At 37.8% G+C, this 576,716-nt stretch overlaps 4 protein-coding genes, 1 non-coding gene and 2 pseudogenes across 28 annotated transcripts; 4 read left to right on the top strand and 3 right to left on the bottom strand.

Annotated features, from left to right (window-relative positions):
• Positions 1-61,011: 61,011 nt before the first annotated feature.
• On the bottom strand, positions 61,012-66,645 carry LOC139359772 (tigger transposable element-derived protein 1-like; annotated as a pseudogene).
• A 63,356-nt stretch (positions 66,646-130,001) lies between these two features.
• On the bottom strand, positions 130,002-358,213 carry LOC105482802 (uncharacterized). Of its 19 annotated transcripts, XR_011616429.1 has the most exons (12): positions 358,134-358,213; positions 348,486-348,633; positions 234,866-235,073; positions 222,110-222,254; positions 215,594-215,676; positions 213,966-214,038; positions 208,488-208,553; positions 205,849-205,936; positions 195,451-195,577; positions 194,173-194,423; positions 132,848-132,976; positions 130,002-131,825 (listed from the first exon to the last, which is right to left on the bottom strand). XR_011616429.1 is itself a non-coding variant. In XM_071084237.1 (10 exons), exon 1 carries the CDS (start codon positions 357,837-357,839, stop codon positions 357,204-357,206), a length of 636 nt encoding a protein of 211 aa, XP_070940338.1. In that variant the 3' UTR covers positions 208,488-208,553; positions 213,966-214,038; positions 215,594-215,676; positions 222,110-222,254; positions 225,401-225,493; positions 227,696-227,720; positions 234,866-235,073; positions 348,486-348,633; positions 353,849-353,943; positions 356,205-357,203. The 19 variants fall into 19 exon arrangements, 8 of the variants coding, with proteins under 8 accessions (XP_070940338.1, XP_070940304.1, XP_070940413.1 ...); XR_011616431.1 differs by lacking the exons at positions 348,486-348,633; positions 358,134-358,213 and adding an exon at positions 287,404-287,480 and having other exon boundaries at positions 130,003-131,825; XR_011616459.1 differs by lacking the exons at positions 234,866-235,073; positions 348,486-348,633; positions 358,134-358,213 and adding exons at positions 227,696-227,720; positions 231,974-232,215 and having other exon boundaries at positions 130,003-131,825.
• LOC105482801 (COP9 signalosome subunit 6) lies at positions 302,025-303,098 on the top strand. The gene is given in 1 exon segment (XM_071083655.1): positions 302,025-303,098. A coding segment is annotated over 1 exon segment (975 nt). The 5' UTR covers positions 302,025-302,031; the 3' UTR covers positions 303,007-303,098.
• On the top strand, positions 357,772-518,818 carry LOC105482800 (protein kinase N2). Of its 6 annotated transcripts, none has more exons than XM_011743142.2 (23): positions 357,779-357,898; positions 406,371-406,451; positions 425,904-426,204; positions 446,219-446,373; positions 456,284-456,401; positions 457,050-457,195; positions 457,291-457,504; positions 470,534-470,671; positions 472,032-472,141; positions 484,067-484,210; positions 484,531-484,606; positions 485,182-485,356; positions 485,573-485,699; positions 487,294-487,424; positions 487,510-487,585; positions 487,662-487,753; positions 493,855-494,031; positions 502,576-502,638; positions 504,955-505,031; positions 509,448-509,590; positions 513,737-513,844; positions 514,062-514,142; positions 514,226-518,818. In XM_011743142.2, exons 1-23 carry the CDS (start codon positions 357,851-357,853, stop codon positions 514,427-514,429), a joined length of 2,985 nt encoding a protein of 994 aa, XP_011741444.1. In that variant the 5' UTR covers positions 357,779-357,850; the 3' UTR covers positions 514,430-518,818. The 6 variants fall into 6 exon arrangements, with proteins under 6 accessions (XP_011741450.1, XP_011741445.1, XP_011741452.1 ...); XM_011743141.2 differs by having other exon boundaries at positions 470,534-470,719; XM_011743148.2 differs by lacking the exon at positions 406,371-406,451 and having other exon boundaries at positions 357,772-357,898.
• On the top strand, positions 497,075-497,181 carry LOC112426902 (U6 spliceosomal RNA). Its single transcript, XR_003018293.1, has one exon. It is a non-coding gene; the product is annotated as a U6 spliceosomal RNA (small nuclear RNA).
• LOC105482799 (elongin-C pseudogene) lies at positions 509,611-513,740 on the top strand (annotated as a pseudogene).
• A 14,160-nt stretch (positions 518,819-532,978) lies between the features above and the next one.
• Positions 532,979-571,466, bottom strand: LOC105482808 (general transcription factor IIB). Its single transcript, XM_011743154.3, has 7 exons — positions 571,087-571,466; positions 566,916-567,022; positions 544,172-544,305; positions 540,277-540,423; positions 540,019-540,148; positions 537,328-537,609; positions 532,979-533,484 (listed from the first exon to the last, which is right to left on the bottom strand). The coding sequence occupies exons 1-7, from the start codon at positions 571,272-571,274 to the stop codon at positions 533,351-533,353; spliced, it is 1,122 nt and encodes a 373-aa protein (XP_011741456.1). The 5' UTR covers positions 571,275-571,466; the 3' UTR covers positions 532,979-533,350.
• Between the last annotated feature and the right edge of the window lie 5,250 nt (positions 571,467-576,716).

Raw genomic sequence — 576,716 nt, 5'->3', positions numbered from 1 at the left:
AGATGTATTAGCATAGAAATACAACACAAATCTGTTTTGACATCTGGAGTTCGGTGCAGTAACTGTACCCAAAACGGACTCATATTGGGCATGTCTTCTGAAAGCATCTGCAAAATCGTTTCTTCTGGTGTCAAGCCACAAAAGATTCCTACCACAGAAATTGTCCTGAGTCCATGGATAAGGTCTACAGTTTGGGCTAAAACAAACAGAAAAAGTTAATGATCAAGACAGGAAGTGAGAGTGCTGAATTTATAACTACATTCAATGCTGTTCTGGCTGTGAGCTTTACATAACAGAGTTGGGCTTGTTAAAATAAGAAACCATATAAGATGCATGTAAAGACAGGCATTTGTGCTCTGTAGGCATTATTATGTACTTACCAAGCTCTCCCTATGTCTACATGTCTGTCTCTCTCAGTGGACTGAAAATTCTCTGAAGGTGAGAAGACACAGAACATCATACACCTTATAGTGCCTTGACCAATGACTTGCATTTACTAGGTGTGCAGTGAAAAGTATTTTCACTATTAGAATATGTATTATATTTTATTATATAACATGGAATATAAACACTGTATGTTTGAAAATATACCATGCAACATTACAATATTTTCCATGTTTGACATTTAAATAATATGTATCTATCGTAAATCCCAATATAAAATATAGAGGATGAAAAGAAGACAGAAGTCAGAGGGCTCAAACAGAGGAAAAAAAAAAACAGTAAATGAGTTCCCCACTTAGGCTAGAATCTTTTTCTCCATAGATCGCCCTTAAAAGACGAACTAAACCTGGTGTGCTGTGAGATATCTCATGCTGAACACTAAAATCATTAGGAGCCACAGCAAAACCGAGTTACGTATTCTGACTGAATGCAATAAAATTGCTCTTAAATATAATCGTTCAAAGATAAGAACTGGCTCATTGTTGGGAGCAATAATCATTCATAATACACATTATTCAATCGTTCATTTGTCAAATATTTTTGAGTGCTGGTATTGTAGGACAGTAAAGAGCCATCATTAGGGTTATAAGCATAAGTAAGACATTGTTCCTGTCCCCAGGAAGATTTATAGGCTGAAGGAGGAGACAGAATGGACATAGCTGGAGTATCAATTCCTTTTGTTAGCCAGTTGTGTAGAAAGTTGTTGACTCCGTGGCATTTACCAGGTACTATCCACATTTGTTTCTATACTTCTCTGTGTGAGAAGGTCAAATCAGAGAAATGGCTAACATCTCAAGACTATATGAAGTACTACATGAAGTAGTCATGAAGAGTTTGAAGAATCCATAGACATAATTTAGTTTCTCTCTTACATGTTAAAAAAGAAATTCCATAAATGTTAAGTGCCTTGTTCAAAATTATATGCAACTTAGCAACAAATCTGAGAGAAAAACATAAGTTTCCAGCCCTTCTTCTAACACAATACTATGCATACCTTTTATAGCAAGGTATTACATTTATACAGAAAATCCAAATGGTTTCTTATTTTAACAAGCCCAGCTCTGTTATGTTCTTGCCTTTCAATTGACTTTTAGCAATTCTAGCTCAGCGATAGTCTCATGACCCCCAACAACAAAATGCACACCTCTTTATACATATTTTATAATTTGTTTGAAGTTGCACTTTACAAGGTGTCGAAGTTTTTCTCTGGTATCCTGATTTTAGTTAATAGCAGTAAAACAACAACAAGAGCAAAAATAAAATAAAATAACAGTCCTTGATCTAGACCTGTTTAGTGTACCAAGGAAAAAAATGCACCAAGGCTGGAGGCACATGAAAACATGTCAATCAGATGTAATTGCTCTCCAAGAGAAACACTTTTTAGGCAAGTAAAAAAGGACTCATCCTCAACAGAAGGCTTTGTAGCAGCAACTAATCTACTAATGACAAGCTCCGTGTGTTATTCTCATGCTTGTTTTTCAAGATTCAACATCTGAAACATGACAGAAAAGGACAATCTGACCAAGTCATGGCTCTTAAACAATTATAAAAAGTATATGGGAGGCACTTTTGGATACTATCTACACACATAAACACATATAATAATGACATTTCATTATATCATTAACAATTGCTGAAAATCCAAACAGCTTTTAAGTATTTCATAGTTTCTCATATAGTGCAGACAAATATCAGAACTCTGGCACATTTAAAAAAGCCTCTACATTTTTGCACAATAACTCTTAAAGATACTCAATAGGCCAGATTTGGCCTGAAGACAGTGAAGCCTCCATCCCAGGGAGTAGTATTTGAAGGCTATATTTGGCTGGATGCATATAAAGACAGCTTTAAAGTTCTATGTTTTTTTTCACTATTGCAGAGTCTACGTCAATGGACACTTAACAACCCCTGTAACAAAGAGCAAAGGGCAACTGCTAACTCCAAAAAGAAAGGCACAGAGTCTATTATCAACCCTTACATTCATTACCCAAAAACTGAGGTGTCCTATTTTTAACAGTACCAGAATTGGAGTATTCGCTAGCTAGAAGGTATGAGTTAAAGATAAAATAAAACAAAACAACAATAAAAATAACAAATCCTATAGTAAGTCTTAGCCAAACACTCCATTGTAATCTGCACTTAAATTTGTTAAAGTTGGATGCTACCTATTAAGACACTGACATTTTCTGAGATGCCATATTGGGGAAAGCCCATAAACTGTCTCTACCTAAAACTCATTCTAAGTTTTAAAATAATTGATTTTCAGTTTTAATATAACTATGCACATGGGAAAAAGCACATATAGTCAGAATCTGGTGGAGATTGGGTGGGCAAATTTATTAGATAATTGTTTATAATTTGGGGTACAGAATGGCCATATTTCACTAGTGATCATGTTATGGTGACTTAAGATAGAGCCAGACTCTACCCTCTCTTTTCTCTTCCTACACTATCCTCTGAGTCTGATTTCCAGGTTGTAGGTACAGTGTCTAAGAGACAGAGCAGCCAGCTTTGCCCATGTGGACTGTTTATAAGAATGTTAGGTTGGTGTGATGGACACTATGATGTACTGCCCAGATTCCCCTTCAAGGAAGGACTTGTTATACTAACTGCTGAGATCCCTGGTAGCCAATAGCCTTTGATGTCAGCTCCTTTGCGGACTGCCTTAGGTATAAAGAGGCATCCACAGTCCCACCTTCCCAAGGCAGGCCACACCTAATAATTGATTGATACAGGGATATAAAAGCCTGGTGGTCTCAGTTTACCCCAGGAAAACCCTGAAGATCCATTCTATCTCCAGAACCCCCCATGGAGTCAGCCCATGTTGTCATGGGCCTGCACCCTAGCCCAACTTCTTCCTCTGTCCGTCTTGCTTCTTTATTTTTCCTTACACAGCTGTGGATCCCATGGGCACTCATTAATAAACATTCTTCACACAAAATTTGACTCAGAGGCTGCTTCCTGGGGCACCTGACCTGAGACAATAGAGTTCTGTTCTCCATTCTTAACATTCTAGGTTCTGTAGAATGAGAATCTCTGCTTAGGACTCTAGATCTGACTCCTGCTGCAGCTTCATTTACCAGGGAAGATTTGCACTTGGATGTAATGAGGACACTCTAGCTATTAATAAAAATTATATCTCACTTCCCTTTTGGATATTGCTATTATGCCATGGACCACATGTCACTGGAGCAGATTAGGAGTGGGTGATAGAATTCAAACATCAAAATCCCACCCCATAGCTCTAATAAGGCCTATTCCTGGAGTCAACTGGAAAGTAAGAGTACGAGTCTCCAGAAATGTCAAGCCTTCTTCAAATCATTTAAATTTGCCCTCTTGAGATTCCTCATTTCCATGACAACTAACTATAAGGGGAAGGGTTAGTGAACAGTTTGCAAAATGCAGAAAAGTTTTGGAGACTGAGGGATTTAGGAATTAAATTAAATTAGCTTAATTAAAGTGAGTTTTTTATTGTTTAATAAATGGAAACAACGTGAATCTGGAAGAGTGTTTTTTTCTACTCATTCTCATCCAAAGGAGCAATAGATACCCAGTTTTCAAAAGACCAGTCTTCAGGGAAATCTTAATTTAACTTTTAGAACATTATGAGAACATTCACATTTTAGTGCATACTAATGGTCTGGGATTTGTAGGCAGAGGGAAATGACACAAAATTAATTCACACTCCAAGTGAATAGTACCATGATCTAATATTTAAGTAAACTACTATCTTTGTGCTGCCAAAGAAAGTTTAACACTTAAATTTCTGAATTCTACCTACATGAAACTATAAAATTATACTCCTTTTTCTAATGTTATCATATTATGAATCTGCAAAAACTCTATGCACAAAAAATGAAAGGGCAGTTATCTTGTAAATCCACAAGAATAGCAATCAGAATCCCTTATATTTTGATCTAGACACCTGATGTAGTCATCTGAACATTTTCCCCCATCACTATACAAATGTAATGTTTTTGTGAGACAATTCAGTAATTTTATCCACATTTACAGAAGAGAAAACCAAAATTGAATTTAAATTACTTGTCCAATAAAATGACCAACCGGAAGGCTACCATGAAGACTTAGAATCACAAACTCCCATCAGCTTATAGGGCAACCTGGCTTCTCCCCCTTTTTGGAGTTATATTTGAGAAATTAATATCTTTGGCATCAAAGATACTGGCCCTGCTCAAAATCCAACAAACATTGTTTAATACAACCTGACAGCTGACATTTCTGTTCCTTAAAAAAGAATTGATGTTTCGGGAAAATACTAAGAGAGGCATTTTAATTATTCCTAGCATCTCCAGGTTGGCCTGTGTCCACCACCAACTCATTTGGGCCATCAAAGCAGGTATGGCTAACTTTCCAGCCTCAGTTCTTACCTATAACAATGTTCACCCTTGCTAAATTTGCCTGAAATGACCTGTGCTTTACTTTTACTATGTATTTGCTCACTCTATCACCCTTTTTTATAAAATAATACAAGTTTACATTTCAGCAGCAATTTACACAGCAGCTTTACAAATACTATATTTTACAAATGCCATATAGAGTCTCTCCTCACTGATCTGGTCTTAAACAACAAGGAAGCGTGTATACATTTCTTATGTGTGCTATGAACATTTATTAAAAAGTAAATCCTTATTATTACATAATGTATTCATAAGTAAAGCAGTAAGCACCTAGAGAGTCAGAAGGCCATATGCTTCATTTTATACCCTGAGTTCAGAACAGTGTCTTATAAAAACTAACATCTCAAAATGCATCTTCTGTTTTGATCTTGTTGATATTTGATCTTGTTTTGATCTTGTGAAATTCTAATTTCAAATCAATTTCTTTTCTGAAAAATAAATTTAAATGCTTATTTAAATAAAAATGAAGTTAGCATTCTTATTAAAACCATAAACTGAAAGTGTTTTGCTGAACAAACTTAAATGCAAAGGGATTATCTTGTTACGAACATAAATTATTTTAAGCCCTTAGATCATTTAAACCCTTACATTTTCTTTTAGTTTTTAATCAGCTGCTAATAAGTACACAGTTGTTGAATTTGGGTTAAGGTAACAGACTAGGCTATTGAATTTGCTTTCTGCCCCTTCCAAGATTCCACTGAATTAAAGCATTTAAAAAATCCAGAAGAGAAATAGATATATAACAGAAATGAGACTTAGGAGTGAAGGGGACCCATGACTGAGATACTTTAATTTCTGGAGTAGGGAAGCAGGCAGTTGGACAAAGCAAAGCAAGTCTCAGCCTTCACAGTTATAAAAGAAAACTTCTGTGAAGGTGGAAGCCAATCTCCACCTGAACATCACGGAGGCCCTGGACTCAAGGTTAGCAGAGTAAGGTGTGGGGAGGGGGTTGAAGTCATGTACTAGTTGAATATTTACACATGGGACATCTGTAACTTATCACAATACGCCTCCTTCGTCTCTAACAACAAAGCTCCGGGCAAAACTCCCGAGGACTTAAAAAATCAGAGGCTAAAAATAGACTCTGAGAAAGTAGACCACAAAAAAAAAAAAAAAAAAGCATAGTAGATAAAAGGAAAAAGGCATAGAAAATGAATTTATGATTAACGCATCCAGCTAATGTAGTCTCAGGAAAAGACAATGAAGTAAAATGGAGAAAATATAATTATAAGAAGAGAATTTCCTAACACTGAGGAAAACAAAATGTCTTCAGATTGAAAAGATCCCCTGAATGGGTACAAGAAGACAAATTTTGAGGGAAAATCTTTTCATCTCTGAATTAAATACTCAACTCCCCTATAATCAAATTTGAAAGAATAATAGACATTTTCCAAGATATAAGGATTCAGAAATTTTATCTATCATACATATTCTTTTTCAAGAAATTCACTTAGGATCTACCTCCCAAAAAGGAAGAAATATATAACAGGCAAAGCAGAAAAGCACAGGTCCAACCAAGGAGATCATTCAGAAGTCTTAGGATTGTGACTGCACATTAACCCACCCAGCCTGACACAGCACAGAAGACTCTACAAAGTGTCTTAGGGAAAAAAGGATCTTGATAGAAGAGAATGTGTAATTTAAGCAGGAGAATTTAAGCAGGAGAAAAAAAATTTATTTTATTCAAATAAATCAGAATAAAAAGAAACACAATTTAAAAATTCAGGTGCCTACCAGTAACTTTCCAAGTATGATGCAAACTAAAGTAAGTTAAAAACTGAAGCAGTTGATAGCACTCTAGAAAAAAGACTCTATTTGTATTTAAAACAGGAAGAATGTTCTTGTGTCTAGAGTAACCCGCTTGGTACTGCAGAGAAGGAAATGTCATGCCCTAGTGGCACCAGCATTAAACAATAGCATCATAATGCGAATGCTGTTCATTGCTTTTCAACTGTTTTATATTTAGCCCACAAAGAATCAAATACTTGGTTAGGACTATAGGACAGAATATATTGTTGGTAGTCTTGACAATGTAAAAATAAAAATAAAGCTGACAGCAAATGGTATTTGAAAGAGGAGAAGAGGAGATGGAAAGAGTAGAAATAAAAATATTTTCTTCCAACTTTGAGAGTCAACAGATAATAGAGGAAATTGATGCATCAAAAAAATAAGTGTTTAAGGATATCATTTAAAATTACTGAGATAACCAATGTAAGAAGTAAAAATTATATAAATGTAAATAATTAGAAGATAAGTGGTCTAAATGAGTCAGGTGCTCATCTTTCATATATGAGAGCTAACAGATATTGTTAAAAGCTTATAAATCATAAAACAGAAGCACAAATACATGATCCAGTCTTCTAAAAGTAAGTACCAAAAGAAGACACACAGTTAAAAGCAATTGACTTGAGATTGGGATTTAGGGAAAGGAGAGCATTGATGGGAGACTGGAATACTTGTACGATTTATTGCCACATGCATATATTTGATGCAAGTGATAAAAAACAATGAATTGAAGGCAAGTGTTAAGTTCCAAAGAAGAAGTAAATGACTTTGGGGGCAGCAGTCTTACTCTCTTGCAGGTAGGCCATCTCTGTTTCCTCCTTTTCCTCAGCCACTGTGCACATGTTCTGCATTCTCTTGCCATCTAGCACCTCAGCCCTTCAGTGTCTGCTCTGAGTTCTCTTTCTGCTTTGACTCAGAATCACTTCTAATTGGGAAACTTACAATATCCCTGTGACACCCCTGCCTTTCTCTAACATCCTACACTTCTTCCCTTCACATTCAATGGAATGTGACTTCGAATATGATATGATGACACAGAACATCTGAATAGGCAAAATGTCTTGGTGCTGTAAGTGATGATGGGAGAATATTCTCTCATGTACATATATGAATCTGGACTCTTTTGATTGCAAGTAACAGAAATCAAATTCAAACTAGTTAACAAGATAAAGGAGACATGATTGACTCTAGCACTCCAAGGAAGAGTTATGATCAAATTGCAGGAAGGGGTACAGGTAGGCCTCAAAGAAAGAATGGTACCAGGGCTTCAAGCACCGCACTGCTACGATTCCCTTTCTCCACCATCACCTGATTTTTCTCTGCATACCAACTATATCACCCTTACTGAAGACCAGAGTCCTCTACATGGTGGCAAACACAGGGCATGTGTGGCAGCTCTCAATCCTCATAACAGCCAGCATTTCCATCCTCAGGCCTAGTTTACAAAATCTCAGAGAACAACATTAATGGGCCCACTTTAGGTCAGGTGCTCAACTCAGGACCGATTAACTATGATCAATGAATACTACAACTGAACACATTGGGTCATGCACCACATTCCCTCACCTCCACTGACCAATCAACTGTGGTCAGGGACACAGTGTTATGCAAGAACAAGACACATCCTGCTGGAAATATATGGTTAGGCTAGAGAAAAAAAAAAGTATTAAAAGAAGAGAGACACTATTCCAGGAAGTGGTATTGGGAGACAGAGGTACTAAACAGATAAAACAATACATGTTCACATATAGGAGATAAAATTGCTTCAAATAAATTATCTGGTGCATGGTAACTATGAAAAAAACTGTCAACTTTCTTAGCATTAAAACTATTTCAAAGAAATTATCTGGCGCATGGTAACTGTGCAAAAAATATCAACTTTCTCAGCATTGAGGCTTTATTATTGAGAAACAAGAGTTAAGGCATTAATTAGAACTTACCTATCAAAAAAGCTAACAAATGGGAGAAAGGATGATTATTTATAGTTTCAACAATTATGTAACTTTTGCCCACCACTCCATTAAAACAGCTGCATTTGAATATCCTCAAATCTGACAAAATTTTGTCCTTTGGGCAAACATGTATTTTCCAAACAGTTACAACTTAATTGGATATATGTGTGATAATAAATAAGAAAGGTGATAAAGCTAAATGCTTTGATTTAAAAGCAATGTTTAGGGATTAAAAAATAAAATAAATGATTATAAATAATAAAACAAGTTTTCCTCTGTGACTCTAAAAGTAATTCCAAAGAAGGGAATGCAAAAAATCATTTTTGGAGCAAGAGAAGTATTTTTTGTTTTTTTTTTTACATTTACTTATTTATGCATTTATTTTATTTCAATGGTTTCGTGGGTACAGGTGATTTTTGGTTATACAGACAAGTTCTTTAGTGGTGAATTCTGAGATTTTGGAGCACCCATCTCCCATGCAGTGTACACTGCACCCAATATGTAGTCTTTTCTCATTCACCCACCTCCCATGCTTACCCCAAGTCCCCAAAGTCCATTATATCATTCTTACGCCTTTGCATCCTCATAGCTCAGCTGCCACTTATAAGTGAGAACACATACTCTTTGGTTTTCAATTCCTGAGTTACTTCACTTAGAATAATGGTCTCCAACTCCAACCAGGCTGCTGCAAATACCATTATTTCATTTCATTTTATGGCTGAGTAGTATTCCATGGTGTATATATACATTTTCTTTATCCACTCGTTCATTGATGAGCATTTAGGTTGGTTTCATATCTTTGCAATTTTGCAGCAATAAACATGGGTGCAAGTGTCTTTTTGACATAGTGACTTCTTTTCCTTTGGGTAGATACCCGGTAGTGAGATTGCTCTATCAAATGGTATATCTACTTTTGGTTCCTTAAGGAATCTCCATACTGTTTTCCATAGCAGTTGTACTAGTTTACATTTCCACCAACAGTGGAAAAGTGTTCCCTTTTCACCACATCCAGGCCAACATCTATTATTTTTTTATTTTTAAATTCTGGCCATTCTTGCGGGAGTAAGGTGGTAGTGGTAGGTATCTCATTATGGTTTTCATTTGCGTTTCTCTGATAATTAGTACTGTTGAGTATTTGTATATGTTTGTTGGCTGTTTGTATATCTTCTTTTGGGAATTGTCTATTCATGGCATTTGCCCATTTTTTAATGGGATTTTTTTTTTTCTGGCTGATTTGTTTAAGTTCCTTGTAGATTCTGGATATTAGTCCTTTGTCAAATGCATAGCTTATAAATATTTTCTCCCACTGTGTGAGGTGTCTGTTTTCTCTGCTGATTATTTATTTTGCTGTGCAGAATCTTTTCAGTTTAATTAGGTTCCATTTATTTATTTTTGTTTTTGTTGCATTGATTTTGGGTTTCTTAGTCATGAATTCTTTGCCTAAGCCAATGTCTAGAAGAGATTTTCTGATGTTATCTTCCAGAATTTTTATGGTTTCAAGTATTAGATTTAAGTCTTTGCTCCATCTTGAGTAGATTTTTGTATAAGGTGAGACATGAAGATCCAGTTTCATTCTCCTGCATGTAGCTTGCCAGTTTACCTAGCACTATTTATTGAATAGGGTGTCCTTTCCCCACATTATATTTCATATGCTTTGTAAAAGATCAGTTGGCTATAAGGATTTGGCTTTATTACTGGGTTCTCCATTCTATTCCATTGGTCTATGTGCCTATTTTTATACCAGTACCATGCTGTTTTGTTAGCTATAGCCTTGTAGTATAATTTGAAATCAGGTAATGTGATGCCTCCAGCTTTGTTCTTTTTGCTTAGTATTGGATTTAGGGAAAGGAGAGCATTGATAGAAGACTGATATATTTGTATTATTTATTGTAGTCTTTTCTCTTTTACTCATCTCCCATGCTTACCCTCAAGTCCTCAAAGTCCATTATATCATTCTGATATATGTAGCCACCTGTAATGAGTTACTTGAAATAAATAGATCACTAAAAGACATGTGTTTATTAGACTTACCCTGTCAGGGTTTGAGAAGCTCTTTCTATACTATTTTCTATACAGATAAATAGTTTAGGTTTAGCAAGCTGTACTGTCTCTATCAGGGCTATTCAACCCTGCCATTGTTACTTGAAAACAGCCATACACAATTAGGAAATTAATGGGTACGGCTGCTGTGTTCCAATAAAACTTTATTTACAAAACCAGCATATTCCTCAGGGTTCTCTAGAAAAAGGAATCAATGGCATAGATAAATATTAGGTTCGTGCAAAAGTAATTGCAGCTTTTGCCATTATTTTCAATGGCAAAAAAACGCAATTACTTTTGCACCAACTTTTAATAGAGAGAGTGATAGAAGAAATGTATTATATGCATGGGCTTATGTGGTTATGAAGGCTGAGAAGTCCCACGATATGCCATCTGCAAGATGAAGGCCCAGGAAAGCCGGTGGTACAATTCAAGTCCAAAGACCTAAGAACCAGGAAAGCTGATGTAACTCTCGGTCTGAGACCAAAGACCTGAGAACCAGAGGGGCCACTGGTAGGATTCCCCAGAGTTCAAAGGCTTGAGAACTAGATTTCCACAATCTGCCATCTACAAACTGGAGAAGCAAGATAGTTGGTATGTAATTCAGTCTAAGTCTGAAGGCCTGAGAGGATGGTGATGGTATAAGTCCTGGTCTGAGTCTGATAGCCTAAGAACCAGGAGCACCAGTGTTTGAGGGCAGAAGGTAGATGTCCCAGCTCAAGCAAAGAGAGAAACTTCCCCTTTTTTCTGTACTTCTGTTCTATTTAGGCCCTCCATGTGTTGAATGGTACTGCACACTTTGGTGAGGGCTGATTTTCTTTACTCAATCTACTTATTCAGCGCTAATCTCTTCTGGAAACACCTCACAGGCACACCCAGAAATAATGCTTCACCAGCTCTCTGGGCATCCCTTAGCCCTGTGAAATGCATATGTAAAATTCGTCATCAGGCTGTTGGATTTGGTCAGCTATTGTTCTGTGCTCTATACTAAGCAAATATTCATCACCTCCATTCTTTCACTGTCTTCCTTCATATACCTTACCTATTATATTCATCCTCTTTTAAAGCATAAATGGGATGCTTGAAAACAGTCTCACAAATTTTCACTGATAAATTCTAGTTCTGATCATGACAGAACAGACTGTATCAGATCAACTCTTCTGCAAGAATACCTATAACACTAGATATACTATAGAACACAGCTGTTTGAAGTTAATACACAGGAACCAAAGTAGCCAGGACTGGAAGGGTTCATATAGTAGAGAAAAGGGAAGCCCATGGAGGAAAGCTGCACCTGTTCCTTCAATTTCTCACTTCAGTGAATTTTTCCCTTCACAGCCTAGCACATAGAGGCCAAGCTGAAGAAAGTAGCACAGAGCTTTTGGGATTTTTAGAGGCAAGGCGAAGATTCTTGAGTCAGTCAAGGCTTAGAGACCAAAATCCCAGAGAAAATGGAACTTTCTGCAAAACAGTCTGTATAGTTTTTGCTCTTGAATTGTTTGCTGAATCCCATGTGGCAAAGGACCGAGAAGCTCAGAAACCAACTTCTGGCTTGAAAACAGCACCTTATAAGGCAAATATTTAGCCAAGAACTAAAAGACAAGGCCTTTAACTTCAACATACTTACCATCTCATTGAAAAGTACCTAGCATCAGCACATGAAATGGCATTAAAACAACAACCCAAAAGAAATTAATGCAGAAATGAAACACAGGCACGGATGAAACAACAACATCTTCAGGGCTCTTTAGCCTGTGATTCAACAGCATCATACTTTTAAGCCTCTGTGATTTCTGTTCCATCAAATTCTCTTTATCATTTCCTAGATGGGTCCCATTAATTTTAATAAATCCTTGTCCTACAGAAAGTTCAACTTCTTTGCCTATCTCCAAAAAAAAAAAAAATGCTTTAAGACTAGTCTCATCTTGAAACTCTTCAAAAGTATAACAGTCATTGACAAACTGAGGTATACTAATATACTATTCACATTTGTGTTTGCAATCTCACACAAGAAAGCATCAAGATGCTTTTTGGCTTTGTAGATATCATAGTCCTTTTAAAACTTTCCATTATTCGCATTTGTTAACTTGATTTAAGCATCTTCTCATACATTGTGTAGAAACAAAACAAACTCATTACATAATATTTTAAACAATATGGAAAATGTTGAAAAATTTTTTAAACTCATTTAGTATCCACCACTCAGTAATAATTATCCTTAATATCTGAAAAAATTAAGATAGATGGATTGATGGATAGTGTGGTAGGTAGAATAATGACCCCCTAAAGACGTCCACACCCCAATTCCTGTTGATATATTACCTTATATGTCAGAAGGGACTTTGGAGAGATGATTAAGATTATGAACATTGAGACGGCAAGATTATTCTGAATTAATCACCTGAGTCCTTAAAAGCAGAGAATAGTTCCAGATTTTTATCAAAGTGATGCAACATTGGAAGAAGAATTAGACAGATATAATGGGAGGACTTGCCCTGCCTTCTCTGGCTCTGAAGATGAAGAAAGGAGGCCATAAGCCAAGGAAAGCAGGTGGCTTCTAGAAGCTGGGAATGGCCGTTAGTTTATATACAGCAAGAAAACAAGGCCTTCAGTCCTACAAATGAAAGAAACTGGATTCTATCAACAACGCCAAAGACAGGAAAATGATTCACCCCTCCAGCCTCCAGAAAAGAACACATTTCTGCTAACACCTTGATTTTATCCCAGTGAGATCCATATTAGGCTTCTGACCTATAGAATTATAGTTTTGGTAATTTGTTATGGCAGCAGTAGAAAACTAATATATATAGAAAAATATATAGATGCAGGGCTTTCAGAAAAAGACTCATTGTAAATTGAATAATATCACTTATATATTATATCACATTTTAGAAAAACTAGTTTATTAAATATTATATGAATTTACTAGAAACTAAAAATTAAAATTGAACAATTCCTTTATAAGAGATTTGCTTCTTTAAAAATCACCTATTTTTAAAGATTATGAAAAAAATCTTGAAGTGTTGGAGTCACTTTAAAAAAAAAACTTTCTGCTCTATTGTCCTTAACATATGAGGAAATTAGCATACTCTCACTTCCTCCCATTCTCTTCCTCATCTCTAAATTGTATTTACTGTATTATTTAATTTACTGCATCAGAGTTTATAACATTTATATTTTTTCTCCAAGAGTTTTTGAGTTGTTATTTCTATGATTCAGTGCTCAACACCAATCCTTTTTACGATAGCTTCTTTATTCATGGGTTTTACGATTTTGATTCATTTTTGGTTGTATGGAAAAAATAGCTATCTAACACTTTTTCACTGAAGGCTCTTGAGTGGTGTGTTCCCTGAGTTCTCACAGACAATGAATGCTTTAAACTTTGAGCTTGAAGGATAAGATGGTTTGGTATAAAATTCCTTGATTATATTTTATTTCCTTGAGAAGATTGGCAGATACTGCACTGCTTCCCTATGACACTAGATGTTGCTATGAAGAGATTGCGGCTAACCAAGTATTACCTTCGTCTATAATTTTATTGTTCAATGTTTCCTCTCCTGATAGAAAAGCATTCTTCCTTTACCTCTGAAGTTCTCTGGAATATATCTTTGTGTGGATAGTTTTACATGAATCATTTTGTAAGATAGGGTGAACCCTGTTTATCTGTACATCCGGTCTTATTTCAAAAGATTTATCTGCTATTATATCTTTTTGTATTTTTTCTGTGCCCCTTTTCTAGTTTTTTCTTCATTAACTAGAGTTGTGTTTCGGTCATATTGACTAATTTTTTCTTTCTTAAACAGCTTTCATCTCTATAATATTTTTATTTTTCTCTTTCATTTCTTTCCTGATAACTGCAACCTCTCTTCTCAGCTTCTGCTGTTTTAGGTTGTTTTTTCCCCTTGAAAACTAGCATTTTTTTTTTGAGACTTTTTTTGAATAGAGATCAAGCGGCCTACATTTTCTTAAAACTGAAATTGTTGCCTTTCACTATTTAATTACTGCTGCCCTATATTTTTTCATTTGCCCTCTTATTATTTTTTTTCTATTTTGTCATGTAGTTTATGTTTGTAGGCCCCATGCTAGTTCCTCTGTGATTATTACCCATCTTAAAATGTAGCTAGCTATTTATGGAAGAAGAGCTTCCAATAGCCGTGAGGAAATGAAAAGCGTTAAGTCAAGACAGTCAGTAACTTCTATGGGATGTGTGTCTTAAACACTATCCTAACAAGTCTGTTATTGCCTCAAAAAAATAGCAAAGAGATAAGCAAAAGGACTTGCTGCCCTTGAGCACATTAAAAAAAAATAGTACCTTTCAATGACATTTTTAAAAATAGGTTGAAATGAAGCCTAAAATGAAAAGACTTTGGGGTTGGTCTTCTTATTGTACAATTGAAATGTCAATGTTCAAGCTGTGCTGGCTCATCAAACTGTACCAGATCCCCTTTACAGTTCTTTGCACCACCCCTCCTTCACCTGACAGCATCACTTCTTTACTATAGAGGGTTAAAAAATGAAGAATAAGAGGGTTTGTTGACCTGTGCCTCTCAGTACCATCTCCCCACTTCTTTCTTGGCCCACTCATACTCCTAAATCTCATCTGTGATGCAAAGATCCTTATAAAAGATCATTTCAGTAAAAAGACACTTACTATTAGGGAAACAATAGGTTCTGCTTGGGGTTCACAGTGGCATTCGTGGGCTCTCAGCCTCTTCCTCAACTCTCTTTCAGACTACACATTAGAGCGGTATGCTTATGTATGCAAGTTTTCAGTTATAGCTGATATTTTGCTTTTTTATATGGAGTGTCTTTTTCTAGTTTAAATTCTTATAGTTTTTATTGGTGGGTTTTGAGGGAAAGAAATAGAAAAAAATGCTTTTACTTAGTCATTTTGAACCATCACTCTCAGATAATATTTCTTAAACCAAAAATAAATGAAACCCTTGGTTATAGAATTGGGGTAGAATCTGGACATATGTAAATAGCCTAGATATTAGAATGATAATCATTAAATGACAAAATGGAAAGAAGTCAAATGCCCATGGGAATTATCAGAACAAAGAAGTTTTTAAAATGCAGCATATTCAGGTTACAGCATTTTTTTCATCTGAGGAATGATGTGGTGGGAAAAACAATCTTCAAAAACAGTAAGTGTAATTTACACTCTTGATTTAGCTTTTTAAACAGCAGATAGATCTCCAGTAATATTCTGAAGGGGCCTTAGACTTGCTGCACAAAAAGCATGAGGGGTTTCAGCTGCAGTTTCAGATCATTTCCATCAAATAGGAGTGTGAGTTGGCCCATCACAGCTTTAAACCTTGTTTATATCATATTTTTCAGGCATCTTATTCTAAAATAGATCAATTTCATCTATGTTGAAGATCCATTGAAGCAAATAAACCTTTTCGTGATAATCACGGCAAGGGTAATAGGGAACTTCTCAGCAGTAACATTTCTACCTTCAGCGTGCTGACCACTCACTTTGATGTTGTGCAGATTGGAGTAAGTTCCATCTGGGGCTTGATGAAAGTTTCATCAGTGTTCCACTATGCTTAGCTTTTAGGTTCTCAAATTCTTAACCTTCCATTGAATTTACATTAAGATAATGTGCACTCAGAATTTACTTTGATCCTCTAGTCACACACTCAAAAGGTTTTCCACCAATCACATTTTTTTCATCTCTTGTTAATTATAGTTGAATATATATGTGCTGTACATTTTTGCATTATGACTGATTCACTCTGTATTTCCAAATTTTCTCACTGTCAAATGATTAATTCACAACGCATTACAATTCTTATCATTGCCTCACCCCTTTCCACTTTTTAATTATCTGAACTCTGTTTGCATCATAACCTATACCTCTCCTCACTAGAATTTTCAACATTGCAATTATTGTTATGTTGTGATTAATAATATTCCCCAAACTCCTCAAAACTAAAGATCACTGTAAACATGTAGGCCTACACAAATGACAATGACAGGATAACATGCTTTTTGTTGTCAATACCACACCTGCTGGTTTAGGATTGTGTGCACTAGTACACAGGTGTCTTGGTCAAGGGTTTGTGAAAATATACCTTTTTGAGCCTTGAAAGACACATTTGGTAATTCTGCTAAGTTATTAGCTGATTTAATAATGCTGCTTTTCTGGGTCAGTGATCTCAATTAGAAATATGAGCAACTGGTGTGGGGGTGCGGTGGCTCACGCCTATAATCCCAGCACGTTGGGAGGCCCAGGCAGGTGGATTCACTTGAGGTCAGGAGTTCAAGACCAGCCTGGCCAACGTGGTGAAACCCCATCTCTACTAAAAATGCAAAAATTAGCCAGTCGTGATGGTGCATGCCTATAATCCTAGCTACTGGGGAAGCTGAAGCAGGAGAATCTCTTGGATCCAGGAGGCAGAGGCTGCAGTAAGCTGAGATCGTACCACTGCACTCCAGCCAGGGTGACAAAGCAAGACTCCATCTCAAAAAAAAAAAAAAAAAGAAAGAAAGAAAGAAAGAAAAGAAAAGAAAAAGAAAAGAAAAGAAAAGAAAACATGAGCAACTATTGCTATGTTCCTGAAAGAATTAGAATATTTGGCTAAAAATGGAGTCTACTGGCATTACAATAGTTTTATTTGTACCTCAGCTTTCACATAAGGAAAATCTTGACCTCTTACTCTAAGGAGATAGATCTTATTTTAATGATTACCTAACTCTCTTCCACATGGCAGCATCCTCTCCTTTAAAAGTTTGGAGATGTGCTGCTTAATACTCTTCAAGTTAGGCAGCAGATTGTTACATTTTTATTTCCATCTGCATAAATGTGAAGGTTACCTGTGGAGAAGCCCTCGGTATCACTGACATTTAGAGAGAAAGCCTACACTATTCATTCACTTCCCATTCACTAAACGATTAAGCTAGAGGATTCAAAACATATACTTCCCCATTTCCCTCTTCTTATCCCGGCACCTTACACAAGGCAAAAAAAAAAAAGACATAGTCAAATATTTTTATGGAAAGAAAGAGGGCATTATTTGGTATTTGTAGCTATCATGCAATATAATGACATTAAAATCTTCTAATTCTCTGCTTGGGCTCCAAAATGTTGGCCTCGGAATTAATAAGAATCTATTTATTACCAGCATTTATCCACAAGGTCCTTGGAAATCCCACAGTATTCGCTTCTGATAGGTCTATTACAGCTGTGAAAAATGAAAATACATGTATCATGACTTCATTTATTCCTTCTCAAATACACATTTTCCAGATGGAATTCTATGGTTTGGTTTTCTTAGAGGAAAAGAAATGTGACCTATAGTATGATTGCTGTTATTCAGAATATCATTGAAATACATTTAACTAGGCATCTACTGTTTGGGGAATTTGCAGTGATTGAGTTTCAGTTCATTACTTTCAGGGCTACGGTGCTATTGTCAAGGCCTCAAAATCAGTGAGATGGCCTAAACCCAGGTCAGAGAGGCTACAATAGCACAAAGGCAATTATGCTGCAAGAAAAATGTTGTCCACTAATCAGCTGGCAATCAATTACTAAGAAGAGAAGATAACCCTCTCCCCACTCCAGCTCTTCAGTATTAATAGTGCCATCGTGTAATGACTTTAGACTTGCGCAGGTGCACGAAAGGACAGACTCTATAGCACACTGCATCGAAGATTAATGAGTTCTGTCAATTTGCCCAGCAGACATCTGATTCTCCAGCTTTCTGTAGCTACTAGTTTTACACTTGCCTCAGGGTTTTTCCCCCTGAAAAAAATTAGCTAGTAATTTAAATACATTCAATAAGCGTACATCTTTATGGCAGGAAAAAACAGCCTAATTTTGCAATGAAGTACAAACCAAAAAGACTCTTCATCTGAATATTAACACAGCAAGTGGTTTATAATGGCAGTATTCTTTTAGTCATACTTTATTTTTAGTTGTCGCAATTAGTGATGTACAGGATTCAGAGGCTATATAAACCCCTCAAAGTGGAATCATGTAAATCCAACATCCCTGATATTCTCCATTCCCCTGCTGAAAAGGAAACTACTGTGAGAGCTTCAGTAAGTTATGGAACTGTTTTAAAGCCTCCTGCAATACAAATGGTTTGACTAAGGAGGAGACTTTGAGCCCACTGATTTTCTGGGTAAAAGCCATTGAAACCTTCCCCACACCCCCACCTCGAAGGAAAATGCAGCACTGGCCCAGAGAACTTGGTCACCCAGGCCTATACATTTATGTCAGAACAGGAATTGCCTATAAACTGAAATGAATATCAGGAAATTTGCTGTTGCTCTAAATTGATATTTTATAACCCAACTACTGTAAAATCTCATAATCTTTAAATACACGAGGTCAATGTTCTAAATGGCTATTTTATGATGCTCCCTAAAGCCTGCGATTTGTTTCTCGTGAGGACCTAAGTCTTCCTAGTTCATGGCTCTCCCTCAATTGCTCTTTCAATGAGTGTATGAATAAAAGGAGAAAAGCCTTTGACTCAGAAACATTATTTGTTCTTTTACCTTCCTACCTACATTCAATGTCACAATCACCCATCCATGAAATCTTTTTGCAGAGTACATTGATTGGATATTAGATTTTGCTAATTAATTCTTTGTATGAATGTCTTCTGATGCAATGTTATCAACCGTTTCCAGTAAAAATAAATAAATAAACAAACAAAGACATTTTTTAAAAAGGAAAAAAAACCAGCCCACTATAACTTGATTTTCATATAAATGGACTTAAGCCTCCCCAAATGTTATAGTTACGTTGATCATTGATCCATGTTTGATAGCTGATGCTGTTTAAATTATTATTTTTTAGAGTAAGAAACAATAGAGTAGGAAATATTTTTGATCTGGAGAAACTATTCCTAGGAAGATACCATTACCTGTGCTTCCTTGAAAAAATAAAAAGTCTCACGTTCTCAAGCCACTAATCTTCAAAGTTAGAAACATTTTGAAACCCACATCAGTCACAGATTTTTCATCCAAAAGAAATGAGAGACACATAATTGAAGCCATGACCTCGTATGAGTCAACAAGGACTAATGTCACCTCACCTCCACTATAAAAAGATCTTAGCTGCTTGAATTTTGCTCTGCATAGTTTTACCTGCGTCAATATCTGTTTATCCATCCAGGATATGAAAATGAGATTATTTTTCCCAAATATCTACTACCTTTGAATGAAGCCTTTGGCAGGCCTTTCATATGGCTCACCTATAAGAGGGCCCTGCCCAGAGCTGAGAGCTGTTCTGCCTGGAGACATAATTCTGGGAGCCTAACCCTGATGCATGGGAACGAGGCTGCTATTTGGAGTGCTCCTACAGGTATCAAAGACAGAGCTAATCTCAGTCACATTTAATCACACATTGAAGTATATGCTTATGTATGTATATGTTACCAAGTTCTTAAATAGCATCTGACTACTAATTTTGGGTCAAAATTAATGGGGTACTTTAGAAACCAATACCTAAGATCTATTTGGATGTTCTGGCTAAAAAATAGAACCGTGTGAATTGAATGGATATGCAAGGAAATTTAACAATGCTATGCACAATACTAGCACTCTGGTCCAAAAAACCATCTAGGTTCATTAGTCTCTTAATATCACTGTTTCAGGATTGGATATTATTGTCTGATCCTCAGGTGTGTACTAATCATTATTATTAGATTTTTTAAAAAGACAACTCTTATAGAGATAAAAAAAAAATAAAAAAATAAAAAAATAAAAAAAAAACTCTGGACCCCTGCAAACTCAGACTATGGAGGGCAGAAGAAAAACTGAATTTTATTTCAAAATATCTTTAAGGAGCAGGGGGCAGAAACTTAAATAAATATAAGCAGAAGAAAAGGTCATAGAAGAACAGGGTGATTTCCTATCTCTGCCCCACACCAGTCCTGGGCTGTGTTTTATCCAGATGGTTTTCAGTCATCAGGCAGAGCACTTCTCAGGTAGGGGCTGCCTTTAACTGGAAAGGGCCTACTATGACAGTCAATGCCAGCCTGTCCCTTTGATGCACATCCTGCAGGTGGCTGCATGATTACGCTTAGAGGTAAGCCTGGTGTCCACTTAAACATAAGGATATTTCCTGTAGACACGGATCTCAGTTTATTTCAGCCAAGAAAGCGATTTAATTAGCCTGCCATGAAATAAAATGGCTGATAGAAACAAACACCTTGTCTCTGTTTCCCACTCTGTGAAACCAATCACCTCTTCGAAAGCATCTATTCAGAACTTACCTAGTATACATGCTAGGATAAATGCCCAAAGCAGGGCACATTTGAAATGTAGGCCTCAGAACGATTTTCCAGCCCATCATCAGATACTCTGAAACATCAGAAATATCAGAAACACCCTCATTAAATACTCCAACTATGAAACCATTTAACTTTGTAAAATAAAATTTTATATTTAAATTCAAAGAAAAGCCTAAAAGCTTTTTCAACTTTTAAAATAATGATAACTAACAGTGCTCATTAAAGTCAGACACTGTTCCAAGTGCTTTACATGTGCTAACGCTTTTAGTCCTCCTGACAACTTTATAACACAGGTACTATTATCGTCCCCTTTTTACAGATGAGGAAACTAAACTGGAGAAAGTTTTAGTCATTTGCTCAAGGTCAAACAGTTGATACATAGCAAATCCAGGGAATTTCTCTTCGGTCTATGCCTTTTTTTTTTTTTTAACCACTACATTATGTGTAGAAGTTTTAAATGATCATCCTACAATGAAAGACAAAAACCATAGAAATATTTTTTAAATTGTATGAAATAATAGACAATAATGAGCATAGCACATAATTGGGCAATAGGGTGATAGAGCTATTTAATCAACCTAACATATCAAAACTCCCCATTTGTAAGTCCAAGCCTGAGTCAATTAAATTTCCTGAATTCACTCGAGTTTCTTTTCAGTGTTCATCTTGGACGTCCATTTTTCATGCAATGAATTTTTGTGGTGAACTGGTGCTGTGCCTCCTGGGATTTCAGCCACATGACATACAGATATTGGACTTTTTCTGGAAGAGCATATATGAGAATCAGCTTGGATGGAAGATCATCTCTTTCTTAGAGGACCTACTAAGGACTGCAGAAAGTCCTCAACACCTTCCAGTACTCCCACATTGCCTACATGTTCTCCCTCTAATGCCCCAGGCTTGGTAGGCTTTGGATGGAGTATCAAGATACACTGGCAACAATTCAAGTAACTGCCTTGATATATCATTTTGGTAATAGGCTCAGCTACACATAACAGAAATTGAATTTATGGTGGGTAAACCAAACAAAAGTTGTCTTTTTTTTTCATACAATAAGAGATCACAAAGTTGACGGTCCAGGGCTGGCGTGGCAGTAGCATGACATCATTGGTGCAACAGCTTTCTTCTCTCTTCACTACATGTTAGGGATGTAGACCCACTCTGCACAACCTTAGACACTATGATTTGGATACAGACAGGATGAAGGGAGAAGAGCGAGGTGAAAAGAATGTGCCAGCTGAGCCTGGCTGTTATCTAAGGAACTTCCCTGAGACTCCTGCTCTAAGATTTCTGTTTATATCTCATTGTCCAAAACTGCATCACATTGTCGTCCTCAGTCGACAAAGAAGTCTGGGAAATGTGTTTTTAGTTGGGCATTTTGCCACCAGGAAAAATAATTTCGATTATGACAACAATAAAGAAGAAAAGAATAGAATTAGGTAGTCAACTCTCAGTCTGCCACACTCACATTAGTCATGGATGGAAGAATCCTCACATTGCTGCATCTCGCCCCTACTTAACCAATTCCGCAATTTAGAATCTGTCATCTGCAGCTCAGATATGTAAGAATACTTTTGGTTACAAGTAAAAAAAACAATTCAAAGTAGCTTACATGTAAAAGGAAATGTAATAAATTTATATAACTTAAAAGTATAGAGTATATTGGCATCAGCTACAGCTAAATCCAGGAGCTTAAACAGTCTCGCAGAGCCCTTCGCCTCTACTTCCTCTTTCTCCTCTTCTTCCTCTTAGATAAGCTTTCTCTATGTAGTACAGGAAATGGCTTCTGGTCATCTTCTCCTATAAATTTAGCTTTCCCAGTGGAAAGATGATTGTGTATTGTGTATAGTACTGAGGTTCCAAAGATAAATAAAATAGTATCCTACATTTAAGAAGTTCATAAGTCAACGGAAAAGCTTTAATTTTCTTGATTGAATCAACTTATGTGAAATAACGTATTATACCCTACTTACTTTAAGTATTTTTTAAAATTTATCTGTCATCCCTAGTCTGTACTAGTATCCATCGCTGTCAGATAAATATCCCTTCAACTCTAAAGTCCTAAGACTGGATATCATGTCCCAAAGTGTATTCTAAAAGCAGAAGTTCCAGCATGCTACGTAGAAAAATACCTAACAAGTGTCAGAAATCACGCATGCTACATCTTATTCTTACCAACTGTAAATGTTCACTAGCATGTTAAAGATTCCAGAAGGTCCTAAACTAAGAATGTCTGTATAATTTATATAATCTAGCATTTTCCAAATTGTAGCACACAATAGTGTTGTTGTTGTTGTTTTACTTGAATAGAAGAAACTCAGTCCTACAAAACTAGTCCTTGGATTTGAAAGAAATTTTAAAAGGCCCAAAATAAATGAGAATTATAATGTACATTTTATAATATGTCACACAGTATGCCACAGTAAAGACATAATTCCACGTTCATGTCATAATATGCATCATAACTACACCAAAGGTAAACAGTGACCAAAGGAGTGAAAATAGGAGAGAAAAGTTCACTTTTGTATGTACTGGGAGAATGAGTTATTTCTTTTGGAAGCAATTCTGTCTTCCAACAGGAATCTAAGTGCATTTTGACAGGAGAATGCTGAATGGTTCATGTTGTTTACTTAATTATACACTGAAATACCTGGGAATGAAATACGTCTTTTTATGTGCAACATACCTAATGCAGCAGTGTCTAGGTTGAAACTACATTGTGCTCTTTGTGTCTGGCATGTTGCTCAGTGGCTTGCACATTAATAGGTTCCCTGTGTACTTCAAACTGACAATAACCATAAGCCTCAGCAACATCTAAACTCGTCTAGCTTCCCTCCATTGCTACACTTTCTACTTCCCTACATTCATGCCACTGTGTAAGCCATTTCTGCTATGTCAATGCCCTATTCTGAGGCTGATGCAGTGACCCCCAACTCAAATCCTACTTCCTCTGTGAAGTCACCCCTGACCATAATATTGGTTAATATTTACTGGGCACTTACCATGTGCCATGCTATAAGTGCTTTGTACACATAATTCATTTCATCCTCACACATCTTGAAGTCCAATGAGGTCAATTTGATCATTTTCTCCATTTTATGTGAGTCCTAGCCATCACATCCTGGTCACTTCCTTTTCTAATTGAAAATTAAAGCACTATTTTAGAAAACTTCCATTGAGTGTGTGTCTATAGATAGGACAGGAACTGTTCACATCCCTTGACCATTTGACACAGCACTAGTTGCAGGTGTTTTGTGGCAGATTGTAAATATAAAAGGTTATATAGAGTGTATTGAACTAAGGCTGCCTCTGCCTCTGTTGAGGGATATGTTAGGTTGTTAAAATCAAGTAAATAGAAGCTTACTGGGACACATGGACATTGAACATCATCATAATCTAACCACACTCTAAGCTGTCCAAAGTCTGAATCAGATGTTTTATATATATATAAAGTCTGTTATATAAAAAGAAAGAGGCAGGAATCCATTCACTGAAACCGATATTGTGCCTTTAAAAAGTATTTGATTTGAGCATTTAAAATGCTGTGCTCCACTGCTGGTTTAATTTTTATAAATGTTCTCTCCCTTATAGATCTTCTCAATAGCCACATCAGAGGAGTGTGAAGCAAGAATAAGCTCCTCATTCAGGCACTCAGTACACTCCTGCTTGATTGGAATGGATATTGTACATAATATGTCCCTACAGATGTTTCCTCCAGTGGGGCACATTGAATTTCATTTAAATGCCAAGGCACAAAATCTAAAACAATGTGACTTTAACAAAAAATCTGATGAGGAATTTGATGAGAAAATGGCAAGAATTCCTGTGGCATTTGGGTAACAATTTCGAGCCTTCATTTTAATAGAATAAACAGGATCATATTTCATTCAAATCTGGCAATGAGATGAGCTTTGGGTATTACATTGATATAAACCAATAAAGAATTTGCAAATTTGAAGCACTAATTAACAGACACAATATTAAATGAAAAAAGTTTGCTCCAGGGGCAAATATATTTTGAAGACTTTAAACTTTTATTAAAAGACATTTTTGAATCACTTCTTTGGTAGTTTATGCTTTTGCTGGTTTTTACAAAATACAGGAGTACTGTGACATTTTCAAACTGATACCTTTAATATGGCATCTGACATTCCTTTCTTTTTTACCTTTTTGAGGCAATACATCAATGTCACAATGTTTTGAAATGTAGAGAAAAATAAGCCAAAACATGAACCCAATATCACAGAATAGTCAAAATAAGTTTCATTTAAGATATTCTGTCAGTGTTTAGAGTTCAATAAACTACAGATGTTCAAATTGACCATAGTAGGTACATCCCAGAACAATTATCAAAGCTACTCCCAGGGTATAACAAATCAGGCCAACTACCTCAAGAGTAGGGTGAGTGCTCAGAATGATGGTCAGAAGGGCAGAAGCACAGGGTTCTACTACCTTGTACTGGAAGAGACCTCAAGATTTTACTCATGTAGTCAGGTGATAATTTCACCACCACCACCAGTGTGCCAATGGCATCCACCCACACATCACATGAATGCCTTTGTGCCTTGCTGTATCCTAGATGTCTCTGGGATGCTAACATGAGCCTAATTTCACCGGGGCAAATATGTGAAGGGACGTAAAGGGATGGGTGTAAGGAGATACGGTGGATTTAACTCGAGTCTTGCAAGCAGGTAATACTTCTTAAATGAATCATCTATTAATTTTTAATTCTACATGAATAAAGTTATTTCATGTTAGTTCTAGAGGAAGAACTCTCTGAAGGCTTTGCTTACTGGTCACAAGTGCACTACAGAAAGAGAATTTTCTCTACCTAATTGCAATTCTGCACAGTTGCTTTCTTGAGACTACAATATCTAAGACATATGTATCTAAAGACTCATACTTCAGAAAATAGGAATGTCAGCCAGAATGTTAAAGTATCAAATATACGAGATCAACCTTCACCTAAGGTGATGTGGTCTGGCTGTGTGTGTGCATGTGTGTGTGTCTTTTGCTGTGTGTGTGTGTACATATATACATACACACACACACACACACACACACATATATATATATATATATTTTGAAACGGAGCCTCGCTCTGTTGCCCAAGCTCCACCTCCTGGGTTCACGCCATTCTCCTGCCTCAGCCTCCCGAATAGCTGGGACTACAAGCACCCACCACCACGCCTGGCTAATTTTTTGTATTTTTAGTAGAGACTGGGTTTCACCATGTTGGCCAGGATGGTCTCGATCTCCTGACCTCGTGATCCTCCCGCCTCGGCCTCCCAAAGTGCTGGGATTACAGGCATAAGCCACTGCACCCGGCCTGCTGTGTATATTTTTAAGTAGTTATTTTATCCTAAACATGTATTCAGCAGAAGTTAGCTGGTGTTAATATTACCTGTACCAACAATTCTGCAATTTGTGCCTCACTTACAGGTTTTCACAGAGAATTAATTTGTTTGCATTATGTCTAAATATATTTTCCTTCTAAGGAAGGAAAAGGAAGGGGGATTGAGATAGTACAAGGAGCTTTGTATACACTTGATTGTCACAACCACCCCACAAGCAAGATACTACCGCATCTACATCACAGATGAGGAATGTAAGACCCAGAAAGGTTAAGCAACTGGCCCAAGATCACACAACCAACAAATGAAGGAGCCAGCATTTCAAATCAACCCAAGCTTTTTCCCGCTATAACTGAGCACTGGTAAAATTGGTTGAAAAGTGAAAGATTTAATACAATTAGTTAAACCATCAAAAAACTAATTTTACTTAACTCATTTTCACTCAGAAGAAATTTAAGAATGTCTGTGTTTCACAGAAATTGTGAGCCAGCTTTTCGGCAGAAAGCTTAGGAACAAATTTGTACTCGCCTACCCACCCTCTTTGATGCATCATGTTATCAATTAGAACCTTATTCCTAGCTCCATTTCACCTGACCTTTTTTACTATTTTGCCAATTTGTCGTATTTTACACACTGTTAGCCATAAGAAATGCTTTCTGGAATAAACATGCTATAAATAAATAAGCAACTAAATACCTTTTCTTGTAATGCATTAATCGGTCATTGGGTGGAACTTAAATGGTCGGCCAGTGTTTTGAGTACCATGTTCCCTCCTCCCCCTCAGTTTTTAATTTAAGGGATATTTCATTGGCCTGTCTACATTGTTCTTCACATAAACTAATGAGATTATCCTTTTAAAGGCTGGAATGGAATTCTGCCAGTTGCTGAGTATGTCTATTCTATTGTGAATTCCAGAACTGGGGAAATAATCACAGGATGAGTTCGTGAACACACTGCACCCACTGTGAGACAGACCTGAGCTAAAATTCCATCAATCACCTGACCTACATAAGCTTCTACTCTCACTGGTGAACTGCAGTGACGTTTGGGGTCTCCTGAAATTAGTGTTGTTTCACAGCCAAAGCCCAGCAGTCACCCAAAACCATGATAATTTTCTTTTTCTCAATTTGCAGTAACCCTGGTAAAAGGAGATAGATCCCCTTGGGGAAGGCTAAAAGAAAGGCCAACAGTCTAAATTTTGGGCAGTGTATCCAGGTTCTTCCTCACAGGAATGTGGCCTCCCCCTCATTTAAAGGATTCTGTTTCTGTAAACTGGTTCAAGACTGGGAACTGATTGAGGGACTGTGACTCTATGTTTTGATTATTTTCATTTGATTTCTGTTCACTTGACCTTGAACTCTCCCACTTATACAAGTCAAGTAAGAATTCGGTAGACTGCCACCTATGTCACTGCTAGGGACACCATGAGCAACTGGCCAACGCCACATACAATTTTCTGCAAGTCAGACTCTTCTGATAACTGCTTTGACTCCAGTGTCCATTATGGTAACCACACCCATTTTGCCTTTGGTGATTAAGTGCCACCACATGGCCCCTGCCGCTCTGGGACCCAATGATCCCCACTGCATTTATGTTTTCAATTCAGGGGCAGCAGCTCCCACTATAATTTCTGATTTAAAGGTAAGAGTGACCACAGACTCTTCAAGGATGCTGGGGCTCCCTTCACTAATTTGTTTCTCACAATGGTATGAAAGAAATGTCTTCCGGACCTTCCCAGGATGGGTAAGCAGAACTAATGTGATAAATCCCCCTCTAACATGCCAGAGTGGTACAAGGAAATGTGCGAGTATACAGACCAGAGAGCATGGGACAGAGGATGGCATTTTAAAATTAAAACAAACAGAACTCACAGGTAAAGTTTTTAACAATAAAGCGCTTTCATCCTCACTGTACTAATTCTATCAAACCACAGTCACAAACCACAAAACATAAGAACTCAGCTTTTCCTTTTGATTGAATATAGTCTTTCCAAGTTTGGGACATCTCAGTGCCCTTCACACTGATTCTCCCTGTCTTCCACAGAGAGTGACACAAGTCCTCTCCCACTACCATTTTGTAGCAAGAGTTCAGCACGTACAAATATAAATGAGCTACAACTCCCAGATGAAGGGCTTGATTGTCTTCTTAGACACTGGCATGAATCAAAGCAAAAAGGAGAGGAAAGTGTTAAAGTCCAGCATTGATACTATCAACAAATTTTGAAGAAAATGCAATTCTATGTTTAAAATGTCATGAACTATGAAATTAATTGAACCAGAATACAAAAATACAAAAAAAATTATAAAATTTTTACCCAAATACCCATTCTAATAGTTTAGCCTAGCCACTTCAGTATACAGAGTAATGCAGAGCTATTTTTTAAAAAATTAAACTTGTAAACCTTCACATAAAAAAATCATCTGGGAAAATGATTTGCATATTCTACAATTTAAGTGCTAAGACTGCAATGTCTTTGCCTCCTAGGCTAGTGCATTTGAAATATAAACATATTTCAACTTAACTTAGTGAATACTGTTTACATCTGCATTCTGATAACATATAAGGCTATTTTCCTTGGAATTTTTTGGAAACATTTGGTTTTACATAATGAAAAAAGGAAACCAAAGGGTTTTTTTCCTTCACTTATAGATAGACATAGGTTTATGAATATTAGTTTCTATGAGTCACTCTATATCGTTTGACAAAGGTCAAATTTTGAATATTAAACATTATTTTTTAAATTCCAATTAATATCTACCAATGAATATACCAGATTTATTTTAATTATGTATTTATGTTATGTAATTATGCATTGATGACCCACTAGACCTGTGGTCCCCAGACTTTTTGGCACCAGGGACCTGTTTGGTGGAAGACAATTTTCCCATGGACTTGGGCTGGGGGTGAGCAGTCATTAGATTCTCTTATGGAGTGTGCAACATAGATCCCCCACATGCACAGTTCACAATAGGGTTTGCACTCCTATGAGAATCTAATGCAGCCTCTGATCTGACAGGAGGCGGACCTCAGGCAGTAATGCGAGCAATGGGGAGCAGCTGTAAATACAGATGACGCTTCATTGGCTTGCCCACTGCTCACCTCCTGCTATGCGTCCTGGTTCCTAACAAGCCAGGGACCAGCAGCAGGCCATGGCCCAGGGGTTGAGGACCCCTGCATTCGACTGCAACTTTTTGAAGACAGAGATTCTGTCTTCTCAGTTTCTCACATCCCAACGACTAGCACCATCCCTAGTATGAATCTCTACAGTCGGAGTGTTTTCCAGCTCAGGACCTCCATGTGAACATTTTTCTTCAGTTCTTACAGTGGGATGGAAAGCAATTCAGTGAATTAGAATTTACATTAAAAAGCTGGCCACAGTGCAGTCTAGCTAGCAAGATGGCTGATCCCTTCTCTGAAACTGCAACCACTGTTAGTATGATGAAAATAATACTTTATAGTAATCAAATCCTAGAAAATCTCCATTTCCATTTAATATAGAGACCAGTGCAGTAGTCTGGGAGCAGTTCTGGAAATACTGCTACTGCCTCTGTGATCTAATCAGTCAATGCCATCCCCAACTTCATACCTTTTTTAAAAAACCCCTAGTGCACAAAATTTAGTTATACGCTTTAGTTTATGACACACTGTTATCATCTATCTGTACAAAAAGCCTCTCGTTTTATTTCCTTTTCACCCACTATATATATATATGTATATAACCCATATTAGACATATATGTCCCTAGACACACAAATTTCCTTGAAAAGTAGTGTTGCTTAGTGTAAATAAATTTAAAACGGTTTTATTATACATTAACATCAAGTTATTAATTGTACTGATAATCACATGTTCTTTCTTATATGTTCACTAAATATTTTTTTTAGTTCTATTCAGTTTGCCGGGTATAAATATAATGTATGATTTCTGGCTTCTGCATTCCATCATATGTATATACCACAATTTACTTATCCACATTTTTAATATATCCTAATCTTTACTACTTCAAATAATCCTGAAATGAACATATATTTCCACTTGTAGGTTTTTTTGTACATGCCTCGTTTCACGGAATACTTCCAGATTTCCCTTCAAGATGGCTGCACTGGTTTATATTTCCATCAGCAGTTCATAAAAGTTCTCATTTCTCCATGTCCTTGCCAACACTTGATATTATAAACTTTTTAATCCTTGCCAATTTGATAGATATAAAATGATATATCACAGTTATAGGCTCAACATCATTTCATATAATTAATTGGCTTTTTAAAAATTTCTCCTTTTTGGAAGTGCTGATTATATATTTTTTCCTTTTGGATCCTGTATTTGTGATAGTTATTTGTAGTAGTTTATTACATAATCTAGATTTCTCTTTCAGTTTTAGATATTATAATAACTTTTCTCAATCTGTAATATGTCTTTAATTTAGCTATGGTATTCTTAATTAACAAAAACATCTTTAATTTTGATTTTGTCAAACCCATAAGATTTTCCCCTTTGATTTGTCACAGCTTACCACAGAACCATAGACAAAAATGGAACCAAGAGATCAATGGAAAATATGTACTTGTCTCTCTCTGCACTGGTTCCATTTTTGGCAAATGGTTCCATGGTTTTGCGATATGCTTTCCAATCTGATAGGGTATACTCCCTGAATTAGTAAGAGTTCGACAGAGAAACAGAGCCAATAAGATGTATAGAGATATACATAAAGGGAGATTTACCCTACGAATTGGCCCATGCAGTTATAAAGGCCAAGGAGTCCTACAACATGCCAACTGCAAGATGGAGACACAGGAAAACTGCTGGTTTAATTAAGCTTGAGCCCAAAGGCCTAAGAACCAGGAAAGCGAATGATGTAACTCTTAACTGAAAATGAAGGACCTGAGAATCAAAGGGGGCACTGGTGTGAGTCTCCAGAGTCTTAAGGCCAAGAGATTTTTTGTGCAAGAGCAGAAGAAGATAAATGTCCCACCTCAAGGAGAGGGTCAGTTTGCCCTTCTACTCTTGTTCTATTCAGGCCTTCAATGGATTGGGTAATGCCTGCCCACATTGGTGAGGGTGGACCTTCTTTACTCATTCTACCAATTCAAATGGTAATGTCTTCCAGAAACACCCTCATAGACACACCCCAAAATAACGGTTCACCAGCTATCTGGGCATCCCTTAGCTTACTGAAGTTGACACACAAAATTAACCATCATACCCTCCCCAACTTTTCTCTTAGTTTTTAAAATTGTTTAGTTAACTTATTTTTTTCCCCATATAAATTGTGACTTGTGTCTTATTTTCTAGTTAGAGGTTGCTACACTGAAGGGATGCTGCTGATTTTTGTTGCAATGATTGCTGGCATTCTAGTCTTGCTCCCATTCTCAAAAGGAAACTGTTTAATATTTTTCCAAGGAACATGATACTTGCTGTATTTTTTCAGTGGATAGACTTTATTAATTTAACACATTTTCTTCTATTCTTATTTTTTGATAGATTTATTCAATAAGTATTGAGAACTTACTGTGTAATAGTCACTCTTCTAGGACCGGCAGATACAACAGTGAACAAAACAGACATAAATCCTTGCACTCAAAGATCTTATGGTAAGAGAAAGAAACAAACAAACCAAGATAATTAAGTCACATAGTAAAATATACTAGATGCTAAAGTAGCACAGTTTCTGGGCCCTTCCCACAAATCCAATCCCACTTAAAAAGAAATCACAATATTGAAAAAACCACTAGGGCATTGCTGGGAAAGGGAATATTATGTTGAACTTGTTCATGTGGAATATCAGCATTAGCCTGAGGCAGGAGGCCAATGGGTAGGACTATAGAATAAGAAGATAAAAGAGAGAGGACTCTCCTGGGGTTCTGTTCTTGCTTTTCCTCCCATTTTGCTTCTGCCTATCCTCATTGCTCCCATATCTGCAGGACTCAGACTTCTTGTCCAGGTATTCTCAGAGGTTAAGTCAGAGCAAGATAAAAGTCTTGTGCTTGTGAGCCACTGTAAGAAACAGGTGAGAACCTCAAACAAGTGGCTTCTCACTCTTACCCCTCTAAACCCTCAGAGCTGGTAAATTATAATCTATGCATATCTCTTACTGAAGCTGCTTCTCCCTGGAGTGCAAGGTGTGAAGATCTGATCTAACTAAGGAATTGCTTAGTAGGCTATAGTTTTCTGGTGTCTGGTCTCTTCACCCCACATCTCTCACACACACACACACACACAAAGACACACACTCACACACACATACACACTGACATCTTTGGGGCTGATCTTAACAAGAGCCTGGCCTTTCTCTATTGGTATTATGTAACAGCATAGCTGGTACTTCCAGATGAAAAGAACCGGCAGGCCCAGATAACAAGACAATTAAGGAGCACAGCTATTTCAATTACTGCAATACAGATACAAAGAGAAGGAGAAATATTAGAATAGACAAACCAAGATTTTGATATTGAAAGACGTGTTAAAATACATAAAGGAAGATATTAGTAGTACAGAGCAAAAATATTTAAAAAGTGGCAAGAAGGGAGGCGCTGACAGTTTCAAATAGGGTGTCCAGGAATGGATTCACTAGAAAGGTAACATTTCTCCTTCAAAAGACTCCTAGATTGAGGACTCCTAGATTCAAGTTACAAAATCAAGATACACAAATCAATAGCACTGCTATACACCAACAACGACCAAGCTGATAATCAAATCAAGAACTCAATCCCTTTTACAATAGCTGCAAATAAAATCAAATACCTAGAAATGTATCTAACCAAGGAAGTGAAAAATCTTTACAAGGAGAACTACATAACACTGCTGAAAGAAATCATAGATGACAAAAGTGGAAATACATCCCATGCTCATGGATTGGCAGAATCAATATTGTGAAAATGACCATACTGCCCAAAGCAATCTATAATTCAATACAATTCCTATCAAAATACCAATATCATTTTTCACAGAATTAGAAAATACAAATCTAAAATTAATATAGACCCAAAACACAACCCAAATAACCAAAGCGATCCTAAGCAAAAAGATCAAATCTGGAGGCATCATTTTACCTGACTTCAAAATTATACTACAAGGCTATAGTAACCTAAACAGCATGGTACTGGTATAAAAGTAGACACACAGACCAATGGAACAGAATAGAAAACCCAGAAATAAGGCCAAATACAACCAACTGATCTTCAATAAAGCATACAAAAACCTAAAATTGGAGAAAGAACACTTTATTCAATAAATGGTTCTGGGAAAACTGGTTAGCCACATGTAGAAGAATGAAACTGGACCCCTATTTCTCACCATATACAAAAATCAACTCAAGATAGATTGAAGACTTAAATATAAGACCTGAAACATAAAAATTCCAGAAGAAAACGTAGGAAAAACTCTCCTGGACATTGGCCTAGGCAAAGAGTTTATAACAAAGACCCCAAAAGCAAATGCAACAACAACAACAAAAATAAATAAATGGGACCTAGTTAAACTAAAAAGCTCTGCACAGCAAAAGAAATAATGATCAGAGTAAACAGACAACCCACAGAATGGGAGAAAATATTTACACACTATGCATCTGACGAAGGATTAATGTCCTGAATCTATAAGGAACTCAGACAGATCAGCACGAAATAAAACAAATAATCCCATTAAAAAGTGGGCAAATGACATGAGTACACATTTCTCAAAAAAAGATATACAAATGGCCAACGAACATGAAAAAAATGTTGAATATCACCATGGAATCATCAGGGAAATGCATATTAAAACTTCAATGAGATATCACTTTACCCCAACCAGAGTCATCATTATTAAAAAGGCAAAAAACAGTAATGTTGGTGTGGATGTGTTGATAAAAGAACATTTACTTATATACTGTCTGTAGGAACCTAAATTAGTACAACCTCTATGGAAAACAGTATAGAGATTTCTTAAAGAACTAAAAGTAGATCTACCATTTGATCCAGCAATCCCACTACTCAAAGGAAAATAAGTCATTATGTCTTAAAAAGACACCTGCACACATGTTTACTGCAGCAAAATTCACAACTGCAAAGATATGGAACCAACTTAAGTGCCCATCAACTGATGATTGCATAAAGAAAATGTGGTATACATATACCATGGAATACTACTCAGCCATAAAAAAGAACAATATAATGTTTTGCAGCAACTTGGCTAGAACTGGAAGCCATTATTCTAAGTGAAGTAACTCAGGAATGAAAAACCAGATATCATATGTTCTCACTTATAGGTTGGAGCTAAGTGGGTACACCAAGGCATACAGAGCATCCCATGCTCATGGATTGGCAGAATCAATTGGCAGTATAATGGACATTGGAGATTCAGAAGGGGGCAGGGTGGAAGGGGGGTGAGAGATTAAAAACTACATATTGGGTACAATGTATACTACTTGGGTGATGGATGCACTAAAATCTCAGACTTCACCACTATACAATTCATTTAAGTAACCAAAAACCCACTTGTACCCACAAAGCTATTGAAATAAAAATTTTTAAAAGACCAGAATAAATGGAGGAAGTTTGTTGTGTGGATATCTGGTAGGAGAGTAACGCAATCCATGCTGGTGAAAGTCAAGTGTTGAGTGGGAGGAAGACAGGGGAGAAAGTGGTAGAACATGAGGCCCATAAAGTAAGAAGGCAGACCACAGGGGTCTTAGAGGCCATCGTCCAAACTTCGTTTTATGTTTCTTTAATTTTTTAAATTTTCACTTTTTTGAAAACATAGTAGGTATATATATTTATGGGGTATGTAAGATATCTTGATGCTGGCAAACATTGTTTAATAATCCCATCCAGCTAAATTGAGTACCCATCTCCACAGCAAGTATTCATCATGTCTTTGTGTTACAAACATTCCAAGTGTACTTGCTTTTATTCTGAGGGAGTAAAGAAAACCGTTGGCGTGTTTTGAGCCAAGGAGTAGCATGATCTAACTTACGTTTTAACAGGATGATTCTGTTAAAAATAGAAGGTAGAGGAGGTTGATAACAGAAAGTTGATAACAGAAAGACTGTCTAACAGACGACTCCAGGTGAAACAATGGCAACGTGGGCTGCAGTGGTCACAGCAGAGGTGTCCAGAAATGGTCAGATTCTGGATGGAATCGATGAAAAGACTGGACATTTACTGAGTAAGGGAACACTAAGAAAGAATCAGGTTTTGGACAAAATACTAGTAACTCATTTCTGGATATGTTAATTCTGAGAATGCTTATAAAACATCCAAATGTAGATGTCAATTACACAGATGGATATAGAAATTTTGTAGTTCAGATGGAACATCTGAATTAGATATAAAAGTTTTGGAAGTAATATGATATTAAAGAACATAAAGATTCCTTAATGTGATGAATTAAATGGATAGATTATCTGAGTTTAAACAATCATTTTATTCCTGGGATTAAAAACTACTTGGTCATGACATATTAGTTTTAATATAATATAATATTCAGTTAGCTAATATTTTATATGGGATATTTGCATCTATGTCCATGAATGATCTTGGCTTATTAGTCTCTTTCCTTGATCTCTCTTTATCAAGTGTTGGTAACTAGGTTTTAGTTACTGAATAAAAGGAATCTGGAAGCTTTTCCTCTTTTGCTATATTCTAGAACAACTTGTATAAGATAGAGTCCAGGCTGTATGGGCCAAAAAAAGAACTTGGGTTTTATTCTAAATATGACTTGAAGGCATTGAAGGGTTTTGATTAAAAAAATGACAAAATTAAATTTGACTAATGAGATTAATTTGACTATGAGGTGGAGAATAAATTAGAGGGAGCTATTGCAATAATCCAGGTGAGAGATGATGATGCCTTAGACCAGAATGATAGTAGAGAAGATGGAAGTAAGTAGATAGATTTACAATATAATTCAGAGAATATGATTGGTGACTGTGTATGTACACTCGAGTTTTAAAAGAAGAAGTGGGGTTGGGCGCGGTGGCTCACACCTGTAATCCCAGCACTTTGGGAGGCTGAGGCGGGTGGATCACCAGGTCAGGAGCTCGAGACCAGCCTGACCAACATGGTGAAACCCCATCTCTACTAAAAATACAAAAATTAGCTGGGCGTGGAGGCGTGTGCCTGTAATCCCAGCTACTCAGGAGGCTGAGGCAGGAGAATTGCTCGAACCTGGGAGGCAGAGGTTGCAGTGAGCTGAGATTGCACCATTGCACTCCAGCCTGGGCGACAGGGTGAGACTCCCTCTCAAGGAAAAAAAAAAAAAAATAAAAATAAAAAAGTGGCAACTATTGGACTTCTTAAAATCCAAGATAATCATGTGAGAGCAAAACAATGATGTCTAGCTGAAGCAGACACATGACATCTTTATCTACCCCTCCTCCAACTATAAATTAAATGTAATGATATTAAAATTGGCATTAACCTGACTAGGATTGATCACAAATCTCCCAATAATATAGTGTGAGAAGATATGTTGAAGTCCACTTTACATTATCACCAAGTGCACATAACAATTTCAAAAAATTCTTGACTGAAATTTTTAAATTAAAAAAATTCTGTTTACTTTTTTCAAGCAGGAAGATCCAGCTATCAATCCCGGATAAGGATTCCCAAATTTTTGAGGATGGCAAAGAGTGTAACAATGCCAACCACCAGAAATAGGAGCCCACAGACCTCAGCCTACTGCATCACCCATGGGCACAGAGTTACCAAGAAGAACACACAGGCACTGGTTAAAACAAAGCTTTGCTCATGCAAAGAAGAAAAAACACAGCAAGATCAGCATCTGTGGGGTGCACTAGTCTCCCATGACAAACAGACACCTCCCAAGGGGGATGTACTGCACGCCGCCCATCTCATCATGCTGGTGAAGACCTCTTTTTTTTTTTTTCCTGGGGCAGAAAGAGCGGTAAGGCAGATATAGGTGCCATACGACACACACACTTATGCACTGCAGTTAAGTTCGCTGTGTAACCAGAACATGGAAAGATTTTTCTCATAGTAAGGAAGAGTCAGGAACCAAGCAGCAGCACCACCCCAGCCTCTACATAAGAGGGTATGTCCAGGCCCAGAGCACTGATTGGGCAATCCTGGGGTGGGGCAACGGATGGCACAATGGCTGATTTCTCAATAATTTTTATAACAAGCCCCTATTTATTCTAACTTTTCCATTCTCAAGTACTTTTCTATATGCGCATTACAAGGACTGCTGATAGGAAATCACAAAATGCCGCTGAGAAAATGCTATCCTAGTGTGTTGTGTGCTGACTTCAGATTTTCTAACCCATCCTTCTTCTCCAACACATGTCATATTGATTAAGAAAAAATACTGATTTTGAAAATAGTGTAAAATAATTGCTGCTTTGTAAAGCATCACAAATAAACCTATCACAGATAATCAAAGGTAGAAAATGTTCATAAAACCTCATTGAAAACAAATATATTTATTTTAAAAAGTTTTTCAACCTTTCAAAAGCAGTAGGTGAGTTATGGAATTCCACCATCTCAAGTAATTTCAGACTCTGTTTGGAGATGATATTGCTTAAATTTTTACCACTATTGCACATACCCGTAACACATATTTGAACCAGAGCAGACTTTATATCTGCTAAAATCTTCTCTCAAACTTAAGAGCTTATTGTCACTCATCCTCAGAGGACTAGTCACTTTTATGAGTTTACATATACATATCATATCTTATTTAATAAGCTCTATCAATTTAAGACAATCAACAAAACTTGTATCAAAATGCAGACAGGCCAAAAATCTAATATATTACCAGAGACATCATCCATGAAAATGGATTGAAAAGGTCAAAAGGAATTTACTGCAGGCTTTCTTTAAGCGCTATATTTGTTGAGAAAAGCAGTCTATGTATTTGTGAGAAAGAATAAGAGGTCTAATTCCCAAGTACATAAAACTAACATAATTCAACTACATGGTTTCTGAAAACATACTGAGAAAAATAGGGCCTACACTTATAAAAAGCAAGATACACTGCTCCTAAAAACATGCTATCAGAATATGTAACCCAATTAGGCACCGTAATCTCTTGTTTACTGGTATAATTTGGGGGGAAAACAATGTTACTAAGACGACATTTATTTTTCAATTACACTCTTCCCACATTTGAGGCTACGTATGTTTCTCTCACTTTAATGTGGTTGTTTAGGGCAGGGAATCTGATATACTAGAAATAAGATGGATCCGAAAGTTGGAAGATTTGAGTTGGATCCCCAAATCTGGCACTTGTTACATTCCAAAATTTAGGCAAGTCACTGAGTCTGCTTTCTTCTCTGTTAATGGGGTAGCCATTATACCTGCTTTCCAAGGTTTTAAATGAGAAGAGGTCCGAGAAATGAATGTGTAAACTTTAGAGTGCTCTATAAATATTGATTATTATTATTGCATATTCTTGAATCCCCCAGCGTGAAACATGTTACTCTGAATATTAATAGTATTCAACACTTGCTTATTGAGTGCAACACACTCAATTGAAATGGTGAATTAATCTTATACGGTCAGAATTAGGAAGCTTACTCTTCATGAGACACATTTCAGAAGCAGAGAAGACTCAAATTGTGAAGCAAGCCTAGTTTTCCTTAAAATATACAGTACGTTTAATGACCTCAAACTGTCCCTCTGGCATCCAAAAGCTTATTACTTCCCTGATTTAACCCAAACCTCTCTTTTATCCTTATTATCTACTTCTCAATAATCTTTTTCCCTAAAACGTGAACTGTCGGCTAGCCAACTGGGTACACTAAGCTTTGCAAATAGGAAAGAAAGGAGTCATGGATCAATGACACCTCCCTTCTTGCAATTTTCTCAACATTTCCCTTTGTGTGTTCATCAATTAATTTCTCATAAATCCTGAGGCCTACCCTAATTGACATTAAAAGCCTGCCTTATGAACAACATTTAAAATACATATTCAGTTATTATATTTAATGAATATTGCGGTAGCCTTCTAAGTTTCCATAATTGTTATGAAAATTCAAGGTTCTACCTGGCCAAATTTGGCCAATACACTAGTAGCACACTGACAACCAGTTGACTACCTAACTTTTATGCTCTGTTTCTTTTTGTTTGTTTTGTTTTTGTTTTTCGAGACAGAGTTTCGCTCTTGTTGCCCAGGCTGGAGTGCAATGGCGCAATCTCAGCCCACTGCAACCTCCACCTCCCAGGTTCAAGCGATTCTCCTGCCTCAGCCTCCTGAGTAGCTAGGATTACAGGCATCTGCCACCACGCCTGGCTAATTTTGTATTTTTAGTAGAGACAGGGTTTCTCTATGTTGGTCAGGCTGGTCTCGAACTCCTGACCTCAGGTGATCTGCCCGCCTTGGCTTCCCAAAGTGCTGGGATGATAGGCGTGAGCCACCGCGCCCAGCCGCTGTGTTTCTTTTTTCATTATAAATTCTGATTTTAAGGCATTCCTTTACCGTTATAGCTGAGCATAAGCTGTTAAAAGTAACCATGGCAGTTCTTGAGTGCTTTGCCACTTAGAAACTTCTTCTGCCAGATATTTTGAAGTCATAACTCTATGTTTGGCCTTCCATAAAGTCCCAGGGTATGAACACAGGTCTGCCAAGCTCTTTGCTACTTTATAGTGAGGGTGAGCTTTGTTCCAGTGTACAGATAAATACTCCTCATTTCCATCTGAAGCCTCATCAGAATGGCCTTTATTGTCCATATTTCTATCTGCATTTTGGTCATGACAACCAAACTTTCCCTTGTCCTTTTGTCTTCTTCCGAGCCTTCACCAGAATCTCCCTTAATGCTTCATTCACTGTCACTGCAGTAGTCTCTTTCTAGCCTCCTCCTCCAAACTCTTCCAACCTCTGTCCACTTCCCAGTTTCAAGGCCTCTTCACATTTTCAGATGTCTGTATAGCAAGAGTCCCATTGCTCGGTATCAACTTTTTGTCTTAGTCCATTTAGTGTTGCTATTCATATAACAGAATACCTAAGGCTGGGTAATTTATAAAGAAAAGAGGATTAATTAGCTCATAATTCTTCAGGCTGGGAAATTCAAGGGCATGGCTGAGCTTCCAGCCAGGGCTTTCATGCTGAATCATAAGATGGCGGAGAAGATCAAAGGGCAAGCAGACATGTGCAAAGAGGCAAAATTCAAGGGGCATCCTGGTTTTGTAACAACTCATTCTCATCAGATCTAATCCATTCCCTTGAGAACTAATTCAGTCTCACCAGAGTGAGAACTCACTGACTACCGTGAGAACAGCACCAAGCCATTCATGAGGGATTCCATTAGGTCTCACCTCCCAGCAGCACCACATTGGGGATAAAATTTTAACACAGGTGTTGGTGGAGACAAACTTAAACCATAGATACCCACACACGCACACACAACCACATTTATAACCACCAATGTGAATAATACTCCTTACAATTTATGCAGTGCACAACCTGCAAAGCCACATATGGTAATAACCTCTTCCTCATAAGTAAGATTTACCTTGCCTTTTAAGGCTTTCAATACATATCTATGATCATTATTATTAACACTATCTATAGTAATGCCCAACCTATATGTCCTTGATACAAAAAGCCTATAACTGATATTGCCATTCCCAGACAATAATCTAACATCACTACAATAAAGTTCTACTGTACCATTATTTTGCACTTTGTAAATGAGCAAAGCGAACAATAGGAGCACAAATGGTTTTCTAAGTACTTTTCAATATTTTGGAGTCTGGTAAAATTTCTAGTCAGTTAAAAATGTTTGCACTGGCCAATATGTATCTACCAATGCCACCCAAAATTTTTCTTTATTTTTTTGAGACAGAGTTTCCCTCTGTCACCCAGGCTGAAGTGCAGTGGTGTGATCTCAGCTCACTGCAACCTCTGCCTCCCAGGTTCAAGCGATTCTCCTTCTTCAGCTTCCCGAGTAGCTGGAATTATAGGCACCTGCCAACCACACCCAGCTGATTTTTGTATTTTTAGTAGAGATGGGGTTTCACCATGTTGGCCAGGCTGGTCTTGAACCCCTGATCTCAAGTTATCCTCCCTCCTCAGCCACCCAAAGTGCTGGGATTACAACATGAGCCACTGCACTCAGCCTCATATTTCTTACATTGATGAAAAACCAGCATATGGCTACAGCAAAGTCTACTTGTGGTTCAAATCTGGACTTAGATTTCCAGGAAAAGCAAGTACAAAAGAAATATTGAGGGGTAAGAAAATATATTTAAACTACATTAGGTTCTTTTGTTGAACTGAAATTAAAACTTCCTAAAACTGCTGAAAGAAATCATAGATGACACAAACAAATGGAAACACATACCATGCTCATGGATGGATAGAATCAATATTGTGAAAATGACCATACTGCCAAAAGCAATCTACAAATTAAACACAATCCCCATTAAAATACCACCATCATTCTTCACAGAATTAGAAAAAGCAAATTCATATGGAACCAAAAAAGAACCCGCATAGCCAAAGCAAGACTAAGGAGAAAGAACAAATCTGGAGGCATCAAACTACCTGATTTCAAACTATACTATAAGGCCATAGTCACCAAAACAGCATGGTATTGACATAAAAATAGGCACATAGACCAATGGAACAGAATAGAGAACCCAGAAATAAACCCAAATACTGATCTTTGACAAAGCAAACAAAAACATAAAGTGGGGAAAGGACACCCTTTTTAACAAATGGTGCTGGGATAATTGGCTAGCCAACTGTAGGAGAATGAAACTGGATCCTCATCTCTCACCTTATACAAAAATAAACTCAAGATGATTAAAGACTTAAACCTAAGATCTGAAACTATAAAAATTCTAGAAGATAACATCAAAAAACCCTTCTAGACATTGGCTTAGGCAAGGATTTTATGACCAAGAACCCAAAAGCAAACGCAATAAAAACAAAACAAATACAATTAAAAAAAATTAGCTGGGACCTAATTAAAGAGCTTTTGTATGGCAAAAGGAACAGTCAGCAGAGTAAACAGACAACCCACAGATTGGGAGAAAATCTTCACAATCTATACGTCCAACAAAGGACTAATATCCAGAATCTACAACAAACTCAAACAAATCACTAAGAAAAAAAAATCCTATCAAAAAGTAGGCTAAGGACATGAATAGACAATTCTCAAAAGAAGATATATAAATGGCCAATAATCATATGAAAAAAATGCTCAACATCACTAATGATCAGGGAAATGCAAATCAAAACCACAATGTGATACCACCTTACTCCTGCAAGAATGGTCATAATCAAAAAATCAAAAAACAGTAGATGTAGGCATGGATGTGGTGATCAGGAAACACTCCCTCTACACTGCTGGTGGGAATGTAAACTAGTACAGCCACTATGGAAAACAGTGTGGAGATTCCTTAAAGAACTAAAAGTAGAACTATCATTTGATCAGCAATTCCACTACTGGGTGTCTTCCCAGAGGAAAAGAAACCGTTATCTGAAAAAGACACTTGCACACGTATTTTATAGCAGCACAATTCACAATTGCAAAATCGTGGAACCAACTCAAACGCCCAACAATCAACCAGTGGATAAAGAAACTGTGGGGTGTGTGTGTGTGTGTGTGTGTGTGTGTGTGTGTGTGTGTGTAGATAGACAGACAGACAGATACATGTGTATGATGGGATACTACACAGCCAGAAAAAAGAATGAATTAACAGCATTTGCAGTGACCTGGATGAGTTTGGAGTCTATTATTCTAAGTGAAGTAACTCAGGAATGGAAAACCAAACATCGTATGTTCTCACTGATATGTGGGAGCTAAGCTTTGAGGACACAAAGGCATAAGAATGATACAGTGGACTTCAGGGATTTATGAGGAAGACTGGGAGGGAGGCAAGGGATAAAAGACTACAAATATGGGGCAGTGTATACTGCTTGGGTGATGGGTGCACCAAAATCTCACAAATCACCACTAAAGAACTTACTCATGTAACCAAATACCACCTGTACCCCAATAACTTACAGAAAAAAAAAACTTTTGATGTTTTAAATAAAACTTCCTTAGAAAGTTAAAGTTTGCCTATTTGGTTTGGTTTTGTTGATTTGATTTGCTTGTGAGGTAGAGGAGGGTTGTTATGGATTTGGAACAGGTGACAAGAACCTTTAGTTTTTAAACAGAATGGGTTTATATATTATTATTAATTTGTATATAGAAGGGCTAAAGAAACCTTAGCTTAGCTGTTGAGCTCCAGTCACACGGTCATACGCTAGTCTAAAAGTATTTTCATTCAGATTAAATGTAGGGGAAAATAACATATTTATAAATGGAAAAAAGAAATAGTTTATAATTAAGCAGAACTGAATGTTCTGACAGACAATATGCAAGGAATAAAAATGAAAAACATCTAGGTCCTTCTTTTGCTCTCTTGATCTAATACATCTCTCCTTGATGAGCTGGTCTGACCACAGCTGGGCTTTATATTTCTGTAATTAGCACAGCAGAAACCCAACTAGGGCACGGCTTTTCTTCTTCTATTGTTTGCACACTGGGGGGCAGAATTTTAAATGTCAGGATTCTAAATGCTTCTCGTTATAAAGAGGCCCACTAGCTCCTCAAAACCAGTTTGAAAACCATTCAAGAATCATTGCATTGGGCCCCATATCACACATTAGATAGGTATTCTACCAGCAGGACCTCCAAAGGGCTTGGCAGTTTTCTTAGGCTGGAAAAATCTAAGAATGAAAACAAATGAACTTTTTAGATTGCTTTGTGGAAAGCTCTGATGTAAATTTAGGTGTACTGGCCCAACCCTTTGATTTCCTTTTTATGTCATTTCATTGAAGGAGAGATGCTTTCTTTTAAATCCGCAAAGAAAGCTGGTGTGTGGGGAAGGCAGAAGGCAGTCGGGTATGGGGGGAGAGGTAATTGTGACCTTTTATTGAAAGTTTCATAATGCCTTGACACCAATTTTCATACCTACTGACTGACAACTAGATTTCCTAAGTCAGTAAATAAGCTAAGAAGAAAGAGTTTGGGCTCTTGTTTTCCTGACAGTCATATAATAAGTAGAACCAGTAAAACACCAGGCATTGGTTTTATATCATTAGAAAATTACTGGCTATCCTGACACCTGAAAGTTTTATATAGTCCTAATTACTGGAGTGTAGTGTGGCAGGAAACTAAATCAACCCTTCCATTTTTCTCTCCCTGGGAGGTTCCAACACCTGGACATAAAACTGAGGATTAAAGGGAAAGAAACCCAATGTTGCTTAGATTATTTGAAAGTCTACGCAACTTGGGCCGGGCACAGTGGCTCACGCCTGTAATCCCAGCACTTTGGGAGGCTGAGATGGGCGGATCACAAGGTCAGCAGATTGAGACCATCCTGGCTAACACGGTGAAACCCCATCTCTACTAAAAAAAAATACAAAAAAAATTAACTGGGCCTGGGGGCAGGCACCTGTAGTCCCAGCTACTCGGGAGGTTGAGGCAGGAGAATGGCGTGAACCTGGGAGGTAGAGATTGCAGTGAGACCAGATAGTGCCACTGCAGTCCAGCCCGGGCAACAGAGCAAGACTCCGTCTAGGGGAAAAAAAAAAAAAAAGGAAACCACACACTTGAACACCACACACTTTCGTCTACTTCCTTATTTTTTTAAGTTAGATCAAACTCTAGAAACCATGATGAAAACACAAGAGTTATTATTGTTCTGGGAGCTGTGCAGACCAGCCTTGTCCAAGACTCTGTGACTCATTAGCATGTAACATGGTATAAAGCTCAGTACAAACCAAACAATAAGACCACAGGTTCATAACATAAAGGGCAAGAATTGGAGTGATGGGGAGAAGGAGGGTGGAGAATAACAGTACCATGTAGGACTCAGTTTTTCATCCCTAATAGGTAACGCTCCCATCCCCAAATTAAGAACCATCACACTAGATAAAATTTCCCAGACACTCCTCTACTTTTCTTCTACCTAGAAAGGGAAGAACTTGGTGTCACCACCACTAGGACAGTCTTGATAGAAAGGAATAATCATATCTAGCAGGAACCATTCTACTGATGAATAGTATTTTCATCCTCACATTTCAGTTGTCTAATTAAGTAACTAAGTGCTTACCTATGCAGCAGTTTTTTCATTTTTAGAGAATGAAATGGAGTAGACAGTTTAAGGAGATAGAAGAGAAATTAAAGAGTAGTGTCTTGTACTCACTTGGTTCTACTCCATTCTTAACAGTAATGCCCATCACCCCTTCATGAATTTCCATAATTTTGCTTTAAATCAACATATTATTTGGTCTACAATAGAAAGGACACTGTGGATAGTCACAACACAATTTATGTATTTGGATTCATTACCTTTCCTTCCTAGCTGTAAAATACGTATATGTTTATCTATTAATATATGTATGTTTGTTCATGTGTGTGTATGCAAAGTGTTCAAAGTGTACATCGGTACCTGTATAAGCATAATATTCAACAGTATAGCTCAGTGCTGTCCATTAGAATTTTCTATGATTATGAAGATGTTCTGTGTCTCTACTGTCCAATATGGTAGCCCCTAGCCATGTGTGGCTATTGAACACTTGAAGTGTGGCTAATATGACTGAAAAATTACATTTTTACTTAATTTAAGTAAAAATAGTCACACATGACTAGTGGCTACCATATTGGACAGAGCAGATAAAGATGATCAATATCTTTACTAGATATGATACTAACATATATGTGTGTATGTGTGTGTTCTGATTGTTCACACATCAGTCTCATATACATAGAACAGTAATCCTGGCATATACTAATTGTCTTAGTCTGTTTGGGCTGCTATAATAAAATACCATAAGCTGGGTGGCTTATGTTTTGGAAGCTGGGACATTCATTCAGTGTGCCAACAGTTTCAGTGCCTGATGTGGGACCTTAACCTGATTTATAGGCGAAGACTTCTCACTTTGTCTTCACATAGTAGAAGAAGCAAAAGAGCTTCCTTGGGCCCATTTTGTGAAGACATTAATCCCATTCATGAGGATTCTACCCTCATAACCCAGCTACTTCCCAAAAGCCCCCACCTCCTAATACCATCACCTTGGGGGTTAGGATTTCCACATGAATTTTGACAAGACACAAGAATTCAGACCATTGCATTCCACCTCTGGCCTCTAAAACTCATGTCCTTCTCACACACAAAGTAAACTAATTTCATCCCAACAGCCCCCAAAGTCTTAACTCATTCCAGTATCAACACAAAAGTTTAATGTCCAGAGTCTCATCTAAATATCATCAAAATCAGATATGGATGGAACTCAAATTACTAATCATTCTGAAGCAAGTTGCTCTCTAGTTGTGAACCTGTGAGATCTAACATGTTATGTGCCTCTAAAATATAATGGTAGGAAAAGTATAGGATAGACATTCTCATACCAAAAGGGAGAAATAGAGAAGACAGTGTTAACCGTTCCCTAGTAAGATCAAGACCTTAACGTTTAACAGTAATCTTCTTTGACTTGAAGCTTTGCCTTCCATGCCCACTGGAGTAGAGGTTCTACTTCTGCAGTATTACTGGGCAGAGGATAGGCCCCCAAGACCCAAGAAAGCCCTGCATCCATGGCTTTGGGCAGCCCTGTCCTCTCTACAGCTCTCACAGGTTGAAGTCTCCTGCCTGTAGCACTCTTGAACTGGAATTACATGCCAATGGCTCTATCAGTCTTGGGTTACAGGGGTAGCCTTGCTCCCAAAGTTCTATTGAGCATTGCCCTAGTGGAAACTCTCTGTTATGGCCTCACCCCTTAAGCAGTCCTCTGCCTAAGGCTCATGCCTGAGGCTCCAGGTGACTCAAGCCTTGGAAATCTAGGTGGTGGTAGCCACACACACCCCATGGCTTCCGCAATCTGAGAGCAGCAGAGGTAGACCTGAACTGACACTGCCATACTTTATCATCTGTGCCCTCTGGAGAGGCAACAACCAAGGCCAGTGCTGCACCTAAGTCTACTGGGGCCAAACCTGGAAGAAATGAAGAGCTCCAGCGTGGCACAAGAATTTGGAGAGTAGAGCCATGTGGCAGCCTGAGGCAGCTTGCTCTGAAGTCCCCCCAAATGCCTTCAATCTTTCCTTTGAAATCATTCTGCCCTCAAGGCCTTGGCACTATAGGAGCATTATGGTGTTAATGTTTGTTCCCTCCCAAACTCCTGTTAAAATTTAATGGCTATAGTATTAAGAAGTGAGATCTTTAAGAGGTGATTAGGCCATGAGGGCTCTGCCTTCATGAATGGATTAATGCCATTATCATAAGAGTGGGTTCATTATCACTGGAGTGAGTTCCTTACAAAGAAATTAATTCAGCCCCCTTTCTCTCTTTCTTGCTCTCTGCCCTTCCACCTCCCACTATGGGATGCGTCAATAAGAAGACCCTCACTAGATGCTGGCACCTTGGTCTGGGAGTTCCCAGCCTCTAGAACTGTGAGAAAATACATTTCTATTTTTTATAAATTACCCAGTCTGAGATATTCTGTTACAGCAACACAAAGTGAACTAAGACAGGGCCTGTTATGACAGCAGCACCAGTGATCCCTGAAATGTCTTTAGGGCATTATTCCATTGTCTTGATGAATACTACCAGACCCATCCATATTAATCTCCTTATCAAATGGTCTCCTGGTCAAACCCTTGTGTTCTTTCCCAAACATACTTTCTCATATTTTACAATATGGACAGACTGAGAATTGTCAATATCTTATAGTTCTGCTTCCCTTTTGATTAAAATTCTATCTTTAAATCATTTATCTTTTCATATTTCACTATAAGCATTCAAGAGAAACTATTCTACACCTTCAACACATTGCTTAGAAATTTCTTCAGCCAAGCATCCTATTTCATGACTCACAAGTTCTACCTCCCACAAAACACTAAGGCATGAATACAATTTAGGCAAAGTTCTTGCCACTTTATAATATAAAGATCTCCTTTCCTCTGGTTTCTAATAATATGTTCCTCACTTCTGTCTAAGACTTCATCACAATGGCCTTTACCATCCATATTTCTATCAACATTCTGTTCATGACCACTTAGATAGTCTTTAAGAAGATTGAGGGTTTTTTCTAGAGCTCTTCACTTCTTCTGAGCCCTTATAAGAATTACCCTTTCTGGTCCATTCGTGACAATGCAGGCTTTTTCTAACATGCACCTAAAAACTTTTTCAGCCTCTCCCCATTATCCAGTTCTACAACCACTTCCACATTATAGATACTCATCACAGCAGCACCTCACTCTCAGTACTCTTTCTGTTTTAGTCAGTTCAAGCTACTGTAAAAAAAAAAAAAAAAAAAAAAAAAACCATAGACTAGGTGGCTTATTAACAAAAGAATTTTTTTCTCACAGTTCTGGATGCTGAGATGTCCAAATCGAGTCACAAGCAGATCTGGTGTCTGGCATGGCCTGCTTTCTCATAGATGGTGCCTTTTCACTGTGTCCTCACATGATAGAAAGGGCAAGGCAGCTCTCTGGGTTTTTTTTTTTTTTACAAGGATATAAATCTCATTCATGAGGGCTCTGCCCTCATGATCAAATCACCCCTCAAAGGCCCTACCTTCCAATACCATCACTTTGGGAGTTAGAATTTCAACATATGAATTTATAGAAAACACTAATATTCAGATGATAGCAGTAATATGTGATATTATAAAATAATATCATATCATATGAATGGATGAGTCTTAACTAGCTCATTGTAAGCAACAAGATATGAATTCATTTAGGAAGCCAGCATTCCAGTGACCTCCAAGGTTATCCTAGAGGATTGCCATTCCATTTAACTATAATTAAAAAGCATAGGGGAGGTTGTATCCAGGGCTTTTATGGGTCAGGCCTGGAAATAGGACACTTTCACTTATGATCTATTGACTAGATTCAGTCACATGTGCATCTATCATCAAAGAAGGCCAGAAATATAACAGTACATTCAAAAAAAGGGAAAATAGATGTTGGTCACCAGCTAATAGTATATTCTACCACAACTGATTGTATTTTTCTTTCTATACTTCTATATTTTGCAAATCTTCAATAAAAGCATGTATCTCCCCGAAACCAGAGAAATACAAAGTATATTTTATCTTTGAAAGGAATACTGAATATCTTTCCATAAGAAGATCACGCTAATCATTATTTAAAATTGAAATACACATTTTAGGTCCTTCAAAATGATTACTCTGGGACCACAGGCTTTACTTACAGAAGATATAAGAAATTAAGTCTGAAAAAAACATTAGACATTACCTTCTCTTTGTCTGTTTATATAGTGAGTGTGCATACATTCACACTCACTATATAAATAGATATACAGTATATCTGTGTTATTTTCACAAATGTGCTATATATCTATTTTTAACACCTTTGGGTGCAATATCACCATGAGATAAGAAATATGAGTCCAGAAAAGTTAAATTCATTCTCAAAAGTCACAAAACCAATTAATTCATCAATCAGAAAGGATACCCAGTTGTCCTGAGTACCAATCCAGTGATATTTTACTATACTATATGCATGTTAGTATTCCAATTATCCACAATGTATAAAGGAAAAGGAAAAAAAAAAGCAGTGTCTTATAATGATATAGACACTGGTTGGAGGTATTTCGTTTGCTTGCTTTTTGGCTTGTTTATTTTATTTTTCTTTTAGATTTTTTTTTCCTGTGTCATAAATAACACAGGCAGAGCTATATCTAGATTTTCAATAACCATCGTTTGTAAAATGCTATGAAAGAAGAAATGAAAATCAAACCAAAGTGAAACTCACACCCAGTCATCTATCTAATGATCTGATGACTAATTCAGTTCACAAAATGTTTCCTCTCTCTACACTTCTTTCAGTGATAAAGAATGGTGAGGACCAGAAAGGGTGGTCTAGCTATGCCTTCTCAATACAAATTCAAGACTTGTTTCTTTTTAAAAGTGTCTCAATGTTGCCAGTACCAATGGGATCAAGATGGCTTACTTTTCTAAGGAAATTGCATTCCTTAGAAAACCTCTCCAACCAAGCACTAGCCAATGGAAAAAAGTAAAATACAACCTCACCTCACAAGCACCTACCTGAAACATGCTCTGTGTTGAGACAAAAGACAAGAGGCAAATGTGTGCTACACTCAAAATGCTTTCCAATTCTATGAAAGTAATTTTTAGAGTGACTTTAAAATACTGTATACAGGAAAGATGATAGTACTGCTATATACATTAGAATAATTTAACTAGAACAAAGTTAATGGTCCTAATGTTTCATCTGGTTGATAATAATGACATTTTTATCAGATTTTATTGTAGAATATTATAATTGTATTTGGGAAAGAGAAGAAACTGCCAAATATCAGAATTATTTAAAGTCTTTCAAAGTACCTCCAGAAATAACCATAATTCAATGTTTTCTTTTTGTAACGCTCATTCTTAAATGGTAAGAAAAGTTATGTTCTTTCCTTTTAGTAGGACAGGTAAAATTGTCACTTAGAACATGAAGTCACTAAATTTGTTTTTTAAAAGGATCGTCTCTTAGATTCTATAACTAGTATTCTAGATAATTTTTTTCTACCTTTTCAATTAAAAAAAAAAATCTGGCTAAAATTACTCTCTCTGACCTTTACATTAATATTCCTGCCTAATACAGAGTTTGGGGAATCCTAAAGACTCATCTGGAAATGATAGAATTTCTGTTTTTGTCTTTCTTCCCTGGACACTAATGGCTTTTTGTCAGTCCTCTTCACTCAGTGTATGACACGTGAAGCCATTCCATTTTAGTTGTCCATTAACTTCAAGCATAGTGACAAGAACAAAGCAACCCCCTAAAGAAACTGAGCTCAAACACTCATATTAAATTTCCCCAATTCCTTAGCTTATAAGGTGCTGTTTTCAATTGTCAATAATGTTCATAAGAGTAAGCGATATCCATTACTAATTAAAACAAGCTGTTTAAACAAACACAAAAGGTCACCAAGCCTGTAGATCAACATATCCATTCTATTGTTTGGTTTCTTGGTGCATTACTATCTGATGATTTATTTCTATCTTCTGTTCACCTATTTTTCTAAGTAACAAATATAGAGAATAAACACGCAGAAAGCAACCTTCCACAATAGGTGCCATGAGGCCCAGGGCTCCAATGTGGCACTGGATATTGTTTCCTTAAGATCAGTAATGTGCATCATATCACTGCAAATGAAAGCAAAGAAATTTTCATTTATTTTTTCTGAGTTTGTAGGGATCAAAGGCATAAACTACAGGGAAAATGCAGTTTTTATTAGGAAAAGTGACACCTGCGGTTTTCTGCAAGATTTTTAAACAACCTTTTATCTATATGGATGTGCTATTAAGGCACAAATAAAATGTAATACCTTGTCTGCCATGCTGAACAATGGCTTATTTTTAAAGTTTTCTTTATTTTTATGCCACTAAGTCCTCTACAAAATATTTTGAAAGTATTTGCTCAATCTTTGCTTGAACTCTGACATTTGAAACTGACTTTTCTTTTAAAATTGTATTCCATGACAGTATATTAATTACATAGAGGGTATAATCTCTGAATTAATATCAAACCAATTGCTTAAGCCAGTATAAAAGTCAGATAGACTTTTTAAGCTACTTACTATTAAGTTGTGTAATTCAGTTATTATAATCATTTCCAAATTATCAACAGAAGTGGAAGGTAAGAATAATTTAAATTAACAAAACCCAGCACTAATTCCCAGACCTCACTTTAGTCAACATTATCAACATTGTCCTCCAAAGCTTTTATCCAAAATGCTAATGCACAATTGTGTTGTTAATTTACAGATTTTTAACTCATCTTATTTAATTCTTTTTGGACACAAACTCTAGCAGATGAATTAATTTTTAAGAAAGGAAGAGTGAAAAATAATATTTGATGCTCATCTACTACATCTCTGAATGATAAACTCTTTACATACATCATCTCATTTAACTCTTATGCCAGTTCTATGAGTCTGGTAATACTGTCCACAATTTACAAATTAGGTACTAAAGCTCAAAGAGTTTATATAACTTACTTAAGGTCATCCAGCCAGTAAGGAACAGAGTCCATGCCGAGACTACATTCATATAATCAAGCCCAGCAGCCCTAGGAAGGCTAAATTCAATGTGATACTTTTATTTTAGCAAAATATAAGACATTCTGAGTTTGAAAGTTTTAAATAGTGTTTAGTTGTAATACATAATGGAGTTGCCCTATTCCATTCTGACTCTATGATTACACATATTGTGACTTTGCTTCCAACTTTGCAGCATGGTAGTTCTTTGGTGCATGGAAGTACTTCATTAGTTTCCATATGGTAAAAACAGTACAGCTGTTTAGTAATGTTGACTTGGTTGTTCAACGCAATTTTTTCAGATGTTTGTATCTTGAGTGTTCAAACATTTAGACCTTTGAAAATGTTTTTCTTTGTCATATTCTGAGATTCTGCAAACTTATACCCATCACTTAAACTGTATTCAACCACATTCTTATTTTCACAGCCTGCACAATTAAAAAGCAGGCACATTTTTTGGTACATACAACACTGTGAAAAATAAGCAGCCTCAAAGGCAGAACCTGCAGGACGGTGCACTGAAAATTAAATTTGATACTTTTCCTGCTCATCTAAGTATTTGCCAGTTAAAAAGCTATTGTATCAAGTATAAACTGTGCCAAAATGAACAAGTTTTCCCAACTTCTGAACCTGCTTTATACATCACCATTTTGTTTTGACAAATTAAGTTTAAAACATTTTGAGTGATTAGAAGAATGAGAAACTGTACTAAATATTTCCATACTTTCAAAACATTTAAGCTTCATAGATATTCAAAATAACTTAAAAATAGAATGTATGATTTAAGTATAAAGAAATCAAATTACTGAATTAAATGTCCTTAAATAACCTTAGTTTCTGAAGCACAATGCAAAATATATTTTCAATTTTTTTACATTTTCTGGAACACAAAACATTATAAAAGGAACTGGAAGTACTTTTAATAACAACAAAACAGTTTATCTAGGTTACTATTGTCATGCAATTTCTCCATTGTCATGCATTTTTCTTTTCCTTCCCACTTAACTGGATATTAACATCTTCACCAAAGCCTTAAGAAAATTCCAAGGAAATGAAATTCAAATCCATTGATTCACGCTGTATCTTTGCTATTCTTGTAAAAGATTTGATGGGGAAAAAGGCTTAAACTGCAGAGTAGAGCATCATTTGATGATTTGTAAGACTGAATTTCTTCAGGTAATTAAGAGCTAGCTATAGACCACTTTACCCCGGATACTATTAGAAAGAAAGAAACTCCAGTGTGACATGCTTTGTGAACATTTTTGAGAACATGCTTTGTGACATGTATAATTGTTCATTAAACCCTAAGAAAATAAAAGGACTTCATTACACAACCACCTCTGAATGTCAGTCTTCCTAAAGAACTTCCCAAAGAACATAAGAGGCCTAGTTTAATATCCCCGCTCTCCTACCTTTTATATGACCTTAGACCATAGAATAATCATTTAACATTTCCAGAACTCAATTTCTTCACACATAAAGTTGAGATAATAATACAGTAATGTATTTCAAGAATTAAATAACACACTTAAAGCATCCAGCCCAGTACCTGGCAATCAAAAGGTATTTAATAAATGCCAAGGATAATTCTAATAATGCAATTATTCTAATAAAATGTGTGAGTCAGTGAACATGATCCAAAGACTTTATTCTTATCCACCTTAATTCCCATAAAAATGATCTAAGTAAGAAATTCTACCAGATTGCACTGCACAGGAGGACAACCCAGAGGGAAAAAATAGGATTCAGACATACTACACATTGACAATTTTTTATTTTTACCACAAGCTTGTATGTACACATTCATGGATTTGTGGTCAAGTCAAGGACAGAACAGGGTAAGTATATTTTGACTGACCCCGTTTTTAATGAAAAATCAAATGGCCATTTTATTATGCAGAATATCTTCAGTGGCAAGGTTTACAAACTTGGTGGTCAGTTATTAATTTAACAGCACATAATAGCCACATATGTGGCTCTGTGGAGATCACCAAGTCATAAAAAATGTTACATATTAGCACATATTATGAGAAAAGTGATAAAAGTGAGTGATTCCTGTGTTTTGCAGAATGGATTGAAAAATATAGGATTAACTAAATATTAGATATAGGTAAGTTTAGTGGGATTAATGAGAAAAAATTCAACTATATAATATAATAATATAATAATGGACATTTTATTTCATAGCAGGGAAGGCTGAAGTGAGAAACAGAAAGAAAACAAAATGAAAAATTTTATGACTGGTGATTTCAAGAGAATAAAAATTTATATGTGTTCGCAATGCCATTTTCTGTAGCAATATGTAATACTTGACTTTAATAAGACGTTGCATTTGATATCAACAAAAATGTATAGCTAATTACTATATACTTAAAAATAAGCAGGTATGATTAATGCGGAATTTCACAGTACAAATACTATAAACATAATATGCCATATATACTTACAAAGAGCCCTTCATGATGCTTGTAATCAAATTTCCTCACCCTGTTTCTTATTCACAGTAGTTAGACTCCAAAGGCCATTTTATTTTGAACTTTCCCTGTCCCTTTTAGTTTAAGTTGTCAATGGTTCTATAAATACAATTCTCTGGTCGGGCATGATGACTCACACCTGTAATCCTAGCACTTTGGGAGGCCAAGGGGTTCAAGACCAGCTTGGCCAACATGGTGAAATCCCATCTATACTAAATATATATATATATATAAATTAGCTGGGAATAGTGGCACATGCCTGTAATCCCAGGTACTCAGGAGGCTGAGGCAGTAGAATCGCTTGAACCTGGGAGGTGGAGGTTGCAGTGAGCTGAGATCTCACCACTGCCCTCCAGCCTGGGCAAGAGAGTGATACTGCGTCTAAAAAATTTAAAAATAAATAAATAAATAAATAAATACAATTATCTTAAAAACTTTGTAGGTGCTCTACAAATCTTATTAAGGTTCACTCTATGAGACAAAAGCCATACCCACAAATCTTGTTGAAATAAGTCCTTCTGTGCCTTAGGCTTACTGTAATGCTGCTACAGAAAAGTACCCTAAAAATTCTTAGGGCCTCTGTTGTGTAATAAAACAGTTTTACAAATAATGCTTTTAAAGTCTTTATGGGAACTTTTTTCTGTTAAAGGCACTACCTTAAATCTTTTGGAGGCGTTTACAATGATTTTATAGGCACCTACTTGGGTTCATCTTTAGACTATGGTTTTCCCGACAATACCTGGATATAATATTTTCTCAGAAGCCTTTTCTTATTTTTAGCATTATTTACCATTTGGAGAGCATAAGAATAAGAAATAATGTTACTTTTTGAACGCAGCCCCTTACTATTTAACTGAGCTTCTTGGAATTTATATTGCTTTTCTTGCATTTTACTATAAGTGCAAGAAATGATCAGGTGGCACTTCAACACTCTGCCTGTAAATCTCCTTAGTTCGACTGTCCAGTTTATTAAGCACATTTTCCATTTTTAATGTTGCCACAGTGATACCGTTGATGAACTTTCTATCACCATGTAGCAAGAATTCCTTTTACTCCAGCTTACAACCACATTTTTCTTACTTGCTTTAAGCCCTCACCAATAGCCTCCTCAAAGGCTTCCCCTAACAATTCCTTCAAGGCCCTTCAACTTCCACTCGCCATTGCTCAGTCCCAAGCAACTGACACATTTTTAGTTTTTCCATTCAGCAAAACCCCACTTCTGGTACCAGAATTTGTATCGATTACTACAGTTGTGCAACAGGTTTCCCTAAAACACACTGACTTACTACCATGATAATAATTTATTCTGTCTTACGATTTCTGTAGATTATGAATTCAGAAAGATCTCAGGTGGAAAGTAATCATTTGCAGTCTCTCATGGGACTTCAGTCAGGTGTTCCCTGGGGATTCAGTCATCAAATTTTTTATTGAAAAGGAAGGACAACTCAGGAGGTAGAACCAAGGGCCGAGAGGCCAAAGTGAATTATTCCCAGGCAGCAGGACTGAGCATTAATCAAGGGACTGGCAACATGTGCCTAACTAGGTTTCAGAATGCTTTGGAACAGTGATTTTTATGTGCCTCTCTTTTTCCTAATTTGTACAGGAGACTCTATAGTGGTTACCCTTGTGTGGAACACCATTGTAAGGTGGTTAGATGGGGAATCAGATAAAATATTGCTCTTATTTCATGTCTTCAAAAAAGTACCACACTTGAGGAGAATTCGTTGTGGAGCCTTATTCACCAGTGGATCTGATTTAGATGACAAGATCCTGGACCTAGAGCTTGAGCTGATGCTGTAAGACAGTAGTCCCCAAACTATTTGGCACCAGGGACCAGTTTCATGGAAGATAATTTTTACACAGACCAGGGAGGGGATGGTTTCAGGATGGTTCAAGTGCATTACATTTATTGTGTCCTTTATTTCTATTAATATTCCATTCTAATATATAACAAAGTAATTATACAGCTCACCATAATGTATAATCAGTGGGAGCCCTGAGCTTGTTTTCCCACAACTAGAGAGTCCCATCTGGGTAATGGGAGACAGTGACAATCATCAGGCATTAGATTCTCATAAGGAGCATGCAACCTATATGCCCACATGTGCAGTTCACAATAGGGTTCACACTGCTATGAGAATCTAATGCCACTGCTGATCTGACAGGAGGTGAAGCTCAGGGAGTAATTCAAGTGATGGGGAGTGGCTGTAAATACAGATGAAGCTTTACTTGCTCACCTGACACTCACCACCTGCTATGTGGCCCGGTTCATAACAAGCCACTGACCAGTACCAGTGTGTGGCCCCAGGGTTGGAGACCCCTGCTGTGAGAGATTAGATATTTTTGGAGCCTTGAAAGGGAGGCCATATATTGCATCTGGGTGAGATGTGAATTATCAGGGGCCTGAGAGAAGACTATCATTGCTAACCCCAAAGATCCTTTACTTCTAGTGTACATGTCCTCATGTATTACCCTCCCACACTGAATTAGGGCTGGCCTATAGGACCAATGGAAAGGACAGAACTGATTATGTGTAACTTCCAAAGCTAGATCATAAAATACAATTCAGCTTCTGCCTTACCCTCTTGGATCTCTCACTCTAGAGCAGTGGTGTCCAATGTTTTGGCTTCCCTCAACCACACTGGAAAAAAAAGAATTATCTTGGGCCATACATAAAATACACTAACGATAACTGATGGACCAAAAAAAAAAAAAAAAAAAAAACTTACAAAAAAAATCCTAATGTTTTAAGAAAGTTTTATGAATTTGTGTTGGGCTGCATTCAAAAGTTGTCCTGGGCCACATGTGTCTCATGAGCCATGGGTTGGACAGGCTTGCTCTAGAGGAAGCCAGTCACCATCTCATGAGGGCATCCAAGCAGCCCTGTGGGGAGGGAGGTCCACATGCATAGAAACTAAGGCTCATGGCCAAATGTCAGCTCCGGTGATTAAGCCACCTTGAAATTGGACCCCCTGGTTAAATTAAGCCCTCAGAGCACCTCAATCCTAGCCAACATCTGACTGCAGTTGCTTGAGAGATCCCAAATGACAGCTACCCACCTGAGCCCTTCCCACATTTCCAACTCACAGAAAACACGACAGATAATAAATGACTGTGGTTGTTTTGAGTAACTAAGTTTCGGGACAATTCGTTACACAGTGATAGGAACCTATACAGAAATATAAGATAAATCAAATATTGAAAATAGATAATTACTCAAAAGTAAAATTATAATAAAGAAAACAGATTATATTTTATAGCAGGTAAGCTACATTGAGCAAAACGGAAAATATAACATGAGGAAAGACATTGTGAATGAAGAGAGGAAAATGTATGTGTACTTTGCAATGTACTTTGAGTAATAAGATATAATTTGGGCCATTAATAAAACTGTATATAAGTTAACTCGAAAAATACATGCGATAATTGCATACTAGATGTTAGCAAGTATAGTTAACCTAGAATTTCATAGTACAAACATTGTAAATATGTTAAAGTCATACATAATAACAAAGTGAACAGAATTCATTTTTTAAATGTGTCTAGAAATGCATAATTCACAAATAGAGACCTTATGTAATTTCAGAATGCAAGCTAAGTTAATCTTATTTATCATTTTATTTGGGGGATAGGAAGTTATTTTTTATTATTATTTAGGAATCCATTTCTACAACTGTCATGAAGGCCAGACTGAGTTAACAGTGACGAGCTCTAGAGGTAACTACATCCCACTATGAATTTTCTGGTTACAATCTCTGTCTTCTCTAATGATCTCAACTGAAAACTCAGACTCAGGAGGCCTCAATCTCTTCCCTTCTATTTTTGGCAAATGACAAAGCCCAATATGTAGGAGGCCTTTTTTGGAGAAGACAAACCCTACACTTTGCTTTATGAGGCAGATAGCAGACCCAAACCACGGACAGGTGGGGACTGTGCAGGCTTCAATTAACCTTATTTATTATTTTAACAAAATTTAAAATACAACAGAATTTCTTTTAAACAAACTGGTATTTACACAACATCAAACGTATGTTTACTTTTATTTTGCCTGCAACAGGCAATATGTATTAACCTATCCAACTTTACATATAAACTAATTGTAATTATTACAATCCATATAATTTAGAAGATTTTTAAAAAGATTACACCCAAGCAACACCTTTCCATATGGCCAATTAGTACAGTCATAAAATGCAGCAAATATATGATGCTGTATTGAACATCTGTGTTGGTTATCCTATGGGAATTTTTAATAAAGGACCAAGCAGCATATTGATGTTAATTCTGCATTACCGGGACTTTAAATAAAAAACTAAAATAAATAGCATCCATTAAACTGATCATACTGTTGTAACTCAAATTGTGTTTATTATGCTAATGGAACATGAAATTAAGAAAAAGACCTTTATGCCAGTGGAATTAATTAATGAGCTTTATGAAGGCATTGGGATGTAATTTATTTCTAGATAAGTAAGTCTAATTTGCAGTTCCATGGGTCTCTGCAATGCTGATTGTAATAGTTATTCCTGCAGATGTGCTGCTCACAGCATGTCTTTCCATTAGAACTGAACACCTCATTATATAAACTGTACCTAATTAAACATAATACAGTGGTGACTTGTTAAACTGGCCTTTTTAAGTCAGCAGCTGCCTAAGCTAATAATACTGTACACAAGATTTATATCATCTTCCCTAGAATACTGATATTAAAATATACTGCCCAAGGGATTGATAACTAATTTACCAGTATGTAGCAGGTACATTTCTGATTCTGTGATAAGAGATTAAAGACCAGCAGTCCATAAAAATAAAATGAATTCAAATCCATTTGGAACTTAAGAGTACTTGGGAAACTTTATTAAAACTATATACTTTTAAAAAATCAATAAAATAGTCATGAAAAGAAAGTGGACAATAAAAGTAAAAAATATAAATAAATAACTGTGAAAGATCTGGAAGTCCTTTAGGTATTTTTCCAAGGGCATACAAAATTTTTTCAGACTTGACATGTTGAAATTACATTTGTCACTTATTGTCATATCTGGATTGGAAATATACAATCCCTATCTTTATGACATTTGCTACTAGGGATAAGGTAAATACTTATACTACCAGACTTACCCTACTTAGATTAGGTTTTGAACTAATATTCTTAACAAATACTATACTACTCTTTCTTTTTCTAATTTTTGGCTGGTAAGATGAAAATGCAGTAATATAAAGTAAGACATATACAGCAATATCCATGCTAATTCATGTTCTTCTCCAATTCCACATTGACCTGATTATACCTATTCATCCTTTGACACTCAATTCGGGCCTCAAGTGCTCTGAAAAGTTGTCTGTGACTCATCCAGTCTGTTTTAGGTGTCTCTTGTTTTATCTCTTAACTACCCAGTGCTTTTTCCTGATTATTGCAGAGATAATGCTACAGTGTAGAAGTCCAGAATGTATGTCTGTCTCCTCACGCCTACCTATCAACAACTTATGGGACAACGGCTATCTATAATTTATCACTGCAACCCAAGTCCAACTGGAACATTGTGGTGCCTAATAAATACTAGTTGACTGAATGATTCAAACAATCCTCAACTTGTGACTTTGCTGTTAATAACTTCTACATCCAACTCCAACAACTTTCTAGGAAGTTAGTGGGTTGCTTGGTAAATATTTGTGAATTTAATCCATTAATGGACATTATTAAAGCCAAAGTCTACTTAACTTATGAGTCAAATACTAATTCAACATCAAATTTAGAGATTCCACACTTCCTTCAACTTGGTAATTCTAGATTGTATCTTTCTGGTCCCCAACAGCCATCTCCATTTAAAATACATATTATTTGGGTCTTGAGATAATTTCATTTTAGCAGTCTCAAATACCATCTACAAGAAATTTTGAAAAGTGCCCATATGGCCACTTTGAAACATTTAAACATAGGCATAGTAAGTTTGGATAATTATAAATTGATATTTAGTTGCAGTATATAGTAGAAGGCACCATAATCCCTGCTGTTAGCTCCTCCTGAAATATTTGTGAGCTCTGCTACTCTCTTTTCAGGTTATCAAAGGGCATTAAACCAAGGCAAATACACACAGACGCACGCACGCACACACACACACACAGGCTAGCTGAAGACCTTTGGCACACATTAACTGACTGAAAAAGATGAACTAGGCAAACCAGATTTCACTTTGGAGAACACTGAAAAAACAAACATGGTTAGTCACTTAGAAATGAAGCTGAAGTGAAAATATTCACAAAACTGTGTAAGTTCCATGGCAGGCCAAAGTTATTTAGAAGCTAAACATATGAAAGAAGAGAAAAGGCAAAGAGGAAAAGAACAGAAAAGGTGAGGAAAACTTGATCAGTCAAGAATACAGTTGCTCAATTGGAAGTAGATATGCTACAAGGAACTACTGAGACTTCCTGCCATTACATCAATTTACACAGGAAAAAGTCTCCTTTTCTTGAGACAACCTAAGTGGACCTCTGTTTTTATACAGCCAAAGAAACAAATTCAAATGCATCGCTAAAGGGGAGGCATATAAATTACATAATACATGTAAATGAAGATAATGCTAGCTATTGTAACAAGCTAAGCTCAAAACTTCAACAGCAGTTCTATTAAGTAGCTGTTCTATTAAAAAGTAGTCTCACAGAAACCATTGCTTCCAAAGCATTTGCAATGATTGGACTAGAAGTGTTTGTTTCAATATGAAATGAAGATATTGACTATACCAAGAAAAAGTGATAATTCTATCAAAGACACAGGGGATAGGGAGGATGGCAGGGAGAAGAGAGATTGATTTTTAAGTTCGATTTGTTTTTAAATAAAATTCCCATCTTACAATGACTTGGGAAGGTAGGTTGTGAAATTTGATGAATGTGAAAACTTGACTGAATGCAACTGACACCAGCAGAAGGTAAGCTTCATATTCCAGATACTGAAGGAATGCAGTTTAATTGTAGACACTCTTGCTACCAGTTCTTTTCTTCACTGTTCTGTTTATCTGCCTTAGAGAAGAGGTAACAGGGCATAATACATGAAGTCAGAGACAAGATTTAATCCAGTCTTAATAATTATGTAACTTTTAGCAAGCTTTTTGAATATGTCTGGGCCTCAGTTTCTACATCTGAAAATGAGATAACATCTACCTTCCAACTATTGTGTAAACTAAGGGGACAATATATATAAAGCTCCTATCACCTGGTAGACTATAGATCTTTATTTTAAAGGGCATGACTAGTTCAGTTTTGAAATGTAACCTGAGTACGGCACTATTATTTTGATAACGTGTTATATCTAGATTCCTAGACGGATCAAAATTGTTCTCCTGCTTTCCAAAATAACTGAGGCCTCAAATTGTGGATATGCCAACTACTCTTAGATTAAAAACACAACTCTTCAAATTGTGAGCTCACCCCTGGGTTATACAGGCACCAAACTAACAGTTTAAATTATTGTCCCAATCTATCTCTATCCATGATCCATTCAGTAGAATATTAACCCCCTATTCTAAATTTAAAAAGACAAGCATATAGTAATTATAATCCAAACTTTCCCCAAGCCTCTCCAAACTGCAGCTAACGATGTTATCTGAAGAGCAGCCACCCAAATTTCATGGTCACCTTTGCATAATGCTGGAACTCAGGATCCAATCAGTCTCAAGACATTTCTAGGAGTACTGGGGTATTGTCTCATATGTTCTCACAAATGACATGTCTTGGATTTACAGTCTGCCTTCTCCATGCCCTCTTCCTCCCAAAAGCACTTCTGAATTTTTAAAGCTCAGGAAATCACTTGAGGACAATTTTGCCTGTATTGCTTCTATTTCCCTCCTTAGAAACAAAGATTCTCTGCCTAGGATGCTGTCTCCAGTGTACTCAAAACTACAAATGCAAAAGTGTTCAAGTAAGACTATGTTTTCTTCAACTCTTACTACACTGAAAACTTGTTAGCTTTCATAGAAATGGAGAGAATACCTTCTCTTCCAGAATTCCATCATCTAGGTCCCACAACAGCACATCTTCTGCTTCACAACTTAGAGTCTAAGAGGAAACTGTGCTTAATATTCCTAAGTTTCTCCACCCTTCTTCTCCCATTTTACTTCCAACAGAAGTACCATGTATATCTCTTTTGTTCATACAGATCAACTCATACAAATAAATATAAATGTAGAGATATTTTAGGTTTGGTTCCAGACCACCTTAATAAAGTGAATATCAAAATAAAATGAGTCCCAAAATTTGTGGAGGTTTTGGCATATAAATCATATTTACACTGTACTGTAGCCTCTTAAGTATGCAATAGCATTATGTCTAAAAATATGTATATACTTTAATTAAAAATACTTTATTATTAATAAATGTTAACAATCATCTCAGCCTTCAGTGGGTCATAATCATTTTGCAAATGAAGGATCTTGCCTCAATATTAATGGTGCTGACTGATCAGGGTGGTGGTTGCTGAAGGTTGGGGTGCCTGTGGCAATTTCTTAAAATAAAACAACAACGAAGTTTGCTGTATCAATTGACTCTTCTTTTCATGAAAGATTTCTCTGTAGCACACAATGTTGTTTGATATAATTTAACCCACAGAAGAACTTCTATCACTTGAGGTCAGGAGTTTGAGAACAGCCTGACCAACATGGTGAAACCCCGTCTCTACTAAAAAAAATACAAAATTAGCTGGGTTTTTTTTAGCATGGTGGTGCATGCCTGTAATTCCCGCTACTTGGGAGGCTGAGGCAAGAGAATCACTTGAACCCAGGAGGCAGAGGTTGCAGTGAGTCACAATCACGCCATTGCACCCCCGCCTGGGCAACAAGAGCGAAACTCTATCTCAAAAAACAAAAAAAAATTTTTAATCAATCCTCTCAAATCCTGTCGCTGCTTTATCAACTAAGTTTATGTAATCTTCTAAATCCTTTGTTGTCATCTCGACAATGTTCACAGAATCTTCCCCAGGAGTAGATACCATCTCAAGAAACCACTTCCTTTGCTCATCCATAACAAGCAATTCCTTGTCCATTAAAGTTTGATCATGAGATTGCAGCAATTCAGCCACATATTCAGGCTCCACTTCCAATGCTAGTTATCTTGCTGTTTCCACCACATCTGCAGTTGCTTCCTTCACTGAACTCTGAAACTGCTCAAAGTCATCTACAAAGATTGGAATCAACTTTTTCAAAATTCCTGTTAATGATAATATTTTGATCTCCTCCCTTGAATCACAAAAATTCTTAATGGCATCTAAGATGGTGAAACTTTCCAGAAGGTTTTCAATTTACTTTGCCTAGATTCATCAAAGTAATTACTATCTATGGTACTTATAGCCTTATGAAATATATTTCTTAAATAATAAGACCTGAAAGTCAAAATTACTCCATGATCCATGGGCTTCAGAATAGATATTGTGTTGACAGGCATGAAAACAACATTAATCTCCTTTTATTATACATCTTCATCAGAGCTCTTGAATGACCAGGTACATTGTCAATGGGCAGTCATATTTTGAGAAAATCTTTCTTTCTGAGCAGTAGGTCTCAACAGTGACCTTAAAATATTCAGTAAACCATGCTATAAACAGATGTGCTGCCATCTACACTTTGTTATTCCATTTTCAGAGCACAGGCAAAGTTGATTTAGCATAATTCTTAAGGGCCCTAGGACTTTTTGAAAGATAGGTTAGCACTGGCTTAACATTAAAGTCACCAGCTTCATCTTGTTAGCTGCACCAGCTAACGAGAAATTCAGCCTGTTCTTTGAAGATTTGAAGCCAGGCATTGGCTTCTCCTTTTTAGCTATGAGAGTTCCAAATGGCATCTTCTTCTAATATAAGGTTGTTTCATCTCCATTAAAAATCCATTATTTAGTATATCCAACTTCATCAATTTTCTTAGGTAGATCTTCTGAATAACTTGTTGCAGCTTCTACATTAGCACTTGTTGTTTCACCTTGCACTTTTATGTTCTAGAGATGGTTTCTTTCCTTAAACCTTATAAACCAACCTCTGCTAGCATCAAACTTTTGTTCTGTAGCTTCCCCACTTCTCTCATCCGTTATAGAATTAAAGAGAGTTAGGGCTTTGTTTTGAATTAGGTCTTGCCTTAAAGGAATGTTGTGGCTAGTTTGATCATCTATCCAGACAACTATAACTTTCTCCATATCAACAATAAGCTTGTTCCACTTTCTTTTCATTTGTGTGTTCACTGGAGTAGCATTTTTAATTTCCTTCAAAAACTTGACTCTTGCATTCCCAACTTGGCTAACTGTTTGGCACAAGAGGTCCAGCTTTCAGCCTATTTTAGCTTTTGATATGCCTTCCTCACTAAGCTTATTTCTAGCCTTTGATTTAAAGTAAGAGATATGCAATTCTTCCTTTCACTTAAACACTGACAGGCCATTGTAGGGTTATTAATTGGTCTAATTTCAATATTGTTGTATCTCAGAAAATACACAGGACTGACAAGAGGGACATATATGGGAAAATGGTTTGTCAATAGAGCAGTTAGAACACATACAACATTTATAAATTCGTTCACCATCTTGTATGAGCACAGTTCATGGTGCCCCAAAACAATTACAATAGTAGCAATAAAGATCATTGATCACAGCTCACCATCACAGGTTTACCAATAATGAAAAAGTTTGAGATAAAAATTATGAGAATTACTATCATGGAATAAAGAGATGCAAAGTGAGCACATGCTGTTGAAGAAATGAGGCAGATAGATTTGCTCGATTCAGGATTGCCACAAACCTTCAATTTGTAAAAAGTAAAGCAAAGCACAGTAAAATGAGATATGCCTGTACAAAGAAAGAACCTTAAAAGCACCAAGAGAAGTGATTCATCATATACAAGTGATCCTCAATAAGATTATCATCAGAGTTCTCATCAGACACTTGAGTGGCCATAAGGTAGTGGGCCAATATATTCAAAGTGCTAAAGGAAAAAAAACTGTCAACAAAAATCCCATATTCAGAAAAATTGTTCTTTAAAAGTAAGAGAGAAATTAAGAAACTCCCAGATAAATAAAACCAGAAAAGAGTTTATTAAGACTAAATCTGCCCTGCAAGAAAAGTCCTACAGGGTGAGATGAAAAAACACCAGACAATAACTCAAAACTGTATGAAGGAATAAAGATCTTAATAAAGGTAAATGCATATGAAATTATAAAAGCTAGTTATATTCTAAAAATGGTTTGCAACTCCATTTCTTATTTTCTACATGATTTAAGACATTGTATCTTAAATCTTTAATTTAGAACTTTTTAATTTAAAAAGTTTTACTCTAAAACTTTTTGAAAGTTATTCATCTAGGCCAGACACAGAAGCTCACCCCTATAATCTCAGCAATCTGGGAGGCCAAGGTGGGAGCATTGCTTGAGCCCAGGAGCTCCAGATCAGCCTAGGCAACATAGTGAGACCTCGTCTCTACAAAAAAATTTTTAAATTAGCCAGATATAGTGGCATGTGCCTATAGTCCCTGCTACTCAGGAGGCTGAAATGGGGGAATCATTTGAGTCTGACAGGTCAAACCTGTAGTGAGCAGACATTAGGCCATTGTACTCCAGCCTTGGTAACAGAGCAAGACCCTGTCTCAAAAAAAAATTTTCTTCATCTAAAAACTAGCATTATTTTATAACTTTGGTTTATAACTCCACCCATTGTTTTCTACATAATTCAAGAAAATCACACATTTAAAATAATTAATAGCTTATTTGGGGGGCACACAATGTACAAAGATGTAATTTTGTTACATCAAAAACTGAAAGAGGTGTGACAGAGCTATAAAGAAGCAGAGTTTTTGTGTGTTACTAAAGTTAATCTGGTAGAAATTCAAATTAGAGTATTATAAATTTAGGGAGTTAATTGTAATCCCCATGGTAACTACAAAGAACATAAAGCTATAGATTATACACAAAAGGAAATAGGAAAAGAATTTAAACATTTCACTATATAAAAAAACTAAACACAAAGTCATGCAGGAAATTGGAGATAAAAAACTATAAATCATATAGAAAACAAATAACAAAATAACAGAAGTAAGTCTCCTCTTATCAGTAATTACTTTAAATATAAATGGATTAAATCTTCAATCAAAAGACAAAGATGGGCAGAGTGAATTTTAAAAAAGTTGATAGAACTGTCTACAATAAATTCATTTTAGATCCAAAACCACAAAGTAATTGACAGTGAAAGAATGAAAGCATATTTTATGTAAATAGTAACCAAAAAAAAAGCATGATGGCTATATTAAGGTTAGACAAAATAGACATTTAATCAAAATAGGTGACAAGAGACAAAGAAGAATATTATATATTAATACAAAATTCAATATCACAAAAAACCAAAAGCATTTACACACCAAATGACACACCATTAAAAAGAATAAAGTAAAAACTGACAGGATTGAAGGGAGAAATAAACAGTTCTGCAATAATAGTTGGAGATTTTAATGTCCTACTTTCAATAATAGATATAACAACCAGACAGATAATAAGTAAGGAAAAAGAAGTCTTAACACAATAAACCAACTAGATCTAACAAATAATATAGAACACTCTACCCAATGACAACAGCATACACATTCTTTTCAAGTGCATATGGCAAATTTTTCAGGATAGACCATATATTATACCACAAATTAAATCTCAATAGATTTTAAAGTGTAGATACCATAGAACGTACCTCCTTTGAGCACATTGGGGTGAAATTTGCCATCAATAACAGAGAACAGCAGAAATTCAACAAATTTGTGGAAATTTAATATTCCACTGTTAAACAAACAATGGATCAAATAAGTAATCACAAATGAAATTAGAAAATACTTGGAAATAAATGAAAATGAAAGCACAACATACAAAAACTTATGGGATATAATGAAATTAGTGCAAAGAAATAAATATGCAGCTATAAATTCTAACATTAAAAAATAAGAAAGTTTAGAAGATGGGTATACTAAAAGTCCAGATTCCAAAACTCTGCAAAAGAGTTGCAGAGTTGAAACGCATGTAAGAAATCTGCATTTGTACTTCCTAAATCTATAAAAATTTAAAAAATTAAAACAAAATAAAAATAAAAAACAAGAAGAATCTAAAACCAACAGCCTAACTTTACAAGTTAAAGAACTATATAAAGAAGATCAAGCTAAACTCAAAGGTAGTAGAATGAAGGAAAATAGATATTAGAGTACAGATAAATGAAATAGAAAAAGAGTAAAGAAAATCAATGAAACCAAAAGTCAATTCTTGGAAAAGATCAACAAAATTGACAAATGTTTAACTAGAAGCACTAAGAATAAAAAAGAGAAGACTCCATTTAATGAAATCAGAAATGAAAGTTGAGACATTAGTACTGATTCTACAGAAGTTAAAAGAATAAGAGAGTGCTATGAAAATTGTACACTAATAAATTAGACAATCTACATAAAATGAAAAATTCGTAGAAAGACAAAACCTACGAAGTGAAATAAAAAAGAAATGGAAAACCTGAATAGACCTATAACGGGTAAGAAGATTGAATTAGAATCAAAAATATTTCAACCCAAACAAACAAAGCAACAACAAAAAACCCCTGGACATGATGGCTTCACTGATGAATTCTACCAAACGTTTAAAGAAGAATGCCAGTACTTGTTAAACTTTTCCTCCAATAAATTGAAGAAGAAAAAACATTTTCTAGTTCATTCTATAAGATCAAAATTCTGTGAGAATATTTTATGAGATCTCTGATGCTGATGCCAAAGACACAACAAGAAAAGAAAACTACTGACTGATATCCCTTATGAACATTGAGTCAAAAATTCTCAATAAAATACTAGTAAATTGAATTCAGCAACATATTTGAAGGATTACAATCTATGAACAAGTGGTATTTATTCCTGGAGTGCAAGAATGATTCAACTTAATAAATCAATCAGTGTAATACACCATGATAACAGAATGAAGGGAAAAAAATATGATCATCTCTATTAATGCAGAAAAAGCATTTGGCAAAATTCAACAATCTTTCATGATAAAAACCCTCAATAAGCTAGGAATAGAAACTACTTCAACATAATAGAAGTTATATATGTAAAAGCCCAGAGTAAACATCAGACTCAACAGAGAAAGTCTGAAAGCTCATAATAGTGAAAGACTGAAAGCTTTTCCTCTAATATCAGGAACATGACAAGGATGCCCGTTTTCACCTATTCTATCTTATTTTTTTCTTGCCTTATTTTCCAGATGAATGAAGCAAATGTGACACATATGCACAATGGAGTAATATTCAGCCACGAGCAAGAATGACAGTCATTTGCAACAACATGGATGAAACTGAAGATCATTATGTTAACTGAAATATGCCAGACACAGAAAAACAAATATCACATGTTCTAACTTATTTGTGGAATCAAAAAATCAAAACAATTAGACTCATGGACATAGAGAGTTGAAAGATGGTTACCAGAGGCTGGAAAGGGTAGTGGGAAGCTGGTAGTGGGAGGTGGGGATGATTAATGGGTACAAAAAAATAGTTAGAAAGAATGAAAAAGACCTACTATTTGATAGCACAACAGGGTAACTATAATCAATAATAACTTAGTTGTACATTATAAAATAACTTGAAGATTGTAACTGGGTTGTTTATAACTCAAAGGATAAATGCTTGAGAAGATGGATATCCCACTGTCTATGATGTGTTTATTTCATATTGCATGCCTGAATGAAAACACCTCATGTACCCCATAATTATATACACCTACCGTGTAGCCACAGAAATTAAAAATATAAACATTTAAAAATAAAAAATAAAAAAGATCCACATTGGATAGAAAAAAGTAAAATTACCTCTGTTTGCACATGATATGATCTTATATGTAGAAAACGCTAAAGATTCCTCACGAAGAAACTGTTAAAACTAATAAGTGAACTTATCAAATTAGCAAGATGTAAAGTCAATGCACAGTAATCAGTAGCATTCCTATACATTAATAATTAACAACCTAAAATAATTAGGAAAATTCCATTTATGATAACATCAAAAATAATAAAATACTTAGAAATTAATTTGATCGAGGAGAAAGACTTGCCTGATAAAAACTATAAAACACTGCTAAAATAAATTTTAAAATAGATAGCTGAAAATGCATCTCATGTTCAAGGGTTGGAAGAATTAATATTGCTAAGATGTCAGTACTACTGATAGATGCAGGAAGCAGATAAAGGAGGGTCCCCAGAGAATCTTCAACCTGCCCCAATATCAGGAGCCTACACCCTCTATCAGTGTGTCCTGGATGTGAGACATGGAGTCAAAGGTTATTATTTTGGAGCTTTGAGATTTAGTGACTGCCCTGCTGGGTTTTGGACTTGTATGGCTCCTGTAGTGCCTTTATTTTGGCCAATTTCTCCCCTTTGAAACAGGAATGTTTACTCAATGCTTGTACCCCCATGGTATCTTGGAGGTAACTAACTTGATTTTCATTTTACAGGTTGATAAGTGGAAGGAACTTCCCTTGTCTAAGTCTACTTTGGACTCTGGACTTTTGAGTTAACACTGGAATGGGTTAAGATTTTGTGGAATTATTGGGAAAGTATGATTGCATTTTGAAATTTGAGAAGGACATGAGATTTTGGAGAGGCCAGGAACAAAATGATATAGTTTGGATGTATATCCCTGCCCATATCTCATGTTGAAACATAATCCCCAGTGTTAGAGTTGAAGCTTTGTATTAGTCCGATTTCACATCACCATAAAGGTACTACCTTAGACTGGGTGATTTATAAACAAAAGAGGATTAATTGGCTCACAGTTCTGCATAGGTGGAGAGGCCTCAGGAAACTTTCAATCATGGCAGAAGGCAAAGGGGAAGCAAGACATGTCTTACATGATGGCAGGAGGAGCAAGAGCATAGAAGTGCCACACTTTAAAACAGTCAGCTCTTATGAGAACTCACTAATTATCACAAGAACAGAATTGGGGGAAACTGCTTCCATGATCCAATCACCTCCCACCAGAACCCTCCCTTGACATGTGGGGATTACAATTCCAGATGAGATTGCAGTGGGAATACAGAGCCAAACCATATCAGGCTTGGTGGAAGGTGATTGGATAATGGGGACGGTTTTCTAATAAATGGTTTAGCATCATTTTTTTGGTGCTGTCCTCATGATAGTGAGTGAATTCTCATGAGATCCAGTCCTTTAAAGATGTGTGGCACCTTTCTCTATTCTCTCTTGCTCCTGCTCTGGCCACATGGTGTGTCTGCTCCCCCTTCATCTTCCAGTATGATTGCAAGTTTCCTGAGGCCTTCCCAGAAGCTGAGCAGATGCCAGCATCATGCTTTCTGTACAGCCTACAGAACTGTGAGCCAGTTAAATGTCTTTTCTTTGTAAATTACCCAGCCTCAGTAATTTTTAAAAGGCAAGAACAGCCTAAAATACTAACCAAAGTAATCTACAGATTCAATGCAATACCCATCAAAATCTCAATGATGTTTAGCACAAATATCAAAAATCCAAAATTTATTTGGAATCTCAAGGGATGCAGATTAGCAAAAACGATCTTGAAAAAGAAGAATAAAGCTGGAGAACTCATACTTCACGATTTAAAACTTACTACAATACTACAGTAATCAAAAGAGTGTAATGTCTCCATAAAGAAAGATTTATAGACCAATGGAATAGAAGGGAGAACAAAAAAATAAAACCTTACATATATAGTCAGTCTTTTTTGACAATAATGTCAAAATCACTCAATGTGGAAAGACCAGTCTTTTCAGCAAATGGTACTAAGAAAACTCAATATTCACTGCAAATAATAAAATTAGACCCTTACCCAATACCATATGCAAAAATTAACTCAAAATGTATTAAAGACCTAAGTGTAAAATCTAAAACTGTAAAACTTTTAGAAGAAAAGATAGGGCAAAAGTTTTATGCCATTGGATTTAGCAATGACTTTGAATATGAAAGGCATAGACAACAAAAACAAAAATTGATAAATTGAACTCCATGAAATGTAAAATGTTTTGAGTGTCAAAAAATACTATCAACAGTGTAAAAACGCAACCCACAGAATGGGAGAAAATATTTGAAAATCATATGTCTGATAAGGAATTAACACCCAAAATATAGAGAGAACTTCTAAAACTCAGTAATAACAAAAACAAACATCTAGATTCAAAAATGGGCAAAGGGCTTCAATAGGCATCTCTCCAAAGAACATACACAAATGGCTAAAAATGACACGAGAAGATATGACTAATCATTAACAGTAAAGCAAATCAAAACTATGAGACACCACATCACATGCATTCAGGTTTTATATTTGCTACTCACAAAAATAAAATAAACTAACAAGTGTTGGAGAGAATGTGGAGTAATTGGAACCCTTACACACTGTTGATGGGAATGTAAAATGATTCAGCCACTATAAAAAAAAAAAAAGATAGCGGTTTCTTAAAAAACTAAAAATAGGGGAGAAGCTTCAAATGGCTGAAAACAAGCATCTCTTACTCACCTCCTCTACTAAAAACTAAAATAGTGAGTAATTACAGTTCAAATAGATCAGCCAAGAGAGAACACTGGAGTTGAATAGAAAGGTGCCAGGAAACACCCAAAGCAAGGAAGAAAGGAAAATGAGGCAGCCTGCTTGGCCAGGATCAGCTAAGAGCCCAGAGAGACTCTGCAGTATTGGGAAACGGTGAGAGACCCCTAGTGATCTACATTCCAACCATAGACCTCTGCAATCCTAGCCACAGGAGAGCACTTAGACCCTTGTGGGCCCTGAAACAGACAAGACACAGAGAGCTGTCTGGAGACTACATGACAGCACTGCCTCAGGGAAGGAGCTTGCACTGGGTCCCACACTTTTCTGAGTCCTAAGCAGCAGCCCCGTGTGCTATTTTGAGAGCCCAGCCCACAACAGAATATGCACTGTTCTGGGGCCCAGTGGCACCACAGCTGAGGCATGAGCAAAGTGCAGGCTGCTGCAAGGGCTGAAACACAAGCAAAGCATGGACTGCCACCACTGGTACTGAGGCATGAGCAAGGCAGAGGCTGCTATATCCAAGGCTGAGGCACAAAAGGGGTGCATGTTTCCCACTCAGCAGCACAGGCTGCCACCACTGAGGGTAGTCTGCCCTCCCTAGTGGCAAGGCCAGAGCACAGTCTCTGCTGCCCCAAGCCCAAATATTCTGCTGGGGGTCTGGGAACTGCCTCACTGCTACCTACAATGACAGGTGCCTGCATACACCACAAAGGGGCTTGAATACAAGCCTGCTCAGCCTAGCTCACCCTCACCTGTGCCAGATCAGGTAGTCCAGAGACCTGGAGATTGTCCAGCCCAGTCCAAAACTGTTGGCACCTGAGCATTCTTTCCAGGTACCTGAGGTTGGGCCTATCCACCCTGCCACTACCACCATAGCTGGCACCTACCTGCACACACCACCTATGGGCCTGGAGACTGGCCTGCCCAACTCATCAAAACCACTGCCAAAACCAATGTACACCATTCAGAACCAGAGAGCAACCCCACCTCTACTATTGCTATCGTCCATGCCACATGCCTTTCTGGAGGCCTAAAAACCCTCCCACCTACCCAGCCTGCCACTGCCACTAACAGCATCTGAACAAGCCACCTAGAAGCCCAAGAATGGGCCTGCCTATAGCCACTGATACCAATGCCAGTATATGCTGCCTGGGAGCAAAGAACAGGAACAATCCATCTACCATTCCTAGCAATGCGGTGTGAAGACAGGCCCACCTGGCACTCCACTTCCCATCAAAATTTTACCACAACCTTGACTAATAAGCATAGCCTAAATCACCAAGGAAATTATAGACATCACTAATGCTATTCACAGTTGAAGAAATAATGCAGAGAAAATGCTACTGCACAACTCAGAGCCAAAACCAATGTACTCTACCCTACTAACACCATAGACAAATCATTAGGAAAAGTCTTCCCCTATGAAACCAAATTTTTTTTAAAAATGGGAGAAGTGATTGTTACACCAAATTCACAGACATCAATGTAAGGACATGAAAAAACAAAACAGCAAAAAAATTACACCTCCAAAGGAACACAATAATTATTCAGCAACAGATCTCCATCGAAAAGAAATTTTTGAAATCCCAGAAAAAATTCAAAATATTGGTTCTAAAGCTCAGTGAGATAAAACAGAATTCTAAAAGACAATACAAACAAATTAGAAAAATAATTCAGGATACGAATTTCTAATTTAACAAAAAGACAGGTATTTTTAAAGAATCAAACAGAAATTCTGGAACTAAAGAATTTATTGAAAGAAATACAAAATTCATGTAAAAGCTTCAACGATAGATTAGATCAAGTAGAAGAAAGAATAAATCTTTTGAAATAGTTCAGTGATATAAAAAATAGATTTAAAATGAATAGAAAACAATAAGCAAAGCATTTATGACATATGGTATATTATAAAGTAACCCAATATACAAATTTTTGGTGTCCCAGAATGCAAAGAGAAAATGAAAAAGTTAGAAAACATATTTAATAAAATAATAGATTAAAACTTCCCAAGTTTAGCAAGAGATATAGACATCAAGATACAGGAGTCTCAAAGACTCCCAAATAGATACAATGCAAAAAGATCTTCTCCACAGCATCTATACCTGTCAAAATTATTCTTCATAAATGGAGGATAAATACAGTCCTCAGACAGGCAAAAGCTGGGCGACTTCATCATCACTAGAACAGCCCTATCATAAATCTGTAATGGACAAAATGGGTAGAGTAAGATAGTAGAATAGATAGCCCCACTGATTGTCCTCCCAGCCCTGCACCACCCCCCCCCACACCCCGCCAATGATAGGAATATCAAATTCAAAAACCACCATCATAAGCACCATCGTAAGAGATAAAAATCAAGTAAGCACTCGTAGTACCTGGTTTTAACTTCGTATCACTGAAAGAAGTGATGAAAAGGGCAGAAAATACAGTCTTGAAATGCCATTGCCACCCCTCTCCCATCCCCCTACAACAGACACATGGCACAAAGAGATCTGTGTGTTGGGAGAGGGAGAGCTCAGTGACTACAAGACTGCATTGAATTCAGTGCTGCTCTGTCACAGTGGAAAGCAAAACATGCTGAAATCAGCTGACACCTGCCCATGCCGAAAGCATTCAGATCAGCCCTAGCCAGAGGGTAATTACCCATTGCAGTAGTTGAAACTTGAGTTCTGGGAAAACTGAGGGCTGAAGTGTTATGGGGTCCTAAATCAACTTGAAAGCCAGTCTAGACCACAAGGACTGCAACTCTCCTACTGGGTCCAGAGACAGTGGACTTAATGGGGCTTGTGACTTATTGAGACACCAGCTGGGGAAGTTAAGTGAGTGGTTGTGCCACCACTCCCACAATCCCAGGCAACACATTTGCAGCATGGCTGCAAAAGAGATTATTTCCTTCAGCTCAAGGAGAGGGAAGAGTAAAGAAGCCTTTTGTCTTGCATATTGGATACCAGCTCAGCCATAGTAGGATATGGCTCTGGCCAGAGTTGTGAGGCCCCCATTCCAGGCCCTAGCTCCTGGACAGCATTTCTAGATACACCCTGGGCCAGAAGAAAATTCACTACCTAGAAGAGAAGGACCCAGTGCTGACAGGATCCATCACCTTCTGACTAAAGAGCCCTTGAGCCCTAAACACCAGTAGTGATATTCAGGTAGTATGTCGTGGGTCTTGGGTGAAACTGCAAGACACGCTGGCTCCAGGTGTGACCCAGCATATTCTTAACTGTGGTGGCTACAATGAGGGATACCTTCTGCTTGATACAAGCAAAGAGAAAAGTAAAGGAGGCTTTGTCTTCCACCTTAGGTACCAACTTGGCCACAATGCGGCAGAGAATTAAGTGGGCTTTTGGGATCCCTGATTTCAGTACTTGGCTCTTACATGGTATTTCTGGAGCTTCCGTGGGCCAAACGGGAGTCAACTGCCATGAAGAATGAGTCCCAGACCTAGCGGCATTCACCACAAGCTGACTGAAAAGCCTGTGGGCATCAAGTGAACATTGGTGATAGCCTGGCAGTACTCCCAATGGGACGTTAGTGATGCTGGCTATGGAGTGAGGCTCCTCTGCCTGTGGAAAGGGGTGGAAAGAGTAGGAAGAATTACATCTTATGGTTTAAGAACCAGCTCAAGCACAGTAGAATAGAACACCAAGTAGATTTCTAAGATTTTTAACTCCAGTCCCTACCTCCTAGAAGCATCCCTGGGCCCAAGTGGGGCCTGGGGGAACATGCTGCCTTGAAGAGAAGGATACAAATCTGGCTGGCTTCACCACTTGCTGATTGCAGAGGCCTAGGCCTTGAAGGAACATGGGTGGTAGACAGGTAGTGGTTACAGCGGGCTTTGAGTGAAATCCATTGCTGTGCTGGTGTCAGGTTTGACCCAGTGCAGTCCCAGTAGTAGTGGCCAAAGGGTGCTTGTGTCACATTGTGTCCAGAATTGGTGGGTTCTTGGTCTCACTGACTTCAAGAATGAAGCCACGGACCCTCACAGTGAGTGTTACAGTTCTTAAAAATGGTGTGTTGGAGTTTGTTCCTTCAGATGTTCAGCTGTGACTGGAGTTTCTTCCTTCTGGTGGGTGTGTGGTCTCGCTGACTTCAGGAGTGAAGCTGCAGACCTTCACGGTGAGTGTTACAGCTCTTAAAGGCCGCACGTCTGGAGTTGTTCGTTCCTTACAGTGGGTTCGTGGTCTTGCTGGCCTCAGGAGTGAAGCTGCAGATCTTCACGGTGTGTTACAGTTCATAAAGGTGGCGCATCCAGAGTTGTTCGTTCCTCCCATCTGGAGTTGTTCGTCCCTCCCAGTGGGTTCATGGTCTCACTGACTTCAGGAGTGAAGCTGCAGACCTTCACGGTGAGTGTTACAGCTCATAAAGGCGGTGCGGACCCAAAGAGTGACCAGTAGCAGATTTATTGAGAAGAGCGAAAGAGCAAAGATTCCACAGTGTGGAAGGGGACCTGAACAGGTTGCTGCTACTGGCTTGACTGGCCTGCTTTTATTCCCTTATTGGGCCCTGCCCACATCCTGCTGATTGGTCCATTTTACAGAGTCCTGATTGATCCGTTTTGACAGAGGGCTCATCGGTGCATTTACAAACCTTTAGTTAGACACAGAGTGCTGATTGGTGTGTTTACACTCCTTTAGCTAGACACAAAAGTTCTCCAAGTCCCCACTTGATTAACTAGACACAGAGCGCTGATTGATGGGTTTACAAACCTTTAACTAGACACAGAGTGCAGATTGGTGCATTTACAATCCTTTAGCTAGACAGAAAAGTTCTCCAAGTCCCCACCCGACCCAGAAGACCAGCCAGCTTCACCCCTCAATCCACCCTCTAAACAGGACACCCCAACTGCTGTTGGGAATTTGGCCCATGACCACTCTAGCTACTTCCTGCTGGATGGGGCGAAGAAGGGGCCCTGCAGTTGTAGTGTCCTCCAGTGTAGGCCAGTGGAAGGGCCAGCAGGTCAGTCCAGGGGTCCTCGGTAGAAGTTGTTAGTTGAACTCATTTGGGGTTCTGTTTGTAAGACCATCTGTAGCTTGATGGCCTTGATTCTAAAGGAAACGAATTTGACAAGAAGGTTAAAAATACAGGGCCCCAAAGGCGAGTAACAGCAAGATAGCTGCCATGGGACCTATAAAGGGGAGAAACCAGGTTTCCCAACTCCAGAGGTTGGTATAAGATTTCGAAAGGCGTTGTCTGATTTCAGAAGGCTTTTCCTGTAAACACCGGGCGGCATCTTGTACTATCCCTGACTGGCTAGTGTAAAAACAACACTCTTCCCCTAAGAAGGTGCAGCATCCTCCTGTCTCAGCAGTGAGGAGGTCTAGGCCTCGGGGGTTTTGGAGAGGCACTGCTGCCAAAGAGTCTATTTGAGATTGTAGAGTAAGGATAGATTTTGTTATTTCTTATAAACTGTCTGAGAAATCCTTTGACTGTGTGTGGTAGTAGGCTAATGCATGTTACACTGTTAACTTTCAGCAAACTTTACTTTTGTTGAAAACCTTATAAGTTTGGGATTTTAATTTTTCTTTGCTATTAATAAAACCTTGTTCAGTCCATATTAACTTAGAATTGGTATAGATGACTCCTTCCTGATTCTGTAAGTACTTTAAGATTTGGCTGAATGCAAACAACTCCCATGTTTCAGCAAACCAATTATAAGGCAATTTTCCTAACTGCTTTTATAAGAGTTCCCCTATCACTTACTGAAGACCCATTGTGTCTTCTTCCTTAATCACCCAGGCCCACCTGGGAGGACCTATCTGTCTCCTGTCCTGAAGGGACTTCCTCCTTTGTCTGGTCGGACCTTCAGATTTAGATCCCCTGTTAGGAAACCTGATGAGTTAAGGATTTTTGATAGGAAGGCTACGTGTTGTCAGTGGCCTTAGTGCTTTTGGGCTATGCCCTTGTTTACACTGACAACAAGGTGGTATTGGAGTGTTATAGGGTTATGGAGAAGACCTTCAATTATCAATTATACGTTTTAAATTTACCCTGGCTTTTAAACGAATAGGGTACACTGTTTTTTCTTTACTACTTCCATCTCTCTTTCTCTTTGACTTCTTCTTTGTCTCTCTCTTTCTCTCTTTCTGACTCCCTCTTTGTCTCTTCCTCTCCTTCCTTCTTTGACTTTCTGTATCTTCTTCTGTCTCCCTTTGTCTGTTTCTTCCTCTCTCTCTCTGACTTCCTGTCTCTTTCTCTTTCCTTGACTTTCTGTGTCTCTCTTTCTCTCTCTCTGACTCCCTCTTTGTCTCTGTCTCTTTCTTTCTCTCTTTGACTTTCTGTCTCTTCCTCTCTCTGTCTCTCTCTTTGACTTTCTGTCTCTCTGTCTCTTCTTCTCTCCTTCTCTTTGACTTCCTCTCTCTCTCTTTCTCTCTCTCTGTCTCCTCCTCTCTCTCTCTCTCGCTCTCTCTCTCTGACTTTCTCTTTCTCTTTTTCCTTCTGTCTTTGACTTTGTCTCTCTCTTTCTCTCTGCTGGTCTTTCCCTGTCTCTGCCAGCTGCTTATGCTGCTGTTCTCCCCTCTCCTTCCCCTTTTTGATGGCTTTGGCAGTGTAAGACTGCCACCCCCTTGGGTTTTTGCACTGAGTGCAGTAACTCCATGATTTCCTTGTGATATTTAATGGGGGTTCCCCCAGAGGTTAGGAACTCCCTTTCTTTCCATATTGCAGCATGGGCATGTAGGATTAGATAAGCATACTTGCTATCTGTATACACATTTATTATTCTTCCCTTTCCCAGTTCTAAAGCTCAGGTAAGTGCCACTAGTTCTGCTAACTGGGAGCTGGTCCCTGGGGGAAGAGGCTTACTTTCAAGTATGGTTACATCACTAACTATGGCATAACCTGCCCTTCATATCCCATTCTCCACAAATGAACTTCCATCAGTACATAAGTTAAAGTCAGGATTAGCTAAGGGGACTTCTAAGAGATCATCTCGGGTGGCACAAGCCTGAACTATAATTTGTTGGCAGTTACGCTCGATTGGTTCCCCATCCTCTGGGAGAAGAGTGGCAGGGTTGCTGGCCATGCATGTACATATTTGAAGCACAGTCCCTCAAGGAGTAGCGCCTGGTATCTAAGTAGGCAGTTGTCTGATATCCATAAACTTCCTTTGCCACCTAGTATGCCATTTACATCATGAGTAGTCCAGACAGTGATATCCTTTCCTTCTATTATTTTGATAGCCTCTGACACTAAGACAGCCACCGCCGCAACTATCCTTAAACAGTGAGGCCAGCCTGTTACTACTACATCAATTTCCTTACTTAGGTATGCCACTGGTTGTGGGGTTGTCCCACGAGTCTGAGTAAGGACTCCAAGAGCTATCCCTGCTCTCTGTGATGTATAAAGAGAAGTTTTGTCCTGTGGGAAGGCTTAAAGCTGGAGCTTGTACTAGGGCCTTCTTTAAGATTTTGAAGGCTGTTTCTGCTCCTGATTCCCATTCTACTAGATGAGTATTAGCCCTCTGGGTCTCCTTGATAGAGTATAGAGGGGCCTTGCTATCTCGCTGTATCTGGGGATCCATAGTTGGCAAAAGCCTGTGATTCCAAGAAACCCCCACAACTGTTTTAATGTCTTAGGGCGAGGATAAGCCAGTATAGACTGTATTCATTCCTTGCTGAGGTCCCTGGTCCCTCTGGCTAAGATTAGGCCTAGATATTTGACCTGCTATAGGCAAAGCTGGGCCTTCGACCTACATGCATTGTACCCTTGATTAGCTAGAAAGTTCAAGAGATCTAGCATAGACTCCTGGCATAAGGCTTCTGAACTGGTAGCCAAAAGGAAATCATCCACATTTTGAAGGACCAGAGTGCCTGGACTTGAGAAGTGGCCTAGATCTTGAGCCAGTGCCTGACCAGAGAGATGAGGGCTATCCCTAAACCCTTGGGGCAAGACCATCCACGTAAGTTGGGATGTGTGGTCTGAGCGATTCTCAAAGGCAAAGAGAAACTGGGAGTCAGAGTGCAGGGGAATACAGAAGAAGGCATCGTTGAGGTCCAGAACAGTGAACCATTCTGCTTCCTCTGGTATTTGACAGAGCAGGGTATAGGGGTTGGGTAGAAATAGATATACAGAAATTACTGCCTCTTGATGAGTCTAAGATCTTGCACTAGTGTCCACTGACCATTTGGTTTTTGTACTCCTAGAATTGGGGTGTCACAGGGACTGTTGCATTTCCTTACTAAGCCTTGAGCTTTTAAATGTTTGACAGTATCCTGTAATCCTTTATGAGCTTCAGGCCTTAAGGTATATTGCCTTTGATAAGGAAAAGTGGTGGGGTCTTTTAGCCTGATTTGGACCGGGCAGGCATTTTTTGCCCTTCCAAATTGTCCTTCCAATGCCCAGACTTCAGGGTTGATTCCCTCCTCAAGTAGGGGACAACAAATGGGTAACTTGTTCCCCATATTCATGTAGATAATAGCTCCAGCTTTGACAAATATATACCTCCCTAATAAGGGTGTGGGACTTTCAGGCATAACAAGAAAGGCATGTGAAAAGAGCAAGGTCTCCCAATTACAACTGAGGAGGAGGGAGAAATACCTGGTTACAGGCTGTACCAGAATTCCACAGATGGTAATGGACCTTGAGGACAGTCGTCCAGGACAGGAGATTAATACTGAGAAGGCCACACCAGTGTCCAGGAGGAAGTCAATTTCCTGGCCCACAGTGGTTCAATGTACCTGGAGCTCAGTGAGGGTGATGACATGAGCTGGTGCTTGCTCAGGGCACCCTCAGTCCAGTTGTTGGATCATCTGGTTGAGGGTTTCTGACCCAGAGAACCTTTGTCCTCTGGGGCAGTGCACCTTCCAGTGATTGCCTTGGCATAGCAGACATGGATGAGAGGGCGGCTTGTTTTTCACTGGACAACCTTTTTTTAAAGTGTCCTTGTAAACCACACTGATAACAAGCCCTACAGGGTGATTGGCCTGCTCCATTTTCTGTCCTCTCTGAACCACCAAGGTTTGTTAGTCTGGAGGGCATGACTAAGGCTGCGGCCTTTCTCTGATCTCACTTTTCCTTTTGGGCCTGTTCCTCTTGGTCCCTATTATAGAACACTGAGGTTTCCAGGTTTAATAATGCCTCCAGATTTTGTTCAGGGCCCAGGGCTTGCTTTTGGAGCTTTCTCCTAATATCTGTGGCTGATTGGGTAATAAATATATCTTTTAGAATCAAATGACCCTCGAGTGATTCAGGTGACAGGGGAATCTATTTCCTTAAGGCCTCCTGTGATCGCTCAAGGAAGGCAGAAGGATTTTCTTCCTTTCCTTGAGTTATGGTGGACATCTTTGAATAATTCATGGGCTTCTTCCTAATTCTCCTTAGTCCTTCTAAAACACTGGTCAACAGATGTTTATGACTCCAGTCCCCATGATCTGAGTCAAGGATCCCCAGTGGGGATCCATACTGGGGTTGACTTGCTGACTGGGAGGGAATTTGTCCCTTTCTTTGGCTGTCATTCTATCATTTACTTGACTAAGATACCAGGTATCTCCAAACTCTCGGGCTGCAGCCAAAGCCGCATTCTTTTCATTAAAGGCCAGGGTTTGATCTAACAATAGCATGACATCTCTCCAAGCGAGGTTGAAGGTTTGCCCTAGACCCTGTAGGATATCTATGTACCTATCAGGATCATCTGAAAACTTCCCCAGGTCTGCTTTGATCTGCTTTAAATCAGAGAGGGAGAAGGGGACATGTACCCGGGTTGGGCCAAATTCCCCTCTCCCTACAGCTTTAAGGGGACATAACCGATAGCCCGGGGATTTTTGTGGTCCTTTGGAGATATTTTGCTTATTTCTTTCTGGGTGGGGGAGATTAGAGGAGGTTTATCATTAATAGGAAGGGGAATTAGAGGGAGGCTGGGATATGGGGGTAAACTGAGAAGTCCTCCTATGGGATGTAAATCGAAAGCTTTGCATAGTTGTGTATTCTCCTTCAATGAAAAGAAAGCTTGGACATAAGGTATTTCACTCCATTTGCCTTCCCTCTTACAGAAAACGTCAAGCTTCAGGATAGTATTGTAATTTGTACTTCCCTCAGGTAGCCATTTTTCCTGATCAGAGAGAGAATATTGGAGCCAGGCCATACTGCAGAAAAAAAATGAGCCACCTCTTTTTCAGGGTTTGCAGGTCAAACTGGTCCCAATGGCTTAGGATGTATTTCAAAGGTGAGTCTGTTGATGCCTGAGTGTTTCTCATCTGGAAGACAAAACCGCCCATGGTTTTGGTTTGTTTTTTTTCTCCCCCTGCCCAAGAACCCACAACAGTCCCTGGACCCTGCTGATCGGAATAGTTGCGCTCACTGACGCAGCAGCAGAAACACTAGTTTTCCTCCCAGACCACAAGGAGGACTGAGGAAGGTCAGATTTAGTGGCCCTTACCAACACATTCTTGAAAACCTGCACCCTTGCCTGTCCTCCTAGACCACAAAGAAGACAGAGAAAAATTGGATTTAGTGGCCCTTACTGACACACTCTCAAAAACCTGTTAGAGTCCTAAGCATTCTCCTGTTAGTATTGGGACTTTACCTGTGTCCTATAAAGATATTATGCCCCAAAAATGAAGTGGAGGGCTATACCCTGAGAGAGGAAAGGGATCTCTAGCATTGGAAGAGTGACACCTTTTGTCCTCGTTTATATGAATAGGAAGGATACAATTTCTGAGGCTCCCCATATCCTAGCTTCAGGAATAGCTTTTGTTAGGCCTGCTTGTCTGAGGAGGGATCCTAAAATTCCAGATAGTCCCCCTACGATGGGGCTTTGGGCAAAAATTATGTTTTTCTGGTTGGTGAGCTAAAGAAGGGTGCCTAAAGAAGGTAACAGAGTCCTGGAGTTTATACTAGAAATCATTCTTATAGGAGAAACTAGAAAAGCACCAGAGACAGGGAGTGCTTTTTAGAAGAGGGACTAGCCTCAGAGAAGAGAGGCGAGAGGAAGTCTGTCTGACAGGCATTAGGACCCAGGAGGCAAGGGTCAGGATAGATAGAATAGATGGGTGAGTCTCGCTTGGGCGACATGACTTTCAGAGTTCTGTTCATGGCTGCAGGGCCAACCAACTTGTTGGGACTCTAGAACTGAATGGCTTTCCTCTCTGTTGACCCTTGGCTCAACCCAGAAGTACAAGAAAAGCAAAAGCTGGTTCTGGGCAAACCAACGCTCCCAACTCCGAAGAGTCGGGGGTTGTTAGAGAGCCCTTTCTCAGAAAGTCTGACACTCCTCATGTCTTTAGTGTGGCGGCCATGTTAGTCTCTTTTAACCAGCTGACAGGTGCCCAGTATTTAGCCCCCAAATTCTAAGGAAAAATAGGACAAATAGCAAGCGAAAGGGGTCCAATGGTACTCACCGCTTGGCGATAGGTGATAGTCTCACCACTTGGCGATAGGTGATGGTCCCATCTGGGTCACCAAAATGTGCCCAGAATTGGTGGGTTCTTGGTCTCACTGACTTTAAGAATGAAGCCTCGGACCCTCGCAGTGAGTGTTACAGTTCTTAAAGATGGTGTGTCGGAGTTTGTTCCTTCAGATGTTCAGATGTGTCTGGAGTTTCTTCCTTCTGGTGGGTTCATGATCTCGCTGACTTCAGGACTGAAGCTGCAGACCTTCACGGTGAGTGTTACAGCTCTTAAAGGCGGTTCATCTAGAGTTGTTCATTCCTTCTGGTGGGTTTGTGGTCTCACTGGCCTCAGGAGTGAAGCTGCAGACCTTTGTGGTGAGTGTTATAGTTCACAAAGGTGGTGCATCCGGTGTTGTTCGTTCCTCCCGTCTGGAGTTGTTCATCCCTCCTGGTGGGTTTGTGGTCTTGCTAGCTTCAGGAGTGAAGCTACAGACCTTCACAGTGAGTGTTACAGCTCATAAAGGCAGTGTGAACCCAAAGAGTAAGCAGCAGCAAGATTTATTGTGAAGAGCGAAAGAACAAAGCTTCCACAGCCTGGAAGGGGACCCAAGCGGATTGCCACTGCTGGCTGGGGTGGCCTGCTTTTATTCCCTTATTTGGTCCCACCCACATCCTGCTGATTGGTCCATTTTACAGAGAGCTGATTGGTCCATTTAACAGAATGCTGCTTCGTTCATTTTATAGAGTGTTGATTGGTCCATTTTACAGAGTGCTGATTGGTTCGTTTTGACAGAGAGCTGATTGGTGCATTTACAAACCTTTAGCTAGACACAGAGTGTTGATTGGTGTGTTTACAGTCCTTTAGTTAGACAGAAAAGTTCTCCGAGTCCCCACCCGACCCAGAAGCCCAACTGGCTTCACCTCTCAACATCACCACAAGCCACAAGTGGCTCAGCATGAACAAGGAGACACCATTTGTTTGGGGGAAAGTAAGGAAAGAAAACAAGAGTCACTGCCTCTTCATGAAAATCCAGATAATTATTCCAGACTTTATCCAAGACCACCAAGGTGGTACTTCTACAAGTCTGCAAGAACCACCATGTTACTGGGATTTGGTGCCCCCTAATGCAGACACAGCTTAGATCACAACACCCAAATCCTTTCAAATATCTGGAAAGCCTTCCCATAAAGGAAGGGTACAAACAAGTGCAGACTGCAAAGACTAAAATAAATACCTGTCTCTTCAATGCCAAGACACTGGTGAACATCAGCAAGCATAAACAACATCCAGGAATACAGGACCTCACCAAACAAACTAAATAAAGAAGCAGAGATCAATCCTGGAGAAACAAAGATCCTGACCTTTCAGACAGATAATTCAAAATATATGTTGAGGAAACTCAAAGAAAGTCAAGACAACACAAAGGAGTAATTCAGAAATCTCTCAGATAAATTTAATTAAGGAAACTGAAATAATTAAAAAGAAGCAGAAATTATGGAGCTGAAAAATGCAACTGACACACTGAAGAATGCATAAGATTATCTTAATAGCAGAAATGATCAAGCAGAAGAAAAAATTAGTGAGTTTGAAGACAGGCTATTTGAAAATACAGTTAGAGCAGACAAAAGGATAAAGAATAAAAAAGAATGAAGCACACCTAAAACACCTAGAAAATAACCTTAAAAGGGCAAACCTAAAATGTATTGGCCTTAAAGAGGAGATAGAGAAAGACATTGAGGTAGAAGGTTTATTCACAGGGATAATAACAAAGAACATCCCAAACCTACAGAAGAATATCAGTATTCAAGCAGATGAAGGTTATAGAACATTAAGTAGATTTAACCCAAAGAAGACTACCTCAAGACATTTAATAATCAAACCAGCAAAAACCAAGGATTCTAATAGCAGCAAGATAAAAGAACAAATAATATACAAAGGAGTTCTAATACATCAGGCAGCAGACTCAGTGGAAACCTTACAGGCCAGGAAAGAGTGCTGATGATATAACCTTATATCTAGAAAAACCTAAAGACATCCTCCCCCCAAGAAAAAACTTATATTTGATAAATGAACTCAGTAAAGTTTCCAGATACAAAGTCAACATACCAAAATCAGTATGATTTCTATACACCAACAATTAAGTAACCAAGAAAGAAATCAAGAAGACAATCCCATATAAAAGAGTTACCAAAAAATGTACCTCGGAATAAGTTTAACTAAGGATGTAAAAGACCTCTACAAGGAAACGTACAACACACTGATGAAAAAAAATTGAAGACAACACAAACAAATAGAAAGACATTTCATGCTTATGGATTGGAATAATTAATATTAAAATAACTATATTGCCCAAAGCAATCTATAGATTCAATGTAATCCCTATGAAAATACTAACCTCATTGTTTACAGAAATAGAAAAACATATCCCAAAATGTTTACTGAACCAAAAAAGAGCCAAAATAGCCAAAGTAGTCCTGAGCAAAAAGAACAAAGCTAGAGGCATCACAATTATTTACCCTATATACAAACCTATAGTAACTAAAACAGCACAGTATTGGTATAAAAACAGACACATGGACCAATGGAACAGAATAGAGAATCCAGAAATAAGTCCGCATATTTACTGTCAACTGGTTTTCTAAAAAAAATGCCAAGAACATACACTGGGAAAAAGACAACTTTTTCAATAAATAGCGATGGGAAAAATTAGATATCCATATCCAAAAGAATGAAACTGAACCCTTATCTTTCATCATACACAAAAAATCAACTCAAGATGGATTAAAAACTTAAACACAAAACCCAAAACGATTAAAATACTAGAAGAAAACTAGGGAAAACACTTCAGGAGATTGGTTTAGGCTAAGACTTCAAAAGCACAGACAGCGAAAACAAAAATAGACAAACAGGACTATATATATCAAACTAAAAAGTTTCTGCATAGCAAAGGAAACAATCAACATAGAGAAGAGACAGTCTGTTGAATGGAAGAAAATATTTGTAAACTATTTCTCTGACAAGGAGCTAATATTCAAAATATACAAGGAACTAAAAGAATTCCACAGTAAATAATAATGATTCCTGTTTTTAAAAAAGTGGGTAAAAGCTGGGCATGGTAGCTTATGCCTGTAATCCTAGCTACTTGGAAGGATGAGGCAGGAGGACTGTGAGGCTGGGAGTTAAAGACCAGCATGTGCAACAGAGCAAGAAACTGTCAGTAAAGAAAAACAAATTAAATTATCTAGGCATGGTGGTGTGCACCTGTAGTCCCAGCTACTCAGGAGGCTGAAGTAGGAAGATCACTTGAACCCAGGAGTTTGAGGCTGCAGTGAGCTATGATTGTGCCATTGCACTCCACCCTGGGCAACACAGCAATATCCTGTCTCAAAAAAAGTGGAGAAAAGACATAAATAGACATTTCTCAAAAGAAAACACACAAATGGCCAACAGATATATGAAAAATTGTTCAACATCACTAATCATCAGAGAAATGCAAATCTAAACCACAATGAGATATCATGTTATCCCAATTACAATGGTTACTATCGGAAAAAAAAAAAAAAAAAGGGCCAGGCACAGTGGCTCACTCCTGTAATCCCAGCACTTTGGGAGGCCGAGGACGGTGGATCGCTCAAGGTCAGGAGTTCAAGACCAGCTTGGTCAACATGGCGAAACCCCATCTCTACTAAAAATACAAAAATTAGCCAGGCGTGGTGGCATGCGCGTCTAATCCCAGCTACTTGAGAGGCTGAGGTAGAATTGTTTGAACCCAGGAGGCGGGAGTTGCAATGAGCCTAGCTCGCACTGTTGCACTCCAGCCTAGGCAACAAGAGTGAAACTCCATCTCAGAAACAACAATAACAACAAAAGAATAAAATACCAGGTGCTGGTGAGGATGTGGCGAAAAGGGAACTCTTATACACTGTTGGTAGGAATGTAAATTAGTACAGCAAAGGTGTATGTTGTATGTTTATTGGTCTATTCATAATAGCAAATATATAGAATCAACCTAAGTGTTTATCAATGGGTGAATGGATAAAGAAAATGTGGTATATATACATAATGGGATATGATTTGGCCATAACAAAGAATGAAGTCATGTCATTTGCAGCAACTTGGATACAACTAAAGGTCATTGTGTTAAATGAAATAAGCTAAACACAAAAAGATAAATTTTGCATGTTCTCACTCATATATGGGAGCTAAAACAGTTTACCTTATGGAAGCAGAAAATGGAATAACTAGTACCAATAGTCATTCCACTATAGTTAGCAACAATGTATCATATATTTCAAAGTAGCTTGAAGAGAGAACTTGAAATATTCCCAACACAAATAAATGACAAATACTCAAGGTGATGGATACCCTAAATGCCCTGACTTGATCATTATACCTTCTATGCATGCAGCAAAATATCATATGCATCCCATCCATATGTAAAATATCAGGTATCAATTTTTAATTACTATGCACTCCAGTGATTTCACTTCTGGATACATACTCAAAAGAATTGAAAGCAAGGTCTCAAAGAGATATCTGTACACCTGTGTTCATAGCAGCATGTTTTACAATAGCTAACAACATGGAAGCAATCCAGGTTTCCATCAACAGCTAAATGGATAAGCAAAATATAGTGTATACATATAGAGTGGAATAATATTTAGCCTTAAAAAGGAAGAAAAATCTAATATATGCTACAACACCAATGAACCTGAGGACATTATGCTAAGTGAAATAAGCCAGTCACAAAAAGATAAATACTATGTAATTCCACCTACCTGAGACAATTAGTGTAGTCAAATTTTTAGAGACAGAAAGTAGAATGATGATTGCCAAGGGCTGAGGGAGAAGGACAAAGGAGAGATGTTGTTTAATGGGTATAGAGTTTCAGTTTTACAAGATGTAAAGAGTTCTGGAGATTGATGATGGTGATGGCTGCTTAACATTATGGATGTAATTAATTCCATTGAACTGTACATGTGAAATGGTTAAGATCATAAATTTTGTTATGTGTATTTAACACAATTTTTTAAGATTGAAAATAATAAATAAAATCACAACTGAAGGTAATAAATTCTTATTTCAGTGCTTGAAAGTGGATTACTACTATCCTGAATCTATCCATTTCTCTCCAATTCCAGTTCCATTGCCACCATTTTTGCCTAAGCCAGCCTTATTTCCCATCTGGACTACTGTAATAGCCTCCAACTTGGTGACCTGCAACCTTCTCTGTATTTCTATTTTCTTTTCACCTAGCCAACTCCCATGTATTTTTTGAGCTTCAATGGAAATGTCAATATCTCAAAACCTTTCCTGACCACTCTTGTTGTAGATAAATTATGACCCATGTGGCAGGTAGAATAATGACCTCCCCTACCCAAAATGCTCTAATCTGTGGAAAGTGGATCATGTTCCATTACATGGAAAAGAAGGAAACAAAATTGCAAATGAAAGCAAGATTGCCAACCAACTGACCTTAAAATAGATTATCCCGGACTATCCAGGTGGGTACAATGTAATCACTCAGCTGCGGAAAAGGCAGCAGAAGAGGATCAGAGTAAATATGAAAATAACTCTGCCCACCGTTAACTTTGAAGATGAATGAACAGGGTCACAAGCCAAGCAATGCACATGACCTCTAAAAGGCGGAATGAACAAAAAAACAGTTTTTCCCCCAGATCCTCCAGACACTGTGATTTTAGCCCAGTGAGCCCCACTTTGGGTTTCTAATGTCCAGAACTTTAAGATAATAAATGTATATTCTTTTAAGCCATAAAGTTTGTGGCAGTTTGTTACAGCAGCACTTGAAAACTAGCACATCCCTTTAGTATAAATTATCATAGGACAACTTTGAGTGAACTTGTTCAAATTGTAAATTACACTACTTATTTGGTCAATATCTCTATGCTTACAAAGTGTATTTCCACTCTGTCCTGCTCATAACTGGCTTAGGACATTGCCTGGTACATAGTAGGCTCTCTACAAATATTCGTTGAGTGAATGAACTGTATTGTAGCAAAATATTCTGACCCCATACAACCAAAACAATTGCACTCCAAGAAATGTACAATCCAGCCCAAAAACTGAAGTTCCTGTGGCTAAATGATGTGTGTGAGTCTGTATGTATTTTTTATTAATCACTTTAAAAACAGAAATACTTCAATTTATAACTATTAAGACAATGCAACAATGAGTGAGAAATATTTAGGAAAGGCAAAGAAGATCCAATATACATATACGTCACCAAAGAATATGATCAAAGCAGAGGAACAGAACAAATACTATAAGCTATAACTAAAAATTTATTTAAAAATATTGAAACTATATCTTGAAAGAATACACTATGACATCTGAAGATGTCAACTTAGAACAACCTTAGGTATTATTAGTAATTATGAAATATTTTAATTCTATCCATCTCTATGTCCTTTAGAAACATCATTCTTAGGGTGGAATAAAAGAAATAAATACAAATATAAGAAAAACTGTGTGTGGAGGTGGAGAAAGATGGTGAAATAGAAAGTTCCACTGATTGTCCCCCTAACAAGGACAGCAATTTAACAACTATCTACACAGAACAACAACAACAAAAAAAACACCTTCATAAGAACTAAAAATCAGGTGAGCCCCTCATAGTGCGTGGTTTTAACTTTACATTGGTAAAAGAGGCACTAAAAACAGTAGAAAAAATAGTCTTGACTCACCAATGACACCCCTCTCACCCCAGCAGTGGTGGCTTGGTGCAGAAAGGGTCTCTGGATGCTGAGGGAGGGAGAACACAGCAATTGTGAGGCATCAAACTCAGTGCTGTCTTGTTAGAGCAGAAAGGAAAACCAGACCAAACACACCTGACACCCATCCAAGGAGGGAGCATTTAAAACAGCCCAAAACAGTGGGAAATCACTGATCCTAGCAATCCAAACTGGAGTTCTCACAAACCTGGCCACTGCAGGCTAAACTGCTCTGGGTCTCTAAGTTAACTTGAAAGGTAGTCTAGGCCATAAGGACTGCAACTCTTACCTGAGTCCTAGTGCTAAACTGGGCTCAGAGACAGTATACTGGTATGTGTGTGTTGGCTGGGGCTAGGGGTTGGTAAGGGGATACAACCTATTAAAACATCAGCTGGAATAGCTAAGGGAGTGCTGGCACCACCCCTCACCTAACCCCACGCTGCACAACTACAGTCTTCAAAAGAGACCCCTTCCTTCCACTTAAGGAGAGGAGAGGGAAGAGTGGGGAGGACTTTATCTTGCATCTTGGATATCAGTTCAGCCACCACAGGACAGGGCACTGATCATACTTGTGAGGCCCTCATTCCAGGGCCTAGCTCCCAGAAAACATTTCCGGACCACATTGGGTCAGAAGGGAACCTGCTGCCTTGAAGGGAGGGACCTAGTTCTGGCAGCATTCATCAACTGCTGAATAAACTGAAGAACCTATGGGCCCTGAATAACCAGGAGTGATATCCAGGTACTATGTCAAGGGCCTTGGGTGACCCTCTGAGACATGCTGGCTTCAGGTGAGACTCAACACATAACCAGTTGTGGTGGCTATGGGATGAAACTCCTTCTGCTTGAGAAAAGTAGAGAGAAAAATAAAGTGGACTTCGTTTTGCACTTTACTTACCAGCACGGCCATAGGTGGGTAGAGAACCAAGTGAGCCCTTGAGGCTCCCAATTCCAGGACCTGCACCTTGGATGGCATCTCTGGACCTGCCCTGAGCCAGAGAGGAGCCCACTGCCCTCAAGGGTGAGGCCAGCCAGGCAACATTCACCACAAGCTGACTTAAGAGCCCTTAAAGAGAACATCAGCAGCAGTCTGGCAGTATTCCCCAGGGCCTATGGTAGCAGTGGCTACAAGATGAGGCTTCTCTGTCTTTGGAAAGGGAAGGGAAGAGTGGGAAGAGCTGTGCTTCATGGTTTGAGTGCCAATTCAGCCACAGTACAATAAAACACCAGGTAGACTAGGGTTTTTTTCTCTAGTCCCTAACTCCTATAGCACCCCTGGACCTGCTTGGGACCTGGAGGAACACACCACCATGAAGGGAGGGGCACAGTGTGGCTGGCTTTCTCAGGGCCTTCAGTAAACATAGGCAGTAGCTAGGGAGTAGTTACAGCAGGTCTTGGGGAAGATTCATGCTGTGCTGGCTTCAGGTCTCACCCAGCACAGTTATAGTGGTGGTAGCCACAGGGGTGCTTGTGTCACTCAGCCCCCAGCTGTAGGTGACTCAGCACAGACAGAGAGAGAGACTCTATGTTTGGGACAAAGCAAAGGAAGAGAACAAGGGTCTCTCCCTGGTAATCCAGAGAATTCTCCCAGATCTTGTCGAAGACCATCAAGGTGTTACCTCTATGAATCTGAAAGAACCATAGTGTTACTGGGTTTGAGGTGCCCCCTAAAGTAGATATAGCTAGATTACAATACCCAAGACTTCAAATATCTAGAAATCTTTCCCAAAAAGGACAGATACAAAAAAGCCCAGACAGTGAAGACTACATAAATACCTAACTCTTCAATGCCCAGACACCAACAAACATCCACTAACATCAACACCATCCAGGACAACATGACTTCACCAAATAAATTAAATGAGCCACCAGGGACCAATCCTGGAGAAACAGACATATCTGTACTTTCAGAGAGAATTCAAAATAGCTTTATTTAGGAAACTCAAAGAAATTGAAGAAAACACAGAGAAGAAATTCAGATTTACACCAGATAAATTTAACAAAGACAATGAAATAATTAAAAAGAAAAAAGCAGAAATTCTGGAGCTGGAAAATGTAATTAATATACTAAAGAGAACATCAGAGTCTCATAAAAGCAGAATTGATCAAGCAGAAGAAAGATGCAGTGAGCTTGAAGACAGGGTATCTGAAAATACACAGAGTAAACAAAAGAGAAAACCATTAAAAACAACGAAACACACCTACAGGATCTAGAAAATAGCCTCAAAAAGGCAAATCTAAGAGTTTTTGGCCTTAAAGTGGAAGTAGAGAAAGAAATAGAGGTAGAAAATTTTTTCAAAGGGATAACAGAGGACTTTCCAAACCTAGAGAAACAAATCAATATCCAAGTAGAAGAATGTTACAGAACACTAAGCAGATTTAACCCAAAGAAGACTACCTCAAAGCATTTAATGATCAAACTATCAAAAAACAAGGATGAAGAAGGAATCCTAAAAGCAGCAAGAGAAAGAAAACAAATAATATACAATGGAGCTCCAATACGTCTGGCAGCAGACTCTTCAGTGGAAATCTTGAGGGCCAGGAGAGAGCGGCATGACATATTTAAGGTGCTGAAGGAAAGAACTTTTACCCTAAAGTAGCATATTTGGTGAAAATATCCTTCACACATGAAAGAGAAATAAAAACTTTCCCAGAAAAACTAAAGCTGAGGGATTTCATCAACCCCAGACCTGTTCTACAAGAAATGCTAAAGGGAGTGCATCAATCAGCAAGAAAGAATGTTAATGAGTTGTAGGCAATCACCTGAAGGTACAGAGCTCATGGATAACAGTAGTACACAGAAAAACACAGAATACGATAACACTGTGCCTGTGGTGTATAAACTACTCTTATCCTAAGTAGAAAGACTAAATGATGAATGAATCAAAGATAATAACTACAACAACTTTTCAAGACATAAACAGTACAATAAGATATAAACAGAGACAACAAAATGTTAAAAAGCATAGGACAAAGTTAAGGCATAGAGTTTTATTAGTTTTCTTTCTGCTTGTTTGTTTATGCAAACAGTGTTGAGTTGTTATCAAGTTAAAATAATGGGTTATAAATATTTGCAAGCTTCAAGATAACCTCAAATCAAATAATATCCAATGGATACACAAAAAATGAAAAGCAAGAAACTAAATCATATCACCAGAGAAAATTACTTTCATTAAAGGAAGAAAGGAAAAAAGAAAGAAGGAAGAGAAGACTACAAAACAACAAGAAAACAAATAACAAAATGGCAGGAGTAAGTCCTTACTTATCAATAATAACATTGAATGTAAATGTACTAAAATCTCCAATCAAAACAATAAACATACTTCACTTATAAAATCACATATAGACTGAAAATAAAGAGATGGAAAAAGATAGCCCATGTCAAGGGAAACCAAAAGAGCAAGAGTCACTATACTTATATCTGACAAAATAGATTTCAAGACAAAAACTATAAAAAGAGACAAAAAAAGGTCATTATATCCAGTCAATCCAGCAATAGAATATGACAAGTTTAAATATATATATGCACCCAACACTGGAGCACCCAAATATATAAAACAAGTATTATTAGAGCTAAGAGAGAGACAAGCCCCAATACAATAATAGCTGGAGATTTTAACACCCCACTTTCAGTATTGGATAGCTCCTCCAGACAAAAACTAACAAAGAAACATTGGACTTAAATCTGTACTATAGAGCAAATGGATCTAATAGATATTTACAAAACATTTCATCCAACAACTGCAGAATCCACATTCTTTCCCTCAGCACATGGATTATTATAAAGGATGGATTATATGTTAGATCACAAAACAAGTCTTAAAACATTCAGAAAATTGAAATAATATCAAGCATCTTCTCTGACCACAATGAAATAAAACTAGAAATTAATAACACGCAGAATTTTGGAAACTATACAAATACATGGAAATTAACAATATGCTCCTGAATGGCAATGGGTCAATGAAGAAATTAAGAATAAAATTGAAAATTTTATTTAAGCAAATGATAATGGAAACACAATGTACCAAAACCTATTGGATACAGTGAAAACATACCAAGAGGGAAGCTTGTAGCCATAAGTGCCTCCGAAGTTCAAATAAACAATCTAATGATACCTCTTAAAGAACCAGGAAAGCACGGGAAAGCAACCACAAAATTAGTAGAATAAAGGAAATAATAAAGATCTGAGCAGAAATAAATGAAATTGGAATGAAGAAATCAACACAAAAGATCAATGAAAATAAAAAAACAGGTTTTTTGAAAAGTTAAACAAAATTGATATATCTTCAGCCATACTTAGAAGAAAAGATTGAAGATACAAATAAAATCAGAAATGAAAAAGGAAACATTACCACTGATACTGCAGAAACTCAAAGCATTATTAGTGGCTACCATAAGCAACTATGTGCCAATAAATTGGAAAATCTAGAAGAAATGAACAAATTCCTAGACATATACAACCTACAAATACTGAACAATGAAGAAATCCAAAACCTGAATAGATCAACATCAAATAATGAGATTGATGCCATAATAAAAATATCTCTCAGTAAAGAAAACTCCAAGACTTGATGGCTTCACTGCTGAATTCTACCCAAACATTTACAGAAGAACTAATACCAATCCTATTCAAACTATTCCAAAAAATAGAGTAGGTGAGAATAGTTTTAAACTCATTCCATAAGGCCAGTATTACCTTGATACCAAAACCAGACAAAGACACATAAAAAAATGAAAACTACAGCCCAATATATCTGAAGAATATTGATGCAAACATCCTCCACAAAATACTAGCAAACCTAACTTAATACATTAGAAAGATCATCATCATGATGAAGTGGGATCCATTCCTGGAATGGTTCAACATATACAAATCAATCAATGTGATACATCATATCAACAAAATGAAGGATAAAAACCATATGATCATTTCAATTGATGCTGAAAAATCATTTGATAAGACTCAACATCCCTTTATGATAAGAACGCTCAAAAAATGGGTATGGAAGGAACATACCTCAACATAATAAAAGCCATATACAACAGGCCCATGGGTAGTATCATAAGGAATGGGGAAAAATTGAAAGCCTTTTTTCTAAGATCTGAAACACGACAAGTATGCACACTTTCACCAATGTTATTCAACATAATACTGGAAGTCCTAGGTAGAGCAATCAGACAAGAGAAAGATATAAAGGGCATCCAAACTGAAATGGAAGAAGTAAAATTATCCTTGTTTACAGACGATAGAATCCTATATTTGGAAAAACAAGATTCCAGAGAAAAACTATTAGAACATATAAACAAATTTGGTAAAGTTGCAGGATACAAAATCAACATACAAAAATCAGTAGCATTGCAATTTGCCAACAGTGAAAAATCTTAAAAAGAAATAAAAAAGTAATCCCAAATACAATAGCCACAAATAAAATTAAATACCTAGGAATTAACCAAAGAAGTGAAAGATATCTACAATCAAAAGTACAAAACAATGATGAAAGAAATTGAAGAGGACCACCAAAAATGAAAAATATTCCATTTTCATAAATTAGAATAATTTGTATTTTTAAAATGTCCATACTACAGAAAGCAATCTACGGATTCTGTGTAATCCCTATCAAAATACCAATGACATTCTTCAAAGTAATAGAAAAAAAAATCCTAAAATTTATATGGAACTGCAAAAGATCCAGAATAGTCAAAGCTATCCTTAAGCAAAAAGAACAAAACTGGAAGAATCACTTTACCTGATTTCAAATTATACTACAGAGCTATAGTAACCAAAACAGCATGGCACTGGCCAAAAACAGACATGTTGACCAATTGAATGGACTAGAGAACTCAGAAACAAAACCTTACACCTATGGTGAACTCATTTTCAGCACAGGTGTTAAGAACATAAACTGCAGAAAAGACAGTCTTTTCAATAAATGGTGCTGGGAAAACTAGATATCCATATGCAGAAGAATGAAACTAGATCTCTATCTCTTGTCATATACAAAAATAAAATCAAAGTGGATTAAAGACTTAAACCTAAGACCTCTAACTATGAAACTACTACAAGAAAATATTGGGGAACCACTTTAGGACATTGGTTTGGGCAAAAATTCCTTGAGCAATACCCCACAAGCACAGGCAACCAAAGCAAAATTGGACAAATGGAATCACATCAGGTTAAAAAGCTTCTGCACAGCAAAGGAAACAACAAAATTACAAGACAATCCACAGGATGGAGAAAATATTCACAAACTACCCATTTGACAAGAGATTAATAACCAGAATATATAAGGAGTTCAAACAACACTACAGGAAAAAAATCTAATAATCCAATCAAGGATCAAAATATTTGAATAGGCATTTCTCAAAGGAAGACATACAAATGGCAAATAGGCACATGAAAAGGCATTGAACATCATTTATCATCACAGAAATGCAAACCAAAACTACAAAGAAGTATCATCTCAACCCAGTTAAAATGGCTTTTATTCAAAAGTCAGACAATTACAAATGCTAATGAGGATGTATAGCAAAGGGAAGCTTCATACACTGTTGTCAGGAATTTAACAGTACAACCACTATGGAAAAGAGTTGGGAGGTTCCTCAAAAAAACTAAAAATTGAGCTACCATATGATTCAGCAATCTCACTGCTGGGTATATACTGAAAAGAAAGGAAATCAGTGTATTGAAAAGATATCTACATTCCCATGTTTGCTACAGCACGGTTCACAATAGCTAAGATTTGAAAGCAACCTAAGTGTCCATCAGCAAATGAATAGAAAAGAAAATGTAACACATATACACAATGCAGTACTATTCAGCCTCAAAAAAAAAATTAGATCCTATCATTTACAACAACATGGATGGAACTGGAAATCATTATGTTAAGAGAAATAAACCAGACACAGAAAAACAAACATTGCATGTTCTCACTTATTTGCGGGATCTAAAAATCAAAACAATTGAACTCATGGACATAGAGCATAGAAGGATGGTTACCAGAGGCTGGGAAGGGTAGTGGAAGGCAGGGGGAAGGGGGGAAGTGGAGATGGTAAATAGATACAAAAAATAAAAATGAATAAGACCTACTATTTGATAGTACAACAGGGTAAATATAGTCAATAATAACTTAATTATACATTCTTAAATAACCAAAAGAGTGTAATTGGATTGTTTGTAACACAAAGTATAAATGTTTGAGGGGATGGATACCCCCGTGGTCTATGATGTGCTTATTTCACATTGCATGCCTGTATCAAAACATCTTATGTACCCCATAAATATACATACCTACTATGTACTAGCAAAAAAGTAAAAATAAAAGAAAAACAGAGTAAGAAAAAGCCTTTTAGTTCTGAATTTGAATTGAAATTATCAGTATAAACTCATGAGGCATTTAAATGCTAAAGGTAGATATACATGCATACATTTCCTAGATCAGTCCACTAAAATGTCTAGAAACTATGGCCAATCCAGAATCAATGAGCACCCCTGGGGCCCAGACTGGTGTCACCATATAATTTCCCTTTAAAATAAACCATAACCTTTTAAAGAAATGGCTAATTTCAGGCCAGGGACAATAAATGTACAAGACTGACCTGGAATATCTTTACATACCAGATAGCAAGAAAATTGTCAAAGACTATCAGGGTGTTATCAAAAACAAAATAAAACTCAGGAGACAACTTAAAAATGGAATCCAACAGTTCCAAGATAGAAAATTTTGAGCTTTAATAATGCTAATATTGCAATGGATTGAAATCCATAAATTATGCTTAAATTCATCCATGAGTTAACAATAATATTTATGAACAAAAACACACATTTTATCACCATCTGGGAATGACAAGTAATTGATTCATTGTCTTGAAAACTGAACAAACAAAGGGAAAAGACCAAGAATTTGTCCTGTTTTCTCTATGTGAACTGTACCAATGGGTAATCAAACAGTATATAAGGGGAAGTATATTTTTATAAAATTATTACAGCAAATAAGTATAAGCAACTTGAAAAAATTAGAATACAACCCTGTAAAATGAATTAAGAGATCCAGATATAAGCATCAACAGCTGTTAACAACAATAGCCAAAAAAGAGCAAAAACCAGATATCATGTCTCCTGATAAAAGAATATAATAGCACCTATAATACAGACAAAAGATTAAACCCCAATATCAATCAGTCTCTTGATCCAAATTCCAATTTGCAGGAAATGTAAAGGATAGGGTGTCACATAGACCTGTTTCATAAGTATGTAATCAAGAAACTCTGCCCGTAGGAAATTCTCCAAGCCCAGTTCTTTGAAAGATGGGAGAGAGATAGGGATGGGGAGAGACAGAGGGAGAGAGATAGAGAGAGAGGAGAGGGTGAAAGAGAGAGGGAGAGAGGGAGAGAGGGGGGAGAAAAGAAGAAGAAGAAGAAGAAGAAGAAGAAGAAGAAGAAGAAGAAGAAGAAGAAGAAGAAGAAGAAGAAGAAGAAGAAGAAGAAGAAGAGGAGGAGGAGGAGGAGGAGGAGGAGGAAGTAGAAGAAGGAGGAGAGGAGGAGCAGCAGGAGGAGGAGGAGCAGCAGGAGGAGGAAGAGGAGGAAAGAAGAAAGAAGAAGAGGAGGAGAAGAAGGGGAAGGAGGGGAGGAGGGAGCGGAGGGGGAGGAGGAGGAGAAGAAGAGGGAGGAGGGGAAGAAGGGGGAGACAATGAAGGAGGAGGAGGGGGAGGAGGAGGAGGGGAGGGAGGAGAAGGAGGAAGAAGGAGAAGGAAAAAGAAAAGGAGGGAAGAAGGAAAAAGAAGAGGAAGAAGAAGAAGAAAGAGAAAAGGAGGAGGAGGAAGAAGAGGAAGAGAAGGAAAAGAAGAAGGAGAAGGAAGAGACAAATTACAAAATTTTAATTGCAGAATAAAAGTGACATAAAAGGCATATCATTTTTTTTAATGGGCAAGACTAAACTGTAGTGTTTAAGGAAGCGCAGTTGTGTAATAAACCATAAAGACTTCAAAAAAAGTGATGACTGCAGAAGCCAGGAAAATAACTACTTTTGGAAGGAGGATGAGACTGTGATGAGGAGAAGGTATTGGGGTTTCTGTAAATGTTCCAATTTCTTTGTCCCAGATGGTGGTTACAATAATGTTCACCTTATGATAATTTGCTAATTATGTATTTTAGTGTGGTTTCTTATACCTGCATTTTATTTTACAATAAAAAGATTTAAAAATACTCATGCTCTTTTTAAGAACACAGACAACAAAGAAATAGAGAAGCAACTTTTTAATCCCTGAATGGGTTAGGCAGGTATCTTGCAAGACATCAATTATGACCAAAAGCTAGTAAGAAAACTACCTAAAGAAAAACAAAATTTTTTCTGCCTAGCCCCATGACATTATTCTGGAATAAATACCTCAGACTTTGGGAAACACATTGTTGCATCCATTTATGTCTAATATCTTGCACTGATGGGTAGATACATGGGAAGAATAACCTAGCAGGTAGAATGTGAGATTTTTCCAAATAATCGTGGTCATTTTGCCTGGTAGGTGAAGAAAAAAAAAGACAAAATAAACCTAACCTAAGGCAAGCAGAAGGAAACAAATAATAATGATAAGAGCAGAAATTAGTTAAGCCAATGGAAAAATATGGAAAATCAATGAAACAAAGAGCTGGGTCTTAGAAAAGATCCAAAAAATTGACACACTTTTTCAAGACTGATAAAAATTACCAGTACCAATGATTAAACAGTGGATATGACTTACAGACTTTGCAGACATCAAAAGGACAGTAAGAAAATACTATGAACAACCCCACTCACATTGATGCAATAATTTACAAAAAGGGACTAATTCCTCAAAAACACAAGCAACAAAATTGACCCAATATAAAATAGACAATTTGAATAGCCCTATAACTATTAAGACAATCGCATTCATAATTTTAATACTTCCAGAAGGAAATCTCCAGATCCAAATGGTTTCACTGGAGAATTCCACCAAATATTTCAAGAAAACTAATGTCAATTCTATGCAATACCTTTCATAATATATGAGACGAGGGTACACTTCTACATTCATTTGATAAAGCAAGTGCTACCCTGATACAAAAAACAAACTAAAACAGCAGAAGAGCAAACAAAGAAATTACACACCAATATCCTCAAAAATACAGATACAGAAATTCTTTTTTCTTTTATTATACTTTAAGTTCCAGGGTACATATGTACAATGCACAGGTTTGTTATATATGTATACATGTGCCATGTTGGTGTGCTGCACCCATTAACTCATCATTTACATTAGGTATATCTCCTAATGCTATCCCTCCACCCTCCTCCCTCCCCACAATAGGACCCGGTGTGTGATGCTCCCCTTCCTCTGTCCAAGTGATCTCATTATTCAGTTCCCACCTATGAGTGAGAACATGCAGTATTTGGTTTTCTGTTCTTGCGATAGTTTGCTGAGAATGATGGTTTCCAGCTGCATCCATGTCCCTACAAAGGACACAAACTCATCCTTTTTTATGGCTACATAGTATTCCATGGTGTATATTTGCCACATTTTCTTAATCCAGTCTGTCACTGATGGACATTTGGGTTGATTCCAAGTCTTTGCTATTGTGAATAGTGCCGCAATAAACATACGTGTGCAAGTGTCTTTATAGCAGCATGACTTATAATCATTTGGGTATATACCTAGTAATGGGATGGCTGGGTCAAATGGTATTCCTCGTTTTAGATCCTTGAGGAATCACCACACTGTCTTCCACAATGGTTGAACTAGTTTACAGTCCCACCAACAGTGTAAAAGTGTTCCTATTTCTCCACATCCTCTCCAGCACCTGTTGTTTCCTGATTTTTTAATGATTGCCATTTTAACTGGTGTGAAATGGTATCTCATTGTGGTTTTGATTTGCATTTCTCTGATGGCCAGTGATGACGAGCATTTTTTCATGTGTCTGTTGGCTGTATGAATGTCTTCTTTTGACAAATGTCTGTTCATATTCTTTGCCCACTTTTTGATGGGGTTGTTTGTTTTTTTCTTGTAAATTTGATTGAGTTCTTTATAGGTTCTGGATATTAGCCCTTTGTCAGATGAGTAGATTGCAAAAATTTTCTCCCATTCTGTAGGTTGCCTTTTCACTCTGATGGTAGTTTCTTTTGCTGTGCAGAAGCTCTTTAGTTTAATGAGATCCCATTGGTAAATTTTGGCTTTTGTTGCCGTTGCTTTTGGTGTTTTAGACATGAAGTCCTTGCCCATGCCTATATCCTGAATGGTATTACCTAGGTTTTCTTCCAGGGTTTTTATGATATTAGCTGTAACATTTAAGTCTCTAATCCATCTTGAATTAATTTTTGTATAAGGAGTAAGGAAAGGATCCAGTTTCAGCTTTCTACTTATGGCTAGCCAATTTTCCCAGCACCATTTATTAAATAGGTAATCCTTTCCCCATTTCTTGTTTTTGTCAGGTTTGTCAAAGATCAGATGGCTGTAGATGTGTGTTATTCTTTCTGAGGGCTCTGTTCTGTTCCATTGCAAGAGAAAGAAATAAAGGGTATTCAGTTAGGAAAAGAAGAAGTCAAATCGTCCCTGTTTGCAGATGACACGATTGTATATTTAGAAAACCCCATTGTCTCAGCCCAAAATCTCCCTAAGCTGATAAGCAACTTCAGCAAAGTCTCAGGATACAAAATTAATGCGCAAAAATCACAAGCATTCTTATACACCAGTAACAGACAAACAGAGAGCCAAATCATGAATGAACTCCCATTCACAATTGCTTCAAAGAGAATAAAATACCTAGGAATCCAACTTACAAGGGATGTAAAGGACCTCTTCAAGGAGAACTACAAACCACTGCTCAGCGAAATAAAAGAGGACACAAACAAATGGAAGAACATACCATGCTCATGGATAGGAAGAATCAATATTGTGAAAATGGCCATACTGCCCAAGGTAATTTATAGATTCAATGCCATCCCCATTAAACTACCAATGACTTTCCTCACAGAATTGGAAAAAACTGCTTTAAAGTTCATGTGGAACCAAAAAAGACGCCACATTGCCAAGACAATCCTAAGCCAAAAGAACAAAGCTGGAGGCATCACGCTACCTGACTTCAAACTATACTACAAGGCTACAGTAACCAAAACAGCATGGTACTGGTACTGATACAGAAATATTTAACAAAATATTACCAAATAGAATTTAACAATATGTAAAAACAATTATACATTATAACAAAGTGGGGTTTATTTCGGGGATGCAAGGCTGGTTCAATATTCAACAAATCAATCAGAGTACTCTACCACATTAACAAGTTAAAGAAAATTGCACATTATTATATCAATCAATGCAGAAAAGGCATTTGACAAAATTCATTTATGACAAAACCTGTAAGAAAAATAGGAATAGAGGAGAACTTCCTCAACTTTATCCACAAAGAGCATCTACTAAAAAGCATATAGTCTATATTACATTTGACAGTGAGAGACTGAATGCTTTCCCTCTAAAATCAGGAGCAAGGCAAGGATGTTCATTCTCACCACTCTTATTCAACATAGTACTGAAAGCTCTAGACAGTGCAATAAGGCAAGAAAACAAAATAAAAGGCATACATATTGGAAAGGAAGAAATAAAATTAGCCCTATTTGCACATGACATGATTGTCTACAAAGAAAATCTCAAGAAATTTACAAAACCTCCCAGAACTAACATGTGAGCTCAGAAAGCTCACAGGATACAAGATAAACATACAAAAAAATCAATTGTATGTCTATAATAAATAGTAATGAACATGTCAACACTATAATTGAAGTACAATACCACTTAATTGATCAAAAAATGAAATATTTAGGAATAAATCTAAGAAAATATGTATAGGACTATATGTTGAAAACTTCAAAACCCTGATAAAACAAACCAAAGAAAATCTAAAAAAAATGGAGCAATATACCATGTTTATGTACAGGAAAACTCGACAAATTAATATATAGGTTGAACACAGTTCTTATCAGACCCCTAGCAAGATTTTTTGTACATATAGAAAAGAGCTTTCTAAAATTTACATGGAAAGGCAAAGAAATAGAACAGCTAAAACAATTTTCTAAAAAAAAAAAAAAAAAAAAAAAAAGAGCAAAGTGGGAAGAATCAATATAACCAATTTCAAGACTTTTTTATTATATAGCTATAGTAATCAAATTGAATGAACCTGCCTCACTGTTACTCTGATCTTTCCTATTTCAAGAAATGGCAACCATTTCTGATTAAAGTGACTTCTCCTTATTACATGTATTTCTAATAGACATTAATAGCACATTACACATATTAGATCCATTAAGTGAAACACACATCAGCAAATTTGTGTGCTGCATGACTCGAATGGAGCAGACACGATAGCACACTTGATTAAAATACTGGGTAAAAGTGCTTGTATCCAAGAAATCTCTAGTACAGCTTTCATTTAGTTTATGTATATATAAATTATATTAACTGCTTTGGTTTCTAAGTGTTTACGTGTGATGCTACAGTGATTTTCAGCAGCATGTACCTCTACTACATTTTTCATGCCACTACAGACTAGACATGTCTTCAAAACATAAATTTAACAGCAGAATTTTATCTAATCTTCTGGCTGCTATCTATAAACCAAACACTTCAATAATGTTTTCTACATTCAAACAAAACTACTACAGTTTTTGCATTGGAAATCTTAAAGACAAAACTAGGCTTTAATTGCATTCTTGCTGATCCTGATTATTTGAAAAGCATACCAAAGTTTACTTATAGTAAATGCTTAAATTTTATTTTATTTGCATTTGTTTTAAGGCCAGAGATTTATTGAAACAATATCAAAAAAAAAACATTTTTAAACTTTAGTAAATACAGTATCTCATTTTATAAAGCAAAATACTCAAAATTTGTGCCAGTTTTCCTGTGGTTTGTAAAATCTGGTGTACAGTATGTTTGGTGAGTAAAGCCAAATCATTGGGACAGAAAATACAGTCCCAAGCTAATACATCACTTTACCATCTAGCATTTATCAAACACATAGGAGGAAGCAGGAAAACAGTGCTAGGCATGTTTTACATTTTAAGGTAGCAAATAGATTGAAACATTCTCTTAAAGTTAGCTATCTTTCTCTGAAATAAACAAATTCTCATTTAAAAAAAACAAAAATAGGAAATTTCTTGAAAATGACATGAAAGCAATTGCAAGAGAGGTCTATCTGTGATGATTTTCTGTTTCCTGAATAGGGAAAAGTGGAACATATTCCTACTGTCACAATCCCTTTTAGCTATGTGACTTCAGTCACACATATATTTAAAAAACAGAATTTCAAACAGTTAAGCCTTACAACACGAGCCTAAGCCCATGGCATTCTTACTCCCTGATTTTTTTCATGCCAGGACATTATTTGAAATACATTGTTTGACCTAGTTACAGACATTCTGATGGGCAGCACTAGGAGGTTGTCAAGTTTATTATTTCTCCCTTTTTTCCTAAGACATTTTATGTTTATTTCCTTCTGATTTCCAAAAGTCACCTTTTTGCAAGAGACTACAATTTCCTCTGTTAATCGTATGTGTGTGTATGTTTGTTTGTTTGTTTGTTTATTTTTGAGGCAGAGTGTCACTCTGTCACCATGCTGTAGTGCAGTGGCACAATCTCAGCTCACTGCAACCTCTGCCTCCCGGGTTCAAGCGATTTTCCTGCCTCAGCCTCCCCAGTAGCTGGGACTACAAACATGTGCCACCATGCCCAGCTAATTTTTTATTTTCAGTAGAGATGACGTTTCACCCTTAGCCAGGATGGTCTCAATCTCTTGACCTCAAGATCCACCTGCCTCGGCCTCCCAAAGTGCTGGGATTACAGGCGTGAGCCACCGCACCAGATCAATTCTGTATATTTTTAACTAAACTCACAAACTTACTGTTCCAAGTAACTTGTAACACTGATCAGCATGTTATGAAGTCATTAGATGTATATTGAAACCTGTTTCTAACTTGAGTTGTCATCTTGTAATAATCAGATAACTAAACTCAATACATAATCTAATGATCACACTCATTTTATAAATTCATCTAGCCTAAACGTTGGCTATGAGTCACTCTCTACTTGTCAAGACACACTGATTAAAGTAAGAAGGATATCATGTGTGACAAGGAATGTGTCTAAATATAAAATATTCACTGTTTTATATTATCAGGTATGATTCTTCACCAAAATCAGCAAAGCCTGCCTGAATTTAATTCCTCTGAGGGCAAGATCTTTATCTCATTCACCACTCTATCCCCAGCACCTAAAACAGAGTCTGGCACATATCAAGGGTTCATTACATATGCACTAGTTAAATGACTTACTAGCGAATTAATAAATGAAATCCATGATGATTGATAACTGTATCGATAATGTCTCATGTAAATACTTAAAACTTTAACGCATAGAGAGACAGCATAGAATGGCTGTGAGTTTTAAAAATTTTGTAAATACCCAGAGTGAGTGAAAATGTAGGAAAATAAAACAGGAGCTATCATCTGCTGCTGGTGAAAATGTAAATTGATAAATTTGTGGAGGATAATTTATAATATATGCCGTATATTTACATCCAAAAACTATGCTTACAAATTTATCTTAAGAAAATGATCAGATAAAGATTTATTGACAAAGATAGGATAATTTTTATAATAATAATAAAAGTAAAATGTTCTATATATCCAAAATAATGGAGTGGTTAGTTAAATTATGGCATACCCAAAGAATGGAATATTATGCAGCTAGTAAAAATTGTCATTCAATGAAATTAAAAAGATGTTCCAGAGATACCACCAATTTTTTGAATTCTATATGCATATTCATAAAAAATAGTGGAAAACACATCAAAATACTAAGTAATTTGTTGTTTCTTGATAGAATTACAGATATGTATTTTCAGTATTTTTGTAATTGCTCTTTTCAATATTTTCTAAATTTTCTACAATGAAAAAATATTTACTTTTAGGATAAGATTATTTTAATAAAAATAATTTAAAATCAAAATACAAAGGAAAAAAACTAGTATTAAAACCAGAAAGACCTAGGTTTGAAATTAGGCTTGGGCACAACTTCCTCAACCTTCTCATCCTGTTGCTTCGTGCATATAATGCTAGCTACATGGCAGGGCTTAGCATGGTGCTGTGCACATAGTAGATAATCAATAAATGATGCCCCAGAATAACTACATTCAGTTAATACTAGACATAAGGATTTATAAATGAAGACTATGAAATATATTTTTGCAAAAATTTCCCTTTTAATACCTTTATCCTTACCAAAAACTTATTTCATTGCCTGTTGCAAGGGTCAGTTCAAAAAACAATTAATTACATACGGAAGGATTATATGAAGTTACGATCACAGCAATTACTAATGTAGTTCACCAATATATTTTTGAGCATATTGCTCGAATGCTTAAAATGTGACTTTTTAAAAAAAAAATCTATCTAAAACATTTTATAACTGGCTAGCTTTTATGACAATTTAAATTTTTCCATATGGCCAACAGCTGACAGTATTATGCCAGCTTTAATGTTCCTCTCTTTTTTTATATAAATATGCACTTTCAAAAGCAGATTTAAATTATTGAGAACCATGAATTTTTATAGAGTTCGTGTTGACACAGGACTTTGTAATACTTAAACTAAACCTTTATGGTATATCATTTACGTCATTTTTCTCCATTGCACACACGAAGCTTTAACTCTATGCGATTGTTAAAGAAGTGGGTTTAAATTCTCTTTAACATGATTGATTCTTCTATAACAAATGTGCTAACAGCCTACATCAATATGGGCTTTTGACCTTTGAAGATCCAGACTTAGAGTTTGAATATCTACATTTGGGTCTTAACCTCATCACTTCTAACTTAGTTTTAGCATGAGGATCAAATAAGCTCAAACACAAGCGAGCACTCTGTCAATGGTAAAAGCATATCTATGGTCTCTTGGCCCCAGCTCTGCATGAAATTGTGGTTCTGTACTCATGCGAGCTTGGGTAACTATTTCCATGTTGGAGAAACACAGGTACATTAGCTCAAATAACCTGTCATTCTCAAGGTTAGAGAAGTGTTTGATGCACAGTGGCAGAAATATCTCAGAATTGCCTGGAGAATGTTATCAGAATAAACATGCAGTCTCATTCCCCTCCACCTCCCACAACTAGCCATCAGATCTGAACTCACCCTTGAGGTGAAAATATATTGTTGAAGTGAGGAAATGAAACCTGTTTTTCAAAAGCATCTTAAGGGTTTCTGATAATATGGTTATGCCATGAGTACTAAGGATGATAATTTCTACATTAACATATGGTCTTGACTTTATAATTCCATTATTTTACATACTGTTTTGAGTAATATCTATTAATCCCCCACAAAATTTGGAATTGTGATTCTTTCTCAATTCTGTTTTTTCTACCCACTTCTTTCTTCTTCACTTCATTGAGGCTTCTAGGACAAAATATAACCAGTATTCACTTTCTGATGTAGTGAGACGTATTTTCACCAAAATGACAGATGGGATGTTCAGATGAGAGTAATTGCAATGTCTTGAACGTAGTATGAAATAGATAATAATTTAATACGATTTACTTGATATTTTAAAACAACAACTTTACTGAGATATAATTCACACACTATTTCACCCATTTAAATTATACCGTTCAGGGACTTTTGGTATATTCAGAGTTTTGTGATCACCACAATCAATTTTAGCACATTTCAGCATCTCCAAATAAAACCCTGTATCCATTAGTTATCACTTTCCATTTCCCCTCAACCTCCACATCTGTGTACACGTTTCTGTTTGCACATATATTTTAAATCCCTGCGGGCAATTGCCTCAGAATAGGATGCTGGGTCACATGGTAACTCTATATTTAACCTTTTGAGGAACTGTCAGATTGTTTTGACAGCCATTGTGACTACTAATTCCTACTAATATAATTGTTGCAGGAAAATCTACATTAAAATGATAACTGGAATGTAAGTCTCTGAAAATAAAATCCCCACTAAAGCTGCATGATTTTACATTCCCTCTAGCAAAGTATGAGGATTTCACGTTCTCCACATTCTCATCAACACTTGTTATTGTATGTCCTTTTTATTATAGTCATTGGAGTGAGTATAAAGTGGTCTCTCATTGTGGTTTTGATTTGCATTTCCCTAATGGCTAAGAATGCTGAGTATCTTTTGGGGTTTTTATTGGCCATCTCTATACCATTTTTGGAGAAGTGTCTATTCAGAATCTTTGCCCCATCTTCAGTTGGATTATGTCCTTTTATTATTGAGTTGTAAGAGTACTTCATATATTCCAGATACAAGTCTCCTATCAGATATTTGCTTTTTAGCTCCCATCTGTGTGTCGTCTTTTCACTTTCTTGATGGTATCCTTTAAGCACAAAAGTTTTAAATTTTTAATGACGTCCAATTTATCTATTTTCTCTTTTGTTGCTTGTGCTTTTGGTGTCATAATTAAGATGTCTTTGCCTAACCCAAGGTCACAAGATTTACTTCTCTGTCTTCTTCTCACAGTTTATAGTTTTGCTCTTATACTGAGGTCTATGATGCATTCTGAGTTATTGTTTTTCAAAAGTAGGTCCTTTTACTTATAAAGTCATTAAAATACATTGATTTGTGTAAATGTGATCAACAGAGATTATGTCCCATTTCACAGGATTAACAACCGGGAAGAGGAAAAAAAATGCAATCCAAAAACATCCTATGAAAGAGCATTTCCAATTTATGAAGTCCCTGAAGGATATTCTGTATCCTCAATGTCATGAACATTAACGCAATCCACTCATTGAGGCTGATTCTTAATATGTGTTTTGGCAGGGACTTCTTTGGGTTTTCCTATTTGCGGTCAGCTCAGCCTCTTGAATTTGATTGTCTTTTGTAGGTTTTTGTAGGTTTGTAGGTTTTGTGGGTTTTGTGGGTTTGTCTTCTGTCAAACTTTCGAAGTGTTCAGCTCTTATTACATATCTTCAAATACTTTTTCAACCCCATGGTTTTTCTCCACTCCTTCTAGGACTTGGTTGATATGATTATTAGATCATTTTTTACAGTTACACAGGTCCCTGAGGCTCTGTTCACTATTTCTAATCTATCTTTTCTCTGTTATTTAGATAGGATGATTTCTATTGTTCTATTTTCAAGTTTGCTAATTTTTCTCTTTGTCTTTTCCATTCTACTGTTGAGCCGATCCAATGAGTTTTTAATTTTATTTACTGTATTTTTCAGTTCTAACATTTACTTTTGGTTCTTCTTTATATCTCCTATTTTTCTGCTGATACTTTCCATTTTTTTCATTTGTTTCAAGTGTGTTTATAGTTGCTCACTGAAGCATTTTTATGATGGCTGCTTTAAAATCCCTGTCAGATCATCCCAACATCTATGCCATGTTGGTGTTGTCTTCTGCTCATAATCTTTTATCACTCAAATTTAGGTTTTCCTGGCTCTTAGTATGACAAGTGATTTTTACTGTATTCTGGACATCATGTTTATTATCTTATTAGACTTTGTATCTTATTTAAATCTTATGTTTTAACAAGTTTCCTCTAACACAACAATACAGGGGAAGAGGATGCTGCCTCATTTCTGCTGAATGGCAGTGGAAGTTCAGATTCCATTCATACCACCATGGAAAGAGACTGGCTCATGACCTCTGGGAAAAGATGCAAATCCTACTTTCTACACCCTGACACACCCCGGTAACCAGTGGAAGAGGTACCCCATTACCTCCAGGTCAGGGTGGAAGTCCAGGCTTCCCACTCAACCTTTGCTGACACGGGTGGAAATAGGACCACCATTTTTTCTGTGATGTATGGATAAAGTAGGGGGGCAAATTTCTAAAATTTTTCTGTTTTGCTAGAATGAGCTTTTCCTAGTTCTTTGGCTAAATAGACAAAACTTTTATTGGAGCTTTTCTTGTTTGTTTGCACTTTTGGCATTTCTATGCTACTGCCTTCTGGGATGTATGTGGCAAAAATAAAACTCAAGGAGTTCACTGAGATGTTGTTCCTCAGGTTCCAAGGTCCCTAATTCATCTGTCTTCTCCCCATTCTTCAGAGTTTGCTTGTGCTTATTTTATGCATAATGTTCATAATTTGTAATAGCACTTAGCAGAAGGAATAGAGAAGTGTGTGTATCTTATCTTTTTCAGAACCAGAATTTAATATATTTGATGTGAATGTTCTCTATATGTTTATTATTTCTCCAAAAATTTTTGTGGTCTGATACTATTGTGATTTCACTCATTCAGGGCTCACTTAGAAATGTTTTTCATTATTACTATATCTTTGCATATTTCTCTGAGAATTTTTCATTTTATCATTAAAATTTTCATAATCTCCAAAGCATATCCAATTGCATTTTTGCCACAGACCTATGCTTCTGGGAAGGTATAACATCCACAGCCACAAAACCCAATTTTAACGAAAGTACAAAGGTAGTATATGATCATTCCACATGGGTGAAGGATAAGATGCTACTCATCATATCTTGCATAGACTTTTTCCAAATGCACACGACCAGAGCTTGATTATTCTCTTAATTTAAGCCTCACCTGAACAGATGTTCCTAGTTGATTTTCTTCTACTTGTGCACTGATAGTCTCATTTATTCTGATTATCGTTTTGTGTTTTTATTGAGCATGATCTTCTATTTGCTCATTTTCATTCCCCATTCCTGTTTGAGCACCTCCATCATCTTTCACACAGTTTGCTTTTCATGTCTGAAAAAGCCAATAATACCCACAAATCTGCTGTGGCTCAGATGCTCACTACAAAAGTCTTTTCCTTTTCAGTCCATCTCCTGAAGATATTTTCCTGGCAGGCAATAAAACAACTTTAGAGAAATAATGTCGCATTTACTTCTCTCCACTTAATTTGCTTTTTTAATTCTTTCTCATCTTGGGAATTTGTATGGAAGAAAAACTTCATTGTTTTGAGCCTGTCTCATGAACTAAACATAACCTTTGACAACATTTCAGTGATACAATGCTCATTTGGAAATTTTACTAAAAATGTAAAACCTGTTTGGTGCCGCATGCTTTGCTAACCATTGTTACTTTCACATCTGCAATATTTTGAGACAAAGGATGATAAAATCCAAGTAATCTTGTCCCTGACTGTTCTTTTGGTGAGCAAAGGGGTTTCATAAAACTTAGTAGGAGGTAATATAAATTCACACAAGTAAACTAACACAAGCTGATTTGAAGTCTCCATACCACCACTCCTTTTATTTTCTCCAATCACCTAGGAAAGGGTAAAACAACTAAAAAACAAACAGAATCATCAAGCCTGCTACATTGTTTTTTCCTGTTCTTGGCATGAATAGAATTGCTACTGAAATCCTCTTGGCTCTTATGATGTCATTATAGAAATGTCCTCTCACAGATCATTCCCATTTGTCTCCTTCCCTGCCTGCTCTGTAGTTGGAATAATTCTTTTCAAAAATAATTTATAAATTATTTTGTATGACACCAGTGACATTTATTACAGGCATCAAGTTCAGCAAAAAATAACAAAGTATTTCTACTTAATTCTTTTATCAAATGCTAAGGGCTATGGTAAGAATTTAGAAGTCATGTCACTTAGTATCTAACAGTGAGGAGAACAGTTTTGTTCCCAGTCAGATGAGTTAACTTGGAAGGCATTGGTCAACAAGAAGTCTGCCAGAAAAAAAGAATTGTGGCATTGAACAGAGAAGTTCGAGACAGAGGCCAAAGAGTAACCACAGTACAGTTAGTTGATTTGATTTGTTGTCATTCTTTCCTTTAATTTTAGAAAGTGGTTATTTTCCATTATTTCTTTAAAATTGTTTTACTTGGGTTTTTTTTTTTTGCAAATTATTTTATCACATGGGTAAAAATGATTATTTGATTAAATCTAACTCTTCAACCTTAATTATTATCTAACTGGTATACCATTATATACACACTAGGATTACATTTGAAAGGTAGGTCAAAGCCATGTCCAATTTTCCTAACTGTACTGCACACCATAAAGTTTTAATGTAATGCAAGTATTTCCCCAAGTACTTTTCTCCACTGGAATTACATCAGAAGAATTTATCATAATAGGATGTGTTTGTAGAACTCAGCATCTCTGTAAGACAACGGGATTCCTTTTCCTCCATCTTTGCCTCCACTCATTTGAGAGCATTTTCAAAATCATAGAGATCAGTCTCTGCTTTAGTTTCATTGATTTTACCCAATGTAAGAAAAACACAATTGTTTCATAAAACTGGGATATCACTCTCTTATTAACTTCCACACTTACTATGTTTATATCTATAGCTGTAAAACTGGCCATACCATGTTTTAGATGTAGTGATGCTCAACCTCAAAGAAGAAAATATTCCAAGATCTGTATTAAATGACATCTTAAATTGAACTATTTTTAATTGAACTATTTTAACTCAGGTATCAACATTAATTATTAATATATTATGGGTGTTGTGGGTTAACTAAAGAAAAAATTATTTGGGCAGAAATGAAGCTCTTCCGTGGTCCTCACAAATGGGAAAGGATTCTGAAACCGATTAGCAGGAATCTTCTACATGCTGGAATCTTGAGGAATGAATGAGAGAGATATCACTTGGAAAGGTAACAAAGATCACTAATGAGTGAAGGCTCTACTAAAGTCATCTGAAGCACCCTGTTCAAAGGGATTTCTAGCCTAACTGAAGAGATAACATTGTACCATCATGTAAACTGGCCTTTGACAATTACTAAGAATTCTCCATTGTACCAACCCCACACTGGCACCTGCTCTTGAGATCCTTCTCTTCTTGCAAAGTGGGAAACGAGGAATTATTCATTCCTCATGCTTAATGCATTCGTATTAATTCTTCATATGCTATTCGAACACTTTCATGTGGATAGTACCTTGAGGTTTTTTATGTTTATGTTTGGGCATTTTCATGTCTCCTGGCCCACATATTCCCTTTTCTTTGTCCATCTGCCTTTATTTCTCCCACCGTATCTATCTATATCTTGCAAAGAAAAGGGACTTTTAACATTTTCGCTTGCAGTACTCTTTCCCTAGAATCGGTGCCAACAAATTACAACCATTGACGGGCCCTGGTGTGCTCATACGCTTCTGTACATCACCACTAGAAACAGTAAGAGACGACAAGCAACTGCAGATTGAGCATCTAGTGTGGATATATAGAGCTAACATCCACCACTTGGCAAGCTGTGTTCAGGGAGGCTTACTTAGCTCTCATTCCGGGATTATTATAAAAATAAATCTTTTAACATTTGTTTGGGATTAAAAGTGAGGGAATCTAGACTCACATTTTAAAATGCACATCCTGATGAATAATAAATACACTTAGTAAATATACATTAAGGGAGAATTATATTTTCTGCAGCTTGTTGTGTGTGTTTCACTGAAGGCATTCTCCACATAACAATGAATTAACAGAACCCAAATATCACACCAAGATTGGAGTAGGACGTGTCTAACTTGTACCATACCTTAGAAATTAAAAAAAAAAAATGCCTAAAACAAGAGCAGACCAAAATGAAGGGGGTGCGAGGTATTTATGAGAGGAAAGAGGAGAGGCCTGCAAGGCATTCCAGGGCAACAGATAGGAGGCTGTCTGGGCTGTGCTGGAAAGAGCACCAAGATCAGAGCAAACAACATGAGTTCCAGTCTTACCTTGGCCACCAATCCTTTGCCTTGGATTCCTCTGCTGCAAAAGGGAATTAGAATGCCTGTGAGGATCATAAGACCTCATGGATACAGAATGACATGCAAACTATGTGACTGACACATGTATTTGACAACCATAAAAGAAGGATAGAGATCCTACAATTTCAGGATCAAGAGAACATCTAAGAAAAAGAATCTGTCAAGTTAGCCATAAACAAATCCGTAAAATTAACTTTTGGCCCCTTTAGCTTCTCCTGTTTTCCTATATTCATCTCCACTAGTCCTTCCCTTTCAACCCCTCCGTGATGGTCCACTCATGCTGCCCATTAGTCTTCCCCTCGTCCACACTCCCCTACCCAGCCTTGTCTGTTGAACAACCCTATCTCCAGCTGACCACATGCGAGTTTAATTGTCCTGTAGTACTCTCTTTTCTCTGGACCCCATTCTCTGTTAATGCAAATCTGATGAACACATGGGCTCAGGAGTTAGCGAATCTAGGTTCAAACCACAACTCTTCTTCGTGTCAACAATAAAACTTGGCAAAATAAAATAAATAAAATAAAATAAAATAAAATAACGTCCTATGTGCCTTTGTCTCCCCATCTGTAACCTAACAATAATAATAGTACTGGCCTCATCGCACTCATCTGAGGTTAAATGAGATAATAAGGGTAAAGCCTCTAGCGCAGTAACTGGCACATAAATCGTCAGTGAGTGTTAGGTATTATTGGGGCTCATTGTTACTGACGGATATCAGTTTAATGTCCCCCCCTCCAAAGCAACTCTTGATTTTATCAGTAGCCTTAATATTAAAGGACAGCATAATTGTGTGATTTTTAAATGCCATGACAAGGTGCGGATTCTTGATGGCAGGGGACACAGTGCCCTTGGACCAGGCTACCAAACTTGCAGTGCAGGATATTCCATCACACTAGACCAGCCCTGCTCGCTGTGGCCGCTACCCTGTAGTGTCTCCTTCATTTGCACAACAACAGAAAATGCAGGAACCCGCACCAGAAGACAGACGGGAATACTGGGATATCGTTTACTCGGAGGCCTTGTCAAATGATCTGCTCTTTATCCAGAACTGGGTAAATAGAAATAATTTTGCAGAAACAAGTAAACACTGTACTGTGCAGTGATTTCACAAACAACTCTTTAATAGTCCATTACCTGCTTTTCCAGGCAAACAATCAACAAACCTCCTTTTTCCTGGAAAGGGCCGTCATCGGCCTTGTTTACGGCTTGGTAGGGAGAAGGTGTTGGGAAAGCAGGGGGTACAAAAGAGGTGACACTAAAATTACTTGTCCCTCTTTGAAGCCTTTCAGGTAAGCTGTGTCCAGACTCAAGGACACTGCGTTAAGGCTAACTCCTGTGTCGCCCCTGAAAAGCCCTGGGAATTTTAATTGAAATTACTTTTCAGCACTGGCACTCTGCCTTATTTGCAATTTGTATTATGAAGGACAATGCTAAATAAGAAGGGTGACTTTTTTTGAAATACGGACTCCAAAACTGTATGTTGGCAACCCTCTCCTCCTCACCTAAGAAATAAACACAAGATTCCTTTTTTCCTTTTCTCACTAAAGGACAGTAAACATCTTTGGTGATCGATATTCAAAAGCCAACTAAAACTGCATGGCAAGCTGGAGTGGGAGAAGGTCCCCAAAGTAGAAAGCTATTCATGGAAATGGAAACAAGCAGAAGAACAAACAGAAAAATCTCCATGTTTTCATCCTACATTTCAAAGCTGCATTGAAACTGCAGTTCTTCCCGTCACAAGGCATTTCCTAAAAATTCATGAAACTCTTTAAAACAGGAAGTTCACACTTTTATTTTTTCAGTATGATTCTTCCTCCTCAGTTCTACTTTAGCTCATTTACTCACTTAACAGAATAATTTTTAAACTAAAAACTGATACTTACCATAAATATCTTTCCTGCAAAGCACCCCCAACCTCACCCCAGAGCAGCCCTCTCCCTTGTGAGGTTTTCCAAACTGGTGTCCTGCTGCTTTCCTGCGACTTAGGACTGGTATTCCCTAGAAGGTAATACCAGATGAACAAGATGTAGCATTTCAAAAATGCAACCAAGTGAGAGAATATGTAATGCTTAGCTAATTATGAAATATGATGGCATCTTAGGGGAAAAAATATCAAATCCTGCTATTGAATAGAAGCAATCTCAATAAACCTCCAACTTCTTAATGTAGGAACATGGAAACCCTTTGCTCAGGGCCCAGATACGTGCCAGAGATAATACGCCAAGAGAATAATTATTTCCCCGTGATGGGCTTCTCTGATTATCTATCCCATTATGAATCAAGCCCTTGAAAATCCAAAGGTAAGCAGCAGTTAAACAGCTATAAACAGTGGTTAATGAGAATTTTGAGGAAATATGATGAGGTGACAACACTGTGAAACCCACTGCAGAAATGAGTTCCTAAGTCTGAAAAATATATGGTTTCCTGAACTTCAGACCCTGTATGCCCTCTTTCCTTTTCCTTCTTTCTCCCATTCTGCGTCCATCCTTCCAGTTTATTTTTCTTTCTCCCTGCTTCCCCTGTCTCTTTTTCTCTTCCCATCTTTGTCTCCTCACTTTCCTTCTATCTCCACATCTTACCACTTCACTCTCCCAAAGACTTGTCACGATATTCACATGGGCATTTACCATGAGCATAGTTGATTCCTTGTTGGTATTTTTAAAATCAAAGTTAACTCTTTCATACCACCCTCTTTCTGTGTCCAAAATAAAACCAAGTTAAGATGCTTTATATTTTCATATGATATCCCTGTTTATTTGAAAGTCATTAGCCACTGATGGGGTGGGGGTAGGGGAGGCAGAATAAAATTAATGACTCTAACTCTCAAAAAATACTAAAGCTCTAAGAACCTCTTTGAATTAGGTTCATTTTGTTCCATCTGCCTGTTTCTCAACTTTTTTTTAATTTGCTCATCATAAATTTATTGAGTACTTAATGTTTGCCAGGAAGTTTAAGCATACAAACAATAGGTTGGTGGAAAGATTATAAGGGGGAAGATTTTCATATGTTTTTACTTTTTCTTCCAAAATGTATTCCTTATCTTTTCTTTGCAAGAAAACCAGTACAGAAAAAAATCGAAGGGCAAGAACACACACACACACCCCACGTACAAATCATACATACCAAACACATCACACACCCAATACACACCACACACACCACACGCATCACACACCAAAAACACACCACATGCATCACACACCAAAAACACACCACACACACCACACACATCGCACACCAAAAACACACCACACACATCACACACATCACACACCAAAAACACACCACACACACCACACACATCACACATCAAAAACACACCACACACATCACACACCAAAAACACACCACACACACCACACACCAAAAACACACCACACACATCACACACCAAAAACACACCACACACACCACAACAAATCATACATACCAAACACATCACACACCAAAAACACACCACGCACACCACACGCATCACACACCAAAAACACACCACACACACCACACGCATCACACACCAAAAACACACCACACACACCACACACCAAAAACACACCACACACATCACATGCATCACACACCAAAAACACACCACACACACCACATGCGTCACACACCAAAAACACACCACACACATCACACACCAAAAACACACCACACACATCACATGCATCACACACCAAAAACACACCACACACACCACACGCGTCACACACCAAAAACACACCACGCACACCACACACATCACACACCAAAAACACACACACCATATACACACACTGTACACCACACACACATCACACACCACACACCATACACCCCATACAGACCCTACACACCATGCACATACCACATACCACACACACCTTACACACCACACACCATACACCACACACACACCATACCCCCACTGCACACCACATACCTCACACACACACACACCACATCCCAAACATACCACATACAGTACACACATACCATACTCACCACACACCCCACACACACCACACACCAAACACACACTATACACCACACACCACACACACCATACACACACCCCATGCACACACCAGACACCACACATACCACATGCCCCATGCACACACCACACACCACATACACCACACACACCACACCACACATCACACCACACACACACAGAAGTCAAGCATGTATGAACTTCTACTTTCCTCTGCTCCCCAGTTCCTGCCTCTATGTAGACTTCACCCTGAAATATGACTCCCTCTAGGCACACTGAAGGGGAAAAATATAGGGCAGAGATAGTACCCAGAGGCCAAATTCACTTTGAGCAGGAAATGCAGATGGTGGTACTCTAAGAGACATGGAATATATGACCACATGCTCTGCAGGGGAGATGCCATTCTCTCAGCTGAGTTTCCAAGGTGAAACACTTGGCTCAGCAGGGATGCAGCAGATCCTGACCCAGCTCTCTGACTGGGATAGCCGTGCCCTTTCCATTCTTCTCCATCGCTGCCGTCTAGGGCTTGACAAACTCTAGCTGATTCTTTAACACTCAGGTTACATTTCTTTCCTACTTGAGTGATCCTACCCTTTCTTTCCTCAGAGCCCTGTCTCCATTATAACACTTATTATTATATTGATGATAAACATTTCCTTCTCTGTCACCTTAACCACTCATACATGAACTGCTTGAGGCCACAGTAGCCCTCCTGGCCATGTTTGTAGCTCTCAAGATCCTTCAGATGGTGCCTTACAAAAACTGATTCGATAAATGTTGGTTTCATCTAATTAAATTAACCATGAAAGTACAATACATAATGCTGGGTTTAGAAAAGCTGTCTTATTCTATAAGAATAAGTGGCAAAGCAGTTAGATTATCACAGAAAGAAAAGAGACACAAAGTCCAAATATCACTTACACTGCCTCAAACTGAGAGCGCAGGTCAAGAGAAATGATCTTTCAAGAGGAACCCGTAAGAGATGCAAACACAAAGACAAGAGAACCCAGTGGGTGGATTTGGGGTTGCAAAGCTGATAAATAAGGCAGAAAATGTGTATTGTTCAAGACTGACAAGACGACTGCTAAAGTCCTCAGAAGAAAAGTAGTGAAGAGATGTTCTCTCATCAGTGGTCCCCAGCTAATGTCCATCAGTGGGGTTCTAACATTACACCTGACTCACTGGCCATCTAAAAGCCCCATAATTTCAGATTCAAGTTGCCCTTACACACACTAAGAATTTTTTCGAGCAGTTGTTTTCATTCAGCTTACGGTGACAGGTGCGGAAGAAAATCCTTACTCTTTTACCCTTAACTGAAGCTTGAGCAGATCTTTAAATCAGTGTCTCTGAATTGCATCAACCATAAATAATAAACATAACCTTCACTCTCAAGTGATATCACATCTCTTAAGACTTTTGTTTAATTTTCTACCACTTCCTTTAACATATTCTTTACACCAATTTTTTAACATGTTGAACTCTTATCATTGAAATTATGTAATTGTGTCTGAAATTTTTTATCTTAATTGGAAGAAAATGTCATTGGTCTTGTCTGTAATGCTTTTATGTATGCTACTTTAATATTTACCTTAGTTTTCTTACACAGAGGATTGAAAACTCAATTTTATAGGTCTGAAAGGAAGAAAATAGACTTAGTAAGCTAACTTATTTAGAATGGTGGGGAAATGTGGTATTCTGATTAACTCAATGTTCTAATTAACCGAGCAACTCTGCTCACCAAAAAATTGAAGGCTGATTTTTAAAAACTTGGATATGATACTCCAAGACATAATATACGACTTTATCTGTTTTGATTTCATTGGGGTATTGAGCTCTTACAGTCGTTCATTACAAACTTTACAAATTCTTACTATATAGTGTTTCCGAGGTAGAAGTTGTAAAATTCTAGCCATTATCTGTGAACAGAAGGGGCAGAGGTGATTTTAACAAACCAAGGGTTCAAATTATAGGCAAAGCTCGGGATAGACAGTTTATTTCAGGAACCTCCTTCCCACCTTCATCAGTGTCTTCATTCCTCATTCTCTTTTCGTCCTCCCATTCCATCCTCCAAATTCCTCTAACCTCCTTTACATTCCAGCTAATAACTGCTGAAGTACTAAGCAATACTAAGATACTAGTTAATAAGGGATGAAAATGAGATAACTATGATTCAAGGAATATCTGTACTCAGTGAAGCTACTTAAACAGGCCCTCCAAACTGAAAGGTTAAATGACTTATCCTCAATACAAAAAAGACTTAGGGGTCTCCTGACCCTCGGCCTCGTAATTCAACCGCCCAACATTTCCTGGGACAAAACTTCAGCTACCCATCCACAGGATTTTCCTCCTACCTGGTGAAGCCTTCCTTGCATCCACCCTACCCCATCCTACCACCGCCTTCTTCACTTTGGTAAGCTGCCTTTGGAGGTAGGGCTCAAGGAATCACTGCACGGAGAAGTTTTCCTAGTCTCCTGGTCCGCCTTAGACACCCCCTCAGTGTGGCCCCCCAGTGCTCTGTGCGCACATTAGAACATTTGCTATTTCATACAATAATAAGTATTTTCCCCCACTAGCTGCACTGTAACCTCCTTACCAGACTTATCAGTCTTCATATTTTCAACATCCAGCAAATTGTCTGGTGCCCTCAGCCCATTAAGGTTGAACAAATGAAAGATGGCAATGAAATGAAAGGGGTTTGGGACACCCACATCTCAGTAGAGGTGGGATAAAAAAAAAATGAAAATAGTAATTTTAAATGTTGCCAACCCCCACCATTAAAGATAGAACTTCATATGCACAGAGCATATAGCACTATAGTGTTTCTTGCTTTTTTTTATTTAAAAACTCTCTGATACTAGCCTATTAACTTTTCATTTGTTCCTCTCTCACTAAAGCAGAGCACAAAACAATCCCATTTATTTAGGCTTCCCAATTGTCTGAGATGCAGATAAATAGGCTTACCGCGTTTGTGTGTGCTTTTATGCACTTTAATCAATATATTTCCGAGTTTGAACAAGACAATAAATTAATTCCTGTCTTTTTTAAACTAGTTTCTACTTACTCAAAGATGTCACTACATAACTTGGAGTGAAAAACTTGAATAGTGAAAGAGAATTTCTTGGTCCAGAAGTTAGTATACCTGCAAGTTTTAGACCTGTCTCTGTCTCTGGCTGACTCTGTGGCCTTGGAAAAATTACATAACATTCATGGACCTCAGTTTCCTCATCTATAAAACCATCTCTAAAACACAGGAGTTGAACCAGGTTATTTTTTAGAGCACTGTCCATTTTTAAATTATATTATTATATAAGTCTTTAATTCTAACATAGAGCAGGTAGACTCGGAAAAGTACCGGAAATAATGACACTGTACTGTCACACAAGGAAGATAATCTCCATCACATGCATTTCAATTTAAAATTCACAGCAAAGTCGAATTTGCACGCACTATGTCTGAGTGGCCAAGAGTATAGAACAAGTATGTGAAAGGAGCAGGAAGCAGGCAGAGGGGACCCATGCACTCTGCGAAACAGTACACAGCCTAAATGTATTTTCTCTCACTGATGTATTTTAAATTTGCGACTATGAATATACCACAGTGAACAGCTTGAAGTTCTTTGGAACAAACATCTTCTAAGGTCACTCCTGAAGGAACTGCAATAATAACATTTGGCATATGCAGATAGAGTGCTTTGCAGACTGGAGCATGGAGAATTATGCTCGGCATGTTCCAGAAAAGATGATCTATGATTCAGGTGAAAAAAATGTCAGGTACATTTTTGACAGTGGCAGCAAACCCAAACAGTGTAACCAAACAATCAATATGAACGCCCTCATTAAAATCCCCCAGTAGCTGCGAGTTTGATTTTCAGCAGGGTCTGGACAGGAATAATAGATTTGGTGGCCTGGAGGAACATTAGAGGTTTTAATAAAAGGAACTTAAAATTACCATTGTTGGTCCTGGTTCCAAGGAAGCCCTGGCTGGGTGTCTGTAACAACACAGGATGAACCTAATTCCTTGCCTCTCGTATTCTTGCTATTCAGCTTAAAATGCCATTTTATGTACAGCCTGATAATCTCTCCTCAAAAATAAATTCATAAAAATTGCTTTAAAATTCCTGATCAATGTTTTCAGTTCACATAGATATTAAACCGAATTTCCTAAAGCCTGAAAAGCTAATTATGCATTCAATTAGAGTTTCTTAATAAAGATTAAAACTCTGAAGTCTATTACAAGCCCATATTTAATTCAACTGCCATTTCATCCACGCCATGGAAGTGTAAGTGGTAACAATGAATATAAATTATAATACACGCCATAGAAAGAATGCTATTTGTCCAAGTACGTTACTATAAAGAATTAAATTTTGCTATCAGTTCCATGATCTAGTTAAAATTGGTATTCTTTATTTGGTCTTTCAATGTAGTCCAATTTCCTACTTTGAAAAACAAATTCTGGGGAATAAAGAAAAGAGATTAATTTATCATTAAGACTCTGCTTAATTGAAGTCAATTCCGAACAAACTTGAATTCAATTTCTGCTCATTAAATTGAATGTGCTCTGCGTTCCTCTCTGCATTGCTTTGAGCAAGCAGCTGAGAACAAGGGACTAACATCAAAATTATTAAATTGAGGAGATTTTATTTGGTCTTCACATGCCAGAGCCGCTTTGATGAGGAGCTGTTTTGGCACTGAAAGGAAAGAAGAGCAGCTGGAGGAAAAATCAAATGAAACTAAGCCTTGGAAAATTGAAGAAAACGCAAGCTTAATAATATTTAATAATTAAATTTCCACAAACAATAGCGGCAAATGAAGTAATCTGCAAAGTCTGTGAACTCATTTGCATAATTGATGCCGGTCCCCTGTAAATGAATAATGAAGATAATAAAAGATGTTGCTAAAAATGGGCACAATAACAGCAAATTTCATCAAGCCGCGCTCTCTGATTAATCTGCTCTTGCAAATCAGCAGCGAGAGGGGAGCGCGTGATTAACCGCGCCGAGGACTGCAGCAGGCGGCGGCGCTGCCCTTTCTCTGCGTGTCTCTGGGCGCGTCCTGCCCGCTCCCTATGCCGCCCGCGCTCCTCTCGCCGCAGCTGCCGCTGGGGCTGCCGCGGGCGCCGCTCAGCCGGAGCGCGCCTCCGCCCGGCCCGCCCGCGCCCCGCAGTAGCGCGCTCGCTCCTTAACCACTTCGCCGCTGCCTTTCGTCGGGGCCGCGTGCAGGGCGACGGCCGCCCAGCGCCCCTGGCGCTCGCAGATCTCCAGCCGGGGCTCCCGGCCCGCGCCTCCGTGGCGGGAGGCCCAGGATTGCGCCACCAGCCCGGGCTCACTTCTTTGACGCCGAATAAACTGACAAAACAATTAGCTGGCCGGCTGGGAAAGGTGGTGGGTGACCCAAATGCCAGTCGGCTGCGTGTCCCCGCGCTTAAATGAGTTTGGGATTCTGGGCAGTTGGGAGTTTCTTTTCAGGAAGGGAGGTGAGAGGTGCCGGGGAGGCCCACGCGGGCAGCCACTCTTGGAGAAATGGGGAATGGCGCTGTAAAAGCCCAGGCCCTCCTCCTCCTCCTTTCTCCCTATCACACAAAAAGAATGGGCCTTGAAAGGGATGAGTTTATTATGCACTTTTAAATGCCTATTCAGAAAAGAACAGGAGGCAAAATAAAAATGCTTCCCATCCCACCAATTCCCTTTCCTCGAAGAAAAAAGGAAAGAGAAAGCAAACCACAAAGGTAAGCTGGGTATTTCAGATTTTGTGTCTTTTTTTTTTTTTTTTTTTTTTTGGAATCAAAATAACATTTTCCAGTTTGCTACTTACATTTTCGAGTGTATTTTTCTCAGGGCTAACTCTAGGGGTAATAAAATCTCTGGAAGCTATTATGCCCAAATATGTTTTAAGCAGGAGTTTGTGAAAGCAACTTTGCTCCGTGCAAACCTGAGACGATGAAACTGAAAATACTTCGAAAAACACAAGATCCTCTTCCAATCGAGGCGCCGCACTTTGCCAGCTCTCTAGGATAAAGTTGTCTCAGGAAAATGAAATTGTTGATAAACCATAGTTCCAGACTGTTACTTACTTCACGGCCCTCAGGCTGCAATCAATCATAGCTCGGGCCTAACAGGACTGACTCGGGCTTTTCATTTGTTTATAGTGTGTGCAATGTTTTATGCTTCAAATGCATCATGTCAACTATGCAAAATGATGCATAATTTTTGTTTGCATCCTGGATCCACCTCCACAATGGTTTTTGTTTAAAATAAAGGTCATGATTATTTCCCATTATTACAGAATGGAAACCGATCCTAGACATCTATGAAACATAACTTAAAAATTCCGCTACTGAGTTGGGAAAAGCAGAGACTTCATGTTTACTTCATTGGCAAAGTCCAATTGAATCTACTTAACTCGACTAGCTTTAATCCAATCTAATAAACCATGAGCTTGCTCCTGTGTCAAAAAAAAAAAAAAAAAAAAAAAAAAAAAAAAAAAAAAGCCAATATGCTGCCCTGAGCCTGTGAAAGTTGTCAGAAACAAAATGGAGTCACTTGTGTTAAAAAATTAATTAATTAATTAAAAGAACCCTGACAAATATAGCTGCAGAAGGCTATGAAAAAAAAGGTTCTCATGCATAAATGCCTGATAACAAAAATTATCACAAAAGACCCTGCAAAAACCACAGTCCTTGCTCAAAGACCATTACAGCCTTACACGAAAAATACTTCAGCAAGAACATCCACCCAGCGACTGCCTATCCAACCTTAGACTGGCATCACCCTTGTTATTGTTATGGATCTCTATAGCCAAGGATAATTATCTCAAAACAATGATATAATTAATCCTCATTTTTCCTTTAAAAGCCTTTGTCTTTCTTTACCTCCTTGCATGCCTGTAGTTTACTATGGCATGTGTATTCCCATTCCAATGCTCTGTTCCCAAGTAAATATCATTTCCTTTTAGACAGCCTCTCTCTGTTACTTAGGCCAATAGCCCCAAATTCCATCTTTCTCATTGCCATGTCATCAAATAAACCTGTGATTTTCTTGTTTTTGCTAAGCAAATGGCTTGTGTTGTGGTTAGTGTCCCTAGTGTAACAATCACTTTGTGTTTTCCTGACTCCCCTAAGTACAAAGAAATAGGAACCCCCGCACTTTACGTGGGGAAAAAAACAGAGACTAAGAGAAATTAATTAACTGCCCACTCTCACATGGGCCTACCGCCATCTTCCAGGTCTCTTTCTTTCCAGACCGGTGGTCTCTCCCCACCTCCAGCCACTTATGAACAGCAAAGGAAGGAAACGGGAACAGGACTCAACAGCAACATTCCAGGAAAATGAATAGAAGTGGGAAGGGTTCGAAATGATAAATCCAGGAGATAGAACAAGTTTCAAAGAACAGGAGTCTGATGGTAATAGGGAAGCCAGGGGAAGGGCAGAGGTTGTGCAGAAGAAGAATCTGGCAAAATAAGGACTGTGGAGAGAAAGTAAGTGTTTTTTAAGATGTCTTAAACATGGGATCAAAATTATACCATGAGAAGAAAGAAAAAGTCCCTGTGAGTGTTTGTAGACAGACAAAAGGACAGGACGTGAAGAAGGGCCTTTGAGAGAATTGGTGTCTGAAAGATTCTTTATGTGCAACACTTCTGAGGAACAAAGGGTGACAAACTGCCTCATGAGAATGAACTACCGAAAGGACGGAGAGACACAAGGAATGGCTGCAGTCAAGGTGAATTGTAGGCTGTTGTGAGAGTTTCATCCCAGGGGCATGATGAGAATGCCAGGGCCTGATGCACGTCAACGGTGCTTCATCTGCTCAGAGACAGAGTGTCCTAAAACCAGTCAGACCCTAGGTGGAGAAGTATGCCACCCAATGTCACCTAGCAGTTCAATGCCAGGTAGAGAAAATTCAGGCTTTCTGATCCCACGTCTACTGCAAGCCCATGGAATATGCCACTTTCCTGGTTAGGATTTGGAATTGGTCATTGGGAAGAGCTCCGAAGAGAAACTCTGAGAATTGTTGATTTCCATTTCGAATCCCCCTAATGTATAAAATAAGAATGTGTTCCTCAGCTTATTAACTTTTATGAAAGAAAGGAATGATCTTTGTTGTTACTTGAAAATAGCCACATTTGGAAAGGTCTAGGCTACCCAAATGTAATAAAAATAAATTTTAGTGCAATTGGTCAGTCTTGAAAGCTAATTGAACAGTCATGCTTTATTCTAAGTATTCCTGGCTACCACTAAAGTGAAGGAAAAGTAAGTAAGTGTTTATTGCCAACTCCTTGGGTTTTTTTCTATTTTAAATTTGTTTGTTTTGTTTTTAAATAAGACTGACCAGTTTGGGCAAGGGCCTAATGCTCTCTCAGCAGGTAAATTTTCCAACAATGTTTCTGAAACCCTGGGTTCTGGGATGCTGTGTGGGTCTCCATCACTTGCAAACGCTGTCCTTATGGAGACTGAAATCTAGCTGAATTCTGTATGGGTACAAAATATTATGTTCTGGTTGACCGGATACCATGGTTAACTGATAGCGACAACATACATCATAAACCATTGTCTGATTCTTAAAAAATTCAAAGATTATTCAAGGAGTGTTAGATGCCGGCTCATCTTACACAGAGCACCAGGCAGAACTTGTTGGTAATCTGACAAATGAAAGTACTCCTATCCTATGATGTTCAGTTTGTTTATAGACTGAATTTGCACATAATCGAGAGTTATTTCCTCACAAATAATTTATCTCTAATGAATAATGATGTCTTTGTTGTGAACTTATGGTCCAAATAGCAAGTTTCCCCTAGTCATAATTATCTACAACTATTACGTTTTCCCATTCAATTAAACTTTTCTTACAGAAACAGAAAATTTTATTAAACTACTCAGAAATGATTAAGAAATTAGCATATAAACTAAAGAAGGCAATATTTAAGTAGGATACCCACAAGCCATTTAAAGCATAATTTATAGATATATAGACACTTTAAATGAGTAAAGATTTTCCCCTACTGGTTATTCGTTCTTTTTCGTGATAATTTTGCCATCTATGCTCCTCCCAAGCTAAAGCACAAATTATTTATCTTCCCTGATTTGTTCAGGATTTCCCAGGATTTATTTACCACCCGCTAAAAGCAAGTGTCAAAACCCCTGCATCTGCCCCGTTATTTACCCTTCCCTCTAACTGGAAAACCATAAAGAAAATGAATTAAAAGAAAAGCTTGCAATTCTAAATTGTACTCTTTCTTTTTTCCTATCACACCAGATTTGATTCAATCAATGTGTACTCAGCATCCACCATGTGACAGACACTCAGAAAACAGGTGAATAAATATGTGCCCTGCCCTCCAGGAGTTTCCCCCCACCTGGGTACCTATATGTACACAGATAACGTATATGTAATGTAGTAAATGCAGTATCGGAGCCTCAAAATTCTGGAATGGTGTCATGAGAAGAAAAATAGGAAAATTATGTGGTAGCTTAATTCATGACCTCCTTGTTAACTTTGTGATAATTTTTTCCAACCACAAATCCTATAATCCCTCACCTTCAACAGGTGTGAAGATGCTCACTTATTAACAGTTCTAGGAGGCTATTGACAATCACAGACTTCATTCTAGATTGTCCCACAGAATGACTTTTTCATCTAGCACACCTTGTTCAGCATTCTCCTATACAATGTTGATTTGTTAAGTTGCTATATACTGTATATTGGAAATATTTAGATATGTATCTATGTATACCTAAATATCTACATGTTTCACTCTGGATATTAAATTACAAGTTTCACCGTGGCTTGAGATGCTATTAAGAAACCAAATATTAAAATTATCAGGCAATTAGTAATTGGTGGAAATTCTTGGACTTTGTGATTGGCATTATAAACATCATTGTAGCCTGAGAGGATTGTCCAACAAACGTATGATCAATAGCTGCAGGAAACTACAGCTGGAGTGTGTTATAACTTTAAGGGATATGAAGAAAATGTAAAAGTGACTGCCAAAGTAGAGTGCCACGAACCTGTATCTGCAGAGACAATGCTCTAACAAACCTGTGTGCCAGACTCTATTGCCTTCACCTGTAAGAGGAACCCTACTAAAATGGCTTAACCAAATAAGGATTTGTTTTTCTTTTAAGGGGAGGCATGCAAGGGCTAGTTTAGCAGCTCCACAATTCCATCAGCGACCTAATTTTCTCTTTCTTGTTCATCATCCTTACCATGTAGCTTTTTTCCTTATAGTCATAAGATGGATGCTTTACCTCCATGCATTTTTCTGCATTCTAAGCAGAAAGAATAAAGAAGGGGAAAAGGTGTGTGTGATCTGAGTTTGTTCCTTTTTATAGGAAAATAATAGCTTGCCCAGGGCCTCACCCAGTAAAGTTTTACATACCAATTATTGGGTAAACTAGATCACACAGCCTTAACTGTAAAAGAACCTGGGGAAGTGAGAAATTTTAACTGGGCACGTAGTTGTCCCAGACAAATCCAGGTAAGGAAAAAAGGGGAAACGGATATTGGTAAAGAACCAGTGTTGATTCAATTAGTGTTTCCAGTTCTTATAAGTATCCACCTGACACAAACTAGTGTGTACAACTATCTTGTATTTAAATTCCATGTACTGCTGTTGTAAAATAAAGATTCTAAATAATTTTCATCATATCTTCACTTATCATCACTTTCACATATCATCACTTTCCTTGAGCAGAAGGTAATGTTTTTGTAAATGTATCAAGTGGCCTGACCATTTTTGAAGGCTTGTCAATACAGCCAATATTAGTATAACTAAATATATACACACACACACACACATATATATATGTAAGTTTAAACATATATATTTAAACTTTATTCTGGATCTTGATCTCACACTATGCTACATTTTTTGAAGGAGTTTGTGTCCATCCTACTGCCAGAAGTTTGTTGGCTAATTTAGAATAAATGAATGAATAACATTAAGAATGGCTTAATACACAAGACAGGTAGGAAAGTAGTTAAGTAACTGCAGGATTGTGATGTGGGTCAGCAAAAGAAGTAGAAGGGTAAGGTGGACGGTGTATGCTTATCACTGTGTATCTGTCTCATTAAAAAGCATTCAGTACCACATGCACATAGCGCAGTTGTCAAAATAAAAGAGATGTTTTACTTGAGTGAACTCTTGATTTTATTAATTCTGTTGGCTATATATATATATATATTTTTTTTTGAGATGGAGTTTCACTCTTGTTGCCCAGGCTGGATGCAATGGCGCGATCTCAGCTCAACTGCAACCTCCACCTCCCAGGTTCAAGTGATTCTCCTGCCTCCTTGTCTCGAGTAGCTGGGATTACAGGTGCCTGCCACCATGCCTGGCTAATTTTTTGTACTTTTAGTAGAGATGGAGTCTCACCATGTTGGCCCGGCTGGTCTCAAACTCCTGACCTCAGGTGATTCACCCGCCTCGGCCTCCCAAAGTGCTGGGATTATAGGCATGAGCCACCGCACCCGGTCTGTTAGCTATTTTTTAAACTATTTTTCCCCTTAGCAGTACCTCAACCAGAGTGGAGGTGGAGGAAGATAAAGCCCAAACTTGTACAAAAGTTGGGTTGAATAAATGCTTTTTGACGCTAATTATCATTTAACCAGCTCAAACCAGTCAACCTAATTATGTTATCAGCTCCAGTTAAAGGTTTGCTGAGGGAAGAGATTGAAGCTATTTGTAAAATGAGGTTTATGTTTGTCTGTGGATTTCAATTATCCATGTTGTTTCTAGCCCCTCTTTCCAGTGAATTATCAAGAGTTGGATGAATCGCAAAGTATTGTTTTGGAGCACGACTTGGTTACTATCTGTCAGAAATGATAATTAGTATCAAAAAGCATTTATTCAACCCAACTTTTGTACAAGGCACTGTATTAGCTCGTAGCAGTGGGGGCATTTGGAAAAAGCAATGAATGGTATAGCAGCCTCTTCCCAGATGCACATTTTCTTAGAAAAGGCAAGTAATGAGTATATAAGTCTATAACCTTCAACATGATGGGAGGAATGAGTACAAGTATTTTTTCCTCAATAATTAGATTCACATTCTTAAGAGTCTGGCTGAAGGCATCAGCAGACATATATCATCTCATCCAGTTATCCTAAAAGGGAAGTTTGAATGTTCAGTTTACACAAATGTGTTGACTTAGGTTTTGCAAATGAGGGACTTTTTTAAACATCTCATGCTATCCTCCACATTAGGCTCTGCTCTCCAACTTCCTTTAATTGTAGTGCAAAGACACTTAGCTCTGCTAATTACTATGATTTTAGGCAAGTCACTCAGTCTTTCCGAACTTCCTTCCCTTCCTTCGTCTTTAAAATGGGGACAACAAAATCTATGCCATGGGGTTGTTAAGGGGAAGAATAAAGTCACTTTAGATATAAAATCATTTGGTAAAATGTAATGTGTTATACTAATATAAGGTATTATTGTTTTGTTAATCTGAAAATAATATTGAGGAACCTTTGTCTAGTGTTGACATCATTGAGCATTTGAATGACTTTGAGCTTTGAATAATTTTGTTGAAGTAACACATGGTCTGCTCTCAAAGACCGGTCAGTGATGGCCAGCTCACTGGAAAATCTCTGGTTTTTGAAGTAAAGCCAAGGGAGTATATAATACACTTCTACTTCAGAAATCCTGCCAATGGTAATCCTCCTTTGGAAGTAGTCACAAACCATTTTTCAAGATCGCTGAAATAAATGGTTCTTGGGATTCAGAAAGAACTGATAGGCAAGCAGACATGGTCATCCTCTATGTAGCATAGAGTGCTATTAATATCTATGAAATCTGTTAAAAGAAACATTTGCTTTTTACATGCATTTGCCCTTTTAAGGAATATAATAAAATTAAGAATTGGTGTGTTTGTTAGTCTTCACAAATTTCTACCACCCCAAAAGCTGGTTATTGTTTTCTCCTTTATAACCTAAGTTTCAGTTTTGCCCAACTCAAGGGCTCTCCACTGATGAATATCCCAAGTAATTATTACCTAATATTTTGTATTAAATCGTCCATTTTCTTTCAACTCTTTAGTTGTTACCACAATAAATCCTCTCAAGTGCCCAATTTTTGTATCAAGTATATACAATTTTACGAACATAATTAGATTAAAGGCATTTTTAATTCTTTCTAAACTTCTCAATTCTGGTGATTTGTAATGGTAGGTTCATGCTGAATAACATCAGATATTGTGCTAAACTGTTTTTTCATACATGCTTCCAAATATTTGTGGGTAGTTTCTAAAATGGGTTCTAAGCAGGGTCTTAGAGAAGAAAAGGTGTCCTTAGCATCTCTCCTCAGCTAATGTAGCCAAGTACATTCCACAACTCTCCCAATCAGCATATTAAGCAGATGTGGTCTTTGTCCACCTAGTAAGTTGCATTAGACCTTTCAACACACTGCAGTCTTTTTATCACTCAGCTGCCAAGTTCCCTAGGGTAATCATAGACAGCTTGTCAATTTAATTGCAAAGAAACAGGCTTTCTCGTGACCATTCCAATTTTAGCTGCTACTTTAAATTGTACATGATAGTTCTTCCATGCTGTCTGCCCTTTAAAGAGTGTGGACCTCTGCAAGCCTCTTAATGGCGATGGGAAGAAGAGGCAAGGCTGAAATTTTGGCTTATTGATAAAGCCTATAACATGCCTTTTATTAAGTTGCTGCTTTAGGAGAAGAAGCTTTTTCTCGAGCTCTGTATGTTGTCGCTACATAGCCAAAGCTAAATTATTTTTTCTTTTAAATGTTCCACTTTCATGCACATTTTCCTCCTTTCTGGGTGATAGAGGATTCTTAGGCCATCTGGATTCTGAAACATCTGGACACTGAATTTCTGCAGAGAATTGGAAGGAAGAGACAATCAGTGGTACAGGGTGTCTCCAGAGAGATTTAAATCAATGATGATATTTTGGTTGTATCCCTTCTGGAAAGTTAACACAAAAAGTGAAAGGAAAAAACAACACATTACGTGAACTCAGTGTTCTAGGAATACCAAGAGTACACTGCATAAGAAGTTTGGACTTTTAGATATGAATATAAGTCAGTAACTAAATACATCTTTATATTATATATCACTCCTAGAATCTCCCCCTATTTTTTCAATTGTTATGGAATTTGGATTTAATTTATTTAGACATATTTTTAATAGTTCTAGATTTAGATGGTGCATCATTTGAACATTACTTATTTTACCTTAAACTGAGTATAATTCAATTCACTTTTATTAAGCATCTATGACTTGAAACTCATAAAACTATCATATTAAAAATATTATATTCGACTAGATAGAAAGATTAGACATAGACACCACTTGGGTAAACCAAGAAGAGTTACTTTCAAAGATGTACAGAGGAAAATAAGTGCAAAAGGAATAAACAATATTTCCCAGGACAGCTGGAGTTGTGAGCTTCTGGACCCAAAACTCAAAGATCCAAGATGATAACATATGAGTGAGAGTGAGACCCAGTGTGTCTTACTGGGACTTTATCGACTGACCCCCCACAAGTTCAGCTTTGTGTGTGTGTGTGTGTGTGTGTGTGTTCACACACATGCATAAGGACCTACAAAGAGGCTGCTCTGGCAATGTGCAGGGGACCACCTCTTCTAGGCCATCAATCTCAGTAGCATACCACGTATAATATGACTACACAGTTCAGTACAGTCTGGTCAGGCATGAGCACAGTGCTTATGTATCACCCTCAGCCTTTCCCTGCTAATACAGCCCGGTCTAGTCCTCCCTGAAATTAGAGCTGCAGAGCCAGAACAAGGGTCGATTGCCCAGATTGCCCAGTGAGCACAGGCCCTTAGTCCAGTCTTAAAGCTGCTCCTTTAAGTCCACAAAGGTACTAGACTTACCGTGCGTACAACTGGGAGGAAATGTTTAGATCATGTGATTTTATTTTCTCATGTTATTGAAAAAAATTCTTCTTTCCTTTCACTGTATTTTCTCTGGTAAATATTTGAGCTCTTAATAGATTTTCTTTCCTGAAAAAAATTAAAATTGTTACAGAGTACACTTAAAGAGATGTGAGTTTGAAGCAACTAACCTGTACTTTTCATGCAGTTTTCCGGAAGTATGTGAGGTTCTTCTACATATTAAAAAAAAAACTTCAGTGAAAGGTGACTTCTATGAAACCAGAACAGTTCAAAAGATTAAAAAATCCAACAGCTTAATTTTATGTGACAACTATTCTTTTTTAAATCAAATGTACCCACATTTAAATAAAGTAACTCTTTGAAATAAGTGACTATAGACTTATTCTCTGGTTTCTGCCAATTCATTGTGTCCTTAATTTCCTCTAACTGCATCTTCACTGAGCGCCACAATGAAGTACAATATTAGATGTTCACTTGTATGATACCACTCTTGTATGAAGAGAATGAATAAAAAATGAAGTTCTTAGCTGTGATCTATTTCAGATTAGCCATTTTCATTTATAAAATTGTTTATTTTACTTTGTCAGCTTGAAGGTCAATCTAACTTTAAATTGCATATTGCAGAATTTCACCAAAGATCTGAGATCCATCTCTGCTTTCTTTAAGACTAAAGGTGAAAAGCTGATTCTTAACCGGAATATTAGGCAGAGCTTTATGAAATGGACCAGATCATATTGATATAAGACTTGCAAAGGCACTTCACTTTGAAACCAAAACATCAGGGCCTAGCCAGGACTACAGATGGCATCAGAATTAGCAAATATTAGCTATGGACATTAACCCAGGGCAAACTATAAGAGCAAGTTCAAGGGAATACTTGCTGCATGCTAAGGAAAGAATAAACAATAACAATCATAATATATACCATTTTTTCAATACTTACTATGTATTAGGCACTATTCTAAGCATTTTAATAGAGTTTCTCACTATATCTCCACAACAGCTCTTTGAGGTAGGTATATTGCATCATATGTTACAGATGAAGAAGCTGAAGGATCAGGAGGTTAAGAATCTTGGCCAAGATCACACAGCAAGTACATGATGGAGCAAGGATTTAAAGCCAGGCAGAAAGACTCCAAAGTCCATATTCTGAATGATGAGGCTATGTGCATATGCAGTGAGATGGATACTAGGAAAGTCACAACTCAGTATGCTCAAGTATTGACATACATTAAAAAAGGAACAGCTCCTCCTAAGTAGCAAACTTGCATCATCACACCTTACTGTAATTATGTAGTTCAAACCTGCCCCACTTAATTGTAAGCTTCACATAGGTGGAGACCATGTCTGTTTTGTTCAGGACAGTAATGCAAGTGCATGGCACATTACCTGTCACACTGTAGCTTTTTGATTAATATTTATTGAAAGTGAGGGGCTGCCTATTCCTTACAGTGGCTTTAAATAAGGCCACAAATTCTAGTAAAAAAGACATGGGATTTGGACACAAATAACTTAGGCTCTAGTCTTAATACTGATACTGCAGCATTCTAGTTCTGTGGTCTTAGCCAAGCCACTAAACCTCTGGAGTCTCTATTGTATCATCTGATCAGTAAACACAATGAAGGCCAACATATTTCTTTAAAAAGTTTTGGGTGCCACACAAATTAACATTGTTATAGGTTCTTCTATTTGATGATAAAATACCTAAAAAGATAAATACACATGAAGAGGCCAAATCTTTTTTTGTAGATTCTGAGGACAGGAACACAGAATAGGAAGTCACAAAATACTAAATGCTCATTTCACTGAAAAGGCCCTATGTCCTCAAGCTTAGCCTATATAGGCCTGGTTGGTTTTCTTGTTACATGTCTTTCTTGTGCTGAAAGAAACTACAGGCTGAGTATGCCTCTGGGATTAAAGTATTTCTTAACTGATTCAGGTCATCAAGCCTTCTGCCCCTTAACACAGTCTGGCTATTTAAAAATTTTAAAACGTACCCCAAATTCTTTGCCTAGAGCTTAACTCCCTAAAGGCATCTTATAATTTTACTGAAGTAGGTCTCAACATTCCAACCATGCTTCCTGAAGATACAGTCTCCTTTATTTGGGAAGCAGTCTTTTGTCTCTAGTAAGGAAATAGTTTTGCTTTTTGGTTACACATTTTCTTTTTCTGAAAGGACCAAGCTCAGAAACTACTGAGAGATAAAATCATAGATGCCCTATTTCATATGAAGTGAACCCAGATTTATTTTTTCCTTGATGGGAATTTTAGTAATACCCACAGAATACATAGCTTTCCTAAATCAGTCAGTTATGAAAAAGAAGTATGACTGTATTCGGCAGGTAAAATGTTGTTATAATCCCTTCATAAGTAGAGTTACTTAGTAAAATAGTTTTATCATTTTAACCCTACCTTAAACAATTAGTAGTCCATTCAGCTCTAGTTGAAACCCACAACTTTTAAAATATATTTTTTAACTACTCTGTAACAAAAATAATGAGGCCAGGCATGGTGGCTTACGCCTGTAATCCCAGCACTTTGGGAGGCCGAGGCAGGTAGATGACCTGAGGTTAGGAGTTCGAGACCAGCCTGGCCAACATGGTGAAACCCCGTGTCTACTAAAAATGCAGAAATTAGCTGGGTGTGGGAGCGGGTGCCTGTAATCCCAGCTACTCAAAAAACTTAGGTAGTAGAATCATTTGAACCCAGGAGGTGGAGATTGCAGTGAGCCAAGATCGTGCCATTGCACTCCAAGAGTGAAACTCCATCTCAAAAATAATAATAATAATAATAATGAATAATGAACAATTATTTGTTCTTAAGTATAATAATAACTGACATTTTTATGATCATAGTATTGTTAAATTCTTAAAACAGATTTTTTTAGTTGAAAACACATCTTAAAAGGTAACCTGTCCAGGGATTTTTAACTTGGGGTTCATGTATAACATTTTTAAAGTCTTCAAATTTGGATAAAAACAAAAACTGTACTTTCATTTTAGTAACTTCTAACTAAAATTTTGCATTTTCTTCCATTATGAATGTTAAGAATCAATCACAATAGTATTAGCAATACCTGTAATTTGTCACCAATAAAAATCACAGATATTTTCAAATTCTATTACAGTTACTACAAATATCTCAAAATATCAGTTTTATCCATCATTATATCAAAATTATGGTGGTTATTAGAGCAACCACTAGAGCATGTTATTTAATGTATTAATAATAAAGAAACTCATCTGTTTCTGTATCACAGTGTTTTAACAGTTTGCCAACTGCTTTTACATATAATTAGTTTTCTTTATAATCCTATGTAATGTATATGTTTGTAAACTTTATTCTGAGAGGGACTCCACAAGTTTTACCAAACTGCCAAAGGGTCTTTGGCACCAAAAAACATCATGAACTCCTGTTTTAAAACTTACAGTATGGTGTGAACTGAATTATCTCCCCTCAAAAAGCAATGTATATGTTGAAGCCCTAACCCCCAATGTGATTGTTTTGGAGATAGGGCCTTTAAAGAAGAAATTAAGGTTAAATGAGATCATAAGCCTATGAAGCCCTGAATCAATAGGATTAGTGTCCTTACAAGAAGAGAAGCCTGAGACCTCACTCCCTCTCTCTGCCATCTCAGAATACAGGGCCAGGGCCCATTGTCTGCAAACCAGGCAGAGATCCCTCACCAGAACCTAACCATGCTGGCACCCTGATCTTGGACTTCCAGCCTCCAAAACTGAGAAATAACTCTCTGTTGTTTAAGCCACCCAGTGTATGGTACTCTCTTATGGCAGCCTAAGCTGATGGATAACAAAATAATACTAGCTTTTTTCTTTCTTTTTTTTGTTTTTGTTTTTGTCTTTGACATTTTTTTTAAGACAGGGTTCTGACTATGTTGCCCAGGCTGGAGTGCAATGGCTATTCACAGATGCAATCCCACAGGAGTTTTCCCACTCAGCACAGGAGTTTTCACCTGCACCATTTCTGACCTGGGCTGGTTCACCCCTCCTTGGGCAACCTGTGGTCCCCTACTCTCAGGTGGTTGCCATATTGATGTCAAACTTAGTGCAGACACCCAATTGGAATAGCACACTACATCCCAGAATTCCTGGACTCAAGCAGTCCTCCCACCTCAGTCACCTGAATTGCTGGGGCTACACTTGCCGGCTACCTTTTTCCTTTTTGAAGGCTCTCTAGCTTCTCCCTTTAGTTGAAAATGTGGGCGCTATTGGAGAATTTTCTCTACTTCAGTATTTAAGACCTGGAACCACTTTGAAGCCCAAAGTCTTGTGAGTTGTTATGTAAATAAATATCATAAAAAGGAACTAACCTATTAGACAAGAATACAGAACATTTTAAATACAGTTGCCCTTTGTCTGAGACTTAAGTGACAATTGCTACAACTGCTTTCAGATTCTGCTTCTGTCAGCAACATTGTTTTCTTTTACAAGTCCTCTGTGATCCAACTGCTTTATAAGATACTCAACAACTCCAGGTATACACAGTGACTTTGCAGGGGACACCATGATTTGCCCAATTAGGCAACTGAGTATCCTGATTGCAGGTGGCTAATGGTGAAAGGGATTTTTGTGAGGGACCCATATTCCTACATCAACACTTATAACCTACTTCAGGAAGCACACCATACCATTTCTGGTTAACCTTAAAACAATCACATTAAAATAAAGAGGACTGTCAGTAGAGCAATTTTATAAACAGCTAAAATTAAACAGAGCAAGATTGGCAATGCTAATGCATAAGCAAAGAACTGACTTCCTGCATTTCATCGAGAATTCCTGATAGCAAACTGCAGTATGTTTATTATACATTAATTCAACACAGCATTCAAAATGAATTTACGCCCTGGCTGAAGGGTGCTATATTGAAACTAAATATTATTTATTATCTTAATATTAGTAACCATACTAAAAAAAATCATGTTAACAATTCAGTGTTTAAAAAGCTAAGGATACCATAGCTCCACTTACCAACCAACTGCTCTTGCCTTAATTTATGCAAGTGTAGCCTATAGCTAAAAGCTTTGTATATTTGTTTCCCCATGGTATTAGTGCTCAAAAATAGGACACTCTTTCAAGGACACCTTATAAACACAGAACTATAATTTATTTGGCAAATTAAAGCTCATATAAAATGTGCACACTGAGGTACAGATTAACATATTTAATTTCAATATTACCTGCAAACCTATTTCTTTCCCATACACTGTTCTAATTAGTCATATAAAATCGAGTCTGTGTATCATAAGCAATTATTTTAGTGTAAGTAGAAACTGGATCTGAAATATACTGTAAAAAGATAACATTTTTATGGAAAATAATATATCCATTTGTATCTAGAAAACTGTTCTAGTTAAATAGCATGAGAATGTTGAGCATTCAAAAACCTGATTGTGGTAAAAGTTGAGATTTTGATTTAATAACAGAATAATATGCAATCATGGTAATATACTAATATTTATATTTTGATGATAGTTCCAGGTTTCCAAATCCCTGCTAACCATTATATTCACTTTGTGTAGTGGCATTTTTCTTATTATGAATATTCACTCCCCCATAGTTGAACATGCAAATTGTGAATACTTTATTTAGCAAATGATCCTTTTCCTATTAAACCTATACTAGGAGTATAGTGGTGTACATAGCAAGCTTCCATAGCATTAGAATAGTTATAAATAGGCATTCATGAAAGATTGTGCCCAAAAGTAAATCAAAGCTATCACTTTAGTGGCAGGATTGTTAGGCTTTCTGAAAGTTGCCGTAAACTGACATAAAGACATCACCACTTAAGGATTTTTGAAAAGGTCAAAATTAAATTGAAACCACTGGACTAGCGATGATCTAACACCTTGGACTATATGGTCCTCGTTCTTAGATCTCAGCTCAAATGTATCCTCACCAGATAAACCTGCACTGATCCCCCAATCCCATGTGGCCTCCCTTCTCCAGCCCAACCCAGGACTTCTACATCCACTTGTGTGGTACTTTTATAGGACAAATCAAATTTATTTCCTCATTCATCATTTTTCCCCACTAGAGTAAACTCCATGAGGGCAGGGATCAGTCAAGCATTGAGCACTGTTCCTGGCACAAGCAGGAAAAGCTCAATTACCATTTTCGAATGAATGAGTATCTTTGTCTGTTTGGGTGGCTATAACAAAATACCATAAATTGGTTGACTTATAAACAACAGAAGTGTATCTCTCACAGTTCTAGAGGCTGGGAAGTCCAAGATCAAGGTGCTAGCAGATTCAGTGTCTGTTGAAGACCCACTTTCTTTCATAGATGGTGCCTTATCACTGTCCTTACATAGTGGAAGGGTCAAACAAGCTCCCTTGGGTTTCATAGGGACACTAATCCCATTCATGAAATCTCCACCCTCATGACTAATCACCTCTCAAAGGCCCCACCTCCTAATGCCATCACCTTGAGGGTTAGGATTTCCACATATGAATTTTAGGGGGACACAAAACATTTAGGCTGTAACAATAAGCTAATGTGCATTTTCTTCAAGATGTTTCTGGAGGATTATTTTGTATTTTGTTGTCAAGAAATCTCAGACTTCTTAACAGATTTTCAAATATCCCCTTCAATTCAGAATTAGCTGTCCATTATATTCACAAAAACATGTCCATCCCTGTTTCATGTACCCTCTCAAGAAGGTGAGACTCTGTCTTATATGTTTAAATGCATAGTGTGTGTCAAAGCAGGTACATTGCTTGAGCCCAGGAATTTGAGACCAGTCTGGGCAACATGGTGAAAATCTGTCTCTACAAAAAATACAAAATTTCAGCCAGGCATGGTGGCACACACCTGTAGTCCCAGCTACTTGCAAGGCTGAGGTGGAAGAATCACCAGAGCCCAGGAGGTCAAAGCTGCAGTGAGCAGAAATCATGCCACTGCACTCCAGCCTGGAAAATCAGAGTAAGACCCTGTCTCAGTAATAATAACAATAATAATAACAAATGCATAGTGTGTGGGGAAAGCCCATGGATCTTCATGAATGATACACTACTGCTTTTATGGCTATTCCTCATCATCCCAAGTCATTCTTCCTACAAAATACTGCAGACCTCCAGATATCACTTCTCCTACCTCTCATATACACTGCTCTCCCACACTTCTGGAATGGTTTTCTAGTTTGGGGCTGTTATGGGCTGAACCATGTTCCCAAAAAATGTATATGTTGAAGTCCTCTAACCATCAGTACCTCATAAAGCAACTCAAATTGGAAATAGATTCTTTGAAAAGGTAATTAAAACGAGGTCAGTAGTGTGGGCCTTAATACAATATGACTGGCTCCGTATAAGAAGAGATGAGGACACAGACACATAGAAAGAGAAGACCATGTGAAGACTCAGGGAGAAGGCAGTCATCTGCAAGGCAAAGAGAGGAGCCCCAGAAGAAGCCAACCCTGCTGACCCCTTGACCTCAGATTTCTACCTTGCAGGATTGTGAGAAAATTAATTTCCGTTGTTTAAGTCACAGAGTCTGTGGTACTTTGTTATGGCATCCCTAGAAAACCAATACAGGGGCAGTTTTAACTAATAAGTCAACCTCCAAAACACACTAAGATTCAACATAGTTGTTCATCTTACACATTGTCAACCTTTGGTCTGTCCATCCTCCAAAGACCTTCAGAAAAGGTAAGCCCAGAAAAATCCATTCTAACACCTTATAATGTCAAAAAATTCTTCCTCCTACCCCTTCTAAATCCTTAGTAGGAGTCTTTTCCTCTTGGATTCTCGGGGTAGATAGAAAACAGCTTGTCACCACTCATTAACTATGACCTCTTCTAACATTTCGACACAGGACAAACAGGACCAGCCACCTGGTCTTTTCCTTATCACTCATTATTTTACATGCCTGGTTCTATTCTTTTATCCAGTTTTAAAAAGGCTTTCACAACTCTCAATATGAGGGTTACACCATACTTGGTTTCTATTATCCTCTTCAGCCTTTTATGTTTCTTTCATATTTTTAAAAATAAAATTACTGTAATATTAAATATTACTCACAGTTCTACCTTGTTTTGATTGAAATCATTGATACCTCATAAGCCCACTTTGCAACTTTGCCATTCATCCTGCTTTTTCCCACATCTTTAACATAAATTTTTAGCAGAAACTTCCATTACACTGTCCTTGAAACACTTTATTATCAAGTTCTTTCCAGAGAAAGGATTTTAATTCATTGCTTCATAGTCTTTTTCTTCTTAGTATTTTGAAAGGCTTCATAGAGTTCAAAATCTTCACATGGCCATTGCTTGATCTGGCCCTACCTTTCTCTTCAACTTCATGCCACATCACCCTCCTCCTGGCACACAAAGTTCTTGCCACACTTACCCGCACTGTGTTCATCAAACACACCCCATCCTGCCCTAGGTAATTTGCTCATGCTACCTTTCTGCCCTCACTCTCCTTCACTCAACCTCTCTCCTCCCTTTTTCAGACTAACTCCTTCCTATGTATCCTTGAAAGAGCCACATCCTATGAGAGGCTCACCTTGAGCTTCTTTTACCCCCTACCTCCATGAGGTTTTCCTTTATAGCATTTTGTCACAATTGCAATCACATGTTTATTTCTGTATGTGTGTGTTTAACATGTACGGCAGGAAGAGACCTTGGGTCCTTGGTCCTTTTGTTCTGTCCATGCTTAATCCCTTGGCAGTTTCACTGGTCTTTGGACTTTAGATAACATCAACATGCTGACAATTCTCAGATGCACTCCAGACTTCTCTCCCAAACTTCAGGTTCATACATCTAACTGCCTGCTCAACAGTTGACCTCAATATACATATAGAACTATCAAACTTCACATGTCCACCTCTAAACTCCTGTCCTTCCCCCTGCCAAACCTGCTCTACCTGCAGACTTCCCTCGTTTCAATTGATGATATCTCCATTCTTCCAGGTGCTCGTGAAACCAAAAAACCTCAGAGTCCCCCACATGTCTTTCTCTCATACCTTAAACCAATTTCTCAGGAAGTTCTGTTGGCTCTGCCTTCAAAATAAGTTCAAAATGTGGCCATTTCTCACTATTTCCACTGCCCCTTCCTTGTTCTGAGCCACCATCACCCCTTTCTTGGGTTACTGCCTTGGTCTCCTGACTGGGCTCTCGGCTACCCCTGCCCTTTGCACTCTTATCTTGACACAGCAGCTGGGTGTGACTTTTAAAACCTAAGTCAGGTTTTTAAACCCACTTAGGTTGCATCACTTCTCTACTCAAAATCCTGCAGTGGCTCCCCATTTCCCTTTGAGGAAAGAGCAAAAACCTTACAATGGCACACATTATCTGTCCAACCTTATCTCTTCTCTCTGCTCCAACTGCACCAGCCACCTTGCATTTCCTTAAACTGCCAGCCATGCTCATTGCTTGAGACTTTGCACTGGCTGTTTCCTCATCTAGAATGCTCTTCACCCAGATATCCCCACGATTAAGCCTTCAACTTCTTCAAAGCTTTGCTCAAAAGTCAGCTTCTCAATGAAGCCAACACCAAGTATTCTATTTGTGATATTCTATCTAGCAATGCTCCCCATTCCATATCCCCCTCACTCCATTCTACTTATTTTTCTATACTAATTATCAGCTTCTCATATCCTATATAATTTTTACCTTTTTTACGTTATTATTTATTATCTGTACTTCCCACTAGAGTGTCATCTTTATGAGGTCATTGATATATCTGAAGTAGCTGAAATATAACAGACTCCCATCTATTTGTGAAATGAACATAGAGGAACTTCCTATACAAACTGCAGTTTATAAGAGTTTACAGGGTTCTTTTAAAGATAAATGAAATAGTGTATGTGAAAAGGCTTTGTAAGCTAAAGTCTCCTTTGACAAATACCTAAATCTTTATTCTTTCCACAGAAGTTACCCGTATTACCAGTGGTGTATTTTTTTCACTTAGCTATGTAAATATACTCAGGAAAATATCGTATTATTTTATATGAGATTTTTAAAATAGTGAATGGCATCATAATATTAAAAACAAAAACACTTTGTGATATGTAAAGTTCTGTCTGTGTGTGAGATTATAATTACTTGGGAGTAGGAATTAAGGGACTCAAAACAGATGACAAATTACACAGTTTTCCAGTAACTGTGTACCCTAACTTCAGAATTACCCTGAATATCCCTCTTTGGAGAATGGAGTGCCTTGTAAAATTAGAAATAAACGCAATTTCCTTAAGTTTGAGGCAAAGATTGGGAAGATAAAATTAACTTTCCTAAGAGATAGTCTATTTCGTTTGCCATTCTCCGTGTGTTCTGAAGGATTCTGGTAAGATTTATATTCAATTTCTGGAAAAAAAATGCTGAGAGTTATACATTCAGAACATCACAAAACAAGATATTTTCTCAGTCTTCTAGACAGTCAATTCTTGTATCTACTTTTAGATTCTGATGTCAAAGTTGATGTAAATTATAATTCATTGCTACTTGTTTCTAAAACATTTGACTATTTCTAAACTACCTCACTGAATATTTTACCTTTATTTTCCATGTATGATAACATATAGCACTAACTTCAACATTTTCTTGCATGAATAACATTAGTTGGCTTTTTTTTAATGCTTTTTGCCTATTGAACGCTGCTTATTACCTTAAAGGTAGATTATGCCACTTTCTCTTTTAAAGACCTTGTCTTATTATTGTTTATATACTTTTGCCAATTTTTATATAATTTTGAGGTCTCCATCAATATTTTTAAATTAATTATGATTTCTAAACAAGTTAAAATAGGCCTATAATCGTTCATTGTAGTTTAACCCAATACATCTAGCAACTAAAATTGAAGGATTGAGTCAATGAAGCCATACTGGGATATCATTGCCAATTTAGCTATCAAAAGTAATCCATTATGATGTAGTTTATTATAAAGTACATTTTACACATTAATTATTAATCCACAGTGCAAAGCTTTTACCAAAAGCCTGTCCTTGATTGCTTTGTTTTCCCATACTTAAGCAGTTAGATTCCACAGTTTTGTAATCTAAGATTAGTATTCGGCGCCTTGATCAAATTCCCAGAGTTCTGTAATGTCTCCCTTTATTGCCAGTAAATCCAGATGGAAGCTGCTTTTAGTGTGGTTATTAAGTGTGAGTTTATTAATGTTATCTATTAAGCCCACACTACACATTGCTCATATAAGAACTTTCAGAATCACACGTGATAAATGCACCATGCAAGTCTAAAAGGTTTAAGAACAAAATTAAGACTTTAATATATAAATTAGAACACTGTTGGTGCTCAAAAGCACCTTGGACATGGGGTTCTGACTCATTAATTATATATTAGAGTGGAGCCTCTCATCAATAAAGTTTCTTAAACTATAAGCACAAGTTTCCAAAATGGACCTTAACTAAAACTCAAGGAAAAGGAGAGAAATTAAGGAAGTCAGAAAAATATTAGTTCCTCACATGGGATTTGGAATGAGGGATGGATGGGGCCCCTGTGTCAGGTGGCAAATTTATATTTGTCCACTGTCCGGAGGCCACTTATGCCAAGCTGTGGGAATCATCTGGTTTTGTCAAGAATTTCTACACGAGACTAACATAAAATTAATACTAGCACATCCTACATAGTTGCCCAGAAAATAACTGTCACAGAGGGAAGCATGTAGTCGCCAACTGTTGATCCTTTCACTATAGACCTGGAAAAAGTCACCCTGTTTACATCTCAAACACTTAACCGACATACTAAGAAAAAAAATAAATAAAATCAACAGTAGATGGAGTGTTTATTACATTTTAATGTCCCTAGAATTCTTCTGATTTTATTTCTTAGAATTGTTTTACCTTAAAAATCAAGTTCATTTAAATAGCTAGGAAAGACAGTGACCATTATTGTTGCAGAGATCCTGGAATGAAGTCCTGACACGTGCACTCACTGCAAAATCAAACTTGCCTAGAACTCCGTCTCATGGGTGGTGGTACTGGAGATCAGTCCACCCCAACTCTTCTGCATTCCTCCTCAGGAAGACTCTGAGCTCAGTGGAGATCAAGGACCCCTGTGTCCACCCAGGCAGTGTGGGAAAGGGTCAAGGAGGAACAGAGTCAGGCTGACTTCCCTGCCTAGGGACAAGGGCTGGAGGAGAGAGTGGTTTTTAGAATAGCGCGATATGGAACAACAAGATGGTCCTCTGCCTGCACCCCACCTCCTTGCTAGAGTCCACAGCCAAAGGCACAGATATGAGACACCCATAATAACCAATGAGTGGAATAAAACCCTGTGTTATCGAAGGCTCTGTAAGAAACAGAGCCCAAGCCAAATGTGTTTTGTGGCCTTGACACAAGTGAGAGGAAGGTGTGCATCCACTTTGACAGGGACTGGGGCTGCATGGGTATGCAGCTATGGCAACACCTAAAGTGATAGTGGTGTCACAGTCCCATCCGTATTTGGGAACAGGAAGAGATAATGTCATAACATTGCCACACAGAAGATTCTTTTCCCTTACCCCTATCCCTACTCAGAGACTTCTTGCAAAAGTCAGAAAGGATTTAGGACATGGGTGAAAGAGATTAAACCAAAATTTACTCTCTGACTCTTACTGGGGCCCTATTACACACCCTTGATTGTTTGCCATAGAACATTCGAACTGCATTTCTCTTTCCTCCTCTGAACATGTAGCATTCATTAGCGGCATCTAAAGTAGCAGAGAATTCAACCTGAAATGTGGAATCCAAACAGAATCCCCATACTTAAACAACAAGCTGCTCTGAGAAACGTTCTATGAATGATTGTGGTGCATGATGCTACAGCAAGTCATTTGCTTAATGTGCAGTCAAAATAAAATGTTGGGATGACTGGCTTTTAAATTTACCTCCATTTTTTGCTTCTTCTTTGTCTAGTCTTTGTCACTTCTTAAAAGTGCTTAGGTAAGGAATCATTAATCTAAAAAGAGTAAAGATTTGTTACTTTCCTTGCTGTTTGTCAGCAGTATTCACCCCCAAATCTACAAGTCAAAATAACTCTGGGCAGCTGTAGGTGACCTCTCGGGCCATCACAAGAGTAAAATGAGGCCCTCTCTTTTTATTGCAATGGAACTCAAGATATGACAGTTGAACCAATGCCTCACCATAAAGTGCAAGGGGAGTGACAGAAAGAGTGACAGACAAATTAAAGAGTAAGTAGTGTTTAGCAATTTGGGGTGGCAGCACTAAAAATTTTTAGTGCCAGGCCGGTTTAGAAATGACAGTATGCAGCTGAGAACAAGGCAGCTTACCCATTATAAAGAGGAATTTGTGTGCGAACTTAGAAACAACAGTCCTCAAAACTGGAAAAAAAAAAAAATCTTTACATGTTATTTAAGTAGCTGCCTATTAAACTTTTATGTAGTTTTCATATTGCCTATTGCCACTTTACATCATTAACCCAATGTTTGAATCATGGCTTTCAGACAGATTTTTGGATTTTTGTCTCATTGTTCCTATAGAGATGTCACTAGAAATTGGATTTAGCATCCATTTGTTGTTCTCAGTGTCATTTTTCCAACCAATGGACTGTGCTATTAGAGACACCAGCTTCCTACTAAAAAAAAAAAAAAGGCATTAAGGGACTCTTTAGTAAGGTTCTCTGTGCTTATGGTAACAAATGACACCAAAACTTGTATTAATCTCACTATGGATAATCATTTATTGAGCGCTTACTATGTACTAGAAATCATGCTAAGTACTTTGTACTCATCATCTGTCTCTAACATATATAATGGACACTCAATAAATGTGTGTTGGTGGAAGACAGGAAGGAAGAAGGAGGGAGAAAGGGAAGAAAGGAAGAAAGTTTCATTATCACTTATACTGAGCACTTTCCTATAAGTCATTTTGAGAACTAGTTGAACAGGTAGAAATATTCCTTTCTTCATTGGGATTTATTGAGGCAGGTCCCAAACCAGGCTGAAACACACCCAAATTACCTTTTGATTTTTGCACTTACTGTCTTCCATCATAAATAACTCTGGTGCCAACAACTTAGACTAATAACTCAGAAGTAAATAAGTAAACAAAACTGAGTTTTCCTCACTTCAGAGAAACTCTGAAATGAATCCAGTTACCATAACCTCCTTGGTTCCCCTTTACAATTTTCACCCCAAAGAATTGAAGCCAAGAGGCAACCCCTAAGGTGTAAACAACTAGAGATTACTCATAGATGGTATAAACAGAAGATGAGGGCAAAGTCCAGGCCAGGACCCAGTTGTCATCTAAAGAGACAGATCATTCCCAAAGCCTGCCCAAACATTCATCACAAACAGGTTTGGGAATGTTTTATATGGCTGTGAGCCAGGTTTTTGCCTTGTCCATATTCCAAAATGTTGATCCATCCCAGTGCCATAAACTTTCAAATAACAATAAAAATGATTTGATTATAAGATGGAAGGGGGAAAATAATGACGAGCCTTCCAATGACTCAAACAGAGCCTGAGTCATCGGGGTCAAGGAGAAACTACACATATTACAGATTGAATTTCAACAGGCTATATGGGATCATTATGACTAAAGATGAAGCTGGAATTATACTGCCTCCAGCACCAAAGTGTTGTGCATACTTACCCTTCAGGGTTCTTGTTTGTTTGTCTTTTTTGTTTTTGTTTTTTGTTTTTTCTGTTTGTTTGTTTTTATTTGTCGTTGTTGTTTTTGAGACGGGGTCTCACTAAATTGCCCCAACTGGAATGCAGTGATGTGATCACGTCTCACACTGGAATTCAGTGGCGTGATCACATCTCACCGCAGCCTTGACCTCCTGGGCGCCAGTTTTTGTTTTTTGTTTTTTCCTATGCTGGCGTTTCACTTAAAAGCACAGAATAACTGTGCTCTGTATACTACAAAATGAAACATATGCCCTTTTATTTCTATTGTTTTTGAGGTATCTGGTGAGGAATATTAATAATGTTAATATAATAATATTATATTATGATATTATTGAGGTATCTGGTGAGGAATAATAATAATGTTAACTATTATCGATCATGTTATTATTACTATTAATACCACCTTTAAGCTAGTTCTTACATCCATATATTTTCACTTGCCAAACAATAAAGGCAAACAGCCATTCCTGTGTTTTTTTGTTTGTTTGTTTCTTGCTTTGCCCTCAGCCCAGGCTGCGTTCCAAACAAGTTTCCACTCAACTCCTAACCCATAGCCTGAACTTTCATTTGCTACTCCATTCCTATCCTATCCGGCTTGATACTGGAAAACAACATATGAGTATCTCAGCAGATGCAAAAAAAAAAAAAAAAAAAAAGTATTTAGTACTCATTCAGAATGTAATTTGAAAACTCACTAAAATTATGACTAGAAATAACTTTTCTTAACCTGAGAAATGATAACACCCTAGCCTGTAGCAATCACATTTAATGATAAAATGATAGAATATTTTTCATTTACATCGCAAGCAAAACGAGGTGCTCATTATCTTACTATCACTGCTGCTATTCAACATTATATTGAAAGTCTTACAACAATAACAAGGCTTATCCTACAATAATAAGGTAAGAAATTGAAATAAAATATATAAAATCAGAAAAGACAACATTACCTTTTCTATACAATGTGATTATCTAAACAGTATATTCAAGATAGTCTGCAAACTATTGAAACCAATAGGAGTTCAGCAAAATTGCTAAATAAAAGTCACTTGATTGGATTACACACTGAATTCTTACTGTAGAACAGGCATAGTTTTAAGGATTTTCCATATATTTTTGACTAATAATATTAACTAATCTAATACAACAGTCCTTGAAAATAATACAGTTATTATCAGAGTAATTGATACAATTATGTCAGAGAAAACTGAAGCAAAGGAAGGTTAAGCAACTTGCTGTTATAGGTTGAACTGTGCTCCCCAAAAAGACATTTTGAAGCTAACTTTCAGTGCTTGTGAGTATGCCCTTATCAAATATCAGATCTTTGCAGATAAAATCAAGTTAAGGTGAGGTCATTTTAGGGTATGCCCTAATATAATATGACTGATGTCCTTGTAAGAGGAGGGAAATTTAGGCACAGACACACACCGGAGAACATCATGTGACAACAAAGGCAGAAATTGGAGTTATGCAGCTACAAGCCAAGGGAAACCAAAGATTGCTGGCAACCATTAGATGCTAGGAAGAAAAAAAGGAGGGATTTCCTACAGTTTCTAGATGGAGATGGCCTTGCTGACACCTTAATTTCAGACCTCTAGCATCCGGAACTGTGAGACAATACATTTCTGCTGTTTTAAGTCACCCAGTTTGTGGCACTTTGTCATGACAACTCTAGGAAACTAACAAGCTTGTCATGGGTCACACAGCTAGTAAAATGACAGAGCCAGGACATAGGATCAGCCCACCAACATTAACACTCTGCACATCAGTTACAACCAAATTAGAAAATAGAGCATCAAACAGATACTATTCACAGTTACATAACTACAAAGTGATATAAACAAATAAATCTAATAAATAACATTCAGGATACGGTCCATTCTCATTATTTGTAGTGATTATGTTCCATAAAGTTGCCACACACAGTGAAGTAGCAAAAACTGAACTATTGCTCCTAGGGGAAATACAGGATTAGGTTCCTGTGAACCTCTGGCTACAACATTTTCGTCAACCAATCAATACATAAGCTTGTTTTATGTGTGTTTCTGTTTAAAGACTCCTTATTTAATAAATATTGTTGATTCATTAACATTGAAGTCACAGCCAACAGCACTATAGCCCAGGCTTGAACAAAGCTTATTTAACACATGTATTTTTCCTGTAAGGCACAACACAACTGCCTTGCACTGAGAAACACAGACAGCAGATCAGCACAATGCTTGGGGGGCATTTTAAACAGCAAAATCACCAATGAAAAACATAAAAGTGTGAAAAACATGGTACTATTAGACACAAAAAGGATATGCTTTCATTATGACAGCAGAAACAAGAAGGCAGAGCGCCACCTTTTTGGAACTCGGCTGAGAACGTACATGTGTGCCAGACACTCAAATATTTCAGCACTCTACTCATGTCAGTGAATGACCATGAAAGCACAGCAAGTATTGACTTGGAGGTTGCAAATAAGTTTTAGGAAGTAGGCAAATTCACAAATATGGAATCTTTGAATAATGAGGACTAATTGTATTTATGGAGAAAATTACAAAACCTCATGCAAAGACAAAAAAAAGAGATCTTAATAAATGGAGATGGCATATGGTCATTAATAGGAAGGTTCAACTTTTAAGATGTCAATTCTACCACAAATTAATCCCAGCAAAATCCCTGAGAGTATTTTTGCAGAATTTGACAAGCTGATCCTAAAATTCATGGGGAAAAGTAAAGAGCCAAGAATCAGTAAAATAACTCTGAAAATTGAGGCGCAGAGATTTATTCTACCAAATATGACAACTTAGAATAAAGCTATATTAATTAAAATAGTGTGATTGTAAAAACAAGGCAAGAAAAATAGAATACGGGAACAGAAGAGGGAGACCAGAAACTGACATAAACCTGTATAAAAATGTTGTGTATGTCTGAGATGGTGTTAAAAATCAATGGATAGGCCGGGCACGGTGGCTAAAGCCTGTAATCCCAGCACTTTGGGAGGCCGAGGCTGGTGAATCACCTGAGGTCTGGAGTTCAAGAGCAGCCTGGCCAACATGGTGAAACCCTGTCTCTACCAAAATACAAAAATTAGGCAGGTGTTGGTGGTGGGTGCCTGTAATCCCAGCTAATCGGGAGGCTGAGGCATGAGAATCGCTTGAACCCCAGAAGCGGAAGTTGCAGTGAGCCGAGATCATGCCACTAAAACTCCAGCCTGGGTGACAGAGCAAGACTCCGTTTCAAAAAGGAAAAAAAAAAATCAAGGGATAAAAATTATTCAGAAAAACATGATCAAGAGAAGTAAATTAACCATATGGAAAAAAAGATAGATCCCTACCTCATGTTATGTCAAAAAATAAATCTAGGGAAAACAGTGAGAGACCCAGATGTAAAAAAAATTTAGAAAAAATAGAGAATATACCTTAATGATTTCTAGGAAGTAATTAATCCACTTAGTAGGACAGAATAAAGCACAAACCATACAGGAAAATATGAATAAATTTGACATTACATTTTCTAAACTTTTGTTCAATAAAAGATATCACACAGTGTTAAAATGCAATCCGTGGCTAAGATAAAATATTCACAATGCACATTAACAAAAAGTTAATATAAAAACTTCATATAGAAATTCTACAAATGAACAAGAAAATGACAAAAATTGATTAGAGAAATAGACAAAGGATATAAACATATAAAAGATACTAAACAACTAAACAACAACAGTTATCGGATAGATGCAAAAAATTATTAAATTTCATTTTATACTCATTTGATTGGCAAAAATTACAAAGTCAGATAATCACATATGTTGGTAAAAATGTGAAAGAACAAGAACTTTCAACACTGCTGGTAGAAATTGAATTGGCAGAGACATATTGAAAAGCAATTTGGTAATACCTACTAAAGTGAAAGCTGTGTATATCCTTACACTCTGCAATTCTTCTTGGTGTAGCCCCTGAGGAGGCTTTTCCACATGTGCACAAGAAGACATGTACAGGAATGTATACGGCAGCATGATTGGTAATAGCAAAACATCTAGAAATTATTTAAATATCTACCAACAGTAGATTTGATTAATTATGGTCATAGCCACACAATAAGATACCATAAAGGAGCTCAAATGGATGGATCCAAATAATGATAACAATAAGAAAAATGTGTAAGAATTCTCTTTACATAAAGTTTAAAATAAAGTAAAATCACATAGTATTTGTGTGTGTGTGTGTGTGTGTGTGTGTGTCATAATAGTATAAAACTTTCATGGGAATAATAAACATTATTAGGATAGTAGATTTTTCCAGGAGATGACACAATATTGAAGAGGGCTAGTCAATTAATATACTATTTATTACTATTTTTAAATCTTTAGAAAGTACGGTAAAACATTAAGAGTGGCTACAAGAGAGACTAGGTGGGTGTTTGCTGTAGTCTCTATAACTTTCTGGTGAATAATTGCAATATTCCATTTAAATAAAAAATGTTAAAGTGTGTTAAAGTCAGAAGGAGCTCATCAGTTTAAGTCCTAAATTCAGCACTTGCTGTTAAAATTTAGAGCCTGCCATCAAGTTCTATAAATAAGATAATAGAATGTAGGAATTATACTTAATCCTCTAATTACTCTCAGCTTTAATCAAGCCTTTATTAACATAATGTGTCTAGCTTGGGGTCTTAAAACCTGAGAGGGGATTTAGGGAAGAGTAATCAAAACAATGAAAAATAAGTAGGTGATATAAGGAAAGGCAATAGGAACTGGGATAATTCAGACTAGTGAAGGAATGCAAAGGGTAAAATATGTTGAGGTGAATGCACAGTTTGTTTCTTTTATATTCATGTCTATTCCTTAGTTAAGGCCTTACTAAAACTAGCTGTTCTGGCTGTCTATTGCTATGTAACAAATCACTCCAAAATACAGTGGCTTAAAATAATATTAAGCATTGATTTTGCTCATGAATCTTTAATTGGGTCAGGACTTCAGCTGGGGACAGCTCTTTGCTGATCCATATGGCATCAGTTGCAACAGCTCAGCTAAGGCTGGAAGATCCACTTTCACAATGATTCTCACATGCTTGCAAAATGGTACTACTGGCTGAAGCTATGCCAGGACTGTGCCCATGATCCTCAGCTCTACTCTTTGTGGGTCTCTCCACGGGTTTCTTGGACTTCCTCCCAGCATGATGTCTGGGTTCCAAAAAGGAACATCCCACGGGGAAAGTGCATGACATTTTTATATCCCAACCTTAGAAGTCACAGAGCAACACTTTTACCAAACTTATTGGTTAGGGTAGTCACAAATTGCTTCCCACTCAGTTTCAAGGGAAGGGGACATACAAGCCAACTCTTAATGGAGGAGTGACAAAGCTATAGAATAACTTTGGATATGGAGATAGTACTCCATCCATCTTTGTAATAAATACAGTTAGCCACACCAACATCCTTCCTGAAATATTTCTCCAGGTCAATCTGTTATTCTTACTGCTGCCAAAACAGAGATCTTGTCACACCATTCTCTTGTTCTTAACAACGAGGGAGTCTGTCCTCTGCTCTTTATCCCCACAAAACCAGATTTATTCTGTGGAACTGCAAGTCTTCATGTAGTCAAAAGGTATATAATACTTCATGGAGTCAAAAAGGTATATAATAAAACTTTTTACAGTTTTCTTGAAACATTCATTTCTATGACCAAAACTTAGAAAAGGCTCACCAAAAATATTAATGTTTTTGGATGCATTTCTACTTGAATTTTATCTGAAATAATGTGACAGCACATTCATATTTCATGTAACCTGGTGTCAAGACCATGTACAGACATATCAGCAACCTAGGTGAATTTGGAAGAATTCACATAACAATATTTCTGCCATCCTCTAGACAGTCAAGTGAATGTAACTCACAAATCAAATCAGATTTTAAAATCCTTTTTAACCCAGAGAACTGTAAGTGAGGCCTTGGAAAGTTTTCCTTTAAAGTTCTTCCTTTAAGTTACTTAATGTGGAATATTCAGCACAATAGTCAAAAGTGACAGTATTTGTCAATACAAGGATATGAAGATACGCTTTGGATATGAAGATGGTGTTGCATCCATCTTTGTAATAAATACAGTTTGCCACACCAACATCCTTCCTGAAATATTTCTCCAGGTCAATCTGTTATTCTGTTAGTTGGCTACACCATTAGGTTTCCACTTTCTCCCTATTCATCATTAAATAATTGTCTTCTTTTTTCACTAAACATGGAAAATTGACTACCATTTTTCACCAAAACATGCCCTACCCTTTCTGTATTGCTTAATTTGTTAGTTGTTAAGCACACTACCAGAATGGATACCAGCAAAAACTGATCAGTATGTGAGATTACTTTGCCCCAGTACCAATTTGACTAAGATGGTTCTTGAACTCTACCTTCATTAGGTTGAACCAGACTAAATTGCTGATAGTCTACCAGTTTGGACCAAGAAAATATGGAAATTTCAAATGGTTCAATTTATATGTGTTGATCAGATTGAGAAATTTCCTTGCAAACCCCAAGAATTCAGGGAGTTGATTCAAAGTCAGTCTAGGATGAACTCTAACTGAAGAATCAAACTGTTTTTTCTTATGCATAATGTTTGATATAAAAGCCCACAAAAGTGGTACCACTGGCTCAAGTTAGTCAACCAGTTGTTGAGTCCTCTTATGTGGACAGACTACCCACAGGAAAAAGTAAATCCAAAATCCTTGCTTCTCTGGACTGGGTGGTTTTTTTTTGTGTTTTTTTTTGTTTGTTTGTTTGTTTTGTTTTTTTCCCAGTTACTGCGTAAATTAGTCAATACAACTTAAGTATGACAGCATGTAAGAGGAGGTTTAATATTATTGGATAAAGACTTTGGATTTTTAATAGACCAAATTTAACTGGAATGGTTGAAGATTTTTGTTTCCTATACTGTGAAATGAAATGGAGAAACAAATCCGGATTGCCCCCAGAAGTTAGAAGTAATGAAAAGAATCCTTAAGCAATACTTAATAAGTGCTTAATACTATAATCATGATCCATAAAATAGAGATCCACAAAAGATATGACCAAAATGATTGGCAGTTATTAGTAGTATAACATAATAATAAGGCTGTGGCAGAGTTTAGAAGGTAACTGCCAATTTCAACTGCTACAAAAAAACCACATGCTAAGAAAATAAAAATCAAAGAGATGTATAATTTAAAAACACATTAACCTTATTTGATAATCTTTGGGGATAAACAAAGGATTAGGATAAAGCTCTTGTGAGTGTTTTGGGGGAGTACAAAGTTTACCAGAATGGCTACATGTTTCCAATTAAGTTTTGGAATTTTTTTGTCTTAAAAGACATAAAAAGCCCCAGTTCTACTTAGTGTGCTCCAGGTTGAGTGATGTAACAATTAAAGGATAAATATTATGTTGAATCTAATATGCAAAATATATTACTCTGAACTTAAAGTGCAATAAGTAGTTGATAGCATGGCCTTCTGGATCTGGGAGGAGGATAAACTGTTTTGTACACTCAGCCATCCAATTCCATCCCGAAATTCTTTTCTCCAGTCACAACAGTACTTGGCCAGAGACAGAAATATGAGGACAAATTCACACCTCTTATTTTTTCACATGTGGTGACAAGAACCTCATGATCACTAACTCATTACATTTGAATCTGTACTGCTCATATTATATATAGTTTTTCCTATGTTATCTTTAAGTAACACATTTAGCAGCATTTCTGAAAGTGTGCTCCACACAGGTCCAGCTCCACAAGATGTTAATAAGTTTATTATGATATGAAAGAGTTTCATATTGCTGCCAGGTTAAACATATTTACTGCAGTTCTCATCAAAACTTCTTACAGGCTGGGTGCAGCAGCTCACACCTCTCATCCCAGCACTTTGGAAGGCCGAGGGTGGATCACCAGAGGTCAGGTGTTAGAGACCAGCCTGGCCAATATGGTGAAACATTGTCTCTACTAAAAATACAAAAAAAAAAAAAAAATTAGCTCAGCTTGGTGGCGGGCACCTGTAATCCCAGCTACCTGGGGGGCTGAGGCAGGAGAATCGCTTGAACCCGGGAGACAGAGGTTTCAGTGAGCCGAGATCGCGCCACTGCACTCCATCCTGGGTGACAGAGCAAGACTCCTCTCAAAAAAGAAACACTTTTTATGTATAAGTACACATTATAAATCTCCTAGGGTGTATATAGTATGTATCATTTCCAAAAGTTACTTCAATCACAGAAAACATTTTGCAAAAATATCTCAACAAACTAGAACATACATTGTGAAACTCCAATTTAAGGCATTTCTGATAATATTTTCTTGATATCAATGTAAATTATAAGTTTCTTTTTTATTTTAATTTAAACTCACAGATATCTAACTATAGGTTTCTTAATGATAGCTCTCATATCCAAGCTTTTTAATCTCCCTCAGATTCTAATGACTTCTAAATATTTATTTATGAGTTTATTTATTCAATAAATATTTATTAAATGCTTACTATGTTCCAAGCATTAAGTGTAGACTTTGGAAACATGGAAATGAACAATTTAAAAATGTCCCTTTCCTTATAGAACTTACATTATAGTTAGGGGAGGTGCCAGTTTACACATAAAAAAGTAAGTGCTAATGAACAAAAATAAAAAACAGGATAATGAACTAGACAGTTTCCTGGAGTGATTGTAACATTTTGGAAGGATTATCAACATGGTTTTTCTGATAAAGTAACATTTGAACTTAAGGGGTATTAAATGGATTTTTTCCTTCCCTATTTCTTTCATTCTTTGTTTTATTTTTAATCAAAATAATACATGCATATAGTACAAAATAAAAATATACCAAAAAGTTTATAATAAAAAAATTACTGCCCCAACTCTCTTCATCCTAGCCCCAATTCCTGAAACAGCCTCTTTTAATAGTTTCTGACTTTTATTTTTCTGACCATGACAGAAGACAAAAATAGAAGACATAGTGGCAGTTGGGAGGGCAATAAAATGGGAAGATCCTGGACCCCTCAATGATTTTCAAGCCACCATACCAGCCCTGAAGTTTCTACTTTAATGTGAGAGAGGAATATTTCTTTCTTGGGTCTATGTTTTTTGGAGATATCTGTCACTTGTAGCCAAACTCTAACTGATACAGGATTAGATATCATAACCCCTGGCAATTAAAAGGAAAATATTCCAAGCATCCAAGTCAAATGTATTATTTTTTCTGTATCTACAGTAATTGCTGAAAATCATGCTACATTTTCGTTTGCTTCATATCTGAATTGTAACTTTCCTATACAGTTGTTTCTCCTTTTCTAATTCTCTTTTCTGTTTCCTTATAAAGGAATAAACATGCCTGCTTCACCCTGTTGTTCATGGCAACAGCTTTTTTTTTTTTCCTAGAAACAGAATCAGGCTTTATTTTTGTTATTTTTAATACAGGTATTGTATTATAGACAGCTGTTAGTCTCGCGATTCAGTATGGCCGATACACAGAAATTAAAGTTGAAACGAAATGAGGGCACACTCGCTCCTGTCCTCTGGTTGGCGCCCTCCAACCCTTGAAAGAACTGTCCTCCCGGTCTTCATATATTTTCCCTGTTGCAAAAGGCAAAAAACCAAAATGCCACTCCAAAGAAAAATCCCAGATGCTCTCTCCCTAGCAGTCAGTGGGACGAAGCGAGACACTGTTACCTTGGGTGGGATGGAGAAGCCACCAGGTCCATACCACGGAGACCGCTGTGGGATGGAGAAGCCACTAGGTCCGTACCGCAGAGACCACGTGCACCACCACTGGAGCCAAACCCTGTTCATGGCCAGCAAAACTCGCCACCAGGCGAGACCAGAGTGTGTTATCCACCAGCAATCCCCGAGGTCCAACGCCACACAAGTCAGGCAGCCCTGAGACAGCAGAAGGAACCCTGTCCTCTGGGGATGTTGGTTCCAGAGGAGAAGGCCAGAGGACAGTCTCTTCAGAGAGGAGCTCACCAGGGAAAGAGGTTCCTGAGGAGGCGTGCAAAGGTCAAGGGAGCCACCCTTGCCACCTGTCCCAGGGCTTACTGCTGACTCCACTGTCCTTGGAGTGCTGGAGTCTCTACACCACTCTGCTCAGGACTACTGCTTGGGGGCTGGTCCCAGCACACTTCACCTCTGAGGTCTCAGAGGCTCTCCTCTAAGTCTTTACGAGCAGTGTCTTGAGAGGTAGACAGTTTCCCTTCCTCACTTTTAAAGACCACAGTCTCTGTCTTGGCATATACAGTGAGGCTGAGCATTTCCTTCATTCCTCCATTCATCAGTGTCTCCGTTTCCTTGTCTGTACTTTCTGCATCCTCCTCTCCGTCGGAGCTGGCTTCCATGGCCACACTGCCCGGTGCTTCTGGCTGAGCTGCCAGGGCAACTGCAATGGACAGCAGCTTTTAATCCATTCTATCTAATCTTTAGAATCGGTTCCTTTCTTCTACTTGAGTCACGCTTCGAGGGGGCTTCTGAAGCTTCTAGCACAACTGCCATGCTACAGTGTCTTTCCCTTGGACTCTTGGTTCCGTGCCACAGTTTCTTTTATGCCCCATTTTTTTTTTCTTTCACGGATCTTACCTTCATCATTCCGGAGTATACCATAAAGTATTTTTCTTTTTTTTTTTTTTTTTTTTTTTTTTTTTTTTTTTTTGAGACAGAATCTCTCTCTGTCGCCCAGGCTAGAGGGCAGTGGCACAATCTTGGCCCACTGCAATCTCCACCTCCTGGGTTCAAGCAATTCTCTTGCCTCAGCCTCCTGAGTAGGTGGGACTACAGGCGCACGCCACCACGTCTGGCTAATTTTTTATTTTCAGTAGAGATGCGGTTTTGCTATGTTGGCCAGGTTGGTCTCGAACTCCTGACCTCAGGTGATCCGCCCGCCTCAGCCTTCCAAAGTGTTGGGATTACAGGTGTGAGCCACCGCGCCTGGCCACCATAAAGTATTTTTCTAAGTAAAAGTGCCTGCAAGTAAATGTTCCAAGTCCAAGTGCTTGTATATTTGAAAAAGTCTGCTTTTCCTTCATACTTTGGCTATAATTTTTTCTCAGAACATTGCAGGCTGTGTTGCCTTCAAGATCTCATACATTTGAGATTGCTGAATGTTAGGCTGATCCTTGTTCCTTTTGTTTGTAGCCTGTATTTTCTTTCTGGAAACTTCTCAGACTCAGTATCTGAAGTTCCATGATGCTATCTAGATGTAGGTCTTTTGCACTGCTGAGCTTAATACCTTGGAGTTGGTGGGCGGGGTAGTGGGTGGGGGTTCAAAAACAAAAACTTATCTCTTTCTATTCAGCTCTGGAAATGTTTCTTCTACTGTTTAATGATTTTCTTCTTGCTGTCCTGTCTTTCCAGTACACCTATTAGTTAAGGTAAAATCTGGATGGATTCACTGTATTTGACAACTCTGAGCAGCTGAAGCTTCTGGCAGATCAGTTCTTTGCATTGTTGTAGTCCCTGCCTGAGTGTCCTGGGCTGACATCATCTTCTCAATTTAAAAAAAAGAAAAAGTCCATCCACAAGCTTATGTTCTCCTTCCATCCTCTAGAAATATGTTGAAATACCTCATCCACAGATGGCATCCCTCTCTTTCTCTTAGTTTATTCTTTTGTATATCCTATATTTTCTTTTCCAACCTTTGTGTTCTGTCTGCCATCTTGCCAGAATATTGAAGTTTACCTTGGGTGACACAGTTGAAATAAAACTGCTGCACCAATTTCTCAGCAGTGCTATTTTTAAATATAAGAATATGTTATACAACTTAAGTAACATCAAAACACACGTTTAAATATCTAAGTATTTTATCATTGTAAAGATAGGATACAAAGAGCAAAATACATTCGTTTTCTTTTCTTAAAAAAAGTAATAGAGTACTATTTTTCTTCTGTTATTTTTCACTTTCCTCCTGAACTCACATAGTTTTAAAAACATTTTTTTTCATTTAAGTGCTATCTTAAAAGCTTCTTTGTACAAAAACTTAAATGATTTTCTGTAGAGATTTTCCATGTGTCCTTGGACCAATATCTGATACTTTAAAGACATGTTACCCAACATGATATTAACGTATTATTATTATACAAGTTGTAATAGCAGGACATTGATTTTTTCTGCCAAAGGAGAGGTAGAAGGGTTATGTGTTGATATGGTCTGGCTGCGTCCCCACCCAAATCTCATGTTGAATTGTAGTTCCCGTAATCCCCATCTCTCCAGGAAGGGAACTTGTGGGAGGTGATTAGATCATGGGGGCAGTTCCCCCATGTTGTTCTCATGACAGTGAGTGAGTGCATCTGATGGTTTAACAAGGGGCTCTTCCCTGCTTCACTCTGCACTTATCTCCTGCTGCCATGTGAAGAAGAATGTGTTTGCTTCCCCTTCCACCATGATTGTAAGTTTCCTGAGGCCTCCCCTCAACCATGCAGAACTGTCAGCTAAACCTCTTTCTTTTATAAATTACCCAGTCTTGGGCAGTTCTTTATAGCAGCATGAGAATGGACTAATACATGTGCCTACATACTCTTGGCTATAAATAAAGTTCTATAGTAACATTTCTTCAAATAAGTAGGCTTCTAGTGAACCCAAAAATATGTAAGCAAAACATAAATTTATAAATTTGTGACTCTCCTATCTAGTTGTTTATTGATGACTGAAATATATTTATTCAATAAATAGTTGTGCTGAGCACTATATTTCGCCCAAGATACATAGTAAACAATACATCATATGCTTGAAAAACTATTGGGCCTAATAAAGGGATGCAAATTAGGAAACAGCAAATTTTCAAAAATGTGATCAATGATCCTGTGGAGTAAATATACAATGCTACTAAAGCATATCAAAAGGAGAATGAACCTTGTGGAGGAGGAGGGGGCCAGTTTAGGTGAGAGATGGCTTCTCAAGTAGGTGACTCCTGAGCTGAGACTCAAAAGATGGGCATGAATTATCCAGGGAAGGAATTGGGGTCCTGGGAGATAAAAGGAACATTCCATGCAACCAGAATATATGTGTGAAGGCCTGGAGGCAGGACCAGTCATGAACCAAAGTCACAAGCAAAGATGGCGAGAGATGAAGCTAGAGAAAGGAGCAAGAGCTAGATTCAAAAGTTACCAGGATACCCTAACAAGAAATGTGGACTTTCTTCTGAAACATAAAGAACTATGCTCAGCATAAGAGCAATTCCTTCATACTCTCTTCAAGGAAGTTCTGGGTTTTTTAATAAATGAGGTAATAATATTACAAACTTTCATTGTGAATTTATCATGTCCAAGATACTAGACTTAGCAGGTAGGACTTAAAGGCATTTAACTTCAAGAATCAGTGTGAAAATAGGTTAGAATAATTTGAGATGCTATGTATTCTGATAAGAGGGGAACATACACAGGAGAGAGCTGAGTGATGCAAAACTGAAAAGTTATGCTACAGCCTAATGCTATAGTAGGAATTTGGACTTTAACTAACAAAGATGCTATCCAAAATTTTGAGTAGGGAAGAGGCATAATTACATGTGTGTTTTACCCAAAATGAGTATTTCCACTCTTTATTATACTGCATACATCAGGAAGTATATTACTTGGCTTGAAGCAACTTCAGCTTCATTTCTCTTTTAGTTAATTAGGGACCTAGGTTATCTAAATGAGTCACTATGGTTTGTTTTAAATATTGATGTTGGAGACTGCTGCTCAGCATTCTCTTCAGATTCAATCAAACTGAACATTTGTTCAACTTGCCCTCAAGGATCTCATCGTCTAAAGTTAAAACCAAAAGTAGCCCTATAAGCCCCCAATATATTTCTCTGTTATCATTCAGTGATAGTGAAGTTGAACAGGCACCAAATCTTATGATAATCTCATGAGTTTTTCTGCATTTTCTCCATCCCCTTCGTGGGGCTTCTCATTTAGTGATTCAAGTTAATTTGGAGAGAGTGGTTTAAGTCAACCCATAATCTTTCTTCCATGGAAACTATCAAGAAGTCATTTGTGTTCTGGAAACTAAAAAAGGGTTTCTATTGCCCTTTCTATCTTCTCAGGAATAGGGGTAGATCCAAGTCGTGTGGATATGCAGTTTATTCATTGAGAAGGAGAAAAATCCTTTAAGAAAAAAGGAACACAAAATTACACATACAAATACCTAGCTTTTCTTCTTGGAAGAACTTGAAAGGGATACTTATAAATAAAGGGCTAAGCTCTATTAGCTTAATGGCAAATACCCCTCTCATAGGTATCCAATATATAAATATGCAATACACTTTTAAGAGTTACCAATAAAATTTACACCTACACTGGCCATTTTGGATATAAGAAATATGTCAAAAATATGGAGGTCCTTTAAAGATTCCTGCTTTTTGTTATAATCAGCCCACTTTTGCCAAAACCTTGACTGTCACAGGGAGAAACTCTCATCTGAATATGCAATCAACAAGAAAATACTTGTGGATTGCCGACCTCTCTCCCTCTCTTGCTTTGAACTGTTTTACTAGTCCTAAATTCCAGTCCCCAACACTTAAAACTCACAATGAATCCTTGCTTCATATCTGGCCTTTCCACAATGTCCACCCAGAGAGTGAGGCCATTTTCAAATGCTGGCAGCCATATAGCTAATAAGGTAGAAGAGATGTGTTCCATCAGGTAGAAAAAAAAAAAACAGGAAAAAAAGAATAATAATAAAGCTGTTTGGGTCAGCGTCCTTAAGTTTGTTCCTGAGGCTAATGTTGCCTGCTGCATTTAGCAGCTTAGTTCCGTGGAAATGAGTGGTACGACTCTGCAGATAAAAGGCTGTAGACCTCTGGAATACAAGCAAGTAGCTCCTCATTATACAAATAGAAGCAACTCAACTATGCATGCCCTCAAACTGAGCTCAGTGTTCTGCTGCATTTCAAAAATATCCATCTGTTCCAAGAGAAGAAACAGGAAGTTTTGTTAATTATCTCTCACAACCCACTAGTTAGTTTCCAGAAAAATCACTAAAGCCATCTTTCCTGAATAAATTTAACAAGTAAGTTACAAGATGCAACGCAGTAGATAAACCTTACATTACTCCTTTTAAATGAACTGAATCTATCAGTTGGCCAATTTCACACTCACTGCCTGTATGTCCCTTTTCGTGTCCTCAGGATTCAATAGACATATTTTCTGTACACAACTTTTTTATGTAACAATATTGATTAATAAAGCAATATCACACTAGTTACATGCAAAATACTAGATATTACACAACTGCTTGAGAGATATTTTCTGATGTATTTGCTTTAAGCACAACTTTGCTTCCAGATTCCATTAAAATCTTACAAATGTTCACAGTATTCGACAAAATAGATTAATAGGAATTTTTTTCTTGGTTATTAGCTAATTTAAATAGGTACCTCTAAAACTTCTTCCTCAGTCCAATTATGTTGTCTTAACAAAGATTCCATGCCAGAGTGCTAAGGATATTAAGGATACACATGCCCAGTTGGACTATTGCCATCATTCTATAAATCATTGCCAATTATGCCAATAAAGCATCCTGAGCAATGATTGATTTCTTAGTTATGCAGTCAGCTGTTCTTCAACACTTTGTTTTCCTTGAAATGTCTCAATCATGGCCCAGTTTCCTGAAACCATGATGGTTTACATTCCTCCAAAAGAGACATTTGTACACATCTGTTGGTAAGTAAAAAAGAGTTTAGAAATTCAGTGAAACCTCATTAATTCCATCTAACTGTTGGGAAAGATAATTCAAGTTCATGAAAATTCTGGATTTTGATTTTATAGAAATGCAAGGTAGGCTTTTTTTGTCTACTTTTTATATCTGTTAACAACCCAAATTTGTCTAACAAAGAATCACTTTTTGAAGTGCTCAGAGTGTATGGCAAATTTTTAAAATGTAATAAATATTTAGCATTATCATAACAATCTGTTAACTTGGGTCATTTCTTCACTAGCAAATAGAGACCTATCTTTGAAATCTGAATCAATCAGCCCTTTAATTTTTTACTAGCATTAATTACTTGCCAAAATTCAAATATGCTTTTGATAAAATATCCTGGATCAAGGCTGGATATTTGATATTTATTAAGACATCAATCACGAGACACAACTGGAAAGCAAAGTGATAGAATGGAAAGCCTATAGACCTTTAAGCCAAACAGAACAGGGTTCAAATCTCAGCTGTACCACTCACTTACTCTATAGGATTTATCTGTTAATTCAGCCAATAAATATATAATGTACAGGTACTCAGGGCAGCAGATACAGTGATGGTTTCAACACTAAGGTCCCTACGTCCCAAAGGTTAAATCCTCTCGGTAAGGAGAAGAAAATAATCAAATAAAAAACCAAAAGATTTTCAAATAATGTTAAGGCTGTAAAGAGTTAACAGAGTGAGGGTTACAATGGTATATAGCATGTTAAGGTGGTTAGAGAAAGCTCGAAGAGCCGGTGATGTCCCATTTGAGATGGAAATAAAACAGAGGGCCAGTTATGCAAAGGCTGGGAGGGGGCAGGGTGTTCAAAGCAAAGAGAACAGTACAGTGGTCCAAAGTTGGAACAAGTGTGGTGTGTTTAAAGAAAAGAAATAGGCCATTGCACTTGCTCTCTCTGAGAGACAAAGATCTTCATATGTAAGGTGGGATTAACAATAGCAGGACCATTATTACATATTTTATTTGCAAAGTACCTCAGCAGTGCCTAGCACATTTTAGACACTCAAAGAAAGTATATATTAACATGATAATGAATGTCTGGAGTGCTGGTATCCTGTGACCAATCTAATATCTACAAAACCAAAAAATGCTACCTACTCAGAACATGAATGATTTATTGACCAAACATGTTAGTTTATGCCTTTAATCCCAGCACTTTGGGAGGCCAAGGAGGGCAGATCACTTGAGGTCAGGTGTACGAGACCAGCCTGGCCAACATAGTGAAACCCCGTCTCTACTAAAAATACAAAAATTAGCCAGGCATGGTGGCGGGCACCTGTAATCCCAGCTACTCTGGAGGCTGAGGCTGGAGAATCACTTGAACCTGGGGGCGGAGGTTGTAGTGAGCTGAGATCATGCCACTTCACTCCACCCTGGGTGACAGAGCGAGACTCTGTCTCAAAAAAAAAAAAAAAAAAGAATCATGAATGATTTCCAAATAATGCCAGTGAACTATATTCATCTAAAATGCCAAAGCTGAGTATTGTTTTATCACCTTTTAGAAGTGTACATTCATATTTACTTCTAAACATCTACAAGTATATCATTTTGGTCTGCCATGTTCAAAACGTTTTAATACAAACCAGCACTGAAAAGTGGCTCACAAACCTTGTGGATGTGTGAAAAAAAATTGATATTGATAAAGTGGCAATGTGTCACCGTGGGTCATTTATAAATATGCATGATCTCTGAATTGTCAATACAAAAATGTTTAAACATATAGACTGTGTCCGAATTGTCATACCACTGCAACTCAAATTAAGTGTTCATAATGTACTTTCTAAAGTACCAGTCTAAACCTGTTAATTATCCTAACCATAATCAAATTCATAAGCAGCCCTTTTAACATTTAACTTTAAATCACCTCTGGGCGATAACTGACTCAGTCATACTACTTCATAATCATTGCCCTAATATTTACTAAGGCCTAAGCTACTTAATTCTTCCAAACAACAAAAATGTCTACACATCAAGAGAGCTACTTTCAAATACAATTCAGATCAAACAGACAAAACCTTGGAATTGTAGAAGAGAAAAAACAAATGCTTTCTAATTCAGTGAGAAATATTAAAAATTAAAAGAAGCCGTCTTCTTTATTTTAAAAACGCTATTTGTCCACAGGTAAAATGAAAACTTGCCAATGTCGATTACCTTCTCTCCCTGGATTCTTTGTGATCCACAAGCCACAGAAAAAAAATAAATCATCTCACTTTTACTTAGACATCTTTATTCTAAAATCAGAAATCGGAAAAAGAAAACAAATTTGAATAAAGTAAATAAAGTAGTATGGGATTGTAATAGAAAATATAGAAGAGATATCTGTGAGTCCATACTAATGTGAATAAATGATTGAATACATAAATGGGCAAGAAGAAACAAATCTCCCACACAGAAGAATTCCAGATAATTTACGTAGATACTCTGCCTGCAAGGGAATGAAGCAAAACTCCCCACTCAGGTGTTAGCTAAGGAAGTGGCTTTCTTCTAAACAGCACAGTAAGGAAACAGATAAAAACTAGACCATGGAGAAACCTGACAACCCACCCCCCTCAGCCAGGTGATCAGGTTTGCCATCAACAGTGATAAGGCATGCTGACAATTATGCACCTTGACATGAGATGATGCTCTGAGAAATGATGCTTTCAGAATGGTACTTTACTTCTTCTCAAAAACCCATAATCTCCATCTAATCATAAGAAGTACATGGGACAAATTCCAATTGAGGGTCATTCTACAAAATATCTGACCAGTACTCCTCAAAACTGTCAGGAACATTAAAAAACAAAGTCTGAGAAAGAGTTACAGCCAAGAGGGATCTAAGAAGACATAACAACTCATGTAATATATCCTGGATGGGATTTGGGAACACAAAAAGGAAAAGACATTGGGTTAAAACAAGAGATATGAATAACGTATGGACTTAGTTTTAAAAAAAGGAAACAATGTACATTTACAAGTCTCCTGAATCCTTTGAAATGAGCCTAAGTGAACCAGGAGTAAAATAGGCTATTTTCATTAATTGCTTTTCTTTTTTTCTAGCATAGGTTATTAGTTAACTCAGAATAAAATATTATCAATAACCGAAAGGCAGCATCTGAAGAAAGCATCGAAGTTGTCAACACTATGTCCTCAAGGTGTTTTAAAAGTTTACTGACTTAAATAACAATGGTAATCTATTTGGAAGTGCAGGGGGAAAAAAGCTCAGGAATCTCAGCTACCACCTAGGAATTGCTCTGCTTCTGCAGACTTCTTGCTAATATGAGCCCTTATGGAGAAATAACAATATTAAATATTGGCAGACTTTTATTTAGCACTTACTATGTACCAGGAACAATTATAAGCCCTTGTACATGTCAACTCACTTAAATCTCACATTATCATCATTATTATTATTCCCATTTTCCTAATGAGGAAATTGAGGCACTAAGAGGTTAAGTAACCTGCCCAGTAACCCAACTAGTAAGTAACACAGCCAGATTGTGAGCTCAGGCAGTCTGGCTCCAGAGCAGGTACATCAGTTTCCTAAATGGGCTCATCCCATCCCCTCCACTTTCTCTTAAGGATTTCATCTGAGCTGGTGGATGTCTGCCTGCCTCCTTTGTCCCATGCTGAGTGCTCTCCTTGTCAGCCACCATCACCAACTTTGGGGAAACCTAACAGGATTTCTGAGTATGCAGATCAGTTTCTTGTCTGTAGCAAGTTAGTTATCCAAGAAACAGATTCTGACGTGGAGTTTAGCATGTGTGCTGTTTATGAAGGAGTGTGCGAGGCACCAATGCCTGTGGAAGGGAAAGGTGGAAAGCAGGGGCGCAGGGGAGAAGTCAATCAGTGATACAGGCCCAAACAACAATCTCAGCCAACTTCAAAGGGGGCTCTGGGTCTGAAATGGCCTTTGGAGTTACCTCCAGGTGGGACAAGACGGCCGGGCCTTCATAAATAGGATGATGAATTACCTGATCATGCTACCTAAGACCCACCCCAATCAGCATAGAGCAAACGCTTCAGTTCCCTCAGCAGCCATGCCTATTCTAAAACATGTGTCATGGGCTCCTGGTGGATAATTTTGCTGAAGCAAGGCCCATTTGGAGTAAGTTATAATCAGAGTGATTTCATCTGACAGGTATCTCCCTTTGTACCTAAGTATCAAGCATGGAATTTGAAATTCCACCATTAGCAATTTTTTTTTCTATTTTAAAGTTTTTTTAATCATCAAAACATTTTTTCTAAATTGCAGATATCCCTCCAAAGAGGAAATTTAAACCATTTCCAGCTAATATTAGTGGCCTTTAACGGATTGTAGCTGAGAGCAAAGAAGAGAACACTCTGAAAGAGAAATGGGGCACTAAAAGAAGAAGTAAGAGTGTGCCAAAGATAAATACTATCTTCCTTCACAGCTCTGCTGAGAGTCAGTTCTGCCCCTGGGTTTCCACAAAGAGGCTACTCTCTTCTCGTTTCTTATTTATCATTTTAGCGCCCTCAGGCTTCTAGAAAATAACATAAAGACATTTCATAAAGTGTCATATGATTCATAATTGCACTATGGTGCTTAAGATAAAATCTATTTCTCTGAAACTAATTTCTTCCCAGTTGGACAATGTTTATTCCCACTTGGGTCTCCTGATTTCTGTTGCATAATGCCGGGAGGAAAATGCCTAGAGATATCTTTGAGACAAACTTTAGTCCTAGTCGATCATGGGCTTCCACAAATATAACTGAAGATTTAATATGTACCCTTATATTTACAGATGTCAGTGCAAGTTGAAGAAGATGTGAAAATTACTAGAAACCAATTTACAGCAGCTGGAGGAAATTAGGGCTCATTGCAAACTTTAAAAAAAAAAGGAAGTAATGAAACAACCAGCTCTAGGCAAACCATATGTGCCAGCCCAAATCTTTATTAATGGAAGTATAGCTACATATTAAAGGAAATTTAGTTCCTACAGCAAATCTCAATAGTGATATGCAAAGATTGTAATTCTTTATTCTCAAGGTGTGTTATCGAAAATATGTACAGTGATCTAGAGGCAGTTTTTATAGTGGCCTTATACAGTACTCACATGTTTGAAAGACCTCCACATTCTTCATTACACTGCCCAAAAATTACTATTTTTTTTTTAAATTTGGGAAAAGATTACATTTAATTTGCCTTGGAATTGGAAAACTTAATTACCTACAAAGAACATTCAAAGTAGTTGGCACATATATCTGGACGACAACCAAGATTTATAGCAATTACCAAAAAGGACTAAAGCTTAAAATACTGGTAATAGGTCAAAAACCACATTCTTCTTATGTTAGTAATAACCTGTATGGGGTCACAATTTGCATATATATGACAAGATGTTGGCTAGAGGATGTGGCATCTCTGAACACAAATGAAGATCCAAAGGAATTTTCCTGTTCAGAAGGCACCAAAAAATGACCCTTCAAATGAGCAAATCGTGCACAAGCTCTATCTGTGCACAACAGTGGCACAAAAAGATTATACAGCATGCCATAAAAGTCAGCTTGACCCCATCAAGTTTCAGTGAGTTTCACTGTGACTCATAAGCCTTGCTCAACTCCCAGAACTGATCCACTCGTTTCAGACATTCTCCATCCCCAAATACTCACATTTTGCAGAGTTGGTCCAGTGTTAAAGAAAAAAATCATGAAACTATCACTGTGGATTAGAATTGAGTCAAGGCCTAACACATCTTGTCCTCATTAATGCAATTGCCTTCTGATTCTCAATCCCGTGCACATGTCTAATTTCCTCTGGTTAAACCTTTTAGCTCTCTAGCTGGCTGTTCTATATGCAAAAATAAAGACAAATTGATGAATGTCTCTTAAACTTATCCTGCCATTGATTCTACTTACATTTAAAACATTTTATTATCTATAGTTTACTGTTATCATATATAAAAATACCATTAATATAATATTGAAAAAGATACATATTATACAATTATCTCTGCTGTTATGAGCTACTATTCTGAGTAAAAATTACATTGTAATTCTTATAATAATACCTTATATATTAGTAATAATAGTTCTATGCTTTTTTAAATCTACCATAGTTGAAGTATACCTGTTGATATTCCTTATTATTACCTATGATTTAGGGTGAAACATAATCAGAGTTTGCTCTATGATTTGCTTTTTAAAGAGGAATCAGCTGGTCTTTGATTCCCCTGACTGCTGGTGATCAAGGTTGCTCTTAAACACTTGAAGATACTGGCACAAAATCCACCAATCACTAATCATCCATATACATGTCTCTCTGGAACACTCCATTACCGCGGCAGTAAAAAATGATGGTGCTTTTGAGTACAGCATCAGTATTTATATACTGTAGATAGTTTTACAGTTGAACATGTTATTATGTTTATGCTTAGCAGTTATAGCAATGTTCCCTGTTTAGTGATGACATACTATGGGAGAGTACTCTTATGGTAAACTGACTAGAAATAATTCACACACTATCATCATCATGAGATGGACAGCCTGACACTAAAAATCCTATTAGCTACAACATTAAATTATCCTTTGTATATTTCTTACTTCAAGATTAAGATACTCCAAGGTCAACTAATTCAAAGATAGACTGCCTCACAATTATGCTACTATTTTTTCCTATTTAAAACGTTGAATCTCCATGTGTGGTTTTAATTATTTTGCATTATTAAATGCTCAACATGTACTGTATGTAAATTCTGACTGCTGCAGAAGTTTCTACTAGGAAATTATATGATCAGGTGATTATGTGGTCAGTATACTGATCTCATGGTATACTGACCACATAATCACCTGGTCATATAATTTCGTTAGTAGGTCCCTTGCAAAGTTCTCTCAATTTCTGCATTTCTCTCAATGTGTGTGGTACAGAATTCTTTCAACACATGGTATGCACCTATCAGAAGTTTCACTACTCTGTTTTATTAAAAGCATGGAGGGTGTGATTTCCAATCCTTTATAATTTCCGGATTTACTAATTAAATTGCTTCAATCGTGTCAAAGGCACTTTTTATCACGTAGAATATTAAAATCAGCCCTTTTTGGAGAACAAAGTCAATCAGAAAAACTCTAAAAGCATGAAAAAGTGTTTCCTGTGTTCAGATGACTTAAAAGGAGCTCAAAGGAAATTCACCAAATTTAAATAAAAATTCATTATCCTAAAGAAAATAAGCCTGCAAATTAAAGCCAAAGCAGCCAGCACCCTGAAAAGAAGCCTATGGTAAAAGACAGCCCTCCCTACAAGGAACACACTCTTCTACTCTTCTTATTCTCTTTATGCATGCCCCTACATTTATATATGCAGAGTAAGTTATTTATCTGATGTGATCAGCAAGTGAGATGCCTTGATTGATGTGTCTGACCAGGAAGACAGGAATTAAACATTTTTAAGCACTTGTATGTGGCAAGCATGGTCCACTGCATTTCATATCATTCAGTCCTCACAATATCCTGCAAGGTAGGTATTGTTATACCCATTTCTCAGATGCAAAAACTGAGTGGAGAGACGTTACCTAACTTTTCTGAAGTTACTTGGCTAGCCAATAAAAAGCTGTGATTTAAATCAAATTAATTCCAAAGCTCCTACTCTTATAAATTCACCATGCTGAATATATATATCACAATATATACAAATTAATAGTTTCTGGAGAATTCGAATATGATACAAATACATTTGGAACATGAGAAACATAATTTATTCTCTTTGAAGATCCAGAAAACATTTTTTGCCATGCCCTAGGGTCATCATTATACACATTAATTATCCTTTCATTATCAATATATCAGAAGTGTCTATTATCAGAGACTTATGATTAATGATTAATGTAATAACAAAGAATATATCTGTACATGTACATTCTATCTACGGGAACATGACAAATTTCAGTCTTCCATGACATCTAAGCAACCATTTCATGATTGAACATTAAAGCGTGATTTTTTATTAAGCATAATTTTACAGGGCTGTTTGCACATTGCCCTCACATGAACCTTTTAGAACAGAACTTATTCAGTGCATAAGAGTATGACATGCTCATCTTCATACTTACCCTTTAAACTCCAGGGCACACAGGGTCCAAGCCTAACATTCAAATCCCCAAAGAGCTACTACTTTTAATTACTAATTAGGCATGAACTGGAGTAACCCCTGTCACCTGCCAAAGGAAAAGATGCTTTCATTTGTTTTTCCAAATCCTCAAACTAAAGATAACCCTAAACAAAGTCACTTACATCACATGACCACTATAGGGCCAAACACTGTTTAGCTCCTCTAGGCAGAATTTGGATTTTTAAAGAAATTTTTAATGACTGAATATTTTCCTGGCTCAAAACGTAGATTATCTAATGGTAACTTTTCTATCCTGGACTACGAATTAAGGAGAGATATGGAAGACTTGAGGTGCCTCCTTAGCAATTCATTACCTTCCTAGCTGCTTACTCTACTAGGCTGACCATGATTTTCCCCACCCTAAAGGTGAATCTCAGTGGACACTCTCATCCTATGCCAAATACAAAATTGTAATCATTTTTCTGTTTCAGTCTTTGTATTTCTGCATTGCTATGGAGTGTTAGACTGGGCAAGCTGAAGAAAGGTAAAATAAATGTGTGTGTGTGTGTGTGTGTGTGTATCCATGCATATCCAAAGTTTAAATGAACCTAGATCTATTGATGTTTTCTGCACAAGTTCCATTTTAAATGATACAGATACATGCCATAGATAGAAAATCTTCTTCAGATGACTTAGCTAAGAATATGATGAATAAACCCTTTCTGATTTATAGGAACTTCCTGAAAGTTCTCCTATTTGATATGTTGCAAAAACTAGGAAATATGCAGCTGTTAATATCAGAGAAGGAGATAGTCTGGGAAAAATCACGTGGTCAGATTTATTAGTGGTCTAGGAGGTGCAGAGAAAGCAAACAAACTTTACGTTTTGCATATAACATGAAGCTTAGGACATATTTCAAACTTTCAAGGGCTAGTGATATTTGGGAAAGAAGTGTACGAATTTAGAAAAACAAAAATGGTATATAAGTTTGCTAGAGTTGCCATAACACAGTACCACAGACTGGGTGGATTAAACAACAGAAATTTATTTGCTTATAATTCTGGAGGCTAAACATCTGAGATCAAGGTGTCAGTAGAGTTGGTTTCTTCTGGGGCTCTTCTCCTCGGCTTGCAGATGACTGCCTTCTCCCTGAGTCTTCACATGGTCTTCCCTCTGTACATGTCTGTGTCTAAATTTCTTCTTCTTCAAAGGACACCAGTCATATTGGATTACAGCCGATCCGAATACCTCATTTTAACTCAGTTACCTCTTCCTATCGCCATATAGTCACATTCTGAGATACTGAGGGTTAGGATTTCAACAAAGAAGTTTTAAAATAAACTCAGTCCATAACAGAAGGAGGTAGCAAATATAATCTCATTCCAAGACTGTCTGTGCCCTCAGATGATTTCTGTTATGAATGATGCAGCTTGAAGACCCACTGCAGAAGGTGAAATCAAGGCATGAGGTATAGATACCAAAGATGTTGCCATAGTTGCATGGACAAAGACAATATTAAAAGTAACCTGAGTAGATGGGGCAATCATTTCATAACAAAAGCTTTTAGTAATAATTATAAGCTTTGATATCAATTTTATACATATTAAGAGAAAAGAAAGCACATACAATCTATTCAAAATTTGATTCTTATGTTCCCGTATAATTGCGGATACTTTCATCCATCCATTTTATTCAATGTTTATTATTAATAGTAAAGCCTACTACATGCCATGCTGTTAGCAAAGCCCACATAATAGCCAGTGTTTTGTTTTCTGGTGAATAATAGCTATCAAAAGTCAGCCCTTTGGCAAGTCAGTTAACGTAGATTTCCTTTTAATTGCTGGGTTATTTCTTCTAGTTTCTAGAAAGACTGGGAAACATAAATTGTAGTGAGTTTTCAAATGTTTAACATATGTAAGAAACAATTACACATACATGTGTATACCATCGTGCTTTGTAGTCAAAAGTACCATATCTGAAGTGAATATTTCCCAGGTGCTTTCATGTGTTTGGAATAGTAATTATTAATGGGTGTCCTTTTCTCAGTGACAATATTTGGGTTAGCAACAGTTACCAATGAGATCTGGAGGCCTGGCTGGTGCCATGAAATTTACACTCAGATTGTGCCACTTAAGGACTCCAAGGATTCATATCTGACTTTTCCCTTAGCTCTGGATTTGAATGGCATTTCTAAGGAAAATAACAAAAAGATGTCTATAAATCAGGCATTCCCCCTTAGGTTTATCCTACCCCTAAAAGAAGTGATAAACAGTCAGTCATGAGTCAGTGAGGTCCTTCCAGGCTACTAATTGGTTGCCAGCAAGTTTTCAGGTAGTTAAATCCAATTTTCAAAATGTCATCTTCAAACACCAAAGCTTGGTAGGGAAATTGCAAAACCCACAAAGGGAGAAATCACTGTAACACAGGTTGTCTCTGTTCATTCTTAATGGACTCCTATTACTCGAATAGACCCATGTGACTTGGAAAGTCTTTGTCTGCATGAAATTGCAGAGTGGTTTCAATATAGCACAGATGCCATGGAAAGCAAAAATGGACATTTTTTCAAATTGAAAACATGTAATGGTTGCCTAGTACAGAGATAAAAACTTGGCTGATGAAGTATCCCAAATTGACTTGTAAACTCCAGAAAACAAACAACTTTTCATTATACATCTCATTTCTCATCTCCAAGCTTTGGCAGGGAACATTCTTACTTTGGAGAGCTGGTCTGATGAAGAATGCTTTTACTGCTCCATTTCATGAAAACCACTGTTTGTGTCTCTGAGTTCAATAAAAAGTCAAAATTAGCAAGACAGCAGGAAGAGTTAACATGCAAGAAGGTTCCAAAGATCCTCTAGACATTATTAATCAGTCAGAAGACAGCATCGCCTGTTTTTCATAAAATCTCTTTCTTATAAGTGAAGCAAGCCTGGCATTGCCAACAAATGTCAATGCCATGCAGAGAGAGTAGATAAATTTAGAGTGAATGATTTTCCAGTTAAATAGGGACCAACAGTGAGTTTATAATAAAACAATTTGCACACAGTTTGGAATATGACAATGGTAATTGTTCTTATGTTGAAAACGAATCTTTTATGATGTGTGCTGTGGCAAAGCAGGGCATGTCCTACCTAATATAGCCCTTCCCATATCCACACAGTACCAGGAAGACCATTCTATATTTGTAACTCTTGCCCAGCTTACCTAAGAGAGTGGCACATTTAAAGGCATGATTAGATACAGGAGTTTTTAAACCCTTATTTTGAGCTGGAAATACAGTGTTCAATACCAGACATTTGAAAGCAGCAAAAGAATGGAATGTCCTTTCATCTTCAGCTGGTGGTTGATGTTTCTGTTATCTGGAACTTCTGAAGCTGTTTTAATCATGCTAGAGCACTGACTTTCAACCTGGCTCCACAGTGGGACCACCTGGGGAGCTTTAATAAACTGGTATCTGGGACCTACCCCCAGAGATTCTGATTTAAGTGATCTGGGGTGTGGCCAGGCACTGGGATTTTTAAAAGCTCCCCAGGTGTTTCTAAAGAGCAGACAAGGTTCAGAAAGACTGTTTTTTAAAAAAGAAGAAAACTATTAGATGACACTTTGTCATTTATAGCTACAAAAGTTAAATCTACCTAAATAGTTCATATCTCATTTTTACCAGCATCACGACAATCAACCAAATCATCACATAAAATGTGGAATAATAGAATATTTTAAGTATAAGGGACCCAAGAGACCATTTTAGTCCAGGTATTCTCAACCAGGAGTCCCTGGCCTCCTAGAAGTCCCTTAGGTAGTGTGTGAACCCCCTGAAATTGCAAGTATGTGCATTTTTCTGAGAATAGATTCTATCACTTTCTAAAAGGAGGGCCTGGCCCCAAAAAGGTTAAAAAAACACTTACATGGTCTAAGTTCCTCAATTTGCAGACAAAGAAATGAAAGACCAACATGAAAACAGAAAATAATACATTTCTCACCACCCCCTCCAGGACATCTAACAACGAAGCCCATTATGGCCAGTATGCTTTTACACAAAACTGATTAAAATTCCCCCCACAAAAATGAAGCCCAAATAGACTGATGTTTTGACTAGATCAAGATTTTGGCCAGATAAATCAAGTTTTCAGAACTGCAGAAATAGTAATATTTTTGAAGAAGACTTTCCTAAACTTCACCGAGAAGAGGTTGGCAGAATGAACCTCCTAAGTAAGAACTTTCCCCACAAAACTTACTTATCAGATTAAATATAAAGTCAGGAAATGAGCAAATACTAGCCAAGCCCAAGCAGAGATTATCCAGTGTTCCCAAGGTAGTGTTGGAACCTTAATTTGATTTCCTCAAAGTTTGTATCATGTTTAATTTATATTGTCCCACTACCTAGTTATTATCGCCAACCTTAAGAATTACTCTAATATCTTATTTCTCTTCTGATTTTTGGCCTATGATAGAATTTCATAGAAGTTCCCTCTGGCAAAGTGTGAACAAATACAACAGGATAATCAGGTACAAGTTAGTAAATTCAGAAGGCTGGAGTGAAGCCTGTGTCCAGTCGATTCCCACAGAAATTATGATATAGCTTTGACTATGATAGACTAAAATGAGAGTGGATTTTGGGAGTCAAACTAACTAATTTGCTTTTGTAGAATAAGATTAATTACACCTCCCTCATAGGTTGATGTGTTCATGTAAATACTTAATATACCTAATGTAGAGGCTTGAAAATAATATTAAATATAATACTAAAATGTGATTCACCTCTTACTATCTTCTAAGGTTTGTGTTCTTTCTCCTAGATCAAGTAACTTTTCATAACTTTTCTATTCCTCTTTCTCACCTGAGCACTGCTAAGTAAAGATGAACATTTAAAAAAAAAAAAAAAAATTATCCCAAAGCAAGATGGCCAAGTAGGAACAGCTCCAGTCTCCAGCTCCCAGCGCGAGTGACACAGAAGACGGGTGATTTCTGCATCTTCAACTGAAGTACCAGGTTCGTCTCACGGGGGAGTGCCAGACAATCAGTGCTGGTCAGCTGGTGCAGCCCGACCAGGGAGAGCTGAAGCAGGGCGAGGCATTGTCTCACCTGGGAAGCCCAAGGGGAAAGGGAATCCCTTTTCCTAGCCAGGGGAACTGAGACACACAACACCTGGAAAATCAGGTAACTCCCACCCTAATACTGCGCTTTACCAAGGGTCTTAGCAAACGGCACACCAGGAGATTATATCCCACACCTGGCCCAGAAGGTCCCATGCCCACGGAGCCTCCCTCATTGCTAGCACAGCAGTCTGCGATCTAAGGGCAAGGCAGCAGCAAGGCTGGGGGAGGGGCGCCCGCCATTGCTGAGGCTTAAGCAGGTAAACAAAGCCGCTGGGAAGCTCGAACTGGGTGGAGCCCACAGCAGCTCAAAGAGACCTGCCTGTCTCTGTAGACTCCACCTCTGGGGACAGGGCATAGCTAAACAAAAAGCAGCAGAAACCTCTTCAGATGCAAATGACCCTGTCTGACCGCTTTGAATAGAGCAGTGGATCTCCCAACATGGAGGTTGAGATCTGAGAACGGACAGACTGCCTGCTCAAGTGGGTCGCTGACCCCTGAGTAGCCTAACTGGGAGACATCCCCCACTAGGTGCAGATCGACATCTCACACCTCACACGGTGGGGTACACCCATGAGACAAAGCTTTCAGAGCAAGACTCAGACAGGAACACTCGCTGTTCAGTAATATTCTATCTTCTGCAGCCTCTGCCGCTGATACCCAGGCAAACAGGGTCTGGAGTGGACCTCAAGCAATCTCCAACAGACCTACAGCTGAGGGTCCTGACTGTGAGAAGGAAAACTAACAAACAGAAAGGACACCCACACCAAAATCCCATCAGTACATCACCATCATCAAAGACCAAAGGCAGATAAAACCACAAAGATGGGGAAAAAGCAGGGCAGAAAAGCTGGAAATTCAAAAAATAAGAGCGCATCTCCCCCTCCAAAGGAACGCAGCTCATCGCCAGCAATGGATCAAAGTTGGACGGAGAATGACTTTGACGAGTTGAGAGAAGACAGCTTCAGTCCATCAAACTTCTCAGAGCTAAAGGAGGAATTACATACCCAGCGCAAAGAAACTGAAAATCTTGAAAAAAGAATGGAAGAATGGATAACTAGAATAATCAATGCAGAGAAGGCCATAAATGAACTGACAGAGATAAAAACCATGACACGAGAAATACGTGACAAAGGCACAAGCTTCAGTAACCGACTCGATCAACTGGAAGAAAGAGTATCAGTGACTGAGGATCAAATGAATGAAATGAAGCGAGAAGAGAAGTCTAAAGAAAAAAGAGGAAAATGAAATGAACAAAGCCTTCAAGAAGTATGGGATTATGTGGAAAGACCAAATCTACGTCTGATTGGGGTGCCTGAAAGTGAGGGGGAAAAAGGAACCAAGTTGGAAAACACTCTTCAGGATATCATCCAGGAGAACTTCCACAACCTAGTAAGGCAGGCCAACATTCAAATTCAGGAAATATAGAGAACGCCACAAAGATACTCCTCAAGAAGAGCAACTCCAAGACACATAATTGTCAGATTCACCAAAGTTGAAATGAAGGAAAAAATGTTAAGGGCAGCCAGAGAGAAAGGTCAGGTTACTCACAAAGGGAAGCCCATCAGACTAACAGCAGATCTCTCAGCAGAAACTCTCCAAGCCAGAAGAGAGGGGGGGCCAATATTCAACATTCTTAAAGAAAAGAATTTTCAACCCAGAATTTCATATCCAGCCAAACTAAGTTTCATAAGTGAAGGAGAAATAAAATCCTTTACAGACAAGCAAATGCTGAGAGATTTTGTCACCACCAGGCCTGCCCTACAAGAGACCCTGAAGGAAGCACTAAACATGGAAAGGAACAACCGGTACCAGCCATTACAAAAACATGCCAAAATGTAAAGAGCATCGATGCAAGGAATAAGCTGCATCAACTAACGAGCAAAATAACCAGCTAATATCACAATGACAGGATCAAGTTCACACATAACAATATTAACCTTAAATGTAAATGGACTAAATGCTTCAATTAAAAGACACAGACTGGCAAATTGGATAAAGAGTCAAGACCCATCAGTTTGGGTGAGTCTTCAGGAGACCCATCTCACATGCAGACACACATAGGCTCATAATAAAGGGATGGAGGAAGATTTACCAAGCAAATGGAGAACAAAAAAAGCAAGGGTTGCAATCCTAGTATCTGATAAAACAGACTTTAAATCATCAAAGATCAAGAGACAAAGAAGGCCATTACATAATGGCAAAGGGATCAATTCAGCAGGAAGAGCTAACTATCCTAAATATATATGCACCCAATACAGGAGCACCCAGATTCATAAAGCAAGTCCTTAGAGACTTACAAAGAGACTTAGACTCCCATACAATAATAATAGGAGACTTCAACACCCCACTGTCAACATTAGACAGATCAATGAGACAGAAAGTTAACAAGGATATCCAGGAATTGAACTCAACTCTGCACTATGCGGACCTAATAGACATCTACAGAACTCTCCACCCTAAATCAACAGAATATACATTCTTCTCAGCACCACATCACACTTATTCCAAAATTGACCACATAATTGGAAGTAAAGCACTCCTCAGCAAATGTACAAGAACAGAAATTATAACAAACTGTCTCTCAGACCACAGTGCAATCAAACTAGAACTCAGGATTAAGAAACTCAATCAAAACCGCTCAACTACATGGAAACTGAACAACCTGCTCCTGAATGACTACTGGGTACATAACAAAATGAAGGCAGAAATAAAGATGTTCTTTGAAACCAATGAGAACAAAGATACAACATACCAGAATCTCTGGGACACATTTAAAGCAGTGTGTAGAGGGAAATTTATAGCACTAAATGCCCACAAGAAAAAGCAGGAAAGATCTAAAATTGACACTCTAACATCACAATTAAAAGAACTAGAGAAGCAAGAGCAAACACATTCAAAAGCTAGCAGAAGGCGAGAAATAACTAAGATCAGAGCAGAACTGAAGGAGATAGAGACACAAAAAAACCCTCCAAAAAATCAATGAATCCAGGAGTTGGTTTTTTGAAAAGATCAACAAAATTGACAGACTGCTAGCAAGACTAATAAAGAAGAAAAGAGAGAAGAATCAAATAGATGCAATAAAAAATGATAAAGGGGATATCACCACCGACCCCACAGAAATACAAACTACCATCAGAGAATACTATAAACACCTCTATGCAAATAAACTAGAAAATCTAGAAGAAATGGATAATTTCCTGGACACTTACACTCTTCCAAGACTAAACCAGGAAGAAGTTGAATCCCTGAATAGACCAATAGCAGGCTCTGAAATTGAGGCAATAATTAATAGCCTACCAACCAAAAAAAGTCCAGGACCAGATGGATTCACAGCTGAATTGTACCAGAGGTACAAGGAGGAGCTGGTACCATTCCTTCTGAAACTATTCCAATCAATAGAAAAAGAGGGAATCCTCCCTAACTCATTTTATGAGGCCAACATCATCCTGATACCAAATCCTGGCAGAGACACAACAAAAAAAGAGAATTTTAGACCAATATCCCTGATGAACATTGATGCAAATATCCTCAACAAAATACTGGCAAACCAAATCCAGCAGCACATCAAAAAGCTTATCCACCATGATCAAGTGGCCTTCATCCCTGGGATGCAAGGTTGGTTCAACATATACAAATCAATAAACGTAATCCAGCATATAAACAGAACCAAAGACAAAAACCACATGATTATCTCAATTGATGCAGAAAAGGCCTTTGACAAAATTCAACAGCCCTTCATGTTAAAAACTCTCAATAAATTCGGTATTGATGGAACGTATCTCAAAATAATAAGAGCTATTTATGACAAACCCACAGCCAATATCATACTGAATGGGCAAAAACTGGAAGCATTCCCTTTGAAAACTGGCACAAGACAGGGATGCCTTCTCTCACCACTCCTATTCAACATAGTGTTGGAAGTTCTGGCTAGGGCAATCAGGCAAGAGAAAGAAATAAAGGGTATTCAGTTAGGAAAGAAGAAGTCAAATTGTCCCTTTTTGCAGATGACATGATTGTATATTTAGAAAATCCCATCATCTCAGCTCAAAATCTCCTTAAGCTGATAAGCAACTTCAGCAAAGTCTCAGGATACAAAATTAATGTGCAAAAATCACAAGCATTCTTATACACCAGTAACAGACAAACAGAGAGCCAAATCAGGAATGAAATTATATTCACAAATGCTTCAAAGAGAATAAAATACTTAGGAATCCAACTTACAAGGGATGTAAAGGACCTCTTCAAGGAGAACTACAAACCACTGCTCAGTGAAATAAAAGAGGACACAAACAAATGGAAGAACATACCATGCTCATGGATAGGAAGAATCAATATCATGAAAATGGCCATATGGCCCAAGGTAATTTATAGATTCAGTGCCATCCCCATCAAGCTACCAATGACTTTCTTCACAGAATTGGAAAAAACTGCTTTCAAGTTCATATGGAACCAAAAAAGAGCCCGCATTGCCAAGACAATCCTAAGTCAAAAGAACAAAGCTGGAGGCATCACGCTACCTGACTTCAAACTATACTACAAGGCTACAGTAACCAAAACAGCATGGTACTGGTACCAAAACAGAGATATAGACCAATAGAACAGAACAGAGTCCTCAGAAATAATACCACATATCTACAGCCATCTGATCTTTGACAAACATGAGAAAAACAAGAAATGGGGAAAGGATTCCCTATTTAATAAATGGTGCTGGGAAAATTGGCTAGCCATAATTAGAAAGCTGAAACTGGATCCTTTCCTTACTCCTTATACTAAAATCAATTCAAGATGCACTAGAGACTTAAATTAGTTAGAACTAATACCATAAAAACCCTGGAAGAAAACCTAGGTAATACCATTCAGGACATAGGCATGGGCAAGGACTTCATGTCTAAAACACCAAAAGCAACGGCAACAAAAGCCATAATTGACAGATGTGATCTAATTAAACTAAAGAGCTTCTGCACAGCAAAAGAAACTACCATGAGAGTGAACAGGCAACCTACAGAATGGGAGAAAATTTTTGCAATCTACTCATCTGACAAAGGGCTAATATCGAGAACCTACAAAGAACTCAAACAAATTTACAAGAAAAAAACAAACAACCCCATCAAAAAGTGGGCAAGGGATATGAACAGAAATTTCTCAAAAGAAGACATTCATACAGCCAACAGACACATGAAAAAATGCTCATCATCACCTGCCATCAGAGAAATGCAAATCAAAACCACAATGAGATACCATCTCAGACCAGTTAGAATGGCAATCATTAAAAAGTCAGGAAACAACAGGTGCTGGAGAGGATGTGGAGAAATAGGAACACTTTTACACTGTAGGTGGGATTGTAAACTGGTTCAACCATTGTGGAAAACAGTATGGCGATTCCTCAAGGATCTAGAACTAGAAATACCATATGACCCAGCCATCCCATTACTGGGTATATACCCAAAGGATTATAAATCATGCTGCTATAAAGACACATGCACACGTATGTTTATTGCGGCACTATTCACAATAGCAAAGACTTGGAATCAACCCAAATGTCCATCAGTGACAGACTGGATTAAGAAAATGTGGCACATATACACCATGGAATACTATGTAGCCATAAAAAAGGATGAGTTCGTGTCCTTTGTAGGGACATGGATGCAGCTGGAAAACATCATTCTCAGCAAACTATCACAAGAACAGAAAACCAAACACCGCATGTTCTCACTCATAGGTGGGAATTGAACAATGAGATCACTTGGACTCTGGAAGGGGAACATCACACACCAGGGCCTATTATAGGGAGGGGGAAGAGGGGAGGGATGGCATTGGGAGTTATACCTGATGTAAATGACAAGTTGATGGGTGCTGACGAGTTGAAGGTTGTAGCACACAAACATGGCACAGGTATACATATGTAACAAACCTGCACGTTGTACACATGTACCCTAAAACTTAAAGTACAATAATTTAAAAAAAAAAATTCTAAATCACGGCAGGCTCACTTAAATGGTCTTTGAGTTCTTAATTGTTTTTCAGGTAGATTTTACATTTATTCACTGAAGCTTTTAAAGTCCAGAGCAGAAAACATTTAATTAATGAATAAAAGATGTAGAATAATTTTCTTCCCATGTGCTTTGAACTCTTACCCCGATTACAATACTAGGCCAAAAATTAATATCATGAATTGAAAAGAAGAAAGAGATATATAGAAAAGAGCCAAATCTAAAAAAGAAGAAAGAGGAGAAGAAAGAAAGAAGAAAGAGGAAAAGAAAGAAAGAAAGAAAGAAAGAAAGAAAGAAAGAAAGAAAGAAAGAAAGAAAGAAAGAAAGAAAGAAAGAAAGAAAGAAAGAAAGAAAGAGAAAGGAAGGAAGGAAGGAAGGAGAAAAAAAGAAAGAAAAGAAAGAGAAAGAAAGAAAGAAAAAAGAAGGAGGAGGAGGAAGATGAAGACAAAGATGAAGACCAAGAAGAAGGAAGGAAGGAAGGAAGGAAGGAAGGAAGGAAGGAAGGAAGGAAGGAAGGAAGGAAGGAAGGAAGGAAGGAAGGAAGGAGAAACAGAGAGAGATCGAGAAAGAAAGAAAGAAAGAAAGAAAGAAAGAAAGAAAGAAAGAAAGAAAGAAAGAAAGAAAGAAAGAAAGAAAGAAAGAAAGAAAGAAAGGAAGGAAGGAAGGAAGGAAGGAAGGAAGGAAGGAAGGAAGGAAGGAAGGAAGGAAGGAAGGAAGGAAGGAAGGAAGGAAGGAAGGAAGGGAAGGAAAGGAAGAGAAGGAAAGGAAGAAAGAAGGAAAAGAAAGGGAAAGAAGGAAGGAAGGAAAGAAGGAAGGAAGGAAGGGGAGGAGGAGAAGGAGAGAAGGAAGGAAGAGAGGAAGGAAGAGAAGAAGGAGAGAGAGAAAAAAATAGAAAGGAAGGAAAAAGAGAGAGAAGTATTTTGGCACCTACTCTCAGTTCTGGGCTGAGGTTTTAACTGAGACTAGGTGCCATGTATTCACTTATTCATTAAATGTTCTTTGAACACCAAATCAACATGAAGCCAGAATTATGTTAGACTGAGGGTGGGGTGAGGTGTCTGATGGATATTTTACAGGACATCATTTCAGCCTTTGGGAGTTCATTTTACTGTAACATAAAACTGCTTGGTAAAAATGTAAGGATATATATTTTTTATTTAATGAATGATATAAATATTAAATGCTATAATTATTCATAAAAAGAGAAGAGAGACTTAGAACAACTGCGGAAGGCAGGCATTGAACTAAGACAGGAGTGACTTGACTATTTCAATCTAGAGGATATAAACTCTGGTGCAACTGGAGAAAGCAAGTATTGAACAGATACCTAAAGTACTAGAAGATGTAAATCTCTGAAGCATAGTTAAGTCGAGATTCTAAGCAGGTGGGCTAAAATCCTAGGGTTGAGGCTTGTTCATGGGGCATTAAAGAAACTAATCTCTACCAGATGGTGTTTTGGAGTCCTAAGGGATAAGATAGTTAAAAGACTTGAATGTCATGACTATGAGATGTAGCCCTTGGACATTTTCTAAGCTTCATAAGCACATTCAGGACATAAGGAAGAAATAATTAATAGTAGAAACAAAATTCTTCAGAAGTTCCTTAAGAATGTAAAGAAAAACAAAATAAAGAACAACCAAAATAACTTCCAATAATTTGCAAAAATGCTTCAGAACTTCAAATAAACCTTGGACTACAGACATTAGCCTACGTCTCAGTTTGGTGCTCCCAACCTTGGTATATCGGTACCGCTCAGAATTCAACTGATACCCAAGACACGTCATGTGGACATATTTGTGTCATCTTTTCATTTCTCTATCATTTTTAAAGTGGGAGACCTGGCTGGGTGCAGTGGGAGCACCATGCCAGCACTTTGGGAGGTCAAGGTCGGCAGATCACAAGGTCAGGAGTTCGAGACCAGCCTGACCAACATGGTGAAACTCCGTCTCTACTAAAAGTACAAAAATTAGCCAGGTGTGGTGGTGCGCACTTGTAATCCCAGCTACTCAGGAGGCTGAGGCAGGAGAATGTCTTGAACCTGAGAGGCGGAGGTTGCAATGAGCTAGATCACGTCATTGCACTCCAGCCTGGGTGATAGAGCGAGACTCCATCTCAAAATAAAAATAAAATGAGAGACCTAAAATTGTTTGCCAAAACACACAACATTTTTTTTTCTAATTTTACATTGTTCCTCTTGCCAACAAAAGCAACTGTTTTTTCACTATACTCTCCATAGTTCTTAGGGAATGACCATACTTTCTTGGTGACTCTTATTCCTGAATTCTCTATATTAACAACTCTCTAGGCCACAGCCGTGACTCAGGCCACAGAATACGGTTTTTTGCCTAGAATACTTTTAAGGGCTCGTTTACACTTTAACAGTAAGACTTAACATGAATGATTCCTAGGTTTGCAGAGGAAAAGGGACAAAACATCATTTTTCTCTCAGCCTCAAGCTTCGTGTTGGCTGCCAAGGGACACTGGCCCTACTCAGTTTCCCTTGGAACTCCATGTAAACAACTTGAAGCCAGGGGGAATCGACTAATTCTAGCTAGTAAGATCAAGGGTTATGTCCTTGCTCTGGGAATGCTAGCCTGCTCTGGTTATAATCTTACATAGATGAGCTGATAGATCCAATATTATTATATGAGTGCCTGCTTCTTCCTTATGGGTGGGGAAAAAATCAGGGAGGAGGAACAAAAAAATAAAAATAAAATAAAATAAAAAGCAGGAGTGAATAAGCAGAAACAAAGTTAAATATGAAGAAAAAAGAACAAATGAGAAGACAGGTAAATACAAAATTATAACTAAATTTTAAAAGAAATAAAAAGAAAGGTTGAAATGGAAATAATGTCGCTCCTAGCAGTGTTAAGCACTATTACTTTCTTCTCCTACTTAAAACACCATTGGCACCTTTGCAAAAGTTGCTATCCTTTCCAAAGTTAAATGTAATTTATCTTAAAGGCACCTTACTGGTTAATACATCTTTACAATAAACACTCTGCAAAGTGTAAAAAAACTGAAGAAATAAATTGAAGTGGCTTTTAGTAGTGGCTGGGGGTACCAGATTGACAGCTTTGGAAATTGATGACTTCTTTTTCTCCCAAGAATAGATACAGCCTGATAAACAGAGGTGTAAGATTCCCCCAACGCTTCTCCAATAAGCCTTCACCCTGACAAAGTAATGGCTGCAAGGAAGAAAGAACAAGTCACCTTTTCCAGCCAGTTCTCTGCAGATACTGCTCAGGAACTGCCATTTAGCACCAAGGTGATAGGAGTATTTTCCTGACTACCAGCAAAACAGAGACAACTCACTTATTTCACTTGGAACAGTGAACAGTCAAATCAGATAGTGATAACTTTTAACTACCCTGAACTCTGCTGGATTCAAAGCACTGAACTTAAAGTGAAAGTTAACTTGAGTTTCCCATTTCAGTTTCCCACATCCATCTAGTTCCCTAACAGTCCCCAGCACTAAATCAGGTAATGCAGTATAGTGTAGCTATTTTATCTGGTTCTCCCAAAGTTATTTGAAATGAGTACCCTGCCATCCATGAAATCAAATGAATCTCAGGGACATTTCCATTTATGTGGTGTGAGGGGGATCTTTCAAAAGAGAAAGGAAAAGCATAAAAAAGGATGGAATGTTTCCAAGAGAACAAGTAACATGTATTTTCCTTTCCAAAAGAAAAGCAGAAACTATGTATGAAAAATTGAGGTGCATAAGTTAAAGTGGAGTCTTAACATTATTTATTTACGTGCCTAACTTAAGAACCACTAAAGTCATCTTCATCACATAACCCTAAAATGAGCAGAGACCAGTATAACATGACTATCAGATTATCTTCAGTAGATGTTAGAAAACATATGCTTTGTTTATCTTGTACTTTTCCTAAACAATCACGCATAGCTTTCTTTTGTTCCAGGAGTCATTCAAGCATATAAGAGCTCCATTAAGTTGAAACCTCTTGTATCTGGTTATTTTCCTGGAGTTGTAAACCTGCTGCCACCAAGTTGGTAATTTTCTTATGTTAACAGCAAGAATGGAAAAAAAAATGCCAGCTAGAAAAGAGCTATTCGATCTTCAGTCTTTCTTCCATTAACTCTTATTAACAGTTTGCATTTTTTTTAAGGTCTCACTCTGTTGCCCAGGCTGGAGTGCCATGTTGCAATTACAACTCACTGAAGGCTGGAACTCCTGGGCTCAAGTGATTCTCCCACATCAGCCTCCCTAGTAGCTAAGATTGCAGGCACGCACCATCATGCCTGGCTAATTTTTTTTGGTTTTTTGTAGAGATGAGGGTCTCCCTATGTTGCCCAGGCTAGTCTCAAACTCCTGGCCTCAAGCAATCCTCCCACCTCAGCTTCCCAAAGCACTGGGTTTATAGGCTCGAGCCACTACATCTGACTGAATTTATTTTTAAAACAGTTTTAAACACTTACAATGTTTTCAAGGTAGAAAGCACTCACCCATCAGTCTGCAGTTCTCACTTATTGTTCCCTCAACTATTTTAATTCCTCTTCCTGGCACTCTTCGCTCCTTGCATCTCAGAGCAAATCTCCAAATTTCTGTGCCGCATGGGCCTTCAACTGGTTTTCCTACACATTTCAAACCTTGTCTTGTCTTTGCTCATCTGTTAATTCATTCATTCCTTTATTCATTCATTTACTTAACAGACATTTACCTAACATTTCCTGAGTCTTCCCTTGTCCTACGTACATGTGGAATCAAATCCAAGAATAAATATTGTGCAGTGGAAAAGGCAGTATAACAAAAGTCCTGAACTCTAGTGTCATTGCTATCATTCATCAATTATGCGACCTTCAGCAGGTCACTTTTTTCCTCTATATACCTGTAACAATAGGAGTTTGGTTATGTCATATCTAAGATCCCTTATAGCTCTGAAATCCTACAATTTTATCACCACCCCAGTAGCTCAGTGCAAACAAATTCATGCATCTGTGTTAATAACTTTGAGGTACCCATTCCAAAATGTTTACATTTTCAATGGCTGAATTATAAGGGCTCTCCAAAGGGAAGTTAAAAAATCCTAACTGATATTTTTGGCATGTTAGCAGGCTAATGGAGGAGTTTTTGAGAAGAGCAAATTTCATTGAGGAGGTTAGTCTTACCTACTAGTGCATTTGCTGTCTACAATTCATCTCTTTTCATTCTCCCCTTTACCCACTTCAAGTAGGCTGTTACTTCCACACGTCCAATGAAACTACTGCCATCAAGGTCACCAAGTGACTTTGAGAGTTAAACCCAGTAGTCAATTGTTATTCCTCATTATATGTGCCCTGTCTTCAGCATTTGACATATTTGATCACCTCCTCCTTAATATACTTTCTTCATTTACCATCTGTGACTCACACACTTCTCTACCTACTGATCACTCCTCAGTTTGCTTTGCTAGTTCTTCCTCTTCACTACTTCCTCTTCACTTAGTGTTGGTGTGCCTCAAGTACTGAGTTTTGGGTCCTATTCTCTATCTTAACGTAATTCCTTATTAATCTTACCCAACTCTTTGGCTTTAAACTCCATCTATGTGCCAAATACTCTCACATTTATGTCTCTAGCCAAGACACTTTCCTGAACTGAAGACTTGCACATCCAGATGACTAGCAGACCCCTAAAAAAAGGACTCATGACATTATTGCCCAAACCTAATCCAACTAGTCAGCTGATAGAAGCTCCATATTTTCAGATATTTTACCAAAAAAGAAATATTTGGGCACATCCTTGGCCCCTTTATTTCTCTCATATCCTACATCTAATCCATTAGGACATTGGCTCTAGGTTAAAAATATATCAGAATTTAATCACTTCTCAAGTCTAATGCCACCCTCCTGCTATGCACCATTACTGTCTCTCCCCTGGAGAGCTGTAATAGCTTTCTAAGAGGTCTCTCTGTTTCTTCTATCCTTGCTCCCTTAGAATTTGTAATCAACACGAAAGTCAGAGTGGTCTTTTAAAGACACTAACTCAAATCCTCTGATGGACCACCAGAGTCTTCACAATAGCCCATGAGGCCTTACATCATCTGGCCCTCCATACCCTTCTGATTTCATCTCTTACTCTCCACTTTGCTCCCTCCGCTACAGTCACACAGGCCTCCTTACCTCAAATATGAGAGGCATGGCTTTGGTGCTAGCTCTCTTTCTGCCTGCATATATTTGCATGACTAACTCCCTCACCTTCGTCAAGTTTTTGCTCAGTTCTCATCTTTCCAATGATTCCTATCCTGATCATCCTATTTAATCTGCACACTGCCCCCCAAGCATTCCTCATCCCTGTGAGCCTGATTTACCCTTTTGTCCTATAGCGGTTATCACCTTCCAATGTTGTACATAACTTACCTGTTATATTTATTGCTTATTTTCTGTCTCCTCATGCTAGAATGTAAGCCACAGGAGGGCAGGAATCTTTTTTTCTTTGTTTGTTCATTGATGTCTTCCAAGTACCTGGGAACTATCCCAGGCACCTTGTAAGTGCTTAATATTTATTAAATGGATTAATAAATCAATCAGCAAATGGATGAATGGGGCATGGTCCTGTAGGTATCAGATTATCACCAACAACATGAGAAGCTACATATGAAATGTGTAAAGCCTCACTTTAATTATCTAATCAATGCCCAATCGTGCTGCTGCTTTTTGATTGTTCCTGATGGAGAGATGGTCTTTGGAGTTCATGTCTCTCCATTGTGGAAACCCTTGACCTTTCACCCATCAGAACCTCAAAACAAAACATACCTTGGGTTGGAAAGATATAAAGAGCTCTAGACCTATCCTGGGTGATTTACAATAAAGCCTATAAAATAATTACCTCACATTTCTGCTATAAGACATGTAAATGAGAAGAGTAGTATCTAACAGTTATTGAGCTCTATATGCCAGACATTATCCTGAGGTTTAACAAGTATAAATTCATTTCTTCCTTGCAACAACACCTAACTCCTGACCTCACATCTCTAGCTTAATTATTGGGTGAGTTCCTTCTGGACAACACTCAGAAAGTAACAAAAAAGTGCAATGGGTCAGAAGGGATGACTTGAAACTAAGGAAGTAAACCATAGCCCTTAACATTTCTAAAGAAAAATGTTATCTCTGTCAAACACAGCTGCCATATCTCCATGAAGCCATGTTGAGGAAATATTTATGTTGACACACTGAAGGTCAAATATTCAAGGGTAATTAGATCTCTCCAAGGTGAATTATGGAGATGACCTAGTTAGAAATAAATATAGAATTTTTGCCATCCAGTCATAAGTCGGTACTAGCCCGCCCAATGCACTTAAGCACGTTTATAAGTATTTTTGCTCATAGTTTAATTAATTATTTTATATATTTCCTATTACTAGTCTTTTACAAAAATGATTAGCATGACAAAAAATTTTACTAGCTTGACCATACTCATCTCAGTATCATTTCAAAGAGCTTTTTATTATCCTACTTTCCCATCTCCATAAACCCAAGAAAGAACTCTTATTTTAACTAACATTCTTGCAGTCACCCTCTACCTGCTAATCATGTTCATCTTCTGAAAGTTGAAGACCTTCATTTCCCCAGTTAGCTTCATCAGTTCACCCAGCATACATTTATTAAATGCCTATTGAATTGCAGGCATAGTCCTAACCACAAAGAAGCATAACCCACAGTCTCTCAATCAGAGAACTTAGTGTCTAATAGTAAAGGGGAAACCAATACGGTGAAAAACGTTTCACATACAAACCTGAATGTCCATAAAAAGAGGACTAGATAAATAAGATATTTATGTTCATGAAATGGAATATTACACGGCACTTAAAATGAATTTAAATGAATAAATTAGATTTAAATGTATTAATATTACTCTTTTAAAAATTGAGTAAAAAACAAGTTTTCAAAATGCAAATGCAGTAATTACACGGTTCTCTTACAAAATGTCATTTTGTATCACAAATATGAGAATATATAACAAAAAATGAAAAACATAGACTTGAAGGTTAGGCACCAAATTCAAATTAGTTGTTGCCACAGGGGAGGCAGGAGGCAAGTGGAATTGAAAAGTGTATAAAGTAGACTTCAACTTGATCAGTAGGGAGCTAATTCTTTATATAAAGAAAAATACTTAAAGCCAGTATTTTTTAAATGGTAAATTGTGTCATTTGGGGGTAGTAGTTTACATAGTGCTTTCCTATAACTTTTTTTCCAAATGTCTTACAAATGTATAAATGAGAGAAAGAGAGAGAGCTCACACTCAAAATACTACTCACAGTAGAAGGAAGTCCCAAAGGCTGCAGGGATTGGGTCAGTTAGGTTGGCAGGTGCCACATGAGCAGCGCAGTAAGAAGGGCTGAGAAGTTACACTGGGGAGAGACTAGAAGCTGGGAATGCTCCTGGAAGCCTCCCTAAGAATGCTAGACTTGAGCCAAGCATGAAGGATGACTAAAAGCTGCACAGGCTGAGATGAGCAAAGAAGGTATTCCAAGAAGGAGAAACAGCCAATACAGGAAAGAATATGGAGCATTTTGCAGAGATGGAGCCTCAAGACACAGTCGAGAGTCTGCATTTTAATTTTGCTATTTACTAGCTTGGTGACTGTGGGAGGGTCACCTGATCTCTTTGAAATTGTTTCTCCAACTTGAACGTGGGGTAATACTATATTCTTGGCTGCGTTGTTGCACAGGCTAGAGAAAAGGTAAACAAAGATGCTGAACAAAGAGTAACACAGTAATTGCTCAGAAATTAAGATAATGATTAAGGATTATTAGCTGGGACTAAGACTCAGGTCTCCTGATTTCCTGAGTTAATGATCTTTTCATAACAGCACACTGCTGATTTTGTAATTAGCATTATTCTAATTTCATGTGGCCAAAAGTTTCACAATAATATACAAAGGGACCTCAGTGGAGTACTGGGCAATTCACTGAATCTGATATGAAAAATACCTCTTTTCTCACCTGCTCAACAGCTCCAGACTCTGTCATTTACTCAAGACTGTTAGTTGTTCCCTGAGGCCTAATATATCTGATTATTTGATATGTCCTATCTATGACCTTGAAACAATCAAAGCTGAAACTTTTGGTAAATTGGCTTTCCAGTTATTGAGCCAGCTGCTGGCTGAAATTTGGAATACCAAATTTGTCTCACCCAGGAAGTTAAAATAGGAGTGTTACATGTTGAATTAACTGGCTTTCATTTGCTTAACAGAAAACATAAGTATGCACAACTTTAGTCACATTGCTGTTATTGATCAAGCATTCGCAGAGCTCCTCAACAGACTCTAACATACTTTTCATGTTATTCAATTTGTTATGAAAATAAGTTTAAATAGCTTTAAAACAAAAAGGGGGAAAAGAAACTTCTGAGACTGAAAATGCCATGTTGTGTGAATAGTACATACTATTCTGAAAGTCCTTACGACTCTTTGGTGAGATCCAATTATCAGTAAAGGAAGGCTACATCCACATGATTCTCAAACATGACACTTCCTCCAAAGCAGACTGATGGTCCCTTGCCACTCTACTGAGCCAGCTGCAGCATGTTCTAAGCCCAATTTGGGCAATTAAGTTATTTTTCTCAATGAGGTTTTAGCAACCATTATCACTATCCCAGAAAGTGGTCCTTTCTTAGAGATAAATTGCAATGGAAAACTATGCTTCTCTCTCAGCACGTATTTCCAAATTTCACTGCTCTGCATGGAGGAAAAGAAGCATATGTTGCTTCTCAACATCACTCACTTTAAATAACTGAGAAAGATGGGGTTGTTTCAGCCACAGGAGCAATTGACATGTACCATCCAGAAATCTTTGGTCTGACAGCCTCAGCTAAATACACCACAAATTTGCATTGATAACACTTTGTTTTTGTGCTCCATACCTCTGCCACTACTACCACCCCCACCGCCACCAACCCTTCCAGATGATTTCAGGGCTCTTTCATCTTCCATCCCTCTTCCATACCTTTTCCTTCTCCCAAAGAACAAAGAAACAACTCGGTGATTTTTATCAAGGTTAATTAATAATAGGTACTAAAGGTACAAATTTTATCACATTGTTTTTGGTTTGCAGTAGGGGTTGTCAAAGAAGGAATTTGAAATGAACTAAGACAACATGTCAGCTCTTCAGGAAAAACATGCACAAAACCGCAGCCAGTGTTGGTTCTAGTAGTTGGCATTTGGATCTACAGTCTAGGCAAGGGATCCAGACAGAAGATAGGCCAGGATTCAGCAATTCTCTTAACACGATGTCCTTCCAAAGCACACTAGAGGGCAAAGAGGGGTGGTAAATTGCCTTCCTCTAACTGTTCTAAAGAGAGATATAACCCATCCCTGAGATTATTGGTCTAGTGTCTTCTCTGGTTATACAACCTCCCAACAATTACAGGTAAGAAATAAATGAAGATAGGAAAAGCCTCAATTTTCTTTTCATTTTCTACTTTTGAAAAATTCTAAAATTAAAGGAATCTTTTTTCTTTAAGAGAAGTAGAGACCGATAGGCACAGTACATCTAATGATGCTTTGAAGGTAACATTTTGGTGTTCATCCCCAGACAGGCTGGTGTAGAAATCTACGGGACTTCGATTAGCCATCACAGTTTTTCATTTTATTTTTTGATTAACTTTTTCATGCATAGCTGAAAAACACTAAACAGAATGAAAGGCAAGTGACTGTAATTAGACTAGATTGCCCAAGGCCAGAGAAAAAGAGAGGCAAATCCTGTAATTCAGCTCCTAAGTAACATCCTCCACATGATAGAGTTGCATCATACATTTTTAAATCAGGCTTTTAAAGTTTTGCATGCATACATTGAAATGGAAAAGTGTTTCTGTTGGGAAAATATAATTTGCATCAAGGTTTTCATTGTCTCTTAAATACACCTTTCCTCCAAATTTTAAAACGTATAGTACATAGAGGTATGTTGAGGCAGGAAGAAAGGAAAAATAAGAAAATTTGAAAAAGGATAATAAAAGTTACATCTGTGAATGTAGTTTTTCAAAAACACTATTCATTAGTATACAGATTAAAATATAAAATAGACTAAGTCCTATTCTCTGGGTTGGCAAATAAAAAACTAAATGTTATATGTTTATTATGTGGAAGACTAAGTGTTATATGTACATTATGTGGGTTACATACCCATATTAAAAACACCTGATTTAAACAAAATATGCTTTAATTTTGCAAAGGTTTTCATGTTATCTTCATGGTCAAGACATAAAAATGTAGACTAAATGGTAGAATAACCGAACGAATGTTCACTATCACTATGCCAAGGCAGTGATAGCAGATCAGTGTCATCCTGGAGTAAGGTTTCTCATGGGTGACATAGCTCTTGACATTTATACTATCCGCATATGTAAAATAATAAGCTTAGATAATTAGTAACAAGTGCACAAAGGGAGAGGAATATCTGAGATGGCAAAATGACTGTATTAAGATTGCTGAAGGACACAAGAGGCTAGAAGTATAGGACAAAACTAACAAAATATAATTTAGTGAGGATAAAAGTATAAATCTACATTGGGATCAAATGCACAGGCACAAAATTAGAAAATGATAGATAACCAGAGCCAGGGTCCTTATGAAAAAAAGGCCCAAACATAAAATTAGAGAATACCTATGCTTTGAATCAGCTTAATTCCCTTGTTTCCCTCTGTTTTCCCATCTGAAAACTGGCCATAACACTATCTGCCTCTCAGGGTTGCCAGGCAGTTTAAATGAAATAACCTATGAGTTAGTCTTACAGCAGTCCATGTGCACAGAGGTATTCTGAGCCCACACACTGTGTCACATCCAGTCAAGCATTATAATGCCTCCACTTGCTCCGTGCTGATCAAGTCAATGGAATAAAACTAAAATCAGATCTAGGGGCCTCATTTTTAGAATAACGGAGAAAAGTCAGAAATCTATTGAGCATCCACTTACTTGTCTAACATCAGGCTCTGGGGATACTCAGGTGAAGCCATGGTCTCTGCTCTCAAAGAGTTCTCAATCCAGAATCAAATGATGGAATACTTCATCTAGAAAAAGGTGGCCAGTGTGTTGATGGCTCAGTAAGCAAAGTCCATGAGAAATAGTTGTCTGAATATTCGTACATCACCCATTGCATCTAACCTAATATTTGCTCTTTGAAGCTACTCAGTAAACACTTTTTGAATGAATGATTTCAGTTTCACCTGAAAATGAGAAAAGTTAGAAAAAAATGGGAAAGTTTTCTTTAATTTTTTGAAATTCTAACTTAAAAGAGAATATATGTATATTTGCAGCTCCGGAAAGCAGAACTGAAGCAAAGGGTTCAGAGGACAGGGAGGCAAATGGATCCTGCTCTTTTATGTTTGTTACTATGTTAAGGAAACTGATTATATTAGAAAACTAATGTTTATTTATGGTTCTTAATGGCCATATCATTGTTGCTTTGCCTCCGGGCCTATTGACTAGAATCAAGGTAAAAAGAACACTCCTGAGTTTTCAATCCAGGTTGCATATAGAAGCAAAACCAAAGACTTAACACAAAAGGGAAGTAAAACTGTGAAAAGTCCATTTCCAAAATTAACAAATAGAGAAAGCCTGAAAACCACACACCCCAGGGCTCCATTACATTTTCAAGTAAAACCAGGATCTAACTTTTGGCTCAGAAGTTTCCATCCCAGGCCACTTCAGCCGCTCAATATTTCAATTCTATTATTTAAGGAATGGTTTGAAATATCCCCCAATTCAGCTTAACACCTCCCATAGCACATTTCTGCAGAACATAAGCGCACTGCCAAATAGCCAGCCCTGCCGCAAACAGAGGTAGAGTAGCTGGGCCAACAGGAGAGGTTACATTTGTTTGGCAACTTCCTCCAGGCTATTAGAACTGAGACTGCAAGAAGCTAAAATGAGAAGTGCCTCGCCACTTTTACAGTAAACGAAACAGAATAATAGCAAAGAGCATGACTCAGGTCCCAGTCAAAAGCAAAGCAGGAGCAGTGATGTGCCCACCCCCTGGATGTTCCAGCCCCTCAGCAGGTCACACGCTGAAATGCTTTCTGAGGTCCATGGCTATAACTTGAACCTGTGACCCTCTGAATGAACGCCAGTACCCAGACCAGCATGTCACAAATAGCTACTTCAATCCACCTCCCCAGCCTACATTTAATTAAGTGAACATGATGAAAAATAAATGAGGTTGTACTTAAGTCTTCAAAGGCCTCCTAACCTTACCTTTCCAGGGGATTTTTGGCTAGTTGGCTCTACTCTCCTGCTACCTCCATTTGCCACAAGTTGTTATATTACATTTAGGCTCAAATCTGCTCAGGCTATAATCCACAATCCATCTTTCATTTAACTTCTAAATGTTAAGAGAAATGGAAACCTCATCAGCAAACATTGTGACAGTTATCTTTTTAACTGTCATTTATATAAACTTAGGCACATCCCATTCTAAATCACACTCAGATGAATCAGTTGTTCAAATATAAACATATTTAGCAGAATTCTGTCATTTCCTCATATGTATATTCATTTGCGAATGACTCACTTCATACATCTTCATAAACCTGCGAAACTATCTTTTGAGTTATTCACAGATTCAGGTGATGATGCTGGCAGAGTCAAAAGCTGACAATGTATGCAGGGCCAGCACTGGGAAAAAAGTAGCCAAAAGTCATAGCTCTGTGATCACTTTATTCTGTCTTTGGGTACAAGAAATGTCACAGAGGTTCACCTGAAATGAAATTATCCCTTTCTCTTAGTTTGTTTCATACCACCTAATCCTCTAACTCTTTATTAAACATTATCTTTCCCATCTGCTCTAGTGAATGTTCAACACCTTGTGGACCAACTCCGGCCTGATTGGTTTTTATGGGCAGCATGAGCTCAGTTTTATGCACATACTTAGGATTATCTCAAGGACAAAGAGGATGAACAATCCATTAACTGTAATAAGCAACTGCACATCTCAAGATAGCTACAGCATATATTTGATTTCAAAAGAAAAGACTGAATTAAAATATGTCTGTCCAGAAATGTCTAACCTCCAACACACAGAAACAGCATTTTCTGTTCTCCATGCTCTGGTAAGCGGTGCCACTAGAAATCACATCTCAGTCCCCTTCAATCAGGCTTTCCAGCTCTTAAATCTTATTTTAAGATCTGACACTAGAGCAAGAAAAAGATCCTTTTGAAACTACTCTTCCTGATTATCTCTGGGCAAAGCGTGTAGAGCATGTGTGGACACACAACACTTTTTTTTTTTAAAGGAAAATGCATTGTTATTGCTTTGTGTAGAAAACTTAAATTCTTCACTTTAGAATTACATGTGTACCCATTGCTTAAATTTGTGAAATATAAATCATGGAAATTTAGCCAAATACACAGTGTTATCTGAGAAAGCCAATCTATATTGCTAGCCTGTGTTAATTACAGACATTAGAACCACATTACTATTATTTATTTCAATATTTAATTCACTCTAAAGAAATCCACTAAGACCTCATTTCCCTACTTCCTAATTTAAATGTGAACATTATTGAAAAAGTCTTTGCTTACTTCTTTTCATTAGAATTCCTTATAAATGCTCATCTTCTTGCATCTGTTTTATTGATGAGCTCAGTTTGATTTTTTGGCTAAACTTTCAAACAAAGGTACCTTGCTTTTGCTGTTACTATAAAGTTTTATGATCCTGTAATAACAACAATTATGATGACATCTGATCACACTATATACCTTAATGACCAGACATATCTGACCACGTATCTTCACAGTTTACTGATCTCATTGATGAGCAATGTCAGGCTTCCTTCTTGCAACTTGTATCTGAAGATAATTAAAAGCTAGCTTATTTTTTTAGCAGTTTGAAGTTTGTTTTTCAGTGAATTGGTAATATCGCATACTGCACAAAGAGAGAATGTACCAGTCACCTGTTTACGGCACAGAAAGTGTGAAAAACGGGTACAGGAGTTAACGTACTCAGAGTGACAGCTCTCGAGATCTTGCATGTGCTTCTTTATTCATTACTTTTTCTAAGGAAACAATACTAAAATGCAGAGCTGAGTGTCATCTTCCAATTTCAGTTCAGACCCTTACTTAATAGGTCAAAGTCAAAGTAAAACCAAAGTGAAGAACTAGACAGGGCATTGAACTGGGCACAAGCTATCTTGAAGAATGCACAAGCCAGGGGTGGTGGCCTCTGGGGATAGAAGAGGAGGAGTAGAAGTGAGAAGGAGAACTACTTTTCACTGGGTTCTCTTTTGTTATAGTTGAACATTTTACTTGATACCCACATTACTTTAATAACAAGAACAACAATGATAACAACTTAGAGATAACTAAATCATGTTTTCCCCCTCCCAGTGCTGTAACAACCCACACCCATCCCAAAGGTCTGCCCTGGTGAAATGGTGCAGTAGCAAAGGTTGTGTTCCAGAGTCCCAGACCCTCACTCTTTGCTCCTGCTGCCTCATGGGGATCCCTCTTCACCCCTGTCCTCTCAACCTCAGCCAGTGTCCTCAGGTTTCATCTGGTCGGAGCAAGTTTCCAAGAAACTATCTGATCTACTGAACATAAATAAATAACAATGGTTTTGCTTTTATACATACACATCAAAAAACAGTGTCAGGTTGAAACAGTCCCTTCAAAACCTCATTGTGAGAACACTGAAAACAAATTCGCCTGTATTAAATAATCAGTTGGAGAAGATGATTATGCGTGTTTTCTGTTCAGGGGAAGAGGAGTATCTAGGCAGGGAAGTGAAGGACAGCTGAGATCACGGACACAAGGGTTAGCAAGTTTATGGGATCCTGTGCTAGACACCAGCCCACTAGGTACCAGGTTGGGAGTGACCCAACACATCTCTGGATGGAAGGCTGAGAGAACAATATCCTGGCCCCCAGCCCCTCCTGACATTGCTGGTGTCTGCTTGAACCCTAAGCACAATGATATACATAAAACACTGACACTAGATATCTTCAAGGAAATGGTACAGCCATTTCATCAAGCAGGACCCTGGACTAGTGAAAATGTGCTCTGCAAGGTTTTTTGAATGCTTTCCATGAGGTTGCTCTAAGCTTAGACTGATGTTACTACTTCTCTGCGTTCTCAATGCCCCATTTTTGATACTGCTGTGAACACAAATTTTCTTCTTCTATTCACATATACATGCATTAGAACACAGTAAGACAAAAGATTGCCTACTTTGAGAATTAAATTTTTCACCTTTAGGTGGTTAGTAAGGCCAAACTCATTAATCTTCTCCTATTTGCTGTATTCTGCAGTATAATTACATGGCAACAACCAGTGAAATTGCTGGCGAAAGGCCTGTGTTATCACTCCAGGGCTATTCTGCGTGTCTATGTCATTCTGTAAAAAGGTGGCATCAGAATACTGGCTCCCACTACTAAACAATTTTAGTAAGCATCTACTTTAAGATATCTGGTTTTGTGTCCATCTGGGAAATTATTACATTAACATTAAGCATCATGCTGTTTTGCAAAATGTGAACATACTTAATACCACTGAACTGTATACTTAAAAATAGTTAAGATCATAAATTTCATATTATGTATTTTTACCACAATAATATTTTTTTAAAGATTAAGCATCACTGATTTTCCCCCAAGTTAGAAACATGTTTATTGTTTTTGCTACATTTAGAGTAATGAATATCTGCTTTATGAAATCTAACACCAGAAAACAGTACAAAGCTATAAATGAAAGAACTTTTCATAATCTTCCCTGACCAGGATATTCACTCTTAGCTGTTTTGTATATACTTTTGGAGATACCTGTTTTCTACAACCTTAATGAGAGCTTATAGCGTGCAGCATCAGACTGTTTTTGTTTCAAGTGACAAAATCTAACTCAAACTAGCTTGAAAATGAAATATCTCACATAACTAACTCCAGGTACACATCTAGCTAACTTCAGGCATAGGTTGATCCAGACTCAGATGATATCACCAGGATTTGGTTTCTATCCATCTCTCACCTGGGCCATTCTCAGACTCCACGTGGTAACCTCCAGCAGCTCCAGGCTCACAGCCCTTTGAATTACATTCCAGCAACAAAAGGCAGAGAATCTCTTCCTGCTAATTCTTAAACAAGTCTTATGATTTGTATAGTCCAAACATGGTTCAGACCAATCAACATGACCAGGAAAATGAAATATTCTGATTGGCCAGGTTTGAGTCTCACGGCACCCGTAGAGCCAGCTGTCAAGTCAACTCCTTCCTAAAAAACTGACTCATAGGGGATGCCCCCAGAAAATCAGGGACTATTAACAGAAGGGTCAATGAATGCTGATAAGCAAAAACAACAAATGTCCCCAATGTGTTTTCTTCTTTCATCTTTGGCATCAGGGCCAGCTACATAATTTGTGGGGCCCAGTGCAAAAGGAAAATATGGGCCTTCTTGTTCAAAAGTCAGTAAAAGAAAAAAAAAAAAGGTGCTAAGTCTACTAATTCCATCTTTCTGCAGCCTCTTCTTCAACTTATCATGGTTTTTTTTTTTTGCGCTATATAACGTAAAGAAAAAATCTAAATTTGACTTATTAGCATGAACTTTACCATTCATCATTATGTTGTTTTTAAATCCAAATATGAAGTTTTTAATTCATACGTGAAATCAGTTACAATTCATATTTTGTAGTTCATGAATGCACACGTATTTCATTCTTAGCAGAACTCAACTGTTTTCATTTCACTTTCTGATGTGTGCATCTTCTACAACACTTCCTACCTTCAGCTTACTGATGAGTAAAGTACGACTTAAAGAAAAAGTAATTACATGTTGCCTTTCTTTCCCTTTACTTCTTTGTCATCATTTTTAGCATAAGTACTTGTCAAATACACAGAAGTACAAGTATGAAAGGATATGATAGGGTTTCTTGAACATTCTTGTTTCTTAGAATGTCGTTGTCTTCTTTCTTATTCAAAGCAAGTTCTGGTTTGAGTGAACAAAGTGGCCTCTTGGGGCTGTCAGGGACCCCATTTGCTGAATAATAGATGGAGCTCCCTTACCTTTTATTCACTTTGACCTCCCACGCATCGTGGGTCCATGGGAATTCTGTGCCCACGGACATCGAAAATGCTATGTGCAAATGGGGTGGCAAAGAATGGCAGACATGCATATTGCATGTGTCTTCTCTGCTCATGCGCATGCTCCATTGTCCCATCAGACTACTCTAACAAAACATGACTTCAAAGATAGAATTCTTAAGAATTTCAAGACAGTGACAATTGATCATTAAACCAAGCATGGGGCCCTTCTGAGCACAGGGCTCTTTGCGACTCTGCACAGTTCACACACCCATGAAGCTGACCCTGGGTCTCAATAAACTAAATCAAACTATTCAAATAACCAAAAGTGACTGAAAAGTTCTGCAAAAAGACTGAGATATGGTTAAGGAAACCCCCTTCTCAGAAAGAAAGGGCATTCTACAGAGAGCAGTGACAGTTATTAAGGTAAAAAAAAAAAAAAAAAAAAAAACAGGAATCATTTCAAGTGTCTGCCCTACAATTTATGACTACTCAATTCAACCTATCACACACGTAAAACTCATTCATTTTTAATGGTTTTATAGTATTCCATTGTCTGATTGCACTACAGTTTAACAGTCCCATATTAACATTTAAGCTCTTTCCCATTTTTAGTAGGACTTTCATGACTATTCTTGAACATTTACTTGATTATTTTCTTAAGATAAATGTATAAGAGTAGAATTGCCGAGTCAAACAAGATGCATGTTTTAAATTTTTATACTCATTGCCAAACTGCCTTTTAAAATGGCATACTAGTTCACTAGTGCTATAGCAGTGTATGAGAAAGCCTATTTCTTCATACTCAGCACTGGATATTACCATTCTTTTTCATCTTTGGCCAATCTGAATGATGAAAAATGATATTTCTGCACATCTATTGAACTATGGATGAGGATGAGCATTCTTTTTATGGTTATTGTTCAACTTCATTTTTAATGTTTCTGAACATTCAAACTCTACTGAAGGTCCCTATCCCATTCTCTATGACAGATGAAAGAAAAAAAAATGAATTGAAGCAATATGTTATTATTTCCTACCAAAATGAGAGCTAATAATAACAGCAAATATTTATTAAGTGCTTACTATATACCAAGCACTTTACATACATTTTTCTTTAAATTCTCACAATCTCACTGAATTGAAAAAATCTTGAGGATGATTATTATCCCCATCTTATAGAGGAAAAAAACAGCTATTTGGAAAGCTTAACTAATGTATGTGGCAGAGTAAGGACTCCGTGGGAACATAGATCTACCTGAAACCAAAGTCTGCTATATGACTATGCTTTTAAATTCAATCTGATGTTTTTAATTTTCATATTAATATGGCAAGCAGTCCTGCATCTGGTTGAATTAGAGCATAAAATAATCCTTAGCCACAGAATGACATTGTCTAATACCTAGCAAACCCTGAGGATATTAACCAAAAGGAAGAATGTTACCCAAACTCTATCTGTCTGGCCAGGAGCTGAAAGCAACTAGGAAAGCTGAGTGTGCATCACTCATCTTGAAGCCTCATAAAAGAAGGGAAATTGTATTTGCAAGTCCAATTTCTGAATGTTTGAGGAAGCCTCGCAGGAACACTGCAGTGAGGAGTTAAAATAAAGGCCCTGAGAGGGAATGTGGATAATATAGTGTGTGGGGCTCTCTACTGCAGGGTATGTAAATACTTTATGCACTAATTCAATTACATTTTCAGATTATGCAGAAAGACTGATTTAAGCAACAGTTCACACCGCTGCCCCATCACCCATGCATGCATACAGGAGAACAGAGTTAAGAGACCTGGGTCGACCTTAACTCTGTATTTCTTGACTTTTATGGGCATAAGTTGGAACTTTAATGTTTTATTAATGTCGAGTTTTTGGAGTTGGTATTCAAAATGTTTCAAGCAAAGATATGACAGATCTCAAATACCTGGAACCTGTTCACATTGGCAGGTAGTAAAAAAAAGTCCACTATCTTAGACAAATTATCGACCGAAGAACTCAGTGGGATTATTTTGCTTAAATTATTGTATAAAGGATTAAGACCCCACAAAAAGTGAAAATATTTTACTTGCAATTATTTCTATATTGGCATGGATAATGCATATACTTAGGAACTTTCGAAAGTCCCTGTTCCAATGTATAACTAAATACATTCTTAAATTGATCATCTTCAGCGAATGGGCAATAAGGAACTATAAATATGATTTACTCAAAGCACAAAGGAAATGAGCTAATCCTTGCAAATGCCTCAAAAAGTCAAGAAATTATTGTGTCTTCCTTTTTATTCGTACCCTATATTGATTTATGCAAGAAGTCCCTTCCAAAACCTTAAGGCACTGATTGTATTTATTATTTTCTAGGAGAAAATTCAAAGATGAGCCAAGGTTGCAATTTTCAGTAATAAAAACTTTTCTGTCAGACTGGTTCTCTTCTATTTCAAAAGGTTTATCCTCTGGAAAACAGTGAGATTTATGTAATAATTTTCTGAGGGAAGAGGGTGGAGTTACATTGAGAGTTTATTTCAGCTTTTTTGCATCTGAATAAATAAATGTATTTGGTGACATGTATTTTCCTTGAAAATATTATTTAATGACAGATTCCCTTTTGAAAGGCCAAGGATCGATGTGCTATAAAAATTTTAATCAGATTGTTACCATTAACGAGTGTTAACACATTTTCTCAGTGTTACTTGTGTTTTTGCCAACGTTTATATGGCTTGCTTTACCTCTTTCCCAGTTCATTTGCAATTTTCACAGGTTTTATTAGGGAGATTTTTATTTTTCCAGAAACCGAAGATTTTAGGTTACGCGTTTCCATATTCATAAATGTCTTAACTATGAAGAATAAAGTGAAAAAAGATTTAAACAGGGCAAAAACACTGCTTATAAAACAGTCATTCAGGAATAATCATATCAACTAAAGCAACTGCTTGTGCAAAGACAAAGGGGGCCAAATCCTGTCCTTGGATGTGCACACACAGCTCCTATTAGCCGTTGAAAACAGCTACGTGAGTGTAGCCAAGGACAGTGTTTAGCCCAATTTGGTCTAATTTATCCAGACCACTGCAGTCATGAAAGGTAAAGACAGATTATAAGACATTTTGCATGTCAGTACAGTAGTATGCTTTGTGTTTTTCCAATCCCCAGGGTTTCCTTGATCAGGCCAAATGTCAGTGACTGCATCTGAGAAGTTTGAAAAGTATATAGAGCAAATTTATATGCTTTGCAATGCTGCTTGCCATAGTTGGCAGCCCTATCTCAGAGGATGCCTTTCTTTCAGTGTTAGGGGCCAAACTGTAGCAAATTAAATTTACCAAAAAGAAACAGACTCAGTCATATGCAAACAAAGTAAATGCTAAAACAGAAATAGAAGAACATTTGTTTTAAACAATTTTTTAAGATACCAATCAAGAGATATTGAACTAATGTGTTTTACTCAAGAATGGGGCCATAAGTCGTAGGACTGGCTTTGTATAAGCCAGTGCTTAGAAGATTGGTGAAAGAGTCATCAATTCCCTGCCAAATTGGTGCCTCTGTGCACTATATGTATCTTGAATATCAAATAACTTATCTTTCTTATAAAATATTATAGAAGTTATCTGATAATGGGACCACCATCCCCCTATTTTTTCTTTCACTGACATTTCACAGAGAAAAAGAAAAAAATGATTTGGCAAACTCCTTTGCAAATCCATGTCAAACAGCACACTGCCAAATATGTTCCTTTTATTGAATTTAATGGATACCCAGGGATATTTGCTCTTGTGGTGGACACTTTTTTGACACTTCTTATTCACTGGCAACTTTTGAATGCTTCTTGTCTGCTTCATGTGTCTGGTAACCCAATCCAGGGCTTTTTAGATGAGTAAAATTCCTATTGATGTCAACAAAATACTTGACATGAGTATAAGATGTATCACTAAGGCCATCTCAAAACTTCTGGGGACATGTCAAGAACAGATTAAGGGAGAAAGAGAGATTTATGAGTAATTTGTCAAATTTCACAAAATGTAAGCTGATATTTTATGTAAATGTTATACCATTCTCTAAAGAAAGAAACATTTCAAATTCCATAAATCTGACATGCTGATGGAATGTGTGTATGTGCGTGTGTGTGTGTGTGTGTGTGTGTAGGGAAGGGGGGAATACACACATGTGTGCATCACACAATTATACTATGTGCTCAGACCTGTCAGGTTTAATCTATAGCAGTAGTTCTGCAAATGGCTTAACAAACTAAAAAAAAAAAATAAAGAAAGAACAAAAATGTTTAAACTTTTGGCCAAAATAAAGCAACTGAATGTGGTTTTAAATTGCCCACACTATGCTGTGTTCTTCTCTGGAGATGACAATGAATTCAACATGCCCATAAAATTCCAGAGGAGGTGTGGATTAATAATGATGTTGGAAGCATGGTGGGTAAGAGGTTTGGGGAGACTGCAGTAAAAATATCAAGCTATATCCTTCCTTTCCTACATAGTTCTTTTCTTTTTTTTTTTTGCCCTTGAATTTGCAAAAGTTGATTGCAAAAGTCTGCTCCTGGTTTTAAGGCTGAAGTTGGTCATCCAGACCATGGATAACTGCAAGACAAAGGTCTGTGATGCAGAGCTTATGAAACAGGAACCAAAATCAACGCAGATGATACACTGGGAATTTCACACTCCAAAGGCACAGGGAATTAGACACAGTTTCAGGCAGTAAAGGGTTAACAATTCAAAGTTAAACCAAAGAAGGCTGAGAGTTCAAGAAATTGGGTTGTCTGAGGAAGGGTGCTTGCCTCCTCTGAGACATCAGCCATTAGCATCATCCCAAATAATTGTTCATTCACTGTTTCTGCTTTTTGCTGGACTTGTGTAGCCCTGGAACTACAGGCAGAAAAGGAATGAAAGGATTCTTCTGCTTGGTACAAGGACAATTGTGTTAACATTATCAGGTCATTTTGATGGTGCCACTCTAACAAACTGAACAATTCAGCACTCTGAGGCAGTCCCCTAAAGGTCTCATCACGTAGAAGATCTAATTACAGTGGCAAATTACATGACAAGGAATATGGACACCTGGAATTTTCTTTCTCCACTCTGTGGCTTGCAAATTTTTTGCCAATTTCTCAATCTGTGCATTGAAGTTAACAATAATTAATGTACTAAAGCATCTTGAGCTTCAGGGGGAAAGTTTGAGAATTATGTAGATAGAAGTGCTATTGTTTATAAAAACAACAATAATAGCAATACTAGCTTCCACAGATTAAACACAAACCATATGCTCAATAGCGTACTAGATAGTTCACACATCATCTCATATTCATAAAAATTCTAGGAAGTGGGTTTATTATCCAAGTCATACAGATTTTTTAAAATTACAGGTTCAGAGAGAGTAAAAAATTTTCCCCACTTCATACAAGTAATTCAAGGTATAAGCAGAGTTGTTACATTTGCATAAAAACTGGACTCCAGGTTTTTGCTTATCAACTCCTGGGTTAATATGGAACCAGGGTCAAATCCTTACCAAGAAAAAGATTGATTTTTATTTGTATGTCCACCCTTTCCAAAAGTCATCAGAAAGATTCCTGGTTCCACAAATACAAATTTGTCTGTTACCTTTTCTCAGTACCCTTGTGATTACAAGTGCTTTCTTCTCCTTACAACATTAGGTGTCATGGATATCTTCATTTCTGTTTTTGTTTCTCTAAAAAATAAGAAGAAATGGATAAATACTCACAATATGTTTGTATCCACAAATGAAGCTGAATTGAAATTGGTAATAAATGGTCTCTCAAATATTGTTTTCATTTGCTAGTGCTATACCTAATGACTGACAATTTCCTCATCTTTATTCTCAAACAAGCTCAATGGCACTGGTGTTCTGAGCATTGTATGAAAGAAAGACAAGTCTGAATTTTTTTTTATTTGACTGGTAAACTGATTTTACAAGATTGGCAATTTGTATTCACATCCTGATATTCTTTGGGAACTCATCAGGGCCTCAGTACACCAAACAAGGTGATAATACAAAAGCAAAGAACATTAACTATTTCTTGTGTCACCAAATGTTCCCAATAATCTACACATCAAACTAGGACTTTGACAGTTGAATTTTTAAAGTCATCCTTGAAACATTTTCTTTAGGCATTTTTGTCCTTATGCTAAACTTTTTGAAAAAAGAAAACTCACTAATGTTTAATCAGAATATTTTTCCAACTCTGTCTGTCTCTACGACCTACATCCCTGCTAGGTCATATTGGTCAAGGCCATCTCTCCTGTGGAGTCTCTCCTTCAGCCCTCCAAGGCTGCTGTGTTAGGCCATTCTTGCATGGCTATAAAGAAATACCTGAAGCTGAGCAATTTGTAAAGACGTTTAATTGGCTCATGGTTCTTTAGGGTGTACAGGTGTGGTATGAGCATCTGCTCAGCTTCTGGCCTCAGGAAGCTTACAATCATGGCAGAAGGTGAAAGGGGAGCAGACATATCATATGGCAAGAGAAAGAGCAAGAGAGAGAGAGAGAGAGAGGAGGGGGTCAGGCTCTTTTAAACAAATGGCTTTTGCATGAACTCACTCATTACCAAAGGGATGGCCTTCAGCCATTCATTAAGGATCCACCCCATGATTCAAACCTCTGCCCCATGATCTGCTCCACCTCCAACCTTAGGGATCACATTCCAACATGAGATATGGAGGGGCAAACATCCAAACTATATCAGCTGCCTCTCAGGAAAAGAGAAAAATTGGTATCTGAAGCTCTCTGAGCATATGAGAAGAGCATTTGGTTCATATGAGAAGAGATCACCACCCCCATCTCTCCTCTTTTTGCCATTTTACTCCTTTGTCTGCCAAAGTACACAGCAACAAGAAGTTCCAAGAAGACAGGAACCTGGCATGCCTTATCCAACATCATATTCCTAGTGCACAGAATAGTGTCTGAGAACCTGACAGATGCTCATTAAATATGTATTAAATAAATAAAAAGTCATATCTGAATATGGGGGCTATCAAGGAATTTTAATTATCCAAAATGAAAAGTTTTGATTCTCCATTCCTCAGGATCAGAAATTACAAGGGCTTGGTATGATTACAACAGGTTCACACTGCCTCCTCTCTCCTTCCTCAGAACTAAAAATCTGTCTCTATAATTGTTTCTGGTCACAAAATTATATTCGTATATTTTGCATCATTGGGACATTATTATCTGGGCATCTTGGCTAGTGAAAACTGATCCTTTACCCATTCAACATAGTAGGTTCGGGTAGAAGGGTGGAAAGGTTAAAAAACAAATCTAAAAACTCAGTATGTAACAAATGATAGATATGATAAGATTATAGGACACTTTCTGGAAAAAGTCATGGCCAACACTACTGATTAATTTACAATATGACATTATAGGGGTGTCTAATTTATTATATAACTTTTCCCAATTTAAAATAGGAATGTATTAGAGTTTCTAAAATGTTCCATTCTAGTCTCCAGACTGTGAATATGACAAAATATCATGCCCATAAATATATTACATCACATGGCAAAAGGAGCTTTGCAGATGTAATTTAGGTTGCTAATCAGTTGACTCTAAAATTTGGAGATCACCCTGGATTATACCAGTGGTCCCAATGTAATCATATGAGTCCTAAAAATCTGAGAGCAAGGTCAAAGGGTGAAATCTGAGAGAATCAAAACAAGACTTGCCATGGCTGGTTTGAAGAGGGAGGAGGCCAGGTGAAGAGAAATTTGAGTGGTCTTTAGCAGCTAACAGCAGCCCCCAATTGACAGCCAGCAAGGACAGAGGGACTTCCATCCTACAACTGCAAGGAACTAAATTTTGCCAACAGCCAAACAACCTTAGAATGGAACCTTCCCAGAGCTTCCATATAAGAGCCTAGCTCAGCCAATATCTTGATTTCAGGTTTGTGATACACTGAACATAGAACGCAGTCAAGCTATCCTGGACTTTTAACCTGTAGAAACTGTGAAATAATAAATTGTGTTGCATTAAGCCTCTAAGTTTGTGGTAATTTTTACAGCAGCAATAGAAAGCTAATAAAGGGATGACAGAGTATCTGGCTTCATATTATTAAAAATAAATATTTATAAAGAGCTTAAACATAAGAATAAAATTTTACTTGCACTTTTTTTTTTTTAAGGTTCAAACTGGGAAACATTCTTTATGGTTCTATAATGAATGGAAGGGTGAGAGGGGTGGAAGATAATTTGACAGAGGTATATACTACAAATTAATATTAAACATTACCCAGGAAAGTTGAGTCACTCAGTCAACCAGCCTTGATTGTTTATCTGTTATCCACAAAGCATCAAGCTGAGCAATAGAGATAGAGATTAATCAAATAGAGTCCTAGTTATAGACCCTATACTATAACAGAAAAATAACATAAAATGCGAGAAATGCTATCATTTTTATGGGTAAGTGTTACACAATGGGATAGAAAGGAACTGAAGATAATTGAAAGGGATAGCTCAATCCATTACCAAGTCTTTTCCATTATTGTTCTTTGATATCACTAAAACCCACCATTTATTTTTACCTCCATATATCCATATTACCACTCTACGGGATCAGACCAAGGCCATCTTGCCTAGATTTCTGCCACAACGTTTTAACCCAACTTCCTGCCACCACTCTTACCATCACCAAATTCATTAGCGCAGCAACCAGAGTGATATTTCCAGAATGTGATTGTGATGATGTTACTCCTCTGTATAATATTAACATTTTTCAGTAGTTTCTCATTGCCTTTATACAATTTCCAAACTCTTTAAAAATGGCTCATGTGGCCTCCCATGACCTGGTCCCTGCCTCCTGTCCAGGCCCATTTCTTACAATACACACCCTAACCGCCGTGCTCCAATCACACTGAACTCCTTGGAGTTATCTGAACATTCCTGTCCTCTCTCCTTTGAATTTTGGCAGAATTTCTCCTTCTTCCTGGAACTCTCACCCTTGGTCCCACATGACCTAGATAGTTCCTAATCATCTCTCAAGCTTCTGTCTAAAAATAAGTCCTCTTTGACCCCCACAAGCATAGGAGTGAGTGTTTTCCGTGTGTAGACTTTACATCATGAATTGTATTTGCCTATTTACTTGTCTTTCTTCTACCCTACATTGTAATATCTGTAGGGGCAGAGACCATGTTCCATTCCCCTTTGTATCTCAAGACTTGGAGTAGTAGATAATCAGTAAAATTATGCATACTGATAGATGTGCTGGAAGCCAACAGTTGGAAAATATCAAAAAGTCAGAAGTAGTTGATAGTGTTAAAAGATGAGACAATATTGAAAATTGGAAAAGGGCCACTTGGCCTAGTGTTGGCCAGTGGGCTGTTGGATCTAGCATTAGGAAGTCATCTTGCTTGTGGGGGTCAAAGAGGACTTATTAGTCATCTTAGCAAGACCAGCTTCAATTGGATAAGAAGTGAGTGGGAGCTGAGGAAACGAGGACAGTGCTTTTGTAGAGAACAGAAAGAGTACTCCAAAGCACAACTTTAAAAGGCTTCATAGTTCAGAAAAATGTCTAAAATCCCATTTCCTGGCAGAAAGGGCCAAACTTTGGCCCAAAAACTAAGGTTGAGACACAGTTTAAATGAGGAGTATATGAAAGTTACAATCGAGGAAACCATAAAACCAAAAATTGAGTATCCAGAAACAGCTCTCTGAAGACAGGGTGTAAAACCAAGCAATAGAGAACAAAGATTATGAGCTAGGAGAGAAAAGAAAAGGACAGGACATGAGCTCCTAGGTGATTACCGGGAATAGGTGTGGCCTTCTTTAACTAACTCCCAATGCATGGTGAGTGGGGAGGAGGATGGTAAGCAAAAGAAGGCTGGCTGCACACAAAAGGCCAAGGTAGATAAGATGAGAGTTGGGAGGAGGTTGAAGCAATAGGAGATGGGGAAGACTAGATTTGATCATGTCTGCAGGCTGAAGAGAGGGATTCAGAGACAAAAGAAAGAAAAGAAATGTACATCTAGGGAGGAGGTCACAGGAGATAGAATCCAATGAACCCAAAAAGTTAATAGTGGGATGAAAGAAAAACCCTCTTACGTTAAGACTGAAGAAGAAATATTAAAAGATGTGTGCTTCTTGGCCAGGCGTGGTGGCTCACACCTATCATCCAAGCACTTCGGGAGGCCGAGGCTGGCAGATCACTTGAGGTCAGGTGTTCAAGACAAGCCTGACCAACATGGTGAAACCCCATCTCTACTAAAAATACAAAAATTAGCTGGGCGTGGTGGCGCATGCCTATAATCCCAGCTACTCCGGAGGCTGAGGCAGGAGAATCGCTGGAACCAGGGAGGTGGAGCTGAGATCGCGCCATTGTACTCCAGCCTGGGCAACAAGAGCAAAACTCCATCTCAAAGAAAAAAAAAAAAAGATGTGTGCTTCTGTAGGCGAGTCTGTGGGTGGAAGAGAAGGGAGTCCAAGGAGACAGCTTGGAGCTGCTATAGTCTTTGTAAATTATGAAGTAAGGGTAAAGGCTGAGAGTGAGGGGCATGAGAAGAATGGCATGAGTTTAAAGGTTTCAAACAGCTGCCTCAAGAGGAACTCGAGAGGAAGTCCTTTGGGGACAAGTGAGAGGATTGCCAAGCTGCATTGAGAGCCCAGCCAAAGTTACATAATTAAAGAATAATGATTATATTTCCTGAATCTTAATTTCCATACACATCTAGAAAACGTTGCCCTGCTTGCATATATCGCTGCTTTCACAAAAGAAGCTAACTTTGAGAGAAAGAAAATCCAATCTAATTTTTAAAATAATTTCTTTTGTAAAATGGTTTTGCAAGTGTCCATGGTTAATTTCCAAATACTGGAAAGTCAACAATTTTTGTAAATCACAACCACGTGTGTTTTATGCTTATATGTGTTTCTACCTTTTCACATTTGGTTTAAAAAAAAAAAAATTACAGGTGGGGGTAAAAACATCAGCCAACAGGGTTTTGTGGATCACACAGCCCCATGCAATTAAGGCGCCATTGTTAATTTTCAAATTGTCATAATCCATTTGAGAATTTAAGACAATTCAAAAAACAATTATGAGTGAATGAAAAGTGAATTGGGCAATCAACTGAGATGAAATTCAGCCCAGAGAAACAAAACGTTGAGGAAAAAAAATCCTAGATTATGGGAAGAATGAAAGGCATATGGAAGTGACTGATTGTGTGGGGATGGTCTTTAAAGGCCAAGGTTACTTGACAAGAAGGTGGTAGGGGTTTGTTTTACACTGAATGGGATTTAGCTGTTTCGTTAAGTGCAGCAGATTTGGCTTTTTCATTTTTAAGTTGCATAATAAAAATGTTTAAGCCTACCCAGATGCACATAGATATAGCTGTATGTTGTTTACCTAAGACTATCATATAGCAGCAAATAAACAAAACCAGTCCCCACAGACATTACGGAGCAGCTTGCCACAAAACAGAATTTCAATTGCTTGTTCCGATTCTATGAGGGAAGATTAATTTGTGATGCATCTAAATGAATTATTTTACCCTAAATCTACAAGTTGAAATTACCATGCCCTATAATTTTTAATTTTTGAACTTGAAATAATGTAGGTAAGAGGATCATCTTCATCTTCAAACAACCTAAAAACACTCTGGCATACTCTGTGGAAGGGCACACTAATGTGTTCCAAATTAATGTTTTAAAATTCCTGTTCCCTGAAATTTTACATTCCACACAAGCAAATAGGCCCATGGAGAGGAGTCAAATATATTACATGATGGCTCCTGTCCTTTTAAATTCTTCTTGCTAAACCTCCATTTTCCTCTAAGTCATTTCCTCCTCGTCCAATCATCATTCTACGCCTTTTTTAAGGCATCAGCCAAGATTCGACAGATGCTTTCCTTCATAAGTCACAAACCATCATGATTTTTCTCATGGTTTAAATTCCCTCCGAACTCATTCATTCATTCACCTACTCATTCATGCATCGTTGTGCACCTACCATATGGGACCTCCATAGCATCAAGTTCAGTGTTCTCCATGCAAAGTGCATTTATTCTATGACTCCTTAGGGTCCTGGACCTATGCTAGGCACCATAAAACATATAGGAAGAAGTAAGTATATGCAATGATTTGTTTCTTTCAAAAAGACTTAAAGCAACCAGCTGTCAAAAACAAACTATAGTACAGTAACATGACATACAAAATAAAAGAAAAAAAGTCAAGCAATAAAAGAGAAGAAGAAATTTATATCAAAACTCCCTGCTGAATTTCTGGCAGTTACAAAGGGGAAATCAAATGGATCACGAAGCCCTCATTCTCTAGTAAAAAAAAAAATACTATTTCTTTTAAAAAGATGGTAAGTTGAGCAGGAATAACAAAAACATGGCAATGCTGGTACTGCTAATGCCACAGCCTCAGAATCATTCTTTACAGAGCATACCAGTGAGCAACTACTAATTCATCAGAGATGCCACTCAAAAAACAAATTCTTCTCATTATCCCTTGTATAAATGAAGTTTTTCCCTCAAGAATTTTGTCATTTGAAAATGATAATAAAGCATGCATACCTGTAAAAATTGGAGAACATTTTAGAGCTAAACTGTGTGATGCTAGTTAATTATTTCTGATACTTCTTTGTACCCCCGCTAGCAATGAATGTATTCCTTGCCCATGGTGGCCACATAAAAATCATTGCCTGGTTAACTTATAACGCAACATTATTTCAGAGACAGAGGACTCTGGTAGTGAGAAATCTTCCTTGCAGAGGAAGAATGGAAACCGAGCCTAAAAAGATGAGCGTTTGTTGAATGAGCGAACTAAGATCTTGAATCAGTTAACTTTTTAGAAGAGATTGTTTTTAAAATCATAATAACTAAACTTTGAATCTGTACTCTTGCATAGCGACTTCTCCATCTAAGGTGCATTTTCCCAATAATTATTTGTTCATTTTATACTGAACCCTGCTTTCTTCTGCTTTCAGACTGTAATACGTTAAAAATCCACAGCTACCAACTCAATGTGTTGGCCTTTATAGCCACACAAGAAAGTAGGGGACAGCTTGTTGATGCCCTCCGCATTGTCTTCTTGAGATCCACAAGAGTTTTGTGTCATCTAAGGTTAAGAGTTCAAGGAGTAAAAGACCATTTTAATTGCATCAATAATCCACTCAACAGCACCTACTGGATTTGTCTACTAAATTAGCCTTGGTTTTCATCCCAAAAAAGAAAAAAAAAATTTCGTTCTCATTTCCTTCCTGTTGCTGGTAGAGGTTACAATATGCAAAAGCATATATGCTGTAGACCCCCCCAAATCAGTAAGTACTCAAAATTGTGTGCAAAATATGAATAAAATATTGATTTCATTAAAAATGTTAAGGACTACTTAATTCAAAAACATTTTATATGTTTGCATATTTATTTCTAAATTTGCATATTTGTTTGCATATAACTTGTAAAGATGAATGTTAATTATACTTTAAAATCATTTATAAATTGTAACTAAGAATGTTGTATGAATTTTTTAAACTGCCAAATTCTCAAGTACCACTAATTATAAAGTGTCATGTAAAGTACACTGGAGCAGACTTCATATTGAAAAAATATTGAGATCTTGACAAATAGAAAAGCAAAATTATTAACTGCGCTTGCTGATTAAATGATACCTCAGGCAAGTGAAACTTAAGTGACACTTTATGCTTTTCCAAAGCATCCATTTACCGCCACTGAATTATGACAAGAAACTCATGCTCCTAACCAGACAAATATTTTACCTGATGCCTCCACATTATCCCATGTTTAAATGTGAGCTTCTGAGAATTATTCCATATTTTCGTTGTAAATATTCTGAAAATGACAAAGAATAAGTAAACAGGAATCATAATAAGCAGTAAAGCTACTTCAGCAGCACCCTGTGTCAAATGAGGTGAGCTGAGGCGATTTGACTGTGCACTAATTGGATTTGTAAAATGATTCAGAGTAATTTAAAAAGCATTTACACAAGGTCAGATCTGAACTGGTTTCTAAAAAGAACCATAGAGAAGAATGAAATGTCCAAGTAATTACACTGGACATGTAGATCTAACACTGTATCTATTAAATTGGGCATGAAATTGGACTTTTTTTAAAGTACAGTAGGTCTTACACTATAAATCTCTAGATATTTTTCTATATTTTTGATAAAATGTTTAATTATACTAAGTACAGATATGTCATAGAAAGGAACTATTGCTCATGTACTATTTTTCCTAAATTAGCAACTACTGTAAGCTAATTTCTTTCTTAAATTTTGTACAGTTGTGGCATATTGAAAATTAGCTGACTTGGTTTCAGCTTATTCCAGTATCTACAGTCTTGCCAATAGAAAGAGACACTGTTATCACTTTCTCCTCCACCACCACCATGCCCCTTGTCTCTCTTAGTTTAGGGTTGATTTGTAAATGTCTTACTATATAAAATAATTAATGCTAAATTATTCCATGTTGTTATGTTATCAGTGTCCTATCTGAATCCATACTAATATAATTAGAGATAAAGTCGACACTGAAATAACAAGTAGCTCTTAAAGTTCCATGCATGTTAAGTGGCATTTACTGTGCTGGCAGAACAGAATTTAGATCTCGAAAATAATTTGATATTAAAAGACAAAAGTAAACAAATTAGACTGTAAGTTTGTTTTTTCCCCCTGGGTATTAATCAGCCCCGGTAAACCTTGTATTGTACTCTTCAAATCTGCATTAATCAGAATTTAGGTTTTGAAAGTCAAAAGGAAAAAAATTGTCTCCCTCTGGTGGGGAATATAACAAGTTTTTCTTTCCTTTTTTTCTTGCAGTCAATTTCAGCTAAGTTTCATGATGCTTTAGAAGAGTACACTTGGATAATCAGTTTATCATCTTTTGAACAGATTTTGCTCTCTTTTGACATGATCAACACTCAGAAAATCCAGATTCAAAAGTCATTTTTACTGCTTTTACTTTTTTTCCTGAATAAAAGGATAAAAGAAGGAAAATAGAAAGCCAATGTCAAGAAGTAGGAAAGTTCTGTTTTACATGAAATACTCAGCTCTAAATGGACTGGGGATAAAAATTTTATTTTAGAATCTGTCAGTTTTGAACTTACACCCCTGAATAAGCTGTTTCAGAAAAGGAAAGTCCTGGAAGACCACCCCACACTCCCTTCACCCAGATCGTCTGTCAAGAGTTCCCTGGCTTCTCTCCTTTCTCTGTAAGGCTAAAACACTGTCCCGTGACCTCCACTGTATCACCTATTGCTTACGTTGCGATTCTTGTTTGTTGTCAATATCTTCAGTAAGACTATGAGCCTCTCAAAGAGAGAGATCCTGCCTCATACATCTCCAAGTCACTAGTATTTAGCTTGGTCTTCAGCACAAAGAAGAACTTACCTCTGTGCCGGGCAGTGTGCAAAGCTTTCAGCATACAACCATGGAGAAGATACATCTGTTTCCTGCCTTCATGAAACTATAATCTAATGGGAAAAAATGGGTTGATCTGGAGTACATTTTACCATAGAAACAATATATTAAATAGCAACTACTAACCCATAAAAGCCTACACAGTTTATATTTGACGTTGAAATGAGTTAAAATTTCCCTTTAGGCAGATTCATCCCTTAAAAGTTCTACAGAGTCATTCTCATTGTGATGTGTAGAAAGAATTTTGAACTAGAAGTTTTTATGTCTGGAACCATTCAGTGAACAAACATGTACTGAGTATCTACCATGTGTCAGGCACTGTGCTAAGCCATGGAAACACATTCTGGTCAGGAAAGCCGGGTAATAAATAAGTAAACACATTTATTAAAGCTGAGCATAGCTTGTAATTTGTGCTGAAGGAAAAAAAATAAGGTGACAGAGGATGGAGTATATCAATTGGTGTTCGAGCAGGAAACAGATTTTATACTCAATGAGGTAATTGATGAGAGTTTAATAAAGGGACTTTGTAAAATGTGTGGACAGTATTAAGGTAAACCAGTAAGGGAAAGCAAAACACCTTAGAACTAGTAAAAGTGGAAAGTCACTACTACCCGTAGGCCTCAGTAGAGAGGGAAAGGAGCAGTTACTAGAACACAAAGAAAAAACTATAGCTAAAGGAAAGGATCTTCCAACAAGAACTCTGGTTTTCAGCATCAAACACAGCCACCAGTGACTTGCAGTCCAGGCCTGGAGGGTCATAAATCCATTGATCTCTCTCTCCTCTGAGAGTACCCTGCCAAGTCTCCCGCTGGTCAAACTCAACCAGAAGCCAGAAGGCAATGGAGCTTTCTGTTGCTTTCCTTAAAGGTCAGCTTCCTGTCACAGGTAGAAAAAGGCTCTAAAGAGTGGCAAATGGAGAACAGTGGCACAGAGAGTTATTAAGTCATCCAGTGCTGGAAGACGTGATATCAGAGTCAAAATCCACATAAAATTTTGTTAATGGGGACCAGAGCAAGTAGAGATTTTGAAACAGGAAAAGTCTTGGTGGTCCAACTCTACAACTAACTAGAAACGTAATGTTGTACGAGTCACTTCACATTTTGGGCTGTATCAGTAAAATGAACAGATTGTACTATGACGAACTCTAAGCTCCCTTTCATCTTGAACGATGTGGAATTCCCTTTGAATTTCATGACTCTACTTCCTCTTAATATCCCCTCCCATGATTGCTTCAATAATATGAGGATACATTGAATGTTTACAAATTAGGGCCTCACTAGATTTTCTGAGAGTTGACAGTCCCACAAGTAAAGAAGAAGGGAAATGAAAAAACCTGCCTAGACTTATCCTACTCACAGAGTTTGCAGCAAATCTTTGCCTATGTGTGAAAGCATATGAAGAGACCTGGCTCATGACATACCCAAAGCTGACACATCTTCATAGAAAATGGTTTAATTGAAATTATCCCGAGAACATGATTTACTCCTTTTGAAAATTTCACCAGAGTTCTTCCATTGTCAATTAAAACTTTTTACAAACCACATTTTAAAGCTGGTGAAAGAAAGGTCAAATGACATGCATTATCTTTCTCTTGCAACTAATATACATACATCAGGGTTTATTGTGACAGTCACAAGTGAAGTACACTAAATTAAATTATTATTCCCATCTTAACTGACTCACTGGGTAGAAATAAGTTCACATGCCAATATAGGGGCTGATCTTGGTCCACATGACTGTACTATTGGGATATAAATTATCACAATATTTGTGTACTAACTGGATGAAAAGTGTAAACTTTTTCTTTTTCTTCCTTTTTTTTTTTTAAACTTTTTTCTTGCTTTCATGGGGACTGGCCTATACATGGAATTCTATGTAATGGGTCAGAATGCAATAGTAGAAGGGGTAGACATTTCTCAACCCAAAAACTGTTAATTCATTCTCTTATTCATTCATTCCAAATTGACTTACTAAATGCCAGTCACCAATGTTTGTGTAATAGATGGTAAAGAAGAGCTAGTACTCATGGAGCTGATCAGTAGGAGCTGCCACCACCAGATGTCCCTAACTCCACCCCTCACCAATAATCCTCTCTGAGTATGGAAACACCTTTTTAACCTTAAAAGGTTTCATATTCACCACATTTGTACAAAAATAGGTACGTTTTAGTGTCTGTTAACTGAAAAAATACTTAATGACACATATGACAGTAAATTCAGTAATCCTTTCAATAAACATATTTATCCATCATAAGAATCTCTACGTATATTTGAAAGGAAGTAGTGCATTCATTCAGGAAACACTGTTTTGCCCATTGACAACATATCATGTGCTTATGGAACTGCAGACCTTTTGCCACGGAGCCTAACCCCTCCCCAGAAGTCTACAGACGTCAGGTACAGATACTGTGCTGAAGTCTGTGATGACCTAAAACCAGGCTGTGACCTCCACAGGCCCAATGCACTTGCCGTATTATGCCATAAGAATGATGCCATGTTCATACAATGTTAACTCTGTCAGTTTCTAGCAATGCTATTTTCTTGCCCCCAAAATCTCATAGTTTATATGAAAATAGTTTTCAGATGTTTTAGTCATATCCTGTTTCACACCGCACCACCTTTTGCCCCAGACACAACTGCATGTTGGCAGAAGGAAAGCTGAACTCTTCAAAGAAACTCCACCTTCTTACCATAAGGATGATGGTTTTTAGACAAAAGTTGTGTTTCGGATTCTCTTGTTACCTAATATCATCCCTGCCCTCAAAAGACACTTCTCGATCACTCAGCTAGATTGACTTCTATCAGGTCCACCTCACTAAACGTCCAAATGTGCCAGTAAATGTCCAAATCCCAAAAGAAAACATAACTTGACCTGATGCTTAGCATGACTCCACCATGCTAAACAATAGGTAACAAGTATCAAATAGTTGTATAGCCAGTGTGCTGAGAGACAAGAGAGAAATTGTCGCTAATTCTGCCGGGGGAAGGGTTCCCAGAAAGTGCATTTGACTTGGGCCTTAAAGAGTAAGTATACTTTTTTCTTTTTCTTTTTCTTTTTCTTTTATTATTATACTTTAAGGTCCAGGGTACATGTATACTTTTAACACATTGTGGAGATAGAAGAGTCATCCAGGGGAAACACTTCTAGGGAAAAATGAGAATAGAGGAACACAACAAGCTGTCTAGGGACTCGGTTTTTTATTTTAGGCAATAATTACTGGCTTAGGCAGTTTAAGAAGTCAGTGTTGACCATTGCTTGGTAGACGGAGAAGAGCACACCAGTGAAGGAAAACAACATCCCCAAAGAGCAGATGAAAAAAAAAAGATAAATGTCACAGTGAAGACAGAACCCAGAAATAATCTTTTCCTCCTTCAAACCCTTTGGTACTTTTCATTCCACTCACATGGCACTTATCACAGATTACTTTGCCATCCAGTCCTTTATGTTCTTTTATTTTTTCCTCTAGTGGATTGTAATTGAATTCACACAAGGGGCAGCAATGTGATAGAGTGTAAATAGCAGAGGATTTGTAACCGGACAGTCATGTTCAAATCCTAGCTTCAACACTCCATGTGTATCACCTCAGACAGGTCTCTCAACCTCTCTTGGTTTTCATTCTTTATAAAATATGGATGATAATGCATATTTATGACAAAATGACAAAACAACTCTTGGGGTTGTTATTAAGAGTAAGTGAATGAAATAAGGCATACGAAGTCTAGCATACAGGAGACACGCAACAAATATATTTCTTCCCCAATCTTATCTCCATGTGAGAAAATGATTATCTTCACATCTTTCTCATAGTTGGTGCTCATTATGGGCTAACAGCGCATTCCACATCACCCAGATTATACTGCCTTAAATAATTTGGATTGGTTTGTAGTCTACATGAAGTTTACTCCAAAAATCATTTATGAATCACCTTCAATAACTGGCACTGCTAGTGCCTAGGGCCATAAAATATGTTCAACAGGGGTCTTGCACTCTGAGTGAGTTATTTCTTTGGTGACTTATCCCTATAGAAAGACTTAAGGAAATTAACCAATCATATGGTGAATGGGGTCACTAAACCGGAGTAATACAATAATATATTCTTAGAGTCAGGTAACTCCTTCATGAGAATGCTTGATAATGCTATGAGGGCTTTAGACAAAAACTAATACTACAGCTAAAATCAAGACTCTTACCAGAAGAAAATATCTGGGGAGAAAATGTTGCATTCTACACTCACAAAACTGTGTTTGATCTTATTAGTGGATTGGTCCTTTGAGTATGATTGATGGATAGATTTAAAACAGGTTCAGTGGTGTAATAAAATTCCTGTTTACACACTTTTGTGTAACCTCAGGAGCTGGGAAATCACCACCCCAGGTTGTGATCCAAGATGAGATTATTTAAGGTAGCACCATGCATGATAGAAGCCTAAAGGAAAGAGGCTCAGTGAGGAACAGGTCAGACAGTGGCCACAAGTCATCTCCCAAGGACAGAATGTCCCACTATCATAGATAGAGCAGTACTAAATGTGGCAGTACTTGTGGACAAACACAATAATCCAAAGATGCAGAAGAACAGGAAGAGATAAGAAAACTCAAGCATACCTTAGATAATCAAGACTAAGAGGCTGCTTAATTAGAATTTAATTGGAGTGGCTCAAAAATAAACTGTAAATAGGTCCAGTTTAGGGAGAAACCTTATCCCTAATCACATTGCCATTGTGACTATGCTCTGTTCTCTCTCCTTTACTCCACTCTCTAGCATCTTGACCCAATCCCTTATCCCTTTCTATATTTGTAAGGAGAGAATATTTATCAAGCCCCTCATATTGGCTGGACACTGTGCAAGGCATTCACAAGTGGTATCTATTTCATATTACAATTACCCTAAGAATTCAGTGGTAGTATTAACCCCATTTCGCGGATGAGGAACTCAAGACTTAGAAAAGTAAGGACCTGCCCATATTTATACATAGCTAAGTAGAAGAGCTGAAATATGAACTCAGGTCTGTCTGATGACAAAGTCTGTGCTTCTTAGACTGTTCAAGTTTAATATGTTACTCCTCTAACCAGTACTTATATTTTATACATTGATAAGTACTTGTTAAATTTTAATTTATTATATACTCTCAAAAAATTTTTTAAAATCATTTTAGACTCAAAGAAATACATTTCTAATGGTAAGATTTCAGCTGAGGTCCAGCGATAACTGGAAGCCAGGGAGATAAAATAAGCAGTAGAAAATCATCCTAGTTGAACTCAAATTATATCCCATGGGTGGCTAATGCAGCCAAGTCATAGGGCTAGATGTGAGTCAGAAAGAAAATGTTTTTGAACTTGCAACAGAGCTTCAAAGTGGTATGGTTGAAGGAGAGTGATAAGGTCGAACAAAAACTGCCTCCAACTTAACCTCAAGAAATGGGAAAAAAATGGGAATACACTTCAGAATGGGGATAAGAGCTGGATATACTAGTACTAAGCTTCCCTCCTTCCTAAAATACATTCTATGACTTTACTATTCATGAGTATAAATGTTGTCTAGGCTATTCCCAGTTTAAAAAAAAAAAAAAAGCAAATGGCCATATCCTTTTCAGCATTTTAATGTTGAGCTATTATAATCTCACATTCCAGTGGCCTTCTAACTGCATGGTTATAGTCTCCTTACACTTACTCTGAAATTGTTTTTCCATTGTTATCTTACATTATAGTCGCATCGTAATGTCATGTTTAAAGGTTCCCCATACACTTGTAATGAAATCGTTTTGCAGTTCAGAATGGCATCATATTGGCACTTTAAGCAGGGTATCCATCACCCTGTATTGATAGTTTTCACAACAAAACACCCTATTTTAGTGACTGTGAAAGTAAATAGCTGTTGCCAGTGATCTGTTCTTCCATTTCAAACTTAAATGGTCTCATCTGTTTTATTTTACCTTGCAATTTTCACACCCACTGTGGTATAGGCCAAATTTATACTAGTTGCTTTCAAATGAGGACTGTCATTCATTGGCTCATAAATGTTTATATGACAAGCCACTTATCTGTTTTGGTTTGGCCTTTTTGCAACAGATAACTCCTTACAGTCTGATAATCAATACACTTTGGCCACTTTATTAGTAAAGTTAATGTAGATAAGTCTTCTGCTAATCAAAATTTAGAGGCAAATTATTTGCTAAAGTTTTCAAATCAAACAAACTGAATATCTAAAAGCAATGTGTGCAACTACGAAAATTTTATAACACACTAACACCAAAGAAAGAATTCTACTTCCAAATGGTCACACATGAAAAATTTGAGTGGTAATTTGAGGCAAAATTTAATGAAAGACAAGAAATTTAAGAAGAATAAGTGTTATAATTATTATATTAAAACAGACACTTTTTATTTAATTTTTTTAAAACATCATCATCACCTCTTGTTGGTTAAACTTTGAGAGATTAACAATTTGGTTCGAGTCTCCACTTCAGAAATTAAATGTTACCTTACTCACCCTTGGAAGTAGGCCAGGATGGGTGCAAGTCTCCTGACAACAGGCTTTGTTTTCGAGATCTTTCTATTCTCTGATACTAAAGGGGCCATTATTGCCTCCAACACAATTCCTCTACAGCTGTTTTGACAGTTCTTCACAGGTCCAGCTAGAAGTTGGAGGAGCAAAAGAGAAAACAAAAGTGATAAATTCTTGTAAGAAAAGATTTCTGCTAGCATTTTCAAACTCAAATTTGATATTCAGTTGGAGCTGGGGGCAAAGTTTCAGATAAGCCTTTATTGTATATAAAACTACTTCTCTGTCTTTGGGAGTTAACACTGATAATGAGGATGATGCAGCTAGCAAATCAGTTACATCCACGTGTTAAAGACCATATATCACTTGTTTTGGGTGTTTTTGCTTGAGCTAATGCTCAAATATGTTTTCTGTCAGGAAACAAGTGGCAGTAGCTGCAGCAATGATATTGGTTCTTGGATAACCCAAGGTGCCCCAAGAAATGATAATAATTTCTTTAAAATCTCCTCCCCAAATTTGAATGCACTTTATTTAAAAGCTAAATATATGCTCTCCACAAGAGACTATGGCATGAGGTGAAAAGCCTAACTAAATACAAAATAGGATTAAGAATCACTCCACAGTGCCCAGTCCAAATGCTACCATCTCAGTGTGAAGGTCCCCTGACTTTCATTTCAAAATTGCATTTAAAATAAACCAAAGACAAAAATTCTTATTTGAATGACCACACATGAAAAACTTGAGTGCAGTTTTAAAATATAAGCCTAATTATAGGCAGCTGAGTACTGCCTGAGAAAAAAAAAAATCATATAACCTTGTAGAAGGGCCTAACTATACATTCATAGTGTCTGAATTTCTCTTCCCTCTGGCTCTAAGAGCATTTTAACTGCTTATAATCAGCATCCTCCTCTACTCCTGAAAGTAACTGGTAGTTCCAGACTTTCTTCAGTCTCCACAGAGGCTCAGCCCTGCCCCTCTCATTCATAGCAGTTAATACTGCTTCCCTCTTCATCAGGAAAATTGAATTCATTGGTGTGATCCCAACATCCAGCTTTCTATCTCATTGTACCCACTACAACCTACAAGTGTATCTATGGCCACACACATTGACACTTTTCTTCCAGTCTCAGAGAAAAAGGTGAGTTTTCCTTTGTTTAAGACCCATCTTCTTCCTCTGGGTTGAGGAATCATTTAATCAGGTGAACCTCTCTTACATACATCTCAAGCCAGTCTGTCTCTCTCTCTCTCCTACTGTCTCCTTTTCAGCATATAAACATCTTCAAGCTGCTCCCATCAGTGGAAAAAGATTATCCCTCAATTCTCTATCTCCCTTAGCCCCATATCTGCCCCAAATTATGGTCTAGCTTCTCTCCCCACTCCACCATATCTCCAGCTAAACTTTTCAAAACATCAGCATCCATCATTTTCATTCCAGCTCCATTGCAATGTCCTCTATAGCTTCCTTTCTACTGAAATGTTCCTTATTTCAGTAGTCATCTTTCGGTATTTCACTAGTTACACTGAATTCTGTTAATAATTATCTCCTCCTTAATGAAACTCTATTCTACCTCGACTTCAATTCAACCATCCTTTCCTGATTTTCTCCAATCCACTCACTATTTCTTCTCTCCTTTTGACATCGGCTCATCTTCCTCTACCTACCCCTTCAGTGGTGTTTCTTCACCTTCTAAATACTGTTCCTCCTTTACCCTCATAAAACTTCTTTCATCCTTGTGACTCTAAATACCACATAAAAGTGGATGTGTCCTTTACCTCCAACACTGATTTCTCTCCTGATTTTTCTATTCATATATATAACTGCCCACTAAACAACTCTACCCGAATGTCCTGTAGACATCATAAACTTAGCATATCCAAAGTGGCATTTATCATCTTCTCCCAAACTCATCTCTTCTTGCTATATCCTCTTTCTAAATTAATATCACCTCTATCCCCTGAGACATCCAAACCAGAAACTTAGGAATCATCCTTGACTGGCTACTTCATTCTCTACATTAACCAAGCATTTCTGACTTAGTCAATTAAAATGTTATTGAATATCATACTCTCCTCTCCATCCCTACTGCTTCTCCCTTAGTGAAAGCCCTGGTGATCAGAAGCTAGTCTCTTCAACAGTCTCTGTATCTGTCTGCCTTTATTTGGTCTTGCTGCCTTCAAACAATCTTCTGCAAAACCACCAGACTGATATACCTAAAGGCCTAACCATATCATTCCCCTTCTTAGAAACCCTTTAGTTACTTCTCTCCACAGTTTTCCAAGCTCCTTCACATTGCATACTTTACCTTAAAGAGCTCTCTGCCCCTACTGATCTCTCCAGCTTCATCTCTCACTTCTTCCTGACTCATGTTGTATGATCTAGAAACACTTCAAAATTTCTCACAAATACCACTCTTCTTCACACATCCATGACTTCACATGGACTCAAGGGAAGATATGTGGGGTCCTTCTCTAGTTTGACTTTGATCTATCAGTCAAACTGTGGGTATTTCTCGGCCTTTTTTGGATTACATACTCAAATTCCCTCAGTTAAAGCAGCTTTATGGTAACATAACTGGGGAAATAAGAGACAGGAAATCACACAAAAGCAACACAGAGCCAGACCTAAGGGAGCACTGGAATATCATTCTAAATACAACATTAACTCTAGTAGGGCAGGAGCAGTGGGGAGCACTCCATGGCCACTCACAGTTTCCCCTCCAGAAGTATCTATTCATGGCTTAATTGTTCTACCATTAAGGTGGTCCAGCTGTTCATAGTGGTTCTGCTTTACTGGTTTGGGCACAATTGATTTATTTACCATCACCACACTGTGGCTTTTCTCTATTCTCTTTTCTAGTTCATGGATGTTTATTGTCTTCTCTCTGCATGTCTTTCTGTTTTACCTTATACCTGCCTTATCATTTTATGTATGACCAGAATTTAAATTTTCCCTAAGAGAGGATCAGATTAGTTGGTCAGATACCATGTGTATAGATATTGTAGGTACCTCTTTGAGAAGCATTATCCCTCGAAGTGTCCTTGTCCTGAGTGTGAGTTTCATATAGAGAAATTATGAAGATTTTTGAAAAATCTGCTACCAAGAAGACTTTGATATAAGTGCACTCTGAGATCCCTCAAGAGAAGGTAATATAACTGGCAGAAACTTTTTATGACTTGTAAGTTCCCTTTTTAGACAAGATTGGGCACATTTAGGGTGATGTGGTCTTAGATATAAGTTCACTGTTTAAATTCTTACAGTTATACCATCATAACACTCACCTTTTACTGAGCAATGGTTAGGTGACAAACACTTCAAATACATTATTTTAATTCTTATGAAAACACTGGAAGTCAGTCACTATTCACACCTTACTGAAAATCAACAAGGAAAATTAGTATGTTCAAGGTTGCCCAAGTGACCTAATAAGTGATAAAAGAATTCTAATCCAAAACTTCCTGGTTCCAAGGACTTCCTGGTTCCAAGGAATTCCTGGTTCCAATTAGACTTCCTGGCTAATCCTATTCCTTCTGTACCTTTGCTACATCTAGACTATATTTCTTCATGCTCTTGTCTGTAATTTACTACAGAATGCTCTATAATACTAACTACTTTATAGCTTTTCTTATTCTTCAGCCTTGTCTTTGTTCAATACAAGAACAAAGTTGCAGCTTTTGACACATGATGTCCTAGTCTCATTGTGTCGAATATATGTGAGAACTTTTTCTCCAAATTTCTGTCTGTATCATTCTCAGTCAAAAATTGATCAAAGTTTAAAAATTGACAGTATGATGTCCTCATTAGTCCAGCTCTTCTCTCATTGAGAAGATGGCTTCAATATAGATGTAGCCCAGCAGCATTTTTTTCTTTAGTATGTGGCTGCACATTAAATATACAAATATGCTGACATCTAAGTAATTTTAAAGGGAGAGAAACGAATGTGGTGTTTTAACTTTTGTTGACTCAGTAAAGAGGCTGGGAGTGTTCATATTTTAAATAAATGTATATAAAATAAAAATGTACATTTCAATGAAGTAACAAAAATGTGTGCTACAGTGGAAATACAAATATCCTTTTCTTTCTGAGTGGAGTTTTCAAAACTGAAGAGCTTAAGACCATGAACAACTACACACACCCCAGCTTATCTTAGTTCAAATACCACTCAGCGGTGCTGAGTTGAGAGAAATCCTTTGTGACATCAGGATGTTACACAACTAAACATGACTTCCAACATTTTATTTCTATCGTTCTTTTCAAATTGCATTCACGGCCACAACTGCTCTCTTCTAATAAAGGTGAGAGCAATAGCATTTCTTCTTTTAGAATAGCAATGATATTACCAAAGAAAAATAATCAAAGTTGGCAAATTTATTTTGGAATTCTCAATGGAAACCAACGTTCATTTAACTTGTCTCATAGCTCGCATCCCCCAAATCATCACCCGGGAATAGTAGCTTACAAATTTTAACATTAAATAAACGTAAAGCATTAGAACTGATGCAAAGTACTATTATTTTGACATACTGTAATTTGAAAAGGGTAAATCAATTTAAACCATTTTTGTTTAAAATCAGCTCCTAAGGCTATAAACTCATAGTGGTTGCCAAGTTTCAACCCAAAGTGAATGTTAAGGTCTATGTTATTAACCCTTGAAAAATGAGCTCCATCATGGAAACAATGACAGACCTGGGCACTACCAGGTGCAGCTGCTGAAACTGACAGTCAGTCAAGTAAGAGTAATGCATGGTTTCTTCATATGCAAATCATATAATATGTGCTTACCTTTAAAGAGCAATGTCAGATTATTGTAAAAGTGTTTAGATATAAATACCTTTTCTTAAGAAACCAAATTCATTTATACTGAACTCTCTATGGCTGACATAGCATGATAAATCACCTCATTACACATGAAGCCATAAATATGGCTATTGAGGATGAGTGTGATTGTAAATGAGACTGCTGGAATTCTACTGTGTTTTGCAATGACCCTCAATAAAAAGATACCTGTAGATCATGGTAAGTTTCCCTTGGAAATAGTGCCGCACACTTACAATGTTATCCAAATAAGTTTTCTGATCCTTGGGGTTTGTTTCTTAAAATAACACTATTAGGGTATATTTTTCATGGCAATGTCCATGAGTTAAACAACCATAAACCTTCTAAACATGTTGCAACACATTAGTAAATACAAATTGATGAGTTTATATCCTGGGAAAAGTCACAAAGTAGCCTTCTGGGGTGCTAAGGATATTCTAAATCTTAATCTGATGGTCATTCCAAGGAGTATGTCTGTTAGTTCATTTTCATACTGCTATAAAGAACTACCCAAGACTAGGTAATTATAAAGGAAAGAGGTTTAACTGACTGACAGTTCAGCATGGCTGAGGAGGCCTCAGGAGACTTACAATCTTGGCAGAAGGTGAAGGAGAAGTAAGGTAGCTTCTTCACAAGGTGGCAGGAAGGAAAACTGCTGAGCAAAGAGGGAAAAGCCCCTTATAAAACCATCAGATCTTGTGAGAACTCACTCATTATCATGAGAACAGCACAGGGGAGATGGCCCCCCAAGATTCAATTACCTCCACTTGGTCTCTTCCTTGACACCTGGGGATTAAGGAGATTATGGGAATTACAATTCAAGATGAGATTTGGGTGGGAACGCAAAGCCTAACCATATCAATGTGTGTGTATATATGTGTGTGTATAATAACAGAGCTGTACACTTAAGATTTGTGCACTTTATGCAGATTATTTTGCAATTTTTTACAAAAAGTTAAAAAGCAAAACAAAGCAAAAACATTCTGACATCCGTAAGTCATTTTTTAAATAACAACTTAGAACAAGAACTGCTAATGTGAACTTTAAGTATCACCTCCCAAATTGGAAGCCCATGTCCTATTCTCCAGTCCTTGCCTCCCAAATCCTTTTATATTCTTCATGTAAAAAAAATGTCAAGGTAGAACTCTTCCTGGGGTGAATTTACTATTCAAGTCTGGAAACATTCAGGCTAAAGTGAGATTTCCAAAAAAGATTGTAATGCCTTTATAGAGAAGAAGTAAGATGAGAAGTCGTCCAGACAGCTGGCAGAAAAAAAGGACAGAGAGAAGGAAGATGTAAAGTGTTCTGAAATATATACAGAGCTGAAGATCAAAGATCCCTAGTATGTCCATCCAAGGGAGTCCCCACAGGTTTCTTGATCCTCAGTTCATCATTCCCACCATTATTCATATTCTTATAAACCTCTCACATCCAGCTCACTTCCCTCTCACCTGCTCAATCACCAGGTAAAGGACAAAAGGAACTACAAAGTCCCCAGCTGTGCTGTCTGCCAAAGACAATAGGTGCTGTAACAATAGCTCAGGCTCATGTTTAAAAATCAGAACGTCCATTTGATTTTCAATTTATCTTTACATTAGAAACTTTTCTGGCTCTTGGTACAGAAAACCCAAAGCATATCCGATATCTGTGCTTATGCAGTACACAGACACCTGAGTATATGGTAAAGGTAGTTTTTGTAGCACATGTTGCTCCTTATTTAATTCATTTAGCCTGACAGAGTTCATAAAAATGAATGCAACAATAGTAATATTTCATTTAGGTCCACTGGCATTTCTCATGATGTACATTAAAAAGATGTAATACATATTATAAATGTGAGAGCAGATGTATACACAGACATGCTTTTCACTCCAAGGTACATTAATAGAATGATAAATTCCATGCATTAAATCTATAAGAACCAAAATACTCCGAGTTAAGACATCTGTACAGAATTAGGTGCCAAATGAAATGTCACAATCAAATAAAACATTTCTTTATGAGAATCATAGGGTTTTTTTTTTTTTTAGAGCTAGAAAGAACCTTTGAAATCATTCAGTACAACTTGCTCATTGACAGACATCTAACCTGAGTTTTTAAAAAATTAAATGACTTAAACAAGCCTACACAGCAAGTTAGTGAAAAGGCCATAACTAGAATCTTCCTTCTCCAGGTGCAGTGCTCCTTCTACCACATCATTAGCAGTAACGGCTTATGAAGAAAAAAATGCACAAGATGTGCTCATTTTAGTGTGTCAACGGATGCTTTTTGTGATGCATGCTCATAATTTCTCACACTTCTGCTAACTTGATCAATCTTCCCTCTTCTTGAAGACTGGAACAGGAATCAAACTGGATTCTTTAGACCCTAGAGCACATAGGGCAAATTGAATGGACCCTGTGGGCACTCAGTTGGTTGGTGATGGAGTCAAACATTGGTCATTTATATTCTACATGGGTATTCACAAAGTGTCTACTTATCCAAACAAACAAGATCAAAATTGTATTCAATATAAAAACTGCATCCTAACTAGACCAACCTAATCTGAGAACTGAAATTTTAAAAAAGTATTACAATTTAAAATGTCTCAACATAGAGCTCAGAACCAAAGCAGACAGAAGCCATGGCAGCAGGGAATGAAAAGGAATAACAATTTAAGTCCCAGAGCACACTGGGTCCACCAAAAAGGTTTCAAAATCACAAATTTAAAAGATTGTTAAGACATAGTCTAATTTCTGAAAAGTATATGAAAATTTCAACTGCAATACTTCACCTGATATCTGACACGCGATTACCAAAGACCTAAACTGAAGGCCAGAGAAAACACTAAAACAAACACCCAGCATTGCTGTTGCCCAATTTGGCTTTGAGAAATTATATTTGAGTAACACAAACTTCAGTTTACCCTTCTATGCAGCAGCATAAGTCAGAAACTGTGTCTGTGTCTCAGCTGAAATGTGACATGAAGCTAAGTACGAAGCAGCCAAATCCAGTTTAGACGATGCAGTCTTAGAACAACTCTGACCACAAGGACAGTGAAATATTGCAATAGTAGCAGGTTGCTAACTAATACAAATGATTGGAAGACTCCGTGTAAATGTTTGAATTCAGAAAATTATCAAGGAAGCAAAAAAGACCAAGAAATTAAGGCTAACACAAGCTGTCTTTTGTTCTTTTATAGAAATGTGTGGATGGAAACCATTAACAGCACTGCCTTGGACACTAGTAAAATTCCTGCAGAGTGTTTTATAAAGGCAATGAACTTGTATGTGCCTCACTGAACAGACCTGCTATTAAATCTTCCCTAAGAAATGGGATGAGATTGCTGGGGTGTTTTGTGAGCAGTGTGAGCTTTGCCCGTACATAGCCAGGAATTTTAATCACTGATCCCCAAATTATGATTTCCCTAAGTGAAATAAAATAGAAACCAATCCAGTACACACTCTACATCATCAATTTTTAATCTACCTCGTTTTAAAGATTTCTCTTGTTAGAAGTAGATTTGGGGGAAAGGAGTAAAGTAGAAATCTCAAATGACAAATATCCAGCCTTGACAACCCAATCACAAACAAATTAAATGTCCATCTCTGTCACAGCTGGCAACCCCAGCCTGGCCTGAGGGAAATCCTCCATGTTGTTTAGAGCAAATGTATTGGAGGTTAATCAAAATCTAATGAATCCCTTAGGCAAATAGCTCCTTAGTCCACATCTGTAAGAACTGTCCTAGTTTGGAGGAGGTATATACCAGTTGTTTTCTGGGATAACAATTGTTGTATAAATAAGAGAACTGGACACCCCCAGGAAAACATTTCAGCTATGTCTGTTATCCAAATCTACGTCTTCACCCACCAAAGTGTCAAGGTAATTCATCTGTTGATCTGTCTAACAATACATTTTATTACTGACATGTAGGGAGAGAAAAGACCAGAAGGAGGAAAGTTGTCAGGGCAAGGGAAGAGGCAATTTTTGACTTCTAAACAAAGCTTGTCTGTAATTATTTGGTCTGATCAACCCCTCCAGTTTATTTTGAATTTTCTAAAAGTACAAAAAAAAAAAAAGATGCTTATAAGGGTGAATTTGGAACATTAATTTAATCAGAGGAAAACAAGGGACATGAAAAGGGCAAGGAAATAAGAAAAAGGTACCAAGAAAGTTATCATCAGCAGTAATCATATTTGTCCTGAACCCTGGTTCTTTTCAGAACTGCTTACAGTGCTGAAAAACGAGCCCTTTCAATAAAAAAAAATAAAACCTGTAATAACTACATCAGACATTTTTCTTGGGCTTCCAAGATTCCAGTGCACATTATCTCTAAATCTCATTATTGCCTGGCAAGGAAGGGGTCATTATCCCCATTTTGTAGATGATGAAACTGAATTTCGGAGAGATTTGAACCTTGCCAAGCACAGAGCCGATAAGTAGCAAATAAAAATTCCTACCCACGGCTTGAGCTGTTTTTACCTCACCAAGATCAAATTCTCTTCTTTCTGCCCCTCTCTCTTTCTGGTCTTCTCAATGGTTTTCTCTCTCAGGGAAGTCCTATTGTTTATAGTTCCAAATCTAAAGCAAATTAAAAGCTGCCTCATACCAAAAGGCTACTCCAAAGCATGTAATCAGCAAGACAGGTAAAATCACTTGGTTCTATTATGTTGCAGATTATATAATTAGTCAAAGCAAAATGGGGCAAAGAAATGTGGGAGCAAACAGGTTTAGGGCTACACTTCCCTTATGTATATTCAACCTTTGCACAAAGACTTATTGTTCCCGCCTTTCTTAGCAGACTCGAAAGTGCTGGGTTCCAATGCCATTTTAAGGTTTACAATCCCTGGAAGGGCACACATGAAAATAAGGCAGCAACCATATGGTTTCAGTTTCCTCCTCTGCCCCCACAAAGAAGCCTACTACACACCTCTAATTAAAGGATAAACATTCACACTAGAAACTGTAATTAAAGGATTTATGCACACCTAGGATCCTCTTGACAACACACGCATTCATATTAGTATGTAAAAGTTTTATCTACTCCCATGCGAACTTACAATTGTAATGCGGTTTTATGGTCCATCCCAAAGGCATAACTTGAAGGGGCTGGAGACGCCTTTGAAAAAAGAAAAGAAAAGAAAAAAAAAAAACTAGAAATCTAACTTTTGATTGAAATGATGACTTTTTTGCTGGGTGTGGTGGCTCACGCCTATAATCCCAGCACTTTGGGAGGCCAAGGTAGTCGGATCACCTGAGGTCAGCAGTTCAAGACCAGCCTAGTCAACATGGTGAAACCCTGTCTCTACTAAAAATACAAAAAAAAAAAAATTGGCCAGGCATGGTGGCACATGTCTGTAAACCCAGTTACTCAGGAGGCTGAGGCAGGAGAATTGCTTGAACCCAGGAGGCGGAGGTTGCAGTGAGTGGAGATGGCACCACTGCACTCCAGTGGGCAAAAGGGTGAGACTCCCTCTCAGAAAAAAAAAAAAAAAAAGAAAAAAAAAAACATGAAGAAATGATGACTTTTTAAAACTTTTTGAAATCTCTCTGAGAACTGTATTTAGTAATCTTGCTAGGAGCCATTTTGGTGTCCACATACTAGCCCCCTTAGGGACAAAATGTCATTTAGTGTCAAAATATTATGGGAGCAAGAGCCTAGAAGTTGGAGTCAGAAATGCAATAGCTTTGAATTCTGGCTTTGATTCTTTCTAGGTGCTGACTTGTGGTATATTTAAATTCCTTGAGTCTCAATTTCCTCATAGAGCAAGATCAATATATGTTTCACAGGGTAGTTGTGGGGATTGAATGAGGTAAAGTACATAAAGCCCAACAGAATACCTTGGCACATATCAGGGTGAAAAGCTGCTCTGTTCTATATTTCTTTCTCTAAATTCTAGTAACAGATTCATTCAGCCAGTGTTTCAACAAGTGCTTTTTGTGCTTTTCGAGGTAAAAAGCACAAATCTAAGATTTTAGGCACTAAAAGGGGTAAGTTATTATCTTTTCTTATTCTTAAAGAACTTATAGATTAGTGGAGGACTTACTTATACATTACGTACAGGTATATAAGAAATTTTATCTTAGGCACAATGTGATAAGTAAAACTAATAATTAATATTTATTTAACTCTTTCATTATGCCAAATACTGTGATTTATACCATTTAGTTTAATGCCTATAACCTTAGTGCTACAGGCGGTATTAGTAAAGTTCTGTGAAAGCCCAGAGAAAGAAATTATTAATACCAAGAAAGGAAACTCTGAAGGCTCTTCTAGAGTATTTGTGATATTTAAATCAGGTTTTAAAAGATGAGCAGGATTTTAACAGCCTGAGATATTTAATTGTCTAGGAGGAAAAGGCCAGGCACAGTGCCTCACACCTATAATCACAACACTTTGGGAGGCTGAGGCAGGAGAATTGCTTGAGTCCAGGAGTTTGAGCCAGGCTGAGCAACATAGTGAGATCCCTATCATCTCTACCAAAAAATAAAAAAGAATTTTTTTTAATTAGCCAGGCATGGTGTCACATGCCTGTAATCCTAGTTACTTGGAAGACTGATAGCTGGAGCTCAAGAGTTGAGGTTACAGGCAGCTATGATAATACCACTGCACTCCAGCCTGCATGACATAGTGAGACCCAGTTTCAAAAAAAAAAAAAAAAAAGAGAGAGAAGTGGAGGAAACAGAAACAGCAAATGTAAAGATCATGAAAGCATTCAGTTCAGTATTTCTAGAAAACACAAGTATCCCATAGTAGCCACTGGACTAGAAGATGAAGCTGTAAAGTTAGGATGGAGATAAACGGTAGAGACCACAGAGACCATGCTAAGGACTGGATCATTTCCCTATGAATTACCCAATCAGATCTATGTTTTAAGAAGACCATAGGAGTGAATGCAACAGATTAGAAAGAGGAATAACTGGATATAGAGAGTCCAATTCTGGGCCTGGAAATAAAAGTCCAACAAGTACATATGTTCACTACTATCCCTGCCAACGAGTTAAGGTAAATGCAGTTCTTTCCAGCGGTATCAGTCTATGTAGGGGAGAATAAAGATTCAACCTGAATTTGTGGCTGTCACTGTCTTCCAGGAAGATTGGACTCCTGGCAGCCTGAACTGTGGATTGAAGGGGTCTTCACGTGGGAAATTCAACAGGCTAAGAAAAAGTTGTTTAATAAAATTTAGGAACCAGAGAGGAGATATAAGCCAAGTCTAGGCCTCAGGAAGATTCATACCGGAATTTTTTTTTTTACGTAACTGGGCCTTTTGTAGCTACACATCACACTCATAAAAATTCAATCACCAGTAATGCATCAACTCCAAAACAATGACTTGATAGCTTTTTTTCTTCTTTTTTGCAGTGGGTGGAAGGATAGTTTTTTGATTTTTGTTTTTGCTGGGTTTTTTTTTTTTACATTTAATGTTCCTCAGCCTCTCAAGGAAAGGATTTTTATCCCCATCCTTGTTTCCTAAGCCCCTACACAGGACATGGAACATAGAGGATACTGCATAATTTAATAAATGTTTAATTATTTGATCAATTAATTCAAGTTAGAAGGCCATAATAGGCTAAACCAGACTTCAGCTGGTTCTAGTTATGTGGATCAATGTGAGAGCCACTTCTTTAGCATTTTAGACAAAGTGGCTCCATAAGGACCTTAGGTCCACTTCCAGGCCATCCTTGCATTTGTAAAAAGAAGGTTTCTAGGAGAAGGTTGTTTCCACTTCCCCCAAGCTCTGTAATATGTATAAGACCGCACAAAATGCAATAGAATTTTTTCCCTAAATAGATATTTATTCTACTCTTCAGAACCTTGTAAGCATGGAGTATTAGCATTTTTGTGAATTGGTCTCCCCTGAACAGATAAATGCCTGATATATGCTAATATATATGATTTATGTATCTTTTTAGATAGACCAGCCTATACAAGAAGTCTAGAAGTTACAAACCTTCATTTTCTTCCTTGAGTCTTCTACCAGTCTGTAACTGAGTCCTCCTTGTCTGGTCTCTGTCTGTCTTCACCTTTTATTTATCCCTGCTCTTTCTGCAGTGTCTCAGCTCTTTCTTGTTGGCCTTGGACATGGATTTTCAGCCAAATGGTTCCATCCAGTTTTCTCTCCAATGGAGCTGTGTATGACTTGTACAGCTACAGGGTAACTGAGAAAATAAAGGAAAATGATCATTCCTTGTCCGACTCGAAATTAAATATGTAAAAGACAAATATTTCTTTTGTCTGGTTGCATATTCAAGCAGATTCTATTGATATGCTTACGGAGTTGTTCTGATTTCTTTATTTTTCCAAAGAATCTTTTCTGTCATCCTTGATAGGTATGTGCCAGAACTCCAGAGAGTATGGTTAGAACCCTGACCCCCCCAAAAAAAGAGGTGGAGGAGACAATCCTGTCTTGATACAATGCCATAAAGATATAAAGTAGGAAAAATTTTAAAAATTAATTTTCATGACATTGAGATTTTTCATATTTAAAAATTATACATCTATTTAACAAATACTTCTTAATGACTCTACTATGAAGCTAACTTCAACCAGCTGGGACATAACATGAACAATGCTGACAGGCTGCAGTTGAAAACATGAGCCCCAACAAGCCTTAATTCCCATGAAAGAGTACAAATTATTACGAACATAATCCAGATGCAAAAAAGGGCTGGCAAACAGAGAACTTTGGATAAATTATGTTCCATTAAACATGCCATTACTTTTAATGCTGTACTTACTGGACACTTTGTAGACCTTTTTTTTTTTTTTTTTTTGACAGAGGATGATTACAGAATTATCTTCATTTTTGAAAGAACAAAACCAGAAAAAATGAAGTTAAACTTCAACTTAAAAGATTAGATCAAGCACAAAATTGTTTCATGGCCAAATTTGAGGGGTCTTGTTTAAGATTAAGATGAGGAGAGGGGCGACTCACAGAGAGAAAGGATTTCAGGTCTTGCCAACATTTAAATCTTGTGTAACACAAGTTGGGGATTAGTCACAAGAAACAACAGAAGGAAAGCAGTTCATTGGATACACCAGTCTTTTGCACAGTTCATCCCCACTAATTAAAACACCTTTCCCACCTGGCAAACTACTGTTCAACTCTCAAAACCCAAATCAGTTGTCGCCTTCTCTAGGAGGCCTTCCCTACTCCCACCCCAGTTGAAGTTAATCCTGCCCTTCTCTGTATCATTCTCTAGTGTGTACATAATTCTATTATTGTGCTTAATTATATTTATTTGTTCATATATCAGCTTCTCTACTCAAAATATTAATTCCTTGAAAGCAGGCCAATATCTTATTGATCTTTGAAAAAGCAGAGTATCAGAAACAAAATAGGCACATTATTCACTTTATGCAACTAAAGAAGTAAGGACTAACTGTGCAAAATTGCTAAGCAGTTCTTGAAACGTATTTTGCACAGCCGAGAAGTCAAACAACATTCAGTCTTCAGCACCTTTGCCCTTCTTTGGCAATTTCTTTCACTCCCTTGATTTCAGCTGTTCTCATTATGATTACCAAATCTGCATTTTCATTCTTGAACTTTTGTCCAGATTCTAGATTCACTTTCGCTGCCTGCTGAACATTTCCACATGAAAAGCTCATGAATACCTCAACTTTCAATATACCCAAAAAGAATTTATTAGTCCTCTGTCACAAATTTACCCTTCTTGCTGTGTTCTCTGTATTGGTTCATTGCTTCACCATCATCCCTGTATGACAAGTTAAGCACTTAGAATCAGCTTTTCTCCTCACTTTTGCATCCCCCACCCTATTCTCCCGTTGCCAAGTCCTTTCAGTCTGCCTATCTATAGTCTTTTGCTTACCTCTTCTCTTTTCCACTTGTACTGAATTAGTTCAAGCTCTCAATATATTTCTCCTGACCAATGTAATAAGCTGCTAAGAGGCTTCCTGCTTCAAGCCTTTTTAACACAACTCCCATTATGCTGCAAATTACTTCCCTAAAACAACATATTTATGTCAGTTTCCTGCTCAAAGACAACACTGATGGCTCTTCACTGGTGCAATTCCTCCTTCTGGCCTGCCAAGGCCTCTGAGAGAGCCCCATGATCTCCCCTTTTCCTATGCATCTGTCATTTTTTCATACTGCCCCACACAGTGCACACTCCATTCACACAGCCTCTAGACATACCTCTTTACTCCTCAAACACGCCCTCTGCTGCCCCATCCCCAACAACGTTGTTCTACCATACTGGGAAGGTCCTCCCCTCTCACACTTCTCTATTTCCCTATCAATGTCCTATTCATCCTCTAGGCGAGTGGTTCTAAACCTGTACTCCATAGACCCCCAAGGGTCCAGAGGTAAAATTAAGAGATTTGTGATTTGGATGGGAGAAAAATTACATTTCCATTTCCAATAATTCCTAACTGAAATGTAGTATTTCTTTTTACTGTGAATCTAGGCAACAAACAATAAAAATATTAGAAGCACATAAGACTTTGTCACAAATAGAAATCACAGATATATCCATATCACATTATAGTCATTACAGGTATCTTGAATTATTACTTATGCTCATTACTACTTTAAAATCACAATAGTTATTACACCTGCAAATGAAATTTTTTATTTAATGCCTTAGTAAAGAAGTGTACTTATTATTATATCACAATTTTTTAATATTTCAATAGCTATTTTGATACAGTTGGTTTCAATTATAATCCTTTCTCTTTCATTTTATACATTCCAAACATTATTTTGAGAACAGGTCATTAGACACAATAATGGTTAAGGATGACCATCTAGGTTTATCCTAAACTCTACCACAAGATGTTTTCCCACACCTCACCCCTACCCCACACAGTATAAATTAATATCTTCTTCTACCTGATTCCATCAACTAGTTGAAACTCCTCCTGAGGCTCTCAGGAGGCCTGCCTTCTGCCTGTCTTTTTTTGTAGTTATTTATTAGTCATTTACTAGGCTTTGAGATCCTGGGGATAGGAACATTTATTTCCTGTTTTTAAGTAGCCCGTGGTGATTGTGTTCATGGTGGGTGATGAACCTGAGTTGTGCTGAACACATTTCTTTTTCACGGAATGTTTTAGGTTAATGGAAATCAAATCAAGAAAATAAACATGTTGCTAACGTATTCTGGTGGGTGAAGCAAGTTTGTCAACTTATAACACAAACTGAACTGCTCTATTCTCCTACCTGATTTCTGTGTCTCAAAACAAGACAGGAAAAAAAAGGCAAGGATGAAAAAGGTGACCGTAGAATTCTACCTTTGATAATCCAGACACATGGCATTGAATAATTTATTTAAAAATATATATATATATCTTTAGGTATATATGACTATATATACATATACTGCCTATCAATGGTTTGGCATGGAGTGTATAGTGTATAGTGTATACACAATATATTAAATATATATTATTTTATTTATAGTTCCATCACACAAGTAACAGTTTAAACAAGTTGGAAAGAACATGTGGAATACTGACCAATCAAAAAAATCCATGCTTCAGGGTCAACAAAGGTATTTTCGAAACAATGATTTTTATTATTACTTGCTATTGCATAACATAAGGTCTTTGTATGAGGATATAAAACAGTTCCTTCAATGAAGGTATTTGATGTTCATTGATACCCAAATCCATAATCTTAATGGTATGGTTTAAAGAAATAATGTAACATAACACATGCATGGAGTACTCATCTCTGAACAATTAACAGAGATTGATAAAAATCAACACCAGATAAACACCCTTTTGACAATGAGCCTCATTATATGACGCATAGGAGAAACAGAAGTTGTGAATGATAAAGACGATATAAAAGAAAATGCTGCAAGAGATTCAATTTAATACAAAGATGAATATTACAAATACACGTTTAACTGAATAATCAAATATTTAGTCATTCTTTTATATTATTCCCACTAAAAAACTAAGACATAACAAATGGCCCCAAAACCATCTGCTAGGAACATCCATTTGCATGCTAATTTTTTATAATTCATAGTTTGAAGTTATTTGTGCAAGCTTCCTATTCTCCTTCTTTAAATTTTGGCCATTTCTGTGTTCCCTGACTCATTCCTACTTCTTACAACAGGCAAAGGAATTACCAATATTGGTAGTAGTAATAATAATAATAATGTTCTGTAGCTTTTAATGTTTTAGCTACTAATATTTCATGTTAATTCTCATAAGAACACTCTAAGGAAAACAGGACAGGTATTGCACTAAATATATAGATAAAGGGACTAAAGCTCATGGAAGTTAAGTAATTTGCTCAAGTTCCCACAGCCTGTGATAATGAATAACTGAGTCAAAACATGTATCCAGGCCTAATAAGTCTGAATGCAGTTCTCTTTCTGTTTCCATTCTACCCAAGGAAGAATTAAAGATCATATAACTCCATCTGGGTGATTTCTGAATCTAATTTCAGCTCTTTACCAATCATTGTGGTTAAAGGAATGATTTACCACAGATATACAGTAGGCACTTGGTTATTTGTTCATTTAATTATGCAACAAATACTTTTTTTAGCACCTCACATTTGCAAAGCCTATAAAATCGATTGGCAGATCCAGTTGCCCGTAAGCACTTAGAGTATTTACATTACAAGGAAACAACTTAGCCTGGCATATTTTTAACTTTTCAGGATAGTTTTCAAAGGGGAGTCAACATGGACAACAACTTATTAGTCATTCTTGTACCCATCCTAATTGTTAAGAGGAGGAAGGCAGAGAAGGACACTGTGTGGAAAATGAAAGGCTGTCATAGTGAACACTGTAGTACATCACCCAGATACCACCTCACCCAAGGTGATTCTCCCTCCCCAGGAGCAACCTACATCCAACGACTAATCTACGCATGGGTGCAAAGTCCAAGCCTCATTGCGGAGCCAACAGTGCCCCCCTCATGCGTAGACCATCCCAGCCCCTGAACTCAAACTGACTGTCCAATCCTGCTTCCTCACTCTGTCATAGACATTAATCTCACGGGACAAGAAAGAAAGTTCTTAAATGGGATTTTGAGCCAAATTGCCAACTGACCAGTTGTTGTTGATCTCCTCACTTATGGTAGATGGAGCATAAATGGCCCCTGACATGTGTCAGTGGTGCTATTGTTAAAATTTCCACCACTGGAGAACTGAAATGGTAATCCACTGAAAGAAAATGACTGGTAGATGTAATGCCTCATGCACTTGAGAAATATGGGAGAAATGGCAAGTGTAAGGATAGTGAAGGCTATTTCTTGGGGCAATCAGTGATTTTGGAGAAAGATAATGAAAGGCTGAAGGTGATTAATCAGCAATTGAAGGCTAATTATCAAAGTCGGAGCCCCTCAATCCTGCATATAAAGAGTCTCATCTCCTTCAGTCAAGGGACAAAAAGCTGAGGATCAGAACCTGAATTTTACAAGTAGCAGAGTTGAATTCTTGTTTCCTCCAAGTCACTATGCCAAGGCCAAGATTCTGATTTGGAAGAAATGAGACCCTGAGATATGGAATAGCATATCTTTGAAAATCATGAATCACCAAGTTCTCCTGAACTCTCTGGACTTCCAGAAGTAACCCACTCCTCCCTATAAAAATCTAGCATTTCCCCTCTGCTTGAAGATGATATACAGGCTCCATCCTTGCAAGACAGCATGGATCCCCTCAGAACATTCCCCCAACTTGTCTCCCTGGCTATTCAATGATTATCTCATATTAAGTCACAACAAAACATAGTTGATGTTGAGCTGGGCCTGCTGAGCAGAAAGAGACGGTATCTGCAAAGAGCTGCAGAATCTAGACAACATGTACCAATAGGAGGCAAGAAAGTACATATAGGCTTGGATGCTGAGAGTGCTGGATCAAAGGAGGTAGAACATGCAGTTGGATAAATGAAAAGTTACTTATTTTGAAGCCCTCGTTAGGATTATACATCCTGGTAAAGACCCTGAAAATTCGTATTAGCACACTACTAGGATGATCCTTTGAACTTTAGAGAAAACAAAATCTAGTAAAGAATGCTCCAATTGCCATGGCAGATGGTAGAAGAGGGATCAAAGGACTTAGAAAAATGGGTATACTAGCATACATATACTAAGTAAGGCCAGAAAAACCACCAGCTGGCTTTGGCCTGCTGCAAGGCCCAGAGGACTCCGTTTACCAAAACAATAAGAAATGCACTAGCAACAGGGACACCAGCACCACTGAGAAGTTCAGTAGTGGCTGTGTTCTGTTGGCCAGGGCTGACAGAAATAAATTCCATTATAAAACTGGGCCCCTTGATAGCAGACTGGATGATAAAATCCTAAAATAATGGAGACCAGGTAGTGGAACATAGCCATCAGAAGTAAGGTGAACACTCAAGATTGGAATGGCAGGCTGGAGGGTCTGACTCACAGAGCACTATGGAGATCATTAATAGAATATAGCATTCCTAAGGGAAATATAAATGGGATGGCAACAAGGGTACTGCTCAATTCACATAACCAAAAGAAATCAGAGATGGATGATCGGGAGGCTGTGTGTACATAAGAAGGCCAATCCTTTGCCCAGTTTCTGTACCTGAGCCAGTTTTGAGGCCCAGAACTGACTGACTGAAGGAGATGCTGGGTCCCCAGGAGGAAGGCTCTGCAACACCATGCAAGTATACATGGTAATGATTCCCCAGTCCAAAAGGGACCTATAGCCATTTACTCAGGCAACCATATACTGGGGACAGGGTAATTTCAAATATTTTGAAGACTGTTGGATCCGGGGTCCATGCTGACATTTATACCTAAGAACTCAAAGCATCAGTCACTACCCTCTATTAGAGTGGAGACATGGTTTGAAAAAAAAAAAAAGACTCCAGCTCACAGACGGTCCACTGAATCCATAGACTCTCCCAGTGGGTACTCCAATTGGAGAAGACTTTTTTGGTAGTTGCACAACCTTAGCATTAGTTTCTTGGCCAGCCAAGAAAGTAAATCAAAAACAATATTGCATCTTGAGGAAACTGAAAGATGTTTGTGCCACCCTTAAAGACCTAACGGACTTAGGGGTGGTGTCACCACCTAATTTCCATTCAATTTACCAGTCTAGCCCCTGAAAAATCAGGTAGATCCTGAAGGATAACTGTAAACTACCACAAACTCAATCAAGTACTAGCCCTCATTGCAGCTACTGTGCCAGGTGCTACAGCAGATTTACAGCCTCTAGTACATGATGTGCAGCCATTGATCTGGCTTATGCATTCTTTTCCATCTCTATCAGAAATAGTTCTCACAACAGTGTACATGCACAACCTTGCCCAAGAGCTAACTTAACTCCCTTACTCTATACAACAATGTGGTATAAAGAGACCTGGATCATGCTGCTGTGTTGTAGAGCGTCACATTGGTCTGCTATATCAATGATATGCAAATTGGGCCAGAATATCAAGAAGTAACAAGCATGTTGGAAGCTTTAGTAAAATAAATAACACGTTGGCTTTCCATGCTGACTGTGCTCCAACAAACATGGCAAACATTCTTAAAACCCACCCGACATTCTGTAAGAAGTATGGCAAGCACCAACCCCACAAAGTGATACAGTACAAGAAGGGCAAGGATTCTCCTTATGCCCAGGAAAAGTGACATTATGACAGGCAGCAGAGTGGCTATGGTGGGCAGACTAAGCTGGTTTTCTAGAAAAAGGCTAAAAGTGCAAAGAAGATTGTGCTGAGGCTTCAGTGTGTTGAGACCAGCTGCAGATCTAAGAGAATGCTGGTTGTGAAGAGATGCAAGCATTTTGAACTGGGAGGAAATAAGAAAACAAAGGGCCAGGTGATATCCAGTTCTAAGAATCATCTTTTGTTTTATTATGAAGAAAATACAATTTTGATATTATGTTAAAAACAAATGTATCACTCTAATGGGCAAAGGGAAGCCCTACAAAGATTAAAAGGTCTGCAACATCAGTAAAATATTGGGGGGGGGGTCCAATGACCTGGGATCATTCTGGGACATCCTCTTAAAATGAAAGAAGAAATTGCATCTCCTGCCTCCCACCACAAAGAAAGAAGTAAAATGTCTGGCTGGCTTCTTGAGTTCTGGAGGAAGCATATTCTACACTTGAGAATATTACTCTAACCTATTTACCAGAAAGCACAAAAGGCTGACAATTTTAAAGGCAACCCAGTGCTGGAAAGTGTTCTGCAGCAAGTCCAGGTCATGATACAAACAGTCCTGCCACTTGGGCAATAGAACACAACAGACTCTATGGGCTTACAGGTATTTGTGATGGGAAGAAACACTGTGTGGAGCTAACAGCAAGCCATAATATGGGAATCACAATTAAGAATTCTAGCATTTGGCCGGGCCTGGTGTCTCACATCTGTAATCCCAGCACTTTGGGAGGCCAAGGCGGACGGATCACGAGGTCAGGTTCGAGACCGGCCTGACCAACATGGTGAAACCCTGTTTCTACTAAAAATTCAAAAACTAGCTGGGTGTGGTGGCAGGCACCTGTAATCCCAGCTACTCATGAGGCTAAGGCAGGAGAATTGCTTGAACCCGGGAGGCAGAGGTTTCAGTGAGCCAAGATCGTGCCACTGCACTCCAGTCTGGGCAACAGAGCGAGACTTCATCTCAAAAAAAGAGAAAAGAATCCTAGCATTCTACAAAGGCAGGCAAATCACAAAGTCAAGAGAGCAAGACCACCCTGGCCAACATGGTGAAACCCCGTTTCTACTAAAAATACAAAAATTAGCTGAGTGTAGTGGCGGGTGCCTGTAGTCCCAGCTACTCGGGAGGCTGAAGCAGGGGAATGGCTTGAACCCGGGAGGCGGAGGTTGCAGTGAACCAAGATCGCGCCACTGCACTCTAGCCTGGGCGACAGAGGAAGACTCTGTCTCAAAAAAAAAAAAAAAAAAAAAAAAAAAAATTTCCCTAGCATTCTAGAGCAAAGGCATACCACCAGCAGTGGAAAATTAGGTACCTTCCAAAAAACACAGCTTTTGACATGCTACTGGGCCCTGGTGGAAATGAAAGCATGGTCCACAGAACAGTAAATAACCATGCTGTCAGAACTGTCCATCATGAGCTGGATTCTGTCCAGTCTCAAGACCAGCTGCAGCAGTGGGATACATCCCAGTAATCTTTCTTAAAAGTTTTCACCCAGAAAAGAAACCCACCAAAAACCTGAAGGAGTTGTTCCCAGAACTTTTACCGGCAAATGGATCTGAGCAGCACAAGCAGTAAACATTAATAGACATTTAATGCACTGTCCAGATCACCCCTTCGCTTCAGGCCAGAAATACTCATTCCCCCAGCTACCATGAGTATTAGTGACGGACTGTTCACAGCTGTTCCTCAATATCGTTCCTCAAGATACTGCCCTCAGCTAATGACAGCCACCTCTTCCAATGTCATGCTCCCTTCCCAGGGCAACTGGTATCAAATGACTGATCAATACAGGGCTACAAAGGCTCACTGCCTTTGGCGCAGGGCCATTTTAGCTCCATAGTTCCTGAGAGTCAGCTGAGATATCTGTTGTGACTACAATACAGTTCAAATTTTCTCTCTCAATCATCCTGCCTTCTTTATTCCCTTATAGGTGTTGATCCAAGAACATTCCCTAGTAAACTTTCTGCATGCTAATCTCTGAACTTTCTTCCCAGAGAATCTGACCTGTAACAACTGTACCTAGAGTGGCCAATCTTTCCTTGATATACTCTTTTTACAACAAAGGCTTTTTTTAGATATGGGATCTCACTATGTTGCCCAGACTGAAGTGTAATGGCTATTCACAGGTGCAATCATAGCTCACTATAGCCTCAAATTCCTGGGCTCAACTGATTCTCCTGCCTCAGCCTCCCAAGTAGCTGGGACTACAGGCACGTGTCACCACACCTGGATGCAAAGGCTTTTTATAAACTGAGATTTTATAACTTTGAAAAACAAAACTCACATGGCTGCCCTAATGTTTAATCCACAATTTCAATTTCCAAGTTGTCTTTCAAAAACTTACGTTAAAACTAAAAAGTCATCTAGACCATATAAATACCTATACTCTGTATCTTTGTAGTTATTTACTTAAACAGCTGTTTTATTACTTTGTAAACATATTTTCCCATTCTATGAAATCAACATTATTGTTAAATTTTATATCTTTCTTCTTTCATAAAATGATAAAAATTCATTGCCTACTATTTCATTCAGTTTCTACTGAGAAATAATTACAAATTCTTAAAACTTCACATCATCAATATTATCAATCTACTGCCTTATAAACTTGGAAGAACTACTGAACCAGGAATCTAGACTTCTTAGTTTAGCTTTTTTATGTGACTTTGTATTACTTACTTTATTTATTCATTTAACAAATATGGTACAGTGCTTGGGAGTGTTTCAGAAATTGCACTCAATTCTGAGCAGAAAGAATAAGGAAGACAGGCAGCCCCAATCCTCATGAAGATTAGAACCTAATGGTGAAAGCAGACATTAAACAAGTCATGATATAAATAATTGTTTGACTAACAATTGTGATAGGTGTTCCGAGGAGTAAAGCCACAGTGTCATGAGTATGTAGAACAGAAGGCCCTAACCTAGCCTAGGATGCCTGAAATTCCTTGAGGAAATGGCATTTAAGTTGAGATATAAAGAACAGATGAAACTTAACAAGATGAAAAGGGGGAGAGAGATTTATAGACAGAAAGAACTTTATACTTGAAAATTCCAAAAAGGGAAGACACTTAGTATGTTCGTAGAACTAAAGGAAGGCTACATAGTAAGAGAAAAGTAGAGACACAGGGAGCAAGCCATATCACACGGGGCCTTGCACATCAGAAGGACAGTTTTGAACTTTATCCTAGGTGCAGCAAGAAGCCATTTCAGAGTTTTAGGCAGGAAAAAGACATAGATTTCCTTATATGCATAATATTAATAATACCATCTGTCTGCTTACCTTATCAGTTGCTAAGAAGATCAATAAGATATTGGATGTGAAAAAAAAAAAATCACTGGAGGGCAGAGCAGGATGGCTGAATAGAAGCCTTCACCAATCATCCCCCACTCAGGAACACCAAATTTAACAACTATCTACACACAAAAAAGCACCTTCTTAAGAACAAAAAGGCACATGAGCAATCACAGCACCTGGTTTTAATTTCATGTGGCTGAAAGAGGCACTGAAGAGAGTAGGAAAGATAGTCTTGAATCACCAATGCCACCTCTCCCCATCCCCTGGCAGCAGCCATGTGGCACAGAGAATTCATGCATTTGGGGCAGGGAGATCGCCCAGTGATTGTGGGAATCTGCACTGGATTCAGTATTGGGGAAAACCCCACCCCCGATATTCAACGTGGGTTCTTTTCTATTTCCCTAAGCATCGGCTGGTCTGAGAAACAAAGGGAAAGAGTACAAGAGAGAGAAATTTTAAAGCTGGGTGTCCAGGGGAGACATCACATGTCAGCAGGTCCCGTGATGCTCCCTGAGCCATAAAACCAGCAAGTTTTTATTAGCAATTTTCAAAAGCAGAGTGTACGAATAGGGTGTGGGTCACAGAGATCACATGCTTCACAAGGTAATAAAATATCACAAAGCAAATGGAGGCAGGGCGAGATCACAGGACCACAGGAAGGGGCGAAATTAAAATTGCTAATGAAGTTTTGGGCACGCATTGTCATTGATAACACCTTATCAGGAGATAGGGTTTGAGAGCAGACAACGGGTCTGACCAAAATTTATTATGCGGGAATTTCCTCATCCTAATAAGCCTGGGAGAGCTATAGGAGACCAGGGCTTATTTCATCCCTTTGTCTTCGACCATAAAAGACAGCAGCACCCAAAGGGGCCATTTCAGAGGCCTACCCTCAGGGACCATTCTCTTTCTCAGGGATGTTCCTTGCTGAGAAAAAGAATTCAGCAATATTTCTCCTATTTGCTTTGAAAGAAGAGAAATATGGCTCGGTTTCTCCCAGCTCACTGGCAGTCAGAGCTTAAGGTTATCTCCCTTGTTCCCTAAACATTGCTATTATCCTGTTGTTTTTTCAAGGCGTCCAGACTTCATATTGTTCAAGTACACATGCTCTACAAACAATTTGTGCAGTTAATGCAATCCTCACAGGGTCCTGAGGCAACATACATCCTCCTCAGCTTACAAAGATGATGGGATTAAGAGATTAAAGTAAAGACAGGCTTAGGAAATCACAAGGGTATTGACTGGGGAAGTGATAAGTGTCCATGAAATCTTCACAATTTATGTTTAGAGATTGCAGTAAAGACAGGTGTAAGAAAGTATAAAGGTATTAATTTGGGGAACTAATAAATCTCCACGAAATCGTCACAGTTTATGTTCTTCTGCCATGGCTTCAGCCGGTCCCTCCATTCAGGGTCCCTGACTTCCCGCAACAACTCAGTGCTACCGTGTCATGGCAGAAAGCAAAACCAGGCTAAACTCAGCTGATGCCCACCAATGGAGGGACTATGTAAACCAACCCCAGCAAGAGAAGAATTGTCCATCCTAGTTGTTGGAAATTAAGTTTTGACAAGCCTCACCACCACAAGCTAAACTGCTCTGGGGTTCTAAATAAATCTGAAAGGCAATCTTGGCCACAGGGACTGCAGTTCCTAGGCAACTACTAGTGTGCTGGGCTCAGAGCCAGGGGATGTTGGGCACATGCAGACTAGTGAGACACCAACCAGGGCAGCTAAGGAAGAGCCTGCACCAACCCTCCCACAACCCAAGGCAGTCCAGCTTGCAGCAATAAAAGTAACTTCTTCCTTCTACTGCCAGAGGAGAGGGAACAGTAAAGAGGAGTTTTGCATCCCAGATATCAACTCAGCCACAGTAGGACAGGGCACAAGGCAGAGTTGTGAGGTCCCCATTTCAGGCCCTAGCTTTCAGACAACATACCTAGACACAGTTTGCACCAGAAGGGAACCTATTGCCTTGAAGGGAAGGACCCAGGCCTGGCAGCATTGTCACCTGCTGACCACAGAGCTCTTGGGCTCTGAAGAATGAGCAGCAATACCCAGGTCATACACTTTGGGTGAGACTCTGAGCTCTACTGGCTTCAGGTGAAACCCAGCACATTCCCAGATATGGTGGCTATAATGAAAGACTCCTTCTGTTTGATAAAAGCAGACAGAAAAGCAAAGGGAACTTTGTCTTGCACCTTAAGTAACAACTGAGCCACAGTGGGGTAGAGCACCAAGCAGTCTCTTGGGGTCCCTGATACCAGCTATTGGCTCTTGGATGGCATTTTATGTCCTGGGCTAGAGGGGAAACTACTGCCCTGAAGGCATCTCTAGGTCCACCCCACCCAGGGCCTGGGGGAACTCGTGGCTCTAAAGGGAAGGGTACAAGCCTGTCTAGCTTTGCCACCTGCTGATTGTAGAGCCCTAAAGCTTTGAGCAAATATAGGTGATAGCCATGTAATGGTTACAGCGGGCCTTGGGCAAGACCCAGTGCTATGCTGGCTTAAGGTCTGACCCAGCATAGTCCCAATGGTAGTGGCTACATGGCTGTTCATGTCAACCCACCCCAGCTCCAGGTGGCTCAGCACAGAGAGACAGAGACAGAGAGAGAGAGAGAGAGAGAGACTCTGTTTGGGAGAAAGTAAGGGAAGAGAACAAGAGTCTCTTCCTGGTAATTGAGAGAATTCTTCCAGACCTTATCCAAAACCACCAAGGCAGTACCTCTATGAGTCTGCAAGAACTACAGTATTACTGGCCTTGGGGTGCCCCTAATACAGATATTATATCACAACACCCAAGTCCCTTTGAATACCTGGAAAACCTTCCTAAGAAGGACAGGTATGAACAAGCCCAGACAGTGAAGACTAGAGTAAACACATAATTCTTCAACTCCCAGACACCAATTAACATCCACAAGCATCAAGACTATCCAGGAAAACATAGCCTCACCAAACAAACTAAATAAAGAACCAAAGACCAACCTGGAGAAACATGTGACTGTTCAGACAAAGAATTCAAAATCTGTTTTGAGGAAATTCAAAGAAATTCAAGATAACACAGAAGGAATTCAGATTATATCAGATAAATTTAACAAAGAGATTGAAATAATTTCAAAGAATCAAACAGAAATTTTGGAGTTGAAAAATGCAGTTGGCATACTGAAAAACACATCAGAGTCTCTTTATAGCAGAACTGGTCCAAGAGAAGAAAGAATTAGTGAGCTTGAAGACATGCTATTTGAAAACATACAGTTAGAAGAGACAAAAGCAAAAAGAATGAAGCATACCTTGAAGACCTAGAGAATAACCTCAAAGGGTAAATCTAAGAGTTACTGGCCTTAAAGAGGAGATAAAGACAGAGATAGAGGTAGAAAGTTTATTCAGAGAAACAATAATGGGGCTGGGCATGATGGCTCATGCCTGTAATCCCAGCACTTTGGGAGGCTGAGGCAGGTAGATCACATGAGGTCAGGAGTTCAAGACCAGCCTGGCCGACATGGTGAAACCCCATCCTTATGAAAAAAATACAAAAATTAGCCAGGCGAGGTGGTGTGCTCCTGTAATCCCAGTTACTCAGGAGGCTGAGGCATGAGAATCATTTGAACCCAGGAGATGGAGGTTGCAATGAGATGAGATTGTGCCACTGCACTCCAGTCTGGGAGACAGAATCAGACCCTGTCTCAAAAACAACAACAACAACAAAAGAAATAATAAATGAGAACTTTCCAAATCTAGGGAAATATATCAATATGCAAGTGCAAGAAAGTTATAGAACACCAAGTAGCTTTAACTCAAATAAGACTACATCAAAGCATTTAATAATCAAACTCCTGAAGATCAAGCATAAAAAAGATAGCCTAAAAGCAGCAAGAGAAAAGAAATAAATGACATACAATGGAGCTCCAATATATCTGGCAGCAGACTTTTCAGTATAAACTTCACAGGCCAGAAGAGAGTGGCATAACATACTTAAAGTGCTGAAGGAAAAAAAAACGTTTACACTAGAATAATATATACAGCAGAAATATCCTTCAAACATAAAGGAGAAATAAAGACTTTCCCAAACAAACAAAAGTTGAAGTGTTTCATCAACACCAGACTTGCCCTACAAGAAATGCTAAAGGAATTTCTTCAACCAGAAAGGAAAGGATATTAATGAGCAATAAGACATTATCTGAAGATACTAAATTCATTGGTCATTGTAAGCACAGAAAAACACAAATAATGTAACACTGTTAACTGTGGTATGTAAATTACTCATGTCTTATGTAGAAAGACTAAATATGAACCAATCAAAAATAATAACTACAACAACTTTTCAACGTATAGACATTACAATAAGATATAAATAGACACAAGGAAAAGTTAAAAAGCAGCGGGGATGGAGTTAGAGTGTAGAGTTTTTATTACTTTTCTTTTTCCTTGTTTGTTTGTGCAGGCAGTGTTAAGTTGTCATTAGTTTAAAATAATGGGTTATAAGATAGTATTTGCAAGCCTTACGGTAACCTCAAATCAAAAAACTTACAACAGATACACAAAAACAAAAGATTAAATCATACCACCAGAGAAAGTCGCCTTCACTGAAAGGAAAACAGGAAGGAAGGAAAGAAGAAAAAGACCAGAAAACAAATAACAAAATGGCAGGAGTAAGTCCTTCTTATCAATAATAACACTGAATGTAAATACACTAAACTCTCCAATCAAAAGACATAGAGTGGCTGAATGGATTTTCTTAAAAATTTACCAAGGAAAATTTGCCAAGCAAATGGAAAGAAAAAAAAAAAAAAAAAACAGGGGTTGCAACCCTAGTCTCTGACAAAACGGATTTTAAACCAACAAAGACCAAAATAGATAAAGATGGGCATTACATAATGGTAAAGGGACCAATTCAACAAGAAGAGCTAACTATCCTAAATATATATGCACCCAATACAGGAGCACCCAGATGCATAAAACAAGTTCTTAGAGACCTACAAAGAGACTTAGACTCCCACACAATAATAGTGGGAGACTTTAACACCCCACTGTCAATATTAAACAGATCAACAAGACAGAAAATTAACAACGATGTTCAAGACTTGAACTCAGCTCTGGATCAAGTGGATCTAATAGACATCTACAGAACTCTCCATGCCAAATCAACAGAATGCACATTTTTCTTAGTGCCACGTGGCACCTATTCCAAAATCGACCACATAATTGGAAGTAAAACACTCCTCAGCAAATGCAAAAGAACTGAAATCATAACAAAAAGTCTCTCAGACAACAGTGCAATCAAATTAGAACTCGGGATTAAGAAACTCACTCAAAACCACACAACTGCATGGAAATGTAACAATCTGCTCTTGAATGACTCCTGGGTAAATAATGAAATTAAAGCAGAAATCAAAAAGTCCTTTGAAACTAGTGAGAACAAGAAACAATGTACCAGAATCTCTGGGACCCAGCTAAAGCAGTGTTACCAGGGAAACTTATAGCACTAAATACCTACATCAGAAAACTAGAAAGATCTTAAATCAACAGCCTAACATCAAAATTAAAAGAGCTAGAGAAGCAAAGCAAACAAATCGAAAAGCTAGCAGAAGACAAGAAATAACTAAGATCAGAGCAGAACTGAAAGAGATAAAGATAGGAAAAGTCCTTCAAAAAAAATCAATGAATCCAGGAGTTGGTTTTTTGAAAAAAATATCAAAGTAAATAGACTGCTAGCTAGATTAATAAAGAAGAAAAGAGAGAAGAATCAAATAGACACAATAAAAAAATGATAAAGAAGACATCACCACTGACCCCACATACAAACTACCATCAGAGAATACTATAAACACCTCTGTGCAAATCAACTAGAAAATCTAGAAGATTTTTTCATGTGTCTGTTGGCTGTATGCATGTCTTCTTTTGAGAAATGTCTGTCCATATCCCTTGCCCACTTTTTGATGGGGTTATTTGTTTTTTTCTTGTAAATTTGTTTGAGTTCTTTGTAGGTTCTGGATATTAGCCCTTTGTCAGATGAGTAGATTGCAAAAATTTTCTCCCATTCTGTAGGTTGCCTTTTCACTCTGATGGTAGTTTCTTTTGCTGTGCAGAAGCTCTTTAGTTTAATTAGATCCCATTTGTCAATTATGGCTTTTGTTGCCATTGCTTTTGGTGTTTTAGACATGAAGTCCTTGCCCATGCCTATGTCCTGAATGGTATTACCTAGGTTTTCTTCTAGGGTTTTTATGGTATTAGGTCTAACATTTAAGTCTCTAATGCATCTTGAATTAATTTTCGTATAAGGAATAAGGAAAGGATTCACTTTCAGCTTTCTACTTATGGCTAGCCAATTTTCCCAGCACCATTTATTAAATAGGGAATCCTTTCCCCATTTCTTGTTTTTCTCAGGTCTGTCAAAGATCAGATGGCTGTAGATGTGTGGTATTATTTCTGAGGACTCTGTTCTGTTCCATTAGTCTATATCTCTGTTTTGGTACCAGTACCATGCTGTTTTGGTTACTGTAGCCTTGTAGTATAGTTTGAAGTCAGGTAGCGTGATGCCTCCAGCTTTGTTCTTTTGATTTAGGATTGTCTTGGCAATGCGGGCTCTTTTTTGGTTCCATATGAACTTTAAAGTAGTTTTTTTCCAATTCTGTGAAGAAACTCATTGGTAGCTTGATGGGGATGGCATTGAATCTATAAATTACCTTGGGCAGTATGGCCATTTTCACGATATTGATTCTTCCTATCCATGAACATGGTATGTTCTTCCATTTGTTTGTGTCCTCTTTTATTTCACTGAGCAGTCATTTGTAGTTCTCCTTGAAGAGGTCCTTTACATCCCTTGTAAGTTGGATTCCTAGGTATTTTATTCTCTTTGAAGCAATTGTGAATGGAAGTTCATTCATGATTTGGCTCTCTGTCTGTTACCGGTGTATAAGAATGCTTGTGATTTTTGCACATTAATTTTGTATCCTGAGACTGCTGAAGTTGCTTATCAGCTTAGGGAGATTTTGGGCTGAGATGATGGGGTTTTCTAAATATACAATCATGTCATCTGCAAAAAGGGACAATTTGACTTCTACTTTTCCTAACTGAATACCCTTGATTTCTTTCTCTTGTCTGATTGCCATCAGAGAAATGCAAATCAAAACCACAATGAGATACCATCTCAGACCAGTTAGAATGACAATCATTAAAAAGTCAGGAAACAACAGGTGCTGGAGAGGATGTGGAGAAATAGGAACACTTTTACACTGTTGGTGGGATTGTAAACTAGTTCAACCATTGTGGAAAACAGTATGACGATTCCTCAAGGATCTAGAACTAGAAGTACCATATGACCCAGCCATCCCATTACTGGGTATATACCCAAAGGATTATAAATCATGCTGCTATAAAGACACATGCACACATATGTTCATTGCGGCACTATTCACAATAGCAAAGACTTAGAATCAACCCAAATGTCCACCAGTGACAGACTGGATTAAGAAAATGTGGCACATATACACCATGGAATACTATGTAGCCATAAAAAAGGATGAGTTTGTGTCCTTTGTAGGGACATGGATGCAGCTGGAAACCATCATTCTTAGCAAACTATCGCAAGAACAGAAAACCAAACACCGCATGTTCTCACTCATAGGTGGGAACTGAACAATGAGATCACTTGAACTTGGGAAGGGGAACATCACACACCGGAGCCTATTATGGGGAGGGGGGAGGTGGGAGGGATTGCACTGGGAGTTATACCTGATGTAAATGACGAGTTGATGGGTGCTGATGAGTTGATGGGTGCAGCACACCAACATGGTACAAGTATACATATGTAACAAACCTGCACGTTATGCACATGTACCCTAGAACTTAAAGGATAATAATAATAAAAAATGCAAAAATTTAAAAAAAAGAAAGAAAAGAAAATCTAGAAGAAATGGATAAATTCCTGGACACATACACCCTCCCAAGACTAAGGCAGGAAGAAGTTGAATCCCTGAATAGACCAATAATAAGCTCTGAAGTTGAGGCAGTGATTAATAGCCTACCAACCAAAAAAAAAACCCCAGAACCGGATGGATTCACAGTCAAATTCTACCAAGGTACAAAGAGGAGCTAGTACTATTCCTTCTGAAACTATCCCAAACAATTGAAAAGGAGGGACTCCTTGCTAACACATTTCATGAAGCCAGCATCATCCTGATACCAAAACCTGGCAAAGACACAACAAAAAAAGAAAGCTTCAGGCCAATATCCCTGGTGAACATCAATGCAGAAATCCTCAACAAAATACTGGCAAACTGAATCCAACAGCACATCAAAAAGTTTATCCACCATGATCAAGTCGGCTTCATCCTTGGGATGCAAAGCTGGTTCAACTTACACAAATCAATAAACATAATCCATGACATAAACAGAACCACTGACAAAGACCACATGATTATCTCAATAGATGCAGAAAAAGGCTTTGATAAAATTTAACATCCTTTCATGTTAAAAACTCTCAACAAATTAGGTATTAATGGAACATATCTCAAAACAATAAGAACCATTTATGACAAACCCACAGCCAATATCATACTGAATGGGCAAAAGCTGGAAGCATTCTTTTTGAAAACCAGCACAAGAAAAGGACGCCCCCTCTCAATACTCCTATTCAACATAGTATTGGAAATTCTGACCAGGGCAATCAGGCAAGAGAAAGAAATAAAGTGTATTCAAATAGGAAGAGAGGAAGTTAAGTTGTCTCTGTTTGCAGATGACATGATTGAGAATTTAGAAAACCCCATTATCTCAGCCCAATATACAAAATCACAAGCATTCCTATACACCAACGATAGACAAGCAAACAGCCAAATCATGAATGAACTCCCATTAACAATTCCCATTCCCATTCACAATTGCTACAAAGAGAATAAAATACCTAGGAATACAGCTAACAAGGGATGTAAAAGACCTCTTCAAGGAGAACTGACAACACTGCTCAAGGAAATAAGAGAGAACACAAACAAATGGAAAAATATTCCATCCTCCTTGATAGAAAGAATCAATATCGTGAAAATGGCCATACTACCCAAAGTAATTTATAGATTCAATGCTACTCCCATCAAACTACCATTGACATTATTCACAGAACTAGAAAAAAGTACTTTAAATTTCATATGGAACCAAAAAAGAGCCTGTATAGTCAAGGCAATCCTAAGCAAAAAGAACAAAGCTGGAGGCATCATGCTACCTGACTTCAAACTATACTACAAGGCCACAGTAACCAAAACAGCATGGTTCTGGTACCAAAACAGACATATAGACCAATGGAACAGAACAGATACCTCACACATCTACAACCATCTGATCTTTGACAAACCTGACAAAAACAAGCAATAGGTAAATGATTCCCTGTTTAGTAAATGGTGTGAGGAAAATGGCTAGGCATACGCAGAAAATTGAAACTGGACCCTTCCTTACACCTTATACAAAAATTAACTCAAGATGAATTAAAGACTTAAATGTAAAACCCAAAACCATAAAAGCCCTAGAAGAAAACCTAGGCAATACCATTCAGGACATAGGCATAGGCAAAGACTACATGATGAAAACACCAAAAGCAATTACAACAAAAGCCAAAATTGACAAATGGGATCTAATTAAACTAAAGAGCTTCTGCGCAGCAAAAGAAACTATCATCAGAGTGAATAAGCAACCTACAGAATGGAAGAAAATTTTTGCAATCTACCCATCTGACAAATTCTCATATCCAGAATCTACAAGGAACTTAAACAAATTCACAAGAAAAAAACAACCTCTTCAAAAAAGTGGGCAAAGGATATGAACAGACACTTCTCAAAAGAAGACATTTATGTGGCCAATAAACATATGAAAAAAAGTTCAACATCACTGATTAGAGAAATGCAAATCAAAACCACAGTGAGATACCATCTCACGCCAGTCAGAATAGTGATTATTAAAAAGTCAAGAAACAATAGATGCTGGCAAGGCTGTGGAGAAAAGGATGCTTTTACACTGTTGGTGGGAATGTAAATTAGTTCAACTATTGTAGATGACAGTGTGGCAATTCCTCAGGGATTTAGAGCCAGAACTACCATTTGATCCAGCAGCCCCATTACTGGGTATATACCTAAAGGATTATAAATCATTCTACTATAAAGACACCTTCACACATATGTTTATTGCAGCACTATTTACAATAACAAAGACAAGGAACCAATCCAAATGCCCAACAATGATACACTAGATAAAGAAAATGTGATATATACGTACAACATGGAATACTATGCAGCCTTAAAAAGGAATGAGATCATGTCCTTTACAGGGACATGGAAGAAGCTGGAAACCATCATCCTCAGCAAACTAACACAGGAACAGAAAACCAAATACCACATGTTCTCACTTATAAGTGGGAGCTGAACAATGAGAACACATGGACACAGGGAGGGGAACAACACATACCAGGGCCAGTCGGGGTGGGGGACAAGGGGAGGAAGAGTATTAGGACAAATAGCTAATAGATGATAATTTCACACATGCAGCAAACCACCATGGCACACGTATACCTATGTAACAAACCTACACATTCTGTACTTGTACACCAGTACTTAAAGTAAAATAATAATAATAATAAACAAGCCTCCATGATCTGTTGCACACAAGAAATGCGCTTCACCTATAAAGACACACATAGACTGAAAGTAAAGAGATGTAACAAGATATTCCATGTCAATAGAAACCAAAAAAGAGTAATGGTAGTTATACCTACATCAGACAAAATAGATTTTGAGACAAAAACCATAAGAGACAAAGAATGTCATTATATGATTACTAAGGGGTCAATCAGCAAGAGGATGTAACAACTGTAGGAATACCCAGATATATAAAATAAGTATTATTAGAGCTAGAGGAAGAGATAGACCCCAATACAATAATTCCTGGAGATGTCAACACCTCAATTTCAGATCTTTCAGACAGAAAATCAACAAAGAAAAATTGAACTTAATCTGCATTATAGACCAAGTGAACCTAGTAGATATTTACAGAACATTTCATCTCATGGCTACCGAACGCACATTCTTCTCAGTAGATGGATCATTCTCAAGGATAACCATATACTAGGTCACAGTACAAGTCTTAAAACATTCAAGAAATTGAAATAACATCAAGAATATTCTCTTCCCTAACCTAAGAATAAAACTAGGAATCAATACCAAGAGGAATTCTGAAAACTATAAAAACACATTGAAATTAAATAATATGCTTCTGAATGACTAGTGGGTCAATAAAGAAATTAAGAAGAAAATTGACAAATTTCTTGAAACAAATGATAATGGAAACACGCCATACCAAACCCTATGGGATACAGCAAAAGCAGTACTAAAAAGGAAATTTATAGTCATAGGTGTCTACATCAAAAAAGAAAAGAGTGGGGCAGTGGCACATGCCTGCAGTCCCAGCACTTTGGGAGGCCAAGGCAGGCATATTGCTCAAACTCAGGAGTTCGAGACCAGCCTGAGCAGCATGGTAAAATCCTGTCTGTACAAATACAAAACAATTAGCCAAGCACAGAGGTGCACACCTGTAGTCCCAGCTACTCAGGAGACTGAGGTGGGAGGATTGCTTGAACCTGGGAGGTCAAGGCTCCAGTAAGCCAAGATCATGCCACTGCACTCCAGCCTGGGCAACAAAATGAGAACTTGCCTCAATAAAAATAAAAAATAAAAAAATAAAAACTTCAATAAATAACCTAATGATGCATTTAAAGAACTAGAAAAGCAAGAGTAAACCAAACTCAAAATTAGTAGGAAAAAAAGATATAATAAACATCAAAGCAGGAATAAACAAAATTGGAACAAAGAAAACAATACAAAAAATCAACAAAATAAAAAGTTGGTTTTTTGGAAATATAAAAAAATTGACAAACCTTTAGCCAGACTAAGAAAGAAGAGAGAAGACCCATATACATAAAATCAGAGATAAAAAAGGAGACATTGCAAACAATACCACAGAAACTCAAAGGATCATTAATAGCTACTATGAGCAGCTATATTCCAATAAGTTGAAAAATCCAGAATAAACAAATTCCTAGGCATATACAACCTATCCAGATTGAACCATAGGCTGGGTATGGTGACTCATGCCTCTAATTGCAGCACTTTGGGAGATCAAAACAGGCAGATTGCTTGAGCCCAGAAGTATGAGACCAGCCAGAGCAACATGGCAAAACCCCATACAAAAATTAGCCAGGTATGGCGGCATGTGTTTGTAGTCCCAGCTACTCAGGAGGCTGAGGCGGGAGGACCACCTGTGTCCAGGAGGACAAGGCTACAGGGAGCCGTGATCATACCGTTGTACTCCAGCCTGGGCAATAGAGTGAGATCCTGTCTCAAAAAAACAAAAAGAAATTTTTTAAAAAGATTGAACAATGAAGAAATCCAAAACCTGAACAAACCAATAACAAGAAACAAGATGAAAGTCATAATAAAAGGTCTCTCAGCAAAGAAAAGTCTGGGGCCCAATGGCTTCACTATTGAATTCTACTAAGCCTTTAAAGAACTAATACCAACCCCACTCAAACTATTCCAAAACAATAGAGGAGAGGATACTTCCAAACTCATTCTACAAAGTCAGTATTACCTTGATATCAAAACGAGACAAAGACACATCAAAAAAAGAAAACTACAGGACAATTTCCCTAATGGATGTTGATCCAAAAATCCTCAACAAAATACGAGTGAAGTAAATGCAACAGTACATTAAAAAGATCATTCATTATGACCAAGTGGGATTTATCCCAGGGATGCAAGGATGGCTGAACATACGCAAATCAATCAATGTGATACATCAATCATATCAACAGAATGGAGGACAAAAACCATGTGACAATCTCAATTGATGCTGAAAAAGAAATTTGGATATTTTAACAATATTGATTCTCCCAATCCATGAACATGGAATATTGTTCCATTTTTATGTCCTCTTTAATTTCTTTCATAATATTTTATAGTTTCATTGTAGAGATCTTTCACTTCTTTGATTAAATTCATTCCTAGGTATTTTATTGTATTTGTTGCTATTATAAATGAGATTACCTTTGTGATTTCTTTTTCAGATTGTTCATTATTCACAGATAGAAATGCCACTGACTTTGTATCCTGCAACTTTACTTAATTTGTTTGTCAGTTCTATTAGTTTTACTGTGGAGTCTTTAGGTTTTTCCAAATATAAGATCATATGATCTGCAAACAAGAATAATTTGACTTCTTTCTTTCCAATTTTGATGCCCTTAATTTCTTTCTCTTATCTCATTGCTCTATCTAGGACTTCCAATACTATGTTGAGTAACAGTGGTGACAGTGGTCATCCTTGTCATGTTCCAGATCTTAGAGAAAAGCCTTTCAGTTTTTTCCCCATTTGGTATGGTGCTAGCTGTGGATGTGTCAAATATGGCTTTTAATATGTTGAGGTATGTTGCTTCTATACCCATATTGTTAAAATATCCATGCTACCTAAAGCAATCTACAGATTCAGTGCAATCCCTATCAAAATATCAATGACATTCTTTAAAGAAATAGAAAAAGCAACCCTAAAATTTATGTGGAACCACAGAAGACCCAGAATAGCCAAAGGTATCCTAAGCAAAAAGAAAAAAATTGGAGGAATCACATTACCTGACTTCAAATTACATTACAGAGCTATGGTAAGTAAAACAGCATGGTACTGGCATAAAAACTGACACATAGACCAAGAGAACAGAATAAAGAACTCAAAAGTAAATCCACAGATCTACAGTTAACTCATTTTTGAAAAAGTTTCCAGGAACATACACAATAAACAGACATTTATTAAAGGATATTCTCTTCAATAAATACTTCTGGAAAAACTGAATATCCATATGCAGAAGAATGAAACTAGACCGCTATCTCTCGTCATATACAAAAATCAAATCTAAATTGATTAAAGACATAATTCTGAGACCTCAAACTATGAAACTACAAAGGAAAACTTTGGGGAGGCCAGGAGCAGTGGCTCACACCTATAATCCCAGCACTTTGGGAGGCTAAGGTGGGAAGATCACCTAAGGTCAGTCAGGAGTTCAAGACCCACCTGGCCAACATAGTGAAACCCCATCTCTACTAAAAATACAAAAATTAGCCAGGTGTGGTGGCGGGTGCCTGTAATTTCAGCTACTCACAAGACTGAAGAGGGAGAATTGCTTGAATCCAGGAGGTGGAGGCTCCAGTGCCGACATCGAGCCATTGCATTCCAGCCTGGGTGACAGAGTGAGACTCCGTCTCAGAAAAAAAAAGAAAAAGAAAAAAAAAGAAATGAAAAGAAAAAGAAAACATTGGAGAAACTCTCTAGGACATTACAGTGGGCAAAGATTTCTTGAGTAATACCCCACAAGCACCGGCAAACAAAGCAAAAATGAATAAATGGGATCACACCAAGTTAGAAAGCTTCTGCACAACAAAGGCAACAATCAGCAAAGTGAAAAGACAACCCACAGAATGGGAAAAAATATTTGCAAACTACTCATCTGACAAGGGATTAATAACCAGAGTATATAAGGAGCTCATACAACTCTATAAGAAAAAAAATTGAATAATTCAATTAAAAAATTGGCACAAGATCTGAATAGGCATTTCCCAAAAGAAGACATAAAAATGGCAAGCAGGTTTGTGAAAAGGTGATCAACGTCATTGATCACCAGAGAAATGCAAATCAAAACTACAATGAAATAACATTTCACTTCAGTTAAATTTGTGGATATCCAAAAGTAAAGCAATAATGAATGCTGGCAAAGATATGAAAAAAGAGAACCCCTGTACACTGTTGTTGGGAATGCAAATTAATACAACCACTATAACAAACAGTTTGGAGATTCCTCAGAAAACTGAAAATAGGCTACCATATAATCCAGCAATACCACTACTAGGTATATACCCAAAAGACAGAAAATCAGTATATCAAAAAGATATCTGCACTCCCACATTTATTGCAGCACTATTCACAACAGCCAAGATTTGGAAGCAACCTAATTGTCCATCAACAAATGAGAGGACAAAGAAACGTGATACATATACACAATGGAGTACTATTCAGCCATGAAAAACAATGAGATCCTGTCATTTGCAACAACATGGATGGAACTGAAGATCATTATGTTAAGTGAAAGAAGCACTTAAGTGGAGATGGTTAATGGGTACAAAAATAGAAAGAATGAATAAGAACTAGTATTAGATAGCACAACAGGGTGACTATAGTCAATAATAATTTAATTGTACATTTTAAAATAACTAAAAAAGTCTAATCGGATTGTTGTTAACACAAAGGATAAATGCTTAAGGTGATGGATAACTCATTTACTCTGATGTGATTATAACACATTGTATGCCTGTATCAAAATATCTCATGTACCCTATAAATATATATACCTACTATGTATCCATGAAAATTAAAAATTATAAAAGATAATAGATGTAAATGTACTTTATAAAATATGAGTTTTTCTACAACAAAAGACCTTATTATTGTCAACCGTGTCATGTAGTTAATTAGATGGTTAGTTTCAACACCCAAGCAAAAGCATAATTGCATAATTCATATTTTGACCAAATAAAGAAAACAAGCTCATTAAAAGACATTTTTAAATATATTCTCTGAACCCCAATTGCAACAGCAAGTTCTCTCATTCTAAAACCAGCTGCTTCTTCAAGCTGATTAAAACACAATGAAATATAACTAAGTATTCCAGCCATACCCTTGTATTATGTATGCTTTACGTACAATGTCATGTTATGTCATTCCATTGTATCATAATTTGGGGACAAAAGCTGTAAAGTATATCTATATAAAATCAGTTCATCTTCTTCACACAAATGACCATTTTCAGGAGGATTCCATTTTTTCGTGATTAAGAAACAGAAACCTCTAAGATACTTTTGACACATGCAAAAGTAATAGAAACAATAGAGGGAACACTGAAATTAGGCAGCCTATGGTCTATCAACAAAAAAAGGAGCATGGAACAACTTAAATAATAATAGTAATAATAATGTCAACTCTTTACTGAGCATATACCATGAGCCAGACATTTGTGTTAAATTGTTTGCTTGTACTGCCTCTTTGATTCTTCACAACCATCCTATCAGGAAGGTATTTAATTATCAGCCCAATTTTATAAATAATGAAGTCACAAAAAAAGGAGTTAAGTAAGTTGCCAGGGTCACGAAGCTAATAAGAAACAAAGGAATTATTAGAATTCAATTCTGCCAGACTCCAGAGCCCATGGACTCACTTACACTTACTTGGTTGCCACCATTTATTGTAAGAAACACCATCTCCAGCTGCCATCCCTCCATACATATGAATTAATCTAAATATGCAGAGTTTATTTGTCACCAAATTAATATTATATGTGGAAAAATCTCACTTTCTTTCAAGTTCCATCTATTCAATTATTCAGAATACATATAGATAGATCATTTATAACCACTTAACTCTCTCTAGGTTACTTGTATAGAACTACTGAATCCAGCAGGAAGTTTTTAAAGCTAAAATGTTTAAATTCTTCTTCTAATGGGGAAAATGGTATTTCAGTATTTTTCATGTGACAAATGCTTCACATACTTTATCTCACTTAATTCTCAAACACAGTAAAGTAGGTATTAATACCTCAATTTGCTTATGATTAAGCTGAAGTTCAAGCTCAGGATCACACTATAAGAGGCAGAACCATCATTTGAACCCACGCCCTAACTAGGCTCCAAAACCCACTCCCTAACTAGGCCACCCTGCTTAAACTAAGAATTAAATGTGGGAAAATAGACAAATACAGCGAGATTATATGTGCTTGCCATATGCAATACCAATGCAATGTACAACACAGACAAGAGAAACACAGAAAATACAATTTCAAGATCAATGGAAAAGATGGATATCTTTCTTGGTGCTTCTTAGTCCTTCAAAAAATATTTCACAGTACTAAACTAGGGTCAAAGGGGCCTCATAAAAGCAGTGAAAGAGGGTTCTTTGTTCTTCAGTTCCTCATACAATGGTATGAGTCACTATTTCCTTTTGAAATGCAGGAAATATCCCCATCTTGTGGGATTTTAGGGTATTGCTGAACAGACCATTTTGACCATATTACATTTTTGCAACCACAGGCTTTATTGCTTAATAGAAGAGTCCATTATATATGTTCTGGTTGTTTCAAAGCCAGATAACAAAGGATTTACATTATACAAATGTGGAGATGTTCCATCACATTTGCATTTCTGAATAAGAAGAGAATTTCATCCTACCACACCCCTATATGCAACATATTTCTTAAGGACAAGAACCAACACATGAACCAGGTAGTGTTGGTTAATACTGAGTGTCAACTTGATTGGATTGAAGGATGCAAAGTATTGATCCTGGGTGTGTTTGTGAGGCTATTGCCAAAGGAGATTAACATTTGAGTCAGTGAGCTGGGGAAGGCAGACCCACCCTTAATCTGGGTGGGCACAATCTAATAAGCTGCCAGTAAATATCAAGCAGGCAGAAAAATGTGAAAAGGCAAGACTGGCCTAGGCTCCCAGTCTACATCTTTCTCCTGTGCTGGATTCTTCCTGCCCTTGAACATCAGAATCCAAGTTCTTCAGATTTGGAACTTGGACTGGTTTAATTGCTCCTCAGCTTGCAGATGGCTTATTGTGGGATTGTGGAAACTTGTGATTGTGTGAGTTAACACTACTTAATAAACTCCCCTTTACACATATATATATATGAGTTTATAATATAATAGGACAGTAGATAAGACTATAAGGAGATAAGACTATAAGGAGACTATAAGGAGATAAGATATAAGGATATATATATCGGCCGGGCGCGGTGGCTCAAGCCTGTAATCCCAGCACTTTGGGAGGCCGAGACGGGCGGATCACGAGGTCAGGAGATCGAGACCATCCTGGCTAACACAGTGAAACCCCGTCTCTACTAAAAAATACAAAAAACTAGCCAGGCGAGGTGGCGGGCGCCTGTAGTCCCAGCTACTCAGGAGGCTGAGGCAGGAGAATGGCGTAAATCCGGGAGGCGGAGCTTGCAGTGAGCCGAGATCCGGCCACTGCACTCCAGCCTGGGCGACAGAGCGAGACTCCGCCTAAAAAAAAAAAAAAAAAAAAAAAAAAGGATATATATATCCTATTAGTTCTGTCCCTGTAGAGAATCCTGACCAATATAGGTTTTGGTACCAGCAGTGGTTCTAGAGGAACAGAATATTAAGGATGGAGTTCTTTAGTTGATTTTGGGGTTTCTGGAGTTGGCTGCTTAATATGATTACACCCAAAAATGCTAAGGACTCTACTTCTAATAGAGAACACTGATAGCCCTTGGCGTGAACTGTTTAGAGAGTTATCCAAAATAAATGCACTTGACACTCTTGATTCACTGCTTGTGAGAGGCAAGGAGTTTAGTGACTCTATACATAATAACTTTGACCATATATGGAGAACCAAGGAACATAATGAAGCTGGTTTGTTGTTCCTAAATTCACTGGACAAAGTGATGAAATAAAAAAATGAACTTAGGGATTCAGAGATTCTAACTTCCAACTTCAGAAGCAGATACTAAGCCTCAAATATTCTAAGATTGTCAGAGTGTTGTCTCCTGTAGAGAAAGATCTGAAACTGTGGAAAATCAGACCCAAGCTCTTATCATGTGAGTGGCTGACCTGCAATGAAAGGTGCATGCACAGCCTCACCAGGTGTCTACTGTTAAAGTGAGGGTATTGATTGGAAAAGAATGGGATCATGCTACTTAGAATAGGGATGTGTGGGAGGACCCTGATGAAGCTGGGGACACTGAGCTTGTAAACTCTGATGAACCTTCCTTTCCAGAAGAAACAGCTTCTTCATCCCCAGTAGTGGCAAAATCCCCTCCTCAACCCACACTGCCTTCAGCCTTTCCACCTTTGTTTGAGGAGATAAACCCTCTTCTGCCTGAGGCAATAGTGATGGCCTACCCTGAGGCAGTTGCCAGGCAAGATAATGTTGATTCTCCTCAGAAGCCACCCCCAACGCCCCTGTTTGCTTCTAGACCTATAACTAGACTAAAGTCCCAGCGGGCCCCTACAGATGAGGTTGAGAGTGTGACCCATGAGGAGGTGTACTACACTCAAAAAGAACTGCTTGATTTTTCTAATTTATATAAACAAAAATCTGGAAAGCAAGCATGAGAATGGATATTAAAGATGTAGGATAATGGTAAAAGGAACATAAAGTAGGAGCAGGCTGAATGTATTGATTTGGGCCCACTAAATAGGGATTTTGCATTTAATGTTGCAGCTCAGGGAGTTAAAAAAAGTTCTGATAGTTTATTTGCTTGGTTAGCTGAAATATGGATTAAAAGATGGCCCACTGTGAGCAAGCTGGAAATGCCTGATCTCCACTGGATTAGTGTAGAGGAAGGGATCCAAAGGCTTAGGGAAATTGGGATGGTGGAGTGGCTTAGTCACTTTAGACCTACTCATCCCAGATGGGAGGGTCCAGAAGATAAACCCTTGACCAATGCTTTGTGAAATAGATCTATGAGGGCAGCACCTACAATTTTGAAAGTTGTGTAATTGCTTTTCTCTGCATATCAGATCTAACAGTGGGAACCACAGTCACTCAACTACAAAATTTAAATACAATGGGAATAATCGGACCCCAAGGTGGCAGGGGCCAAGTGGCAGTACTCAATCATCAAAGGCAAGGTGAGTGTAGCTACCAATAATGGACAGCAGAGGCAAAGTGGCAATCAGAATAGCTTGAATTATGTAGAGCTCTGGCATTGGCTAATTAATCACAGTGTTCCTAGAAGTGAAATTGATAGGAAGCCTACTGCATTCCTGCTTAATTTATATAAGCAGAAAATTTCCAGGTTGAATGGATAAAAGACTAATTTGAATTATAAAAAGAGAGAGTCATGGCCCCTCAATCCATTTCCAGACTTGAGCCAGTTCATAGACCCAGAGCCCCTTGAATGAAAGGGAGGCCGGGTCCCCTTAAGGAAGGACTCCATTACATTAATGACAATTTATGCCATTAATCTTTCTCCTATCCTTCCCCAAGGAGACCTCTGGCCTTTTACCAGGGTAACTGTGCACTGGGGAAAGGGAAATGATCAGACATTTCTGAGACTACTGGACACGGGCTCTGAGCTGACGTTGATTCCAGGAGACCCAAAACGTCATTGTGGTCCACCAGTTAAAGAAGGGGGTTATGGAGGTCAGGTAATTAATGGAGTTTTAGCTCAGGTCTGACTTACAATGGGTCCAGTAGGTCCCCAGACTCATCCTATAGTCATTTCTCCAGTGCCAGAATGCATAATTGGCATAGACGTACTTAGCAGATGGCAGAACCCCCATGTTGGCTTCCTGACTGGTAGAGTGAGGGCTATCATGGTGGGAATGGCCAAATGAAAGCCATTAGAGCTTCCTCTACCTAGAAGAATAGTAAATCAAAAACAATATTGCATCCCTGGAGAGAAGGCAGAGATTCGTGCCACCATCGAGGACTTAAAAGACACAGGGTTGGTAATTGCCACCACATCCCCATTCAACTCTCCTATTTGGCCCGTGCAGAAGATAGATGGATCTTGGAGAATGACAGTGGATTGTCACAAGCTTAACCAAGCAGTGACTTCAATTGCAGCTGCTGTACCAGATGTGGTTTCATTGCTTGAGCAGATTAACATATCTCCTGGTACCTGGTATGCAGCCAACTTGGCAAATGCATTTCTCCATTCCTAGAAGCAATTTGCCTTCAGCTAGCAAGGCCAGCAATATACCTTTAGTGTCCTACCTCAGAGGTATATCAACTCTCCGGCTTTGTGTCATAATCTTATTCAGAGAGACCTTGATAGCTTTTCACTTCCACACTGGTCCATTACATTGATGACATTATGCTGATTGGATCCAGTGAGCAAGAACTAGCAAACACACTGAACTTATTGGTGAGACATTTGCATGCCAGAGGATGGGAAATAAATCCAACTAAAATTCAGGGAACTTCTACCTCAGTAAAATTTCCAGGGGTCCACTGGTGTGGGTCCTGTCGAGATATTCCTTCTAAGGTGAAGGATAAGTTGCTGCATTTGGTCCTTCTTATAACCAAGTAAGAGGTACAACGCCTAGTGGACCTATTTGGATTTTGCAGGCAACACACTCCTGATTGGGGTGTGTTACTCCCATTTATCAAGTGACCCCAAAAGCTGCCAGTTTTGAGTGGGGTCCAAAACAGGAGAAGGCTCTGCAACAGGTCCAGGCTGCTGTGCAAGCTGCTCTGCCACTTGGACCATGTGACCCAGCAGATCCAATGGTGCTTGAGGTGTCAGTGGCAGATAGAGATGCTGTATGGAGCAGGGCCCCATAGATGAATCACAACAGATACTTCTAAGATTTTGGAGCAAGGCCCTGCCAGCTTCTGCAGATAATTACTCTCTTTGAGAGACAGCTCTTGGCCTATTACTGGGCTTTGGTGAAAACTGAATGTTTGACTATGGGTCATCAAGTCGCCATGTGAGCTGAACTGCCTATCATCAACTGGGTGCTCTCTGACCCATCTAGCCATAAAGGGGGTCGTGCACAGCAGCATTCCATCATCAGATGGAAGTGGTATATGCGTGACTAGGCTAGAGCAGGTCCCGAAGGCACAAGTAAGTTACATGAGGAAGTGGCTCAAATGCCCATGATCTCCACTCCTGCCACCTGCCTTCTCTCCCCTAACCTACAATGATGGCCTCATGGGGAGTTCCCTATGATCAGCTGACAGAAGAAGAGAAGACTAGGACCTGGTTCACAGATGGTTCTGCACGATATGCAGTCACCACCCAATACAGCACTACAACCCCTCTCTAGGACATCCTTGAAAAACAGCGTGAAAGGAAAGCTTCCTAGTGGGCAGAACTTCGAGCAGTGCATATGCTTGTGCACTTTGCATGGAAGGAGAAATGGTCAGATGTGCAATTACATACTGATTCATGGGCTATAGCCAATGGTTTAGCTGAATGGTCAGGAACTTGGAGGCAGCATGATTGGAAAATTGGTGGGGAAGAGGTAGGTGGATGGACCTCTCTGAGTGTTCAAAAACTGTGAAGATATTTGAATCCCACGTGACTGCTCACCAACGGGTGACTTCAACAGAGAAGGATTTTAATAGTCAAGTGGCTAGGATGACCCATTCTGTGGACACCACTCAGCCACTTTCCCCAGCCATCCCTGTCATCACCCAATGGGCCCACGAAATAAGTGGCCACAGTGGCAGTGATAGAGGTTAAGCATGGGCTCAGCAACATGGACTTCCATTTACCAAGGCTGACCTGGCTACAGCCACTGCTGAGTGCCCAATTTGCCAGCAGCAGAGACCAACACTGAGCCTTCCATATGGCACCATTCCTAGGGGGATCAACCTGGTGGCAGGTTGATTATATTGGGCCTCTTTCATCATGTAAAGGGCTGAGGTTTGTCCTCAATGGAATAGACACTCCAGATATGAGTTTGCCTATCCTACATGCAGTGCTCCTGCCAAGAGTACCATCTACGAATTCATGGAATGCCTTACCCACCCATCATGGTATTCCACACAGCATTGCCTCTGACCAAGGCACTCACTGTACAGCTAAAGAAGTGGAGCAGTGGGCTCATGCTCATGGGATTCATTGGTCTTACCATGTTCCCCATCATCCTGAAGCAGCTGGATTGACAGAACTGTGGAATGGCCTTTTGAAGTAACAATTACAATGCCAAATAGGTGACAATACTTTGCAGGGCTGGGGTTCTCCAGAAGGCCATGTATCTTCTGAATCAGCATCCAATATACGGTACTGTTTCTCCCATAGCCAGATTCACAGATCCAGGAATCAAGGGGTGGAAGTGGTACCATTCACCATTACCCCTAGTGATCCACTAGTAAAATTTTTGCTTCCTGTTCCTGTGACATCACATTCTGCTGGCCTAAAGATCTTAGTTCCAGAGGGAGGAACGCTGCCACCAGGAGACACAACGACGAATCCATGAAACTGGAAGTTAAGATTGCCACCTCGACATTTTGTGCTCCTCCTACCTTTAAGTCAACAGGCTAAGAAGGGAGTTACAGTGTTGGCTGAGATGACTGACCCCGACTATCAAGATGAAATCAGTCTACTACTCCACAACGGAGCTAAGGAAGAGTATGCATGGAACATAGGAGATCCATCAGGGCATCTCTTAGCATTACTATGCCCTGTGATTAAAGTCAGTGGGAAACTATAACAGCCCAATCCAGGCAGTACAACAAATGACCCAGATCCTTCAGGAATGAAGATTTGGGTCACTCCACCAGGAACAAAACCACAACCCGCTGAGGTGCTTGCTGAAGGCAAAGGGAATACAAAATGGGTAGTAGAAGTTAGTCATCAATACCAGCTACGACCATGTCACCAGCTGCAGAAACGAGGACATTGTCATGAGTATTTCCATGTTTGTGCATGTATACACTTGTACTAAGAAAATATCTTTATTTTATTTCCTTTTTCCTTTATCATGTGACATAAAATTTATTGACTTCATATCAGTATTTAAGTATTGTTAAATTTATGACTAGCATTTGGGTTGGGAATTAGTGTGTTTCCAGTTGTACAAAGGATAGTTGTATTACGTTAGGTGTAATTATGACCTTATTATTGTCCTTATTTGAAGATTATGTATGATCTCAGGAGATGTGCATGGGTTCAAGTTGACAAAAGGCGGACTTGTGATGGTTAATACTGAGAGTCAACTTGATTAGATTGAAGGATACAAAGTATTGATCCTGGGTGTGTCTGTGAGGGTGTTGCCAAAGGAGATTAACATTTGATTCAGTGAGCTGGGGAAGGCAGATCCACCCTTAATTTGTGGACACCATCTAATCAACTGCCAGCAAATATAAAGCAGGCAGCAAAACACGAAAAGCAAGACTGGCCTAGGCTCCCAGTCTACATCTTTCTCCCGTGCTGGATGCTTCCTGCCCTCGAACATCAGACTCCAAGTTCTTCAGTTTTGGGACTGATTTCATTGCTCATCAGCTTGCAGATGGTCTATTGTGGGATTGTGGGACCTTGTGATCATGTGAGTTAATACTATTTAATAAATTCCTCTTCATACATATGTGTGTGTGTGTGTATGTGTGTGCATATATATATATATATATATATATATATAGAGAGAGAGAGAGAGAGAGAGAGAGAGAGAGAGAGAGTTCTGTCCCTTTAGAGAATGCTGACCAATACAGAGGTCTTACCCATCTGCAGCACCTAGCACAGCACCTGACACATAGTAGATGCTACATTTAATGAGCCAGTTAAAAAGCTTTAATAATATAAATTTGTATTGAATCATATATCCAAGTAATAAGTGGTTGAGCATGGCAGAACAATATTTTATCAACTCCAAAATTTAAAGAATCTTTAAAACATTTTGTATCCAGCTAACCTGAATTTCAAATTTTAAAAAACACTAAAGTAACCATTTGTAGTAGATAAGTAATTATTCCTTTTGTGGACAAGTAGGAATAGATATAGAAAATACTCAACATTTTCTGTTGAAATTATTCTCATGAAATGAATCCAAGCTAGGATATTCCTTCCTGCTGATTCCTTAACAGAAATTTCAATAAAAAGCTCTGACTAACATTCAGGAACCCCTATAATTTCAGCATCTAGTTATGTTGGTGGTGGCCTAGGTAGCCTGGACGATATTTCAGCTTCTCACTAACTGTCCATCACACCACCATCAGATGATAGGTGCATGTCTTCTCAAAGTACTGCCACACCTTTATACCAGCTCTTTCTCATTTTTGTTAAGCATGCAAACAATTACTAAATTACTACATTATATTGGCATCATATTCTCAGCAAGTTATTTGGGGGCCCAAGTGGTATTTTGTGCTACCATATATATTTCAGCAACATGTGATTTTCCTCTTTTAGTGACTGCATAATATTTTTAAAAGATATCACAGAAGAGATCACTATGATATTATGATAGAAAAGTTTTTTGGTCAAAAGAGAAAAATCACTGCAAAAGTGAATTCAACATTTGTTGAAAACAAAACAAAAAGTAATTATGAAAATAAGGGCATTTTATATTGAAGTTATACTGGAAGCACAGTTTCACAAACTAAAAATCCTATGTCAGGCTGGGCACAGTGACTCATGCCTGTAATCCCAGCACTTTGGGAGGCTGAGGCAGGCAGAACTCCTGAGTCAGGAGTTCAAGACCAGCCTGGTCAACAAGGCGAAACCACGTCTCTACTAAAAATACAAAAAAAAAAAAAAAAAAAAATCAGTCAGATGTGGTGGTGAGTGCCTGTAGTCCCAGCTACTCAGGAGGCTGAGGCAGAAGAATCACTTGAACCGGGGAGGAGTAGGTTATAGTGAGCCGAGATCGTGCCACTGCACTCCAGCCTGGGTGACCGAGTGAAACTCCATCTCTAAAATAAAATAAAATAAAAAATTAAAATCCTATGTCAAATGTTAACCTTACAGCCTGGACAATATGGGAAAATGCTGTATCTACTAAAAATACAAAAATTTAATGGGTGTGGTGGCACTCTCCTGTGGTCCCAGCTACTCAGGAGGCTGAGGTACTACCCGGGGAAGTACAGACTGCAGTGAGCTGTGATTGCACCACTAAACACCAGCTTGGGTGACAGAGTGTGAGCCTATCTAAAAAAAAACAAAAGTTAACCCTAAATATGCATGTCCTTCAAATTAATTGTTAACAAGTGCTCTATTAAGTAATGTCAAGTGATTGCTTTTATGCTGTTAATGTCCAAGCACAAGCACCTTGAAAGTTAAATGATGTTTTAGATCATAATTCCATTAATATGTAATAGCATTAAAATCATGGACACAAAAATGCAAGAATAGAAGTTATCATGGCCTATGCCGTACTAAATAGAACTACTAATAAATAATATTTATTTATCTTATTCTATTATGTACACTATAGAGTAAGTACATATATGTATATGAAATATACATATTGATTTAATAATAAATGCACAACTTGAAAATATGTTGGAAATTGATTTAGGGTGTTCTCTTTTAAAAGTTTAGTATAAAATACTTTTAAAAGACTGAAGAGCTTATTGCAACAGAAGAACACTTACTGAAACATGCATTTTTAACACCAGGGCAGAGAAGACAGCCTCGATTAGGAAAGCTAGAGGATATTTCATTTGATTGCTCAAAAAGATGAAAAGGCAAGAAAGAAAAAGGATGAAACAATTTCAGATGCTTTCAATGCATTTATCAAATCAGAATGAACTGCTTTTGACTGTGGATGTAATAAGTCAGAAGGCATTCACTAAACGAAAAGGCAAGAACTTCTTTTCCACTGTGACTAATTCAACTTAATGAATTATTTTTTTAAAAAAAAAACCTACATATATGAGATATAAGAAGAAAAGGGAAGATGATAGAAAGGCAAGTAACAGCTAGTACATTTTATGAGAAGACAATAGCCACAATTTTGAACCGATTAAAGTTAGAATTTCTCCCTGACCTTGAATTTGACAAAACTAAATATAAAGGCCAACCTTATAAAAGAACTTCAATTATAAGAGGTTATCTAAAGAGCACTTAAACTGGTTTTCAAGATGAAATACTAACCGAAGTTTGTATTTATTTCATAAACAACCATGTTAACCTTGCTATTTGCACTGCCAATGACATCTTCCCAAGACTATAGAATCCCTATGCCATAAATCTTTACTAGATAAGCAGCTCATTCCTTGTTTGTCAAAGTGTGGTAGGAAGTTGTACCAGGAAAATAATACAGAAATGAATCAAATGCAATACTGTATATTACAAAAACAAAATATATTACAGTACATGCCATATACTTGGTAATAATCCCTTATCCCCTAGAAACAAAACTGATATCACAGTAACCAACACTTATACATCTGAGAATGGTCTTAAGAGCTCATCATAAAAGATAATATGGTATTAATAATCCCTTGCATGTGTTCATTGTTTTTTAGTTCACAAACCTCTCTTGCCAGGGTTCTGTCATTTGAACTTGCCCTGTGAGACAAGTAGAGCATCTGAGACTTAGAGAAGTGACCTGATTTGCCCAAGGTCATATAACTAAGAAGAGGCAAACTTAGAACTCAAGCACAGTGTAGGTTTTCCTGGACAACTGAACTATTTCTCCGAAGTTATTGCTTCTCTTCAGGGATAGGAGACATGCAAAAAGAGAATATTGCAATGACAACACTCATAAGATTTTAATTGATCTGCTTACAAATAAACAGAAAGCCACAATTCTTTCAGCATTTAAAATTTTTTCAAATGATCTTCCACAGATTTAAGGTTTTAATCAAGCAATATTAAATAGAATTTCTAATACAGTAGAAGTCTTTTTATCAAATGCCATCAGGGTCACTATTAGGTCGTTAATGGAAGAGGTCAAAGTACAAAATCTTTAAAATATAATAAATACTGCATTTTATTTTGCTTGAAAACATTAACGTATGTTTATTCACTAATTTTTTTTTTTCCTTTTTAAGACAGAGTCTCACTCTGTCACTCAGGCTGGAATGTAGTGGCGCAATCTTGGCTCACTGCAGCCTCCGCCTTCCCTCCTCCTGGGTTTAAGTGATTCTCCTGCCTCAGCTTCCTGAGTAGCTGCGATTACAGGCGTATGCCACCAAACCCGGCTAATTTTTGTATTTTTAGTAGAGATGGGGTTTCACTATGTTGGCCAAGCTGGTCTCGAACTCCTAACCTCAAGCAATCCACCTGCCTCAGTCTCCCAAAGTGCTAAGATTACAGGCGTGAGCTACCGCACCCGGCCTATTCACTAATTTTTTTTTAATATAGAGCCAAATACTTGTGTTTGAGAATGGGCCCAGTAACTGCTATCCTAAATGTCTGTCTTATAACAACCTATCCATAATTAATCATATACATTTTCCAGTTTCAATTTACTTAGTTTGAAGCTAGAACTTAATTAACTGAGGAGAAACTGCCTAATCTCAAAGTATCTCCCCTAAGAAAGCATATTAACAAAAACGATAAAGATAACTTTTACAGTAAAGAAACCCAGCAGATACCAAGTAATAACATCACCAGTAATAAGATACATCAATACCATAAACCCCTTGATATGATACACTATGAATGGCAGAATGTCACTTCTATGGTTTTCTTGTCCAAAGTGCATGGCCTCATTTCAATTATGAGAAAACATTACACAAGCCGAAATTGAGGGACATTCTGTAAGATAACTGATCAATTCTTTTTAAAGTATCCAGATCACGAAAGACAAAAATTAAGCAACAGTGACAAAATAAAGAAGATAAAGAAGAAATAGCCACTAACTAACGCACTGGGGGATCCTGGATTGGATCCTGAAACAGAAAAAAGAAATTAGCGGAAAACCTCGTGACATTTGAATAAGGTTTATTTAGCAGTATTGCACCAATGTTAATTTCCTGGTTTTGTTAATTGTACTGTGGTTACATGAGATTAATACATTGGAGGAAGCTGGCTAAGGGACATACAAGAACTCTGTATGCTATTTTTTAAGTAAATTTTCTGTAAGTATAAAAGTAGTTCAAAATAAAAAGGTAAAACAACTAACAAACAAAAATTCTAGCAAAGCAATGAGACTTTAAACCAGTAATATCACCAAAATCCCAACAGGAAAAAGAGCTTATTTCCAGCAGGAATAAGCGAGTCATAAAAGAAAAAAACAAATGGCCAGTAACAAACACATAGAAAGAAGGTTCCAACTCAGTAATTAACCAAAGAAACGCAAATATAAATGACAAGATATTTGCATTTCTATTCCTTCAATGAAGAATTTGCATTTCTTCGTTTTGTTTTACGAATACTATTCAGTGGGTGTAGATATAGGGAGAAAAGCATGCAAAACCACTCAGGTGGGAGTGTAAATTGATATAAACTTATTTGGGGGAAATTTTTAAAATTTAAATGTGTATATCCTTGGGACTAGCATTTCCCCTTCTAAGAATTCATTTTGAAAACATAAATCAGTCAAGAATACAAAGGATGTTCATTGCAATGGTATTCATAATCATGAAAATTCTTAAACAACCTAAATATTTACCAGTAGGAAAAGGTTAATTATGATGTACGCACATAATTAAATATTATACAATAATTTTAAAATAGTATATAGATTAATATTCATTGACATAAATAGATATATATGATTATTATGTATAATATGGTTACAAAAGAACATTTATAGTAAATAACAATTACAGTACAAATTATAGTATAAAATATAGTACCTATAAATACATAGAAAAATGTGGAAAAATATGTATATGTATGTGTGCATGTTTTTTTCCTGATTTATTTTTATTTTCCTTTTTCCAATTTGTCTCTTCTAATTTTCTACAATTAATATGTATTACTTTTGCAACACGATTTTTTAAATTAATGCCCCACCCAAATTTTATTTACTTCTCAGGGACCTCAGATTGTGCAAAGGTCACTATCTCCATTTACCCAAAGATTGAAAAACCACCTATGGCATATGACTGCACTTTCAGGAATTGTCACTAGATGGTACACTGTTTCTCTAGCAGATGTTCAAGACCTTTTAAGTTAGCCATATGTACTTACTGCTGTGACTCTAGAGACAATAACTTAATTCAATAGTTTTTTCATGTAAAAATTATTTCACCTTCTCCCACATCACTAACAACTTAATAGCCAATTGTTTCACTGCCTAACTATAGGCACTCAAGAAATGTTTATTGGGCAGATAAGGCATAATTAAAAATAGAAGCTGGGTGCAGTGGCTCATGCCTGTAATCTCAGCAATTTGAGATACGAAAGCAGGCGGATCGCTTGAGCTCAGGAGTTCGAGACCAGCCTGGGCAATATGGTGAAATCCCATCTCTACAAAACAAATTTAAAAATCAGTCGGGCGTGGTGGTACACGCCTGTAGTCCCAGCTACTCCAGAGGCTGAGGTGGGAAGATCACTTGTGGCCGGGAGGTCGAGGCTGCAGTGAGCCGTGACTGTACCACTGTACTCCAGCCTGGGTGACACAGCAAGACCCTGTCTCAAAAATAAAATAAAAATAGAAATGGCTAAAGCATCAAAAATTGAGCAGCTTCTTCAATTATTTTGTCAACTTTCTAAACGAAGTTAAATAGGTTTGATGGGTGCCTTTTTTATACAATACTCTGCATTGTGAATCTACAAAAACAAAATGGAATCAACATTTATTGAACATACTTGAATCCCTTTTCTTATAAAGCATCTTTGAAGGAATGACATTCCAAGGAATACGATTTGGAAAATCTTGTCCTCAACGCTTTTCCATCTTGTTGAATGTAATCACCTTAGTGTCAAGTCATCTAAAGTTCCAGTCTTCTTTACTCTTCATTATGGACTTCATCTTTGCTGCATTCATATTCCCCAGGACTATCAAGTCCCATGTTGGCACTTGCTATTATGTTACTAGCCGGGTGCTGAAGTCTGTCAAATGTGGACTCTCTACACTTAAAGCACTTCTCTCCTGGTAGTGCCAGTTTCTTCACAGGTGTTGATTAAATAGATTCCGTTCCTATTCACACCTGATTCCAGTCTGAACTAAACTCAGTTCAAAGCCAAGAACATGCCTACTCTCCAGCCTCTAGTTCATGTGAGACATTAAAATCTCATTTCCCTGCAATGCTTGTGAAATAGAGCTGAGTGAGTTACTATGCACTCATTAAGTCAAACTTTGAAAATGTCTTCATTATCTAAAGAAAATAAAAAGTCAACCGGATACATAGACACAGTCGTATTACACTAAGAAATGGTCTAAAGAAGCAACTATTATTATCTATTATCCAGGTACCTGTTTGTCTCTTCCACATGACTGTGAGCCCCTTGGGAATAGGAACCACGTATAGTTCACCTCAACTCCCCCAGTAACTAGCATGGTATCTGGAACATTACAGGCTTTAACAAATGTTTAAAGAATAAATAAATTAACAAATGAGTGAATGAGTAGAGTAATATGTTTATTAGTAAATACTAGAAGGAACTAGTTCTAATAAATCACATTTGAAAGAAGTTCTAATAATATCACATTTTAAAATCCTATATTAATATATGTTCCAACAATATCATAGTTAGTTCTTATAATATCTAGTTCTAATAATAGAATGAGATAGTTCTATTAGTTTTAATACTATCACATTTTAAAACCCTGTATTAATATATGTTAATATAAAAATTGCTTTCTCATTCATTTATTCTTTCAAAAAACAGTAAAGTACATACTGTATTTCAGACACTGTGCTAAGGATATAAAGATGAATTAGAAATAATTTTGTCTTCAAGAAGTATAGTATAGTGAATAACTTACATGTATTTAATGTTTCTTCATGTACCATCATACTTGATACTCAGAATAATTCAATGAGGCTGATGTCTTTACTGTCCACACTTAATTATTTTTGTTTTTTGTTTTTGTTTTTTGCTTGTTTTTGAGATAAGGTCTCACTCTGTCGCCCAGGCTGGAGTGCAGTAGTGTGACCGCAGCTCACTGCAGCCTCGACTTCCTAGGCTCCAGCAATCCTCCCGTCTGACTCTCTCAAGTAGCTGGGACTACAGGAGTGCATCACCACACCCAGCTAATGTTTTTATTTTTTGTAGAGACGGAGTTTCTCCATGTAGCCCAGGCTGGTCTCGAACTCCTGGGCTCAGGTGATTCTCCTGCATGGGACTCCCAAAGTGCTGAGATTACAAGTATAGGCCAGGCACGGTGGCTCACGCCTGTAATTCCAGCACTTTGGGAGGCCGAGGCCGGCAGATCACCTGAGGTCAGGAGTTCAAGACCAGCCTGGCAAACATGGTGAAATCCCACCTCTACTAAAAATTCAAAACTTAGCCAGGCATAGTGGCAGGCACCTGTAATCCCAGCTACTCAGGAGGCTGAGGCAGGAGAATTGCTTGAACCTGGGAGGTGGAGGTTGCAGTGAGCCAAGATCACGCCATTGCACTCCAGCCTGAGGGACAAGAGTGAGACTTCGTCTCAAAAAAAAAAAAAAACAAAAAAAAACACCAAGTATGACTCACCATGCCCGGCCTACTTTTTAAATTTTTAAAAGTAATATGGAGGTACAAAGGAATTCTTATAAAATTGGTGTAGGTATAAAGTATAACACGCTCCTGTGTGGATGTCCCCAACTTAAGAACAAGGACATTTAAGTCCTCTGTGTCCCTTTTCATTTCCCCTAAGAAACACTTTCCTGGATTTTCTCTTTATCCTTCCCTCATTTTTATTTACATTTAACCATGTTTGTTTTGCTAAGCAAGATATGTGGTTTTGCATATTTTTGTACTTTGTTCAAATGGAAACATGCTGGAAACTTACTCTTTCTGCTCAACATTATAGTTTTGCTTTGCATAGTCTTAATCCACATGGATTTGGTTTTTTATATATAGTGTGAGATAAGGTTCCAATTTCAGTTTTTTAAATTCACGCAACCACACAACCAGTTGTTCCAATGCCACTTATTAAATATGTCATCTTTTTCTAAACAATTTGCAGTGTCATCTCAGTCATGAATAAAATTTCCTTTTTTGTATTGGTCTATTTCTGGGCTCTCTTTTCTCCTTTGTTGGTCAATTTGTACAGTTTTGCATCTTATTCCAGACTCTGTGAAGAAATAGAGCTTTATAATAAATTCTTAATTTTGATAAGCAAGTTATCCTATTCTGTACTGCTTCTTCAGAAATGCCTTGTTTACTCTTAACCATTTGTACTTGGATATAAATTTTAAAATCAGTTTGTCATATCTCCTTTATACATATAATTGAGTGGAACCTCAAAGTGACTCATAATGAACCTATTTTGAATCCATTCCTTCTAACTCCCAAATCCAAGTCTCCTTTTTCTCTTTTCTTTTTTTTTTTTTTTTTTTTTTTTTTTTTTTTTGAGACAAGTTCTCATTTTGTCATCCAGGCTGGAGTGCAGTGGTACAATCATAGCTCACTGTATCTTCAACATCCTCAGCTCAAGCAATCTTCCCTCAGCCTCTCCAGTAGCTGGAATTTCAGATACACACCACTGTGCCCAGCTAATGTTTTTTATTTTTTATAGAGACAGAGTCTCACTTTGTTGCCCAAACTGTTCTCAAACTCCTGGCTTCAAGCAATCCTGCCGCTTTGGTCTCCCAAAGTGCTGGGATTACAGGCGTGAGCCACCATGCCCAGCCTCCAAGACTCCTTCTGTGTAGCACTCAGCATTTCAGGGGAGAATACTTTTTAATATCCCCATCAAAAAATAAACTCATACAGCTACTTCAGAGTATTCTGCAACTAATTCATCAGAAGATCCACCAACATGTAATGTTCTTTAAGGGATTCCACGGGACTATGCTGAAGTTCTTTAATGGATAATTATTGCAAGGCTGCTAAATGTTTGTTCAACATCCAATTTTTCTCCCATTGTTCCTCAGTGATACAACCTTCATTTTATTGGGGCAAGAGGGCAAAGTTGCCCAGCTAATAAATACTAAATTTCCCAGCCACCTTTATAGATACAGGTATCCATGTCTCACTGTTCTGCCCGAGGAGATATAAGCAGGTGTTTGGAGGCAGGAAAAAGGAAAATTCCTCAAAGAGGGAGGGGGCAGACTCGGCGACAGGCCCTTTGTGCCCTTTGGGTCCTTTGTGCCCTTTGTTCTTTCTCCTTCGTGCATCCTAAACTGCACCCATAATGGCAAGTGTTGCAGCAGCCACTTGCATTTGACCACAAGCGGAAGGCCAAGAGAAACTGCAAAGATCTGAGAGATATGCTCTCCTTGAGCCTCTATACCATCCTTGTATACCATTCTTTCAGACTTTTCATTTTATTTAAGAAAAATAAACCTCTATTTGACTCAAGACACTGCTATTTGGGTTTTCTATTACAAACAGCCAAATTTAGTATCTACTGACAAAGAATCAAATAGCACATTTGCTCTAAAATTAAATCTGCTTACAGTTACCTCTTCCATGGTATATAGTACAGAATTTTTAAAGCTCCAACCCAGCCATTAAGTCAAAGTTATTTTCCAGGGCACAAAGTGAGCTCCACCTACAGTACTACTCATATTCATGCTCGAATGGGTTGGGCACCTGTTACAGTGAAAATATATGCCCCTTGGCCAGGTGCGGTGACTCATGCTTGTAATCCCAGCACTTTGGGAGGCCAAGGTGGGTGGATCATTTGAGGTCAGGAGTTCAAGAATATATGACCCATATAAACTGGCACTCTTACCCACTTCAACTTCCTTCATGCTGGTGTTTGACGTATATAACTCTACTTTAACAAGTACATATTAACACTTCAAGTCCATTTTAAAAGATTAAGGCCGGGTGCAGTGGCTCATTCCTGTAATCCTAGCACTTTGGGATGCTGAGGAAGGTGGATCACTCGAGACCAGCCAGGTCAACATGGCAAAACTCCATCTCTGCTAAAAATACAAAAAAATTAGCCTGGCACGGTGGCGGGCACCTGTAATCCCAGCTACTCAGGAGGCTGAGGCACAAGAATCACTTGAACCTGGGAGGCAGAGGTTGCAGTTAGCCAAGCACACCACTGCATTCAGCCTGGGTGATAGAGCAAGACTATGTCTTATAAAAAAAAAAAAAAAAAAAAAAATCATTAACTCTTAGAGGAAGGCAGAATGGTAGAAGCATTTAGCTCAACTTCCCTTGCAATGTATGCAAGCATGGATGTTTGATAGTCTACAGACACTGACCATCTGGCAAGACATCATGCTAAAGGTTGTAAGGGGTTCAGAGATTAAGACATAGTCCCTGGTTTGAAAGAGTTTATAATCAAGCAAAGAAAACAGGCTCACTTGATGATTCCACCTTCTGAGGTTGAGACTCAAATTCTTGGAATAAGAGATTGAGGGCCAAGGTCAATGGGAACCTGTACATTTCTACCATCTACCATGGGCCCAGAAAAAAAGAATTGTGGCAACATTGTATTGATCTCAGATGCCACAGGGCATCTATTTTTTAAATTTTATGTATAGGATCTCTGTTCTTTTTTTATTCCTATTTGCCTTATTTTACATAATGTGTACTTCCATTAAATCTAGACGTCCCAACTCCTTTTGAAAAATTTAAAAAGTATATATAAACTAATTTATAGGTCGAGATGGGAGGATTGCTTGAACCCAAGAGTCTCAAGCAGCAGTGAGCTATGATCACACCACTGCACTCCAGCCTGGGCAACAGAGCAAGGCCCTGTCTCAAAATAAATAAAATGTCATAAACTATGAGATACAGTGGGAAGATTATCAAAACAAGTCATAAATATTGGTTCTAAGACTCATTGGCTCTGTGATCTTTGGCAAGTGGTTTAAACTCTCTAAACACCATGTGTTCCCCCACAACCTGAGGTTATACCCATTTACCATGCAGAGTGTTTGTGAGGTTCAAATGATAAAAGCGTATGTGGGCCGGGCGCGGTGGCTCAAGACTGTAATCCCAGCACTTTGGGAGGCCGAGACGGGCCGATCACGAGGTCAGGCGATCGAGACCATCCTGGCTAACACGGTGAAACCCCGTCTCTACTAAAAAAAAAATACAAAAAACTAGCCGGGCGAGGTGGTGGGCGCCTATAGTCCCAGCTACTCCGGAGGCTGAGGCAGGAGAATGGCGTAAAACCGGGAGGCGGAGCTTGCAGTGAGCTGAGATCCGGCCACTGCACTCCAGCCTGGGCAACAGAGCGAGACTCCGTCTCAAAAAAAAAAAAAGTGTATGTGATTTGACAAAAAAACAATTCATTGCATGCCTACCATGGACAAGCACTCTTCTAGTCTCAGTGAATAGAATACACTCTGCATTCATGTACCTATAATATAGTAGGTAATAAAAGACACGTAACATCAATAGTGAAAGTGCTAAGAAGAAAAATAAAGTATGTAGTTATCATTACCATTAAAGATAGGGAATTAGAGAGGATGTAAAGAAAAATTGAAAGTCTCCAGGGTCAACTTTCCCTTTAGCATAATGAGTTTAGGCTGCTCTGAGACGTTTTACATTATGAGCAGAAGGTGCCTTTTGTGATAGGCTTGCCGGGCAGGAGTATCATTTGAACAGAGTCCTGAATGAACAGGGAGATGGACAATATAGATATCTGGAGAAAGGCTATTTAAGCAAAGAGAAAAAGAGGCAAAGGCCTAGAGACTGGAGCATGTTTGACCATTCGAGAACCCAGCAGATAGATACTCAGGATATGATAGTTCCTTTGCAGCAGGGATATTTCCAGCTGCCCATTCTGCAACAAAGTTGTACCACCCCTTCATCTCCTTCAGTCTGAACTCTGGACAATACCACAGTCTATCTCTTTCTTTGAAATTCTCATACTACCAGCACTCTCGCTCTCTTCTTCTCTTTTAGCTTAAGCTAAATGCTTAAAGTGTCCTCTTTTTGAAAGTTAACATATACTAAGAGCCAGATACGTGTTGAGCACTTTACTAAACAATTTTAGTATCTTAACTTATTTGATCCTCACAAAAATCCTAGATAGTTATTATTGTGTTCCAAATGTGGAAACATTAAAAAGTTGAATATGGTCAAGTTCACCCAGCTAAGTTGAAACTTCAACCCAAACCATCTCGTATATATGTCCATCAGATTAGCCACTATCCTATGCTACTTTCTTGTCAACCAAAAGATACTGCAGACCTATTGATGAACAAGTTTGGAATAGTCTCTGTTGAGGAAAAATCCATTGTCCTAAAGGAGGGATTTGCAATTCCAGCCTTCTAGAACTCTGGAATGCTCACAGTCATTCATTCATTCAACATGTATTAAGCACTAATTATGTGCAAGGAATGTGCCAGGTTCAGGGTATAGGGCATGCAGCTAAGAAAAGCCCCTGTCCCAATGAGTCAAAGGTATATCAAAATGCTGTAAGTGAAATTTGCTTGCTGTACTTTAAGAGTGGGGGGAAGGTATATAAATAGAATAATAAAATAATTATAATAAACTGTTACCACTAGGGTATCTCAATTGCAAAGGTAAGTTGAAAATCACCTCTCTAAAGAAGAGGGAAAGTCTAAAGGAATCTGCCTGCATCATAATCAAGTCCCATTTGCTATATCCCAAAGGAGTCTCTTTATACTAGATTTTCAAGTATCCATCATAAGAGTTAAAAGTTACTAGGTCCGGCCGGGCGCGGTGGCTCAAGCCTGTAATCCCAGCACTTTGGGAGACCGAGGCGGGCGGATCACGAGGTCAGGAGATCGAGACCATCCTGGCTAACACGGTGAAACCCCGTCTCTACTAAAAATACAAAAAGAAATTAGCCGGGCGTGGTGGCGGGCGCCTGTAGTCCCAGCTACTCCGGAGGCTGAGGCAGGAGAATGGCGTGAACCCGGGAGGCGGAGCTTGCAGTGAGCCGAGATCGCGCCACTGCACTCCAGTCTGGGCGACAGAGCGAGACTCCGTCTCAAAAAAAAAAAAAAAAAAAAAAAAAAAAGTTACTAGGTCCAAATGTGTTCTTTATTGTTTGAGGGCTTTCATCTACGTGCATTTTTACTACCGGGGGTTTGAGAGGCTGCAAACTAAATTTCATAAACCATGAAAACTTATAATGCTATTAACTTAAGATGAGCATAATCTTTCATTTCCTATCTCCTTCAACCTTATTGGAGCTTCACCTTTCATCTTTCCTGTATGCACACTGGTTTCTGTGCACCTATGTGGGTGAAGTGCAACAAGACTGTATTGATACTGTTCATATGCTCTACAGTATCCTGTTTTTCACCTACAGAGTGCTGGCTGGCAAACCCAAGGAGCACTCAGAATATCACACTCTGTTAGGCACCAATGAATTTTATGAAGTTTAAATGGTCTCTACTGACTCTGGGGGATAAAATCCTAGCTAACACAATCAGCACTGTGGAATTGAATTTTCAGTGATGATAGAAATGTTCCACATCTGTGTTGTCCAATACAGTAGCCACTAGCAATGGCAATAGAGCATTGGAAATGTGGCTAATGTAACCAAGAAAGTAAATTTTTAATTTCATTTAATCTTGATGAATTTAAAATTTAAAACTCACATTTGGCTGATAGCTACTATATTGATAGCAGCAGCCACATAACAGAAAGATTTCTCATTATTTTTAAATATTCCTTTCTTTTTTTTTTTTTTTTTTTTTTTTTTTTTGATGGAGTCTCCCTCTGTCACCCAGACTGGAGTGCAGTGGTATGATCTCGGCTCACTCCAACCTCCACGTGCCGGGTTCAAGCAACTCTTCTGCCTCAGTCTCCTGGGCAGCTGGGATTACAGGTGTGCACCGCCACGCCTGGCTAATCTTTATATTTTTAGTAGAGATGGGGTTTCACCATGTTGGCTGAGCTGATCTTGAATTCCTGACCTCGTGATCTGCCCACCTTGGTCTCCCAAAGTGCTGGGATTATAGGCATGAGCCACCACGCCCAGCCATTTTTAAATATTCTTAATGGCATTAAAGCTGCTACAATTCTTCTTTGTTGATTTTTCTTTTTTATTTTATTTTTAATTGACAAATAATAACTGTATAGATTCATAATATACAATGTGGTACTTTGATATCTGGTTATATTGCAGAATGATTAAATCAAGCTAATTAACAAGTCTCACCTCACATACTAATTTTTTGCAATGAAAATATTTAAAATCTACTTTTTCAGAAAATTTCAAATATACCATGCTAAAATTCTTAAACTGACTTTTTTTCATAAAACAATAATTTTATAATTCTATTTTAGGGCTTCTACTGCTAAGTGATTGATTTGTTGCAAAATGACATTTTCTTATTAAACAACAATTGCACATTTTATGGCTTATCTCACCAATGCCACAGAGCTAAATGCCTTACTTTAAAATGTTTACATTTACTAATGCAAGATTTGGGGGCATGTAGATTTTAGTATTTAAGATAAGGTTTCACCTAAATGGCAGAGAAAAGCATTTCAGTCCCTTGACAGATGAAGGAATATACAAATCCATTAGTGTATACATAGAATAAAATATTATTCATCCTTTAAAAAGAAAATTCTGATACATGCTGCAACCTGGATGTACTTTGAAGACATTTTGCTAAGTGAAACAAGCCAGTCACAAAAGGACAAATGCCATATGATTCCACTTATATGAGGTGCCTAGAGTAGTCAAATTCATAGAGACCTAAAGTAGAATGGTGATTGAGCCTAAACTGGATCTCTACATGTTTGGACTGGTCAAGAAAGTTTATGGGATATTACAGCTGAATTCTATTTACATATGGGACTGAGAAATCTGAAAAACAAGTCTAGTAGGAGAAATGTCAAGCACATAAGCTTGATTCAATAACAATTTCTCAGTAATCAGAGAATGGAAGAATGATTTCGAGTACAACAAGGCTTGTGCTATTCAGAATTGTCTTCCATCCCAACACCCACGGGCTTGCTGTGAAGTTCTAAAGAGAAAATGAGCTATGTGTAAAAGCTAAACTCACTAAAATGTCTATAAGATGTGAGAAACCCTCCTTAGCACTGCATCAGGACCAAAGACTAGGGGTGGGGAGAGACTTATAACAGGAAGGTTGGTAGCTCTAGTTGTTACCAATGACTTTAGTGTCAATGACAAACAAAAGGCTACACCATAGCTTTGGAAAGAAATCTTCCATAGTGACTAGAAATTGCACTTGACAGAAATGGCCATCAATTTCTGGCAATTCTGAGGTTGGACTAGACTCCAAGCACAGTGCAACCATCTCATGGAAAAGTGGCCAGACTATTCTCCATGCAAGTCTCAGTCCTCACTTCTCCTCACTGGGCAGGGCTGCCTGACCTGGCACTCCAGCACAACCACCCTGCTCCTGCTTGATCCCCTCAGTCAGAGGCAGCCAAGCATTTCTCCAAGGCAGAAATCCATAGTCAATCCGCAACCCCTCCACCACTGTTCTTGCAGCGGTACCACCCTAACAGCCCACTTTTGCCATCAAAAGTGGACACCGGTGAAAATGTCATTTGTAAGACACCTAAATATAGTTTCACGAGTTTTTGAGGTTCCCATAGTTGAAATCTAAAAGGATGTTTACAAATATGAAATACACCCTAAAGAGTTTCGGAAGTATTTGGGGGTAAGTTTGTGTAATCCTGAAGGTGGATAAAGGAAAAACGTGAAAAAATATTATCTGTTATCATCGTTGTGTTCCTGGGTTATATCAACTCAGGCACTGGAAATGACATACTTACATTTGAACATGGTGACATAAACTGTTAGTGGGCTCATTCTTGATAGGACAAAGTTATCAAGAAAAAAATAAAAGGGAGGTTGGCCAAGATGACAAACTAGAAGCAGTTAGTGTGCGCAGCTCTCATGGACAGAAATGGAAGGGGTGAGTAAATGCAGCACCTTCAACTGAAACACCCAGATACATGCACTGGGACTCATCAAGGAAACAGCTTGACCCACAGAGAACAGAGAAAGGCAAGGCAGGATGGCTGCCCACCTGGGAGCAATGCAGAGCGAGGGGTGCCTCCGCTGCCCAGAAAAGCTATACTGGAAAATCGGAGGTGACTAGGGACTGGAGTAGACCCCCAGCATACTGCAGCAGCCCTATGGAAAAGTGGCCAGACTGTTCATTATGTGGGTTCCAGTCCCATATCTCCTCACTGGGTAGATCCTCCAGGCCTGGGTCTCCAGTCGCCCCCTCCTAGGGCTATCGAGCCAGTAGTAGCTCTGCAACTCCCTGGGACAGAGCTCCCAGTGGGAGAGACAAGTTGCCATCTTTGCTGTCTTGGAGCCTTGGCCCTTGTCGTCTCCAGGCTCCAGAGAGTCCACAGGGACCAGGGGCTGGTCTGGACCCCCAGCACAGTGCAACCATCTCACGGAAAAGTGGACAGACTGTTCTCAACACAGGTCCCAGTCCTCACTTCTCCTCACTGGGCAGGAGTGCCTGACCTGGTACTTAAGCACAACCACACTGCTCCTGCTTGATCACCTCAATCAGAGGCAGCCCAGCATTCCTCCAAGGAGGAAATCGCCCTAACAGCTCTCAGGCTGGGAAAGGAACAAAGGGTCTAGTCACTATGCTGGCACCTCCAGCACAGCATAGCCACCATACACAGAGGAGTCCAGCCCTTCGTCCCTGGCAACCCCTGACTCCCAGTCTTTACCAGGCAGGGCTCCCAGCTCATGACCACAGAACAATCACCCCACCCACAGCTGAACATACCCACTGGTGGTGGCCCAGAGTTTTTCTGGGAAGAGACTTTCAGAGGCATCGAACAACCCATCTACCAATGCCACAGCAACAGTTCTATCCCTTCTGCTCTTGGTCTGGGGAAGAAACAAAGAGCCTGAAGACTACACCCAAGCTTACAGGACGCCACAGTCACCATATGGAAAGGAGACCAGTCTCCCCTCCCAGTGAGCCTTTGACACCCTTCCCTTGACAGCAGCTCTGCATTTCTCAGAGGCGGAGCTCTGAGAAGTAATTGAAAGGCCTCCTGCCACTGCCTCTGCAGTGGTACTACCCCTGCTACCCTCAGACCAACAAAGGAGAAAAGACTCTAAGTGCATTATCCTTACCTCCAGCAAGCTGCAGTCAACGCAAGGAAAGGAGGCCAGTCCATCCGCCACCCTCTCCTCCTCTGCTCATCACCAGGCAGGGAACCCCTGGCTTGGGCCCACATCACAGACCCCCCCATAGTGATTGCACTGAGTGGCTTGCTGACTGCATCTCTCTGGGGGGAAGCCCCCAGGAGACAAGCAAAAGGTCCTCAGCCACAACTACTACTTGGGTCCTTTCCTCTGCTGCCTCTAAGTTGGGGAGGAAACATAAACCCTGAGATCATCCCAGAAATAAGGTGAGCAGGTGAGCAGTCGGGAGTGACAAGCCATGATCTACAGGCAACAATCAAGTGGGAGAGAAGCCCAGACTTACAGAGCATTGACAGGGAGAATGGCTACAACTATGAGGAAATGTAGGGGACCCGCACAACTGAACAAGAGCCTACCTAGCAACTAACCACTACCCCTAAGCACCACCTACTAAATCACAGCCCAAAGCTTCAACACCAAAAATACGTTGCTAACATACACCTCTGTGAAACTAAAGAGAAGAAGTCAGCTACAAATAAAGACCCTACACAAAGCCTCAGCCCTGGGAAAACATCTAGAAAAGAAATCTATTGGCAGTACTCAATCTATAATGTAGTTAAAGGGCAGAGCAGAGATGAGAAAGAACCAATGCAAGAACTCCAGCAACTCAAATGGCCAGAGTATCCCATGTCCTCCAAATGACTTCACTAGTTCTCCAACAGGGGTTCTGTATTAGTCTGTTTTCACACTGCTATAAATAACTACCAACACTGTGTCATTTATAAAGAAAAAAGGTTTAATTGACTCACAGTTCTGCATGGCTGTGGAGGCCTCAGGAAACTTACAGTCATGGTAGAAGGAGAAGGAAAAGCAAGCACCTTCCTACAAGGCAGCAGGAGAGAGAGAGGGCAAGCGAGGGAAGAGCCAAACACTTTTAAAGCATCAGGTCTCCTGAGAATTCACTCACTATCATGAGAAAAACATGGGGGAAACCACCCCCATGATCCAGTCATCTTCCACCAGGTCCATCCCTCAACATGTGGGGATTACAATTCAAGATGAGATTTGGGTGGGGACACAGAGCCAAACCATATTATTCCACCCTTACCCCCTCCCAAATCTCATGTTCTTTTCACATTTCAAAACCAATCATGCCTTCCCAACAGTCCCTCAAAGTCTTAACTCATTCCAGCATTAACTCAAAAGTCCAAGTCCAAAGTTTCATCTAAGACAAGGCAAGTCACTTTCACTGATAAGCCTGTAAAATCAAAAACGATTTAGTTACTTCCAAGATAAAATAGGGATACAGGCATTGGGTGAATATTCCCATTCCAAATGGGAGAAATTGACCAAAAGAGCCACAGGCCCCATGCATGTCTGAAACCCAGCAGAGCAGTCATTAAATATTAAAGTTCTGAAATTATCTCCTTTGACTCCATGCCTCACATCCAGGGCACACTGATGCAAAGTGTGGGTTTCCAGGGCCATAGGCAGCTCTGTCCCTGTGGCTCTGCAGCGTACAACTGCTTTCACAAGCTGGCATTGAGTGCCTGCAGCTTTTCCAGGTGTATAGTGCAAGTTGTCAGTTGATCTATGATTCTGGAGTCTGAAGGGCAGTGACCCTCTTTTCATAGCTCCACTAGGCAGTGCCCCAGTGGGGACTCTGTGTGGGGACTCCAACCCCACATTTTCCCTCTGCATTGCCCTAATAGAGGTTCTCCCTGAGGGGTCCACCCCTGAAGCAGACTTCTGCCCGGACATCAAGGCACTTCCATGCATCCCCTGAAATCTAGATGGAGGTTCCCAACCCTAAACTCTTATATTCTGCACACGCACAAGTCCAACACCACCTGCAAGCCACCAAGGCTTGGGTCTTGCACCCTCTAAAGCAACAGCCTGAGCTGTACCTTGGCCCCTGTCATCCACAGCTGGAGCTGGAACTCCTGGGACACATGGCACGATGTCTCAAGGTTGCACAGAGCAGCAGGGCCTTGTGCCTGGTGCAAAAATAACTATTTTTCCTTCCCAGGCCACCAGGCCTGTGATGAGAGGGTCTGCTATGAAGATCTCTGAAATACCCTGGAGACATTTTTCCCATTGTCTTGGCTATTAACATTGGCTCCTGGTTACTTATTCAAATTTCTGCAGTTGGCTTGAATTTCTCCCCAGAAAATGGGTTTTTCTTTCTATCACATGGTCAGGCTGCAAATTTTCAAAACTTTTATATTCTGCTTCCCTTTTCGACATGAGTTCCAATTTCAGACCATCCCTTTGTGAACACATATGACTGAACACTTTCAGAAAAAGCCAGATTACACCTTGAATGCTTTGCTGCTTAGAAATTTACTCTGCCAGATACCCTAAATCATCTCTCTTAAGTTCAAAATTCCACAGATCTCTAGGACTAGAGCAAAATGTTGCCAGTCCTTTGCTAAATAATAGCAAGGGTGACCTTTACTCCAGTTCCCAGTAAGTTCCTCTTTCCCATCTGAGACCACGTCAGCCTAGACTTCATTGTTCATATCACTGTGAGCATTTTGGTCAAAACCATTCAACAAGTCTCCAGGAAATTCCAAACTTTCCCATATCTTCCTACCTTCTTCTGAACCCTCCAAACTGTTCCAACCTCTGCCCATTACCAAGTTCAAAGTTGCTTCCACATTTATAGCAGTGCCCCACTCCCAGTACCAATTTTCTGTATTTGTCTGTTTCCACCCTGCTATAAATAACTACCCAACACTGGGTGGTTTATTTAAAAAAAAAAAAAAAAGAGGTTTAACTGACTTACAGTTCCACATGGCTGGGAGGCCTCAGGAAACTTACAATCATGGCAGAAGGAGAAGGAAAAGTAAGCACCATCTTGCAAGCAGCAGGAGAGAGAGAGAGAGAGTGAGGGAGGGGGGCTGCCAACAACTTTTAAAGCATCAGATCTCATGAGAATAAACACACTATCATGAGAATACACACACTATCATGAGAACAGCACATGGGGGAACCACCCCCATAATCCAATCACTTCCCACAGGTCCCCCCACTCAACATATGGAGATTACATTTCAAGATAACATTTGGGTGGAGACACAAAGCCAAATCATATCAGGTTCTTAATCAGGCTAAGTTGGTAGAAATGACAGAAATAAAATTCAGAACATGGATAGGAATAAAGATCATTAAGCTTCAGGAGAATGGCAGAACCCAACCCAAGAAAACTAAGAATCACAATAAAAGGACACAGGAGCTAAATAGCCAGTATAAAAAAGTACCTAACTGATCTAATAGAGCTGGAAAAACACACCACAAGAATTTCACAATGTAATCACAAGTATTACCAGCAGAATAGACCAAACTGAGGAATCTCAGAACTGGAAGACTGGCTCTCTGAAATAAGACAGTCAGACAACAATAAGAAAAAAGAATAAAAAGGAATGAACAAAACCTCCAAGAAATACGGGATTACGTAAAGAGGCCAAATCTATGAATCACTGGCATCCCTGAAAGGGATGGGGAGAAAGCAAACAACTTGGAAATCATATTTTAAGGTATCGTCCATGAAAACTTCCCCAACTTTGCTAGAGAGGCTAAGAGTCAAATATAGAGAACCCCTGAAAGATTCTACACAGTAAGATCATCCCCAAGGCACATAATCATCACATTTTCCAAGGCCAAAATGAAAGAAAGAATATTAAAGGCAGGTAGAGAGAAAGGGCAGGTCATCTACAAAGGGAACCCCATCAGGCTAATAGCAGATCTCTTAGCAGAAACTCTATAAGCCCAAAGAGATTGGGGGCCTATATTCAACATTCTTGAAGAAAAAAAAATCTTCCACCAATAATTTTGTATCCAGTCAAACTAATTTTCCTAAGCAAAGAAATGAGATCCTTTTCAGGTAACCAAATGCTGATGAAATTCATTGCCAACAGAACCTCCTTACAAGAGATCTTGAAAGGAGCACTAAATATGGAAAGGAAAGACCATTACCAGCCAATACAAAAACACACTTAAGTAAACGGACCAGTACTGTAAAGCAACCACACAAACAAGTCGGCATAATAACCAGCTAACAGCACAATGACAGGATCAAAGTCATACATATCAATACTAACCTCGAATGTAAATGGGTCAAGTACTGCCATTTAAAAGGCAGAGAATGGAAAGCTGGATTAAAAAAAAAAAAAAGCAAGGCCTGGCCGGGCGCTGTGGGGACAAGCCTGTAATCCTAGCACTTTGGGAGGCTAAGGAGGGTGGATCATGAGGTCAGGAGATCAAGACCACCCTGGCTAACATGGTGAAGCCCCATCTCTACTAAAAAAAATACAAAAAATTAGCCGGGCCTGGTGGCGGGTGCCTGTAGTCCCAGCTAGTGGGAGGCTGAGGCAGGAGAATAGCGTGAACCTGGGAGGCGGAGCTTGCAGTGAGCGGAGATGTACCACTGCACTCCAGCCTGGGTGACACAGCAAGACTCCGTTTCAAAATTAAAAAAAGACCCAATGGTATGCTGTCTTTAAGAGACTCACCTCACATGCAATGACACTGGAAATAAAGGGATAGAGAAAAATCTACTAAGCAAATGGAAATCAGAAAAGAGCAGGAATTGCATTCCTAATCTCAAAAACCAACAAAGATCAAAAAAGACAAAGAAGGGTATTACATAATGGTAAAGGGTTCAACTCAACAAGAAGACCCAACTATCCTAAATATATATGCACCCAACACAGGAGCATCCAGATTCATTAAGCAAGTTCTTAGAGACCTTCAAAGAGGCTTAGCCTCCCAAACAATAATAGTGGGAGATTTCAACACTCCACTGACAGTATTATACAAATGATTGAAGTAGAAAATTAACAAAGATATTAACAACCTGAACTCAGCACTGGGCCAAATGGATCTGATAGACATCTATGGAACTCTCTACCCCAAAACAACAGAATATACATTTTTATCATTGCCACATAGCACTTACTCTAAAACTGACCACACAATAAGACATAAAACCATCCTCAGGTAATGCAAAAGAACTGAAATCATACCAAACACACTCTTGGACCACAAGACAATAAAGATAGAAGTCCAGACTAACAAAGAACATTCTAAACCATGCAATTAAGGAAAATTAACCTGCTCCTGAATAATTTTTGCATAAATAATGAAATTAAGATAGAAATCAAGAAGATCGTTGAAAATAATGAGAACAAAGATACAACATACCAGAATCTCTGGGACACAGCTAAGGCAGTTAGTGTTAAGAGGGAAATTTATAGCACCAAATGCCCACACCAAAAAGTTACAAAGATCTCAAATTAACAACCTAACATCACAACTGAAAGAACCAGAGAAGCAAGAGCAAACAAACCCCAATGCTAGCAGAAGACAAGAAATAACCAAAATCAGGCTGACCTGAAGAAATTGAGATGTGAAAAACTGTTCAAATATTAATAAATCCAGGAGTTGCTTTTTTTTAAACAAGTAAAATAGATAAGCTGCTAGGTAGACTAAAGAACAAAAGAGAGAAGATACAAATAAACACAACTAGAAACAACAAAGGGGATATTACCACTAACCCCACAAAAATAAATATAACCATCAGAAACTACTGTGAACACCTCTATGCACACAAACTAGAAAATCTAGAAGACACAGATAAACTCCTGGACACATACACCCTCTCAAGACTGAACCAGGAAGATATTGATCCCCTGAAAAGACCCGTAATGAACTCCAAAATTGATTCAGTAATAAATAGCCTACCAGCCTAAGAAAGCCCAGGACCAGATGGATTCACAGCCACATTCTAACAGATGTAAAAGAAAAGCTGATACCATTTCTACTGAAATTATTCCAAAAAACTGAGGAGGAGGGGGCCCTCCCAAACTCATTCTGTGATGCCAGCATCATTCTGATACCAGAACCTGGCAGAGACAAAACAAAAAAAGGAAACTTCAGGCCAATATCCTTGATGAACATTGATACAAAAATTTTCAACAAAATGCTTGCAAACTGTATTCAGCAGCACGTCAAAAAGCTAATCCACCATGATCAAGTAGGCTTCACCCCTAATATGCAAGTTTGTTTCAACATAGGTGAATCAATAAATGTAACTCATCACATAAATAGAACTAAAGACAAAAACCATATGATTATCTCAATAAAGGCAGAAAAAGGCTTTCAATAAAATTCAACATTCCTTCATGTTAAAAACTCTCAATAGGCCAGGCAGAGAGGCTCACGCCTGTGATCCCAGCACTTTGGGAGGCCAAAGAAGGGTGATCACTTGAGGTCAGGAGTTTAAGACCAGCCTGGCCAACATGGTGAACCCCCATCTCTACTAGAATACAAAAATTAGCTGGGCATTGTGGCACATGCTTGTAATCCCAGCTACTCAGGAGGCTGAGGCACAAGAATCACTTGAACCTTGGAGGCAGATGTTGCAGTGAGCCAAGATCACACCATTGCACTCCAGCCTGGATGACAGAGTGAGAAAAAACAAAAAACAAAAAAAACCTCCACCTCAATAAATACCTTCAAAAGGTATTGAAGGAACATACCTCGAAAGAGAAAGTCATATATGGCATACCCACAGCCAACATAATACTAAATGGTGAAATGCTGGAAGCATTCCCCTTAAAAACTGGCCCAAGACAAGGATGTCCTCTCTTACCACTACTATTCAACACAGCATTGGAAGTCCTGGCCACAGCAATCAGGAACCAGAAAGAAATAAAACGAATCCATATAGGAAGAGAGGATGTCAAATTATCCCTGTTTGCAGATGACATGATTCTATATCTAGAAAACTCCATAGTCTCAGCCCAAAAGCTCCTTCAGCTGATAAACTCCAGCAAAGTTTCAGGTTACAAAATCAACATATAAAAATCACTAGCATTCCTATACACCAAGAACAGCCAAGTTGAGAGCCAAATCAGGAACAAAATCCCATTCACAATTGCCACATGAGAATAAAATACCTACGAATACAGCTAACCAGGAAACAGCAAGTTGAAAAATTTCTACAATGAGAATTACAAAACACTGCTCAAAGAAGTCAGAGATGACACAAACAAATGGAAAAACATTCCATGTTCATGAAGAGGAAGAATCGGTATCATTAAAATGGCCATACTACCCAAAGCAATTTACAGATTCAGTGCTATTCCTATCAAACCACCAATGAAATTCTTCAAAGAACTAAAAACAAACAAACAAACAAAAAAAAACAAAAACTATTTTAAAATTTACATGGAATAACAAAAGAGCACAAATAGCCAAGGCAATCTTCAGCAAAAAGAATAAAAGTGAAGACATTGCATTACCCAGTCTCAAACTATACTACAGGGCTACAGTAACAAAAACAGCGTGGTTCTGGTACAAAAACAGGCACATAGACAAAATGAACAGAACAGGGAGCTCAGAAATAATGCTGCAAACCTACAACCATCTGATCTTCTTCAAAGCTGATCAAAACAAGCAATGGGAAAAGTGCTCCCTATTCAATAAATGGTGCTGGGATAACTGGCTACCCATATCTGCAAGAAGGGAAACTGGATCCCTTGCACCATATACAAAAATCAACTCCACATGGATTAAAGACATAAATATAAAACCCAAAACTGTAAAAACCATGGAAGACAACCTGGGTAATACCATTCTGGACATAGGAATGGCAAGATTTAATGGTGAAGACACCAAACGCAATCACAACAAAAGCAAAAATTGACAAATGGGATCTAACTAAACTTAAGAGCTTCTGTGCAGCAAATGGACTATCAACAGAGTAAACAGACATCTTACAGAATGGGAGAAAATATTTGCAAAAGCCTAATATCCAGCATCTGTAAGGAACTTAAACAAATTACAAGAAAAAAAAAATTCCATTAAAAAGTGGGCAAAAGGTGTGAACAGACACTTTCCAAAAGACATAGGCAGGGGACAGTGACTCACACCTGTAATCCCAGCAATTTGGGAGGCCCAGGCGGGTGGATCATTTGAGGTCAGGAGTTCCAGACCAGCCTGGCCAACATGGTGAAACCGCGTCTCTACTAAAAATACAAAAATTAGCTGGTCATGGTGGTACATGCCTGTAGTCCCAGCTACTTGGGAGGTGAAGACAGGAGAATCGCCTAAGTCTGGGAGGTGGAGGTTGCAGTGAGCTGAGATCATGCCACTGTACTCCAGCCTAAGTGACAGAGTAAAACTCTATCTTAAAAAAAAAAAAAGACATATATGTGGCCAACAAACATGAAAAGAAGCTCAATATCACTGATCATTAGAGAAATGTAAATCAAAACCATCAGTTTTGATTGGTGAGATACCATCTCCTACCAGTCAGAATGGCTATTAAAAAGTGAAAAAAATAACAGATGCTAGGGAGGTTGCAGAGAAAGGGGAACACTTATACACTGTTGGTGGGAGTGTAAATTAGTTCTACCATTGTGGAAAGCAGTGTGGAAATTCCTCAAAGAGTTAAAAACAGAACTACCTTGCGATCCAGCAATCCAATTACTGGGTATATACCCAAACAATACAAATCATTCGGCTGGGCGCAGTGGCTCAAGCCTGTAATCCCAGCACTTTGGGAGGCCGAGACGGGCGGATCACGAGTTCAGGAGATCGAGACCATCCTGGCTAACACGGTGAAACCCCGCCTCTACTAAAAAATACAAAAAACTAGCTGGGCGAGGTGGCGGGCACCTGTAGTCCCAGCTACGTGGGAGGCTGAGGCAGAAGAATGGTGAAAACCTGGGAGGCAGAGCTTGCAGTGAGCTGAGATCTGGCCACTGCACTCCAGCCCGGGTGAAAGAGCAAGACTCCGTCTCAAAAAAAAAAAAAAAAAAAAAAAGAATACAAATCATACAAATCATTCTACCATAAAGACACATGTATGCATATGCTCACTGCAACTTCACAATAGCAAAGACTTAGAATCAATCTAAATGCCCATCAATGACAGATTGAAAAAAGAATATGTGATACATATATACCACGGAATACTATGCAGCCATAAGAAAGAATGAGATTATATCTTTTGTGGGATATAGATGGAGCTAGAGGCCATCATCCTTAGCAAACTAACACAGGAACAGAAAACCAAACAATACATGTTCTCACTTACAAGTGGAAGCTAAATGATAAGAACTCATGAACACAAAGAGGATAACAACTGACACTAAGGCCTACTTGAGGCTCGAGGGTGGGAGGAGGGAGAGGGTGAGAAAAAAATATCTATTGGTACCAGGCTTAGTACCTCGATAATGAAATAATTTGTAAAACAAACTCCTGTGACACGAGTTTGCCTATATAATAAACCTACACATGTACCTCTAAACCTAAAATAAAAGTTTAAACATTTAAAAATAAAAATAAAAGGACTGCATTTCCCAGTCTCCTTTGCAGTTATGTATGACCATGTGACTCAGATCTAGTCAAAGAAGACAAGCAGAAGTAAAATATGCCTCCCAGGGGACACTAGACAATGTCTGGAGTCATTTTTCATTGTCACAACTGGGGACAGGGAGGTGACATTCCTGGCACCTATCAAGTAGAGGCCAGGGATGCTGCTAAACATCCTATAATGCACAGGACATCTCCCACAACAAAGAATTATCTGGTCGAAAATATCAGTAGTCTGATGGTCAGAAACCCTGACTTAAAAGGGAAAGATACGTCCACTCCCTTCTTTTTCCCTTCTGTCAGGTTGGAATTGGGACATAGGAGTGATCCATATTGGGCCACAGAGAGAGAAGCAACATCCTGGAGATGACAGAGCAAAAGAGCAGGCTGGTGCCTCATAACTTCATAGTGCAGAGTCACCCTATCATCTCAGGCTTTAAATGGGAGTGAAATAAACTTCTATCTTGTCTAATCTACTGGTATTTTGAGTCTCTATTTTATGCACCTGAAGCTATATCCTAACCAACAGAGAAGCTAAACTTGACTAAGAGTCCTTTCAGGTGGACTGCCAAAAAAGAATGGATTTAAAAATCACAGGGGACAGAAATCTCTTCTTTACTATTTAGCCTCCATTTCCCCATGTATCTAATAGCAGAACTTCCTTTACGGAAATCCTCCCAGCCTTCTTCCCTGCCATGTTGTTTGGATGGGAATGACTCCCATAACCACCCCCACAGTGGACCGTGATTGACTTAAGCAAAACCAAAACTCTTTGGCCATGGTAACTGACTCTGAGAAAGACTTGCACTGTTCCACTGGATCTTTCAGATGAAGATGTGGCACTTGGAAATGCTGCAGCCATCTTGTCTCATTAGGGAAGCAGCCCAATGATAAAGCTGGCATCACAAAGGAAGAAAGAGTTGAAAGATGATGAGAACCCCATCATTTGATCCCCCAGATCAAACTGCATCTATGATAAGCCCTTCCTCTGGCTCTTTCAAATATATGAGCCAATAAATGTTTTACTTACACAATTTTTTTTTTTTTGAGACGGAGTCTCCCTCTGTCACCCAGGCTGGAGTGCAGTGGCACGATCTTGGCTCACTGCAACCTCTGCCTCCAGGGTTCAAGCGATTCTCCCACCTCAGCCTCCCGAGTAGCTGGGATTACAGGCACGCTCCACCACACCTGGTTAATTTTTGTATTTTTAGTAGAAACGGGGTTTCACCATGTTAGCCAGGCTGCTCCCGATCTCCTGACCTCGTACTTACACAAATTTTTGTTAGGTATTCTGTCAGTTGCAACTGAAAGAATCCTAACAGGTACAGAGAGTTTTATGGTTTAAAAAAAAAAAAAAATCTGACAGGAGAAGGATCTGACAGAAGAAGTTTCACTTCTAGGACCTTTTTATTTCGCTCAAGGATTAGGACATCATCTGCAAGATTCCTGTGGCAAGAAAACAATGAGAATAGAAGTTCTGCCATTGTCTGATATATATGTGCTAGGGGAAGTGAAGTGGATGTCAAGAGATTCAAATCGTTCATATTTCTTAGTATAATATATATCCCTTAGACTTTAGAAGTAGCTTTTTTTTTTTTTTTTTTTTTTTTTTTTTTTTGAGATGGAGTCTCACTCTGTCGCCCAGGCTGGAGTGCAGTGGCGCGATCTCGGCTCACTGCAAGCTCCACCTCCCGGGTTCACGCCATTCTCCTGCCTCAGCCTCCCGGGTAGCTGGGACTATAGGCGCCCGCCACCACGCCCGGCTAATTTCTTTTTGTATTTTTAGTAGAGACGGGGTTTCACTGTGTTAGCCAGGATGGTCTCGATCTCCTGACCTCGTGATCCGCCCGCCTCGGCCTCCCAAAGTGCTGGTATTACAAGCGTGAGCCACCATGCCCGGCCAGAAGTAGCATTATTGCTCTCACACGATACACCAGCTTCTCATCACCATACTTAACTTACCCGGTATTCAAATCATCAAGCTGGAGGGGGATTCTACTTTTCCTTCCTGTTGTTTTTCTCAGTAATTCATTGTTAGCGAAGGCCAGATATGTCTAGCAATTATTATGATTATATTCAATTGCTCAGTTTCCTTAGGAATCCATCATAAACTATCAGTTCTAGATACACAGAAATTTGCATTAATGTTTCTTAAACTTCCACTTCACTTGCCTGTTTCTTATTCCTGGGTTTCATATTGCTATCTTTCTTAACCATTGCCCCGGAATCTAGTTTGTGCTGAACTAGATACCAGCTTCAAAGGAATTCTCAGAAACAACACATGCTTTCAAGACTCAAAGCAATATTACTCTGATAGAATGTCAGAAAGGAGCTATGGCAGATGATGTTGGCAAATATTTTCAGGCTAGAGGTCGTCTTCACTATTCAAATCAGATGACAAATACATTTGTCTCAATGACAATTAGAAGTTTTAGTTATTTTTGTCCTGTATTTTATAAGTAATATTCAGCCTCTGTGGTTGTTCTTGATCTTATATTTTATTGATCTTGTATTATAGTCGATTTTTTTTTGAGACAGAGTCTCCCTCTGTCATCCAGATTGGAGTGCAGTGGTGCGATCTTGGTTCACTACAACCTCCGCCTCCCAGGTTCAAGCGATTCTCCTGCCTCAGCCTCCCGAGTAGCTGGGACTACAGGTGCCCGCTACCACACCCAGCTAATTTTTGTAATTTTAGTAGATACGGGGTTTCACCATATTGGCCAGGCTGGTCTCGAACCCCTGAGTTTGTGATCTGCCCACCTTAGCCTCCCAAAGTGCTGGGATTACAGCTGTGAGCCACCATGCCTGGCCGATGCTCCTGATTTTAATGTATGAAGACCATGTTACCCCAGATCTAACTTGCATGCAATTTAATAGCTGTGTAACCCAGGAAAACATATCTAACCTCTCTGTGCCCTAATTTCCTTCTCTTTAAAATGAAAAGAAATGCAAATTATGGTATTGCATATTCTGATAATTGCCATATTTCAATTCAAAGTATAATGCCTTAAACACCAACAATTCTGAAATATTAGGAATCCACTACACAAATGATTGCTTGCAAAAAAAAAAAAAAAAAAAAAAAAAAAACCAAGAAAGGAAGGAAGGAAGGGAGGGAGGGAGGGAAGGAAGGGAAGGGATTAATTGCTAAGACTTGAGGCCAGAGTTGCAAATGGATAAACTTTACACATTTCACACATCAGATATTCTATGAAACTAGCTACTACATTGTCCATAAGCAATTCAAGTGAAGATTTCTAACCTAGCAGAACATCTACCTTGAGATATCTGTTGAACTACACTAACTCTTGCCTCAGGGCCTTTGGACGCAATGTTCCGTTTACTTTGAATATTCTAGCACCTCTTGTTGCCCTCCTATTGCCCATATATACCATAAGACCTGAAATATTTCCTACAGTTTCCCATGGCAATGAAAGGATCAGCTGTCAGTCTACATACCACCTTTTGTGGAAAATCTTCATACCACCTTTTGTGGAAAATCTTCCCTAACCCCCACCCACCCTACCCAATCCAACCATACCACAGTTCCCTATTCTTCCAGTTATAGCCATTACCAATATGGATTTAAATTTTCTATTTACTATTTACTTACACAAGAGTATAAGTTCCAGAAAGACATATCTGTTGTTTGCAGATATGAAGTGCTCAATAAACACTTGTTGAAAGAAGGGAGGGAAAGAAACATAGTTGGATAGTTGGATAGTAGGAAGGATTAATAGATAGGTATGGTTAGTCTCTTCATGGATGTCCTTTGCAAATCTGAAAGCTGACAGACCCACCTACGATTGCAAGGCATTTTTAGTTTTTCAAAGTATTTCACATCCATGATTTTATAATACCTTTCTGAGTGAATAAAGAAACAAGAGAAGATCTTGCTCTTAAAATATGAGTATAAAGACTGTTAAAAGATTAGAAAGTGCAGAGTTTAAAGTGACATAAGAAAACCTAACTAGAGGGGAAATCTGTTTCTGAAATCTCACTCTGTACTCTTTTTGTTCATCTACACTATTCTCAAGGTGATATTGGCAATATTTTCAGGCAAAGTCTTCTTAATCACTCAAATCAGATGATGAATATGTTCATCTCAATGATAAATGTTTTAGCTGCCTTGTTGTCCTGTATTTTATAGGTACTACTCCACCTCTGTGGTTGAAGATCAAGGGCTCAAGTACTGAGAAAGGCCACCAAGAACCCAAGCAGTGTGACTTTTTTTTTTTTTTTTTTTTTTTTGAGACAGAGTCTTGCTCTGTCGCCCAGGCTAGAGTGCAGTGGCGCCATCTCAGCTCACTGCAAGCTCCGCCTCCCAGGTTCACACCATTCTCTTGCCTCAACCTCCTGAGTAGCTGGGACTACAGGCCCCTGCCACCATGCCCAGCTAATTTTTTTGTATTTTTAGTAGAGACAGGGTTTCACCATGTTAGTCAGGATGGTCTCGATCTCCTGACCTCGTGATCCGCCCGCCTCAGCCTCCGAAAGTGCCAAGATTACAGGCGTGAGTCACTGCTCCTGGCCTAGCAGTGTGACTCTTAATACAAAAAACAATAAATTAATCTACTGCCATCCTAAAATCTTCAAACGTTTGCATTAGTAAGAATAAAGATACACTCAACTATGTTATCAAAAAAATTAAGTTAATTGAATATGACTCACCTGCAAACTAATATGATTGTGTGTACTGTGCACAATGGTCATGTGTTTTGCATATTGTTGTTTTCAAGGGGACTATGATTGCAATTTTGATTAATTGGACTAGTTCTTGAACTTAGGATCAAACTGAAAGCTGTATAATTCTTAGGCCCATTTAATGTCCTTTACATACTTTCATTGGAGGTCTTGAAAATCATTTTCAAAAACTGAAATTAGTTTTTGTCCTAATCCCCTAGAGACCAATGCAGTGAAATTCATCATGCCATGATGATTCAAAATGCTGAAATGACTCATGATATAATTAGAGATTTTTTTTATCCAAGTCAAACCTATGAACTACATCTAAAACTGGTTCACTTTAAAGTATCCCAAACAAACTTAGCAGCTTATACAAAGACATAGTAGGAGAGAACAAGGAATACTATGGGAACTGCAGGAAAACCAATGTGGCGAAAACACATGTAACAAAACGAAGAAACTTTTACTCTTTTGGCAACTAGTACAAGAATTCCTCTAAGAATATAACACCATATTTTAAAGAAATATTTTAGGGGCGCGGGGAAAATGGCGGCGGCGGCGGCGGCTGCAGCTACAAACGGGACCAGAGGGAGCAGCGGGATGGAGGTGGATGCAGCAGTAGTTCCCAGCGTGATGCCCTCTGGAGTGACTGGGAGTGTTTCCGTCGCTCTCCATCCCCTTGTCATTCTCAACATGTCTGACTACTGGATCTGCATGCGCTCCCAGGAGGGGCGGCCTGTGACTGGGGCTTTGATTGGCAAGCAGGAAGGCCGAAATATCGAAGTGATGAACTACTTTGAGCTGCTGTCCCACACCGTGGAAGAGAAGATTATCATTGACAAGGAATATTATTACACCAAGGAGGAGCAGTTTAAACAGGTGTTCAAGGAGCTGGAGTTTCTGGGTTAGTATACCACAGGGGGGCCACCTGACCCCTCGGACATCCACGTCCATAAGCAGGTGTGTGAGATCATCGAGAGCCCCCTCTTTCTGAAGCTGAACCCTATGACCAAGCACACAGATCTTCCTGTCAGCGTTTTTGAGTCTGCCAACGATATAATCAAGGGAGAGGCCACAATGCTGTTTGCTGAGCTGACCTACACTCTGGCCACAGAGGAAGCGGAACGCATTGGTGTAGACCACGTAGCCCGAATGACAGCAACAGGCAGTGGAGAGAACTCCACTGTGGCCGAACACCTGATAGCACAGCACAGCGCCATCAAGATGCTGCACAGCCGCGTCAAGCTCATCTTGGAGTACGTCAAGGCCTCTGAAGCAGGAGAGGTCCCCTTTAATCATGAGATCCTGCGGGAGGCCTATGCTCTGCGTCACTGCCTTCCGGTGCTCAGCACAGACAAGTTCAAGACAGATTTTTATGATCAATGCAACGACGTGGGGCTCATGGCCTACCTCGGCACCATCACCAAAACATGTAACACCATGAACCAGTTTGTGAACAAGTTCAACGTCCTCTACGATCGACAAGGCATAGGCAGGCGAATGCGCAGGCTCTTCTTCTGATGAGGGTACTTGAAGGGGTGATGGACAGGGGTCAGGCAACTGTCCCAAAGGGGAGGGCGCTACACTTCATTGAGAGAAATCGCTGTCATTAATAATAAAGGGGAGCAGCCCCTGAGCACCCCTAAAAAATTTTAAAAAAAGAAATACTTTAATAAACTACATGGGATGAGAGACAAGATCTTAAGGGACATAGTCAAGCTAAAAATAATGGTAACTAAACAAGAATGGAATCTGGAAGTAGAAGAACACTTTGTTTTGGTGAGCCCTTTGATGGAGTTGGGTAAAGCCAAATTGCTCAGTACAATAAAGAGATGAATGTAAAAAACTTGGAGTGAGGATAGGGGCTGGATCCAAAAAGGCTGTATGCCTTGGGAAGAAGATAAAGACAAAAACAGTCCTTGAAGTGCCACAGCTAAGAAAAAGCTTTGGGGGAAAAAAAATCTCAAATGGTTATTACTATACCAAGTATAATAAAATATCTCCCTCATCTCACCATAAATTCCCTATTTCTCACTAAGACTTTTATAAATGTGGGTTTGGGAAAGATAATGTGATGACATGCAAGAGTTCTATGTCTATGAGGGTGTAATATTTTTAAAAATAATGGACAGGGAACAGCTGGCATCTGAGCTTACATACAGTGTATGAGGAAAGTGAGAAGGGATGAGTCTGGAGGAATGAGCAGGACAATTTTATGAGGGGCTATGAGAGCAATCTTAAAAATTGTGCACCTTATCCTAGGGCAAATAGGAAACAGTTAAAAATATTTAAGGAGGGGAATAACATCATCAGGTTTATAATTTTAAAATAATATTCTGGCCAGGTGCTGCAGTGGCTCACACCTTTGGGAGGCCAAGGCGGGTGGATCATCTGAGGTCAGGAGTTCAAGACCAGCCTGGCCAACATGGTGAAACCCTTTCTCTACTAATAATACAAAGAGTATCTGTGCGTGGTGGTGCATGCCTGCAATCCCAGCCACTCAGGAGGCTGAGGCAGGAGAATCTATTGAACCCAGGAGGCAGAAGTTGCAGTGAGCCAAGATCACAGCCATTGCACTCCAGCCTGGGCAACAAGAGTAAAACTCCATCTCAAAAATAAATAAATAAAATAAAAATTAAAAAAATAAAAGAATCTTCTGGCAGCAATTCAGAGAATGGGTTGGAGGAGGCAATGTTAGAGGCAGAAGGAAAGTTTGCAGCAATCCAGGTAAGAAATATTAATAGCCTGAACTGGTATAATAGCGATAGATATGGAGAGAAATAGACAAACTAGACATATTTAAAAGTTATAACAAATAAGTCTTAGTAATTGATTGGATGTGGAAAACAGACTGACCAATCTTCCTCATATTTTCAGAACTAAGGGGATTCTACAACGTGGCAGTTCCAGTTTAAAAGTGGAGACAGCTCTGAACAAACCATTCCAGTTTGCATGGAACTGAGGGATTCCACATGTTAGAACCAGAAAAGTCCTGAGAAAACTGGGACCCAGTTTCTGGCTTAGGAATGAAGGCATCAGTCCATGAGATAGGAAAGGCAGCAACAGGAACAGATTCAGGTGGGAAGAGGATGCTGAGTTTCACTTTTGAACATGTTCAGTTTCAGGAGCCAATAGCACTCCAAGAATAAATATCCAGTAGGCAAATTGTTTTAAGAATTTGATACTCAAGAGGGAAAGTTAGATCTAAAATATAGTTTTGAAAATTATCAGCACTTGAGGCTATGTATGCGAATGAACAAGATTGTCCACGGATAGGTTATACAGATATTAGGGAGGGAAAGAGAGGGACGGCAAGCAAAGGGGAGGGGAGGGGAGGGGAGAAAAGGGGACTGAGAACAGAATTCTAGTAAATATCGATACTTATAAGATATGTAAAGGTGACTGAAATGGAGCAGCTAAAATGGCAAGATAAAAACCAAGAGTACATTGTCTGGAAGTCAGGGCAAGACAATATTTGAAGAAGGAGGCAAGGTCAGTGTCAAGTGCTACAGAAAAACTAGGTAAGATAAAGGCTGAAAATTATCCTTTGGATTTAAGAACAAAAAAAAAATCATTATTGATCTTAGTGAAGCAGTTTCAGAGAAATGGTAGAGAGAAGCAAGACTGAGGAATGAATGGCAGATAAGAAAACAAAGATAGGGAGATAAGGATAAAGATACCTCTTTTGGAAATTTTCAAAGGAGGTGAGATATAAGGAGAGTCCAAGGAGAGATGTAGCATTGAGGGAAAGTTTTTTATAATAATTATCTTAGCACAGGATCTCTAGGAAACAGAGCCTGAAGCAGGATTAAAACACTGTTCTTTTTCTGTGAGATTCAAGCCCAGGGAAGTGAGGGTGAGGAAAGGGCAAAATTGAACAAGATGAGATGCAAAGCTGTGTTGAAGCACTGATTGCCTCTTCATAACGAGCCACGAAGCAACAGAACAGGTTGTTCATCACACGTATTTGCCAGTCTTTTTGAGGGACCATGAGAAGAAATTTCACCTCAGAGTAGTGTGCGGAGAGGAGATGAACTGAGAATTTACCTTATCGTTTCCTACTCTGGAATCTCATTGGTCAAGGCTCATCTCATAGTTTGTTTTGCTTTTCTAATTTCTTGAGGTGAATCATTAGGTGGTTTATGTGAAATCATTCTGTTTTAATGTAACTATGTTTTAACGTTTCCTCCTAGTACTACTGCTTTCCATATGCCCATAGATTTGGTATGCTGTGTTTCTGTTTTCATTCGTTTCCAAACATGTTTTAACTTCCATCTTGATTTTTTCATTTGCCCATTGGTTGTTCAGGAGCATGTTGTTTAATTTCCATGTATTTATACAGTTTCCTACGTTCTTGTTGATTTCTAGTTTTATTGTATAAGGTCAGAAAATATACTCGATATGATCTCAATTTTTAAAAATTTGTTGAGACTTGTTTCATGGCCTACCATATGATCTGTGTTGAAGAACAGTCCATGTGTTGTTGTGAAGAATGTGTATTCTGGTCAGCTGCAGCGGCTCGTGTCTGTAATCCCAACACTTTGGAAAGCTGAAATGAGAGGTTGCTTGTGCCCAGGAGTTTGAGACCAGCCCGGGTAACATGAGGAGATCCCATCTCTAATCTCTATAAAATTTTTTTAATTAGCTAGGCATGATGGTCCACACCTGTAACCTCTAGCTACTCAGGAGGCTCAGGCTGTTATTGCGCCAATACACTGCAGCCTGGGTGAGTGACAGTGAGATCCTGTCTAAAAAAAAGAAAAAAAAAAAGAATGTGCAGCTGTTAGATAAAACGTTGTTCTGTAACTGCTTGTTAGGTCCATTTGATCTATAGTACAGTTTAAATCCAATGTTTCTCCATTGATTTTCTGTCTAGATGATCTACCCAACACTGAGAATGGGGCGCTGAAAGTTTCCAACTATTATTGTACTACAGTCTGTCTCCTCCTTTAGCTGAAATAATATATGGTTTATAGTCTGGATCCTCTGGTATTGGGTGCATGTATATTTACAATTGGTATGTCCTCTTGCAAAATTGATATTTTTATCATTATTTAATGATCTTCATCTCTTTTTACAGTTTCAACTTAAAGTCTATTTTATCTGATATAAGTACAGCTGCTCCTGCTTGGTTTAGTTTCCATTTGTGTAAAATGTCTTTTGCCATCTCTTCAATCTTTTTCTTTTCTTTCTTTCTTGCTTTCTTTCTTTTTCTTTCTTTCTTTCTTTCCCTTCTTTCTTTCCTTTCTTTCTTTATTTTATTATTTTTTCTCTCTTTTTTGAGATTGGGTCTTGCTCTGTTGCCCAGGCTGGAGTGCATTGGTGCAATCACAGCTCACTGTAGCCTCTACGTCCCCAAGCTCAGGCAATCCTTTCACCTCAGTCTCCCAAGCAGCTGGGACTACAGGTGTGCACCACCACACCCGGCTAATTTTTTCATTTTTTTTATAGAGATAGGGTTTTGTCATGTTGCCCAGTCTGGTCTCAAACTCCTGGGCCCAAATGATTTGCCCACCTCATCCCTTTGCTTTATATGTGTGTCTTTACAGGTGAAGTGAATTTCTTGTAGGCAGTATATAGTTAAGTCATTTTTTAAATCTGTTCAGCCACGCTGTATCTTTTAATTGGGGAATTTAATCTATTTACACTCAAGGTTATTATTGATAGGTAAGGACTTACTCCTGTCATTTTGTTATTTTTGGGTTGTTTTGTAGATCTTTCATTCCTTTTTTCCTCTCTTATTGTTTATCTTTGTGACTTGATGGTTTCCTGTAGTGATAAGGTTTGATTCCTTTCTTTTTCTCCTTTATGTACTTGCTCTACTAGTGAGTTTACATTTTTGTGTATTTTAATGATGGTAGTTATTATCATTTTGTTTCTCAATGTAGGACTCCCTTAAGTATTTCTTGTAAGGCTGTTGTAGTGTAATAAATTTCTTCAGTTTTTGCTTGTCTAGGAACATTATTTCTCCCGCATTTTTGAAAAACAGCTTTGCTGGCAGTTGTTTTTTTTTTCTTTCAGCACTTTGAATATGTTATCCCATTCTCACCTAGCCTATTAGTTTGATTCTAAAAAAACTTGCTGTTAGTCTAATGGAAATTTCCTTATATGTGTGACTTGACACTTGTGTCTTGCTGTTTTTTAAATCTTCGCTTTGTGTTTGACTTTTGACAGTTTGAGTATTCTGTGCCTTGGCAAGGACCTTTACGGGATTCAATCTATTTGGTACCTTTTGAGCTTCATAGATCTGGATGTCTATATATCTGACAATACTTGGGAAGTTTTTAGCTATTATTTCATTACATATGTTTTTCTATGCTTCTTCCCATCTCCTCTCTTCTGGAACTGCCATAATGTGAACAATTTGTTTGCTTATTGGTGTCCAGTAAGTACCAAGGCTTTCTTCTTCATTCTTTTTAATTCTTTTTTTTTTTCTTTTTGTCTAACTGGTTTATTACAAAAGAGCTTTCCTCAAATTCAGAGATTTTTCTCTTCCGTTTGGTCTAGTCTATGAGGAAGCTCTTGGTTGTATTTGTTATTTCATTCATTGAATTATTTAGTTCCATGATTTGTTTGATTGTTTTTTATGATCTCTACTTCTTTGTTGGACTTCTCATTCTGATCATGAATTGTCTTCCTGATTTTGTTGAATTGTCTATCTGTATTCTCTTTCAGTTTCCTTAGTATCATTAATTTAAATTCCTTTGCAGGCATTTCATAGATTTCATTTTCTCGAAATCTATGAAATTACCAGAGAATTAATGTGTTCCTTTGGAAGTGTCATATTTTCTTATTTTTTCATATATTATATGTCCCAATGTTAATAGGTACATCTGGAGGAACAGTCACCACTTCCAATTTTATGGAGCAGCTTTCAGAGGAAAAGATTTTTTTCCTGTAGATGGGTCCCATAATGTCGGTTGTATACACTCAGGTGTTTTGGCTTTGGTTCTGGACGGGTGCAGTAGTATAGTCTCCATGTGATTGCTTCGGTTGTAATCAACAGCAGGAATGTCTACAAGTGCCTTAGTGGCCTAGATTATGGGTGTTTGTGGAGGCAGTGGTGTGGCTTTGCTTGGGGCAGGGCTGCTGAGAGGGCCAGTTATCAGGTCCTAGGGTGGCACATGCTGGACATAGTGGCTCTGCCATTGCACGGGCAATGCCAGTTGCAGAGGCAGCAGGCACTGGATGTGTCAATCCTTAGTCACCAGGGAGTACACATGTACTTGATGGCTTGGGCACTTGTGGGGGCAGGGTCACCAGTGGCAGCAGGTGCTGGGCCAGCTGGTCCTCAGTCAACGGGGAGCATGTATGGTGTATGGTGGCTCCAGGACTGGGAAGGCAAAGTCACTAGTGGCAGTGGGCACCAGGTGGGCTGGTCCTATGTCCTTGGAGGAACCACTTAGATACTGCTTTAGTATGTATCTCAGTTTTACCTATCTATGGCATGCCTGTCTAGTGTTCAGGGTACTGCTGCAACAATTGACTTAGTGCAGACACAACCTTATTCTATCTTCCTTTATGCCATGCTGCACACTTCTCACCTGTTACCTTAGCATTTCTGTATTGATTTCAAGGAACAAATGCTACAGTACCCTACTTGCCACTTATATGTGCATTCCCTATAAGTGACAGGGGTTACCACATGGGGTGAGTCTTTGACATTGTTTTCTATCCACCAACTCCATACTTTCAGGGCTAGGTACCAAAGGACATTTTCATAGGTATACACCTCTACCCCTGCATCTTCTGTTACATTGCCAGGTAGACTGTTAAAGTAGGCACATTAGTAATGCTGGAAGCCACTCCCACACTGATATAGTTTACTATACACTGTAATGACCATAAACTACATAAATATACCCAACTAAATGATTTGCCAATTCAACTTCCTCTTAGCTAGATCCCCAAAACACCTCCAATGTCACCAAACTCAAGGGTAAATATAAAGGAAGAGAAGTATATTAGTTAGGGTTCTCCAGAGAAGCCCGTGTGTGTGTGTGTGTGTGTGTGTGTGTGTGTGTGTGTGTGTAGAAAGAGAGTATGAGAGATTGTAAGTGCTTATGTAGTGATGGAGGTCACGTGATTATGTGTCATGTGATTGTGGAGGCTCTAAAGTCCCAATGTCTGCTTTCTGAAAGCTGGTGATTTAAAAAAAGACAATAATGTAGTTCCAATTCAAGTCTGAAGCCTGAGAACCGTGAGCACTTATACGGTAAGTTCCACTTTGAGGGCAGGGGAACACTGGTGTGCCAGCTCAAGCAGTCAGTCAGAGAGAGAGAATTCTCCTTTGCTCTACCTTTTATAAGCCCTCAATGGATTGGATGATGCCCACTTATATTGGAGAGGGCCAGTTGCTTTACTCAGTCCACCAATTTAAATGCTAAATACTCTAGAAACACACGCACAGACACACCTAGATATAATACTTAACCAGATGATGTGGTTTGGCTCTGTATCCCCACCCAAATCTCACCTTGTGGCTCTCATAATTCCCATGTGTTGTGGGAGGGACCTAGTGGGAGATGGCTGAATCATGGGGGCAGGTCTTTCCCGTGCTCTTCTTATGATATTGGATGGGTCTCACAAGATCTGATGGCTTCTGCACAAGTTCTCTTCTCTTGTCTGCCACCATGTGAGATGTGCCTTTCACCTTCCACCATGATTATGAGGCCTCCCCAGATATGTAGAACTGTAAGTCCAATAAACCTCTTTCTTTTGTAAATTGCCCAGTCTCAGGTATGTCTTTATCAGCAGTGTGAAAATGGACTAATACACCAGATATCTGGCCACCCCAGGGCCCTGTCAAGTTGACACGTAAAATTAACCCTCACAAGTCCATTTTCTTATCAGCTTGACATCCATGCACATTTCCTTAAACCATACTTAATTGCCAAATAAAGATAATTTAAAAGGCATAACTCCACCTAACATGATACAACAATCCTATATATAGCCAAAACCTCACTGACCCTTCCCCAGGAGTGGAGTTAAAGCCCTTGAGTAATTTGAGTAATGTTTATTCTTCTTTTTGACATCTCATAACTTAAATACTATGATGAAATATTAACAATATTTAGATACTGTTAAATAAAGCCAATACATCCTAGTTATAAATATGTGTATATGTATAAATATGTATTAAACATAGACTTTTTCTTTTTCTCTTAATCCCTTGTCATATAACAAAATAAAAAGGAAATGCTCATGACAATTACCATCTTCCTTTCTGTAACTAATTACATGGTCATAGGTTTTTGTTGTTGCTGTTGTTGTTGTTGTTGTTTTGAGACAGGGTCTCGCTCTCTCACCCAGGCTGGCGTGCAGTGGCACATCTTGGCTCACTGCAAGCTCCACCTCCTGGGTTCATGTCATTCTCCTGTCTCAGCCTCCCCAGTACCTGGGACTACAGGAGTACGCTGCTACACCCAGTTAATTTTTTGTATTTTTAGTAGAGACAAGGTTTCGCCGTGTTAGCCAGGATGGTCTTGATCTCCTGACCTCGTGATCCACCTGCCTCGGCCTCCCAAAGTGTTGGGATTACAGGCGTGAGCTGGATTACCGCGCCCGGCTGGTCATATGTATCTTTAACTACATTTTTCTGCTACCATTTGCCTTTAGAAAAAAATCTTCGCTGGTCATGGTTGTTTACCTGGTGGTAAAGAACTCAGTGTTCATTTATGCTGCTAACAGATTGCACATTCAGCAGTTGCCATAACCAGGTCAGCCTTGGTGAGTTGAAGTGCATGTTGCTGGGCCCATGCATACCTTCCATCCCTGCCACCATGGTGAATTTATCCATGAGTCCACTGGACAATGGCAGGGGTATCCGGGGAAAGAGACTGACTAGTATCTACAGAATGGGTCATTCTATCCATTTGATTATTAGAATCCTCTTTTGCTAGTGCGAAAGAACCCAAACTTTCATTCCTGAAGGGTCTGGGCCATTAGTAGTTCAGTTAAATTAGGTTGTTATAGTTTTTCATTGACCTTAATCACAGGGCATGGTAATACTACAAAATTCCCTGAGGGATCTCCTGTATTCCACACATAGTCTTCCCTATCTCCTTTGTGGAGTAGTAGTCAAAGTTCTTCCTTGGTTAGTTAGGATCAATCACCCTAGCCAGCACAGTAACTGCCTTTTTTGCCTGTTGATTCAGAGGCATGAGAAGTGCCAATGTGGCCAGGTGACATTCTTAACTTCCAGGTCAATGGAATCATTGTTGTGCCTTTTCTGGGAGCATGCCTCTCTTTGGAACTAGAACCCCTAGGCTAACAGAGCCTAAGGTCATAGAAACAGGAGGCAAAATTTTGCTAATGTGTCATTAGGGATAATAGTGTCTGGTGTTATTCCCATTTCCACCCATTGCTTCTGGGACCCACAAATCTTGGCTAAGGGAAAAAGAGCACTATATATTGGATGTTGATTCAGAGAATATACATCCTTCATATACAGCCTTCTAGAGAAACTTGTCTCAGTTTTGCAAGGTATTGCCATTAGCTGGTGCTGGAACTGAGTGTCCAAAAGATCATTCCATTGTTCTGTCAAGCTAAATGCTTTAGGATGGTGGATAACATGGTAAGACCAGTGAACTGCGTGAGCACAGAACAATTGCAATACTTCATTTGTTGTGAAGTGAGTTCCTTGATTAAAAACAATGCAGTGTGAAATACCACGACAGCAGATAAGGCGTTTTGTGAGTTCACAGATAGTAATTTGACAGAAGCATTGCATGCAGAGAAGGCAAATCTGTATCCTGTCAGAGTCTATTCCAATAAGAACTAAATGCTGCTCTTTTACGCTGGAAGTGGTCCAATGTCATTAACCTGCCACCAGGTAGCTAACTGATCACTCCAGGAATTGTTGCCATATCAAGTACTCAGTGTTCATTTATGCTGCTAGCAGATTGGACATTCAGCAGTGGCCACAACCGGGTCACCCTTGGTGAGTTGAAATTCATGTTGCTGAGCCCATGCATACCCTCCATCCTTGCCACCCTAGTCAATTTATCCATGAGTCCATTGGAAAATGGCAGGGGTGGCTGGGAAAAAAGACTTACTGGTATCCACAAAATGGGTCATTGTGTCCATTTGCTTATTAAAATCCTCTTTTGCCTAGGTCACCCTTCGATGAGCATTCACATGAGACACAAATATCTTCATGTTGTTTGCACAATGTTGAGATGACTATCTACAAATCTCTTCCCCCAAATTTTCTTGTCACCAATTTTCCAATCATGTTCCTCACAACCCCCTGATCATCCAGCAAAACTATTGGCCACAGCCTATAAATCAGCATATAATCACACGTCGGGCCACTTCCTCCAAGTGAACAACTTGGTGCACTGCTTGATGTTCTTCCCACAGGGAGGATTTCCCTTCACTGTCCATCACGGATATCTCAGGGAAGGGTTGTAGTGCTGCAGCTGTCCACTTCCAGGTAGTGCCTGCATATCATGCAGAACCATATGTAAACAGGGCCTAATTCTTTTCTTCTTCTGTCAGTTAATAATAGGGTACTACTCTCTGCAAGGTCATAGGTGCAGGCTGGAAGACAGAAAGGAGTGTAACCGGAGTAGGAACTATGGGCATTTGGGCCACTTTGTCAGGTAACTTACTTGTGCCTTTAGGGTCTGCTCAGGCCCAATCAATATATACCAGTTCCATTTGATAATGAAATGTTGCTGTGCATGCCTTACTTTATGGCTTGGTAGGTGAGATAACACCCAGTTTTTGATGGACACCTCAGATCACATAGTAGTTCGATAACTTGGCCCATAGTTAAGCATTTAATCTCTACTGAGGCCAGACAGCAGACCAAAAGTGATTTCTCAAAAGAAGAGTGGTTATCTGAGAATGATGGCAGGGCCTTGCTCTGAAATCCTAAAGTACTGAGCTGCAATTTATCTATAAGGGTCTGCCAAAGACTTCAAACAACGTCCCTATCTTCCACCAACACTTCAAACACATTGGATCTGCTGGATCATATGGCCCAAGTGCCAGAGAAACTTGCAAAATAGCCTGGATCTATTGCAGAATCTTGTTTTGTTCTGGCCCCACTCAAAACTTGCAGCTTTCCAGCTCACCCAGGAGTAACACCTGAATGAGAAATATGTTGCCTCCAAAATACAAAGAGTCCCACTAGAGGGGGAGGTGCCACATACTTTAAACAACCAGATTGCACAAGAACTCACTATTGTGATGACAGAACCAAGACGGAGATGGTGTTAAACCATGAGAAACTGCCCCCATGATCCAATCACTTCCTACCAGGTGCCACCTCCAGCCTTGAAGATTACAATTTCACCTGAAATTTGGATGGGGACACAGATCCATATCATATCACTCTCCCTTTCCAATCAATGCTCTGACTTTAACAACAGACACTCTACAAGGCTGGGAGTTCAAATTGTCTTGTAATTCAGCCAGTCACAGGATAGAGGTTCTGGGTTTGATTTTCAATAATCTCAGCCCTGCCAATACAGGAGATAAGGCTGTCCTTTGGGGCACATATGGAAGCTTTCAGGTCATTTATGCAGTACTTGAGCTGGTAATTCAAATGCCTGACCTCATCGTTTTCTTTCCCCAGTTTATCTAGTGACATTAGAAGCAATCAGCCAATCTCATTATACTCATTAGTTTGCCAAAAATATTCAAAAGTAGCACATACACAGTCACCGAAACCCTTGCATTTTATAAGTAGTTGATTAGGAGTATCCAATGGTGATATTTTAGGTATCTTTATTGCTAGACCTTGTTATGAACTATCAGTTCTCTCTTTACTTCTGGAAGTAAAGTTATTAGCACCTTTAAATCTAATCAGATTAGACAGCCAATTCCAGAAATCCTCAAACTAATTTACAAAATCTATTTTTTAAAATTCTGTTCCTCTAAAAACACTCTCAGTACCAAAATCTGTATTAGTTAGGGATCTCCAAAGGAGCAGAACCAACAGGACACACACACACATATATATAGGAATACATACAGACAAGTACCCCAAATATTCATAAGTATATATATACATATATATACAGAGAGAAAGAAAGAAAGAAAAAGAAAGAAAGAAAGAAAGAAAGAAAGAAAGAAAGAAAGAAAGAAAGAAAGAAAGAAAGAAAGAAAGAAAGAAAGAAAGAAGGAGAAAGAAAGAGAGAGAGAAAAGAAAGAAAGCTGGAAAGGAGTTATAAGTAGTTGGGTTGGTTCACACAATTATGGAGCCTAAGAAGTTTCAAGATCTGCAGTTGACAAGATGGAGACCCAGGAAAATTGTGTAGTTCCAGTCCAAAACCCAGTAGGCTTAAGATCTATGAAGATCCAGTTCTTTAGTTTCATTCTGAAGGCAGGAAAAGACAGATGTTCCAGTCCAAGAAGTCATACCGAACTTTCCTCGCACTTAAGGAATGGTCAGATTTTTTTGTTCTATTCAGGACTTCAACTGATTAAATGAGGGCCACTTACATTAGGAAAAGCAATCTGCTTTACTCAGGCTACCAACTCAAATGTCAATACCATCCACAAACCAGGCCAGCCACAGTGGCTCACACCTGTAATCACAATACTTTGGGAGGCCAAGGCAGAAGGATAACTTGAAGCCAGGAGTTTGATACCAATCTGGAAAACATAGTGAGACCCCATCTCCAAAAAAATAAAAATTAAATTAAAAATTTAAAATGTCAGCAACATCCTCATAGACATATCCAGAATAATGTTTGACAAAATATCTGGGTATCCCATGGCCCAGTCAAGTTGACACATAAAATTAATCATCAGTGGAAGTCAAACCAGAATGACCTAGTGATCTTAATAAATTGCAGTTAACTTATCTTACTTTTTCAAATATCATTTATACGTATGACCATATGAGCATACTAAAAGGCCCATGCAAGTGAGAAGCCCAGTTTATTCATCAGTTTCAAAGCACTGGTAAGCAACCTAGATGGTGAACTTACATAAACGCATATCCCCAATACACGCTGTCAAAAGAAAGCACCACCAACACCACCAGACAGCACTTTACTCAGGTAAAGCAGTTTTGTCCAATATTCCCAATCCTTGTGATAGTCCATCCCAAGAATCATTGCTGTGGCCCCAGAGCCTATGACTGCCATATCCATGTGGATCATGGGAATGGATATTTGACTATTTTAACTGTTCTTCATTTTGTATAATCCATCAAAGCAATTCCCTCCATTCCACTTGAAATAAATAGCACCTCTTGAGGTTTTGGACAATACTATATTCCTTATCTTTATCAGAAAAAAATAGCAACAAAAGATAACTTAATTGTCCCTCGAGACTGTAACTGGTTGAATAATTTTCTGCTACACCATGGGATACATTTCAGTCCTTTCAACTGTTTAGTTAAGCCTTATTTTATTCTTAAAGCAAAATAATTCATCATTTTATATCTTTCTTTTTCAAGAAATAAGCATATACTATTTCCACAGGATCAGTTACCACAGTACCTGAAGTTTTGGTTCCCAAGATGCAAAGTCCTATATGAATCAGTACCAAGTACAGCATTGAACTAGGAAAGTCTTACTTTCTGAAGGTTTCCAAGGGTCCTAACTAAACTCATGGAGGAAGTTGGGACAGGGATATGTTTTTTTATTTATATACCTTAAGGAGGACTAGAGGGAGATTTTTTCCTTGTTCTTTTTGTTTGTTTGTTTGTTTGTTTGTTTTTGAGACAGAGTCTCGCTCTGTTACCCAGGCTGTAGTATAGTGCTGTGATCTTGGCTCGCTGCAGCCGCCACCTCCAGGCTCAAGTGATTCTCCTGCCTCAGCCTCCCCAGTAGCTGGGATTACAGACGTGCACCATCACTCCCAGCTGATTTTTGTATTTTTAGTAGACATGGGTTTTCACCATGTTGGGCAAGCTGGTCTTGAACTCCTGACCTCAGGTAATCCGCCTGCCTCGGCCTCCCAAAGTGCTGGGATTACAAGTGTAAACCACCGCACCTGGCCATTTTTTTTTCCTTTTAAATTTCACCGGATTGGCCGGGGGCGGTGGTTTACACCTATAATCCCAACACTTTGGGAGGCCGAGCTAGGTGGATTGTTTGACTTGAGGAGTTCTAGACCAGCCCAGGCAACATGACAAAAACCCTTCTGCAAAAAATTAGCCAGGTGTAGTGGTGTGTGCCTGTAGTTCCAGCTACACAAGAGGCTGAGGTGGGAAGATCACCCAGGAGGCAGAGGCTGCAGTGAGCCTTGATCATACCGCTTTGCTCTAGCTTGGGCAACAGATTGAGACTCTGTCTCAAAAAAAAGAAAGAAAGAAAAATCCACTAGATGGAGATGTTGATGACCTAGTTATCCCAGGAGCTCTGTAAGAAAAGTCAAAAACTCTGAATTGCAAAAAACAAAAACAAAAACAAAAACAAAAAAAAAAAAACAAGCAAACAAACTCTGAATTGCTTTCTAACCCTCATATTCCCACTAGTAAGTGTGATCTAGAAAACAATAAAAAAGGATTACAAGATAAAGTCTCTTGAGGAGATTCCAATCCAAGACACAAAATAATCTCTCTTTTAATCCTCTGTAATCTGTATAATAAAACCTTCTCCCTTTGTCAACAATGTTTTCATCCCAGAGGAAAGTACTACCTACGGCATTGAAATATTGTCATCCTCTTTTCCCCTTTATGCTCCAGAATCTTAAGAAAAAAAAATATTACAAATTGAATGTGTATGAAATGCAAAAAGAAGGGTAGAAGTGTAATATAATAAAGGTAGTATGTCAGACTCACATAGAGGCACCAAAAAAATGAACTTTTTTTTTTGATGAAAAACTCTCAAAACTAGATTCCAATCTTCTTTTCTCTTTCTCTAAGCTCTTCTAATTGGCTTGCCAAATTAACCAATGTTCTCCATTTTCTCTCTAAAATATAAGACTTAAGTCCAAGTACACTGAATAGTTTATATCATATTAATCCTGGTTAGTAGGCTATATTCCACTACATCCCCATACTTCTCTTTCCATTGGCTAGGCTGTATGCTTATCAATAATTACTTCTAGGTACATTTTCACTATTCTAATTGCTTTTTTGAGGTAAAAATTTTGTAAACTGATGAAGCATGTATGAGAAAAGAAAGTTGTGTTTATAAAACTTAAGCTAAATGCTTTGATGAAGTCTAGGTAAAAGCAGTGGCTAAAAAATTTGCTGTCAAAGTAAGTGTAGGTGAGACAAGCATAAAAGAATGGGGAAAAGCATTACAAATCTCAGTGAATATTATATTAAGATTGCAAGACAGAGTCTCACTGCTGCACAGGCTGGAAAGCAGTGGCCCGATCTTGGCTCACTACAACCTCTGCCTCCCTGGTTCAAGTTTTTCTCACGCCTTAGCCTCCTGAGTAGCTAGGATAACAAGTGTGCACCACTACAGCCAGCTAATTTTTTGTATTTTTAGTAGAGACAGGGGTTTCACTATGTTGGCCAGGCTGATCTCGAACTCCTGGCCTCAAGTGATCCAACCGCCTCAGCCTCCCGAAGTCCTGGAATTACAGGCATGAGCTACTGCACCTGGCCTGCTTTACAAATATCTTTAAAGTTTTGTTCAGCTTTCAAGAAACCAAAACTAAAATTGTAGGCAATGCATCATGGTTATGATTGAACCAAAAAAGACAACTTAGAACATCAATAACTGTATCCACATTAAAAAAAAAAATTAAACAAGGCCTTAACCCAACTTCAAAATAGGGCTATATGCATGTACACTTTCAGGTGTTCATCTAAAATAAAATGTTAATGTAACATTTGGAATGATTCCCCACTTTGACTTTTTAAACTATCTGTTAACAATTCTCAAGAGCCTTTCACTACACACCATTTACATGCTCATCCTCCAAATGTTATGTTCATTAATTTTTCAATGTCTACTTAATGAACTCTAAACTTTGTGGTCTAGCAAATCCACACATTTTTACGTAACTCCATGTTCTATTTTTATTTTTTATTCATATACCTTATCTTTAGTCCAATTAGACTCATTCTCTGAGCACATGCTTTAATTTTAAGTTCATGTTATACTATTTAGGAAAGGAAGGAAGGAAGGAAGGAAGGAAGGAAGGAAGGAAGGAAGGAAGGAAGGAAGGAAGGAAGGAAGGGAGGGAGGGAGGGAGGGAGGGACCTGGATGGGCCTTTGGAGAATAGGATGAGGAGGCTCCAGTTACAGGTTGAGGCAGCAGCAATGTCATCTCATCATGGGTGGGATAGTTGCAAAGCGAATTAGGAAAAACTAAAGGACTCTGGGCTGAGAAGGAAAAGACAGGACCCTCTATTAGTTGACCATCAGTTGAGTCCCAACCAAGAGGTTCTAGAACAACCAACTACGTGATTTCAAAACAATTTCCAAAATAACAAATCTTGAAGACTTGAATCTCTTCACTTCTCACATTCCTGATTCAAGAGGGAATAGTTAATTTGATTATTTTTCCACTTTGGGCATTACTTTTCTGCCCCTAATTTTATTTTTTTATCCATTTTATACAGTTTTCCTAAAAATCGACAGTGTCCCAAAGGAACGGAAAGCTTATGTCCATGCAAAAAAGCTGCACAGGGACATTTATAGCAGCTTTATTCATAATTGCCCAAACTTGGAAGCAACCAAGAAGTTCTCCAATAGGTGAATGGATAAATGAACTGTGGTACCTCCAAACAATGAAATAATGTTCAATGCTAAAAAGAAATGAGACATTAAGTTATGAAAAGACATGGAGGAAATTTAAATGCATATTACTAAGTGAAAGAAAAAATCTGAAAAGTTACATGCTGTTTGATTACAACTATGTAACATTCTGGAAAGGGCAAAACTATGGAGACAGTAAAAATATCAGTAGTTGCCAAGGGTTGAGGGGAGGGAAGGAGGAATAAGCAAAACACAGGATTTTTAGGACAGTGAAATATTCTATAGGATACTATAATAGTGGATACATGTCATTATACATTTGTTCAAACTTACAGAATGTACAACACCAAGAGTGAACCCCCATGTAAACTATGAATTTGGGGTGATAATTATGTCAAGGCAGGTCTGTCAGTTGTAAGAAATGTACCATGCTGGTGGGAGATATGGATAACGGCAGAGGCTGTGCAAGTGGGGGCAGAGGGTACATGGGAAATTTCCGTATCTTACTCTCAGCTTTGCTTGAACCTAAAACTGCTTTTTAAGAAGTCTTTTTTTTTTCAAATGACAGTGTTATAAAAATTTCTAAGCTAGAAAAGACTTTGAGTGATTATCTTCCATCTCCCTATTTTAGACAGCATCACAATAACATCATCCCAGGCAGATGAAGAGCTATTACTTTTCAAACCTCCAGAAGAGAAGATTCTACAACCTCCCAACGTTAACAACTCTCACTGTCAGGAAATGCTTCCATCTGTAATCTAAATCTCTCATGCTGCTGTTCAAATCAGTTTTCACTCTGCAGAGCTGAGTTGATATTGAGAACAGCTGGTCTTCAGTTTCTACGTAGAAATTCTTCATTTGTTACCACTGTAATGTAATGAGATTATATTTTCTGTGTAGCTTTGATTTAGTTTTTAGCTTACATCCTTGTCCAAGCTGATTAACCCCATTTCCCCAACCTACACAAAGAGTTCATTTGTACCCTTATCTGTACTCCCACATCACTTTGCAAGTATCTCTACTTTAGTATTATCACAACTTAGTGGAATTGTAGGTAGGTGTGACTATCCTCACACCTCCTTCTATCTTATTCGTGTGCCTATCTCTGTAACTGATATGTAATAGGCCCTCAATAAATGACTGTCAAATGAATGAATGAATGAAATAGCACCCAGAAAAACCATTTTCTTCTGACTATTCAGCCATGGATGTGGGTATCCTCTGTCAGGTAAGTTTCTCTTGATAACAAGTAACAACAACTAACTCTACTAGTTTTGAAAAAAACAGAGAATGTACTGGAAGAATACTAGAACAGCTTACAGGATCAAAGGAAAACTTGGATCAGAAAGGTTAGGAACTAGGGTGTTTGCTCTGCAGGAGGTTGTGGGCCTTCTTTCCAGCGTTTTACAATGTGTCTCAACCGCCAACGACTTTCAAATTATGCTGTTTCTCTTCTTGCAACACTTCCAGTACACAAAAGAGACAAACTGATTGGCCCAGCTTAGGTCAGGTGACAGACCTGAGCCAATTAGTCATGGTCCAGGGAATAAAGATGGCTAATGTAGACACAGCTATCAGGGCAAAGGTCATCAGAGGACATGTCTGTGCATGATGGCAGCTCCTCAGAAAAGGGGAACCCTGCATTGTAGAGCCACCTCAAGAGACGACTACTACAAACAAGCACTGAGTCCTTGAGCCCATTGTCATTGTTGAGTTTTGAGAGGACATCACAGAGCTAAATAAACAAGGTAATTAAACATTTTTTCTCTCTTCTTCTTCTTTTTTTTTTTTTTGGTTCTGTTATTTATCTTTAGGCCCTCTGGTACGAAAATTTAAGAAGACAAAAACCTATCTAACTTAGTTAAAATATAAATTTCCTTGGAACTAGACATTTAGAGATCAGTACTTGAGCTAGTAATAAATACTATCACAAGATTTACAGCACACGGAAAACTCTTTCAGAAATTCAGTACATTTTACACATCATTGAATTAGTAGCAGACACATGCCTAAGCTACTGAATCGCAAAGAGCAAAAAGATGGAGGTGTTGCATGGCCTAATACCCTGCCAATAGGCTCAGCATGCCTGCAGTATCCTGTCCTGAAGTTCCTCATGAGTACATATGCCAAGAAGACACTATAAAAGGAGAGGAGGAACAATTGGTCAGCTATGTAATAATAATACTTTGCAATAATTTAGAAGTTTTCAGTTTAATTCAAATTGTTTCACATCTCTTGTCTGATTTTGTAATTGAGTTAAACACCTACGATAGATTAAAATAGCCACAAAAGAAATTCTTTGCAGCTCTTTCCATGAAGAGGAGGAGTCAATTTTCCCACCCCATGAATGTGAGCTGATAGAGACTTGGTTTGACTGAATGAAAGAAAATGACTGTGTGTGAATTCCAAGCCTAGGCCTTGAGAGACCTCATGAACAAGCAAATTAAAAAAAAATAAGAAACCATGTGGAGACACTTACATTTGAAGGCGTTTGTTGCATTGAAGTAGATAATCTATACATCACCCAAATGCAGTGGCCCATTGCCTTTTATTTAGTTTGGCATAAAACTATAATCTTCTTTCAAAAAACTTTTGTTTGGCATCTCTATATATCTCTCTCTATTCATCTATCTGTCTGTGAATCCCCCAAGTTTATAGGCAAAGCAAGCTTGGTTTCCTAACATTTTGGAAAAAAATTCACACTTAGAATTTGGCTAATCCAGAAATGCTATTCTCCAGGTTAAGACATTCAGGCAGTCTACAAAATCTTCCTAAATGTAAGATCATTTTCAAAATTCTTGCTATTTTTTTTTTGCATCATTTACTGAGATAATTAAACTTATGTTTTATGTGTTTCCAGTTCTGTTCTCCTGTGTGAGTTACCTGAAAGTTAACAGGGTAGTTATAATCTACGGGCCATCTCCCTGGATGTGGAGATTTGGCTCTGCTTCATTTCATCTTCTCTGACTTCCTGATTTGAAGATCTGTCACAGGCCCCTGCTGTGAGATCTTCTTTATTCTGTTTTCCTTTTATCTTTACCCAGAGACTTCCAAGAATTCTTCTTTGTTCCTCCCATTTCCATAGTTACTTTGGTATTTGAATATCTTCCTATGCTTCATCCTGCTAGAGTTTACGGATGCTTGGTTTGAATATAGGATGAGAGCTGGAATACTTAATAATTAGCACAGAAGCCAGCCTAGAAATTCCCACAGCTGGCTGTATCATACACCCCTCTGTACTCATTATTTTTACTATGGTTTTGGTAATATTACACTTCACAAAAACTAAACAAGCCACAGTTTCTTGACTAAAGGAAATCATATTCATCTTACATGACTCCCCCATTTAATTTATTTTTAATCTAATACAGTTATTGTTCTTATGTCAGTTTCCTGTTCTGATTTTCTTTTCTCCCATGATAATATTTGGTTTTCTATACCTCATTATTCTATTCCCCTTCCCCTAAATCTAGCATCTCTTTTTACTCTGAAAAAGGATTGTGATCATTCTGATAAACAGCAGGCAAAAAATCCTAAACCCTTTGGAATAAGAGTTAAAACATATTATTTTAAGAGATGTCTTCAGTCTATACGATTTCTCCAGGCACCAACACACCATAGAACCAGCTGCCTGAATTCACAGTCACTACCTGCCACTCTAAAAGAAACAATGATGCCCTGGAATGAAAGGAGGGAGGGGCTTCACGAGAAAATTGGGACACTATTGATGAAAAACATCAAAAAGAAATTCTTCTAATTCACTTTAAATGGAGTTTACATTGGAAAAAAATAAAGACAGTGGAGCATTTGATCCCATTCATCAAAAAGCACTTACTGAGCACCTTGGTAATACAGGTTACATCTGCATGCCTCAATTTCCAGCGTGCTTACATAAATTATCTCATATGTGAGGTAGGTAGGCAGATAATCAATGAGTTATTGTCTATGAAACACTTTAACTGAATACACAATATAAACATTAAGAAAAAAATATTTCTATTTTACACATAAGCAAATGGGGTCTCAAAGAAGTGGAGAGACCTGCCTAATCTGACAGGCCTGGTGTCTTGACTACCACAAAGCTTTGCATCACACTGCTTTTCTGTGATGTGCAAAGCAGAGGGATATGTGGAAACTTCTGATTTGAAAGGGTTTACAAATCAGTTATGGAGAAATGACATACACATAAAAGAATAACATGATGATGATAGTGAAGATGATGATGATAGTTGACACTTTTATGGTACTTATCCTGGGCTAGGCATTGTTATACATGCAGTGACCCATTTAATTCTCTTAGCAATCTTTCAAAATAGGCATCATGAGATAATTAAGGCACAGACAGATTTAGTTACTTGCCCGAAGTCACCGCGATAGTGTGTGGTAGGATTGAAATCATTTGAAGTCAGCTGCCTGGCTCCAGGGGCTATGTTTGACTACTATACTCTACTACCTTTCTATAAAACAGTATATGGAATACATCCTATATTCATGATCTAATTAGTGTGCTAGAATGTCAGGGAGATTTATATTGGGGAAAAAAAAAAGACAAGCATTTGTCTCACCAAAAAACTAGTATAGAACAGAAATTTGGGGAAAGATTTATTTAACCAGAAGCAGCTAAGGAAATATGAAATGTAAAAAAGAAAAAGAAAATCTCTGCTCAGTGTTTTCAGGAACTACTCATGGAACCAGTGTGACTAAAAGAGAGGATTTGTGTGGTGGCATAATGGATATTAAGACTGGTGTGTTAAGTATGAATAAATTGTGACTTGTCTGCAATGAAAAGCTAAGTCTAGACTCAGTAATAAATAATGGGAAACCCCAAAGGCTAAAGTCCTCAAAAATTTGTTTTCCTGTGATAAACATATTAGGGAGAGGAAGGCATAAAACTGAGGAGAGCAGTTAAGCAACGACTGCACTGGTCCCTGTGGCATGAGGTCACGGGTGGCTTAGGCTAGAGTGACGTGGACAGGGAAGGGAAGGATAGCGAGGATATAACCGACATTACTCACTGAGGATTAACAGGACCTGGCGACTGACAGGATGAGGAAAACAAGGGATTTCCAAGGTGACTCGAAGCTTCCAAGCTTGCATGAATAAGAAAATAACAATGCCATTTATAGAAACCCGGAGGTCCAGAAGGGAGCTGATTTGGAGACATTCAGATTTGAACATACTAAATTTAGGGTGACAGGATATCATCTAAGTTGAAAGGCTGAGAGTTAACAAATATTTATTGAACCCCTACATTGTATTAAGACAACGTACTAGAGCCTGGGGATACTGCTGTGGCAAGACAAGGCCCCTCCCATCATGAAGCATGGAGTCAGGCAACTAGAGGATTATGTAGATTAGAAGAAAGCCAATCTGCTAGACTTGGTGGCTAGAACCGGAATGGTGGTGTATATCCTCTCTCTCTCTCTCTCTGTTTCAGTGGGGCTCTTTTTATATTTAACCTTCTAAGTGATTCAATGATTTATATTCAGTCTCTCGCCCCATTGAATGAATTACTATGCACAGTTGTTTTTCTTCACAGAGAATTAAAATAAAAAATGCTTATTTAGGAAACCTAAGGAGACAGGGAGGTATTCCAAGTCAAGCACTTGCTTGAGTTTGCTAACAGTAGGAATTATCAAGTTCCCAGTCAAGAGACAGCATCAAAAAGAAGAAAAAAAAACTGCACAACAACCTATTTGCTGATGGGGAAGCTTCTGCTCCTCATATGCACATGCATCCCCTAGACTGATGACAACTATTTGCAGCTCATGCTTGTCCCTGTCATTGGGCCTGGAGCTTACTTAGTTTCAGAGTAGAGGAACCAGGGCCTCCACTGTTTTTAGTGTATAGGTGCCCAAGGGCTAGATATGGCCTACGGGCCTATTCTGTGTGGCCTATATAAGATTCTTTCTTTGAGACAATATTTAAATTTCAGGTGTGGGATTCAGAGGTTACACATAAAACTCAAGATTTCCAGCTGCTCTTGAAAAATCAGAATGTATGTCAACATTGGATCTGCTTTTCTGCTGACAATTTTGGGTTGGAGTTAAGTTAGAACTGCTCCCATGTAGACACAGTCCATACCCCTCATACAACAAATACTTGGTATACCTCACTCCTGATGTTCTCTGTATGGCTCCCATAGTATTTGAACTTGCAACCTCTCAAATGTGTAGTTCTCTAGGGAAGTTCAGCAAACGTGCTTGCCTGGCAAGAGATAGTAGACCAAAAAACTATAGCTGCATCCAACATATTAAGAGGAATAAAAAAATGAAGGCACTCTCCAATAACAAATAGGGGGCTCTTTCAGAAGAAAGATGCTTTGGTCATTAGCAAATGACACTCTGGGCATGTAATTTATATTTTCTGAAACTCAACTTCCTGATTTGTAAATTGAAACTAATAGGGATCCAGCAATCCCACTACTTGTTATGTACCCAAAGGAAATGAAATCAGTATATTGAAGGGATAGTTGCACTTCCATGTTCATTGCAGTATTATTTATAATAGCTAAGATAGGGAATAAGCCTAAGAAATATCTGTATTCCCATGTTCACTGAAGCATTGTTTATAATAACTAAAAGAATCAGCCTAAATGTCCATCAACAGATGAATATACCAAAAAAATGTGGTACATATACACAATGTAATCCTATTCAGCCTTTTAAAAGAAGGAAATCCTGTCATTTGCCACAACATGGAAAAATAAACCTGGAGAACATTAAGTGAAATAAGCCAGGCAATCAGAGACAAATAGCATATGATCTCATATGTAGAATGTAAAAAAGTTGAAATCATAGAAGTAGACAGTGTAATGGTGGTTACCAAAGGCTGGGGGTAGGGAGTAGTGGGGAAGATGTTAGTCAAAGGATATAAAATTTCAGTTAGACAGCAGGAATAAGTTCAGAAGATTTATTGTACAATATGATGACTATAGTTAATAACAAAGTATTGTATTCTTGAAAATTGCTTAAAGGGTAGCTTTTAAGTGTTCTCACCACACACACACAAAGAATGTGTGATGTAATGCATATGTTAATTAGCTTGATTTAGTCATTTCAATGTATACATGTTTCAGAATGATGTTGTACATGATAAATACATAGTTTTTGTCAATTAAAATGTTTTTAAAAGAAACTTACAGGATTTCCCCCCCACCCTAAAAATTGCCATTAAATGAGATCATGCTACATGAAATCCTTACTACAGTGCCTGGCATTTATGATTGCTAAGTAAATAAAAATAATTGTTGTAATTGTAGGTATACTTTTCAGAGACAATCACAAACTTCAGGTGCAAATGCAAGCTGGTTTTAATTTTTTGTTGTTGTTTGTTTGTTTTTGTTTGTTTTCAAGACTAAGTCTCACTCTGTCTCCCAGGCTGAAGTGCAGTAGTGCGATCTTGGCTCACTACAACCTCTGCTTCCCGGGCTCAAGCAATTCTCTGCCTCAGCCTCCTGAGTAGCTGGGATTACAGGTACCCACCACCATGGCCAGCTAATTTTTGTATTTTTAGTAGAGACGGGGTTTCACCATCTTGTCCAGGGTGGTCTTGAACTCCTGACCTTGTGATCTGCCCACCTTAACCTCTCAAAGTGCTGGGATTACAGGCGTGAGCCAATGGCTGCAAGCTGGTTTTTCTGTATACTTCACTCATGTGTGTCTATTGAGCACCTACTATAACTCCATGCAAGGCATTCGAAACACGTATAGAACAAACATACTTCATGTCCTTGACATGACCAGGGAACCTTGAGTTTCCCTGGTAAGAATTGAAAAGGTTAGAGAAAAGTGTATGAATAGGAGAAAAGAGTTTCTGAAGTCAACAGTACCATCTAAGAAGAAAAACTGGAAGTAAAAGGCTGGGAAGAGGCAAAGAAAATTCAAGACCAGAGTCAAGAAAAGAGTATAGGCCGGGCGCGGTGGCTCACACCTGTAATCCCAACACTTTGAGAGGCAGAGACAGGTGGATCACCTGAAGTCAGGCATTCAAGAACCAGCCTGGCCAACATGGTGAAACTCCGTCTCTACAAAAACACAAAAATTAGCTGCACATGATGGCGGGTGCCTGTAATCCCAGATACTCTGGAGACTGAGGCGAGAGAATCACTTGAATGTGGGAGGCAGAGGTTGCAGTGAGCTGAGATCATGGCATTGCACTCCAGCCTGGACAACAAAGCAAGACTCCATCTCGAAAAAGAAAAAGAAAGAAAAAAGTATATAGAAAGATATCACAAAAAGATGAAAGGCAAAGAGTAAGTCTCTTCCTATGTTGAATTTGGATACAATATTTCATCCTCCACAGAATAATGACCATCCACAAATAATGACTCTGTAACAAGTAACGCTTACACAGTACTTACTACACGCCACACAGTATTCCGGCTATTAATACTTTATACATATTAGTTCATATAATTTGCAGAACAACTTTTAAGATAGGTTCTTTTATTTAGCTTTTATAAGTGCATAAAAACTGGCTCAAAGAAGTCAATCATTTGCCCAAAGTTATTCAACTAACAAATTGGTAGAGATAAGCTTTAAAACTAGGAATTCTGGCTCCACAGTCAGTGTTTTTAAGCACTTTCAGATATGTACAAGGTAACTTGCAATTAGATCCTGGAAAAAAAGGTATTTTCATGGCTCACACCCTTCCAAAAAATGTAGTCTAACGTGCTCAACCCAGCATGCTATTTTCTCCAGATTCTAATGGAATCTGTCATTCCATGTTTTCTGATCGAACTTTTGCTTTGCTGTCAGAAAAGACTAAAATCAAATCATGGTTTTGAAGTACTGAGGAGGAAATAAACAGACGTCGGGGCATGCCCAGGAGCAAGCACACTATTTCTGCTTTCGAGTGAGTGCTGAAATTCTGAGAAAGAGAGCTGAATTTGGAAAAGGAATGACTGACCATATCAATAATGTTTACGTCGGGCATGGTGGCAGGTGCCTGTAGTCCCAGCTACTCGGGAGGCTGAGATGGGAAGACTGTGTGAGCCCAGAAGTTTGAGTCCAGCCTGGGCAACACAGGGAGACCCCATTTCTAAAATAATAACAATAATGTGTAAAAAAATCAATGTGGTAGAATGGGATTTGGACTGCTGTCTCTCCTAGGGTGGGAACACTTCACTGAGTCAGAGAAGCAGGAGATTCCCAATGTCTTGACAAACTGTCTGAGTACTTGGCACAGTTCAATTACATATAAAAAAAAAAATCACAAATACAGAAAATGAAGTCAATAACGATACTAGAAATTTTTTTATTGGAGTACTTATTCTGTGTCAGGTGCAATTCCAAGTGCCTTCCAGGCAGTATCTAACTTTATAACTCTGTGAGAGAGGTAGTAGTATTTTCATTTCATAAATGAAGAAACCAAGGCACAAAGGTCACACAGCTAATCAGCACTTTCCAGAATTTGAACTCAAGTAGCCTGGCTTAGAGCCCATTGTTAACCACAGCAACATATTCCATTCAGGTAAACATGTAATCTTGATTTCTAAATATCTTTTGGCTAGGTTGATATTTTTATACAACTTAGAACATTTCTCAGGCCTTATTAAGGCCTGAATCAAAAAGCCCATGATCGTAACTGCAGAGGGGTTGATCTCCCTATTAACATTTCTCTCCTGTGAACTCGGGCTAGGCCTAAACTTTCAGGGTGATATATAATTTTAGGTTGAGTATAGATACAGATATAAATGTTGAAGCTCGTTCCTAGACTGATTGAGAAAGAAATAATTGTATGAAATTTGAGTTGGTTACAGATGTGTCTTTACGTTTATTTAGATTCATTAAGTAGTGGTTTTCTTTTCATGTTGGGTAAATTTTGTTATTTTAAGTGGCAAAATAAGATAGTAAGTCCATTAAATACTTTTTTTCTACCTACCAGAACAAAATTTGAATAGAATCTTCAACATGAAAAACTAAAATCTTTTCACTAAAGTCATATAACAGTTCACCACTAGATGGAGCAACTAAATTTTAAATTTTTTCGTTCACGGCAAACCTTTAAGCTTGTTTTGAATTTAGTCCTGATTTTAGGTCACTTATTTAACTGCTCCCTTTTCTTTTTCTTTTATCAGATGTTCAGAAGCATATTATAATCTCTAATACAGAAAATGTAATAAAAACAATGCCACTATTAGTGCCTTGAATGCTTGTAAACAAAGTTTACTGAGACAAAAGTAACCTAAAAAAGATTGACCATAGGCAAATAAAAGTTCAGGAATTAAAGCAAAATAAAAAATTTTAACTTAAATGAATTTTAACATGTTTAACAATGATATTCACTGCTTTCCTGTCTGCAATCTACTATCTCACAATGTTACCCATCCAGTTAAACCAAGCAAAAAGACCTCTTACCTACCAGAACAAGTATCACACAGCTTGTGAATATATAGCCTTGTGCACATATGATTTCATGCATGCACCAAACAATACAAGTCCTGGCTGAAAGACTCAGGATGATGTTTAATAGTGTGACACAAGAAACACAACAGTTTAGGCTTAGTGATTCCTGTGCAATTCAGGGAGTTTTTATAGATCATGTGTATTATTCTCTTTCCACTGAAAACCAAAGCAATCATTCATTCATTTAATAAGTATTTATTGAGAGACTTCTATGTGCTGAGCCTCATAATCTTCAGTCACTTTCATCACAGAGACAAAAGATATTGTCTCAGAATTAGTTCAAGGTTGATCATGCCCTGAAATTTGCAGCCTTGCATAGGTCTGCTGGGGACCAACAAGGAGGAAGGATAGCTAGAATTAATAACTGCTGAAGCTTGTGAAAATCAGGATGACGAAAGAAAAGAATCTACACTGAACGATGACAGAGATGTTTCCTTTATCCTCTATTGACTAAAGTTGACACCAGTTGCTATCCATAGAACATTAGAAATCAACATGAGAACCACACAGAACATTATTTAAAATTTATTCTGAGCATCACTGTATTTAATATAGCTACTTGCAAGTTATATGCTCATATTTCAGGCCAAGTCATTTTCATCTTTTTGTCACTTTTTGTCACTATTATAAAGACTTAAATTAATACTACTTTGTATAACATTAAAATTATTTGTCTAGGCCAGGCATGGTGGCTCACACCTGTAATCCCAGCACTTTGGGAGGCCAAGGCGGGTGGACCACGAGTTCAGGAGATCGAGACCATCCTGGCTAAAATGGTGAAACCCCGTCTCTACTAAAAATACAAAAACAAAATTAGCTGGGCGAGGTGGCGGGCGCGCCTGTAGTTCCAGCTACTCAGGAGGCTGAGGAAGGAGAATGGCGTGAACCCAGGAGGCGGAGCTTGCACTGAGCAGAGATCATGCCACTGCTCTCCAGCCTGGGCAACAGAGCGAGACTCTCTTTCAAAACAAAAACAAACAAACAAAAAATAATTTGTCTAGACTGATAATTGGGGTCAAGATTCTGTTAATCAGAAGGACTGGTGAGGTGAGCAGCATTTAAAAAAAAAAAAAAAGAAGAAGAAGGTTCTTCATTAAAGCTTTTTCCTGCCTGAATGGGACAGCCACATTAATGCTCAAACACTTTACTAATTAGGCTTTTTTGTTATGCACTCAAAGACTATGCAATTTTATCTTATTTATTTTTAAAAATTAATTATTACTTTTTTCTTTCAAGACAGAGAGTCTGTCTGTCACCCACGCAGGAGTGCAGTGGCACAATCTTAGCTCACTGCAGCCTCCAACTCCTGGCCTCAAGTGATCCTTCTACCTTAGTCTCCTGAGTAGCTGTGACTACAAGTACATGCCACAACACTTGGCTGAATTTGTATCTTATTTAGAGTTCAAAGGAGTTGATTGTCTGTTTTCCAAGTCCTTAGGAGATTCAAAACAACAAATGAGAAAGAGGATGACAATAACAGACATTTATTGAGCACCTATTATTTTCAGGGCATTGTTTTAAGCATTTTATTTCCCTTAATCTTCATAGCAACCTTAAGACATAGGTACTATTATTTTCTGCCACTTCATACATGAGAAAACTGAAGAGCAGAAAGGTTAAGTAACTTCCCCACAGTTACATGGCTTTTTTTTTTTAATTAATTAATTTATTATTATTATACTTTAAGTTCTAGGGTACATGTGCATAACGTGCAGGTTTGTTACATATGTATACTTGTGCCATGTTGCTGTGCTGCACCCATCAACTCGTCAGCACCCATCAACTTGTCATTTACATCAGGTATAACTCCCAATGCAATCCCTCCCCCCTCCCCCCTCCCCATGATAGGCCCCGGTGTGTGATGTTCCCCTTCCCGAGTCCAAGTGATCTCATTGTTCAGTTCCCATCTATGAGTGAGAACATGCGGTGTTTGGTTTTCTGTTCTTGTAATAGTTTGCTAAGAATGATGGTTTCCAGCTGCATCCACGTCCCTACAAAGGACACAAACTCATCCTTTTTTATGGCTTCATAGTATTCCATGGTGTATATGTGCCACATTTTCTTAATCCAGTCTGTCACTGATGGACATTTGGGTTGATTCCAAGTCTTTGCTATTGTGAATAGTGCCGCAATAAACATACGTGTGCATGTGTCTTTATGGCAGATCTGAGATTTCCACCCAAACAGCCTGGCTCCAGACTCACTATGAAAACCACTACCTATACTATGAAGAAAGACTTAACTGGCAGACTTATAGACAGCAGCAAGAAATGATCATTACTAACCAGACAGCAAGGAAGAGATGAAACATGAAGAACAGCTAAAGGAATTCAAAGTGCACAGCAACCTAGGGTCATTTTAAACACCAGTAAACTGCTCTTTAAATACATGTTTTTCCAGATTTTCTAGGACAATTCATATTTTACATATTTCTATAACCCCTACAAAGACACTCAAAAATTTCCCGCTGTTTTTCTGTTTTCAACTCAGAAAATATAGTTATTACCCAAAGCTTACTCGGCATGTAGGACAGTCTAGCAATGATTACAATGCAGCTCAGATACTATGAGAGTCTATGTGTGAATCCAGCTGCATCCTGGTAGGAAACATCATGGATTCCTAAGTTCTCTGAGAGTCATTTGTGTGCCTCTCCTCCCCAAACTACGGACCCTGAGATAATAGCCCTGCTTTCTCCTAACAAGAGGCTGGAGTCTAAAGAGTACACGCAGATAGCCTCCACTAAGGGGAAGGCTTATAGAGAAGATACTATTATCTTGCTAAGATGGCAGGGCATGTGCGCCACCGGACCAGGTGAACTAGAGTTACTGGATTTGTGGGTATGCATAGCATACTAAGGAGTCAGTCCTCACAGACAGTAATGTGGCTTAGACCCGATCATATGTCTCAGAAGAGGAAAGGTAAAAGCTGTGAAAACACAGCCCCACTCCTACGAGACAAGCGGAAGCATGAGAACATTGGTATACTACTGTCTGGATTCACCGGGATCAACACCCTGAGCCAACTTTTCAGGGTGAGTCCCCCTTTCTCCTAAGACAGAAAGAACTAGAGAGCCTTTGGGGAGCTGTATAAACTCTCTAGAGAAAGACAAATAGTTCAGTATACAAATGATGCCAAGATAATGGGGTGGGTACATGCATGGGTCCAGGTTTTATGATCCCTAAAGCCAATATAATTTAGGAATACATTTTTTAAGAAAACTCAAAACGATGAATACAAGCAATTAGGTTCAAAAATGAAAACTCATAGACAAGGAGAAAAGAAATCACAACAAATTACAAGTCTTGAAAAACTGATATTTACCACAAGCATCCAGAAAAATAACATAATATTTTACTAATTAATTTTAAAACATAATCTGCAATGCTTTTTTCCATATTTTAGGACTGTTATCACATTTGGAAAATATTGTAAGATTTCAGGAAAATTCAAGTTTTCTTGGCAAGGACTAAAGAATTCTTTGAATTCACAACACTCTAATCGTATTGCTGGGATCTTAGAAGCAGCCCAGACAGGTGGTGAGCCTAAAAACTTAAGCTTTGATAACTTCATGATAAACCCACTTCTCTGTGAGCAGACAATTTCCAATGCAGATTTCAGAACCAGTAGAAAGCTCAGTAGTGAATATTTCTGTGTGGGCAACAGAAGCTAGCTGCCTACCGGAAGACTTCCACAGATAGCCATTTGGAGACTTTGGGAATCACTTCATGTCTCAACAAAGTAAGCCACACAGTATCAGCAGCAATTCAGAGGCTTTAGCTGGGTGAATAAATCTCTTCATCTGCAAAGTAAAAGAGGAACTGCATGAATTTAGACGATGTCAGTCAGTAGTGAGAGTGGCCTGAGATGCTACAGAGTGCTACCCAGAGGGAAAGCATACACTCAAATGCAGAAGATGGGAAGAGTGCATCATCGTTGGTGGTTTTCAAAAATCACTACTTTACTTCATTTAGAAAAGACCTAGATACACAGTGCTGTAATTGATGGTATTTAGGGGCTACACCTGACAACAATGTTTAGGCTTTGAAATCAAGTAGATTTAGATTTCATCACCCAGTTTCAAAATTTATTAACTCATGCTAGTCTTGTTTCATCTGTACCCTCAAACCATACACAATCCTCTTCACCTCCAAGCAATTTTAAAACAAACTCTAGACATCATTTACTGCTCAATCACAAGTATTCTAGACTGTATCTCTAAAAGAAAGGACTCTAGAAAATATTAACCATAATATCACTATCACACTTTTGAAATTAATACTATCATATCAAGAAATGTGCAGTTATATACTTTCTTCTAGTGATGCAAAAACTGAAAAAAAAAATCCTCCAATAAACTGACAAGTGAAAATATTATATTTAAATCTCAGTTTTGATGAGTATGTGACCATGGCAAATTCAAATAATCCTTCTGGACCTTGATTTACCCCTCAAAAATGAATAAAATGCCTGACGCACTTAGTTCTAAATCTCTCATCATTGTTTGCAAATAGCAGGTTACTCAGCTTTTCTAAGCTTTCATATCTCAATGATTGACAAAATAAGAATAATACCTACCTTATAAAGTTGTTATGAATATTAAAGAAGATAAAACGTGTGAAGTGCCTGGCATAAAAGTATCACTCAAAAAAAAGTTAGTTATCTTTTCTTTTGAATCCCAAACTTAACTTGAAACAATACTGCTATATGTAGTTGTGTATAATCTATGCTCTGATTTTCTCCCTCATGAGAACCTGGCAAAGTAAACAACTCACTTTGTGTGTAATACAAGGATCAGAGAGATTTATTGACTTGCCCAAAGTGCACAGCTGTTGAATGGCTGGACAGAATTTGCATTGAAAGCTCCTTACTTCCCCTGTTCTTCTTAACCTGTGATATCCAAAGAAATTTAATGTGTGCTTGGAATATTCTGTTCAGAGACAGGGAGATATAATCACCTCAAGGAAAAATTTCATTTAGGTTATTTAAAAAATTTTTTTGAAACTTGTAGAAAATCAAACTACCTTAAGAATTATTTCTTGGGTGTTCAGTATGCCAGAAAGTTTCAGTTTTACTCTCTCCCAAAAAAAGTCATGTAACGGTTTTTTAAAAACGAACCATATTGAAGCTAAAATGTCCAATTTTTTATGTAAAGTTTGACCTTTTAATGCCAAGTGTTTATTGACCTTCAATAAATAATCACATTTAAAATCTGTCAATGAGAGTTTGCAATGATTTTTAAATACTAAACAAAAATGGCCATATTTTCTCATAAAATGAAATTAGAAAATATTACCTAGAAAAAACACTGTAGCTTGACCAAATGCTAATTGCAATCAGTGTTCCTATTGTAACTTGGGTTGCAGGTGGTGTAATACTCACCAAGCTTTCTTGATTTTGGTCTATTTAGAAAGCCAAAGTCACAAAGTGGCTGTGGCTTCCCAGCAGCAGGTCCTCCAGCAGCAGCACAGACTCTTCAGACTCTGGCATTCATTTCCTTAACTCACTCACTTTAAGGCCTTCTGGGTGAATGCTAGGTCTTTCTCAGCTACAAAATCTATTTTTAAAACTTTCTTTTTATCTCAGTGGTTTTGTATTTTTTTTCCTTTGTAATGAATCTCACATTTCCTCTTAAGATTGTTTCTAGGTATTTTACGTGGTTTGTTGCTATGTGGGTGAAATTCTCTTCCTTGAATTTTCTTGCAGGTATTTGTTGGTATATAAGTAAATTTTCATGGGCCTAGGGTTTAATATTCCTGTGAGACCTGTACGAGAAGATAGAAGTGATGCCCCCAAACATCTCCAGTCACGGGTAACCATTAACTGTAATGGTTGGGATTCACAATGACTTTAGACAATTAGAGAAATGTTCAAAACAAAGGATATAGTATTGAGTGGTGGCAGGTATGACAGAAAACAACAACAAAACAGATTATCAAAAAGAAAAGAATAATTAGCTGACCATGAGTGAGCACAAGGCACTGCACTTTTTTCTGACTGATAAAATTGAAATCTGGAGTATAAGGACCATCAAGCAAGCTTCCTTGTGTTTTCAGTGACAGTGAAACCTCTAACACGACACCCTCTAACTCTGACAACCACCACTTGAAAAGAAATATAGAGATCTTAGAACCTAAGTGATACGAACACTGTAAAAATGAGTATAAGTGTTAAAAAAAAAAAAAAAGATTAGAAGATGGACTTACAAAAAGGATAAAGGAAATGTCCTTTAATGCCCAACATTGTCCATGTACACTGACAACAAAACAAGATGAAACAGCCTTAACCCACAACATGAAGTCATGCCTTCAAGGTCAGTGTTCAGACAGCAGGTTTATTAATCATTAAAACAAACTGACACATGAGGTTGTGGCAGTGTTATTAATTTTTTAATGTGCTACTGGATTCTAAGAATGCGGACAACTTAAGTGATCTCAGGCTGTTTTTAAAGATCCTAGTGGCTAAGCTATTCACAGCTAAGAAAGTAAATCAGTCACCTTACTTCTGAATGCAAACAAAAGGACTTTATAGTGGCTGGGAAAAATCAGAACCTTTTTTTACAGTGCTTAGTGGAAGAGGGACACAGGATGTTTACACCCAGCAACCTTCCAGGCCTAGTCTCTGGTGCCTGCTGTGCTTTATAAAGGATAGATAAGAAGCAACTTGTAAATAAGGTAGGATCTTGTAGGATCAAATACAAATGTATCTCTTAACTAGCCCAAAGAATAAGCAAGGAAGAGACTTTCAGCAGCTGAGAAATAAACCTTTAGGATTTTCAGATGGATGCTGGTATAGAGGGATAAATTAACTTAAAGAGATTTTGGATCAAAGGACTTGCATTAAGGTTAGTGTAATCTCTTAAAGAAAATATTAAGAATGCGTCAGGAAAGACAACTGCAGTGAAAAGTAGATTTTTTTTTTTTAATGATATATTCAGCATTGAGATGTTGCCCCTTGAACTGCCCAGGGTCAGTACTGAAAAGTGAAATCAGATCACAAATGGCCTTGTGTGCCATGCAAATGAATTGGACCTTATCTGGCAGGTAATGAGGAACTATCTTAGGAGTGGCAAAATCTGATTTGCATTTTGAATTTATTTTCAATAGTAATGTGAATGATGGACTACAGAAAGCTTGAGACTAGAGACAGGGAAGACTTCTAGGAGGCATTTTAAAAGCCCAGAAGAGATGATAAACCTCTAAGGGAAGGCCTTATGGCAATGGCAATAAGGCTTATGAGAAAAAAAACAATCCGAGCAAGAGATGTTTGAAAAGTAGGTTCAACAACACGACTACGTGTCTAATTAGATGAGAAACATAGACATGAGGACCACTCTGAGTTTTCTGGCTTGATTAGACGGGTGATTCATAGTACAATTAACTTAAGTAGATAATGTAGAAGTTAAAGCAGATTTCGGGAAAACAATAATAATGACTTTAGTTGAAGATACATGCATAGGGTCTGAGCCACAAACACTCAATTGTTCTTCAGAAACATTATGTTGTTAGGACAAAGAGTTGAGCAATATAGACATCCATGTGTAGGTGATAAGCTAATTAATAGGAGCTGCTGAGTTGCCCCACGTGTGGAATCACTTCCCACTCAATACACCTGAGTCCTACATCATAGTCTATTGATAAGTGTGGCAATGTAGTCATTTTAAAGGGATGTGTTCTCAACATTCTCACCTTCCAGTGTAAAGAAGCATATTAAGTGACAGAATCCCTGAGAATGGCAATACTTAAGACGCTACTGCTTAAACTTGAGTGTATAAGAACCCCTCGTGAACTTGTTAAAGGGCAGAATGAGGTGGCTCATGCCTGTAATCCCAGTACTTCAGGAGGCTAAGGCATGAGGATCTCTTGAGGTCAGAAGTTCAAGACCAGCCTGGGCAGTATAGTAAGATCTCCATCTCTACATGGGGTAAAAAAAAAGAAGGTGCTTATGCCCATCCCCAAAGACTAAGTTAGTGGTCTGAGTGGGGCTCAGGAACCTGCATGTTGAAAAAGCAACTCCAGTTATTTCTTATAAACACAGAAGTTTGTGACATTCCTTGGAAGATCTAATTAAAAAGAAAAAATATACTAGTCAGAATTTTGCATATGTGAATTTTGCCTTTAAAATGACCATGCGTTTAACTCGTGTCAGGTTATTTCTTTTGGTTTTAAAGTTCATGATACTAGTCAAAATCTATCAATTATTTCTCCTGGAAAAGTTTGTAACAAGTAAATCTGTCTGCCTTGAGTCATACAGCATATTTCTCTTTCCCTAGGCTTAACAAAGAAGAAAATAATCTAAATTTAAAATAAAACAAGTGGTGAAGAGCAACTGGTTTATGAAATTTGAAAGTGACTAGTTTAAAATTTTAGACTCATTATGCTTAATGGACAGGGTCCTAGCCTGAAATTCAGAAAACCTGCATTAGTACTAACCTTTAGCTACTCTTTTGACATTTCTAGGCCTTCATTTTCCCATTTATCTCAAGAGAGTCTTGAGCTGGAAATCACTATTATTAAGTGATTAATCTCTATTATTAAGATTCTGGATAATATTGCATGTTAGATTGAGCCAAATGAAAATGATATTTAGCCATTTTTGACCTACAAAAAAATGGTAATTTCATATGGTTCAATATACGTAGGATGAAGCTGACCTATTTGGCGTGATCAGTCTGGGGCTCTATATCTTTATACATCACAATTGGCTTGCCTTATTTTTCTCCAACTACAATACTCTTCCTCCATGGCCATAAACAGACCACACTCACTTTCCATTCTTCTACTCTGAAATTTGAAAGGACAATAACCCTTTTTACCTCTAAATTGAAAAATTCTCCAGGACTAAAATTGGAATAGTTTGGAGTACTATTATGGGCTTGAAATGGATCATTTTCATACTCCAGTGACCAGAAGCATAGAATAGTATGAATGGCAGCATTTGGTCCCCTAAAGGAGGTGTGGTGCTGAGCAGACAAACCTATAGATAGCCTCTATATCTCTGTATGTCTCTGGGTGTGTAGTGATTTAAAATATACTTTACTCATAGAAGGGAAGCATTGTGACTAGACTAAACTAAAACAGAAGGAAGAAGATTTGGATTCAAAATCTTTGTGACTTGGAAAGTCATTTTCCTCTTTTAAATCTATTTTCTCATCTGAAAAATGTATTATAAATACCTCAAAGGGCTATTATAGTATTATACAAAATCATATGTATGAAACTACTTTGGAATTTGTAAAGTACTACAGAAGTTAAGGAATCTTTCACTCAGTAAGCATCTATTGAGTGTCTACTGTGGGGCTGTAGACTTTATTAGGTTTTGGAAATACAGAGATGAATATACAATGAATACAATATGATATTTTTGCCCTCTGTAACATCATATAGGATCTGGATAACATCTAGTATAAAAATAAGCTCAGTGCATCTTAATTTTTTTAATTCTTAAAATAAACCAAATACTTAAGAACTGAGTAAGAAGGTATACTCATTTAACAAATGCCAGGATAGTCTATATATTATAGAATAGAGATATTACTCAAAATCCGAGCATAAAATCACATCTTTAAAGCAAATCTTTCACTCATTTTACCTCTATCCTTTTCACAAGGCTATATTTTATTCTGCTCACCTCCTCAACAAATGATTTCTTCCTAAGATTAACACTGATGGCCCCTGTCTGGCTTCTTTCCTCAAAAGTGATCCTGTGGCTAATTCTCTGTGGAATGTTTCTCATCCTTCTATACACACATAACCCTGAATACAGCAATTCTTACCACAAGTCTCCCTCCCATGCTATCTCATCTCAATTTCCCAAAGAAGCCAATTTTGAACCTCACTCATGTTCGTTTTTATTTTTATATCTTTTCTTATCTTGGCACAATTCTCTTATTAAATTACGTGGTCCTACCTGAACTAATGCTTTGGGAAGGCATTAATAAAACCGAGACTTGTCTACTATGAAATGATCTTGTAGTTCCCCAGCCATTCTGAATCTAAAATTATCCCTTACCATTTGTGTCAAACTGATTTCTCTGATAGTGGTTTACATTTCTATCATCCTGACCCATATTTGCAAATATGACATTTTAAAATTTTTAACAAGATTAAACAACAAATTATAAGAGACTTTCAGGAACTTCTTGCAAAAAAAAATACTTGCTTGCCTAGGCATACAAGTTTATATGCCAATTACACATTTATTCAGTCTAAACTGGTTACATTATAATAAGTTCCTGTCTCTGCCGGAACTGTATAAAATTCCCAGACCTGAGGCTACCTTAGTGGTCATAATGCCGTTACTTATTGCTGGTATTTTTACCTATTGCTTATAGTTTTGTCATGGGTTCCTAACCCACTCCTACTGAAATTCTTTGCCTGCATTTTTTTGTTCATTTTTTTCTTCAGCAACTATTTGCTGAAGGTCTACTATATGCCAGGTCCTAGTCTTGACTGGGTGGGTACAAAATTAATAAGGTGCAGTCTTTGCCCTCAAGGCCCTACAAAGGAGTAGAGGAGATGGAGAACTCGAAAGATAATTGCAATACAGGAGATGCAATAGATTATGGAAAGTATAGTTTTTGTCTGCCTCCTCCCAGTTCTTTCAGGAAATAATTCATCTACTCAATTGAAAGGCCAATGTCTGAAAGGCCAATCATACTAGTTCAGGGATGGGCATGTACCTGTCCCAGGCCCATCCAATGACCCAGAACTTTCAGCTAGAGGTATAAGGGAGGAGTATCCTGGTATTGCTTTAGGATCACAAGCTCCAAGTATAGAGCCTGAAGCATGCAGATGTTGTCACTATTCATGTGAAGTGCCAAATGAAAAGTTGCTGGTGGCACTTTTCCAACCACGTGGAGAGATTCTATTCAAGAGAGATAGAAGCTAGCATGCTAGGAGAAGCAGAGGCAAGTAAGACCTGAAAGACAGAAAGAGCCCTGCTGATCCTTGGGTCTGAAATGCTGAAGCTACCGCTTCCCTGGACTTACCAATTTTGTGTGGAGGTAGTAGTCCTGGTTTGGTATGGTCCACAATTATCAGAGATCTAAGTTTCTCCTGTCTTTCCACTCTGCCATCCTTAGCACTGAATTCCATCCCATGTAGCAACTTCGTTTCTGAGATAAAGCTTGTCTCAGTCTACTCAGGTTGCTATAATATCATAAACTGGGTGCTCCCAAACAGAATAAATTAATTTCTCATAGTTCTGGAGGCTGGGAAGTTCAAGATCAAGGAGCCAGTAGGTTCAGTGTCTGCTGAAGGCCAGTTTTCTGGTTCATAAATGGCCCCTTCTCATTATGTTCTCACGTGGTGGATGATATGATAGGTCTCTCTTGGGCTTCTTCTAAGGGCACTAATCTTATTCATGAGGGGATACTCTCATGACCTAATCACCTCCCAAAGGCCCCACCTTCTACTACCATCACCTTGTGGGGTAGAATTTCAACACTGGAATTTGTCAGGGAGGGGAACAAAATTCAGGCCATAGCAGGGCTGTACCATATTCTGGAGTCCCTATCATCCCTTAATATCTCCCAGACAGAGTTCAGTGTCAGTTGTCATTTATCCTCAAGCTTACAATATTGTTTTTCTTATATCCTGCACTTCACTCACATACATAATCCACCTACCTTATAGAGACTTTCCGAGTATGGTCTCTGATGAAAAGAAGGGGGATCTCTATTTAAATGTACCTTTGCGAGGTTAAGTAAGAAGTCTAACCTCTCCTTTCTTGTAAAGCTTTTGAAAAAAATAAAAGTAAACTCACTATTTTGGCAATGTTCTCAACTCCATGGTCATAGGAAAATAGTATATTTACCTGTTGTGAAGAATATGAGGTATATCCTAAGTAACACTTCTTCCTAGAAATAGATGTGCTTCTAACGTTTTCTAAAGTGCTCTTCTTTGTAAGAGATTTAAGGTCATCCCAATGATGAGATCATTCTCTCTCTGTCTCTCTCTCTCTCACACACACACATTCGTGAATCCTTTATAGAATGGGGGAAAAAAGGCTCAGAACTACAGATTCATTCACATAATGTGAAGCCTATTTAAGTATACGTGTCACACATTTGAACTTCATCTTTTACGTGTAGCAACAGCAGATGTTGAAAGTGTAACCCCAATGCAGATAGACATTATGGTAAAGCTTTGAACAGGATAGGGAGTAGAGACTTATTGTCATCACTAAATATGCAAATGATTTCACCATTCATGTGAAGTGCTAAATGAGATTAATTTGTTGGTCAACTGGGGCCCTGTGTGTACTTTAGTATATATCAGTAGTCTCTTGGGAAAGGATGTTCCACCTTATGATTACAAAGAGAAGACTGAGGTTACATTTAGGGGATTAGGAATCATGGGTGGGAAGAGAGAACGATCTGTCTCTGAGATCATGGCTCATTCCTCTGGTAATTCAGGAGTGAGCTTCAAAACAAAGGCAATCTAAGGCTAAGAGTGAATTACAAATCAGTTGTATTGCCAGAGAAGTAGTCTCTGCTATGAGATGTGGTAAATAGAAAAACAAGGAATCTAGACTAGTGTAGGTGCTAGCTCCAAATGACTGGAAAACAAGAAAACCAGCCATGAAAAAGAAAAAAAATGCTGTAGAGAACTTACTGAAGAATTTGATGTTGTCAACAGTAAGCAGGTACCAGCAGCAGAAAATAGTACAATTGATTTTGCAGCAATAGCTCATCCAAACATCCTAAGTGATGTGGGAGAATATTTAGTACATTGTGAGCCTATGAAATATATTGAGGGCCTTAACTGGGGATGTGGCAGTAGAAAAAACAAGGGATGGATGTAAGAAACATTAATAAAGTAATAAACAGAAAAGACTTGCAATCAACAGTGGGTGAGGTAAAAAAAAAAAAAAAAAAGAGTAGAGAGATAGGAGTCGAAAATCACTTAATTATTTTAGGTCTGGATAACTAGAAGAATGAAGATACTTTTCATAGAAATAAGGAAACTTGAAAGGGGAGACTTGCTTAAAGGTGATGTGTTCGGCTCTAAATAATTTGAGTTTGAGGTGAAAGTGAAATGTGTAAGTGGAAACATTCAGACTATTCAATGTGAGGTTGAAGATAACAAGACAAGTCAAGGATAGAATTCTAAATTTGGGAGTTAGAGGAAGCTGGAAGAGTAGATGAGATCACCAAGGGAGGTGCTGAGATTCAAAGATGTGTGAGGCTGTCTTTTCCTTTGTTTTTACTTATTAATCTTAAATATGTAGATGGAAGATATACAATTATTGCCTTGAACTGGTGATCATTTATTGCCTACAATTGAGACACAATGCACCCAGGGATACTTGGTTTGAATTTGAATTTTGGAATTAGATTAGCTCAATTAAGAAATTTAAATACACAAAGTGAGACTATTTGAATAACAGAAAGTTGCTCCTAACTCTGTCATAGTGTTATAAACTAAATCTATTGCGAGGTACATTAAAATTTCAGAGTGCCAGCCAATACTGAAAGAATATGCAGTCTTCAAACAACATTTTTTTCCCTTAAATCTATTCACAGTATGTTTTTTAAAGAACAATTTCAAGATCATTTCTGCATTTTCTGTTTTTTAGTTTTAAGTTAGACAAATGAGATATGTTTTTTCACATACAGTGTTAAATGATCTAGGAACACTGTGTAACCCAAAATACCTATGCAAATGCTTAATTGTATAAAGAACATTATGCAAACGTTTAACTGAATAAGGAATAAGATGTCATTATTAATAATGACTTGTGAATGTAATTAGAAATGAGTAATTAGGAAAACACCACAGTAATAAAGGGTGTATTTCACAAGTAGTACACTGGGGATATGAGAATATGCCTTTTATATGTCCTTTACATGCCAGTAGAACATACATGTGGTGTTCCTGCCTAAGCACATGATTTGAAGTGAAAAGGTAGGGATAAAAGGGTCATAATGATCTCCTAACACCTTTGAGTAGTTTTAACATAAAATACTCTATTTACTTTGGAAAAGTTTTTAGAAAAAAAATTTTTATATAAAAATTTTATATATAAAATAGATATTCTATCTATTACACAGATTTGAATAGACTAGGGAATCAAGTAAAATATAATTCTATTTTGTTAATTTTGTTCTGCCTCAACCTATTAATCAATGGATTTCAGAGTTCATAGTTGCATAAGCGAGTGTTTGCATTGAGAGAACATAGACTCTAGTAGAGCCAGGCAATTTTGAGTTCTGGTTTTGCCTCCTGCATCTGCGAAGCTATGGGCAGTTCACTTAACCCTGCTAAGTCTCGGTTTCCTCACCTATAAAAGATAAGTACTAATAGTACTTACTTCGTAGGGTTATTGGGAGGATAAACTATAAAGCATTTAGAACAGTATTTGGCATAAATGTTTACTATATTATTATTATTGACATGAGAAATGTATTTGACCCATGTAAACACACACACACACACGCAACACATACAAGTTATCTTTTGTCATATGTAATGGTTGGGCCAATAAGTATACTAACCAAGGCAAATAGGTAGACAGAATCATCACTTCGGTCTCAGGCAGTTGAACTTAGAGCTGGTATAGGCTCCTCCGGAAAGAGGTAAAATTGAATGTGTTTTATTTAACTTCTAAATTCTACTGTTATTTCATTCTCCTTATCTCTTTGTTCTTTACTGTTTTACTGTTTGTGGTCTCATTAAACAGATGCCAATACAGCGAAACAGAGATATACTAAGTAGTGTATTAGGTAAAAATAACAACAGTAGAATTGTAGGGGCAATTTGACCTAAAGTTACAGCTCAAATCTTAATACTCTTGACTGCCTGCCTGAAATGAAAATAAAAATGTTTCTGTACTTTGGCTTATCATATTTTATTTTCTGTACCTTGGCTGATTCACAAGACAATTCAAATTAAGAAACAAATGGGACTCTAATGCAATCCCTTGATATTTAAGAAAATTGGATTTGGATTACATGTAAACAAATTGACAATTCCTGGACAGAGATTTGAAGTCATCCAGTTAATCTAATACATACTTATATCTGCAAATTATTTCTCCTATTTTCAATTGCTAAACGTAAAACTCAGCTATTCTATTTTCAAAGTTGATAGTGGAGGGCTCTCTGTATCCATGAATTTCCTATCTTTGAATTCGACCAACATCAGATTGAAAACATTTAAAAAATGGATGGTTGCATATGTACTGAACAGGTACAGACATTTTTACTTGTCATTATTCCCTGAACAGTACAGTATAACAATTAATTTACACAGCATTTACATTTTATTAGGTATTCTAAGTAATCTAGAGATAATTTAAAATATACAGGGTAGGGTATATGCAAATACTATGCCATTTTACACAAGGGATTTGAGCATCTGTGGATTTGGATACGAGGGGGTGGTCCTGAAAACAATCACTCATGAACAACTGTATATAGATTTGACAAAAGGGAGAATTTTAAGACTGTAACTGATAAGGAAGATATGGATTATTGAGGGAGGATATTAAAGTTAGAATTGTTTTGGGGGGATGAGTTAGGTTCAAAACACACAAGAATTACAGATTTCAGAAGTATATAGAGATAGAGAAAAAAATTCAAACCATAAAAAGAGTGGATGCTGTAGCTTGTGGAATATTACCCTTATTCTACACATCTTCACCAATCTGTTGAAAGTAATTTCTAACCACATGGGCTAGAGAAGGAGGTAAGTAGAGGAGAGCAGGAGAAAAAAATGATGGTATGCTGAAAAACATACTTTGCCAATTATAGATGTAACTATGATTTGTGTACAAGCTATATCTATCCAAAAGACCATGTCAATATCACAGCAAGTGTAGAGGGAATGAATATATAGAAAATCTTCACCATAACACCTCAAATCTCTGCCAGGAATGTCCTGAATTTCATCCATTAATACTGCCTTAGGCAAAGGATGTCCTGTAAACACTGCATACCAAACAAATCAAATCTAACACTTTGAGTACGCTTTTTATTTTCATAAAAGTCTTTATAGCTTCTGGCTTCATTTACCTTTCAAATAAAAACAAATGAGTTGAGTTTATCATTATAACTAAGAAATTTAAATTCTTTCAGCATTTAAGTGATAGGAAAAGGCCCAAATTGAGATCAACTTTTAGCATGGTACCTAGGGTAAGTAAAACAGGTACTATTGAAAAATGATTAATTCAGAGCTGCCATAACTAAAATGTTAGCCTACATCACGAATCAGTTGGAAGAGAAAAATGCATTTGAAGGTTAATGGTTTTAGAAAGATAGTTCAAAAGTGAAAAATTGAGTTAGGCTACAAAAAATTATTTGCTTTATTATTATTCTATTACTACACTACTCACACAATGCCAAGCCAAGAGGTTGAAATATAAGAAAATCTGGCTAATCAACAGTTATTTTAAACAAACGTAAGTGAACTTTAACATTGTACAGTTATACCCACACGATGTCTACATGGTGAGTTTCGACATATTAGTCATAGCCTAAATAACATCTTTAAAAATAACTGACGTAAAATAAGAATGAGGATTTACTTTCCCTTATTTTGATAAACCTGTGTCCATTTTCCTTTATCTTTATTCACATATTGATAAATATAGTGAATTTCAAATTTAAACATGGTTTGATCAGTATTAAAGATTATTGTATAGTTCATTAATGTAACATATTTTATTAACTCAGTGCAAAAAATATATTTGGAATGTTGGCCTGGTGAAGATGGCATGCATTTTTTAGGCAAATAATTACTCCAAATACAGAGTTTATCAGCATGAGAAAACAGTGAAAAAATGATGTTAATAATATAGGTAGGATATATTAATGAAAAATTTATGGTAAGACAAATGTAACCCAGAATAAATTTAAAAGCAAGTCCTATTCTTTTGGGTAAAAGCCCTTACAATATGTTTATACCTACAATAGGTGATATAATATCATTATATCTACAATACTTCAGATTTAATACAAACTCAACTTATAAGCTTGATCATTTTCATTGTTTTAATAGTTCTTAGCTTTCCATTCTTAGCTCATAAGAAAATAGGAAGTATCTTTCTCTGAAGCAAGTGAACTCATGAGAAAAGTCTTGAATTTTCAAGTTATAGATTAAGTGTTCACATTGTTTGCAACTAAGTCACAGTTAAATTGCTTCAGAAATGTTTAGCAGATTGCTGTTTAGCAGGATAACACAGTTTGAACCATAGTTTCTTGAATACATCTTGCTGGGAGCTTATTTCATTCAAATGATGAAGGCAGCTGAAGCATGATATTTGAATCAGCCACATTTTGCTCTAATAAAGGAGAATTTTAGGAAGCTGTAGTTGTGATAGGCAACAAAGTAAAGCAATTGAAATGTGGATCTTATATTTTATACAATTCAGACTGCCTGCATATGTGTGTGTAGTGATAAGATACTTTAAAAATAAAATTTCTTTTGGCAAGAGGCTTACAGTTAAACTGTAAAAGCAATACACAGATCATGTGAATTACCAGCATATAAAAATAAATATGCAAATGACTGTAATACTGCCAAAATAGCATCTTTGATAGGAAACCCTTCATAAGAATCTTTATAAAGTGACATATTTTAAAATCGTTTTTATATTTTATAAGTACTTACAACTAGCAGTTGTTACTTTTAATTAGAAAACACATTTTTCAGCCACACCTGAATAAGTAGTATGTATGCACATAAAGAATGGATATATATATACACTTCTATTATAAATTTTAAAAATCATCAAACAAGTTCTTATCAAGCACTTTCTACTCATATTAAACTTTATATTTTACTGGATGCTGTGAAGATTACAGAAGTAATATTGTTTTCACTCAAGAAGCTCAAAATCTACATGGGAAACACAGGACTGAATGTAACTGGGTCCTAATGTGTGTATGCAGGTATAATCCCAGTAAATTTTAGATACTCCATAAATTTTGTGAAATGAGTGAATGAATTATAAAAGCTAAACTGGTTTTTCGTTTTGTTTTGTTTTGTTTTTGAGATGGATTCTCAGTCTCTCTTCCAGGCTGGAGTGCAGTGGTGTGATCTAGGCTCCCTGCAACCTCTGCCTCCCAGGTTCAAGTGATTCTCCTGGCTGACTCCTGAGTAGCTGGGACTACAGGTGTGTGCCACCATGCCGGCTATTTTTTTTTTTTTTTTTTTTTTTTGTATTTTTAGTAGAGACAGGGTTTCACCATGTTGGCCAGGCTGGTCTCAAACTCCTGACTTAAGGTGAACTGCTTGCTTCGCCCTCCTAAAGTGCTGGTATTACAGGTGTAAGTCACTCCTCCTGGCCAAGCTAACCTGTTTTTAATCACTCACTTTAGATAACTTAAATATTTCAAAAAATTCTATCATGGGAAATTTGAGAAGAGGGCCTATTTAAATATCTGACTTGGAATGTATGTTCTAGTTAAATATTGCCATGTATTTATTGCCATGTATATCTATTATTCTGTCTCCCCAACCCCCAACCAAACCAACCAACCGACCGTTTTATTATGCTTACAAATTCTATGATTTGGGAGTTTGTAAAGGGCATAGTGGGGATTGTCTCTTTCCATGATGTCTAGGACCTCAAATAGGATTCTTCTAACAGCTGGAAGCAACTTGAACTGATGGGGGCTGGAAGAGCTGACAATGGAAGATCTCTTACCAAGAAGAAAATAGGTCTTTACTCTCCTGTCTGGTGACTGGGCTGGGATGATTTGAAGGCTAGGCTCAGCTGGGACTATCGACCACAACACCTATATATATGGCTTTTCCATGAAGCTTTGACTTCTTACAGAACGGTGGCTGGGTTCTAAGAAGGTTCAAGCTAGGAGGGAGTTTTCTAAGAATTTGCTGTCTTTTTTTTTTTTTTTTTTTTATAACTGATACAAATAATACATTTTCTCTGAAGCTCGCATTTTAAAGCCTGAGAAGTAGAATGCTTTACCAATGGCAAAAATCAATGACTCAAATACCTATGAAGTGGATACTGTGAATTGTCCGTCAAACTCCACCCTGTCCCTGTTCTTAAGGAAGAGTTGTAGCAAGGTCCGTAACACACAGTTAGAGATGACATTTCTCATCCTCATTTGAAGGTAGGCGTGGCCACGTGACATTCTCAGACTGGAATATGAACAGAAATGTGTAATTTTTAGCCTGGGCCTCAAGACATTAGATATATGATCCTACAAGCTCCTTTTTCCTTCACATGAGGTAGATCATGGAGTTCCTTGACCCAGCTTCAACCATGCAGCTGAGAATAATGCCATAGTGGATGATAATAAGTTAGAAAGTGCACAGCAATAAGAGAAAAAAACCTGGGTTCCTGGTACAGTCTTTGTGAGAAAGAAGCAAATTTCAGTGTTCTTTAAGCCATAGTATTTTGGGTCCTCTTTGATAGAAAAGTTTATGTTTACTCTAATTCAGATAGTACATACACATGATTGAATGATAGCTGGATGTTGAAGAAATGATGGTAGGGAAAGCAAGCTCCCCGTTTTCCACCTCCCCAAACCAAACCCTTTAAAATGTTTGCTATGGTCAATATTTTTGTATCTATTGACTTTTATTGCTATTTTTAAGTTGCAGAAGACATTTCTAATAAAGGAAGCACTAGTAGTAAAATGGTCATGTTTATCACGTAAATTTTTTCATACTTATATTCCTTTTCCATTTTGACATGGCCGGCCAAATTTTCCCACACATAGCACCAACATTTCACTTGAAAGGCCAAGAAGCTTGTACTTCAGCTCATAGAACTTCAGAAGCTTGTATTTTGGCACCATAGATCTTAAACTCTGGAAGCACAGAGAACACATTACCATATTTACAAGTAGAAAAATATTACTAATCCAGAATCATCAGAGGTAGCCTTATAGATTAGAGCAGCAGCTCTCAAAGTGTGGTCTGAGGACCACTAAAAAACCGTTTCAGAAAGTCTGTAAGGTTAAACCTATTTTCGTAATAATATTAAGATGTCGACAGTCGGAGGCGGAGGCTCGCGCCTGTAATCCTAGCACTCTGGAAGGCTGAGGCAGGCGGATTACCTGAGGTCAGTTTGAGACCAGCCTGGCCAACATGGTGAAACCCTGTCTCTACTAAAAATACAAAAATTAACTGGATGTGGTGGCGCATGCCTGTAATCCCAGTTACTCGGGAGGCTAAAATAGGAGAATCACTTGAACCCGGGAGGCGGAGGTTGCAGTGAGCCGAGATTATGCCACTGCACTCCAGCCTGGGCGACAGAGCAAGACTCCGTCTCAAAAATAAATAAATAAATAAATTAAGATATCACTTGTCTTTTTCACTTGTATTCTCCCATAGGGGTACAGTGGAATTTTTCAGAGGTTGTGTGACATAGAATGAGGCCATCACTCTGATGGCTAACGAAATGTGAGCTGGTATATTTTGGTTTTTAAAATTCTTCAGTTTTAACTTCTAATACAGTGAACATCACAATATATAGCCCACATAAAAACTCTTTAGGGTCTTCAGTAATTTTCAAAGCGTATAAAGAGATCCTTAGTGTCTTTGTTTGGGTTACTGTAATAAACCATAGACTGGATGGCTTATGAGTAAAACAAATTTATTTCACACAGTTCTGGATCTAAAAGTCTGAGATCAGGGTGCAGCACGGTCAGGTTCTGGTGAGGGCCCTCTTCCACGCTGTAGACTGCTGACTTCTCATTGCATCCACACATGGCAGAAAGAGAGCAGGAGAACTCTCTGGAGACTCTTTTATAAGGGCACTAATCTCATCCATGGGGTCTTCACCCTCATGACCTAATTACCTCCCAATGGCTCCCACCTCCTAATATTATCACATTGAAGGTTAGGATTTCAATATATGAATTTGGAGAGGACAATATTCAATATGTAACACCAAGGGTAAGAATAAAAAGTTCAACTTCTCAATAGTGATTAAAGCACAGTTTCTTTTCATTACTTCAAATACATACAACTCAGACAGTTAGCATTCATTCAGTTGATTATGTACCAAGTCAGAAAAAATGGTATTTTCTGGTACCCCTTTCAAAAGAACAGTTTATATTTTGAAGAAACGTCCAAATAATCTTATTTGGGATAACAGCTAAGAATCAGAAAAACCTGAGTATGATCAAACTGTAGCAGGGAAAGGAGCAGGATTCGCTTGTTAATTTATTGTGGGTGGAAAAAGAGCAATGGACCCAACATCGGGGTGAAAGCCATCAGATCCTGTAGTGTGATCCCTCTTAAATGTCTGGTACAAAGTTAATGAACTCATGAAATGCTTAAGGACAGAGGGTTTGGGTAGTTAAAAGTTATAGGCTGAGCTTCTGGTCCCTATCAATATAGGCATAGTCAAAGAACAAAGGTGATAGAGGAGTGTTGTGGGAATATATGTGGAGGGAGAGAGAAGCAGGAAAGTATTTGTGAATAACCTTTCAGGGTTCAAATGGACTAGGAGAAAAGAGGCTCTTGACTTTAAAGGCTATGAAACTGGGCCTTCAAGGCAAGCTTACCTAATTTTCTGAGGGCCATGCAGTCCCTAGCTAACAACCTAAATTTCTGTAATACATACAGAAATGCACATATATATATACACACACAAATATTTACGACATAAGAGATACTATACTAGGCTATCTAAGACACATGGGCCTTTTCTAGCAGCTTAAAGTTTAGTGTGAGAGCAAGACTGTATCCAATAACTGTGTAGAGAAAAAACTGCCCAAATAGATGTATAAACAAACTACTATGGGAAGGTTCATATGAGATCTAATATGTACTCATTGTTTATAATTTGTACATTTGCTGGTGTCAGGATCCTTTGGGAACAATAAGCAGAATGGGTAGAGACGGAGTCACTGGAAGAAGAGATAACACCAGTTAAACTGTGTTGCTGGTCCTACTTACTTGTATCCTGTAGGCAGAACTGTGGTGTCATGCTTTCTCTGATGGTTATCTCCTTGGCTTAATAGCCTAGTTATGGCTGTTTGCTTAAGCACACACACGCACAACCACACGCAAGCTTAAGCAGGAAGGGAAATTCATGAGGAGAATACAAGGAACCCAAGAACAAAGAAGAGAGTAGCTGGACTTCCTGGAAGACTGGAGCCAGCAACTATTTAGACATCGAGAACCAAACCTGCTATATTTCCTCTGCCATCCTGCGACCACATATTCTCATCTCTGCTTCTCTGAACATGACTAGATTCTCCTATCTATTAAATCTATTGACTTCTCTCCATTTCTACTGCCATGACCTGACTTTAAAGTACTACCCACCCCTTTTCTGCCTAGAAAACTAACACAGCCCCCTAATTTTTCTCTCCAAATTGACTCTTGGCCATTTCAAAACTGTTTTCCTCATTACAGCCATTTTGACTTGTTTAAAATGAAAAATTCATTCAATGGTATTCCCATTACTGCTATGATAAACATCAAAATCTTTTTTAAATTTTATTTTTTGAGAGAGGGTCTTGCTGTGTTGCCAAGACTGGTCTTAACTCCAAGCCTCAAATGATCCTCCTCCCTTAGCCTCCTGAGTTGCTGGGATTACAGGAACAAGCCACCCTCCCTGGCTTTCAAAATCTTAAACATGGAACTGGATTGCTATTCACCCATATTCAGTACCCTTCATTGTGGTACCGCTGTCTGTGCCCCCTTGTTGCTCTCAGGCATGGCAAAGGTTTGGCTGTTGAAAAGAGAAAAAAAATGTGAGCCTATACTTTAAGAACCATGCTTTACCACTTTTCCTTCTGCCATGACAATGATGTTAGATTGCTCAGTCAGCCTCAGTCCAGAGTGAAGATGACATGGAGCAGAGCCATGTTAAGCATGCAGGATGGGAGGTAAATAAACCTTCTTGTAGACTACTGACAAGCTTTTGGAGTATTTTGTTACACAGCATAACCTATCCTATACATAGGATAACCTATAGCATAGCCTATCCTGATACATATGGTCTACACACTCTTACTTATTCCCCCATCTCTTTGCTATAACCTACTTAACCTTGCAGTAATTACAATAAAGTTTCCCCCACCCACATTAGAACTATTTATCTATGTTATTCTCTCTCTCTGGAAGGCTGTTTACACCTTTTTTTCCCCCCCAGTTAACATTTACACACTTATGAGAACTCAGACTAAGTGTGAAGTACTTAGGAAAAGATTCTCTGCCCTATGTTTAAAGTATTATGAATTTACCTTATCATTGTACCTGTTTTACCAAACTACAAGTTCCATGACAAAAGCGACCAGGTGGCCGGGCGCGGTGGCTCACGCCTATAATCCCAGCACTTTGGGAGGCCGAGACGGGCCGATCACGAGGTCAGGAGATCGAGACCATCCTGGCTAACCCGGTGAAACCCCGTCTCTACTAAAAAATACAAAAAACTAGCCGGGCGAGGTGGCGGGCGCCTGTAGTCCCAGCTACTCGGGAGGCTGAGGCAGGAGAATGGCGGGAACCCGGGAGGCGGAGCTTGCAGTGAGCTGAGATCCGGCCACTGCACTCCAGCCTGGGCGACAGAGCGAGACTCCGTCTCAAAAAAAAAAATTAAAAAAAAAAAAAAAAAAAAAAAAGCGACCAGGTATGCTGTGGTAATCATTATATTCCCAGTGATAGTAAGAATTAAATTTTTTTCTCATTCCAAAGAGCAGTTTTTCTGCATCGTTGTGTACCTGGCAGAAAATGGCTATCCAATCCATAGAACAACACCTTGCCACTCTAGACTGCCAATTGATCAGCATTCCAATGATCTGTTTCCAAAGTCTTAGAGGGAAAATCTGATCAGCTAAACCTGGATATGGTCTATCAGTGATCTAATCATAGTTTACTGGAAGAGGTATGTTAAGCAGAGTCAACATGGCTTCAGAGAGATCTCTGGGAATAGGAGGAATTCTCAGTCCAGTGGATGTGGACTGAGCTGACATTCTAAAAAGCAGCTACTGTAGTCACTACAGCTGACTACTCTTCTGTGTTCTTGACTTTATCTTAAGAACCCTGTTCTCAAAATTATCTTCAGAGCTCATACAAGAGAATGATTTCTACAAGGCGGTTTCTTAAGAAAAGGGTGGTGACCAAGTAATTCTTATTCTGTCCTCTGGAGTTTTGCCTTTCCTTAGGCACTCTTACTTTGATTACCACTGCTACTTCATTCTAATCTTTTGGAAGCAGGGGTGGGCTTTTTCTTCTAACACGAACATAGAAAACAACAACAACGAAAGGAAAACAAAACTCTCGTATTGATTCTCCATCATACTGTAGGGACAAGTTTGAATTTGCACAGTTTACAAATATTAAGGAAGAGCAACAGGGAAATACACAACGGAAGGCAATAAAAAATGTGACTCACAAAATAAAGGTTTCTGGCCCTTTCCCTGGATATATGGTTCCTGTCTCATTTCACTTGAAATTTAAGGAAAAAGAGGGCCCATATTATCAGAATATCTGTTTCAAAAACACAGAAAAAGAAAAAAAAAATAACAATTGTTAGCTTTTCTAGAATTTTTCCTGTAACATCTCATCTTTAAGAAAAAAAGATAACACTTTCTATTCAGTCTAGATTTTTGGTCATTTCTACTTCTTAAAGACCTTTAAAATATTTATGAAAAATTTAAAAAGGTACCCGCATAACTAGTGATACAATCCAGATAATTTTAAGGACTTTGCCCTCTTAAATGGATGCTAAAAAAACTCTTCTTCTTTTTTTTTTTATTGTTAACGTAAATTAGACCACAACTTCAGAACTATATTGAGGATTCCCTAAACACATTTGTAAACAGGGGCCCAATACAACCCATCTGAATCAAGCTGGTATGTGTTTCTATTAAAACTTTTTCAAGTGTGCTGCAGTCTGGTAAGTATGATCCATGTCCTATTACATTTTTTCCCCCTCAACAGAGAATGTTACCTGGGTAGTAAATTTCAGCTTAAATGAAACTAATTTGCTGTCTAAATCATCACATATTTCAGATTATCAAGTAGTTTTAATATTGTTGGCCTCCATTTTGTACTACTTTCCCTAGCACGGCTAATCTCAGAAATAATTCCATAACTTTTAAAACTTTGTATATTTGTTGCTTAAATTTATAGGTGAAATGTAAAATTATTATTCCTTATCAACAGTGGTGTGTACCTATAGTCCCAGCTATTTGGGAGGATGAGTCAGGAGGATCCCTTGTGCCCAGGAATTTGAGGTTGTGGTGAGCTATGATCATGCCACTGCAGTCAAGCCTGGGCAAAAGAGCAAGACTGTCTCAAAAAAATTTTTTTTAATTATTAACATTGTTTTAACATTAGAAGTATGTAAAATTTAAAGTCTTTTTCTATGGTAAAAATTTAAGAGAGTCTAATGCTTTCAGTTTAATATCAATTTAAAGTTATTATAGTGGCATGGTGAAGGTTAAAATAAGCATGAATGGCAATTAGGAGACTTAGGTAATAGTCCCCACCTCTGCCACTAAGTAATACTGTTGTCTTGTTCCTAAATAGCTAAGGAAACTATTTGTTATTTTTTTCCTACCTATAATAGGAGTTAAGCTAAGTATTTCAAGTCACTTCTAGTTCTAAAATTACATGATGCTGAAATGTGAACATTTATATCTAAATTAATTTTTACAAAGACTGCTCATTGACTGTATTTCTAAGCCCTTGCACAGTTAATTTAGTTCCACCATTATTAATCACCTTCTATGTGTATGACAGCCATCTCAAATCCATTCCGCAGTAAGCTGTGACAAAAATAAATCTGTAGGCCGGGCACGGTGGCTCATGCCTGTAATCCCAGCACTTTGGGAGGCCGAAGCGGGCAGATCACGAGGTCAAGAGATCGATACCATCCTGACCAACATGGTGAAACCCCGTCTCTACTAAAAATACAAAAATTAGCCAGGCGTGGTGGCACGTGCCTGTGGTCCCAGCTACTCAGGAGGCTGGGGCAGGAGAATCACTTGAACCTGGGAGGCGGAGGTTGCAGTGAGCTGAGATGGCACCACTGCACTCCAGCCTCGTGGCATAGCGAGACTCCGTCTCAAAAATAAATAAATAAATCTGTGTGCATTCAATGCCCCTGAATTGTACACTTAAAATGGTTACAATAAATTTGATTATGCATTTTACCACAATAAAACATGCACACACACACACACACACACACAAAAGCATGCAGTGCTCCCCTAACACTTTGTATCTATTACTTAAAATTATTGTTGTTTAGATGTAAGTTGGCTTCCCCAAAGAATTCTCCAGTCACTCCAAGGATAAGGACCTCTTTTTTTTTTTTTTTGAGGCAGAGTCTCACTCCAACCTCTGCCTCCTAGATTCAAGCAATTCTCCTGCCTCAGCCTCCGGAGTAGCTGGGATTACAAGGCGCACGCCACCATGCCCAGCTAGTTTTTGTATTTTTAGTAGAGATAGAGTTTCACCATGTTGGCCAGGCTGGTCTCGAACTCCCGACCTCAGATTATCCGCCTGCCTTGGCCTCCCAAAGTCCTGGGATTATAGGCGTGAACCACCGCACCTGGCCGGATAAGAACTCTTAATCCTTGCTGTAACTCCAAAGCCTAGGACACCATCTGGCTTCTAGTTACCAGGAAAGGTAATCACATCCTGGCCTTTCCAAGTGTTCTTTCACGTAAATTTAATTATCACTTTCAACCAAGGCAATATATTAGATATATAAATAGTTGTAAGACTTGTGAAGTACACACCAGAAAAATTCTTTATCACACACATATGAGTTAGAATTCAGAAACTGTGGCCACAGAACTCCAGATCTTCAATAGATGTTTGCTGAATTGATATATGAGACTTGAGAAGGCAAAAGGATAAACATAAGTCCTAGCATCAGCCCAACAGATTTACACGGAGCGTGTGACAAGTACGTAATATTACGCTTCCTAAGAATTATGTCAACGAATGTCCTTCCTAAGTAGCAACCTACCTAAATAACCCTTACCACTTTCTCCAGGTAGTTTTTAACAAAGGAATTGCACCGCAGCTTCAAAAAATTGAAAGTTACGTGTTTACCTATCCATTCACTGCTCAGACAAAACAAAAACAAAAGCTACCTGTGGGAGACTTCTAAATTCCTTAATACTACAGTGTCATTAAAAACAAACACCTAGATTTACTCTACTTAGCTATATGTTACTAAGTAGTCAGGTTAGCTTTAATGCTTACCACGACAAGGAGAGTTGGCTTTTTTCCTTTCCCGAGGGTAATCCCGTCCCACCTCCTCCCTCTTTAAATAAAGTTAAAACAATCCAAAAAACCAGCTAATTCTCAGCTCTAGAGTTCTCCAGCACAAGAAACAGTAGTTCAGCTTCAAGAAAAAGGCATCTTAAAGGCTGTGCATTAAAAGTTGCCAGGGATCCAGCCGCTTACATTTCATGAAAAGTACAGACCAGACCCGTTTAGCAAGCTGCGCACCTTAACTGGTCCAGAAGGCGCGCTGTGGGCTGGGGAAGAGGGTGAGCAAAAGGTAAGATTATTAGTTTGGGTTGATGGGGACGGCCAGGCAAGGGAAGAACAGAGGAGTAATCTGTAAGATCTGAGTTCCGAAGCTTTTTGGGTTGTGGAGGTTACAAAAGTGCCTGTTAAAGTTAGGCCCAAGCTTCGGCAAGGTAGAACTGGGGGGAAAAAAAGAAAAAGAAAAAAAATAAAAAACCTAAAAAAACAACAGCGAGCAGGCTCCCGAGTTCTAGTGTTCACAGTGAGGCCGTTAACGCAGCAGGAAAGTAGGCGTGTGTTTTCTTCCTCTTCCCGCCTCCCCAGAGACTCCAGCCCAGTCCTTTCCCCTCATTTTCACCCCAGCCGAGTCCAATGGCTGCCCTCGCCGCGGAGTCGGGTCGGAAGCCGCCCCGCCCCCTCGCCTTGCTAGCCCTGGGGAACCCCTCTGCCCCACCTTCCCAGCCCGATGAGAGGCAGTGACTGCCGCCGTCACGTGTGCTGGCAGCCGCCAAGTGAGGCCGCTTTTGCGACGCGGTGACAGCCAAATGGTGCGACAGGAGGAGCTGCAGCCGCGGCCGCAGCGCCCCGCACGGAGAGACTTGAGGCGGCTCCTGGCGTCGCCCAGAGGGAGCGACTAGGCGAACAGTCCGGTGCGGGCGGCGGCGGCGGCGGGCGGGCGGCGAGAGGAAGCCCGCTACGAGTGCCCTCGCTCCCCCGCCGCTCTCGATGAACCGGACGGAATAAGCCGCGCCTCCAGCAGGGGCTGCGCCTCCATGAATCCCTAGTTTTTGTGTTTTTTTTTTCTTTCTCTCCCCGTTCCTCACCCCCCACCCTGAGCCCCGTCCCGCCTTCTCCCTTTGCCAGCGGCGGCCGCCTCCAGGTGCGGAGTCCATACCGGAGCGCAATGGCGTCCAACCCCGAACGGGGGGAGATTATGCTCACGGAACTGCAGGTAAGGGCCGCGGCCCTGGCGAGAGTCGCTGGCTGAGTAGACAGGGAGAGAGCTCCGCGCGGCGTCCGGGACCAAGGAAAGCCCTGCGGCCGCCGCGCCCCTAGCCCGCTAAGTGCGGAAAGTCCGGGATGTTACTCGGGAACTGCTTCCCTCGGGGAACCGCTTCCCTCGGGAGCCAGACCCTCTCCCCCGCCAAAGCCCTGGCCTGCCACCGCTTTGCTTTGATTCTGCCTACCAGAGGGAACCCCATCTCTGCAGCCCTGCTGCAGCTGGAGCCTGCTCTCGCCCGGTCCCTGGAGAGGCCGGCCCGTCGCCCCCTCCCGCGGTGTCAGAGCTGCCCGCGAACGCCCCTGTCGCCCCCTCCCTTCGCGCGGCTGGGCCCCGCCCCGCCTTTCCTCCGTACTCGGCTCCTTAAACTCTTTTGAATGACTCCCAAGCTGTTTTCTTGTCCCTCCCCCTCCCCTCAGACTCCGCACAAAGAGCGCCCCCATAACTTCCAGCCCCTAGACAAGTTTTTTTTAAAAAACGAGTCTCACCAAATGCTTGCTTCACTTCGCCAGCCCTCTTCAGGTGACAGAATTTCTTTCCTCTATTTTGAGAGTTATCTTTTTCTTTTCCTTTTTTTTTTTTTTTTTTTTTAAACTAAGTGATAGATACACGGTGCCTTTCTCGGCTACCCCTGCCCAGATCCGGAAGCTCAGATGCTGATGCTTTTCAGACTTTCATTTTCCCTCTCATTTGAGCACCAAAGAAAGAGCTATATAAGTTGTTTACTAATGAGAAAGGGAAAACTTGGGCACCACATGTCTGCAAAAGATAAGAGCAAAATAGATCGCTTAGTTAAGTCCATGTCGAGTAGCAGTATTATTATTTTCCCATTTCCAGCTAAATATTTGATGATGTAGGCACGATTTTCGTTTTTAGATCTCTATGGTGTACATGGGGACTTAAGCTACCCTGTCGGGTTTTTCATTACTTGGCAGTGTTCCAGAAGTGTTTACATCTGAATTTTAACAAAGATGTTAAAATTTCATGTTTTTTTGACTTAAAAGTTATTTTGCTTTATTTTAATATAGTTATCTTTTAGCTACTCGAAGATTGTAGATGGGAATTAGGGAAAAAAATAGCATGCTTGCATGTCTTTTTGTGTGTTGGACAGTTAATTTTTTTAAAGAAAGACTAAATCTAGAAATTCTGAAACAGTTGATTCTTGATGTCAAAATTAAGTATTGCAACTGCATCTAAATTTCTTGTTTAAATACACTTTTTAAGAAATCTCTTTATAAGTTTGGTTTCTTGTGCAGTCAGACGTAAGGTTGAAAACGTTGGTATAATAGTTGATATTCCTCCACAAAAATAGAGATTGTAACAATGTATACCAATGCAGTGTTGCACATTTAGAATCCTTTGGGAATGCAAAGCTGAATTTCATATCATTGAAAATGTTGCTATGTAATATTTTAATTACAGTTAGCCTTTTATAAGCAGATCGTACAGCATACCACATTTGCTAAATGAATGTAATTTACTATTTTATTAATAGTAAATAATTTGCATCAGCTTTTAAAATGGAGATGATGTGAGGCAAGTGAGAAATACTTTACATTACCTGGTCTTGAACCATGAAAAACATACTTTGGTTTTGATTGAGAAGGATGATAGGGTCAGTTTTCTTTTGAATTGAGCAGTGTTCGAGTTATAATATATTTGGCATTGTTACTTGTATTTTATAGAAAGTTGGCATAAAAGACACCTACTTTGGCACTGGAACTGAAAATTATATTTTCATGTGTATTAAAATACAACATTTAGGATCTTTTAATTAAAAAGATCAATTTTGGTAATAACAAGGAAGCAAGCAAAGAAGGAAGAAATTTTCAATATGATGACTTAGAAATACGACCAAAATAGAGGAACACCTAAAGTTAAGCTTCTAGATAAACTGAAATATAACCCCTTCCAGAAAAAAGAATAGTTTTTATTAAGTGTTACCTTATAGGTTGTCATATATCCAAGTCATTTTCTTGGTTTATTTGACTCCCAGTTTTGATAAAAGTTATTGCATTTAAACTTTATCGTGTTTATTAAAATTTTTGAGAATATTACTTACATCAACACTAAAGATAGTCATAAAGTTTGCTTCACCAAATATTTCCATCCGTTCAAACATTTTATTTCATTGGGTCCTGAAACTTAGTGTACAGTAACCAAGTATTTATTAAACTTTCGTTTCAAGAATCAGTTTTTTTAAAAGCTTCTAAATTGTTTGAACTTAGACTGAAATACTGTTTAATATGACATTCTTAATTCTTTTCTGCCATACAGATTTTAAGTATTTAAGAAATTCTGTAGCCAGTTTTAAGATGTATTTAATGGTTAAAACTGTTACTTTGCTATGTATCCTGTCTCAGGAATACTTGTTTTACTCTGAAAGTTACATATTACAACCTACCTTTAATGAAATTGATATTTATTTAGAAATATATCCAGCTTTTCATTATTTTTTCAAATTGTAGAATTTGAAATACTCCACTGCTTGAGCTGGAATTAGCTTTTGGTCGTGGAAAGGCAAAGTAAGAAAATCTGAAACGACAGTATTCTGTCCTATTAATTACTGTAATAGCATGGAGTAATGTTTTTAAGTATTGGTAGTAATTCAGGAGGCTTATTCAACAAGGAAGCGTTAATAAACTATGTAAACTTTGGTGGCTAGAGGTTTCAAGGTATAAGGAAGAATATTTACCGTAATAAAAATAAAAATTGGCTGTTTAAAATGGCCAATTTCTAATTTTTATCTCATAACTAATTTGTTGTGTTGTATTCTCTTTATTTTTTATTTGAAGTATAACAGAAAACTTAGACATTTTTGCAATGCCAAAGAAGCTAAAGTTTATTTTCAAGGAACCTGGATTAATGAAAACTGTAAAGAATCTCAAAATGAAAGTGTTGGCTACAATGGTAATTTTGTAGAATGCAGACCAAATATTGAGCAGTGTGCTAATAAAGCTATCTTGTTGATTATTGGAGATTCATTTTCTTCATCAAAATGCCCAATAAAGTGTTGGTCTGGGAATTTTAAATTCCATTCTCAGCAGATTTTATTTAGATAGAGGTAACTTGCTCAAGTGGAAAGTTGAGATAGTTACCCTTAAATTACGGGGGTTAATTTCACCAAACAGTTATGTAGTATCTACCAAAGCTATGTTGGAGGATATAAAGATGACAAGATAGGTTTTTGCTTTCCAGAAGAGAGTATAGATAATTGTACTAGAGGATAATTATAAGAGAGTACAAACAACATTTTAAAAATTATTTGCTACATATCAGACATTGTACTTAGTATCCTATACACCTCATTTGATCTTTACAGCGATCCAATAAGGTAGGTGTTATTTTCATGTTGTGGATCAGGAAACTTAAGTTCAAGAATATTAAGTAAATTGCTTATGGTTACATTGTGTGTCTGAGTTTGAACCCAGGTCTATATGTTTCCCATTACACTATTTCTTTTTTTTTTTTTGAGATGGAGTCTCGCACTGTCACCCAGGCTAGAGTGCAGTGGTGCGATCTCTGCTCACTGCAATCTCCGCCTCCTAGGTTCAAGCGATTCTCCTGCCTCAGCCTCCCGAGTAGCTGGGATTACAGGCACCTGACACCACGCCTGGCTAATTTTTTGTATTTTTAGTAGAGATGGGGTTTCACTGTGTTGGCCAGGCTGGTCTTGAACTCCTGACCTCATGATCTGCCTGCCTCGGCCTCCCAGAGCGCTGGGATTACAGGTGTGAGCCCCTGTGCCCGGCCCCACTGTACCATTCTTTAAATTGCCACAGTTCTGGGGAACTATAAATATTTTGCATCTAATGTTATAGTGGTGTGAACTTTCTACAGATTGGCCAAAAATGTAATTTACCAACATTAACTTAACTTGTTAGCTCCATCTGTAACAAGGAAAAATGATTTCTACATTCAACTTGGTAGTCTATAATGTAGCAGTGTTTTATTATTGTAAATACGGTCTAATATTTCACAAAGAATCATAGTACAAATAATCTTTTTACAGGATTTCTTCATTAAGAATTACTGTTTCTCATGAAAGGTGTCACATGCTTGCCCAAAACTTCCCAAAAGATTTGACATTACTCTGTAGACTGTCTGTGCTTTGCTTTAAAATTTTATACTCATGTGTAACCTAGCTCTGTGTTTGACACTTAGTAGGAGCACAATACATTGATGAGAAGGCTCATTTGTCACCTAGGATGAGGGATGTCTAGATTATTTTAAGAGAAGTTCATTATAATCTTTGACATATGAAATTACGTAGTTTTCTTTAATTTACGTTTCTAATCCCTTTTCCCAAAAATATTCCCTTTAAAAGTACTAAACGGATTTCTATAATAGTTACATCATTCTTCCATATAGCACACTGGTAGTTTACTCTTTTAATGGAAAATTAGAAGGTGGTGTCTAATTTTGCAGTGACACTGGAAAGTGGAAGGTCTGAGTTGGGAGGATTACAATTTTAGGGTGGTTTGGGGGATGTTAGTATGAGAAGGTAAGCCGGGTAGTTAAGACAGACTTTACATTGTTTTCAAATTAGAAATGTAATGCACATGTATTACAGAAAATCCAGAAAATGTGGAAAAGCACAAAAGAAAATAAAAGTTGCTCATAGTTCTGTCACTTAAAGACTGACAGACTTTTCCCACCTAAAAGTCCCATGGCCGTAGAGTCCATTTTTTCTTTTTTTTCATCTCATTTTACTTACTAGAATTTTGAAGAAAAATGAAGCTCAGAGAGTTTTAAGATAGAAATCACAGTAGTTTAAAAAATTTTTTCTTGCCTCTGGTTCTAGATGAGTGGATCTAATTAGCTTTTTTTTTTTTTTTTTTTTTTTTACTTTTTAAATCTCAGAATATTTCAATTATGAGTCACTGCTTTATTAAGAAAAAAAGTGCAGGCTGGGCGCGGTGGCTCACACCTGTAATTCCAGTGCTGTGGGAGGCTGAGACAGGTGGATCATGTGAGGTCAGGAGTTCGAGACCAACATGGCCAACATGGTGAACCCCTGTCTACTAAAAATACAAAAATTAGCCCGGTGTGGTGATATGCGCCTGTAGTCCCAGCTACTGGGGAGGCTGAGGCACAGGAATCGCTTGAACTTGGTAGGTGGAGGTTGCAGTGAGCCGAGATCATGCGGCTGCACCTCCAGCCTTGGTGATAGAGTGAGACCCTGTCTCAAAGAAAAGTGCAGTAGTATGGATTTAGTAATAGACAGTAATGAAGTATAGCAACAGTTTCTTTGAATATATCAATACCGTGTGTTTTTTCAGCTTAGGTTTGATGCTGCTCTTATAGACTACCACGATGTTTGTAAATTGCAGCGCATACTTTACTGAATTAAACTTGCTAAATAACTTTCTAAATATTTCTTGACTACCAAGTAAAAGTCTCTGTGTTAAACTAGTGTTACTAAATGATGGCTCTACCATGGTGGTTTTTTTTTGTTTTGTTTTGTTTTTTTGGTCATCTGTCATTAGTATTATAGAGATTAGGTCTAGTGTCTTGCAATTCCTACCATTTACATAGTGTTGAAATAGGGAGAAGTAGGGACACCTTCTAGACATCATCTCTTTATCCCAGAACTTAGCATCTGATTCCTCGGGCTCTCTTATTTCTGCTTTTTGAATTTGGCAGTGGTAAATTTTCATGCCATTCGTCAGAAGTATGTTTACTTTTAAACAAATAGAGTAGTAGTTTGTAAACATCACCTAAAATAATGTTACTTCCATATCATAAATGGTATTTGAATAAAACAGTTAATTATACATTATTCCCTCATAAAATACAGTGTGCTGATAATTGTCAAATGTCTATATTATTTCAAAAACCAGTTTTACTCTAGAGTATATGACATTTAATATGATTAACTTTTGATATACAGCAGAGTTCAAACTTGACAGCAAAGTTGAAAACTGGTTAAAAGCTTCAAAAAGATTTAAAATTGAGAGTGGGAAAAATATACTAATGAAAAAGTAATTCCTTAATAAAACAGAAATAGAGAACCTTTATCTTGATGCATGTCTAGCTTCTCTTAATTTTATCTGATGACATCTTGTTTGAAACTAGCTCTGTTACCATACTTGGCTTTTTTTGCAATCACAAAAATGAAATTTGTGTGACATTATATACATAAACATTGCCTGTAAAAAATGAAGATCAGGAAAGCATGGGACAGTGTACTTGATGACAGTAAACACCTTAGATGTGAAGGTGGTGTTGAAGTGCCTCATAAAGATGAGTGGATATACAAGACTTATATAATACTGTTAGGATTTCTCTCTTTTGGAAATTTGACAGTAACTTATCAAATTGGTGAAAGTTTTACTGCCCTAGCTCATATATACCTTAATTTAATGGAATGTAGTTATGACAAAATTTGGAATTTATTTTTGATTATAGAATACATACCACACAATACATGTGCTGAAAGTTTTATATATATATATTTTTTATTTTTGAGACAGGATCTTGCTGTGTCACCTAGCTTGAAGTGCAGTGATGTGATCTCGGCTCACTGCAACCTCTGCTTCCTGGGCTCAAGTGATTTGCCCACCTTAGCCTCCCGAGTAGCTGGTACTACAGGTGTGAGCCACCATGCATGGCTGATTTTTATATTTTTTTGGAGAGACGGGGTTTTGCCATGTTGCCCAGGTTGGTTTTGAACTGCTGGACTCCAGCGATCCACCTGCCTTGGCCTCCCAAAGTGCCTGGATTACAGATGTGAGCCACTGTACCTGGCCTGAGTATCGTATATTTTATACATTAATCATGTCGTTTTCCCTTCCCTGTAGTTGCTACCTTAGGGATTCTCTAAGGAGATGTTTGTTCTCCCTGTTTCAGAATTGTCATTGAACAAATTTTATGCAACTTTTGGATTTTTAAAAAATGTATTAAACATCAGGCACACTGCTTGGATTAATCATCTGTCTATCAAACATTTTAATAAGTACTCATGGACCACCACTCCCCCTCTCTCAAAACAAGCTAGGAGCTTTAACCTACCTATAGTTTTCCTCTATTCTATCCCTCTATTTCCACCTTCTTGTCATCTAGGTCATCATTTTTGAGTCATGTGTTCATTCTCTTCCTTATATAGTAGTCCCTCCTTATCCACGGTTTCAGTTACCCATGGTCAACTGTAGTCCAAAAATAGGTGAGTACAGTATAGTACTATAAGATATTTATAAGTACTAAGATACTTTGAGAGAGACCACACTCATAACTGTAATTACATTATAGTTATAATTGTTCTATTTTATTATTAGTTGATTAACGCTTACTGTGCCTAATTTATAAATTAAACTTTAGCATCAGTATGCATGTTAAAGGAAAAGTGTATATACAGTTAAGTACTGTTCATGGTTTTAGGCATTTACTGAGGGTCTCTCGGTGGATAAAAGGAGACTACTGTGTATAGGTTAGTTGGACATGTAAATCTAAACGTCTTTTAGTTGTTTGTATAGAATTGTGAATATAATCTTTTTGAACTTGATTTTTCACCTATTATAAATAAGATTGATCCACATTTTTGCATGGTGCTATAGTCATTCATTTAAATTGCTGTATAATATTTCATTGAGTGAAATATTCATTAACTCTCCTTTGGTGGATGTTTGGATATTTATCCACTCTCCCTTGTTGGGCAGTTATTTTCTGTTTTTTGTTTTGTTTTGTTTGTAATTATAAGCAAAGATCCTATGGATAGTCTGTGCATGTTTCCTACTGTGTATGTGCCACAGTTTCTATTATACACCTGGAGGTAGCATTGCTACCTCATAGGGTAGGTGAATGTTCAACTTAAGAGATGATGCAGAACTTTCAATATGGTTGCACCAATTTATATTCATATTAGCAGTATATGAAATAAAAGATCCTTTGGTTATCCATCCTCTCCTACACTTGATATTCTCTTCTTAAGTTTTACACATCAAAAGGGTGTAAAATGTTGCCTTATTTTTTATCTTGATGCACATTTTCCTGGTTGTCACTGATGTAGAACACTTCTTTTTAAGTTTGCCGGCCTTTTTCATGTGGCTTCTTCAGTGAAATTCCTATTTATGTCTCTTGCCTATTTTTGTTTTTCTTATTGGTTTATAAGAGTTCTTTATATTGCTTATGTTAATCCTGTGTGTACATTGTGAATGTCTTTCAGTTCCTAACTTTTTCACTTTCTTTTATTGGGGTTGTGTGGGAGGGACAGTTTTAAATGCTTTTACCTTCTTTGGCAAATACTTAGAATAATTTACATCATTATCATCAACAGGCTTGCATTTACTATCTATTGTACATTTGGAGTAGAAAGGGTAAAGTTATATTAATAGTTTATGGCCTGGGGATTTGTAAACTATCCAAATGAACAACTATAGGAAGTTGTATAAAATAGTGTATTGCTTCACACATACTAGGCGCTCAAATGCTAGGTTAATTTAGTTAACGAGTAAATTCAGAAGCAAAGAAATAGCAAAAATTATACAGTTCATCAATTGCTTATTTTCCAATTCCATATCTCTCCGTTGCAAACTAATTATTAGTCATTAATAATATTTTATTCTTTTGTTTAAAGGGCAGTATATTCCGTAAGATTATGTGAGCAGTTGTTTAGGTATTTTCATAACTTGCCATTAAAATGCTGGAGTTGATCAGATTTAATACTGGATATAAAGCAAAATATTAATCGTCTGCACAGTTTACTAGTATTTACAAACTCAGAATCCTAAATACAGTTTTTGTCATTGCTGTGCATCTTTCGATAAAAAAAATTCTTAAGTCAAATTTGTCCATTATTTATCATACAGTAAGTCCTCACTTGATGTCATTGATTGGTTCTTGGGAACTGACTTTAAGCAAAACAACGTATAATGAAACCAGTTTCTTTTTTCTCATCAATGTTATAAGGAAGTGATATTATAAACAAAGAAACATTAGCCAGAAGTGGTGATGCACAACTGTAGTCCCAGCTACTTGGGAGGTGGAGGTGAGAGGATAACTTGAGACCAAGAGTTAAGGCTGCAGTAAGCTGGAATCAGGTCATTGCACTCTAATCTGGGGAGCATAGTGAGACCCTGTCTCAAAGAAAAGAAATGATATTGACAAAACAGCTTTATTAAAGGACCTGCAGCACATTGTTACTCTTAAAGTCACAGTTCCAAGAACCCATCAACAGTGTTAAGTGAGGACTTACTGTAATTGCTTTTCATGCCCTTTTAAATAAATTATTCCCTATCCTGGGTTTAAAAGATAGTCACACAAGTTTGCTGCTAAGAATTTTGCAGTTTTATTTTTTAGATTTAAGTCAGCTTATCTGGAGTTGTTGTTTTTTAATAGACTTCATTTATTTAAAGCAGTTTTAGGTCCACAGCAAAATTGAGAGAAAGGTCTAGAGATTTCTCAAAAACCTGCGTCCCTACATATGTATGTATACATTATCGACATCCCCCACAAGAGTACATTTGTTACAGTTGATGAACCTTTATTGACACATCATCATCATCCAGAGCCCAGAGTGCACACATCTTGATGTTGTGCATTCTATGGGTTTGTACAAATGTATAATGACGTGTATCCAGCCTTATAGTATCATACAGAATAGTATCACTGCACTAAGCTTATTCTCTGTGCTCTACCTATTCATCCTTCCCTCTCCTCCATCCCCTGGCAACCACTGATCTTTTTACAATTTCCATAGTTTTGCCTTTGGGAAAATCTCTTGCAGTTGGAATCATACAATGTGTAGCCATTTTACATTGGTTTCTTTCACTTAGAAATAAGCATTTAATTTTCCTCCATGTCTTTTCATAACTTGATAGCTTATTTCTTTTTAGTGCTGAATAATATCCCATTGTCTGTGTGTACCCCAGTTTATTCATTCACCTACTGAAGGACATCTTGCTTGCTTCTAAGTTTTGGCAGTTATGAATAAAATGCTATAAACATCCTATGTAAGTTTTTGTGTGAACGCAACTTTTCAGCTCCTTCGGTTAAATACCAGGGTGTCCAATTGTACGGTAAGAATAGATTTGTAAGAAACTCCCAAACTGCCCTCCAAAGTGGCTGAACTATTTTGTATTCCCGACAATAAGAGTTTTTGTTGTTCCACACCATCTCCAGTATTTGGTGTTGTCAGTGTTCTGGATTTTGGTTATTCTAATAAGTATATCGTGGCATCTCATTGCTGTTTATTTAATAGCTTTGATTTTTGAATATGGAGATAGGTCTGAGTTATTTTAATGTTTAAAAACATTATTTTGAAATGTCTACCAGACTTCTTTATAATGCAAATTTAAAATAGAGCACTTTTCAGCTTTTAGGATAGAAACATCTGCAAATAGCTTTATTAGCCTAACTCTGACTTGCAAATTTGATAAATTTTTGCCAGTTAGAGTTACATCATGCTAGGTTATGTATTGAACTGTACCTGAACTTATCCTTACCTAGCTCAGTAATACCTCACTTTTTCCTTATTATATCAATTTGTGGTTCTTTTGTTTTTTTTTTTTAATTTTATCTCCTGAAGCTTTGGGTCAGTAAAGGTCATCCTTGTCTTAGCTCTTGTTGACACCCATCCCATTCTCCAGTTGTGGCTCATACTTTTAATGTTGTTTTCTGTCATCCAACCTACTCCTGCTCCTTTCTTCTCAGCATATCACTCATCTCTATGTAGTGAGTGATATGTGCTCTTCAACCATGTGAGTTTCCTCAAGTTTTCTTGTCTTTACTTTCAAATTTCTTGGAATTTTAGCCATCCTTTTTATTTCTACTGAATTTTAAGAAAAAAATGCTTCTTCTTGCTAAGGTTATACTTTCCTGGACTTTTGCTTGCTCTGGAATATCATGTTTTACTCTTTTGCAGGATGGGGCTTTTCATTATGCACTAGCTTTTGGCTTAAAAATAAGTTCACATCTCATGTTTTTATTATACTCTTTAACACTGTTGTACCCTCAAATTTCTTTCTTTTTATAAGAAATTTCTTAGTTGCCTTGTCTACCATTTATTTAACTTACTCATATATGACTTCTGTCTCAGTTATTCTGTTGAAATAGTTTTCTTAAAGGTATCATGACATTCTGTTGCTTCTAGTCTTGAGAGGAAATTGGTACTGCTCCAGCTTCCTGAAACTAATGTTAATTAAACTTTGAAGACCCTGCACAATATTGGTTACTTTTCTGTCATCATACCTGCTTCTGTTTGTTACTACTGCTTTTGTTTGGTAACTCCTTTTCTACCTTAAATGTTCCACCTATTTCTAGCCTATTTTTCTTTTAATTTATCCTTCAGATTAACCACCAGAATCTGATTAACCACCAAAACCTTGTTTAGTAACAGTTGTGGAAAATAGAAAACCACTTAAATTAGCTTAAGCAGAAATTGGATTTTTTGGAAAGCTATGGGGACGTTATCAGTTAAGGGTAAGACGTATAGCCAGATCCCATGGGTACTAAACGGGAAACTGGATGCTTTCTTTTTAGGGCTACATGTTCTCTTTTCTTTAAGTATGTGTACTGCTTTGTATCTCTGTATACTGGTTCTCTTTGCTCTCTTCCCTGTGGTCTCCGAGTGGCACTCCTAACTTCTAAATTTACATTAATTCTACAAGTTCAGGGCACATAGACCACAGCTGACTGACTGAGTTGCTATATGTCACAATTCTAACTTCTTAGATGAGAAAATCTGAGTGGCCTTAGTCAGTGGAACATATGTCCCTGATCCATCTAACTATGGCAATCGAGGGATGAGATTCTCTGGTATCAGTATGGCTTCAAGAAACCTCTTGTGAGGTTGGGACAGACTATTTTCCTTTTTTTTTTTTTTTTTTTTTTTTTTTGAGACGGAGTCTCGCTCTGTCGCCCAGGCTGGAGTGCAGTGGCCAGATCTCAGCTCACTGCCAGCTCCGCCTCCCGGGTTCCCGCCATTCTCCTGCCTCAGCCTCCCGAGTAGCTGGGACCACAGGCGCCGCCACCTCGCCCGGCTAATTTTTTGTGTTTTTAGTAGAGACGGGGTTTCGCCGTGTTAGCCAGGATAGTCTCGATCTCCTGACCTTGTGATCCGCCCGTCTCAGCCTCCCAAAGTGCTGGGATTACAGGCTTGAGCCACCGCGCCCGGCGGGACAGACTATTTTCTGAAAAGGGGTTCTAGATTGAGAATTCTAGGGATTCTCCTGCTTGAAAGTTTCAGCAACTTTCCATCAATTATAGAATAAAATATATTTATACTTCTCATTATCTGACCCCAATGTTTTCTGATTTTTCTCCCTATTTATCTTACATTCTAGAATATTAAACTATTTACATTTCTCTGAACCATACTCCCTATCTTTGCAAATGCTGATTCTGACTTTAAGAATACTAATATTGCTTGTCTGAACAGCATTTGACAAATTGGATGATCCTTAAAATTCTGATAAGAAAATCATATTTATTGAATATATGAATATGTTTATATCTAATAAAAGTTTTACTGAAGATATATTTTTGATTAATAAATTTAGGGAATTGGTCATGCAGCATTTTGATACATTTGCAAATTAGCCTCCAATTTTACAGCTGTTATTGAACATATCACTTAATATGATAATTGTTACATGTCTCTATTACTTTCAAGACAGGAACTAGGTCTTACTCCTCTTTATGTCCCTAGCAACTGACATATAGCTTATGCTTAATAAATGTGTGAATAAATAAATGAACAGATTTAAAAAAGAATTATATGACCAGCTAACCCGGTGAAACCCTGTCTCTACTAAAAAATACAAAAAACTAGCCGGGCGAGGTGGCGAGCGCCTGTAGTCACAGCTACTTGGGAGGCTGAGGCAGGAAAATGGCATGAACCCGGGAGGCGGAGCTTGCAGTGAGCTGAGATCCGGCCACTGCACTCCAGCCTGGGTGACAGAGCGAGACTCCGTCTCATTTAAAAAAAAAAAAAAAAAAAAAGAATTATATGACCAATCTGCCAGACCTGACTTCTCTAAATTTCCAAAAGCTATTCTTCCCCTGGCTGCTAGAAATCTGCTAGTCACTTTTATTTGACTATTGTTGCTTCAGCCCCTTCAGTTGTTTCTTCTACTTCTGTATCTTGAATTCATTCATTCCTTTGCCATTGTCTAAGTATGGGCCTTCATTATCATTTGGATGATCATAATATCTTGATATTTTACCTCTACCTCTTTTGTCTTATTCTGCTTTTATTTAAACTATGTACAATTGCCAGATTCAGAATTTGTCCCTAGCATTCAGTGACTCCTTAATTCTTGTGGGATATAGTCCTAATTCCTTAGCTAGGCAATCCAAGCTGTCATTGTTGTAGCCCCAAAATACTTTTCATTCTTAAGTCTTACTCATGTAAGCAGCTTACATTTTCAGGCATGCTATGATTAGTGATTTTTCCTCACCTGTATTTTTACTACATTCTATCAACTGGAATACTTCTTTAAGGCCAAATTCAAATTTTGCTTATTTATTTTTTTCCTTATTTTCCCCTACTCATGTCCAGTCTCTCCTCAAAACTTAAGGATATTTTCTATCTCATGACATTTATTATATATTGCATTGTACTGTAGTTGTTTATATCCTGCCTCATTTTCTCTTCTAGGCTTAATGCTTAAAATCTTTGAAGGAAAGGACTATGTTTTTTATCTTCATCTTTTATCCCTTTAGCCCTTTAGTCCTGAAGAAAGTAACTTGCACATAGCAGTTTTGAGACTCAGAAAACAATACTCTACAATGAAGCTCTTAGAAGTAGTCTCAGAAACAAAAGGGCTGTTTTATTTTTTAATCTTTTTTCGTCCTCTTGTCTCTCAGTTTCATTTTTCCTCCAAGGCTAGCCAGATAAATAAGAATCCATCTTTTTAAAGGTGGATCATAGAAACCAGAACCACCACCTCCCTTTTCTTTCTTCCCCAGCAGAAGCAAGCTTTATTTAGCACTGACCTTGAAAGAGATTCACCCAAGGACCCCCCCATACAGTGAACAATGACTCATGCATAAACAATGTCCTCAACAACAGTTTTACAGTAAACAAGAAAATATTGTTTATGGTGGTTTTAACACCAAATGTTAGCATTTAGTGATGTCAATTCTGGAAGGACCTAGATTTCACCAAGTACTTCGTTATATAATTTTTAGAGGCATCAAAGACAGTATTCATAGACTCCTACATTGCCTAACTTTTTAAAAAATTTTGAAAATAATCCGTATATACATATGCACAGATAAATCAAAAGATACTGAAATGTATAAAATTAGAAGTAAAGATCTCTTCATTAGTACTTTCTCTTCAGTTAGTCCTACCCCCCAGAAGTAGTCACATTGCCCTTTATTATTTCTGGAATTGATGTTATAATTCTAAATTTTTGATTTATCAATTTTAGACCATATGCATTAACCCAGTGATTTATAAGTGGTTTACAAAAGACATTTAACCAAATTCTGTTTTTCTTTCTTCATTTCCTAAATGTGTTAGTTACATTATTATTTTTAGTTTTTTTCTGGTAGTTTCCTTTACAACTATGTTTTGATTTGTAGAGCCACAGCATCTATTAACTCTGCACAAAAATGAGAGTTTCAGTACACTTCCACTATTCACTTCCCTTGCACTGATTTTATTATTGTATTGTATTGTATTGTATTGTATTGTTTTTACATTGACAAGGTTTATATTTCTATTATATTCTTTCCTTCCTTCCTTTCCTGTTTCTCTCTTTTTCTCCCTGACCCCTCTTCTGCATAGTTCCTACAACATCTTTCTTAAACACTTCACGAACATAGGTTGGATCACCTGGACTGTTTTCTATGTCTTTAAACTTACCTTCGTATTTCCTATTTCTTTAAATTTTCTCTGTTTGGGGAGATTGCCTTTATTTTTCTTTCTGTTCACTAACTTCAGATGTATATATTTTATTGTGCAGCCCATTCACTGCCTTTGTGCAAATGTATTTTTAATTACATAAATATCTTGTTTTCTTTTTTGCATATAGGCTAGAATTATTTAATGTAATTTAAATTTTCTTCCCTTTTTTAAAAATTTCCAACTTTCAAGTTCTGGGGTGCATTAAGCCCAGCATCCATTAGCTAGTCTTCCTGATGCTCTCCCTGCCCTCATCCCCACCCTCCAGTAGGCCCCAGTGTGTATTGTTCCCCTCGATGAGTCCATGTGTTCTCATCGTTCAGCTCCCACTTAGAAGTGAGAACACAGCAGCATTTGGTTTTTTGTTCTTGCTTTAATTTGCTGAGAATAATGGCTTACAGCTCCATCCATGTCCCTGCAAAGGACATGACCTTGTTCCTTTTATTTATTTTTATTTTTTTGAGATGGAGTCTCGCTCTGTCGCCCAGGCTATAGTGCAGTGGCACAATCTTTGCTCACTGCAACCTCTGCCTCCTGGGTTCAAGCGATTATCCTGCCTCAGCTTTCCGAGTAGCTGGGTTTACAGGTATGTGCCACCACACCCAGCTAATTTTTGTATTTTTAGTAAAGACAGGGTTTCACTGTGTTGGCCAGGCTGGTCTTGAACTCCCAACCTCAGGTTATCCACCCTCCTTGGCCTCCCAGAGTGCTGGGATTACAGGCATGAGCCACTGCACCTGGCTGATCTCGTTCTTTTTCATGGCTGCATAGTATTCCATGGTGTATATGTACTACATTAACTAGTCTGTCATTGATGGGCGTTTAGGTGGATTCCATGTCTTTGCTATTGTGAATAGTGCTACAGTGAACATACACATGCATGTATCTTTATAATAGAACCAGTTATATTCCTTAGGGCTTATACCCAGTAATGGGATTTCTGGTTGAATGGTATTTCTGCCTCTAGGTCTTTGAGGATTCGCCACACTGTCTTCCACAATGCAGAACCCCTTTTAAAAAGTCGGTCATAAAACATAAGAATATTATTCTAACTTTTCCTTCTTCCCTTTTTTTTTTTTTTGTGTGTGTAACACCGGTCACAAAAAAAATTACCTGACCTGCTTTGTTTGACCATAGATCATGAGATCCCTATTTTAGAACCCTTCTCCATACCTGAAAGTAAAGAATACATACTCAGAGAGGCACACAAACACAAAAAAATGAGACAGGTCTTGCATGGTTTCCCACTCAGTCTATTAACATTAGATCTCAGTCTATTAACATTAGATCATTCCCTTTTTGTCCAATCACGTTTCTGCATGGCTGTCCGTACTTTGTTGAACCTGTGTGTAAAAAAGGACAATTTCCCCTGTATTTTTGGCTCTTCATTCTGAAGGCTTTTGTGTCACATAAAACTATGATGAAATAAATCTGTATGCCTTTTCTTCTATTTATCTGCCTCTTTTCAGTGATTTTCAACAAACCTTCCGAGGACAAAGGAAGTGGTCCCTTCTCTCTGACAGTGGCTGCTGATTAATGTTTGTTAAATAAATAACAGTCTCATGTCTGAAAATCTTCCATTTTTAATTCATTACTTAAACTTTTTCTGCTTTTGTTTTGGTATTTATGAGGGAGCAGAACTGCAGTATATCATTTTTCCCTTGGCAGGTACATAATTTTATTACCGTAAGTCGTATAATAATTGAATTTCCACATCTCAGACTGAGAATTTTTACCAACAGAAGGAGCTGTCACCAGACACAACAGAAGTAGGTAATAATGGTAATGTTTATTATGAAAAACAAATGATAATGAATACATATTGATGTTACTTAATCATTAAAACAGCTCAGTCGAGGCCGGGTGCAGTGGCTCATGCCTCTAATCCCAGCACTTTTGGAGGCCGAGGTGGGTGGATCACGTGAGGTCAGGAGTTTGACCCAGCCTGCCCAACATGGTGAAACCCCGTCTCTACTAAAAATACAAAAATTAGCCGGGCATGGTGGCAGGCGCCTGTAATCCCAGCTACTCGGGAGGCTGAGGCAAGAGAATGGCTTGAATCCGGGAGGCGGAGGTTGCAGTGAGCCAAGATCACGCCACTGCACTCCAGCCTGGGCAACAGAGTGAGACTCTATCTCAAACACAACTCAGCTGAAGTAAGGCTCTTACCTCTACAGGCAAGAGAGCTGAAGATTAAAGAAGTTAAACTTTCTTTTTTTTTTTCTTCTTTCTTTAATGGTTTTTTTTTTTTTTTTTTTTGGAGACAGTCTTGCTGTGTTGCCCAGGCTGGAGTGCAGTGGTACAATCTCAGCTTGCTGGAACCTCCACCTCCTGGCTTCAAGCAATTCTCATGTCTTGGCTTCCCGAGTAGATGCAACTATGGGTGCGCACCACCATGCCTGGGTAATATTTTGCATTTTCAGTAGAGATGGGGTTTCGCCATGTTGCCCAGGCTGATACCGAACTCCTGAGCTCAGGCAGTCTACCCGCCTTGGCCTCCCAAAGTGCTAGGATTACAGATGTGAGCCAGCGCACCTACATCAGAAACTAAACTTCCTTTTAAGTTAAATAACTTCTCCGTGGTCACGGAACTGGCTTGAACCAAGATACATATCCAAGATCTCTCTGTCTTGAGAACACAAATTCCTCTTAACCCTTATACTCTATTGCCTTTTTGGCATTTTGGAGCATTTTGTTCTGTCACTTTTCTCCATCCCTCATTCCTACCTCAGTAACCACATCCTATCTCCTGTCTCCTCAGGTTATTACCCTGGCCTTCACTGTGTGCAGCATTCCTTATTTTATATCTTGCCTTCTCCCTCAACAGTGCCAGTACTTGCTTTTTCACTAGAACCATTCTCAGTGACTGGCCAGTTGATCTGAAGGACAAATTCATGCTGAAATCTTAGCTTCAAGTTTTAGATATGATAGGCTCAAACCCACAATTTTGTACCTTATGGGAATTCCAAATCTCCCCAAGAATTCTGTGTTTCTGGGGCAGGAGGCTGTAAGTTCTTATGGCAACCCCTGCTTCCTAGGTTTCTGTTTCTACACGTTTATAAACACATAACTGGTTTCAACAAGGATGCCCACAGTTCACTCAATGCTTCTCCCCATGGAATACCTAGTTCCATATCTTAAGGCTCACTCTTCTTTATGTTCATATTTGTGCAACCCTTTCTTCCTTTTGTGCCCTAGAAACTCCAAATTCTTCTTTCCCTCTAAGGAAGAACAGTTCCCTTGAATTCCTCCTCTCAGACTACATAACCAAATTTATCGAGTGTTCAGCAAACAGAAGGAAACTTTAAAATGTTGATATAAAGTTGCCAAACCTTTATACCAACACATACAGAATATATAGTCATACAACATTATTCTTAGTGTGAAAATACCATGATGAGCAGCACTGATTCATGACCTGGTGGTTGTAAAATGCCTAAGCATTAACATCTCCCATCATTTTTAAAAAAAATTTTTTAGACAGTAACTCCCTCTGTTGCCCAAGCCTGAGTGCAGTGGCAAAGTTACAGCTCACTTCAGCCTCAGGGGTGTGACACCACACCCAGCTAATTAAAAAAAAATTTTTTTTTTAGAGATGGTGTCTCCCTATGTTGCGCAGGCTGGTGTTGATCTCCTGGGTTCAAGTGATCCTCCGTCCTTGGCCTCCCTAAGTGTTGGGATTACAGGCATGAACCACTGTGCCAAGCCCATTTCTGCCTCTCAACTTCTTTTCTTCATAGATATTAAAATGTGTATTTTTTAAAAATGACAAGAATTGATAGTAATATCCTAACTGGCAAAATTTTTAAAAAAGTAACCTTACATATATTTTCCAAATTTCCTTTTGGAATCTGATTAGTAATTTCAAAGCCTAGTTGAAATCATTCGTCTACTAAATAATTCAAGTTTTTTTGTTTGTTTTTGTTTTTGTTTTTGTTGAGAGGGAGTCTTGGTCTGTCGTCCAGGCTGGAGTGCAGTGGCGCGATCTCGGCTCACTGCAACCTCCGCTTCCAGGTTCAAGCGATTCTCTTGCCTCAGCCTTCTGAGTAGCTGGGATTACAGATGCACGCCACCACGCCTGGCTAATTCTTGTATTTTTAGTAGAGATGGGGTTTCACCATGTTAGGTTGGTCTTGAACTCCTGACGTCTTGATCCGCCTGCCTCGACCTCCCAAAGTGCTGGGATTATAGGCATGAGTCACTGTGGCTGACCTCAAGTTTTTTTTGTTTTTTTTTTGAGACGGAGTTTTGCTCTTGTTGCCCAGGCTGGAGTGCAATGGCTCAATCTCGGCTCACCACAACGTCTGCCTCCCAGGTTTAAGTGATTCTTCTGCCTCAGCCTCCCTAGTAGCTGGGATTACAGACATGTGCCATCATGCCCGGATAATTTTGTATTTTTAGTAGAGAAGGGGTTTCTCCATGCTGGTCAGGCTGGTCTCGAACTCCCGACCTCAGGTGATCTGCCCATCTCGGCCTCCCAAAGTGCTGGGATTACAGGCACAAGCCACTGCACCCGGCGGCCTCAAGTTTTAAAATCATATAGACCTAGGTTTAAATCCTATACTTGACACCCATTAGCTCTCTATGTATTATTTAGCTACATGAGGCACATCATTTTTTTAATAAAAATAGGATAACTTCTGGCTCAAAAGACTATTATAAGTATTAAAAAATGATGTATATAAAGTGCCTGGTTATAGGAGACACTAAGTCTTCCTTGTCTGGTTTAAATTTTAAGATTACTTCATTTTTTTTTTTCAATACTTAATTTTTATAGTGGACAGGCTGGCCTGAGTTGGAAATTAAACACCTAGAGAACTGCTCATACTTCTTAGGTTCACTTTCCCCCCTGCTTTTTTTCCTCTTCTGCTTCATAGAGGGGACAGTAAGAATAACTTTCTTAAGGTGTAAATATTTCCATGATTATCATAATTTAAAATAATATGTTGAGATTATATGCAAGAATAAAGAAATCATAGGTTGATATATGATTATCTTCTAGGATTGAGTTTTTATATAAGAATCTATGGTGTGTTATTTGTGCATTATGCATTATAAATATTGAGCTATTATATCACCATTCAGTAACTTCATGGAGCAACTTAAAAAAATTCGGATCCTTATTTTCTCCTCTCAGAGGCTTTGGACGTTTTGTAAATTTGAACTAAGATTATATATCTGCAGAGCCAAAAACCTGTACTTTTCAATTATAGAAAAACAGATTTTTGGCAATACACTTCTGAATATTAGTAAATAATATCAACAGTGTAATTGCATATGCTTGAGCTTTGATTTGCGAATTATAGCAAGTGTCCAATTGTTGCTATTGCTTAGCATAATTTAATTTCCATTTTGTTGCTATGGAAACCTTATCTTTGGATTCCAGCATCAGGAGAATGTTCATTTTACTCTAAATTTTTGTTTTGGTGTATGTTTTCATTGTGTGGGAACCTCATAGAAGCCCTACAAAAATTCTACACTAAATTTTGGTTCATCCTTATAGTAAGTATCAACCTTATAGTAAGGATTTTCTTATAATCAATGGAGAACTTTAAATTTCAGATCTAAAACAACATTCTTGCTTTACCAAATCTCTAAAGATGGTGGACCTTTCTTCTTGTTTTCTTTGAGGTTTGCAACGATGGTGGATTATTATTTTATCATAGTACAGTGCTAATTATAGAGAAGGAACTGATATTGATTATAAAGGTATCTTAAACAAAATAAAAACTATGTTAAAATATAAATAGTATTACTAATAATAAGATCATTGTTTGTAGAGCATTTTTGAGTTATTAAGCACTTTTTCATGTAATTATTTCAATGTATGTATGTATGTATTTATGTATGTATGTATTTTGAGACAGTCTCACTCTGTCACCCAGGCTGGAGTGCAGTGATGTGATCTTGACTCACTTTAACCTCCACTTTCTGGTTCAAGCGATTCTAGTGCCTCAGCCTCGGGAGTAGCTGCTGGGACTACCAGAGCGTACCACCATGCCTGGCTAATTTTTGTATTTTTAGTAGAGACGGGTTTTCACCAAGTTGACCATGCTGGTCTTGAACTTCTGGCTTAAAATGATCCACCTGCCTCAGCCTCCCAAAGTGCTGAGATTAGAGGCATGAGTCACTGTGCCCAGTCATTTTACTTTATTTTTATTTTTTAATTTTTTTTATTTTTTGTTTTTGTTTTTGAGGTGGAGTCTCGCTGTGTCTCCCAGGCTGGAGTGCAGTGGCGCAATCTCGGCTCACTGGAAGCTCCGCCTCCCGGGTTCACGCCATTCTCCTGCCTCAGCCTCCCGAGTAGCTGTGACTACAGGCGCCTGCCACCACGCCCGGCTAATTTTTTCTATTTTTAGTAGAGTCGGGGTTTCACGGTGTTAGCCAGGATGGTCTCGATCTCCTGACCTCGTGATCTGGCCACCTTGGCCTCCCAATGTGCTGGGATTAGAGGCGTGAGCCACCGCACCTGGCCCTACTTTATTTTTAAAATGACCTGTTGAGTTAGGGATGGAAAGTGTTATTGTACCCAATATACAGATGTTCATGTTTCCTCAGCTAGTGTCTGCTTTAATCTGAATGCTTATCTTCTGACTCCTATCCCTCATTTTAGTTCTCTACACAGTTCTAGTATTGTCAGCTCTTATCGCTGTCCACATTTTAAGTGCTCAGTACCCGCATATGGGCAGTGGCTGCCATCCTGGACAGCATTGACATCAGACATTTTGATCACCTTAAAAGTTCTGTTGAGGGCCGGGCGCGGTGGCTCACGCCTGTAATCCCAGCACTTTGGGAGGCCGAGGCGGGCGGATCACAAGGTCAGGAGATCGAGACCACGGTGAAACCCCGTCTCTACTAAAAATACAAAAAATTAGCCGGGCGCGATTGTGGGCGCCTGTAGTCCCAGCTACTCGGGAGGCTGAGGCAGGAGAATGGCGTGAACCCGGGAGGCGGAGCTTGCAGTGAGCCGAGATCGCGCCACTGCACTCCAGCCTGGGCGACAGAGCGAGACTCCGTCTCAAAAAAAAAAAAAAAAAAAGTTCTGTTGAACAGCTCTGGATAAGGAATACATAGGTCGATTTTAATACCTTGAATTTAGAGAACACAGAAAAGTTCATCGTGATAGATTATAGAAAGCTGTTTTTTTTAAGTGTACCTTTAAAACATGTTTTCAAAGCTATGTTAAAAGCAATTGTGAAAAATTTTTTTCCAAGAGAACCAATAATAAACTACAAAAAGGAATATATGATTTGCAGCATAGTTGTGGGTTTTTATGGCAGTATCAAAATTCTTTGGCATACTTAATAGTAACGTGAAAACATTGTAGAGGTGTAGTGATTCCAGCAGCAGTATTGTGTAACTTCTGGAAAGTTTATCATGGTTTACAGTTATGTAAAATTTAAAAATCTTTAAATTATTGGCTGGGTGTGGTGGTTCACACCTGTAATCCCAGCACATTGGAAGGCTGAGGTGGGCAGATCACTGGAGGCCAGGAGTTCAAGATCAGTCTGACCAACATGGCGAAACCTCATCTCTACTAAACATATAAAAATTAGCCAGGCTTGCAATCCAAGCTACTTGGGAGGCTGAGGCAGGATAATCCCTTGAACCTGAGAGGTGGGGGTTACTTGCAGTGAGCCGAGATCACCCCACTGCACTCCATCCTGGGCCACAGAGTGAGACTCTGTCTCCAAAAAAAAAATATATATATATATATTAAATTATTACTAATGAAGTTGAGTGATGTTTTCAATTAAAATCAGTTAAATTATATGTAAGTTAAAAGAGACCAAAAATGTTACCTGCAGTAGAGACTTGCAAAGTAAATATTGTAGATCTGTGAGGTAGTTCAGTGCACTAAAAAAAATATATTTATGGCTTTAAAGGAATAATATACCTTTAATATTTTTCTGATATTAAATTTTATTTGTACTTATTTTCAATTTATGGCTGTTTGTGGGGGTAAAGAACTTATAGTGATAAATTGCTTTAAATAAAAAAGATTTTTTGAAGCCTTAGAGAGTAAATTCATTTTATCATCCCTTTTCACTCGATAACTTTCCTAAAGTATTTTGTGGTAATATGTTAACACTCCTAGTAATTATAGCAGTTGGAAACCAAATACATTTAGATTTCTGAGGAAAAGGATGATCTCTTTTGTTATTTACATTGATTTTTACCCTCCTTTCTTGCACATGCATTTATTTCATATTAATAGTGGCATTCTTGTGTCTTATCCCCGGTATTTCCTTTACAGCTTGAGAGCTACACTTTTATTAAGCCCTTCTACTAGAGTTAGCCTTATCTTTTAAGGAAGTTAAAATAATCGTATACAGTTCCTTTTTTTGAGTTTTGTTTTTCTGGTTGCTTAATATGAGACTTGCTCAAGGCCAGCTCTATTGTCAGGGCCTATAAAAATGAAACAAAACAAAAAACAACAAAGTGTTAAGTATTCTGACTTTATTTTGTCTAGCCTTGTGACTTCTTAAAAGAGCTCCAATTTACTCTTTACAGTTAGATCCCATAAAGCCCAGCTCTTGGGTATGGTGTAGTAATGTGTAATAATACAATTTGATTTATTTTGAGATAACTGTAACTGGGTTTTGTTTTATTGTTTTTTCAATAAATTTGATTTTCCATCTCTGAGAAATCTATTTTATTTATTGATGACTTTAGATTTCTAGTTAGCTGTTATATCAGAAGTACTTATTTGACTGAATTGTGACGCTTTTAAAATATATATAATTTTAAATTGTAAATTTTAACTATTTTTAAGTGTACACTTCAGTGGTGTTAAGTACATTCACAGTTCTGTACAGTTTTCATTACTGTCTGCAGAATTCTTTTCATCCTGTAAAACTAAAACTCTACTCCTCTTCCCTCAGCTCCTGGCAATTACCGTTTTAGTTTTATGTCTTTGAATTTGAGTAGGTACCTCATAAGTGGAATTATACAGTGTTTGTCCCTTTGTGACTGGCTTAATTCATGTGGCTCAGAATCCTTAAGGTTTATCTATGTTGTAGCATGTGTCAGAATTTTTTTTTAATGCTGAGTAATCCATCGTATGTATATACCACATTTTGTTTTCTATTCATCTGTCACTGGACACTTGGGTTGCCTTCTATGTTGTTTCTTTTAATAAATACAGCACTGTTGGAGGTTATCATACCTCGTCATGATATTTGATAGTCTATAATTGTGTTTTCAGTGATAGCCACTAGCTATGTGTAGCTGTTCAATTCTAAATTAATTAAATTAAACTGAAAATTCAATCCTTTGGTCACTATCCACATGTTAAGTGCTCAGTAGCCATATATGGCTGGTGATTGCCATATCAGACAGCATTGACACAGAACGTTTTGATCATCTTAGAAAGTTCTGTTGAACAACTCTGGATAAGGAATACAGAGGTATATTGTTTAATATCTTGAATTTAGAGATGACAGAAAAGTCCCTTAGAAATTAATTATGTTTAAAGAATGCATTTTTTGCAGTGAGTCCAGAGGTTTTTGTTTACATCCTGAAGAGAAAGTGTTAAAATACTTTCTACTGGATGAGTTTTAAATAAAACTGGTTTTCAAGTGGAGTAAATGATAGGGTCTTAGAAGTTTAATACATTAAAAAGTTATAAACTGTCATTCGAAGATTCAGAGAAAAAGATAAGAGTTTGGAGTAATATTTTATATAATTCTCTTAGTTAAGGGTATATATATTAAATTACTTTTTTTTTTAGGAGGTGAAGTGTAATTGATCTCAGGTGTAGAAAACAGCAAATGATGATTAGCAGTAATTTGTCCAGTTTTTTTGTGTGTTAATCTTAAAACATCTTATCCTAGAAATTCTGTACCCTTGAGCATTTTTACTGTTACTGAGATTAGATGAAGTATTGTTTTGCTGACAGCATCCAATGCCATCTTTAGGGAATTAGAGGGGCAGGGTGTGTGTGTGGTGTGTGTGTGGTGTGTCTAGTTTGCTTTGTTAGTATGGATTGTGTGTTTTAATACTAGTTGACCTATTAAAAGACTTTTCATGGCTCATGCCTGTAATCCCAGCACTTTGGGGGGTGGAGGTGGGTGGTTTACTTGAGGTCAGGAGTTTGAGATCTGCCTGGCCAACTATCTTTACTAAAAATACAAAAATTAGCCAGGCATGGTGGTGTGCACTTGTGATCCCAGCTACTTAGGAAGCTGAGGCAGGAGAATCGCTTGAACCTGAGAGGCAGAGGTTGCAGTGAGCCGAGATCGTGCGCTGCACTCCATCCTGGGCAACAGAGCAAGCCTCCATCTCAAAAAACAAAAACAAAAGAAAATTAAATTACTTTAGAGAAAATATAATATATTTTTTAAATGCTTCAAGTTTTTAAAATTGCCGGCTATATGTAAAAATTATTTTAATTTGCTGAATAATTGCTCAAGCTTGAGAACTTATTTAAATCTAGCATTTGAAAATAATTTTACAAACTTATTACTTCCTTGAGCATGTTCCTTGAAAGATTTAAGCCAAAAGAATAAAATCCCTTATTTCTAAGAATATCATTTATCTATTTTTTTAAGAGTAGGAAGAAATTTATCCAATTTCATTTTTATCTATCTGATGAATTTCACCATATCTACACTTTTGGCTGTTACTTACTAATTTAAAAGCAATTTCCAGGCATAAAAAATATTAAGGAATAAAACCCTAGACTGTTGTTTGTCCCATATTCTGACCCTGTGGAAAGAGAAAGGAATGATATTGATAATAAGCACCTGTGCAGTAGGTATCCTTTTCAGCTTAATTATAGGAGTTGAGATAAATAAGGATACCAGTTCATATTTTTAGCTCTTTGCAAAATGCAAAACAGAAACTTTTGTTTTTCTATTACTAACTTGGCCTAATATAGTTAAAATTGCTCAGCTGGTATACTAATGAGGAGTGGCTGAAGCTGCTAATTTTTGAGTTTGAAAATTTTCAAAATCTAGTACATGTAGGTACCAAAAGGAAAATTATTCCCAGACTACAGACTTTCTACTATACAAATAGCAGAAATAAATAACAAAGATTGAGTTCACGAAAGTTACCAAATGAGATTTTCACAGTTCACTACTTGAATATTAACATTTTGTTTTTATCTGATACTTGCAGCAAGTTTTTTTTTTTTCCCCCCATATCTAGGCAAGAATGTAATCACAGTCATGCCTCACATAACATCTCTTCAGTTAACAGCAGACTGCACATATGACATTGGTCCCATAAGATTATAATAATGTATTTTTACTGTACTTTTTCAGTGTTTAGAAATGTTTAGATACACATTACAGTTTCCTACAGTAACATAGTGTAATGGTCTATAGCCTAGGAGCCATAGACTGTACTATATAGCCCAGATGTATGGTAGGCTATGCCATCTAGATTTGTGTAAATACACTTGATGAATAAAACTATGAAACTTCCTAATGACTCATTTCTCAAAATGTATCTCATGCCCTAGTTGTTAAGGGACTCATGACTGTAATTAATTCAGTCAATGTGAATACCTATTATCTACCTGCTACTGTAATCAAATATGAGCAAGTGAATTGTGGTAGTAATTGTCATGAAGTTAAAATAGACTCATTCATTCTCTTCATTTCAGTAGTCCCCAGCTAAACTTCTTATTAATTTCAAAGGTTGCATTATTAAGATAATAACTCAACTGTGTTAATAATGCAAATGTGTTTTTGAGAGTTACTCTGAAAGGCCATAAATTCCTTTTTTTTTTGAGACAGAGTCTCGCTCTGTTGCCTAGGCTGGCGTGCAGTGACGTGATCCGGACTCACTGCAAGCTCCGCCTCCTGGGTTCACGCCATTCTCCTGCCTCAGGCTCCCAAGTAGCTGGGACTACAGGTGCCCGCCGCCACATCCGGCTAATTTTTTTTTGTATTTTTTATAGAGACAGGGTTTCACCATGTTAGCCAGGATGGTCTCGATCTCCTGACCTCATGATCCACCCACCTCGGCCTACTAAAGTGCTGGGATTACAGGTGTGAGCTACCGCGCCCAGCCGAAAGGCCATAAATTCTTATCATTTAGACTACTAGACACCAAATGAATTTATTTTTTGTTTTATTTTATTTATTTTTTTTGAGACAAGGTCTCACTTTGTCACCAAGGCTGGAGTGCAGTGGCACGATTTCAGCTCACTGCAGCCTTGACCTCCTGGGCTTAAGTGATCCTCCCGCCTTAGCCTCCCAAGTAGCTGGAACTACAGGTGCACACCACCATACCCAGCTAATTTTTTTTTTTTTTTTTTTGAGATGGAGTCTTGTTCTGTCACCCAGGCTGGAGTACAGTGGCGCAGTCTTGGCTTACTGCAACCTCCGCCTCCTGGGTTCAAGTGATTCTTCTGTCTCAGCCTCCTGAGTAGCTGGGACTGCAGGTGCGTGCCACCATGCCTGGCTAATTTTTGTAGTTTTGATAGAGACGGGGGTTTCACCATATTGGCCAGACTGGTCTTGAACTCCTGACCATGTGATCCACCTGCGTCAGCTTCCCAAAGTGTTGGGATTACAGGTGTGAGCCACTGCGCCCAGCCAATTTTTGTATTTTTTAGTAGAGATGGGGTTTCACTATGCTGCCTGGGTTGGTCTTGAACTCCTGAGCTCAAGCGATCTCCTGCCAAGTGCTGAGATTATAGGTGTGTGCCTGGCCCAAATGGTAATTTTTTATTTAGAACCTTTGTTTTGTATTAAAAAAAGCAGTTTACTTAATGACCTGCATTATTAAAAGGCATTATGTATCAAAACAGAGCCATACTATTTTAAGTATACTACTTATGTTTTCATAAAACTTATCTGAATTAATCTTTATATTACTTAGCAAAACATTTAAGTGTCCATACAGTAGTAAGCCAAGGTCACAGCTAACTTGTCCTCAGGGTATCTAAGTAAGTAACATAAATTAGTGAAGCAGGTAAGTACAAGTGATATACATAATTGTGGGAATGACTGTGAGTCTGGGAACTGGTAAGTACATATAAAAGAAGCAGGTGGCAACCACTTTTTAGCTGTGGTCATTCGTTGCCATGCTATTGCCTTTTATTGGGGGATAGTCTTCCCAATGCCAAAATATTGGCTCAATTTTATAAAATATTACTGACTAAACAGGACATGTCTGTAGGGCTGTCTCTACCACTACAGTAATTTGTCTTTATTAAATCAAATATTTAAGTGCCTACCATATTCATGTACTATGTTAAGAACTATGTAGTATACACAAACTTTGGACCTGGCTCCTGCCTTTTATAATTGTTGAATAATATTTCCTGCAATGATAGAACTGTTACAGATCCATTTGGTAACCATCCAGTATGGTAGCCACTAGCAACACGTGGCTAGCTACACTTAAATTGTGGCTAAGTATACCTGAGGAACTGACATTTTAATTAAATTTAAATTTAAATGTGTACAGCCACATGTGGCTAATGACTACTGAACTGGACGGTGGTACTCTAGAAACTAAATTCAGTTGCTGGGACAAATATGAAAAGTCAAAGTTTAAATTACATTTGGATAGCAATAGAAGAGATGGCTCAAAGTCACACACAATTAATTTCTAAGTGAATTGTACAACAGTTGTTGTAGGACTTTAGAGGAGGGAGTGGTCATTTGTTTTGTTTTGTTTTTTGTTTTTTTGAGACAGAGTCTCACTCTGTAGCCCAAGCTGGAATGCAGTGGTGCAATCTGGGCTCACTGCAAACCTCCACCTCCCAGGCTCAAGCGATTCTCCTGCCTGAGCCTCCCGAGTAGCTGGGACTACAGGCGTATGCCACCACGCCCAGCTAATTTTTTGTATTTTAGTACAGATAGGGTTTCACCATGTTGCCCAAGGTGGTCTCGAACTCTTGAGCCCAGGCAATCTGCTGGCCTTGGCCTCTAAAAGTGCTGGGATTACAGACATGAGCAACTGTGCCCAGATTGGGCGCAGTTTTTATTTTAAGATAAGCTTAAAATGGGATGGTTGGAATTTTCTAACAGGAAAAGATGTTTAAGGGAGGGTAGGATAATAGGAACCAAATGCATGCAAGCAGAAAAATTAAAGAAAATTTTCTATTTTTCATTCAGAAGACTGCTCCAAATTATGTCCTTGTTATTTTTTCCTACTTTGACAGGCAAATTATTTAATAACTAAATTTGGCCTTGATGTATTTGTTGGTTCTAAACTTTAGTCAGAAGCTTGAGAAGGAAGGCTTTGTGTTATTTTTATTCTTTGAGATCAACAGTGAAAAAGATGTAAAGAATGTAAACAAAGAATTGTTTTATTTTATCCCATATTCTGTTTTACTTGGAATAATGCAGATTTCACTACTTAAAAAAGCTTTTTAGTCAGTTATGTGTTTTCTTTCTAGTATGATGAAAGATAATTTAAGTCAAGGAACTATAGAGAAAAGTAAATGAAAACTTTCAACTGCACATGTTTCATGAGGTGTTCTAGTTTCAGTTGAAAACTCTTTTTCTGTGTAATAGTTTCATCTTTGGGAGAATTAGATTTAATTTGCAACATTGTGTTTGAAGTATTTCATATTCTGTTCCGTGCTTAAAGAGGTAAATTTATTGTTATGGACAGGGAAGTCTTTAATGATGCAGTGATATTTTGTGTAAACTTTAATGAATTAAAATATACTAAAGTCCCCATTAAAGTGTCTCCTTATGAGAGAGCATTTCCCTGATGATCTTATTATATAAAAGTAGCAGTACTTCTGATTCTACCTTCCAGCACTCCCTGTCCCTTTTCTGCTTTCTTGGCTTATTCCATAGGTTCAATAAAATGCAGCAGTTATTTGTGTAAATGATACTTAATGTGCACTAAATAAATAGCCTTGCCTAACCTTCTTCATTCATGCTGAGCAACCATTTTTTTTTTAAATGTATAGTGAGAGATCCTTTTAAATTGGTGGTGATTTATGTTAATTCTCTGACAAATTTTCATATATTACAATAAAGTCTAAAGCGTGCAGATATTTTTGTGATATAAAGCATACAGATATTTTTATGATGTAAAAGCACGATCTTATTAATAGACATTTTAATTACTGTTTATTAAATAACTTCCATATATCAAACATGTGCTGGTTTTATTTTATAATCTTAAGAGATACTGGTTTATTTTTGTTATTTATATATTTTTAAAGTGAGGCATAGAGAGATAAAGTTACTTGCCTATGTTACATAGCAAGTTAGCCCAACTGGCATTTGAAACTAGGTCTGTCTAAATGCAGGCTAATCTTTTCTGTGGGGATTTTGTATTTTAATATTTCAAATAATTTTAGGGGTTTATTGATATATTTTGTAATAAGCATTTATTTGCCTCCCATCACATAATGTGACTTGGTTTATAGAATGACATTTTACTATAGAGTTCTGGGAACAATGTGGTAAAAAGCAAAGGCTACTTAGTTTATAGTTCCATGAAGTATTGAGATGGGCATATATCAGTTTAGCTTAATCTCATTTTACAGGTTAGAAAAATAAGACCCAGAGAGGGTTAAGGGATTTACTATCATTAAGTAGAGGAATTGAGTCTGGAACCAAGATATCCTAACTCTAATAGAAGATAATTTTTGATGAACATCCTTGGTATTAGTAAAGGGAGACTAATCCTGTGTACAGAAAAGGAATAAGAGATTTAAAAAGGCTTTTTTTTTTAACGTCTTTATTTAAAGAGATATAATTGACGTAAAGTTCGCACATTTAAATTATGCAATTTGATAAGTTTAACATGCTGATAATAACTGTAAAACTGTCAGTGCAAACAATATAATGAACATATTTATTACCCCAAAAGTTTCTTTGTGTCTCTTTCTAATCTCCTCCTGTCATTATTCCCCTTCTCCCAGTCCCTACTTTCTGTCACTGTAGATGAATTTGCCTTTTGTGAAGTTTTTATATAGGAAGAATTATACAGTGTGTACTTTGGAGAGGGGGAGCATGGCATCTTTCATTCAAATTGTGATTTTGATATTTCACCATGCTGCAGTATGTATCGTTAGTTCAATCATTTTTGTTGTTGAATAGTATTTCATTATATGGATATATAATACCATAATTTATCTTTACCTGTTGATGGATATTTGGGTTATTGCCAGGTTTGAGATATTACAAATAAAGAAGTTTTAGTGGACTTAAGCTTTCATTATTCTTGGGTAAATTGCCTAAGAGAAAAATGGCTAAAGCATATAGCAGGTACATGTTTAAGTTTTTAATGATTTTCCAAAGTAGCTGTATCATTTTACTTTTCCACTAGTAGTGTTTAAGAGTTCTGGTTGTTAACCAGGTGTGGTGTTTTGCACATGTGGTCTCAGCCACTTGGGAAGCTGAGGCAGGATGATTAATTGCAGTGAGATGTGATTGTGCCTGCACACTCCAGCAAGACCCTGTCTCAAAAAAAAAAAAAAGAAAGAAAGAAAGAAAAAAGAGTTCCAGTTGCTCTACATTCTTACCAATACTTGGTACAGTTAATAGTTTTAATTTTAGCTATTCTGGTAGATTTGTAGTGACATCTCACTGGTTTTAATTTGCATATTTGCCTTTACTTAATGATGTTGAACCATCATGATCTTATCTGCTATCTATATATCTTCTTTGGTGAAGTATCTATTCAAATCTTTTCTCCATTTTTAAAAATTGAGTTTTCATATTGAATGTTGAGAATCTTTATTCTGAATTTAATACCTTTATTAGATGTGCGAATAGCAAATATTTTCAATTCTGTAGCTTTTTTTTTTTTTTTAACAGTATCTTTCCAGGAGCAGAAGTTCTTAATTCTGATGGATCCAGTTTATCAACATTTTTCTTTTTCATACTGTGTTTTTGGTTTGGTATCCAAGATAAAGCTATTCTCCTGTTTTCTTCTAGAATTTTAGTTTTAGGTTTTACATTTAGTTTTATGATCCATTGTGAGGTAATTTTTGTTTATGGTGGTAGGTATAGATCAAAGTTCATATTTTTCATATGGGCATATATTTGTTTCAGCAACATTTATTTAAAAAATATATTCTTGGCTAGGCACGGTGACTCGCACCTGTAATCCCAGCACTTTGGGAGGCTGAGGCAGGCGGATTACGAGGTCAGAAGATCGAGACCATCCTGGCTAACACAGTGAAACCTCGTCTCTACTAAAAATACAAAAAAAAAATTAGCTGTAGTCCCAGCTACTGGAAAGGCTGAGGCAGGAGAATGGCGTGAACCCGGGAGGCAGAGCTTGCGGTGAGCAGAGATCGCACCACTGCATTCCAGCCTGGGTGCCTTAGAGTGAGACTCCATCGCCAAAAAAAAAAAAGTGTGTGTGTGTGTATATATATATATATGTGTATGTGTGTGTGTGTGTGTGTGTGTGTGTGTGTATTCTTTCTCCACTGAATTGCCTTTATATCTTTGTCAAAAAATCAGTTGTTCCTATATGTGTGGGACAGTTTCTGCTCTGTCCTGATCCATTGCTATGTTTATTATTACTATTTTTTGCCAGTCCCATGCTATATTTATTTATTTTTTTTTTTGCCAGTCCCATGCTGTTTTGATTATTGGTGCTTTTTTATAAGTCTCAAAATCTGGCAGTATTAGTCTTCCAACTTGACTCTCCTTTTTCTAATTTGTTTTGACTATCTAGGTTCTATTTCCATATAATTTTTAAAACCGGCTTGCCAATTTGTAGAAAAAGTCTGTAGGGATTTTTGAATGGGGTTGCATTGAATCTTAGATTAACCTGAGGAGAACTGACTTCCTAACAATATTAAGTTGTCTGTTATATGATGTACAAAGTATGTCTTTCTATTTCTTTAGATTTCCTCTAATTTCTTTCAGCAGTATTTTGTAGTATTCAGTGTATGGGTCTTGTACGTCTTTTGTTAGATATGACTGTAAGTACGACCTGTTTTTGATGCCATTTTAAATGGTATTTTAAAAGTTTCTTGGCCGGGCGCGGTGGCTCAAGCCTGTAATCCCAGCACTTTGGGAGGCCGAGACGGGCGGATCATGAGGTCAGGAGATCGAGACCATCCTGGCGAACACGGTGAAACCCCGTCTCTACTAAAAAATACAAAACAACTAGCCGGGCGAGGTGGCGGACGCCTGTAGTCCCGGCTACTCGGGAGGCTGAGGCAGGAGAAAGGCGTAAACCCGGGAGGCGGAGCTTGCAGTGAGCTGAGATCCGGCCACTGCACTCCAGCCTGGGCGACAGAGCCAGACTCCATCTCAAAAAAAAAAAAAAAAAAAAAAAAAGTTTCTTTTTCTGATCATTCCTAGTATATAGAAGTACAACTGATTTTTGCATGTAGATCTTGTGTCCTGAACTTTGCTGACATTTATTTATTCTGGTAGCTTTTTTTAATAGTTTCCATAGTGTTTTTATGTAACAATAATGCTGTCTTTGCTTAAAGAGTTTTACTTCTTTGTAATCTGGAGTGCCTTTTATTTATTTATTTTTCTTGTTTGGTTGTACTGGCTATAACCTCCAATACGGTGTAGAAGTGGTGATAGTAGCCATCCTTATTTTGTTCCTGATATTAGGGGGAAAGCATGCAAGTCTTAAGTAATTAATGTAAGATTAGTTGTATGAGTTTTGTATTTGCCTTTTAATTACATTGGGGATGTTTGCTTCGTTTCCTGCTTAATGTTTTTATGAGGGAGGAAATGTTGGATTTGTATCTAATTATTTTTTGTTTCTATTGAGACAACAATGGTTTTCCTTCTTTTTTTAGCATCATTGCACAATTTTTGATATGTTTTCATTTTCAAACAGTTCAGAATATGTGCTGATTTCTCTTTGACCCATAGGTTAATGAGCAGTACATCAGTTTCCAATTTGTGGACATTTGTTCAGATAGCTTCCTTTTATTCCTTTCTAATTTAGTTCCATTTTGGTCAAAGAACACCTCATTTTTTTCTCATCCCTAGTCTCACTGTCTTTATGTTTTGTCAGATATTTTGGGAACTGTTGTATATATCTTGTCTGTTTTCGGTTTTGTTTTGTTTCAGCTGGGAGGGTAAATCTGCCCACGGCTACTTAACCTTGGTCAGAAGTAGCAGTCTCCTCTCATACACTTTTTTTTTTTTTTAATTAGGAAATATTTCAAACATGTACCAAAGGGCTGAGAACAATTTATATCTCTTTTCCTTGAGTAAATGTTAGTTCTGCAAAATTTACGTTGTATTTTTTTTAAGTGTTTTATAGATGTAAGCCCTACTTTTTTGACATTCTTCATCTTACTGCCTACTACCTTTCCTCGTTGTGCACAGGAAAATGTGGTAGATGAAGTCTTCTTACATTCATTATATTCTTTTACAAGTTTTTTTAAATTTAATTCTTTTCCATATTTATTCAAGGGAGGTACATGTTAATAGATTGGTTTTATCAACAGTGTAGTGTCTCATAGCATTGCATACAGGATAAATCTGTTTTTTTTGTATAGATGGTTATATAATCTGGTTATGATTTTTCTCCTATCACAAACAATGGTATGACAAACGTCTTGCATTTAATATACATGTTTATAGTTTATATGCGTCTAGAAATGGAATTGCTGATTCTGAGTATCTTCAAGTTAGCCATATGTTGATTGCGAAGTTGTTTTCCATATTATAGTTCCTTTTCCTTACAGTTATATTTTAATATTTTTCCAATCATTTTGGTAAGGAAATATACCTCATTATTTTAATTGTATTTTCCCGATTATAACAGAGGATTGGTATATTTTCATTTGCTTATTTTCCATTCTAGATCCCTTTTCTATGAATTACCCGATGATATTTTTCTAACCAGAATATTGAGAGAACGCAACTCAAATGACATTTTACATTTCTTTATCTCAGAGCACTCTTAGATAATGGTGGAAGTAATCCATGTATAACTTATATTCAAATTAATGTGGTTTTTGGGTCTATAATTGTTCTAGTATTTTTCTTTTGCATTTTTATTTATTTTGTGTATTTGAAGGAAATCCAGCTTATTGGACAGTATTAGTAGTATATGGGAACAAGACTGCTGTTTGGTTTTATTGAGTAGCATCACTAACACTAACGCAGATTGTTAACCTAGAGAAAAAATGTTGAAATTATTCGTTATTAAGGCTTTCCTTAATACATAAATACGTGGTGACATTGTGTAGATGTGCAGTGTTGGCCTGCCTATTAAACTCTAATATGGTTTTGTGGTTGAACCTGTTAAACTTGTAGTTCTTGTATTGTGTGAATAGAAATAAGGAAACTAGTTATGGGTATTAGCTGGTTCTCTATAGGATTTTGTTGTCCAACCCTTGCTCATAATGAAATAAGTCATTTTATAAACTTTATTCCATTTAGTAGTAAAGTATAAGATATTTCAAAGTCTTGTGACTATTTGTGTTTCTTTGGGGTACTGCTTATATCCATGGAAAAAAAATAGTTCTTTATTTTGGAATATATGATTTGATGATACAATAAGTCATATTTCAACATTACTAATCCTAAATTGTGATTAAAATGTACTTTTGTTTTATTATAGTCAACATAATGTAGTGCCTCATTGATGAGAAATGAAGTGTATTTTGCAAATAAATTAATCTCAGGCCTTTAAACATATAAAACATTGATTTTTTTTTTCTTTTTAAGTGGGGATGGGGTTTCACCATATTGACCAGGCTGGCCTTGAACTGCTGATCTCAGGTGATCCGCCTGTCTCGGCCTCCCAAAGTGCTGGGATTACAGGCGTGAACCACCATACCCGGCCCCTAAAGCATTGATTTTTAACATTGTTTTTGGAGATTACATTTATGTAATATACGTCACATTTTGCTGCCTGATTTACAGAATATAGGTAGATAATTTGACTTTTTCTTTAGGCAAGTAGCAGTCTTTATTTCTGTATCTAATGGCCTTTGTGGTTAGTGTGATTCTTTTTTTTTTTTCTTTTCTCCCAGTTGTATTTCAACTTTGAGCAGCTGTTTTTCCATTCATTCAGCAAATATTCACTGAGCTCTTGCTATATTCAAAGCATTATTCTGGGGCCTGGTTATATAATAATAATAAAGGTTTTTGTTTTTTGTTTTTTGTTTTTTTTTTTCGAAATGGAGTTTTGTTCTGTCACCCAGGATGGAGTGCAGTGGCATGATCTCGGCTCACTGCAACCTCCGCTTCCTGGGTACAAGTAATTCTCCTGCCTCCGCCTCCCGAGTAGCTAGGATTACAGGTGCACACCATCACATCCCACTAATTTTTATATTTTTAGTAGAGACGGGGTTTCACCATGTTGGCCAGGCTGGTTTCAAACTCCTGACCTCTAGTAATCCACCCATCTCAGCCTCCCAAACTGCTGGGACTACAATGAGCCTCTGCACCCGGCCCATCAAAATATTTAAGAGTAATCAAATACACTTCTTCTCTCATGAACCTTAAAATATAGCAGGGGAAGATAGACGTTAAGTGATGAAGCAAAGATACTGAGACTCCCTGGGGCAAGTGGATCACACGTTGAGAACTGCTGAATTGGGATAATGAAGGGAAAGAAGCATACAATCCCAAATCACCATTAAAGCAAAAGTTGTTTACAGGATTCAAAATGGACATAATATAAACTTAGGGTTAAAATTAGAACCATATTAGAAACATATAGATCATTCTAAAAATGTCACTGAGTAAAAAGATACAGGGTTAAGAAAATTAGTTGTACTTGGCTAGATGTAAACATATCACTTGAACAGAAGAACAGCCTACACGTTATTATTTATTAAAATTGTGTATTATTGCCTCTTATTCCAAAAACTGAAGAAAATTATGCTGGGTCTCCAGTTGAACAGTGCCACTTATCAGTTACACATTCTCCTTCTCCACACACATAGACTTGACTTTGAGAATGTATCAGAGACCTTGCAAAGGGAATGGAAAGTAGATATGTGGTGTTTGGCATCTGATTGGATGTGGAGGGCAAGGGAAGGGACAGGTAAAAAATGATCCTTAGGATTGAAGGTGGGTGGCTAGGGATTTTGGCATCATCGGAAGACATAGGGAGACTAGGAAGACAGATGAAGTGTTTGTTTTCAGGCATGCCGAGTTTGAAATCAATAGACTACCTCAAGTGGTGATGTGTAACAGTTAGAAATGTAAAACTGGTTCTGGGATTCAAGGTGGAGATGCACTTTGGGAAGTCATTAGGTAATATTTGAATCATGATATTAGATAAATTAGAATGTATTAAGTGCCATATTAGTATAGAACATAGGAATGATAAGTTTAAAGAAGAGATTAATTGAAGGAATCTTCCTGGAAGTGGGTTATGATTAAGATCTGTTAGAAACGAGAAAAATTTTCCAGGCCTATTTTTTCTCCTATTTTATACTTAATATATTGAGGAGAAATTTTGCATGAGAACTACTTTTATTATTTCTTTACATTCTATGGTATTTTTATGTTTAAAAGCTATCATAATAATTATTTGAAATTAGTGTAGCTGAATTTATCACTGTTTTAGAAAAGACACAATTGAAACACACAATTTAAGGATTTGCCGTAGATCTTGTAACAAACCAGTTTTCTAAAGCTCATCGTCACAGATCATTACAGAAATGCAAATCAAAACCATAATGAGGTACCATCTAGCACTAGTCAGAATAGCTATTACTAAAAAGTCAAAAAATCACAGATGCTGTCGAGGTTGTGGAGAAAAAGGAATGTTTATACACTGTTGGTGGAAATGTAAATTAGTTCAACCATTGTGGAAGACAGTGTGGCGATTCTTCAAAGACCTAAAGACAGAAATACCATTCAACTAGCAATCCCATTATTTTGTATATACCCAAAGGAATATAAATCACTCTGTTATAAAGACACATTCATGCATATGTTCATTGCAGCACTGTTCACAATAGCAAAGACATGGAATCAACATAAATGCCCATTAGTAATAGACTGGATACAGAAAAGGTGGTACATAGACATCATGGAATACTATGCAACCATAAGAAAGAATGAGATTATGTCTTCTGTGGGTACATGGATGGAACTGAAGGCCTTAGGAAACTAACACAGGAACAGTAAACCAAATACTACGTGTTCTGTCTTATAAGTGGGAGCTAAATCATGAGAACACGTGGACACACAGAGGAGAACAACAGCCTTTTGGAGGGTGGGGAGTGACGGGAGAGGATCAGGAAAAATAACTAATGAGTACTAGGCTTAATTACCTGGGTGATGAAATAATCTGTACAACAAACCCCCGTGACACGTTTACCTATGTAACAAACCTGCACTTTTACCCTTGAAGTTAAAGAGAGAAATGAAAAAAAAAAGAACTTAAGGTTTTCTTATTTATCATTCTGCTTCCCGCCATTAATATTCCACCTTTGCTTAATCAGTCTGGACAGTTTGGGTTTTGATACATGTTTCTATGTTGGAATTGTGAGAACCTCAGATTTAGTACATGCTGTCAATTGGAGTAGATACGATTTTTAATTATTTTTTATTGAGATGTCATTTCGACCAATAGTAATCCTGGTAGTATTGATTAAATGTGAAATAAGATTGGGCTGAAAAAATTGACTTCATATTAATGAGGTGTTTACATTGTAGACATTAAATCATAGGTATTTAAGTTCTCATTTTGGATATATAATGCATTTTAATGAAATGTATATGTATTTGAAATGTTTGTACAATGCTTATAAAGAAAGTTTACAATTGTAGCTAGAAATGTGATCATTTATATTGCTCAATAAATAGGTAAAATCTCTGGAAGTTTCAACGCTGGAGGGATAAATGATGCTTGGGGAACGGCAGTCAGAATTTCAGGAGGAAGGAACTGTATTTTATGTAATTTTCTTATATTGTCCTCTACAGTTCTAATATAAACATATATCGTTTGATCATAAATTATATTTGGTATGTGTGTGCGAGTGTACGTATATATATATATGTCTATATATTGAATTGGCAAGAGAGATAGAAACATTATTTTTAATGTGGGGAAATTAATTTTGACTTTTTTCCCTCTAAGCCTTCAAATTCTAGTGCTAAGGTGAATAAACTTTAGTGATACATTATTGGTTTAAAAAATTATTTTTGTTTTCCATAAGATATTTTAGGAATATATTATGGGCTTAAAAGTCACAACTGTTTTCCAATATGGTATGAATACATTTTTAAAACAAGTTATATTAAATATGTTTCTGTAAACTTAGATCTATGCCACCAACTTATAGAAAGAGTAACTTGCTCTTTATATTACCACTGACTAGAATAGGATGTCACATATAATAGATATTTACTTTTTGCTAAATGAGATAATTTTTTTAGAAAAAAACCTGTATTCTAAGTATAGGACAGATGATTTATCACAGTACCTACATGCCAAAAACTGAATTATAATTTATATCTGATCAGACTATTTTAGGCCACTGTTACCTTTTCCCAGATTTGCTTTTATACTATCTATGGAATATGACTTCTGTAGGAGAAATGTACTTTCAATTATGATTTTCCATACTACAAGATGATTCTGCATACTTGAAGACAGTGAAGCATACTGTATTGTGAATTATTAAGAATGTAATGATGTATGTGATTCTTTCAGACAGAAAATAATTAGGGTGTGTTATAAATTATTAAAAACATTAATATACCATAAAATGTAAAATATTTTAAATTAAGGTTGTAAATGAGAATCCATTTAAGATACTAACTTGTGAAGATTCCACTTGACTATTACTTAAATGATACATTTGTGACATCTTAGTAGTTTATTTTATTTTTTATTATACTTTAAGTTCTAGGGTACATGTGCATAACGTGCAGATTTATTACATATGTATACATGTGCCATGTTGGTGTGCTGTACCCATTAACTCGTCATTTACATTAGGTATATCTCCTAATGCTATCCCTCCCCCCCCCCACCCCACAACAGACCCCAGTGTGTGATGTTCACCACCCTGTGTCCAAGCGTTCTCATTGTTCAATTCCCACCTATGAGTGAGAACATGCGGTGTTTGATTTTCTGTCCTTGCAATAGTGTGCTCAGAATGATGGTTTCCAGCTTCTTCCATATCCCTGCAAAGGACATGAACTCATCCTTTTTTATGGCTGCATAGTATTCCATAGTGTATATGTGTCACACTTTCTTAATCCAGTCTATGATTGATGTACATTTGGGTTGGTTCCAAGTCTTTGCTATTGTGAATAGTGCTGCATTGACAATTCATGTGCATGTGTCTTTATAGCAGCATGATTTATAATCCTTTGGGTATATACCTAGTAATGGGATCTCTGGGTCAAATGGTATTTCTAGTTCTAGATCCTTGAGGAATCGCCACACTGTCTTCCACAATGGTTGAACTAGTTTACACTCCCACCAACAGTGTATAAGTGTTCCTATTTCTCCACATCCTCTCCAGCACCTGTTGTTGCCTGACTTTTTAATGATCGCCAATCTAACTGGTGTGAGATGGTATCTTATTGTGGTTTTGATTTGCATTTCTCTGATGGCCGGTGATGATGAGCATTTTGTCATGTGTTCGTTGGCTGCATAAATGTCTTCTTTTGAGAAGTGTCTGTTCATACCCTTTGCCCATTTTTTGATGGAATTGTTTGATTTTTTTCTTGTAAATTTGTTTAAGTTCTTTGTAGATTCTGGGTATTAGCCCTTTGTCAGATGGATAGATTGCAAAAACTTTCTCCCATTCTGTCAGTTGTCTGTTCACTCTGATGATAGTTGCTTTTGCTGTGCAGAAGCTCTTTAATCTGATTAGATCCCATTTGTCAATTTTGGCTTTTGTTGCCATCGCTTTCGGTGTTTTAGTCATGAAGTCCTTGCCCATGCCTATGTCTTGAATGATATTGCCTAGGTTTTCTTCTAGGGTTTTTATGGTTTTAGGTCTAACATTTAAGTCTTTAATCCATCTTGAATTAATGTTTGTACAAGGTGTAAGGAAGGGATCCAGTTTTAGCTTTCTACATATGGCTAGCCAGTTTTCCCAGCACCATTTATTAAATATGGATTCCTTTCCCCATTTCTTGTTTTTGTTAGGTTTGTCAAAGATCAGATGGTTGTAGATGTGTGGTATTATTTCTGAGGGCTCTGTTCTGTTCCATTGGTCTATATCTGTTTTGGTACCAGTACCATCCCCGTGCCTTGTAGTATAGTTTGAAGTCAGGTAGCATGATGGCTCCAGCTTTGTTCTTTTGACTTAGGATTGTCTTGGCAATGCGGGGTCTTTTTGGTTCCATATGAACTTTAAAGTAGTTTTTTCCAATTCTGTGAAGAAAGTCATTGGTAGCTTGATGGGGATGGCATTGAATCTATAACTTGGGCAGTATGGCCATTTTCACCGTATTGATTCTTCCTATCCAAGAGCATGGAATGTTCTTCCATTTGTTTGGTCCTCTTTTATTTCATTGAGCGTGGTTTGTAATTCTTCTTGAAGAGGTCCTTCACATCCCTTGTAAGTTGGATTCCTAGGTATTTTATTCTCTTTGAAGCAATTGTGAAAGGGAGTTCACTCATGATTTGGCTCTCTTTTTGTCTGTTCTTGGTGTATAGGAATGCTTGTGATTTTTGCACATTGATTTTGTATCCTGAGACTTTGCTGAAGTTGCGTGTCAGCTGAAGGAGATTTTGGGCTGAGACGATGGCATTTTCTAAATATACAATCATGTCATCTGTAAACAGGGACAATTTGACTTCCTCTTTTCCTAATTGAATACCCTTTATTTCTTTCTCCTGCCTGATTGTCCTGGCCAGAACTTCCAACACTGTATTGAATAGGAGTGGTGAGAGAGGGCATCCCTGTCTTCTGCCAGTTTTCAAAGGGAATGCTTCCAGTTTTTGCCCATTCAGTATCATATTGGCTGTGGGTTTGTCATAAATAGCTCTTATTGTTTTGAGATACATCCCATCAATACCTAGTTTATTGAGTGTTTTTAGCATGAAGGGCTGTTCAGTTTTGTAGAAGGCCTTTTCTGCATCTATTGAGATAATCGTGGTTTTTGTCTTTGGTTCTGTTTATATGATGGATTACATTTATTGATTTGTGTATGTTGAACCAGTCTTGCATCCCAGGGATGAAGCCCACTTAATCATGGTGGATAAGCTTTTTGATGTGCTACTGGATTTGGTTTGCCAGTAGTTTATTGAGGATATTTGCATCGATGTTCATCAGGGATATTGGTCTAAAATTCTCTTTTTTTGTTGTTGTGTGTCTGCCAGGCTTTGGTATCAGGATGATGCTGGCCTCATAAAATGAGTTAGGGAGAATTCCCTGTTTTTCTATTGATTGGAATCGTTTCAGAAGGAATGGTACGAGCTCCTCTTTGTACCTGTGGTAGAATTTGGCTGTGAATCCATCTGGTCCTGGACTTTTTTTGGTTGGTAGGCTATTAATTATTGCCTCAATTTCAGAGCCTGTTATTGGTCTATTCATGGATTCAGCTTCTTCCTGGTTTAGTCTTGGGAGGGTGTGTGTGTCCAGGAATTTATCCATTTCTTCTAGATTTTCTAGTTTATTTGCATAGAGGTGTTTATAGTATTGTGTGATGGTAGTTTGTATTTCTGTGGGATCGGTGGTGATCTCCCCTTTATCATTTTTTACTGCATCTATTTGATTCTTCTCTCTTTTCTTCTTTGTTAGTCTTGGTAGCGGTCTATCAATTTTGTTGATCTTTTCAAAAACCAGCTCCTGGATTCATTGATTTTTTTCAGAGATTTTGTGTCTCTGTCTCCTTCAGTTCTGCTCTGATCTTAGTTATTTCTTGCCTTCTGCTAGCTTTTGAATGTGTTTGCTCTTGCTTCTCTAGTTCTTTTAATTGTGATGTTAGGGTGTCAATTTTAGATCTTTCCTGCTTTGTCTTGTGGGCCTTAGTTCTATAAATTTCCCTCCACACACTACTTTAAATGTGCCCCAGAGATTGTGCTCCGTTGTGTCTTTTTTCTTATTGGTTTCAAAGAACATCTTTATTTCTGCCTTCATTTCGTTATGTACCCAGTAGTCATTCAGGAGCAGGTTGTTCAGTTTCCATGTATTTGTGTGGTTTTGAGTGAGTTTCTTAATCCTGAGTTCTAGTTTGATTGCACTGTGGTCTGAGAGACAAGTTTGTTAAAATTTCTGTTCTTTTACATTTGCTGAGGACTACTTTATTTCCAACTATGTGGTCAGTTTTGGAATAAGTGGGATGTGGTGCTGAGAAAAAGTATATTCTGTTGATTTGGCGTGAAGACTTCTGTAGATGTCTATTAGGTCCTCTTGGTGCAGAGGTGAGTTCAATTCCTGAATATCCTTGTTAACTTTCTGTCTTGTTGATCTGTCTAATGTTGACAGTGGGGTGTTAAAGTCTCCCATTATTATTGTGTAGGAGTCTAAGTCTCTTTGTAGGTCTGTAAGGACTTGTTTTATGAATCTGGGTGCTTCTGTATTGGGTGCATATATATTTAGGATAGTTAGCTTTTCTTGTTGAATTGATCCCTTTACTGTTATGTAATGGCCTTCTTTGTCCCTTTTGATCTTTGTTGGTTTAAAGTCTGTTTTATCAGAAAGTAGGATTGTAACCCCTGCTTTTTGTTTGTTTTCCATTTGCTTGGTAGATTTACCTCCATTCCTTCATTTTGAGCCTATATGTGTCTCTGCACATGAGATGGGTCTCCTGAATACAGCACACTGATGTGTCTTGACTCTTTATCCAGTTTGCCAGTCTGTGTCTTTTAATTGGGGCATTTAGCCCATTTACATTTAAGGTTAATATTGTTATATGTGAATTTGATCCCGTCATTATGATGTTAGCTGGTCATTTTGCTTGTTAGTTGATGTAGTTTCTTCCTAGCATCGATGGTCTTTACAATTTGGCATGTTTTTGCAATGGCTGGTACTGGTTGTTCCTTTCCATGTTTAGTGCTTCCTTTAGAAGTTCTTGTTAGGCAGGCCTGATGGTGACAAAATCTGTAAGCATTTGCTTATTTGTAAAGGATTTTATTTCTCCTTCACTTATGAAGCTTAGTTTGGCTGGATATGAAATTCTGGGTAGAAAATTCTTTTCTTTAAGAATGTTGAATATTGGCCCCCACTCTCTTCTGGCTTGTAGAGTTTCTGCCGAGAGATCTGCTATTAGTCTGATGGTCTTCCCTTTGTGGGTAACCTGACCTTTCTCTCTGGCTGCCCTTAACATTTTTTCCTTCATTGGTGAATCTGACAATTATGCTCTTCTCGAGGAGTATCTTTGTAGTGTTCTCTGTATTTCCTGAATTTGAATGTTGGCCTGCCTTGCTAGGTTGGGGAAGTTCTCCTGGATAATATCCTGAAGAGTATTTTCCTGCTTGGTTCCAGTCTCCCCGTCACTTTCAGGTACACCAGTCAAACGTAGATTTGGTCTTTTCACATAGTCCCGTATTTCTTGGAGGCTTTGTTCGTTTCTTTTTACTCTTTTTTCTCTAAACTTCTCTTCTCACTTCATTTCATTTTATTTTATTTATTTATTATTATTACTATTTTGTATTTTAGTGGAGACGGGGTTTCACCGTGTTAGCCAGGATGGTCTCGATCTCCTGACCTCGTGATCCGCCTGTCTCGGCCTCCCAAAGTGCTGGGATTACAGGCGTGAGCCACCACGCCCGGCTTCTCACTTCATTTCATTCATTTGATCTTCAGTCACTGATATCCTTTCTTCTGCTTAATCGAATCAGCTACTGAAGCTTGTGCATGCGTTAGGTAGTTCTGGTGCCATGGTTTTCAGCTCCATCAAGTCATGTAATGTCTTCTCTATGCTGTTTTTTGTACTTAGCCATTCTTCTAATCTATTTTCAGGATTTTTACTTTCCTTATGACGGGTCCAAACATCCTCCTTTAGCTCGGAGAAGTTTGTTATTACCAGTCTTCTGAAGCCTACTTCTGTCAACTCGTCAAAGTCATTCTCCGGCCATCTTTGTTCCGTTGCTGGCAAGGATCTGTGATCCTTTGGAGGAGAAGAGCCACTCTGAATTTTAGAATTTTCAGCTTTTCTGCTCTGGTTTCTCCCCATCTTTGTGGTTAACTGCCTTTGGTCTTTGATCATGGTGACCTACAGATGGAGTTGATGTTGATGCTATTCCTTTCTGTTTGCTAGTTTTCCTTCTTAACAGTCTGGACCCTCAACTGCAGGTCTCTTGGAGTTTGCTGGAGGTGGACTCCAGACCCTGTTTGCCTGGGTATCACCAGTGGAGACTGAAGAATAGCAAATATTGCAGAACTGCAAATGTTGCCGCCTCATCCTTCCTCTGGAAGCTTTGTCTCAGAGGAGCACTTGGCTGCATGAGGTGTCCGTTGGCCACTACTGGGAGGTATCTCCCAGTTAGGCTACTCGGGCTTCAGGGACCCACTTGAGGAGGCAGTCTGTCCATCCCCAGATCTCAAATTCTGTGCTGGAAGAAGCACTGCTGTCTTCAAAGCTGTCAGACAGAGACATTTAAGTCTGCAGAAGTTTCTGCTGCCTTTTGTTCAGCTATGCCCTGCCCCCAGAGGTGGAGTCTACAGAGGCAGGCAGGCCTCGTTCAGTAGTTTTGTTTTGATGTATTAAAATTAGTGGAGACCAACTTTACAATGAGAAAAATGAATGAGATTAAAAAAGCTTATGTATTAGGTTGAGTATAAATTTAAATATATCCTAGTATTTCTCATATATTGAAATATACCATGTAACATGGCATTTGAACTGAAAATTTCTTAACATTTTTTCAAGGAAATGTGGTCTCAGAATAAAACAATTTTAAAAGGTTGAGAGATCTTTGCCTTCACTTGCAGCATCTAAATTCCAGACAGAGGACTATCCTATATTTAATAACCTTCAGGGAATTCTGCAGTGTTTCACAACTACTTCCCCAGTAATGAAATCTAGTATTTGCTATTGGATAGCTTTCCCCTTTTAGTTTTTGTATCATTTCTTCCCTGTTTATTATAAAATATTATAGACATACTGAAGGTACATAGAGAGTAATAAAAACACTGTTGTATTGACCAGCCATCAAATAAATAAATAAATAAACATTACCAGTATAGTTGAATGAAACCTCCTGGATACCTCTCTCTTTCTTACCCTCCCCATTCCTAAACCCCCAGCTACTATGCTGAATGTGGTATTTATCATTTCCACATCAGAAGTTATTTCTTACAAACCCTTATGGTAATTTAAAAATATTTTTTCTTGTGTCATTAGCATATATGAAGACCAATATGATGACAATGGAAAGGTTGCACTTGTTTTCCTACATCACATTTATGTCAAATTGCCAGTAGAATATTTTATTGCTCACCAATTTTTAACTTGTTTCACGGAAGGCATTTGGATCTTTTATTGTTTCTATTTGTAAATATCTTTTACTTATGTTGTACTTAACTAATTAGTTTTATTTCCTCAGGGATGTAGTTTTATATTGTCCATATAGTTTCATTGTTCCTTTCTCTACCTTCCAGCTCGGAGTAACTGACAACTTGCTTTTATTTCTTCAATCTAATGAGTAAAATAAAACATTTAATGAGAAGCCCAAATCTAATTCCCTCCCTCCTTCTGTCTCTTCCTATCTGTCCATCCATTCATCCATCTATTTATAATATTAGTTTGGTTGTTGTTTTATTATATACTTAAAACAACAAAGACATCTCTGGGCTTTTGTTTTATAATTTTTTCCTCTTACTATATATTTCTTTATTTAAGCCAAATACTTCTTATCATTATGCTTGAAATAGATATGCTACTGTGTTTTCTATTGTGTCTGTGCTTATTTAAAAAATAATCAACACTCCAGCACATTGCGGATGTTATGATAGATCTATTCTAAATTAAGCATATACATAAAAAATAATTTTAGTTTCATCTTTTCAACATTCTTATGTTTCATCTTTTCAACATTCTTATTCTTACTATCCGTTGGGCACTTTTTGGCTATATTTAGTAATATTGATAATAATGTTGTCTCTCTTGAAAATTGCATAAGTGATAAGTACTAGATACTGTGACTAAAATGTATATAAACTATTTAATCATTTTAATAATTCTTTGAGGTAAGAAAAATCTGAGATTATTGAGTGTGTAGTTTGCCAAAATTCACACAAGTAGTAAGTGATAGAGCTGGAATTTTGAACTAGCAGTCAAAATGTTTTTTGTTTTTTTGTGTGTTTTGTTCGTTTGCTTGTTTTGAGACAAGATCTCACTCTGTTGCTCAGGTTAGGGTGCAGCAGCACCAATCACGGCTTACTGCAGCCTTAGCCTCTTGGGGTTCAGGTGATCCTCTCACCTCAGCCTCCCGAGTAGCTGAGACTATAGGTGCACGCTAATTTTTGCAACTTTAGTAGAGATGAGGTTTCACCATGTTGCCCAGGCTGGTCTTGAACTCCTGGGCTCAAGCAATCTTCCTGCCTCTCCCTCCCAAAGCGTTAGGATTACAATCGTGAGCCACTGCACATGACCAAAACTTGTTCTTAATTGTTCTGATATACTCATAGGCTTCGTGATTTCTTAAGAGTTGTTTAGATTTCTGTTTCACTGAGTCTCTGCCTCTGTTGGGGTCACTTCCCAACCTGTCTGTCTCCGTGTCTGTTTGTCTCTATTGTTGTCTTCAGAACCAGAATTTCTACATATTTCCAAAATACCCCTAGGAGGTGATACAGCCCCATTGAGAAGTTCTGGCTAGGGGTAAGGACTTTTAACTCACATTTAGAGATGGAAGAAAAATATAATGTATAAGTAGCTCTTTTAAAAAAATGTTTCATGACCCTTTTTTAAATTATTTGAATAGATTTTGGGGGGAACAGGTGGTGTTTGGTTACATGGATAAGTTATTTAGTGGTGATTTCTGAGATTTTGGTGCACCCATCACCAGGGCAGTGTACACTGTACCCAGTGTATGTCTTTTATCCCTCACCCCACTCCCACCTTTCCCTGTGGTGTTCCCAGAATCCTTGTATCATTCTTACGCCTTTGCATCTCATAGCTTAGCTCCCACTTACGAGTGAGAACATACAATGTTTGGTTTTCCATTCCTGAGTTACTTCATTTAGAATAGTTATCTCTGATTCCATCCAGGCTGCTTGCAAATGCCATTATTTCGTTTCTTTTTATGACTTAGTATTCCATGGTGCGTGTCTGTGTGTGTGTGTGTATATATACACATACATACATACATACATACACACACACACGATATTTTCTTTGTCCACGTGTTAATCGATGGACATTTGGGCTGGTTCCATATATTTGTAATTGCAAATTGTGCTGCTATAAACATGTGTGCAAGTGTCTTTTTCATATAATGACTTTTTTTCCTCTGGGTAGATACCCAGTAGTGGGATTGCTGGATCAAATGGTAGACCTACTTTTAGTTCTTTAAGGAATCCCCACACTGTTTTCCATGGTGGTTGTACTAATTTACATTCCCACCAGCAGTTTAGAAGTGTTCCCTTTTCACCATATCCATACCAACATCTATTATTTTTTGATTTTTAAAATTATGGCCGTTGTTGCAGGAGTAAGGTGGTATCGCATTGTTTTTTTGACCCTTTGTTCTTAAGGGTCTCAGTTAAATTGTATTGGTTAGTAATAGGTGTATGGAACTAATTATCATTATTTCTTATATTGTTAGAACTGCGGACACAGTGAGAGGCTTGCCTGTTTTATCTACTGGGAATTCCAGGGGTGGGAGAAGGTTCAGAATGAAAAACGTGTGAGTACAAATAGAATCTAGACCTTAAGAAAGGTTTTTCTCATCATTGGGAGGTCTACTTAATATGATCTTTGAAGTTACTTAAATTTTTAACATGGTTGATTTTATATAAAGAAGGTATTATGGTAAGGTAATTAATTAGGTCTTATTGGATACCCTTTTGTGAACATAGTGCATTTTTCTAAAAAGTCTTTTTTGCATATTAGGCTCACAAGAAATAGCTGATAGTTAGAAGGTAACTGGTTGACAAGAGGGTACATCTACGTAGGCTTTGAATTTAGGGTGCTTGGATAAACCTCAGGAATCTGTGAACCTCATGAAACCTCCTACCACTCTGTGTGTGTGTGTTGTACACATGGAATTTTCTGAGGTCCATTGCTTTCATCAGGATCCCATAGTAGATTTGTAATCTGCATCCCCACTCCTCACCCCAACTCCATATACGCAACAGTTTAAGACACACTACTAGGGGAAAGTTGATAGACTTGATCAGTGGCATGGTGATCAGATGCTCTAAAGTCAGTGGTAGGCTCTAGTACTTGTCTCTTGATAATGAGCCCTCTTGTTTAAAATACTCGTAAAGTAAAATTATTTCTGTTTCAAGCATATAAGATTATAAGACTGTGGAATGTGCAGATAAAATAAGAAAGGGAAATTAGTCTGTTAAGTAATCATTAAGAGGACAATTATTAATAAAGTTCAGATTTTACTCACTGTATAATAGTCTTTTATGCTTGAATATGTATGCAACCGAATGGAAAGGAACAATGACTGGTGCATGAAAGCCTTTTCCATATTATAAACATGAGGACTGTCTTTATTTCTGATTCTACCTGTTTATGTTTCCCAATACATGTGTTTTCTTTTTGCCTAAAATGTTTTCTATAACTAGACCTTTGGAGGCAGGGAGAGCTGGAGATTGGATTTGGATATGAGGGATTGCTATATCTCCCATGAAATGTAAAGAATTACCTTAAAAATATCACTTTGAGAAACTAAGGCAGGAGAATCACTTGAGCCAGGAGTTCAAGACCAGCCTGGGCAACATAGCACAGTGAGACTCTATTCCTACAAAAAAAATTAAAAGAAATAGACAACCACAGTGGCACGTGCCTGTGTAGTTCCAGTTACTCAGGAAGCTGAGGTGGGAGGATCACTTGATCTTGAGAGGTTGAGACTGCAGTGAGACATGATTGTACCACTGTGCTCTAGCTTGGGTGACAGTGCAAGACCCCATCTCAAAATAAAAATAAAAAAAAAAGAAACGAAAAAAATTATTGATTGACTATGATGTGCTGGGGACACAGTAGTGAGCAAGAAAGATTCTGCCTCTGCACTTAGAAAGCCATCTTATCAATCAGGGAAGACAAATAAATAAAGGTGTGATGAGAGATATGATAGGATATGTAAGTGGAATGTGCTGTGGGTCACCTGGCAGGAGCATCTAACCAATATAGGTGAGATCAAGGATCGCTTTCCACCTCGACCTGAAGGGTAAGGAGTTTATCAGAGGAAAACTGTTCAAACTGTTCCTTTCAAACATGGTTCTTTGAATATTTGAATCCAGGTATCTTTTTTTTTTTTTTTTTTTTTTTTTGAGACAGAGTCTGGCTCTGTCACCCAGGCTGGAGTGCAGTGGCTCAACTTCAGCTCACTGCAACTTCCATCTCCTGGGTTCAAGTGATTCTCCTGCCTCAGCCTCAAGAGTAGCTGGGATAACAAGCGCCAGCCACCACGCCCGGCTAATTTTGTATTTTTAGTAGACACGGGGTTTCACCACGTTGGTCAGGCTGGTCTCGAACTCCTGACCTCAGGTGATCCACCCACCTCGGCCTTCCAAAGTGCTGGGGTTACAGGCGTGAGCCACCACACCCAACGCCACCCCCCCCTTTTTTTTTTTTTTTTTTTTTTTTTTTGAGACAGTCTTGCTTTGTCACCCAGGCTGAAGTACAGTGGCGCAGTCTCAGCTCACTGCAACATCCCCATCCCAGGTTCAAGCAATTCTTGTGCTTCAGCCTCCCAACTAACTGGGATTACAGGAATGTGCCACCACACCCAACTATTTCTTGTATTTTTTAGAAGAGGTGAGGTTTTGCTATGTTGGCCCAACTGGTCTTGAACTCCTGGCCTCAAGTGATCCACCTGCCTTGGCCTCCCAAAGTGTAAATCCAAGTATCCTTTTTATGTTTTCATTTCAATGTACTTTTGCCTCATTTCAGCTGGCATAATATTTTTAGTTATCAAAATTCTATTTTAAGCAGCATTGGTGGAGTTTTAAAATCTAAAAGGCATGTATTTGTCCATTCCTTTTAAAACATGGGGTACTGAGCATATACACCTCCTTCTTAAATAATATAATGCCTTCTTATCTATTTTTTCTCTTGATTCTCATAATAATATTGAGATGTAGGCATTATTTTTTCGATTTTAGAGATAAGGAGATACTCAAGTCACTTGCTTTAAGTTAGATAACTGTTAAGTTAGATAACTAGTTAAGGAAAGCTCAAATCACTTGCTTTAAGTTAGATAACTGTTTACTTAAGGAAAGCTCAAGTCACTTGCTTTAAGTTAGATAACTGTTAAGTGTTAGGTCAAGGCCAGAACCCAGGTGTTTTGATTCCTAGTCTAATGTGTTTTACGTTATTTCTTATAGTTTCTTGATAGTTTATATTCATTAGTTCCACTGTATGATTTGTCTCCTAGGCCTTGAATCTTGTGTATCAGGGAAATTATCCTTATATTAAATAGTTCCAGGTGTCTCTATATTTTGAATTCTTAGTACAAATGTCTCTTGTTACATACTGCTTGTTTTTAAGTATCTTGTTATACAACCTATTTTTTTGATTCATTACTTCTGATTTACTTTTTCCTGGTAAAACTAATAATGGATCTCATTAAATTTATGTGTAACATTGAAGAAAGTGGCATTAAACAGTATTCCAAGGGATTACTTTTTTTATTTATTTTTATTTATTTATTTATTTTTTTTTTGAGACAGAGTCTTGGTCTGTCACCCAGGTTGGAGTGCAGTGGCGCAGTCTCGGCTCACTGCCACCTCCGCCTCCTGGGTTCAAGCAATTCTCCTGCCTCAGCCTCCCAAGTCGCTGGGATTACAGGTGCATGCCACCATGCCCAGCTAATTTTTGTATTTTTTTAGTAGAGACAGGGTTTCACCATGTTGGCCAGGGAGGTCTTGAACTCCTGATCTTGTGATCTGCCCACCTTGGCCTCCCAAAGTGCTGAGATTACAGGTGTGAGCCACTGTGTCTGAACCCCCTACCCCCCCCCTTTTTTTTTTTTTTGAGACAGTTTTGCTCTGTCACCCAGGCTGGAGTACAGTGGCACAATCCCAGCTCACTGCAATGTCCCCATCCCAGGTTCAAGCAGTTCTTGTGCTTCAGCCTCCCAAGTAGCTGGGATTACAGGCATATGCCTGTAAGTAGTTACTTTTTATTGCTTAGTAGCATGCTGTTTTGTGGATATGCCACAATATGTTTATCCTTTATCCTTTTCCCTATGTACGTGTTGAAGAACATTGGGTTATTTCCAGCTTTGGGGTTAATACAAATGAAGTTATTCTGAGCATTTTTGTATAGTTTTGTTTTCTTTTCTTTAGGGTAAATATCCAAGAATGTAACTGCTAAGTCATGTTAAGTGTTACTGTTTATATATATATGGTATAAAAATATATATATATAAATTTATAAGAAAATGCCAAACTGTTTTTCATAGTGGCTGTACCATCTTACATTCCATAGGGCAATGTAAAAGAGATCCAGTTGGTGCTGCATTTTCACAAGAATCTTTGTATTGTCAGTGTTTTTTATTTTAGCCACTTTAATAGGTGTTTATTAGACATCTGTTATCGTGGTTTTAACTTGCAGTTGCCTAATAGTTAATGATGTTGGCAATCTTTTTATGTGCTTGTTTGCTGTTGTATATCCTCTTTGGTGAAGTATCTGTTCAAGCCTGTTTTCTAAATTGGTTGTTTTATTACTGTTGAGTACAGTTATTTATATAGTCCAGATACGAATCTTCTCTTACATATGTGATTTGAAAATATTTTCTTCGATTATGGTGTGCACTTATCAGCACCTTTTGAAGAGCAAAAGTTTTACATTTTGGTAAGTCCAATTGATCTTTTTTGTTTGTTTGCTTATTTTATGGATCATGCTTTTGGTGTCCTAAGAACTCTTTGCTTAACCCCAGGTTATGATTTTCTCCTACATTTTTTTCTAAAAGATAAAGGAGAAAACACAGATTTTCTCATGGATTTTACATTTAGATCTATGATTCATTTGAGCATATCAATTGTATATATATTTTGTTAGGTTTTAATCTATGTTTTAAGTTTTTAGACAGATTGTAACTGGTATTGTGTTTTTAACTTTGTTGTCTACACGATCATTGTTAGTATATAGAAGAATGATTATTTTTGTGTATAGCTCTTGTATTCTGTGGTTTTGCGAACTCACTTATTGTAGATGTTTTCTAGTACATTCCTTGGGATTTTCTATATACATGACCCTATTATCTGCTAATAGGGGGAGTTTTATTTCTTCCTTCCCAGTTTATATGCTTTTTATTAACTTACTGTAGTAGATACAATGTCTAATATTGCATTGAATAAGAGTGCTGAGAGCAGACATCCTTGTCCTAATGCCGATCTTGGGGAAAAGCATTTAGTTTTTCACCATTACATATGATGTTAGCTGTAAGTTTTTTTGTAGATGCTCTTTGTCAAGTTGAAGTTCTATTTCTAGTTTGCTTAGAGTTTTTGCCATGTATAGCTCTTGAAATTTGTTACATAATGTTTCTGCATAAGTTGGCATGATCATGTGATTTTTTTAAATCTTTATTCTCCTGATATATGGTGGATTATATTGGTGGATTTTTGCATATTGAACCAGTCCTATATACTTGGAGTAAACCCTACTGTGTTGTACTGTATAATTCTTTTTCTTCAGTACTCAATTCAATTTGAGTATGTTTTATTGAGGATTATTACATCTAAATTCATGGGAGAAATTAGTTTTTGTGTTTATTTCTTCTGTCAGGGTAACACCAACCTTATAAGAGCAATTGGAAGTATTCCCTCTGATTTTCTGGAAAATATTGTATAATACAGGACTATGCAAATTATTTCATATTGGGTGAGTTTTGGTGGTATTCTTTTGGAGAATTGGTTCATTTCATCTAAGTTATTGATTCATACTCTGTATGCTTATGTTTCTTTATATTTCTTTAGGTTTTATGATGCAGGCTGTGATCATGGTGAGCATTTTGTGGGTGCTTACAGAAAATATGTATTACTGTTATTGTTAGGTGAAACATTTCTATAAATGTTACTTAAATTCCCTTTTTGATGGTGGTGTTTAGTTCTTTTGTATTCTTCCTGGTTTTCTATTACTACTTCTGTCTTTCTGAGAGGGATGTTGAAGTCCCCAACTATAATTGTCTATTTTTCAATTTCTCCTTATAGTTCTGTCAGTTTTTGCTTCCTGTGTTTTGAAGCTGTGTTGTTTCCAGAATTAGTATTGTTATGTCATCTTGGTGGATAGACTTTTTTATCATTTTTAATGACGACTTTTTTTTTCATTTTGTTTGCTTTGAAGTCTGCTTTTTCCTGGTAGTAATATGGATACTTTTTTAAAAAAATTAATGTTTATATGGTATATTATTCCCCATCCTTTTTAGCCTACCTATGTCATGATATTTTGAAACAATGTTCCTTTAGGTAACATATGTTTTGTTTGTTTGTTTTAGTGATGGTGTCTCACTATATTGCCCAGTCTGGTCTTGAACTCCTGAGCTCAAGCAGTCCTTTCACCTTGGCCTCCCAAAATGCTGGGATTACAGGCAGGAGCCACTGCACTTGGCCCAAGGCCATATTTTTTTAATCCACTGCACCAATCTGTGTTTTAAATTTTTGTGTGTAGACCATTTGTATTTAAAGTGATTATTGGTATGTGAGGGCTTAAGTTTGCTATTTTATTGTTTGTTTTCTGTTCATTCCCATTTCCCTTTTCTTGGCTACATATGTATTTTTTTAGTTTTCCATTTTGATTTCTTATAGTACTTCTCTGTATATCACTCTTTTTTTATTTGTTTTGTGGTTCCTTTGGGTATTATAATATGCATGTGTAATTTATCAGATTATTAGTATTGACATTCTCCACATAGGTCAAGTGTAGAAATCTTCCAGTTTACTCTACACTTTTTTCTTCCAACTTGAAAATACTAACCTGGACCACAGACTGGTGCCAAATGGGAAGTCCAGATCCCCACTCAATACCCCCTAACACAGCAAGGTAGGAGGCATCTGAGATGCCTGGCTGGGGTAGGGTTGGTATTGTCAAAAAGAGTTCTGTCCTACTGGGCTGCCCTGTTTTGCAGTTATTTGGCTAAAGAAAGCAGGTTTTTCTTGGGACTTTTTTTTTTTTTTTTTTTTTTTTTTTTAATTCTTTGGTTTTGGGTTACAGACTTCTGGCACAATCCAGAGAAATCTGTTAAAGGAAAACCCAGAGAATTCATATCTTGTCTTCCTCAAGACCTGAAGTTCCTAACTGGTCTGTTTTTTCCTTTCTGCCTTCTCTGCTGTATTAAGTCCAGGGTGTTTAGTTGAATTTACGTGAGCTGGAGTGAAGAGATACAAGCCTATTCAATCTTGTCAAGAACCAGAAATTTTACAGTTCTAATTTTTGTTTTGGTTCTTCAAGCAGGCACATGTTTCTTTTTCTCCTTTTGGATAACTCAGTCATCTCTCAGGTCTCAATAACTACTACTTTCCTGGAGAAGGAAAATAAATACTACTTTTCTTGATATCTTAACCTAAATTACAAGCAGGCTTTTCATTCTTTGCAATTATCAAAATTTTTAATTGTGGTTTGCTTATCTAATGTCTGTCTTCTCACTAGACATACACTCCTGAGTGTAAGGGTTATTTTGTTTTTGTTTTTTAATGGACTTTATTCTTGAACAGGTTTAAATTTACAGAAAAATAGATAACCATGTAATTACTGTACTTTAGTTGATAAAGTTGTTTCCCATGGGGGCATGGGTTAACAATTCTGATCCTTCTATGCATTTTACTGGAACTGAATGATTTAGTAAATGGATGGTAGATGGTAGGAGCCAGGTTTCTCACTGTTGGAGTTGGGATTTACAGATAAGCAAAAGGAGGAGGCTGGAATGATCTGTTCTGATAGATTCAAGTTGGAGACATCATTATGAACTCATATTTAGCTTAATATAGATCATGTCTTTTTTCCCCCAGCAAGTCTATATCCAATGTCCAGTGATAATGTTATTAACATCCCATCTTTTTTTTTTTTTTTTTAGACGGAGTTTCACTCTTGTGCCCAGGCTGGAGTGCAGTGACACGATCTTCGCTCACCACAACTTCCGCCTCCTGGGTTCAAGCGATTCTCCTGCCTTAGCCTACCAAGTAGCTGGGATTACAGGCATATGCCACCGTGCCCAGCTAATTTTGTATTTTTAGTAGAGATGGGGTTTCTCCATGTTGGCCAGGCTGGTCTTGAACTCCTGACCTCAGGTGATCCACCCGCCTCGTCCTCCCAGAGTGTTGGGATTACACGCATGAGCCACTGCTCCCAGCCAACATCACCATCTTTTAAATTCAGTTGTTACAGTTGTTATCCAGTAGAAGTCCGCAGAAAGTAATTGATAATGATTGTATTTGAAAAGACTGCTTAAAGCTATCATCATTTCTTGCCTGGATTAGTACAATAGCCTCTTTATTATGTGTCTGTTGCAGCATAGCAAACTCATCTCAAGAGTCTTTGGGTATACTAGGTGTTTCTTTTCCTGGTCTCAACTGGACTCACTTACGCAGCTGTATTCAGCTGGTGGCTAAGCTGGACTGGAATGCCTACTGTGGCTTCACTCACATGTCTGGTGCCTCGGCTGGAAAGGCTAGAATAGCTGGAAAGCTTTTGTTCTCATACACATGGTCTCTTTCCATATGGTTTCTCTCATCTTCCATGTTGTCTCTCTTTCAAGCAGAATAGTTTGGACTTCTTTACATAGCAGTTGGTTTTTAAGAGCAAAAACAAGCTGTGAGCTCTCTTGAAGCCTATACTTGGAACTCCTATACATCAGTAGAATGTCACTTCAGTCAGAGTCCTCAGAAGACTACCCCAGAGTCAATGTGGAAGGGTATGAATGCAGAGAGGCAGGATTCACTTGAGGCCATTTTGTAACAATCTACCATAGCTTCACAACATGTTTCCCTGCCTTCTTTGAATCTATTATTTCTTAACACAGGTCGGACTATATCATTTCTTTGCTGAAACCCTGCCTTGAGTTTCCATTTCATTCAAAATAAAAACCAAAGTCTTTATATTGGCCTATAGGGCCCTATATGATCTTGCCTTAATCAAATAGGGATTTATTTTCCATCTGAAACAAGAAGTATAAAGGTAGCCAGTCTAGGGCTTGTGTAGCAGTGCCCAGTAAGGCCATCGGGGACCCAGACTCTCTCTCTTTCTGCTCTGCCATCCTTAGTGTATTGGGTTTTGTCCTCTTTGTTTCTCACTGTTACAAGATGACTGCTGTACTTTCAGGCCTTGGGTCTGCATTCCAGGCAAAAAGAAAAGGAGAAGTAAAAGCTTGTATCAAAATCCTCCGCTTAGTTCTCTTTGATGAAAGGTGGTAATATGGTTACTTCTAGCTGCAGGAGAGCCTGGTGAAGTGAGAATTTTAGCTGTACACATTGTTGCATCTAACAAAATGGGAGGTTTTCTTTTTTGTTGTTGTTTTTTAAGTGGGGATAATAGGAGGATGGTATTACATAGGCACCCAGCACTATCTGCTTCAGTACCAACTATATGCCAGAAACTGTACTGTTGCTATGAAAGCATATTTTTTCAGTGGACATGGACATTATGAGACTTAAAAATAATATGGTCAGGCAGTTATAATAATTCCATTTCACAGATGAGGAAATCGAAGCTTTAGCATGATTGCAGTATCAGAATTTATACATGGTAATTCTGATGCCAAATGCTTCATTTTTTCCATAACATAACATTCTAACTGAGCCTTCTGTTCAAAACAAAGAAACAAAAAACACAGTATGGCCTACGTTTGTGTGAAGCCTTTGCTGCTCTTTTAAATTATATTTGGTTTTCTTGTCTGTCTTCTTTAATAAATTGAATATCAGAAAGAAAGAAGGATCAGGTCATTTTTATCTTTATATTTCGTTGCCTAGAACTCAATGCATGTTTTGAATAAATAAATAAAGTTTTTTTTTTTTTTTTTTAACCCTGTATGATAGGAAAACCAAAAGATAGATGAGCAAACAGGTACAGATAGACAGGATAATATGCTTGAATTGCATAGCCAGTGCACTGGGCTTGTGTTTGAATTGGTTTCTTGCTTTCTAGTTGAGAGCACTCTCCTTTTGAGGCACAGAATGTTGGATTAGGGTGAAATTAGAGAAGAAGAAATATTTTCTGCCAATATCCCTGACTTAAGGCAGGTAATATCTATTAATTAATGCAAATCAGTCTGGTCAAGATGTAGTTCAAATATAGATAAGTGGGTGTTTCAGGGGGCCCCTCTAAGAAGGTGGTATGGAGTAAATAAGAAAGCAATTTACCAGGAGTCAGAAGACTAGTAAGCTGAACCCAGCCAGGTCTCTGACAGTTTGTTGCTTAGCTCTTTTAAGCATGCTTTCCCCAAAACTAAAATCAAGAAAGTTAGACTAAATGGTTTTTGAAATTCCTTCTAGCTAACATAGTATATGAATCATTGTATCCAGTGAGTTTTTATGGGTACTCTGACATTTCTTGGCATCTATCAGGTCAGACTGTTTTATATTTCTGAAATGTAGAGTAACAGCTTTTTCACTTCTCTGGGAACTGGACCAATGAGGAGTAAACATCCTCTCCTGTCTCTCCCTAAATGAAGTACTTGGTCACGAGTGATAGTCCATTTTCATTTTGTTCTTTGAATCCGGTCTTATTCTTATTTCAGTGTTTTTCTTAACTTTACTTTGAGTTTGTTGAAGTATATTAAATTGAAAATGTCTGTTTATGTTTGGGTCTAAAAATAAGAATTTCATTATTTTATAAAGTAAAAGTTGTATTTACAAAATACATATTATCACATTTGTGTATTTGAAATACTTGACTGGCACATGAGGTAATTTAATTACAATGTACTGTGTAGTCTGTAGTTTGGTCCCTTATAGTAGAAAATTGTGTTGAATGAAAGTGGCAAGGTTAAGTAGCAGATATAATGTAGTATAAGATATGATTATAAGCTTTTACATTTTCCAAAATTGAAATAAAGTTAATATTACTTTTGGTTCTTCTGGTCTCTTTTAAATAATGTCTTTTCCCTTATTAGACAAGATAAAAAAGAAAGTGGAGAAAATTTTATTGCCAAAAAAAAGAGAGAAAACATGGAAAACTTTGAAAAATAAAATGGAAATCCCTCCTAATTTATCTTTCCCTCTACTTTTAAAGTTCTTATTTTTAACATAACTTGAAATAAAAGTATGTTTACACAGCAATGTATCAGCTGCATATACTACTGTTAACTAATCAAGGGCATAAATAAGGAAAACCTTTCTTTATTCCCTAGCCGACTTGAAATTCTTTTGTTATGACACTTAAGTAGCATCCTGAACTTTCTCTTTTCTAAAGTTGGTTTAAAGCCCTGATATTTGTAAGCTTTGTAAGGAAGTCTGTCTGTGCCCAATACAGTGCATTGCACATATTATTGATTAATTTTTAAATGATCGAATTGACCATTTTATATAACAAAAATTTCTGATTTTTATCTTAGGTTAGATTTCTAGAATTAGAATGCTAGGTCAAAGAGAAACACTATTTTTAAATTTCTTGTTTTATATTCCCAACTTTTTAAATGAAGTCTGGTAAGTGGATAAAGAAAATATAGTATATATACACAATGGAATATTATTCAGTCATAAATAATGTAATCTTGTCATTTCAGATGACATGAATGTACCTAGAAGACACTAAGCCAGGCACAGAAAGACATACTACATGATCTCACTCATCGGTGGAATCTAAACGGTTGTTCTCACAGAGATAGAGAGTAGAATGGTAGTTATGAGAGGACAAGAGGGGAGCGGGGATAAAGGGGTAGGGAAAGATGGGCTAATGGGTACGAAAAAGTTGGGAATATGTAACAAGAAACAAAAATAGTTATTCTCTTTGATAGACATTTAGGTTGATTCCATATCTTGGCTATTGTGAATAATGCTGTAATAAACATAGGAGTGCAGATATCTCTAAAACATACTGATTTCATTTTCTTTGGATATATATACCCAGTAGTGGGATTACTGGATCATATGGTAGTTCTGTTTAAAATATTTTGAGCATCCTTCCATGCTGTTTTCCATAATGGCTGTACATTCCCACCAGCAGTGTATAAGGATTCCCTTTTATCCATACCCTCATCAACACCTGCTATCTTTTGATTTTTTTGAGAGTACCTATTCTAACTAGAGTGAGGTGATATCTCCTTGTAGTTTTGACTTGTATTTTTTGATGATTAGTGATGTTGAACATTTTTTCTTACACTTGTGGGCTGTTTGTATGTTCTTTTTTGGAGAAATGTCTAGCAGGCCTTTTGCCCATTTTTTGATCAGGTTATTTTTTGTTACTAAGTGCTTGAGTTCTTTATATTTGAGTATTAACCCTTTATCAGTTGTGTAGTTTGTAAATGTATTCTTCCAATCTATGACTGGCATCCTTGCTCTGTTGATTGTCACCTTAATTATGCAGAAGATTTTTAGTTTGATACAATACCATTTGTCTGTACAGGTTAAGTATCCTGTATCTGAAATGCTTACAACCAGAGGATTTTGGATTTGGGATTATTTCAGGTTCCTGAATATTTGCATTAAAATTACTGGTTGAGCATTCCAAATTGAAATATTGAAAATTCAAAATGTTCCAGTAAGCATTTAGTTTGAGTATCATGTTGGCAATCAAAAGGTTTCATGACTCACACCTGTAATCCTAACAATTTGCGGGGGTTAAGGCAGGAGGATCACTTGATGCCATCAGTTCAAGACCAGCCTGGGCAACGTAGCAAGACCCTGTCTTTACAAAAAATAAAAATTAGCTAGGCATAGTGGAGCACACCTGTAGTCTTAGCTACTTGGGAGGCTAAGGTGGGAGGATCACTTGAGTCCAGTATTTCAAGGTTGCTAATGAGCAATGATTGTACCACTGCACTCAAGCCTGAGTAACAGAGTAAGACCCTATCTTTAAAAAAAAAAAAAAAAAAAAAAAGATTTTGGAGCATTTTAGAGTTTTGGATTTAGAATGCTCAAACTGTTTTTGCTTTTGTTGCCTGTGCATTTCAGGTTTTGTCCAAAATATACTTGCCTAGACCAGTGACATGGAGCTTTCCCCTCTATTTCTCCCATGTTTTCTTCTTGTGATTTTGTAGTTCGGGGTCTTAACATTTAAGTCTTTAATCCATTTTGAGTTGAGTTTTGTCTGTGGTGAGAGGTAAGAATCTAATTTCATTCTTCTGATGTGGATATCCAGTTTTCCCAACACCACTTATTGCGCTTTCCCCATTGAGTGTACTTGGCACCTTTGTCAAGAATTAATAAACTGTAGATGGGTGGATTTATTTCTGGGCTGTCTTCTGTTCCATTGATCTCTGTGTCTTTTTTATACCAGTACCATGCTGTTTTGATTACTATAGCTATGTAGTGTGTTTTGAAGTCAAGGAGTATGATGCCTCCAGCGTTGTTCTTTTTGCTCTGGATTGCTTTAGCTGTTTATGGTCTCTGGCTGTCTTTCTTTATGGTTAGGCGATTTTCTCTAGTAATGTGTTTTGGTGGTTTGCCTGTTATTTTTGGTGTATTTCTTACAGGTTTTTGCTTTGCAGTTACCATGAAGCTTATGAAAAAAATCTTAAAATGAGATATTTTAAACTGATAACAACTCAACTTTGATTATAAAGATAGGAAAAGAAATAAAAAACAAGCTCTACATTTTAACTCCATTTTCTCCCACATTTGTAATTTTTGATGTCCCATTTTATATCTTAAATTGCCCATCTCTTGGCAAATTAAAATTACTGTTTTAATAGTTTTATCTTCAGCCTTCATAATTAAAGATGTAAGTGGTTTATGTACCACATTTATAGTATTACAGTATTCTGTCTTCCCGTATACTTACTAGTGAGTTTTATACCTTTAAGATGTTTTCTTGTTACACTTCAGAGTCCCTTTCTTCATTTGAAGAACTGTTTTTAGCATTTTTTGTTTGCTTGTATGTTTGAGACAGGGTCTCACTCTGTCCTTCAGGCTAGAGGGCAGTGTGTGATCATGGCTCACTGCAGTCTTGATCTTGATCTCCTGGACTTGAATGATCCTCCCACCCCAGCCTCCCAAGTATCTGGAACTACAGCCACACGCCACCACACCCAGCTGATTTTTTAATTTTCATTTTTAGTAGAGTCAAAGTCTTGGTATGCCACCCAAGGCCTTAAGCTCCTGAGCTCAAGCAGTCCTTCCACCTTGGCCACTGAAAGTGCTGAGATTACAGGTGTGAACCATTGTTCCTGGCCTTTTTTTTTTTTTTTTTTGACATTTCTTGTAAGACATATCTGATGATGATAAATTCTTTTAGCTTTCATTTGTCTGGCAAAGTCTTTATCTCTGCTTTATTTCTAAAGGATAACTGTCCTGGGTACAGTATTCTTGGTTGACATCCCATTTTCCCCCCCCCAACCCAACCTTTTCTTTTCTTTAGCAATTTGAATATATCATCTTACTCATCCTGACTTACAAGGTTTCTGCTGAGAAATCTATTGCTAGACAGATTGGAACTTCCGTATATGTTACTTGCTTCTTTTGTTGCTTTCAAAATCTTTTTGTCTTTGATCTTTGAGAATTTGATTGTAGTATTTCTTGGGGTAGACTTATTTGGGTTGTATCTGATTGGTAACTTTTGACCTTTCTATACCTGGATATTTGTATCTTTCTCTAGTTTTGGGAAGTTTTGTGTTAGTATCTCTTTGAATAAGCTTTCTACCGCTTTGTCATTCTCAATTCCCTCTTGAAGCCCAGTAACCCAAATATTTGCTCTTTTGATACTTTCGCATGGTTATGTAAGTTTTCTTCATTCCCTTTTGCCCTTTTTAAAATTGTTTCTCCTCTAGCTATGTGTTTTCAAACAGCTTGTCTTCAAGCTCAGATTTTTCTATTTGATAGATTCTGCTGTTGATATTCTCTATTGCATTTTTCATTTTGTTCATTGTATTTTTCAACTCCAGGATTTCAGTTTGTTTAATCTCTCAAGTCATCTCTGATAAATTACTGAATTCTTCCCCTGTGTTTTATTGAAGTTCATTGAGTTTCCTTGAAACAGCTATTTTGAATTCTCTGAGACATCACACATTTCCATCACTTGAGGGTTGTTTCCTGGTGCCTTATTTTGTTTGTTTCATGAAATTATGGTTCCTAAATACTTCCTTAAAATTTTTCTTTGAGACAGAGTCTCACTCAATCTGTTGCCCAGACTCAAGTGCAGTGGAGCGATCTTGGCTCACTGCAGCCTCTGCCTCCCAGGTTCAAGCAGTTCTCCAGCCTCAGCCTCCTGAGTAGCTGAGATTACAGGCATGTACTATCACTGCTGGCTAATTTTTATATTTTTAGTAGAGACAGGGTTTTACCATGTTAGACAGACTGGTCTTAAACTCCTGACCTCAGGTGATCCACCTACCTCAGCCTCCCAGTTGTTGGCGTGAGCCACTGTGCCCAATCCCTGAGTATTCTTCATGCCTTTGGCCTGCCACAACATCTGAACATTGAGGGATTAGCTGTTTATTCCCCGTTCACAGTCTGGTGGTGGTTTGTTCCTGTTCTTCCAGAAATTCTAAGCAGGGCAATTATTGTGTTCTCCAAGCCCTTGGCCACTATCACTGTTTCAGCACTAGATGGCACCGTAAGCCCAGGTTTGCAGTGAATTCACAGTTGGTTTGTGTTCTGGCCCAGATCAACTAGGGGAGAGATTGGAGGGTAGTTTGTCTCTCTGGGTGTGTGAGTTTCCACCTGGGGCCAGGACACGTTAGGCACTGTGTCACTCTGCTCAGTGCTTGGGCCTCACCACGGCATGCTCCAAAACAACATTGTGTACCTGTTCGCTTCACCTCCTTTCAAGCATCAGTGTCTCCACACTGTGCTGCCTGGGGTTGAGGGAAGAGGTGGAGCAGGCAGTATTGTAGCCAGATGGCCACTGTAATGCTAGGTCACACCCGAAAACCACAGCTGCCAAGACAAGCACAGCACAGGTGTATTCTCAAGACCCATGCAACTATGGCCTGCCTGCTGCTGAGGTTTATTTGTGGCTCAAGGCCACTGCAGACATAGTGATGTAGCCCAGAGTCCATTCCACTGAGGCCATGTCTCTCTGCCTGACACTGAAGTGAGTTCAGAGGCACGGTCTTTGGGTGCCAGCTTGGGGTCAGTGGGCCATCAGATTTTGCCCAGTGCGGAGTTTTACCATGGCAGACTTGTCACCAAGTCAAGATCAAAGTCCTGCTTTTATATCCCTCTTTTTCCCCCAGTAGATGGAGTCAGTCTCCAAGCTGTGCTGCCTAGGGTTGGAAGAAGGATAATGGGGTCCCAGTCCTGCCACCAGGACTACTACATCCCTGGGGCACCAGCCAGGCCCATACCACTATAGCCTTCCTGCTGCTGAAGTTCACTCATGGCCTGAGGCTACTGTAGATGCCAGGACACAAGTCTGTCACACTAAGGCCACAGGTTTCCACATAGTAGCAGGATGGGTCCTTGTCTGTGTACCTTGGTCTGTGGTTAAGGGCCATGGGGTTCTGCCTGGTGTTGGGTTTTACCGCGGCAGGCCCAGTACTGAGCAGCAAGTCAAAAGTCCTGCAGTCACTTCCTCTCCTTACCCCAAGTGGGCTGTATTATAGTTGGGGGAGAGGTGATTCAGGCATTGCACCTCTGTCTTTCCTCCCCGCTTCAGTTGATCTTTTCTTAGTAATGCTAAAGCCAGATACAGTAATCTCTGATCTGGTTCCTTGGCTCTTGTGAAGTTACTTTCATGTATAGATCACGTTCAAAATGATGTTTCTGTGGGGAGTCAGTCACTTGAGAGTCTTATTCTGCCATCTTGACTCTGCCTCTTCTCCAAATTCTATTTATCAGATAGAGGAAAGCATGAGTTCCTCAGCAGTAACAGGTTTTCCTTAATTCTAAAGGGAGAATATTAAATAACATAATGGACAAGTCATTAAAAAACAAACAAACAAAAAAACTAATCTGGCAAGCATAAGCCCTGCCCTCAAATTGCTCATAGTCTTTGAAGAGTGATCAGATAAAAAAGGGGGTAATTGTTTCAGTAAGATACACAATATCAGAGCACACAGAAGAGGCATTCAACTAAATTCTAAAGAAAGGCATTGGACAGGAAATTGTTTCCCAGGAAGAGTTGTTCTTGATCTTTGAAACAAAGTAAAAGTTAACAGGGCCAAGAAGAGACTTGAAAGAGATAAACTGAAGGAGAAAGGAGAGATGGTGCATACCAAAGGTGCAGCATGCTTAGTGGCTGAGCCAAGAGAGATGATTTCTTGAAGTAAAGTTTTATAATTTGATACAATTGGAGTTTAAGGAACAAAGTGCAAAGAAATGGGAGTTGAAGTAGGCAGTAAACGAAACTGTTAGGTATTTCTTCTGGCCTGTCAGAAATAAGGAATAATTTCCTGAGATACTAAGAGTACCATGAACAAAGAAATTTTGCAGACCTCTGGCTTTGTACATAATATTAAAGAACAAATCTGTGAAAGCGGTTCATAAAGTGTTTTCTGATGAATGTGTAAGGATTGAAACAAAAATATTTGGAGGAATGGAACTGGCTTAAACTAAACACTTTTTGCCTCAGTCCACTTCACCTGAAACTAGACAATAGGAATTTGGGATTTTATTCTTTGACAATAGGTATGTGCTAGTGTTTTTTTTTGTTTTTGTTTTTGTTTTTTTTTGTTTTTTTTTGAGACGGAGTCTCGCTCTGTCGCCCAGGCTGGAGTGCACTGGCTGGATCTCAGCTCACTGCAAGCTCCGCCTCCCGGGTTTACGCCATTCTCCTGCCTCAGCCTCCCGAGTAGCTGGGACTACAGGCGCCCGCCACCTCGCCCGGCTAAGTTTTTGTATTTTTTTTAGTAGAGACGGGGTTTCACCATGTCAGCCAGGATGGTCTCGATCTCCTGACCTCGTGATCCGCCCGTCTTGGCCTCCCAAAGTGCTGGGATTACAGGCTTGAGCCACCGCGCCCGGCCTGTGCTAGTGTTTTTAACAACTAGCCAAGGGTAGACACTTAAACTTTGGAAGCCAAATGGATCGTACGACTTATATTCCATTATAAATACTGAAAAATCTAGACAGTATTTTGGCTCAGGTAGAAGATCATTGTTTATCTGTAGAGTGACAGATCAGAAATATAATTTCTAACAGGTGGAGGTGCAGATTACCTATTTTAGGAATTCTTAACCTAGGATCCATGGAACCTGGTAATTATACATAACAACATTAAATTTTCTTTGTACTGTTTTTTGTTGGAGTTTCAAAGGAATTCTTAGCTAGAAACAGGTGGGGCATGTGATTCATGCCTATAAACCCAGCACTTTGGGAGGTCAAGGTGGGAGGATCACTTAGGCCAGGAGTTTGAGATGAGCCTGGACAACATGACAAAATCCCATCTCTACCAAAAAAAAAAAAAAAAAGAGAGAGAGAGATGTTTATAGAAATCAACTAATTAACTGCTTCATATTTTGCATAATACACCTGCAGGCATAAGGTAAATTGATATGAGAACAAAGACTAGATCCCATATCACCCATTGGCTCACTTTTTTCACTATTTTGCATGATACATAATTTTTAGAAATTAAGAATGAATGTAGAAAGTATTCACATCAACTTATTTATATGGGTGTGAGGAATTCTCAAAAAATTAAAGAGTATCTTTGAATTGATGAGGTCTGTGATTCAAAGGTACAAAAAGGCTGCAGTGTTTCTTTTTCTTTTCCATGTCCTTCATAAACTCAAGTCCCCTCCCCAGAGGTAACCATTATCTGTGGTTTCTTGTGTTTCAGAATTTAAACATTTTAAATCCAATGGTATTATAGTAATGGACTTTGAAACAGTAAATGATATAGAAATAGCTAGAACATAACTTTGGTTGTTGTAAATGTAGATTAGCTGTGCTTAACTAATTGGATTTTCATTTTAAGGTGACTGTACTGTGTATTGTCTTAGCTTCCATCAATAGAACACAGTTTAGAGGTGTTCTCAAGTAATGATGCTTTTGTAGTGAGTCAACCAAATTACCAATTGGCATACTTAGTCTTGAAATAGACAGTTGGCCGTTCATGTCTGTGGATTCTTCATCTGCAGATTCAACCAATTGCAGATTGAAGTATTAGGGAAAAATAACAAATTAAAAATAATACAAATAATACAGCATAGCAACTATTTACTTACCGCTTGTATTGTGTATGATAAATAATTAGAGAATAAAGTATGGGGTGTGTATTTAGATTATATGCAAATACTAAACCATTTTATATAAGTGATTTGGGCATCTTTAGATTGTGGTATATAGTGGGATCCTGGAACCAGCCTTCCACACATACCAAATGACAACTGTATAAATGGAGTTCTGAATATAGTTTTCCCAAGCCCTAGTACATTTAATTTTTTAACTAAAAAGTGGTCATAAGGATATCTATTTTGCCAGTATTATTTTTAAGAAGTTTCTTACAGAAGATAAAATTACTCACCTATTGAATTTTTTTATTTGTATAAATTTAAGGGATACAAGTGCAGTTTTGTTACATGAATATATTGTGTAGTGATGAAGTCTGGGCTTTTAGTGTTTACCTATAGAATTTAATAATACTTTTTATTTATTAAGTGACTACAGTGATCCAGTACTTGTATTTAGAACTTCATTTACAGCATTTGTGAATTATCACAATATCTCTAAAAGGTGGCCACTATTATTATTTAGATTTTGTAGACTATTAAAACTGAGTATTTGAAAAGTTAAGTAACTTGCCCAAGGTTCACAGTGTAGGGGCTGGGATCTAACGTGGGTTCTTAAGATACCAAAATCCGCTATCTTTATACAGCCTTTGTGTGTAGATATGTTGTGTTCACTTTATTTTAATATAAATCTATTTGTCAAGTAATGCTACTTAGTGAGTGGCCAGTGAGTTCTTGAATTTATTATTTTGTGTGGTTATAATAAAAGTCAATAAGTAGTTGGTCTGTTGCTTATTAAGGAGATAAATATAGTTAACTAATGTAATCAAGAAAGACTCCCTTAGGCTGAAAACACTGCATATTTACTGAGCAGCCAACTCTCCTAAACTCCCACGTTTGTATGTTTGTTTTTTTCTGTAGGGGGATTCCCGAAGTCTTCCGTTTTCTGAGAATGTGAGTGCTGTTCAAAAATTAGACTTTTCAGATACAGTGGTGCAACAGAAATTGGATGATATCAAGGATCGAATTAAAAGAGAAATAAGGAAAGAACTGAAAATCAAAGAAGGAGCTGAAAATCTGAGGAAAGTCACAACAGATAAAAAAAGTTTGGCTTATGTAGACAACATTTTGAAAAAATCAAATAAAAAATTAGAAGAACTTCATCACAAGCTACAGGAATTAAATGCACATATTGTTGTATCAGATCCAGAAGATATTACAGGTATAGTAGTGCTTTATTTGATGTTTATATGGTATATTTTTTAAAAAATGTATCTTTTTAGAAAATAGTTTTGGCACATGAATAGTTTTTAGCTTTTCTGAAAGTACACAGACTTTTCTCTTTTGGTTAAGGTCTTATTTATATTCTGTTCAGAAGGGCAGAAGTTGATAGGTATGGAAATTGAAATGTTTAGTTAGAATTTAATAACCCTAATGTATTCTCTCTTACTCTCTGTTGGTAGGACATTACTTAGAGTGAGTCTCACATTGTTTCATACATTAATGTTTCATATTGAGTCAATCACATGCTCTTACCTGATTCATCCTGTAATCAACAGCGCAAGTTTGCCAGCTGACTTAAAACTGTGTTATTTGAACAAGAGATGGTTTTATTCTTTGCAGATATAATTAATCAGACCTATGGCCTTCATTCTTTGTGCTCTAAGCAACTGAATTAACAACTAAACTACTAGGCATAGTGTTCAAAAAGAAAAACACTATATGTGTTCACAAAGAAAAACAATAGAAAAAACTGTTACACGTTACTTTTATTTTAAGTATAGAAAATAAAAGGGAAAATATAACCTATGATTTCAATGTAAAAACATAATTTTTAAACAATAGAATTAATATTTATGTTGGAATTTTTTTAATGGTACAGAAAGTAAAAATTAAAAAACCACCTCTTTCTTTCTTAGACCGTCTCCTTAAAGGTAACATTACTTTTTGTTGTATATCCTTCCAGATAAAAAAATTCTATGTTTGTGCCAGTATTCACCCATCAGTATGTATAGTCTTTCTTTAACTTTTTATACAAAAACTTATGTAAGATACATTTGGTCTTATCCTTGCAATAATAATTGTAAGGATATTTGCATTTGGTTCAAGGTCTCAAGACATTATCAATCTCTATAACTGTCAATTTTTTTATTTGCAAAGAAAAAGAGTATGAGAGTGTATAGAGTAATATAGCTATAGCATGGTAGAAAATTTAGAAGAACCTGTGTGATTAGCTAATAAATAATAGATGTAAGTAATTTTGATTTTGATTAAGAAAATACATAAATTTGGCTAAGAACCTTAAATATTTACCATCTCAAAAGTTGCAGAAAATGCTACTGATATTTAGTGTTCTTGTTAAAACTTGGTTTTCAACATCACTTTCAACATCTGGGATTTAGGGCTTTTATTAGGAGGCTCTCTATGTAGAGATTTCAACCTTGTAAGAATAATTGAAACTTTAAAATGAAAGAAGTAATAGGAAACCCAGCTTCTAATTTTAGATTGAAATAATCCCAAAGATGCAAATTAATTTTTTCAGAATCACCAATCTAGTTAAAAAGAACCCTTCAGCTCTTCATCTAGTATTCTTACACACTCAATAATTATGTTATAAATGGAAATAATGTATTACGAAAATGCTGTTTTTAGTAATATTACATAAACTCAGAAATAGCCTGTTCCATGGAACTCTGCCAAAGTAGGTTTTTTTTGGGTTTTTTTGTTTTTCTTTGTTTTTGCCTGTTACATCTTTAAGAGCAGTCTAAAATAAGAAACAGCACTGGAGCTTTAAACTCTGTTTATTTAGAGAAATTTTCCTCCTCACAGAATACTGATAACTACCTTGTGATTCACTGGAATATAGAAGAGTTTTATCAACACGAGGAGCCCATTTGGTTTCCCCATTCCTTTTGTAAAAGTTAACTTTACTGTGGCTGGGCACAGTGGCTCATGCCTGTAATCCTAGCGCTTTGGGAAGCCAAGGCAGGCAGATCACTTGAGGCCAGGAGTTCAAGACTAGCCAGGCCAACATGGTGAAACCCTGTCTCTACTAAAAATGTAAAAATTAGTTGACGTGGTGGCGTGTGCCTGTAGTTCCAGCTACTCAGGAGGCTGAGGCCTGAAAATTGCTTGAACCCAGGAAGCGGAGGTTGTGTTGAGCCAAGATCGTGCCACTGCACTCCAGCCTGGGCAACAGAGAGCAATTCTGTCTCAAAAAAAAAAAAAAATTAAGTTTATTGAAGTATAAATTACATATGACAAAATGCACATATTTTAAGTACATGATTTAATGATTTTTAATAAATGTGTGTGTGCACCCAGCTAACCATCTCTACAATCGATCCAGAACATTTTCATCACTTCAGTGGTTCTCGTATATTCCTTCCCAGCTAAACCATGATCCCCAACCCTGGCCATAGGAACCCACTGATCCATCTTTTATCACTTTAGATTGAATTTGTCTTTTCTAGTGTTTTATATAAAGAAATTACCTCCTTTAAGTCCTATCAAATTCCTGATCACCCTTAAAAACCAATTTTTAGGTATTATGATAAAACCTTCCATGACATTTTCTGCTCTATCTTCTCTGTGCTACTTTATCCATTCATTGTTGCATTGTAACGTATTTCTGTACATATTTATATCACTTACTAAACTGTCTTCTCCTTGAGGGGAGGGACATGTGTCACTCATCTATTTTAAAGGCTTATTACAGAAACTGAAACATAGTAGGTGTTCACTTGTGAATATTATATCTCAAAATAGAAAAATACCCAGCAAATCCACATCTTATATTAGTCTTTAGAATTAGTATCAAAGCCTAATTATTATGACACTTGAAACATTAAATAACTTAGAAAACAAAGACTTAAGCCAGAAACTTATTATACTGACCATTTTTAATACTGACATTTCAGATAATTGGAGGGCAGATGATATATGAAATACAACTTTATACTGTGACTTCTTAATACTTCAGTTTGTTTAGACTTGATGAGTTCATCAGATTTTTATTTTATTTTTAAAAATTCTGTTTGCAAATGGCACATTTACACAACTTGGTAATAAGTTATTTTTTTCTTTTTCCCATTTTACTAACTTAACAACATAAAAAGCAACAACCACAACATAGAGGATTAAAATTAATGTCATTAATTTTAGGCCAGTTTGCCATAAAATTTTAGATGTTTTACCTTGCACACTAAGGTAAACTTATTTTAGATTAGGTCTGGCAAGAAGATTCAAGGACATTGTACTTTGCTTTCAGTTCTGAAAGGTATGAGTGGATTTATAACAGAAGTCTTTGACTAATTCCTGTTGTCTTGTGGGTACATAAGCTTAGTAAGCAGGACAAATGACTTAAGGAAAGAGTGACAGAATTTAAATCTGCATTGTATAAGTCATTACTAAGTGGCAGGGGACTTGTTCTTTTTTTTTTTTTTTTTTTTTTATTGAGATGGAATCTCCCTCCGTCACTAGGCTGGAGTGCAGTGGTGCAATCTCGGCTCACTGCAACCTCCGCCTCCCGCATTCAAGTGATCCTCCTGCCTCAGCCTCCCAAGTAGCTGGTACTACAGGCTCCACGCCACCACCCCCAGCTAATTTTTGTATTTTTAGTAGAGGCAGGGTTTCATCATGTTGGCCAGGATAGTCTTGATCTCTTGACCTTGTGATTCGCCCACCTTGGCTTCCCAAAGTGCTGAGATTACAGGCGTGAGCCAACCCGCCCGGCCAGGGACTTGCTCTTAATTCACCTCTGTAATAATGATCTCTTTGAATCTTTAGTTTATTGTTTGTAAAATAAGGATTTTTATCAGGTGAACTTTTAAACTATAAAACTCTGAAATATTCCTTATTGTAATGTCAAGGTCTGATTGTTTGAGAAAGTTATTTGTATAATAAATGTATTCATTCTTAATAGTAGTAGGAAATGAATTATTTATTTTCTCATCATGCCCATGATACTCTGAGCTTCTTGTTCATCTTCTATATACTTTAAAGATGATCATATGATTTTTGCCCATAAGATTATCCCCATAGGAGCAGAAAAATCATTTAAGAAAATTCAGCATTGTTTCATGATAAAAAATTCTGTGAACAAATTAGGTATAGAAGAAATGTTTCTCAACACAAGAAGGTCTATGTATGACAAGCCCACAATTAACATTGTACTTAATGGTGAAAAGCTGAAAGCTTTTCTTCTAAGATCAGGAACAAGATCAGGATGCCCACTCTCAACACTTCTTTTCAGCATAGTCTCTAATCCCTAGCTAGAGCACTTAGGCAAGAAAAAGAAATAAAAGATACACAAATAGGAAAGGAAGAAGTGAAATTGTCTGTTTGTGAACAACACAATCTTACATATATGTATAAAATTCTAACACCATAAAGCTGTTAGATCTAATAAAGGAATTCAGTCAAGTTGCAGGATATAAAATCAGCATACAAAAGTCAGTATCATTTCTATATACTAACTATATAATATCAGAACAAAATTAAAACAATCTCATTAATAGCATAAAACATACCTAGTAAATTTAACCAAGAATTGAAAGATCTCTGTATAGAAAACTATAAAACATTGATGAAAGAAATTGAAGATGGTACAAATAAATGGAAAAATCTCCTGTGTTCATGAATTGGAAGAATTAATATTGTTAAAATGTCCAGACTACCCAGTGTGATCTACAGATTCAAGGTAATTTGTATCAAAATCCCAACATCATTCTTCACAGAACTAGAAAAAAAAAAATCCTAAAATTTGTATGGAATCAGAAAAGACTCTGCACCATCTTGAGCAAAAAGAACAAAACTAGAAGCATCACATTACCAAATTGCAAAATATTACAAAGCTATAATAATCCAAACAGCATGGTAATGACATAAAAAATAGACTCATTAACCAATGGAATAGAAAAGAGAGCCCAGAAATAAACCCATGCAATTCAAGTCAATTGATTTTTGACCAATCTGCCGAGAACACATGGTGGGGACTAGAGAGTCTTCAATAAATGGTGTTGGGAAGACTGGATACCCACCTGCAGAAGAATGAAAATGGACCTTTATCTTACCCTTATACGTAATACCTTTATATCTTATACCTTTAAACCTTATACCTTTATACTTTATACCTTTATCTTACCTTATACATTTATAAGACTTAAATGTCAGTCATTAAACTATAAAACTGCTAGAAGAAAATATAGAGGGTAAACTCTTTGACATTGATCAAGGCAGTGATTTCTTGGATAAAAGCAGAGGCAACCAAAGCAAAAACAGATAAATGGGTTTGCATCAAACTGGATACTTCTGTACAGCAAAGGAAACAATTAACAGAGTGAAGAGACAACCCAAAGAATAGGAGAAAATATTTATAAATTGTGTATTGGATAAGGGGTCAATAAGGAGCTCAGACTACTGAATTCAAGGAAAAGAAATAATCTTATTTAAAAAATGGGCAAAGGACCTGAGTAGACATTTATCAAAAGAAGTCATACAAATGGCCAACAGATAATATGAAAAAATGATCAGTATCTCTAGCCATCAGAGAAATGCAGATTAAAACCACCATGAGATACCACCTCATGCCTATTAGATTGGCTATTGTCAAAAAAATGGAAGATAAGTGTTGGCAAGGATATGGAGAAAAGGAAGCCTGGTGCATTGTTGGTGGTATTGTAAAATTAGTATGGCCACTTGGGAAGATAGTGTGGAGGTTTCTGAGAAAACTAAAAATAGGATTATTATATAATCCAGCAATTCCTCTTCTGGTTATATATTTAAAGAAATTGAAATCAGCATGTCGAAGAGATGTCTGCACTCCTATGTTCATTCCAGCATTATATAGCCAAGATATCCAAACAACTGAAGTGCCCATCAACAGACAAATGTATTTTTAAGACATGGTATAAACACAGTACAATATTATTCAGCCTTAAAGATGTAGGAAATTCTGCCATTTGCAACATGAATGAACCTAGAGGACCTTATGCTAAATGAAATAAACCAGACACAGAAAGACAAATAGCTAATGACCTCACTTATGTGTGAAATCTTAAAAAGATAAACTCATCAAAGTAGAAGAGAATGCTGATTACCAGAGGCTTGAGCTGGGGAGGGGGAGGATGGGTAAATGGGAAAGAGGAAGATGTTGGTCACAGGTTAAAAAGTTTTAGACAGGAGGAATAAGTTGTGATCTATTACACAGCATGGTGACTATAGTTAATAGCGATGTATACTTCAAAATAGCTAAAAGAAAGGTTGTTAAATCTCACTGCGAATAAATAAATATTTGAGGTGATAGATACCTTAGCCTAATTTGATCATTCTACAATGTATAAATGTAATGAAACATCACATTGTACCCCATAAATATTTAATTTGTTGATTAGAAATAAAAATAGTTTAAAGGGGTATTGTTGTCATCCTATGTGGAAATTAGAGTGATGGTTAGCTGAGGCTAAATGTACCTTATGAAAAAAAATTACTCATCTCTGTAAAATGGAGTGGTAATCTAAGCCTTAGTTGGAACCTGACACTCATTTGGGAAAGAGTCAGTTTCCTGAATCTTGGTTTCTTTAAGTATATAATCACTGAAGAAGACTCTAAGAACATTTTTTTATATTTTATTAAGTATAGATAATAATTTGGGTAGTGTATAGTCTCTGTTTTCATCTCAGTTTTCTTGTGCCATTCTTATATTTTCAAACTCCACCAAGCTTAGATTGGTTTCTACTTACTAATTTGGTGAATGTTTTCTTTAATATTTAAAATATTCAGAAGGGAAATACTAATTTAGTAATATAATATACCTAATATTATATTGGGATTTTGTGGGGTTAATCTTAGCAAATTCTTCTAAATTCCTAAAATATATCTGTATTGAGGGAACTTTGTTCATGACTAAAGACCAGTTTATGGTCTCGGATGAATAGAAATGAAGATTTAATTTTCTTTTTATCTGTTGCCCTGCCCACTTCAATAGTGTGATCATTAGTAAGTTGCTCTTTTCAACTCCTGGATTTGTTTCCTCATCTTTAAAATCATGAGATTAAATGTATAGATTCCCTAATACTTGAATTCTTTTTATGATGTATTTTCTAAAACAGTTAATATGTAGTAAAATTGTATATATATTTTTAGTATACCTCTCCATGAATTTTAAGATAAATTCATCTAACTGCCACCACATTCAGAAAAAGGAATACTTCCAATGCCCTATAAATCTCCCTCGTATTCTTTCTTTGTAGTCACACCCTTCCTCACCTCTGTATGCCCTGACAACCACTGATCTGTTCTGTCACTATAGTTCTCTTTTGAAGAATGTCATGTAAATAGAATTTTAAAGTACATAAGTTTCTGAGACTTCTTTCCCTCCGCATGTTGCCTTTGAGACTCCTTCAAGTTGTTGTGTGTATCAGTAGTTCATTTTTTTTTTTATTCCTGAGCAATAGTTGATTGTATAAGTGTATTATAATTTATCCATTCACAAAGAACATTAGGGTGGTTTTCCAATTTTTGGCAATTATCAGTAAAGCTGCTATAAATATTCATGTGCAGGTTTTTGTGTGAATAAAGTTTTTGGTTCACTGTAGTAAATACTGAAGAGTAGGATTGCTGAGTCATATGGAAGCATATGTTTAACATTATAAGAAGATGGCTGGGCACAGTGGCTCATGTCTAAAATCTCAGCACTTTGGGAGGTGGAGGTGGGGGAATCATTTGAGCTCAGGAGTTTGAGACCAGTCTGGGCAACATAGTGAGACTTCATCTCCACGAAAAATTTAAAAATTAGCCAAGTATGGTGGTGTGCACCTGTAATCCCAGCTACTTGGGAGGCTGAGGTGGGAGGATTATTTGAGCCTGAGAGTTTGAGGCAACATTGAGCCATGGTCGTGCCACTGCACTCCAGCCTGGGCAACAGAGCAAGACCTGGTCTTTAAAAAGAAAGAAATAAACTGCCAAATATATTCTAGAGTAGTGATATTTTTCATTCCCACCATCAGTGAATGAGAGTTCCAGTTGTTCCACATTCTCTCCAGCACTTGGTATTGTTCATATATTTTTAAACCAGTCTAACAAGTATGTAGTAGTTAATACACATTATCGTCATAGAGGAAATTAAGAAAAATAGAGCAGCACCATCTTAAGGAGAATTTATGAAAGAACAGTGCATGCCCTAGGTACAGAGTTATATGCAGAATGAAGAGTCTCCTCTAATGATAGGTGCAGTTTTCAAACATTAAGATATTGCAGATAGAGGCAGTTCTGTAATTTTTATACCTAGGTTGCTTGTTTTACCTTAAAAAATTATTCTAACTCAATCACGTGAACCCAGGAGGCGGAGGTTGCAGTGAGCCAAGATTGAGCCATTGCACTCCAGCCCAGGCGACAGTGCGAGACTCCGTCTCAAAAAAAAAAAAAAATTCTAACTCACAGTGTTACCCTTGCCTATTTTTGTAACATATTAAGAAAGCTTAAACCAGAGGTTGTATTAGTTATAAAATATTTAACCAAAATTAGTTCAGTTGGTGATATATGACAAGGGTTATCCCAAGTATATAAAATAGCCAATTAAGCCTCCTTTAATAATTGAGCATTCATTACAACCTGAGCAGGTTCCAGATGGCTATAAAAGGTAAAGTATCTTTCTTTAAATAAGAAAGTTGGACTTTAGGAGATGTATAAAGTTAATGTAATGGTAACACATGGCAAGATTCTGGAGCAGTTTATTTTTAAGATAGTAACTTAGAGACTTACAGGAGAAAGTATGTTAAGAATATAGATAAATAGTAAGCTAGTGATTTTGTTTAATATTGACCTTATTAATTTAGATTTGGCTAAGTTTATTTCAACTATTAATATCTTTCCCTTTAATTGTTTAATGCAGTAAACAGTGTTTCATAAGCAGACATCCTGGCTATACAAGTACCACTTTATGAATATTGGGCATAGAGAGCCAGCTTGCTATAAAATAAAGACTAAAGGTTATATTATCTGAGATGTCATCCGGCTGCACTATTAAATGGTTGTGTGGTGTATACCACTTGGAACCTGTCGAGACCTTGGTTTTCTCATTTGTAGAATAAGAGGGACAGACAATATGTACCCTCTCTAGGGTGTTTTGTGAACACAGTATTTTGATAGCTTGAAGAAAAGCATGAGACATCCAAGGCCATCTAAGTCTGAACATGAAACCCCATTTGGATGTAAAATAAAGTCTGAGGAGGCTTTCCTGGGTCTGGGAAGTAAAGACTCAAGAATTCAACCATATTCCTAATCTCCAAGACAATCAAGGAATCAGGGTAAGGCTAGACCTTAAGTAGTCAGAAGTCCTCTAAGACGGATCAGGATTGCTCCTGTGTTCTAGAACTCTGTTTCATCTTGTAAGCCAACTGCTCAGTTGTGGTTTTAAAGAAAATACGAAAAGCACCAGAAACAGCAATCTATTGCTCTACACATTTTGGGGGAATCTAACAAATTCAGTATTTACTCGTTATTCTGGCATTGGGAAATCTTATCCTTAAGGAAATTTTAATCATATCCTGTTTTCTGGTGACTTCCAAAGCTGTATCTCCAGCTAGGCTGTGTTTTCTGGGCTTCATCTGATAGTTTATAGCCGCCCTTTTGGATTATTACCTGGATGTCCTGTTGGCTTTGCCTCTCATCGTGTCTAAAATTGAACTCTTCCTTTCTTGGACCGCTATCTCTGAATCTTTCTCTGTGTTTTCTGCCCTGTTAGTGGCGTGACCCAGTAATCTATAACTAAAACCTGACTTTTTAAAACCTTTTTCCCCACCTTCAACCTTCATTGTAAGTTTGTAAGTCGCCAAACCTTATAGATTCTACCTCTGATAACAGGACTGAAATCTGTATCTCCTCTCCATCTTTATTGCCACAGAGTACAAATTCAGTATTTCTTTAATTCAACATAAACACTACTGTCAGCATTTTTTAAAATCTAGAATTCAGATTCAGTCCTGTTAGTTACTTGATTTAAACTTTTCAGTGGATCTTCATTTGCTACAGAATACAGTACAAATTTGCAGCATGGTAGAGATGCCTTTCAAATGGTCTGGCATCTGCCTCTATTATTTCAACGTTTTCTGCTACTAATCCCAGCTCTAATTTTTTTCTCCTATCCCTATGTTTTCTCTTTTTTACCTCTTTTTTTTACCTCTCTATACTTATGCACATGTGTGTGTGTAGATTAGCAGAATCTAGGTAATGGGTATATGGGTGCTCACTGTAAAATTCAACTTTGCAGTATGTTTGAAAATGTTCATATATACACACATACACTCTGGTATGTATAGACACACACATATACATGCAGGTACATACAAAGTGTCCCTTTTATATATACATACGTTATATTTTTACACACATATACATAAACACACACACCTGACTCTAACCTCTTTGAGAAGAGGAATTTTGCCACCTGTACACAGGGTTGTCCTTTGCATAATACTTGGCAACATATGATATAACTAGTTCCCTGTATTAAGTTCCCTCTGTCCAAAATAACTTGCATAGTTTGTCAACTAGATTCTTCAATGGCAAAACCTTTCTATACTATACAATAAACTTAGAATACTTACATGCTGTTGTTGGCCATGTTCTGTTTATATCGTTTTAGCTTCAATTCCACAAATTAGATCTAAACATTATTGTTCTATATAGTCATTGTTGATTTATAGTTACCCACGTGCTGACCATTTTCTTTGTTCATGCTTCTCAGACATACCTTCTAGAATGATCTTTTCTTGTACTTCCTAAAGTACAGTAGATACTTTAGAAAGACGATTTCCCCTTTATATACGATGCTAAGTTGACATTTATTTTCTTTCAGAACTTAGAAACTATTATTTCATGGTTGTCTGGATTCTACTCTTGTTGAGGAAACAGCTGCCAGTCTCATGTTTGAAGCCATGTAGATCATCTAGTTTCTATTAAGATATCCTTTGTCTTCAGTGTTCTAGACTTAAAGTATAATGGCATAGATTTCATTTCATTTGATTTGCTTGGGATTTGTTGGGTTTCCTAAATCTGAGATTTATGTATTTCATCAATTTATGGGAAATTGTTAGCCTCTGTCCCTTTGATTGTTGTACCTCCTGTTTTCCTTCTACGTAGTTTTTCAGGAACTTTAGATACATATTAATTTCTTCAAATCTATCTCCATTTCTCTAATAGTTTCTTCACCTGTATCAAACTTACTCTTTATCAAATATTGTGTTTCTAATTTTGTTATTACGTATTTTTTTAATGCTAGAGGTTCTATTTTGTTAATCTTGGTAATTTTGATAGTCTCTTGTCCCAGTTGATACCCCTTGCATTTAGCTTTACATATTTAACATACTTATTTCACAGTCTCTATAGGATAAATACAATAAGTGAAATCTTTATAAGGCTAATCCTGTAATTTTTTTCTCATGGTGAATTGTTTTCTGATTGAGATTTGTGATTTGTAATTATGTGCTGGAACTGTCTGTGTTATAATTTGGTGGAATGCAGATTTGCTATATTTTTTTAAAATTTGCCAGTTTTTTATTTATTTTGTTGCCACATAATTGAACACCTACATATTTAGAATTGATGCATATTTCTGATGAATTGAACCTTCTATTATAATGAAATGACTTATCTGTAATCTTTCTGTCTTGAAGTATTTTTTGCCTTAAAGTATCTTTTGTCTGTTATCAATACAGGTTGTGGGTTGAGGTTAGTGATTGTGTGGAATACCTTTCTTCCATTTCCTTACTTTCAGCTTTTCTGTATCATGTTTTAGATATGTTTCTTAAAATAGCATATAGTTGGATTTATTTTATTCATTCGTTTTTACCTAATCTAATAATCTCTTTTACCTGGATCATTTAGCCTATTTAAATGATTGCTGTTACATTTGGGTTTATATTTAGTATCTTATTTTGTGCCTTTAATGTTTCTTTTTCTTTCTTTTCTTGCCATTTTCAGACTATTTTTTAAGAATCAATTATTAAAAGTTTGATTGTTTTGGAAATTGATTCATTTAGATAGTACATCATGCATACTTGTCAAAGGCAGTAGTCTGATTGCTGTTTTTATCTCTTGGACAATTCAAAGGCTTTAGAATGCTTTTATTTACTTATACCCTAGCTTATATTTTACTGTCTTACTAGGTTGGTGCAAAATTAATTGCAGTTTTTGCCATTGTAATTCTATTTTTTAAAAACCCCCTCATGACTTTTTTTATTGGTTTATATGGTGGTCCTTTAAAATCACTCACATCTAAGCCACTTTATCTGTTCTTTGTTATTTCTTTTTTGACCTACCAATTAGAATCACTTTTCTTCTTCCCAGAGTACATCCTTTAGCATTTTTAAATTTTTAATGAGTCTGTGAAAAACTGTTTTCATCTTTGTCTGATAATATTTTTATTTTGTCTTCACTGTTGAAAGATATTTTCATTGGATATATACAACCTTTATTAGTTCATTCTGACACTACTGTAAAGAAATACCCAAGACTGGGTAATTTATGAAGAGCTTTAATTGGCTTATGGTTGCACAGGCTGTACAGGAAGCATGATGCTGGCATCTGCTAGGCTTCTGGGGAGGCCTCAGAAAACTTTCAATCATGGTGGAAGGCGAAAGGGAAGCAAACACGTCTTACATGGTCAGAGCAGGAGCAAGAGAGAGAGTGGGAGGAGCTACACACTTTTAAAAAACCAGATCTCACTATCATGAGAACAGCACCAAGGGGATGGTGCTAAACCACTCATTAAAGACCCACACCCATGATCCAGTCATCTCCCACAAGGCCCCACGTTCAATATTGGGGATCCCAGTTTGACATGAGATTGGGGCAGGGACACAGATCCAAACCGTATCACAGTCTAAGGAGGTAGTTGTATCCTTTAACATAAAGAAGCTGTCATTTCACCTTCTTCCACCTTTCAGTGTTGTTGCTGAAAACTGCCATAAATTTAACTGTAATTCCTTTGAAGGTACCCTTTCTCTGACTGCTGTGAACACTTTGTCTTTGATGTTCTGAAGTTTCACCGTGATATGTCCAAGTATGAACTTTTTTCCCCCTATATGTTTGTGCTTGGGGTTGATTGGGTATCCTGAATCTGTGGATTGGCATTTTTATTAGTTCTTAAAAGGTGATAGTCATTATCTCTTTATATATTGTCTTCAAGTCACTATTTTTCTTCTGAAGCACCATAAGATATATTGGAGCTTTTTTTTTTTTCCCTCTGTGTCTCTTTATGTCTCATTTTTCCTTTCTTTCTCTTTTTAAAAAACTTAGCTATTTTTCAGTATTAATCTGCTATTTTTCTGTGTCTGGTCTGCTGTTAAACTCAGTCATTAAAATAGCTAAGAACACAGCACTCAAGATGCTTGTAGTCTCAGAGGAAAAACAGATGTGAAAACAGATTATAATACTGTGTAGTACACATTTCAATGGAGGGACGAAAGTATACTTTGAAGATATATTAGACTGGAGAATGGTTAGGGAAGGTTTTCTGGAGAAAGTAATGCCTAAACTAACAATAGTATTTAAGAAAGCAATTGCATTTTATTAGAAAGGTTTTGAACACAGAATTTGACAAGGAAAAATAGTAGTGGAGAATTAGCTTGGAGCTAGATAGCATAAGACCTTTAATGCCTAACCGTGAAGTTGGGACTGTATTTGGTAGACATGGCTATTAAAAATATTTTAGTGGAGGAATTAATCTTGTCTACTTTCCATCTTAAAGCACAACAATTTATATTGGCTAAATGTGTGTAAACGTTTGACTTTATGGGCTTATCTCCAGTGCATTGTCTACTGTAACTTATACATGCCTAAAATCTCTTTGATCTAATATGTAAACATTAAAGCAAGTTTATTGAATTTGTATAACATACATTTTGAATTGTATAATGTTTAGAAGGTTAGAAGCATGCATAATTTCTTATAATACCCCCGAGAAAACTTTTTCAGTAATATTAGCAATATATGTAGCAAATAGAAATTTGTTTTTTGTTGTAATCATGGGGTTTAGTTTCTTTAGCCAGCAAAGTATGTATTTAAGAGCAGATTCACCTCTTTTTAAATGTAAAGGCAGTTGTTAAGAGTAGAAAAATGATAACCATTTTATAAAGTTTTTAATTTTTTTTTTGAATGGTGAGAGTATTAATGGGAAGTAGGAAGTTCTAATTATCCTTGTTTTAAAATATGTTTCACTATGAGAAGAAGAGTTTAAGAAATATACTGGCAACTGTATGTTTTATCGTGCTCAAATTTACTATAAAGTACAAGGAAGAAAATTGGAGAGAAGAAAGGTAGCGTGTAGGAAAGCAGGTTCAAGGGGAAAATAGATGAAATCCAAGGGTGAGGACAGTGTTACTCTGATTTCTAAATGGGAAAAATAGTGAACTTTATAAAGTTTACTTCATATAAGACATATTTAAGGTTAAATTTCTGCCTTGGTGTACACTTTTGTGACCTTTGCAAATAAATTCTCTAAGTTTCAGATTTTTTATTTTTTTATTTTTTTGAGACGGAGTCTTGCTCTGTCATCCAGGCTGGAGTGCAGTGGCGCGCGATCTCCGCTCACTGCAAGCTCCGCCTCCCGGGTTCACGCCATTCTCCCGCCTCAGCCTCCAAGTAGCTGGGTCTACAGGCGCCCGCCACCACGCCCGGCTAATTTTTTTTTGTATTTTTAGTAGAGACGGGGTTTCACCGTGTTAGCCAGGATGGTCTCGATCTCCTGACCTCATGATCCGCCCGTCTCAGCCTCCCAAAGTGCTGGGATTACAGGCGTGACCCACCTCGCCCGACCCAGATTTTTTTATTTGTAAAATGAAGTTATATTGCAAACCTTTATGAGTTCTTGGGAAGATTAAATGAGCAGAAATACTGGCTACTTAGCTGAGCCCTGACTTGTAATATTACTGAGCCCTTATTACATTTTAAGCGTCAACCTAAGCACTATATAGGCTTTGTTTTTACAGTAATCCTCAATTTGTGGCTAAGGAAACTGTAGCACAGAGATGTTAAGTAAGTATATAATCAAGACCATACCAATGAGTAGCAACCACAGGATTTTAACCCAGGCATTCTGACCTCAGAGCCCTGGTTCTTAACCATTTTCTCATTTCTTATATTCCTGTAATCATTATTAAAACTGAGGATATACTTTTCCTTAAGAACAGTGTTATGTAGTATTTTTACAAATTCACAGACTATCAGATCAATGGATATATCTTTTTTTTTTTTTTTTGAGACGGAGTCTTGCTCTGTCACCAGGCTGCAGTGCAGTGGCGCAATCTCGGCTAACAGTAACCTCTGCCTCCTGGGTTCAAGCGATTTGCCTGCTCAGCTTCCTGAATAGCCGGGACTACAGACGTGCACCACCATGCCCACCTAATTTTTGTATTTTTAGTGGAGACGGGGTTTCAGCATGGATGGTCTTGATCTCTTGACCTCGTGATCCACCTGCCTTGGCCTCCCAAAATGCTGGGATTACAGACATAAACCACCGTGCCCAGCCGAATATTTCAATATCTTAGTACAACCTGCTGTAATGTTTAAGAGTCTATTATATAGTATCTCTAACAAATTGTAATCTGTCTTTTGTATAAGTGCTTCCAGAGACGAGACTTTATTACATTTTAAGACAAGCCATTTTATTGTTAGATAACCCAAAACATAAGGAATTTATGTTGTGACAAAAATTTTGCCCTTACTACCTTTTTACTCATTGGTTCTAATTCTCTGTCTTGTGGGGAAATAGTAAGTGGACAGCTTTCATAGACAAATATTTAAATGTTTAGACAGGAATCATTTTTCCTTCTCATCCTAGGCTAAACACACAATCAACTGTTTTACAGACAACACATTTTCATACTCAACTAAGGGCCTTCTATTCTGAATGCATTCCAGTTCTGTAAAAAATGTGCTTACTATAAGCTATCTTTATATACCAAATTCTGTGTAATTTACACTTCTTACAAGATTCTGATATCATTTATACAAAAAGAAGAAAATTAAAATGTTCCCAGATCTGTTCAGTCATTGTTATAATGTGTAGTTCATTTATGGACTCAACAGAGATACTCTTTCTACGGTGGGTACTGCTGGTTAATATTTATTGCATATTTACTATGTACCACACCTGTTTCTAAGCTCTGTACATATAATTTATTTAATCTTCACTATAATCTTGTGAGGTACATGCTGTTTTCACTATTTAACACATGAAGAAAATAAGGCACAGAACTGTGAAGTACCTTACCCTATATTACATGGTTTGTATTGAATCTCAGTACCAAAACTGAGACTCAAACCTGGGCAGTCTTAACCACTATACTAGATATATACTAAGTTGCTCTTTTGTGATTTGATTTGAAAACTTACCTACATTTTATATCAGTTTTTTTGGGCAGCCCATTTGTAATTTGGGGACTTCAGTTAGAACAGAAACCTTTTCTGAATTAATTGTGTGGCTTTGCCTATTTCCTGATGTATAAAGTATGGATAATATCTGTCTCAAAAGGTTATTCTAAGGATTTATATGCACACATACACGTGTTCGGGCAGATATCGTTAAAGCACTATTATTTTACATCCTAGCCTAGTATCTCATTTATTTATTTATTTATTTATCTATTTATTTTAGAAACAGCATCTGACTTGGTTGCCCAGGCTGGTCTCAGACTCCTGGCCTTAAGTGATTCTGCTGCCTCAGCCTTAATATCTATATTTTTATATTAATAAATTATAATTGCATGTGTTTGAATTAGTGATTTTTTAAAGGGAATATAAAACTTAATATGAAATACATTCATTAAAATGGTTAGTCACACCATCTTATATTGTAGAGGAGTGAAGGGAACCTTGAAGCACAAAGGTAAAGTAACTTGGAGCTTAGGCAGTTTTCCAGTGATGACCAAGTTACTTATCACCCAGAACAGGGTAGTACCCTAGTCTTCTAGCTTTTTTAGAAGTAAAGGGACCTAGTGTGGATAAAAATACAAATACTAAATTTAAAATATGAAGAATTTTGATTGAAGGTAAGTGTTCCAACCGGCCGGGCGCATACCTGTAATCCCAGCACTTTGGGAGGCTGAGGCAGGTGGATTATGAGGTCAGGAGTTCAAGACCAGCCTGGCCAAGATGGTGAAACCCTGTCTCTACTAAAAATACAAAAAATTAGCCAGGTGTGGTGGCAGGCGCCTGTAATACTAGCTACTCGAGAGGCTGAGGCAGAGAATTGCTTGCATCCAGGAGGCGGAGGTTGCAGTGAGCCGAGATCACACCACTGCACTACAACCTGGGCGACAGAGTGAGACTGTCTCAAAAAAAAAAAAAAAAAAAAAAAAGAAGTGTTTCAATAATAATGGATTATCCAGAATAAGATGGTTCTTTTTGAAGTTTTATTTGTTTTTGCAAAATGAAAATTATTTACTTGGAAAATTATAATTTTCAAAATCTGCAGGCATTGATTTTTTATGCATTAATAGTTCCCATTTTTATTTTATTCTAGGACAAATTTATTTCCATGAAGCTCATCTTTAAATGGCACATGTTTTGAATTTTTAGGGACTTTACTAACACAGAGATTTTGAAAATATTCCCATTCCTAAAATCATAGAAATCTGTAAAGCAACATATTATGCTTTTTTTTTTTTTAACTTTTAAGTTTAAGGGTACCCGTGAAGATTTGTTATATAAGTAAACTTGTGTCTTGGGGGTTTATTATACAGATTATTTTGTCACTCAGATATTAAGCCTAGTACTCAATAGTTGTTTTTCATGTTCCTCTCCCTCCTCCCACCCTCCACACTCCAATAGGCCTCAGTGTCTGTTGTTCTCCTCTATGTGTCCATGTGTTCTCATCATTTAGCTCCCACTTATAAGAAAGAACATGTGGTATTTGGTTTTGTGTTCCTGCATTAGTTTGCTAAGGATAATGGCCTCTAGCTCCATCCATGTTCCTGCAGAGGACATGATCTCTCTCTCTCTCTTTTTTTTTAATGGCTATATAGTAGTCCATGGTGTGGGGGTGTGTGTGTGTGTGTGTGTGTGTGTGTGTGTGTTTATATATATATATATATATATACACACACACATTTTCTTTATTCAGTCTGTCATTGCTGGGCATTTAGGTTGATTCCATGTCTTTGCTACAATGAATATACACATGTAGGTATCCTTATGATAGAACCATTTATATTGCTTTGGGTATATACCCACTAACGGGATTGCTGGGTCGAATGGTATTTCTGTCTTTGGTCTTTGCAGAATCTCCACACTGTCTTCCACAACAGTTGAACTAACTTACACTCCCACAAACAGTGTATAAGCATTGCTTTTTCTCTGCTTCCTCAGTAGCCTCTGTAATTTTTTGACTTTTTAATAATAGCCATTCTGAGCCGGGTACAGTGGCTCACGTCTGTAATCCCAGCACTTTGGGAGGCCGTGGCAGGCAGATCAAGAGGTCAGGAGTTCGAGAGCAGCCTGACCAACATGGTGAAACACCGCCTATACTAAAAATACAAAAATAAGCCCGACATGATGGCGTACGCCTGTAATCCCAGCTACTCAGGAGGCTGAGGCAGGAGAATGGCTTGAACCTGGGAGGCAGAGGTTGCAGTGAGCCAAGATGGCGCCACTGCACTCCAGCCTGAGTGACAGAGCAAGACGCCGTCTCAAAAAAAGAAAACAAAAAAAGCCATTCTGACTGGTGTGAGATAGTATCTCATTGTGATTTTGATTTGCATTTCTCTAATGATCAGTGATGTTGAGCTTTTTTTAATGTGCGTGTTGGCCACATGTATGTCTTTTCAAAAGTATCTGTTCATATCCTTTGCCCACTTTTCAGTGTGGTTATTTTTTCCTTGTTAAGTTCATCATGGATGCTGATGTTAGACCTTTGTCAAATGTGTAGTTTGTGCAAATACTTTTTCTCCCATTCTGTAGGTTGTCTCTTTACTCTGTTGATAGTTTCTTTTGCTGTGTAGAACCTCTTTAATTTAATTAGATCCCGTTTGTCAATTTTTGCTTTTGTTGCAATTGCTTCAGAGAATATTATGAACACCTCTATGCATATAAACTAGAAAATCTAGAAGAAATGGATGAATTCCTGGACACATACACCCTCCCAATACTGAGCCAGGAAGAAATAGAACCCTTGAACCGACTAAAAACAAGTTCCAAAACTGAATAACCTACCGACCAAAAAAGCCCAGAACCAGATGGATTCATAAACAAATTCTACCAGATGTGCAAATAAGAGCTGGTACCATTTCACAGAAACTATCCAAGAAAATTGAGAAGGGACTCCTCCCTAACTTATTCTGCGAAGTTTTGTTTTTGTTTTTTAAATAGAAGCAACACAGTATCCTTTATGAGAGGCTATGAACTTGAATTTTTCATCCCTCTGTAACCTCCTTCTGCCCTGCATCAATTTGATATTGATGGATCAATATTTTTGAAGCATTGCTACACTGTAGATAACCTTAGTTCTCTTTAAAATGAATTACCTTAATTGAATTTGTATCATGTTTGAATATGCTTTATTCTCCAGCTAATGAGGTTATAGTAGGAAATTTAGTTTAATTATTGAATAAACTAGTCAAGTTGATTTAAAAATAATAGTGTTGGCCGGGCACGGTGGCTCACGCCTGTAATCCCAGCACTTTGGGAGGCCGAGACGGGCGGATCACGAAGTCAGGAGATCGAGACCATCCTGGCTAACACGGTGAAACCCCGTCTCTACTAAAAAAATACAAAAATTAGCCGGGCGTGGTGGCAGGCACCTGTAGTCCCAGCTATACAGGAGGCTGAGGCAGGAGAATGGCTTGAACCTGGGAGGCGGAGCTTGCAGTGAGTGGAGATGGCGCCACTGCACTCCAGCCTGGGCAACAGAGCGAGACTCCATCTCAAAAAAAATAATAATAATAATAATGGTGTTGGAGAAACCATGGACAATCTTCTAACTGAGTTTCAGACTTAATATAATCACTTTTATGTTTTAAGTGGAATCTACCCTGGGAAGTAGTCTTGCAACTCAAATACTTTTTTTTTTTTTTTTTTGCATGAATTGGTTGAATTCATGGATTGTCTATAAGCATAAGGAGATTTCATTTAGGCTCATCTCAAAGTTTGAAAAACGCTGTTTATTTGAAAAATATTAACTTCCAATTTTAAGCAGCAATTCATTCTAATAAGTAATTTTAACAATATTTTATTTACAGATTGCCCAAGGACTCCAGATACTCCAAATAGTGACCCTCGTTGTTCTACTAGCAACAATAGATTAAAGGCTCTACAAAAACAATTGGATATAGAACTTAAAGTAAAACAAGGTGCAGAGAATATGATACAGATGTATTCAAATGGATCTTCAAAGGTAAGTGTAGTAAATAAATGTAACTACTTAGTCATTATTTGCAAATTCCATAGTTATAAATTTATCTACTCAATAAAATTTATTTGTAACTTCAACATCAGTACTGGTGGCATGGCACTTTGGCAGTCATTTGTGTACATGCCTGGAGCGGGGGAAATTTGAATTATCTGACATGCTTATTTCCAGCTGAGGTCTAACAAGGTGATTTTGCCTTCTTAAGCTATGGTACACTAAAAAGTATCCTTTTTGAGATCTGTTTAGTGCTGTGTTTGTCACATGTTTGTGCTTTTAATTGGTAATTTCACTGTTTAAACACTATATTATGACATCTGAGATCATTTTTACCTCAAAATTTGAAAGAGTGAATAAAAGAATTTGGAAACATGTTTTGTTTCGTGGGTTTTTTTTTTAAGGTAACATTTTAAAAATTGTTTATTCCTACCAAGACCTAGTTAATCAAAAATTTGACCTTATGGGTAGAGGATACACAGAGCTTTCCATATCTGCAAGTTTTCTGTAAATCTAAAATTATTTAAAAAGAAATTATCTTAAAAAATTTAGTCTATAATGAGTTTTCCACATTATAGACCACTCTCCCAAGTTTTCGGGAGAGGGCAAATGAAAAGATGGTACATTTTGGCATCATCATTAATTGCTTGGCCTAGACCTGTGCATTCTTGGGAATTTGGTATGGGCATATAACTCCTAACTGAAAATCAGTGTTATGTGGAGCAATTCTTAGTAATAAGAACATGTCCTTGTTATTAGGTATAATGCAGCAAAAAAAAAAAAAAAAAAAAAAAGAAATTGTTGTGAGCCACTGAACCAGATTATCCTCAAGGTTCTCTTCAGCCTAAGGTTCTATAGTTTTAATAATTTCCAAAAATTCTAAGAAGGATATAAAATTATAAAATATACCTTTTTACTTTCAACTCATGTATTTTAAATATTTTTATCTCTGCAAATCAATTTTTTATATTTTAATAGATATTTTAAAAATAATTTCATAATAAAAGTTCTTATGTATTTTGTTTGTTTCAGTTTAAAAATAATTTGAAATCAGAGGGAAATTTTTTTTTCTTAGTCGTGCATCCTAGCTATTCACCCCAAATGAAATTTGAGGCTAAGCCTGGTGGCTCACACCTGTATACGTAGCACTCTGGGAGGCTGAGGCAGGAGGATTCCTTGAGGCCAGGAGTTTGAAACCAGCCTGGTCAATATAGCAAGACCCTGTCTCAAAAAAAAAAAAAAATTGTTTAAAGAGAAAGAAAAAAAGACATTAGGGAAGATATCAAAAAGAAAGAAATGTGTACTTTTCATAAAAAATGTTTTAACGTTAATTATGAGCATTAGATTTTATGTTCAAAAGAATTTTTTGTTACTTTTAGAGAAAGGTATTTGTTCCTATTTACTTATGTGATATTTGATAGGATATTATTTCACTAACTTTGAACATTTCTTATTGGATGATAGAGTTATTGTTTGTGCTGTTATTTTTAGCACTGACATTTAGTTTTAGGGATTTTATATTTTTATAAAATGTTATTTTGACCTTTTTTTTTCTTTGTTCCTGGAACTGCGATTTTAGCACATTATGCTGAGCATTTTCAAATTAACCCAGCTACTACCTTTGGAGTAAAGTTTTTAAATCTGGGGTGGAGGGATTAGTTTGAGGGGTTTATGAACCCTTTGAAGTTATAGGAAAAGCAAGTGTCTGTGTTGATAGTTGTATGGATGAAAGGGCTGTAGGTTACACCTTATTCTCAAAGTGGTATTTAATCCACAAAAGATTACTAACCACTGCTCTAAGTTGAACAGTTATGGACATATTAAAAGTAAAACAAATAGATAACCTAAAACAACCACAGATCCAAAGTGAACAAGGCTGTGAGCATCCTGTTAAAACAGATATGTCAATTTTGCATAGGTTTTTATTTTGAATTAGATTTATTAATTTGAGAGGGACTCAAATGGATGTCCAAAGCCCATTTGCAACTACTATTGTCTCTGAGATAGGCCTGCCAGTTATTTCTGTCTAGATTCCACCTTAACTGTTTTTATTTTTCATCTTTAAACTTCTCAAAGGGTCAGAGTACATCGTTTTAGATTAGGGAAAATTATAAATTTTAATTATGTGGAATATTAATTTATTCACTAAGGATTTAGTTAAAAGTTTGATAGCCATTATGCTAGGCTGTGGGGTATAAGTGTAATAAAGATGGTCCTTATTACATACTAGGTACTCAATAGATAATATCCTGCTTTTAAGAGACCCGCTATCTTAAAACGAGATATATCGTGTGTGAATAGTTACAGTGTGTAACAGTGATTTATTTGACTGACTTTGGAAGCACAATGGAGAATAATCATTTAACTGCCAGAATGAAATCTTTTAAGTTTTAGTATGATATTTGAAGGATGATTTGGCATTTAATAAAAAATTACTTTTTAGGGATGGTGGTGTGGTTGAATGCAGTATATACACAGTAAGGAACTGTGAAATAGCCTGGCTTATTCTAAGGAATGAAAGTGATTTGGTGTGGCTGTAGCACAAGTTCTTAGCATATTTCTTACCTAACATATCTGAGGGTAGCTAAAATGTACTTCTGATAGTAAGAGTTGTCAACTCTAGCAGTCGTTTTCAATTAAAAGCCATAGGGAAACAAATCTGAATCTCCAGAAAGACATTCATTTTGTTTGGGAAAAGTCCTCCAGGTGATTCCATTAGGGCTTCTTTCCCTTCCCCACCAGTGGAGTTTTAAGTGGGTGAGGCATAGTGAGAGATATAACGAAACTGAAAGAAAAGCCAGGTTATATGGTAGTTTGCACAGAATTAAGCAGTTGTGATTATCTTACAAGATAGATGGAGCTGCTGAAAGCAGGGAGCTCCTTTTAGCAGGGAAAATACACAATCAGATTTCAAGTTTAGAAATTTCACATCCATCCGGTCAGGTGTGGTGGCTCACGCCTGTAATCCCAGCACTTTGGGAGGCCAAGGTGGGCGGATCACCCAAGGTTGGGAGTTAGAGACCAGCCTGACTAACATGGATAAAGAAACCCTGTCTCTACTAAAAATACAAAATTAACTGGGCATGGTGTTGCATGCCTGTAATCCTGCTACTTGGGAGGCTGAGGCAAGAGAATCACTTGAACCTGGGAGGTGGAGGTTGTGGTGAGCCGAGATCACGCCATTGCACTCCAGCCTGGGCAACGACAAAAGGAAAACTCCATCTCAAAAAAAAAAAAAAAGTTCACATCCATCCTCCTCAGACTTAAAGAATTAATTAAAGAAGGTCTTATATGCAGGCAGTAAGTTTAAGTAGTGTTTTGCAGTAGTACAGGTTAAATAGCTTCCTTTCTCTTGTAACAGCAGTGAAAACAGTGAAGATAAGAGTCATACTTTTGGTATCTTAGATATGAGGAAGGAGGCAGAGTCAAAGATTGTTCTTAGATTGGTTATGTGGATAGACTGATAAATTATGGTGCCCTTCACAATGACAGAGAATTCATGAGGGGGAGCAAATTTAGGGACAGGGATGATTAATTCAGTTTGGCAGTAAAAATTGTCAACAGGACTCTGGTTATGGGATTCTACATGATTAAATTATTACCCTTGTGCATGTTATGATCGGAGCTGTCCTTTTTAAATTTGTCAGATATTTTCACCCTCCTGCTTCAGAACCCTCCAGTGGTTTTCCCTCATACTTAAAATCCAAAATTCTTATTCTGACTCTGAAAACCTATAGCTTCTGATCTCATCTTCTAAAACACCTTCATCTCTCATTACTCTCTAGCTACACTAGCTTCTTTTCTATCCCTTAAACATAGCAAGCACACTCTTACCTCAGGGCTTTTGCACTTGCTATATCTTTGCCTAGGTATCTGTTCTCCCAAGTACTTTTGTGGCTTTCTCCCTTCATTAAGTCATCTACTTGGATGCTACCACCTCAGCAAGCTCTTCACTACTTATCCTAAGATAAATAGCAACCTCTGTCTCTTCTTATCCCTTTATTGCATTACCACTACCTTAAATTACAATTTATGTGATCAGTTTCTTTACCATCAGTTTTCAGCATTAGAAAATAAATTTCATGCAGGCAGAGACATTATCTTGGTTATTACCATGTCTTCAATACCTAAAACAATACTACATTGAAGTAATTTGCTACAAATACTCAATAAGTATCTGTTAAAACAATTGATACCACTTCACTGCCCATTCCATTTATCTTCCTCTGGCCCATAATTTACACATTGTTCTTTTTCTTATTTCATACTGTGTGTACTGTAATTATTTTCTTATTATCCCTTTTATGACTAACATGTTTTTATTGTCAGCACAAGGATCTGAGAAATGGGATGCAGTTATTTTACCCCGTTACATAAGTAGTTTAGCTTGCCATTTTCTTATTTGGTAGTGTGGCTTTAAGCAGCATCATTGTTTTTTGTTTTTTGTTTTTTTATCCTTTGAAACGATCTCTGGGGGCTTCATGAGATATGTTAAAGACATACCTCCTGTTTTTTGTTGTTGTTGTTGTTTTGAGACAGAGGCTCGCTCTCTCGCCCAGGCCCAAGTGCAGTGGTGCAATCTCGGCTCACTGCTACCTCCCCCTCCCAAATTCAAGCGATTCTCCTCCCTCAGCCTGCCTCCTGTGTACCCGGAATTATAGGCACACACCACTATGCCTGGCTAATTTTTTGTATGGCTAGTAGAGATGGGGTTTCACCATGTTGGCCAGACTGGTCTCGAACTCCTGACCTCAAGTGATCGCCCTGCCTGGCCCTCCCAAAGTGCTGAGATTACAGTCGTGAGCCACCGTGCCCAGCCATGTCTCCTGTTTATAGAATCACTTGAACCTGGGAGTTTTTGAGACTTCGTCTCAAAAAAATAATAAATAATAAAAATAAAGACATGTCTCCTGTATATATATTCAGGTGGTAAACCAAGGTATTTATTAAAATTTGGGGTTCTTACCAGCATCTTGCATTGGTTTTAAGTGTTCCCCAATCCTCCACATATGGATATACAAGACTGTCCATCCAGGTCTCCCCAACCGCCAGTCCTCCAGTTTTGTTTGTTTAAGCTTTGAGATCTAATTTAGATAGAAAAAAGTTGCAGATATTTAGTTATACATTTCGATTAATTTGGATGTTTCTATACATATGTATGCATATGTGATACCACCATGACAACCAGGTTACTTCCAAAAGTACCCTTGGGTTCTTTAGTGGAAGTTTGTTTTTGTTTTTTTTGTTGTTGTTGTTGTCGTTGTAAAAGCACTTAACATGAGAAAATCTCCAGTCTTGACATATTCCACACTTATTTATTATAATGACTCGGGAAGCCTTTCTGGATTCCCTCAACTACAATTGATTCCACCTTTTTTTTTTTTTTTTTTTTGAGACAGGGTTTCACTCTGTCACCCAGGCTGGAGTGCAGTGGGGCAGTCTTGGCTCACTGCAGCCTCCACCTCCCAGATTCAAGTGATTCTCGTGCCTCAGCCTCCTGAGTAGCTGGAATTACAAGTGGGCACTACCATGCCTGGCTAATTTTTTGTATTTTTGGTAGAGGCAGGGTTTCACCATGTTGGCCAGGCTGGTCTTGAACTCCTGACCTCAGATGATCCGCCCGCCTCAGCCTCCCAAAGTGCTGGGATTACAGGCGTGAGCCACCATCCCTGGCCTGATTCCATATTTCTTGGGAATTTTCTTCAGCTACTTTTAACTTCCTAGTGCATATAACAATCATTTGTATGTCTTCTAGCAAATTATAAGCTTCATCGGGTAACATTCTGATTGATTAATATTTGTATTTTCACTGGTCTGGCATGTAATTTATGGCTTACTTCCTGTATGTTACTTTAACATAAATACATGATGAAAAAATAAGAATGATTGGCCTATTTATTACCTAGATGGTACTAATAAGAACAATGATTGGCTTTTTTGAAAGTTTTCTGTGTGATGTAATGTGTTGTAATGTCCCACTGTAGCTTGCAAAACAAGATGTTATTTTTTTTGTAAAATAAAAAACATATAATTTGAAAATAGTATACATGTTTAGTTATTCTTATAATTGTAAAATATTTATTCCAAATATAATTACCAGCATTATAGAGTACCAATTACTAATAGTTCATTACTTTAGTCTATTAGGTTGAGCCATATAAAATTGCTGTTTTTTTAGTTCAAAATCAGTCAGACATTGGCATTTTCATGTAGTTCAACCTCATATATGTAAAAACTTTCCCAAAGTTTTTATCAACATAAGTCAGATTTCTCCAATATGTAAACCAGTTCATATACTCCAGCCTTATCTCTTCCCTTGTACGTATTATGTGCTCAATAAAAATTCCGTTGAATGCCTGAAAACGTAAAACTGATATGTAATAACTATGTATTGCCTGTGATAGATAATATCCAAAGTCCATTTTAAAAGTTTCATCATATGTTGACATCCTGCAGATCCTCCAGAAATTTCTGTGGGAAAATTCACCGATTTTGAAAATAAAATACAAGTGCTGTTTCTTGCTTGTTGAATTGAAATAGTGAAGAAAGGAGTATTTCCAAAGAAGTAAAATGATGGAACTACTGTCATTTTGCATGACAATAAAATAATAAAAGAAGTAGCTTAATTGAAGAGGGTAATATTATATGGTTTACTTAATATTTATACTTTTACATTAGAACTTCAAGACACTTAATCATTATTTTTATTGTCCTAAAAGAGAACATTTTAATGCCAATTATGTGCTAGGCAATATAATTTTAGTTTAATGCTAACAAAAGTTTTATATTGAAGAGAATGGTATCACAATTTACATAGTTTATGCAAGAAACCTAAGGCTTTCAGAAAATAGATAATTTGTCCAAGTTTATATATAATAAGATTTGGGCTCAAGTCTGTCTGACTGCAAAGTACGGTTGTCCCATTAAATTATGAGCTTTGGAATACTTTTACTCTAGTCTGATCTCAAAGAAATTCAGTCATGCATTGCATTACAACAGGGATACATTCTGACAAAAGCATCAGTGAGTGATTTCATCATTGTGTGGATATCATAGAGTGTACTTACACAATTCTAGAAGGTACTAGACTATATGGTATAGCCTATTGCACTTAGGCTGTAGTAACAGCATGTAACTATACTGAATACTGTAGGCAATTGTAACACAATGGTAAGTACTTGTATATCTAAATATATCTAAACATAGGTATATGTATTCCATTGTTGACCTAAATGTCATTATGCAGCAGTCTGGCCAGAAGCTATTTTCTAAATGACTGACTTTGGGAATATGAAAGAAATAGAAGAAAAATTTATAAATTTCGTAAATATGCAATGTTTTTTCCTCCATGGTATATTAACCTGAGTTTGGTATTCAGCAGAGTATATCTCAGCTCACTTTTATTCCCCTTATCTCCAATCTTTTTCTTCCTTATTCAGTGTCAAATAGTGTGTGTTTGATTTATTGAAATAATACTGCCGTCATCAAGCGTGTCTCTTGGGTTCTAAGAGACATGAATCTCCGGGAGGATACAGGTTGATTGTGTGCTATTTTATTTCCAAATTAGTACTGATTGCCTTAGTGATTAAAAATAGAGATGCTTAAATAAAATGCAAAGCTTGTCCTTTCTTATGAGTAAGTACTTTCTAACTTGATGTTTAATCAATTTCTGTGTGTATGTGTGTGTGGATACCAGTCTTTAACAACTGATGCAACTCTAAAAACAGGAGGTGGCATTAACTTCTAATATTTCTTTTTAAAATTTCTTAGTTTTCTACAGTAACAAAGTATCACTAATTTAGTGGTATAAAACAAGAGAAATGTATTATGTTATAATTTTGTAGTTATTTTGTCTGAAGTGAACCTTACTGAGCTTAAATCAAGGTGTTGGCAGGACTGCATTCCCTTCTGGAGGATGTAGGGCAGAATGTTTCCCTGTTTTTTCCAGCTGCTGGACGCTACTCACACTTCTTGGCTCCTGGCTTCTTCTAAGCCAGCAATAGCAGGTCCAGTTTTTCTCACATCACATCACTCTGACCTTTTCTTCCTCCCTTTTCTACATTTAAGGACCCTTGTGATTACATTGGGCCTATCTGGATAATCAAGGACAGTCTCTGTATTTTAAGGTCAAATGATTAACAACATTAATTCTATTTGCTACCTTAAATCTCCTTTGCCATGTAAGGTAACTTACTAACAAGGTTCTGAGGCTTAGGACATTGACATCTTTGAGTAGGTCATTATTTGGCGTACAGTTCCTTCTGTCACTCACATTCAGTGTTACTGGAACTAAGCAATGGTATGCTATTGCATTGGTTCATTTGTGTTACTGTAAAGGAATATCTGAGACTGAGTAATTTGTAAAGAAAAAGGTTTATTTTTGGCTCACGGTACTACAGACTGTACAAGAAGGATGGTGCTGGCATGTGCTTCTGTTGAGGGCCTCAGGAAGCTTACAGTCATGATGGAAGATGAAGGGCAGCCAACATGTCACCTGGTGAGAGGAAGCAAGAGAGAGAGGAGGAAGTACCAGGCTCTTTTGAACGAACAGCTCAACAACCAACGTGAACTCATAGAATGAGAACGTACTCATACTGTGAGGGTGGCACCAAGCAATTCATGAGGGATCTGTCCCTGTGACCCAAATACCTCCCAGTAGGCCTCGATTCAGACACTGAGGACTTACATTTCAAAATGAGATTTGGAGGGACAAACACCAAATCGTATCAGGCATTAACATTATTTCACTTAATTCAGAGCTTTTTTTGAAATCTTAAGAAATGACAGAAGTCTATTCTCCAGCTTTATTAAGAAGGTCTCATTTTTTGACATTAAAGTCTTTCTAGGGACCTTTCTCATTTTCACCAGGGTTGACAAATGCTGTTTTCTACTTCTCTCAGCATAATTAATTGGAACACAAATGCTATCTGATTAGGTTTTTATTTTAGGTTTAATCATGGAGGCATTCATTTCATACTATGTTTCTGAATCTTAGAGTTATTGATCATAGTAAAGAAAAATTCTTTATTTTTTGTGTATAGCAAAAATAAGAAAATTACAAATGTGAATTTGGATTTTGATTTTCTAAAAAATAGTAACAAGATTCAAACCTACAGTATCTGTTAGCAGATAAATGCATTGTGCTGTGTGTGTATATATATATGTATATACATAATGAAATATTGTTCAGCCTTGAAAAAGGGAATACTGCCATATATGACAACATGGGTGAGCCCAGAGGATATTATGCAAAGTGAAATAAGCCAGACACAGGAAGAAAAATACTGCATGATCTCACTTCCCTGTGGAATCCAAAAAAAAGAGCTGAATAAATAGAAACACAGTAGAATACAGTTACCAGCAATAGGGAGGAAGAAGAAATGGGGAGAAGTAGGTCAAAAGGTACATATTTAGAGTTAGGTAGGATGAATAAGTCCAGAGATCTAATATATAGCATGAACTACAGTTAATATTATATACCGAAAATATGCTAAGAGAGTAGATTTTAGATACACGTAATACATATACACATGAAAAGGGGTAACCGTAGAAGTAAATTTGTTTGACTGTAATAATCATTTCACTGTGTGTATGCATACCAAAACATCATGTACACTGCAAGTATATGCAATAAAAAATAAATTTTAAAAACACAGCCATAATAAGATTTACTTCTCTCCCAAACTGTCTTAACTAATGGAGTTGTTTTTCACAATTATCACTCTGTAAGTTTGATGGCTCTTTTTTTTGTAAATTTATCAATAAGATATATTATAGCGCTAACAGCATTCTTTTAACTGTTTTTCACTTGCTGATACATCACTTGATCTGTTTAGAAGATATGAAAATGTTTCATTTTCCCCTTTATTTGCTTAATTTTTCAAACTTTTTTTTTTAATAGGATCGGAAACTCCATGGTACAGCTCAGCAACTGCTCCAGGATAGCAAGACAAAAATAGAAGTCATACGAATGCAGATTCTTCAGGCAGTCCAGACTAATGAATTGGCTTTTGATAATGGTGATGGAATAAATTGTCCTCCTTCTTATGAGCATAATGGTGCTAAATAATCTTATGTAGGAACAGGGCAGTGGTTCAAAGTTAAGGGGGAGGAAGCATTATTATTACTATCTTTTTTTTTTTAATCTTGAGTTTTAGACTCTTCACTTGGATAGATGCTTTTAGATATTTGGCCCTTATATTTCAAGAAGATATTGATCTAGAATATATCTCTTCATTTAAATAGATTATCAAATACTTACAATCAGTCTCTATTTTTAAAACAATCTGTTACCTGTTTAAGAGTATGATTTTGTTTTCTTTTGTTTTTTTGGTTTTGTTTTATTTATTTATTTTTAATTCCAGAAGAAATCTTTAACAGCTAGTTGCTAAGAGTAGGAGTAGAAACTTTCAGTCTCCCAGTGTTACAATATTTGGATATCTTTCACCTCTAAAATCTTTTTTCCAGATTTGTAATTTTGATGTATAATGAAAAAAATGAAAGACTGAATTTCAGTATCATATCAAATACTTTTATTTCAGTGTTTATTGATGTAAGGACTAAATTAGTGTAATGTCACGGGAATTCATTTCTTTTCATGATTTTAATCACTGCAAATTGGAAAGTCAAATAAATGGTGCAATTAAAATTTCTTTTTTCCCTTCTAGCAAAACCTGTGATAAGTCCTCTTGAACTTCGGATGGAAGAATTAAGGCATCATTTTAGGATAGAGTTTGCAGTAGCAGAAGGTGCAAAGAATGTAATGAAATTACTTGGCTCAGGAAAAGTAACAGACAGAAAAGCACTTTCAGAAGTAATTCTAAATAAAATTTTTATTTGATTTAATAAATACATTATTCAAAGTACGTGATTATTTGAGTGACAACAATTGTCTTTTCCCTGTGCAAGGCTCAAGCAAGATTTAATGAATCAAGTCAGAAGTTGGACCTTTTAAAGTATTCATTAGAGCAGAGATTAAATGAACTTCCCAAGAATCATCCCAAAAGCAGTATTATTATTGAAGAACTGTCACTTGTTGCATCACCAACACTAAGTCCACGTCAAAGTATGATATCTACACAAAATCAATATAGTACACTATCCAAACCAGCAGCATTAACAGGTATGTAGTGTATATCCGTTGTTTGTTGTGTGTATTTTTGTCTATAACTGGTTCTGATTTAATAATTGAAAAACTTGTGCATAGATTTTTTTCAATTGTGATAAGATACACATAGAATAAAATTTGTTGTATTAACCATTTTAATTTTATTCAATTTGGAAGCATTTAGTATATTCACAATATTGTGTGACCATCACCACTACCTAGTTTCAAAGCATTTGCATCACCCCAAAAGGAAACGCATACCCGTTAAGCAGTCACTCCTCATTCCCCCTTCCTCCCAGCTGCCAGCAACTACTAATTGTCTGTCTCTACAGATTTGTTTATTCTAGATATTTCATATGATAGAAATTATATAATTTGTGACCTTTTTTGCCTGGCTTCTTTTACTTAGCATATTGTTTTCAAGGTGCATTCATGTTATGTATGAGTACTTCACTCACTTTTAATGTCTGAATAGTATTCCACTTGCGGGAATATTCCAAAATTCAAAACTTTTTGTGCACCCAACATGATGCTCATTGGAGCATTTTGGATTTGGGATTTCAGATTTCCAGATTAGGGATGCTTAATCGGTAAGTATAATATAATATAAACATTCCAAAATCTGAGATATCTCTGGTCCCAAGCATTTCGGATAAGGAATACTCAACCTATATACCATATTTGATTGACCTGTTTGTCAGAGCATATGGGTTCTTTCTACCTTTTGACTGTTGTGAGTAGTGTTGCTATGAACATTTATGTGCAGGTTTTTACTTGAACATCTGTTTTCAATTTGGGGGTATATTCCTAGGAGTATAATTGCTAGGTCATATGGTAGCTATATCTAAGATTTTGAGGAACTGTCAAACTGTTCTTCACAGCATTTACATTATTTTATACTTCTAACAGTAATGTATAAAGTGGGTTTCAGTATCTCCAGATCCTCACCAATAGTTATTTTTCTTCTTTGATCATGTTCTAATAGGTCCATTATTGGAAGTATGGTAATATGTCTAACTATTTCTGTAGAACCGTCTCTGTTTCTCCCTTCAGTTATGTAAATTTTTGTTTCCTATATTTGTGGGCTCTGTTGCTAGGTCATGTATGTTTATAATTTTTATATCTTTTAGATGGCTTGACTCCTTTACCTTTACCTTAACTCCTTTATAATGTCCTTCTTTCTCTCCTGTAATAATATTTAATTTAAAGTCTGTTTTGTCTGATTTTAGAACAGCTACCCCTACTTTGTTTTGATTTTGTCTTTGGGTTCAAATGAGTGTCTTTTAGATTATATATTATTGTGTCCTGTTTTATAAGATCCATTCTGTCAGTCTGTGCTTTTTTTTTTTTTTTTTTTTTTAATTCATTTTTACTGGGACAGTCTCACTCTGTCATTATAGCCTCCCACTCCCAGGTTCAAGCAATTCTTGTGCCTCAGCCTCCCGAGTAGATGGGATTACAGGCATGTGCTACTGCACCTGGCTAGTTTTTGTATTTTTAGTAGAGATGGGATTTCACCATGATGGCCACACTGGTCTCAAACTCCTGGCCTCAAGTGATCTGCCTGCCTTGGCATCCCAAAGTGCTGGGATTACTGGTGTGAGCCACCGCATCTGACCAGTGTCTGCTATTTAATTTAATAGTTTAAGACAATTATCCAGGTGAGGTTGCATGCACCTGTAGTTCCAGCTTCTTGGGAGGCAGAGGCAGGAGAATTGCATGAGCCCAGAAGTTTGAGGCTACAGTGAGTTGTGATTCTATCACTGCACTCCAGCCTGGGTGACCGAGCAAGACTCCATCTCTAAGAAAGAAAGAAAGAAAGAAAGAAAGAGACACATTTAAAGTAATTACCAATAGGATGTAATAATCCTGGTGGTAACTACTGAGAGGTAGGTTAAATTTAATAGGTTTATAGCACAGTCCCCCACAAAACTGCCATCACTTCATAAGCAAGCAGCAAACTTAGAGTTTCCAAGGCCACATGCACTCCTGACCAACTGTCTACAGATTCCAGAATTTCTACTAGCATCTCAGCTCAGTAATTTGCTGGAACAAATCATAGAACTCAGGGAAGCACTATACTTAGGATTACATTTTTATTATAAAGGATACAAATTAGGACCTTCATGGCTCACTGCAGCGAAAAGAAAATAAACATAAAGGGGAAGATCTTAGAGGATCTCAAACACAAACCTTATGCGTCCTTAGGATATATCACCCTCCTAACACATCAGTGTCTGTCACTGATCAGGAAGTTCACTTGAGCATTGAGTGTGCAGAATTTTCACTGGGGCTTTGTTACGTAGGTGTGATTGAGTGAATCATTGGCCACATGATTGAATTCAATCTCCAGCCTTGTGCCCCTCCCTAGGTCAGGAGGTCAGACTGATTGATGTGTGGCTCAAAGCCTCCACCTCCTAAAGATATGATCATTCTTTCTGGCATGGCCAGCCCCCCATCCTGAAACTGTCTAGAGGCCAACCATGAGTCACCTTATCAGGTGTGGTCTGAGGTATCCACTATGAATAACAAAGGCACTTCTATCACTGGGGGACAGTCCAGAGGTTTAGACTTAGAGGCTGTCTTCCAGAAACCAGGGACAAAAACCAGCCAAATTATTATACAACAAAAGGGCTTCTGGCATTTTGCAGGTTTTTTTGTTTTTGTTTTTGTTTTTTGCAAGTGTTTATCTTTTTTTCTCTGAGTTCTATTACTACCTTCTTTTGGTTTTAATTGAATTTTTCTACTCCATTTTTATTTATTTATTTTCGAGACAGGATCTCTGTCTGTTGCCAAGGCTGGAGTACAGTGGTGTGATCATAGCTCACTGTAACCTCAAACATCTGGGCTCAAGCAGTCCTCCTGCCTCAACCTCCTGAGTAGCTAGGAGTACAGGAACGTGCCACCACACCTAGCTAATTTTTAATTTTTTGCTAGGAGTGGGGTCTCACCGTGTTGCTCAGGCTAGTCTCAAACTCCCAACCTCAAGCAATCTTCCCACCTCAGACTCCCAAAGTGTTGGGATTACAGGCATGAGCCACTATGCCCAGCTTCTACTCTACTTTTCTTATTCTCTTCTTGCTCCCTTTTCTGAGATAAATATATATATATTTTTTTTTCTCCTACCTCAGCCTCCCTAGTAGCTGGGAGTACAGGTACACACCACCACACTCAGTTTATTTTTTTTTGTAGAGACGGGGTTTCTCTATGTTGCCCAGCCTGGTCTTCAACTCCTGGGCTCAAGTGATCTGTCCGCCTTGGCCTCCCAAAGTGCTGGGATTACAGGCATGAGCTACTATGCCTGGTCTTTCACTAAATCTTGAACTCCTCACAACCACTCACCTTACTGCCTCCGTAGTTTTTGCCTTTTCCAGAATGGTCATATAGTTGGAATCTTACAGTATGTAGCCTTTTCACATTGGTTTCTTTCACTTAGTAATACACATTTAAGTTTCCTCCATGTCTTTCCATGGTTTAATAGCTCATTTTTGGTTTTGTGCTGAATAATACTCTATTGTGTGTATGTACCATAATTTATTTATTCATTCATTTACTGAAGGACTTCTTGGTTGCTTCTAGGTTTTGGCAGTTATGTATAAAGCTGTTATAAACATCTGTGTGCAGGTTTATTATTTTCTTAGTGATTACCCCAGTGATTGTAACTAATGTCCTAAATTTATTATAATCTTATCTTTAGTAGCCTACAAAACTCCTTCACTGTGCCCTTGTTATATTGTCACAAACTGTCTTTATGCATCATATACCCATTAACATAGGCTATAAATATTGTTTTATGCATTAGTCTTTTAAATCATAAAGGAAACAAAAGAAGAGTTACTTAAATTATAGAAATACTGGCTTCTGGCCGGGCGCGGTGGCTCATGTCTGTAATCCCAGCACTTTGGGAGGCCGAGGCGGGCGGATCATGAGGTCAGGAGATCGAGACCATCCTGGCTAACACGTTGAAACCCCGTCTCTACTAAAAATACAAAAAAAAAAAAAATTAGCCAGGCGTGGTGGCGGGCGCCTGTAGTCCTAGCTATTCTGGAGGCTGAGGCAGGAGAATGGCGTGAACCCGGGAGACGGAGCTTGCAGTAAGTCAAAATCGCGCCACTGCACTCCAGCCTGGGTGGCAGAGCAAGACTCCATCTCAAAAAAAAAAAAAAATACTGGCTTCTATATTTAGTTATGTAGTTAATTTTACCTGCATTTGTCTTCCTTTCTTCCTTTCTCTCTCCCTTCCTCCTCTCCCTCCCTCCCTCCCTCCCTGCTTCTCTTCCCTCCCTGTCTCCCTTCCCTCCCTCCCCTTCCTGACTGCCCCCCCTTCTCCTCCCACATCCTTCATTTCAATCTAAAAGGCTTTTTTAGCATTTCTTATGGACGGGTCTCCTAGTGTCTACCTCCCTTAGCTTTTGTTATCTAGGAACCTTTTTATTTTTTTTCTTTTTTGAATGATAGTTTGCTATATATATAGAATTCTTGGCTGGCAATTTTGGTTTTTTCCAGCACTTAAAAAAATGTCCAACTGGGCACAGTGGCTCACACCTATAATCCCAGCACTTTGGGAGGCCGAGACGGGTGGATCACTTTAGGTCAGGAGTTTGAGACTAGACCGGCCAGCATGGTGAAACCCCATCTATAGTAAGAATGCAAAAATTAGCCAGGCATGACGGCGTATGCCTGTAATCCCAGCTACACAGAAGGCTGAGGGAGGAGAATCGTTTGAACCCGGGAGGCAGAGGTTGCAGTGAGCCGGGTCGTGCCACTGCATTCCAGCCTGGGTGACAGAGTGAGACTCCGTCTCAAACAAAAAAAGTCCTCCTGCTCCCTCCAGGCCTTTATGCTTTGTAATGAGAAATCAACCGTTAATGTTACTGAGGATCCCTTGTAAGTGATGAGTTATTTTTGTCTTGTTGCTTTCAAGATTTTCTTTGTTTTTTCACAGTTTAATTATAATGTCTTAGAGTGGATGTTTTTGAATTCTGCTTAGATTCTTTGAGCTTGATGAGTGGGTTCGTGTCTGTCTTCAGATTTGGGAAGTTTCCAATCATTTCTTCAAATGTTCTTTCTTCTCCTTCTGAGATTTTGATTTTTGCCTACATTGGTGTGCTTTATGGTATTTCTCTTAGACTCTTATTTCTTCATTATTTTTTCTTTCTGCTCTTAAGACTAGACAAGTTCAATTGATCTGCCTTCAAGTTGGCTCACTTTTTCTTCTGCCTGCTCAAATCTTGTATCGAACCTCTCTAGTAAATTTTTTTCATTTTTGTTATTATACTTTTCAATTCCAGAATTTCCGTTTGGTTCTTTTTTATAATTTTTTTTTTTTCCGTATTGATGTTCTCTTACTTGTTGACATATCACTTTTCTTGTTTCCCCTAGATATTTGTCCGTGGTTTCTTTTAGATTTTTGAGCAATTTAATTTAGTAAGTCCAACATCTTGGCTTCCCCAGGGACAGTTTCTGTTAATTTCTTTTTTCTGTGAACTGACCATATTCTGTTACTGTGCTTGCTTCATAATTCAAGTACTTCCTTTCCCTAGTATACTTACTCACAAATCAGATTCTACTCCCAAAGATTTCGTTTTTCTGCTATATGTTGAATGTAGTTGTTTGCTTAGCAACTTTTATAATCTATTTTGTAGAGACTGTCTTCTTTCTCATGTATTATCCCTGAGGTGTCTATTTCATTAATACATTGTAAACCAAAATAAAATTCTAAGCCACCCAACCGAATGCATGGACCCCTCCTCTCAGCCAAAGGCATTCTAAAGTAAACCTGAAACATTAGTTCAGGTCATGCTGGGAATGGGTGGTTGGACATGCCTCATTATGCCTTCCTCCCTTTGGAATTCGGGCATAGCAGACCAGCAGTAACATCAAAACAGAGACCTTAAGACTGACAGAACAGACTTTTTCAGTAGATAAGCAACATTTACAGTCTCTTCTTTCTGAAGCCTGCTGTCTGGAGGTTTCATCTACAAAATGAGAACCTGGGTCTCCACAACCCCTTATCTTAACGACACTCTTGCAATACTCCCTTGTATTGATTCCAGGTCTTTAGATAAAGTCTTTCTATCAATTGCCAATCAGAAAATCTTTGAGTCCACCTGTGACCTGAAAAATCTCCACTTTGAGTTGTCCCTCTTTTCTGGACCCAACTAATGTACATTTTACATGTATTGATAGATGCCTTATGTCTCCCTAAAATATATAAAACCAAGCTGTAACCCGACCACCTTGGGCACGTGTTGTCAGGACCTACTGAGACTATGTCATGTATGTCCTTAATCTTGGCAAAATAAACTTCTAAATTGAGACCTGTCTCAGATACTTTTTGGCTTACTGTGTAGTGGTCATCGGGTGTTTCAACAGACATTTCCTTTAATTCCTGAAGAAGAAAAGATTGCCCAGTCTTTGCAGCTGGGCCCTGTGCTTGAGCACTCACTCAGACACTGTACAACTCTGCATTTGCTTTGTGCAGAGCTTGAGAGTCAATCATAGGTGAGAGCTTAGGGTGTTCTCAGATCTCTTCCGAGGATGCCTCTTCCTTGCACGTAGCCTTCTAGTATCCCAATAATATGTACAAGCATTGCAAAGTCTTTTATTCTCCAAAGCATTTCCTCTGCTAGCTGTTGCTCCCAGGTTCTTTGGCTTTTCTATTGTTTACCCCAACTGATCTTCTTTTTTCCTTAGTTTGCAGAGATTGTTTCATTTGCCTTCCATTGTTTTTGACAGATGCTCTCCACTTAGCTGTTTCTCTGCCTTCAAAGATTTTCTTTCTTTTTTTTTTGAGATGGAGTCTCGCTCTGCTGTCCAGGCTGGAGTGCAGTGGCACGATCTCAGCTCACTGCAAGCTCCGCCTCCCGGGTTCACGCCATTCTCCTACCTCAGCCTCCAGAGTAGCTGGGACTACAAGTGCCCACCACCATGCCCGGCTAATTTTTTGTATTTTTAGTAGAGATGGGGTTTCACCGTGTTAGCCAGGATGGTCTCGATCTCCTGACCTCGTGATCCACCCGCCTTGGCCTCCCGAAGTGCTGGGATTACAGGCGTGAGCCACTGTGCCCAGCCAAAGATTTTCTAGTTATGTGAAATAATGGCAAGCTGTTGGTGTTAGTATTTTAAGGAGCCCTCAGACAGGTCAAAGCAGGTGATCACAATTATTTTAGAAAAAGATCTCTGCCCCCTCCTTACAGCAGGCTGCCATCTTCAATACTGCCCCCAAGCTGTTGGGAGTTAAGAGAAGGATGAGGCAAAGGTAAGTGAAAACTCCACAGAGCTCTCCGGAGTGTCACTTGCTTTTTGGATTTTGATTAAACATTTGCTTATTTGTGGTAAACCTTTGAATGTTTTCCAGAGTTGTGATAAACTCAATTCTGAAAGTTTCTGTCAGTTTCTTTTTCTATTTCTGTAAAGAGACTGTCTTTGTACTTTTTTTTTTAGGATTCATTACATATATCTTTTTAAAAAACAATTTCACAAGGCCAGATTTATTAAAGGAATATACTTTATTCTGCAATTATGTCCATCTTAAATACTAGATGCTATGTGATCTGATCTGTACCACATGAGGACTTTCTTACTCCATCATTTTCTCTGACATCACCCACAAAGGCTTCTTTTTTATGGGCCATGTGAATATGACATATTTTTGTTACATGACTTTCCAGAATCATTTAATTTTCTTATGAATATTAATATCAACAAACCTTAAAAATTTTGAAGTTATGAAAGTGTTCTTCAATGTTGCATAGCATGCTATCACATTCTGGTTGTTAAGAGTATCATTATTCAGTTTTACTCTGTGTCAAACTTATACATCAAAACAGGAAGGACAAATTTACAGTTAAACTTCGCTGTTGCCACTAATTAGGATCAGTCTAAAGGTGCAGTTCACAAATTGAGTGCTTAAATCTGAGGCAACCTGGGATACCAAAGTGAATTCACAAGGCCACATCAGGATATTTTAAGTTTTTGAGGGAAGCACAGCATTAACTTCCTATAGTCACCATTCAGACTACTAGCTCAAGGTAGTTACAGTTTCAGCGTTAGGTGGAGCTACATTCCTGTCAGTGATGTCTTGTATTTATGAAGCTGGGTTTTCCTCGATTGCTGTGATTTTGGTTTTTTTAAAGTGCTATGCGAAATCAGTGTGAAATAGGAAATCAGTGTGGTAGTTTCCAAACTGATTCCAAAGCTTTAGAAGTTATACAGTTTCCAAAAGGAAGTAATCTTGCTTAAGAATGAAAATGCTTTTTCTTTTAGTTATATGTATTTTTTTTCAAATAGCTATTAATTTGTTAGGAAAGCAATCATATCCTATGTTTGGACCTAACTGTTTAATAAGCAGAACTATTAGATATATCTTTGGGCCTTGGGACACAGTTAAAAAATAGTTTAAAACATTAGGGCACCATGAACTGAGAAAGCTTGGCAACCTCTGATCTAATTCTTTCATATTTGATACCTATTTATCTTTCCAGTCATATCTCTGTAACTCCTACCATGAATCTTCTGTCACAAACTGGTTTGTGCCCGGTGCCTCCTCTACACTGCTTAAATGTCTTTACCTTAGTATTCATCTTCTTCTTATATGTATTTTTAAATCAAAACTGGAATATAGACCTATAAAGAACAAAGACCTTGTCGTCTACCTACATCATATCCTCGCCTCCAGCATGGGATATTTGATACATTCAACAAGTACTTGGTAAATAGTATCTGACAATTAGGCAAGGACTATACTTCAGGCAAGGACTGTACTTATTGTCTACTAAGTTTCACCACCTTTTGGCTCAATACTGAACACATTGTTGATACTCAAGCACTTCTGAATGATGCATTGATTAAAATATGGTTGTCAAATATTTGGAAATTAACCATATTTCTAGAAAAGTAATAAAGTCACATTTTAGAAACTTAGCTGGAGCTGACTGGAATTGTTTTCCTTTTCTAGTCTCCTGTTCCCTCTTTTCAGTTCCTCCTTCCCCTGTTCGTCATTCCATTACTAAACTTTACTCACAGTTATATAAGTCACCAACCAAAAAAGAAGTATCTTACAATTCTTAAGACATTTTAAAAAAAATTCTTTAAGCTTCTAAGGGACCATAAACTAAATTTTAAGTAACTAGGGAAATAGTACTGACATTAATAGAAGACTCCACATGACGAAAGATGAACATGGATGAATAGTAAGAGCATTTGCTGTTCTGAAGTTTTTACTGCATGCTATTATTTGTGGTTCATCTCATACTCTGGTTTCTTTTGTGGTTGCATGATTATACTACTGAAATTTGCAAATTTGTTGCTACTTCAAATAAGGTAAAGTTGATTTTTTTTTGGGGGGGGGCTTCACGTTTTGAGAAATTTACTAGTTTTTATAAGAGGATATTTCTACAGAATTTTAAAAAGTTGCCTAATCATACCACGATGAAATACCAAATTAGTGAAATAGGTATAAAATAGTTTTCCAGAAAGCTGAACGAAAAATGTTAAAGCATTTACTTGTTCTAATGCAATTCATAGTTATTACTTCTGAATACCAACATTTACTTCTTGGATTTGCTTGTTTTGAAAATTTCATATTGTGCTTTATGAATGTAGTTTTAAACTATTTCTAATGTGTTTATATGCAATTGTGTCACCTCATAAAGAAACTTCTAGATGTTTAATAAAGAACTCCCTCTAGATTTTTTTTCCTAAATGAAAGCAGGTGTTGAGCATTGTCATGTTCTGATATACTGAAATTACTAAAATATTTAATAAGCTACCATAGTTTGAAGTAGTAGCCAGATGTTTTCAGTTTCCCCAGGATGCATTTTACAGCTGAGCATTTGCAGTGGAAATTAGCTAAATTTGCCAGTTTAACAACAAAACAAGAAACACAACAAATTTTTTGAACTCAAAATGATATTCTACTTAATGTGTTAATACTATACAGTAAGATAAGATTTCCACAGTCTAACAAAACATTATTGACACTCCACCTCCCAATGTTAATAGCCTTATTGAGATATAGTTTACATACCATAGAATTCACTCATTTTAAATATACAAAGTATTTTTTTTAGTAAATGCATATGCCTATTTCACCATCATCAGTATCCAGTTTATAGAGCAGTTTTATTGCGGAATAATTGACATACAAAAACTATACATATGTTAAGTGTATGGTCTTGCTTTCATTGTTTTGCATAAGAGATCTCCTGCCATCTTAATCTTTGTTCCTCTTTATGTAACATGATTTTTTCTGGCTACTTTTAGTGTTTTTTGTTCGTGACTGGTTTGGAGAAATTGGATTATGGTGTGCTTTAGTATGGCTTGCTTCTGTTTCTTTTGTTTAGTGTTCATTGAACTTCTTGTTGTATACTTCTTGGGTTTATAGTTTTCATCAAATGTGGAGAATTCATGGCCTTTTTTTTTTTTTTTTTTCCTAATACATTTTGTGTCTCCAATTCTTTCTGCTCTCTCTTCATGAGAAATTTCAATTACACATATATGGCCACTTGAAATTAAACTCACAGTTAATATATGCTCTGTTCTTTTTTTATTCCCAAGTCTTTCCTTAGCGTCTTCTATTTTTGATCATTTCTTTACTATGTCTTCAAGAACAATAATCTTTCTTTTGCAATGTTTAATCTGCCTGCAGTCCCATCCAGTGTATTTTTTTTTTTAATCTCAGATGTTGCCGTTTTTTAATCACTAGAAATTTGGTTTAGGTCTTTTTCATTTCTTCCATGTGTCTGTGCCACATTTTCAGTAGATTGACTGTTTTGATGTCCTTGCCTTCTAACCCTAACATTTATGTTAAGCCACTAAGCTTGTAATAATTTGTAATGCAACCATAGAAAACAAATACAGCTGGTAATCTTTGAGTAGATGGCAGACATTGTGAATTTTCCCTTGTTGGATGCTGAATATTTTTGTATTTCTATAAATATTCTTGAACTTTATACTAGGACACAGTTACTTGGAAACAATATGGCCCTTTTGGGTACTGCTTTAAAGATTTGTTATGTGAAATCATTTAGTTTAGGGGTAATTATTCTCTACTGCTGGGGCAAGACTCTTTTGGATATTTTCTTAAGTACCTCATGAGTTGAGATTTTCAAGCCTGGTTGGTGGTGGCAAACACTATTCCTGCCTTTATGCCCTGAGTATTGTTCTTTCTAACTTTTTCAGTTGGTTCTTTACCCTGCCTCAGATCTTTTCTTCATAGGCAGGTGCTGATTAGTACTTTTTCTTTTTTTGAGAGGGAGTCTCGCTTTGTCGCCCAGGCTGGAGTGCAGTGGCGCAATCTCGGCTCACTGCAAGCTCCGCCTCCCAGGTTCACGCCATTCTCCTGTCTCAGCCTCCAAGTAGCTGGGACTACAGGCGCGCACCACCACGCCCGGCTAATTTTTTGTATTTTTAGTAGAGACGGGGTTTCACCATGTTAGCCAGGATGGTCTCGATCTCCTGACCTCGTGATCCGCCCGCCTCGGCCTCCCAAAGTGCTGGGATTACAGGCGTGAGCCACCGCGCCCGATTAGTACTTTGATGAATACTTGAAAACCCTCTGACCATCTCAGGAGTTCTTTCTATGAACAGCTGTCTCCTTTATTCTGCCTTGTGAACTCTAGCTGCTTTGATTTCCTTGTACTCTCATTTCTGTTTCTTCAACTTGGCTCCCCTGAGTTTCCCCCCTCCCTGCGCTGTGTCCTAGAAATTCTTAAGACAGTAAGCTGGAGCAATCTTAGGGCTTATCTCATTTGTTTCCCGTCTCTCGGGGATCACTATTCTTCATTGCCTGATGTCCAGTGTCTTTAACCCTTTTTATCATATATTTTGTCTGAATTATTATTATTATTATTATTTTTTTTTTTTTTTTTTTTTTTTTGGTATTTTGGATTGGGAGGCTTTGTTACTTACCTGGACAGAAATATATAAGTACTTAAGTATTATTAAAAACAATTTAAAACTTTAAGTAAAATTAAGTAGTTATTTAAATTAATGGGACAACTTTTACCAGAAATACTCCTCCTAAAATGTTATTTAGTGTACAGTATCTAAAATGTTAATACTGAAGCATTATTTAAATTCTAGTATATTGTGCCTAGCCCAAATAATGACAAAGCCATATATCCAGAGGACCTAACGCATAGTTCTTTGTTTTCATTTTGAACATCTTTAGTATTTTTTTGCCTAATAAATTGAAGTTATTTTATGCTTAATTACAACCCATAATTTTTTGGCTAATTAAACTAACAGAATGGAAAGATAATGTCATTTTACATCAAATAGAACACAAATTTATTTAGTTACACAAAAACCTTGTAAAGTTCTTTTCTGTGTTAACTACGTAACTATTAAACGTAGTTCCTTTTCACATAGTGAGACTTCCTTATTTCCAGTTTTCATGTACCATTTTAATGGCATATTATTTAGCTTTATGTTTCTCCTCCCATACCTCTACCAACATAGTTTATGTAACTTGTTTTGTTTTATGCCCTACAGACAGACAGCTTTTGGGAGATGCTGTTCCTTTTTTTTTTTTTTTTTTTGGGAGAGAGAGTCTTGGTGGAATACAGTGGCGCAGTCTCGGCTCACTGCACCCTCTGCCTCCTGTGTTCAAGCAATTCTCGTGCCTCAGCCTTCCGGGTAGCTGGGACTACAGGCGCACACTGCCGCATCCAGCTATTTTTTGTATTTTTAGTAGAGACAGAGTCTTACCATGTTGCCCAGGCTGGTCTCAAACTGCTAAATTCAGGCAGTCCACCCACTTCGGCCTCCCGAAGTGCTAGGATTATAGGCAAGAGAGCTACCATGCATAGCCAGGAGGTGCTGTTGTTTTCTATAAAATTTCTTCTAATTGTCTAAGGAATTTGTAATGGTTTCTCTAATTAAAATAGGAAAGATGATAACTACCTCACAAATCCTCTGGGAGAAGAGTTTTTGTTACCAGATTATTTTTTTCTTTTTTTGAATAGATAACAGATTTAGTTTAAGGATTCCATGGATTAAGGATTGATGTTCTTATTTGATATTTATGTATGCTAACAGGTACTTTGGAAGTTCGTCTTATGGGCTGCCAAGATATCCTAGAGAATGTCCCTGGACGGTCAAAAGCAACATCAGTTGCACTGCCTGGTTGGAGTCCAAGTGAAACCAGATCATCTTTCATGAGCAGAACGAGTAAAAGTAAAAGCGGAAGTAGTCGAAATCTTCTAAAAACCGATGACTTGTCCAGTTCAGTAACCAGATTTTTAAAAATCATGTAACAAACTAAAGTGCTTATAGAAGGGATTTCTGAATGGGGATAGAGAAGAATATGAAGTGTTCAAGTTGGACAAAGTACTTTAAAATTATGGTTTTTATGATTTAATTTTAAAATATTAAAAGCTTTGATGACAGGAAACAAAAAGGCAACAAATTCTATTTTGTTAAAAATACATTACAAAACTGAATGACAAATAACATTAGTTCTTGTGGAAGAATGAACTATTGAGCATCACTCTTATGCCAAACTGAAGGTATACAGAAGCTATGAGACTGGTCCTTCTTGTAGAATCATATCTTGATTCCTTTATTTTTCTTTGTTTTTTGAGACAGCATTTTGCTGTTGCCCAGGCTAGGTACAGTGGTACAATCATGTCTCACTGCAGCCTCAACCTCCTGGGCTTAAGTGATCCTCCTACCTCAGCATCCTAAGTAGCTAGGACTATAGACACGTGCCACCATGCCTGGCTATTTTTTTTTTTCAGAGACAGGATCTCACTATGTTGCGGAGGCTGGTCTCGAACTCAGGGGCTCTAACTTTCCTTCCACCTCAGCCTCCCAAAGTGCTGGGATTGTAGGTGTGAGCCACCATCTCCAGCCTTGATTCTTTTAATGGTTTACTGACACTTTAATAGTAACATTGAAATTTTGGTAATCTAACTGCTGATCCAGATGTGTTTACTGAGATAATAGCCTGGTAGTCACTGAGATGGGGGATGGTAGGGGTGTCGTTTGAGGAGAGTAAAATGCAAGAGGTTTGGAAAGCACTGGGGAGAAATTCTGAAGTATAAGCGTAAACTACATAAAGATATATAACAGGGGAAAAGCATGTGACAGTTCAACCTACCGTAGAATACAAAAGTGAATTTGCCTGTGCTTTCCTGTGTATAGAGAGAGGCTTTAAGAAAAATGTGAAAATAAAGAATTGTTTAAGGCAACAAGCTCTGTAAATATCAGATAGAGAAAGAAAAACTGATTGATATTCACACAAACACAGTGTGGCAAACAACTATTTATCTGTTCTTTCAGTCACATGCCAATGTAAACAAAAGAGATAGCAGTCACTATTTGTGTTTTTGTCGAACACAAACAATTTGGGAGTGTCTAGTAGGAGTGTATGTATATATAAAACTAGCCATTTAGATTCAAAAGTTTTAATATTGATTATGAAAAACTTTATTTTCAAAGGGTCTTAAGACTTTTATTGCTAATTAAACAGCAGTACTTCTATTTTTTATAAAGGTTTAAGGTTTTTAAGCTAGTTTGTAAATTTTAATTACAGATGATGTCTGTGCTGTTTTGAAGCTTGATAATACTGTGGTTGGCCAAACTAGCTGGAAGCCCATTTCCAATCAATCATGGGACCAGAAGTTTACACTGGAACTAGACAGGGTAAGAGGACTAACATTTTTACTTGAATTTTAATTACATTATAATTCATTTTAAATGTTAGTTATATTTTTAAGAAGGTTTCAACAAGTTGTATTCTTAACAAGAATAAAAATAGAACTTGTTTTTTATATTTCTTATTCAATGAGTTATAAAGTCTACCTTAATATAGAGATGAATATCAGATAGCTATAAGATCTTTCATTTGTGTAGTAATTTGAAAATGTTTCATTCATAGCAACCTGACAGATCAGTAAGGTGTAATATTGAAGCATATAGGTGATCTTAATAATGCACTGTCTAACAACTAAGGCAATTCTTCTGGCTCACCATGTGTAGGATATCTTACTCAAGCTATATTTGAAATGAGCTATTAGGCTTGGTCACCCAGCCTTCTATGTGTTTCAGTGTCTTTCAAGAATAATTTGAATAACTAGAATTCAGTCTGTGGCCATAGAACCCAACAGAGGTTAACTTGGTCCACAGTAGATTTAAATCCATAGTGATAACTTTTAGATTCAAATCCATTCATTGGGTTGTGAGAGGAAAATTATGTAATCGTAATTTTATCTAAAAACTAAGTAAAAGATACTAAACTTTTTTATTATTTGGTATTTAGGTTGATGGTATATGTTATTCTAAAAATTAATTATGTTAATGAAAGCAGATTTACAATGCTTAACGATGTATGCTGTGAAAATGTTTTGGGGATTACTATTCTAAGCCTCTACTTTTAAAACTGGGAAAGCATTAAATTTTAATTATTTCCCAGTTTTAAAAGTAGTGGCTAGAACGGTAATCCCCAAAACATTTTAAAAGCATTCAATGTTTTACCGACTCTAAAGTGGAGTTAAGAATGTAATACTCACAGAACTGTTACAATGAAAAACCAGGGTAGTGTATGTAAAATACCTTGCATTGCCTGGTACATTTAAGCCATTCAGGGGTATTCTTTCTTTTAGCCTAGGGTTTGAAGTATGGCTATGAATTTGAATATAATGAAAGTGGATTTGAGAATGGAGAACTAACTGGTTGAATGTCATTTTCTTTCATTTCAGAGCCTATTTAAGGTAATTATCAAGTAATATAGAAAGGAAACTTAAAGAATTGTTATTAGAAGGAAAATGACTAGGATATTTTTCTTATGAGAAGGTTATTGTTAATAAAGTTTTATATTGAAAAGATAAATTACAAGTAATTCAGAATCTTGCCATTATTTTGTAGTTGAGGAAACCAAGATCCAGGTTAGTTACATACCAATAAATTTCAGGACTGGTACTAGACCTTCAGTGTCTTAACTTTTAATTGGATGCTCTTTTTCTGTCTGGTGATTTGAATGAGAAGGAAAGATAACAGTAGCACAGAGGAGGAAACAGCAGAAGATGATGAGTGCCTGGAATAGATAATATGGTTTTAAATTACCTAAACTACAAGCTTAGAACAATAAAAGACTGTGATAACTGTTTGTTCTTTACCTACCATTGTAATGTTCACCTAAAAATGTTTTTCACCTCAGTGGCATCAGGCATTTTTCCCACTTTGGAGTAATGCTCCTTTTAAAACTTGGAAGACACTGCATGTTAAGCAGATCCTCTAGGTTCTTGATAGGCTGTTTCTTACCCCTAATTTGATTATAAACTTTTCCTAGGCAGAGACCACATTCCCTATTAAAATAGCTCCTTCTGTTTACATAGGATATTTTACATTTTCATGTGCTTTCTATTCTTTTATCCCTTATATTTATAGACTATTTATAGAAAATGTTTATAAAATCATGTACCGATGGAAACATTTCAAGCGGTCTTAGTAATAAAAGAAGAAAAAATTTATAGGAAATATTGCTTTAAACTGACATGTTTGTTTCCAGCATTTTGTCTCATGTGTCAACTTTGTCTTCTATGGCATTCCGGAACTCAGTTGTCTGTAATGTTTCGAGATAAAAAATTCATAGTTTTTTTTAGACTTGTAGGATAGTTCTGGAAATGATCTAGATCTAGAATGATCTAGAAAAATTCAAATTATGTTCTGTGGAGCTTCAGTGTTCTGCAGAATTGTCTCAAGAGGCAACACAGTCTTTTTTGTTGTTGTTTTGGGATTTTATGTAAAATATCATTTGGATTTTGCTATTAGAAAAAACATTTTTAAATTGTTGGTATAATTTAGCTCCATTTTACAAACTAAGGAAATTTTGGCCCTCAGGCTAAATAACTAGTCTAGGGTATAATCCAGGATTTTTTTTTTTTTTTTTTTTTCCTCGTTCTTGAGATGGAGTTTTGCTCTTATTGCCCAGGCTGGAGTGCAATGGCGCGATCTCAGCTCATCTCTACCTCTGCCTCCCAGGTTCAAGCGCTTCTCCTGCCTCAACCTCCCGAGTAGCTGGGATTACAGGCATGCACCACTCCTGTCTAATTTTGTATTTTTAGGAGAAATGGGGTTTCTCCATGTTGGTCAGGTTGGTCTTGAACTCCTGACCTCAGGTTATCCGCCCACCTCAGCCTCCCAAAGTGCTGGGATTACACTCTTGAGCCTGGCCTAATCCAGTTACACTCTTGAGACTGTGCCTGGCCTAATCCAGGATTATTAATGAAGTCTACTGACTACCAACTCTGTGTTCTTTCTATTCTGTCGGGTTACTCTTTTATATTTTCTTGTAGCTATGCAATTTTTCATTTTCCCTGAATTCCCTCAGCCTTCCTGTTATAAAAAGCTTAAACTCCCATGAGAGATTGAAATAAAAGACAAAATGTTACACTAAGCCCTGTTAACTTTTTGCACCTTTCCTTTAGAGTAACTTTACTAATGTAGTAGTAAAAGTTCTTTATCAATATTAGAAACAGAGAAGAGCCCTGTCCTTAGAAACAAAACTTAGAACAATTTTAATAGATTTCAGTGTTGTTAACAGCAGAGCTGTAGAAAATGTTGACGGATCACTGGGAAAGGAGGGAAGAGAGTATCGAAGCAGTTAAGACAAGTAAAAAGATGGTAGGATTCATGGATTGGGACTAACAGTGGGATTGTCGTATCAGTGGATGTTGAGGTATTAGAGTGAACTAGAATGTTAGGAGATAATGTTCAGAGAGAAGTATGCAGACAGTTGAGATTGTGAAAGGATTATAGTTACTGGTATGACAGTATGATGACAGGAGTGAAAGGGCAAGGTGAGGTAAATAACAAGATTTTAAGAAGTTAGCTGTGTGCAGTAGCTCATGCCTGTAATCCCAGCATTTTGGGGAGGCCAAGGCAAGCGGGTCACCCAAGTTCAGGAGTTCAAGACCAGCCTGACCAACATAGTGAAACCCTATCTCTATTAAAAATACAAAAATTAGCTGGCTGCGGTGGCAGATGCCTGTAATCCCAGCTACTTCGGAGACTGAGGCTGAGGCTCTGCTTGAACCCCCGAGGCGGAGGTTGCAGTGAGCCGAGATCACACCGCTGCACTCCAGCCTGGGGGACAGAGCAAGACTCCATCTCAAAATAATAATAATAATAACAAAATAAGATTATAAGAACCCAAGAGACTTTTCATTTATTTTTTCTAATTTTCAGAAATTTTTGACTCACTACATGAAAGAAGGTTGGAATTTAACTTTTAAACCACCACACTCCTATTCTCATTCTCCCAAATAATTATGTTAAATCAATAATCTAGTGTTTATTATAACTATAAAGATTGTCCATAGATGAACCATGTTCTGTACTGTGATTATATTTCCTTTTTAATACCTTTCCTCCCCTTAGGGCCACTAAATACCTCTTTGTTTTGTTTTGCTTAGTTTTCTGCATACCTATTATTTATCCCCAAAAGCTCCAGAAGGACTCTAAAACAACTGTATGTAAGCAGGTATACTTGGTTATCTATTAGTCCACATTTCTTCCCCATTAGAAACATCCTTTCTAGGGCCTTACATCTTTCTGCTCCAATTTAAATAGTTGCTACACAGCTTTCATCTTGAGACTTTGTTTTACTGTCATCTTGAGAACTGTCTTCTACATTGGATCACTTGAGTCTTGGATGACTCCATCTTCTTGCTTTACTTCCTCGTGTTGGTGAATCATATCCTCCATTTTCATGCTGAGAAAAGGGTGAATGAAATAAAGTTTTAGAGATGATATATGTCTGAAAATATGTATATTCTACTATCATACCTGGGGTATAGAATTCTATTAGGTTGCTCCAAAAGTAATAGCGGTTTTGCTATTACTTTCTATTGCAAAAACCACGATAACTTTTGCACCAACCTAATAGGTTGGAAATTACTTTCATTAATTTTGAGTTGTGTAATTATTATTTAGCCTCAGTATTACAGTCGAGAATTCTGTGTCTCCCTTGATTTTCAGCATTTGATCATGATCTGTTAGATCTGCTAGATCTCTAAAAACTTTTAAGATTTTATCTTTTTTTCCCTGGTATTCTGAAATTTCACAGTAGTGTATCTTACTAGGGTATCTTTCATTCTTTTTGGTGGATATTGTTTGGCACTTTCAGTTTGAAAGCTTATTTGTTTCAGATCCATGAAACAAAAAAAAAATGGAAAGCTTATTTTTTTTTTCAGAAAGCTTATTTGTTTCCTTGACTTACTTATTTGATAATTTTCTCATCTCCATTTTTAGTGTTTTCTCTTGGTAATTAAACCTCTTAGATTAATCCTGTGATTTTCTTTTTTTGTGGTTTCTCTGTCTTTTTTTCCACTTTCTAGGAAATTTTTACAACTGAAAAATTTACATTTGATGTCATATTTTTAATTTTTAAAAGTTCATTTTTGTTCTTTAGTTTTTGAAAAACACCCTGTTTTTCTCTCATGGAGATAATGTCATCTCTTAAAACTGAGAATATGTTTTAAATTTTTTTCTTGAATTGTCTATACTACTTCTGAGATCTCTTTTAAGATCTCTGTTTGTCATATTGTATATTTGGGCAAATGTGTGGCCATCCATGGCTTTCTTAAGAATGAGACACTAAAGTAACCAATTTAAAGCTGTGTGTGGGCCAGTTGTGGTGGTTCATGCCTGTAAACCCAGCACTTTGGGAGGCCGAAGTGGGCAGATCACTAGATCAGGTGTTTGAGACTAGCCTGGGCAGCACAGTGAGACTTTATATCTATTCTATAAATAAATGCAAACAAAAAAGAAAACAATTTTAAAAATAATGAAATTTTAAGAAAAATTTTTAAAAAGAAATGCAAAAGAATGCAAAAGTGCCAGAGGTATTCCTTGCATAAAGGACCCTAAGGCCTGGTAGGTTAAAAATAAATTGTTTGAGATAAAATAAAAAACTATTACATTGTATTTCAGAAGCTTAGGGAATAATAATTCTACCAACATGAGCTTGCATCCAAAATTTTAAAATATATGAGGATATAGCCACCATGACCAAGCAGAAGCAGATAATGGGATTATTAAATATATAATATAAAATATTTTAAAGTTTGTGTTTAAATATTTAAATGATTATAGTATTTAAAGAATAGAAGAATTTGAAAACATGAGCAAAGGATAGGTAATGAGCCAAAAAGACTAAGCAGAGTTTTAAAATAAATAAATAAATAAAATGAAATTATAGATGTCTGAAATTTGCTTCAAATAATTATGGGGGAAAGGTGGAGATGAAACATTATTGACCTTTATTGATAAATTGTTGATGCCGATAACAAAGAGAACCAAGTAGAAGTAAAAAATAGGAAACACAACTTCTGAAATGGAAAACTAAGAGCATATGTTAAAGAAGAGAGAGTTAGTGGCCTGAAAGAGCTAAAGAAGTTGCCCAGAATAAAACACAAAAAGACAAAGAGATGAAAAATATGAAAGAAAGGTTAAGAAACATGAAGGATAAACTAAGAATGACTAACACGTGGAGTGGAGTTCCAGAAGTAGGGATTAGAAGGAATGGGGCAGAGGCCATGTCTGAAGGAATAATAGCCAGTAATTTCTAGAATGATGACAACCATGAGTCCTCAGATTTGAAAACATAAGTTCCTATAAGGATGCATAAAAAGATAGCTGCATCTAAAAAACCCTGGGGGAAAAATGTGGGCTGGATTTAAAGGATGCCTTTGTAGAAGAGATGGATGTTTAACTTGCCCTTGATGAGAAGAGAAAATTTGGACTGGTATGGGGGAAAGAATAGTAGGAAAATCTTATATAACAATATAGGTTTGAGTTGGAGAATAAGATATAAGATTAGAAATAGAAACTATATATGTAAAGACATGGAGGCAGAAAAGTATACAATAGGTTTGGAATAATTAGGAGTTTTTGGAACTTGTTATATGATGTGGATTGACATAGGAAGCAGTTGTGCATAGTTGATACAGCATAGTAGTTTCTATCGTAGTTGTTTGTGTCTTTCCTATAAAGGGAGCAGAGGCAGTAACCCACATCTATAGCAGGCTGACTTTTCCTGGCAAGATCATGGCCTTATATTCTCCATTATCTCTGTCTCCTACTCTTCTCTCTGTATTTCTCATCCTCCCAAATGATCCCAAAGTTTCCCTCTTTTTGTCACATTTGTTCCAGCTGGAGAATCACTCTCATTGGACTGCTGAACTGAAAACATATATTATTGTTTCTTGAGGTGGTGGTTTTCTGTTTTTCCCCAGTGGATTCCAGTCTCCTTCCTTCCCCGTCCTACCCTGTTTGTGGGCTGATGACTACAAAGTTTACTCAGATGACTTGGCTATGACTTAGAATGAGAGACACTGTTAGGAGATGCAAGAGCAAGAGGAAAGGAAAGTCGCAGTGTGTATTTCCCTTTCTCCTTCCTTGCCTTGCCTTGCTTTTCACAACAGCATTGATCTATGGCCACAACTCCTGTTGGATAGTTCCTTTTTCAAAATTTAGTCTAAATCAGATTCTGGCAATGATTAATAGTTCCTCTTGCCCCCTCAGGCGAAGAGTGATAATGGATTTCTACTGTTGCTTGTCCTCAGATTCTTTTCATTCCTTGTCGGTTTAACTTTTGTCACATCTCCATAAGTAGCCAATTTTAAAAACTCTATTTACTTAAACTCTTTCAGTGTACTATCTGCATGCTGCTAGGACGCTAACTGATAAATTTCCAAAGCCTATGTTGTCCTCAGAAGCACATTGAAGACCAGTGAGTATCATCTCTCGTGTACACATTTGCAGAAATCTCACCTTTCTTCAGCTCTTGAATTTTCCAGGCATTGAGTTTATTCTCTTTTTAAGTGGCAACAGAAAGCTTTTTTGAGCTTTCTTTTCTTTTTGGCAGTGGAGCCTGGTTCACATTTTCTTCTTTTGCCCTTTTCATTTCAGTAGTAGAGCTCAGCTCTCCATTACTTCTATCAAAGTTCCTAAACTTTCTCAGTTCAGTGTCCTCAGTGTCCTTGTAATGTTTCTGCAGTGTGTCCCTAGACCTAAAGAAATACCCAACAGTTCCATGTATTAAGAAGGGCTTACTAGTTAGTATTTAAGTCTTAAAACAGGTGTTTTTGAAAAATACAAATACTGAGAGAAAATATAATATTTTTATTCCATCAGTACATACTTAAAATTAACTAATGGGACATGTCTGCCTGTTCTCACTATGTAACTTCCCAAACCATGGGATCATAAGGATAACTGCAATCTATTCTCTTCTTCCACAATGATTCCTCATAGGAAGTTGCTTTTTATTATTGTTGAAAACCCACCTTAGCAAAGATATGACATCACCGGAAGAAATATGGAGTATTCTAATGTTGAAACTATGAACTACCTTGTGCTAGTAGTTCTCACAGTGTCCCATAGATGTTGCTGTGTTTCCTATGAAAAGTGAAAATACTCTCTGGCACCCCAGGGCTCCTCAGCGAACAATTTGGGAACCTCAGCATTCTTTGTGCTAATTCTTTTGTGATAGATGTGTACTGTTCTTTTTTCATTGAACCACATGTTTTAATTTGTTGCTTTCCACCACATATAAGGCTGATGCAGTGTCTCTTACCTTGTTTGTTTACTTTCAGATCTTAGACTTCAGATAAGACACGCAGATTCCTTAGGTCTACACCAAGCAGTTTTCTTTTTGATCCTAGATTCAATTCATAATAAGACAAAATGAAACACAAGTTGGGACAGTACCTATCTCAACTCATACTGCTCAGCTTTTTTTGGTGGTAGTTTTACTCCATCTAGAATATTGTTGCTCCTAGACTTTGAAATTATCTAACAGCACGCCCTTGCCTTATAGAACTGACCTGCTTCATCTAGAAAATTGCCAGCATACCAGCAATCACACTTGCATTTTAAATTCTAAACGTTGGGCCGGGCACAGTGGCTCACGCCTGTAATCCCAGCACTTTGGGAGGCCAAGGCGGGTGGATCACCTGAGGTCAGGAGTTTGAGACCAGCCTAGCCTACATGGCAAAACCCAGTTTCTACTAAAAATACAAAAATTAGCCGTGTGTGGTGGCAGATTCCTTAGGTCTACACCAAGCAGTTTTCTTTTTGATCCTAGATTCAATTCATAATAAGACAAAATGAAACACAAGTTGGGACAGTACCTATCTCAACTCATACTGCTCAGCTTTTTTTGGTGGTAGTTTTACTCCATCTAGAATATTGTTGCTCCTAGACTTTGAAATTATCTAACAGCACGCCCTTGCCTTATAGAACTGACCTGCTTCATCTAGAAAATTGCCAGCATACCAGCAATCACACTTGCATTTTAAATTCTAAACGTTGGGCCGGGCACAGTGGCTCACGCCTGTAATCCCAGCACTTTGGGAGGCCAAGGCGGGTGGATCACCTGAGGTCAGGAGTTTGAGACCAGCCTAGCCTACATGGCAAAACCCAGTTTCTACTAAAAATACAAAAATTAGCCGTGTGTGGTGGCGGGTGCCTGTAATCTCAGCTACTTGGGAGGCTGAGGCAGGAGAATCACTTGAAGCTGGGAGGCGGAGGTTGCAATGAGCTGAGATTGCATCATTACACTCCAGCCTGGGCAGCGAGTGAAACAAAAAACAAAAAATAATAAAAAATAAATTATAAACATTACATGACATCTTATGTAGAAGCTTTAGTCTATCTATATGGTACCTTGTTTTTCAGATACCATGTGACTGGTTTACTTATTCAAACCATGCTGGATGTTAGGATTTAAAGTGGGATTGGACACAAATGATGGAGTACTGACATAAAATATCTCTAGATCACAGCCACTCTCCCACTTATGTTTTGAAGAAAGTAACGCTCACTGGGAACAGTGCAAAGTAACAAAAAGTGAAGAGCTTTGTATGTAAAATGTTAGAAACAGATAATCGGTGCCGTGAAGAAAACTCAGCATGGAGACAAAGGATCTCTCAGCAAGGCGATCTTTACTTTCTGCAGAAAGGGTGCCCCTCGCAGATGGGACAATGGCAAGAGCACACCAGAACAAAGGAAAAGCAGACATATATATATATATCCCTTATGCATTTGAGTCATCCTCACTGCTGTGTCCTGCATCCGTTGGCTGGAGCTGGACCTCACAGTCTTAAACTGATTACCGATTTGCTAATAACCTAAAACTTTCCTAAATAGGTAAGTGCAAAGGAGAACAAAGAGGAAGAGGAAGTTGCTTATGAAAGGTTTAAGGAAGCAACAACATTTCCAAATAAGGAAGGGGCATAAGCTATGAACTAAGACTTGCCTGGGCCTGTCCAGACATGCCTGAGTAAGCCAAAGCAACTAACTGGGCTAAAGTGTAATAACTAATAGTTGATAGGAGGCTTTAGAGTAAGGAGCGATTATTCCTAGTGTCTTTTATTTTTAACCCAAGATGAGCTTTGAAGAGGAACTTTTCTACTTTCTACATAAAACTTCAATGTATAATTCTAGGAAAGCTAGCTTAAGGTCTATGAGGTGACTTATCCTAAATCTCAGATCATTTTAATTTTTATTTTTCTGAGAAAGGGTCTTGCTGTGTTGCCCAGGCTGGAGTGTAGTGGCATGATCTTGACTTACTGCAACCTCTGCCTCCCGGGTTTAAGTGATTTTCATGCCTTAGCCTCCCAAGAGGCTGGGACCACAGGCACATGGCACCACACCTGGCTAGCTTTTGTATTTTTAGTAGAAATGGGGTCTCACCATGTTGGCCAGGCTAGTCTCGAACTCCTGACCTCAAGTAATTCACCCACCTCAGCCTCCCAAAGTGCTGGGATTACAGGCATAAGCCACCTTGCCCAGCCTGAAATGTACTTTAGTTTGAAGCATGGAATGAAGATACAGAGGAAAGAGAAATTAGTCAATATGTTAATTTTACCAGAGCGTCTGTAATAAATAGCAAATGAGGTGATTGGATCTTCTCTTATTCACAGTAAGACAAAATCTTACCATTTCAGCCAGTGTAAAAGTGTAATAAGAACTTCTAACAAGTACTAATTCTGTCTCTAGCATATGTGCATCTTGCATCTTCCCGATTCATAACGAGTCTTCCTTGCAACAGTGGAAGAAGGCAGGAGAAAGTAGACCTCTCTTCCTCCAATCTAAAAAAATGGAGTCTAAATTACCAATCCTGACATGATTCTTCCAGTTTATTTCCCAAAATAGCTGCTTCCAAAATACTTACACTTCTAACTTGAATAGAATATTACAGCCTTAGTACCCCATCCCTTCTGTATGCCATTTGCTAGTCTTAAAATAATTATATTCTCCTCATACTTCTTTCATGACAATTCTCTCCCATATTAATTATGAGTCAGAGAGAAGAAATGAGGTGGGAGTCCCTGAGATCACATTCTCACTGCCATAGATGTACTTTTCTAATTGTTTTCCTGTTTGGCTATAAAACCCTCTGGCCCATTGTGTTTTGATTCATTTCTTTTCATGTTGCATTTTTTATAGGTGTTTTTCGTGTTCATTAGCATCAACTAGATGTATAATTTAAGGTCAATAGATTTTTTTTTACTGTATATACCAAGACCTTACATAATAAGATGCATAAGTTTATAAATTGAAATTTGTTATATAAAGTAAGTAATTTACTGCTTTGTAGAGCCTTAAAAGGAGAAACATTTATCTCTTTATGTGGATGGTGTACAGAAGCCTAAAAAACAAAATAATAGAAAAGTCCAGTACTTTATGATTAAAATATATATACATTAAAACATATAGGTAGTGGTCAGTATATGGATTGACCCCAGCTTAGGAACTATGTTCTACAGGTGCATTTAAACACTGATTATTAAAACCTTAAATATATTTCCCCACATGAGCATTTTCAATGTCTACTGTGTATTCTCTCATATAGCTTTGGTATAATTAACTTGTCCCTGGTTTTTGAACATTCAAATTCTTGCTAATTTGCTTTTTAAATTATGTTTTATTGTTATAATAAGCGAATATCTTTGTGTATAAAGCTTGGTCTGAATTTCCCCTTTCTGCCCTACGTACACAAAATGGGTCTTGCTACCCAGTGGTATTTTGAAAATTAAATGACCTAATATTCTTAAAGTGCTTATTAGCACAATATGTGGCACATTGTGAGTAGAGAATAAATGCTATTTGCAGAACTTTTTCTGACTCAGCAATGAGACAAAGAAATAAAAAGGTTTCAAATGAGTTCTTTGAAGCAAGCAAGCATTGGGGTAGTAACATAGCATGTGATGACAAACAGAGGAGGGAAATCCAAAAGATTGAAGCTGTAAGAGAAGGAGTTTTGGTGGTTATTCATATGTACTGGTTGTTCCCAGTTGTGTATTCTTTAAGTATACTTTAGGAATACCTTAGCTGGAAAGTGTCACAGTGTAAGTTTTGTTCCTTTGAATTAAAATGTGTAAGTTTGATAAAGTAATATACAGTTGAGAAACATTACAAATCTCTTTAAAACAGTGTGACCTTTGTGTCTGTAATTTTTGTTCATTGTATTTGTATTTCATATTTTTGTGATATTTTATTCAAGTGTGTGTCCAATGATGTCTTTTCTGTTTTCTTTATTATTTTTTTTAATTATCCTAGTCACGTGAACTGGAAATTTCAGTTTATTGGCGTGATTGGCGGTCTCTGTGTGCTGTAAAATTTCTGAGGTTAGAAGATTTTTTAGACAACCAACGGCATGGCATGTGTCTCTATTTGGAACCACAGGGTACTTTATTTGCAGAGGTAATAAAAATGTATTTTATTAATGTGCATAACTACAATTGAAATTACGTATGTAGGCAGCATAATATAGAAGTGGAAAGAGTGTTAGGCTGAGAGACAGATGACTTGAGTTTTGGCTGAGCTATGCTACTGAATAGGTATGTGACCTTGAGACAAACCAATTATTCTTTCTATGTCTGTTTTCTCAGCTAGAAAATGAGGGGCTGGACTAAACTATAACTAAGATTCTCTTAAGCTTTCAAATTTTATAAGTTTAGTGGATTTCATGAACCATAAATCCAATGCTATTTTCATGTCAACTTGAATTTTCTTCACTGCAGGTTACCTTTTTTAACCCAGTTATTGAAAGAAGACCAAAACTTCAAAGACAAAAGAAAATTTTTTCAAAGCAACAAGGTAATTACTAACAATCAAATACATAGCATTTTGATATTTTCTTAAACATCTAATTACCATTTTAAAAGTAATAGCCATCTGTGGTTTTTTTTGTTGTTGTTTATTCATTTATTTCTAATTTCTTATTAAGGAATATTGTAAATGTATCCACAAGTGAAGAGACTAGTGAAATGTACAATCATCCAATTTCAACAATAGTCAACTCATTTTATTTTATCCATATGCCATCCTCTCACTACTTTCTCAAATTTGAAGCAAACCCAGACATCCTACTGATTTATTCATAAATATTATAGTTTATATCTGTAAAAGATAAGATTTCTTTTTAAAACCTTAACCACATATTACTACTAGACTTAAAGAGAAAAAAAAATTTCTTACCTATTTATTTTTAAAACTACTTATGCTATTTTGCACCAGCCTTTACTAGCAAATAGTAAAAAACTAGTTTTTTTAAGTGACAAATTTTGTTTGTTCTTCATAAATTATAAACTGACGAGTAAGAATTTTTAAATTATGACTTTTGGTTATACATAAATTACTTGTTCTATTTTTGTTATTTTCAATATCTACAGGCAAAACATTTCTCAGAGCTCCTCAAATGAATATTAATATTGCCACTTGGGGAAGGCTAGTAAGAAGAGCTATTCCTACAGTAAATCATTCTGGCACCTTCAGCCCTCAAGCTCCTGTGCCTACTACAGTGCCAGTGGTTGATGTACGCATCCCTGAACTAGCACCTCCAGCTAGGTATGTGTCTGAGATTTTAAGCATCTTATGCAAAGTTATTGGGACAATTACGTACCGATTATAGCAGGTGTACTGAGTCTTGTTTTTTTCCCCAAGTAGTATTTTGAAAGTAGTGTTCTGTGTACTTAAAAAGTAAATTGTTTGCTTTAATTTTAAAGTGGTTTAAAATACAGACTTTCTATTACTGTTTTGGTGAGTTACTTTATCTTCTATAAGTGATTCTACAGTAACCAAATTGGACTTTGATCTTGAGCCTGAACCTCCTCCAGCCCCACCACGAGCTTCTTCCCTTGGAGAAATAGATGAATCTTCTGAATTAAGAGTTTTGGATACACCAGGACAGGCAAGCCATTTTAAACCTTGCATAATTCCTTTTCACCAAATGAATTAGCAGTGAAAGCATCATAGTGAATAAGGCGTGTATTTCCATTTAAAATTGCCACTGTGAATTTATTGTTTTTTGTTTGTTTTTTGTTTTTGTTTTTTGAGACGGAGTTTCACTCTTGTTGCTCAGGCTGGAGTGCAATGGCATGATCTTGGCTTACTGCAGCCTCTGCCTCCCAGGTTCAAGTCATCCTCCTGCAAGCAATTCTCCTATCTCAGCCTCCCAAGTAACTAGGGTTACTGGCACATGCCACCATGACCAGCTAATTTTTGTATTTTTAGTAGAGATGGGGTTTCATCATATTGGTCAGGCTGGTCCTGACCTCAGGTGATCTGCCCGCCTCTGCCTTCCAAAGTGCTGGCATTACAGGCATGAGCCACTGCGCCCAGCCGAATTTGTGTTTCTTATGGTCTAGTCTCAGCTAAATTAGACTGAGTTGATAGGAGATAACCAACTTCTTAATGTTGGCATGAAATTGTCGTTAGCCTCTGGATGCTCATGGTCCAGAAGAGATAGAATAAGCTGCTTAAGCTATAGGTAACATAGGAGTGAGTTTGATACTACATGACATACTGCCTGAAATACTATTCTTCTTCTAGCATGATTAACATACATAATAATGTGTTAGTTTTTTGTTGTTTTGGTTTTGTTTTGTTTTGGTTTGGTTTTAAGATAGAGTTTTGCTCTTGTTGCCCAGGCTGGAGTGCAATGGCACTATGTTGGCTCACTGCAACCTCCACCTCCTGGGTTCAAGTGATTCCCCTGCCTCAGCCTCCCAAGTAGCTGGGATTACAGGCATGCACCACCACGCCGGCTAGTTTTGTATTTTTAGTGGAGACAGGGTTTCTCCATGTTGGTGAGGCTGGTCACGAACTCCTGACCTCAGGTGAGCCGCCCGCCTTGGCCCCCAAAGTGCTGAGATTACAACCATGAGCCACCGCGCCCAGCCCAGTTTTTCAACTTTTTTTTTTTTTTTTTTTTTTTTTGAGACGGAGTCTTGCTCTGTCGCCCAGGCTGGGGTGCAATGGCCGGATCTCAGCTCACTGCAAGCTCCGCCTCCCGGGTTTACCTGCCTCAGCTTCCCGAGTAGCTGAGACTACAGGCACCTGCCACCTCGCCTGGCTAGTTTTTTGTATTTTTTAGTAGAGATGGGGTTTCACCGTGCACCGTGTTAGCCAGGATGGTCTCGATCTCCTGACCTCGTGATCCGCCCGTCTCAGCCTCCCAAAGTGCTGGGATTACAGGCTTGAGCCACCGCACCCGGCTCAAATTTTTTTAGATAAGTTTAATATAAAAGTAATGGCTCCAGCTACTTGGGAGGCTGAGGTAGGAGGATTGCTTGAGGCCAGGAATTCAAGAGCTCTCTAGGCAAACATAGTGAGACCCACCTCTAAAAAAAGAAAAAAAAATTTTGAAGAATGAGTATCTGAATTTTACTTTTCACTCCAACATTTATATTGACTTTTGAAATGTTTTTCCTTAGTTTTATTATTACCAAATAAGTTGTTTTCTGGGTGTTTCTATGGTTTAATGTGTATTTAATATTTTACAGGATTCAGAGACTGTTTTTGATATTGAGAATGACAGAAGTAGTATACTTCCAAAATCTCAATCTGAATACAAGCCTGATACTCCTCAGTCAGGCCTAGAATATAGTGCTATTCAAGAACTTGAGGATAAAAGGTAAAGAATATATACCAAGTTTTGCTACTACATGTTTGGTACCATAATTTGTTGTCTTATTATTAATTGACACTTCTCTTTTCAGATCTCAGCAAAGGTTTCAGTTTAATCTACAAGATTTCAGGTGTTGTGCTGTCTTGGGAAGAGGACATTTTGGAAAGGTAATCTTTTTGGAATTTTTTGGAATATCTACAACATTAACTCAAATGGAAAATAATTATTTTAATTTTATTTCAGGTGCTTTTAGCTGAATATAAACACACAAATGAGATGTTTGCTATAAAAGCCTTAAAGAAAGGTGATATTGTGGCTCGAGATGAAGTAGACAGGTTAGTTTTTAAAAATGAAATTGTTTATTTTTCTGAATTTGTAAGTTAAGAGAAATGATGTATATATTACAACAGCAAAATTATCACGATTTTACAGTAATATGTGAAGAAATTAAATATAATGTATCTATATTTGACATAAGGTAGACATTAGTTTTTCTTTTTTGCCCCTTCCTTTTTACCCTTCCTGTGACAATTAACTGGTTAATGGATACCAAAAAAGATAGTGAAATGTTTAAACTAATTCTGTTAAGGTTTTTATATATGAAAATGTTAAAGTGTTTATATGGAATAGAAACTGTTATTCATCTGTTGTTTGGTGGGGCTATATTTCATTCTATCTTAATGGAAATGATAAAAAGTCATTTACAAATAATCTACAGTTAATGGAATGTTTTAAAGTATTTTACAAAGCAGAATATGTTATCTTATTTTTTCCCTCTATTTTTCTTAAAAACATGTTTTTTGACCCTAACGTCTGGGTCTAATTAAGTTGTGGATACATCTTTTTGTACAATTATTTATTTATTTAAGACAGAGTCTCATTTCTCCCAGACTGCAGTGCAGTGGTGCCATCTTGGCTCACTGCAACCTCCACCTCCCAGGTTCAGGCACTTCCCCTGCCTCAGTCTCCCAAGTAGCTGGGACTACAGGCGCATGCCACCATACCTGGCTATTTTTTTGTATTTTTTACAAAATATATTAGTAGAGATGGGGTTTCACCATGTTAGCCAGAATGGTCTCAATCTCCTGACCTCATGATCTGCCAGCCTTGGCCTCCCAAAGTGCTGGGATTACAGGCGTGAGCCACTGCGCCCGGCCTCATAATTATTAAAATGCAAGGATTTGGGGGGTTAGGATTGTAATTCACTCAGAGAATATACTTTAAGAAATGACTGTCTTAATACAGAATAATTAAATATGGACATTATTGTGTAAAAATGGCATATTTATCACAGAAAAAGGCTTTCATTGGACATTTTTCTTACACCACTAGGAAGCATATATCAATATTAATGGTAGACAGCCCTGCACAATGAAGAGAGCCCTGGGCTATGACTGAGAAGGCTGACGTTTCTAGTCCTCATTGCTCCTCCTTAGTAAGGATTTGACCCTAGGGCATTTCACTGAACATCTTTAAGCCCCAGTTAACTCATATATTTAAAAATATATTTGTTTTGGTAATACTTGCCTTACTGAGTTGTACTGATACATAGAGATGCCAAATTGCAACTTTTAATTTTTTTTTCCACCATATGGGTAGTTCTTAGAATAAGGAAAGGCCTCAAAAGATTGAGATTTGTTTTTTTATGTTAAATAAACTTTTCCTTTTGGATTTTCCTATTTGTTTTTCACCGTTGTTTCTTTTCACTGTTTCTCATACACCTCAATCACATCAAAATCAATGCTTTCTTGATATCTAATACTAAAGAGCTTGCTGGATATTTATAAAATATTCCGAGCACCATATTACATGTTTAGAATTATTTTTATGTTACACAAGCAGATAATTAAAGCAAGTCTGTGATCCCACCAAAGCAAGTCTTTGATTCTAAGGCTGTTTATAATTGGACTAACAGAAGGGTCAAATGTTTCCTTCCCTGAAGGAATATTTGCTTTTCTCCAGATTCTTAAATGGTAAATTCATTTATTTTCTAAAATAATAGGGAACTGTTTACTACTTCTATTAATCTTGATTTATGTGGCTTTCTGCTACCTTGTTACAACTTTGTGCTAAATCTTTGTAGGAGAAATGCTTTCTAATTAAATCTACAGAAAATTCGGATCACAGGATGGTGCTGTAGCCAGAATCTAGGCCATTAGTAATCTCAACTGAAAATTAATCCAGTCTTGTGTAGAGACAGGGTCTCACTGTGTCACCCACACTGGAGTGCAGTGGCATGAGCCTAGTTCACTGCAGCCTTGAGTTCCTGGGCTCAAGCCATCCTCCTGCCTCAGCTTCCCATTGGGACCACAGGTGCATACAACTGATCCATCTGCATTTCTTTCCCCCATAGAGTCAGGGTCTCCCTATGTTGTCCAGGCTGGTCTCAAACTCCTGGCTTCAGGCGATCCTCCTTGGCCTCCCGAAGTGTGGGATTATAGGTGTAAACCACCACACCCATTCTTAACTTAAATCTCTACTTTTCAGTAACATGAAAATTTAAAAATCTCTGGCCGGGCGCGGTGGCTCAAGCCTGTAATCCCAGCACTTTGGGAGGCCGAGACGGGTGGATCACGAGGTCAGGAGATCGAGACGATCCTGGCTAACACAGTGAAACCCCGTCTCTACTAAAAAATACAAAAAAACTAGCCGGGCGAGGTGGCGGGCGCCTGTAGTCCCAGCTACTCGGGAGGCTGAGGCAGGAGAATGGCCTGAACCCGGGAGGCGGAGCTTGCGGTGAGCTGAGATCCGGCCACTGCACTCCAGCAAGGGGGACAGAGTGAGACTCCGTCTCAAAAAAAAAGAAAAAAAGAAAATTTAAAAATCTCAAGTAGAACTGGTATAAAAAGAGAGAAAAGAAAAATCCAAGAGTGAGAAATGAAACACACTCTTAGGGAAATTTGAGTAATGAAGATATGAAAAAGGAGTACTTTTAAATTTCTAGCATATCTGAAAGAAGGCGAGAGAAAAAAATTAGTTTATAAGGTTTTTTTTTTAAGAGTAGCTTTTTTATTTTATTTTATTTATTTATTTATTTATTTATTTTTGAGATGGAGATTTGCTCTTGTTGCCCAAGCTGAAGTGCAATGGCGCGATCTCGGCTCACTGCAACCTCCGCCTATCAGGTTCAAGCGATTCTTGGAGCTGCCTCAGCCTCCTCAGTAGCTGGGATTAACAGGCGTGCACCACCATGCCCTGCTAATTTTTTGTATTTTTAGTAGAAACGGGGTTTCACCATGTTAGCCAGGCTGGTCTCAAACTCCTGACCTCTGGTCATCTGCCCACCTCAGCCTCCCAAGGTGCTGGGATTACAGGCATGAGCCACTGCACCCGGCCAAGACTAGCATTTTTTAAAAGTAATATATTTCATTACTTGCAAGTATAAATGGTAAATAACTTAAACTAAACTTATTATAACTGAGCAGAATTTTAAATATTTACTTTCCACTTCCTAGCTTATCTTTTTAAGCCACGGAATTTAGTGTCATTGTTTATTTTTTAATAGATGTTCCTAGAATACTTTATGTATATATTTTTTGAGACAGAGTCTCACTCTGTTGTCCAGGCTGGAGTGCAGTGGAGTGATCTCGGCTCACTACAACTTACGCCTCCAGGTTCAGGCGATTCTCCTTGCTCAGCCTCCCCAGTAGCCAGGATTACAGGTGTGCACCACCACGCCCAGTTCATTTTTGTATTTTCAGTACAGACAGGGTTTCACCATGTTGACCAGGCTGGTCTGCAACTCCTGACCTCCGGTGATCCATCTCCCTCAGCCTCCCAAAGTGCTGGGATTACAGGCATGAGCCACTGTGCCTGGCCTACTTTATGATTCTTAATGACAGTTCTCATAGTCTAAATTTTCTTTCTATAGTCTGTATTATATTATTTTACTTTGAAATTATAAATCATAGAAAATTTCAAATCAGCCTCTTTTTAAGTGAACACAAATTATGGATTTTAAAATAAAGTGTTAGATAATTTATGAACAAAGATCATATTCTGTGTACCTACCATGAGTAAAACACTCTTAAGTCCTGTCTGCCCTTCAATTGCTGAGTAAGGATATTACGTTTATGTTATTGGAATGCCTCCTCACTCAGCTTCCTTTTCTTACCAATTTATATTTCAACACAACAGAATAGGGTTGGAAGTATATTTTTGTGTTTGTAGAAGAAAGCACAGCTAACCAGCTTATGTAGGATTCAATTCTAAGACCTTGGTTTTATTAATGATGTTTTCCCCTGACTAAAATGACTATTTATATAAGTTTTCAGGTTTCTAACTTATCTAAAAATGTAATGAACTTTGAAGGAAGTACACAAAACATGTTAGGAACTAGTAACTTAGGGAAACAAGACATAAATACATTATGTAATAAAGGTGACTAGATAGAGTCCAGCTTAAAATAAGCAATACAAACAATAGCAGTTCTTAGGAGGAAATCAGTGTACTGGTGTACTACTACACCATAGTACATATAGTGTACTACTACCTGGGCGTGCTACTAATCTTCCCTATTTTATTAAACAGCAATACCAGTTGCTCAAGCCAGACACAGTCATTCTTGATGCTCTTTTCCCCTTACCTACAACACTCAAACTATTAGCAAATCCAGTCAACTTCACCTCTAGAATATATCCCAAATCATAGAAAGCATAAAACCAATAGTAAATCTCTGTTGTATTTACTCTTAAATTTTCATTCCACATCTATAATCTGATGAAGCAGCAACTGACATTTGTGTTGCACTTTTCACTTTGACACCTTTGTTTGATTCTTGTCATCACTATTAGAAATATTTAGAGCAAGATTTAGGTAGAGTCTTATAAAAGAGGTGGGATTTTTGCTGGGTTTTGGTAGACAAGTTATTTGGGAATAAGGAGAGAAGAGTGATGACAATTTAGAGGGAAATATTCTGAACAGGATGAATAAGGTTTAAAGTTTTACATAAAGTTGGACTGTTGCATGGACTTTTAGGGACAAGACACAATTTAGATAATGTGAGACAAGTTGAAGATTCGTATGCAATAGCTTTTTCGTGTACTATAAAATGCATAAAATTAAAATTATTGTGTCAATTTGGACCTATAGCCTTGCTCCTTTGTCTCATTGTTCAAAGACATCTATACAGATGTATCATCATTATTGTAATTCAAATAATTCCTGTGAATCGCATTAAAATAATTTCAAGGGGTAGTCCAGGCAGTGGGTCTCAAATATTTTGTACCATTTATATGTTCCACCCAGTTCTAACATCTGTTCAGTTGAGAACAGTTGTTTCATTCATAAGTTCACCCATAATGAATTAGTGAGTCACCCATAAATAAAAACTAGGGACAGGCGCTGGCATGGTGGTTCATACCTGTAATCTCAGTACTTTGGGAGGCCAAGGCAGGAGGATAGCTTGAGACCAGAAGTTCAAGACAAGCCTGGGCAACATAGTGAGACCCTGTCCCTATCAAAAAATAAAAGCCAGGCATGGTAGTATGTGCCTGTAGTACCAGCTACTCAGGAAGCTGAGGCAGGAGGTTCACTTGAGCCCAAGAGTTCAAGGTTACAGTGAGCCATGATCATGTCACTGCACTCCAGCTCCTGAAAGACAGAGCAAGATCCTATCTCAAAAAAACACACAACTGTAGATAATGAAGAGAACATACTTGTCATCTACTTAAGCCCAAAACATCTTAGTTTTGTCTTATTTCATCTGATTATTTTATCTACATTTAGCCAAAATTCAGATTGGCTTAATAAAGAAGATGTATTAGAATACGTCTTACAGATCTTGTCCAAAGCAATTTTTAAGTACATTATTTTCTAGTAAATTTAAATGACAAAAATAAAAACTATTAACTTTTTAATCTTCTATGAGTTTATTTATAATAGTGCCTTAATTTGTAGTAACATTTAGACACTTTGTCATGTATCGTCTTTATTTTCTAGTCTTTTAAATTAAAATTTTATGCAGCATATCTGTACATCTCAACTTCATATCAATTTTATATGATAAAAAAATTTAATACTATAGCTTGTGAATTATAGATACTGTCCTTGAAATTACCTTCACCACAAACTTTAAATTTTTCATAGTATGCTTTAAATTGCTAAATTCTCTGACCAATTCCTGAATAATTTTCATAATTCACCCTTAATTAAGCCTTTTAAAAAATTAACTATAACCACTAACCATATATGTGCTATAGACTATCAATGTGAACGCTATAATCTTTTAAAGTTTCTATTAATATATTTCAACTAAACTTATGTATTTTAGGTAGATCAGTTTTCATAGCACATATAGCAAAACTAAGACACATGTTAGGATTTTTAAGTTATAGCTAAAATTGTGCTTATTTTTAAGTTTAGTAATTTATAAAGGATGTTATTTCCAACTAGAATTATTTTTAATCTGCTTATTTTTAAATATTTTCTTTTACAGCTTGATGTGTGAAAAAAGAATTTTTGAAACTGTGAATAGTGTAAGGCATCCCTTTTTGGTGAACCTTTTTGCATGTTTCCAAACCAAAGAGCATGTTTGCTTTGTAATGGAATATGCTGCCGGTGGGGACCTAATGATGCACATTCATACTGATGTCTTTTCAGAACCAAGAGCTGTGTGAGTATGCTTTAGACATTTATCTGAGTTTTTCCATGACTGATTTAATGTGGGAAGGAAAAGAGATTCTTTGAATTTTAGATTTTTTTCCTAACAGAAAATAGATCTCTGCAAGAAATATTAGAACTCCTTACTTACTTTTTTGCCATATACTTTTTGTATGTATTCTGTTGTCTGTGTTGAAAATGTCATGGATTATCCTAAACCACAATTAATTCTTTAGATAAACAATGTAGATTGATTTTAGTAAAATTTCTTTTTGTGCTACTAGATTTTCTCACTAGAGAATGCCATTCAGAATTACAGCTTTAAAGACAGATTATACTCAAAATGCACTGTTAAGTTTTTGAAAAGAAAGTACAGAAGAGTCTATCATATATTTATATAAAGTGTTTGTATTTGCCTTTCTAAAGAGTAATTTAAAAGAATATCAAGTATTTGCGTCCTTGTGCTTAAAATCTCTCTGAACAAATGTAAAAGAAACTGGTTATGTGTGTTGCCTCCAGACAAAGGGATAAAGAGCAGACTTTTCATTGTAAACTTTTTGTAGTTTTTGAAGTCAAGGTTTGGCTTATTCAAATACATAAGAATAATAGTAAACACTTGAAATTATATATGCATGTATGTATATTTTCCCTGTTAGTATCTTAATTTTATAGCTGTTAAATGGTGGAGCTAAGATTTGAACCTAGGAAAGTGCTATTAATACCTACACCCTGCATGCCGGTGTTTACCAAATTTGTGTTTCCAACCCCGTCCTTTTACCTAAACTTCCAACTCTAATAATATTCAGTGGTCAGCTAGTTTTCCATTTGCGTGGCTAAGTATCTTATTTAACAACTTAAACTGAACTGATTTTTTCCATTTTTCTATCTACCTCATCTACTACACTCCAGGCCTGCTACTCTTAATCTTCCCTATTTTATTAACCAGATTCAAGCCAGAACACAAGAAGTCATTCTTGATGCTCTTTTTCCCTTAACTTCAGCACTCAAACTATTAGCAAGTCCAGTCAACTCCACCTGTAGAATATATCCCAAATCATAGGAAGCATAAATCTAGTAGTAAATCTCTATTATATTTACTCTTTAGTTTTCATTCCACATCTATAATCTGATGAAATAGCAACTGACATCCGTGTTGTACTTTCACTTTGATTCCTCCATTTGATTCTTGTCATAACCATTAGAGGTATTTAAAGCAGATAATTGTAATACTGTCATAACCTTGAAGTTTCAGATGAGGGAAATAGGGGTTAATTCGAATGGGTACTGAAGCATTTTAAAAGGAGGCAAAAGCCAGAAAGTAATAGAAGGCTACGAATAATTCATTCCCTCAATAAGGCAGAGCATTACGATTAAGCCTAGCCCATGCTGCCATGGGAATTTGCTTTTATTTTTTATGCTTGTTTTTGTTTTTAAAATAATATATAAATGTAGTTTGCCTTAAGAAGCTGTTATTTTTGCTGAGAATATAAATTATATACAAATAAAACCATAAAGTTCAGTGAAAATGCAAGAATACAATGCTACATTACAGAACTCCAAATCTGAAGTACCTCCCTTTATCGTTCAGTTCTCAGATCAAATGTCATTTCTTTAAAGGTAATTTTCTGAGTACCCTAGCTATAATATCACATCACTAACCAATTCAATTCACTCTATTTTCTGTATTATCTTTTTCATATCATTTTATTTCTACATGAAATCTGATTTATTTTTAAAATTTTTATTGTCTGTCTTATTTCACTTAAAAGAGAGGAGCAAGGACCATATCTGTCCTGTTTATTAGTGAAATGCCTAAAAGAACAGCTGGAACATATTAGGCAATCAGTGAATTTTTATTGATTGAAACCATAGAATCAAAATAGCTTGATTTCTAGCTTTGTTGTTTTGTAGTCTAACTTTAGACAAATTACGTTTTCTGAGCTTCATTATCTGCTTCTGTAAAATATTTATCTTAAGGCTTGATTGAAGATTAAGTAAGCTAATAAATGAAAATAACTGACACAATACCTAACAGGAGCATTCAATAAAATACATATTTTACATAGTATACCCAATTAATCAAGGCAGTCTGTTTACAAAGAAAGAAATCAGTGGGAAGCCATGGCTCACGCCTGTAATCCCAGCACTTTGGGAGGCAGAGGCGGGCAGATCACTTAGCAGATCACTTAAGCTCAGGAGCTCTAGACCAGCCTGGCCAACGTGGTGAAACCCTGTCTATACTAAAAATACAAAAATTAGCTGGGCATGGTGGCAGGCGCCTATAATCCCAGCTATTTGGGAAACTGAGGCAGAAGACACACTTGAACCCCAGAGGCAGAGGTTGCAGTGAGCCAAGGTCACATCACTGCACTCCATCCTGGGTGACAGAGTGAGACCCCCCAAATTAAAAAAAAGAGAGAGAAATCAATATATTTTTATAATTGTTACAGTATTGTTTCGCCACTAAAATAAGTTTGCTAAGAAAATTATGTTTAACGATCTTAAGCAATTTTTTTTTTTTTTTGAGGCAGTCTTGCTCTGTCGCCCAGGCTGGAGTGCAGTGGCATGATCTTGGCTCACTGCAACCTCTGCCACCCATGTTCAAGAGATTATCCTGCCTCAGCCTCCCAAATAGCTGGGACTACAGGCGTGTGCCACCACGCCCAGCTAATTTTTGTATTTTTAGTAGAGATGGGGTTTCACTGTGTTGGCCAGGCTGGTCTCATACTCCTGACCTCAGGTGATGTGCCTCCCTCTGCCTCCCTCAGCCTCCCAAAGTGCTGGGATTACAGGCGTGAGCCACCATGCCTGGCCATCTTAAGCAATTTTAAGCTCACATTTATTTTAACAAACTTCAGTAGATCCTTTAAACTTCTGGTAAGTTATATAATTTTTAATGTATAATCAAGTAAGTATTTCTAAGTAGTTGCATTTTATTTTTGTTTTTGTTTTTTATTTCTGTGTTGGGGAGTCTAAGCCCTGATGAAACTGCCTGGCGGACCCTGACCACCACACGCCTCCCCCACCCAAGCCCCACGTTTAAAAATTATAGACCCGTGCTCTCTTCAGCAGCGCATATACTAAAATTGGAACGATATAGAGAAGATTAGCATGGCCCCTGCATAAGGATGACACGCAAATTCATGAGGCATTCCATATTTTTCTGAAATTGAGGCAGTAATTAATAGCCTACCAACGAAAAAAGCCCAGGACCAGATGGATTCACAGCCAGATTCTACCATAGGTACAAAGAGGAACTGGTACCATTCCTTCTGAAACTATTCCAAACAATAGAAAAAGAGGGAATCATCCCGAACTCATTTTATGAGTTCGGGATCATCCTGTTACCAAAACCTGGCAGAGACACAACAACAAAAAAAAAATTCCAGGGCAATATCCCTGATGAACATCGATGCGAAAATCCTCAGTAAAATACTGGCAAACCAAATCCAGCAGCACATCAAAAAGCTTACCCACCACGATCAAGTCAGCTTCCTCCGTGGGATGCAAGGCTGGTTCAGCACATGCAAATCAATAAACGTAATCCGTCACATAAACAGAACCAATGACAAAAACCACATGATTATCTCAATAGATGTAAAAAAAGGCCTTCGGTAGGCAGGGGGTGGCAGTGAGCAGAGATCTCGCCACTGCACTCCAGCCTGGCGATAGAACAAGACTCTGTCTCAAAAAAAAAAAAAAAAAGGCTGGGTGCGATGGCTCACACCTGTAATTCCAGCACTTTAGGAGGCCGAGGCGGGCAGATCACCAGGTTGGGATATCGAGACCAGCCTGACCAACATGGCGAAATACCCTCTCTACTAAAAACAAAAAAAAATTAGCTGGGTGTGGTGGCGCATGCCTGCAGTGTCAGCTGCTTGGGAGGCAGGAGAATCGCTTGAACCATGGAGGCGGAGGTTGCAATGAGCCAAGATCCGCCATTGCACTCCATCCTGGGCAACAAAGCGAGACTCCATCTCAAAAAAAAAAAAAAAAAAGAAAAGGCCTTAGATAAAATTCAATAACCCTTCATGTTAAAAACTCAATAAACTAGGTGTTGATGGGACGTATCTCAAAATAATAAGAGCTATTTATGACCGACCCACAGCCAGTATCATACTGAATAGGTGAAAGCTGGAAGCATTCCCTTTGAAAACTGGCACAAGACAAGGATGCCCTCTCTCACCACTCCTATTCAACATAGTATTGGAAGTTCTGGCCAGAGTAGTCAGGCAAGAGAAAGAAAGAAAGTTTATTAAAATAGGAAGAAAGGAAGTCACATTGTCTCTGTTTGGAGATGACATGATTGTATATTTAGAAAACCCCATTGTCTCAGCCCAAAATCTCCTTAAGCTGATAAGCAACTTCAGCAAAGTCTCAGGATACAAAATCAATGTGCAAAAATCACAAGCATCCCTAAACACCAATAATAGACAGCTGAATCATGAATAAACTCCCATTCACAGTTGCTACAAAGAGAATAAAATACCTAGGAATACAACTTACAAGGGATGTGAAGGACCTCTTCAAGGAGAACTACAAACCACTGCCCCAGGAAATAAGAGAGGACACAAACAAATGGAAAAACATTCCATGCTCATGGATAGGAAGAATCAATATCATGAAAATGGCCACACTGCCCAAAGTAATTTATAGATTCAATCCCCATTAACCTGCCATTGACTCTCTTCCCAGAATTAGAAAAAACTACTTTAGGCTGGGTGTGGTGGCTCACGCCTGTAATCCCAGTACTTTGGGAGGTTGAGGCGGATGGATCACTTGAGGTCAGGAGTTTGAAAGTAGCCTGACCAATATGGTGAAACTCCATCTCTACTAAAAATACACAAATTAGGGGTGGTGGTACACGCCTGTAATCCCAGCTACTCGGGAGTCTGAGTCAGGAGAATTGCTTGAACCCGGGAGGTGGAGGTTGCAGTGAGCAAAGATCGCACCACTGCACTCCAGCCTGGGCGACAGAGTGAGACTCCATCTCAAAAAAAAGAAAAAAAAAAAACTACTTTAAATTTCCTATGGAACCAAAAAAGAGCCTGTATAGCCAAGACAATGCTAAGCAAAAAGAGCAAAGTTGGAGGCATCACGCTACCTGACTTCAAACTGTACTACAAGACTGCAGTAACCAAAATACCATTGTACTGGTACCAAAACAGATATATAGACCAATGGAACAAAACAGAGGCCTCAGAAATAACACCACGCATCTACAACCATCTCATCTTTGAGAAACCTAACAAAAACAAGTAATAGGGAAAGGATTCCCTATTTAATAAATGATGTTGGAAAAACTAGCCATATGTGGCCATATGTAGCCATATGTGGGGAACTGAAACTGGAACCCTTCCTTACACCTTATACAAAAGTTAACCGAAGATGGATTAAAGACTTAAACATAAGACTCAAAACCATAAAAACCCTAGAAGAAAACCTAGGCAGCACCATTCAGGACATAGGCACGGGCAAAGACTTCATGACTAAAACACCAAAAGCATTGGCAACAGCCAAAATTGACAAATGTGATCTGATTAAACTAAAGAGCTTCTGCACAGCAAAAGAAACTGTCATCAGAGTGAACAGGCAACCTACAGAATGGGAGAAAAATTTTGCAATCTATCCATCTGACAAAGGGCTAATATCCAGAATCTGCAAGGAACTTAAACAAATTTACAAGAGAAAAACAACCCCATCAAAAAGTAGGCGAAAGATATGAACAGACACTTCTCAAGACATTTATCCAAAAAAACATGAAAAAAAGCTCATCATCACTGGTCATTAGAGAAATGCAAATCAAAACCACAATGAGATGCCATCTCACACCAGTTAGAATGGCGATCATTAAAAAGTCAGGAAACAACAGATGCTGAAGAGGATGTGGAGAAATAGGAACACTTTTACACTGTTGGTGGGAGTGTAAATTAGTTCAACCATTGTGGAACACAGTGTAGTGATTCCTCAAGAATCTAGAACTAGAAATACCATTTGACCCAGCCATCCCATTACTGGGTATATACCCAAAGGATTATAAATCATTCTGTAAAGACACATGCACACGTATGTTTATGGGAACACTGTTCACAATAGCAAGGACTTGGAACCAACCCAAAGGCCCATCAATTATAGACTGCATAAAGAAAATGTGGCACGTATATACCATGAAATACTATGCAGCAATAAAAAACGATGAGTTCATATCCTTTTCAGGACATGGATGAAGCTGGAAACCATCATTCTCAGGAAACTAACACAGAAAACTAAACACCACATGTTCTCACTTATAAATGGGAGTTGAAGAATGAGAACACATGGACACAGGGGAACATCACACATGGGGGCCTATCAGAGTTCGGGGGATAGGGGAGGGATAGCATTAGGAGAAATTCCTAATGCAGATGATGGGTTGATGGGTGCAGCAAACCACCATGGCACATGTATACCTATGTAACAAACCTGCACATTCTGCACATGTATCCCAGAACTTAAAGTATAATTTAAAAGTAAATAGGCCGGGTGTGGTGGCTCACGCCTGTAATCCCAGCACTTTGGGAGGCCGAGGCGGGCGGATCACGAGGTCAGGAGATCCAGACCATCCTGGCTAACACGGTGAAAGCCCGTCTCTACTAAAAATACAAAAAATTAGCCGGGCGTGGTGGTGCGTGCCTGTAGTCCCAGCTACTCGGAGGCTGAGGCAGGAGAATGAATGGCGTGAACCCGGGAGGCGGAGCTTGCAGTGAGTCGAGATTGCGCCACTGCACTGCAGCCTGGGCGACAAAGCGAGACTCTGTCTCAAAAAAAAAAAAAAAAAGTAAATAAACAGATCTTTTCAGAAACAAAAAAAAAATACATACATACATATATATATATATATATAAATAAAAATGCCGGGCACAGTGGCTCACGCCTGTAATCACAGCACTTTGGGAGGCGGAGGCGGGCGGATCACCTGAGGTCAGAAGTTTAAGACCAGCCTGACCACGTTGAGAAGCCCTGTCTCTACTGAAAATACAAAATTAACCGGGCGTGGTGGCACATGCCTATATTCCCAGGTACTCGAGAGGCTGAGGCAAGAGAGTCGCTTGAACTCGGGAGGCGGAGGTTGCGGTGAACTGAGATCGCACCATTGCACTCCAGCCTGGGCAACAAGAGCAAAACTCCATCTCAAGAAACAAAATAAATAAATAAAAATTATTGACCCATTTTTAATAAAAATAGGCAAATATAAAACATAGCTATATTATCTACATGTGAATGTAAATATATTCTGAAAGTTTGGAATAATGTTAAAGTGACAAGAATTATTATCCGTATGAACTGCAGTGGAATGAGGTGAGATGGAGATAGATGGATGAAATAGTGTACTTTGGAGAGAAGCGTATTACATGTTTTATAGAGAAAATACTCATATTATTACTTTTATAATTAAAAACTAATTATCCTAAGTGTTTATAGGCTGAAGACATTTGCATTTTTAAATCTATTCATTTATTTCCTCCTTGTTCAATAAGCCTATCATGTATATCAGGCATTATGCTATGAACTTAGGATAAAAACTGAAAAAGACAAACATGGTCCTGTGCCTCAAGAATTATTATTCTCTCTCAGCCCGGGTTTTCTGAGATCCAAACCCATATACCCAGCTTTTATATATCATCACCTGCCCCACAGACAAAGTCAACCTGTCAAATGCCAAACCTAGTTTTGTCACAAAACCTTGGCCACCTCTGTTTCTTTTATCCATTCATTCTACTAAGATGGAAACCTTGAAAGTTACCTGTAGCTCTTCCCTCTTCCTTATCCTGTAATGGGATAGCACCTTCTGTCATGCTAATTTTTAAGTTCTTGTGAATCTGTATCTCTGTTGCCACTACAGTAGATGTTCTCATGATCTTCTCATCTAAACTATGATAAAAGCCTTATCTGTTCTTTTTTCCTCTGGATCTCTACCTACTTCTCCATCCTTCGCATTGCTACCAGAAAACAAATGCCATCATTCTCCTCTGATTAAAATGGTTTGATTCTCTGTCACTAAGAGAAAAAATTTCAGTATCCATAATATGACATTCAGGGTCCTTCACCCAGGTTATCTTTCCAGCTTAATCTCCTACTTCTTCCCCAGATACACCCATCCTTTACTTCAGCCACACCAGACTTACTTGTTATCAAACGTGTTAACGCCTTTTGCACCTCTATTTCTTTTTTCTCTCAGGTAAGTATTTTTTCCCCCACAAAACTTCTGCCTGTCACACTGTCCTTTGTCCTTATGGTATATTGTAATTCCTCCTGCAAAACCAGATCAAATGTCCCCTCTGAGGTTCTCAGTGACTCCACTAGGCAAAGTTAATGGCTTTAATTGTCAAAACTATACTTTTCTCATTTTTAAATTTTACCCCTAATATCTAGCACAATGTGTGATACATAGTGGGGACTAAAAAAAAAATTTGTGAAATAAATTAATGATAGGTCTGCTTTGAAGTATAAACATATAAGCTGGGATTCAAGAGCAATAAAATTTATTAAACTCCTATTGATTTAATTCTTCAAACAGATTTTATGCTGCTTGTGTAGTTCTTGGGTTGCAGTATTTACATGAACACAAAATTGTTTATAGGTAAGTTAATTTTTAATTTTTTCTAATGGCTTGCTTTGGTGTGATTTAGAATTAAAGATAGTGTTTTGTGTTTCTTAAACATTTTATGTTTAACCAGCTTCTTAGTTTTCTCCTTCATCTGATAAGTCAAACCCCAATTTTGAAAGACATGTGGTTAGCACTATGATTATATGATGAACTTTTTGTTTCCTAATCCATAGCACATTTTCTAATTAAAATAGTCAAATTATGGGTTGGTCTATGATAGTGCATTTCTCAACAATATTCATCCTAGTGAATATTTAGCATTCAAACAACTCATTGCAAAAAACCTCCATAGACCAATACTGCTAAAAACGTGTCCGTGATGAGACAAGTAGCTTGTGTTAGAGTGTAAAACATCACACTGCTTCCCTCATTACGAAGCCTTATTGTCAACTGAACTAAATAGTATATTGGTGATGTAGCTGATCTCTGTAATTTGTGGCCCAGCAGCTAGTCTGTGAACCACACTTTGACTAGCACTCACTGCCCAAGACCAAGCAGATATGAGAAGACTAGTCAGAATTAGAAGACTATAAACATTGGATTATTTAAGGTTTTTTTTTTTTTCTTTTTTTTTTTTTTTTTTTTTTGAGACAGAGTTTCACTCTTGTCGCCCAGGCTGGAGAGCAATGCACGATCTCGGCTCATGGCAACCTCTGCCTCCCGGGTTCAAGCGATTCTCCTTCCTCAGCCTCCTGAGTACCTGGAATTACAGGTGCCCACCACCATGCCCAGCTAACTTTTATATTTTTAGTATAGACAGAGTTTCACCATGTTGGCCAGGCTGGTCTTGAAACTCCTGACCTCAGGTGACTACCCGCCTCAGCCTCCCAAAGTACTAAGATTATAGTTGTGAGCCGCCGCACCCAGTCAGGTAAGGTTCTAATGATGTTTTCATGATTAAGTTCCGTTTTACCTAACGGATAAAATATTTCCTGGGCTCGGTGGCTCAAACGTGTAACCCCAGTATTTGGGGAGGCCAAGGTGGGAGGATTGCTTCGGTCTAGGAGTTCGAGACCAGCCTGGGCAACATAGTGGTATTCTGTCTCTACAAAAAAAATCTAAAAATCAGTGAGGAGTGATGATATCTGCCTGTATCTGGGCTACTCAGGAGGCTGAGGTGGGGGAATTGCTTGAGCCTGGGAGGTCAAGGCTGCAGTGAGCCATGATTATGCCACTGTACCCCACTTAGACAACAGAGCGAGTACCTTGTATCACAAAAAAAATAAATAAATTGAACAAAATGGATAAAATATTGTCAATTTGCCTAATTTGTAATCAACTAGTATGGATGGATAGCTTTCTCTCATTCTTTCAGAAGATGAAACCTGCCCTCTGATGCCTTATTAATACTGTTAGCTTTACAGTTCTTTCTTATGGATGGCATATAAGCAAACTTTAAAACTAGATTAAGTTGGCCAGACGCAGTGGCTCACGCCTGTAATCCCAGCACTTTTGAAGGCCGAGGCAGGTGGATCACCTGAGGTCAGGAGTTCGAGACCAGCCTGGCCAACATGGTGAAAACCCATCTGTACTACAAATAAAAAAAAAAAAAATTAGCCAGACTTGGTGGTGGGCACCTGTAGTCCCAGCTACTTGGGAGTCTGAGGCACAAGAATTGCTTGAACCTGGAAAGTAGAGGTTGCAGTGAGCCGAGATCATGCCAGTGCACACCAGCCTGGGTGACAGAGCGAGACTCTGTCTTTAAAAAAAGAAAAAAAAAAAAAGGGCTGGGTGTGGTGTCTCATGCCTGTAATCCCAGCACTTGGGGAGGCCAAGGCCAGCGGATCACAAGGTCAGGAGTTCAAGACCAGCCTGGCCAACATAGTGAAACCCCCTCTCTAATAAAAATACAAAAATTAGCCAGGTGTGGTGGCACACACCTGTAGTCCCAGCTACTTGGAAGGCTGAGGTAGGAGAATCGCTTGTACCTGGGAGGCAGAGGTTGCAGTGAGCCAAGACCATGCCATTGCACTCCAGCCTGGGTGACAAAGTGAGACTCCGTCTCAAAAGAAAAAAAAAAAAGTGGATTAAATTAGATTATCACAAATAAATTAAATACATTCTTCCTTTTTTATGTAACAGGAGAATAATTTCTCATAAGCTACCTTATATAGAGCAATAAGCTTACTAAAAGGAAGAAAACAATGTGATATAGTATTTAAATCTCAAATCATAACTTGGAAATCCCATTTTTAATAAAGAGAAAGTACAGTTCCAGTTGAAATTATTTTTTTAACTGTATAACCTACTGATTTTTTTTTTCATGCTGTATCTTTTTATCCTGAACAGAGATTTGAAATTGGATAACTTATTGCTAGATACAGAGGGCTTTGTGAAAATTGCTGATTTTGGTCTTTGCAAAGAAGGTAATCGAATGTTTTTAAGTTTCTTTTCTGATAAATTACTGTTTCTTTGTGCATCAGTAGTTTTCAAGTTTGTCTATGGAAAACAAACTGTACTTTTAACTTTATTCTTCTTTAAGACATTGTAGATATAATGAAGACATTGCTTATGTAACCTAATTATCACATTAAGAATTTGTTCTATGAATACGAATAAGGTTAGATGTATAGAAATCATAGTAAGCTTCTCTGCATGATTAATAATTTTGTCACTACTTTAAGGAAGTATTGCTTAAGCACCAAAATCATTTATTCCAGTGAGACTGTACACAGTGAATTTCATAGGCCTGATAATTTACTTCCAGCTTCTTAAAACTGGAAACATTTAAAAATAGAAAATAAATTGAGATAGGTATCTCAAGTATGTTTTTTGTATATTCAAAAGTAAGTAAGTAAATTGGGGAAATTTGAATCAGGTAACATAAGAAAGGATAAAGATCATGGGCTTAGGAACCAAACAGTTCTAGGTTTGAATCATGGCTTTGCCACTATTTGCTGTTTGTCTTTGGAAAACTTAGTTTTAATCTCTTTGAGTCTTACTTCTCCAACCATAAAAAAATGGACATGGTTCTTTCTGTTTACTAGTACTAACATTGCCTATCTCCCTCTGCACTGCTGGCTTCTGTTTGCTGTTTAGCTTTGTTTCCATAGTACATTAACACAGGGAATGGTACATCTTAAGTATTCAGTGAGTGTTTGATTAATAAGTAGCTGGATGAATAAATGAATCAACTCTGTAGATATATGCCCATCACATACCCACTGACATAATTGCTGAATCAAGTCAGTTTTTTTCTTTAACTGGGCTTCTTTTTATTGGACACTGTTGATCTAAACGCTTTTGTTTCTCAGCATCTCTCCTTAGCCGGCTGCTCTTCACTGCGGTTTTTTGACTAGCAGCTATATCCTAATGACTCTCAAATCTATTATTTCCTTTCATATGGATTCCAAAGGTATATATTCAACTATCTACTAGACAGCTCTGCCTGAACAGTGAAGAGACACCTCAAACACTACCCAAACAAAAATCACTTATTTTCCTCAGGTAGTCTGGTTGTTGGTACCACAATCCCCTCAGTCTTCAATCTGAAAGCAAGGAATTACCTTGCGTTCTATCCTGTTCTCTACTTTCCATATGTAGTTATTCAAAAAATTCTACTGCCACTTAACCTCCTGAATATTTCTGAAATCTATCATTTCCAGTCAACTCCTGCTAGCCATCATCTTGTTTTGACAAGACAGGTATAATAATCTCCTAATTGTTCCTATTTCTAGTCTTTTTCTATCCCAAATCAACCTGCCATGTAATTGCTGAATTGTTTAAGGAGTCCATATAAATACAGATCAGACCATGGCACACACCTGCTGAAAACTCTTCAGTGGCTAGGATAAGGTGACATAGAGTGCCCTTCCTGATCTGCCTGCCTGCCTTCCTCTCTGGCCTCATCTCTTGCTGCTCTGTGTTTAGTACTTTTTGCTCCAGCAACAATGAATTGCTTATAGTCTGTGTCCCTCTAGCACTGTCACCCATCCCAACTCTATTTGCTGACTAACATCTGCACATCCTTCTCATTCAACTCAAGTGTAACCTCTACAGGCAAATTACCAGAGATTGCCTTTTACTACCCCAACTCCCAACTCTGCTTTAGGAGCCCTTCTTCACTATTCTGCATTATCTTGCTCTTCCCTTGTTATTATAAAATTATCAATAAATATCCATTTTCCTCCAGTCTCCTGTAAACCCCTTAAAGAACCATGTCTAACTCTCATTTTTGTGTTCCCGCTACTTGGCACAGGTGCCTAGAACATAAAAGGTACAGAAAATATGTGTGTTGAATAACCAGACTTATTAATGCATTATCATAAAAACATATTTAGTAGATTATAATAATATAGCTAACAACTTTTGAGTGCTTACCGTATGCCAAGAATTTTGCAAAGTGCTTCATCATATGCATATCTCCTGTAATTCATAACAATCATATGAAGGTAGATAGTTTTTTTGAAGGAAATATTGAATTTTTTATTTTATTTTTATTTGTATAAATTTATGGGGTACAAGTGCAATTTTGTTACATGCATAAATTGCGTAGTGGTGAAATCAGGGCTTTTAGGATATTCATCACCCAAATAACATACACTGTACCCATTAAGTAATTTCTCATCATCCACCCCACTCCCACCTCCTTACCCTTCTGAGTCTTCCTTGTCTTATCATTCCACACTGGTAGATGGTATTATTAACCCTTATACACAGATGAAGAAACCTAGGCTTTGATGTTAGACAACTTTCTCAACCTCTCACAGTTAACAAATGACAGAACTGGAACTTAAACCAGGTATTTATTAATCTAGAGCCTGATATTAACCACTTCCATGGAGCTTTACCAGTCTGTAAGAAACATAAGTTCTATTTCTTTGTTAATTAACTTTTTCCTAGTTTTGGCCAAGTTACTAAAAGGCTGGTGCAGAACTCATATAGATATTAATACTATATCATGGTTTTTTAAAATAATATTTTATTGAAGAAAATAAAAATCATTATGATAGTGTTAAAGAAATTTTGCCAAAAAAAATTTCCCCACTCCAGTGTGCTAATGTATCTAATTGTGCCCTTCAAGTCTTGGTTCATAGACATACAAATTCATTTCTATTTTGTAGTCTCTATATATGCATACCTAATTATTCTTAATTTAGAATTGAGAGCTTTTCTTTAAAATTCTTAATGCTTGTAATCCCAGCACTTTGGGAGGCCAAGGCAGGCGGATCACGAGGTCAGGAGATCGAGATCATCCTGGCTAATACGGTGAAACCCCATCTCAACTGAAAATATAAAAAATTAGCTGGGTGTGGTAGCAGGCACCTGTAGTCCCAGCTACTCGGGAGGCTGAGGCAGGAGAATGGCGTGAACCCGGGAGGCAGAGCTTGCAGTGAGCTGAGATCGCATCACTGTACTCCAGCCTGGGCAACAGAGTGAGACTCCGTCTCAAAGAAAAAAAGATGACACTTATGACAAGTTTTTAACACTTTGGAATACATGGAGACAGTATCTTCAATATGTAGACTATTTGATTAACGTATTAATAAATTATGAGGAACATATATTTAAAAACTAGTTAGCTAAAATGTTAATACAGGCTGAGTATCCCTTATCCAAAATGCTTAGAATGAGAAGTGTTTTGAATTTCAGATTTATTTGGATTTTGGAATATTTGCATATATACATAATGACATATCTTGAGGCTAAGACCCAAGTCTAAACACAAAATTTATGTATGTTTCATATATACCTTATATATAGCCTGAAAGTAAATTTATATTTATATAATAATATAAAAATTTATATTATTTTTAATAATTTTGTCCATGAAACTAATCTTGTGTTAAGTACTTGTGGAATTCTCTATGGCATCATGTTGGTGCCCAAAAAGTTTCAGATTTTGAAGCATTTTAGATTTTGGATTTTTGGATTAGGGTTGTTCAACCTGTACTCACCCTCCCTTCCCTTTCCTTCCTTCCTTCTTTTCTTTTCTTTTCTTTTTTCTTTCCCTCCCTCCCTCCCTTCCTTCCTTCCTTCCTTTCTGCATATATATATATAGATATATATATTTTGTTTTTTGAGACAGAGTTTTGCTCTTGTCACCCAGGCTGGAGTGCAATGGCACAATCTCGGCTCACTGCAACCTCCGCCTCCCAGGTTCAAGCAGTTCTCCTGCCTCAGCCTCCCAAGTAGCAGAGATTACAGGCAGGAGCCACCATGCCCGGCTAATTTTTTTTTTTTTTTTTTTTTTTTTTTTTTTTTTTGGAGAGACGGGTTTCACCATGTAGGCCAGGCTGGTCTTGAACTCCTGACCCCAGGTGATCCACCCACCTCAGCCTCCCAAAATGCTGTGATTACAAGCATGAGCCACCGCTCACAGCCCTATCTCTCTGTATTATATGACACATTTGGTTAGCTCCTGATTATCCAAGGGTTTGATTTTTGGTATTTTCCAAACTGTTATTTTTTTATAATGTTGTTCTTATAGTAAAGTAAATAAACTTATTTAAGATTGAATTGGAAAGATGATAGAACTTCACAATCAGTTCATTTTGTTGTAATTTCTTAGCTCCCTTGTAATGACAAGAAGAAAAATTAACTGAAAAGAAACATGGATATCTTATTTCTATTTACCCATTAATTAGATAGTATAGTTGCTATTACAGTTTTTGCTGTACCAGTCCTTATTGTTTTCTTGAAATATCTTAAATATGTCTGAATTTGTTCGCCATGCACAAATGTGCAACTTTTAATTTTGCCTCCCAAAGATAGCTTTGATTTTTTTTATATACTAGATTTATTTTCTTTGCTAACAAATGTTTAAATTTTATCTTTTCCAGGAATGGGATATGGAGATAGAACAAGCACATTTTGTGGCACTCCTGAATTTCTTGCCCCAGAAGTATTAACAGAAACTTCTTATACAAGGGCTGTAGATTGGTGGGGCCTTGGCGTACTTATATATGAAATGCTTGTTGGTGAGGTAAGCAGTATAAAATAGGTAAGAGAAAAGAGGAAGGATGATTGAAATAATAAAGCATGTCATTTATAAAACCACCTAATACTGTCTTCAGTATGAGTGGAATTTAAGTTTTATAAATATTTATAGTATACTAGTAGTCAGCTATCTTTCTATAATACCTTCAATAAAGATTTTTATGTGGTTTGCGGAATGCATTATCAGTGCTTTGAAAATAGTTCCTTGTATTTCAGTGTTGTGCTTTGAATGTGTTTTCTGATTTTAAGACATAGTCATTTTATAGGGAATGGAATAACAGAAAGACTAATTAAAAAAATGTACTCTGTACCTGTAAAGAAAAGCCCACTATAGATTGGTCAGAAATAAATGTTACCTTCGACTTCCTCTAGACGGAAGTGAGCAACACACACTGCATCCTTGCTTCACCAGGAAACAGCTGAAGTTCCTGGGGAAGCAAAGTAGAATTTCATAGGAACAAAATGAATGGAGAGGAGAAAAGCTATGGTGGCTGTGAAGGCCCTGATGCCATGTATGTCAGATTGATATCATCCGATGGCCATGAATTTGTTGTAAAAACAGAACGTGCATTAACATCAGGCATGATAAAAGCCATGTTGAGTGGCCCAGGTCAGTTTGCTGAGAATGAAACCAATGAGGTCAATTTTAGAGAGATACCTTCACATGTGCTATCAAAAATATGCATGTATTTTATGTACAAGGTTCGCTACACTAACAGCTCCACTGAGATTCCTGAATTCCCAGTTGCACCTGAAGTTGCAATAGAACTGCTGTTGGCTGTGAACTTCCTAGATTGTTAAATAAAATATAATTTTAAAAAATGAAAGAAATGTTACTTTCAAAAATGGTAGAGTTGAAAAGATTAGCATTTTTTCCTACTGTTTTCTGTCGATTAACTTAAATTTCTGAGGATAATTGAGTTGTACACAGAAATTATTACCATTAGGAAACAGTGAATTATGTTAAATAAGGCAATAATAGGAGACTAATAATGTATTATATTATAAACTGTTAGAAATGTTGAATTGGGGTGAAATTGGGAAAGAGTAAATCTTTTAATAAGTAATTAAAGATTACTTGAAGGGACTTAAACTGGAGATGCAAGAAAAATTATTTTAAGGGATTGGTTCATTATTCTGCAGTTTCCCCATGCCAGCAACCTCCCTTGTACACTTACAAGTTTGAAGAAGTTAGTGGCTAAATGAATGAATTATCAAATTGAATATCAGAAATTTCTAAAGTTTTGTTCTATGCTTGTCATTTATTGGCACTTACCCCAACAAACAAATGGTTTTAGTTTCTCCGGATGGATAGCCCCTTTTGGTGTGTCAGTTTGAAGTGGATTCTTTGGAAAAGGAGGAGAAGTATGGCTAATTAAAATAAAATTTATCATGTCCTAAGCTAAGCACTGTTCTGTGTGCCTTAAATATTCATTCATTTAATTTTGCAACAGCCTTTGATAAGCTCCGTACTGATCTTATGCCCATTTTCAGAGGTGTAAATAGAGACACAAAGAGATTAATGACTTGCTTAAGGTCACACAGCTCTCATATGGTAGAGCTGGAAATTTTAACCTTGTCACTCTGGCTCCAGAACATATCTCTAAAGCATTATGCTTTGCTGCTCCAGGATAGGATCTTCAATTCATCCAGCCTTGTTTCTGTTCTTAAGACTAGTGGTCCAGATCTGAATTTTTCACCTCTATTTAGAAAAGCTGTTGTGCAGTGTTTAGGTTGGAAAGATTTATTTTAGCTCCAGTCCACAGTGGCTTTTACTGTCTGAGAGTGCCAGAAGTTCTCATAAAATAGTTAATCTTCTGTAAGCTCTGGCATACTTGAACTTCTCCCCACCCCCTTCCTTTATTTTAAAAGTAACATTTTGGGGTTTGTTGTTTTTTTGTTTGTTTGTTTGTTTTGTTTAGTGTAATATTCAAGTAAGTATGAAGTTTATGAGATTCAATTATGTGCTTGCTTAAAATTTACTCTGCATATTAGAGATGACATATGGAAAATATGAGTTATTACAAAATACTGTAGAATTAATCGCCAGCTGAATCTACTCCCTCCCATTATAAAGCCACTGGAGGGTTTGACAGAAAACAAGGAAGCTCCTGTTTCATATTTTTTAAGAGAGCTAATTGATTGAGCTCTTAATTACCTAGAAGATAAAAGACAGTGGATCTGGCTATTTCTTAGTTGTTTCTTGCAATTTCTTTTTAGTATCTCCATAAGAGGATAGCTGGGAAAAGAACTAAACTTAAAACTCATCAGTCTACTTCATAATTTTATAGCATTAATGAAACGCTAGTGGTAACTCCTTTTTAACTATGATGAACGTAAGGTGTGGCTAAAGTTTATGTCAGATTTCTCTATTATTACAAATAATTGTAAACTCGCTGGATATATCATACATGCTCAAATTTGTATACTTCTACTAGTTTTGATTACTGGAAAGACTCCAGGAATAAACAAATATCCCAAGTCCCCTTTTTCCTGCCTCAGATGGGAGTGAAGATAACAGAGAGATTGAATGTAATGCTGGACATGGTTTTAGATACTATCAGTGTTGATATCTGAACAGACTATTGGTTTCTTTTAAATGTGCTTAAAACACATTTGTTAGCTTTCTGTTGTTAGCCCTGTTTGCTTACAATCTATTTGAGAAAAAAGATACTACACGTTTTAACAAATGTATAGATACTTCTTTGCTATTCAGACTTGGAGAGTGAGTTTTCAAGTAAAAATTGTTCAAGCAGAAGACAAAAGTGCTCTCTTTGTATTATCCATTGAAATTCCCATTGAGAATCCTAGTAAAATAAAATTTTTTCCTGACTTACTGATTCAGTCCCCAAAAGAAATTAGATTGTCCATGTAGTACATTTGATTTATGTATTTTGAGTGCACTACATTGTCCCATGTAGTATATTTGATTTATGTATTTTGAGTGAGTGAATGAACAAACTAAGGTTTTGGTAACTGAAAGCTTTGAAATTTTCTTAGCTATGAGCAAGATTAGAAGCTCAGCCTTAAGAAGCTGGATTCTGAATTTATTTTCACAGATTCCTTAAAGATTGCTCACTTTCCCTGGATATTGCTTTCTGCTTATTATTCTTTAAAACTTAATTGGAAGCAAGCAGCCAAATCAAATCTAACGAGGCTAAGTAAGCCTATATTTCAATAGCCAGTGAGAAAATAAGGTTAAAGATACTGATTCATTTCAGTGATTTTAAGGAATTAAATGATATTTAGACATTCATGTCCTGATTTTTAAAATGAGTGAGTGATGTTTAAGCCATCTGAAATTCTGAGGCAGGCAGTCACATCTGATAGACACGTTTTCAGCATAGTTGAAAGTTTATCTCTTTGTGAATCAAATTGTCATACTGAATATAATGTAACTACTTTTTTATGTCTCAGGGTCATTATGAAAAATGATTTTAATACTGTGCTTATTGAAATGCCCTAAAACTTTTTGTGTTTAGAGCATTAAAAATGCATGTCAGTGTGTGCTTTTTGGGTTCCTTTCAGTCTAATTTTGTTGGCAGCTGCTTAGTACGGTCGTTATGCCTACTAATCTCTAATTGCGTTTTACCACCATTAATTTACTATTGACTTTAAAATCCAAAGCACATTTATATCTGACGTATTTCCGCAGATTGCTTTCCTTTACTATAACATTTATTACCATATTAACCTTATCCATTTTCTTCTGTCTTTCCACAAGCTTGAGGTTCTTCAGGATTCTGTTATCTAAATATTCCCTACTTTCTGTTAGACACTCTAAAAATTGACTGTCTGGCCAAATAGGTGATTGAGTGAATGAAATAAAATGGACTGGAGTGGAATGAAATGAAATGAAAAGCCATATCATATATGAGATAGACAAGTTTTTTTAACGGTCTATAAAATTTAAAGATTTCAGAAAGAGTATATGGTATATTCCCTCTGTAATAGATACATATCTATTGTCACTTCTTACAGTTCTTTTGTTGTTGTTGTTGTTTTGGTAGGCATGGGTTTGTTGTTTGTTTTTTTCTTTTTCACTGCCTGGATCTTGATTATACTTTGAATAGGTGATAAGATTTTACTGCCTTAAAACTTGCTTTAACTTACTTAAAGGTATTTCTTCTAGTCTCCCTTTCCTGGTGATGATGAAGAGGAAGTTTTTGACAGTATTGTAAATGATGAAGTAAGGTATCCAAGGTTCTTATCTACAGAAGCCATTTCTATAATGAGAAGGGTAAGAATTAAATTAAGGATAAGAATTTTTTTAAGACTACTTTAATTTTTTATATTAAAGAAAATTTCCCAGTAGAACTTTAGAAGTTGTTTTTCAGTTCATAAATGTTGCATGGCTCAGACAAAAACAGACAAAATATATCTGAGTTTTTAAAAATAATCTTTATCAGTGAATTTTATTCTATTGATTTTAACTTTTTTATTTTACATTGTGCTAGCTGTTAAGAAGAAATCCTGAGCGGCGCCTTGGGGCTAGCGAGAAAGATGCAGAGGATGTAAAAAAGCACCCATTTTTCCGGGTAAGTGTGACTATTTAAAATTTTTTATTAAACTACAGCAATTAGATGTAACTAAACTAGTCATTTTGTATTTTATGATCCAGCTAATTGATTGGAGCGCTCTGATGGACAAAAAAGTAAAGCCACCATTTATACCTACCATAAGAGGACGAGAAGATGTTAGTAATTTTGATGATGAATTTACCTCAGAAGCACCTATTCTGACTCCACCTCGAGAACCTAGGATACTTTCGGAAGAGGAGCAGGAAATGTTCAGAGATTTTGACTACATTGCTGATTGGTGTTAAGTTGCTAGACACTGCGAAATCAAGCTGACTGACTCACAAGAAGACCTCTTAAAAATAGCAACCCTTCATTTGCTCTCTGTGCCACCAATAGCTTCTGAGTTTTTTGTTTTTTTTTTTTTAATTGAAACACGTGAAGATTTGTTGAAAAGTACCATTCTAATACTTCTTGAAAAGTGGCTTCTCATTGTACTTCAGCGTAAATATGAGCACTGGAAACAGTTTCATGGAGTTTGAGTGAACATCGGCTATGAAAATCCATCACAAATACTTTTGGATCAATAGTCTATTTTTAAAAAGAAAGAAAAAAAAACCACTTTTTTTATAGTCCCTAGCTTTGCCATATGCCCGCCTTAAGTGGAAGGAAAATTAATCACTTAACTATGTTTTACAAAAAGTAAAAAAGGGCTTGGAATGCTATTACTGTTCACACAAAGTATGATTCTGTTTGAATAAGACAAATGCTCTTTTTTTAAAGACATTACTGTAATATCAAAAAACGTAGCAGTTTGTATACAATTTGGGGCTTGATCTTTTAAAAAAACAGAATGAATTGATGTCTTATTTTATAAATGTTCTATATTTATTAGGAGAAAACTTTATATTGCCTTATTTTTATCAACCATGTAACAGAGGCTTATAGCTTTCCAGCGGAGCTGCTTGCCAAACAATTTTGTTTTTATTAAACAGTGCTGAAACAAACAAGATCAGCATTTACTTAAGATGTTAAGAATGAGGACTTTAATCAGCTGAACCAAGATATTGTTACCTGTATGCATTCCCAAAGTCTAGATGCTCGGTATGTTCAGTCATATCTTCCAGAATCAGTGAACCGATTACCCCTTTTTTGATACTCACTCTACATCTGCCAACCTAGTTCACCTTGGTTTTGTGTCTGCTGTAGAAGGGAACTATACCTTGGTTAAACCGTAGAGATTATCATTGTATACATGCTGTGAACATGTATATGTGCAAGTTTTAATGTATTCTATGTTGTAGGCTTATTATTTAATTTTACCACTTCATCACTTTTGTACAGTGGCCAAGCAGACACCTCAAACTCCAGCATTTACATTAAGTGCATTTGTATATTTTAGGCCACTGGATCCGGATTTTATATTGGCAGTTACTGAGGGCAAAAGCAATATATTGTAACAGAATGTATAAATATTTTTGATAAAACAGTCTATATTTTATAAAAAAATTAATTATAACACTAAAGCTGTACCTCAAAAGTCTCAAAAATAATTTGATCAAATATTTTATACAACTCTTCAAAGGATCCGTCTGTGGCTTTTTATACTCTTCTAGGATTGTCTTTTTGCAAACCATGACTTTCCATTTGCCTGTAGTTTTTTGTTTGTTTTGGTTTGGTTTGATTTTATATTTTTTTCTCCTAATCTATGACTTTATTGTTTTTTCTTAGTTTAGTAATAGCATCTTTGATCCTGTGCTTAGCATGTTAGGGTCATTATACCTCAGGAATAGCAAGCTGTTAAGTAACCATACTGAATTAACTATTTAATCACAGTGAGCTCATCTCTTAAAAATTGTTCAGGTGTAAATCTTATGAGAAACATGAAAAAGCACACTGATTTATGGAGAGTTGAGCTAAAAACATTTATAAATATTTGCTGGGATGTTTTAGCATCTTTTCATTGTACTCTGAGAACAATTAAAATTGTCCAGAGATCATTTATATTACCTTCCAAATTGTTAATTACCCAAGATCCTTTGGGAGAAAATCTTAATAGAAAGGGGGAACAATATGTGGTTTAAAGTTATTGTTAAATGCCAGTTAACTTCCTTGGCAAAGGACAGTAGAGGAACTTAGCTTAATTGTCTGGCTTTAATTTAAACAGTGTTAATACAACATTAAAATAAAACACTAAATACTTTTGAGGTACAGTCTGCTCACTTTTTTGGTTCTCAAATAGCAAAGAAAGTAATGTCTAAAACAGGCTTTTAGCATTAAAAACTGACATAGCATTTTGTAACTACACAGTGTACAGAATTTTTTTTTAATTGAAGTCAATCACTAAAAAAATTAGAGGGCAGGGTCTATTTACACAATTAAGCTGAAGAAAGCACTAATTTTTTGTAGTTTAAAAAATATATATATTTTAGTCAGATTTAAAATTTTAAGCTTTATAGAGTGTAAATATATTTTGCTATTACTGTATGTGTATGTGACTGCTCAAGCACTTTGTAAAGAAATTAGGATATTTTAGAATGGTACACTATGCATTCAAATGAAATGTGCCTTTCACTATGTCATTCTAAGAAAACAAGTGTTTTGCAGTCATAAATTATCACAAGTGCACAAATTAAAGTCTATTTAGATTGAAATTTGTAACTTTGGTTTTAAGTATTCTTTCTTTTTAGAAACTTCCTAATGACTAAAATATACTTTAACTTTTCTGTGTTCAAAATCTCAAAGACTAATTAACTTGAGTAAACGTTCTTGCAAGTACTTTTTGTCCTAGGGAAGACTTAAAACCATGAACATTCAGAGCAAATTGTCCACTTCACTGGGAATAATGGGAAAAGTTTGTATTCTGCTCCTGTAAGGTCAGTAGCATCTTTTATTTGAAACATATTTAAGGACTGCTTACTGTGTATAGATACTGAGAATAGGAAGGTTTTTTTTTAAAGCAACAAAATGTTGATGAATGAAGAACAACAGCCTGCTTTAATATTAAGATGCAAGCACCAGTATTGTATATACTTTTCTCTTGTTTGAGGTTAACTTACTTTAATTTAGGACCTGGCTTCTCAGAAAAGCAAATGAATAAAACAGAATACTAGTCATTTTATAGTAATCTTATTTAAAAATTACAAATGGAATATTTTAGAAATATAAAATGATGCATGCTCTCCCTGTAACACAAATTGAGGACATAATGGAAATTGCAATCATATATTGACTTGGTAAATCTGCCGTATAGATTAAAGTCTAACAAGATTTTTGCAAGTACTACCAGTATTCCCAAAGCCACTGGAGTAAATATGAAAAATCCAAATAAGCAAATACTAATCCACAGATCATAATCTTAATTTAAATTTAGAATTCTTACTTACTTTCCAGCCATCTTTTGAGGTCTAGGGTTTTTCTGAGATACTGGCTTTATACATTAGTATAATGGGTAGAGGCTTTAAAGTTATTAAAAATAATAGTATACATACGCGTATAAAATTAGTGGAAGACCATCAATAAGATATGTAATTTGAGGTTTTGCCAATCTCATTAAAGGTAAGAGTGGTCTGTGGCAACCCTTCACCCCAAAACAAGCAAATAAACTTGAGCAGAGTCCGAACAAGTTAGGGCCTCAGCACCTAAGAGTTAGAGTGGGAGTGCTGAAGCACAAAAGTAGGAATATTGAGAGAACTGGAAGCTGAGTCTACAGAGTATGGCAGAGCAGCAGGAAGTTGGAAAAGGTAGGAGTCACAATGGCAAGGAGCTGGTTTTGAAAATTCAGGCACCCAAGAGAAGTGGGGTTACCAAGGATAGATTTCTCTAACAACACAATTTTGAGGATAACAAACCTTGCAATAGCATCAGGACTTATGTTCTGTGCTTAAATCCTGTAGACGACTTCAAATTTTAGTTTGCATGTCACTCTTTCCCTGACAGTGGAAGGAAATATTCTGTGGATGGAAGCTCCTCCAGGATGGGACCATCAGATTTCCACAGATTAAGATCAAGTAATTCACTGTCAGAAATCCCTAAACACTTGTGAGAGACAGCAAGTTACCTTGAATAAGAACCAACAGAAATTTTAAATTTAGATATCCCTGTTAGAGATTTCATACATTAGAATTATCAGCCAGGCACAATGGCTTATGCCTATAATTCCAACACTTTGGGAGGCAAAGGCAGGAAGATTGCTTGAGGTTAGGAGTTTGAGACTAGCCTGGGTAACACAGCGAGACCCCATCTCTACAAAAAAAAAAAAAAAAAAAGCACCTAAAAATTAGCCAGGTATGATGGTGTGCACCTGTAGTCCCAGCTACTTTGGAGACTGAAGCCCAGGAGGTCAAGGCTACAATGAGCTGTTATGCCACTGCATTGTATTTAGCCTGGGCGACAGAGCAAGTCCCTGTCTTAAAAAAAGAAGAATTACCAGATATAAGTTATAAAATAGCTATATATATTTACATACCTAAAACTATCAGTATAAACATGTAAAATGAATATTTTAACATAATTAAACATTTTTTAAATCCAAAAATGAAAAATGTAGTTGTTCTAATATGAAATTCAGTGGAAAGATTAAACAGCAGATTAGACAGTTGAAGAAAACTGAAGATTGGAAACTGAAAAATCAATCCCAAATGAAGATGGAAAATATAAAAGGGAGATTAAGAGATACCGAAGATGGAATGGAGAATCAAGAGGAAAGAATGAGAGGCAATATTTAAAGACATAATGGCTGCAAGTTACTCGGAGATGAAAAATATCCAAGCTGTACAGTATTTTCCAAACGGGGTAAATATAAATGTATACATAGAACCATTGTGAAATGGCAGATCACCAAAGACAACATCTTGTTACTATCCAGAGAAAAGGGACTAAATGTCTATAAAGGAAAGACTAACAGCTGACCTCTCAATTGCAACAATGGAAGTAGTGGAATATGACCTTCAGAGTGTTGGGGGAAAAAGGTTAACCTAGAATTACATAAAAATAAAATTATTTTCATAAGAATTACGGCATATAATATTTTTTAAAAGGGGAACGCTTGCTGCTCTAATGGACATTCTGAAGAATGTGCTTGAAGAAGAAGAAGAATGATCCCAGAAGGGTGACACAAGATAAAAAAAGGTTTGTGATACGTAAAATGGCAAACACCTAGGTAAATCTAAATAAACCAAAGAGATAAAAGAAGGAATTGTTGGATTTTGAGTTTTTTTGTTTTTTCTGAGCACAAATTCTAGATAGCAGTAGCAGGAAAGTCAGGATAGTGAAGACCAGAGCTACACAGTATTGTGTAGTCTTTTTGTTGTTGGAATGTTAAGGTATTAACTTTAGATTTTAGGTTCACTGTAAAATGCCAAGGCTATTCACTGTATAGTGAGTATAAATTCTAAACCAAAAGACAAGATGGTAGAAATGAATCCAAAGCACAATTAATATAAATGGAGCAAACTCACTAGCTAAAAGCAGGATTTATAAGATTAGATTTTAAAAAGAGAAATCTGGTTGTATAATGTTTACAAAAAGATACATCTGAAATAGAAGTATATGGAGAAGCTGACAGTAAAAATATGAGGAAAAATATGATGCAAAATCCATTCAAGCTAAAGCTATGGTAGCTTCACCTTATATCAAAGTAGATTTTAGACACACCATGAAAACCTAAATGTCAACAAGAGTAGAGAGAGTTTCTGTTTCATATCCACCTATGCACATAGCCTAAAGGTAACTTTATAAAATATTTTAAATAATTTTCTATATGAAACAAAGTTTGTGTACATTGAACCTTCAGAAGGCAAAGGTGTCATTATCACAGCCACTCATGTAGACAGTCTCTGGTTGTTTAACATCATTGTCATTCCCGACTTTGAATTTATGCGCTTCGATAAGTAATCATTGTTTTATGTTCATTTACACATAAATACTTAACAGTAAAAAATAGAACATACCATTAATACAGTGAAAAAATGTGTTCAGGATAACTAAGCCACACAAGTAGCATCACCAGAATACCTGCATCATCTGTTAACAGCAACAACAAACAATGGCAGGCTTTCAGTTCATTTTTGATGCTGGTTTGTTTTTTTTTTTTTCTTGAGACAGGGTCACCCAGGCTGGAGTATAATGGTGTAATTACAGCTCACGGCAGCCTTGACTTCCAAGGTTGAAGCGATCCTCCCATCTCAGCCTCCTGAGTAGCTGAGACTACAGACGTGCCACAACTGGTCTCAAACTCCTGTGCTCAAGTAATCCTCCCACCTTAACCTCCCAAAGTGCTGAGATTGCAGGTGTGAGCCACTGTGCCCAGCCCTGTGTTTTCATTAAAAGGTTACTGCGGGTGGGGCACAGTGGCTCAAACCTGTAATCCCAGCACTTTGGGAGGCCAAGGCGGGCAGATCACCTGAGGTTGGGAGTTCGAGACCAGCCTGAACAACATGAAGAAACCCCGTCTCTACAAAAAATAAATTGACCAGGCATGGTGGCACATGCCTTTAATCCCGGCTACTCAGGAGACTGAGGCAGGAGAATCACTTGAACCTGGGAGGCAGAGGTTGCACTCCAACCTGGGCAACAAGAGCGAAACCACCTCAAAAAAAAAAAAGCTTAGTGTGGCCAGGTGCGGTAGCTCACGCCTGTAATCCCAACACTTTGGGAGGCCAAGGTGGGTGGATGGCTTGAGGTCAGGAGTTCAAGACTAGCCTGACCAACATGATGAAACCTCATTTCTACTAAAAATAGAAAGATTACCTGGGCATGGTGGTGTATGCATGTAATCCCAGCTACTGGGGAGGATGAGGCAGCAGAATCGCTTGAACCTGGGAGGCAGAGGTTGTAAAGAGCTGAGATCATACCACTGCACTCTAGTCTGGGTGACAAAGCGAGACTTCATCTCAAAAAAAGAAAGGTTACGGTACACTTTTTTTTGTTTTTTGTTTTAATTGAAACATCAAAAGCAGTTGAGAGACCAGGAAGCAGGAAGTGAGTCTCTATGGATGATGAGGCAGTCTGCTGGATGGCTTTTCAAATGGTTTTTCCAGCGACATCTGTCTCATAACAATGGTTGTCTTAGAAGTCTCTCTTTGATTTTATAAATTGATTTTATTTCCCAAGTCATTTTATGAAATCAGTATAATCTAGATAAAACAGACAAAAGTACATTACTAACAAATTTAATTTGTATTGATGCAAAATAATAAAGTATCAGATCAGGTTCAGTGATGTTTGAAAAAGACATCAAATTGGGTTTATCCCAGGAATGCAAGGATGGCTTAAAATTAGAAAGTCTGTAGTTGCCATACTAACAGATTGAAGGAGAAAAGGTAGGGAAAAGCTAATCTCATATTTGATTTTAAAAAAAAAATGGAGGCCGGGCATGGTGGCTCATGCCTGTAATCCCAGCACTTTGGGAGGCCAAGGCAGGTGGATCACAAGGTCAGGAGATCGAGACCATCGTGGCTAACATAGTGAAACCCCGTCTACTAAAAATACAAAAAAATTAGCTGGGCGTGGTGGCGGGTACCTGTAGTCCCAGCTACTCGGAAGGCTGAGGCAGGAGAGTGGCATGAATCCGGGAGGCAGAGCTTGCCGTGAGCCAAGATCACGACACTGCACTCCAGCCTGGGTGACAGAGCGAGACTCCGTCTCAAAAAAAAAAAAAAAAAATTGGGGTGGGAGGTGGATTTCTTTGGCCTGATAAATGTTTTTTATATTTTTTAAAACCAAAAGCTAAAACCAATGACATTTCATATGAGGAAACATTGGAAGCATTCCCTTTAAAATTGAGAATAGGACTAGGATATCTGTCATTACTACTACTTTTCAATATTGTACTTTGCTACTGTACGTGGCATAAGGATTCAAAGGGGCAAATAAACTGGCCAGTACTTGCAGATGATGTGATTGCCTACCTAGAAAACTCAAAAGACTGCAATTTGCCAGCAATAATAGTTTACCCAAGATACTGGATTAAGATGAAGACAAAAGTTGATGGTATGTTGATACACCATCAAACAATTACAGGGCATAATATTCAAAAAACAACTTTTACAATGCTAACAAACCAAGTTACCTAAAAATAAATAAAACACATACAAGACCTGTACAGGAAAAACCTTACTGGGAGACATTAAAGACGAACTAAGTAAACGTAGACATACCCATTTTATGATATGTCAGTTTTCCTGAAATTGGTCTGTAGATTCTCTGCAACCCCAATCAGAATCCCAATAATTTTTTGTGGAACTTTACAAGCTCACTCTGAAGTTCATGTAGAAGAGCAAAGGGTTAAGAATAGGAAATTCCTAAAGAAGAAAGGAGAATTTGCCCTACTAGATACCAACACTTAAAAAGGTATGGCAATTATTGTAGTAATTCTATTATGTAACTATATATTAAGTAATTAGATAAAATTATGTAGCTGTAAACATATAAGACTTAAAAGGTGTAGTATTGGTGCATATTAGAAATAGGACAAAAGAATCAAACAGGCCCACATGTATCTGGAATTTTAACATGTAGAAGAAGAGACATAATTCAGTGGAGGAAGAAGTGTTATAGAGTTTCCTAACTACATAAATAGAGAGGAAAATTATTCGTGTGGAAATGTAACAACATTGAATTCCTGTGTCACACCATACATAAACATCTCATATTGAACAGGAAGTGTCAAAAGCAAAACATAAATCGTTGAGAATATGTTACAAGAAAACACTAAAATGCAAGAAAGATTGATATATCCAACTATAATAAAATTAGGAATTTCTGTTTATCAAAAGACATCATAAAGTTAAAAGATAAGGCACAAACTGGGCCGGACACAGTGGTTCACGCCTGTAATCCCAGCACTTTGGGAAGCCAAGGCGGGTGGATCACGAGGTCAGATGTTCAAGACAAGCCTGGCCAAGATGGTGAAACCCCGTCTCTACTAAAAATACAAAATTTAGCTGGGTGTGGGGGCACACGCCTGTAATCTCAGCTACTTGGGAGGCTGAGGCAGAGGTTGTAGTGAGCCAAGATTGTGCCACTGCACTCCAGACTGGGCGACAGAGTGAGACTCCATCTCAAAAAACAAAAAACACCTAGAACCAGAAATACCATTTGACCCAGCAGTACCATTACTGGGTATATATCCAAAGGAATATAAATCTGCTACAAAGATACATGCACGTGTATGTTCATTGCAGCACTATTCAAAATAGCACAGACATGAATCAACCCAAATACCCATCAATGATAGACTGGACAAAGAAAATGTAGTACTTACATACATGAAATATTATGTAGCCAGAAAAAGGAATGAGATCATGCCTTTTGCAGGGACATGGGTGGAGCTGGAAGCCATTATCCTCAGCAAACCAAACACCACTTTTTCACTCATAAGTGAGAGCTGAATGGTGAGAACACAAGGACACAGGGAGGGGAACAACACACACTGGGGCCTGTCAGTAGGAGGTGGAGGTAGAGGTGCAGGAGGAGAGAGGATCAGGAAAAATAGCTAATACATGCTGGGCTTAATACTTAGGTAATGGGTTGATAGGTGCGGCAAATCACCATGGCACACGTTTACCTACGTAACAAACCTGCACATCCTGCACATGTACCCCAGAACTTTAAAAAAAAAAAAAAAAAGCCCAACCACAATGGTAATCAGAGAACTAAAATCAAGACCACACTGAGATACAATTTTGCACCCATTCAATTGACAAAATTTAAATTTTGATATCAAGTGATGGAGTCCAACAATGTGTTCCCTTGAAATTGCTGTGGTGAGTGTAAAGAAGTAACTGCTTTGGAAAAACAATTTGGTATTATAAAGTTTGAACATTTGCATACTTTGGTACCCAGCAATTTCACTTGTATTAAAAAGGAACTGTTACACATGTTCACCAAGTGTCATGAACAAGAATGTTCATAGCACTGTTTGTAGTAGCAAAAACTGGAACTTAAATTCCCATCAGTGGGAGATAATGGCTTAATAAAATATGACATATTTACACCACGAAATATTACAGATCAATGAAAAGTAACTGCAGCTATAGGGAACAATAGAAAAGAACAAAATATGTGAAAAAAGCTAATCACAAAACTACATACAACGTGATATTCTTTTTCAAAGTCTATTACCAAACAAAGTAATAAAACTTTGTTAAGTAAGAGAATGTTAAACAGAAGACGGTGGTTATTTGGTGGGAAGGCAGAAGAATGAGATCCATCAAAGTGCATTGTAGGATTAAAGTTATTGGTAGTAGGGGAAGCCTCCAGTTTGGTGATTTCACTGGTCTTCCCTTTTTCAGCTTTCATTCCCAAACTCGTCCTTATAATCACTCTATTCCATATATCTCAGCTCCCTGCTCCACTCTTATTTCTTTGTGCAACTTTGTTAAAACTTCAAGCCCAACCTCTTTTATTTATTTATTTATTGAGATGGAGTCTTGCTCTGTCGCCCAGGTTTGAGTCCAGTGGTGTAATCTTAGCTCACTGCAACCTCTGCCTCCAAGGTTCAAGTGATTCTCCTGCCTCAGCCTCCCGAGTAGCTGGGATTACAGGCGCCTGCCACTATGCCCAGCTAATTTTTGTATTCTTATTAGAGATGGGGTTTCACCATGTTGGCCAGCCTGGTCTTGAACTCCTGACCTCAGGTGATCTGCTGGCCTCAGCCTCCCAAAGTGCTGGGATTACAGGCTTGAGCTACTGTGCCCAGCCCAACCTCTTAAATTCATCTCTGCATCCAAACAACTGTGCTAACTCATCTCACTATTTTGAAGTATTTACTATTTAAACTTTCCTGTGTAGTTGCTCTCAAACTTTAGCATGTATTAGAATCATTCAGAGGACTTGTTAAAACACATCAGCCTCACCCCTAATTTCTGATTCGGTAGATGGGGCCTGAGAATTTACATTTCCGGTAAATTTCCAGGAGATGCTGATGCCTCTGGTTAGTCGTGAAACAAGTCTCCATAAATTAAAAAGACTAAAGTTTTTGTTGTTGTTGTTTGTTTTATGAGACGGAGTCTCACTCTGTTGCCCAGGCTGGAGTGCAGTGGCACAATCTCGCCTCACTGCAACCTCCACCTCCCGGGTTCAAGTGATTCTTCTGTCTCAGCCTCCCGAGTAGCTGTAACTCAGTAAACTCGGCTCCCTTGTCATGCTCATTCTGAAAGGTAAGATTTGTTAAGAGATGTTTAGTACGTGAGAGGCTAGACCGGTTATACCATTTATATCATTTTTCTTTCTCTCTTGTACACATACACATGACAAGTAGTTGTAGTTGCGTTTGTGTAAATTAAATATGTCCTTGGTATTGTCAAGATTATATAATTTTTTGGAGTAAACTGCAAAACACCCCTCCTCCCTTTAAGGAATCAGCACTGTTTCTCTCCCATGTGTGAACACATGTAACCATAGAGCCAGAAAACCAGGATATCGAGCTCACCTTGGCACCAGACTTTCCTAGTGCACTTTTTTCTTTTTTTTATTTTGAGACCAAGTCTCGCTCTGTCACCCAGGCTGGAGTGCAGTGGCGTCTCAGCTCACTGCAACCTCTGCCTCCCAGGCTCAAGCGATTCTCCTGCCTCAGCCTCCCGAGTAGCTGGGATACAGGTGCCCACAACCACACCTGGCTAATTTTTGTATTTTCAGTAGAGACAGGGTTTCACCATGTTGGCCAGGCTGATCTCGAACTCCTGACCTCAAGTGATCTGCCCACCTTGGCCTCCCAAAGTGCTAGGATTACAGACATGAGCCTCTGCGCCCGGCCTCCTAGTGCACGTTAAGTGTTCCTACTCTTGCTGACTTTTTGGACTTTGCCTATTTTTGCCTTTCTACTAAGATCTACTTTACTCATTGCTTCTCATCCCATATTCAGGTCACTGAAGTCATTGCCTGCTTGTAGTAGTAACGATTTTTTCACCTTTTTAAAGTAAATATAAATAGTGGCTGGATGCGGTGGTGCAGGCCTGTAATCCCAGCACTTTGGCAGACGGAGGCAGGAGGTTTGCTTGAGCTCAGGAGTTCGAGACCAGCCTGGACAACATAGCAAGACCTCGACTCTATTAAAAAAAAAAAGTGCTGGGTGTGGTGGCTCACGCCTGTAATCCCAACACTTTGGGAGGCCGAGGCAGGTGGATCACTTGAGGTCAGGAGTTCAAGACCAGCCTGTCCAACATGATGAAACCCCATCTCTACTAAAAATATAAAAATTAGCTGGGCTTGGTAGCATGTGCCTGTAATCCCAGCTACTCGGGAGGCTGAGGCAGAGAATTGCTTGAACCTGGGAGGCGGAGGTTGCAGTGAGCCAAGATCGTGCCACTGCACTCTAGCCTGGGCAACAGAGTGAGACTCCGCCTCAAAAAAAAAAAAAAAATTAGCTGGGCATGGTGGTGCATGTAGGCCCAGCTACTCAGAGGCTGAGACGGGAGGATCGCTTGAGCCCAGGAGGTCAAGGCTGCAGTGAGCAAGTTTTCACCACTGAGGGTGAGAGGGAGACTGTGTCTCAAAAAAAAAAAAGCAATTAAATACTAATATCTTATAATTAAGTAGTCTCATATATATTATCTCATTTAATCCTCAAGAGTACTCCTGTGAAATGGGTAGAGTGCAGTTGTCCTGGCTCACATGGTTGCTAAATGGCAGAGCCAAGACCAATCTCTTGCCTGGTGCTTTTTCTGCCTCACTGCAAACCTTTTTAAAAATTGATTTTAAATTAGACCAGTCAACAGTCAGCTTCCAAAAACATCAGATGAAAATAGATAAAAATTAAAACCTTTTTAAGGAATATTACATTAGTGGTATGGCATATTATTGCATCACATAAGGAGATATGTAATGTCAAGTATCTATTATTTAAGTTCAATCACATGGTTAAGGTGGATCATCAGAACTCTCTTTGTGAAGATGTATTTTTCCTTTGTAACTAGTAAGCAACTTGAGATAATACTTGAGATTATTTATTCTATTTCCCAAAAACCTTCCTTTCAGTGGTTTTATCCTTCCAATTACCTTCATCTGAATAAATCATTACATTGGTAGTTGCAAAATAATTTTCTAACTCTAGTATTCCTTCTGTATTGATTAGCAGCCATTCTTAGCTTGTTCTTTCTTAAGCTTTTGCTTTTTCTTCCCTCAATTTTTCTTTGCTTTTATGGTTGGTATGGTTGTGTATTACTGTGAATTCATGGATTTTTAAATGTATTATACTTTTTTCTTGGATGCTTAGATTGTCCCAAACTTCGACCCCATTGGTCTTTGAGTACCTCCTTGCTTTCTTAAACTAAAAGATGTTCCAGGCGCACTTTATACAGTTCCAAGCAAACCTAGAATTTTGTGAATTCAGTGAAGACTTCTTGGAGGTCTTGGTATTTAGACTGGCACGTGGATAGAAACTCTGTAATTACCTGAATGATCAGGGAGTCTGAAAGCTCCTAAACCCCTTGGAATTTTCTGGGTGATGGGAGCATCTTTTGTCCTAATGAGATGATTCTTGGCAGGCTGCTGAATAGCCTCAGATGAGGGCAGGTTGCCTCAGGAACCAACCATGTAATGAGAGGGGTTAGTCCCAACCCCCTACCAAGGTCCAGAGGTGCTGAAAGTTGATACCAATGGCCAGTGATGTAATCCATCCTGCCCACATAATGAAGCCTCCATAAAATCCCAAAAGGAGAGGGTTCGGAGAGCTTGCAGGCAGCTGAGCATGTGGAGATTCCAGGAGGGAGGTGTGCCTGCAGAGGCCATCAGTGCCCTTCCTACATATTTGATCTATGCATCTCTTTGTCTGTTCAACTGTATCTTTTGTAATATCCTTTATAATAAGCTGTTAAATGTGTTTCTGAGTCACACGAGCTGCCCTAGCACAATAGTGGAACCCAAAGAGGGGCTGGTGAGAGCCCCAACGTTTTGCCAAAGATATAGGTGACAACCTACCACTTGCAATTGGTGTCTGAAGTGAGGGGGGGGCAGTTTTTGTGGGAATGAGCCCCTAACCTGTGGGATCTGATGCATATATCTCCAGGTAAACAGTGGCAGAATTGAATGATAGGACACCAAGCTGGTGTCTCCGGGAGAATTGCTAAGTGTGTGTGGGGAAATACCCGCACATTACAGTGTCAGAAAAGTTGTTTAGTAGTGTGTGGGTAGAGGGAAAAAGAGGTTTTTTCCTCTCAGAGTCACCTTTTCCCTCCTCCTCTTTCACCAAGTGCAAGCTTGAGCCTCCTGAAATGCCAGTTTAAATATTGCCCCAGAAATGCCAATGAGGATTACGAATAGAAGTTTATGCTTATGAAAGATGCTGGGGTCTCTGTGGCTAGAGATCAGCTGAATGGGGCTCTTGTAGTGGTGCCTTACAATCTTACAATCTCTTGTAGTGGCGCCTTACAATCTTACAATCTCTTGTAGTGGCGCCTTACAATCTTACAATCTCTTGTAGTGGCGCCTTACAATCTTACAATCTCTTGTAGTGGCGCCTTACAATCTTACAATCTCTTGTAGTGGCGCCTTACAATCTTGAGATTCTGATGAAGGGGGTGTGTGTGTGTGTATCTGGGAAGGGAAGCATGAGGAGGTGTTCAGGGGATCAGAAGATCTTTCAATAGCGCCACAATTGGCAGATGAGATTAAAACTCCAGCAACAGGAAAAGTCAGGGCCACTGACAATTGGAAATATTGGCATGAGGCACAGAGGCCTCTTGGCTGGATTAGGACCATATGGGTAATAGGCTGACCCCCACAGCTGTTCATCTTGATAATTAAAGTAAATCTTGCACCTGTGAAACAAAATTAGCTCAGAAACCAAACACAACCATTGGTAAAGTACAATGTTGCTTTGAACACAAATGCTTACTATCAAGAGGCATGTAGTTTAAGCAGCATTTAAGTTTGGAGGAAAGCCTAAACAATTTCTGGCTATTAACTCTTTGTCACCTGGGCTGATTTAAAGATAATTCAAAAACTCTCAAAAGTTCTCCTCAAGAAGCCAGATACAAGTTTTGCCTTTAAGTGTTCTCTTTCGGAACTGAATGGAATTATATTTGAAGGGTACAACTAAAGTTGGTCCTCAGGCAACGTCCTGTGAGGTGAGCTTCAATGGTGTGGTTCAGTGGAAGGAACACTGGATTGAATGACTGAGACCTCAGTCCATCTCATCTTTGCTACTACTAAGAGAGCTCGTGCAGATCTTCTCATTTCTCTACACTGCTCTGATATACCAAATGGGGAGACGGGACCAGAGCACTGAAGCTAAGATTTCATGAAACATATAATCAAATCCTTGAACTCTCAGAGTAATACCACAGGTTATCAATGAAAGTGGCTTCCAGTGAATGTTTCAAATACCCAAATGCAAGGAGCCATATTCATGAAGACTTCAACTGTTTAAAAATGCTAACGTGTGGCCAGGCAAGGTGGATCACATCTGTAATCTCAGCACTTCGGGAGGCCAAGGCGGGCGGATGACAAGGTCAGGAGCTCGAGATGAGCCTGACCAACATGGTGAGACCCCGTCTCTACCAAAAATACAAAAATTAGCTGGGTGTGGTGGTTAGCGCCTGTAATCCCAGCTACTCAGAAGGCTGAGGCAGGAGAATCGCTTGAACCTGGGAGGCAGAGGTTGCAGTGAGCCGAGATTGTGCTACTGCACTCCAGGCTGGCTGACAGAGACTCCGTCACAAAAAAAAAAAAAAAAAAAAAAAATGCTAACATGTACAAAGCGGATCCACGTTATCTTCGTAGAAACTATCTTGCATAGCTCAGTAATATTACTTACTTGCTAAAACGTAGGCCCCAAAAGAAGCTGGCTTCAAGATCCAAGTATGCTCATCTCTCAATAAGGTGGGTGTCCACTTAATACAGGATTTTTCACAACTCAAGCGATAAATCACGTTGAATCACTAATTTACAATGTATTGTTTTCAAAGTATGTCAAATTCTTTTCACCCTAAGTAGGGCCTGGCCTGTAATCCCAGCACTTTGGGAGGCCGAGGCGGGTGGATCACGAGGTCAGCAGATCGAGACCATCCTGGCTAACACGGTGAAACCCCGTCTCTACTGAAAATACAAAAAAAAATTAGCCGGGCGTGGTCGCGGGCGCCTGTAGTCCCAGCTACTCAGGAGGCTGAGGCAGGAGAATGGCGTGAACCCGGGAGGCGGAGCTTGCAGTGAGCCGAGATAGCACCACTGCACTCCAGCCTGGGCGACAGAGCGAGACTCCGTCTCAAAAAAAAAAAAAAAAGGAAAAAAAAAAAGTCTAAGTATTAGCAATTTTGCCACAATAAATAAGATTTAGTTGTGAATGAACACTCCGTATCTTGAGTGAATTTTAGTAGAAAATCATCCAACTATAAACTTCTATATTTAAAAGATGGAACAGTCTTCAAAGAAATAGACAAATAAGGACTAGGGCCTGCTCAGGTGAAGAAGGCTTGAGGGGCCTGAGCCCCAAACAGAATTGCTGCTGAGCCCTGCGCTTCTTTGCTGAAAGTGAGAATGTTCCAGTAGTCAGATTTAATGACTTCCCAAAAGGGTTATTAACAATGGATCCAATTCCAACCACTTTTACCCCTTTTGAGAACACTCAAGCATGTGAAGCCAGGGATGGAAGGAAAAAACAGGTCACAGTGCTACTAGTTACCCTTCGAATAGGCATTTTTCCTTATTTCAGTATTTGGAATTAAGCTGATTTAACCATATGGGTGGCTTACGGAGGATTTATAAAAACTAGCATTTTAATTCCTTTAGTTTCAAGAAATGCCTACAACAATGCCTCATTCTCAAACAAAAACAAAAAAACAAAAAAACAGCCCAAACATACCCTCTGACCCCAGACTAATCTTCAAAATCAATTCTCCTGATCCAAGCTTTACAAATGTATAGGCAGCAAAAAACAACAAAAAAAACCGGCCCAAGATGTTGACACGAGTAGCAAGGGCCAGATTTTTATTTTCCCGTTATCTGAATTTTTCTAGCTACCTAATGAATACATCTTTTTAACCAGAAAAATGAACAGACTAAACAAGCCTATTACATCTTAATCAGCTATGCTGGAAAAAATGTGGGCCAGGCACGGTAGCTCATGCCTGTAATTCATGTTTTGGGAGGCTTAAGTGGAAGGATTACTTGAGGCCAGGAGTTTCAGACCAGCCTGAGCAACATAGTGAGACATGTCTCTACAAAATAGAAAAAATTAGCTGGGTGTGGTGTCCTCAACCTGTAGTTTTGCTACTTGGGAAGCTGAGGACAATCAGTTCACCCTGAGTTTGAGGTTATAGTGAGCTATGATCATGCCACTGCACTCCAGCCTGGGTGACAGAGTGAGAACCTTTCTCTTAAAATAAGCACAGCAAGAAGCTGAAATGAAAAAAAAAAAAAAAAGTACCAGGAGGGTAAGGCAGTAGAATCACTTGAACTCGGGAGGCAGAGGTTGCAGTGAGCCAAGATGTTGCCACTGCACTCCTGCCTGGGCTACAGTGAGACCCCGTCTCGAAAAAAAAAAGAAAAAAACCCCACCAACATACTGGTTATTTCTGGGTGACTTATTTACATATTTTCCTAATTTTCTATAATGTGTAGGTACTGACCTTTACTAAGTGCAAAAATAAACTTTGGTAACTGCAGTGGTCACTGAATGGGGAACTTTGTGGCTAGTCACTAGAACCTGGGGAACACTAGAGAGCACCACTGTTCGTTAGTCCGTATGTGGAGATGTGTGATGCTAGGGATCAAAGATGTGTCCAGAAGGGAGATACAGACTGAAGCTTCCTTATTCCTAGGCCTCACGCGGGGTGGGACAGGTTCTCCCTGACAGGATTATTTTTCCGGTCTTCTCCCCCAGCTCTAAACAATACTGGATGAGTGTCCTATAATTTGTTCAAGGCAGAAATACCACTTGTCTTCATGGCACCAATACTTATCCCCACTCCATGGTCAGCAGAATGGCAGTGGAGGTCTGCTCTTGGCAAAGACCCTCTATGAACCAGAGTCTGACCCTGCCCACCAGGCCACAACAGGAGATCGTCTTTCTAATCTAGTGCTAACCTCTTTTCAGATGTTTCAGAACTGTGACACCTGTTTCCAGAGCAGTGCAGTTACCAGTGGTGATGTCTAGCTTGGATTCAAGTCCCCTGTAAAAACCACCTGCAGGCCCAGTAATCTTCATTTAAAGTGCTCTTTAGGCCAGGTGTGGAGGCTCACGCCTCTAATCCCAGCACTGTGGGAGGCCAGGGTGGGCAGATCACTTGAGGTCAGGAGTTCTAAACCAGTCTGTCCAACATGGCGAAACCCTGTCTCTACCAAAAATACAAAAGATCAGCTGGGCGTAGTAGTGGGCACCTGTAATACCAGCTACTCGGGAGGCTGAGGCAGGATAATTGCTTGAACCCTGGAGGCAAGGCAGAGGTTGCAGTGAGCTGAGACTGGGCCACTGGACTTCAGCCTGGGCAACAAAGCAAGACTCTGTATCAAAAAATAATAGATAATAAATGAAATGCTCTTTAGTCTGTGAGTATACCAGTAAGCCTAACAAAGAATAAAAAAGAACCAGGGATATGCAGATTCTACAACATGAGATTTTAACATCCAGAAATTAAAATCTATTGATCTGCTGCTGCTATTAATTTACCAGCATCATCTTCTCTGCTCAATAAGTTCACTGAGAAAATCACATACTTAGAACATTTTAATGTCTGTCAAGCTGGTGCCTTTCAAAAGGTCCAAGCTCATCACTTCTTGTTTAATAGACATATTAATAAATCTCACATATGAATCCTTTCAAACTGGACACTAAATACAATGTGGATGTTAACAATGGTTCTCAAAAGCTTTTGCTCTTTCCATGAATTTATTAAAATAAAAAACTATGTATATATAAGTAATGGAAATAAAGCTTTATTAGCTGCAATGATTTGCATTATTTATAATTATGTATAAGTTAAATGTAACATATAATTATAACAAAAACTTTAGTTTTGAAAAATGTTTTATTCAAGAATTACATAATTTCAAATATCTTCCAAAATACAGTTTCCTAGATTGCTACAAAAGAAATTTGATAAGAAATTTAAATCATTAAATATGTTTCACTGGTATATATACATACAGAATGCCAAGCAATAGTATTCAGCCCTGGAATGCGTACCATGTCTGTTGTTTTTCCTCATGAAAGGCTCAACCCAGCATTTTGTATAAGCTATGTACAACAGGCAAAGTTCTGTATTCAAGAATTTGACGTTAGCTGCCTCAATTTATAGCTGTGGTAGTTTGTCCACTGGGGTGTCAAATTTGAAGTCTGTAGGAAACAGATCCGGGGCTCGAGGATAGATAAGTCTATAGGACTGTCTGATTGTAACATCAGCAACACCAGCAATATCACCAATTTCTAAAAGACAAAAATCAAAACATTAACCGTCATTTCCATCCTACCTCCTTTCTACTACCTGCATTGTCATTTGTGAGATATGATTATACAGTATAAAGCGCCAAACTTAAAAACAAAACCAGAAGTGATTTCTAAAAACTGATAATGGAAATACATACTAAAAGGTAGAAAACAGCAGCTAGGCCAGACACAGTGGCTCACGCCTGTAATCCCAGCACTTGGGGAGGCCGAGTTGGGCAGATCACTAGGTCAGGAAATCAAGACCAGCCTGGCCAACATGGTGAAACCCCATCTCTACTAAAAATACAAAAAATTAGCCAGGCGTGGTGGCGGGCGCCTGTAGTCCCAGCTACTCAGGAGGCTGAGGCAGGAGAATTGCTTGAACCCGGGAGGAGGAGGTTGCAGTGAGCCGAGATCGTGCTACTGCACTCCAGCCTGGTGACAGAGCAAGATTCCATCTCTAAATAAATAAATAAATAAATAGTTTAAAAATCCATTTTAATAAAGCATTCATAATGCTTAACCAAATATTGACTCAAAAAAAAAAAAAAAGCGGGAGCTAAAGTCAGTAACCAACAACAATAAAAATGATAGCAGTAGTTACTACCTTACAGAGCTGTCAATGTTTTAAGGAGTTTAATATAAAATATATGAACAGGGTTCAGGACTTAGTATTAGGAGTGTTATCTTATTATACTGGGTATCGTATTTACAACTGACTGCTCCTTTTTCTTTATAAATCTTTCTGATGATCACAAAGTACTCCACAAATACATTCTTGTAAAGAAATTCACTTTTTATTTCTGTGTTTGAAAGTTCCCATGCAAAATCTCCTCTAGCTAACTTCTGTTAAGAGGTCCCTATTAAAAACAAAATGTTACACTGTAAATATTGTTCTACAGTCTTTTTTTCTACTTAATACATCGAGGTCAAACAGCTACTTATAGCATACGGAGATGCTTTTCACTGATACAAGCACATAAGCAAATATTATTAGCTCAAACGAACATTTCTAGTCTATTACAAAATCCTAATAGATCCACTTTTACCCTTTAAAGTCACTGTCCCTTTTTCCTTTCAAAGTCATTAAAAGAAATACCAAAGGACTGCCACTACAATATCTGGTTAGGTATTATGAATGCTTTATTAAAATGGATTTTTAAACATCACTTATTTATTTAAAGAAGGAATCTTGCTCTGTCACCCAGGCTGGAGTGCAACGGCAAGATCTCGGCTCACTACAACTTCTGCCTCCCTGGTTCAAGCGATTCTCCTGTCTCAGTCTCCTGAGTAGCTGAGGCACCTGCCACCACGCCCAGCTAATTTCTGTATTTTTAGTAGAGGCGGGGTTTCACCATGCTGCCCAGGCTGGTCTCAAACTCCTCACCTCAGGTGATCCACCTGCCTCGGCCTCCCAAAGTGCTGGGATTACAGGCATGAGCCACCATGCCTGGCCTAAACATCTTTTAATACAAACTCATTTTATCACCTTTTCACAGTTGATTCAAATCAGTGAGGTTTTAGTGATTTTCACTGTGAATGCCTGCCATCACTGTACAATTAGCTAATTTTAAATTTCCTTATCTCACACTGCATTACATTATTCTACATCTAAATACCAATAAATGGCAACTATTTGAATATCAACTGCCTGCTGTGCAGGGAAGAGAAGGACCTTACATTTGAAGACGACTTTTCATATAAAGCTAAAAAGCAGAAAGCACCAAGATTAATGTTTCCATGTTGTTCATTAGAATAAACTTTACAACTAGAAATGTACCTCAAGGACAAACTGCCTAACTGCAACTTCTCAATTTTACTAAAAGACTCAAAATTTCCTTAAAACCTGTAAGTGAAGGCCAAAGGGAATGGATAATGGCTCCTTTAAATAACTAATGATTGGCTTCCTCTTTCTAATTATTCCTATCATTTATTATTTTTTCAACATATAGCCTAAGCTGAAGGCTGTTGTGAATAGAGTATTACAAAGTTATTGAGGCCAGTAATTCACTAACTCACTTTCTGTTTGTTTTTTGAGACAGTCCTGTTCTGTCTCCCAGGCTGGAGTACAGTGGTGCAATCTAGACTCACAGCAACCTCTGCCTCCCAGGTTCAAGAGATTCTCATGTCTCAGCCTCCCAAGTAGCTGGGACTACAGGTGTGCACTACCATGCTGGGCTGATTTTTGTGTTTTTAGTAGAGACAGGATTTTGCCATGTTGGCCAGGGTGGTCTTCAACTCCTGGCCTCAAGCAATCCACTCACCTTGGCCTCCCCCAAACTGCTGGGATTACACGTGTGAGCCACCACGCCCTGCCACCCTTTTTTTTTTTTTTGAAAAAGAGCCTCACTCCATCAACCCAGGCTGGAGGGCAGTGGCATGATCTCAGCTCACTATAACCTCTGCCTCCTGGGTTCAAGTGATTCTCCTGCCTCAGCCTCCCTACTAGATGGGATTACAGATGTGTGCCACCACACCTGACTAATTTTTTTGTATTTTTAGTAGAGACAGGGTTTTGCCATGTTGGCCAGGAGGCTGGTCACCGCACCTAGTTTATGAATTTCTTTACATGCATTTGTTTATGAATAACTTCTATAATCCTCAAAGATTTAGAAAGGAGTAGTCACTTCTAAATTTAAAAGGGAGTTAGTGGGCCATGCGTGGTGGCTTGTGCCTATAATCCCAGCACACTGGGAGGCAGAGGCAGGCGAATCACATAAGGCCAGGAGTTCGAGACAAGCCTGCCCAACGTGGTGAAACCCCATCTCTACTAAAAATACAAATATTAGCTGGGCGTGGTGGCACGTGGCTGTAGTCCCAGTTACTCAGAAAGCTGAGACACGAGAATAGCTTAAACCCAGGAGGTGGAAGCTGCAGTGAGCTGAGATTGTGCCACTGCACTCCAGCCTGGGTAACAGAGGGAGACCGTTTCAAAAAAAAAACAAAAAAAGGAAAAAGGAAAAGAAATTCACTTAATACTTCTGGTGAAAGTTTTCCTACAACACTAAATTTAAACATGGTTTTAGAAAGCTGAACCACTTACGTCTACTTACTTCAGAATTTGTATTAAGAAACTGTAAAATACTGTACAAGATGGGAAAAAACCAACCTTAAGAGAATGTTAAAGGCTGATGGCCAACATATATTTTACAGCGTGTCTATCTGCAGGATCCCATGCCAAGCAGTGAGAAACAAAGCATGCCTCCCTGACCCCTAAGATTTAAAAACGTAAGTTTGGGGAGGAAAAGAGTATGATCAAAAGGATATATTTAGGGAGAAAAAAGAACTTGTAAGAATAAAAGATGTACAAACTAAAATAATTCAAATGGGAAAAAAATAGGTTTACAGGGTTATGTCTCTGAACATTTTTTTTTATGAGCAATTTAAAAGCAAAACATTTTTTCTTAACATTTTGATGTTGAGGAACGATGTCTTAAATGTGGGTTTTTTTTTTTTTTGAGATGGAGTCTTGCTCTGTTGCCCAGGCTGGAGTGCAATGGCACAATCTCGGCTCACTGTAACCTCCACCTCCCAGGTTCAAGCAATTCTCCTGCCTCAGCCTCCTAAGCTGGGATTACAAGCCCCACCACCACACCCAGCTAATTTTTGTATTTTTAGTAGAGATGGGGTTTCAACCACGTTCATCAGAATGGTCTCGAACTCCTGACCTTAGGTGATCCACCCGCCTTGGCCTTCCAAAGTGCTGAGATTACAGGCATGAGTCCCTGTGCCCGGCCAAATGTGGGTTCTTGCTATTTACCTGGTTCAAACTTAAAATGGAAAAATAATCACATGCTGCAAATTTCACAGTTTACTGCCACACTTCCTGATGACGAACCCTACCTTTTTGGGTCCTCTTTTCAGCTGATGCCTGTGAGGCCATGTAAATGGCTGCCGCTGCCACAGAGATGGGGCTCCTCCCAGGAACCAAGTCCAATTCCACAGCTTTACGGGCTATATGGGTAGCTGCCATCTGCACTTGTTTAGGAAGACAAAGATTGGAACAGAATCTGGACATGAAGTCCCCAGTTGTAATCAAATCCACACTGGTTTCTAGTGCTTTCAAAATAAGTTTAAAACACCGACCAATTTCTTTCTTAGAAATTCGTGATACGGCACATATTTCTAAAAGAAAAAAAAATTAAATAAATCAATTCACTTAAGCCATATAGTTCATCTTAAAATCTACCATTTCTAATTATAAACATACATTCTAATTGTAAAACATTCAATCATGCCTTAAAGATAAAACCCTAATTCTCTCAGTGATACTCCCCCCCAGAGATAACTGCAAATTTCTCAGTTAACTTTAATGTTCATCACAATTTTTTTTTTTTTTTTTTTTTAAGACGGAGTCTCACTCTGTTGCTCAGGCTAACAGCAGTGGCACAATCTCAGCCCACTGCAACCTCCACCTCCTGGGCTCAAGTGATTCTCCTGCCTCGGCCTCCCGAGTAGCTGAGACTACAGGCGTGCACCACCATACCTGGCTAACTTTTGTATTTTTAGTAGAGACAGGGTTTCACTACGTTGGCCAGGCTTGTCTAGAACTCCTGACCTCAGGTGATCCTCCTGCATTGGCCTCCCAAAGTGCTGAGATTACACGCGTGAGCCACTGTGCCTGGCCTAATGTTCTTCACTCTTTAAATGTAGGGTTTTTGTTTGTTTTTTGAGATGAGGTCTCACTCTGTTGTCCAGGCTGGAGTGCAGTGATGCCATCTCAGCTCACTGCAACCTCTGCTCCCCGGGTTCAAACGATTCTCCTGCCTCCTGAGTAGCTGGGATTACAGGCGCCTGCCACCGCACCTGGCTAATTTTTTGTATTTTTAGTAAAGATGGGGTTTCACCATCTTGGCCAGGCTGGTCTTGAACTCCTCACCTCGTGATCTACCTGCCTCGGCCTCACAAAGTGCTGAGATTACAGGTGTGAGTCACTGTGCCTGGCTAAATTTAGGTCTTAATCTTTCCAAATATTAACTGCTCTAAGGATTAATTCATTGCAAGTAAATTTCTTTAAATGAAAAATTGATATTTATACATTAACCTGTTGTAAGCAGTGTTATCAAGGAGCTGAAAGAAAATACTCAAGCTAAAGGATGCCTCTTAGGCAACACAGTGTCATGTGTACATAAAATCCCTGCAATTATGGGCTATATAGCTCGATGAGATAAAATATTTGACCCTGTTATTCCCAGATGCAACCACCATACACTTTCAGAAGAAATTTAACAAAAGCTCTGTTTTAGTTATAAAAACAACAAAAAAGATGATGATAAAGGCCATCACCTCTTCACTTTTACATAAGAAAACATAAAAAATAAATACTCACTGGATGAATAAAGGGTTAAGTATAGTCTTCAGCTAAACTGAGCTTTGGTAGTGTAAGTCAGTGAGCAACACTGAACAAACTGTCACATATTCCCAAGTAACTGCAAACTGTATGAAAAATACCAGTTCTTTCAAAGCCTCCAACTGAAGTGTAAAAATGCAAACAATACACCTCAAGAGAAAAAACTTCACTGATGCTTTCTTTAAATTTATTTTTGAGATGAAGTCTTGCTCTGTCGCCCAGGCTGGAGTGCAGTGGTGCGATCTTGGCTCACTGCAACCTCCGCCTCCCGAGTAGCTGGGACTACAGGTGTGCACCGCCATGCCTGGCTAATTTTTCTATTTTTAGTAGAGCCGGGGTTTCACCATATTGGCCAGGCTGGTCTTGAACTGCTGACCTCAGGTGATCCGCCTCGGCCTCCCAAAGTGCTGGGATTACAGGTGTGACTCACCGTATCTGGCCTTCACTGATACTTTCTAAAGCGTGACTCCCTCATCTACAGAGACTGGTGCTAGAAATGGAAACTGTTTTCATGTAAACCAAATGTGTAAATGGCCTACTTTGGTTTACCATTACAGGCCTGAAAGCCCACAAAATTTTAACAGTCCATCAAAAGATCTCACTAGCAAAGAACATAGTGGGCTTACATGGACTAAAATGAGTCTACGTGGGAAAACAGCCTAAAAGAACATTCTATGAATTTGCTGTCAAGGAACAAAATAAGTAGACACTGGCAAATGATGCTCAAGTGGATTACTGTAGTGACAATAAAGATGACTTAGCTTCTAAGTGTCAAAGCTGCCTGACATTGGTCTGTTTCTTTAATATGATGTAGAAAATGCTATTTTAGGCTGGGCACAGTGGCTCACGCCTGTTAATTCTAGCACTTTGGGAGGCCAAAGCGGGCAGATCACCTAAGGTTAGAAGTTTGAGACCAGCCTGGCCAACATGGCGAAATCCCGTCTCTACTAAAAATACAAAAGTTAGTCAGGTGTGGTGGCACGTGCCTGTAATCCTAGCTACTCAGGAAGCTGAGGCAGGAGTATAGCTTGAACATGGGAGGCGGAGGTTGCAGTGAGCCAAGATCGCACCACCGCACTCCAGCCTGGGTGACAGAGTGAGACTCCATCTCAACAAACCAACCAACCAACCAACCAACCAACCACAACAACAAAAAAACAACAAAAAAAAAGGTAAAAACTTACCTTTAAATGTCCTAGGAACCCCTTCTTGTCTACAGGCAATATAGAGACAAGCAGAAGCTATAGCATCATTAGCTCTTCCCTTCAGGCTCTTCTGTTCATATACTTGCTTGAATAAATTATTCGTTCGATCCTTCAAAGCAGAGAAACTAAGTTTAACTCTATGTCATTTAATTAGCTGCAATATCGAAATTTCATGTGTTCATTAAATTATGCAAAGTCAATGCCAGAATGGCTTAAAGGAGGTAGACAAGAACTTACAACTATATTTCGAGGTAGATTGATTCTATCTGCCATGGTAGTGATTTCTTTGAATGCATTCATCATTGCCCGATCAGAACTGCTCATTGTTCTCCGATTCTGGTACTTAGAATTGCCAAATTCATCAAAACTTGCAGCTCCTGTACCCTATAGAACAGTTAAAACTATGAAAAAACGTTTTGGAAAGTATGAATAATGGGACACTTTCTATGAAAATATAACTTACAAGATCTGATTCTATATAGACTAGAAATCTGAATTGTGCATCCTGCCCATCTATACTAAAGGAATATGTAATTCTAACAACTGTTCAAGAACATAGAAAATGTGAAGCTTAAAGTGTATAAATAGAAATACGATACAAAAACCTGACAAAACCATGGAAAAAGGAAGTCTAATTTCACTTAGAAATATGATAAAAAATATCAAATACTAGAAAACAGAATCCAATAGCATATTAAAAGGTAGCATATCATGACCAACTGGAGATTGTTCCACAAGATATTATTAGAGAATCAAATAATGTAAAACACTATATTATTAGATCTAAGGAGAAAAATCATGATCATCTCCAAAGGTGCTAAAAAGGCAAATGAACAAAATTCAAAGTTCATTTTTGATAAAAACTCATAGGACACTACAAATGAGTACTTCTTTACATAAGAAAACCACTCTCCTCTGCCCAAAGCCAGTACAATTAATGAAGAAACATTACCAGCATTATCACCAAAATCACAAGACAAATGCACCTCCCACTGCTACCATTTTATAACACTGATCAGAAAAACAAGTCAATTAACCAAGAGAAAAATCGGAAGTACAAAATTGGAAAGGAGGTGATAAACTATTTGCAGATAGTATCTTTATACACCTGGAGTATGCAAGAAAATCACTAAAACACAGCTGCTATACATAATTCACTAAAGCAGCAAGGTCAAAATAAATAGAAATCAATACCCTTCATAAGTACAATCAACCAGTTAAAAGACAAGGAAAGCAAATTTTTCAATTACACCAACGAAAATCTTGGAATAAACTTGAGAAACATGTGAGATGTTCATGAAGAAAACTTTCAAACATCTCCTGAAGGACACATAAGATACCTAAGAAAATGGAAAGGCATTATGAGTTTTTTTTTGTTTTTTTTTTTTGAGATGGAGTCTCGCTCTGTCGCCCAGGCTGGAGAGCAGTGGCCGGATCTCAGCTCACTGCAAGCTCCGCCTCCCGGGTTCACGCCATTCTCCTGCCTCAGCCTCCCGAGTAGCTGGGACTACAGGCGCCCGCCACCACGCTTGGCTAGTTTTTTTTTTTGTATTTTTTAGTAGAGACAGGGTTTCACCGGGTTAACCAGGATGGTCTCGATCTCCCGACCTCGTGATCTGCCCGTCTCGGATTCCCAAAGTGCTGGGATCACAGGCTTCAGCCACTGCGCCCAGCCCATTATGAGTTTTTGAATACAAGATTTATTATGAAGAAGTCAATTTTCCCTATGTCAATTTGCAAATTAATCTGACCAAAACCCCAGTGACAATATTAAATATTAAAAAACAGGCCGGGCGCAGTGGCTCATGCCTGTAATCCTGGCACTTTAGGAGGCTGAGGCGGGCGGATCACCTGAGGTCCGGAAGTTTGAGACCAACCTGACCATCAGAGAGAAACCGCGCCTCTACTAAAAATACAAATTAGCCAGGCGTGGTGGCACATGCCTGTAATCCCAGCTACTTGAGAGGCTGAGGCAGAAGAGTCGCTTGAGGTGGTTGTGGTGAGCTGAGATCACGCCATTGCACTCCAGCCTAGGCGACAAGAGTGAAACTCCGTCTCAGAAAAACAAAACAAAACAAGCAGAGTGTGGTGGCGCACGCCTGTGGTCTCAGCTACTCGGGAGGCTGAGGCAGGAGGGTCACCTAAGCCTGGGAGTTTGAGGCTGCAGTTAGCTATGATCACATCACTTCACTCTAGACTGGGTGACAGAAAGAGACCCTGTCTCAAAAGAAAAAAACCAAAAAACCCCACAGAAAACAGAATCCAACAGCGTATTAAAAGGCAGTAATATCAACCAAGTGGAGACTGTTCCACAAATATATTAAAGAATCTAATATAAAACATCATATTAATAGAGCTAAGGAGGAAAATCATATGATCAACTCCAAAGGTACAAAAAATGCAAGTGAACAAACCTAAACTTTTTTAAAAAATGAAACAAACTTAACCTTTAAATGGAAAACACTAGTGAAGAAAATGCTGAAAAAGAAGAGCAATGAGGGAAAACTAGTGCTACTATATATTAGAACAGTGTGGTACGGCATTTGACTAACTGGACCAGGACAGGAAAAAATAGAAAGTCGAAAAATATGCCCACGTACACATAAAAATTTATTATGTGATAAATCTAGCAGCTTAAAAATATTTCTATCTTGGCCACGGATGGTGGCTCACACCTGTAATTCCAGCACCTTGGGAAGCCAAGGTGGGTGCATCACTTGAGCCCAAGAATTGGGACCAGCCTGAGCAACATGGTGAAACTTTGTCTCTATAAAAAATAAAAAAAATTAGCCAGGTGTAGTGGCCCACACCTGTGGTCCCAGCTACTTGGGAGGCTGAGGCGGAAGGATCACTTCAGCCTGGGAGGGGGAGGCTGCAGTGAACCGAGATCATGCACTGCACTCCCACCTGAGCGACAGTGTTAGACCCTGTCTCAAAAACAAAACAGGCTATGCAGGGTTCAGCATGGTAACTCATGCCTGTAATCCCAGCGCTTTGGAAGCCTGAGGCGGGAGGACTGCTTAAGACCAGGAGTTCAAGACCTGCCTGGACAAGAGTCTCACTCTGTCACCCAGGCTGGAGTACAGTGGCGTGATCTTGGCTCACTGCAACATCCGACTCCTGGGTTCAAGTGATTCTCCTGTCTCAGCCTCCTGAGTAGCTGGAATTACAGGCGCCCGCCACCATGCCTGACAACTTTTTTTGTATTTTTAGTAGAGGTGGGGTTTCACTGTGTCAGCCAGGCTGGTCTCAAACTCTTGACCTCAAGCGATCTGCCCGCCTCAGCCTCCTAAAGTGCTGCAATTACAGGCGTGAGCCACCGAGCCTGGCCAAAAAAATTTTTAAAAATAAAAATTAGCCAGGTGTGGTGGTATGCGCCTGTAGTCCTAACTACTTGGGAGGTCAGGGAAGGAGGATCACTGGAGCCCAGGAGTTTGAGCATGCAGTGAGCTTTGATTATACCATTGTACTCCAGCCTGTTGCCCAGACAAGTTTTTGTCTTTTTTTTCTTTAAAGATGGAGTCTCTCTCTGTCGCTCAGGCTGGAGCGCAGTGGCACGATCTCGGCTCACTGCAACCTCCGCCTCCCAGGTTCAAGCAATTCTCTGCCTCAGCCTCCTGAGTAGCTGGGATTACAGGCGCCCGCCACCATGCCCGGCTAATTTTTGTATTTTTAGTAGAGACGGGGTTTCGCCATCTTGGCCAGGCTGGTCTTGAACTCCTGATCTCCACCCACCTCGGCCTCCCAAAGTGCTGGGACTGCAGGCGTGAGCCACCATGCCCAGCCGAGAAGACATTCTTGATATTCAAAGAATATATCAATATTAACTCATGAAGGCCACACTACACTCATTTTTTGTGTGTATACAAAATGTGATTTATGAAAAAAAGGTCTGATATAAAGGCCCTGTAATTTTGATTTAATTTGGATTTAATTTGATTTAAAAGTCTTCCCCACTTTAGGATGGAATACACACACAAGTTAGCCTTCATTCACAATGATATTACTGGCAAATCTTATTAGACAGGTCAAGAGTCCCCACTGGTACAGTGACATACTTTTGCAAAGTTCCCAAACTCTCAGGTCTATGGTCATTCTGCAATTGGTATTTCCTGCCAAATGGACTTATTACCTTGCCAATCATGGTAGACAAATCTCCATCACTCAGAAGAGGATTCTGAGAATCTCCAACTCGAGATGGATCTTTTGTTGCTTTGTCATTGCTGAAAGTTCGCCATTCAGATCCCACATCGATAACCCGGTCACCTAAGAATATAAGCACATACCTGAATCATTTTGTCAAGATAAGGTTTACTTAACTACACTGTCCAATGCCCAACTAAGCCATTTTATTCCCAGGAAATCTCCACATGGACATCTAGGATCTAGCTCAAATATCACATTTCAGACATTTGTCCTAAAGCATTCCTTTAACTATTGTACCAGTCTAACAATAATCCTCTTGAAACATTATGCTATGATATTCTAACTCTTGGAAGAAAAAGAATGTCAAAAGTAGCAAAGTACAGCTATTCATATGTGATGCAAAGGCAAACAATGTAATAATGATTAAGAACCAGATTTTGCACAAAATTTGCAACAGGCATGGGAAAAAAACAGAAAACATTTTTTAGAATGGTATTAATGCAAATAATTTCATATTAAAACGTCACTAAGTTTTGGTGGGAAATGCTTTGCAGAAAATAAGCCTAAGCTTCTGTTTCAAAGTAACAATTTGATGAAAAATATATGTGGCCAAATAATTTATACAGAATAAACTTCAAGCCTAGAATCAGTAAGAAGAAAGTCTGGTTGGCAAACTTTTCTCTTTAAGCCAAGAGGCAGCATCTAAATATATGATGTCAAAAAAAAGCAGACACAAGTAAACCGTATTATTACTGTTTTGGTGAGAAATCTCAATGTCTGGCAATACCTTCAGAGTAGTCAAAAGTTAACACTGAACACTTACACACGCTACTCATTGTGCCCTTTTGTACATGTTCTCACTTAATCTTCACAGCCTTATCAAGGGAGGTACCACTTTTACTGCCACTTCACAAATAAGATGAACTAGCCTAAGATCACATAGCTAGAACTGAAATGCACATCAGAGTCTGTTCTACACTCCAATTATAAAACATGAGCTTTTTCAGTGAATTGTGATGAAGCTGAAAGTAGGAAGGAACCAGACCATTTCATCTTTGTGTATACACAGCAAGCAGAAAGAAACAAATGGCAGAAACCAGTTACTGCAGCAATTAGAGTTATGGTATTAACAGTCAATTAATGTAATAGTCAAGAGTGTGAACTCTGCCCTTTGCTGCTTAGCCTTAGAATATTACTTCATTTCTATGTCTTTATTACCTCAGCTCTAAAATTCTCCTTAACCTCGTATTTTAAAGATTATAAAGATTAAATAAGATATTATAATACCCACGTATAGTGCATGTAAAGTGTTTAAAAAGTAGTACTACGTGCTCAATATTCGCTATTTACTGCTATGAAAATTAGAAAGATAGCATATATTCTGAGTTTCTCCTTTTTTGTGGGGATGATAAGGGAGAGGCATCAGTTTAAAACATTAATCTCGGGCCAGGTGCAGTGGCTCACGCCTGTAATCCCAGCACTTTGGGAGGCCAAGGCAGGCGGATCACCTGAGGTCAGGAGTTCGAGACCAGCCTGACCAAGATGGAGAAACCCTGTCTCTACTAAAAATACAAAATTAGCTGGTCATGGTGGCACATGCCTGTAATCCCAGCACTTTGAGAGGTCCAGGCGGGCGGATCACCTGAGGTCAGGAGTTCGAGACCAGTCTGACGAACATGGAGAAACCCTGTCTCTACTAAAAATACAAAATAGCTGGGCGTGGTGGTGCATGCTCATAATCCCAGCTACTCAGGATGCTGAGGCAGAACTGCTTGAACCCAGGAGGCGGAGGTTGTGGTGAGCTGAGTTCACAACAAGAGGGCAACAAGAGCAAAACTCCGCCTCAAATAAAAAAAAAAAAAAAAAACCCCAAATAACAAAACAGTAACATTAATCTCCATAGAAGACTTTAAAAGTTCCCAAGTGCTCTGCTAAGTACTTGATCAGGAGGACAGCAAAGAACAGAGAAAACAGAAGGAATTCCACCTAGACCATGCTAACTTTTTAATTTTGTATATAAAAATTAATTTAAATGCTCATAAACAACCAGAGTATAGTGATCATGTAATTTAATCTTAGTGACAGATTTAAGAAAAGGCTCGGCATGGTGGTTCACGCCTGTAATCTTAGCACTTTGGGAGGCTGAGGCAGGAAAATCACTTGAGCCCAGGAGTTCGAGACCAGCTTGGGCAACATGGTGAAACCCCGTCTCTACAAAAAAATACAAAAACAAATTAGCTGAGCATGGTAGCACATGCCTGTAGGGAGGCTGAGGTGGGAGGATCACCTGAGCCCAGGAGGTTGAGGCTGCAGGGAGCAGGGAGCCATGATTACACCACTGCACTCCAGCCTGGGTGAGTGAGACCCTGTCGAAAGTAAGCAAATGCTCAAGAGAATGATTCATTCCTGAAGCCTCTGACAAAATGTTTCTTTTTTCTTTCTTTTTATTTTTCAGACAGGATCTCGCTCTCTCGCCCAGGTTTGAGTATAGTGGTGCAATTTCGGCTCACTGCAGCCTTTGCCTCCCAGACTCAAGCAATACTCCCACCTTAGCCTCCTGAGCAGCTACAGATATGCACCACTAATGCCTGGCTAATTTTTGTATTTCTTGTAGAGACGGGGTTTTGCCCATGTTACCTAGGCTAGTCGTGAACCCCTAGGCTCAAGCGATCCACTCACCTCGGCCTCCCCAAGTGCTGGGATTACAGGGGTTAGCCACCGCACGCAACAGAAAAACTTTTCTTTAAACAGCTGAGGTAAAAGTAGATTATCAGTTGGACTACCATGTGTCCACATTACAAAAGGATTGAGATTAGAGGCAGAGTTCCCATCTGCCATCACTGCATGCAATGAGAACAGGCAAGGCAGGCAGAAGCAGGGCGGTAAGTCAGAAGGCAATTTTAATACATCACATCGAGGAGGTGGCCCAAAACAAGGAGAAAAGCGTTAGATGGATGGCATTACAAGGATTTCTCTATTTCCTCTTCCTCATAATAAACACCACTAAACTTAGGAAGTAATGTGAATTACACAGATTTTAAAAAGGTACTTAAAAGTATCAAATTGTCATTGTGCACTGAAACCTTACCAAACCACTGTGCAGTGAGTACTATTCACCAACAAACCCATGTCCCAAAGAGATCACACTAAAGAGATCAAGTTTTCTTCCTTTTTAGAAAATACTTGCTCACTAAAAGATATGTTAGAAAAAAAAATTACCTCCATTCCCAATACCCAGTGACGACCACTATATTTTCATATATGCTCTGTGTTTTTCGTTCATATGTATGCACCTATATGTTTTCCTAAAATTTAGATATTGTGCCTGTTTCATGGCAAGCTCTTTTCACTAAATTTATCATAAGCACCAGCATAGTATTTTTAGACAGAATTTAGTCCCTTTAATAGCATCCACCAATTAAAGTGATACCACGGTGTTCCCATGCACTTATGTTTTCAAAGAGAGAAAAGACAACCTAACTTTACTATTTGGCAAAATAAAAACACAAACACGCACAGAACAAAAATCACTGTGGCCTTCAAACCCAGAGTTACTTACTAAATTTTAAGCTAAAAAAAAAAAAAAATCATCAAACGTCATCAGTAACTTGCAATATTTTTATTAACATACATGAATGTATCAAGACAATGGCATAAGTGAAAAGGCAGAAGGTATGCCCACATCTTTTAAGTCTGTCTAGAAATCTAAAGATAAACCATTAGTTAGCTAAGATGCTTCATTTCATAGCGTTTTCTGAAATACCTTACCATGAGTTCCATTTGCTGCCTGCTTTATATTGTTTTTATAAAGACAAGATGGATTTTTAATTTTTTTTAAGATGGATTATTTTAAGGTAGCATAGTATAAATAGAAAACACAACACTGGGTGGTGATGTAATTTTTCCACATACGTAGGAATGATCTAAACGACTCGTTCAAGAATCTGTGGTTTGTGCTAAGAACCATTCCCTCTTTTTATATTTAACAACCCAAAAGAGCATTCATAAGGAATGAAGTTTCCAAAATAACTCAATTAGCATACCATGCAACTACAACTAGTCCAGCAGATTAAGTGCATGAGTAGCAAGAAATAGGGCAAGTCCATTCAGAAAAAATTAGAATACATAAAGAATTTTCATTTGAAGAAAATCTAAATGGAGTAGTATTTTTTAAAGTTGCTCTGGAAGAAAGCTGCAAGACAAAATTTTTTCAAGGGCTGAGTGGTACAAGGCAGCCATGCCTGGGTATAATCTATGATCAACTTTTGAAAAGGAAGAAGTCAGCTAATTAGCAAATACACAAAACTTCACATATACTTTTAATGTTCTAGAAACCAAGAAACATACGAACTTCCACTAGTTTCCTTCTTAACCACACACTGTAGTCTATGTGAAGATTTATAGTATCAAAGAAAACTTACACTACTATAATACATATATATGCACAACTCCTCGCTCCATCTAGAGCGTGATCTTTAACACTTTTAATCAAGTTCCCCATCCAAAAAAGTAAACACACCCAATATGTGTATTTATGTATTTCACACATGTATAGCTCTCAATCCATACATTAGAGTGGTGTCTAAAGGGTATTAACTAAAACATTTTACCATATTCTGAAGAGAATACGAATTCCATCTCATTTTTCAAGAAGAAACCGAGAATACTTGTCAAAAATCACTTGCACCAGTTTTAAGTGGTTTAGTCACTCTGGCACCTATCTTACAATCTGGCAATTCCATTCTTAAGTACAGCTGGCCTTCTGTATCTGTGTATTCTGCATCCACGGATTCAACCAACCACAGACTGAAAACATTTGGGGAAAAAAAACGCCTGTACTGAACATGTACAGACATTTTTTTCTTGCTATTATTCCCTGAGCACAGTATAAACAACTATTTACATACATTTACGCTACGGAAGTAATCTAGAGCTGATTTAAAGTATATGGGAGGATGTGCATAGGCAAATACTACATCATTTTGTATCAGAGACTAGAGCATCTGCAAATTTTGGTATGCAAGGGAGGTCCTGGAACTAGTCCCCCACAGATACTGAGGGATGGAGTGAGTGTACTGCCCCATTAGAAACAACCCATCAACAGAAAAATGTGCACAATGGAATATTCTTCAGTAAATAAACTACTCACACATACAATAACAAATATATCTCAAAACTTTTTGAAATTTTTTTGAAATTATTTCAAACCAAAAATGTCAGTCACAAAAAAGTTCATATTGTATGATTTCATTCAAGTGAAGTTGAAAAAACGGGAAAATAATCTATGAGAACAGAAATCAGTTCCACGGCTATTGCTGGGTGGGACTGGCAGGCAAGTGGCATAAAATGACTTCTTACCCCCCTCCCCCCGCAACTGGAGTCTCACTCTGTCACCCACGCTGGTGTGAGGTGGCACAATTTCGACTCACTGCAACCTCTGCCTCCCAGGTTCAAGCAATTCTCCTGCCTCAGCCTCCCGAGTAGCTGGGATTACAGGCGCCTACCTTCACATCTGGCTAAACTTTGTATTTTTAGTAGAGACGGGGTTTCACGGTGTTGGCCAGGCTGGTCTCAAATTCCTGACCTTGTGATCAGTCCGTCTCGGCCTCCCAAAGTGCTGGGATTACAGGCACGAGCCACCACGCCCGGCTGCCAAAATGACTTCTAAGGTGAGGGAAACGGTCTCTATATCTTGATTAGGGTGCGGGTTACACCAGTACATGCACTGTCAAAATTCAAACTATGTTTTATGGTATGCAATTACAGCTCAATAAATTAAAAATTAAAAACTCATTCCCACCAATATACTACTGATTTTGAATTAAATGACACCAAATCTATATATTATTTTGGGAATCATAGAACAATTCTTATCTTCTTCAACAAGGGAATACTCTTTCCTCAAGGTCTTCTTGCAGATTTCAAAGTATTATGTATGCCATGCTTAAGACTAGACCTAGATTTTTTATGTTAAAAATCTCATTTTCTAACTACTAATTGCTATATTTTATATGCTTACATTCAGTCACTTTTAATAGACTATTAATTTTTTAAAATTTAATTTGACTTCTAGATATAGAACCCCATCAGTGGCAAAAAACATATTCCAAAAAAAACACATTGCATTTCCAATGCTTAACTTTCATTTATATTTTATATCTAAAGCACTAGTCAAAACTTTCAAAACAATGCTCTTCATTTTAAACTGAAACATTTCAACATTATGCATACAATTGAAACAGTCTATTAAAGCATTATTCTACCCTAAGTACCTTAAATAGGAGTAAGTGTTGAGTTTATTAAATGTCTGTCTTCCTACCAGACCACTGTGTTTCTTACACACTGTCTTTATTTATTTATTTATTTACTTATTTATTTATTTATTCATTTATTTTTGAGACGGAGTCTCGCTCAGTCACCCAGGCTGGAGTGCAGTGGTGCGATCTAGTCTCACTGCAACCTCCGCCTCCCAGGTTCAAGCGATTCTCCATCCTTGGCCTCCCAAAGTGCTGGGACTACAGGTGTGAGCCACCGCACCCAGCCACCGCGTCTTCTTATGTTGTAAAAAGCTAACCACAATTGTTTGAGATTTATTATACTTTAATACTTATGTGTTAGGATAAATCAAGTTATACTGGAGGAACAATTTTTAAAGCAGCTCAGTGGCTTAAAATGAAGGTTTATTTCTTATTCACATTACATATCTATAAAGGGATAGCTGGAAGCTTCTTACACCATCCTTATTCAAGGTGACAAGATCTTTATCACCTGAGATATTGCCAGTTACCATGGATGGGGAAGGGAATGTGGGAAATTATACACAGACTTCATAATGGCTTCTGACCAAAAGTGACACTAACATTTCCACTCACATGCCACTGGCCAAAGCCAGTCAAGTAAGTGGTTATGCTTCAAAGGGGAGAAATACAATTACATCATATACCCTAAAGGAGAACCAAAAATGTTAAGCGAATAGTCATTAGTGCTGTTTCAAGCGACAATTAACAAAGATAATTCGGCACTGTATTTTTGGAGATTTATGTACAAATCCGTATAAAAGATTGCTCTTTTTATTTATTATTATTTTTGAGATGGAGATTCGCTCTTGTTGGCCAGGCTGTATCTTGGCCGGCGGCAACCTCTGCCTTGCAGGTTCAAGCAGTTCTCCTAACTCAGCCTCCCGAGTAGCCGGGATTACAGGCATCCACCACCACACCCAGCTAATTTTTTGTATTTTTAGTAGAGACAGGGTTTCACCACGTTGGCCAGGCTGGTCTCAAACTGCAGACCTCAGGTGATCCACCCACCTCAGTCTCCCAAAGTGCTGGGATTACAGGCATGCGCCATTGCGTCTGGCTCAGAAGACTGTTCTATGGCTTCCTTTTTGTACCAAATGACAAACTGAAGAATTAGGGATAAGTTCATTGTATTTCAGCAACTGTCACAGAGAAGTAATCTGTCAACATGATTTAGGTCCTTTGAAAGTAACTTTTTAGGCCGGGTGCGGTGGCTCACGCTTGTAATCACAGCACTTTGGGAGGCCAAGGTGAGTGGATCACCTGAGGTCAGGAGTTTGAGACCAGCCTGACCAAGATGGTGAAACCCGGTCTCTACTAAAAATACAAAATTAGCCGGGCGTGGTGCCGCATGCCTGCAACCCCAGCTACTTGAGAGCCTGAGGCAGGAGAATCCCTTGAACCTGGGAGGTGCAGGTTGCAGTGAGCCGAGATCATGCCATTGTACTCCAGTCTGGGCAACAAGAGTGAAACTCTGTCTCAAAAAAAAAAAAAAACAAAGAAAGAAAGTGGTAGGTTACAAGTCTCTATTAATATAATTTTTAAAACATTAAAAGAATGCAATCCCCAGTGGTGTGCACAATTCTTGATTTGTAGCCCTGAGCTCTTCTGCTAGGAATGTAAAGTTTTTTTCTCTTTTATCTTTAATACTTTATTCACCTGGATCTTCAAGTAGTACCATAGTGGGTACTTTGTCTGACTAACCTAATAGATATCTTGTCGTCTTGCACGCTGTGGGTGTGTCTCAGGTTTGTTCTCTGCTTTACTGATTTAGTTTTTTAGTGTTAAGTCTGCCAATTACCGCCTAAAAACCAGTTTTATCGTGTTGGTCTCCTTGTGCTGTGTTACTTTTTTCTGACATTTAATAGAAATCTTCCATAATATTTCAATAATGGACCCTTTAGCTCATTGATCACATTGGTTTCTGTAACTTTCTCTGAGTAATTAAACTATGTTATGGGTACAGTTTTCTGCCAAGTCCACAGGATCCCTGTTTCTCTTTATTATAGTTTTATATTCATAAGCCTCATATTGATTTTTAAGCTTATTCATTCTATCTATAATAAAGAACTGTCAATCCAATCCAATCCAGAAAATCTTCCAACGTCACTACCACCAGTACTCTCAGTGTCTCTGGGCAGTAGCACAGTCCCTAGCAGACTAATAGATGACCCAAACAAGAGAAACTTCCCACAGGATTCCATGTTTTTTTTGGTTTTTTTTTTTTTGAGACGGAGTCCCGCTGTGTCACCCAGGCTGGAGTGCAGTGGCACTATCTCGGCTCACTGTAACCTCCACCTCCTGGGTTCAAGCAATTCTCCTGCCTCAGCCTTCCAAGTAGCTGGGATTACAGGCGCACACCACCACGCCCGGCTAATGCCCGGCTAATTTTTGTATTTTCAGTAGAGACAAGGTTTCACCATGTTGGTCAGGCTGGTCTCAAATTCCTGACCTCGTGATCTGCCCGCCTCGGCCTCCCAAAGTGCTGGGATGACAGGGGTGAGCCACCGCATCTGGCCAGGATTCCAGAAGTTTTTAAGGAAGGATATACAGGTAGCGTTGCTATAATTAAATAATAAATAGTAGTGACTTAAACATGATAGAAGTTTCTCATGTTAACAGTCCACACTTAATAGTCCCAGGCTAGTATGACCCAAGCTCCTCCTATCTTTTTGATAATATATCCTTATTATGGCTTGCATTTTGTAGCATAGGACAGCTGTTGGTAATTTCCTTTATCATGTTTACATTCTAGCCACTGGGAAGGAGAAAAAGTAAGGATACATCTTTTATTAAGGCAGGATCTAGAGCTGTACACATCTCTTCTAATACTTACAAACCCACTGGTCAGAACTTAACCACATGGCATACCTAGCTACAGGAGAAACTGGGATATAGGGTCTAGGTGAGCAGCCACATACATGCCCATGTAAAACGCAGGGACTCTTACTAATGAAAGAACGGGGAAATGGACGTTGGCAAATAACCAGCAGTCTCAGCTATAATGAATAATAGGATGGCGGAGAGGAGAAGTGAGAAAGAATGCCCAGAAAAATCAGGGTACTCTGCCTCATATTCTGAAGCAAACCACAAAGAAAGACAAATTAAACAGACATTTATCCTCTTTACCATGCAAGCAATTGGAAATCCAACCAAAGGTATTTCATAGTACAACGTGAAAACTAGAAGGGCTTTTCGTGCAGGGGAAACTGCAACACACCAAAAGCAGCCAGGAGGCAAATACTGAGGAGGGTCTGATTTTCTAGCCTGACCTAGACTCTTAGGAGTGTTTTTGCTTCTTATTTTCATAATTTAATAAAGGAATTTAAAATTTTGTTTTATTTTTTGGAGGTGGAGTCTTGATCTGTCACCCAGGCTAGAGTGCAGTGGCATACTCATATCACTGCAGCCTCAAACTCCTGGGCTCAAGCGATTCTCACTAGCTACTTGGGGGAACTAATTCCCTCAAGCAGGTAAGACTATAGGCTTGCGCCATCGCACACAGCTAACTAAAAAAAATATTTCTTTTTTTACAGACATGGTCTGGCTACATTGCCTAGGCTGGTCTTGAACTCCTGGCCCCAAGTGATCCTCCTGCCTCAGCCTCCTGAGTTATCAGGATTACAGCACAAGCTCCCAGCTCCTCATAAAGGAATTTTTAAGAACAGGAACACGAAGAGGAATTTACCAGAATTTCAATTCTTTCTGCTGTCTTCCTGGAAACTAATCTTAATCACTGTGGCATACAACCTGTAGTAAAGAATTCAGAAGTAGAAGTCTCAGAATAACCCCAAATTACTTGTCTTCACAGGCTCATTTAGTTTAAAAACTACAAATGCTATCAAACGTGCTGGTAAGTCTAGAAGTTCAAGAATCTGAACGTATTATTATTCAAGGTGGACAAACTCTAAGCATCAAATATTTTTACGTTTAAAGCAAAAAAAAAAAAAAAAAAATCCAAGGTACTTTGGAAAACTATTTTAAGTCAACATGCTGTAAACAATAAGTCTAATGTTGATGATGAAATGTATCATTAGCTTCCACACTTTCCGTGGTCATTTAATCCTTTCTACAATTCCTTCTCATGACATGTCAAATAATCCTACTTTTTAGTCCAGGGTCACTACACATTCTTACTGAAATCTTACATTAGACAAGTTTGAAGAGAATGTTGACTAAGAAATGGTCAGCTTGAATGACAGCATTCAAGTTTGAAGAGAATGCTGACTTCGTAAAGAAATACTATTAATAATATAGCAAGTCTCTAAATCACCAGTCTCTAAATCACAGTTTATGTTGCCATAAATTGAGTAGGAACTCAACATGAATTATCTCCTAGAAACAAAGCATATCACAGTTTATTTCCCAGACCAGCCCATAAAAGCCTACTTTGCCCCTGATGTGTAGACCCTAAAGAAAACTGTTCAAGGTGAACCAGTGGAAAACAGTGAGGAAAATACACTGTAAGCCCCATCCCTGGATATCTTATTACATTTCAATTTTCCTCAAATACAAGTAGGTCGATAGGAGTAGCAGCATCTAAGATGAGGAGCTGATGCATTGGTTGAAAGTGTATCCTAAATTTGGCCACAATAAATTTGGTCACTCACATACTACTACTGTTCAGGCCTCTATCCTATGGCATAGGTTTCTTTTTCCCTTTACTTGGAATAATTTTCTCTCCATAAATCCTTACTCATTCTTAAAAACTGTGCTTCACTCGAATTTCAACAGTACTATCTTCAGGATGTCACCATAGTTGGAAGATCTGTAATGTAGCTTTAACTGCAGGATCCCATATTAGGTTACCCTACTCTCTTTCATACACTATCCAAAGAGTTGCTCCAGGGTTTGCTCACAGCATTCTGATCTTTCTATCACTCTCAGTAACCAACCAGCACAGTGATTAACAGAGACATATGTTAAAAAAGGTTTTTAAGTCCCACAGACCTGGATTTATGTGGCTCTGTTGCTTATAAGATGGGAATCTTGAGCTAATTACCTAAGCAATCTGAGTCTCAGTTTCCCCTTCTGTAAAATGGAAACAAACCAGCTCAAAGGGCAGTCTGCTACTCAAGTACTTAATGGGTAATTTTCTGATGCTTAAGAGAAAAATTGCACCCAAATTAAAAGCTGTAAATTAGGCAAGAAGGCTGTGTCTAAAGGCTTACAAGGGATGCCAAAAAAATAACTTGTAAGTGAATACAAATATGCTTATTTTTAAAACTTGGCCATATTAAACCAAACCTAATTTTCCCTTTGGAAAACACTGTTAATGCTAATTGAAAGATGGTTACCCAATAATCTTTAACATACTATAATTGGAGCATTAAATATACCAGACCCACAGCAATCACTCAAACATTTGTTGCAACTGACATGCTATGAAATGTGGCATCTCAGACTTAGAATCACCCTCTTTTTCTACAAGGTTAAAAAAAAGGGGGGGGAAGCTGAGCACAGTGGCTCATGCCTATAATTCTAGCACTGTGGGGAGTCTGGGGCAGGAGGAGTGCTTGAGCCCAGGAGTTCAAGATCAGCCTGGGCGACACAGGGAGATGCTACCTCTACAAATGTTAGTAATTTTTTTAAAAAGTAGCTGGAGGTGGTGGTATGAGCCTGTGGCCACAGCTACTTGTGAAACTGAGGCAGGAGGATACCTGAGCCTGAGAGGTAAAGGTTGCGGTGAACCATAATCATGCCACTAGCCTGGACAACAGAGTGAGACCCTGCCTCAAAAAAAAGCACTTGTATCTCCACAGTACGTATCAGTGAAATCTTATACTAAAATTACACTATGTATTTCACATATTATTTCATTTGACTCAGCAATTCTGAGATGTATGGTATCTGTCTTCCATGGGGGAAGAAAAAAGATTTACTTTACAGATGAAACAAATTAAGCTTGAACAAATTATGTAACTCAACTATAGTTACACGGCTTATCAATTAGTAAAGCCAACCCTCAATTCTAGAGACAGTAACTTCTAGCTATACTAGGAGCAATGGAGACACACAATTATAAAATATATGCCCCCAGGAGTTCACAGTCTAGGTGTGAAGACATGGAAAATATGAATACAAAAAATCTAAACGTACAGAAAATCTAAAAGAATGTGGTAAATTGTAAATAGTACAGATTTGTGTTCTTCAATATGTTACCAATGTATGACCTACATTAGAATGTCTGCAAATGGAGCCTAGAATCATTTTAAGCACATTCCCCAGCTGACTCTTAATGCACATTTATACATTCATATTTCAGATTCGCTGGTATAAACAATATGCAGAATGAGTTTAGTAGAAGGGAGAGGTCAAATGGACTCATTTTTCTCTTTCAAATACACTTAAACTATTTTCCAGTATCTTCGTTACATTGTTTTTACATACAATCAAATAATTTAGATTTAAATGGTACACAATCAAATAATTTAGATTTAAATGGTACTTTTTTTTTCTTTAACTAGAAATACTACTACTAGTTTCAAACAACTCCTCATTGTGAAATAACTTATAGAAGTCATGATAGACCAATTTTATGTTTTAATAGCAATTATGGCAGGTTACTAAGCTAATACTTTACTGGTTATAAAAATAAATTTATGGGAAATGTACAAGGTCAAATTTATGAACAAACTGGTTATCTAAATATAATAATACTGCCACCTAGTGTTCAACTTTTAAAACGACATAATCGTACAATTGGCATCTGGGGAAAAAGCCCCACAAAAAAGTGCTGTTAGAACAAACAGCTTCAGCTGGACACAGTGGTTCATGCCTGTAATCCCAGCACTCTGAGAAGCTGAGGCAGGTGGATCATTTGAGGTCAGGAGTTTGAGAACAGCTTGGCCAATATGGCGAAACCCCATCTCTACTAAAAATACAAAAATTAGTCAGGCGTGGTGGTGGTCACCTGTAATACCACTACTCAGAAGGCTGAGGCAGGAGAATCACTGGAACCCAGGAGACAGAGGTTGCAGTGAGCCAAGATAAAGCCACTGCCCTCTAGCCTGGGTGACATAGCGAGACTCGGTCTCAAAAACAAAACAAAACAAAAACCAGTTTCATAGTAGGAACAACAAAACTTTGCTTTAAGAATTGGCCCAGGTTGGGCGTGGACATTTTGGGAGGCTGAGGCAGGTAGACTGTGTAAGGCCAAAAGTTCAAGACCAGCATGGGCAACATGGCTAAACCTTGTCTCTACAAAAAATACAAAAATTAGCCAGGTGTGGTGCCGTGTGCCTATAGTCCCAGCTACTCAGCAGGCTAAGGTGAGAGGATTGTTTCAACCAGGGAGGTGGAGGTTGCAGTGAGTCGAGAGGACTCCAATGCACTCCAGCCTGGGTAACAGAGTGAGACCTGGTCTCAAAAATAAAATAAAAAATAAAAATTGGTCGTTTTAGAGTCACTACCAGTATCTTAAGGATCAATGATGAAATGGGCAGCTAATACCAAATCATAATACTTCATGTTTCAAATAAAAATCTTGTAATTCAAATAAAAGAGAACCAATTAAACAACTATCACATGTTAAATAGCATTAAAAATAGCATTAACTACAGCTACAAAAATTGGAAACAAGTTTTAAAGGACACTAAATACTATACAGCTATTTAAATACTGGGGGAAAACATTATCAAAAGACAGCAAATGTGTGACAATTCGTATTTTCCAACGATGGCAACAATATCGCCCATCCACATGTTGTTCTGCAATGTGACCTTGTCACTATCACGTTTAGGTACAGCCTATTTCTCTACGCCCTTCAACTCAGGTGAGTCCTATCATGGCCATGACGAACAGAATACTGAAACGATCCTGTGCCAGTTCTAGGCATAACCCTTACCTACCCATGTCTAGCTTCCACTTTCTCAGAACACTTGCTCTTGAGGTACTTCTCTTAGAAGCCAGCTACCATGTAGTATAAAATATGACTACTGTGAGACAACTACGGAGAAGCCCTGGAGGATGACAGATTTATGTGCGGAGGTCAAGTAGCACAGAGGAACCAGAAATGCAAGTGAAGAAGTTATCAAAGAAGCAGATCTTACAGGTCCAGCCAATGCCAACTGCCCAGATAAGTCCTTCCCAAATTACTGACTCATAAAATCATGAGCAAAATAAAATGGCTGTTGTAAGCCACTAAGTTTTGAGGTAGTTCGTAATGTAACTGTAAATGAAACAAAAATTGGTTCCTGAAGTATTGCGTTACTTTAAGAAAAATCAAAAACACTTGCCCTTGTTTTGAGATTGGTGGTGGGTCGGCCTCAAGAAGAATGAGGTGACGGTTTGAGAGACAATGAGATAAATGTTATTAGAGGCAGGAAAAAAGGTATAAGGTATAAGATATAAACTTATAACATAAATATACTTTTGGTATTATGAATTATTTCATTAAAAAAGGTGATAGTGGTCGGGTACGGTGGCTCACGCCTGTAATCCCAGCACTTTGGGAGGCCAAGGTGGGCAGATCACCAGAGGTTAGGCATTCAAGACAAGCTCAGCAGACATGGTGAAACCCCTGTCTCTACTAAAAATACAAAAAATTAGCCAGGTGTGGTGGCAGGTGCCTGTAGTCCCAGCTCCTCAGGAGGCTGAGGCATGAGAATTGCTTGAACCTGGGGGGTGGAGGCTGCAGTGAGCCTCTGCACTCCAGCCTGGGCGAGAGTGAGACTCTGTCTCAAAAAAAAAAAAAAAAAAAAGTAATAGTAAAGGGCTCTCTTAGTTGCTAACTCAGATGAGGGGGTGACATACGGCTCTGAATATGAAAATTGGGCCATATCTACTCTTCAGTTTGCTATTAAAGAGGAATTAGTGACAATGGGCTGTCCTAATTTTAAAGCACAAATTAAACATTAATTAAATATAGGACTGTCCAGCTGAGTGTAGTGACTCACACCTGTAATCCCAGCACTTTAGGAGGTCGAGGCGGGGCGGGGCGGGGCCGGGGACTTGAGGTCAGGAGTTCGAGACCAGCCTGGCTAACATGGTGAAAACCCGTCTCTACTAAAAATAAAACATATCAGCCGGACGTGGTGGCGGTGCCTATAAATCCCCGCTACTCTGGAGGCTGAAGCAGGACAATCACTTGAACCCGGGAGGTAGAGGTTGCAGTGAGCAGAGATTGTGCCACTGCACACCAGCCTGGGCGACAGAGCGAGACTCCATCTCAAAAAAATAAAAAATAAAAATAAAAATAAAAGAAAAAAGGGACTGTCCAAAAACAATTCAGAAAATGTTTATTAAATTAATATAGTTTAATCTAAAACATTTCAGACAATGTAAAAAATTTTATGGCAAGCATAATCAAATCATGTATGCCAAGATAATTTATTAGGAAACACTTGATGTCTGGATTCAAATTCCCATGAAAACCAGTATTTTAAATAAGAAAAAAGTCACAAATGCTATCCCTTAGTGGGCTATAGAATATTTGCCCAGCTTGATTTCTTCCCCATTTTCTTAGTGGAAGAGGCAAAGGCTGAACTGAGCTGGCAATAAAGAGCAAATGCCTTTAAACCAGTGAGCTGACGCAAATTCAATTACATATACAGTCACATGTTGCATAACATTTTGGCTTAGAATGGACTATATACACAATGGTGGTCCCTTAAGATTATAATAACATCTTTTCATTGTACCTTTTCTATGTTCGATATATGAGACAGAACTGAACACATTCACATATATGGCAGGGTCTGTATGCACCCTGACAACTCACAGAACAATGGGATGAAAGGATACTAGCTTTCTCCCACTTTTCATAGGTAAACTGGGTAAGTTAATGTACCTGAGTACCTACAAAAATGTAGTAAGTGGGGCCTGGCGCAGTGGCTCACACCTGTAAACCCAGTACTTTGGGAGGCCGAGGCTGGGGTATCTCTTTGAAGCTAGGAGTTTGAGACCAGCCTGGCCAACATGGGGAAACCCCGTCTTTACCAAAACAACAAAAATTAGCTGGGAGTGGTGGTGCACACTCTTAATCCCAGCTACTCGAGTGGCTGAGGCATGAGAATCACCTGACCCTGGGAGGTGGAAGTTGCAGTGAGCTGAGCTCATGCCACTGCACTCTAGCCTGGGTGACAGAGCAAGATGCTATCTTCAAAAAAAAAAAAAAAAAAAAAAGAACTAGTAAGTGAAGGTACAATTGGTCAGACATGCCCCACAAAGCCTACATTGAACCGGATGTTAAAAACACCATATACTAGAATAAGAGTTTGGCCGAAAGCTCCAGAAGTCAGAACAATAAATACTAGATATGTATTTAAAAAACAGAAAAAGATACATACTTACCTCTGAGTTAAAACTGCCTACAGTACTCAGTATGATTAACACTGTACAGATTTGTAGCTTAGAAGCAATAGGCTATATACTATGTCGCCTTGGTGTGTTGTAGACTATACCATCTAGGTTTTATTAAGTACCATCTATGATGTTCACATGATAAAATCATCTAACAATGCATTTCTCAGAACATATCCTCATCAAGTGACACACAATTTTAATGCAATCTAAATTCACTATTGATATATGACATTAATATATACAGGCATGTATGTCATATTAATTTATACTAATGCAGTGTTATGTTCAATTTAGGTATTTCCAACTTAATTTGCTTGATGATAGTCTCAGCAAAACAGAACTTTCCTACTAGACTCTTCTACACTTGTCCTTGTTTGGTAATGGAATGGATTCTTCACTTACATGTATATTACACATTTAACTCATTAATCTATGAATGAGCCTACCGTATATTTTAAAATAAGTGTTGGTTATATTTGATGTCAGAAGAATCAGTATCAAAAAGAAATACTGTCATATATCATAGAAAGTAAGTTTTATTGGATATTTTTTTCAGACCTCAAGATTTAACATGGTGTTTGATATGAATAAATCAATAAAAGCAAAAACAAAATTAACTTCCTTTGGTTTGATACAGCAGAAAAGTACAAGCAAAAATTAGGAATTCCAAGCACAAGAAAGCAGCATACAAGTCCTGTGAATTGTATCTTCCTTTTCTGGCTGATTAATCTCAACTGTCTTTCTGGTTAAAGCGGAAGTGAGGCTGGTGGGAAGGCTGAAAATATAATGGGATACTTTTACGTTATTTAAAAATGGGCCAGGCGCCATAGCGCACACCTGTAAACTCAGAATGTTGGGAGGTTGAGGCAGCTGGATCACTTGAGGCCAGGAGTTTAAAACTAGCCTGGACAACATGGTGAAACCCTGTCTCCACTAAAAATACACATGGGTGTGGTGGTGCACGCCTGTAATCCCAGGTACTCAGAAGGCTGAAGCACAAGAATCGCCTGAACCCCGGAGGCAGAAGCTGCAGTGAGCAGACATCGTGCCACTGCACTCCAGCCTGGGGGATAGAGGAAGACTCTCACTCCAAAAAAAAAAAAAAAAAAAAAAGAGCTACAGAGGTTAGGAGAGCTAAGAAGCTGAAATTATCTTCAGTTTTGTCTGTCTCACTCGTACACATTATCAGTCTGATCTTAACATTGTGGAAGAATTGGAAGGCTCTCATTTAACTGAAGGGTTAAGCAAACATTTTCTGTAAAGGGTGACACAGTAAACATTTTAGGCTTTGTGGGTCAAGAGGCAAAATTAAGGATATTAAGTAGGTACTTATATAAAATAAGAAAAAAATCCACTATTTTTTATTGTTGAAATTTAAAATATAATAATTAGGTAATTTACTGTAATACATGTCTACTAATGAGAAGAATAAAATTCTCTTTTTTGGGGATAACATTTCACTTAACTGGAGTTCAAAGTTAATGTTCTCTATCATCAAAATGAATGACAAATGTTCATGTGTCAATGATGTTGTACTGACAAGATTTTATATATTTCACTTTCTTTTCACATAGATAATTACTGCCAAATACCAATATTAATCCACAAGCGTATGATTTTAATTGAGCATATTTACTGCTTGGAAGGCATTTATAGAATTGTATCACATTCTTCTCCTGATAATGGCCTACATACTGTTACCCTGCAGATTAGTCACTACCAATTGAAGGTTAGATGGAACCCCCTTAACTGTGCAATGAAAACAAATTTTAAAATATGAAAATTTCCTTTGCATTTGCATTCAGGTCTGAAAAACACCGCTGAAAATATAGCTTAAGCCTGGAAAATATATCTGCTGCAAATCTATGTGGTAATGAATATCCTATTTTAACTTCTGACAGCACTGAAAGTATATAAAGTATATAAAAGCAATTTGACATTACTTATGATTCAAACGTTAACTTGTGAAATTGACTTTACCGCAGTTTATGTTTCACAGAAAAGCAGTATTTTGCCTTGTAACTCTATGATGAATTCATTAAGAAGTATTAGCAAGTTTGCAGCAAAAGCTAATTTTCAAAACCATCCAGTGTTCAATAGCAGTAGCTGAAGGCAGTACTGATTCAGAAAAATCTTACTCTTGGCCCCTGAGTTCAGAAAAATCACAACAAAACTTTACTACTGCTAAATCACCAAATTAGTGTGTCATTAAGACAAGTCACCCTAACAATATTTTGTTAGAAATATTCAGCTTTTATTTCTAACAAAAAATATCACAAAACTGGCCGAGCATGATAGCTCACACCTATAATCCCAGCACTTTGGGAGGCCAAGACAAGAGGATCACTTGAGGCCAGGGTTCAAGACGAGCCTGGGCAACACTGTGAGACCCTATCTCTACCAAAAAAAAAAAAAAAAAAAAATTAGCCAAGGTCCTGCTTGAGCCCAGGAGTTGAGGCTGAAGTGAGTCATGATCGCACCACTGCACTCCAGCCTGAAAAAGAGTGAGAATCTGTCTCAAAAAAAAAAAAAAGTCACAGAACTGATATTGATAGTTATGTCCACAAGAGTGAATGAAGTTCATTGTTCACAATTACTGGTTCAGTAACACCAGGTAGATTAAAGTCTTCTCTAACAAAGTACTGCTGATTAATAATATAATAAACAGGCTGTTTAAACACCTTACATTTTCAATCTTGGCAAATCTGTCCCACTAAGTCTTCTGCTCCACATATATTTTTACCCTTATCAGTTATAATAAATTTTAGCAGAGTCCACTTCAGGTTATACTGAATTAACACTTTCGCAAATGCTTTGAAGCTATTTTCTCCTATAGCTGCTCCATGTAGACAACCCATTGGAGCTAGTTCTTCTGACAAGCTCAGCATTTTTTTTTTTTTTTTTTTTTTTTTTTTTAAGACAGAGTCTCACTCTATCACCCAGGCTGGAGTGCAGTGGTGCAATATCGGCTCAATGCAAACTCCGCCTCCCGGGTTCAAGTAATTCTCTGCCTTAGCCTCCCCAGTAGCTGGGATTACAGATGCCCACCACCATGCCAGGCTAATTTTTGTATTTTTAGTAGAGACAGAGTTTCACCACCTTGGCCAGGCTGGTTTTGAACTCCTGACGTCATGATCCAGCCCCCTCAGCCTCCGAAAGTGTTGGGATTACAGGTGTAACCTACTGCGCCCGGCCCAGCACTGATTTCTTGAATAAACAACTGAAAAGTACCAATAACATCAATTTAGTCATCAAGAGCCAAAGAAAAATACCTGAGATAATTTGCCTTGACTTTTAACTGACTACTGATGTTGCTCCACTGTCCTCAACTCTTCAAGCAACTGTTCTTGGTGAGATGCTAACAGTCTTAAATAAATTTATTTTCTCTGGACACATATATTCAGCTCTTGCAATCAAATATGAATTAATTATCATTGGTAAATGGCTGTCCTTGCTTGGCCAAGAAATAAGCCACTTAGAAACTTCAGTTGCAGCCGCAGTTTCATTCTTTTATTTTTGTGAAAAAATTATGTTGTGTTAAGATATTCTATTTTACATTATCTTCTGACCATTGTTTTCCTGAGTTAGAAATATTCTAATGAGTGCTCAGTATGGTAATGTCCACGCTTACTGTATTCTTTTAACACAGCTATAGTATCATTGTGTAATAAACACAACTGTTTTGCCATCTAATTCAGTAGCAAAATAATCCACACTCCACCAGGCCTTAAAAGCATGACATTCAAAGTTAACTTTTCTTGTTTTGGTGTGATGGATATGTAATGGTAATAAAAATAAATAAATAAAACAGTGCAGTATGGCAACATATGTGGCGATCAACATGTTGCTGAGTTATAACTGCATCACTGCAATTAGTATGCTGAGCAGCAGAACAAGTGATGAGAGCTGCACATATGGTTTCTGTTGCAGCTACTAAGCTCTGCTGTTGTAATATGAAAAGAGCCACATACACTATGTAAACAACTGAGTGTTGCTATATACCAATAAAACTTTATAGGTAACAGGCCAGGCGTGGTGGCTTACACCTGTAATCCCTGCACTTTGGGAGGCCGAGGCCAGGGGATCACCTGAGGTCAGGATTTCAAGACTAGCCTGGCCAACATGCTGAAACCCTGTCTCTGCTAAAAATACAAAAAGTCAGCCGGGTATAGTAGTGGGCGCCTGTAATCCCAGCTATTCAGGAGGCTGAGGCAGGAGAATCACTGGAACCTGAAAGGCAGAGGCTGTGGTGAGCTGAGATCGCACCACTGCACTCCAGCCTGGGCAACAAGAGGGCAACAACAGCGAAACTCCATATCAAAAAAAAAAAACTTTGGCCAGGCGAAATGGCTCACGCCTGTAACCCCAGCACTTTGGGAAGCCGAGGTGATCGGATCACCTGAAGTCAGAAGTTCAAGACCAGCCTGACCAACATGGAGAAACCCCGTCTCTACTAAAAAAAAAAATACAAAATTTGCTGGGCACGGTGGCACATGCCTGTAATCCCAGCTACTTGGGAGGCTGAGGCAGGAGAATCACTTGAACCCGGGAGGCAGAGGTTGTGGTGAACCAAGATTGCGCCATTGCACTCCAGCCTCGGCAACAAGAACAAAACTCCATCTCAAAAAACAAACGAAGAAAAACTTTATAGATACTGAAATTTGTATTTTCACATGTCCCAAAATAATGATTTTTTTCAACCATTTAAAAATGTAAAAGCCATATTAGCAAATAGGCCGTATAAAGACAGGTGATGGGTTGTACTTTGATGACCCCAGATTAAAATTTTATTATTATGAAAGGCAATACAAGATAGAAATCTGCCTCCCATGCAGACAATGGAGTCAATCTTTTAGACTACCTAAACATCAGTTTCCTCATCTGTAAAGTGAAGATAATGTTAGTACTCACCTCACAAGTTTGTTGTGAGGATAAACTGAGTGAGTATGTAAATCATTTAGAATAGTACCTAGTATATAGTAAATGTATTGGCTATTCCTTACTCAGCGGCATACAGTAGCAAATGATTCTCAATCCCTATTAGCAACTCTATACTTTAAAACTTCCACTGTAGGTCTGAGGCAAACAGCCTTCTTGGACCAAGTAAGACAATTCCACAGTATGCCACTACTAATGCTTCTGTAATACTGCCCACAATCCTTCTAGAGTTTTCATTCTTAAGTAATTCAAACTGCTAAATATTACCCCGATTCTCAGATGCTGCAACGCCACCACAAGAATAGTTTTTGAACAGACTATCTGCAGTCTAAAGTTCTGCTGCATATCTAAATTAGTGCGCAGGTAGGAACAAGGTGAAATTTTAAGTGGTATTTTTGACAGTAATTTTATACTAGACATTCATCAATAAATGATTCCATATAAAAGTTATAATAAATCTTTTTTTTTTGGACTAAAAGGCTTTCGGTGAGACTCAAAAATCATGTTTATCTACTTCTCAACATATAAAAAAGTCACAAAAGTTTGATTATTTAATATGCATGAGTGTCAGCCCATCTCCCCAGTCCTCCACCAAGTATTTCAGACGAAGGACTTAGGAAATTACTGTGGCCTTTTCATTTCTTCTGGATTAGCTCCCACCCGACATTATAAAAACATAAATTTGGATATACAATAAAATATGTTTCTAAACAACTTTACTCATTTCTGTTTCCTAATTCTTTTTTTTTTTTTTGGCAATAAATTATTTGTTGGGGAAGAAAGTCAAAATGTGTTCATTAAATGACAGTTTGGAAACTATGCAAAAGTGAAGAACTCTAAACAAGTTTTTTTTTTTTTTTTTTTTTTTTTGAGAAGGAGTCTCGCTCTGTTGCCCCAGCTGGCATGCAATGCAATCTCGGCTCACTGCAACCTCTGCCTCCCGGGTTCAAGCCATTCTCTTGCCTCAGCCTCCCGAGTAGTTGGGATTACAGGCACCCACCATCATGCCCAGCTAGTTTTTGTATTTTCAGTAGAGATGTGGTTTCTCCATGTTGGTCAGGCTGGTCTCAAACTCCTGACCTCAGGTGATCCTCCCGCCTCGGCCTCCCAAAGTGCTGGAATTACAGGCATGAGCCGCGGTGCTTGGCCTCCTAAACAGTAATTTAAATTAAAACCATAATAACAACTCACCTACAACCAAGCCACATTCAGGACAGATCATATCACCGGCTCTGTAGTCCTCCACTAAAATCGCATCTGGATGGTTTGGACATGTGACTCTTGGAAGAGCATCCAAACTAAAAGAAAAAAGTTGTATTTTTACATCTTCCCAATCAACATGTATCACAGTAATCTCCTGGGACGCGGGATGGGGAAGACAAAGATTGTGAACATTCTTCAATACATACGATTATAACACGTGTGAGCTAGATTTTCAAAGTAAACATCCCAGTTAGGTTACTTTAAATTCTAGCTAGTAACTGGCAAGTAGTTTCCACTGGAATTCTTATTTTACTGTGGAAGGCTTTCAAAACATAAATAGAAAATAATTAGTTTCTTCTCTTAATATGTAGTCTACTAAGATTTTTTTAAATGCTGATTAGTGTTGTAATGACTAGCTACCATAATAACCTGCAGCATTTACATTACCATCCAGTTTGTGCTCTTTGCCACTTATTTGTCTAGTCAGAGAACAATTTCTCTCTGTATTTTTCTACTTGTTAACTACTTTAGTAACAGATTTAAATAGTACACTGAACCCAGTAAGTATAGAAATGAGGGATGGTAGAAGTTGCTCTGCTGAACTTAAGACTTGATGATTTCCTTTAGTCCAGAATTGAGTTCCTGAATTTTTTATCATTCAAGGAATTGTTTCAAAAGCTACTTGTAAATTTATCTGTGATATTAATAATTAGCTCAATTTATCTTATTTTGAACAACAAAGCAGTTTGCAGAAGACATGTTCATCTTTTTTTTACACATTAATCATAAATGATCTGACAGAATCAGCTGTAAAAGCAACAAATATTTGATCATTATTTCAGGGGGTATGACCTCCCAATCATAAATGCTTGGTAGCACTGCAAATAAGGCCCTTTTAAAAATCGTTTGAAATAATACAATAAATGGTTAGGTTATGGACATCAGATGCACGTAAAAGACAAAAATCAACTGTTCTTATAGTATGTAAATAGTTATTTGTGGTTTGGGGTAAAGTTTCTCATGTTAGCAAATACCATTCAGAAGGTTAACTCTCAACTTAGATGATGATATCTACAGGAAAACTGATAAAATTATCCCTATTCCCCTCCAAATTTATCTACTCAGCTTAACCAGAACATGTCTTGAATCTTCTCGTTGGGAAAACGCAGGGGTAAGTATTACTTCATATTTGTGATTACTCCATAAATTCCTCTAAGGAAAGTATTTTAATATATTAAGACAAATAAAATTAAACAGTTGTTATCAATTACGAAAAACTATGTTGAAATAAAGGAAAATGTTAGCAGAGTAGTACTAATTACAAATGAGTAAAAGAGGAGGCCATGTTAAACACAGTACTAAGAACTAACACTCTGCACTATTAAAAAGTAGACAGAAAACTCTAAGTTCATGTAATGATACAGAAACATCTGAAAGATATGAAGAGTGAGGAGTAAGGTAGAAAATCTATACAAAGCTGAAAAGTATAAACTAGCCATACACTGTAACATGGATGAACCTCAAAATACTGACAGAAGCTAGACAGCAGAATACATATGCCATTTATGCCAACTTCAAAGCAGGCAAAACAAATTGATGGTGTTAGAAATCAGGATGCGGTTTTCTCAAGGGAGGGGGAATGACTGAGGACAGAGACTTTGCTAGTGTCTTAGCTAGTGCTAGTGGTATCTGATTTCCTTACCTGGGTAGTAGCTATGTATGTGCTCACTTTGTGACTGAGCTGCCCACTTTTAAAATCTGCGTGCTAATGTCATTAAAAAAAGGTAAAAGCAAGGTAGTGAATGGAGTTTAAATCAGGTCACTTTTGGGGAGAAGAGAGGTTAGAACTAATTGTATACACTTGTTAAATCATAAGCACGAGGAAAACACCAAAAGACTAGTAACTATGGCTGATCTGGGGAGACTTGAGAGACTACTTTTCATGGTTTTAGTCTATTGTAATTTTGCTTTTGGACCATTTGTATGTGTTACCTATCAAAATAAAAGTATGCTAAATAAGTAAACTTTTAACCAAATTACCCACAATACAAAAGAGGAACCATACAAATGGGGTGGTGCAGGTGGTAACAGAGAGAAACAATGGGGAGGAATAGGGAAACCACCACCACTGACATTAAAACATCTAAAGTACCAGATAATCCCAAACCCCATTTTAGAGCTATCATTTATTGGGTACACACTGTATTGCTGGTGTTACACATTTATTATTGTCAATCTCCACAGCAATCCTGCAAGAAAGGCCTATTTCCCATTTTAAAAGATTATGCTCACAGAATGATTTGCCTGAAGTCATGGAACTAGTAAGTGGCGAAGCTTACATTTGAACTCAAAATATTTGTATTCTTCTGTGAGGTCACCAGCCAGTTTCACGGCCTAGCAACAATACATCTTCCTGAGGGAAAAACATGCAAAAGATAGAAATAATATATTTAGGCTGGGCATAGTGGCTCATACCTGTTACCACAGCACTTTGGCAGGCCAAAGTCGGAGGACTGTTTGGGCCCAGGAGTTCGGGCCCAGCCTGGGCAATGTAACTAGGCCTTGTCTCTACAAAAAAAAAAAGTAATAAAATTAAAAAATAAAAAAATTAGCCAGGCACACTAAAAAAATTAGTGTGCACCTATGGTCCCAGCTACTCAGGAGGCTGAGGTGGGAGGATCACCTGAACTGGGGAGGTCATGGCTGCAGTGAGCCATGATTGTGCCACTTGCACTTCAGCCCAGGCCTGTTCCAAAAAATAAAAAATTCTACATTTAACTTTGTCACTGATAGAAAAACTTGAGCAATAACTGCCATGATACATAAATTGCACATATCTAGAAAAAAATTCAGACTTAAAAAGCCATGACAGAATTTAAGTCATATTTGAGTGATTTGGGGAGCCAAAGTTTTCCATTTACCTACAAGGAGGCCTCACCTGACAGACCACCACCCAGATAGAATGACTGAGCATCCAATCCAAGAATCAGAATCAGTAAACAAGAGTGTCACTGGCTTTATGAGTTCTGTTCAAACAGTATATTAGCTAAAGCGCATCCCACCCCAAATTCTTTTCTTCTAACCATAAAATGTAAGTCTTGGCAGTTACCAGAAAAGGCTATTTTGTAAAAATGGCTTTCACTGTGAAATTAACCAATTTCACAGCTGATAGGGTCAGAAAAATGGTGCCAGAGTTCCAGAACCTGTAGAATTAATTTGATACTTTTAACACAGCATTAGTTAACCAAAGGCCAGGTGTGGATAACAAGAAACAGGTTATCTTAGACTCTACACTCTAACACTATCCTTGGAAAAGTCAACATTGGCATGACTCAGTTTACACTTACGCAAAAATACTAGTATCTACCTCATAGTGGTAATGAGAGATATAATTAGGGTCTGCAAGCATTTTTCAGGTCACAAGATTAAAGGCTGTCTCTAAGGGTACTGCATGCATTTCCTGTAGATATGAGTACATTGCATTTTTAAATATATACTGAAGAGCAACCTCCCAGCACACATAACTAAATTTCTTATGCAAGATTTTCTTCAGAAGGACACAGGCAACGATATTTGTAAACAAATCCTTTAGCATGGAACTAATCAACTCTTCCGATGGCTCTAACTTCCACTTTCGAGGCCCGCTGTGATGGTAACCTGGTTCCATCTGGCTTACCAATGCTGACGTTCCCAACTTCCTAGCTGTCAGATCGATAGGGACCCGGAAGCAACTATTTCCCGTTCCTTTGAAAAGGAGAAATTACGGACCTCGGGTTGTTTGGGCCGTAGACGAAAACAACAAGCTGGGGGAGGGGCTGAGGTAGAAGAAGAAGAAAATAAAGGGAGGTTGAAATATTCAGAAAAGACGAGGACAAGGGCTAGGGACACAGAAGCCCACCAGGACCCACAAAGGGTGATGTCTACATGAGAAGACGACATAAGACTCCGAAGCAATAATGTCAACAGCTGGGTAACCCCTCCGACACCCTGACAGTCCTGCCGTCTGGAAGTGCCTTTGTCCCGGCCGGTCGGCCAGTCCCGCCGCTTCTCTCCCATACCCCTCGGTGCTTAGTCCGACTAGGCTGCCCGGAGGCCGCCTGAAAGCCCGCGGCGCTCGCGCCCGCCCCTCAGCTCGCCGGGCTGGGCCGGACATACTAACCGGCTGGTAGACGCCATCTTCAGGGCCACTGCGGTGCCCGCAACAAGCCACAACAGATCCGCCGAAAACAGGAAACGAGTGTGGCGACGAGACGCGCAGAGATGAGTTTTTATAGACGACTCACCCACGCAGTCGTAACAGAGCGGGGCTACGGGTCGGGAGAAGGGCCAAGAACAGTGAGATCCCATACGTCACGCGCTTTGAGATTTCTTACGTTTTTACTCCGTTTCTGTAATTTGCTACGTTGCTAAGCGAGTCAACGTAACTGCCTAGGAAGAGTCTCATGGGAACCCTGCAGAGGGGCTACAACAGAGCTACTCTCAATCTGACAGAGTTAAAACACGAAGAAAACCCTGGCTTCGTAGTGGTGCCAAAGCCTGCATCCCTAAAAGTCTAACCACCCCTTCCTCTCCCACCTTCTCACCGCCACCCCCCGGCCCCAGTACCCCACCCGGCTTCAGGCACTCCCATTTGAGCCGGTTCTTACGTGCCCCAAGGGTGATTCTTTCTAAGGAATTCAAAATAAAAAGAGAAATTCACTTAGGTCATCCAGAACAGGTGTCCCAGAACAGGTGTCTCTTCAGGCTCTGTCATCAACTAGCATGTTATCTTCTTAGGCACGTCGTTTTGATACAGGGTATGTAGGTTTATATAGGTTATAGTATCTTGCCTTGCATACCCTTTTAGAATTGGCAGGAGATGAAACAAAATTACGTGAGACCAATGTGTGCATGAGAGGCACGACGATATGGGTCATACTCTGATCATCTTTTTTTTCATGGCCTTTGCAAATTTGGCTGATAGCTACGTATAGAAAACTTGGCAGAACATCTAGATAATGCAAAATATCCCTAGATTTATTAGCCAAATTAACGTCAAAATAGTAATACCACTACTACTAACAACAATAACACTGGTGGAGGGTGTTCAGGTTCTTGACGTTTTGAACAAAGAACTGGACAAAACGCACAAAGCAAGGAACGAATGAAGCAACAAAGGCAGATTTATTGAAAACGAAAGTACACGCCACAGAGCGGCAGCGACCAGGGCAGAGGAGCTCAAGACTACCTTTACAGAATTTTCTGGGGTTTAAATACCCTCTAGAGGTTTCCCATCGGTTACTTGGTGTACACCCTATGTAAATGAAGTAGTGACTCCACAATCAGTCTGATTGGTTGTGAAAAGCAACCAATCAGAGGCTAAAGAGAAGTTACAAAGTTACACTCCTATGCAAATGTCTGATTGGTTGCTTTCTGCAACCAATCAGAGATACTTTCAATTTCCCATCTGCCACACAGAAAAAGTGTGTGTGTGTTGGGGGGAGGGGTGTTGAGAGGGGGGTATTGGGGGGGCATTGTATGTGGGAGGGAGTTGTAGGGGGGTTGTGGGGGGGAGGGGGTTGCAAAGGGAGTAGTGTCTGGTTCTTTTGTTACTTAGGTGTGGAAAGTTGGGGTTTTCTTTTTGATTCAGTTCTAGGAAATCAGTGTGAATCGGCCTTAGGTTTCCTGCCTCCAGACCCTTTTCTCCTGCGACAACACTGCAGGAGAAAACTAGTCTTGGAAATATGGGGATTGGTAGAGAAAGTGCTTGGTGGTTTTCATGGGGCTGAGAACTTAGAAGACTGCTTCCTTTCTTTGGGGATGGGATTTAAATCTAATCGAGCACTCATTGTTTTCTTGAGAAGGTGGGAGATACTAGCTTCCTTAGAAAGAAAAAGGGGTGTGCAAGAGGCAGGATTTTAGGAACTCAAATCTAGGTGGGAACCGGGGAGCATTTCTTTTTTCTTTCCCAACCCCAATCTTCTGTTTTGTAATTCTGTCACTTTAATAACTTGACTGTACTCTTGTGGGGGTTTTTTCCTCCCTCAATATTTGGGAAAGTTTGAAAAATGCCAACCCTTTTCAGCTGTGTCAAGTGCAACCAGAAAAGGGCTTGGGGCTGCTGCACCTCAGTCCAGTAGAGGTTTCATGGTAAAGCGTCTTAGCTTGGAGGAAGAGGAGGAATAAGACAACTGTGCATCTCTTGAGATCCAGAACATGGACCTGCAGCTGGTGGATTCATGATAAGCATTCAGTAATGTTTGTTGAAGGAAGAAATTGAAACCCTAGAAAAGGGAGGCAGCGTTACTGGTTAAATCAATTCCTGCCACACCTGGAGAGTCTCTTGTCTGTCATAAACTTGTAAGAATTTCTTTTGTATTAAAGTAGAAGGCAGCTTAGGTAAGCCACTCGTTTTCTTTTGTTAGTACAGCACTGGCAATTTACAAAGCATTTTAATCAGCATAATCCCATTTAATATTTATTATTGATCTTGAAGTTAAAATACACACACACACACACAGAGCTGGGATTTTATCATTTGGGAATCAATAACATAACTAGCATTCACCAAAACTTCTGGTTTGTATAATAACTTATTTAAATTAATTATGTAAATTAAAATAATTTAATTAAAGCAATGGTTTAAATTAACTCATCTTTTTAACTTAGAAAGTTATTTGAAAAGTTTATATCACTACTGTGAAATCTCAAGTTGATGCGCTATAGTTCATTTTAAATATAAAATGTTTTACATGACTAATAAATGATTTTAAAATGCTTGTGACCTGCCTGGCATTGTGGATCACGCCGGTAATCCCAGCACTTTGGGAGGCTGAGGCAGGTGGATTACCTGAGGTCAGGAGTTCGAGACTAGCCTGGCCAACATGGTGAAACCCTGTCTCTCCCAAAAATACAAAAATTAGCCAGGTGTGGTGGCACACACCTGTAGTCTCAGCTACTTGTGAGGCTGAGGCAGGAGAATCGCTTGAATGTGAGAGGTGGAGGTTGCAGTGAACCGAGATTGCACCACTGCACTCCAGCCTGGGCAACAGAATGAAACTCCATCTCAAAAAACCAAAAATGCTTGTGACCTACCTATGTTTCTTTTTTAAAGTCAACTTTATTGAGATATAATTACATGCAGTAAAATTCGCCTGTTTAAAATTTAATGGTTTTTGGCAACTGAGTTGTATAACCATCGCCCGCAATCCTGTTCTAGCACATTTCCATCATCCCAATACGATCTTTTATGCCCATTTACAGTATGTGCCTATCCCACTCCCAGCCCCATGACCTGCTAATCTACTGTCTCCATAGATTTGCCTTTCTTGGGCTTTTCATATAAATGGAATCGTATAATATGTTGTCTTTTGTGTCAGGATTATTTTACCTGTCATAATGCTTTAGAGGTTCATTAGATTTACCTCATGGTTTCACTTTTGAAAACATATATAAGTGTCTGGATGGTAATGTTGGAGAAAATGGCAATTCCCCAACTTATTCAAGGCTTCAGAAATACGTGCTTGGAAATTAAAAGACATACTCTGTTGGACTAGGAAGAACAGAGGATTTGATGGAATACATGACCAGACCAGATCCTACTAGACTCTTTTGGAGATGGAGAAAGATGCCTAGGATATTAGACAAGCCTCATGTGCCTGTTGATTACAAGACCATATGTATTGTTCCTAAAAATGTGAAGGTTTTTAAAAATTTTCAGATTTTAAAATTACATATGAGAATGTTCAAACCCAAAAATGGGACCGAATAATGAGAATAATATTATAAATCTCAATCATACCCATCATCCTGATTAAACAATTATCAAGATGTTGCCACATTTGTTTCATGTATCCTTCTCTTTACTTCTCCCTTTGCTGAATTATTTTAAAATAAAGCTTATCTATTACCTGACCCCATATATACATTTATGTACATCTCTTAAAAATATGGACTTTTAAACCTTTTTTACATGGCAATATAATACTTACCAAGTCACCAGTGATATCTTAACACATGAAGTTTTCAGTTGGAGATGGTCCTGGGCCTGCTTCTTGGTTTGGTTTCACCAAGCAAAAGAGTAAGGCCCTGCTGAAGCCGAGGCAGTACAATAGACTCTGGAAGCCAAATTTCACACTTCCAATATGCAGAAATACCCCTCACCCCTACTTGCCCCTCCACAGTATTATGAGGATACCGGTATTGCAGTGCACAGAGGCAAAGGGACTGGGAGGCTGATGGAGCATCGCAGAAATTGGAAAGCAATGTAGATTGCTCATCATTTGGAAGTTGGCTTTATTATTTCTGCATCTAAGTTTTTCTTTTTGTTTTTTTCTGAGTGGAATAGATCTCTAACATGGAGGTTTTGCAGTACAGGTGTCCAAGGTTGTATTCTTAAAAATAGGACAGCTACACTTTTCTATTTTTAAGAGTAATACGCTCCTCACACGCCTCATGCCGTGTGGTAGAAGTTTGGTGGGAGGGAGCCGGAGAGTGAAAAAAACAGGGTCCCTGGAGAAGCTACAAGAAATAGTTGAGTTATTTGAAGTAGACTCTGTCCAGGTCTTTATGCATCAGGCCTCTGCCAGGCACCTCACATTTTATCTTATCTACTTCTTGGTTATCTTGTCAGTCAAGATTATGATTTTGCTTCTAAAGGCTTAGAGAGGTCAAGTAGGTAAATATCCCAGGGTCACACAATAAGTTAGTGATGTAGGTAGAATTCACAGCCAGAAACAACTGATTCTAAAGTTTTCCTGCTTATGGCCGCCCATGATGGCTCACTCCTGTAGTCCCAGCACTTTGGGAGACCAAGGTGGGAGGATCATTTCAGCCCAGGAGTTTAAGACCAGCCTGACCAACATGGAGAAACCCCATCTCTACAAAAAAATATAAAAATTAGCCCAGTGTAGTGGCATGTCCCTGTAGTCCTAGCTACTTGGGAGGCTGAGGTGGGAGGATCACCCGAGCTCAAGGAAGTTGAGGCTGCAGTGAGCTGAGATCATGCCACTGCACTCCAGCCTGGGCACAAAGTGAAACTGTCTAAATAAAATAAAATAATAAAGTAAAATAGGCCAGGCACAGTGGCTTACGGCTGTAATCCCAGCATTTTGGGAGGCCAGGGTGGGCAGATCACAAGGTCAGGAGTTTGAGACCAGCCTGGCCAATATGGCGAAACCCCGTCTCTACTAAAGTACAAAAATTAGCCGGGCGTGGTGGCGGGCGCCTGTAGTCCCAGCTACTCCGGAGGCTGAAGGAGGAGAATTACTTCAACCCAGGAGGCAGAGGTTGCAGTGAGCTGAGATCGCACCACTGCACTCTAGCCTGGGTGACAGAGCAAGATGCCATCTCAAAATAAATAAAATAAATTTTTCCTGCTTCTGTGCATGCAGACCATGTAACTATTATTGCAAGACTATATTTTAAGGCCCAAATTACTGTGCTGTGGAAAATACATGTTATATTTGTAGAAGTATTTACTATCTTTTTGATTTTAAAATAAGGGCTATAAAATTGTATTTAAATTTAGGTAGAAGTAGTAATCAAAATTAATAATCGTGATATTAAGAATAGTAGCAATCATTCATATAGTATTTATTTATGTGCCAGGTACTATTTTATGGCTTTGCATGTATTAACTCATTCAATCTTTCCAACAACTTTATAAGTTGGGTACCATTATTGTCCCCACTTCATAGATAGAGAAAATGAGGTACAGAATGGTTAAGAAACTAGCCCGAATTACACAGCTAGTAAATGGCAGAGCTGGGATTGGAGCCCTGACAAATTGGCACCAGAATCCATTTAGTA

The sequence above is a fragment of the Macaca nemestrina genome, chromosome 1 (genome assembly GCF_043159975.1).
Source record: "Macaca nemestrina isolate mMacNem1 chromosome 1, mMacNem.hap1, whole genome shotgun sequence".
Classification (NCBI taxonomy): Eukaryota; Metazoa; Chordata; class Mammalia; order Primates; family Cercopithecidae; genus Macaca; species Macaca nemestrina.
The sequence above is the reverse complement of the archived record's forward strand: the minus strand, read 5'-3'. Positions and strand labels throughout refer to the sequence as shown.

What these genes read in the sequence shown, in the direction of transcription:
- LOC105482808 (XM_011743154.3), bottom strand. Translation starts at nt 571,274, where the DNA reads ATGGGATCTCACTGTTCTTGGCCCTTCTCCCGACCCGTAGCCCCGCTC. An exon ending in TGTCTACCATGATTGGCAAG is followed by an intron (nt 540,424 to 544,171) that starts GTAATAAGTCCA and finishes ACTGTTCTATAG; the next exon opens with GGTACAGGAGCTGCAAGTTT. An exon ending in TGAAAAGAGGACCCAAAAAG is followed by an intron (nt 533,485 to 537,327) that starts GTAGGGTTCGTC and finishes TTTGTCTTTTAG; the next exon opens with AAATTGGTGATATTGCTGGT.
- LOC105482802 (XM_071084237.1), bottom strand. Translation starts at nt 357,839, where the DNA reads ATGGACTCCGCACCTGGAGGCGGCCGCCGCTGGCAAAGGGAGAAGGCG.
- LOC105482800 (XM_011743141.2), top strand. Translation starts at nt 357,851, where the DNA reads ATGGCGTCCAACCCCGAACGGGGGGAGATTATGCTCACGGAACTGCAG. An exon ending in ATTCAAATGGATCTTCAAAG is followed by an intron (nt 446,374 to 456,283) that starts GTAAGTGTAGTA and finishes TTTTTTTAATAG; the next exon opens with GATCGGAAACTCCATGGTAC. An exon ending in TTTTCAGAACCAAGAGCTGT is followed by an intron (nt 494,032 to 502,575) that starts GTGAGTATGCTT and finishes TTCTTCAAACAG; the next exon opens with ATTTTATGCTGCTTGTGTAG.